Source organism: Pseudochaenichthys georgianus, chromosome 12 (assembly GCF_902827115.2).
Source record: "Pseudochaenichthys georgianus chromosome 12, fPseGeo1.2, whole genome shotgun sequence".
In the NCBI taxonomy this organism is placed as follows: domain Eukaryota; kingdom Metazoa; phylum Chordata; class Actinopteri; order Perciformes; family Channichthyidae; genus Pseudochaenichthys; species Pseudochaenichthys georgianus.
This window is the reverse complement of record NC_047514.1, coordinates 17,885,680-18,405,476: the sequence shown is the minus strand read 5'-3', so window position 1 is coordinate 18,405,476 and position 519,797 is coordinate 17,885,680. Positions and strand designations below refer to the sequence as shown.

At 40.8% G+C, this 519,797-nt stretch overlaps 27 protein-coding genes, 1 long non-coding RNA gene, 80 other non-coding genes and 1 pseudogene across 123 annotated transcripts; 92 read left to right on the top strand and 17 right to left on the bottom strand.

Annotated features, from left to right (window-relative positions):
• Nucleotides 1-6,376: 6,376 nt before the first annotated feature.
• Nucleotides 6,377-28,693, top strand: rnf34b (ring finger protein 34b). Of its 3 annotated transcripts, XM_034095325.2 has the most exons (9): nucleotides 6,377-6,485; nucleotides 7,528-7,584; nucleotides 12,348-12,566; nucleotides 19,395-19,883; nucleotides 24,201-24,263; nucleotides 24,408-24,609; nucleotides 24,716-24,751; nucleotides 24,969-25,010; nucleotides 26,565-28,693. In XM_034095325.2, exons 3-9 carry the CDS (start codon nucleotides 12,363-12,365, stop codon nucleotides 26,747-26,749), a joined length of 1,221 nt encoding a protein of 406 aa, XP_033951216.1. In that variant the 5' UTR covers nucleotides 6,377-6,485; nucleotides 7,528-7,584; nucleotides 12,348-12,362; the 3' UTR covers nucleotides 26,750-28,693. The 3 variants fall into 3 exon arrangements, with proteins under 3 accessions (XP_033951216.1, XP_033951215.1, XP_033951217.1); XM_034095324.2 differs by lacking the exon at nucleotides 7,528-7,584; XM_034095326.2 differs by lacking the exons at nucleotides 7,528-7,584; nucleotides 24,969-25,010.
• Nucleotides 28,694-30,504: 1,811 nt separating this feature from the next.
• LOC117456581 (lysine-specific demethylase 2B-like) lies at nucleotides 30,505-42,052 on the bottom strand (annotated as a pseudogene).
• Nucleotides 42,053-47,120: 5,068 nt separating this feature from the next.
• On the bottom strand, nucleotides 47,121-72,294 carry kdm2bb (lysine (K)-specific demethylase 2Bb). The gene is given in 22 exon segments (XM_034096607.2): nucleotides 47,121-48,556; nucleotides 49,504-49,722; nucleotides 55,418-55,579; nucleotides 56,657-56,820; nucleotides 57,314-58,344; nucleotides 58,427-58,540; nucleotides 58,542-58,754; nucleotides 58,880-58,966; nucleotides 59,253-59,396; nucleotides 60,872-61,102; nucleotides 65,803-65,889; nucleotides 66,163-66,563; nucleotides 67,422-67,548; nucleotides 68,002-68,117; nucleotides 68,262-68,415; nucleotides 68,821-68,914; nucleotides 69,944-70,050; nucleotides 70,162-70,340; nucleotides 70,908-70,954; nucleotides 71,092-71,170; nucleotides 71,311-71,455; nucleotides 72,099-72,294. Coding segments are annotated over 22 exon segments (4,128 nt in total). The 5' UTR covers nucleotides 72,144-72,294; the 3' UTR covers nucleotides 47,121-48,374.
• A 406-nt stretch (nucleotides 72,295-72,700) lies between these two features.
• Nucleotides 72,701-75,583, top strand: orai1b (ORAI calcium release-activated calcium modulator 1b). The gene is made up of 2 exons (XM_034096611.2): nucleotides 72,701-73,065; nucleotides 74,317-75,583. Exons 1-2 carry the CDS (start codon nucleotides 72,952-72,954, stop codon nucleotides 74,872-74,874), a joined length of 672 nt encoding a protein of 223 aa, XP_033952502.1. The 5' UTR covers nucleotides 72,701-72,951; the 3' UTR covers nucleotides 74,875-75,583.
• Nucleotides 75,584-76,287: 704 nt separating this feature from the next.
• morn3 (MORN repeat containing 3) lies at nucleotides 76,288-94,078 on the bottom strand. Of its 2 annotated transcripts, XM_034096609.1 has the most exons (6): nucleotides 93,990-94,078; nucleotides 77,371-77,531; nucleotides 77,095-77,252; nucleotides 76,848-77,007; nucleotides 76,558-76,742; nucleotides 76,288-76,420 (listed from the first exon to the last, which is right to left on the bottom strand). In XM_034096609.1, exons 1-6 carry the CDS (start codon nucleotides 93,992-93,994, stop codon nucleotides 76,313-76,315), a joined length of 777 nt encoding a protein of 258 aa, XP_033952500.1. In that variant the 5' UTR covers nucleotides 93,995-94,078; the 3' UTR covers nucleotides 76,288-76,312. The 2 variants fall into 2 exon arrangements, with proteins under 2 accessions (XP_033952500.1, XP_071061113.1); XM_071205012.1 differs by lacking the exon at nucleotides 93,990-94,078 and adding an exon at nucleotides 78,269-78,420 and having other exon boundaries at nucleotides 76,848-77,252.
• On the top strand, nucleotides 79,693-93,486 carry tmem120b (transmembrane protein 120B). The gene is made up of 12 exons (XM_034096608.2): nucleotides 79,693-79,818; nucleotides 87,335-87,453; nucleotides 87,784-87,900; nucleotides 87,977-88,036; nucleotides 88,117-88,209; nucleotides 88,301-88,390; nucleotides 88,516-88,581; nucleotides 88,719-88,780; nucleotides 90,511-90,603; nucleotides 90,853-90,917; nucleotides 91,139-91,207; nucleotides 91,726-93,486. The coding sequence occupies exons 1-12, from the start codon at nucleotides 79,756-79,758 to the stop codon at nucleotides 91,846-91,848; spliced, it is 1,020 nt and encodes a 339-aa protein (XP_033952499.1). The 5' UTR covers nucleotides 79,693-79,755; the 3' UTR covers nucleotides 91,849-93,486.
• On the bottom strand, nucleotides 93,833-97,023 carry rhof (ras homolog family member F). Its single transcript, XM_034096612.2, has 5 exons — nucleotides 96,721-97,023; nucleotides 96,385-96,472; nucleotides 95,293-95,402; nucleotides 94,902-95,036; nucleotides 93,833-94,314 (listed from the first exon to the last, which is right to left on the bottom strand). The coding sequence occupies exons 1-5, from the start codon at nucleotides 96,853-96,855 to the stop codon at nucleotides 94,150-94,152; spliced, it is 633 nt and encodes a 210-aa protein (XP_033952503.1). The 5' UTR covers nucleotides 96,856-97,023; the 3' UTR covers nucleotides 93,833-94,149.
• A 328-nt stretch (nucleotides 97,024-97,351) lies between these two features.
• Nucleotides 97,352-119,509, top strand: setd1ba (SET domain containing 1B, histone lysine methyltransferase a). Of its 4 annotated transcripts, none has more exons than XM_071205011.1 (19): nucleotides 97,352-100,827; nucleotides 101,377-101,493; nucleotides 103,784-103,935; nucleotides 104,151-104,249; nucleotides 104,545-104,815; nucleotides 105,763-105,884; nucleotides 106,462-107,550; nucleotides 109,779-110,522; nucleotides 111,187-111,360; nucleotides 111,465-111,558; nucleotides 112,063-112,268; nucleotides 112,371-112,443; nucleotides 112,538-112,903; nucleotides 112,991-114,217; nucleotides 114,799-114,965; nucleotides 115,054-115,179; nucleotides 115,321-115,440; nucleotides 115,894-116,031; nucleotides 117,372-119,509. In XM_071205011.1, the coding sequence occupies exons 3-19, from the start codon at nucleotides 103,798-103,800 to the stop codon at nucleotides 117,543-117,545; spliced, it is 5,328 nt and encodes a 1,775-aa protein (XP_071061112.1). In that variant the 5' UTR covers nucleotides 97,352-100,827; nucleotides 101,377-101,493; nucleotides 103,784-103,797; the 3' UTR covers nucleotides 117,546-119,509. The 4 variants fall into 4 exon arrangements, with proteins under 4 accessions (XP_071061112.1, XP_033952495.1, XP_033952496.1 ...); XM_034096604.1 differs by having other exon boundaries at nucleotides 97,352-100,912; XM_034096605.1 differs by lacking the exons at nucleotides 97,352-100,827; nucleotides 101,377-101,493 and adding an exon at nucleotides 103,335-103,548 and having other exon boundaries at nucleotides 112,991-113,107; nucleotides 113,573-114,217.
• Nucleotides 119,510-120,506: 997 nt separating this feature from the next.
• Nucleotides 120,507-120,578, top strand: trnae-uuc (transfer RNA glutamic acid (anticodon UUC)). The gene has a single exon. It is a non-coding gene; the product is annotated as a tRNA-Glu (tRNA).
• Nucleotides 120,579-121,802: 1,224 nt separating this feature from the next.
• On the top strand, nucleotides 121,803-121,874 carry trnae-uuc (transfer RNA glutamic acid (anticodon UUC)). The gene has a single exon. It is a non-coding gene; the product is annotated as a tRNA-Glu (tRNA).
• A 193-nt stretch (nucleotides 121,875-122,067) lies between these two features.
• trnae-uuc (transfer RNA glutamic acid (anticodon UUC)) lies at nucleotides 122,068-122,139 on the top strand. Its single transcript has one exon. It is a non-coding gene; the product is annotated as a tRNA-Glu (tRNA).
• An 864-nt stretch (nucleotides 122,140-123,003) lies between these two features.
• On the top strand, nucleotides 123,004-123,075 carry trnae-uuc (transfer RNA glutamic acid (anticodon UUC)). Its single transcript has one exon. It is a non-coding gene; the product is annotated as a tRNA-Glu (tRNA).
• A 232-nt stretch (nucleotides 123,076-123,307) lies between these two features.
• On the top strand, nucleotides 123,308-123,379 carry trnae-uuc (transfer RNA glutamic acid (anticodon UUC)). Its single transcript has one exon. It is a non-coding gene; the product is annotated as a tRNA-Glu (tRNA).
• Nucleotides 123,380-123,610: 231 nt separating this feature from the next.
• On the top strand, nucleotides 123,611-123,682 carry trnae-uuc (transfer RNA glutamic acid (anticodon UUC)). Its single transcript has one exon. It is a non-coding gene; the product is annotated as a tRNA-Glu (tRNA).
• A 231-nt stretch (nucleotides 123,683-123,913) lies between these two features.
• Nucleotides 123,914-123,985, top strand: trnae-uuc (transfer RNA glutamic acid (anticodon UUC)). Its single transcript has one exon. It is a non-coding gene; the product is annotated as a tRNA-Glu (tRNA).
• Nucleotides 123,986-124,583: 598 nt separating this feature from the next.
• On the top strand, nucleotides 124,584-124,655 carry trnae-uuc (transfer RNA glutamic acid (anticodon UUC)). Its single transcript has one exon. It is a non-coding gene; the product is annotated as a tRNA-Glu (tRNA).
• A 498-nt stretch (nucleotides 124,656-125,153) lies between these two features.
• On the top strand, nucleotides 125,154-125,225 carry trnae-uuc (transfer RNA glutamic acid (anticodon UUC)). The gene has a single exon. It is a non-coding gene; the product is annotated as a tRNA-Glu (tRNA).
• Nucleotides 125,226-131,935: 6,710 nt separating this feature from the next.
• trnae-uuc (transfer RNA glutamic acid (anticodon UUC)) lies at nucleotides 131,936-132,007 on the top strand. The gene has a single exon. It is a non-coding gene; the product is annotated as a tRNA-Glu (tRNA).
• A 536-nt stretch (nucleotides 132,008-132,543) lies between these two features.
• On the top strand, nucleotides 132,544-132,615 carry trnae-uuc (transfer RNA glutamic acid (anticodon UUC)). Its single transcript has one exon. It is a non-coding gene; the product is annotated as a tRNA-Glu (tRNA).
• A 231-nt stretch (nucleotides 132,616-132,846) lies between these two features.
• trnae-uuc (transfer RNA glutamic acid (anticodon UUC)) lies at nucleotides 132,847-132,918 on the top strand. The gene has a single exon. It is a non-coding gene; the product is annotated as a tRNA-Glu (tRNA).
• Nucleotides 132,919-133,150: 232 nt separating this feature from the next.
• On the top strand, nucleotides 133,151-133,222 carry trnae-uuc (transfer RNA glutamic acid (anticodon UUC)). The gene has a single exon. It is a non-coding gene; the product is annotated as a tRNA-Glu (tRNA).
• Nucleotides 133,223-133,453: 231 nt separating this feature from the next.
• On the top strand, nucleotides 133,454-133,525 carry trnae-uuc (transfer RNA glutamic acid (anticodon UUC)). The gene has a single exon. It is a non-coding gene; the product is annotated as a tRNA-Glu (tRNA).
• A 231-nt stretch (nucleotides 133,526-133,756) lies between these two features.
• On the top strand, nucleotides 133,757-133,830 carry trnae-uuc (transfer RNA glutamic acid (anticodon UUC)). The gene has a single exon. It is a non-coding gene; the product is annotated as a tRNA-Glu (tRNA).
• Nucleotides 133,831-134,058: 228 nt separating this feature from the next.
• trnae-uuc (transfer RNA glutamic acid (anticodon UUC)) lies at nucleotides 134,059-134,130 on the top strand. Its single transcript has one exon. It is a non-coding gene; the product is annotated as a tRNA-Glu (tRNA).
• Nucleotides 134,131-134,362: 232 nt separating this feature from the next.
• Nucleotides 134,363-134,434, top strand: trnae-uuc (transfer RNA glutamic acid (anticodon UUC)). Its single transcript has one exon. It is a non-coding gene; the product is annotated as a tRNA-Glu (tRNA).
• Nucleotides 134,435-134,666: 232 nt separating this feature from the next.
• Nucleotides 134,667-134,738, top strand: trnae-uuc (transfer RNA glutamic acid (anticodon UUC)). The gene has a single exon. It is a non-coding gene; the product is annotated as a tRNA-Glu (tRNA).
• Nucleotides 134,739-134,970: 232 nt separating this feature from the next.
• On the top strand, nucleotides 134,971-135,042 carry trnae-uuc (transfer RNA glutamic acid (anticodon UUC)). Its single transcript has one exon. It is a non-coding gene; the product is annotated as a tRNA-Glu (tRNA).
• A 231-nt stretch (nucleotides 135,043-135,273) lies between these two features.
• On the top strand, nucleotides 135,274-135,345 carry trnae-uuc (transfer RNA glutamic acid (anticodon UUC)). Its single transcript has one exon. It is a non-coding gene; the product is annotated as a tRNA-Glu (tRNA).
• A 227-nt stretch (nucleotides 135,346-135,572) lies between these two features.
• trnae-uuc (transfer RNA glutamic acid (anticodon UUC)) lies at nucleotides 135,573-135,644 on the top strand. The gene has a single exon. It is a non-coding gene; the product is annotated as a tRNA-Glu (tRNA).
• Nucleotides 135,645-135,874: 230 nt separating this feature from the next.
• On the top strand, nucleotides 135,875-135,946 carry trnae-uuc (transfer RNA glutamic acid (anticodon UUC)). Its single transcript has one exon. It is a non-coding gene; the product is annotated as a tRNA-Glu (tRNA).
• Nucleotides 135,947-136,783: 837 nt separating this feature from the next.
• trnae-uuc (transfer RNA glutamic acid (anticodon UUC)) lies at nucleotides 136,784-136,855 on the top strand. Its single transcript has one exon. It is a non-coding gene; the product is annotated as a tRNA-Glu (tRNA).
• A 231-nt stretch (nucleotides 136,856-137,086) lies between these two features.
• Nucleotides 137,087-137,158, top strand: trnae-uuc (transfer RNA glutamic acid (anticodon UUC)). Its single transcript has one exon. It is a non-coding gene; the product is annotated as a tRNA-Glu (tRNA).
• A 496-nt stretch (nucleotides 137,159-137,654) lies between these two features.
• On the top strand, nucleotides 137,655-137,726 carry trnae-uuc (transfer RNA glutamic acid (anticodon UUC)). The gene has a single exon. It is a non-coding gene; the product is annotated as a tRNA-Glu (tRNA).
• Nucleotides 137,727-137,919: 193 nt separating this feature from the next.
• Nucleotides 137,920-137,991, top strand: trnae-uuc (transfer RNA glutamic acid (anticodon UUC)). The gene has a single exon. It is a non-coding gene; the product is annotated as a tRNA-Glu (tRNA).
• A 232-nt stretch (nucleotides 137,992-138,223) lies between these two features.
• trnae-uuc (transfer RNA glutamic acid (anticodon UUC)) lies at nucleotides 138,224-138,295 on the top strand. The gene has a single exon. It is a non-coding gene; the product is annotated as a tRNA-Glu (tRNA).
• Nucleotides 138,296-138,788: 493 nt separating this feature from the next.
• On the top strand, nucleotides 138,789-138,860 carry trnae-uuc (transfer RNA glutamic acid (anticodon UUC)). Its single transcript has one exon. It is a non-coding gene; the product is annotated as a tRNA-Glu (tRNA).
• Nucleotides 138,861-141,066: 2,206 nt separating this feature from the next.
• trnae-uuc (transfer RNA glutamic acid (anticodon UUC)) lies at nucleotides 141,067-141,138 on the top strand. The gene has a single exon. It is a non-coding gene; the product is annotated as a tRNA-Glu (tRNA).
• A 231-nt stretch (nucleotides 141,139-141,369) lies between these two features.
• Nucleotides 141,370-141,441, top strand: trnae-uuc (transfer RNA glutamic acid (anticodon UUC)). Its single transcript has one exon. It is a non-coding gene; the product is annotated as a tRNA-Glu (tRNA).
• Nucleotides 141,442-143,837: 2,396 nt separating this feature from the next.
• On the top strand, nucleotides 143,838-143,909 carry trnae-uuc (transfer RNA glutamic acid (anticodon UUC)). Its single transcript has one exon. It is a non-coding gene; the product is annotated as a tRNA-Glu (tRNA).
• A 232-nt stretch (nucleotides 143,910-144,141) lies between these two features.
• trnae-uuc (transfer RNA glutamic acid (anticodon UUC)) lies at nucleotides 144,142-144,213 on the top strand. Its single transcript has one exon. It is a non-coding gene; the product is annotated as a tRNA-Glu (tRNA).
• Nucleotides 144,214-147,684: 3,471 nt separating this feature from the next.
• On the top strand, nucleotides 147,685-147,756 carry trnae-uuc (transfer RNA glutamic acid (anticodon UUC)). The gene has a single exon. It is a non-coding gene; the product is annotated as a tRNA-Glu (tRNA).
• Nucleotides 147,757-147,954: 198 nt separating this feature from the next.
• trnae-uuc (transfer RNA glutamic acid (anticodon UUC)) lies at nucleotides 147,955-148,026 on the top strand. Its single transcript has one exon. It is a non-coding gene; the product is annotated as a tRNA-Glu (tRNA).
• A 1,700-nt stretch (nucleotides 148,027-149,726) lies between these two features.
• Nucleotides 149,727-149,798, top strand: trnae-uuc (transfer RNA glutamic acid (anticodon UUC)). Its single transcript has one exon. It is a non-coding gene; the product is annotated as a tRNA-Glu (tRNA).
• Nucleotides 149,799-150,226: 428 nt separating this feature from the next.
• Nucleotides 150,227-150,298, top strand: trnae-uuc (transfer RNA glutamic acid (anticodon UUC)). The gene has a single exon. It is a non-coding gene; the product is annotated as a tRNA-Glu (tRNA).
• Nucleotides 150,299-152,397: 2,099 nt separating this feature from the next.
• trnae-uuc (transfer RNA glutamic acid (anticodon UUC)) lies at nucleotides 152,398-152,469 on the top strand. Its single transcript has one exon. It is a non-coding gene; the product is annotated as a tRNA-Glu (tRNA).
• A 537-nt stretch (nucleotides 152,470-153,006) lies between these two features.
• On the top strand, nucleotides 153,007-153,078 carry trnae-uuc (transfer RNA glutamic acid (anticodon UUC)). The gene has a single exon. It is a non-coding gene; the product is annotated as a tRNA-Glu (tRNA).
• Nucleotides 153,079-153,309: 231 nt separating this feature from the next.
• Nucleotides 153,310-153,381, top strand: trnae-uuc (transfer RNA glutamic acid (anticodon UUC)). Its single transcript has one exon. It is a non-coding gene; the product is annotated as a tRNA-Glu (tRNA).
• Nucleotides 153,382-154,526: 1,145 nt separating this feature from the next.
• Nucleotides 154,527-154,598, top strand: trnae-uuc (transfer RNA glutamic acid (anticodon UUC)). Its single transcript has one exon. It is a non-coding gene; the product is annotated as a tRNA-Glu (tRNA).
• A 231-nt stretch (nucleotides 154,599-154,829) lies between these two features.
• trnae-uuc (transfer RNA glutamic acid (anticodon UUC)) lies at nucleotides 154,830-154,901 on the top strand. The gene has a single exon. It is a non-coding gene; the product is annotated as a tRNA-Glu (tRNA).
• Nucleotides 154,902-155,813: 912 nt separating this feature from the next.
• trnae-uuc (transfer RNA glutamic acid (anticodon UUC)) lies at nucleotides 155,814-155,885 on the top strand. The gene has a single exon. It is a non-coding gene; the product is annotated as a tRNA-Glu (tRNA).
• Nucleotides 155,886-156,420: 535 nt separating this feature from the next.
• On the top strand, nucleotides 156,421-156,492 carry trnae-uuc (transfer RNA glutamic acid (anticodon UUC)). Its single transcript has one exon. It is a non-coding gene; the product is annotated as a tRNA-Glu (tRNA).
• A 232-nt stretch (nucleotides 156,493-156,724) lies between these two features.
• trnae-uuc (transfer RNA glutamic acid (anticodon UUC)) lies at nucleotides 156,725-156,796 on the top strand. Its single transcript has one exon. It is a non-coding gene; the product is annotated as a tRNA-Glu (tRNA).
• Nucleotides 156,797-157,027: 231 nt separating this feature from the next.
• trnae-uuc (transfer RNA glutamic acid (anticodon UUC)) lies at nucleotides 157,028-157,099 on the top strand. Its single transcript has one exon. It is a non-coding gene; the product is annotated as a tRNA-Glu (tRNA).
• A 231-nt stretch (nucleotides 157,100-157,330) lies between these two features.
• Nucleotides 157,331-157,402, top strand: trnae-uuc (transfer RNA glutamic acid (anticodon UUC)). Its single transcript has one exon. It is a non-coding gene; the product is annotated as a tRNA-Glu (tRNA).
• A 232-nt stretch (nucleotides 157,403-157,634) lies between these two features.
• trnae-uuc (transfer RNA glutamic acid (anticodon UUC)) lies at nucleotides 157,635-157,706 on the top strand. The gene has a single exon. It is a non-coding gene; the product is annotated as a tRNA-Glu (tRNA).
• Nucleotides 157,707-157,937: 231 nt separating this feature from the next.
• On the top strand, nucleotides 157,938-158,009 carry trnae-uuc (transfer RNA glutamic acid (anticodon UUC)). Its single transcript has one exon. It is a non-coding gene; the product is annotated as a tRNA-Glu (tRNA).
• Nucleotides 158,010-158,240: 231 nt separating this feature from the next.
• trnae-uuc (transfer RNA glutamic acid (anticodon UUC)) lies at nucleotides 158,241-158,312 on the top strand. The gene has a single exon. It is a non-coding gene; the product is annotated as a tRNA-Glu (tRNA).
• A 541-nt stretch (nucleotides 158,313-158,853) lies between these two features.
• Nucleotides 158,854-158,925, top strand: trnae-uuc (transfer RNA glutamic acid (anticodon UUC)). Its single transcript has one exon. It is a non-coding gene; the product is annotated as a tRNA-Glu (tRNA).
• A 229-nt stretch (nucleotides 158,926-159,154) lies between these two features.
• Nucleotides 159,155-159,226, top strand: trnae-uuc (transfer RNA glutamic acid (anticodon UUC)). The gene has a single exon. It is a non-coding gene; the product is annotated as a tRNA-Glu (tRNA).
• Nucleotides 159,227-159,457: 231 nt separating this feature from the next.
• On the top strand, nucleotides 159,458-159,529 carry trnae-uuc (transfer RNA glutamic acid (anticodon UUC)). Its single transcript has one exon. It is a non-coding gene; the product is annotated as a tRNA-Glu (tRNA).
• A 231-nt stretch (nucleotides 159,530-159,760) lies between these two features.
• trnae-uuc (transfer RNA glutamic acid (anticodon UUC)) lies at nucleotides 159,761-159,832 on the top strand. The gene has a single exon. It is a non-coding gene; the product is annotated as a tRNA-Glu (tRNA).
• Nucleotides 159,833-160,063: 231 nt separating this feature from the next.
• Nucleotides 160,064-160,135, top strand: trnae-uuc (transfer RNA glutamic acid (anticodon UUC)). The gene has a single exon. It is a non-coding gene; the product is annotated as a tRNA-Glu (tRNA).
• Nucleotides 160,136-160,363: 228 nt separating this feature from the next.
• On the top strand, nucleotides 160,364-160,435 carry trnae-uuc (transfer RNA glutamic acid (anticodon UUC)). Its single transcript has one exon. It is a non-coding gene; the product is annotated as a tRNA-Glu (tRNA).
• Nucleotides 160,436-160,666: 231 nt separating this feature from the next.
• On the top strand, nucleotides 160,667-160,738 carry trnae-uuc (transfer RNA glutamic acid (anticodon UUC)). Its single transcript has one exon. It is a non-coding gene; the product is annotated as a tRNA-Glu (tRNA).
• Nucleotides 160,739-160,968: 230 nt separating this feature from the next.
• Nucleotides 160,969-161,040, top strand: trnae-uuc (transfer RNA glutamic acid (anticodon UUC)). The gene has a single exon. It is a non-coding gene; the product is annotated as a tRNA-Glu (tRNA).
• Nucleotides 161,041-161,271: 231 nt separating this feature from the next.
• Nucleotides 161,272-161,343, top strand: trnae-uuc (transfer RNA glutamic acid (anticodon UUC)). Its single transcript has one exon. It is a non-coding gene; the product is annotated as a tRNA-Glu (tRNA).
• A 536-nt stretch (nucleotides 161,344-161,879) lies between these two features.
• On the top strand, nucleotides 161,880-161,951 carry trnae-uuc (transfer RNA glutamic acid (anticodon UUC)). The gene has a single exon. It is a non-coding gene; the product is annotated as a tRNA-Glu (tRNA).
• A 4,583-nt stretch (nucleotides 161,952-166,534) lies between these two features.
• Nucleotides 166,535-166,606, top strand: trnae-uuc (transfer RNA glutamic acid (anticodon UUC)). The gene has a single exon. It is a non-coding gene; the product is annotated as a tRNA-Glu (tRNA).
• Nucleotides 166,607-166,838: 232 nt separating this feature from the next.
• Nucleotides 166,839-166,910, top strand: trnae-uuc (transfer RNA glutamic acid (anticodon UUC)). The gene has a single exon. It is a non-coding gene; the product is annotated as a tRNA-Glu (tRNA).
• A 230-nt stretch (nucleotides 166,911-167,140) lies between these two features.
• Nucleotides 167,141-167,212, top strand: trnae-uuc (transfer RNA glutamic acid (anticodon UUC)). Its single transcript has one exon. It is a non-coding gene; the product is annotated as a tRNA-Glu (tRNA).
• A 231-nt stretch (nucleotides 167,213-167,443) lies between these two features.
• Nucleotides 167,444-167,515, top strand: trnae-uuc (transfer RNA glutamic acid (anticodon UUC)). Its single transcript has one exon. It is a non-coding gene; the product is annotated as a tRNA-Glu (tRNA).
• Nucleotides 167,516-167,747: 232 nt separating this feature from the next.
• Nucleotides 167,748-167,819, top strand: trnae-uuc (transfer RNA glutamic acid (anticodon UUC)). Its single transcript has one exon. It is a non-coding gene; the product is annotated as a tRNA-Glu (tRNA).
• Nucleotides 167,820-168,050: 231 nt separating this feature from the next.
• trnae-uuc (transfer RNA glutamic acid (anticodon UUC)) lies at nucleotides 168,051-168,122 on the top strand. Its single transcript has one exon. It is a non-coding gene; the product is annotated as a tRNA-Glu (tRNA).
• Nucleotides 168,123-168,354: 232 nt separating this feature from the next.
• trnae-uuc (transfer RNA glutamic acid (anticodon UUC)) lies at nucleotides 168,355-168,426 on the top strand. The gene has a single exon. It is a non-coding gene; the product is annotated as a tRNA-Glu (tRNA).
• Nucleotides 168,427-168,961: 535 nt separating this feature from the next.
• trnae-uuc (transfer RNA glutamic acid (anticodon UUC)) lies at nucleotides 168,962-169,033 on the top strand. The gene has a single exon. It is a non-coding gene; the product is annotated as a tRNA-Glu (tRNA).
• A 232-nt stretch (nucleotides 169,034-169,265) lies between these two features.
• On the top strand, nucleotides 169,266-169,337 carry trnae-uuc (transfer RNA glutamic acid (anticodon UUC)). The gene has a single exon. It is a non-coding gene; the product is annotated as a tRNA-Glu (tRNA).
• Nucleotides 169,338-169,569: 232 nt separating this feature from the next.
• Nucleotides 169,570-169,641, top strand: trnae-uuc (transfer RNA glutamic acid (anticodon UUC)). The gene has a single exon. It is a non-coding gene; the product is annotated as a tRNA-Glu (tRNA).
• Nucleotides 169,642-176,308: 6,667 nt separating this feature from the next.
• trnae-uuc (transfer RNA glutamic acid (anticodon UUC)) lies at nucleotides 176,309-176,380 on the top strand. The gene has a single exon. It is a non-coding gene; the product is annotated as a tRNA-Glu (tRNA).
• A 10,864-nt stretch (nucleotides 176,381-187,244) lies between these two features.
• On the top strand, nucleotides 187,245-187,316 carry trnae-uuc (transfer RNA glutamic acid (anticodon UUC)). Its single transcript has one exon. It is a non-coding gene; the product is annotated as a tRNA-Glu (tRNA).
• A 231-nt stretch (nucleotides 187,317-187,547) lies between these two features.
• On the top strand, nucleotides 187,548-187,619 carry trnae-uuc (transfer RNA glutamic acid (anticodon UUC)). The gene has a single exon. It is a non-coding gene; the product is annotated as a tRNA-Glu (tRNA).
• A 534-nt stretch (nucleotides 187,620-188,153) lies between these two features.
• trnae-uuc (transfer RNA glutamic acid (anticodon UUC)) lies at nucleotides 188,154-188,225 on the top strand. The gene has a single exon. It is a non-coding gene; the product is annotated as a tRNA-Glu (tRNA).
• Nucleotides 188,226-188,456: 231 nt separating this feature from the next.
• Nucleotides 188,457-188,528, top strand: trnae-uuc (transfer RNA glutamic acid (anticodon UUC)). The gene has a single exon. It is a non-coding gene; the product is annotated as a tRNA-Glu (tRNA).
• Nucleotides 188,529-188,758: 230 nt separating this feature from the next.
• trnae-uuc (transfer RNA glutamic acid (anticodon UUC)) lies at nucleotides 188,759-188,830 on the top strand. Its single transcript has one exon. It is a non-coding gene; the product is annotated as a tRNA-Glu (tRNA).
• Nucleotides 188,831-189,061: 231 nt separating this feature from the next.
• trnae-uuc (transfer RNA glutamic acid (anticodon UUC)) lies at nucleotides 189,062-189,133 on the top strand. The gene has a single exon. It is a non-coding gene; the product is annotated as a tRNA-Glu (tRNA).
• A 1,060-nt stretch (nucleotides 189,134-190,193) lies between these two features.
• trnae-uuc (transfer RNA glutamic acid (anticodon UUC)) lies at nucleotides 190,194-190,265 on the top strand. The gene has a single exon. It is a non-coding gene; the product is annotated as a tRNA-Glu (tRNA).
• A 230-nt stretch (nucleotides 190,266-190,495) lies between these two features.
• Nucleotides 190,496-190,567, top strand: trnae-uuc (transfer RNA glutamic acid (anticodon UUC)). Its single transcript has one exon. It is a non-coding gene; the product is annotated as a tRNA-Glu (tRNA).
• Nucleotides 190,568-190,754: 187 nt separating this feature from the next.
• On the top strand, nucleotides 190,755-190,826 carry trnae-uuc (transfer RNA glutamic acid (anticodon UUC)). Its single transcript has one exon. It is a non-coding gene; the product is annotated as a tRNA-Glu (tRNA).
• Nucleotides 190,827-191,058: 232 nt separating this feature from the next.
• trnae-uuc (transfer RNA glutamic acid (anticodon UUC)) lies at nucleotides 191,059-191,130 on the top strand. Its single transcript has one exon. It is a non-coding gene; the product is annotated as a tRNA-Glu (tRNA).
• A 1,045-nt stretch (nucleotides 191,131-192,175) lies between these two features.
• Nucleotides 192,176-196,147, bottom strand: car15 (carbonic anhydrase 15). Its single transcript, XM_034096131.1, has 8 exons — nucleotides 195,902-196,147; nucleotides 195,764-195,793; nucleotides 195,116-195,292; nucleotides 194,574-194,719; nucleotides 194,383-194,475; nucleotides 193,850-193,916; nucleotides 193,598-193,758; nucleotides 192,176-193,511 (listed from the first exon to the last, which is right to left on the bottom strand). Exons 1-8 carry the CDS (start codon nucleotides 195,951-195,953, stop codon nucleotides 193,290-193,292), a joined length of 948 nt encoding a protein of 315 aa, XP_033952022.1. The 5' UTR covers nucleotides 195,954-196,147; the 3' UTR covers nucleotides 192,176-193,289.
• A 2,165-nt stretch (nucleotides 196,148-198,312) lies between these two features.
• dgcr2 (DiGeorge syndrome critical region gene 2) lies at nucleotides 198,313-215,135 on the bottom strand. 2 transcript variants are annotated; one of them, XM_034095831.2, is made up of 11 exons: nucleotides 214,711-215,135; nucleotides 207,988-208,020; nucleotides 207,052-207,174; nucleotides 202,878-202,961; nucleotides 202,545-202,755; nucleotides 201,886-201,962; nucleotides 201,616-201,798; nucleotides 201,256-201,459; nucleotides 200,592-200,744; nucleotides 199,960-200,196; nucleotides 198,313-199,881 (listed from the first exon to the last, which is right to left on the bottom strand). In XM_034095831.2, exons 1-11 carry the CDS (start codon nucleotides 214,790-214,792, stop codon nucleotides 199,661-199,663), a joined length of 1,608 nt encoding a protein of 535 aa, XP_033951722.1. In that variant the 5' UTR covers nucleotides 214,793-215,135; the 3' UTR covers nucleotides 198,313-199,660. The 2 variants fall into 2 exon arrangements, with proteins under 2 accessions (XP_033951722.1, XP_033951724.1); XM_034095833.2 differs by lacking the exon at nucleotides 207,988-208,020 and having other exon boundaries at nucleotides 214,711-215,134.
• A 6,053-nt stretch (nucleotides 215,136-221,188) lies between these two features.
• ess2 (ess-2 splicing factor homolog) lies at nucleotides 221,189-227,776 on the bottom strand. Its single transcript, XM_034095852.2, has 10 exons — nucleotides 227,390-227,776; nucleotides 226,735-226,903; nucleotides 226,529-226,612; nucleotides 226,177-226,346; nucleotides 225,790-225,907; nucleotides 225,526-225,659; nucleotides 225,272-225,374; nucleotides 225,029-225,138; nucleotides 224,830-224,945; nucleotides 221,189-222,005 (listed from the first exon to the last, which is right to left on the bottom strand). Exons 1-10 carry the CDS (start codon nucleotides 227,534-227,536, stop codon nucleotides 221,732-221,734), a joined length of 1,425 nt encoding a protein of 474 aa, XP_033951743.1. The 5' UTR covers nucleotides 227,537-227,776; the 3' UTR covers nucleotides 221,189-221,731.
• A 1,307-nt stretch (nucleotides 227,777-229,083) lies between these two features.
• On the bottom strand, nucleotides 229,084-232,068 carry LOC117456580 (homeobox protein goosecoid-2). Its single transcript, XM_071205087.1, has 4 exons — nucleotides 232,042-232,068; nucleotides 230,127-230,346; nucleotides 229,538-229,788; nucleotides 229,084-229,212 (listed from the first exon to the last, which is right to left on the bottom strand). The coding sequence occupies exons 1-4, from the start codon at nucleotides 232,066-232,068 to the stop codon at nucleotides 229,135-229,137; spliced, it is 576 nt and encodes a 191-aa protein (XP_071061188.1). The 3' UTR covers nucleotides 229,084-229,134.
• A 514-nt stretch (nucleotides 232,069-232,582) lies between these two features.
• Nucleotides 232,583-235,607, top strand: LOC117455870 (uncharacterized). The gene is made up of 2 exons (XM_034095496.2): nucleotides 232,583-232,773; nucleotides 234,390-235,607. Exons 1-2 carry the CDS (start codon nucleotides 232,644-232,646, stop codon nucleotides 235,082-235,084), a joined length of 825 nt encoding a protein of 274 aa, XP_033951387.1. The 5' UTR covers nucleotides 232,583-232,643; the 3' UTR covers nucleotides 235,085-235,607.
• On the bottom strand, nucleotides 235,348-239,200 carry rnf185 (ring finger protein 185). Its single transcript, XM_034095497.2, has 7 exons — nucleotides 238,899-239,200; nucleotides 238,333-238,617; nucleotides 237,466-237,484; nucleotides 237,255-237,367; nucleotides 237,035-237,089; nucleotides 236,552-236,669; nucleotides 235,348-236,460 (listed from the first exon to the last, which is right to left on the bottom strand). The coding sequence occupies exons 2-7, from the start codon at nucleotides 238,509-238,511 to the stop codon at nucleotides 236,363-236,365; spliced, it is 582 nt and encodes a 193-aa protein (XP_033951388.1). The 5' UTR covers nucleotides 238,512-238,617; nucleotides 238,899-239,200; the 3' UTR covers nucleotides 235,348-236,362.
• Nucleotides 239,201-239,293: 93 nt separating this feature from the next.
• LOC117455869 (chemerin-like receptor 1) lies at nucleotides 239,294-243,220 on the bottom strand. Its single transcript, XM_034095495.2, has 3 exons — nucleotides 243,132-243,220; nucleotides 241,305-241,394; nucleotides 239,294-240,751 (listed from the first exon to the last, which is right to left on the bottom strand). Exon 3 carries the CDS (start codon nucleotides 240,735-240,737, stop codon nucleotides 239,727-239,729), a length of 1,011 nt encoding a protein of 336 aa, XP_033951386.1. The 5' UTR covers nucleotides 240,738-240,751; nucleotides 241,305-241,394; nucleotides 243,132-243,220; the 3' UTR covers nucleotides 239,294-239,726.
• A 2,389-nt stretch (nucleotides 243,221-245,609) lies between these two features.
• iscub (iron-sulfur cluster assembly enzyme b) lies at nucleotides 245,610-248,406 on the top strand. The gene is made up of 5 exons (XM_034096400.2): nucleotides 245,610-245,789; nucleotides 246,961-247,074; nucleotides 247,452-247,562; nucleotides 247,676-247,754; nucleotides 247,846-248,406. The coding sequence occupies exons 1-5, from the start codon at nucleotides 245,688-245,690 to the stop codon at nucleotides 247,935-247,937; spliced, it is 498 nt and encodes a 165-aa protein (XP_033952291.1). The 5' UTR covers nucleotides 245,610-245,687; the 3' UTR covers nucleotides 247,938-248,406.
• Nucleotides 248,407-248,539: 133 nt separating this feature from the next.
• On the bottom strand, nucleotides 248,540-251,219 carry tmem119b (transmembrane protein 119b). Its single transcript, XM_034096399.1, has 2 exons — nucleotides 250,971-251,219; nucleotides 248,540-249,624 (listed from the first exon to the last, which is right to left on the bottom strand). The coding sequence occupies exon 2, from the start codon at nucleotides 249,606-249,608 to the stop codon at nucleotides 248,751-248,753; it is 858 nt and encodes a 285-aa protein (XP_033952290.1). The 5' UTR covers nucleotides 249,609-249,624; nucleotides 250,971-251,219; the 3' UTR covers nucleotides 248,540-248,750.
• An 810-nt stretch (nucleotides 251,220-252,029) lies between these two features.
• LOC117456455 (uncharacterized) lies at nucleotides 252,030-255,571 on the bottom strand. Of its 2 annotated transcripts, none has more exons than XM_034096350.2 (3): nucleotides 255,257-255,571; nucleotides 254,918-255,028; nucleotides 252,030-254,452 (listed from the first exon to the last, which is right to left on the bottom strand). In XM_034096350.2, exon 3 carries the CDS (start codon nucleotides 254,442-254,444, stop codon nucleotides 252,951-252,953), a length of 1,494 nt encoding a protein of 497 aa, XP_033952241.1. In that variant the 5' UTR covers nucleotides 254,445-254,452; nucleotides 254,918-255,028; nucleotides 255,257-255,571; the 3' UTR covers nucleotides 252,030-252,950. The 2 variants fall into 2 exon arrangements, with proteins under 2 accessions (XP_033952241.1, XP_033952242.1); XM_034096351.2 differs by having other exon boundaries at nucleotides 254,918-255,341; nucleotides 255,550-255,565.
• A 735-nt stretch (nucleotides 255,572-256,306) lies between these two features.
• Nucleotides 256,307-273,038, bottom strand: coro1cb (coronin, actin binding protein, 1Cb). Of its 3 annotated transcripts, XM_034096006.2 has the most exons (12): nucleotides 272,987-273,038; nucleotides 268,401-270,833; nucleotides 262,779-262,978; nucleotides 260,915-261,037; nucleotides 259,915-260,044; nucleotides 259,523-259,704; nucleotides 259,261-259,380; nucleotides 258,591-258,695; nucleotides 258,360-258,505; nucleotides 258,022-258,079; nucleotides 257,682-257,927; nucleotides 256,307-257,244 (listed from the first exon to the last, which is right to left on the bottom strand). In XM_034096006.2, exons 2-12 carry the CDS (start codon nucleotides 270,820-270,822, stop codon nucleotides 257,113-257,115), a joined length of 3,864 nt encoding a protein of 1,287 aa, XP_033951897.1. In that variant the 5' UTR covers nucleotides 270,823-270,833; nucleotides 272,987-273,038; the 3' UTR covers nucleotides 256,307-257,112. The 3 variants fall into 3 exon arrangements, with proteins under 3 accessions (XP_033951897.1, XP_071061111.1, XP_033951898.1); XM_071205010.1 differs by lacking the exon at nucleotides 272,987-273,038 and having other exon boundaries at nucleotides 268,401-270,867; XM_034096007.2 differs by lacking the exons at nucleotides 268,401-270,833; nucleotides 272,987-273,038 and adding an exon at nucleotides 266,380-266,705.
• A 241-nt stretch (nucleotides 273,039-273,279) lies between these two features.
• Nucleotides 273,280-292,166, bottom strand: ssh1b (slingshot protein phosphatase 1b). Of its 2 annotated transcripts, XM_034096629.1 has the most exons (15): nucleotides 291,780-292,166; nucleotides 290,000-290,037; nucleotides 286,161-286,261; nucleotides 285,193-285,257; nucleotides 284,776-284,897; nucleotides 284,615-284,683; nucleotides 282,597-282,662; nucleotides 281,449-281,643; nucleotides 280,793-280,886; nucleotides 280,572-280,700; nucleotides 280,373-280,419; nucleotides 279,982-280,128; nucleotides 278,930-279,130; nucleotides 278,073-278,703; nucleotides 273,280-277,330 (listed from the first exon to the last, which is right to left on the bottom strand). In XM_034096629.1, the coding sequence occupies exons 1-15, from the start codon at nucleotides 291,858-291,860 to the stop codon at nucleotides 276,740-276,742; spliced, it is 2,577 nt and encodes an 858-aa protein (XP_033952520.1). In that variant the 5' UTR covers nucleotides 291,861-292,166; the 3' UTR covers nucleotides 273,280-276,739. The 2 variants fall into 2 exon arrangements, with proteins under 2 accessions (XP_033952520.1, XP_033952521.1); XM_034096630.2 differs by lacking the exons at nucleotides 290,000-290,037; nucleotides 291,780-292,166 and adding an exon at nucleotides 288,566-288,682.
• Nucleotides 292,167-298,713: 6,547 nt separating this feature from the next.
• Nucleotides 298,714-306,393, bottom strand: LOC117456445 (synaptic vesicle 2-related protein-like). The gene is made up of 16 exons (XM_034096334.2): nucleotides 306,251-306,393; nucleotides 305,938-306,071; nucleotides 305,202-305,287; nucleotides 305,013-305,111; nucleotides 304,509-304,580; nucleotides 304,298-304,422; nucleotides 304,148-304,211; nucleotides 303,922-304,047; nucleotides 303,720-303,848; nucleotides 303,528-303,601; nucleotides 302,314-302,390; nucleotides 302,135-302,239; nucleotides 300,937-301,048; nucleotides 300,756-300,837; nucleotides 300,572-300,661; nucleotides 298,714-299,226 (listed from the first exon to the last, which is right to left on the bottom strand). The coding sequence occupies exons 1-16, from the start codon at nucleotides 306,310-306,312 to the stop codon at nucleotides 299,026-299,028; spliced, it is 1,638 nt and encodes a 545-aa protein (XP_033952225.1). The 5' UTR covers nucleotides 306,313-306,393; the 3' UTR covers nucleotides 298,714-299,025.
• A 14,638-nt stretch (nucleotides 306,394-321,031) lies between these two features.
• On the top strand, nucleotides 321,032-331,549 carry myo1hb (myosin IHb). Of its 2 annotated transcripts, none has more exons than XM_034096563.2 (32): nucleotides 321,032-321,067; nucleotides 322,470-322,631; nucleotides 322,958-323,073; nucleotides 323,213-323,411; nucleotides 323,668-323,748; nucleotides 323,835-324,014; nucleotides 324,096-324,194; nucleotides 324,293-324,406; nucleotides 324,520-324,591; nucleotides 324,674-324,793; nucleotides 325,069-325,136; nucleotides 325,212-325,317; nucleotides 325,420-325,500; nucleotides 325,665-325,756; nucleotides 325,836-325,930; nucleotides 326,285-326,331; nucleotides 326,516-326,596; nucleotides 326,685-326,790; nucleotides 326,909-327,026; nucleotides 327,142-327,255; nucleotides 327,715-327,791; nucleotides 327,877-327,945; nucleotides 328,038-328,122; nucleotides 328,204-328,366; nucleotides 328,443-328,526; nucleotides 328,720-328,813; nucleotides 329,180-329,235; nucleotides 329,341-329,476; nucleotides 329,568-329,638; nucleotides 330,265-330,362; nucleotides 330,902-331,001; nucleotides 331,089-331,549. In XM_034096563.2, the coding sequence occupies exons 2-32, from the start codon at nucleotides 322,506-322,508 to the stop codon at nucleotides 331,113-331,115; spliced, it is 3,075 nt and encodes a 1,024-aa protein (XP_033952454.1). In that variant the 5' UTR covers nucleotides 321,032-321,067; nucleotides 322,470-322,505; the 3' UTR covers nucleotides 331,116-331,549. The 2 variants fall into 2 exon arrangements, with proteins under 2 accessions (XP_033952454.1, XP_033952453.1); XM_034096562.2 differs by having other exon boundaries at nucleotides 324,290-324,406.
• A 42,752-nt stretch (nucleotides 331,550-374,301) lies between these two features.
• Nucleotides 374,302-381,498, top strand: LOC117456060 (sushi domain-containing protein 2-like). 2 transcript variants are annotated; one of them, XM_034095781.2, is made up of 14 exons: nucleotides 374,302-374,433; nucleotides 374,551-374,749; nucleotides 375,016-375,167; nucleotides 375,296-375,445; nucleotides 375,530-375,704; nucleotides 375,797-375,998; nucleotides 376,749-376,834; nucleotides 378,230-378,498; nucleotides 378,584-378,718; nucleotides 378,869-379,024; nucleotides 379,140-379,388; nucleotides 380,503-380,686; nucleotides 381,091-381,185; nucleotides 381,268-381,498. In XM_034095781.2, exons 1-14 carry the CDS (start codon nucleotides 374,370-374,372, stop codon nucleotides 381,480-381,482), a joined length of 2,331 nt encoding a protein of 776 aa, XP_033951672.1. In that variant the 5' UTR covers nucleotides 374,302-374,369; the 3' UTR covers nucleotides 381,483-381,498. The 2 variants fall into 2 exon arrangements, with proteins under 2 accessions (XP_033951672.1, XP_033951671.1); XM_034095780.2 differs by having other exon boundaries at nucleotides 374,303-374,433; nucleotides 375,278-375,445.
• A 37,221-nt stretch (nucleotides 381,499-418,719) lies between these two features.
• LOC117456059 (sushi domain-containing protein 2-like) lies at nucleotides 418,720-441,775 on the top strand. Of its 2 annotated transcripts, none has more exons than XM_034095779.2 (16): nucleotides 418,720-418,848; nucleotides 418,966-419,164; nucleotides 420,581-420,732; nucleotides 420,844-421,011; nucleotides 421,096-421,270; nucleotides 421,363-421,564; nucleotides 428,640-428,725; nucleotides 429,882-430,150; nucleotides 430,236-430,370; nucleotides 430,528-430,683; nucleotides 430,799-431,047; nucleotides 431,933-432,116; nucleotides 438,830-438,924; nucleotides 439,007-439,186; nucleotides 440,020-440,122; nucleotides 440,244-441,775. In XM_034095779.2, exons 1-16 carry the CDS (start codon nucleotides 418,785-418,787, stop codon nucleotides 440,284-440,286), a joined length of 2,460 nt encoding a protein of 819 aa, XP_033951670.1. In that variant the 5' UTR covers nucleotides 418,720-418,784; the 3' UTR covers nucleotides 440,287-441,775. The 2 variants fall into 2 exon arrangements, with proteins under 2 accessions (XP_033951670.1, XP_033951669.1); XM_034095778.2 differs by having other exon boundaries at nucleotides 440,241-441,775.
• Nucleotides 441,776-442,872: 1,097 nt separating this feature from the next.
• LOC117456080 (heat shock protein beta-1-like) lies at nucleotides 442,873-445,470 on the top strand. 2 transcript variants are annotated; one of them, XM_034095815.2, is made up of 4 exons: nucleotides 442,873-443,212; nucleotides 443,455-443,801; nucleotides 443,952-444,015; nucleotides 444,123-445,470. In XM_034095815.2, exons 1-4 carry the CDS (start codon nucleotides 443,181-443,183, stop codon nucleotides 444,280-444,282), a joined length of 603 nt encoding a protein of 200 aa, XP_033951706.1. In that variant the 5' UTR covers nucleotides 442,873-443,180; the 3' UTR covers nucleotides 444,283-445,470. The 2 variants fall into 2 exon arrangements, with proteins under 2 accessions (XP_033951706.1, XP_033951705.1); XM_034095814.2 differs by having other exon boundaries at nucleotides 442,873-443,801.
• Nucleotides 445,471-445,866: 396 nt separating this feature from the next.
• Nucleotides 445,867-455,436, top strand: taok3b (TAO kinase 3b). The gene is made up of 9 exons (XM_034095804.2): nucleotides 445,867-445,915; nucleotides 448,905-449,036; nucleotides 449,824-450,060; nucleotides 450,177-450,305; nucleotides 450,442-450,645; nucleotides 451,045-451,284; nucleotides 451,556-451,768; nucleotides 451,902-452,084; nucleotides 452,998-455,436. The coding sequence occupies exons 3-9, from the start codon at nucleotides 449,875-449,877 to the stop codon at nucleotides 453,157-453,159; spliced, it is 1,317 nt and encodes a 438-aa protein (XP_033951695.1). The 5' UTR covers nucleotides 445,867-445,915; nucleotides 448,905-449,036; nucleotides 449,824-449,874; the 3' UTR covers nucleotides 453,160-455,436.
• Nucleotides 455,437-457,721: 2,285 nt separating this feature from the next.
• Nucleotides 457,722-459,264, top strand: m17 (IL-6 subfamily cytokine M17). The gene is made up of 3 exons (XM_034095810.1): nucleotides 457,722-457,816; nucleotides 458,230-458,378; nucleotides 458,515-459,264. The coding sequence occupies exons 1-3, from the start codon at nucleotides 457,762-457,764 to the stop codon at nucleotides 458,971-458,973; spliced, it is 663 nt and encodes a 220-aa protein (XP_033951701.1). The 5' UTR covers nucleotides 457,722-457,761; the 3' UTR covers nucleotides 458,974-459,264.
• Nucleotides 459,265-460,760: 1,496 nt separating this feature from the next.
• Nucleotides 460,761-464,872, bottom strand: tescb (tescalcin b). The gene is made up of 8 exons (XM_034095811.2): nucleotides 464,619-464,872; nucleotides 463,840-463,909; nucleotides 463,545-463,625; nucleotides 463,294-463,430; nucleotides 463,141-463,202; nucleotides 462,693-462,800; nucleotides 462,565-462,612; nucleotides 460,761-462,363 (listed from the first exon to the last, which is right to left on the bottom strand). The coding sequence occupies exons 1-8, from the start codon at nucleotides 464,680-464,682 to the stop codon at nucleotides 462,286-462,288; spliced, it is 648 nt and encodes a 215-aa protein (XP_033951702.1). The 5' UTR covers nucleotides 464,683-464,872; the 3' UTR covers nucleotides 460,761-462,285.
• Nucleotides 464,873-476,637: 11,765 nt separating this feature from the next.
• Nucleotides 476,638-477,354, bottom strand: LOC139434878 (uncharacterized). The gene is made up of 3 exons (XR_011644183.1): nucleotides 477,273-477,354; nucleotides 476,830-476,919; nucleotides 476,638-476,683 (listed from the first exon to the last, which is right to left on the bottom strand). It is a non-coding gene; the product is annotated as an uncharacterized lncRNA (long non-coding RNA).
• Nucleotides 477,355-519,797: the final 42,443 nt, after the last annotated feature.

Sequence of the window (519,797 nt, the reverse complement as noted above, 5' to 3'; positions counted from 1 at the left end):
ATTGGTTGTTGGTCGCATTGCTCGCAAAAAATCCCCAAGCTGTCAGACACGCCCAGCTCCAAGATTTTCAAGATTTTTGAAAAGCTGCTGTGTGGACGTACCGGTACGTACCAGGGTGATAGAAGGACACCGGGTGAGTAGATGGGGTGTCCTTCGATCACCCTGCAGTGAGATGAGTCTTGCATCAGGGAGAGATTTCGTTTTATTCTTATCTAAACACAGGGCTGATAGCTCATATATGGGATTTCAAAGGTCTTTTATTTTGAAACTCCACATCAGAATGTCCTGATTTTTTCTGGGTGAGTAGATGGGCTGTCCTTCTATCACCTTGCAGTGAGATGAGTCTTGCATCAGGGAGAGATTTCGTTTTATTCTTATCTAAACACAGGGCTGATAGCTCATATATGGGATTTCAAAGGTCTTTTATTTTGAAACTCCACATCAGAATGTCCTGATTTTTTCTGGGTGAGTAGATGGGCTGTCCTTCTATCACCTTGCAGTGAGATGAGTCTTGCATCAGGGAGAGATTTCGTTTTATTCTTATCTAAACACGGGGCTGATAGCTCTTATATGGGATTTCAAAGGTCTTTTATTTTGAAACTCCACATCAGAATGTCCTGATTTTTTCTGGGTGAGTAGATGGGGTGTCCTTCTATCACCCTGCAGTGAGATGAGTCTTGGATCAGGGAGAGATTTCGTTTTATTCTTATCTAAACACAGGGCTGATAGCTCATATATGAGATTTCAAAGGTCTTTTATTTTGAAACTCCACATCAGAATGTCCTGATTTTTTCTGGGTGAGTAGATGGGGTGTCCTTCTATCACCCTGCAGTGAGATGAGTCTTGCGTCAGGGAGAGATTTCGTTTTATTCTTATCTAAACACAGGGCTGATAGCTCATATATGAGATTTCAATATGAGATTTCAAAGGACTTTTATTTTGAAACTCCTTACATTTTACATTTACTCGTGGTAGTTATACGTAGTTTGTTTTAAATAATTATTGATCACATTATATAGTACATATTTCTTAATTTAATATGTTTGGTTTGTTTTTATAGGTGCTTTTGTTATTGACCGAGTAAGAGCTGGGATTTTACCGTAATGCTTCTAATATTCGCGCACCCCAATATCACGTGCGGGCTGGCTTGACTGTGTTTTCCCAAGTGGAGGCTGGCTTGACCGCAGTCTTTTTACGCACCGCCTTCACTGTGTTTACCTTCATCAGAACAGCGATTGACTGCAGGCTGCTACGTGTTAACCCAACCTGATCTCACCAGAATGCGTGATCTACACGCATCGAACTGCCCGATTATTCTCCCTTTTATTAGTTTTATGAAGATGTCCAGTCACCAAGGCGCATGATGTGTGTGTGTGTGTGTGTGTGTGTGTGTGTGTGTGTGTGTGTGTGTGTGTGTGTGTGTGTGTGTGTGTGTGTGTGTGTGTGTGTGTGTGTGTGTGTGTGTGTGTGTGTGTGTGTGTGTGTGTGTGTGTGTGTGTGTGTGTGTGTGTGTGTGTGTGTGTGTGTGTGTGTGTGTGTGTGTGTGTGTGTGTGTGTGTGTGTGTGCTCTGCTCAACTCTGTGTGTTCGGTGTGTTTGTGTCTGTCCGACACCGGCATTTGTTTTCAAATGACCATGAACAGTAATGTACACACATCTGGCTAACTCCATCGGTAGCCTATATGCGGGAGTTCCCAAAATAAATTAGTTTAATCTTAATCTCGATGTAGTGCTAAATGCTGTCGGAGTGCACCGGAACGAACAACACTATCATAATATCTTCTGAAAACAAATGCCAGTGTCACACACACACACACACGCGCATGCACACACACACGCGCGCGCACACACACACACACACACACACACACACACACACACACACACACAGGTGAGCGTGATTCTGAACTCCTGTTTCAAAAGTCAAGAACTTTGAACCTGTTTTGAGGTTTTACTCAATTCTACAGTCATTTTGGAGGCTGAACTTTGTGGTTATCACAGCTGTACTTGCTGTAATTAAATTGCACCGGAAAATAAACGTTGTTACTCCCCACTGCTGCACATTGTTTATGTCTGACAAACAGCAAAGACATGATGTAGTGGAATCAGGGTGATCGGGTCGAGACGGATGGCCTCGGGCTCTCCCCCTGCGAACATGAGAAGGCCTCGCCAGCAGAGCAGCTACAAGTCAGCAGGATGTTGATATTATTCTACCCTCGACAGGTCCATACAGGGCACTGCTCTCATGCACACAATGGATTAAAATGCTGACATGGAAACCAGCTGCTGAAAAATCCCACAGTCATCAGAATATCTGTAATGCGTCCCTTACTAACTTTCAGGGCTTGTACGCCCACTCAATGAATGATGTGTGTGTATACAAAAATGTTTTGATAGATTTATGTTTAGATTCAATATTATGTTTAGATTATGGCTAATGTCATTAGTGCATCAATAATTTTGATCCAATAATACAATACAATCTAAAATGGACCATTCTGCCTAATAAGTAGGCTACTGTAACCTTTGGCATTGTAAGTACATTGTTGACGTTTACACACTTTAGTTGGTAAAATCCTTCCATCACTGATATTTGATGTCTTAGTTTTCATTCTTTTTTAAACTGCCTCTTCCTTATAATATGATTTGTAGTTTGCAGATGTGCCAGCAATTGTTTAACTTCTTCAATCAGACCCACATTGAGCAGCAGAATGCTTTTCTTTTGAAAGCATGCACACTCCATCTAGTGGCTCCTGTCAGCAGCACAGAGCTCCATGAGGGGCATGTCTGTACAGAAACCAGCTGCATGTGTTTTATAAAGTGAAACTTAATCTTTTATTCATCTGCACTGACACGTGTCTCTGGCCCCTGAAGACTCAGAAGAAGTGTATTTCAAGGAAATTTGATAACGGTTTCCTGGAATCATAATTAGTTCTTTTTGGCATAAAGTCAAAACACATTGCTGAGACTTTGCAAGAAGTTTGTTGTTGATTTTTGCCATCAAATTAACAGAAATATTTACAGAGAAGTTATGTTAAATTGAAGATCATTTGGATTAAAAAACAAGCTTACATTTGTTTGTTCATGTGCATTACTGCGTCTGTGTGTTTGTATATATGTGTGGGAGAGAGTGTGAGGTCATTTGAGGAGTTATCGTTCATCTCTTCAGTGCTTTTATTGCTTATGTTTCGCAATCCTGGAGAAATGTAAGTGTTGTACTCTCCCGCAGGCAGGCCAATACATTTTTTTTTCAATTTCTCATCTGGTTCTTCTCGCAAAGTTTAGTTTGGAAAGTCATCTGACAGTAAACCACCCACAGAAGTGCGGGGAGTCCTAAATAATCCCTTAAAAGGTGTCATCTTCATTTGTTTTTCCCCAGGGTAAACACTTCTGGTAAATATTTGTTATTTCCATGAAACCTTGGCCTTCCTCTGAAACTAACTGCATCACTAAGCAGAAGAGTGGATGGATTAGATCATACTCCTGCTGAGTTGTGAAATCCCGAGGCCTTGTGAGAACAAAGCACAGATGCTAAGAGTGTGGGAAGAAAATGAATTTTAAAGAGTGCATGTTCACTCAATATGTCAAAACGTGTCAGGCGTGTATTCAGCTGACATGCTCCGGTGATCCATTTATCAGAAAATGCATAATTGATAAAGCAAACTGCCAAATATTCTCTGGTAACAACTTCTAATGTAATATGTGCTGCGTTTCCCATGTTTATAATTACATGTTGAACATTTTAGGTTTTGACTAATCAGACAAAGGCACAATGAAGAAATGAACTCTGGGATGTAATATGGAACATTTCTCATTCATTATTTTTCTTTTTATCAACGTATTCCCCGTCCACTTAAAAATGATGTACTGTAGGCAGGTTGACAAGAAATCTCAGTGCTCATCTGAAGTTTGAGTAAACCACATAAACATACAATGATTTTTGAGACAAACTAACTTGTTTTATGTGAAACACCTTAAACTTCCAGTGCCCATAGTGTACACTGAGAATAGACAATTTAAAGAAAAGTAGAAGAAACCTCTTTCTTTCGGTTTAATAAAAATCACTTTTGTCACTCAGAAAAAAACATTAAATGTGTTGTGTTACACACTATCCCTGTTTGATCTACTCAGGTGCTCCCGATCTGCTCCAGGCTCCACTTCTGCTCAGGTGTTGCTGATCTAAACGGATCACTGACACAAAAGAAAGGCTGGAGGGGAAATCAGTTTTACTGCGAGACACTGCAGTGCGAAATCATCCTTAGTTTACGATGTTGCTCTTTATTTTGTCCTCATGTCCTTTTGTTGTTTCTTTTATGTAAGGAGGATCTGGGAGTCCAGTTCTTGTGGCTTTATCTCTTAGTTTAGTCTATGCATTTGCCTTTTAGTTTGGATGGGGAAGGTCATACAGCTGGCCAGGCTTGCTCAATCTCTCTGTTATTTTTAGCCAGTCCTCCAGATGCAGATTTCATTCAAATTAAACGTTATAAATAAGAGTATTTTTTGTAAACTCTCTCACATTTGGCGTCTCAAATATATGTTTCAGGACACAAACTGAGTTATAAATGTGTAATGGTGTCTTGTGGCTGTTGTTAAAAAGCAAGTGATGTAGAACAAACGTTCATTTTTTGTGAAGCCTGAAGGGAAATTGAAACGGCTGAAAAAACAAAAACAAATGTGTGGGAAAAAAGAGGAACTAGGGTTGATACAAATACAACACCCACTCTTAAAATAGTAAACCCTCTAGGGGCAATTGGCTCTCACTTTACTTGCACCCTCAAAACAAAGCTACTAACAGCTGGAGAGAGTATTCTGCATTTGTTTTCAATTTAAAAAAGTCCAACAACAATCACGCCGATTGTTTCCCATCGAGCATATCATGTCTATAAGGTTTGACATAATTCAGTATCATACAGAGTTGATCCAAAAGCTTGGTTAAACAACTAAAGAGAGAAGTCATGTGGTGCTCATAGCAGCAAATATTACAGCTATCAAAAACAACAGCAAGGTATTTATTTAAGAAACAGCGTCCCAGTTACTACAGATTATTCACTGACTGTTTTCATTGGATGTACTTTCTAAAGAAATAGTCCCTGTGAAAACTGTTGGCAGTGAGCTCTGTGGATTATCTGAAGAAATGGGACAATCTTTCTGGAAGAACGAAACATACAGTATTGCTGTTGATTTTGTTTCCAATGAAGGACAAACATAATTTAAATCTGTAATTATATTTGTTTGGCAGAAATGTAAGAGCTGAATAAAACCCAAGTATCTGCATCGCTTGACGCCATGCATTGGAGGTAGGTGAAAATATGTAATTTGAACTGAAATTAACATCACTGATATGTTGTCTGCACTTTTCGAAAGAGTTATCACACTCCCATCCTCCAAAACAACTTTGATGTTTGAACACTGCCTGTGGAAGAACATTTAGGCCAAGCAAAGCTCTGAAGTGTGTCGCTGGTGGCCCGGGGGCTTCCACAGATCTGTTAATGTGGTTGTATGAAATGAAATCAACATGGTATAGGGTCAGTGTTTGATGTACTGGAAGTGGCAGAGAGAGTTTAAAGAGGCTGAAGCCAAATACTGTATTAGCATCATTACTATTCCTCACATCCACCTTGAATGTACTTTTCCAGCTCCTGCTGCAACAGCGGCATAACTAATAAAGTGTGTGTAAATGCAGCTGCATTATACAGAGAGAGCATCATGAGCCTTCCTCCCCTGCGGCTCACTCATGTCTGATGATAATAGTAATGATGTGCAGGCTATCTGCTGCCCCCTGCGGGCGGGCTCACAGAGGTACCGGCCATGTGATGGAGGAAGAAACCCCCTCTAATCTCCTTACTGCAGCCTGGCGTGCACCGTCCAAAGCACGCACAAACACACGGCGCAATGTGGTGGCAAACGAGATTGGAGACGCATGTTGCTTTGGTTACAAAACAAACCAAAATAGCACACAATGTGTTGAGGATAATCTCATAGGTTCTGCTTCTTGCAATTGAAATGAAAACATGGAGGGTATCAAAAAAAAACTTGATTTAAAAGAAAAACAATGTTTTGCAAATAAATCAATAGTGTGGAATATTTGAGCGATTTAAAAACAAACTTGATTCCGGAATTTGATTAAGGTATATGATGCAGCCTTAGTTCTTTTTAAAATATAGTGTTGTTGGGTGGGAACTAATTCATTAGAATAAACCGATGCTGTGGAAATAGCATGATGCGTCTGTCAGGCTCACACATGCGCCTGTTCGCTCTGCCCGCCCACTCCAGTGATGTGCTGCAGCTGATTGGCTGCTAAAAATACCAGCGGCTGTGTGCGCGCTGTGATTGGCTGCGGCTCTCCTTGCCATTACGTTATGCTTACTCCACACACACAGGCAGTTTGAGAGAGGGAAGACGTAATGGTTTGATTCCCTGTGCACTTGCCATGGTCGTCGTTCTGATATTACTCGGCAAATTCTTTAACCGGGAGGTTAAATGAAGGTACGTGATTCAGCTGCAGGTTGTTTTACGCTCTGGACCCTCTTACGATGCAGATTTAAGGTTGATTTACGCACGATTCTGCACCGACAGGCAGGGAATACCTTCAGCGTAATGCCAATTAAATGTGTTTGTGTGCACTTAATGTAATTACATCCACAGGCTTGCGTTTAAATGCAGCATCCACTGTTTTGTTTCAACTTGACAGCATGACATCTTCTCGCCGGTGCCCTTCTCTTTCAGTAAGATTTTTTTATTTATTTCCCCGGCTAGCTTGCAAGCCTTCTCCTGCAGTCTTCTGGATAAACAGGAGGTACAATGTGTATTCTTTTTAACGAGCTCGCTGTGACCCCAGTTTGATAGTTCAATGGACTAAAGCCTCTGGAGCGACGTCCATTCATGGTCAGGCTGTTAATCCGGTCTAATGAGATAGAGACTGCGGCCAGAGAGAGGGGCAGTGCGGGGATGTTTGGAGATGTCTCGGTGTGCAGAGGGACAGATTCTCCTCTCAGGTCCGAGTCAGGAGCCTCCTTCCTCTCTGTGGTGTGGAGTGTGTGTTTGCTGCAGCACAGGGAAAGGTGATGATGCTGTCTGGCAGCTCAGGAAGGATAATGATGGCGATGATGTCATTGGCGCTGGTGGCAGCGGCAGGTTTGTAGTGACAGTCACTGTGAGAGTTGAGGTGAAGGCATGAAGACTGCTGCTACCATCATCATCATCATCATCATCATCATCATCATCATCATCATCATCATCATCATCATCATCTTCAGTGTTGTGTACACACAATATGAAGAGCAGGCGAATCACTTGTTATTGCAGTTAACCTGTGCTGATTGAATGCCTCATATTTATCTCTCCATCAATGAAGACTTGTGGATAATGTCCCCATTTTGCAAATAAAAACCTCTCTTATTGCAAAGTAAATAAGTAAATGTACTCCCAAATACTTATCCTGAGCACTGTTTTGAAATACAGGTTTGTATACTGCGTGACCTTTCACTATGCTGCATTTCATAATGAAGTATTGTGATTTGTGTGCCAGAGGGTTCTCCCAAGCAGCTGATGCAAGCGTATCCCACTCCTCAGCTCTGGCTTTCAGGTTGGTTTTACATTCTAGATGTAAACAATGTATTTGGAGTTAAAGGAGGAAAAAGTATCTCAAGGCCTGTCAGTGTGATGTTGAGTAACATCTCTGTTGATTTTAATTCTGCATGGAGCATTTCTGCTAAACATGTAGTACTGGTAAAAATGTTACTTTAGTGTTTTGGTTCTCACAAACATGTTAAGGTTTAAGATTCAAGGCTTTATTGTCATGTGCACATTAGCTACAGTGTAGATATGGCAAAGAAAAACGTAGGTCACAGGCTCCTCCAACAGTGCAACACGACTGAATAAATATATATATATATATATATATGACATAAGAACAAATAAAACCGAGAAAATTGTGCAAGAGAATGTTTTGAGATGTGCAAGTAAATACAAATAAAATAGAATATGCTATATTAGATAAAGAATTTGCAAAATGCAAACAGATGAATGTTTATGGATGTCTGAATGTTTATGGTTGGATTTATATTTGTAATTCGTACAAAAGGCTTCTAATCTGGCTGGCTACTAAAAACATGTACAAAAACTCCCATAGTTGCATCCTATTATTCATTTTTAATTAATTTGTAAAACGTACAGGGAGCTCTTACAATCTAAACATGATCGCGGTATATGAAGCTTCAATGATTTGCTGCAATCACATTCAACATGATGTTATGCTGCTCAAACTCAACAAAAAGTATCTTTGATTACACACAATGCAACAATAATGTAACACTGAATGGACACAGTCTTCACAATGAATCATTACATTTTCATTCTGCAAATACCTCAGCACCTATGTATGTCTCAACGCAGTAGGTCAAGTACTTCAGTATTGTGTTTCTACATTATTATTAAAGACAAGGGTGCTTAACTCCAGCAGACAGCGTCCCTGTGTCCCAGGGAAACAAACTGGACGCGATGTTTTATGGACTAATCTGGTTTAAATTGAAAAGCAGCTTTTCTGCCCCTGTTGAACAGACTTGTTGTTGGCTGAATTGTGTAAGCATACATCTCAAAGCGGGACGGACCACTGTGTTATCAATGTCAATTTAATCAGGGATAGACCTATAACTTATATACGATTATATATATATATATATATATATATATATATATATATATGTTGTATTTAAAACCCTCTTAGCGTTTCATTTTCCATCCATCGTGACTGCAAATACTCTGATGAAATCATAAGATGTAACACTAATGTAGCACAGTGGATCATGATTATTCCAAATGAGACTAAACTCCTTTAGGGCGGACTGCTAAAGTAGGTGAAGAAGTGTAAAGATAGTCCAGGGGGCAAGGCAGATTTCTGGGGTTGTAAAATAGTCCAATCAGGTTTTGTTATTGCAGGATGATATCCGCAGCAGTTCTTATCTGTTTGTAGTTCTGCACCACAAATCCTCCGCTAGTCCTCCCCTGCATTTGGAGCAAATCGGTTATTTTGCAGACACAAATCCAAACTTGGCTGCAGCAGCCTGACTTTCTGTGCATGTCTCTCCAGACTTCATTGGATCAGCAGGCTGCAGCAGACTTCACTGAATATCAGTTTGAGTGATGGCTCTTTTAGTGTTAGAGTTATAGTGCTGCTTTTTGGGGAGCCTTATTTTGGGGGGTAAGGAAGGGAGGGAGGACACTGTGCACCCTTCTATGTGCAAAAATATGACATCAATACAGTCTAATATTGTCAAATTCTAACAGCCATCGTATAGTATTCCATAAGTCATAGAAAGCCATAGGGAGGCCCCTCTCATCATTATTAGAAAAATAACAAAAGACAGTCCTTAATACGATTATTTTTTTATTGGTGGCATTACCCTCCAGTCTTAACACCGATGGAGCTGAATTAACTTTTCACAGTAGGAGTGACATTTCCAGATGGAAAAGATTCACTGCGAGAGAGAGAGGAAATGAAATGCCCGAGAGAGAGACGGTGGATGATGGAAAGATAGTGGTAATGACTCTAAAATGTTCCATAGTGCACAGTTGTTGACACTGAATATTGCTTTTCGAGTATCGGTGGCAATATTAGTTTCACAGGATTTATTTTCAGGAATTTAACGAAGTACCTTAATTATTGGATTATCCAAAAATGTTCCTATCTATAAATTATATATAAATAATCATGAAAATTAGATTAGTATGAGGGATGATTGAGGCTACATAATGTAATTATAAAGCATATTTTATTAACGCCCCTGCCTGCTAAATCCTTTATTTATCAAAGGACTCAACTCCAGTTTTAATGCAGGCTTCCTCTTAAAAAATGTAAGTCTCAAGCCAAAAGTGAAATAACATCATTAGCCGAAATGACCCCAATGACATCATCAGGGGTGTTTTGTCTCAAAAAACCTCCCCTAGGCACACAACATTTCTTACAACTATTTAACAGGCTGTGTAGGACCCCTTGCAATGAGTAAACTAACCTTCATGTGTAAAAACGGTGGAGTACGTAGAAAACCTACATTTTTTTAAAAATTGCATTATGTATTTGGTCCCAAGCGTCCTTGGGTTTATGAAAGGTGCTATAAACATTTAAGTTATTATTTTTTGTATTCTCATTTGTTCTATCAACTACAAACTTTTCAGCAGCAAATAACTCAAACGTCACTTGATGTTGTTTTCTCTGCTTATGAGTCAGACTGGTTTTAGTTTGAGTTTAACACCCGTGTGTATCATCACGCTTCATCAAGGCTCCTGTGCCAAACGGTTACACTTGTCTGTGTCAATGCAATTTGAGATTTTGATCCTGAAAACCTCATTTTATGAGGCGAGATCACGGCCTGAATATTGCTTATTCTTCTCCGTTTTTGTCTTTTTCTATTTGAATACATAACCTTCTTGTTGCCTCCCCCCTCCGTCATTTTGTTTGTTTGTGCACACTGGAGCTGGATTGTTATTTGATGTTTAGGATGGAGCAGCAGTGTGATGAAGTATCTCAAGTGTCACTCAAAAAGGGTCCAAAGGTGATTGAAATTCGAGAGGTAAATCTTACTCATATTGTAGCTGCAGAGAACTATAAATGCTACATATAAAAACAAAACAATGTGTGACGTTGGCTCATCTCACTTGTTTCGGGACTCCCTGTCTGCAGTTTATGGTGTGCCAATTGAAGTGACACAGGGAAGTCTGGCTTAGAGCCAAAGAACACGGATTTCACGGTCAGACTGCAGCGGCTCCTCGTCCCGGAGAAAGCACTAAATATCTCTTTTAGTGGCTTCGCTCAGGGAGGCTGTATCTAACTTGGGAGACTTTTTAGCAGCTCAGGTCAAGTTTATGCCATGGCAAATAAAGATGTTTTAATGCATCATCGTTTTATTGTGCACATAAAAATTGCAGAGTTTATCAGGATAAAGTGAAATGCGGTAGATTCAACTAAGGACTATACGTGTGAAACCAAATATTCACAAAAAGTAGTGCCGACACATTACAGAAAATTATAAATCCCAATATTGATAATATGTCTAACCTTTAAAGTTACTTTTTGAGCAACATTCACTTCTTCCTGCTGCTTAACTATTCCAGGGTTTAGGACTATTGGTCAGACTGAACAGCTATTTTAATGTCTGTTGATAAAAGTGACAATCCATCCAAAGAAACATGGTTCATTTACAGTTTAATAACTCTTGTAACCTTTCAAATATCCATCCTGGCTGTTTTGCTGCCGAAGGGGCTTCCTCCTCCTTGCCACATGTGCTTCGTTACTCAGATTACATAACGAACCCCACAGCAGATGGGTGAAGTCAGATCACAAGGTGTTTGTGACAAGTTGGAGCGAAGCGCTGCCTTAAGAAGCGCCGTGGCAGGACCCTGTGAATTCAATTGTTTTTCCGCATAGAGCCGGGAACCACAGAGGGCTTACATTATGCTCATGTCAGCTATTGATTCTGCAGGCCGGGGAACAACAGAAGACATATTCTCTCCTCGCTGCCCGCCCCCTACCTCCTCCTCTCATCAGTATGCTCCAAGGAGCCGTGGCTCGCATTACGCCATCTTTGCTCCCTGTGTCTGGCCCTTCTTGTGGTCAGCAAGCACATCCGAAGCACTTTAACTGAGCAGGCTGAGCACACGGACTTACAGCTGGTTCGCATGTTTCCTTGCGAACACACAGGCATACATAACCTCACAAGTTATTTGTTTACACATCCTCTGCTTCTATGTGGATTATTGTCTATCTAATTTATTGTGCAAATGTACGCAGTGACTGGGACATTTCATCCGCAGCTCTTTGGAGATTGTCATTAATAGGAGCTTTTAGAGTCTAATCATCACTAACCTCAAAGACTGTTACAAAGCACTCAAAATAATGTGCTGCTCCTCCCCGCTATCTTTCTCATTCACTTTCTTTTCACAAGGGAGCAGTTTTTGGTATTATTTAGCAAAGGACCGGTGTTATGCTTTAACTATCAGTACCATGATAATAATGTGAATATGTTATAAATAGCCAGGTGACGAAATAATAAATAAACCTGAAGTAAATAGGTGCAAACGGCACACAAAAACTCAATCTAACTCCCCTTGGAGATTTGAACAAATGTGTTGGACAACCTTTCCATCATCAAGACACCAAATAAATAAACTAGTTTGGGAAAAACTGCATTTATCCCTCGAAAGACTGAGTTTTGGAGAAATGTGTAGGAAATGGTGCAAATATTCCTAAAGTACATGTCAGAAATCCGCTCTAATAATCCATCTCAAAGTTCTGTGATGGATGTCTCTAAAAGTTTGAATGTCAACGTATGTGTTTGTGTGTGTGCTCTGCAGGCAGGGGCATCGTCCATGTGGGCGTCATGCTGTGGGCTGCTGAACGAGGTGATGGGCACGGGCACCGTGCGGGCGCAGCAGCCGGGGTTCGGAGCCGGGGCCGGGCCCTTCCGCTTCGCCCCCAGCGCTGGGTACTCCACCTACCCCCCCACCGCCTCAGGGAGCGCCGGACAGCTGTGCAAAGCCTGCGGACTGGCCTTCTCCGTCTTCAGACGCAAGGTGAGCGGAAGAGAAGACATGCCAGGGGGGGTTGTGTGGTATCAGATGATAGCGGTTTCACACAGTAAGATGTGATGTTGGTTGAAGACAAGGTTCAGAATATAATATTGAAAGACCCACCAGTGCATGTTTCAGCCTTTTTTAATACAAACCGTATTCACTGTACATTTTCCAAAAGAAAACGTTATGTTTGACTGGATGATTTCACCTCATTCATTTTGCAGACGGTAAACCTGCTCGAGTAATCCTTCTGTCAACCTTTACTCAGCCTTTTTCTGAATTATGTAATCATTGCGTGCAGTTGTGAGCAGGAACTCTCACTCGAGGTGCATTCAAGAACACACTGGCGTTCATAATTGCTAAGTCACTTTTTGTACAGAGAACTTTTAAATGCAATTCAATGCAATGGTCGGCAGCCTTACAAGTCAGACCAGTCACACACAAAAAAAAGGATCTAAATAAATCCAAGCATGTTCCTTTATATTAGGAAAAGGCACCATTTATATTCATAGTGGCATTTCCAGAGTCTGTGCACAGCTGAACATGTCAGAGTGTATCTGTCTGGCAGTCACACACACTGCGACGCTGATGAAAAGCTGCTGCTTCCTGTCGGCACCGCTTCAAGTTTGCTCTATCGTCATCCTCACACCAGTTGCCTTTCTGAGGTCGACACACACACACACACACACACACACACACACACACACACACACACACACACACACACACACACACACACACACACACACACACACACACACACACACACACACACACACACACACACACACACACTGTAGTGTAAGCAGGATATTTTCAAAGTGTGAAAGAGTAACGTGACAGGGGATTTAAAGCATATGATTGAAGAAAAAGTGTCTGTTGCAATGCAAATGTGCTTCTGGTGGACCAGAGCACATTTGTTCACCAGTGATAAGAAAATGTTTACAGCCGTGGCTGACCTGCTTTCTGCCCGTTTGAAGTGTCAATCTACTCTGCTGCACTGTATCAGGAGACGGTGTGAAGCCTGTAAAATGTCAAACATCACTTGGAGCTATTTCTCAGTTCTTTACTCTTTCCCAGAAAATAACTGAGCCCATGCTGCTATTTCAGATGGGACTTAACAATATAATTAACAATATGGCTGTTTGGAGATATGATTGAAATCATTAAAAAAAAAAATTTGGGGGGATATTTATTCGGATCGTAATCAAAAATGCCCATCATGATTTCCCAAAGTACATTGCTAGTTTTATATAAATAAATCAGAAAGGAAAAAATCCTCACATTTCAGAAGCTTTAGTATGATATCTTAAAGAATGAAACATTGATTAATTTTCTGCTAAATGACTGGATTATTGGTTAATCCATCTATCGTTTTCGCACTTGTATCAATATGTCAGTATATTCTCAAAAGAAGCATATAACAAGTAAATAAATAAGAACCATCTTTGTTCCCCTGTTGCAACCCGTCGGACACAACTCTCTACACCTCAGTCATTCATATCGTTTTTAACTACAGTTGGATTAAAATAATGAACTGAACAAATGAAAATTAAGTCCTTATACCACTCAATCAGATCTGATCTTGAAAAATCACCAAGCCACTCACACATTCTGCAAGTAAAACCTGTGTTGTTGATTATTGTGGTGCAAAAAAAAGTGTTACTATCATTAGCAGAAGGAGCAGCTTCAGTTTTCACTGACAGTTTCATCATTTGGCCCATTTTTCACAGCTCAAATCAGTGAACTAGTTTTGAGTAGATGGTTAATTTATTAATCAAAAGTGACATGGAGAATAAATACTTGAATATGCTAACAGAACTCCGACATCAAGGCCTATTTAGACATTATAAAAAACAGTTTCTGAAACCATTTGTGTTGCAAAGAAGAAAAAGTTGATCACATCTTGCTGTCTGTCCCCCCCCCCCCCCTCCGCCCTCCGCCACGCGCTCTGCTGGGAAAATACTGAATGTACTCTTCCAATATCAGAGTACACATGATAACAAAGGCCCTACGTAGCTGTGTACACGACAGGATGTATGATTACCTAGAAAGCATCAGGAAACTCTTTTAGGCATATAATAATAATAATAATAATAGATTTAATTTGTTAGCGCTTTTACAGGTGCTCAAAGACGCTTTACAGATATAGTGAAGGGAAAAGAAAAGGAAGGAACAACAAATAAATATATAGTTAAAGTCAAATAATACAAAAGCAATCACACATTAAAAGCCAGATTGAAGAGGTGAGTTTTTTGAAGGTGGTGAGGTCAGTGCAGTCTCTGATGGGTTGTGGGAGTGAGTTCCAGAGGGAGGGGGCAGCGACGGAGAAGGCTCTGTCCCCCCAGGTCCGGTGATTGGTGCGGGTGGGGATGGATAGGAGGTTGGCTTCTGATGAGCGGAGGCAGCGGGAAGGGGCGTGGTGGTGCAGCAGGTCTGTGAGGTAGGGGGGGGCCTGATTGTTGAGGGCTTTGAGAGTAATGAGGAGGACTTTGAAGTTGATTATTTGACGGATGGGGAGCCAGTGGAGGTTCTGGAGGACGGGAGTGATGTGGTCTCGGGAGCGGGTGTGGGTGAGGAGGCGGGCAGCAGAGTTCTGGATATGTTGGAGTTTATTGATTAGGTTGGATGGTATGCCGTATACTCTAGAGGATGCTATTGCAGTAGTCGAGTCGTGAAGTGATGAATGCATGAATCAGGGTTTCAGCAGCAGAGGAGGAGAGTGATGGGCGGAGACGGGCAATGTTTTTGAGGTGGAAAAAGGCGGTCCTGGTGATGTGATTTATGTGGTGGTTGAATTTGAGCTGACTGTCGAAGATGACTCCGAGGTTGCGGATGTGAGGGGGGGGAGATAGAGTGTGGCTGTCAATGGTGAAGTTGAAATTCTGGATGTCTTTGATACGGGATGGGGCCGATGATGATGATGTCTGATTTGGCACTGTTCAGTTGGAGATAGTTTGTTTGCAGAGACAGTTGGTGAGAGTGGAGTGTGTTGTGGGGGTGATGGTTTTTGTTGAGATATAAAGTTGGATGTCATCGGCGTAGCAGTGAAATTGAAGGTTGTGGCGACAAATTATTTTGCCAAGGGGGAGCATGTAGAGGATGAAGAGGAGGGGGCCAAGCACCGAACCCTGGGGCACACCTTGGGACAGAGGAGCAGTGGAGGAGGTGCAGTTGTTGATGTTGATAAACTGATGTCTGTCGGTGAGGTAGGATTTCAGCCAGTAGAGTGCAGTGTCGGTGATGTTGAGTGATGATTCGAGGAGGGACAGCAGGATGGCGTGGTTGTTGGTGTCGAATGCTGCGGTGAGGGTCGCAGGAGGATGAGGATGTTAAGGTTTCCGGAGTCAGAGGAGAGGAGGAGGTCGTTTGTGATTTTGAGAAGAGCTATGTGACAACGATTAACATGATGATTCAGCCTCTATGGAGATAGACATGTGACAAGCATGATCTTTCTGACGTGGGTCTTCGCTAATCTAAACTAAACATTGAATACTGCTTTGAACCGGTATTCCTCCATCTTGTGACTGTGTAACACCCTCGCTTGTATATATGCAACACACTCTCACTCCCTATGCGTCCAATAGCGACGTTTGGTCAGTGTCCGTGGCGTCCAATTGTGACGCTCCTAGGCTCCTTCAGCGTCATAAAGGGACGCAAATAGCTTTCAACTGATTGCAATGTATTCCATCTGCGTCGGGATTTGACGCTCATGGAAGCACGGCATTCGTTTATGCCGGCTGCCCTTAAAGGCAATGTGAGCATCCATTCCCATTGGATAACGGAGAATTTTACACCCGGAAGTAAGTACTCCTCTTACTGTCGATTGATTTTACAGTGATATCTGCACTACTCATCGACTAAAAAACACCAGATTATCCTTGTTAATTACACAACATTGATTGGTTTAAATTGTGTGCAATGCTTTGTATTTTCCCCTTCGATTCGGAGAAACAAATATGTTTTCTGAGTAAAGGATGGCAGAAGACACTACACTACCCAGAATCCCCAGCTATCGTTTGGCCTACACCATGTGCTCTGTTTGACAAACCCGTTTTTTTCACCATTCATTCCGATGGCTGGCGTCTATGTCACGTGATCTTCAAATTTCTCCCTGCAGAAAAAGAAAACATGGCCGAAATTCGTTTTATTCTCGGTAGAAAATGCCTATTTTAAAGTTAGTTTGGCCATTAAAATGCGTTTTGATGTCATTTGATGCGAGAAATATGAGTTGTTATTTCAGATTATGTGTGCAGTGGATGTACATGATCTTTAGTTTGCTAGTTATTACGAAGATTACTTCAGGAAATCGCGACGTTTTCATTATTACCAAGGTGGTTGCTAGGGACGCTGCTATCGATATTATTTCTGTTATGTTGTGTAACTGTTTAATGGTGTTATCTTTATTGCTACCCCCTTCCCCGTCAATGTATAGTGTTGGTCCACAGCCTAAACATATTAGTTTAACAAAATCCGCATCTAAAGATAGTTTACGTTATTTCCCCCCTGTGCAATTCCAGTCTCACATCTCAGAGCACACCGTCATTAACAAATACCGGAAACAGACCGAAATAATGATAATACTTTATTCCGAGTGTGCTTGCTTTTCTCTTTGAAAGTCATCACATAACGGCATTGTAATACACGGTTCGGCTGCATTACATATTACATATCTGCCGTAGTTCTGTATTTATAGAGCCCTGATGAGAAGACAAATATGAGGAACTGAAAACGTGATGTGGATCATAAATATATCAGCCATTAAACAACATCTTACATTTCTTTTCACACAATGCGTCTCCTTGCAGTATCAACACTAATTCGGCTCACTTTTATATTTGATCCAGTTGGTAGATAGGCTGTATTTACACCATAAAGGTGCACAGCTGATATAAAGGGACACCTGGTGGTTAAAGCATGTTATTAAATTTCAATATTTTTATTATTAAATATTAATACGATCCCTATAAAGTATATTCATTACTCGTTATTCTCTACTAATTGTTAATTAAAGACTGTATGTAATGACTATTTTGCACATCCCTTTCAAGATTTCAAGATTTTCTAAGGTTTATTGACATATCATATAGGCCTACACAACTGTGGTGTAGTTCTGCACTGAATGAAAAACTTGGGTTGCAGGTTCCTCAATAGTGCATTACAAGACATCTATCAATATTTGTGCATACCTCCAGCAATGTTAACTATGTTGAAGCACTTATTTTAACTGATATTATACATAATGTATTATACTCTTATAAGATGTATGTAGATAGTTCATCTCCGGCCTTGTCAGGTATTGAACAATCAATAAATAAAGAACACAGAATTGTTGAATATAAAACACAGAATGTATGTGATTATACTAAATGATTTTCAAATAAACACAACTGCATATTTAACTGTTACACATGCTGATGTAACGCAAATGTTCCAACTTGGGATCAATAAAGTATATCTTATCTTAAGCTGATCGATGGCTACTGCCATATTTGCAAATTGTGCCTCTGAACCTTGACAAGTGCATGTTTCAGGCTTATCAATTAATGTAATGTAATGTTATCACAGGGGTCACACACATAAGACCAGCTGTTAAATAAAGCTCTTCTGACCTTAGCTGGCATGTGGGTATATATATTAATACTGCCCATAATGGGCACAAGCTATTTTCACCCATTTATTAATTATATGTTTTAAATGTGAGTGTTTCCTATCCCCTAAACCTCCAGGGATGTACACAGTTTAATACTGGCAACTTCTTATTATGGGAAATACGAAAACGTCTTTTAAAACTACAACTCCCAGTAGAGACGTGCCATAGAGAACATGTTGCGAAACAGAATAGCCAGCATGTGTAGTTCTGGGGACGGGGTGGGGGAGGGGGGACGCGGTGGACCCGTTCAAATCCAGTTTTGGACAGTCTGCCGTGGTTCCATCCCATTTCAAGTGCTGTTCGAGAATCGGCTTAACCCTCGGAGCACACTCTCCAATCACAGAGCTTGAGGACTATCAGGGTTTGTCAAGAGCACATGGTGTAGTCCAAACGATAGCTGGGGATTCTGGGTAGTGTAGTGTCTTCTGCCATCCTTTACTCCTGGGAATGGACGCTCACATTACCTTTAAGGGCAGCCGACATAAACGAATGCCGTGCTTCCATGAGCGTCAAATCCCGACGCAGATGGGAATACATTGCAATCAGTTGAAAGCTATTTGCGTCCCTTTATGACGCTGAAGGAGCCTAGGAGCGTCACAATTGGACGCCACGGACACTGACCAAACGTCGCTATTGGACGCTTAGGGAGTGAGAGTGTGTTGGTATATAAGCATGTAAAGGACACTGTTCAGGAACTAGTTGTATGTGATGACTACCTCCTTTCTTGCAAGGATAATAAATATATGAATCCTGATATTGAAGCTCAAGCCGGTGACGAGTGATATTTTTCGGTGTCTTTGGCTATCAGACACCGATATTTGTCTTTGGCTCTTTTCTGATGTAACAACATAAATGTCCCCTCTGTGGGACTAATAAAGGTATTCTGATACGATAATACTTTATTGGTCAGATCAAGTCTGAAATTGTACTTGCATCTCAGCAGCTCCATGTGTAACGTCAACATAGACAAATATCAAGACATGAACAACAAACATCAAAACATTTAACATAACATCACAATCACTGAGAGAAAACCTTTGCAAAGACCCTTTAGCGTGCATTTGATCTGGGATATAGCTCTCTTTTTACTGTGAGGTTGACCAACAATCTTTAAGCAGATGTTTAAGAGGTGGAGCAGTTGATTCTGATTCTGATTGTCTAACACCCTCCAACAGCACATCTGCTGTGACTGCAAGAAGAGTTTCTGCGCCCTGTGCTCGGTGCTGCAGGAGGAGCTGTGGTGCTGCTCCACCTGCCACCTGCTCCGTAGCACCGCCTTCCAGAGGCCGCGGCTCATGCAGCTCCGCGTCAAAGACCTACGGCAGTACCTGCTGCTGCGCAACATCTCCACAGACACCTGCAGGGAGAAAGAGGACCTGGTGGACTTGGTGCTGTGTCATCAGGGGACGAGAGAAACCTCCACACCGGGGGAGGGAGACGAGGAGGAGGACGACGACGAGGAGGAGGATGACGAGGAGGACACGCATGAGGACGACGATGAGGAGGAAGACGAAGGGGAGGAGGACACAGACAGTCTGCACTCGCTCCCCCACTCGCGCCCCGCCTCCCCCCCCTCCGCCACGCGCTCCGCCTCGGAACAGTCGGCCCTCTCCGCCTCTCAGGGAGACGTCCTCAGCCCCAGTGACAGCTCAGGGACCAGCCAGGTGAGAGACTGACGCTCAGTATCTGTCTGCATATAGAGACAACACTGTGCAGACACACACACACACATACACACACACACACACACACACACACACACACACACACACACACACACACACACACACACACACACACACACACACACACACACACACACACACGCTCCCTCGTTATATCATGTGCATACGCCAAACTTCACCTTCATCTGTCCTCATTCATTCTATCCAATGTGATTAATTTCAAAGGTGAAATCTGCTTATTTACATGTGTCAGTGTGAAGTCAGGAGAAGACTTCTTCCTTTTGACTGCCTGACAGACAAATGCCCTCTTTCCTTAGAAGTTGTTTCATTCATTTTGTTTAATGATTTATCGCGCTTGCTTTTTGCTATCTTCTTCGTTTGTATGGTCTTGAGGTGCTGATACAAGCTCAGATTTACTGAGATGCTGTAAAATTGCGTGTGTGTGTGTGTGTGTGTGTGTGTGTGTGTGTGTGTGTGTGTGTGTGTGTGTGTGTGTGTGTGTGTGTGTGTGTGTGTGTGTGTGTGTGTGTGTGTGTGTGTGTGTGTGTGTGTGTGTGTGTGTGTGTGTGTGTGTGTGTGTGTGTGTGTGTGTGTGTGTGTGTGTGTGTGTGTGTGTGTGTGTGGTGTGTGTGTGTGTGTGTGTGTGGTCTGACAGCCACACACACAGCGATGCAGCTTAAGCCCTTTGCTTTTTGTAGGTCTTGTACACAGGCTGAGTCTGTTATGTAACGGGTGCACAGGTTCAGAACTCCCCACAGCATCACAGCTGCAGCACAGCATGACAAACACTACAGTACATCCTCTTATTATCCCGTATAGATCATCTCTTCCTCCTTCTCCTAGTTTGTGATAGACTTTCAGATTCTTGTGGGTTATTATACACAATTGTGAAAATCACTGCCAACCATCTCTTCAACAAGGAAGCAAAAATATGTATATCAATTGACTTGTTAGTATTTATTGAAACATAAAATCAATCGGCAAATTGCCTAAGGTCTTCTAGATTTTAAACTGAAATATGAATATAACATTATCCTAATTACCATACTTGGATTAATAGTTTTTGCATTAAAGACTATGTTTAAACCAATGCCACTAAACAAAGATTTGCCATGTTTCTTTGTTTTTTTTAACTCCTTCATCATTCTTTTAAAACGCTTTTAATTTTCCAATGTAAACCCTAATCAACCAGATTACTGGAAAGGGACACATTTAATATAATTTAATTTGAAATAAGATATTGTAAACTGTATTTTTCTATATTTAAACAGCTTTTTTAAACTGACATTAATTTAGTGTGTATGACCAATTTTAATGCAAATGGTAAAATACTAATCACATGATATCTACCGTAGTTATGGTGCTGTTTTTAGTATGAAGTCAGTGTTTCCTGTTTTTAAGTATTTCGCTGTAAACTACTGCGATAAAAGGAAGAAATCTGGCTCATCTATTTACACTCGGGTGAATATAATAATCCATGCCATTTCCTACCGGGTGAATAAAGTAAACCATGCTATTTGCCTGGGTGAATAAAGTAAACCATGCTATTTGCCCGGGTGAATAAAGTAAACCATGCTATTTGCCCGGGTGAATAAAGTAAACCATGCTATTTGCCTGGGTGAATAAAGTAAACCATGCTATTTGCCCGGGTGAATAAAGTAAACCATGCTATTTGCCCGGGTGAATAAAGTAAACCATGCTATTTGCCTGGGTGAATAAAGTAAACCATGCTATTTGCCTGGGTGAATAAAGTAAACCATGCTATTTGCCCGGGTGAATAAAGTAAACCATGCTATTTGCCCGGGTGAATAAAGTAAACCATGCTATTTGCCCGGGTGAATAAAGTAAACCATGCTATTTGCCCGGGTGAATAAAGTAAACCATGCTATTTGCCCGGGTGAATAAGTAAACCATGCTATTTGCCCGGGTGAATAAAGTAAACCATGCTATTGCCTGGGTGAATAAAGTAAACCATGCTATTTGCCCGGGTGAATAAAGTAAACCATGCTATTGCCGGGGTGAATAAAGTAAACCATGCTATTTGCCCGGGTGAATAAAGTAAACCATGCTATTTGCCCGGGTGAATAAAGTAAACCATGCTATTTGCCTGGGTGAATAAAGTAAACCATGCTATTTGCCTGGGTGAATAAAGTAAACCATGCTATTTGCCCGGGTGAATAAAGTAAACCATGCTATTTGCCCGGGTGAATAAAGTAAACCATGCTATTTGCCCGGGTGAATAAAGTAAACCATGCTATTTGCCCGGGTGAATAAAGTAAACCATGCTATTTGCCCGGGTGAATAAAGTAAACCATGCTATTTGCCCGGGTGAATAAAGTAAACCATGCTATTTGCCCGGGTGAATATAGTAAACCATGCTATTTGCCCGGGTGTACATAATAATCCATGCTATTTCCTACTGGGTGAATAAAGTAAACCATGCTATTTGCCCGGGTGAATATAGTAAACCATGCTATTTGCCCGGGTGTACATAATAATCCATGCTATTTCCTACTGGGTGAATATAGTGAACCATGCTATTTTCACCTGGATAAATATAGTATGAATGCCTCCGACCAGTGCCTAAAGAGTATGGATACTGTGTGCATTAAGTCTTGTTACTGGATATGGATATCGTGTACACCACTGTACTTTGTATGCTGCTTCCAAATGGCCATCTTGGTCTGCACGCAGACTTTCCCATTGGTTGGGTTGTGTATATAAATCTCTCCTTGGGCTGGTTCCCTCTTATCTGTGCAAATATATGCACAGATAAAACAAAATCTATATGGCCTACGCTCTGTTGATATTATACAGATGTTGGCTCCCACAGTTAGACCACTACTAGGGAAAAAAGCTTTTAAATATGATGCCCCTTCTGCCTGGAATAATGTACAGAAGGAGCTGAAACTGTCAGATTTGATCTACGGTGGGGGAGTTCCAGTCCATTTTAAAGGACAGAGAACAAAATAATCTTGGTCGATGTGATTGCTCTTATATCCCCTAATTGAAGTCGTTTTAAAATGGTGCCAGTTTTATGCTTCATAACTGTTTCTTTAATTTGCATATTGACTGGATAATGTGCCATTTAATTTGTTGCAGCTGTACTCGTCTGCCTGTATTGTTTGTGTGTATTTGTTGTTCATGCTGCCCTCTTGGTAATCTCAATGAGATGTTTAACCTGTGTAAAGGACATATATAGTGAAGCTTTGTTTTTGCACCCGGGAGACAATAGTAAACCATGCTATTCGTGTAAATAGCTAAATACATAGCTTTTTTCCGCCCGGGTGAAAATAGACACCCCGATATTTTAACACACATTGAACCTCCCTCAAAATGTATAGCTTGTGCAGACATGACAGAAATATGCGCTGTCTGAGTGCTTTCTAGTACTTCCACATGTTTGAAATGCTCAATTAGATCTAACATGGAGTCAAAGAGTCTGCGCACTGAGGTTTTGCTGCTGCTGGTGTTCATGTCTCTGAGGAGTCTCGCCTGAGTAAAAGCCTTGAAGCACCATGACGCTGACGGATACATTATTAACTCATGTTCATCCGACGAAGACGATTGGTGTTCTGGAATGTGCCCAAGCAGAGAGACACAAAGGTTTCCACGGTACAGAAACAGTCTGCACTCCAGCGTGATGGCACACATTTACAGCTTATTTCAGCCCTTCACATGCTCTCTTTTGTCAAGCTGGTAAACGAATAAAGAGTCGGTATCTTCCCTTCAAAGCTCAAAAATGACTCGGATAACACGGAGCTATACACTCACGCCAAACAGTGTCTGTACTATTCTGTAGCTCCATTTACTCTCCTTTCATCTGGCAAATTCAACCCTTCCGCCCTCCAAAGAATAATGAGCCACTGAGTCAGCGTTTACAGATCTGTATTCCTTCATTAGATATTGAAACAGTTGCAATTTAAAGAATCAGATAGTGAAGAGCTGTGAAGTTGTTCTTTATCATAGCATTGATAGACGACGTATGGAGCTATAAGAAAGTTGAATGAAGTTTAGGATTTCAATGTAATCATTCTGGTAATGAGACAAACAAATATGTGTCTATTTGAGTATTTTACTTCTTGCTGTTTAGCTGACTTACATTGCATTTAGGAGGTTCTTAACTTATTCTTATTCTTCTAAACATATTTTAAACTACACAATTCAAGATCATATTTTTAAATTCGACTTTGACACGTGCTGTGTGCTTTGTTTTCAAACAGCATTTGTTTTGAGTTGAGTGATTTCATATTTGGGCATTACCTTGAAATAACGTTCTACTTTCTACTCAAACAGGAACAAGAGGATACTCCAACAGCATCTCTTTTGAACCTGGAGCCCACTGAAACTTTAATGGAGGTACAACACTTGTTTTTGCACATTTCCCGTACTACATAGTGTTAACAGTAGGATAGTTTAGTGTATAGATTTCTTTAGACTGACAAGGCTTTCAGGTAGTGCTGACTGTTATTGACCGCAGCTCTGATCCCTCGTGGATTGCAGGTCAGTCCGGCGACACAGAGGAGGATCAGGGCCTCGCTGTCTGATCTGGACAATGAAGAGGCGATAGAAAACCTCTCCGTGCGCCAGCTCAAAGAGATTCTCGCCAGGAACTTTGTCAATTACTCCGGCTGCTGCGAGAAGTGGGAGCTGCTGGAGCGAGTGCATCGACTCTACAGAGAAAATGAGCATAACAGGAAATCCAGTAAGCATTTGACTTTTCCTCTTTTTGCATCTAGATAACACATTGTGGCCTTCACTGTTTTGCATGATACAAACAATACCGAACACTATTTATCTCTTTCTTTCAGTGGAAAATGTGAGCATAACACCTAACACATGTGCAGGTAAATATAGGTTTTTGATTATCATATTTCCATTGTTTAGACTATGACAATGCTTTATAGTGAACACTAATATTACCGTATTAAATCGGCATGCAAGTGCAGTAAGCTCCCTCCTGTGATTTCAGTGATGGAAAACAACATTGTTTTAAGTTAAAGGCTTAATGGACTGTTTCCTGGACTAATATTTCTTTATTACTGCCTATTCTTATCTATAAAGTGGTTGCATATCCTCCACCTCTCTGCAACAGTGGAGTTGGAGGTAAGATGTTTTTATAAAAAGTCACCTTTTCCATCTCTTCCATGAACACTAACCGTACATTAATCATCTCATAGCAGTAAAGGCATGCTGCATCATTTGTACCCACTCGATCCCTCATATCCCCCTGCATATTATCACATTATGGTCACTAAGTCATTTTCTCCTGCCTGATTCAGTTTCTCCACATTCAGTCACTCGTGTTTCTTTTTTTTAGACGGCATCCTCTCATCCTGTCATTAATGCACCGTCTAAGAGCTTTTACTTCTCCATGAGCCATCATGTGACTTCAGTAGCAGCATGTCTCCTTCAGGTGTAATTACATTATTGAGCTTCACCGAGGCTCTTTTGTTGACATAAGAGGTTGAGGATCATATTAGCCCACTTGATATTCAGACATTTAGGGACAGCAGGCAGCTCCAATGACGTTTTACCGTCATGGGAGCAGGAGCCAGATATAGGCCACTGAGCTCTCAGACAGCAATCAGACATTTAAAGGGGGCTTATTATGCTATGGGGTTTTCCCTTTGTTGTAGTGTTTCATATATTTTGTGCATGTAAATGGTTTGCAAAGGCTAAAATCCCTGTGTTCCCCTAAGTTTCTCTCCCACACTCCCCCCCCCCCCCCCCCTGAAATCCCTCCATTGGACTCCTTTGTTTACTTTTAAAATAATGACATCACTTTGAAACACTGGCACTTCTATCGACTAGCGCTCCAACACATTGTACTTCATAGGCTAAGGGGCGGGACATCTCTAGGTGGTTGACCAATCACAACAGAGCTGGCCAGCTAACCAATCAGAACCATCATATTAGGGCCCCTTTGGTAGCTTTAAACCAGTGCACTGATATCGTTCTCTGTTCTGATTGCTTGGTTTGTAAAAGTAACATGTCAGTTATTTTAAACATTTAACATAGTTGTCCCATCCACCTTATTGGAGGACAAATATATTATCCTAAGTAAGTCACATCATTTAGTTTGTCCATTTGTCCATGACCACCCCTCTACCATTAATATCTCACTTTGTTTGTGCAGTTACGTTTTCCACTGCATGATGATGTTTTTCAACATGTTTAAAACATTACATTTCAATTTTATCCTGAGGAATTTGAACATAAATATACATTTGTTTGTATAACTACAATCCCACAATAGGCCTTACTGAAATAACACTGTGCGTGACTTCAGTGGATCAGATCAGTCAGTTTTCAACGTAACTACCTTAATTGTTAAACTAACTGAGTTGTAACACCACCAGTGGTTTGGATTATTTTACAGTGAAGCCTAACATGTTCAAGGTGTGCACAAAGCAAGGGCATGTTTGTTATGTTTGGAAAACATTTTTTACTAACCAACTGTGATACAAACCTGCTGCAGTACAGGGATACATAAGAGAGGAACTGCCGCTGATAAACAAACAGTGATAAATCATGTTTATATTCATACTGCAGCAGCTTAACTTAGGTGTTGTTATACTGTACACCATCTGTATTTCTCAGTTTGACGACCCTGCAGAGACCCATTGTAACTGAAGAATAACTGTTTTCCATCCACAGATGGTGTCAAAGCTCAGCTGGCGGCTGATGATAACTTGTGTCGCATCTGCATGGATGCCATCATCGACTGCGTGCTGCTGGAATGTGGTCACATGGTAACCTGCACCAAATGTGGAAAGAGGATGAGCGAGTGCCCCATCTGCAGGCAGTATGTAGTGCGGGCCGTGCACGTCTTCAAGTCTTAAAACTTTGTGTGAGCGTCGGAGCAGCCCTCAGGCATGCACGTGCCAGAGCCCTGCATTTCTCCCTGAGGATGAACTGCTGTGCATGACGCCTCGCAGGGCCTAAAGCTGCACGGGCGCCGGCAACTCCCCGGTGTTTGAAACCAGACTGGTGCCTCTGGCCTTCCTCGGTTTGTTTTTCCCCTCCTTACTAACTCATGTTCCAGACCCACTTCTCCTCCTGGTGGACCGTCATCAGCTGCACCGGACACTCACTCTTTCTCTCTTTGTCTGTTAAACACACAGTAGAAACCCCTGCCATCACGTTCTGCTCTCTATTGGCTGTTGTTAGATTTTACTCACAGGAGAGGAGAGAAAGGGGAGGAGAGGAGGGGGTCCCACAGATACTTGAAGCGGATCGGATTGTTGTGTGCGGTGAAGAGGAGCAGACAAATATAAGATCCCAGGGTTAGAGTCAATATGGTTTACACAGTCATGCCACATGACACCATGTTATCTCCCTCAGTGTTCTTATAGGATGTGCAATATCAGAAAAAAAGAGACTTACATGTGTTTTTATTAAATGTGTATTAATCCGAGCACCAGGTCATCTCGTCTCACACACAGGAGGGTGTAAGGTGCCAAACGTCATGCCTTTTTGATCGATATTTGGTTAGGATTTCACAGTTGATGCTTCGCATCGCCAGCAAGCTTGGTGTGATAGTTTACTCTGTTTTTTCTCAAATTACATTTAGGAAAAAAAGTGTGTACTAGTAAACATTTGAACACTTTGCTGTGTGAAGGATGTGATTGTTATCTAAAAGTGCACAAACTCGAACGGAAAATCAACTCTTCTTGGTCTCACCACAGGCTGCACTACATTCCCGTTACATGGTTGAGCTTATTGGTAATTCAACTTATTTCAAAACAGCAGTTTGACAACAAAATATGAAGTCAAGGCTCACTTAGTCGCTTTTTACTAGGTTTTCAAATTTCACGGGCTTCATCAGCAGTAAAAGGTCAGCGTCCGTGATCTTAGGCCCATGACAGGAGATCCTGTGAATTGCCTCGTCCTTCTCCTGAGGAAGACCATGGGCTAATAAAAAGCTAATAGGTTAGCCTTGAGTGAAAGACTTAGTTTGTACTATTTTAATCTAGGAATCATCCCTTTAAATTTAAATAACTGCCACCAAGCAATACCATTTAGTTTCCGAGTCTACCAAGTGTCTTTTCTTTGTGTTGTCCGTTGACATGTGGAAATCCTAGGTAGGTGACAGGTGCTATTTCCTCTTTTCTGAGTGTGACATCAACAACCCCTTTGTCATGTTGTCGAGGCGTCCCTCCAAATATCCATCACACAGTGAGAAGTAGAGGAAGCTTGGTTTACTTTAACCTGTTATGCAAAAGAAACATTTTGTTTTCTTGTCATGAGATCCATTTAACTCAGATGTCACTAAAATATCTGTGTGTACAGTATGCCTGTGGTACGTTTAAAAAATAAATAAAAAAGCTGTTAAGTGAATCGCATAGGAGCTTATGTTGTTGTTTACTTATAAGTCATTAAATGTATATTTTTCCATTCACTTGGGAGACAACATGATTTTAAAGTTATATTAAATTAAATCTACCGTTCTTCAGAATGTATCTACTGGTTTTGGTCGGATGGTTCCTCATCTGATCGTGTTCACGTGCTCACCATTAAAGTCGCGTCTGCCATGGTCGCGCTTTCTAGCACTTTTTGTCGTCGTCTGCTTCAGATCTGAACTCTGACTCATGTACTGTAACCAACGCTGTAACTGTACGTCTGTTTGTCGATGCTGCTGATTCTCAAATATGTCATTCATGGGCAGCTACAGTACTTTCAGAGTAGGAGGTCATTGTGAGCAGCACTCATAATCCTGGGGAAATGGTTTATTAGATTCAATAAAATGCAGTACTACAAACCAGAAAGTAAAAAGCTGCTTTTCATTTGTAAACGGCTTGATTTTGTTCACTTTGACAGTTGAGTGGTTGCATTTGGTTAATTGTCACTTTTCTGATTTGCAGTGTTTCTTTTTATAATTATGTTTTAATTTTATAGGGCCCCTTCTTACTTAAAGGGCCCTATTATGTTCATTTTCAGGATTCATAATTGTATTCTGTGGCTATACTGGGACATGTTTACAATCTTTTAATGTTCAAAAAGCTCTTTATTTTTCTCATACTGCCTGTGCTGCAGCACCTCTTTTCACCCTCTGTCTGAAACCAGAGCCCAGTCTGCTCTGATTGGTCAACTGCTTAGAGATGTCCCGCCCCTTAGCCTATGATGTACAATGTGTTGGCGCGCTAGCAAATAGAACGAGGTGTGTGGGAGAGAAACTCCCTCTGTAGGGAACACAGGGACAAGACATTATAGGAAATAGAAACCCCCCAAAAAGCACAATAGGGCCCCTTTAAACAAAAGGCTTCAAATGCACACAGCTCAGTATTTAAAATGAATTTAATATCTGAAAGGTTCACTTAACTTTTCCTAGAGGCTTTACATGTACATTATGTACAGATTTATAATTACTAAAATGTTCATGGAGACATAGTGGTTAAGTAAAACAAATAAACAGATAAAATGAAAATGTAAACCCATCCTCTGAAAAACAAACACTATTGCAAAGTTGCTTTATCTTTAAAAAAGTATTTTTCAAGAAAGATGCGTACCTATCAAACCATTATTGATTACTAAACATCTTCTTTTTAAATAGCAAAATTATCGTTTTTTAAATAGCTTCAAAAACTGATGAATAAATGTGTCATTTGTGAAAAGGCTGCTGTCTGACAGCATCGGCTGCAAAGTACTTTATCTTCAGATGTTTAACTAAATTAAAATACAACTTTAAAGCATGATTTAAAATGAAAAGTCAGTGTCAATAGTGGTCTTCAGTATAATCTACAAAATAAAACAATCAACAAATCCTATTTTACTTTTACATATGCACAAATCTTTTATGAAATACGTTTTTATTTTGCAGTTTCTTCAAATGGCAAATACTGAATGGCATCGGGCCATGATCCTGTCTCATATTTTACAAAAAGGAAACAGTGCTTTTGGTTTTTTAACAGGATCTCTTAACCTTATGTCAGAAGCTGGTGTTCGGAGATGGATGGCTCACTGGAATGATTTATCGATAATTGCTTTACATCTTCTAAATACGATATTTTGCCCTTTTGAAAAGAACAGTATTCTGCTCACTTTGCTCAAATGTGTGCGGTCAGGGGAACATTGAAACATACACGATGCATTTCTTTACACATTGCACTTTTGACAAATAGGAGAAACATGTCTTCTATACATTTTTTGCAAATGTGATATATTTTCCTGGACTTTGTTGTGTCTTTATTTCCAGAATAATTCACCTCTTTTTGATTATATGGAGATAATGACTGGAGTGATTATGTTGTTACACAGTTACTGAATCTATTGACTGTGGTGTAAGCATATTTCTTTGCTGCATGCGGAGATAAAGCGCTTCCTTTCACAAAGCCCCAGTAATACTAAAGAGTGATGTCGACTGGCAGAGAGACGTTTGTTTGCAGGTATGTGTTAATATAACCCTGATAACTAGAAGCTGTTAGCAGAAATAGCCAGACATTGTTGAAAAAATATGCTTTGTACACTTTATAGTGTATGTGTGAAAACATTCATGTATTCATATTTACTGTATCAGTGCAAATGGTATCCTTATACGGAAAACAAAATGTACAGTACCTCAGTCCGAACAGAAACAGGGCACATAATAAATATAAAAAATACAAACACAAGCTACCATCCTACGTTTTGGCAACATATAATTGGAACTTTGCCTCTCGACAATAAAGAGCGTAACAGTAATGCCGATTGATTATCAATTCCAATGGTATGATACTGTACAGTGGTGCATAAATACTGCACATAAATGTATGAAACACTTTCTGATACAAAAATATTACTCTAATGCAACAAACTTTGCATTTGAACAAAAAATAATCTATAAACACCAAAAGATAGTCATGATACAATACATAAACAATCAATATATAAAGAAATAAATAATTTATAAAGAGGTGCAAACAACAACAGAAACATTTTTGCGATATTGCCTTAACAGCACAAGATTTCCATTTTTTTTTTTTTACATTCGGGCTGAGCAGCACAGCTTCCCTTTTCATGGTTTCACAGAGACAGACAGACGGTCCTGGTGTCTGTTGAGTCGTCTGCATATGTTGACGAAACACAGCGCCGTTCTCCACAAGTCATCTGCTGCCTCCGTGTGGACAGTAGTTTCACTTGTTAAATGTCACAGTGTGCTCCTAGCTGATCTTTTGCACCAGTTTCTCCTCTATCAGTTCAAACTGCACGCTGACGGACATTTCTGCGATGAACTGGTCGCAGCCCTCCTTGGTCACCTGCTTGCAGTATCGCAGGTCGATGTGACAGACGCTCCCACAGCGCTTGAAGTAGGTCAGCGACTGGTCAGTGACCCTGTTACAGACTGCAGGGAGACACCGTGTTAGGAGAGAAGGAACACATGGAGTATAACGGGTCACCGATACTGACAAAAGATATGACATGCAGGGGTTAATCAACACTCTAGGATGTTATAAGACGTGAAGCCAAAAGGTTCTCTATGGTGAGAACAGTTTGACACAGAAAGCCAAAATGCATTTGCCCCTCAGCTGCTTCCATAATGGCTCTCTAATTTAATGCTTTTCACATTTGATTGTATTGCTGGAACAAAAGTGTCTGACTTCAATCTTTTTAGCATTTGTGAAAAAAATACAACCTCTCTGAAATAGTTTCAACAGAAACCCTGATCAGATTTATTACAGGATTGTACTATTGGACCGCATTATTTTTACTAAGGTGTGCATATTAACTATTGCACTTAACCACAAAAAAAATGCAGGTGTATGGATTGATTATGTTTTGAATCCACTAGAGCTGTAGTTGAGAATAAAAATACGACTAATGGAAAAGGAAACCGACAATAAAATAATTGCCATTATTTCAAAATCAAAATATTTGAATGCCAAAATGTCAGAAACTGCTTTTTTCAGCATTAGAAAAGTAGAGATTTCCTGTTTTTCACTGTATATCATATCAAAAATAATATCTTTGGGTTTTGGACTAACAAAACGACTTTGGGATGCTTTAATGGAATTTTTGTTTGTTAACCTTTTATTGCCACAAGGAAGGTGGAAGGTAGTAAACTTCTTGAAAAACTAAGCGCATACTTTGTTTAAAGCTCTGCAGGATTGTAAATGATGTTGTTACCTTAGAGGAAAATGTTCCAATTGCATCTATGGAATTGATGTATAGATTTAATGGATCCACTATCCACCGTGACTTTGCCATTCAATTAGGAATGTAGAATTGAGCCACTAGGGGGAGTAAGTCAAATGCAGGCGGACTTACAGCCAACCACGACCGGCTCCTACCTGACAGGTTGATGTCAGTGAGCGAGTCTCTGGTGGTCGTCCCGGCAGCCGTCAGTATGTTGACCGACTGGTCCGTGACGTGGTTGCAGTAGCTGAGGTCCAGCTTGGACAGCGAGGGCATGTAGCGGATGAGGAGGCGCAGAGACGTGTCCGTGATGTCCAGGCCCGCCAGCCGCAGGACCTCCACGTTCCGCAGCTTACTCCTGTTGTCCAACTGACCTGCAAAGTATCGAAAAAAAGAGGATGAATAAATTATAATTCAGTTTATTTGATTTAGCCTTGCGCAAATAAGGCAGTCAAAATGGCACATTCTTTTATAGTAAGTTCCTTCTAAAAAAAAAAGCTTTGTGAAAACATTCATGTATTCATATTTACTGTATCAGTGCAAATGGTATCCTTATATGGAAAACAAAATGTACAGTACCTCAGTCCCGATCAGAAGCAGGGCACATAATAAATAATAAAATAAAATAAAAAATACAAACACAAGCTACCATCCTACAGTTTGTAACTTCATCTTGTGCCATTGACCGCTATTGTTCAAAAACTATTTGGGTGAACTGTTCCTTCCTTAAGAGAAACACGGACATGGTACTTTATTTTGAGTTAATCCCACATAACTGAGGTTACCTACTGTAACCCCAGTTTCTATGACTATTGGCGCAGCCCTCTAAGGCTATCGCTATTGGGTAATCCCCTGCGCACTCGCGCAGCACTGAAACACTTGTAGTCCACGCCCCATCCGCAAGGTGGGCCCCACCCTCGGGCTCCCTTCCGGTATAACTAGGAAGGAGGCCCGACAATCTGCTCCCATACAATATAACTTTTCTTCAGCTATTCGTAGAGCCAGTGGGGCCCAGCGCTTAGAGGGCTGCGCCATTTACTCATAGAAGCTGGGGTTACAGTAACCTCAGTTCTATTTCGTATATGGCTTCGCCCTCTAAGTCTGTCGCTATTGGGTTAAGGGCGAAGCAAGATGTAGTCTGCGCCCCACTGGGTCCGCCCGGTACTAGAAGCACAGACACACCTGTTCAATAACACCCCCTGCCTATTGTGCCATGCGTAATGGCGCATCACCGTCCCTGGAAAATAGCATAACATGAATATTCTCCAAGGGGGACGAAGGCTGGGAACAATACATACCCGCCGCTGTGAGAAGTAGAGACAAAGGTCATACTTTGTCCAGCGACAAAAGAGGGGGAACAGCAGCTCTCTGCGTGCAGACAGGCAGGAGAGAGGCGCTCAGCTGGCTCCCTGACGTCACTCACTCCGACAGGACACCCAGTACAGGGTGCGTCAGAGAGGAAAGGGAGACATCCCTCAAATAAAATTGAATAAATGAACAGGGGGAAGACCAAGATGCAGCAGTGCAAATATCTTCCACTGACATTCCTCCGTGCAAAGCCGTGGAGGAGGAAATTCCTCTGGTGGAGTGCGCTTTGATATTCTCCGGGGGCTCCACCCCAGAGGAGACATATGCCTGCGACACAGCCTCACACAGCCAGTGTGACAGCCGTTGTGCAGACCGAGGTTGCCCGATCGAGTCCTCTCTATAGTGCACAACCAGGCGCTGAGAACGGCACCAAGCCGCCGTGCGCAGCCACATAGCAAGACAGCGCGCGCACAGGACAGAGGAGATGAGACGTGGCTTCTTCCTCCGACCTGTAAGGAGGGGGGAATAAGCCAGCCAGGGTGATCACTCTTGACCTAAAAGAGTTGTGATGACCTTAGGCATGAAGCCGGGTTAGGGGCGTAAAACAGCTGAACTGCCATCTCCTTGGATCCGGAGAGCTGATGGAGCCACGGAGAGAGCAGACAAATCACTCACCCTTTTCTCTGATAGAGCCAAAAGCAGTACTACTTTGGCTGAATACAGTTTAAGGGGAACCTGATCAGGTTCAAATGGGCTTTGCTTTAGTGCGCGTAACACCAAAGCCAAATCCCACTGAGGCGCCAGTGTGCGTGACACCGGTCTGAGTCTCCATACTCCTCGCATAAAACGGGCTGCTGCGTTCTGCGAGCCCCTCGGTTCAATTCGCCGGGAATATACATTGCTCTGATGGAGAGCAACGTGTGTACGCGCCCAGAACAGCAGCCGCCTGCTGCGTTCAGAAGCTGCGCAGATCATACTCCTCCCTGGCGATTGAGGAAGGGCTGCCGTGGCCTGTTGTCTGTGCAAATCAACACATGTCTGATTGTACAGAAACAGGGCGAAGTGCTGGAATACTTCCCAACCGGAGAACAGCTCCAGCACATGTACCTCTGGTCGATGCAACGGGCGAATGAAACACCTCTGGAGACTCCCAGGGGGATCCCCACGTGACCAGCTGACGTCATGCTGAGCAGCTGTATCACAGAGAGGGCCTGCGGGATGTGACATGTCGGAGAGGGAGCTGTCAGTTCCTCCACTCGCTGCCACGAGAGCCGCGCTCTGCTGGCTTTGTTTAATTCCACTCCCAGATAAATGGATATCTGAGATGGAAGAGGACAGCTCTTCTTCAATTCATTATGAACCCAGGCTTTGACAGACTTCCTCCTCCCTGGAGCGAGCCAGCAATAGCAGGTCGTCCAGATAAAACCACATCCTGGCGGCAACACATTCCAGCATCTGCTTGATCGTCAGCATGTGTTTCTCTCTTTTTGGAACACTGACAGATCAAGGATGGGTCTCACTCTCCCGTTTTTTTCCCGGGATTTAGAAAATAACGGGAGTAAAAACCCCTGATTTTCCTCCCTTTTGGAAAAAATGCCTTTTTCAACTGGAGTTCCTGCAGCGCTGAATGGAGCGCAAGACACTGTTCCTGGGATGACAGGAGTGTTTCTTGTATCCCATGGAACTGCGGGTGGAGAGGCCTTCTCTGAGATATGCTGTAATGGTCGTCATGGTGATGGGCCACGCCCTCGCTGCTCGCCTTCTTCTTGAGGCGAAAGGGCTGGAGGGAATCTCCACACGCTTCACTCTGGCTCTCATCATGAGGCCCAGAGGATAGAGGTGTGTGTATGCTGTCCACACGAGGCGTTATAACGGTGCTCGTGGATTTATTATGACCGGGTGTAGGAGGCATATCTGGGACAGAGGAATGCCGCGAGCTCTGCAGTTTTATAAACCAACAGTTAAAACAGCAGGCTTCTGCAGCGAATGAAACCACCTCTGGAGACTCCACCTGTGGGGGAGACCCAGGGGGATCACCACGTGACCATGCTGACGCCAACGCCGAGCAGCTGCGTCACGGAGAGGGCTGTGTGGGTTGTGACATGCCAGAGGAGAGCTGTCAGTTTCTCCACTCGCTGCCGCGAGAGCCGCGCTCTGCTGGCTGAGTTTAATTCCACTCCCAGATAAACATTTGTCTGAGAGGGAAGAGGACGAGCTGTCCTCTTCCAATTCATTATGAAACCCAGGCTTTGACAGATGCGATACGAGATGTACCGTCTGTAAAGCGACTTCCTCCCTGGAGCGAGCCAGCAAATAGCAGGTCGTCCAGAGGAAACCACCCTCTCATCCCTCCTCTGTGTAGTGGCTCCAGCCTTCTCTACACAAAAAATGCGAGGAGCCAGGAAATATCCGAATGCTATTTCCTGTGTTTCGGGATGATGGGTACGTGGAAGTATGCATTCCTTCAGGTGGAAGTGAACCTTTCGTCCTGGTGAACACATTCCAGCACCTGCTTTTCCTCCCTTTGAGGAACCTTGGAAATATCCTCTTTCAACAGGAGTTCCAGCGGCTCGGATTGGAGTGCAAGACATAGCTTCTGGGAGGACAGGAGTGTTTCCTGTATCCCATTGAACTGTGGGGGGGGGGGGGGGGGAGAGGCGAACTGCAGGGCGTATCCTCTGCTGATCAGCCTGCTCATCCATCTGTCCATCAGACACACGTGCTGCCACTCTGAGAAAAACCCTGAGAGCGGGCGCACGTGCTCGAGATATGTGTTTGGTCGTCATGGTGACGAGCCACGCCAGAGCCCCTGCTGCCGCTGCCCGTGAGGCAACCCAAGGTGTGCTTGGACCAAAAGGGCTGCGCGGGGGCCTCCACACGCTGCGTCTCACTCCGGCTCTCATCATGAGGCGCGTACACGCTCAGGGGATTGATGGAGGTGTGTGCAGTGCTGCCCACATGAGGCGTTATAACAGCGCTCATGGGTTTATTAAGGCCGTGTGTACGAGGCGTATCTCGGACAGAGGAATGCCGCGAGCTCTGCAGGTTATTAACCGATAGGTTAAAACCAGCAGGCTTCTGCAGGGAGCCCTGCTGTCTACTTAATCAACAGATTAGTGGCAGCCGGCTTAATTAGCGAGCTCTGCTTCCTCGGAGGCTCTCGCGGAGCAGACCAGGAGGGGGAGCCTCACTCCACTTTGACTCGCCGCCGGGAGACCCTGTCTCTGGGGTGGCGGGGGAGCGGAGACGTGGGACGGAGCCCCTGCAGCCGCCGAAGGGCGTCTCTTCGCTTGCGGCCTCCTGGGCCGGCGTGGACGCCGCAGCTGCTGCGGCCCACAGCGGGCGCTCAGCAGGCTGGAGCCAGCTGTACAGGCTGGCGAATGCCGTCCACCTGTTCCGCGGCCGTCTTCATGGACTCCACCATGGCGTGGAACTGGGGTCCGGACAGCCCGTCCGGGCTGATTGGAACGTCCAGTAGCACTTTTCTGGCCGTCTCCGTAACAGACGCCTGCTTCCGCAAGAGGTGGCGCTGGATCTGTGTCACCCACGCGGAAAACCTCGCCTGGGAGACAGCGACGGACGCGCACAGAATGAGCGCCGTGCTGGCCGCCTTGCTGATTTCCTCTGCCTCGGTGGTGGACCGCTCTACCAGTGTCACCACCGAGTTGGACAGCAGCGCGATGTTATTCGCCGCCGCGCTGTGGTGACGGGGAGGGGGAAAGCATGTTCGGCCGCCAAGCTGGCACCCTGCTCCGACTCTGTCCCTGGACGGGCCAATCGTCCTCCTCGGCCACAGCAGCAAGAGCGTCAGCTCTCCGCTTCCTGTCGCCCGAGGGGAGACGGGCGCAGTGTGTGCATGCTACCTGCTGGTTTAGAGTCGCGTACACGTGCTCAGACCCCAGGCACGATTCGCATACTGCTTTTATCTCTGCTGGTCATATCTCATTATGAACCCAGAGCCACATGAGGGACAATCTCACACAATTGTTACTCATGTTTACTCTGCAATAGAAGTGTCTCTTGTGCTTCAGTAACGGTGTGCTGAAGAAAAGAGGGAGCAGATTGTCGGGCCTCCTTCCTATTTATACCGGAAGGGAGCCCGAGGGTGGGGCCCACCTTGCGGGTGGGCGTGGACTACAAGTGTTTCAGTGCTGCGCGGGTGCGCAGGGGATTACCCAATAGCGATAGCCTTAGAGGGCGAAGCCATATACGAAATAGAACCAGAATGCTATCATCACTAGAGGATCAATATAGTAATAATCCGCAGCTAAAAATAGTCGGAAATACACGCAGCGCTTTTCCTACAGTATGTGAGTAACTTTGGCAAAAGAACTGCAGAGCCTCTACTGACATTTTTAAATATAAATGTAATGCGTATATTCACTCTGAATAATTGTCATACTACTCCCTCTTGTTTTTAGCCACTGAAGCCTCTGAAAAGACTAATAACTATCAAGACAATCTTTTAAATGTTTCATGAGATAAACATTTCTTAAATTATTCCAACAAATAGTTTGACAGTAGTTCAACCAATATATATATTAAAACATGTTCAGTCTGTAATAGTTGATACCAACAAATCTAACTCTAAATCTGCATGTCTTAATTCTTTGTAATACAATTCTCTTGTGTTGCTTTCTCACATAAATAAGACTATGTAAAGAAATATGCTACATCACATTTTTCCATGTGTCTATTCTTTGTATGCATGTAAGGGGTTCTGTCAGAATAACAGTTTTCCACAGTGTGTGTGAAGGCAGGCTGGTACCTGGCCTGTTATCTGTAGGAGGAGACAGCAGGTCCCTCATCTGGGCGTCTTTCAGTCCCTCGACCCACTGAACATCCAGGGTCCGCAGGAGAGGACAGCTGGAGGTGCAGAGGGCAGAGACCGCCACCCAGGAGCACCCTGACAGCAGCAGCACCCGCAGACCTGACGGGACAGGAGGACAAAACAGGACCTCAGGTTAGACACTTTTTACAATAAGGCAGGAAATACACAATGCTGGAATCAGGATGGTCAGCAAAGCCAATATTGATGATGTTTTAATACATTTTTTGCTAAATCTACGATAGTGCATCCTGTTTTAAATTGGCGATGTTAAATATGTATGATCTTATATCCTGTGGTGTGTGAGGAAGGATAATTATTGTTACATGTCATAGTGTAGGGATTTGGCAGAACAAGTATTGAAGGGTCCGCCTGCCTACTACGACTACTAAGCTACAATGCAATGCTTTTCTGTAAGTGTCACAAAGTCTCTTCTATGTGGCCACAGGAAGCTTCCCTGCAAACTAAATATAATGCAGACTCACATTCAGCAGTCTGTTGAAGAGGTGACCTATTTTTCAGCTTCTCCCGTCCCCAGAGTTTTAGTTAAACTGAGCTCACACAATACACCCACACACACAGTGAGTACTTTTATCCAATTAGCTGACTGATCCAGCAGAGACATTAGAAGAAAAAAAGAAATCTTTATTCAGGAGTCTCTGGGGATATCATTATCCAGTTGGAGGAGCCATATGGTCACATTTGGGAATTTAACTAAAAACTGCCCATGCAACGTAAACATATACTTTTTTCATCAATTCTTGGAACAGTGATTTTACTGACCTCAGTACATACTTGTTTGCAGACTACATCAGTGCAATTGGTGAGTAAGAACATACTTATACTGAAAGTTTCCTCATATCTGTAAATTGGGAATCTGGGGACCTACTGTACAATTGGGAACAATTACTGCGTGAGCTAATGCATAAGGGGTTGGTTAGGTTGAAGTTAGTTAATTATACTTTTCTTCTGGAACCAACCAAACTCATATAATTATGTAGTGAGATGAAATGTCAAAGGCCATCAGATCTTACTCATTTATAATGCATCACGTGGTTTTGATCACCCATCTATTTCTTGTGGTATTTAGAACACACCTCATCTTCCTCCAAAATGGTCTGATGTATTGCCTTTTCATTCAAACTCAAACCTAATGCATTGTTTTGCTGGTTGAATGTATGTACCTGGCAGTCTGTTGATGAGCCAGCTGAGTTGTTTCTTGGAGATGTTGGTCCAGCTGAGGTCCAGAGCCACCGGCTGCCTGCGGATGATCCCGCTCAGCATGAGAGGAGTGATGGACTTACACCGGTTCAGATTGATGTGCTTCCAGAGCCTCTTATCGCAGCACCTGGTGAGAAAACAGCAGATATCTAAAGGGGCCCTATCATGCACATTGTTTCAGGTTCATACTTGTGTTCCTACTGAGACATGTCTCCATGCTTTAATGTTCAAAAAGTTCTTTCTTTTTCTCATACTGCCTGTGCTGCAGCGTCTCTTTTCACCTTCTGTCTAAAACCAGAGCCAAGTCTGCTCTGATTGGTTAGCTGGCCGGCTCTATTGTGATTAGCACTGTGTTAACCACTTAGAGATGTCCCGTCCATACAATGTATCAAAAGCGATAGCCAATAGAAGCACGAGCATTACATAGTGCTATTACTATGTTCCAAAAGTAAACAAAGGAGTCCAATTAAGGCGTTCAGGCAAATTTGACCATTTACGTGCTCAAAAACCTATATAACGTAAAGGAAAGGGAAAACCCTCTTTTCGAGCCTCTTCAATGTAGAATGAACTGTGGGATACTGAACATGTGTTAAAACTACAAAGGGCGTCTGAAACTCACCATCTGTTCCACGTCCTGCAGACACGCATGCACACGCAGAGATCTCTGTGAGTCAAGTGACTGAAAACCGTCATCCACATCTCCCTGCGCATCACGTGTGTTTCTCCGTCGTTCAGCGAGAGTCTGTCCGGCGGGGGGCTGATGGGAGGAGGACGGATCACATGGCGCTCCATTTGGATGCATTTTGGCGGGGACCTGCAGGGGAGTGGTCGGGGGCATATCGGTGTGATCTGGGTGCCCCTGTTCCACCCGAGCGGCGAGTAACCACGCGTCGTGTCGCTCCCCTCTCGCCCCCTGTGTGGCAGCCAGTCCCCCAGATCACTGCCGCCGTTATTAAGAGGCCATCTTGGCTTTTGCTCGTCCACCTCGTTCTCAGGCTCGGTTTTTACAGGCCTGTGGTTTTGATTGGCCAGACTGTCCTCGGTTTTCAGTGGCCGCCTGTTTTGATTGGTCAAACCCTCCTCCGTTTTAAGGGCCCTGCGGCTCTGATTAGTGGAAGAGTCCTCTGTTTTTAACGGTTTGCGATTCTGATTGGTCATTGAGTCCTCTTTCTTGAGTTGTCGTCGGTTGTGATTGGCTGAGCCGTCCTCTGTCTTCACCGAGCCGTGGTTCTGGTCTGCTGCCTTGGGAGTCTCCTGTTTGAACTCTTTGCTCAGCTCCTTGTTGGGGAGCCGTCGTCTCTGATGGCGAGCCTTCAGCTGAGCGTCTCCTGAGTCGCTGCTCGGTCCCGCTCTGGGAGAGTTTGTGGTTTGTTCACTTTCTCTGATGGCAGAGGTTCTTATCAGGGGACTTAATAAGACCTTGGCTTTGTCCTCTGCACTGCGGTCTCTCTCTTTTTCACTGTGTCCTCTCCCTCCTCATCTTCTTCTTGGTCCTCGTCGTCATACTCTTTTTTCCCCTTTAACTGAATCCTTTCCAAAGAAAATCTATCTCCTTCGTGATCTACCTGATCATCTTCTTCATCATGATCGTTCTCGGTCTTGATGTGCCGCTTGGGAGTCACAGGGTCATCCGGTTTGGAGAGTTTCTTCTAACAAAGAGTATAAACACAGATCAGTCACAGTTAAGACTTTCATTTGTTTAGTAGTGTATTCAACAGATAAGGGTCTTACCTTCTTTTTTACAATGACAGGTTCATCATTGGTGTCAAAAAGTTTCCTCTTTTTCCTCAGTGGGTTGTCCTCAATCCTCGGCCGGGGCGTACCATCTAGAGACAGCAAGGGGGGGCGTTTCTTCGGTGGCTCGTCGTCTTTCCTCTTAGGGACTTCCTCCCGCTCTGCCTTTCTCTTAAGAGCAGATGTGGCAGTCAGAGCAGTCACAGTTGCTGTTGCGACTGTCGGCGAGTCGGGTTCGTCTTTTGAATCCCGGTTTAACCGCGGCTCCTTCAGTAGAGAGCCAGGAAGGTTGGACGCGTACTTAAATCCTGGCCCCCTTTTTTGCTTTGAGGCCAACAGGTTAGAAAAACAAACACAACTTTATTTCTCTGGTTCTGAGTTTCTGAGTCAACTGATGAATCATCTAAAGATGCAGACACATACAGCATGAGGTCCATAAGGACACTTACTTTCCCTGTCTTCCCAGCATGGTTGCACTTTGGGCACTCCCAGCAGTTGGGCAATTCATCATTGACTACTCCGTTTGAATCTTTTACCTGAGGAAAGGAGCACATAGAGGAACACATTTAATTGTGCTTTTGTGACGCATGATGTGACCTATTTTAACTCAAAAATCTAAAGAAAAGTAATATCTTATTACTGTAACACCAAGTTGTGGACCAACTGTGTGGTTTGTGGTCATCAAACATACATTTGAAGTGGACCATCAAGATTTTTTCAAAGATGCACATGTGGGTTTGGCTGCATCAATATCAGCATATCAGCTACACCTGCTCTACCCGTCTGATATTATTGAGTACATACTAATGTTGACTAATTTACCTTAAGACAGTTAGGATGAACAATCTCATTGCAGATGGAGCACTCCATGAGCATGAGGTTAAACTTCTCCTCCTCTTCCTCCACTGTGTCCTCTTTCCCTGCCTCTCCACAGACGAGACACACGGCGGTGTGGGGCAGGACAGGCTGCAGACAAACACAAAACAAGAGGCTTGAAGGTAAGGCTGTTGCTTAAAACGTATATTCTTTCACTCACAACTGTGATTGATGAACTAGAAAACCCACACCTCCTCACAATACTGTCTTCTACTCATTCAAAGGTTGATTACAATGTTGAGCTCAAGTGAGTGAGTAACCATCTGCAATGTTTGTGTACATGCTACTTGTGCATTAAGGATGAGATGTATTTTGTTGTTGCTTTTCTCTTGATTTAATCCCTTTTACTCTTCCACAAATCATTGAACGTTATGTATTTCATACTTAATTCTATATGCATTATTGTATTCATTTAATGCATTATGTCATTACCATCTTCCAACTTGTTTGTTTGTTTAGCAAACAAACTAGTGGCCAACATATGGGCTAATTTGGCACTCCAGGTTGCGATGAAGTGTGGCATATACTCAGTCTGACTACTGCTCTGAAGCAGTATTAGGGTAAGTGAACATCCAGAGCGGGTTAAGCATATTGGCATATCTTAAAAGTGGGACACAGTTGCTAAAGAGCTTTGGACCGCAAGTGTGGTTTATTGGGACATATGCCAAGTCCTTTCACTCCCTTGTTTATCATGGTCTATCATTCAAAATGAATCTGTGTCTGTATGCAGTATGATGCAGAAACAATTACATGTTTATTTTATAAATCCATTCTCCCTATGTGTCTCTGTCCATGGTGCTGAAACATTCTGACATAATCTTTGTGTCTCTCCCTGGAACACTACTACAGCTGTTACTACTACTACTTACCTTGTTAGATTATATATTAATGGCTCACAAGATAGAGGTTGCAACTAGGGGGCGGATTGACCCTGAATAAGGAGACCATCACATACCTTCCTACCCTTTGGGTATGCAAGCCATACTAAACAGCAGCTGGCTTGCAGGACTTTCAAAGGAATCAGTCTGACAGTAGCAATGAAAAGGCTTCTTTAAATGTAAGAGATGGCATCCGGGGGACTGGCAGCTCAAGAGGGTGGGTTTGTAATCCACCTTTGCGCTCTTTCGACCCTAATCAAATACCCAATTTGGCCTGATGTGAAGGTCTTTGTTGACTATCCACAAACCAGTGCACTGATATCGTTCTCTGTTCTGATTGCTTGGTTTGTAAAAGTAACATGTCAGTTATTTTAAACATTTAACATAGTTGTCCCATCCACCTTATTGGAGGACAAATATATTATCCTAAGTAAGTCACATCATTTAGTTTGTCCATTTGTCCATGACCACCCCTCTACCATTAATATCTCACTTTGTTTGTGCAGTTACGTTTTCCACTGCATGATGATGTTTTTCAACATGTTTAAAACATTACATTTCAATTTTATCCTGAGGAATTTGAACATAAATATACATTTGTTTGTATAACTACAATCCCACAATAGGCCTTACTGAAATAACACTGTGCGTGACTTCAGTGGATCAGATCAGTCAGTTTTCAACGTAACTACCTTAATTGTTAAACTAACTGAGTTGTAACACCACCAGTGGTTTGGATTATTTTACAGTGAAGCCTAACATGTTCAAGGTGTGCACAAAGCAAGGGCATGTTTTGTTATGTTTGGAAAACATTTTTTACTAACCAACTGTGATACAAACCTGCTGCAGTACAGGGATACATAAGAGAGGAACTGCCGCTGATAAACAAACAGTGATAAATCATGTTTATATTCATACTGCAGCAGCTTAACTTAGGTGTTGTTATACTGTACACCATCTGTATTTCTCAGTTTGACGACCCTGCAGAGACCCATTGTAACTGAAGAATAACTGTTTTCCATCCACAGATGGTGTCAAAGCTCAGCTGGCGGCTGATGATAACTTGTGTCGCATCTGCATGGATGCCATCATCGACTGCGTGCTGCTGGAATGTGGTCACATGGTAACCTGCACCAAATGTGGAAAGAGGATGAGCGAGTGCCCCATCTGCAGGCAGTATGTAGTGCGGGCCGTGCACGTCTTCAAGTCTTAAAACTTTGTGTGAGCGTCGGAGCAGCCCTCAGGCATGCACGTGCCAGAGCCCTGCATTTCTCCCTGAGGATGAACTGCTGTGCATGACGCCTCGCAGGGCCTAAAGCTGCACGGGCGCCGGCAACTCCCCGGTGTTTGAAACCAGACTGGTGCCTCTGGCCTTCCTCGGTTTGTTTTTTCCCCTCCTTACTAACTCATGTTCCAGACCCACTTCTCCTCCTGGTGGACCGTCATCAGCTGCACCGGACACTCACTCTTTCTCTCTTTGTCTGTTAAACACACAGTAGAAACCCCTGCCATCACGTTCTGCTCTCTATTGGCTGTTGTTAGATTTTACTCACAGGAGAGGAGAGAAAGGGGAGGAGAGGAGGGGGTCCCACAGATACTTGAAGCGGATCGGATTGTTGTGTGCGGTGAAGAGGAGCAGACAAATATAAGATCCCAGGGTTAGAGTCAATATGGTTTACACAGTCATGCCACATGACACCATGTTATCTCCCTCAGTGTTCTTATAGGATGTGCAATATCAGAAAAAAAGAGACTTACATGTGTTTTTATTAAATGTGTATTAATCCGAGCACCAGGTCATCTCGTCTCACACACAGGAGGGTGTAAGGTGCCAAACGTCATGCCTTTTTGATCGATATTTGGTTAGGATTTCACAGTTGATGCTTCGCATCGCCAGCAAGCTTGGTGTGATAGTTTACTCTGTTTTTTCTCAAATTACATTTAGGAAAAAAAGTGTGTACTAGTAAACATTTGAACACTTTGCTGTGTGAAGGATGTGATTGTTATCTAAAAGTGCACAAACTCGAACGGAAAATCAACTCTTCTTGGTCTCACCACAGGCTGCACTACATTCCCGTTACATGGTTGAGCTTATTGGTAATTCAACTTATTTCAAAACAGCAGTTTGACAACAAAATATGAAGTCAAGGCTCACTTAGTCGCTTTTTACTAGGTTTTCAAATTTCACGGGCTTCATCAGCAGTAAAAGGTCAGCGTCCGTGATCTTAGGCCCATGACAGGAGATCCTGTGAATTGCCTCGTCCTTCTCCTGAGGAAGACCATGGGCTAATAAAAAGCTAATAGGTTAGCCTTGAGTGAAAGACTTAGTTTGTACTATTTTAATCTAGGAATCATCCCTTTAAATTTAAATAACTGCCACCAAGCAATACCATTTAGTTTCCGAGTCTACCAAGTGTCTTTTCTTTGTGTTGTCCGTTGACATGTGGAAATCCTAGGTAGGTGACAGGTGCTATTTCCTCTTTTCTGAGTGTGACATCAACAACCCCTTTGTCATGTTGTCGAGGCGTCCCTCCAAATATCCATCACACAGTGAGAAGTAGAGGAAGCTTGGTTTACTTTAACCTGTTATGCAAAGAAACATTTTGTTTTCTTGTCATGAGATCCATTTAACTCAGATGTCACTAAAATATCTGTGTGTACAGTATGCCTGTGGTACGTTTAAAAAATAAATAAAAAAGCTGTTAAGTGAATCGCATAGGAGCTTATGTTGTTGTTTACTTATAAGTCATTAAATGTATATTTTTCCATTCACTTGGGAGACAACATGATTTTAAAGTTATATTAAATTAAATCTACCGTTCTTCAGAATGTATCTACTGGTTTTGGTCGGATGGTTCCTCATCTGATCGTGTTCACGTGCTCACCATTAAAGTCGCGTCTGCCCATGGTCGCGCTTTCTAGCACTTTTTGTCGTCGTCTGCTTCAGATCTGAACTCTGACTCATGTACTGTAACCAACGCTGTAACTGTACGTCTGTTTGTCGATGCTGCTGATTCTCAAATATGTCATTCATGGGCAGCTACAGTACTTTCAGAGTAGGAGGTCATTGTGAGCAGCACTCATAATCCTGGGGAAATGGTTTATTAGATTCAATAAAATGCAAGTACTACAAACCAGAAGTAAAAAGCTTGCTTTTATATTTGTAAACAAGGCTGTTGATTTGTTCACTTTGACAGTTGAGTGGTTGCATTTGGTTAATTGGTCACTTGTCTGTATTTGCAGTGTTTCTTTTTATAATTATGTTTTAAATTTTATAGGGCCCCTTCTTACTTAAAGGGCCCTATTATGTTCATTTCAGGATTCATAATTGTATTCTGTGGCTATACTGGGACATGTTTACAATCTTTAATGTTCAAAAAGCTCTTTATTTTTCTCATACTGCCTGTGCTGCAGCACCTCTTTTCACCCTCTGTCTGAAACCAGAGCCCAGCTGCTCTGATTGGTCAACTGCTTAGAGATGTCCCGCCCCTTTAGCCTATGATGTACAATGTGTTGGCGCGCTAGCAAATAGAACGAGGTGTGGGGAGAGAAACTCCCTCTGTAGGGAACACAGGGACAAGGACATTATAGGAAATAGAAACCCCCCAAAAAGCACAATAGGGCCCCTTTAAACAAAAGGCTTCAAATGCACACAGCTCAGTATTTAAAATGAATTTAATATCTGAAGGTTCACTTAACTTTTCCTAGAGGCTTTACATGTACATTATGTACAGATTTATAATTACTAAAATGTTCATGGAGACATAGTGGTTAAGTAAAACAAATAAACAGATAAAATGAAAATGTAAACCCATCCTCTGAAAAACAAACACTATTGCAAAGTTGCTTTATCTTTAAAAAAGTATTTTTCAAGAAAGATGCGTACCTATCAAACCATTATTGATTACTAAACATCTTCTTTTTAAATAGCAAAATTATCGTTTTTTAAATAGCTTCAAAAACTGATGAATAAATGTGTCATTTGTGAAAAGGCTGCTGTCTGACAGCATCGGCTGCAAGTACTTTATCTTCAGATGTTAACTAAATTAAAATACAACTTTAAAGCATGATTTAAAATGAAAAGTCAGTGTCAATAGTGGTCTTCAGTATAATCTACAAAATAAAACAATCAACAAATCCTATTTACTTTTACATATGCACAAATCTTTTATGAAATACGTTTTATTTTGCAGTTTCTTCAAATGGCAAATACTGAATGGCATCGGGCCATGATCCTGTCTCATATTTTACAAAAGGAAACAGTGCTTTTGGTTTTTTAACAGGATCTCTTAACCTTATGTCAGAAGCTGGTGTTCGGAGATGGATGGCTCACTGGAATGATTTATCGATAATTGCTTTACATCTTCTAAATACGATATTTTGCCCTTTTGAAAAGAACAGTATTCTGCTCACTTTGCTCAAATGTGTGCGGTCAGGGGAACATTGAAACATACACGATGCATTTCTTTACACATTGCACTTTTGACAAATAGGAGAAACATGTCTTCTATACATTTTTTGCAAATGTGATATATTTTCCTGGACTTTGTTGTGTCTTTATTTCCAGAATAATTCACCTCTTTTTGATTATATGGAGATAATGACTGGAGTGATTATGTTGTTACACAGTTACTGAATCTATTGACTGTGGTGTAAGCATATTTCTTTGCTGCATGCGGAGATAAAGCGCTTCCTTTCACAAAGCCCCAGTAATACTAAAGAGTGATGTCGACTGGCAGAGAGACGTTTGTTTGCAGGTATGTGTTAATATAACCCTGATAACTAGAAGCTGTTAGCAGAAATAGCCAGACATTGTTGAAAAAATATGCTTTGTACACTTTATAGTGTATGTGTGAAAACATTCATGTATTCATATTTACTGTATCAGTGCAAATGGTATCCTTATACGGAAAACAAAATGTACAGTACCTCAGTCCGAACAGAAACAGGGCACATAATAAAATATAAAAAATACAAACACAAGCTACCATCCTACGTTTTGGCAACATATAATTGGAACTTTGCCTCTCGACAATAAAGAGCGTAACAGTAATGCCGATTGATTATCAATTCCAATGGTATGATACTGTACAGTGGTGCATAAATACTGCACATAAATGTATGAAACACTTTCTGATACAAAAATATTACTCTAATGCAACAAACTTTGCATTTGAACAAAAAATAATCTATAAACACCAAAAGATAGTCATGATACAATACATAAACAATCAATATATAAAGAAATAAATAATTTATAAAGAGGTGCAAACAACAACAGAAACATTTTTGCGATATTGCCTTAACAGCACAAGATTTCCATTTTTTTTTTTTTACATTCGGGCTGAGCAGCACAGCTTCCCTTTTCATGGTTTCACAGAGACAGACAGACGGTCCTGGTGTCTGTTGAGTCGTCTGCATATGTTGACGAAACACAGCGCCGTTCTCCACAAGTCATCTGCTGCCTCCGTGTGGACAGTAGTTTCACTTGTTAAATGTCACAGTGTGCTCCTAGCTGATCTTTTGCACCAGTTTCTCCTCTATCAGTTCAAACTGCACGCTGACGGACATTTCTGCGATGAACTGGTCGCAGCCCTCCTTGGTCACCTGCTTGCAGTATCGCAGGTCGATGTGACAGACGCTCCCACAGCGCTTGAAGTAGGTCAGCGACTGGTCAGTGACCCTGTTACAGACTGCAGGGAGACACCGTGTTAGGAGAGAAGGAACACATGGAGTATAACGGGTCACCGATACTGACAAAAGATATGACATGCAGGGGTTAATCAACACTCTAGGATGTTATAAGACGTGAAGCCAAAAGGTTCTCTATGGTGAGAACAGTTTGACACAGAAAGCCAAAATGCATTTGCCCCTCAGCTGCTTCCATAATGGCTCTCTAATTTAATGCTTTTCACATTTGATTGTATTGCTGGAACAAAAGTGTCTGACTTCAATCTTTTTAGCATTTGTGAAAAAAATACAACCTCTCTGAAATAGTTTCAACAGAAACCCTGATCAGATTTATTACAGGATTGTACTATTGGACCGCATTATTTTTACTAAGGTGTGCATATTAACTATTGCACTTAACCACAAAAAAAATGCAGGTGTATGGATTGATTATGTTTTTGAATCCACTAGAGCTGTAGTTGAGAATAAAAATACGACTAATGGAAAAGGAAACCGACAATAAAATAATTGCCATTATTTCAAAATCAAAATATTTGAATGCCAAAATGTCAGAAACTGCTTTTTTCAGCATTAGAAAAGTAGAGATTTCCTGTTTTTCACTGTATATCATATCAAAAATAATATCTTTGGGTTTTGGACTAACAAAACGACTTTGGGATGCTTTAATGGAATTTTTGTTTGTTAACCTTTTATTGCCACAAGGAAGGTGGAAGGTAGTAAACTTCTTGAAAAACTAAGCGCATACTTTGTTTAAAGCTCTGCAGGATTGTAAATGATGTTGTTACCTTAGAGGAAAATGTTCCAATTGCATCTATGGAATTGATGTATAGATTTAATGGATCCACTATCCACCGTGACTTTGCCATTCAATTAGGAATGTAGAATTGAGCCACTAGGGGGAGTAAGTCAAATGCAGGCGGACTTACAGCCAACCACGACCGGCTCCTACCTGACAGGTTGATGTCAGTGAGCGAGTCTCTGGTGGTCGTCCCGGCAGCCGTCAGTATGTTGACCGACTGGTCCGTGACGTGGTTGCAGTAGCTGAGGTCCAGCTTGGACAGCGAGGGCATGTAGCGGATGAGGAGGCGCAGAGACGTGTCCGTGATGTCCAGGCCCGCCAGCCGCAGGACCTCCACGTTCCGCAGCTTACTCCTGTTGTCCAACTGACCTGCAAAGTATCGAAAAAAAGAGGATGAATAAATTATAATTCAGTTTATTTGATTTAGCCTTGCGCAAATAAGGCAGTCAAAATGGCACATTCTTTTATAGTAAGTTCCTTCTAAAAAAAAAAGCTTTGTGAAAACATTCATGTATTCATATTTACTGTATCAGTGCAAATGGTATCCTTATATGGAAAACAAAATGTACAGTACCTCAGTCCGATCAGAAGCAGGGCACATAATAAATAATAAAATAAAATAAAAAATACAAACACAAGCTACCATCCTACAGTTTGTAACTTCATCTTGTGCCATTGACCGCTATTGTTCAAAAACTATTTTGGTGAACTGTTCCTTCCTTAAGAGAAACACGGACATGGTACTTTATTTTGAGTTAATCCCACATAACTGAGGTTACCTACTGTAACCCCAGTTTCTATGACTATTGGCGCAGCCCTCTAAGGCTATCGCTATTGGGTAATCCCCTGCGCACTCGCGCAGCACTGAAACACTTGTAGTCCACGCCCCATCCGCAAGGTGGGCCCCACCCTCGGGCTCCCTTCCGGTATAACTAGGAAGGAGGCCCGACAATCTGCTCCCATACAATATAACTTTTCTTCAGCTATTCGTAGAGCCAGTGGGGCCCAGCGCTTAGAGGGCTGCGCCATTTACTCATAGAAGCTGGGGTTACAGTAACCTCAGTTCTATTTCGTATATGGCTTCGCCCTCTAAGTCTGTCGCTATTGGGTTAAGGGCGAAGCAAGATGTAGTCTGCGCCCCACTGGGTCCGCCCGGTACTAGAAGCACAGACACACCTGTTCAATAACACCCCCTGCCTATTGTGCCATGCGTAATGGCGCATCACCGTCCCTGGAAAATAGCATAACATGAATATTCTCCAAGGGGGACGAAGGCTGGGAACAATACATACCCGCCGCTGTGAGAAGTAGAGACAAAGGTCATACTTTGTCCAGCGACAAAAGAGGGGGAACAGCAGCTCTCTGCGTGCAGACAGGCAGGAGAGAGGCGCTCAGCTGGCTCCCTGACGTCACTCACTCCGACAGGACACCCAGTACAGGGTGCGTCAGAGAGGAAAGGGAGACATCCCTCAAATAAAATTGAATAAATGAACAGGGGGAAGACCAAGATGCAGCAGTGCAAATATCTTCCACTGACATTCCTCCGTGCAAAGCCGTGGAGGAGGAAATTCCTCTGGTGGAGTGCGCTTTGATATTCTCCGGGGGCTCCACCCCAGAGGAGACATATGCCTGCGACACAGCCTCACACAGCCAGTGTGACAGCCGTTGTGCAGACCGAGGTTGCCCGATCGAGTCCTCTCTATAGTGCACAACCAGGCGCTGAGAACGGCACCAAGCCGCCGTGCGCGCCACATAGCAAGACAGCGCGCGCACAGGACAGAGGAGATGAGACGTGGCTTCTTCCTCCGACCTGTAAGGAGGGGGGAATAAGCCAGCCAGGGTGATCACTCTTGACCTAAAAGAGTTGTGATGACCTTAGGCATGAAGCCGGGTTAGGGCGTAAAACAGCTGAACTGCCATCTCCTTGGATCCGGAGAGCTGACGGAGCCACGGAGAGAGCAGACAAATCACTCACCCTTTTCTCTGATAGAGCCAAAAGCAGTACTACTTTGGCTGAATACAGTTTAAGGGGAACCTGATCAGGTTCAAATGGGCTTTGCTTTAGTGCGCGTAACACCAAAGCCAAATCCCACTGAGGCGCCAGTGTGCGTGACACCGGTCTGAGTCTCCATACTCCTCGCATAAAACGGCTGCTGCGTTCTGCGAGCCCCTCGGTTCAATTCGCCGGGAATATACATTGCTCTGATGGAGAGCAACGTGTGTACGCGCCCAGAACAGCAGCCGCCTGGCTGCGTTCAGAAGCTGCGCAGATCATACTCCTCCCTGGCGATTGAGGAAGGCTGCCGTGGCCTGTTGTCTGTGCAAATCAACACATGTCTGATTGTACAGAAACAGGGCGAAGTGCTGGAATACTTCCCAACCGGAGAACAGCTCCAGCACATGTACCTCTGGTCGATGCACGGGCGAATGAAACACCTCTGGAGACTCCCAGGGGGATCCCCACGTGACCAGCTGACGTCATGCTGAGCAGCTGTATCACAGAGAGGGCCTGCGGGATGTGACATGTCGGAGAGGGAGCTGTCAGTTCCTCCACTCGCTGCCACGAGAGCCGCGCTCTGCTGGCTTTGTTTAATTCCACTCCCAGATAAATGGATATCTGAGATGGAAGAGGACAGCTCTTCTTCAATTCATTATGAAAACCCAGGCTTTGACAGACTTCCTCCCTGGAGCGAGCCAGCAATAGCAGGTCGTCCAGATAAAACCACATCCTGGCGAACACATTCCAGCATCTGCTTGATCGTCAGCATGTGTTTCTCTCTTTTTGGAACACTGACAGATCAAGGATGGGTCTCACTCTCCCGTTTTTTTCCCGGGATTTAGAAAATAACGGGAGTAAAAACCCCTGATTTTCCTCCCTTTTGGAAAAAATGCCTTTTTCAACTGGAGTTCCTGCAGCGCTGAATGGAGCGCAAGACACTGTTCCTGGGATGACAGGAGTGTTTCTTGTATCCCATGGAACTGCGGGTGGAGAGGCTTCTCTGAGATATGCTGTAATGGTCGTCATGGTGATGGGCCACGCCCTCGCTGCTCGCGCTTCTTGAGGCGAAAGGGCTGGGAGGGAATCTCCACACGCTTCACTCTGGCTCTCATCATGAGGCCCAGAGGATGAGAGGTGTGTGTATGCTGTCCACACGAGGCGTTATAACGGTGCTCGTGGATTTATTATGACCGTGTGTAGGAGGCATATCTGGGACAGAGGAATGCCGCGAGCTCTGCAGTTTATAAACCAACAGGTTAAAACAGCAGGCTTCTGCAGCGAATGAACCACCTCTGGAGACTCCACCTGTGGGGGAGACCCAGGGGGATCACCACGTGACCAGCTGACGCCAACGCCGAGCAGCTGCGTCACGGAGAGGGCTGTGTGGGTTGTGACATGCCAGAGGAGAGCTGTCAGTTTCTCCACTCGCTGCCGCGAGAGCCGCGCTCTGCTGGCTGAGTTTAATTCCACTCCCAGATAAACATTTGTCTGAGAGGGAAGAGGACGAGCTGTCCTCTTCCAATTCATTATGAAACCCAGGCTTTGACAGATGCGATACGAGATGTACCGTCTGTAAAGCGACTTCCTCCCTGGAGCGAGCCAGCAAATAGCAGGTCGTCCAGAGGAAACCACCCTCTCATCCCTCCTCTGTGTAGTGGCTCCAGCCTTCTCTACACAAAAAATGCGAGGAGCCAGGAAATATCCGAATGCTATTTCCTGTGTTTCGGGATGATGGGTACGTGGAAGTATGCATTCCTTCAGGTGGAAGTGAACCTTTCGTCCTGGTGAACACATTCCAGCACCTGCTTTTCCTCCCTTTGAGGAACCTTGGAAATATCCTCTTTCAACAGGAGTTCCAGCGGCTCGGATTGGAGTGCAAGACATAGCTTCTGGGAGGACAGGAGTGTTTCCTGTATCCCATTGAACTGTGGGGGGGGGGGGGGGGGGAGAGGCGAACTGCAGGGCGTATCCTCTGCTGATCAGCCTGCTCATCCATCTGTCCATCAGACACACGTGCTGCCACTCTGAGAAAAACCCTGAGAGCGGGCGCACGTGCTCGAGATATGTGTTTGGTCGTCATGGTGACGAGCCACGCCAGAGCCCCTGCTGCCGCTGCCCGTGAGGCAACCCAAGGTGTGCTTGGACCAAAAGGGCTGCGCGGGGGCCTCCACACGCTGCGTCTCACTCCGGCTCTCATCATGAGGCGCGTACACGCTCAGGGGATTGATGGAGGTGTGTGCAGTGCTGCCCACATGAGGCGTTATAACAGCGCTCATGGGTTTATTAAGGCCGTGTGTACGAGGCGTATCTCGGACAGAGGAATGCCGCGAGCTCTGCAGGTTATTAACCGATAGGTTAAAACCAGCAGGCTTCTGCAGGGAGCCCTGCTGTCTACTTAATCAACAGATTAGTGGCAGCCGGCTTAATTAGCGAGCTCTGCTTCCTCGGAGGCTCTCGCGGAGCAGACCAGGAGCGGGGGAGCCTCACTCCACTTTGACTCGCCGCCGGGAGACCCTGTCTCTGGGGTGGCGGGGGAGCGGAGACGTGGGACGGAGCCCCTGCAGCCGCCGAAGGGCGTCTCTTCGCTTGCGGCCTCCTGTGGCCGGCGTGGACGCCGCAGCTGCTGCGGCCCACAGCGGGCGCTCAGCAGGCTGGAGCCAGCTGTACAGGCTGGCGAATGCCGTCCACCTGTTCCGCGGCCGTCTTCATGGACTCCACCATGGCGTGGAACTGGGGTCCGGACAGCCCGTCCGGGCTGATTGGAACGTCCAGTAGCACTTTTCTGGCCGTCTCCGTAACAGACGCCTGCTTCCGCAAGAGGTGGCGCTGGATCTGTGTCACCCACGCGGAAAACCTCGCCTGGGAGACAGCGACGGACGCGCACAGAATGAGCGCCGTGCTGGCCGCCTTGCTGATTTCCTCTGCCTCGGTGGTGGACCGCTCTACCAGTGTCACCACCGAGTTGGACAGCAGCGCGATGTTATTCGCCGCCGCGCTGTGGTGACGGGGAGGGGGAAAGCATGTTCGGCCGCCAAGCTGGCACCCTGCTCCGACTCTGTCCCTGGACGGGCCAATCGTCCTCCTCGGCCACAGCAGCAAGAGCGTCAGCTCTCCGCTTCCTGTCGCCCGAGGGGAGACGGGCGCAGTGTGTGCATGCTACCTGCTGGTTTAGAGTCGCGTACACGTGCTCAGACCCCAGGCACGATTCGCATACTGCTTTTATCTCTGCTGGTCATATCTCATTATGAACCCAGAGCCACATGAGGGACAATCTCACACAATTGTTACTCATGTTTACTCTGCAATAGAAGTGTCTCTTGTGCTTCAGTAACGGTGTGCTGAAGAAAAGAGGGAGCAGATTGTCGGGCCTCCTTCCTATTTATACCGGAAGGGAGCCCGAGGGTGGGGCCCACCTTGCGGGTGGGCGTGGACTACAAGTGTTTCAGTGCTGCGCGGGTGCGCAGGGGATTACCCAATAGCGATAGCCTTAGAGGGCGAAGCCATATACGAAATAGAACCAGAATGCTATCATCACTAGAGGATCAATATAGTAATAATCCGCAGCTAAAAATAGTCGGAAATACACGCAGCGCTTTTCCTACAGTATGTGAGTAACTTTGGCAAAAGAACTGCAGAGCCTCTACTGACATTTTTAAATATAAATGTAATGCGTATATTCACTCTGAATAATTGTCATACTACTCCCTCTTGTTTTTAGCCACTGAAGCCTCTGAAAAGACTAATAACTATCAAGACAATCTTTTAAATGTTTCATGAGATAAACATTTCTTAAATTATTCCAACAAATAGTTTGACAGTAGTTCAACCAATATATATATTAAAACATGTTCAGTCTGTAATAGTTGATACCAACAAATCTAACTCTAAATCTGCATGTCTTAATTCTTTGTAATACAATTCTCTTGTGTTGCTTTCTCACATAAATAAGACTATGTAAAGAAATATGCTACATCACATTTTTCCATGTGTCTATTCTTTGTATGCATGTAAGGGGTTCTGTCAGAATAACAGTTTTCCACAGTGTGTGTGAAGGCAGGCTGGTACCTGGCCTGTTATCTGTAGGAGGAGACAGCAGGTCCCTCATCTGGGCGTCTTTCAGTCCCTCGACCCACTGAACATCCAGGGTCCGCAGGAGAGGACAGCTGGAGGTGCAGAGGGCAGAGACCGCCACCCAGGAGCACCCTGACAGCAGCAGCACCCGCAGACCTGACGGGACAGGAGGACAAACAGGACCTCAGGTTAGACACTTTTTACAATAAGGCAGGAAATACACAATGCTGGAATCAGGATGGTCAGCAAAGCCAATATTGATGATGTTTTAATACATTTTTTGCTAAATCTACCGATAGTGCATCCTGTTTTAAATTGGCGATGTTAAATATGTATGATCTTATATCCTGTGGTGTGTGAGGAAGGATAATTATTGTTACATGTCATAGTGTAGGGATTTGCAGAACAAGTATTGAAGGGTCCGCCTGCCTACTACTACTAAGCTACAATGCAATGCTTTTCTGTAAGTGTCACAAAGTCTCTTCTATGTGGCCACAGGAAGCTTCCCTGCAAACTAAATATAATGCAGACTCACATTCAGTCTGTTGAAGAAGGTGACCTATTTTTCAGCTTCTCCCGTCCCCAGAGTTTTAGTTAAACTGAGCTCACACAATACACCCACACACACAGTGAGTACTTTTATCCAATTAGCTGACTGATCCAGCAGAGACATTTAGAAGAAAAAAAGAAATCTTTATTCAGGAGTCTCTGGGGATATCATTATCCAGTTGGAGGAGCCATATGGTCACATTTGGGAATTTAACTAAAAACTGCCCATGCAACGTAAACATATACTTTTTTCATCAATTCTTGGAACAGTGATTTTACTGACCTCAGTACATACTTGTTTGCAGACTACATCAGTGCAAATTGGTGAGTAAGAACATACTTATACTGAAAGTTTCCTCATATCTGTAAATTGGGAATCTGGGGACCTACTGTACAATTGGGAACAATTACTGCGTGAGCTAATGCATAAGGGGTTGGTTAGGTTGAAGTTAGTTAATTATACTTTTCTTCTGGAACCAACCAAACTCATATAATTATGTAGTGAGATGAAATGTCAAAGGCCATCAGATCTTACTCATTTATAATGCATCAGTGGTTTTGATCACCCATCTATTTCTTGTGGTATTTAGAACACACCTCATCTTCCTCCAAAATGGTCTGATGTATTGCCTTTTCATTCAAACTCAAACCTAATGCATTGTTTTGCTGGTTGAATGTATGTACCTGGCAGTCTGTTGATGAGCCAGCTGAGTTGTTTCTTGGAGATGTTGGTCCAGCTGAGGTCCAGAGCCACCGGCTGCCTGCGGATGATCCCGCTCAGCATGAGAGGAGTGATGGACTTACACCGGTTCAGATTGATGTGCTTCCAGAGCCTCTTATCGCAGCACCTGGTGAGAAACACAGCAGATATCTAAAGGGGCCCTATCATGCACATTGTTTCAGGTTCATACTTGTGTTCCTACTGAGACATGTCTCCATGCTTTAATGTTCAAAAAGTTCTTTCTTTTTCTCATACTGCCTGTGCTGCAGCGTCTCTTTTCACCTTCTGTCTAAAACCAGAGCCAAGTCTGCTCTGATTGGTTAGCTGGCCGGCTCTATTGTGATTAGCACTGTGTTAACCACTTAGAGATGTCCCGTCCATACAATGTATCAAAAGCGATAGCCAATAGAAGCACGAGCATTACATAGTGCTATTACTATGTTCCAAAAGTAAACAAAGGAGTCCAATTAAGGCGTTCAGGCAAATTTGACCATTTACGTGCTCAAAAACCTATATAACGTAAAGGAAAGGGAAAACCCTCTTTTCGAGCCTCTTCAATGTAGAATGAACTGTGGGATACTGAACATGTGTTAAAACTACAAAGGGCGTCTGAAACTCACCATCTGTTCCACGTCCTGCAGACACGCATGCACACGCAGAGATCTCTGTGAGTCAAGTGACTGAAAACCGTCATCCACATCTCCCTGCGCATCACGTGTGTTTCTCCGTCGTTCAGCGAGAGTCTGTCCGGCGGGGGGCTGATGGGAGGAGGACGGATCACATGGCGCTCCATTTGGATGCATTTTGGCGGGGACCTGCAGGGGAGTGGTCGGGGGCATATCGGTGTGATCTGGGTGCCCCTGTTCCACCCGAGCGGCGAGTAACCACGCGTCGTGTCGCTCCCCTCTCGCCCCCTGTGTGGCAGCCAGTCCCCCAGATCACTGCCGCCGTTATTAAGAGGCCATCTTGGCTTTTGCTCGTCCACCTCGTTCTCAGGCTCGGTTTTTACAGGCCTGTGGTTTTGATTGGCCAGACTGTCCTCGGTTTTCAGTGGCCGCCTGTTTTGATTGGTCAAACCCTCCTCCGTTTTAAGGGCCCTGCGGCTCTGATTAGTGGAAGAGTCCTCTGTTTTTAACGGTTTGCGATTCTGATTGGTCATTGAGTCCTCTTTCTTGAGTTGTCGTCGGTTGTGATTGGCTGAGCCGTCCTCTGTCTTCACCGAGCCGTGGTTCTGGTCTGCTGCCTTGGGAGTCTCCTGTTTGAACTCTTTGCTCAGCTCCTTGTTGGGGAGCCGTCGTCTCTGATGGCGAGCCTTCAGCTGAGCGTCTCCTGAGTCGCTGCTCGGTCCCGCTCTGGGAGAGTTTGTGGTTTGTTCACTTTCTCTGATGGCAGAGGTTCTTATCAGGGGACTTAATAAGACCTTGGCTTTGTCCTCTGCACTGCGGTCTCTCTCTTTTTTCACTGTGTCCTCTCCCTCCTCATCTTCTTCTTGGTCCTCGTCGTCATACTCTTTTTTCCCCTTTAACTGAATCCTTTCCAAAGAAAATCTATCTCCTTCGTGATCTACCTGATCATCTTCTTCATCATGATCGTTCTCGGTCTTGATGTGCCGCTTGGGAGTCACAGGGTCATCCGGTTTGGAGAGTTTCTTCTAACAAAGAGTATAAACACAGATCAGTCACAGTTAAGACTTTCATTTGTTTAGTAGTGTATTCAACAGATAAGGGTCTTACCTTCTTTTTTACAATGACAGGTTCATCATTGGTGTCAAAAAGTTTCCTCTTTTTCCTCAGTGGGTTGTCCTCAATCCTCGGCCGGGGCGTACCATCTAGAGACAGCAAGGGGGGGGCGTTTCTTCGGTGGCTCGTCGTCTTTCCTCTTAGGGACTTCCTCCCGCTCTGCCTTTCTCTTAAGAGCAGATGTGGCAGTCAGAGCAGTCACAGTTGCTGTTGCGACTGTCGGCGAGTCGGGTTCGTCTTTTGAATCCCGGTTTAACCGCGGCTCCTTCAGTAGAGAGCCAGGAAGGTTGGACGCGTACTTAAATCCTGGCCCCCTTTTTTGCTTTGAGGCCAACAGGTTAGAAAAACAAACACAACTTTATTTCTCTGGTTCTGAGTTTCTGAGTCAACTGATGAATCATCTAAAGATGCAGACACATACAGCATGAGGTCCATAAGGACACTTACTTTCCCTGTCTTCCCAGCATGGTTGCACTTTGGGCACTCCCAGCAGTTGGGCAATTCATCATTGACTACTCCGTTTGAATCTTTTACCTGAGGAAAGGAGCACATAGAGGAACACATTTAATTGTGCTTTTGTGACGCATGATGTGACCTATTTTAACTCAAAAATCTAAAGAAAAGTAATATCTTATTACTGTAACACCAAGTTGTGGACCAACTGTGTGGTTTGTGGTCATCAAACATACATTTGAAGTGGACCATCAAGATTTTTTCAAAGATGCACATGTGGGTTTGGCTGCATCAATATCAGCATATCAGCTACACCTGCTCTACCCGTCTGATATTATTGAGTACATACTAATGTTGACTAATTTACCTTAAGACAGTTAGGATGAACAATCTCATTGCAGATGGAGCACTCCATGAGCATGAGGTTAAACTTCTCCTCCTCTTCCTCCACTGTGTCCTCTTTCCCTGCCTCTCCACAGACGAGACACACGGCGGTGTGGGGCAGGACAGGCTGCAGACAAACACAAAACAAGAGGCTTGAAGGTAAGGCTGTTGCTTAAAACGTATATTCTTTCACTCACAACTGTGATTGATGAACTAGAAAACCCACACCTCCTCACAATACTGTCTTCTACTCATTCAAAGGTTGATTACAATGTTGAGCTCAAGTGAGTGAGTAACCATCTGCAATGTTTGTGTACATGCTACTTGTGCATTAAGGATGAGATGTATTTTGTTGTTGCTTTTCTCTTGATTTAATCCCTTTTACTCTTCCACAAATCATTGAACGTTATGTATTTCATACTTAATTCTATATGCATTATTGTATTCATTTAATGCATTATGTCATTACCATCTTCCAACTTGTTTGTTTGTTTAGCAAACAAACTAGTGGCCAACATATGGGCTAATTTGGCACTCCAGGTTGCGATGAAGTGTGGCATATACTCAGTCTGACTACTGCTCTGAAGCAGTATTAGGGTAAGTGAACATCCAGAGCGGGTTAAGCATATTGGCATATCTTAAAAGTGGGACACAGTTGCTAAAGAGCTTTGGACCGCAAGTGTGGTTTATTGGGACATATGCCAAGTCCTTTCACTCCCTTGTTTATCATGGTCTATCATTCAAAATGAATCTGTGTCTGTATGCAGTATGATGCAGAAACAATTACATGTTTATTTTATAAATCCATTCTCCCTATGTGTCTCTGTCCATGGTGCTGAAACATTCTGACATAATCTTTGTGTCTCTCTCCCTGGAACACTACTACAGCTGTTACTACTACTACTTACCTTGTTAGATTATATATTAATGGCTCACAAGATAGAGGTTGCAACTAGGGGGCGGATTGACCCTGAATAAGGAGACCATCACATACCTTCCTACCCTTTGGGTATGCAAGCCATACTAAACAGCAGCTGGCTTGCAGGACTTTCAAAGGAATCAGTCTGACAGTAGCAATGAAAAGGCTTCTTTAAATGTAAGAGATGGCATCCGGGGGACTGGCAGCTCAAGAGGGTGGGTTTGTAATCCACCTTTGCGCTCTTTCGACCCTAATCAAATACCCAATTTGGCCTGATGTGAAGGTCTTTGTTGACTATCCACACCTTCAAAAGGGAGTCACAGAAAAGGCACGAGTAGTACTACTGGTGCCGGGTTAGTCGCTCTTTACAGGGATGCGTAGTTTCAGTGTAGTTTGTACAGAGGACAGAGTGTTGATGCAACACATAAAGAGAGACAGTGAAGAGTTTCAAGTCATCAAAGAGAGATCTCTTTTTCTCTCTCCCTTTCTCTACCTGTCATGTCTGTTGACATATTAACATTTATGTCACAAAATATTAAGGTTGTCTGATGTTTCCTGTATCACTGTAGTAAAGAGATATCATACCGACATGAACAAAGTTATTTTCGTCTAATCTGACATATATGCGCATGTCACAGAATGTCAAACACTTCCTTTAACGTGATGTTTTTGAATGGACTTACTGCAATGCACTGCCTCATGATGCAGGACTGTTTCATGCGACCCGGCCCACCAAACTTCTTCATGTCTTTACAGAAGTGGCACTCTCCACACTCCGTCCGCAGGCATGCCTCACACTTCCGGCAGCGCGTCCGCCTCCTCCTGGCGCCAGATGTTCCCCGACACGCTGACAGCTTGACTGCTGAGGCAGGAGAAGCTGCCATCTTAGGTTTCGGCCGGTTGGGAGGCCGGGGCTGAAGGATAAAGAGGATACAGTGTCAGGTAACTTCAATAACAAGGCAACAAATACTTCATAAACAGGCGTCTATAAATACGTTTGCTGATAAAGGATACATTTATGATTTTACAAAATATTGAGCAATAAGAAGATGCTACAGTCAAAATATGCTACTTGAATATAGGTGTGTGTAATTTAAATAGTGATGTTTTCATGTGGTAATAGTGTGAAGTGGATTTTAAGTATGGATGTGTCAAGACCCTTAAAGGATGCTTTATAATCAGCATCTCAGAATATACTAAATGGTGAACAAACTATTATCAATTTGACACAATTATGTTAGTGCTTCTCAATTCATTGTTTTGACTTGCATTTAATTTAAAATGGTCATAACGGGGCTCAATAATATGAACTTCCAATCATGTTGTGTAATACGAAAAAAATATCTGAGCATTCTATTCAATTCAACAGGGGTCAGTGACATGTGGATGTAGGCGGTAGGACCTAAACCTTTCTTGGCTCCGGGTCAATAGTTTCAAACACAGTGGAATCAATATATGCAAATGCACACAATACATACTGTATTATCCACACACACAAATCTGGTCACACTGTGTACACACATACCATTGTTCACGGCTGTTAAAGCACAGGCTCGTGGAAACATCTAGAATGTCCCTGGAGGCATCTTTCCAAATGTAGCACTTCACTTGCTTGCATGTTCCTACTTCAAAGAGAAACTGCACTTATGGCTACATTTCACACATGGATCACGAGGAGCCTTTCTTCTGTGTTAGAGGGCGTGCAGACTGATTTATAACAGTACACATGTAATCTGCTCTATTTAATAGAACTGGGTAATGGAGATGGGATGCCTTTGATCTCCAACATTATTGTTCCAGTGTTAAATATATTCTGCTCCTTCTCAGGCTCAGTGCCCAACCACAACAATGTATTCTGAACATGGAAACCACATCCGCCAAGCGTGCCATGTGAGAAGCAGAGATGTGGCAATGTGTGAGATGAAATAAACAAAGAAGACGGAGTGCAAAAAAACACTGCAGCTCTTGGAGAGGAAGATCTGATTTCTTTAGTTACATCGGCAGTGCAGATTCTCCTAGCGTCAGCATAGCAACAGCCACGTCCCATTCCCTAACAGTACAGTCTATGACACACAGACGTGGAACCAATAAGAGCTGTAATGAGACTCTCCACCAGAAAATAGAAAGCAGGCTCAATTTGAGCCATATTACTGTCATGTATTCTAACAATAGCCATGAAATAGACTGAAATAGACAGTCAGAAATGTGGCAACCAGACAGGATTAGAGTGAGATATTTGAGGTGGGGGGGGGGCTAATGCAGTCTGCTGTTTTGGGGGTATTTGGAGGGATTATAGGCGAAACACGCTGCACTGAGACTATATCCCAGAAAAACACACAGTGCCGTTTTTGTGAGTCAACAAGGCAGAGTTATGATCCATTTACTGATGTCAGATCACGTTAAATAACCGGTAGCTGTGGTATGTTGTGTCTAATTCCACGTGTAACTGCAGGTGGAACAATAACATGAAAGGATACTTCAGAAAGATGTCCATGTTGTCCCCTAAATCCCCTCTAACCCCCCCTTCCGTCTGTACAGTCAGTGATCTCGGAAGCAGACATGCCTCTGATGCTCGGGAATGTCATGTAACCACCAAGTCATTCCTTGCCTTTTCAAAGCTTATTCAGCTGGGACACTTTATGAGAAGCAAACTTTATTGTTCATTGACACACACAGCCTTGGAGCCTTGGAAGCTACTGTGGAAATCAATTACTGTGGATATACTTAACATCTCCTTAAAACACACATTGACGGCAGTGCATGCTGTGCACAGACTGCAGGAACCACAGCGCATGTGTTTTCATCAAAAGCAGGAGGAATTCAAAGCAGATACACACAGCACTGTGCATACCATAAATAGACATGAACACCAGCCAATTTCTATGTTTCTTAAATAACTGTTAGTAAAATCCATGATTTCTCTCTTCTTCATCTCTAGGAATAAAACGTGTTAACAATTAACTTGGCAAGAAAATGGGTTCACAAGTTCTGCAAGGGATTAGTTTCCTGTTGAGCTTTAGTGGTAGCATATGTTGTGAAGCTGATGCTGCACAAAAGACACATAGCTCTAGTACACAGTAGTGTTTAGCCGAGATTTTATAAATGGCAAAAGGAAAGAGGAACAAGTCTTATAACTCTAATAAAACCTCTGGAGTGGATAGTTGCTGATGACTGTATAGTAAACAACAGCAACTGGTCTGGTGCTAGATGCTGAACTGTGACTTTTGGACTAGACGTCTAAAATACACAACCTAAAAAAAACGTTGTTCAGCCTGCTGTGGACAACCTGCATGTACCTGGGCATATTTTATTTATGTTCAGATGGCTGTGGGACAAAAAAAAAGCGCATTTGACATGACAAAATAGATTAAATGTGTTGTTATAAAGCAAAAAAGAAATCTGTCGTTTGAGGTAAATGTTTTTAACATCCATATGCAGCCGCTTAATTAACATGGGGGTTGGTTAATAAGACATATTCAAATGTACAAAACCCATTTCTCGCTGTGTAAGCAAGTCTCATCTTAGATGATCCCAAACCATATTGAATATTCCTTTCGTAACGACTGCTTTCTCAATAACACATACCCATTTGTGGGTCACACATCTTCCAACATATAGCATATCTGGTGTTTTGACAATCCAACCATGAAAGATTAATCTCCATCTACATGCATTTCCATTCCTCTGCTTCTCTGCTTTGAAACAGCCAATAGCAGCCCTGAGGCTCTGAGCTATATAAACACAGCCTGCTCCTGCTGCTGGTTTCACCTGACAAAAACACACAAGCATGCACACACACACACACACACACACACACACACACACACACACACACACACACACACACACACACACACACACACACACACACACACACACACACACACACACACACACACACACACACACACACACACACACACACACACACACACACACACACACACACACACACACACACACACACACACACACACACACACAAGCGGCAAACGCATCTAAAAATAAACAAAGGGGCAAAAATCAAAGACCAAGCATTAGAATAAATCAATGCATTTCTCTGCAGGTAGCTTTTTCCCCCCTCGCTGCCCTGTGATGCTGCTCACTGCTCTGTCTGGCAGCAGCATTCCTCTGGTGGCCTCTCTGTAACAGCCTGCAGGGGTTTGGTGTGCTAACCTGCTCAGAGTCTGAGTCGTAGTCCTCATCGTCAGCGCTCAGCGACATGGCCATGGCTGCTTTTCACGCACTGTCCAGCTCACAGCAAACTGACATGGCTGCAGTCTCCTCCTCCTTCTACTCGTGCTGCTGCTGTCTGGCCTACAGCCCTCCCTCCTACTCTAAAGCTCCACAATACCACAAACAGATGTAGGAAACACAGACAAGCCTGCCTCATTAATATGGATACACTCCCTGAAAAAAGGGGAGGGGTGCTTGGGAGCGCGGAGCCAATGGGAGGCTGCTGTGCATCAGAATATGTACTGTGGCTGTGTGCCTGAATCCAATGAGGAGAGAACATGCAAAGAAGGTGCTGTCATATTCATGATGGGAATAACAGGGAGGGGGGAGCAGGCTCCGCAGCCAATGGAGCCAGATGGCATCTCATTACAAAAGGCAAACACAAAGAGGCCCCAACACCAGCAGCTGGCCTCTAGAGGGACCGGGGGGGGTCCAGAGGGGCAATAAAACCAACACAAATCACCTCCGCACATTAAATACAACACATCCCATCCACCCAACTACTGTTGAGGTATGCTACTCACGTCATGCATATGTTTAAAAAAAGATATCATTAATGTAATTATGAAAATAATAACAAATAAAGAACAGATAACCTCAATATTGTGGAGCGTACACACATGCTTTAATAAATAAAATGTACTTTTCATGTATGTTATTTATTTGCCTGAGCATTGTTTTTTTCCACCAACATTATATGTTCAAGTTTTAGCGTAAAAGCCTGGATTTGTACCCTATTAGGGCCTCAGATCAAAACAACATGAAATTAAAGATTATTTTAAATAAACATTAGTGTTTACAGGTATTTAAGTATAAAAAGATCACTATATCACATGGACTATGTGTCGAAGGAGTTATTTTGTGTCAGGCCCTCTGCCTAGCCTGCAGTCTCCCCCGTGTGTGCGTGTGCTTGATTGCAGGTGCCAATCTGTTGTCATGCCAATCAGGGCTTTAAATACTCAGCTACAAATCCATCAAGCTGTCAGATTGTAGATTCTGTTACACAGTTTGTTGAATGTTCTTGCCGCTTACTAAATACTGCATTAGTTTATTTTGGTTTCTAACTACTGTTTCCTGATCCTTCAGTCATCCTGCCTGTCTCCTGTTTCCTGTTTCCTGTCTCCTTCCCCTCCTGGTAAAAAGAACTCTGGATTCCTGTCTACCCTCTCCACCTGGACCACACTCCAAAAACCTTTCAGGTGAAAAGATCTGAACCTTTAATGCTCTCTCACTTTACATAATATTACGGTATTGTTTGATCAACTCAAATGTGTGTATCGAGTGTCCATTAACTTGATTTAATAGGCCTAAATAAAGATTACAAAGAAGTACCCAAAAACAATCAGAAAGTCTCAGAGTGCAGCTGACATATTCTTACCTTTATGGTTTTCTTGGGCCAGTACACCACAGGAACCCCAGTGATGGCTAATTTTGGGTCGTCATCGGCATGTTCTTTTAAGAGAACCTAGACAACCACAAAGAAGAAACCTAAATTAAAGGACGACTCGGCTTAAAGTAGTACATTAAACAAGAAAACTCACAAATTTAGAGAAAGAAAAATAAACTTAAATATTCAGTGAATGAACTTTATGAGTTTTTGTCAATGGAGCAAATTGCCAGACTTTTTAAAGTTGGACCAACCTCATCACACCCTAATTGACCCTAATACACTTTTGTTTTCATGTGATATGAACAGTATACATTATGAAAATTACTGTGTCCTCTTTCTGTTTCCTACCTTCATGTCTTCCAGCAGGGCTTGTGGGTTCTCTATTCCCTCTGGAACACATTTCTTATTTTCAGGGAGCGACTCCAGCTTCTCAACCAGTTTCCTGAGTCCGCTCAGTTCGAACTCTGTCAAATGCGTCCATTTAGTCACAGACTCCTCGGCTGGGGAGTCAGAGGGGGTTTGGGGGAACTCTAGAGAGGTGGAGCCGGGGTTACAGCTGTCCTCAGAGTCCACAGATAAAACGACTTTGAGGTGCTGGCCCCTCCGGTTGTCAGGAGAGATGGGTCCGTCCTGAGCGCCTCTCTCTGGTTTCTCACCATCCCTGACCTGAGTCTCACATGAGTCCTCGTTCAGGTCCTGGAGCCTGGAGTCAGAGGAGGGGCTCTCTGTGTTGACCTTTGTCTCGTAATCTAGCAGGAAATACAAGATAAGTTTACCGGTTTTGGAGTATGGTGATCTGCTTTATGAATGCCTCTGACCAGTGCCTAAACAGTTTGGATACTGTGTACCATTGTGCATTACGTTTTATTACTGGATATGTATATCGTGTACACCACTGCACTTTGTATGCTGCTGCTAATTGGCCATCTTTATCTGCACGCAGACTTTCCCATTGGTTGGGTTTTATATACAAATCTCTGCTTGGGCTGGTTCCCTCTTATATTTGCACATATGTAAAAAACAAAGTCTATATGGCCTACGCTCCCAATATTTTATTCAGATGCTGGTTCCTAAAGTGAGAACAGAACTGGGTAAAAAAGCGTTTAAATATGCTGCCCCTTCTGCCTGGAATAATATACAGAAGGAGCTGAAACTGTCAGATTTGATCACTATGGGGGAGTTCCATTCCATCTTAAAGGACAGAGAACAAGAATCCATTGGTCGATGTGATTGCTCGTATCCCATGATTGAAGTCGTTTCTTTTATTTTGCATATTGACTGGTTAATGTGCCATTTTATTTGTGTTTTATGACCACTGTATTCGTGTGCCTCTATTGTTTTGTGTTTATTTGTTGTAACTTTGTTCATGCTGCCCTCTTGGCCAGGTCTCTCTTGAAAAACAGATTTTAATCTCAATGAGACTTTTACCTGGTTAAATAAAGGATATATATATATATATATATATATAAGATGCATTGTCAGAGAATCATTGTATCTGGAAAAATGAGTTGTATGATGAAGCAAGACACTGAAACGGCATTCATGACATGCCCCCTCGTGGGTATTTCCAATAGTAATGAGAAGTTACACTACTTGATCTCACTCACCAGTTGGTACAGGCTCTTTGCGGACCTCCCGAGATAAATAGGAACGTTTTGTGAGGCAGTGCAGATATCTCTCCAGGACATACCAGCAAATCTCATTGTAGAAGGGAAAACGGAATTTCGAATTAACCTGAAAATAGAGACAAAAATATTCAGTAAGTTTAAAAACAATGAATATTAACATGTATTTTTTGTATTGATTTTGCCAATGTTAAACGGTGTTTCGTCAAGCTATCGTAGTACACAGTCAGTGACCCCTTTCAGCCCATTTTCTGTCTGGAGCTACCAAACATCTTCCAACACACAAAGAATTGCTTTTCGGCACACACATATCTTCCTGGGTTTTCAATTTAGATTTTGTGTCACTCACAAATATTTCACCCTTGACTCTTTACCCTTATCTCTTTTTCAATCTCAATCTTCTTCAATGTCCTCCTTCATCACAACTTGTATTCTCCTGTCTATATCCATGAACTCTTCCCCTGCTTCTCAGAGAGATAGATTTATCCTGGTAGAGATCACTTTATAATTCGGTGCAGGCCACAGTTCAGCTGCACAATGGAGAATGCAGCCAGACTCCTACCTTAGTCCTATTCTCTATCTCATGGATGGTAAGCTGCATAGGAATGTTGAAGCTGTGCAGAATATTGCCTCCAAACACCAGTGAGTCCTCTGGAGTGTAGACAGCATGGATCCACCCTTATTAACAGAAATAACAAAAGAGATAAGGAACACACAGGATCCATGCAAATATGGTATTCAGGTCAAGTTTGGCATCACTGTCCATTGAAGGGGCAGCGAATCTTTCCTGCTGACTTCTTCAAAACCACCATGCCAACACACCAGATGGGATGAAGAAGGTGTATCCTTGCTTAAGCTCCACTCTCTGGCATCCGTCAGCTCGGTCTCCCAGGAAGATATCACTCTGCTTGCCTGACAGGACCCAGTCCTCATAAAGGGCAAGGTTATGAGGGGTCGGAGGCACGAGCCAAAACACCTGAGGAGAAGCAGAGTGTGTTTTATTTTGAGGTTTCGCTATCCACTCTGACCAGAAATACCTGTCCTTCATTTCTCCTCTTATTGTCCAAATGAAAGGTAAACCAATAAATGAATATATGTTGTAAAATAAATTGATATTGTATAGTAAAGAACCCCCATTTCCTCCAGAAAAAAAGATCAAATTGAAACTTAGCCTTGTATTGAAAAAAGAAGATCCCGTAGGTCATCATAAAGTAAAACAAACAATGACTTAGTACCACAAATAATCTTGAAATAATGACTTAGTATGGCATACATTTCTCTGTATCTGAACATCATACATGTTTCCAAAAGAATAACCTAGTATATTTGAATACCAAGTCCTTATTATATATTCATATATAAGAGATGGAAATGAACGTACTTTTTGTCCTTTGAATACGTGATACCAAACAGAGGTTCCACCAAAATCAATGTGGAAGTCTGTATAGCAGCCCTTTACGCTCATCAAACAATACCTATAGCAGAAAAAGAGATAACCATAATTAAATACAATTACATTTTACAAGACAAGTCGATTGTTAAAGTTAGATAAGTAAAACAGATCTAAATATGAAAAAGAAACCTCAACCAATTAGAAAGCATCAGGTGTGCTTAACTGAAATCTACAGCTACTAATGGAAAACACCAATAGAAATCACTCACAAGAGCACTAGAGTAGAGTAAATGGTTCCCAATGGGACATCGCCCCTCTGGAAATTAATTAAGGAATGATCAGCACTCCAAGACATAAATGATTCAGTAATTTAGCTTAATCTGAGCCACTCTTCTTTATTTTTTCCATAACGGTGTGTATATAAAAAAAAAACATGTCATTCATCGCACAAATTATTGTTTTTGAATGTAGAGCTCATAAACAGCGGAAAACAAGTCAAAAATCGCCCAGCTAATGTAAAACTCAGCCTGATAGGGTACCGAATGGTAACATTATGCTAGATAGCTCTGCTTGAAAGCTACAGCGACCAAGAACACGTTTCCTATTATTGCATCAAGATAAACAGCCTTCAGAATGTTTGGGTGCTTTATTTAATCATAATTTAGAATTTATAAATATCAACATAATTGATAAAAGTCAGAATAGGTATAAAGGGGTACACAATTGGGTAAATGTCTCTGTTTAATTGCATGAAATGTAAGGAATTTAGGAAAAAATAAGCTTTTGACTCTTGGTATGTACAAATGCTGACAGCTGATTGGCTGAGAGGTGTCTGCGCAGTCACACTACAGCTGTTCTAAAACCACCATCTTCCACTGTGGAAAACTCTGCTGCCTAGCAACAATCAGGAGCACTTACAGGAGACGGATAGCAGCGACTGTATGCAGCACTCTACAATAATAGAGACATTCAGATGGGGGGAGAAATTACATTTACTGCCAAGGAGCCATTTTCTTGAAGTATTTTCTGTGAATTGGTTTAGATGTTTGTTTTACTCATAGCTCAGGAGAGGTTTTTGTGAAGACAGAAACACAATGAAGTAAAGTCATACCTTTGCACTTTAGGGTACTTCATGTCTGAGATTACATTGGTGGCTTCTGTTTGGCTCTGTTTCAGATCAGGGGGCCACGTGTTGTCCACCCAGTCCACTTGATCCACCTGAGTGAGCAAAACTGCACCTTTAACCATCAATCACATCGTACAATCTTGAAATACAAGCCCCAGATTTGCGTGACCTTTTATAATATTATACAGAGCGTGTTATATTACCACTGTGGGCCGCTTGATGAGGTTTTCCAGCTTAGTGTGGCTGAACTCTAAGCTGATGACGTTGAAGAGTTTTTCCCGCTCTTCCTCTGGTGTCTCATAATAACGCACAAACTGAGCCATGCTCATCTCAGAGCCTTTCTGAGTGCTCACATCCATCACATCCACGGAGCGCCGACTGCCTGCAACAACACCCAGGACACCCATAACCTTTGAGCACTTCCACTGTCAATAACATCTATCTATATGTGTGTCCACAGTCTTGCATGGTTTATGAGATTTAATACGGACAATGTATATCGTTGACGACATGTCACAGATCTCAGATATCATGAGTGGCTCCTAATTCATGTAATTCGTCATCTTTCCCACTAGATGGCGCAACTAAGCCCCAATCATGTTCATTTCTTTCAGGCTTCATTTTATAGCTAAACTGTGTATTAATAAAGAAGAACATTGCAATATGAAACATGTCACATTATCTTATCTTTACATAAAATAAGATAATTAATACATTAAATACCTCTGAATTCCCTTTATTCTTTAAAGTCCGACCTGCCAATTACATGTTACCTTCTTTCTAAAAAAAACTAGAGTAGACAGCAAACATTTATATAACTTTTTATTTTATAGAAAATTCAAGTTTAAACTAAAGCTTGGACAATCAAAAACATTTCCTCTTACTTTTCTATTCCAAATATGCATACATTTTATTTTGTGAGTGTTTGTGTATATAGCATCCTACTTACCAACTAATCCTTTAATTTCACTAACTGTAAATTCTGGATCCGGCATTCTATGAAAAAGATAAATGTATGTCAATCAGTTAATGAGCTAAGTCCTGCATTTGATTAAATACATAAATATACATCAAAAAAGATAAAGATAAATCTTGTAATGTAAGCTGATATTCCAGATAAATGTCTTTCTCACCTGATCCCAAGCCCATCTTTCTCTTTAAAAATGAGTGGGGTCCTGAGAGCGTCCTTTTGCACATATTCATAAGAGAAGTCTGCATTGGAAAAAGGTATTTAAAGTAAAACATACATATTTTAGTTAAGACGTGCATATTTCCTGCCATATTACAGCTAAATATTAAAAAAGCAAAGAGTAACAATAGATTATAATAAAAAATGCTTTGTGCTATATTACCTTTACCCTCCATGCAGAGCACAAATGAGGCGCTGTAACTGTCACTGACCAGCTTTTCCTCCACACTGAAACCTCTGATGTTTGCAATTTCTTCCACATCGGACAGATCCTCGTTTTCATCGTACATCCTCCGGCAGATGGAGCGCTGCCATTGGAAACAGAGTGAGGATTTACATGACACAACTAACACAACAGACTCTTTCTGTGGTAACTCCCCCCTGTCTCTATAATAAACCACCATACATCATGGTTGAACATTTATTTAATCCAGGGTCAGTTTTTATTTGCCAGGTATTAGTACACACGGAATCTGTGCACTGTTGTTTAACAACTGAATAGTAATAAAGTCAATATAAACATTGAGCTACTATTGAATTATGTATATATGTGCGATAAAAACTTAAACTGTAATAAGGGGTCATATTCCCTTTTTTAATATGTATTAAAAACGCTTTTTTTTTCTAAAATGTGACGTCAAGCACGATAACCATAACCCATAACCGTTTAACGACACTTGTCCAGGGAAAAGACAGCAGTTGGTACGTTATTCCACAACATACATCTATAATATTTACAATATTTTACTGTTATATATGCTGTATTATCTTGTACGCTGATCTATTACAAATATACAATAAATTGTAAGGTCTAAAATGCGGGAGAACTATCTTTTCCTCCTCATTGCCTCTAACTTGTGACTTGATGCATCCCAGCGTTTACAAATGTTAGCTTAGCTCACTAATTAGCTTGCTGCCAATCTCACTCCCCAAGATAACGATGGTACACACCAGCCTGCGTCCGGATTCGGCACACGTTTCCACGGCCTGGGCCATATTCTCTTATCAGTGTGATCCAGTCACTCGGTTTCGGAAATGCATCTTCTTCATGCGTAGTGAAGTTAGAGAAACACTTAGCACGCTTTTTCAGGTTCAAAACAAGGGAACCATGTTTTTGTGTGTTACGTCACCGCCAGGAACCAAAACATTGTTGGACAACGTCACTCACGGCGTGTTAGTAGTTCACATCTTTACAGGCAGCTGGGGTGACAAACAAATATGAAACACTATTTATCACATCAGATACATCACTGGTTGTTTCTGGCTTAAATCAAATATATATTTTAACCACTACTATTGGACAGTTTAATCTTCTACCATAGCTTTAAATAGATAACGTATCTAGTTTATAATCGAAAAAGCATCTATTTATCTATTTTCAGTCATTCTGTAATAATTCCTATGCATGGTGTGTGTCACGTTGGCTGCAGAAGGAGTTATTTTAAATTGACAAAAACATAATATCTGACAATAACTACACATTGAACATGGTAATTATTCGAGAATTAACTAAGGGCTGATTTTTGATAGCTTAGCAGAGGGAATGCAACCGGAAGTTCGCCTCAAACGCGCAGCCTTCTGGGTAATGTAAGGTGCAGGCCGGCGGCACAGCACGCTGAGCACGGAGGGAGGACTGCTGGTGAAAAAATAGCTTCCGCAGTTCCGTCAGCTGGCGAGGTTGAAGGTTTAGTAAGTGTACGCTATTGGCATGTTGAACGCTTGTTTTTGTCGTAACAAGGTTAGGTAACGAGCGAGGTAACTACGCCAGCGCTGCAGCTCTTTCTTTGCTTACAAGAGGAGCGACATGAGTCTGGACGAGCATTCACTGCTTGCGCTGTCCTGGAGGAAGCTGTACCTCAGCCGAGCCAAGCTGAAGGCTTCCAGCCGGACATCAGCTCTACTTTCTGGATTTGCTATGGTAACATATGTCTCCCAAACATCTTCCTACTTGTAGATTTAGCAGGCATGTATCCTTATGCTGAGCACATTTGTTTGTCGTGGAAAGTAACTACATTTTCTCAAGTACTGTAATACAATTTGAGGTAAGCTACTTGTACTTTTGTTGAGTATTTACATCTGAATACTACTAGTTTCTTCTCCACTACATTTCAGGCGGATTTTGTTTTGTTTGTCTGCACTTAATGTATTTGAAACATTAAGTTACTAGTATGCATATTATGATTATTCCAAAATATAATGCATAAATCAATTATGGATGAAGATAACACTCAAACCCTTGGTGAATAGACAAGCTTTACAGCAGTGTATATAGTGAGATATAAGCCCCACCTTTACCTGCTGCATCATTAAAGTGAGGCTGATTGCTTTCTGGTTTTGCCACGGTAACATACTGTATGTCTTAAAAACATACTCTTACTCTAATGTAGTTAAATCACAGCAAAAGTCTGAACTCCTTCTGCTCAAAATAATCTATAATTTATGAATGCAGTGGTGTAAAGTCAAAACATGTACTCAAGCACTTAACTAAGTTACAATTGTGAGGTACTAAACATGAGAATTTCCATCTTTATGCTACTTTTTACTTCTAATCCATGTTATTTCAGTGGGAAATTGTACACTTTTACTCCACTACATTCATTAGATACATTAATGTACTAGTTCCTTTGCAGACTTAGATTTTTAGTACAAAACAACAAATGAAGATTAAGATACAACTGTTAAGCTCCACCTTTTTATTGTGTTATCTGAAATGGACAATTATGTATGTACTTGTACTATGATTCTTTAAATATATGTTGTATTGCTTATGCTGTTGTACTTTATAGCTACATATGTACCATTTTTAATAGCTAGAGGGTGACCATTCAGATGTTCTTTAAATAGTTGGTAAAGATGGTATTCTGATGATGGTTATGACCATGTGATGGAAGACACATGTTGTGTGAATGGACAATAGAGTTTCTATATATCTCATGTGATGAAGTTGTTTTCCTGTTCTCTTACTATTCCTTCTCACTCACAAATCTGCTGTAATGCACTCGATGCTCTATACAATAATGTATATTATACTGTTGATTGTTTGTGACTGGGAATTTTAAATGCTTTATTTGCTCTTACACAGGAGGCATCTGAGCAATAACTTGGAGTCCTGTGTTTTTAACTTAACTCGTATAATAAAGCTGTTTCCTCTTCTATTCCTTCTTTCCAGGTTGCCATGGTAGAAGTGCAGCTGGACAACAGCTACCCTTACCCCCCTGCTCTCCTCATTGCCTTCAGTGCCTGCACCACTGTGCTTGTAGCTGTTCACCTGTTCGCTCTGATGGTCAGCACCTGCATTCTGCCCAATATCGAGGCTGTCAGCAATGTCCACAACCTCAACTCTGTGCACGAGTCGCCACACGTGCGAATGCACCGACACATTGAACTGGCGTGGGCTTTCTCTACAGTAATAGGTACATTACTGTTCCTAGCCGAGGTGGTTTTACTTTGCTGGGTCAAATTTTTGCCTGTTAAGCCCAACAAGTCCAGCAATAGTACAGTTTCAGCTGGTGTAGCTGCTGCTATTACCTCCACGTCTATCATGGTCCCCTTTGGTTTAATCTTCATAGTCTTTGCGGTGCATTTCTACCGCTCCTTGGTAAGCCATAAGACGGACAGGCAGTTTCAGGAGCTGGAGGAGCTTTCTAATCTCACCAGGCTACAAAACGAGCTGGACAACAGAGGGGAGCGTTCCATCCTGCAGTCCCCAAGCTCACATTTCCCATAGTGAAGTATGGTGGATATGTGTCCATGGAACTCTAGTCTGCATGGGATATCACTAAGACAGAAGCCACATTATTGACTTCTTTTTTTCTTTCGGGAATAAAGATATCTTACCTCTTTATTGTAAATTAACTTACTTAAAAATACTTTTAGGAAACACGTTGGATCAACTGTGAACTCACAAATCTGCCGTGACGCACGGGAAGTTATTTAAATTGTTTTACGTTATTCTGTTGATTGTTTGGACCATGTGATACAAGACACATTTTCGTTTGAACCGACGATCAACATTTATTTTCAATCCTATATTAAAAAAAGTAGTTTCCTGTTCTCTTTCTATTCCTCTCACTTGTAAAGACATATTGTATTGTGAACATTGAAAGTCTTGAGTGGAGACTTAACACTGGAGGCATTTCAACCATAACTTGAAATCCTGTCTGCTGCCTGCTGAATTTATTAACCTGTTCATATTTGTTAATACACTTTGGTTGTGTTTTTTTAAAACTACAAGGTAACTCTTTACTCTTTATTAACTGTGTACATTTATTGTAATGTCCATCAACTTTTTTTTAATGCTTGCTGTTAGTGTTGACTGACTCAACAGCTCCTAAAACTACAGTATTATTAGTATAATATATTTGCTGAATTGACGTCAAAACAGACACTATTGGCAATCAGAATTTCTAAAATAAATTGAATGTACTATTTGAAAACATTGTATTTTGAATGTTATCTTTGCCGCTTACTTTCAAACACTTACGCAAGTTAAACACATCAAATTTAGAATGCCTTTCATATTAAAATGTACTTCATGACGTAATGTTATATACTGTAACATGTTAACCATCACCTATGCTGGATAACTAACCAAGCCAGCCCTGTCTCATGATGATTTATCATAATTATCCTCTTGGCTTTTCACAATTTACATTTTTAGAGAGGAAAGAAAATTAGCAGTCCTGGTGGAGTAATTGTTATTATTAGGGACATGTGTTTCTCTGTGCGTCATTTTGTAAAGTCTGAGCACTCCACTTGTCTCCTGAATTAGCATGTTGCTTTCATCATTGACTCGTCATTACCCATGAAGTGCTTTTCAATCATTCTGGTACTTATCCAAATAAAATGTAGCTTAGGTTTTCATCTCAACAATTTAGAAGAAGGGATTTATCTGAGTTAGCAGTCTGTATTGGAAGAGATAGTTCAGAAGTACAAATGAATGTAGTTTGATGTTGATAGGTGCCATCATTGTCAGAGTTTAGTGTATGAAAAACACAGTAATGCTAAATATTTGGTCAGTCCAATAGTCCTGGTATAAGACTTAAATTATTTCCCTTATGTTTTTTAAATATCAATTGATGTTTTGCTTGGCTCCACAGATAAGAACGGACAGAAGGTGTAAATAAAAACAAGCTGAAAATGCCATGATGCCATTTATTTTCTGTTTACTCGTTTTCTGTTAGTGTGTTGTGGAGTGGAAACTTGCTGTTGATCGTCTCAAGGTAGGCTTCCTCGGATTCCCTTAAAACCAACTGCATATCCACCAGACGTACCTTAAAGAAAGAACATGTTCATACACAATAAAACGTTAAAAGAAAACTTGATTTGTTGTCAATGATTGTTTAATATTGTGACATAAGTGGGGAGAGAGTGCCTGCAATCGCTGCAAATCACAATGAAGATGTTTTACCTGTGGAATTTGACACTTTGATGGTGTTGGTGCTTCATTCCTCCCAAAATCAGACAGGGTCCCACATTTTGCTACTCCATCCAACCAAATGCCTTCATAGAGCTGGCCTTTGTCAGAGTAGTAAAACTTTCCATCGCCGTTCTTCTTGCCTTCTCCCCAGGTGCCTTCATACCAGTTTCCATTTGCTTGGAAACAAGTCCGAAAGTACCATTTAAAAATCCACCATCTTGACCAACTATAATGTAATCTATTTGAGATGTTAACAATGTATGTGAACCCAGTGCTCTTACCACATCGGATGATGCCCTGTCCATTGTTCTTATCCTTCATCCACTCTCCCTCATAGATATCTCTGCTCTCGTAGTACATCCTTCCCCATCCACTCCGTTGGTTCTCACTCCACTCCCCTTCATAAACTGCTAAGTTATTGTAGAGGTACATCCCATACCCCTGAAGAGATAGAAAAGAACACATAACATATCTCAGAGCGTGAATACATCTGATAGATTGTGCATGAACACTGTATAGAATACATACATGCTTCTTTCCATGTTTCCATTCACCACAGTACTTCTTTGCCAACTCCTTTGTTTCAGGGAACAGTACACTGTAGGTACCATATCCATCAGGTTTTCCAAATTTCCACTCTCCATGATAAATGGCACCAGACTTTTTCCAGACCTGAGTTCCCTTCCCTTTCAAACAAATAAGCAAATAAGTTATCTAGTGTGGTCAAAGTGTGTCATGCTCCATAAACAGTGGTTCATAAATGTCCTTGTAGTTTAGTAGAAGCTCACATCAGAGGAATCTCACCGTGCTTTTTGTTGTCTTGCCACTCTCCAGTGTATTCATTTCCGATGACAGAGAATATTGTGTGCCGCAGTCCACATTTCTGTGACTTAATATCCAGTAATGCTCTACTTTTTTTAGATGTTTGAAGATATGGCATGGCTGGGCGTAGCTTGATGAAAACCCTGTAACATAGTCAGATAACATGTTACAACCATGAAGCAGTAAACCTAGGAGTGACCTTTTAAAACTATAATAACAACACATTGCTCTTTATTTCATGCTGAATATATAATTTGTAAACAAAACTGTGTGAATATTTGAGAAAAAATTACCAAAATACAGAATTGTTTCAACTTAAAACAACAAACAAAACACAATATTCACATGTTACTACATATAATTAAAGCATTTTTATTTATTTTATTGGATATATGATTTCAGCAGTGCTGATACAAATAGATCATGCAAAAATATGAAAAAAGTAAGTACTGTACTTTATATTCTGTTCTCTACTGATGTTCATTCAAATAACAGTGATTAACCCATTAATGCATTACCAATTATAATCCAGTCATAAAATATACATGAATCAAAAATGGGCCATTGTGCATTACGAGTCTTTTTACTTTGGGTAACTGTTACTTTTAGTTTGATCTTGAAACTCTTTTGAATGCAGGACTCTTAGCAGTAACATAGTATTTATACACTGTGTTGTTACTACTTAATCCTCAGTAAAATATCTACATTTTTGTCCAACCACTGCATTTAAAATACTTTTAATACAAAATATTTTCAAATGAGCAGGTTAGCCACAAGCACATTTTATGCTAACATAATAACTAGCTAGTTAATGGTGTTAGTTAACGTTAGCTTCAATACAGTTTAATTGACAACGACCACGTTAGGATGATACTTGTACCTTAGCGATGTGTCCAAGCGGATGATTTACTTAAACTCAATCCGCCTGTAAACTCAGACCATGTAACTACCGAATTAATAAAAAAACATATTAGCTATCCCGGCGAGCCGCACAAACTTTCCTAGCTTGGGTCTGCAACAGCATTCACTGTATCCTAGCAACATAATTGTGTACTCTAGTCTAGTTGATGCCGAGTGTGAATGTTAAAACATAAGAGATAAGCAGTACTCAGATGATTTAATAAATCAAATGTAACAAGTGTAAAAATACTCAGTCACAAGTAAAAGTACTGCATTCAAATGTGTACTTGAGTACAAGTAAAAAAAGTATTGGCATCAAAATACTTTAAGTAGGCCTACCAAAAGTTATGCAGAATGGGCCATTTAAACACCAGATATTTTTGTTTTAAAATTATTGATACATTAATGCCTCCATCAATGCAGTCTTGCACTTGATAAACAAAACAATATTTGGAAAACACTACTTGGTAGCTTAGCCTATAATAATATATGATAATGTGTACGTGTCGATTTATATTTTTGTATTAACCTAAATCTATAAGGTAACTACATTTGTAAAATAAATGTAGTAGAGTAAAAAGTACAAATATGCCAACACAATTTAGTGGAGTTAAAGTATAAAGTAGTATTATTTGAAAATACTCAAGTAATGTCCCATAATGTGCCACAATGTTTTACTTAAGTACATATACTTAGTTACATTACACCACTGAACATAATTGTGTACTTTAGTTGGTGCTGTGTTAATGTTAAACAGTGTGTGTCTGGATGGAGTAGCCTAACTGATGCCAAAGTCATGTTTATGTGAATTGTTCTTAAATGGTATGTTATTACTTAAATGTTCAACCTATGCAGTGGTGGAAAGTATCTAAGTACATTATACTCAAGTACTGTACTTGAGTAAAATGTTGTTTGATTTTAATTTTGTTATCTTCTATTCCACTTCAATTCAGAGGTAAATTATGTACTTTTACTCCACTACATTTATTTGTGTACCTTTAGTTACTTTGCAGATTTGGATTAATGATGTGGAATATAATCAACACTAAACTCTGACTTTATGTACACCTGGAGTCAAATTCAGAAATTACCCTGCAGCATACAAAGTACATAAAATAAATTGCACCTTTACTAACACCTTAATGCATCAACATTTATAATTAAAAAAAAAACATAATAGGCCTATATGATTATAAATGAGTATAATGAGTACTTTTGTACTTTTAGCTAACATTTTGAATGCAGAAATTGTACTTGTAACAGAGTATTCTGATCTGAGTATTTCTTCCACCTCTGTGTATTTTATTAGTGTAGTCTATGTGTTCAACCTATGGTGTAACCACAGTGGTGCGCATGCGCCCGGCAGCCCTTTTAAAGCGGCTCCTCCTGAGTGGACAGACAGTCAGACCCTGGGTGTGAGCCAGCTAGTGGAGCCATCCTCCTTCATACATCAGCTGCTGTGCCACAATGTCCAAGCCGAGGTATGAGACGGAGTGGGAGGAAATGGACGAGGAATATCAACAACTACAGGTGACACTAAAACCAGTAAACCATTAATGGTAGCCTGCTGTTCGGATAGCATGTCGTGGATGGCACTGACAGCTACTACGTTAGGTTGGATGGCTTCTTCCTATTCGCCATCCATTCTCAGCTCACCCGTAAACGCAGCTTTTTCAGCCAATAACTTTGCTGTTGGAAAATTGTATTTAAGGGATGGACAAATGTCAGCATTTGTTAACATCTTTGAATTGTGAGTAACACCCGTGTGTTTCTGCAGCTAACGTAAGCAGCAGGTTACTTGTGTTGCTGCTAGGCGGCTAATGAGCAGCTACAGTAACTTAGCTAACAATTGAATAATTCTTGAATTAATTCTATTGAATTTACTAAGAAATGTGTTAAGGTAACTTCACGCTATGGCTTTGTTTGAGAACACCATTTTGCAGAAGTCATTGAATACATCATCATCCTTTACCATTACCACAATAGCTCACGTTGGCTAGCTAACTTGAAACAACAACATAAGTGGTCAATAATAGGAAGAGATACAACTCCCTTTTTAGGTTAAAATAAAGCATCATGGTGGTGTTGTGGCACGATCACCCTTCTGCCTATGCTAGTACCAGGCAAATAAGACCTGTCATGCCATCACAATGTAAAATCTCCAGCTGCTCCATTGGGAAAGAGAATGAAGGTGACTGTCAACTGTTTGGGGATGTTCCAAAATACAGCCAACATGTTTTAGTGCAAAGAAACAGCCTACAGTTGCTTTTTCTCAGATTGCATATCTGTATATTAGCTCCTAACCATATTCTGTCTGTGGGTTTTAAGAGACTTAGTGACAGGGTTCGGACGGTCATTGAACACATGGAAAAGTCATGGAAATTGAAAATGCAAATTCCAGGCCCTGGAAAAGTTATTGAAAACAATATTTTTCCCAAAGTTTTGGAAAAGTCATGGAAATGTAACTAAAGTTGCGTCAAATATAATTTACATTTAATCTAATCGCTGAAATAATCTGCAGTCGCGAGCTGTTATGTGCCATCATGACGCGCATGGTGTTATTTTTTTAATATAAACGCGAGCTGTGTGCTCGAGTCCTCCTGCCTGTCGGCTGAACTCTGATGCTCCGGGATGGAGATGGGTCTGGCCAGCGCCATATAGATAGAAGAGTTACGACACCGGAAGTCCAAAAACGGTTATCGTCACGTGGTTCATGTAGACGAGGATCGTTCCCCGGAAGTTCATGGCGGGCAATGTGAATGCATTGATAACAGGAGATAGAACTACGATTTTTGTTAATTATTAGTGAATAAAGGTTTTGATTTGCAATATTTATACAACAAATCGATATGTGTATGTATTTACATCAATATGTTTTAAAAAATAAAATCGAATTTGCTAATATTAAGTGATACTATTAGGATTAGTGTGAACAACTAGTTTACATGTTACTAACAGTGCCTTGTTAAAGAGTCTGTTGCTGTTTATTTATAGCTTTGAATTCTTTCAAACCAATATTATCTTCTTAAACTTGTATGGTAGTCAGGAGCATCACTTTCTAATGTTTATTGATACATTTAGAGGGAGGGGATCTAAAGTAATGCTTTAAAATTCAGATTAGATTCATTTCTACCATTTTCTTAAATTCATGGTAGTTTCAGTAATCCCCTGGTAATTGAGGACACAAGTTATCTAAATGACTAATGTCATCTTTATGGCTTTCAGAAAGGACAGGTGACTATCAAAGGACTAGCAGCAGCAGCAGCAGGACTAGCAGCATATGATGATGATAATGATGATGTTAAATGTGTTGTTTTAGGAACATCCATTGCAAATACATGGAATTCAATAAACATTGAATAGCATATCATGCAGTTTGTCGGTGCCTTTTCCTCCGTGTTGTCCTGGTTTGCTGTGCTGCCTCCTAGTGGCCACCATGGTTTGCTGTGCTGCCTGGGGATGCTCAAATCGCTCAGAAAAAGGAGTACGAATGTACGGCTTCCCCACTGACACAGAGCGGAGGAAAAAATGTCTGGCTCAAGTCAGCAGGAGCAATTTCACGACCAACAGCAACAAAATATGTGATGTAATTATATACAAACACTGCATTTGCACTTTTTCACAAAACGAAAACCACACCATTGGGAAAACTTAATGTTTTGTTTAATACAAAAAAACAGGGAAAGGCTTGAAAAACACAGAGTTGAGACTCATGGTGCAGGGTGAGGGTCTCAGTGCAGGTATTCAGACTCCATTGAATCCCCCTCTGGTTCTTGTGCTGAAAGAGGGAGTAACAGACAGGAGAAAGGGTTATACACACAGCACACCTATTGGATGGGAAATGCCTTGGGGAGATAAGGTGTTTACTTATATAAAACAGTATTAAACTTACCTTGTGTTTTCACTCTCACTTAAGTCCCTCTCCCTTTGCCACCAATCCAGAATCAGCTGAGCTGCAACATAATACAGACAGGTAATAATCAACAGAATCACAAGGACACAATATGGCTCTGCTAAAAACACTCACTCTTACACGCACCAAAGTTATATTGATCTAATATTTAACTCCCTCCACCCCCCCCGCATACAATCCCGTTTAGAAGCCCCTCTTCTCTAATTCAACATGTTGGACGAAATGACATTAAGAGAACGGAACTTACAATTAAAAGGCTGTCAACGTGTGTTGCTAACTTGCTTCGGTATGCTAGCTTGATCTGTTATCTGTAAACGTTCCCTAAATCTACTAATTTAGGGATAATCCACTGACATCCTTTAATACACATGTTCATTTGAATCAGATGTACTGATAATATCCGCAATATAAATCTTTAAACTTCTTCTTACCTTTAAAAAACATGTGACGAGCAAGAACTGAAACTAATAGCGGATATGAAAACACAAATAAAAGATAAAGAAAATGTGTTCTTTGATATGGAAGCGTATTTGCCGAAGAAAAACGGGTCAGTACTTTTTTCATGGCCACACTTCACATCACAGACATGTTGTATTACTTATTTCCATTTGTGTGTTTTTCAGACTGTACCTGAATCTGGTCCTGGGCAGTGTGAACGTAACGCGGATCGTATAGGGGCGTTTCCTAACTTTTTTTATCCAATAGCAATTTAAGGGATTCCAGCTGCTTTTATAAATCCTTGCAGAAGAAGTCATTCTAGTGATGGGAATTCCGGCTCTTCTTGGTGAGCCGGATCATTTGGCTCGGCTCACCAAGAAGAGCCGGCTCTTTCGGCTCCCAAAGGGCTCTTCAGTTTACCACATATTATACCTTTTAATTAAATCAAATGTAGCCCTGTTTTGAATGATGTAGATGTGTACACATATCACAAAATTATTCAATACATCCTTTGTACTGAAGTATTCAAAAGTAAAAATTACATGTTTAATATAAATTATTTGCTGTGGCCAATTGTTTTCATTGCATTTACAGACCCGTGTAACTCTCTGATACCACCCAATGAATGCATTGACTTGCTTGTAGAACCACGCTACACAAAACAGATGGCAACACCTATAAAAACTATAAGCGTTTTTCTGTCGCAATATCATTTAAGGAATCGTTGAGCTAGCTAGCATACATTGTCACTATCTGCTAACGTTAGCTTTAGCCTTCGTTTTCTAATAGTTGTTTTCATAGGCTATAAACAGAGGTGGTATAAGTAAGTATAGATCTTGTACTTGATTAAAAGTAGAAGTACTCAGATCTTGTACTTAATAAAAGTAGAAGTACTCAGATCTTGTACTTTACTAAAAGTAGAAGTACTCAGATCTTGTACTTTACTAAAAGTAGAAGTACTCAGATCTTGTACTTGAGTAAAAGTAGAAGTACTCAGATCTTGTACTTGATTAAAAGTAGATTAGAAGTACCAGAGTGTAGGAATACTCCGTTTCAGTAAAAGTCCTGCATTCAAAATGTTCCTCAAGTAAAAGTAGAAAAGTATTTTCATCAGAATATAGTGAAAGTAGCGACAGTAAAAGTAGTCATTGTGCAGATTGGTCCATTTCAGAATAATATATAGGATATGTTTTATAATGATTGATCATGAAAGTGTTCTCAAAGCTGGTGAAGGTGCAGCTAGTTTGAATGACTTTGTATACTGCAGTAGTGTTGCACGGTGTACCGATACTTGAAAGGTACCGCGATACCCTGCCGTTAAAAACGGTACGATTCCTCCGTTTCATTAGTATCGGTACTTTAAGAATGACGGGGAAAAGTACTCCCGTGAAAAAGCGCCGTTTTTCCATATAATAATAATAATAATCACCATCTGCCCCTTATATAGACCACCCTCGGAAGCCAGCCTCTTCGACCTAGGACCAGCGATGCGGGAATGGCTACACGACACCGAGTTGGACATCTAACGTTATACGAAAGAAGAAGCGCCGTTTTTAATAAGAGCCGTGTGTGTTCAGCGCTCTGCTTCCACTCCCTGCACTGCAGCCGTGCCTGCAGTCCCGCTCCTCTCAAGCACGCTCTAAGTCCCTCCCCTCTCTCGTGCACGTGGCCACGTGCGAGCTGCCAGAGCATGTGAGAAAACGAGAAGCATGGCTGCAAGTGGGAGTGCAACTGCCGCTGCGCCTCGGCTTGTTAACAAAAAAGACGCCAGAAGTCTGTGAACGGGCCGTTCAGGTGTTCAGAGCAGAGCTCCCTGTCGGAGCGGCAGAGCGTGATGTGCACTGAAAAGTTTTTCTGTCGCAATATTATCGTTGAGCAAACTTAACTAGCAAACTAGCATCACTATCTGCTAACGTTAGCTTTAGCCTTCGTTTTCTATTAGTTTTTTTTTCATAGGCTATACACGGAGGTGGTATAAGTATATATCTTGTACTTGAGTAAAAGTAGAAGTACCGGGGTCTTGTACTTGAGTTAAAGTAGAAGTACCAGAATGTAGCAATAATCCTGAAATCAAAATGTTCCTCAAATAAAAGTACAAAAGTATTCTCATCGTAGTAGTTAAAGTAGAAGTACTCAGGTCTTGTACTAGAAGCACCAGAGTGTAGGAATACTCTGTTACAGTAAAAGTACTGCATTCAAAATGTTCCTCAAGTAAAAGTATTAAAGTAGCGACAGTAAAAGTAGTCATGGTGCAGATTGGTCCATTTCAGAATAATATATATGATGTGTTTTATAATGATTGATCATGAAAGTGTTCTCAAAGCTGGTAAAGGTGCAGCTAGTTTGAAGTACTTTGTAGACTGCAGGGTAGCTGGTGAAGGTGCAGCTAGTCTGAAGTACTTTGTAGACTGCAGGGTAGCTGGTGGAGGTGCAGCTAGTCTGAAGTACTTTGTAGACTGCAGGGTAGCTGGTGAAGGTGCAGCTAGTCTGAAGTACTTTGTAGACTGCAGGGTAGCTGGTGAAGGTGCAGCTAGTCTGAAGTACTTTGTAGACTGCAGGGTAGCTGGTGGATTTACTCCAGGTGGAACTAAAGTATGATTCAACACTTGGTTAGATTTCACATCATTCATCCAGATCTGTGAAGTAACTAAAGGGATTCAATACATGTAGTGGAGTTGAAGTACACCATGTACCTCTGAACTGTAGTGGATTAGAAGTACACCATGTACCTCTGAACTGTAGTGGAGTAAAAGTACACCATGTACCTCTGAACTGTAGTGGAGTAAAAGTACACCATGTACCTCTGAACTGTAGTGGATTAGAAGTACAAAGTAGCAAAAGAAACATTGAAATACTTAAATAAAGTACAAGTATCTCAAAATTGTACCCAAGTAGTACTTGAGTTTATGAACTTAGTTACTTTACACCAGTGGCTATAAAGATAGAAAGACTAAGCCTTGCACAGAGGCATGAAAATACATTTTCAAAATGCTCAACAGTGCTGCCAAAATGTTAAACTCACTGCTACACAATTAAAATAAATGCTTTTATATATATTTATATTAGATGTGACTCTTTGGCGTTTCTGTTCTTAGTAACACTGCTGCTTTAGTTGTTCTGACTGCTAAAATCATCTGTTATTCCTAATTTTAAAGCCGATATTCCGTGTTTCCATTTTTTTAAGAAAAGTATCGAAAAAGAATCGGAATCGCAATTCTTGACTTGGTATCGGTATCGAAACCAAAATGTTGGTATCGTGACAACACTATACTGCAGGGTAGCTTATGGATTTACTCCAGGTGGAACTAAAGTCTGATTTAACACTTGGTTATATTTCACATCATTCATCCAGATCTGTGAAGTAACTAAAGGTATTAAATACATGTAGTGGAGTAGAAGTACACCATGTACCAGGTAAAATCATTGGTGAAAAAGTGTTTGAACCCTGTAGTGAATTACACACTGTTGATTGCCATGTGGACCTTCTAAATAATCACAATTCCTATGATTGGCCTTGTTGCCCATTAAGGTTTTTTTTTTTTTTTATGATTGGCAAAGCTTTGTATATAACATTATTTGGTCCTTTAAAAAAGAAAAAAAGATGTATTTTCATTGGCATACAGTTGCAAGAAAAAGTATGTGAACCTTTTGGAATTACCTGGATTTCTGCATAAGTTAGTCGGAGGAAGCCACTGCTGTCCACGTTTGAAGTTTGCAAACGTGGACAGCAGTGGATGTTCCACAGCACTACTGGCAAAATATTCTGTGGACAGATGAAACCAAAGTTGAGTTGTTTGGAAGGAACACACAACGCTATGTGTGGAGAAAAAAAGGCACAGCACACCAACATCAAAACCTCATCCCAACTGTGAAGTATGGTGGAGGGAGCATCATGGTTTGGGGCTGCTTTGCTGCCTCAGGGCCTGGACAGATTGCCATCATCGACGGAAAAATGAATTCTCAAGTTTATCAAGACATTTAGCTGGAGAACTTAAGGCCATCTGTCCACCAATTGAAGCTCAACAGAAGATGGGTGATGCAACAGGACAACGACCCAAAGCACAGAAGTAAATCAACAACAGAATGGCTTCAACAGAAGAAAATACGCCTTCTGGAGTGGCCCAGTCAGAGTCCTGACCTCAACCCAATTGAGATGCTGTGGCATGACCTCAAGAGAGCGATTCACACCAGACATCCCAAGAATATTGCTGAACTGAAACAGTTTGTAAAGAGAAATGGTCCAAAAATTCCTCCTGACCGTTGTGCAGGTCTGATATGCAACTATAGGAAACGTTGGTTGAGGTTATTGCTGCCAAAGGAGGGTCAACCAGTTATTAAATCCAAGGGTTCACATACTTTTTCCACCCTGCACTGTGAATGTTTACATGGTGTGTTCAATAAAAACATGAAAACATATTGTTTGTGTGGTTTTAGCTTAAGCAGACTGTTTGTCTATGGTTGTGACTTAGATGAAGATCAGATTTTAACAACACATTTATGACCAATGTATGCAGAAATCCAGGTAGTTCCAAAGGGGTCACATACTTGTTGCATACTTTTTTCAGTAGTGCTTGTATTTTGATAAATGTGTGGCTGCAGATTGAAACATTTGCATTTTTCTCTCAATAATGAAGAATCACTCTTTTGTCCTTACACATGTTCTCCACAATGTTGTTGTGTTTGTTTGATAACTAGGAAACTCACAAAGTGTACAGACAAAAGCTTGAGGAGCTCACCAGCCTTCAGACAACATGCAGCAGCGCCATCAGTAAACAGAAAAAATGCCTGAAAGACCTAAGGTGGAGTTTGACGAAGTAAGTGTTCTCTGATCAAGACAGAAAAGGTCATGATTCTTTAACGGCTTGGTTTCCTGAACTACACTCTTTATCAGTGAACTTGCTTATTATCAGTTTGTCATTCATCACATTCATCAGCCTCTTTTAGAAGATACACGTTTTGTATACGTTCTTTGAATAAGTGGTCTTTTAGTTTTGATTTGAGTGCTTTTGTTGGGGACACTTTCTTTGAGTAAATGTAAATGCTATTAAAAAGTTATGATCTATATGTGCCTTCGAGATCAAAGCTATTTCTTCTTGCTCTCATTTCTTTTTCCATTAATGATCATGTTGGTTTTTTCTCCACAGGTGTTCCAAAACATGTGACGAGCAAGAACTGAAACTAATAGCGGATATGAAAACACAAATAAAAGATAAAGAAAATGTGTTCTTTGATATGGAAGCGTATTTGCCGAAGAAAAACGGGTCAGTACTTTTTTCATGGCCACACTTCACATCACAGACATGTTGTATTACTTATTTCCATTTGTGTGTTTTTCAGACTGTACCTGAATCTGGTCCTGGGCAGTGTGAACGTAACGCTTCTCAGCAACCAGGCAAAGTAAGTCAAGTATTCAGTGTGAAGAATATTGGTTTTTGTGTATTTATCACCTTCTTGTTTACCTCCTTTTTAATTGATAGATTTGCCTATAAAGACGAGTATGAGAAGTTCAAGCTTTATATGACAATAATCCTGATGTTTGGAGCAATAAGCCTCTTCTTCCTCAACTACCGGTGAGACAATGTTTCTGCATATTGTTTTCTTTAAATAATACAAATGTTAAAAGTGGTTTGATTATATTTATTTTCTTTATTTATTGTTTAGAGTCACTGATGAAATCTTCAACTTTTTGCTGGTGTGGTACTACTGCACATTGACCATACGGGAAAGCATCCTCATGAGCAATGGCTCCAGGTGTGTTGTGTGTCAACCCGGAGGCACTGCATTTTGTTGGAATTGTAATAGTTAATTATTATAGGGAAAAGTATTTTTTAAATGGCTAGGTTGTACAATGGTAAATGTCTTCTTCTGCTTTTCAGGATCTACGGTTGGTGGGTGTTTCACCATTATGTCTCCACCTTTCTGTCGGGTGTGATGCTCACATGGTGAGTTTTTGGCTTTGTTTGTTTCAGCCGTTATAGTTGTACTTTTATTTTTGTACAATCCCACACAGGCGAGCGACTTCGGAGACAAAAAGGGCTCCAGTTTTGTTTTTGTTTAACCGTATGTTTTTTCCCCCCAGGCCGGAGGGACCAGTGTATCAGATGTTCAGAAGCCAGTTCCTCGCTTTCTGCATTTATCAGAGTAAGAATTTCATTTGTTTACTCGACTTTGAACCAGCTTCTCTTTAGGAAGTCTGTTTGGCCGGACCATTTCAGAATAATGTGTTTTCCTTATATTGTTGTTACCCAAACATGAGGGAGTTCATCCTCAAAAAGCAACATTCACTTGAGATTAAAAGTGGTTTGAAGGGGTAACAGAAATCCCTCTTTTTGTTGCGAGTATCTTGTAGCTAAATATGTAGGTGATATGTTTTTCGCTGACTGGTCATGTGTAGCCACTAGCCACATGTGGGGATATTTGAGGCGCTCTGCCATGTGCTGTCTCTGTGTTACATCATCCGTGACCGACACCAGATTTGACAGATAAAGGAGAATTGTTGTAACATATCTGGCACTCTGGTATGAATTGCATTTCTATAAAGCTACATATAACTCTAATGTAGGGCTGCAACCAATAATTACTTTTTTTATTTATTAATCTGGCAATTATGTTATTGATTCATTAATAAAACGGTTGTTCAATGAAATATCAGGAAATTGTGTGTAGTCTTCAAATGAAAATATTTGACAATGATCCAAGAAAGCGGCACATCCTCCCCCTAACGAACCTGTAAGATAACATTTGGCCTTTTTGATTTGACGAATGATCAACTTTCTGCCAATCAACTTTAACAGAGTAAACGACAAATCGCCTTGACTGTGACCTTAATGTTAAGTATGTTGTTCTTTCCTTATATAAAAAGGAGGAGATAAGACAATTAATAACTCGTAACGGGTAATGGTTTATATCTGACGCTGTCAAACTGTCACAACATGGTATTATAGTAGACCAAGTATCAGCTGTAACATTGTGTTACCACTACAAACACTTTTCTATATAGGAACATATTTATACAGTATAGGGACAGTAATCAAGAAGCAAGTCAAAAGCAAAGACATTAGGTCATTGTAATGATCAATATATAAAAGCAAATTATTTAAAATAAAAGGTTCAAGTTAACTTTTGGAGAAGATGTAGCTGATTAACCGTATTGACATAGAGGCCTGTAGTGTGACAACAGCTCTAAAGCCAGTATTTTGTAATGACCTTATAATGGCTGTTGTTCCTATAGTAATTATTTCTCACACGCTGGTGGTTACAGTTATTGCCAACATCAAATGTACATCATGATGTGAGGACTTTGTGACATTGCTCTTTGGTCGGGGGTTTGGGTGATAAACCAAATGAATAAACAAATAGATGTTACTCTTAAAAAAACAAACAAGAAACCACCTACAAATGCAGCTATTTATTTTTGTTTTAAGAACATAAGGAACATATTTCACTTTAAGCTTCATGTTATAAGTTGCTTTCCATTTTTTGGACGTTTGCTGCAACAGCTTAATAGTGGATTAACTGTTTTTTTTCAAGCAAAAATGGCAGAAAATGCTGTTATCAAAGAAGTGCTATTTTATTTTATTTCTTACGTATTCTTCTTTCTGTGTCTTTGTATTCACCACATATACCAAAGCAAATTCCTGGTATGTGTAAATACCAGGAATAAAACCGATTCGGTCATAAAAGAATCTGATTCTGATGTATAGACATTTCTTGGAACGGACCATTTTCCCTGCAATCTGGTGTTTTATAAAAAACAAATTGGCAGATCAATCTTTAAAGAAAATGATTGTTGGATGCAGTCCTTAAAGAAAGCTTTCTTTCCAGTTCTGAGATATGAAGTAATCTCGTTGTACTCTCAATTTGTCCTGCAGGCTTTGTTCAGTACCTCCAGTATTACTACCAGAGGGGCTGCTTATACCGGTTGCGAGCGTTGGGAGAGAGAAATCAGCTGGACCTCACAGTGGGTAAGATCAACGCTATTTTCGGGGGCAGTCATTTCAATCGTTTGAACTCTTGAGCCAACTGTAACACCGTGTCGGAAAAAATAGGGTAAAGGTGACGGAGACATTTGTTCAAATCAGTGTGCTGCCAAGCAGATGTAATCCGAGTAGCTCAACGAATTAGCTACTAACGAAAACCATCTGTAATTAATGACTGGATAACAACACATTGGTGTAGTGTTGTGTGTGCTTTACAGTTTTGTTTCTCTACAGAGGGATTTCAATCCTGGATGTGGAGAGGCCTCACTTTCCTTTTGCCATTCCTCTTTTGTGGCCATGTAAGTCGAAACATAACGTTTTCTTACAGCTTTATTGCTTAAAGTGAGGAAGACTTTGTAATGCATTTCACACCAGCATTTATTGTTTGATCTGCATTAACTGTACATACAGAGGTAAGGTTTTCCATAACAGTTAAGAGACGGCATTAGCTGGGGAGAAATGTGTGCCATGAGAGCATGCTGCAACATAATGAACCATTATGCTTCCTCTCACTGTGCAGTTTTGGCAGCTCTACAACTCACTGACCCTGTTTCGCTTGGGAGGACATGAGGACTGTAAGGAGTGGCAGGTGAGGGTCACACTGGAAGGCCCTGGGCTTAAATGTCAAGAGGCATGGCAGGCAACAGCTGTTGAAGGGACAGTTCATCCAAATATACACGTCTATATTTATATTTGAAAGAAGGCGGTACTAGGGCCAATATTTCCAACAATGGTGTTGATTAATAAATAAGATTAAGATTGTAAAATATGTATTTTTTGTTTTGGGTGATCTTTATTAGAGGAAAATGTTTGAAAGGATTCTTTGTAAACTAATGTGTGCCTTTCCCCTGTCAGTATCTGACAACAAATGTAATCTTTTAAAGCTATTATCAGAATGGTTGATATGGGTTGACCTCTGAAGTAAAACAAAAAGATGTGCATGGAAGGTTTGTCTGTTCACAGGCTCAACTTGATTTATTTACATGACCTTTGATAACGTGTAGTGTTCTAAAGAATGTTATTCCCATATACTAAACATATCTGAGCCCTTTCAGAGATTCAGATGTAGCTTCAGTTAAAATCATGACTTTTCCTTTTTGTCCCCAGGTAATTATGCTGTCACTGACATTCTTTGTCTTGTTCCTGGGAAATTTCTTCACTACATTGCAAGTGGTCAACAAAAAAATTCAGAAAAACCAAAAGAAAAATCACAAAAAAGACCAAGACTGAAACCTCATAGATTATTACCAACGGCCAGTAGTTTTGAAACGACACGCACAATGGCTTGAAAGTGACCACGGCACGGTTATGCTGGCAGAGGTTGGAGCAAACTGTTTCTCTCAGGCTGGGATGGCGGCACCGTCCATCCAAAGTCTCTGGCCGACAGGCTTCTGCTTTCTAATGAATCGTTGTCGATGTTGCTTCAAAGTCCTTCACAACACAGAGTGGTGAGTTCCACTGATATACGGACAGTTTGACTCTTTATCATGTACATAAAAACTGAGCGGGAAGACCGCTTTCATTTGGGTGTTTGTCAGCGCATGAATCTCTCGGAAAGCCTTTTGTTCAAATCATATGCAACTAAAAAAGGGCAGGTAGCATCGATCTACAGAACAGAGCATAGATTGCCTTTGAAGACAACCTCTGTCATGCACTTCATACTGACGTCTGTCATGTCTTTCATACTTCTGTGAAATGGTCTCTGGCTTGAACAAAATCGGACATGTTCACTTCTTGAATTAGTTTGTGTAGTTTTGAACTCTTTGTTGTGCTTTGTCACTGCTAAACAGTATTTCTTACTAAACTTGTAGGTCAACAACTTAAAAAAACAAAAGTGATACCTTACTGCCCTTCAATTACAGAAAACATTGTGTCTTTTTTTCCTAAGTCAGTGGCGGATATATTTTTGTTTTACAAAAGGGAAAACAACACTGTTACTTCGCCCTTCAGCCATAACTGTGTATTGTTGTATGATGTTACACCTAAATGTGCTGCTACATGAAGACAGACGTAAAAAGTGTGTGCTGTTCCCAGTAAGGATCAAAATATGTTTTTTAGAGAACTCTTCCAATTCCATTTATGTTCTCATTAACATAATGCTTACATTTTGATACATGGACCATTAGTAAAAACCTGATAAATCTAATGCTTCCTTCAAGCTTGATAAACATTTGAACACAGAGCTATGCACAGAGATGTCTCATTACTGTGGTAAAACTAATGACATGTCTTAGGTGAATTGAAGAAATGAATTTTGATCAAATGCTGCTATTATTGCCGGTACTGTAAGAATAAGAAAACAAAATCATGATTTTAAAAGTGATAAATTGTTTTTCTAATTCAAATCAACATCACTAAATAAAATATTTGTATGAATTAACTTATGGCAGAACCTGAAACTTTTGCTCTCATTCACTGTAATGTTTTGTTTCAGGTTTGTGTAAAAAAAAAACAAAAAAAAACTAATGTTATTTTGAGCAATGTTGGGTCTAACATGCCTTATTTCCCCTCCAGCTTGTCACTGCAACAAAAGTCATTTTATTTTGAAGATCTAAAGATGGTAGTGTTTTCTAATTGCATTTCCCTGAACGCTATCATGCTGAAGAGATTCAAAAATATTTACAAATCACTTTTATTGAGGGAAAATGAGGCATGTTTTTTCAGAGACCAACATGTTACCTTTGATGTAAGCGTTGCCAAGATGCACAGAACAACTTGATTTCCTCATTTGTATGATGTAGCTGATGTTAAACAATGTTTTCACCGTTCATTTCAAGACTAACTGGTGCTTGAGTAACGTGACCAGTAACAAATCCTCAATCTGTTTACATTGTTGTATATTAATAATTAAACACCGAATCAAATATTGTTGCTCTGTCTATCTTGTTTTTTTGTGCAATGAAAATAATTCCCCCTGTGTTGGAATCGTGTAAATACCAAACTTGTGCCATGGCAAACATGCATTGTTTCCAACGCTAGTGGGCGCTGTTGGTAAAGATAAGAAGTCTGCTTCATTTTGACTCCAAAGCAAATTCTAGCTCAGTGTTTTGTTTTTACTGGAAATGAACTAACTCTGTTGGGTGTTGATCAAACATGTTCTCTTAAAGCAGTACCAGTAACAGTACCATAATGTATTACATTTCAAAGACTAGTCCGTCTGGGAATGTGTTACCTACCAGCAGCTTTTAAACCAGATTCAGTAACAAAGACATCCTAAAAGATGTACATACTTTAATGTAAATACAGGTTTTTGAAACGGCACAAAGCTTTACGTTAGAAAATATTGAAAACGCAAAATGCATCTCATACAAAAGTTAAAATAAATGGCATTTCAAGTTGCACACCACTTGCAAAACGCTCTTTCCTGTTACCTCATTGGTCATGTTCTTGTGTAGATAAAGGGCTGATGATTCAGCAGGTCACAATGTTCTCTGAGTAGAAGCTGCAAACCCGTTGTCTCTGAATGTCCAACCTTCCTCGGTGTGGATGAGAAAGTTAGCCGGTGGAGTCCTCTATTGTGTGTTTTTTACTTCACAAAACGACACAGTTCTTTCTCCTCTTGTTGTTCTTTTGTTTTCGATTGAAAGCCAAAGTCCTTTTGGTGGCCTCTCTGAAAATGTCTTCCACGTTCTCCTGATGTTTAGCCGAACACTCGAGGTAGAGCTCTGCATTCATCTGCTGCCGGGTCTCCTCACCCTGGAAGCCAACATTAACACCAATAATTAAACTATATAAGGAGCTTAAAGGAATACCTGACCCACAAAATGGCTTTCTCTTTATCAATCATTAACCTTTTGTTACCTTGAATTATTTTAGAAACATTTTTGCATGAATAATCCATAAACCAAGAATTCTCAATGAACTAAAGTAAATATTGCAGACGTTTTGTAATAGTTTGGGTTTAGCGTAAAACCGCCAATTATGAAATGTTTTGCAGATTACCTGACTCGGATTACTCTACATGAGTTGTGTGAGACTTTGCCAACCGATTATTTGATCTAGTTTAGGTAAATGCGACCCTGATTTCAATTGGTCAGATTCCTACTTCACCGTGTGACTTTTCTTCACGATTTAAAGGTAACACGGATTCAGTTATGGCTATACAAATGGTCATTTTGGGGGTAGTGTATTCCTTTAATGTACATTTTGAAGAGATTTGTTATTGTATTATTGCTGTTGGCAGTTAAGTGGTTGTATGTTCTGTTTGGGTGCTTCCTGTAAACTCAAACAATAGGTCTGTTTTTAAAGGTCACTACATTTCTCCACACTCCTCCTTTCTTTACCTCTGTATAAGTGACGGGGACCTGATTCATGGCATTGAGCTTCCTCGAACACTCTTTATCCTTCCTGAGGTCTGTCTTGCAGCCAATCAGGATGACAGGAGTGTCCCGGCAGAAGTGCTTCACCTCCGGGTGCCACTGCAGAAACAAAATAGGACTTTAAGCACTTGAGGCATTGTATGTGTGTTCTTTTTACCATCAGACTTAAGGTCGTCACACTTGGGGAAAAAGAGAAAGTTCTAGCACAACAGAGTCAGCCATGTGGGGGGCTATGTTCACATTCAGGCTCGCCCGCATGAGTTAATCATAAAAGACACTCAAACAATCATTTACTAACTGAATTTGAACAGTCAACCTGAAAGAGTAAGTGGTGAATACACAGTGTAATGATTACCTTTATCAGGACATTCTCATAGCTGGTGGGGTTGGTCACATCGAAGCAGACTAAAATCAGATCGGCTTCTTGGTATGCGAGCGGCCGAAGTCTGTCATAGTCATCCTGTCCTAAAAGAAAGAAAGCACACAATTCATATAAGCAAATTAATGTTAAAGTTTGCACACAGTAAAAAAACTGTCCTCGATGCAACAGCCTGTACACACAGATATGATGTATGTTACAAAGTTAGCAGAGATGTCTGAAACCACATCCTGGCTTCAGCTTCCTTTTGTGCTGATGTAAGGCACCCTGCTGCAATTATATAGAAGATAGGCTGTCAACACAGTCTGTCGTGGGTTTTCCTGATAATGACTTCTAAAAACAGTTTCTCTTCACATGGGAACTTCATGTTTTGCAGAAATGCAGCAGCTGGTGTCTAGCTGGGTATTGTTTGAATTGAAACCGGTAACAAAGCAAAACCTTAATTCAGGTACTACTAATACAAAATGGCACAGTGTTATGTGCCATTACAATTTCTAAAGTCACTGTAAGAACTCTACCTAACCAACATATAACACATTTCCAATATCAAATAAGAAACGTATTGACTCGTTTCAACTTTAACACTTAGCACATTACACTTATTGATACTTAACCCTTGAATTTAATGTATTTCGTTATATTTTAAACTAAACTATTTATAGTACAATAAATACTAGTCTGACTAGTACAGTAATTCAGTCATTTAAAACCACATTCAAAATAACATTGAGTCTGAATTTGCTTAAAAGCTAAGTTCATAAAAGCATATTAATCAGTTCCGGAAAGATGATGTTGATGATGCTCTGACATACATTTGACATTTACCACTTCCTCTGACTGCCAGTTTCAGGATCAAACACAGTGGGAGGAGGTCTTAGCTGAAACATTTTTAAGGTGTATATAATTATAAATATATATTTCCCCTGGTAATCTGAGTAGGTATATGTGATGTTAATCTGCTGCCTGCCCCTATTACTAAAGTGGTCTCTTCACATAATATAAAATGTACAATCAGTAGAAAGTTAATCGTGTTCAGAAAAGGAGGGGATTTTTGATAAAGAGTCTCACCAGCTGTGTCGTACAGGTTGAGCTTTATCTCTTTTCCTCCGAGAGAGATGGTTGTGACATATTTTTCGAACACAGACGGTGCATATTTCTGTTTTGACACACAAGAGAAAGATGTCAACTTTATCATACATTTGTATTATATATTATTTGCCATTTCTTCCTCTTTCAGAGTTCCAACATTTCATTAGTGTTCACTATTAGAACATTTCATTTGAATTGAGATACAATTTCAACCTTACCAGCCTTAACTATAGTCAGAATAACATATTTTTTTCTAATTAACAAATACAAATCCATATCTAAAGGTGAATCCCATGACATTGAAGCCCTTCTTACCTCTGGAAAATCACCTTTAGCATAAACCATCAGAAGTGATGTTTTCCCGCAGCCTCCATCTCCCACTATCACAATCTTAAGTTCCTGTCCCTTCTTCATGGTACCATTGGCAGTCCCAGCATGGTTGTGTGTCATTTTGGCTCCCAAGAATCAAACAGGTGCCAAGCAGGATGGGGCTGAAGATATTCCCTCCAGATTTAAGTTAAATTCATGGTAAAGCCGGATGTATTTGAGAAGGCTGAGGTGATGTACAGGCAGTGTCGAGACAGAGGAACAGACGAGCCTCATGTTGTAGCTCACTAACCACTTCCTGTTCCTGTCACATTGAAGCGGTTAACAATTGACCCCCTACCGCGCTCCCCTGCCATGATATCATTCTGCTCACTTACAGCATCTCTGGGTACAAATATCGAGCTACACATGTGAAGCAGTGGAGTGAGGCTGCTCCTACTTCCTCTAAGTGCATGCCTATTTCCATTCCACTATCAAAAGAGGTGTGTGTGTGTGTGAGATAACACTGTGAATATTCACATCTAATGCAGAAGTGAAGTCAGCAGGCAGTTTTGTATCTGTGAAGTCATGAACGTATATGCTCTGATGACAGTGGGCTGGATGTGTGCCCTGTTCCTCCCTTAGAGGTTTGTACTAGTGGGAACTTGCTTTCTCAGAAATGTATACAGGTAAAAGGCCAGTCGTTCTTCTTCCAAATGAATCACAAACAATAACATCTGAATCAGCACTTGTATTGGCCAAGTACATGTAAACAGATAAGGAATTAAACTTATTTTGCATTGCTCTAAAAGGCAGTAAGGCTAAACAAATAAGATTATTATTATGTACACAAATATGCAAAAAGAGATATAAGGGTTTATATACATATTCTGAACATTTATATAAAAGCACTTTTTACCAACCATTATATTTAAATAAAACGTCAATACACATGTAAAGTGTTCATAATTAATAAATCTGCCCCCTTATTTTTCTCAAATTCTTCAAATATTTTATGCCTGGATGCCGTTTTTTTGTTGGCTGTTTGAGTTAATTTAATGATATTTAATTAATTGTATACATTGAATTTCATGGTCATGATAATTGACCTGAAATACTCTTACTTTTCTTCATGAGAAACCAAATATAAACTAAACAAAACCTTTATTTTTTGGATCCATAATATGATTATGAATCCTTCAGCAAGAAGTGTGGTGAATTTTGTCATGCAATTAGTAAAAAAGCACATTATTCGACCATGTTTAATCCATGAAAATTTCCTTTTATTGTGATCATTTTGTGTCCTCAGGGGTATTTACAAGCAATATGTCGGTCATATTTCTCTGTTCAGTCTGAATGGCTGAATATAGCAGTGACATCACAGATTGGGGCGTCAGGATATACTATTCTGTCTCGTCCCAGGGTGCAATGGGCGGACATCTTTATCCAGCATCAAAGTAATTAAATTAGAAAAATGAAGTGACTTGTTTGGAGATACAATTAAGACGTACAATATGTTACAATACTGTAAAGAGAAACATGTACATCCTGTTTTTTCAAATGAGTGTGTGAGGCAGACGGCTGCTTTAGGGCAGGAAGAACATCTTATCAGTGGTTAAAAGATGGTTGAGCCAGATGTGATGTATCTCATGATCATGAGCAACTACACATGCTGTAATGTAATACATCCAGTCAATTTGCCTTTAAGTTACTAATGGACACCAAATACAACTGGTTGATGGGAGTATTCAAGGGCAATGTATGCAAAAGATAGTTTAACATTAGGTTTGGGAATATGTTTCAGCAAAGTCAATGATTGCTTTTACAGAAATACAGAGAGTGTCAGGATAAAGCACAGCATAGGGAAATAGCCTACACTCGAAAACACAATAATGTTGCATTTCAAATGAATCTGGTATGGAGAATTTTATCTCACATAAAATAATGATCAAAACTCAAACTGAGGTAAGCTCTCAAGTAAATTCTAAAGGTTACATTTCATTGATCACGAGTGGGAAAATATGCAGTTGGTGGAGAAGAGTGGGTAACATTTTAGCAAGCTGTCCCTTTAAGAGGATGAGCTGACACTGCCATTTACTTTGATTAATATAAGACATGTCGTCTTTAATGTATTTCCCCAGAAAACACACATTTACAGCCAGAAAGGGAATTCCACCTTTATATTTGGGAATTTGCTCCTACAGTTAAGACACCCTGCAGTATGGTTGGTGATTTTTGTGTAGCCCATTTTAGAGAAGTATATGCATCTAATTTAACATGACTGACTTAAATTATGTTTGTAAGATGGGCCTTAAATCCTAATAAGTGGAAACAATTGCTATGCATAATACAAATAACAGCAACTTGCTTGAGTTTTGACACCAATAAAACATAAAAAGTGTTTATACTATATTTATTCAAAAATCTCACACAGACATAGTGTTATATTTGCATTTAAAGTTACAAAGCATGCTGTAGAAGGTTACACTAATAATACAGTAGACATGCAAATAATTAAGAGCTGGAAAGAAGAAAAGACAATGATTTGAAAATAATTAAATACAGTACCACGAATGAAAAATCCTTGAATAAGCCAGTGTAAAATACACAAAGCACGGAGGATACCTGATTTGATTCAGTCAACAATCCATCAGAAGCCCATAAAAGGCTGGGCATACAAAGAAAGACAGAAAGAGTCTGCCAGGCTATTCTGACTCCACAGGATTAGACATAATGAGACGTTCTCATGTGCCCTATATGCCACAACACAGTCAAGTGTAGTCAAATCTATAACAAATTACTGTAGAATAATAATAATAATGATAAAAAAAGAGTGCTTGTTTGACTTACAAGGTGAAACTGGCAGCCTAAGATATTCAGTACATGACTCACATAAAAAAAGGTATTAAATTGTCCTGTAGGTGTGTAAAATATCCATACGTGTATAGCCCATTTTCATCAATTAATAAACCAAGATCAATTGTCAAAAGTAGTTTTTTTCGCCGTGCAAAGAGACAGCTGTCCTGCAGAAGAGAGAGGCCAATCCTCTGTGTGGAATATTCCAGTCTGTCAGCGGCGCGCAAAGCTGAATGGCGCAACCCACCAGGGAGGTTTTTTTTTTTTTTTTTAATTTAAACAAAGGCCTATAGATAACCTCATTGGCTGTTTTCAACGCAAAATGTTCACCTTTGTTACACACAAACATAAAACCTTCTTCACTATTCTGTCTTCATTTGCACTGGGGGGTGGGGTGTAGAAAGAAAGCAGGGTTGGACAGAGAGGAATGCTGTCTGCAGCCTCGTGACCTGCAAATGCGCGCACTTGGCAGCCCCGAGCTAGGAGTGAACAAGAAAAACAGGCCTCCGACACACCGACTAGTACTACATTATTGTGTGTTCTCATAAGCAAATAGACACACCAAAGGGGAGGGCGTAAAACACGCTCACGCACCAGAATGGAGTGCGTAAAGGGCACATTAGTGACGCAGCTAAATACATCGAGTCTAAATTGAACTCCTCTGCCGATTAAACGATAAAAATCGCTTTTTTGTTTGTTAGTTTGTCCTGCTCTGTAGCACTGAAACGCCCGTTATCCTCCGGTCTTTGTCTGAAGCCATAGTGCACGTACGGAAGCCTCCTCCCCCGTGTTATTCCACTGCTGCAGTGGATTCCTGATGACCTTATATGGCAGTGTGGGGGAGCAACAACTCGCTCGAGCTCCCATGGCAACCGTCCAGAGCTCTCGGATTACATGCCGCTGGCAGGGCGAGGCAGCCCGGCAACCACACAGGCTGATCACGCCACTTATATTACGTTTCCTTCCATTAAGTCTATTTTACTTCTTATTATACATACAGTACACCCGTACAAAAACAACAACAACACTCCTTTGTACAATTTTGTGAGACTTCCTGTTGCATCACGGAGAAAAAAACCTAAACTCCCTCTCGGAGTACAGCCTACGAGCCTCTCCCAGTTATGGCGCAGCAGCATTTAACAGCACAGCGCTCTCCTTTGTCTGTAAAGAAGCCATTTTGAGACAAGAGAACAGCAGAGAAACCATTGAACAAGTGTAGCCTGCATAGGCTACGACCAAAAAAGGTGGTTTTGGACAAAGGCAAGCAGTTATATTTAGCAGATTTCGCTCCCATAACATTCCTTTGCTCGTTTAAGCCTTGGATTACATGTTTTGAGTTCTAACTGTGAGTTTACAATTAATCAAACAAATATGGGTTACAGTTCTTTTTTTTACAAAAGTATATAACATATATTTTTGCTGAAAACGTTGTAACCACAGTTAGGCTAACTATTGTGCAGATTGTCTGTCCTATATAATGACAGACTACATTTAGTTAGACATGTTACAAACTGTCATATTAAGAGAAATAGCTCAAAATCCATTACCTTTCAAAAACAACATTTCCTTGTGGTTAAACATGATGTAGCTCTGTAAGAAATGTCGAAATAGAAGAGGTTATACTTGACTGCAATCCTGTCTTCAAGGAGAGAGAGAGAGAGATAGAGGAGATGGTTTGCATATTGCCCACACAGATGATGCTTGAAGATGCATTTTCGCTGGCCGAGAGGCAATGCCTAGCACTGATCAAAAAGTTTTCAAAAGAGCTCTCCTCTATCTTTCGTTGCTAATGGATTCCTTCCTTTTCAGGAGACGCTATCCCACCCCTTATTAATTCCATTATTAGAGGATCCGAAGATGGAGCTGAAAACGTTCCTCCTGTCCCTGCGTTTAGGCCTGTTAACTGCATTTCACCAAAGTGCTGAGGTAAATATTTTCACCATAAGAGTTTTCACTCCATCTGTTTCCTCTTAAGTTTTTTTTTTTTAAGCGTTTTTTTAAGTAAAAAAAATACGCTACCTTATTGGGTTTCTTAAGACATTTAAATACACCCTTGATGCAAGGTCAATCCGACGATTACACTTTGGACGCATTTGCTTCTTATGGCAGCACGCACAAACCTAATCGAGCTTGAAGTTGTCTCCACAGCTGAAGGAAGGGTGGAACACACCAGGGTTTTTAACCGTTGCTGTTGTGAGAGGAAAGTGTTTAAAGTCATTACTCAAAGAAAATAACGTAACAGTCAAATTTGAAGGCAACACAATAAACTGTTAAGCAACAGGCCATTCGTTATCCGTGGCCTGCTCTCTGTCATCTGAGGAGCAGTATATAAACTGTATTATCTATATGTCAGCATGCCAGTGAACATATTAAATAAAGTTGTAGACTACAAATGCCAACATTTCTGTGAGTAAATTGATATCTCAATTAACATTGACAGAAACACTTCTGATAACAGAAAATGCATGCCTCACATTTTACATTAGCCTTTTAAATTTTGATAAAAAAAGTTGAACTTACTTATTGCTAAGCATATCACAAGGCCATACGTGCATTGCCAGACACATGGTCACGTTAACTTTTTTTTCCATGAACTTAACATCTCCAAATATACAGCTGTTTATTCAAAAACATTTGGTTTCTTTTCACATAAGAAATATAAATACTAGTATATGGGTGTGCCATGACCTAGTTAAGACAAAGATGGATTCCAGGCAGAGGAAAAAAGGCTCAAGATGTCACAGGGCATTACATCCAGTACATAATCTTCCTTCTTCTCAATCCTTTAAAAGGAGGTATCATAGTTTTATCATAGTCCGTGAGAGATGAGGAAATCAAGTGTAAGATCCCTTTTGGAACAAAGGAAACCCATATAGGCCATTGAGTCCTGTTTTAGGAAAATGGCTGCCGATAGCGCTCGGCCCCCTCTCTCTGCTCTCTGTTGAAGGACTCCTGAGCCGTGCCTCTAATAGCAGACAGCTCCTCTGCTGCTGCGCTCTGATTGGCCCGCCAGAGCTGCCGCTGTTAACCAGCCAATTGCCCGATCACTGCAAAACACCAAGCAATGTCAAACTAAATCCACTTTAGGCGACAATATAAGTCTCGAAAATGATATTAAAAAATGGTAAGCGTTATGATAATACACATAAAAGCTCCACGGGTTGTTACTATTTCTTTAGAAGCCAGCACGTACCACAACGGTTTGGCACTAGTTTGTTGGTCTGGATTACAAAATTGACACAACGTAACACACCGCCGCATTCCAACGGTTATGAACGTTTGCCTCGCAATTAACTTCAACGTTTTATCAGCCGAGTTGTGTGTGAGACATCTCCCATTCGCAGTCATCTTCTGTCTCTACATCCGCGGAGTCCCCATGTGTTTGTTTTCCTTCACAAATATAGTCCGATATGGTTTAATTGTTCAACGACTACACAAAAACCTTCGTCCAAATCCTTTTTAATGGCCTTTTACTGTCAGTTGAGAAGATTACCCCTGTGTCTATCTTGTGTTTGCCATTTGGGTAAATACAGTCAGCAGATTCGACACAAAAGGATTTAGCGGTTTAGAGACACAAGGCAGTTACCGGTCATATACTAATATATATAAATGCATACGAACGTTTTTGACTGTGCATTTATAAAACATCCGATTTTTTTTAGAAATCAATATCATTAAAAAATAACCCGTGGAAATAAAAAATAAAACTCTGGCGAAAGTGCGGCTAGCATCAGCGTTGGGCAAGCCTAGCGGTGTATTGTGGGAGAGACAGAAGCTACAGACCAGAGGCACACAATATGTGTTGGCTCTCGCCGAAAAGGAGGCAGTATTCTTCAAGCTAAATCATGTAATGTAAGCGGCGAAAGGAAAGCGATTTCGTCTTTTCATCAATTAAAGAAAATATCTCGATCGGACGAACCATGTCCAAGCCAGGGGAGAAATACAGATTGAACGAAGACCATGGCAGAAAGCAGAGTTCAAGTAAGCTTGTTCTTTTTTTCCTCTTTCTCCAGCTCTCCTAAAGCCTGTTTTCCGTAACTGGGATACACGCTAGATCCCGTTTCTCTCACTTAGGCTACCTTAGGTTACCCCTACCACCAAAGCCATGCATTTGTAACGTTTGTCTGGTTTAAAATGTTGGGGGCTGGTAACGGGACCGTGTTTAAGCGTTGGCTCACGATAGCTCTTCTCTCCCTGTCGCTGCCTGTCGTTTCAGGTTTGGCGAACGGCATGGACAGTCATCCCGGCTGCGGCTCGGCGGAGAAGCGGGGCCACCACTGCAGAAGTTACAAGTTGATCATCGACCCGGCGTTGAAGAAGGGATCCCACAAACTGTATCGCTACGATGGGCTGACTTTCAACATGCCCGTAAGTGAAACGTATTTGATGCGGCGAAACGGCTACAACAGAGTAGCCGACCTCCATGATAAGTTACAATGTGGTCTGTGTTGACCGGTGTGTTCCAGCATCTTGCACGGAGTTGTTCATTCACACTGGTTTGTGTGAAACTACTTTGCAACAAGTTATTGTAAAGTTGTAGATTAGATGGATAACATCATGCGTCTCCCCCTCCTCTCCTGCAGAACCCCGGGATGCCCCCGGTGGACATGGTCCGAGACCCGAGGATTGGTCGTCTCTGGACTAAATACAAAGAGACCGACCTCCCGGTGCCGACATTTAAGGTACATTATCTGACAGAAAGCACGAGGCCAGTTTTCCTTGAGGAAAAGGGTGACTGTCAAAAGAGTGTTCTAGACACACCCCCCTTGCTCATCTCCTGGATGTCGGGGGAAATTATGATGTTGGACGGGCTGTTAAAACCAAAATAACATGCACAATCTGATACGTGCAGTGGGCTTACTGGATCTGCATGTTAATAGCAACTACTCTGGCACTGTTGTTCTTATCTCAGCTGTCCGAAATTGCCCCACATGGTGCAACACGAAGCTCCTCTAACTCCTCTCATTCTTCTTCCAGATCGATGAGTGTTATATCGGCGATGTGCCTCCCAAGGAGGTGACATTCGCCAGGCTGAACGACAACATCAGGGAAGGATTTCTTAGCGACATGTGCAAAAAATTTGGAGAAATCGAGCACGTCGAGATCTTGTACAATCCGAAGAATAAGAAGCACCTGGGGATTGCTAAAGTTGTTTTTGAGAACGTGAAAGCCGCCAAAGTGGCTGTGCAGTCGCTTCACAAGACGTCTGTTATGGGAAACTTCATCCACGTGGAGCTGGACCCGAAAGGTAAACAGTGATTCAGTCAGTCTGATGAAAAGCTGAGTAACCCACATTTTGCACGAACGAGCATGTTCTCTGCAGCAGGAGAACACCACATGTATTAAAAAATGTATTGTTGCCATGTTTTTAAAATTATTGTGACAGCAGTCAGGTGTGTAGTGCGTTGTGTGTTGTGGTGGGATAATTGAATTTCATTGAATGTAAGCGGCTCCCACAAGACCAGCGCTGACGGTGCTGTGTACTCCCAGTGTGCATCATTCCAGACCTGTAAACAAACAAACAAACAGAAAACAATCAGAATTCTCTTCCCACTTCATTTACTTCCTAAGTGAAATCCCTGAGACTTTAGCAAGTGTTTTAGTCACAAACACCTTTGAATGAATGAATGAAAACTTTATTACAGACTCAGGGTCCAGATAAAAGACAAGACATTACATAGAGTTTATAAGATGATCTATTTGCTTCTTATTAATGAACAACAGCAACTTTTAACTTTTAAGACAATACAGTATTTATTGTTTGACTGGCAACCGTTTTAAATCTGTGTTAATCAGCAAAATACTGACCGATTTTAATTACAATGTGTACAGTTTTCACTGCCTACACAAGTGCTTATCCTCTTGAATTACTCCCACAAATGTATCTTTTTCTTTTTTATAGTTAAATCTATTAAAACATGTTTGAGCCATTTTATTATAGCATCAACTGCATGTGTTACTTAAATAGTTTACCACATAAACATTATTAATTGTGTTAAGATTTTCAGTATACCATGTATAACACTTTTTGATATTAGTTTGTAATGCTCCTGTGTGCTCGGGAAAGGAAACGGCATGTAACTACAAATGTTTACATTTTGGTTAAGCTTAAGATTAGTTGGAATAAAACCTGCTGGCTTTAGGGCCTGCTTTATAGATTTGGCCTCATACCCATGCATGTTTTCTAATCTGCAGGTGAGAATCGCCTCAGGTACTTCCAGCTCCTGATGAATGGCAGCTACACCCCGCTGACCCTGCCTGTTGGTGGGGAGGAGGTCAGAGAAGTCTCCCCTCGCAGCCTGGCAGAAGCCTTACTGGTAAATACTTGTCTAAAAATATTTGTTTTAGTGGTTTTGTTACATTTGTTTAGACTTATTCAATGATATAGTGTAGTACATTCTACTGAGTTGAAGTGTTGCTGAATAGAAAACAAATACCAACCTTAGCTGACATCCTTATCTGTAATCCATTTTATCAGTGCAGCAGGTGGTGGAGTAGAGCAGAGGAAATGTTATCCAGAGCATTGCCTTTGGACTGAAATCACAAAGCCACTGAAACATGCACTTTGGCCTCTTAGCACAACATCCCCCAGGCATTGCCTAGATGCTCTTATTCACTGTCTGTTTTATAAAAGAAAGCAGGAGTACACATACTGAGAATTAACATTTGGCAGAAATCGTCATGAGTGCATTTCATTTCATTTCAAAACTTTATTTAACCAGATTGGTCCCTTGAGAGCATAGATCTCTTTTTTAAGGGAGACCTGCAAATGTATACACAGTGTCTTTAAAGTAACAACCTAAATACCTTTATCATGTGTGTGTTTTGATGGTAGTGGTGTGAATATTCGCCTGTGCTCACTGATTAATCCCGATCCCATTTGTCTCCTCTCAGGCCTGCGAGCCCATCCGCAGGTTGTCGGAGAGCAGTGTGTCTGCTGCTGGAGGAGCGTTGCCACCCAGCAGCTCCACCACTCCTCTGTCCCAGGAGACGGGCTACTCCAGCCTGAGGCAGGACACCCCCCAGTCCCAGGGAACCCCTCACACCCCGCGGCAGACTGGCACGCCGTTCTCTCAAGACTCCAATTTCTCCAGTCGGCAGTCCACCCCAGCGTACCAGTCGAGCCGGGCCGAGAACTCCGGAAGTTACAAATCTCGCAGACATGAGAGTAAGTTCCAGGATGCGTACAACCGCAGACCGGAGAGGCCTAAGTACCGCAGCAACATGTTCCGGGGTAACACGTCGGATCAGGCTCCCTTCAAACAGCACCAACTCACCCCACCTGAACCTCCACCTTCCACCCCCACCTTCACATACACAGCGCCTCCCCCTGCTACGCCCAACTTCAAATCCGCTTTCTCGCCTTATCAGGCTCCTTTGCCCCCCGCGTTCCCCCCGTCGGAGCCTGCTTTCCATCACCCAGCCCAGAGGGAGGGGGAGTACCTCCGACCTCCGCAGCCGCCTCCCGCAGCTGCCACTGACTTTTTGCCCGTCAAGGAGAGGCCAGAAACTCCTCCGATCCCAGAGCCCCCACCGGAGCCCGTTCCCCATCCGACCACCCCTCCTCCTCAAACCCCAGAGCACTGCCCCTCACCTGGCTCCCCCACACTGGACCTAGAGCGCAATAGCCTGGATTCTCGCATTGAGATGCTCCTAAAGGAGAAAAAGACAAAACTGCCGTTCCTGGAGGAGCGAGACTCGGATTCGGAGGTGCGGATGGAGGGGAGTCCCATCTCCTCCTCGTCCTCTCAGCTATCCCCAATTCCCCCTTACACAGGGGGCCAGCAAAACTCCCGTCCCTGTAGCACAGGCCTGGAGGATATCAGCCCGACCCCACTGCCAGACTCGGAAGATGAAGAGCCAATTCCCGGAACTGCCTCCCTGATCAAGAGAATCAGTTCTCCTCTCTCGGAGAAGATGAGCAACAGTGACCTCAACGATAGGCATTTTCGATGCCACACTCCGACTGATCAAATGGAAACGGTAAGACCTATATTTTTTACTTTCTATTTACATGAAATGTATGTGTACATGAAAATAAAAATATGCATGTATTCATGTGGTTACATTACACAGGAAGCCGAACACAACAAGTTTTCAAGTGTAGCTCAAATGAGTTTGTTGATAGCCTTGGTTAGTTGATAAAGACACGCTGCTGGTGTTTACTCACAGCTGTGACGGTTACACCGAGGACACAGGAAGTGATGTCTAGTTTCAGTGCAGGTCGGCAGTAGTAAACTCTCCCTTTTGTTTCATTTCTATTTATTATGCCTTGGAGAGGAAGCTCTAATTCCACAGCACAGCTATCTGTGTATGACGGCTAAACAAAAGAGGTGTTTGATCTTTCAGTTAACCCACTGCCGTGTGTTTATTTATTGTCGAGTACATTTATGATCTTTATATTAATAATAGGTACACCACATGCTATCCTCTTAATATGTGTATAAAAAGTCAACATCACCATCAGCACAGGTTCAAAGTTGTCATAAGTTATGAAAAATGTTTCTCAACCTTACAAATACCTTCACATTCATAAGAAGCGGCTTCCCTTGTTTTAAAGTAACACCGTCGTTTGAAAGCAGAAATAAGAGCAGTGCTCTGCTGCTGGAGAATGAAAAACTCTTGTTTCCTCTTTCTAACACTAACCACACACTCACACGGAGGAAAACACAGTTTGGCAGTTTACCCCATTCAACACAACACTTCCTGGTTCTGCAGAGCCCGACAGTCAGGATTGGCAGCAGCGTCCCATGTCTCACATTTCTAGTTATCACAAAGCAAGCATGGTAAACAGGTCATTTGTATAACATCGCCACTCCCATGCTGAGCTTACTCTGCTTAGTTTCATCCCTGCAGTTCTACCAGATATCCTTTTTATGATAATGAACATCAGGAAATGGAGTAAAATGCTGATTTGTTCGATGGTACAAGTGTTGCATTCACATCCTCAACTATGGTTTAGGAATGAATAGTTTGATCACGAAGGCAAGCAGCTCTCTTTGGAAACAAGCTGAATAACATGGGTCAGCTTGCTAGTTGGAAAATACTAAACTTTGAACTCGGAACAGCACATAAATAAACGTGTGCTCTTATCTTGAATGATTCACTGATCAGTCCTAACGGCCGCTGAACTACTACTACTACTACAGGTTTGTTTTGATCAGGGTATGATTCTAATAAAAAAAGAAAACATTTTATTTAGGCACAGTTATTGTATGGCTGCTTGCATTTAAACATATTTTATTTCTCAAAGTAAAGCATCCAAGAAAACAAGATTGCTTTGGTATGGTTTCTAAATCTCAGGTATTATATCATAACCAGTTTAACGAAATGTAAAACTATACCCATTCAATTATGATAAAGCTAAAGGGCAGTTTGACAAAACAATCTTGTCCCAAGGTCCACTCTGAGCTTTTTAAGCCTTATCTCAAAGTCTTCACAGCACGATTCGTTCAAAAGTCTTGAAAGTTCTCAAGGTTAGGAAAATGCTTTATTTCCAATATCAACTTATGTTTCATCAACACAATTCTTTATGTAAACTTAAATTATTTGTATATTTGAAATGAAACAATCTTGTTGTCTCCTGGCGTCTCAAATCAGACAGAGCAGACCCTAACCCTGAATGAGAAAGTAAAAGAGCTGAATTTGCCATGACAACTTGACTTTCTAATGTAAAAAATATCAAAAAGATAAAGATAATTTAATCTTTTGGTTCTCAAGATTATTTGTTCCAATCGTTCTCCAGATTGTTCTATCACTGTACTAACTGGTAAATACAAACAGGTTCACTGTATTTTAAAGGACTTTGACACAATTTAAGATTAAAAAAAATAAACTTAATTTCTTGTTTTGCACTTGTCATTCAAAGCTATACAAGCAGATTCCCTTACTCTGGAATTTAGCAAGAATGTAATAATCATGGCCAATTTATGCAATGTTAATATGAACACCTGGGAAAACAAACAAAACTGTCGATAGACATTGATTGTTGTGGGTATAAACGAATCCTGTCCACTTAGTTTTATTGCATTTGCATTTATATTAACCCTTACATGAGGTAGTAAAGGCTTAGAAAGTGTATTTTTTGAGTGCTTGAGCTTTACTCTTTGAAAGCTGTAACAAACCAAAATCAAAAGTGGAAGGGGTTCGCTAAGTGGTCAGCTAAAGATTTGAACTTTCATAGTGCTGACCGTCTCTTCCTTTCCTCACAGGGTCACCAGTCGTCAGGGGAGGACATGGAGATCTCTGACGACGAGATGCCCGGGACCCCCATCGAGGGTGCAGAATGTAAAGGCATCGTCATGAACTCTGCTGTGTCGGAGATGCAGACCATTGCCCTCCCTCCGCCCTACCTCCAGCACCAGTCCGGATACCAACTCTCCCATCACCACCTGCCGCCTCACTCTGCCGTCCCGGGACACCCTCACCTCACCGGTGTGCCTCACCACATGCTACACCCCATGGGCCCCTTTGCTCACAGCATGATGCCCCTGGTGCAGATGGAGCTGATGAACTGCCTGCGGTGGGAGCAGTGGAGCACCGTGCCCATGTCCTTCCAGATGCAGCAGCAGATGTTGAGTCGCATGGCTCAGACTCGAGGGCCCTTTCCTTATCCACACTATATAGACAGTGGTGCTTCGGGGCCGTACGCTGCGCCCTACGTGCCTCTGTCTATGGGTGCTACGCCTGCTAGCGATGCAGCAGCAGCAGCACCAGCAGCACCCGGACAGGAATGGCAGAATCCCAGTATACCAACGTTTAACCCTACTGTTCCTCCTCCTGGATATGATACTAAAAAGGAGGACCCCCACAAGGCCACTGTTGACGGTGTGCTGCTGGTCATTGTCAAGGAGCTGAAGGCCATCATGAAGAGGGACCTCAACCGGAAAATGGTGGAGGTGGTGGCTTTCAGAGCCTTTGATGACTGGTGGGAAAAGAAGGAGCACTCTGCAAAGGTACTTTTTACCTTTCACTTAACATTTAATACAGAAGCCTGTATCTCCACACACGCACTATTTGGTTAAACAGACTGATAATGTCTAGGTCTGCATTTAATGATTGTCTTCACTATCCATTAATCAGCCGATATTTATTTCAATATTATTTTTGTTAATTGACTAATTTATTATTGACTAACAATAGAGATCTTATATAAATGACAAATAATACAACAACCTTTCGAAGTAGTTTAGCTTTGGAGTACTATTCCATTACATCTACATCTGAAAGAATTGAATGAATGAAAAAAAGTTAATATTGTAAACGCATTGTGATGATGTCGCTCTGATCAAAGAGTGTTTAGAGATTTATAAATTAATGATTGTTGATTGATTGTTATAATCAATTGATTGACATTTTCGAATGATAAATATTCACTGGTTTCATATTGTTACATGGGAGGCTTTCTTGCTCTTCACCCTTTAACATCTTATTACATTTAAGCGTCTGGGTTTCTTATCCTTTAAAATGAATAGGGAAAATAATTGACTGATTAACTGATGATGTAAATAACCATAAGCAAGTGTTTCATTATATTGACCTGGAGGCCATTTTTCAGTACAATACAGTAGGTCTTTGGTACAATTACTACCCAGCTTCATGGATCATCTCTTCCCCTAGGTATCTTTGACTCCAGTGAAGGGTGTGGAGGGGAAGGAGGAAGATAAACCCAAACCTAAAGAGACGATGGGTTCAAGTCTGCTGGAAAACTGGAACAAGGGCGAGGGGCTGGGCTATGAGGGAATGGGCTTGGGAATCAGTTTACGGGGGGCCATCCGCCTGCCCTCCTTCAAGGTAAGCATGACATGTGTCTTTTAGTAAACACAGAGAAGAGGGCGGCTCCTTTTCTGCCCCACCAGGTACACTGCTGGTGTTTAATGGCTGCATGTTGTGTTCAGGTGAAGAGGAAGGACCCGCCTGACGCTGCCGCAGCAGGAGACAGCAAGCGAGCCCGACCCTCCACTCCAGTGGATGACGAACTGGAGGATGAAGGTGACTCTCTCTCTGGTTTATATACTCCCACTCAGTTTTATATTATAAAAATCGGCAGTAGCTAATTTTTTTTGTTATTAAAGTTTTTATTTCTGAACATACATGGTACATAGCTCACATGGTACAGCATACAGAAAGAGGAAGGTCAGTTAGTTAAGTGTCCCTGGTTAAAAGAAAACTGAAAAATACAAAGTTGTAAGATTACCAATCAAACACTACAGCGATCATAAAAAATAAAATAATAACAGCAAATGATGCTTGATTAGAATAATTGTACAAAGTCCTACAGTCAGGCTACTAGTTAGAGGTCAGGTATTCCACAAAGTAATCCCTACTTCCTAGAACCACAGGTCCTCTACCCCTCATTCTCGCCAACAAAACCTCATGATGCTGTTACACTCATCAGAGCCTTCCATTCGTTAACTGTTGGGATTGTGGGTGCTTTTCATTGTCTCGATATCATTCTGGCAGTAGCTAATTTATCTTGTGCCTTATTTTATTCAGACCGGGATCGAGACCAAGCCGAGCTCCCCAACGACGATTCCAAACTGGACGCCGATGCTGCAGTGGCGAAAAGACGGCCCTCGAGGCCACTGGACCTGGACAGCGAGGGAGAGGAGGAGCTGGACACCTCAGGGAAGGAAGAGGAGTCGTTGTCTGACAGGGAGGAGGAGCCTGAGGAAACTCAGGACGGGCTGTCGTCAGGCAAAGTAAGCCGTTAGATATTAGCTTTAACTGTGTATGTGTTGGATTGTTGACATTATGTAAATTGAATATTTGTGCGCTTGCTCATCACTGTGATCGTATTTCAGGCGAGTGGCGACGAGGAGGGTGATGATGAAGACTCTTCCAGTGAAAGCGCTTCCTCAGATTCATCTGATGACGGTACTTTAAATATCAACCTACAACAGTTGGTGGTTTTATTTTCCCCCTGTGTGTTTCCTGTCATTCATGATTTCTTCTCCCTGATTTCCTGCAGAAGCCGTGAGCTCGGCCTCCTCCAAGGCCAGCTCCGCCTCCTCGGCTGAAAGCGCAGACTCCTCTGAGTACGAGTTGAGCTCAGAAGAGGAGGGGGAAGAGGAGGAGGAAGGGGATGAGCTGGTGTCAGCACGAGGTTCGGAGGCTAAAGGAAAAGTGACCTCTTCCTCCTCTTCGTCCTCATCAACATCGTCGTCTGATGAAGAGGCGAAGGCAGAGACCAAGGCACCAAGCTCTCCTTCGGGGCCGCCACCAGAGGAGAAGGAGGAGCGGAGGAGCAAGGAGGAGCTGAGCAGTAAAGTCAAACGCAGACCCCCCAGTCCTGAGGAGGAGGTGACGGAGGACCTGAAGCCTCCCTCACCCAAAGGTGAGCGTCTGCTACATTATTCTGCATGTATTCTTTTAGCATTCATTTATGACAGATGTTACATTTAATTATAATTTTATCTTGTAGTCAAACAGCAAGACATTCCCGTAGTGAAGTCTGAACCTCAGGAGCCCGTAGCAGTCCTTCGGCCCCCGACCCCCACCGGGACCCTGCCCGACAGCGACCAGGAGACGAAAGCCAAAGGTAAAGCAGAGCCTGAAGAAGTATCCTGCATCCCGGATAGATTACCCCAATGCCCCGTAGATGCTAACCGACCCCTCCCCAAATCTGTCTCAGCATCTGTAATGCACCTCCCTCTCCCTCCTCACCCGGCAGTAGAAGGTCGTTCCCTCCTCCACCCTCCCCCTGGTCCCCTCCCTGACTTCCCCCAGCGGCCCAGGCTCCCCACAGACGAGGACCTCCCCCGCACGCCGGGTAGAGACCTGACGGAGCGGGCCCGAAGTCTGGGCAAGTCCCAGAGCACAGACACGATGCCCAACACCCCCGGCAGTGAGGCCCCCCTGACGGGCAGCAGCCTGTTGCTCAGCTCCCCTCACATCCCCGGTAGTCCCTTCTCCTACCCTGCACAATCCCCCGTCCTGAGTGCTGGAGTCCCCCGCACTCCAGGAAGAGATTTAACCTTCACTCCTGTCTTCCCTGACCCCACAGCACTGACTTTCAATAGGAAAATATCCTCTGAGAGCCTGGATGACAGACCTGTTTTCAAGGAGCCCCCCGTCAGCGCCCTGCCCAACCAGTCAGCAGAGCTTTCAGCCAGCGTCCCTGAAGACCTGCCCACGGGTCTCACCGTGGACGTCCCGGTGCCATTAGACACCGCAACATCCAAGAGGAAACTTGGTCGACCCAAAGGCAAGAAGACCTTCTCTGAGTTGTCAAATGATCATCTACCCCATGATGCAGATCTGGGAGATCTATCCACACAGACGATCACGGCCCACTCCCCTGACCGGCCGGGCCTGATCTTCCAGGAAGAAGACGTGAAGCCTAAGACAGTCCTGCCTTCCACAGACAGCTTCTACGAAGAAAAACCACCAGTGGTCGTGAAACCTGCGCGAAGGGCTCGACGAGGCTGGGGGGAGCTGCTGCTAGAGACCCTGTCCCCCGTCACCTCGCCCCCCCGGCCGTACTTCAGCCCGCGCTCCGAGTTTGAAGAAATGACCATCCTGTACGACATCTGGAACGAAGGCATCGATGAAGAAGACGTACGGCTCCTGCAGATCACTTACGACAAGATGCTCCAGCAGGATAACGGCAACGACTGGCTCAACGACACGCTCTGGGTCAACCATCCTGATATCCTTTACTGCTGTGGTCTGTTTGATATACCCCAAATGTTAATATTAATAACATTCATCTATATTATCTTTCATTTAAAAATTGCTCCACAAATTATTTTAAGCTAAATTACGCTTAAAAAGTGCATTAATTTCTTCTTTAAAAGTTGCTTATTAAGAGTGTGTTTCACATAGCAGCCCCCTCTGGTGGGCAAAATATGAACTTTATTCATATTCAAAGGTTTTATTGTCATATGCACATAAGCTACGGTGTAGAAATGGCATTTAAATTCTTATGACCTGAGCTCCTCCAACGATACAATATATATAATAAAATACAAAAATAAAAATTGCGCAATAAGCCTATATACATGTAAATAGAACATGATATATACAAGTACAAAATGTAAATATTGTACATTAAGACAAAATTAAATAGGGTTTATTGCGGTGATAACTATTTCGATAAATAAGTAGATTGCAAGATGACAAACAGATGAATGTTTGTTGCCGCTTTTAAATATCTTTGGAGCCTTCTAGTTTGGTATCTCAGCTGTGCTCCGAGGCCTTTTTTCAGTTTCTTCCTTGACCTCCCTGCACCTACCAACATCCCAAGAATAAAGAAAAGGAGAAGAGACGACGGCATGAGGGATCACATGACCGGCTGCGCCCGGAGTGAAGGATACTACAAGATCGACAAGAAGGACAAGATCAAGTACCTTCAGAGCTCAAAGCTGCAGTCAGAGGAGCCGCCGTTCGACACACAGGTGAGGACAGACTGTGGAAACACTTTAGAGGCAATGCGCATGTTAACCTGCTGTGGGTGGACATGTCTAACCCTCCTCCTCTCTGCAGGGGATGAGTATTCCTGCCCAGGTCCACGCCTCCACCAGAGCTGGCTCTGAGCGGCGGTCGGAGCAGCGCCGCCTGCTGTCCTCGTTCGCATGTGACAGCGACCTTCTGAAGTTCAACCAGTTAAAGGTAAGCACTGCAATATGAACTTTACTCCAGTGGGCAGTTTCATTCACTCTATTGTTTAGGTATTGAAAAAAAAAAGGAAAGTAAGACGACCTGGCTTCATTGCAATTTAAAAGTGAACTGACACTTTGCTCCTTCCTTCAGTTCCGTAAGAAGAAGATCAGATTCTGCAGGTCAGGCATCCACGACTGGGGTCTGTTTGCTCTGGAGCCCATCGCTGCTGATGAGATGGTGATCGAGTACGTGGGACAGAACATCCGACAGGTGAGAGGCTTGTTTCTAGTGGGTTTTTTGTGGTTACATTAACAATGATTTATTTGTTACAAATGTGCTTACAGAAGATTCTTTTTCATTAGTCATTGATCTGCTGATTATTCTAAGATTCAATTTTCATTCTATAAAATGTTGGATAAATTGGTAAAATGCCCAACCTAGTTTCTCAAAGTCAAGGTGGTGTCTTTAAATGACTTGTTTTATCAGTTGAGACCTCAGTTTAATCGAATATTAACAGAAAAGCAGGAAGTCTTAATATTTCAGCGGCATAAACTCCATTTTCTTACAATTTTCATGAAATTTACTATGATAGATTCTCCATAAGTTGGATATTTGTGGATTTATTATTGCAACTCTGATTCGAAACACTTTTTATTAGCCAAAATAAATATTAAGTGTCATTTGAAAGCAGTCAGACTTTTTTAAACCATCCTTCATTGTCAGGTGATTGCGGACATGCGGGAGAAGCGCTACGAGGAGGAAGGCATCGGGAGCAGCTACATGTTCCGCGTCGACCACGACACCATCATAGATGCTACCAAGTGTGGCAACTTCGCCCGCTTCATCAACCACAGCTGCAATGTAAGAAACATTCCCATCCACAAGCTTTAAAGGGGACCTATCATGCAAAATGCATTTTTTGATGTCTTTTATACATTAATATGTGTCCCCGGTGTGTCAGGGAACTCACAAAAGGCGCATTCACACAGCAGTACTTTTCCCACAAAGGTTCATGAGAACTCATGAACTAAGTACAGATTGCGTTCACACCGGAATAAGTCCCTGGGGGAGGATTAGGCGAATGAAGCCGCTGACGTCACTTCTTCTGCTTTGGGTTTACTGGCAGGCCGCAAACCACTTCACGGCGTATACTGCCGCCCAAAGTCCCCGGCTGGAAGTCCCCGGAGTTAGGGACTGGCTTCTACTGAAGCCTTCCGAGTAAATCGCCAGAACGCCGACACCTCCTCATCTCCACCGCTCCCATGTTTTCTTTTGTGTTGCCATAAGTTAGTCTTTCTGCGTTTCTGCGCTGGGCTAATGCTAATAATGCTAATGCGAGGATAATAAAATGGCGGCTTCACAAAACTTTTTGGGAGTTTTACGGGGCGTGGTTTGCAATCCGCCCAGCCAATCAGACATAGGAACCTTTTTCTCCCACGAAAGTCCCTGCTCTCTAGCAGGGACGAAAAAAAGGGTGAAAAGGTTCTCATGAACTAATTTTAGTTCTGGCTCTTTTTGGTTTGAACGCGACATTTCGGAACTATATCGGAACTAAAGTGGGAAAAGTACTGCGGTTTGAATGCGGCTAATGTGTCAGAAAACAAAACCCTCTCTCTTTTCCTCCGTACCCAAATCTCTAAAAACGGGGATACAACGGAGCTGATCCAGATTTGCGTCTGATATGACGTAATATCGAAAATGTGGACCCACGGCCCTATCAGAAACGTTGCTATCAGAAACAATTATGGACCTGTTTTGGACGTAATATGGTCTGTGTTTACATTAGCAAGCATCGCTAACACTCAGAGCTAACCTGTACTGGAGAGAGTATGTGTAAAAAAGCGGGAAAGAAAGGAAATCACCTTGTGATAAACCCGCAAGAGAAAAAGTATTTGAGCTCCATACTGTTTCAGAAATAATCCTTGATGTGGTTTGGAACATGATATGGCGTTTAATCACGGCAGGATTTAGCTGTATCTCGTAGAACTCCTCTATTTTTTCTTTTCAAGCTAAGGACCCCGAATCTGCATTTCTCTAACAGGCCTGAAATAGAGGGATATGAGGGATGTCTAAAATGCATGATCTCTTATATTTTTATATCTGAGACTCATAATATATGCCTAAAAATAGCATGATAGGAGATCTTTAACACCACATTTATGAAACAATCTAATCTAATGAATGATGTGTTTTTCTTTCAGCCCAATTGTTACGCAAAGGTCATCACTGTGGAATCTCAAAAGAAGATTGTGATCTACTCCAGGCAGCCCATTAACGTCAACGAGGAGATCACCTACGATTACAAATTCCCCATCGAGGACGAGAAGATCCCCTGTTTGTGTGGGGCGGAGAACTGCAGGGGAACGCTGAATTAACGTCCATGTGAGCTCCATCTTCTCTGTCCTTTTCATTTCGAGGAACTGAAGAGGGAAGGTTTTGTTTTGGATGAGAAGAAATCTGCAAGTCATTTGTCTCCTCACAGATTAAACTCTAGATTGTTTACGATTTATGGTGCTCTTGAAAATGAAAAACGCATTGTTTTTTTATGTCAAACTTTCTCAAACACTTGCTGGTGCAGCATTTGCTCCTGTCGTACAGTATTCAGCATGACATCCTTCCACATCCAGCCCTGGTTTGTACAGTTTACACTTTATTTTCTTTCTCTCGTTTGTCTCACAAGCTGTACATACACCACACATGGTACATGGAATCAACAGCACATGTTCAGCTGCTACCTAACACTGTTAAGACGCACAAGCCCACCAGGAGAACTCCTCTTCTGTCTGAGGACCAGGTCGGGCCCCTAAGCAGACGTGATGACCCCCCCCCCCAGCTTTCTCGCTCCTACCTCCTCTACACCAGTTTTCTTGGACAATCCTGCCACAAAATCTGGAATAAATCTGGAATATTTGGATATCATGCCTGCTTTCACCAGCCAATTATGGATCACGCTGCTTCCTATTAGTTTATGCAAAAACAAGTCAAAGATGACATGCAAAAATGTATTAATGATATTCCAGTGTTTTCCAGTGTTGTTAAGGTAGTTCCCCTCTTGCTTGTTTCTTCAAAGACACTATATGTGTGTGTGTGAATGTGTGAGAGAATTTTTCATCATAGCTTAGCGTGTGTGAGTGCACTGCCCCCTGTAGGCCGAGTAAAAGGCCGCCCAATCACGCAGAGCAAAAGAAAGAGAATATTTAAGCAATTCCTGTCAACATCCACTAGGAAGCATTTATAAAATACTTCTTAAACTAAGTTTTCAGCTTGTGAAGAAAAAGTTAGTTCTTATTTTAAGTGCCATATGAATGTTTATCCGTCTTTGTTTAACCTGAGCAGGAGGGAGAAGGACATAAAAGTCTTTGCCTGGAGCTGTGTTAACATGCATGTGAGAAGAATTGCTGTCTATTTTTTCATCAACGTTTGATGATGTTTTAGCTGGGATGATCGTCTCATGTCTGTGTCCTCTGCAACTACAACACTTATTTCTCCACCAGTGTTCAATGTTTCCTTCGAAACTGAAGTGTTTCTACAACCCAGCAGTGCTCCTGCCGGTACTTTCTTTATAAACTCATTAAGATAAGAAAAAAACTATTTGTGAATGCACTCAAGGCTTGCACTTCTGCTTAGCATCCCCTCAGCCAATCATGTCCCCCTAAAGACCAAGTCAAGTCATTGCTTTTCATTCAGTTTATGGAGAATTTCTTTTTTCACCAGTGATGTTTATATTGTATATGATACTACTTGTACAGAAGATCTAAAGCTTTTTTATCTACACAGGGGAAACACTTTTAAGATGCATCTTTCTCTCTTTTTTTTTTTAACAAAGACTGAGTATTTAAAAATATTTTCAGGGATCTGTAAAAGGAATCTGAGGGTTTAAAAAAGTTGTTTATTTCAAGAAAAAGGTCCACTGTGTACAGGAAAAGTCACCATCTCCCTTTTTGAAAGATTGTTTCTTGTGGAAACGTCTTCATTTTTTGCCTATTTGCTTTGTAATCTGACAAATGTGTAAATACTGTTACTGTGAATACTATATAAATATATATATATATATTTTTGTTCCCTGGGATTTGCTACTCCGCTCAGAGATCAATGTATCATAATGGTGAGCGATGAGCTGGTAGCAGGAAATTCAGCTTGTGTCAAGCTTTGTTTTTTTTATTTTCTGTTTGTAAATTCTATGAAAAGTTGTTTGCGGTGTGGAGAAAAAACAAAAGGTGCAGAATCGGCATGGGAAGAGGATTGAAGCATCAGCCAGTTTCTCATGTCTATTTATTACACAACAAATGTATGAAAAAGGAAAAGTGGAAATAAAGCATTTTGCATACATCCATTAACAGTGGTTGTTTTTAATGGGCCAAGGAGCAAAAAATGTGAGCGGAACAAACTTGCTATACATGGATTTTATGTATTGGTAGTTGCTAATCTGAAGTAAACCCTGACAGTCAGTGATGTTGATTTTTCATAAATGTAAGGAGGGGTTGAATAAGTCCGGGACTCAACCCTGGCACATAGGCACACTGTAAAAAAAATAATGTTGAAACTAGTTTGTCGAGTGTGTCGAAAAATGTGAAAAAAATCATAGTATGTCCATCATTTGGAAAGAAAGTCACAGTATAGTGTGTCGAAAAATGTGAAAAAAGACACAAAAGATGTGGTCTAGCGGGTAGGATCCCTGGTTTTCACCCAGGTGGCCCGGGCGTTTGCTGATTTACTCGGAAGTCCCCAACTCTGGGGACTTCGGGTGGCAGTATACGCCGTGAAGTTGTTTGCGGCCTGCCAGTAAACCCGAAGAAGAAGTAGTGACGTCAGCGGCTCCTTCTTTTTTTTGCGAACCTTTTCACCCCTTTTTAGTCCGGCTTTCCTGGGGAGAAAAAGGTTCCATATTCTGATTGGCTGGGCGAATTGCAAACCACGTCCCATAAAACTCATAAAAGTTTTTGTGAAGCCGCCATTTTTTTTTGCTCGCATCAGCATTATTAGCATTAGCCCAGCGCACCCATGGAGAGATTCTAACTTATGGCAACACAAAAGAAAACATGGGAGCGGTGGAGTGATGAGGAGGTGTCGGCGCTTTTGGTGATTTACTCGGAAGTCCCCAACTCTGGGGACTTCGGGTGGCAGTATACGCCGTGAAGTTGTTTGCGGCCTACCGAAGAAGAAGAAGAAGAAGAAACGTCAGCGGCTCCTTCAGGGACTTATTCCGGTGTGAACGCGATTTACTAGATAGTTCCAGGAAATAAAAGTTCTGGGGAACTATTCCTGGGAAAAGTACTTGGTGTGAAAGCGCCTATAGTATAGTGTGTGAAACAAATGGGGAAAAGACACCGAAGATATCCCATATGGTCTAGCGGTTAGGATTCCTGGTTTTCACCCAGGTGGCCCGGGTTCCACTCCCGGTATGGGAACAAGTTTTATAGGCGGGAAGTATTAAAAGTAAGCAGAGGACACCAAACCAACTGAGACCTGTCTGTCCGCCATCTGCGCACTGTACAACACACACCTACACGCTGTACAACACGCACCTACACACTATAGCCTACCACACACACACCTACACACTGTACCACACACACCTACAGCTCCTAAAGCATAATCAGGCTTCAGCCGTTGTGTATTTTATTATGTGAAGCACTAAATGGTTTTAGAAAAATATCGACTCTTTGTTTGTAGATATCTACTAAACTAAAGCAAATAAAGAGAGTAGGCCTGTTATACTGAGTGATATATATTTTACACACTGCTCTGCTTTCTGCACGGACCTCACAGCTGTTCTCACTGTAAACAGGCCTACTCTCTTTATTTGCTTTATTATAGTCTATAAAACAGCTGTGGGCAGCAGGCAGCAGCAGATTCTGTGAGTCACGGACAGGAATCCCTCAATTTAAATAAAACGAGGCCATGCTTTATTAACTCGTGCGCACGCTTTAGTAACTCGTGCGCACGAGTTACTAAAGCGTGCGCACGAGTTAAAGCGTTAAAGAGTTAAAGCGTGGCCACGTTTTATTTATGTTTCTCTCAATGAACCCTCCAGGGCTCCGTACATCTGTAGCCTGTTATTGTCTCATTATACCGCACTCTCAATGAATTCAAATAAAATATGTGGGGGAACAATGTTCAGCTGATCTAACAGAGATTATAAAATATGACAAAACACTAGACAGCTGATGCAGCTGTTGCCACGTAATAATGAACGGACGTCTCTTTAAGATGACCGCTCAGAGGAGAGGAGTTCTCATTTCTTTAAACGTCTGCTGCTTCCCCTCCTCTCTCCTCGGTTCCCCTCCTCGGTCCTCCGCTTGCATCTCCTGTGGGCTGGACTAAGAAATGGCTCTTTTGGTCAAAAAGGTTGCAGACCCCTGGTCTAGCGGTGGCCCGGGTTCGACTCCCGGTATGGGAACAAGTTTTATAAGGGGAAAATAATCAAAGTATAAACTGTCCTACATTTTTTAAATATATGTAAGAAATGTTAAGAAAAAGTCATAGTATAGTGTGTCGAATAATGTGAAAACAAAACCATGGTATAGTGTGTCGAAATATTTGAAAACAAGTTATAGTATGGTATGTAAATCATTTGGATAAAAAGTCACAGTATAGTCTGTCAAAAAATGTGATAAAAGACACAAAAGATGTCCCATATGGTCTAGCGGTTAGGATTCCTGGTTTTCACCCAGGTGGCCCGGGTTCGACTCCCGGTATGGGAACAAGTTTTATAGACGGAAAATAATCAAAGTATAAACTATCCCAAAAAAAATTGAATATATGTAATGTGAAAACAAAACCATGGTATAGTGTGTCGAAACATTTGAAAATAAGTTTTAGTATGGTATGTCAATCATTTGGATAAAAAGTCACAGTATAGTCTGTCAAAAAATTTGATAAAAGATACAAAAGATGTCCCATATGGTCTAGCGGTTAGGATTCCTGGTTTTCACCCAGGTGGCCCGGGTTCGACTCCCGGTATGGGAACAAGTTTTATAGGCGGAAAATAATCAAAGTATAAACTATCCTAAAAAAATCGAATATATGTCAGAAATAAAATAAAAAGTCATAGTACAGTGTGTCGATAAAATGTGAAAACAAAACCATGGAATGGTGTATCGAAACATTTGAAAAAAAGTCATAGTATGTTATGTCAATGATTTGGAAAAAAGTCACAGTATAGTGTGTCGAAAAATGTGAAAACAAAACCATGGAATGGTGTATCGAAACATTTGAAAAAAAGTCATAGTATGTTATGTCAATCATTTTGAAAAAAGTCACAGTATAGTGTGTCGAAAAATGTGAAAAAAGACACATAAGTTGTCCCATATGGTCTAGCGGTTAGGATTTCTGGTTTTCACCCTGGTGGCCCAGGTTCGACTCCCGGTATGGGAACAAGTTTTATAGTCGGAAAATAATCAAAGTATAAACTGTCCTAAAAAAACGTAATATATGTAAGAAATTTTAAGAAAAAGTCACAGTATAGTGTGTCGAAAAATGTGAAAACAAAACCATGTATCGAATCATTTGGAAAAAAGTCACAGTATAGTGTGTAGAAAAATGTGAAAAAAGACACAAAAGTTGTCCCATATGGTCTAGCGGTTAGGATTCCTGGTTTTCACCCAGGTGGCCGGAGTTCGACTCCCGTTATGGGAACAAGTTTTATAGGTGGAAAATAATCAAAGTATAAACTATCCTAAAAAAAAAATCGAATATATGTAATGTGAAAACAAAACCATAGTATAGTGTGTCGAAACATTTGAAAATAAGTTTTAGTATGGTATGTCAATCATTTGGATAAAAAGTCACAGTATAGTCTGTCAAAAAATGTGATAAAAGACACAAAAGATGTCCCATATGGTCTAGCGGTTAGGATTCCTGGTTTTCACCCAGGTGGCCAGGGTTCGACTCCCGGTATGGGAATAAGTTTTATAAGGGGAAAATAATCAAAGTATAAACTGTCCTACATTTTTTTAATATATGTAAGACATTTTAAGAAAAAGTCATAGTATAGTGTGTCGATAAAATGTGAAAACAAAACCATGGAATGATGTATCGAAACATTTGAAAAAAAGTCACGGTATGTTATGTCAATCATTTGGAAAAAAGTCACAGTATAGCGTGTCGAAAAATGTGAAAAAAGACACTAAAGATGTCCCATATGGTCTAGCGGTTAGGATTCCTGGTTTTCACCCAGGTGGCCTGGGTTCGACTCCCGGTATGGGAACAAGTTTTATAGGCGGAAAATAATCAAAGTATAAACTTTCCTAAAAAAATCGAATATATGTCAGAAATAAAATAAAAAGTCACAGTATAGTGTGTCGAAAAATGTGAAAACAAAACCATGGTATAGTGTGTCGAAACATTTGAAAAAAAGTTATAGTATGGTATGTCAATCATTTGGATAAAAAGTCACAGTATAGTCTGTCAAAAAATGTGATAAAAGACACAAAAGATGTCCCATATGGTCTAGTGGTTAGGATTCCTGGTTTTCACCCAGGTGGCCCGGGTTCGACTCCCGGTATGGGAACAAGTTTTATAAGGGGAAAATAATCAAAGTATAAACTGTCCTAAAAAAATCGAATATATATAAGACATTTTAAGAAAAAGTCATAGTATAGTGTGTCGAAAAATGTGAAAACAAAACCATGGTGTAGTGTGTCGAAACATTTGAAAACAAGTTATAGTATGGTATGTCAATCATTTGGAAAAAATTCACAGTATAGTGTGTTGAAAAATGTGAAAAAAGACACAAAAGTTGTCCCATATGGTCTAGCGGTTAGGATTCCTGGTTTTCACCCAGGTGGCCCGGGTTCGACTCCCGGTATGGGAACAAGTTTTATATGGGGAAAATAATCAAAGTATAAACTGTCCTAAAAAAATCGAATATATATAAGACATTTTAAGAAAAAGTCATAGTATAGTGTGTCGAAAAATGTGAAAACAAAACCATGTATCGAAACATTTGAAAAAAAGTCATAGTATAGTGTGTCGATAAAATGTGAAAACAAAACCATGGAATGGTGTTTCGAAACATTTGAAAAAAAGTCATTGTTTGGTATGTCAATCATTTGGAAAAAAGTCACAGTATAGTGTGTAGAAAAATGTGAAAAAAGACACAAAAGTTGTCCCATATGGTCTAGCGGTTAGGATTCCTGGTTTTCACCCAGGTGGCCGGGGTTCGACTCCCGGTATGGGAACAAGTTTTATATGGAGAAAATAATCAAAGTATAAACTGTCCTAAAAAAATCGAACATATATAAGACATTTTAAGAAAAAGTCATAGTATAGTGTGTAGAAAAAGGTGAAAACAAAACCATGGAATGGTGTATCGAAACATTTGAAAAAAAGTCATAGTATGTCATGTCAATCATTTGGAAAAAAGTCACAGTATAGTGTGTCGAAAAATGTGAAAAAAGACACAAAAGATGTCCCATATGGTCTAGCGGTTAGGATTCCTGGTTTTCACCCAGGTGGCCCGGGTTCGACTCCCGGTATGGGAACAAGTTTTATAGGCGGAAAATAATCAAAGTATAAACTATCCTAAAAAAAAAATCGAATATATGTAATGTGAAAACAAAACCATGGTATAGTGTGTCGAAACATTTGAAAACAAGTTATAGTATGGTATGTCAATAATTTGGAAAAAGGTCACAGTATAGTGTGTAGAAAAATGTGAAAAAAGACAAAAAAGTTGTCCCATGTGGTCTAGCGGTTAGGATACCTGGGTTTTCACCCAGGTGGCCTGGGTTCGACTCCCGGTATGGGAACGAGTTTTATATGGGGAAAATAATCAAAGTATAAACTTTCCTAAAAAAATCGAATATATGTCAGAAATAAAATAAAAAGTCACAGTATAGTGTGTCGAAAAATGTGAAAACAAAACCATGGTATAGTGTGTCGAAACATTTGAAAAAAAGTTATAGTATGGTATGTCAATCATTTGGATAAAAAGTCACAGTATAGTCTGTCAAAAAATGTGATAAAAGACACAAAAGATGTCCCATATGGTCTAGCGGTTAGGATTCCTGGTTTTCACCCAGGTGGCCCGGGTTCGACTCCCGGTATGGGAACAAGTTTTATATGGGGAAAATAATCAAAGTATAAACTGTCCTAAAAAAATCGAATATATATAAGACATTTTAAGAAAAAGTCATAGTATAGTGTGTCGAAAAATGTGAAAAACAAAACCATGGAATGGTGTATCGAAACATTTGAAAAAAAGTCATAGTATGTTATGTCAATCATTTGGAAAAAAGTCACAGTATAGTGTGTCGAAAAATGTGAAAAAAGACACAAAAGATGTAGTATAAACTATCCTAAAAAAAAATCGAATATATGTAAGAAATCAAATAAAAAGTCAAGGGCCCTTTCTCATTTCGCTAACTCCCCTCCTCGATTCCCCTCCTCGATTCCCCTCCTCGACTCCTATCCTCGAGACTTAGTCCCGCCCACAGGAGATGCGAGCGGAGGAGCCGAGGAGGGGAACCGAGGAGAGTGGAGGGGAAGCAGCAGGCGGTTAGAGAAATGAGAACTCCTCTCCTCTGAGCGGTCATTTTAAAGAGACGTCCATTAATGATGACAGGAGGCACAGCAGCCCTCTGTCTGATGGACAGATGTGTTCATGATGACTTATATATTTACTTTGATTCATTCACAGTGCGGTATAATGAGACAATAACAGGCTACATATGCGGACACACAAACATACACACACACACACATGTATATATTTATATGAATATACAATTTCAGAATCAAACAGAGCACTCATAATAACGTAACACTATCAGAGACTGGATATACCCCCCCCCCCCCCTCTCTGGTCGCTACAATGAGAAAAATAAATTACGGGCCAAAAGTTTTATTTACAAGTAAGCAGAGGACACCAAACCAACCTGTCTGTCCGCTGCATCTATACCCACACACTGTACCACACACACCTACACATAATCAGGCTACAGCTGTTGTGTATTTTATTATGTGAAGCACTAAATGGTTTTAGAAAAATATTCTCTTTGTTTGTAGATATCTACTAAACTAAAGCAAATAAAGAGAGTAGGCCTGTTATACTGAGTGATATTACAGATGTAGCACTCCACGATCAGACTCAAATGGGTGTGTCCCAGTCAAAAGCCCAGCGGATGCCAGTGGCTGGGGGTGTTGCCAAATTGCTAGAGGGCGTTGCCCAATTTCCCCATTTGTTCAATTACAGGATTTAACCATGAGATGGCGCTTCATTCACAAAATACACAATGGGCGTTGTAGAAACATCAATATTTTAGATCAAATAAAGTATATAGTTTGCTTTATGCAGTATATTTCTTGTAATATTGTACAGTAGATTGAAGTAAATCAACTTATACATTAAGATAAGATAAGATGGACCTTTATTAATCCCATGGGGAAATTCAGTAGTTCAAACAGCAACAGGGTTAGAGTGAAAAACAGGACAGCACAGATTCACACAGATTAATAAAATCAAAAATAAGATGAGCGATAAAAATAATAATAATGAGAAACTATGAAATAAGAAATGAATAAAACTAAAATGTAATTATCATATCATATATTATAATGTATTGTATTATTAAGTAATATCATACATTAACCCCATTATAGCAGATGCCACATTAAATGGATGAACACATGTATGCATCAATAATTACAACAGAGTATTTCTAAATACAAGTTGTAAAAATACTTATATGTATTTAATATTAACCCTTTGGAGTCGACCGTCACGCCGGCGTGATCAGATCACATGACCTGTTCAAGCCGGTGCCGCATAAAAACAACAGTCCGGACAACATTGCCGTGTGTTTCTGTCGAAAGTACTGGCTTGAAACTATATCCCAGTCTTTGTTTCATGCAAAAAGACCCAGTAAACACGGAGATACGATGATATAAAGTTAATACATTTCAAAAGTATGAAATATGGAAGCACATATTTGAATATCTTCGCCGCATTTGATCATTTTACGAAACGGAAAATACTGGAAACTGTAGATCCTGCTCAACAGGATGTATATGTGTATTTCTGTCGAAAGTACTGGCTTGAAACTATATGCCAGTCTTTGTTTCATGCAAGAATACCCAATAAACACGGACATACGATGATATAAAGTTAATACAGATATATTTCAGAAGTATGAATAATGGAAGCACATATTTGAATATCTTCGCCGTATTTGATCATTTTACGAAACGGAAAATACTGGAAACTGTAGATCCTGCTCAACAGGATGTATATGTGTATTTCGGTCGAAAGTACTGGCTTGAAACTATATGCCAGTCTTTGTTTCATGCAAAAATACCCAATAAACACGGACATACGATGATATAAAGTTAATACAGATATATTTCAGAAGTATGAATAATGGAAGCACATATTTTAATATCTTCGCCGTATTTTATCATTTTACGAAACGGAAAATACTGGAAACTGTAGATCCTGCTCAACAGGATGTATATGTGTATTTCTGTCGAAAGTACTGGCTTGAAACTATATGCCAGTCTTTGTTTCATGCAAAAATACCCAATAAACACGGACATACGATGATATAAAGTTAATACAGATATATTTCAGAAGTATGAATAATGGAAGCACATATTTGAATATCTTCGCCGTATTTGATCATTTTACGAAACGGAAAATACTGGAAACTGTAGATCCTGCTCAACAGGATGTATATGTGTATTTCTGTCAAAAGTACTGGCTTGAAACTATATGCCAGTCTTTGTTTCATGCAAAAATACCCAATAAACACGGACATACGATGATATAAAGTTAATACAGATATATTTCAGAAGTATGAATAATGGAAGCACATATTTGAATATCTTCGCCGTATTTTATCATTTTACGAAACGGAAAATACTGGAAACTGTAGATCCTGCTCAACAGGATGTATATGTGTATTTCTGTCGAAAGTACTGGCTTGAAACTATATGCCAGTCTTTGTTTCATGCAAAAATACCCAATACACACGGACATACGATGATATAAAGTTAATACAGATATATTTCAGAAGTATGAATAATGGAAGCACATATTTTAATATCTTCGCCGTATTTTATCATTTTACGAAACGGAAAATACTGGAAACTGTAGATTCTGCTCAACAGGATGTATTTACCAGGGAGGGGGTGAGGTAATCAGTTAAACGGAGTGATACGAAACGAGACGAAAAGAGACGAAGAGGGACGGCGGGAACCGAAGAGAGACGGCGGGAAATGGAGAGAGACGAAGATATACGAAGACAGGCGGCGGGAGACGAAGAGAGGCTGCGGGAGACTGCGATTGAAGTAAAGTGACAGACAAACATTGAGAATTTAGATATAGTTAGATAGATTTAGAGTTTTGAAGACTCAACTATGATGAAGAGAACTCTGAACGTGAGTCAAGCTTTAAGCTTGTTTTTTGACATGGAGGAGGAGGAACCTGTGATGTTGACCTCTGTGTCGTAGTTGACAGAAACCGCTTTGAAGCGTGGCACAGATAAAGACAGAAAAAACAGATTGTTGTACATAATGTGTATATATATATATATTTGTATTATATTTATAATAACACTTTTGCCTTATCAGAATGAAATCCCATGCTACCTCAATCAAACTTTCACATTATCATAGTCACATCCCATGTATATATTTTCAGCTTTTAAATGGTTTCGTTGTGTATGTTTGTGTTATGAAAAATAAAATCATTTTCAAAATCTGTTTTTACGTTTTTTTTGTTGTGATTTTGGGTCCAAAATGTTCATATAGTAGAAGATCACTGCTCTAAACAAAGTCAAAAATCCTACATCCAAACGAAATAAATATAATTAATTATGATGAATACGTTAAGTCTTGTTCATTGTTTTTCACTTTTATTAAATGTTTGATATTTCCGGTGGAAATGGTGGACTATCGGACATTCAAAATGCAGCATATTTTCACTCTTACACACATATATTCTCATTTTACATACATACATTTTCACTCTTACACACGGATATTCTCCTTTTGCTCTCATGCGAAATCTAAAACAAAGTATGTCATGTATATTTAGTTTTCGTTGATGAGACGAGACGGACTAAGGTGTTAATGATGGACTATCGGACATTCAAAATGCAGCATATTTCCCCCAAGTGTCTGTCAAAATGCATTTTACGTTTCTAACTTGCAATATCATTATTTCCGCTCTCTTCAGAAGAGCGATCTCCCTCTCTGTGTGCGGGGGATCACAGGAGGGGGGGGGGGGGAGAGCTGTGGAATGTGACACACATTCCGATGGCCAATTAGTTTTAAACAAAGGGTCCCCAACATACATATAGGACACATGGGGGGTTGGGCTGGGGTTGGTCTGCAGCACATCACAGAGGCATTTAAAAAGTGAAGACAATACATTCTGGAAATTTTCACATCATGCACCTTCAAGTTAAACAATACTACTGTACAGTAAACAATTAACACAGTAAATTATGTGGATTAAATCACATTTATTTTGTTAAAAATAAACGAAATGACTCGGTTTGCATTCATAAAGAATGCACAAACGTGTTTAATCGTTAATGTCAGATATGTACTAAGTAAATAATAGCCTACATTAGTTCCTGCTCAAGATTAGATTTAACTTTATTGTTATTGCACAGATTACAGGTAGGCCTACTGAGACAACGAAATGCAGTTTAGCTTCTAACCAGGTGCAACAAGCAGTAAAGTGAAAAGTAATGTTCACAATCTACAGAATAAAATATATAATGAATTGAATGATGAATAAACAGTGAGGGGTATGAATACACTAGATATCAGCCTGTGAGCAGTATGAACAGTGTGTTAATCGTTAATGTCAGATATGTACTAAGTAAATAGCCTACATTAATTTCATGATGGATTAAACCACATTTATTTCGTTAAAAATAAACAAAATGATTAAATGCAGGGTGAATTGCCCTAATGTGGAACATTTTTGCATTTCAGACTTCGGGAATATATTGCGACATGAAGCCGATACAATAAATCAAAATCCAGTAACATTCTGAAATCCCCAGGATGTGTCCTAATCAAACCAAAAGAGAACATGCAGATATTAAACTCATAAAAGAAATGGTAGACATATTAGTACTCTTAGTGCCAAGTTGTCTCAGACAATCTGTTTTCCTAATGTGGGACAGTTCTGTGCAAAATGTGGGACACTGAAAAGTCTATATTAAAAATCCTCAGTCACCTTCATTCATGTAATAAAAAAATCTCAGGCCAGTAACACTCAAAGCTACAGTAAATGTGCAATACCATGTTATGTTACTATTTATAATGTTATTGTTGTTACAACAGAAGATGTTTTTATTTAAATTGAAGTTAAATGCATCAATCTGGTGCACTGAGGGCAAAATTAGTAGATTTGTGGATACGGCTCTCAACACTCATATGAAACAGAACTGTTCTTACAATGTGTGTTGGAAGGTATTACATTACTATGCATATTTTATTGTGTAAACACACAGCTGATCACCTGAGAGCTGCCGTTTCATTCAGAGCGTTTAAAAAAAACGACGGTCTGATTTCAACAACTCAATGTGTGATTATTATAGCAGTAATATTAGACACTAATAATACAGTAAACTATGAACACTGTACATATTATTGTTTGCCCGTGGGATTAGGGTGATCGGTAGAGAGCCGCTGCATTTTCCTCCGTCGGATGTGATATAAAAACAAAGCGATTATTGTTGTTGTTGTAAACTCACGTGGATTAAATGTAGTGCATTCATTTCAACTCGCGAACATATGATACATTAAATGATCGCGAGGATGACGATCGAACATCGTTTGTTTGACCCTGGATGCATCTAAAAACATAGCGATGGTTTTGTACTTACGCCAACGTGAATTAAACATTATTTTGTTAAATAAAAAAATGGTGATGTTTAGTAAATGATTACATGTCTCTTACTTAAGCACAGAATATGATCCTATCCGTGACATATATGGATCTTAACAAATATCCGCTATATCAGATACCTGTAGATCAGCTGTTTATTTCACATGAGTTTCAGTGTGGCAGCTTTTCACGGCTCCCCCTGGTGGATCCATGATCCATTGCAGCTGGTTTCATTATAATTAAATGTATTTATCAAGGGGGCGTTTCAAGTCCTGCGGGGGGGTTTTCCTTATCAGCAGGGGCCCACCCCGTGCCGATCACGGACCCGCACGGGTAGGCGTCTGAAACGAAGCGCTACATCTGTATACACACTGCTCTGCTTTCTGCACGGACCTCACAGCTGTTCTCTCTGTAAACATCGCGTCGCGATGAAAGCAGTTTCTAAAATAATATCCAGGGGATGTATGCAGAGCTGTCATTGGCTGAGATAAGTCCGGCCGTGCGTCACGCCTCTTTGAAACATCTCTGTTCCCGGAAATGCATCCGCGAAGGAGCCGTGGAGGACCGTGTAGGACCCATCAGTGTATCCTCGGTTATAGCTCCTCCAGAGAGCATCTTCGATGCTCGATGCTTGGTCCTCGACGTGCATTTAGAGAAATGAGATGTCCTTCAACATGGTGCGCTAAAATTCATTTCCGGGTCACTACCGGAGGACAGAGGAGTCGAGGAGTAGAGGAGGGGGATTTGATGAAATGAGAAAGGGCCATAGTATAGTGTGTCGAATAATGTGAAAACAAAACCATGGTATAGTGTGTCGAAATATTTGAAAACAAGTTATAGTATGGTATGTCAATCATTTGGATAAAAAGTCACAGTATAGTCTGTCAAAAATTGTGATAAAAGACACAAAAGATATCCCATATGGTCTAGCGGTTAGGATTCCTGGTTTTCACCCAGGTGGCCCGGGTTCGACTCCCGGTATGGGAACAAGTTTTATATGGGGAAAATAATAAAAGTATAAACTGTCCTAAAAAAATCGAACATATATAAGACATTTTAAGAAAAAGTCATAGTATAGTTTGTCGAAAAATGTGAAAACAAAACCATGGTATAGTGTGTCGAAACATTTGAAAACAAGTTATAGTATGGTATGTCAATCATTTGGATACAAATTCACAGTATAGTGTGTAGAAAAATGTGAAAAAAGACACAAAAGATGTCCCATATGGTCTAGCGGTTAGGATTCCTGGTTTTCACCCAGGTGGCCTGCGTTCGACTCCCGGTATGGGAACAAGTTTTATATGGGGAAAATAATCAAAGTATAAACTGTCCTAAAAAAATCGAACATATATAAGACATTTTAAGAAAAAGTCATAGTATAGTGTGTCGAAAAATGTGAAAACAAAACCATGGTATCGTGTGTCGAAACATTTGAAATAAAGTCATAGTATGGTATGTCAATCATTTGGATAAAAAGTCACAGTATAGTCTGTCAAAAAATGTGATAAAAGACACAAAAGATGTCCCATATGGTCTAGCGGTTAGGATTCCTGGTTTTCACCCAGGTGGCCCGGGTTCGACTCCCGGTATGGGAACAAGTTTTATAGGCGGAAAATAACCAAAGTATAAACTATCCTAATAAAATCGAATATATGTCAGAAATAAAATAAAAAGTCATAGTATAGTGTGTCGAAAAATGTGAAAACAAAACCATGGTATAGTGTGTCGAAACATTTGAAAAAAAGTTATAGTATGTTATGTCAATCATTTGGATAAAAAGTCACAGTATAGTCTGTCAAAAAATTTGATAAAAGACACAAAAGATGTCCCATATGGTCTAGCGGTTAGGATTCCTGGTTTTCACCCAGGTGGCCCGGGTTCGACTCCCGGTATGGGAACAAGTTTTATAAGGGGAAAATAATCAAAGTATAAACTGTCCTAAAAAAATGTAATATATGTAAGACATTTTAAGAAAAAGTCATAGTATAGTGTGTCGATAAAATGTGAAAACAAAACCATGGAATGGTGTATCGAAACATTTGAAAAAAAGTCATAGTATGGTATGTCAATCATTTGGAAAAAAGTCAAAGTATAGTGTGTAGAAAAATGTGAAAAAAGACACAAAAGTTGTCCCATATGGTCTAGCGGTTAGGATTCCTGGTTTTCACCCAGGTGGCCAGGGTTCGACTCCCGGTATGGGAACAAGTTTTATAGGCGGAAAATAACCAAAGTATAAACTATCCTAGAAAAATCGAATATATGTCATTAATAAAATAAAAAGTCATAGTATAGTGTGTCGAAAAATGTGAAAACAAAACCATGGAATGGTGTATCGAAACATTTGAAAAAAAGTCATAGTTTGTTATGTCAATCATTTGGATAAAAAGTCACAGTATAGTGTGTCGAAAAATGTGAAAAAAGACACAAAAGATGTCCCATATGGTCTAGCGGTTAGGATTCCTGGTTTTCACCCAGGTGGCCCGGGTTCGACTCCCGGTATGGGAACAAGTTTTATAGGCGGAAAATAATCAAAGTATAAACTATCCTAAAAAAATCGAATATATGTAAGAAATCAAATAAAAAGTCATAGTATAGTGTGTCGAATAATGTGAAAACAAAACCATGGTAAGTGTGTCGAAACTATTTGAAAACAAGTTATAGTATGGTATGTCAATCATTTGGATAAAAAGTCACAGTATAGTGTGTCGAAAAAATGTGATAAAAGACACAAAAGATGTCCATATGGTCTAGCGGTTAGGATTCCTGGTTTTCACCCAGGTGGCCCGGGTTCGACTCCCGGTATGGGAACAAGTTTATAGGCGGAAAATAATCAAAGTATAAACTATCCTAAAAAAATCGAATATATGTAAGAAAATCAAATAAAAAGTCATAGTATAGTGTGTCGAATAATGTGAAAACAAAACCATGGTAAAGTGTGTCGAAATATTTGAAAACAAGTTATAGTATGGTATGTCAATCATTTGGAAAAAAGTCACAGTATAGTGTGTAGAAAAATGTGAAAAAAGACACTAAAGTTGTCCCATATGGTCTAGCGGTTAGGATTCCTGGTTTTCACCCAGGTGGCCCGGGTTCGACTCCCGGTATGGGAACAAGTCTTATATGGGGAAAATAATCAAAGTATAAACTGTCCTAAAAAAATCGAACATATATAAGACATTTTATGAAAAAGTAATAGTATAGTGTGTCGAAAAATGTGAAAACATAACCATGGAATGGTGTATCGAAACATTTGAAAAAAATTCATAGTATGTTATGTCAATCATTTGGATAAAAAGTCACAGTATAGTGTGTCGAAAATTGTGAAAAAAGACACAAAAGATGTCCCATATGGTCTAGCGGTTAGGATTCCTGGTTTTCACCCAGGTGGCCCGGGTTCGACTCCCGGTATGGGAACAAGTTTTATAGTCGGAAAATAATCAAAGTATAAACTGTCCTAAAAAAATCGTAATATATGTAAGACATTTTAAGAAAAAGTCAAAGTATAGTGTGTCGATAAAATGTGAAAACAAAACCATGGAATGGTGTATCGAAACATTTGAAAAAAGTCATAGAATGTCATGTCAATCATTTGGAAAAAAGTCACAGTATAGTGTGTCGAAAAATGTGAAAAACCACACAAAAGATGTCCCATATGGTCAAGCGGTTAGGATTCCTGGTTTTCACCCAGGTGGCCCGGGTTCGACTCCCGGTATGGGAACAAGTTTTATATGGGGAAAATAATCAAAGTATAAACTGTCCTAAAAAAATCGAACATATATAAGACATTTTAAGAAAAAGTCATAGTATAGTGTGTCGAAAAATGTGAAAACAAAACCATGGTAAAGTCTGTCGAAATATTTGAAAACAAGTTATAGTATGGTATGTCAATCATTTGGATAAAAAGTCACAGTATAGTCTGTCAAAAAATGTGATAAAAGACACAAAAGATGTCCCATATGGTCTAGCGGTTAGGATTCCTGGTCTTCACCCAGGTGGCCCGGGTTAGACTCCCGGTATGGGAACAAGTTTTATAAGGGGAAATAAATCAAAGTATAAACTGTCCTAAAAAAATCGAACATATATAAGACATTTTAAGAAAAAGTCATAGTATAGTGTGTCGAAAAATGTGAAAACAAAACCATGGAATGGTGTATCGAAACATTTGAAAAAAAGTCATAGTATGTCATGTCAATCATTTGGAAAAAAGTCACAGTATAGTGTGTCGAAAAATGTGAAAAAAGACACAAAAGATGTCCCATATGGTTTAGCGGTTAGGATTCCTGGTTTTCACCCAGGTGGCCCGGGTTCGACTCCCGGTATGGGAACAAGTTTTATATGGGGAAAATAATCAAAGTATAAACTGTCCTAAAAAAATCGAATATAAGACATTTTAAGAAAAAGTCATAGTATAGTGTGTCGAAAAATGTGAAAACAAAACCATGGTATAGTGTGTCGAAACATTTGAAAAAAAGTTATAGAATGGTATGTCAATCATTTGGAAAAAAGTCACAGTATAGTCTGTCAAAAAATGTGAAAAAAGACACAAAAGATGTCCCATATGGTCTAGCGGTTAGGATTCCTGGTTTTCACCCAGGTGGCCCGGGTTCGACTCCCGGTATGGGAACAAGTTTTATAGGCGGAAAATAATCAAAGTATAAACTATCCTAAAAAAATCGAATATATGTCAGAAATAAAATAAAAAGTCATAGTATAGTGTGTCGAAAAATGTGAAAACAAAACCATGGTATAGTGTGTCGAAACATTTGAAAACAAGTTATAGTATGGTATGTCAATCATTTGGAAAAAAGTCACAGTATAGTCTGTCAAAAAATGTGATAAAAGACACAAAAGATGTCCCATATGGTCTAGCGGTTAGGATTCCTGGTTTTCACCCAGGTGGCCCGGGTTCGACTCCCGGTATGGGAACAACTTTTATAGGCGGAAAATAATCAAAGTATAAACTATCCTAAAAAAATCGAATATATGTCAGAAATAAAATAAAAAGTCATAGTATAGCGTATCGAAAAATGTGAGAACAAAACCAGGGTATAGTGTGTCGAAATATTTGAAAACAAGTTATAGTATGGTATGTCAATCATTTGGATAAAAAGTCACAGTATAGTCTGTCAAAAAATTTGATAAAAGACACAAAAGATATCCCATATGGTCTAGCGGTTAGGATTCCTGGTTTTCACCCAGGTGGCCCGGATTCGACTCCTGGTATGGGAACAAGTTTTATAAGGGGAAAATAATCAAAGTATAAACTGTCCTAAAAAAATGTAATATATGTAAGACATTTTAAGAAAAAGTCATAGTATAGTGTGTCGAAAAATGTGAAAACAAAACCATGGAATGGTGTATCGAAACATTTGAAAACAAGTTATAGTATGGTATGTCAATCATTTGGAAAAAAGTCACAGTATAGTGTGTAGAAAAATGTGAAAAAAGACGCAAAAGTTGTCCATATGGTCTAGCGGTTAGGATTCCTGGTTTTCACCCAGGTGGCCCGGGTTCGACTCCCGATATGGGAACAAGTTTTATATGGGGAAAATGATCAAAGTATAAACTGTCCTAAAATAAAATTGAATATATGTAAGAAATCAAATAAAAAGTCATAGTATAGTGTGTCGAATAATGTGAAAACAAAACCATGGTATAGTGTGTCAAAATATTTGAAAACAAGTTATAGTATGGTATGTCAATCATTTGGAAAAAAGTCACAGTATAGTGTGTAGAAAAATGTGAAAAAAGACACAAAAGATGTCCCATATGGTCTAGCGGTTAGGATTCCTGGTTTTCTCCCAGGTGGCCCGGGTTCGACTCCCGGTATGGGAACAAGTTTTATATGGGGAAAATATTCAAAGTATAAACTGTCCTAAAAAAATCGAACATATATAAGACATTTTAAGAAAAAGTCATAGTATAGTGTGTTGAAAAATGTGAAAACAAAACCATGGAATGGTGTATCGAAACATTTGAAAAAAAGTCATAGTATGTCATGTCAATCATTTGGAAAAAAGTCACAGTATAGTGTGTCGAAAAATGTGAAAAAAGACACAAAAGATGTCCCATATGGTCTAGCGGTTAGGATTCCTGGTTTTCACCCAGGTGGCACGGGTTCGAATCCCGGTATGGGAACAAGTTTTATAGGCGGAAAATAATCAAAGTATAAACTATCCTAAAAAAAAATCGAATATATGTAATGTGAAAACAAAATCATGGTATAGTGTGTCGAAACATTTGAAAAAAAGTCATAGTATGTTATGTCAATCATTTGGTAAAAAGTCACAGTATAGTGTGTAGAAAAATGTGAAAAAAGACACAAAAGATGTCCCATATGGTCTAGCGGTTAGGATTCCTGGTTTTCTCCCAGGTGGCCCGGGGTCGACTCCCGGTATGGGAACAAGTTTTATATGGGGAAAATATTCAAAGTATAAACTGTCCTAAAAAAATCGAACATATATAAGACATTTTAAGAAAAAGTCATAGTATAGTGTGTTGAAAAATGTGAAAACAAAACCATGGAATGGTGTATCGAAACATTTGAAAAAAAGTCATAGTATGTCATGTCAATCATTTGGAAAAAAGTCACAGTATAGTGTGTCGAAAAATGTGAAAAAAGACACAAAAGATGTCCCATATGGTCTAGCGGTTAGGATTCCTGGTTTTCACCCAGGTGGCACGGGTTCGAATCCCGGTATGGGAACAAGTTTTATAGGCGGAAAATAATCAAAGTATAAACTATCCTAAAAAAAAATCTAATATATGTAATGTGAAAACAAAACCATGGTATAGTGTGTCGAAACATTTGAAAAAAAGTCATAGTATGTTATGTCAATCATTTGGTAAAAAGTCACAGTATAGTGTGTAGAAAAATGTGAAAAAAGACACAAAAGATGTCCCATATGGTCTAGCAGTTAGGATTCCTGGTTTTCACCCAGGTGGCCCGGGTTCGACTCCCGGTATGGGAACAAGTTTCATATGGGGAAAATAATCAAAGTATAAACTGTCCTAAAAAAATGTATTATATGTAAGACATTTTAAGAAAAAGTCATAGTATAGTGTGTCGATAAAACGTGAAAACAAAACCATGGAATGGTGTATTGAAACATTTGAAAAAAAGTCATAGTATGGTATGTCAATCATTTGGAAAAAAGTCACAGTATAGTGTGTAGAAAAATGTGAAAAAAGACACAAAAGTTGTCCCATATGGTCTAGCGGTTAGGATTCCTGGTTTTCACCCAGGTGGCCCGGGTTCGACTCCCGGTATGGGAACAAGTTTTATATGGGGAAAATAATCAAAGTATAAACTGTCCTAAAAAAATCGAATATATGTAATGTGAAAACAAAACCATGGTATAGTGTGTCGAAACATTTGAAAAAAAGTCATAGTATGGTATGTCAATCATTTGGTAAAAAGTTACAGTATAGTGTGTAGAAAAATGTGAAAAAACACACAAAAGTTGTCCCATATGGTCTAGCAGTTAGGATTCCTGGTTTTCACCCAGGTGGCCCGGTTCGACTCCCGGTATGGGAACAAGTTTCATATGGGGAAAATAATCAAAGTATAAACTGTCCTAAAAAACTGTATTATATGTAAGACATTTTAAGAAAAAGTCATAGTATAGTGTGTCGGAAAATGTGAAAACAAAACCATGGTATAGTGTGTCGAAACATTTGAAAACAAGTTATAGTATGGTATGTCAATCATTTGGTAAAAAGTCACAGTATAGTGTGTAGAAAAATGTGAAAAAAGACACAAAAGATGTCCCATATGGTCTAGCGGTTAGGATTCCTGGTTTTCTCCCAGGTGGCCCGGGTTCGACTCCCGGTATGGGAACAAGTTTTCTATGGGGAAAATATTCAAAGTATAAACTGTCCTAAAAAAATCGAACATATATAAGACATTTTAAGAAAAAGTCATAGTATAGTGTGTTGAAAAATGTGAAAACAAAACCATGGAATGGTGTATCGAAACATTTGAAAAAAAGTCATAGTATGTCATGTCAATCATTTGGAAAAAAGTCACAGTATAGTGTGTAGAAAAATGTGAAAAAAGAGACAAAAGTTGTCCCATATGGTCTAGCGCAGGGGTGGGGAACCTCCGGCCCCCGGGCCGTATACGGCCCGCGAGACCTTTCGCTACGGCCCTCGAGGTAATTTATAAATATACGCAAAAAACAAAAGAAATCTAGACCGCAAAAAAATTAAACAAGCGATTCCCTGTTTTTCCTAGCCAAGGTCAGTGACCATGAACACATCACGAGCCTAACGTGTCATCACGTGGTATATGTCTCGTCTGACAGGGATGCAGTTCTGACCATGGTTCTGACGGAGAACAGAGCACCAGAACGCCGCTTCGCCACTTCCACAAATGTCAGTACCCATAAGGAGCCGTACACATGCCGCAGTTTCTGCGTCGCTGTGTCTTTAGCTGAAAGCCCAGTGGTCTGTTCATCTGTCATACTGATCATACAGTCAATAACTGTGTTGTTATTAGCATCTGGTTAGCTAGCTCTGCTAACGAATATAAGAAGCTTTTTCTACAACCAGTGAGGTAAAGGCACATCTTTATATGATCATTATAGTTATAAAAAAACAAGAGAATAAAGTAAACAGGTATAAAATACTATATGACAGTAAAAAAAGTTGTTATTAATAAACAAGAATACAGTTTAAAAGGGGAGTGATTTGTAAAATATCCATAAAGAAAAAGAAAATCTGCTTACAGTTCTGTTTCATATGGGTGTTGAGAGATGTATCCATCGATCTCCTAATGTTGCTCTCAAAGTGCACCAGATTGATGCTTTTAACTCAACATTTTAAAAAAAATCTTCCCGGGGGAGCATACCCCCTGGACCCCCCTAGAGGAGGTGAGGTCCCCCCCCCCCACTTAAATCATGTTCACATGGATAGGAAACTAAATACATTTGCACACATCTTGTGTCCATATATTTCAGTTTGGGTGGTCACGCCACACCGTGCACGTATGTGTGAGTCATGGTGAGATATCTGGATTAAGAGGTTGCTTTTTCTTTGCACAGCATGAAAGAAAGGCCAAATGAATGGGCTGTGATTTTAGTATTTTTAAGCAGAGGTCAATCATTTGTACGGCCCTCGGAGGATGTTGGAAACATTGAAATGGCCCTTGAGAGGAAAAAGGTTCCCCACCCCTGGTCTAGCGGTTAGGATTCCTGGTTTTCACCCAGGTGGCCCGGGTTCGACTCCCGGTATGGGAACAAGTTTCATATGGGGAAAATAATCGAAGTATAAACTGTCCTAAAAAAATGTATTATATGTAAGAAATTTTAAGAAAAAGTCATAGTATAGTGTGTCGAAAAATGTGAAAACAAAACCATGGTATAGTGAAAATAATCAAAGTATAAACTGTCCTAAAAAAAAATCGAATATATGTAATGTGAAAACAAAACCATGGTATAGTCTGTCGAAACATTTGAAAAAAAGTCATAGTATGGTATGTCAATCATTTGGTAAAAAGTCACAGTATAGGGTGTAGAAAAATGTGAAAAAAGACACAAAAGTTGTCCCATATGGTCTAGCGGTTAGGATTCCTGGTTTTCACCCAGGTGGCCGGGGTTCGACTCCCGGTATGGGAAAAAGTTTCATATGGGGAAAATAATCAAAGTATAAACTGTCCTAAAAAAATCGAACATATCTAAGACATTTTAAGAAAAAGTCCTAGTATAGTGTGTCGAAAAATATGAAAAAAGACACAAAAGATGTCCCATATGGTCTAGCGGTTAGGATTCCTGGTTTTCACCCAGGTGGCCAGGGTTGGACTCCCGGTATGGGAACAAGTTTTATAGGCGGAAAATAATCAAAGTATAAACTATCCTAAAAAAATCGAATATATGTCAGAAATAAAATAAAAAGTCATAGTATAGTGTGTCGATAAAATGTGAAAACAAAACCATAGAATGGTGTATCGAAACATTTGAAAAAAAGTCATAGTATGTCATGTCAATCATTTGGAAAAAAGTCACAGTATAGTGTGTCGAAAAATGTGAAAAAAGACACAAAAGATGTCCCATATGGTCTAGCGGGTAGGATTCCTGGTTTTCACCCAGGTGGCCCGGGTTCGACTCCCGGTATGGGAACAACTTTTATAGGCGGAAAATAATCAAAGTATAAACTATCCTAAAAAAATCGAATATATGTCAGAAATAAAATAAAAAGTCATAGTATAGTGTATCGAACAATGTGAGAACAAAACCAGGGTATAGTGTGTCGAAATATTTGAAAACAAGTTATAGTATGGTATGTCAATCATTTGGATAAAAAGTCACAGTATAGTCTGTCAAAAAATTTGATAAAAGACACAAAAGATATCCCATATGGTCTAGCGGTTAGGATTCCTGGTTTTCACCCAGGTGGCCCGGGTTCGACTCCCGGTATGGGAACAAGTTTTATAAGGGAAAAATAGTCAAAGTATAAACTGTCCTAACATTTTTTATTATATGTAAGAAATTTTAAGAAAAAGTCATAGTGTGTCGAAAAATGTGAAAACAAAACCATGGTGTCGTGTGTCGAAACATTTGAAAACAAGTTATAGTATGGTATGTCAATCATTTGGAAAAAAGTCACAGTATAGTGTGTAGAAAAATGTGAAAAAAGACACAAAAGATGTCCCATATGGTCTAGCGGTTAGGATTCCTGGTTTTCACCCAGGTGGCCCGGGTTCGACTCCGGGTATGGAACAAGTTTTATAGGCGGAAAATAATCAAAGTATAAACTATCCTAAAAAAAATTGAATATATGTAAGAAATCAAATAAAAAGTCATAGTATAGTGTGTCGAATAATGTGAAAACAAAACCATGGTAAAGTGTGTCGAAATATTTGAAAACAAGTTATAGTATGGTATGTCAATCATTTGGATAAAAAGTCACAGTATAGTCTGTCAAAAAATTTGATAAAAGACACAAAAGATATCCCATATGGTCTAGCAGTTAGGATTCCTGGTTTTCACCCAGGTGGCCTGGGTTCGACTCCCGGTATGGGAAGAAGTTTTATAGGCGGAAAATAATCAAAGTATAAACTATCCTAAAAAAAATCGAATATATTTAAGAAATCAAATAAAAAGTCATAGTATAGTGTGTCGAATAATGTGAAAACAAAACCATGGTAAAGTGTGTCGAAATATTTGAAAACAAGTTATAGTATGGTATGTCAATCATTTGGATAAAAAGTCACAGTATAGTCTGTCAAAAAATGTGATAAAAGACACAAAAGATATCCCATATGGTCTAGCGCAGGGGTAGCCAACACGGTGCCCGCGGGCACTCAGTCGCCCGCAGGGGCAACGTGAGGCGCCCGCCGGGCACGTTCTAAAAAATAGCTCACCAAGAAAATCCAAAATGTATAAAATACACGAAACAAAAAAGGAAATGTAATTAAAAGAATCTACCCCATGCATAAACGAAACTTAAATCATAGCGAACTCTATCTTCTTACTACAACTCTATATCTATCTAACACCCCTCCTCCCCCCACTCCCACAATGAATATCGACCAATCACGTTCTTGCTTGATTTGCGGGACCAGCGTTGCAGTCGGGAAGAAAAGCAATGTGGCACCTCCCCGCTGATTTTCCTTCTGGCAGAATCGACACTACACATCATCCCCATTGAACACAGCCTAGTCATGCCAGTCTATACAACACATGAGGGGCAGAGTTTTACTCTGTGTGTTGTAACTTGCATACATTTGTTCCACTTGACGCACACACACGCATGGCGTGATCTCCAGGGGAGACATGTCCCCCGCTCTTTTCGAAATCCCGTTTGTGTCCCCCCACTTTACAAATATGTTTATTATTTTTTAACACAAGCCGTCATCGCCACGGAGGAGCACACAGCCTGTGTGTGTGTGTGTGTGTGTGTGTGTGCGCGCGCGTGTGTGAGTGAGAGAGAGCACCCCATTTATCTATTTAATATAGATAAAGTAAGAAATCACTCCAATGTGTACAATAGGACAGTACAAAAAACAGTTTGAAAGGGGAGTGATTAGTAAAATATGCATAAATAAAAAGAAAGAATGCTAACTAGGTAACATAATATAACAATAAACAAGTTTAAATTATTTGTTATTGGTTGTGATAAAGATGTTTGGATTATTGAAAAGTATACAGCTCCCTTTCATCTGAGTGTTGAGAGCTGTATCCATAAATTCATGTTGTGCTCAAAGTGCTCCAGATTGATGCATTTAACTTCAACATTTAAAAAAAAATCTTCCCGGAGGAGCATGGACCCCACGAGAGGAGGTGAGGTTCACCCCCAAATAAAGCAGGTTAAAATAATTAAATTGCATACATGTTCTTTTAGTAAACACTGAAAACGGGTCCCACAGACCCAAACAGCACAAAAAGGTTAAAGGTAAGCATATAATAATGTTAAAATGTGCTAAATATATACTCTGCAAAAAACTAAAAAGAGAGGAGTAAAAGTAGCCCCCGACTTGTTTTATTTTTAGAAAGTAGCGTTCATCCTAAAAAAGGTTGGTGACCCCTGGCCTAGCGGTTAGGATTCCTGGTTTTCACCCAGGTGGCCCGGGTTCGACTCCCGGTATGGGAACAAGTTTTATAAGGGAAAAATAAACAAAGTATAAACTGTCCTAAAAAAATGTATTATATGTAAGAAATGTTAAGAAAAAGTCATAGTGTGTCGAAAAATGTGAAAACAAAACCATGGTGTCGTGTGTCGAAACATTTGAAAACAAGTTATAGTATGGTATGTCAATCATTTGGAAAAAAGTCACAGTATAGTGTGTAGAAAAATGTGAAAAAAGACACAAAAGATGTCCCATATGGTCTAGCGGTTAGGATTCCTGGTTTTCACCCAGGTGGCCTGGGTTCGACTCCCGGTATGGGAACAAGTTTTATAGGCGGAAAATAATCAAAGTATAAACTATCCTAAAAAAAATTGAATATATGTAAGAAATCAAATAAAAAGTCATAGTATAGTGTGTCGAATAATGTGAAAATAAAACCATGGTAAAGTTTATCGAAATATTTGAAAACAAGTTATAGTATGGTATGTCAATCATTTGGATAAAAAGTCACAGTATAGTCTGTCAAAAAATTTGATAAAAGACACAAAAGATATCCCATATGGTCTAGCGGTTAGGATTCCTGGTTTTCACCCAGGTGGCCCGGGTTCGACTCCCGGTATGGGAACAAGTTTTATAGGCGGAAAATAATCAAAGTATAAACTATCCTAAAAAAAAATCGAATATATTTAAGAAATCAAATAAAAAGTCATAGTATAGTGCAGGGGTGGGGAACCTCCGGCCCGCGAGACCATTTGGTGTGGCCCTCGAGGTAATTTATAAACACACACAAAAAAGAAAAAAATTAAAGAAATCTAGACCGCAAAATAATTAAACAAGTGAGTGCCTGTTTTTCCTGGCCAAGGTCAGTGTCCTTGAACACAACACGCCTAACGTGTCATCACGTGGTATATGTCTGACAGGGGTGTAGTTCTGACGGGGAGCACCAGAACGCAGCTCCGCTCCGGCACTTCCAAAAATTGCAGTACCGATAAGGAGCCGTACACATGCTGCAGTTTTTGCGTGGCTGTGTCTTAGTTGTAAGCCCAGTGTCGATCTGTTCATCTGTCATACTGATCATACAGTCAATAACTTTATTGTTATTAGCATCTGGTTAGCTAGCTATGCTAACGAATATAAGAAGCTTTTTCTACAACCAGTGAGGTAAAGGCACATCTTTATATGATCATTATAATTATCAAAAAATAAGAGAATAAAGTAAACAGGTATAAAATACTATATGACAGTAAAAAAAAGTTGTTATTAATAAACAAGAATACAGTTTGAAAGGGGAGTGATTTGTAAAATATCCATAAAGAAAAAGAAAATCTGTTTACAGTTCTGTTTCATGTGGGTGTTGAGAGATGTGTCCATATATCTACTAATGTTGCTCTCAAAGTGCACCAGATTGATGCTTTTAACTTCAACATTTAAAAAAAAGTCTTCCCTGGCCCCCCTAGAGGAGGTTAGGTCCCCCCGACTTAAATCATGTTCACATGGATAGGAGTCTAAATACATTTGCACACATCTTGTGTCCATATCTTTCTGTTTGGGTGGTCATGCCACAACCGTGCACGTGCATGCATGCGTGAGTCATGGCAAGATATCTGGATTAAGAGGTTGCTTTTTCTTTGCACAGCATGAAAGAAAGGTGAAATGAGTGGGCTGTGATTTTAGTATTTTTAAGCAGAGGTTAATAATTTGTACGGCCCTCGGAGGATGTTGAAAACATTGAAATGGCCCTTGAGAGGAAAAAGGTTCCCCACCCCTGGTATAGTGTGTCGAATAATGTGAAAACAAAACCATGGTAAAGTGTGTCGAAATATTTGAAAACAAGTTATAGTATGGTATGTCAATCATTTGGATAAAAAGTCACAGTATAGTCTGTCAAAAAATGTGATAAAAGACACAAAAGATATCCCATATGGTCTAGCGCAGGGGTAGCCAACACGGTGCCCGCGGGCACTCAGTCGCCCGCAGGGGCAACGTGAGGCGCCCGCCGGGCACGTTCTAAAAAATAGCTCACCAAGAAAATCCAAAATGTATAAAATACACAAAACAAAAAAGGAAATGTAATTAAAAGAATCTACCCCATGCATAAACGAAACTTAAATCATAGCGAACTCTATCTACTTACTACAACTCTATATCTATCTAACACCCCTCCTCCCCCCACTCCCACAATGAATATCGACCAATCACGTTCTTGCTTGATTTGCGGGACCAGCGTTGCAGTCGGGAAGAAAAGCAATGTGGCACCTCCCCGCTGATTTTCCTTCTGGCAGAATCGACACTACACATCATCCCCATTGAACACAGCCTAGTCATGCCAGTCTATACAACACATGAGGGGCAGAGTTTTACTCTGTGTGTTGTAACTTGCATACATTTGTTCCACTTGACGCACACACACGCATGGCGTAATCTCCAGGGGAGACATGTCCCCCGCTCTTTTCGAAATCCCGTTTGTGTCCCCCCACTTTACAAATATGTTTATTATTTTTTAACACAAGCCGTCATCGCCACGGAGGAGCACACAACCTGTGTGTGTGTGTGTGTGTGTGTGTGTGTGTGTGTGTGCGCGCGTGTGTGAGTGAGCACCCCATTTATCTATTTAATATAGATAAAGTAAGAAATCACTCCAATATGTACAATAGGACAGTACAAAAAACAGTTTGAAAGGGGAGTGATTAGTAAAATATGCATAAATAAAAAGAAAGAATGCTAACTAGGTAACATAATATAACAATAAACAAGTTTAAATTATTTGTTATTGGTTGTGATAAAGATGTTTGGATTATTGAAAAGTATACAGCTCCCTTTCATCTGAGTGTTGAGAGCTGTATCCATAAATTCATGTTGTGCTCAAAGTGCTCCAGATTGATGCATTTAACTTCAACATTTAAAAAAAAAATCTTCCCAGGGGAGCATGGACCCCACTAGAGGAGGTGAGGTTCACCCCCAAATAAAGCAGGTTAAAATAATTAAATTGCATACATGTTCTTTTAGTAAACACTGAAAACGGGTCCCACAGACCCAAACAGCACAAAAAGGTTAAAGGTAAGCATATAATAATGTTAAAATGTGCTAAATATATACACTGCAAAAAACAAAAAAGAGAGGAGTAAAAGTAGCCCCCGACTTGTTTTATTTTTACAAAGTAGCCCTCATCCTAAAAAAGGTTGCTGACCCCTGGCCTAGCGGTTAGGATTCCTGGTTTTCACCCAGGTGGCCCGGGTTCGACTCCGGGTATGGGAACAAGTTTTATAAGGGAAAAATAATCAAAGTATAAACTGTCCTAAAAAAAATGTATTATATGTAAGAAATTTTAAGAAAAAGTCATAGTATAGTGTGTCGAAAAATGTGAAAACAAAACCATGGTGTAGTGTGTCGAAACATTTGAAAACAAGTTATAGTATGGTATGTCAATCATTTGGAAAAAAGTCACAGTATAGTGTGTAGAAAAATGTGAAAAAAGACACAAAAGTTGTCCCAGATGGTCTAGCGGTTAGGATTCCTGTTTTTCACCCAGGTGGCCCGGGTTCGACTCCCGGTATGGGAACAAGTTTTATAGGTGGAAAATAATCAAAGTATAAACTATCCTAAAAAAAAATCGAATATATGTAAGAAATCAAATAAAAAGTCATAGTATAGTGTGTCGAATAATGTGAAAACAAAACCATGGTAAAGTGTGTCGAAATATTTGAAAACAAGTTATAGTATGGTATGTCAATCATTTGGATAAAAGGTCACAGTATAGTCTGTCAAAAAATGTGATAAAAGACACAAAAGATGTCCCATATGGTCTAGCGGTTAGGATTCCTGGTTTTCACCCACGTGGCCAGGGTTTGACTCCCGGTATGGGAACAAGTTTTATAAGGGGAAATAAATCAAAGTATAAACTGTCCTAAACAAATGTAATACATGTAAGACATTTTAAGAAAAAGTCATAGTATAGTGTGTCGATAAAATGTGAAAACATAACCATGGAATGGTGTATCGAAACATTTGAAAAAAGGTCATAGTATGGTCTGTCAATCATTTGGAAAAAAGTCACAGTATAGTGTGTAGAAAAATGTGAAAAAAGACACAAAACTTGTCCCATATGGTCTAGCGGTTAGGATTCCTGGTTTTCACCCAGGTGGCCCGGGTTCGACTCCCGGTATGGGAACAAGTTTTATAGTCGGAAAATAATCAAAGTATAAACTGTCCTAAAAAAACGTAATATATGTAAGAAATTTTAAGAAAAAGTCAAAGTATAGTGTGTCGATAAAATATGAAAACAAAACCATGGAATAGTGTATCAAAACATTTGAAAAAAAGTCACAGTATAGTGTGTCGAAAAATGTGAAAAAAGACACAAAAGATGTCCCATATGGTCTAGCGGTTAGGATTCCTGGTTTTCACCCAGGTGGCCCTGGTTCGACTCCCGGTATGGGAACAAGTTTCATATGGGGAAAATAATCAAAGTATAAACTGTCCTAAAATGTTTTATTATATGTAAGACATTTTAAAAAAAAGTCATAGTATAGTGTGTCGGAAAATGTGAAAACAAAACCATGGTATGTCGAAACATTTGAAAACAAGTTATAGTATGGTATGTCAATCATTTGAAAAAAAGTCACAGTATAGTGTGTAGAAAAATGTGAAAAAAGACACAAAAGTTGTCCCATATGGTCTAGCGCAGGGGTGGGGAACCTCCGGCCCCCGGGCCGTATACGGCCCGCGAGACCTTTCGCTACGGCCCTCGAGGTAATTTATAAATATACGCAAAAAACAAAAGAAATCTAGACCGCAAAAAAATTAAACAAGCGATTCCCTGTTTTTCCTAGCCAAGGTCAGTGACCATGAACACATCACGAGCCTAACGTGTCATCACGTGGTATATGTCTCGTCTGACAGGGATGCAGTTCTGACCATGGTTCTGACGGAGAACAGAGCACCAGAACGCCGCTTCGCCACTTCCACAAATGTCAGTACCCATAAGGAGCCGTACACATGCCGCAGTTTCTGCGTGGCTGTGTCTTTAGCTGAAAGCCCAGTGGTCTGTTCATCTGTCATACTGATCATACAGTCAATAACTGTGTTGTTATTAGCATCTGGTTAGCTAGCTCTGCTAACGAATATAAGAAGCTTTTTCTACAACCAGTGAGGTAAAGGCACATCTTTATATGATCATTATAGTTATAAAAAAACAAGAGAATAAAGTAAACAGGTATAAAATACTATATGACAGTAAAAAAAGTTGTTATTAATAAACAAGAATACAGTTTAAAAGGGGAGTGATTTGTAAAATATCCATAAAGAAAAAGAAAATCTGCTTACAGTTCTGTTTCATATGGGTGTTGAGAGATGTATCCATCGATCTCCTAATGTTGCTCTCAAAGTGCACCAGATTGATGCTTTTAACTCAACATTTAAAAAAAAATCTTCCCGGGGGAGCATACCCCCTGGACCCCCCTAGAGGAGGTGAGGTCCCCCCCCCCCACTTAAATCATGTTCACATGGATAGGAAACTAAATACATTTGCACACATCTTGTGTCCATATATTTCAGTTTGGGTGGTCACGCCACACCGTGCACGTATGTGTGAGTCATGGTGAGATATCTGGATTAAGAGGTTGCTTTTTCTTTGCACAGCATGAAAGAAAGGCCAAATGAATGGGCTGTGATTTTAGTATTTTTAAGCAGAGGTCAATCATTTGTACGGCCCTCGGAGGATGTTGGAAACATTGAAATGGCCCTTGAGAGGAAAAAGGTTCCCCACCCCTGGTCTAGCGGTTAGGATTCCTGGTTTTCACCCAGGTGGCCCGGGTTCGACTCCCGGTATGGGAACAAGTTTCATATGGGGAAAATAATCAAAGTATAAACTGTCCTAAAAAAATGTATTATATGTAAGACATTTTAAGAAAAAGTCATAGTATAGTGTGTCGAAAAATGTGAAAACAAAACCATGGTATAGTGAAAATAATCAAAGTATAAACTGTCCTAAAAAAAAATCGAATATATGTAATGTGAAAACAAAACCATGGTATAGTCTGTCGAAACATTTGAAAAAAAGTCATAGTATGGTATGTCAATCATTTGGTAAAAAGTCACAGTATAGGGTGTAGAAACATGTGAAAAAAGACACAAGAGTTGTCCCATATGGTCTAGCGGTTAGGATTCCTGGTTTTCACCCAGGTGGCCGGGGTTCGACTCCCGGTATGGGAAAAAGTTTCATATGGGGAAAATAATCAAAGTATAAACTGTCCTAAAAAAATCGAACATATCTAAGACATTTTAAGAAAAAGTCGTAGTATAGTGTGTCGAAAAATATGAAAAAAGACACAAAAGATGTCCCATATGGTCTAGCGGTTAGGATTCCTGGTTTTCACCCAGGTGGCCAGGGTTGGACTCCCGGTATGGGAACAAGTTTTATAGGCGGAAAATAATCAAAGTATAAACTATCCTAAAAAAATCGAATATATGTCAGAAATAAAATAAAAAGTCATAGTATAGTGTGTCGAAAAATGTGAAAACAAAACCATGGTGTCGTGTGTCGAAACATTTGAAAACAAGTTATAGTATGGTATGTCAATCATTTGGAAAAAAGTCACAGTATAGTGTGTAGAAAAATGTGACAAAAGACACAAAAGATGTCCCATATGGTCTAGCGGTTAGGATTCCTGGTTTTCACCCAAGTGGCCCGGGTTCGACTCCCGGTATGGGAACAAGTTTTATAGGCGGAAAATAATCAAAGTATAAACTATCCTAAAAAAAATTGAATATATGTAAGAAATCAAATAAAAAGTCATAGTATAGTGTGTCGAATAATGTGAAAACAAAACCATGGTAAAGTGTGTCGAAATATTTGAAAACAAGTTATAGTATGGTATGTCAATCATTTGGATAAAAAGTCACAGTATAGTCTGTCAAAAAATTTGATAAAAGACACAAAAGATATCCCATATGGTCTAGCAGTTAGGATTCCTGGTTTTCACCCAGGTGGCCTGGGTTCGACTCCCGGTATGGGAACAAGTTTTATAGGCGGAAAATAATCAAAGTATAAACTATCCTAAAAAAAATCGAATATATTTAAGAAATCAAATAAAAAGTCATAGTATAGTGTGTCGAATAATGTGAAAACAAAACCATGGTAAAGTGTGTCGAAATATTTGAAAACAAGTTATAGTATGGTATGTCAATCATTTGGATAAAAAGTCACAGTATAGTCTGTCAAAAAATGTGATAAAAGACACAAAAGATATCCCATATGGTCTAGCGCAGGGGTAGCCAACACGGTGCCCGCGGGCACTCAGTCGCCCGCAGGGGCAACGTGAGGCGCCCGCCGGGCACGTTCTAAAAAATAGCTCACCAAGAAAATCCAAAATGTAATTAAAAGAATCTACCCCATGCATAAACGAAACTTAAATCATAGCGAACTCTATCTTCTTACTACAACTCTATATCTATCTAACACCCCTCCTCCCCCCACTCCCACAATGAATATCGACCAATCACGTTCTTGCTTGATTTGCGGGACCAGCGTTGCAGTCGGGAAGAAAAGCAATGTGGCACCTCCCCGCTGATTTTCCTTCTGGCAGAATCGACACTACACATCATCCCCATTGAACACAGCCTAGTCATGCCAGTCTATACAACACATGAGGGGCAGAGTTTTACTCTGTGTGTTGTAACTTGCATACATTTGTTCCACTTGACGCACACACACGCATGGCGTGATCTCCAGGGGAGACATGTCCCCCGCTCTTTTCGAAATCCCGTTTGTGTCCCCCCACTTTACAAATATGTTTATTATTTTTTAACACAAGCCGTCATCGCCACGGAGGAGCACACAGCCTGTGTGTGTGTGTGTGTGTGTGTGTGTGTGTGTGTGTGTGTGTGTGTGTGTGCGCGCGCGTGTGTGAGTGAGAGAGAGCACCCCATTTATCTATTTAATATAGGTAAAGTAAGAAATCACTCCAATGTGTACAATAGGACAGTACAAAAAACAGTTTGAAAGGGGAGTGATTAGTAAAATATGCATAAATAAAAAGAAAGAATGCTAACTAGGTAACATAATATAACAATAAACAAGTTTAAATTATTTGTTATTGGTTGTGATAAAGATGTTTGGATTATTGAAAAGTATACAGCTCCCTTTCATCTGAGTGTTGAGAGCTGTATCCATAAATTCATGTTGTGCTCAAAGTGCTCCAGATTGATGCATTTAACTTCAACATTTAAAAAAAAAATCTTCCCAGGGGAGCATGGACCCCACTAGAGGAGGTGAGGTTCACCCCCAAATAAAGCAGGTTAAAATAATTAAATTGCATACATGTTCTTTTAGTAAACACTGAAAACGGGTCCCACAGACCCAAACAGCACAAAAAGGTTAAAGGTAAGCATATAATAATGTTAAAATGTGCTAAATATATACACTGCAAAAAACAAAAAAGAGAGGAGTAAAAGTAGCCCCCGACTTGTTTTATTTTTACAAAGTAGCCCTCATCCTAAAAAAGGTTGCTGACCCCTGGCCTAGCGGTTAGGATTCCTGGTTTTCACCCAGGTGGGCCGTGTTCGACTCCGGGTATGGGAACAAGTTTTATAAGGGAAAAATAATCAAAGTATAAACTGTCCTAAAAAAATGTATTATATGTAAGAAATTTTAAGAAAAAGTCATAGTATAGTGTGTCGAAAAATGTGAAAACAAAACCATGGTGTAGTGTGTCGAAACATTTGAAAACAAGTTATAGTATGGTATGTCAATCATTTGGAAAAAAGTCACAGTATAGTGTGTAGAAAAATGTGAAAAAAGACACAAAAGTTGTCCCATATGGTCTAGCGGTTAGGATTCCTGGTTTTCACCCAGGTGGCCCGGGTTCGACTCCCGGTATGGGAACAAGTTTTATAGGTGGAAAATAATCAAAGTATAAACTATCCTAAAAAAAAATCGAATATATGTAAGAAATCAAATAAAAAGTCATAGTATAGTGTGTCGAATAATGTGAAAACAAAACCATGGTAAAGTGTGTCGAAATATTTGAAAACAAGTTATAGTATGGTATGTCAATCATTTGGATAAAAAGTCACAGTATAGTCTGTCAAAAAATGTGATAAAAGACACAAAAGATGTCCCATATGGTCTAGCGGTTAGGATTCCTGGTTTTCACCCATGTGGCCAGGGTTTGACTCCCGGTATGGGAACAAGTTTTATAAGGGGAAATAAATCAAAGTATAAACTGTCCTAAACAAATGTAATACATGTAAGACATTTTAAGAAAAAGTCATAGTATAGTGTGTCGATAAAATGTGAAAACATAACCATGGAATGGTGTATCGAAACATTTGAAAAAAGGTCATAGTATGGTATGTCAATCATTTGGAAAAAAGTCACAGTATAGTGTGTAGAAAAATGTGAAAAAAGACACAAAAGTTGTCCCATATGGTCTAGCGGTTAGGATTCCTGGTTTTCACCCAGGTGGCCTGGGTTCGACTCCCGGTATGGGAACAAGTTTTATATGGGGAAAATAATCAAAGTATAAACTGTCCTAAAAAAATCGAACATATATAAGACATTTTAAGAAAAAGTCATAGTATAGTGTGTCGAAAAATGTGAAAACAAAACCATGGAATGGTGTATCGAAACATTTGAAAAAAAGTCATAGTATGTTATGTCAATCATTTGGAAAAAAGGCACAGTATAGTGTGTCGAAAAATGTGAAAAAAGACACAAAAGATGTCCCATATGGTCTAGCGGTTAGGATTCCTGGTTTTCACCCAGGTGGCCCGGGTTTGACTCCCGGTATGGGAACAAGTTTTATATGGGGAAATAAATCAAAGTATAAACTGTCCTAAACAAATCTAATACATGTAAGACATTTTAAGAAAAGGTCATAGTATAGTGTGTCGAAAAATGTGAAAACAAAACCATGGTGGAGTGTGTCGAAACATTTGAAAACAAGTTATAGTATGGTATGTCAATCATTTGGAAAAAAGTCACAGTATAGTGTGTAGAAAATGTGAAAAAAGACACAAAAGTTGTCACAAAAATATGGTCTAGCGGATAGGATTCTTGGTTTTCACCCAGGTGGCCCGGGTTCGACTCCCGGTATGGGAACAAGTTTTATAAGGGGAAATAAATCAAAGTATAAACTGTCCTAAACAAATGTAATACATGTAAGACATTTTAAGAAAAAGTCATAGTATAGTGTGTCGATAAAATGTGAAAACATAACCATGGAATGGTGTATCGAAACATTTGAAAAAAAGTCATAGTCTGGTCTGTCAATCATTTGGAAAAAAGTCACAGTATAGTGTGTAGAAAAATGTGAAAAAAGACACAAAACTTGTCCCATATGGTCTAGCGGTTAGGATTCCTGGTTTTCACCCAGGTGGCCTGTGTTCGACTCCCGGTATGGGAACAAGTTTTATATGGGGAAAATAATCAAAGTATAAACTGCCCTAAAAAAATCGAACATATATAAGAAATCAAATAAAAAGTCATAGTATAGTGTGTCGAATAATGTGAAAACAAAACCATGGTAAAGTGTGTCGAAATATTTGAAAACAAGTTATAGTATGGTATGTCAATCATTTGGATAAAAGGTCACAGTATAGTCTGTCAAAAAATGTGATAAAAGACACAAAAGATGTCCCATATGGTCTAGCGGTTAGGATTCCTGGTTTTCACCCATGTGGCCAGGGTTTGACTCCCGGTATGGGAACAAGTTTTATAAGGGGAAATAAATCAAAGTATAAACTGTCCTAAACAAATGTAATACATGTAAGACATTTTAAGAAAAAGTCATAGTATAGTGTGTCGATAAAATGTGAAAACATAACCATGGAATGGTGTATCGAAACATTTGAAAAAAGGTCATAGTATGGTCTGTCAATCATTTGGAAAAAAGTCACAGTATAGTGTGTAGAAAAATGTGAAAAAAGACACAAAACTTGTCCCATATGGTCTAGCGGTTAGGATTCCTGGTTTTCACCCAGGTGGCCTGGGTTCGACTCCCGGTATGGGAACAAGTTTTATATGGGGAAAATAATCAAAGTATAAACTGCCCTAAAAAAATCGAACATATATAAGACATTTTAAGAAAAAGTCATAGTATAGTGTGTCGAAAAATGTGAAAACAAAACCATGGAATGGTGTATCGAAACATTTGAAAAAAAGTCATAGTATGTTATGTCAATCATTTGGAAAAAAGGCACAGTATAGTGTGTCGAAAAATGTGAAAAAAGACACAAAAGATGTCCCATATGGTCTAGCGGTTAGGATTCCTGGTTTTCACCCAGGTGGCCCGGGTTTGACTCCCGGTATGGGAACAAGTTTTATATGGGGAAATAAATCAAAGTATAAACTGTCCTAAACAAATCTAATACATGTAAGACATTTTAAGAAAAGGTCATAGTATAGTGTGTCGAAAAATGTGAAAACAAAACCATGGTGGAGTGTGTCGAAACATTTGAAAACAAGTTATAGTATGGTATGTCAATCATTTGGAAAAAAGTCACAGTATAGTGTGTAGAAAATGTGAAAAAAGACACAAAAGTTGTCACAAAATATGGTCTAGCGGATAGGATTCTTGGTTTTCACCCAGGTGGCCCGGGTTCGACTCCCGGTATGGGAACAAGTTTTATAAGGGGAAATAAATCAAAGTATAAACTGTCCTAAACAAATGTAATACATGTAAGACATTTTAAGAAAAAGTCATAGTATAGTGTGTCGATAAAATGTGAAAACATAACCATGGAATGGTGTATCGAAACATTTGAAAAAAAGTCATAGTCTGGTCTGTCAATCATTTGGAAAAAAGTCACAGTATAGTGTGTAGAAAAATGTGAAAAAAGACACAAAACTTGTCCCATATGGTCTAGCGGTTAGGATTCCTGGTTTTCACCCAGGTGGCCTGTGTTCGACTCCCGGTATGGGAACAAGTTTTATATGGGGAAAATAATCAAAGTATAAACTGCCCTAAAAAAATCGAACATATATAAGACATTTTAAGAAAAAGTCATAGTATAGTGTGTCGAAAAATGTGAAAACAAAACCATGGAATGGTGTATCGAAACATTTGAAAAAAAGTCATAGTATAGTGTGTCGAATAATGTGAAAACAAAACCATGGTAAAGTGTGTCGAAACATTTGAAAAAAAGTTATAGTATGCTATGTCAATCATTTGGATAAAAAGTCACAGTATAGTCTGTCAAAAAATGTGATAAAAGACACAAAAGATGTCCCATATGGTCTAGTGGTTAGGATTTCTGGTTTTCACCCAGGTGTCCCGGGTTCGACTCCCGGTATGGGAACAAGTTTTATATGGGGAAAATAATCAAAGTATAAACTGTCCTAAAAAAATCGAATATATATAAGACATTTTAAGAAAAAGTCATAGTATAGTGTGTCGATAAAATGTGAAAACAAAACCATTGAATGGTGTATCGAAACATTTGAAAAAAAGTCATAGTATGTCATGTCAATCATTTGGAAAAAAGTCACAGTATAGTGTGTCGAAAAATGTGAAAAAAGACACAAAAGATGTCCCATATGGTCAAGTGGTTAGGATTCCTGGTTTTCACCCAGGTGGCCCGGGTTCTACTCCCGGTATGGGAACAAGTTTTATAGGCGGAAAATAATCAAAGTATAAACTATCCTAAAAAAATCGAATATATGTCAGAAATAAAATAAAAACTCATAGTATAGTGTGTCGATAAAATGTGAAAACAAAACCATGGAATGGTGTATCGAAACATTTGAAAAAAAGTCATAGTATGGTATGTCAATCATTAGGAAAAAAGTCACAGTATAGTGTGTAGAAAAATGTGAAAAAAGACGCAAAAGTTGTCCCATATGGTCTAGCGGTTAGGATTCCTGGTTTTCACCCAGGTGGCCCGGGTTCGACTCCCGGTATGGGAACAAGTTTTATATGGGGAAAATAATCAAAGTATAAACTGTCCTAAAATAATCGAATATATGTAAGACATTTTAAGAAAAAGTCATAGTATAGTGTGTCGAAAAATGTGAAAACAAAACCATGGTAATGGTGTATCGAAACATTTGAAAAAAAGTCATAGTGTGTCATGTCAATCATTTGGAAAAAAGTCACAGTATAGTGTGTCGAAAAATGTGAAAAAAGACACAAAAGATGTCCCATATGGTCTAGCGGTTAGGATTCCTGGTTTTCACCCAGGTGGCCCGGGTTCGACTCCCGGTATGGGAACAAGTTTTGTAAGGCGGAAAATAATCAAAGTATAAACTATCCTAAAAAAATCGAATATATGTCAGAAATAAAATAAAAACTCATAGTATAGTGTGTCGATAAATGTGAAAACAAAACCATGGTAATGGTGTATCGAAACATTTGAAAACAAGTATAGTATGGTATGTCAATCATTTGGAAAAAAGTCACAGTATAGTGTGTAGAAAAATGTGAAAAAAGACACAAAAGTTGTCCCATATGGTCTAGCGGTTAGGATTCCTGGTTTTCACCCAGGTGGCCCGGGTTCGACTCCCGGTATGGGAACAAGTTTTATATGGGGAAAATAATCAAAGTATAAACTGTCCTAAAAAAATCGAACATATATAAGACATTTTAAGAAAAAGTCATAGTATAGTGTGTCGAAAAATGTGAAAACAAAACCATGGAATGGTGTATCGAAACATTTGAAAAAAAGTCATAGTATGTTATGTCAATCATTTGGAAAAAAGTCACAGTATAGTGTGTCGAAAAATGTGAAAAAAGACACAAAAGATGTCCCATATGGTCTAGCGGTTAGGATTCCTGGTTTTCACCCAGGTGGCCCGGGTTCGACTCCCGGTATGGGAACAAGTTTTATAGGCGGAAAATAATCAAAGTATAAACTATCCTAAAAAAAATCGAATATATGTAAGAAATCAAATAAAAAGTCATAGTATAGTGTGTCGAATAATGTGAAAACAAAACCATGGTAAAGTGTGTCGAAACATTTGAAAACAAGTTATAGTATGGAATGTCAATCATTTGGATAAAAAGTCACAGTATAGTCTGTCAAAAAATGTGATAAAAGACACAAAAGATGTCCCATATGGTCTAGCGGTTAGGATTCCTGGTTTTCACCCAGGTGGCCCGGGTTCGACTCCCGGTATGGGAACAAGTTTTATATGGGGAAAATAATCAAAGTATAAACTGTCCTAAAAAAATCGAACATATATAAGACATTTTAAGATAAAGTCATAGTATAGTGTGTCGAAAAATGTGAAAACAAAACCATGGAATGGTGTATCGAAACATTTGAAAAAAAGTCATAGTATGTTATGTCAATCATTTGGAAAAAAGTCACAGTATAGTGTGTAGAAAAATGTGAAAAAAGACACAAAAGTTGTCCCATATGGTCTAGCGGGTAGAATTCCTGGTTTTCACCCAGGTGGCCCGGGTTCGACTCCCGGTATGGGAACAAGTTTTATATGGGGAAAATAATCAAAGTATAAACTGTCCTAAAAAAATGTATTATATGTAAGACATTTTAAGAAAAAGTCATAGTATAGTGTGTCGAAAAATGTGAAAACAAAACCATGGAATGGTGTATCGAAACATTTGAAAAAAAGTCATAGTATGTGATGTCAATCATTTGGAAAAAAGTCACAGTATAGTGTGTCGAAAAATGTGAAAAAAGACACAAAAGATGTCCCATATGGTCTAGCGGTTAGGATTCCTGGTTTTCACCCAGGTGGCCCGGGTTCGACTCCCGGTATGGGAACAAGTTTTATAGGCGGAAAATAATCACAGTATAAACTATCCTACAAAAAATCGAATATATGTAAGAAATCGAATAAAAAGTCATAGTATAGTGTGTCGAATAATGTGAAAACAAAACCATGTACAAGTGCTGTCGAACTATTTGAAACAAGTGATAGTATGGTCTGTCAATCATTTGGATAGAAAAGTCACAGTATAGTCTGTCAAAAAATGTGATCAAAGACACAAAAGAGATCCCATATGGTCTACTAGCGGTTAGGATTCCTGGTTTTCACCCAGAGTGGCCCGGGTTCGACTCCTGGTATGGAATCATGTTTTTATAGGCGGAAAATCAATCAAAGTATAACTATCCTAAAAAAAATCGAATATATGTAAGAAATCAAATAAAAAGTCATAGTATAGTGTGTCGAAAAATGTGAAAACAAAACCATGGTAAAGTGTGTCGAAACATTTGAAAACAAGTTATAGTATGGTATGTCAATCATTTGGAAAAAAGTCACAGTATAGTGTGTCGAAAAATGTGAAAAAAGACACAAAAGATGTCCCATATGGTCTAGCGGTTAGGATTCCTGGTTTTCACCCAGGTGGCCCGGGTTCGACTCCCGGTATGGGAACAAGTTTTATAGGGGAAAATAATCAAAGTATAAACTAGTCCTAAAAAAATCGAATATATGTAAGAAATTTAAGAAAAAGTCATAGTATAGTGTGTCGAAAAATGTGAAAACAAAACCATGGTAAGTGTGTCGAAACATTTGAAAACAAGTTATAGTATGGTATGTCAATCATTTGGAAAAAAGTCACAGTATAGTGTGTCGAAAAATGTGAAAAAAGACACAAAAGATGTCCCATATGGTCTAGCGGTTAGGATTCCTGGTTTTCACCCAGGTGGCCCGGGTTCGACTCCCGGTATGGGAACAAGTTTTATAGGCGGAAAATAATCAAAGTATAAACTATCCTAAAAAAATCGAATATATGTAAGAAATCAAATAAAAAGTCATAGTATAGTGTGTCGAATAATGTGAAAACAAAACCATGGTAAAGTGTGTCGAAATATTTGAAAACAAGTTATAGTATGGTATGTCAATCATTTGGATAAAAAGTCACAGTATAGTCTGTCAAAAAATGTGATAAAAGACACAAAAGATATCCCATATGGTCTAGCGGTTAGGATTCCTGGTTTTCACCCAGGTGGCCCGGGTTCGACTCCCGGTATGGGAACAAGTTTTATATGGGAAAAATAATCAAAGTATAAACTGTCCTAAAAAAATGTAATATATGTAAGAAATTTTAAGAAAAAGTCATAGTATAGTGTGTCGAAAAATGTGAAAACAAAACCATGGTAAAGTGTGTCGAAACATTTGAAAACAAGTTATAGTATGGTATGTCAATCATTTGGAAAAAAGTCACAGTATAGTGTGTAGAAAAATGTGAAAAAAGACACAAAAGATGTCCCATATGGTCTAGCGGTTAGGATTCCTGGTTTTCACCCAGGTGGCCCGGGTTCGACTCCCGGTATGGGAACAAGTTTTATAGGCGGAAAATAATCAAAGTATAAACTATCCTAAAAAAATCGAATATATGTAAGAAATCAAATAAAAAGTCATAGTATAGTGTGTCGAATAATGTGAAAACAAAACCATGGTAAAGTGTGTCGAAATATTTGAAAACAAGTTATAGTATGGTATGTCAATCATTTGGATAAAAAGTCACAGTATAGTCTGTCAAAAAATGTGATAAAAGACACAAAAGATGTCCCATATGGTCTAGCGGTTAGGATTCCTGGTTTTCACCCAGGTGGCCCGGGTTCGACTCCCGGTATGGGAACAAGTTTTATAGGCGGAAAATAATCAAAGTATAAACTATCCTAAAAAAATCGAATATATGTAAGAAATCAAAAAAGTCATAGTATAGTGTGTCGATAAAATGTGAAAACAAAACCATGGTATAGTGTGTCGAAACATTTGAAAAAAAGTCATAGTATGGTATGTCAATCATTTGGAAAAAAGTCACAGTATAGTGTGTAGAAAAATGTGAAAAAAGACACAAAAGATGTCCCATATGGTCTAGCGGTTAGGATTCCTGGTTTTCACCCAGGTGGCCCGGGTTCGACTCCCGGTATGGGAACATGTTTTATAGGCGGAAAATAATCAAAGTATAAACTATCCTAAAAAAATCGAATATATGTAAGAAATAAAATAAAAAGTCATAGTATAGTGTGTCGATAAAATGTGAAAACAAAACCATGGAATGGTGTATCGAAACATTTGAAAAAAAGTTCATAGTATGTATGTCAATCATTTGGAAAAAAGTCACAGTATAGTGTGTAGAAAAATGTGAAAAAAGACACAAAAGATGTCCCATATGGTCTAGCGGTTAGGATTCCTGGTTTTCACCCAGGTGGCCCGGGTTCGACTCCTGGTATGGGAACAAGTTTTATAGGCGGAAAATAATCAAAGTATAAACTATCCTAAAAAAATCGAATATATGTAAGAAATCAAATAAAAAGTCATAGTATAGTGTGTCGAATAATGTGAAAACAAAACCATGGTAAAGTGTGTCGAAATATTTGAGAAAAAGTCATAGTATGTCATGTCAATCATTTGGAAAAAAGTCACAGTATAGTGTGTCGAAAAATGTGAAAAAAGACACAAAAGATGTCCCATATGGTCTAGCGGTTAGGATTCCTGGTTTTCACCCAGGTGGCCCGGGTTCGACTCCCGGTATGGGAACAAGTTTTATAGGCGGAAAATAATCAAAGTATAAACTATCCTAAAAGAAATCGAATATATGTAAGAAATCAAATAAAAGTCATAGTATAGTGTGTCGAATAATGTGAAAACAAAACCATGGTAAAGTGTGTCGAAATATTTGAAAACAAGTTATAGTATGGTATGTCAATCATTTGGATAAAAAGTCACAGTATAGTCTGTCAAAAAATTTGAAAAAAGACACAGAAGATGTCCCATATGGTCTAGCGGTTAGGATTCCTGGTTTTCACCCAGGTGGCCCGGGTTCGACTCCCGGTATGGGAACATGTTTTATAGGCGGAAAATAATCAAAGTATAAACTATCCTAAAAAAATCGAATATATGTAAGAAATCAAATAACAAGTCATAGTATAGTGTGTCGATAAAATGTGAAAACAAAACCATGGAATGGTGTATCGAAACATTTGAGAAAAAGTCATAGTATGTCATGTCAATCATTTGGAAAAAAGTCACAGTATAGTGTGTCGAAAAATGTGAAAAAAGACACAAAAGATGTCCCATATGGTCTAGCGGTTAGGATTCCTGGTTTTCACCCAGGTGGCCCGGGTTTGACTCCCTGGTATGGGAACAAGTTTTATAGGCGGAAAATAATCAAAGTATAAACTATCCTAAAAAAAATCGAATATATGTAAGAAATCAAATAAAAAGTCATAGTATAGTGTGTCGAATAATGTGAAAACAAAACCATGGTAAAGTGTGTCGAAATATTTGAAAACAAGTGATAGTATGGTATGTCAATCATTTGTATAAAAAGTCACAGTATAGTCTGTCAAAAAATTTGATAAAAGACACAAAAGATGTCCCATATGGTCTAGCGGTTAGGATTCCTGGTTTTCACCCAGGTGGCCCGGGTTCGACTCCCGGTATGGGAACATGTTTTATAGGCGGAAAATAATCAAAGTATAAACTATCCTAAAAAAATCGAATATATGTCAGAAATAAAATAAAAAGTCATAGTATAGTGTGTCGATAAAATGTGAAAACAAAACCATGGAATGGTGTATCGAAACATTTGAAAAAAAGTCATAGTATGTCATGTCAATCATTTGGAAAAAAGTCACAGTATAGTGTGTAGAAAAATGTGAAAAAAGACACAAAAGATGTCCCATATGGTCTAGCGGTTAGGATTCCTGGTTTTCACCCAGGTGGCCCGGGTTTGACTCCTGGTATGGGAACAAGTTTTATAGGCGGAAAATAATCAAAGTATAAACTATCCTAAAAGAAATCGAATATATGTAAGAAATCAAATAAAAAGTCATAGTATAGTGTGTCGAATAATGTGAAAACAAAACCATGGTAAAGTGTGTCGAAATATTTGAAAACAAGTTATAGTATGGTATGTCAATCATTTGGATAAAAAGTCACAGTATAGTCTGTCAAAAAATTTGATAAAAGACACAAAAGATATCCCATATGGTCTAGCGCAGGGGTACTCAAATACAAATCTTAAAGGTCCAAAATAAATGTTTCAATAAGACAAAGGTCCGTTTATTACGGTCATTCAAACTTTTAAACAATTGCAACAAGATTCTTAACACGAGGTTGCAAAAACAAAAAGTCTCTGTATTCAGCAGTTTTCATTGTTATTGTGTCTGTGCTCGACCCCTCAGAGTCGCAGAGTAAGAGCTGCAGTTATGAATAAAGGCACCTGCACCCTCTTTCATTCAGCATTCCCATTATTGCTCTATAAATGTCTTCCCCCCCTTGTGTGTCCACTGAGGTTCGTCAGGCCCAACACATCTTCAACAAACTCCCCCTTTACCTCATCATAACAACTCACAAATGTCAGTGGTGTCAGTCAGAGATGGAGTACTCGAGTCCTGGACTCGGACTTGAGTGCCGATTTTCGGGACTCGTGACTCGACTCGGACTCGCGCACTGATTGACGCGACTCGGACTTGGACTCGTGAATTCTCGCACAGGATGACTCGGACTCGGACTCGTGAATTCCCCCCCCCACGATGACTCGGACTCGACTCGTACATTGACGCTCCGACTTGGACTCGGGCACATTTTCTCTGGAGTCTGATGTCCTCTATCCTGTATGGCGAGTTCACGTACTGGGCCCCGCTGTTCCAGTCTAGAGATGTCTACAGACACACCCCGCATCGTGCTGTATGCTTTCACACATTCTGCTTCCACATTGGAAAAGAGCAAAATGCTCGTTATGTGGAAACAATATAGAAGAGAAGGCTCCGTAACACATTACTCTAAGGATCAAGTTCAGACATTTAGGCTGTCTTGAACACTATCATCAGCGTAACGTGATCTAATCAATAAATAAAGATTCAGCCGATAACGAAAGCACATACTTAACATGCAGAATGACGTCATTTTGCATGCTAAGTAGCCATGTGCTTTCTGGGGATAAATCTTTATCGGTAAACTGATTTAACCCGTAAAAGTTCCTTCAAAATAAGAGTCCCGATCTTATTACTATCAAAATAAAAGTGCAAAACGAAAACTTTACCATAGGAAAATATTGGCATACAAATATAATCACTTCTCTAAAAGGTAACTCATTTTAAATATAGTTTATTTATATATAATAATAATATTAATATTAGAAATAAGCTTTATATTTGTGTAGCACCTATTACAATAATTGTAGCCAAACTCGCTTCACAGCAGTTCAATAGACAGGATAACAGCAATGTAGAGGAGCAGCTACATTTCAAAACATATATCCACGAAGATTAATACATGAAGACTTGTGACTCGGACTTGACTTGGACTCTTCTTAAGTGACTCGGACTTGACTTGGACTCGAACACAGGTAATGATGACTCGGACTCGACTTGGACACTCCTTGGGTGACTCGGACTTGGACTCGGACTCGACTACGACTCTCCCTTGGTGACTCGGACTTGGACTCGGACTCGAAGAGTGGTGACTCGAGGGTGACTTGGACTCGTGAATTGGTGACTTGACTACAACACTGGTGTCAGTGGACTTACCCACAGCTAATGAAATGCACTGTGCATTTTTTATTCCATCACAAAGCTGATGAATCAAATCACCAGCCAGTGTTTATGTTCTTCTGGTTGCTGTGGAATCTGAGAGGGGGATTTGCTTGATCTGACCTGTTATTTTCTCTTTGTGTTTGCCTTCAACATGGTCTCCATCACTTCAGTCATGCATTCTTTATACTTCAGTTATTATCCAGTGGAAAGTCCTTACCTGCTGGCCTAGTTCAATCAAAGTGGTTACTTTTTTTTGGCTGGGCAGTGAAGTTTTACACACCGTCTTATTTGACTTCCTCAGGACTTTGGGGGCAGACTCCCTCAAAGAAAAAAATATATTTACACACGTAAGGTCATCATCTTAATAGTTGTGTATGCTCATCCGTGAGTAGAGCATCAAGTTGACGTCTATTGCAGCTGAATGCGGCGATTTTCATTTCATTTAATTTCAAACCTTTATTTATACAGATAAAATCCCATTGAGATCATTGATCTCTTTTCCAAGGGAGACCTGCTCAAGTAGTTCCACATGAAACATAAAAGCATAAACAGAACAACAAAAGGACATCATACAGCATCATTTACAAAATTATCCACATAAACAGGTACCAATAGCTTCCGATTGAGTAGCATCCAACCGAGCTTTAAAAACATTTAGTGGCACCAGATTGTTCAGTTTCCATTTAATTTGCAGACTATTCCAAGACAGAGGAGCTGCGCATCTAAGAGCTGCTTCCCTAAGACAGTCCTAGCAGTTGGCACATTTAATAAAACCACAGCATTCAATCTCAGGCAGTAGCCACTTACAATTCTCCGTGAGATCAGGGAGCAGATATAAGATGGAAGTTTCCCTAGCATGGCTTTGTATATAAAAATGTACCAGTGACTGAGCCTCCGTACAGTTAGTGAAGGCAAACCAGCCCTTGCATACAGGGGACAGTGATGGGTTAATGCTTTACAGTTTGTCACAAATCTCAGTGCACTGTGATACGCAGCATCTAACTTGACCAGGCAATTGGCAGGTGCATTCATATAGACCAGATCCCCATAGTCCAGCACAGGTCAAAGGTCACAGAGCCTCTTCCTGGCCTCAAGCGAGAAACAGGACTTGTTTCTGAAAAAGAACCCTAGCCTAACCCTTAGTTTTTTTAGCAGGTTATTGACATGAAGTTTAAAAGTGAGACAATCATCAAGCCAGATACCCAGGTATTTGTAACAGGCAACAACTTCAAGTTTTGTTCCTTGCGCAGTTACAATATCTAAAACAGGCTCTGGTGTCTTTTTAGCTTTAGAAAAGAGCATTACCTTGGCGGATGAGAAAATGTGCTCCGCTCGCGAAAATACGCTCCGCTCGCTCTGATCGACAAGTGTAGAGTGACGACGAGTACTACAAAAGAGGGCTCAGTAGAGAGGGATTACCATTTTGTTCAGCAAAATGCCTCCCAAACGTATTCAGATCAACAGCTTCAGTGCGTTTTGATTCAATGCTGAGTACAGCCAAACTGACAGTCTCTTCTCTGTCAGTGTAGACCGCAAATACCTCATCCCTTCAGTGCTTGGGTCCGAATGCTTCTCGTTTTGCGCCGTCCCGTTCAAATGAAATCGCCGCCAATCATATGTCCACGCTCGCGCCAGGACCGGGGGAGGGGTTACATGACGTGCATCTTGTGCTGCATTCACTTGCACTCGGACATTAGAAACTTTCTCTCATAAATGTCCGATGAGCGCTGTTTGCAGTCTAAGGACATAGCGGATCATTTTGACTCGTTGCGTTGTGGCGATGTCTCGCAGATAACACAGATAATACATATGAAAAGTATAATTTGCTCAGAGTCCAGAGACAGTTGTGGTTCGGTCCGGATCCGGACCGGAGTCCGTACTTTGAGGATGCCTGGTCTAGCGGTTAGGATTCCTGGTTTTCACCCAGGTGGCCCGGGTTCGACTCCCGGTATGGGAACATGTTTTATAGGCGGAAAATAATCAAAGTATAAACTATCCTAAAAAAATCGAATATATGTCAGAAATAAAATAAAAAGTCATAGTATAGTGTGTCGATAAAATGTGAAAACAAAACCATGGAATGGTGTATCGAAACATTTGAAAAAAAGTCATAGTATGTCATGTCAATCATTTGGAAAAAAGTCACAGTATAGTGTGTAGAAAAATGTGAAAAAAGACACAAAAGATGTCCCATATGGTCTAGCGGTTAGGATTCCTGGTTTTCACCCAGGTGGCCCGGGTTTGACTCCTGGTATGGGAACAAGTTTTATAGGCGGAAAATAATCAAAGTATAAACTATCCTAAAAAAAATCGAATATATGTAAGAAATCAAATAAAAAGTCATAGTATAGTGTGTCGAATAATGTGAAAACAAAACCATGGTAAAGTGTGTCGAAATATTTGAAAACAAGTTATAGTATGGTATGTCAATCATTTGGATAAAAAGTCACAGTATAGTCTGTCAAAAAATTTGATAAAAGACACAAAAGATATCCCATATGGTCTAGCGGTTAGGATTCCTGGTTTTCACCCAGGTGGCCCGGGTTCGACTCCCGGTATGGGAACAAGTTTTATAAGGGAAAAATAATCAAAGTATAAACTGTCCTAAAAAAATGTAATATATGTAAGAAATTTTAAGAAAAAGTCATAGTATAGTGTGTCGAAAAATGTGAAAACAAAACCATGGTAAAGTGTGTCGAAACATTTGAAAACAAGTTATAGTATGGTATGTCAATCATTTGGAAAAAAAGTCACAGTATAGTGTGTTGAAAAATGTGAAAAAAGACACAAAAGATGTCCCATATGGTCTAGCGGTTAGGATTCCTGGTTTTCACCCAGGTGGCCCGGGTTCGACTCCCGGTATGGGAACAAGTTTTATAGGCGGAAAATAATCAAAGTATAAACTATCCTAAAAAAAATCGAATATATGTAAGAAATCAAATAAAAAGTCATAGTATAGTGTGTCGAATAATGTGAAAACAAAACCATGGAATGGTGTATCGAAACATTTGAAAAAAAGTCATAGTATGTCATGTCAATCATTTGGAAAAAAGTCACAGTATAGTGTGTCGAAAAATGTGAAAAAAGACACAAAGATGTCCCATATGGTCTAGCGGTTAGGATTCCTGGTTTTCACCCAGGTGGCCCGGGTTCGACTCCCGGTATGGGAACATGTTTTATAGGCGGAAAATAATCAAAGTATAAACTATCCTAAAAAAATCGAATATATGTCAGAAATAAAATAAAAAGTCATAGTATAGTGTGTCGATAAAATGTGAAAACAAAACCATGGAATGGTGTATCGAAACATTTGAAAAAAAGTCATAGTATGTCATGTCAATCATTTGGAAAAAAGTCACAGTATAGTGTGTAGAAAAATGTGAAAAAAGACACAAAAGATGTCCCATATGGTCTAGCGGTTAGGATTCCTGGTTTTCACCCAGGTGGCCCGGGTTTGACTCCCGGTATGGGAACAAGTTTTATAGGCGGAAAATAATCAAAGTATAAACTATCCTAAAAGAAATCGAATATATGTAAGAAATCAAATAAAAAGTCATAGTATAGTGTGTCGAATAATGTGAAAACAAAACCATGGTAAAGTGTGTCGAAATATTTGAAAACAAGTTATAGTATGGTATGTCAATCATTTGGATAAAAAGTCACAGTATAGTCTGTCAAAAAATTTGATAAAAGACACAAAAGATATCCCATATGGTCTAGCGGTTAGGATTCCTGGTTTTCACCCAGGTGGCCCGGGTTCGACTCCCGGTATGGGAACAAGTTTTATAAGGGAAAAATAATCAAAGTATAAACTGTCCTAAAAAAATGTAATATATGTAAGAAATTTTAAGAAAAAGTCATAGTATAGTGTGTCGAAAAATGTGAAAACAAAACCATGGTAAAGTGTGTCGAAACATTTGAAAACAAGTTATAGTATGGTATGTCAATCATTTGGAAAAAAGTCACAGTATAGTGTGTAGAAAAATGTGAAAAAAGACACAAAAGATGTCCCATATGGTCTAGCGGTTAGGATTCCTGGTTTTCACCCAGGTGGCCCGGGTTCGACTCCCGGTATGGGAACAAGTTTTATAGGCGGAAAATAATCAAAGTATAAACTATCCTAAAAGAAATCGAATATATGTAAGAAATCAAATAAAAAGTCATAGTATAGTGTGTCGATAAAATGTGAAAACAAAACCATGGAATGGTGTATCGAAACATTTGAAAAAAAAGTCATAGTATGTCATGTCAATCATTTGGAAAAAAGTCACAGTATAGTGTGTCGAAAAATGTGAAAAAAGACACAAAGATGTCCCATATGGTCTAGCGGGTAGGATTCCTGGTTTTCACCCAGGTGGCCCGGGTTCGACTCCCGGTATGGGAACATGTTTTATAGGCGGAAAATAATCAAAGTATAAACTATCCTAAAAAAATCGAATATATGTCAGAAATAAAATAAAAAGTCATAGTATAGTGTGTCGATAAAATGTGAAAACAAAACCATGGAATGGTGTATCGAAACATTTGAAAAAAAGTCATAGTATGTCATGTCAATCATTTGGAAAAAAGTCACAGTATAGTGTGTAGAAAAATGTGAAAAAAGACACAAAAGATGTCCCATATGGTCTAGCGGTTAGGATTCCTGGTTTTCACCCAGGTGGCCCGGGTTTGACTCCTGGTATGGGAACAAGTTTTATAGGCGGAAAATAATCAAAGTATAAACTATCCTAAAAGAAATCGAATATATGTAAGAAATCAAATAAAAAGTCATAGTATAGTGTGTCGAATAATGTGAAAACAAAACCATGGTAAAGTGTGTCGAAATATTTGAAAACAAGTTATAGTATGGTATGTCAATCATTTGGATAAAAAGTCACAGTATAGTCTGTCAAAAAATTTGATAAAAGACACAAAAGATATCCCATATGGTCTAGCGGTTAGGATTCCTGGTTTTCGCCCAGGTGGCCCGGGTTCGACTCCCAGTATGGGAACAAGTTTTATAAGGGAAAAATAATCAAAGTATAAACTGTCCTAAAAAAATGTAATATATGTAAGAAATTTTAAGAAAAAGTCATAGTATAGTGTGTCGAAAAATGTGAAAACAAAACCAGGGTAAAGTGTGTCGAAACATTTGAAAACAAGTTATAGTATGGTATGTCAATCATTTGGAAAAAAAGTCACAGTATAGTGTGTCGAAAAATGTGAAAAAAGACACAAAAGATGTCCCATATGGTCTAGCGGTTAGGATTCCTGGTTTTCACCCAGGTGGCCCGGGTTCGACTCCCGGTATGGGAACAAGTTTTATAGGCGGAAAATAATCAAAGTATAAACTATCCTAAAAGAAATCGAATATATGTAAGAAATCAAATAAAAAGTCATAGTATAGTGTGTCGATAAAATGTGAAAACAAAACCATGGAATGGTGTATCGAAACATTTGAAAAAAAAGTCATAGTATGTCATGTCAATCATTTGGAAAAAAGTCACAGTATAGTGTGTCGAAAAATGTGAAAAAAGACACAAAGATGTCCCATATGGTCTAGCGGGTAGGATTCCTGGTTTTCACCCAGGTGGCCCGGGTTCGACTCCCGGTATGGGAACAAGTTTTATAGGCGGAGAATAATCAAAGTATAAACTATCCTAAAAGAAATCGAATATATGTAAGAAATCAAATAAAAAGTCATAGTATAGTGTGTCGAATAATGTGAAAACAAAACCATGGTAAAGTGTGTCGAAATATTTGAAAACAAGTTATAGTATGGTATGTCAATCATTTGGATAAAAAGTCACATTATAGTGTGTCGAAAAATGTGAAAAAAGACACAAAAGATGTCCCATATGGTCTAGTGCAGTGGTTCCCAAACGGTGTGCCGCGGCACACTGGTGTGCCGTGAGGCAAGTCCGGGTGTGCCGTGGGATTTTGTGACAACCACACGTTATTATTGCAATATACAACTACACAAAAATAATTATTTTTTAATTTACTATATCAGTACTTTGTGGGTTTATATGTACGTAATCTGCGCGACTTGCGCGTCCACATCTCCACGTGCAGTGCTGCATAAACATGGCTGAGTCAGCGATAACTCTCGAGGGGTGGAGGTATGCCCATTATTTTGAGTTCATCCGAAGAATAGACAGGAATGTGACGGTGAGGTGCAAACTGTGTCCAGGCCAGAAGCTGTTATCCACTGCTGTAAACACCACGTCAAACCTCAACAAGCACCTGCAAAGAACACATGCTAAGGTGGAGCTACCGCACACGCTATTTGTTGTTTGTTTATATCACAGTCTGTTCTTCTTCTCTGTCTTCTGGTTGTTGCCTGTTTTGAATGACGAATACACACTCCCGCCGCCTGCTGGTAAGGAGAGTTATTGTACGTGCTCGGCTGAAGTCTTTGCGGTGTCTGGTTCCAGTGCAACACATGGCCAACACGCAGGAGAACACGCCGACGCAATAGCGTGAGCAGAGATAGACTGCGCAAAATATACAGATAGTAGGAGACAGAGAACAGCCATGGTCAGATAGGAAAACATTCAGGATCTGGATCAGTCTTATGACAATGGAAACTGAACTAAAGAGAACATTTGAAACTTTAGCAGTCTGCGTGATCTGCCTGCAGGGAGGGGCGGGCCGGCCCTGCGAGTAAAGTAACGAGTAAAGTAACGAGTTACTTTATGTAGAGAGTAACGAAGTAGTGTAATATATTACTTTTTTTTAAAGTAATATGTAATATATTACTTTTTTTTTAGTTACGACCCCATCTCTGCTGAAATGTTACATTTATAATTTGTAGTTCAGGACCATGGACAATGCAGCTTCCTTGCATTGACAGTTCTCTGTGCTGAATTTCCTTTGTCTCATGTTTAATGTTGTGACCTGTCTGGTTTAAATGAGTGTGTTGCTGCTTTGATGAAGCCTAATTTGATAACGTTTCAAATTAATTTCTGAAATATTTCGTTAATAAATATTTCATGAGTAGGCTAATATAGTTGTCTTTGTCACATTTTATTTGGCATTAGTAAATAATTATGCACATAATACAGATATTTTACATGATATGAGTGATAACACATGTTATAAGGGCTATTTTGCACAATAGGTGTGCCTTGAGATTTTTACTTGTCCTTTGGTGTGCCTTGGGCACAAAAAGTTTGGGAACCACTGGTCTAGTGGTTAGAATTCCTGGTTTTCACCCAGGTGGCCCGGGTTCGACTCCCGGTATAGGAACAAGTTTTATAGGCGGAAAATAATCAAAGTATAAACTATCCTAAAAAAAATTTAATATATGTAAGAAATCAAATAAAAAGTCATAGTATAGTATGTCGAAAAATGTGAAAACAAAACCATGGTATAGTGTGTCGAAACATTTGAAAAAAAGTCATAGTATGTTATGTCAATCATTTGGAAAAAAGTCACAGTATAGTGTGGCGAAAAATGTGAAAAAAGACACAAAAGATGTCCCATATGGTCTAGCGGTTAGGATTCCTGGTTTTCACCCAGGTGGCAGGTGGTTCGACTCCCGGTATGTACCCAGCCAGTGTGACAGGCGCTGTGCAGATAGAGGCTGCCCTACTGAGCGCTCTCTGAAAAACACAAACAGATGCTGGGATTTGCGTAACGCAGCCGTGCGTGTAACATAGCATGCCAGCGCGCGCACGGGACAGAGGAGATGAGATGTGGCTTCTTCCTCTGATGTGTGAGGCGGAGGAAAGAAGCCCTCCAAAGTTATCACTCTCGATCTGAACGAGCTTGTGATCACCTTCGGCATAAACAACGGGTTCGGGCGTAACACAGCTGAGCTGCCATCTCCTTGGATCTGGAGACATGAAGGAGCCACAGAGAGAGCAGACAAATCACTCACCCTTTTAGCTGACGTCAGAGCCAGGAGCAGCGCTACCTTGGCTGACAGAAACTTCAGGGGAACTTGATCCAGCGGTTCAAAAGGGGCTTTACCTAGTGCGCACAGCACTACAGCCAAATCCCATTGAGGCGCTAAAGCGCGTGATACCGGTCTGAGTCTCTGTACTCCTCGTAGGAAACGTTTTGTCAGCGGGTGACTAAACACCGTGCTGACCCCAAACCCTACATGGCATGACGAGATGGCAGCCGCATACGTTTTTATCGTGCTATGGGCCAATTTCCTGTCCAGCAACAGCTGGAGGAATGACAGCACGAGAGGCAGGGGACACGCCACGGGGTCACGCCACGCTCCTCCTGCACTCGGTCCAGGAACCGAGGGATCAGAGGGACTGGTGGGAAAGCGTACAGTAACACTCTGGGCCAAGGTCTGTGTGCGAACGCGTCCACCCCCAGAGGGGGGTGATCCTGCCTTCTCAGGGAGAACCAGAGATCACACTGCGCGTTCCCGCGAGCAGCGAACAGATCCACCTCTGCTGTCCCGAACCTGCTCCACACTTGGGAGACCAGCTCGGGGTGGAGGCTCCAGTCCCCTTGTTGAGGACCTCCTCTGTTCAGCTCGCCGGGAATATACACTGCTCTGATCGAGAGCATGTGTGTGCGCGCCCAGCACAACAGCCGCCTGGCTGTATCCAGCAGCTGCGCTGATCGTACACCTCCCTGACGATTTATGTAGGCTGCCGCCGTTTTGTTGTCTGTCCGAATCATCACATGATGATTCCACAGCAACGGGGCAAAGTGCTGAATTACTCTCCATACGGCGAGTAATTCCAGCGCGTTTATATGAAGGGACATGTGCGGCGGCCACTGTCCCCCCACTGCCTGCGACATGCATGTTCCTCCCCACCCTGAGAGCGATGCGTCTGTAAACACCGAGGTGTGTGACGTCACTCTGCCGAGGGGAACCCCCACCGACAGGATGTGGGGATTTTTCCAGTAGGTCAGATCTAAACCTACGGATGGAGGAACGCACACCCTGCGTCTCCTCTGACGCATGGGGTCGATGCGCAGGCGAATGAACCACCTCTGAAGTCTCCTCATGTAAAGGAGACCCAGGGGGATCACCACGTGACCAGCTGACATCATGCCCAACAGCTGCATCACGGAAAGGGCTGTCACCACCCTGCCGGGTGTGACGCGCCTGAGGAGAGCTGTCAGATTCTCCACTCTCCGCTGTGAGAGTCCTGCTCTCATGCGGGCTGAGTTGAATTCCATTCCCAGATACATGATGATCTGGGATGGAAGAGGACAGCTCTCTCCCAATTGATTATGAAACCCAGGCTTGACAGGTGAGATATGAGTTGTACTGTCTGTAAAGCAGCTTCTCTCTGGAGCGAGCCAGCAACAGCAGGTCGTCCAGATAAAATAACACTCTCATCCCTCCTCTGCATAGCGGCTCCAGCGCCGTCTCCACACACTTTGCAAAAGTGCGTGGAGCCAGTGAATATCCGAACGGCAGTCGATTGACTGGTACGATATTCCCTGGAATGAAAAACGCAAGAATCTCCTGTGTTTTGGGATGATGGTTATATGGAAGTAATGGGTCTCATTCCCCCCGCCCCGTCTCCTTCGGGACCAGAAAATAGCGGGAGTAAAAACCCCTGATTTTCTTCCCTTTGAGGAACCCCGGGAAAAGGCTTTCTTTAACCAGAGTTCCTGACGCTCTGCACGGAGCGCGAGACACTGTTCTTGGGATGACAGGACTTCCTGTATCCCGTAGAACTGCGGGGGGGGGAGAGGCGAATTGCAGAGACTACCCTCTGCCCATCCGCCTCTCATCCATCTGTCCATCAGACATACTCGCCGCCCCCCTGAGTACCATACAGTACTCTGATAGTGCCGGGTGTACATTCTCTGGATGTGCTGTGGTTGGTAACAAACCATGCCAGAGCCCTCCACATGCTGCATTCCACACCGGCTCTCAATATGTCGTCGTTTAGGCGAATACTCGTAAACTGCGTGTTCACACTCAACCCCACTAAGGGATGAGCGGAGGTGTGTGCAGTGCTGTCCACACGAGGCGTAATAATGGCCCTCCGTGGGCTTATTACGACCGTGGGTAGGAAGTGTCTGAGATAGAGGAAAAATCCATGCTGCCTAAACCCAAAAAGTTTACGGTAGATGGACTTGAATAGCAAGCCCAGCTGTTTTATTAACCGATAAGTTAAAAAACCCAGCCGGCTTAGGCAGCGAGCCATGCTGCCAAGTAACCAATAGGCTATTGGCAGCTGGCTTAAACCGGGGAGCCTTGCTGCATATTAACTTCCCTCTGTCCATATAACCCACACGCCGTCCTCAAGGCGCGAACCTGCTCTGGATGTGCTGTGGTTGTCATGGTGACGAGCCACGCCAGAGCCCTCCAGACGTTGCATTTCACACAGGCTCTCCTTATGTCGCGTTTAGGAGAAGGCTCGTAAACCGGACATTTAAGGTGCGTTCACGCTCAACACCCCTAAGGGATGAGCGGAGGTGTGTGCAGTGCTGTCCACACTGTAATGATGGCACTCGTGGCTCATTACGACCGTGTGTAGGAGGTAGGTTTGGGACAGAGGAAAAAAATCCGAGCTGTCTAAAACCCCACAGGTTTTAAAGACAGTCGGTTATGCAGCGAGCCATGCTGCCTATAACCGACAGGTTAGGGGCAGCCGGCTTACCCGGTGAGCTTGCTGCTTATTATTATCAATCTGTCCATCGAATACACGTGTTGCCACTCTGAGTAATACTCTGAGAGCGCACACCTGGTTTGGATGTGCTGTGGTTGTCATGGTGACGAGCCACGTCAGAGCCCTCACCGCCGTTGCCTGTGAAGCAGCCCAATAGGGGCCGGACCGAAAAAGGCTGTGAGGGGCCCTCCACACGCTGCATCTCACATCGGCTCTCATCCTGTCTCTGTTTCGGAGAAGGCTCGTAAACTGGACATTGAGGCGCGTTCACGCTCAAACCCGCTGAGGGAATGAGCGGAGGTGTGTGCAGTGCTATTCACACAGTGCGTAATAACAGCCCTAGGCTCATTACGACCGTGTGTAGTATAGGCACATCTGAGACAGAGTAAAAAACCTGTGCTGCCTATAACCGACAGGTTTAGGAGCATCAGGTTTAACCGTCAAGCCCTGCTGTTAAGTAACCGGCTGGTTACTTAACAGCCGGCTGCTGCCGTTTTATGCCTTTTATTCTACATTTTATAGTTGTACTGTGAATTGTGTCCTGTGTACTGTACTGTAAAGCACTTTGTACATCCGTGTTGAGAAGAGTGCTATATAAATAAAGTTTTACTTACTTACTTAATTACAGCCGGCTCAAACGGCGAGCCCCGCTGTCTGTTGCACCTCCCCACGCTGTATTACACAGAGGCTCTCCTCATGTCGCCATTTAGGAGCTTTTAAAACTCGTAAAACGGACATTGAGGTTCACGCTCAAACCTGCTTGAGGAATGAGCGGCGGTGCGTATGGAGGCACATCTGTGACATAGGAAACAAACCCGGGCTGTCTAATTAACCGACAGGTTTTAAAGACAGCTGGTTTTAGCCGTAAGCCTTGCTGCCTAACAACCGACAGGCTGTGAGGCAGCCGCTTATGCAGCTTTATGTCATCCGGAGGAGAGCTCTCCTGAACCGGGAGATCTCATTAGGCGGTTGCCTTTCCGATGATCTCCGGGAGTTCCTCCACCTGGTGATCCGTGAATGGAGGGGAAGGAGTCGCCTGACTGCTGCCCGCCACTCGGATCCAATAAATAAAGGGAGTAAAAACTCCTGGACCAGCCAATCATCCTCAGCAACGAGAGCGTCCGCTCTCCACTGCCTGTGGGCCCGAGGGAGATGGACACAATGAGTGCACGACACCTGGGGAGTGAGAGCAGCGTTTGCGTGCTCTAATCCCCGGGAAAACTCACACCGTGAGCTCCGGTCGTAACTCATATGTCGGGTTGACACTGGGCCCCCACCCTGTTTCCCCCGTCCGGAGGAGAGGGAGGATGGGCCCAGGGGAACCAGGAATGTTTGCTCTTTTAGCTCTTAAAAGAACTTGTTTTTCCTGTCAATGCTTCTGCAACGGAGTGCTGAAGAAAAGTAGGAGCGGATTGTAGGGCCTACTTCCTATTTATACGGAAGTGAGACCGGAGGTGGGGCCCACGTCGTAGGTGGGCGTGGAATAAGTATGTCAGTGCTGCACACGTGCAGTGGGGTTTACCCAATAGCGATAGCCTTAGAGGGCGAAGCCTTATACGAAATAGAACCATGGTATAGTGTGTCGAAATATTTGAAAAGAAGTTATAGTATGGTATGTGAATCATTTGGATAAAAAGTCACAGTATAGTCTGTCAAAAAATGTGATAAAAGACACAAAAGATGTCCCATATGGTCTAGCGGTTAGGATTCCTGGTTTTCACCCAGGTGGCCCGGGTTCGACTCCCGGTATGGGAACAAGTTTTATATGGGGAAAATAATCAAAGTATAAACTGCCCTAAAGAAATCGAACATATATAAGACATTTTAAGAAAAAGTCATAGTATAGTGTGTCGAAAAATGTGAAAACAAAACCATGGAATGGTGTATCGAAACATTTGGAAAAAAGTCACAGTATAGTGTCACGCCCTGGCTCAAGGACGGACAAAGGAAGGAGACCAGACATGATTCATCCAATTGCAGTGCATTTATTTAAAGAAACTAAATTAACTATGAAGTCAGTTAATCAGTTATGTGTGTAGTGTGTGGGTGTGTGAACATGCATCAGTATATAAAGAAAGAACACACAAACAAACCAAGGTCCAGTAGAGCCAAGCTACCCAAGAGGAGAGAGAGACTGACTGCTCAGGCACCCATACTTGTAGCTGAGCAGTCAACCCAAATCAGGTGTCAGCAATCTCTCCTGATTTGGGGAGTGGCTAACCAGGGACCTGAGTCTAAGGCCTAGGGGCCGTCACACCTCCCCCCTTAAGAATGAGGTAGCACCTCAGATCCTGAAACAAAACAAGAATATTAGACACAACATTTTCTTCCAATTCATAAATCTGAGTAACACGTCTCAGAGCACATAAAAACTGCATTATAAGCCTATCAAAAGTGATACTAGGCAAAGAAGGAACTATGACAAAAAGTACCTGAGGTGACTACCGAAATTTGCACAAAATCTGCAATCATTATAGCCTAACCCCAGGAAAAGCAACTACTGCTGCTTAGTGGACGAAACAGGGAATGCCTGTACGGCCAACACTTCAAGAAGACTGGGACGAAGCTCCCCTTGCCTGCCCCATCTTACCCAAAGAGGTTACTGTAGCTCTCTTTCACATACTTCCGTGTGTTACAAATGTTGCACTCTGACCTTCTAGCCCAATTGACATTGCCACATGTTTTGCACTTCCAATCATATACACTGAAGAGACCCCTGCTCCTCCCAGCCAGAGTTTTCCAACTATCTGTTCTTCCAGCTTTCATCATCTGTGCCCTCATGGGTTTCTTCCTGCCACATCTGTAACAACTGTTTCTTCTAGCAAAGTTCATCATTCCACACTTATCAGTACAAAACCAGTCCTCGCCTCTAACATGAAAACTCTTTCCTTCAATGTTTATTTTGTTACCCCTGAATGGCTTTGCATGATCTGGCCAAACACCTGCCAGGTCATTTCCCAAAATGATGTCCACTCCAGTCACGGGCAACTCTGGACGAACACCAACCTCCACTTCTCTGGACCAAATCACAGGACAGAAACAGTTTATGCTCAGGCACAGAAATGGATTGCAGACCAATCCCTCGAACTGGAACACAGCCCCCCGTGTCTCAATCTGGAGAAAAAGGCAAGATGGCCTCCCTCACCAAAGTATTCAAAGCGCCTGAGTCCCTCAAAATCCTGACTTGAACTTTCTTGTCACTCCCAACTAGGGTTACGAAACCGTCAGACATAAACGAAGCATAACCCGACTCAACCTCTGAGATATCAATTGCCTTACCCTGCATTTGCAATGGAGCCAAGACTTCTGTTTCACCAACTCTGGGATTATGAACAGTTGTAGCCAAACCAACTGACTTCACATGAAAATTGTTGCTTTTCCCCTCTAGCAAAGGACATTCTTTTTTCCAATGACCCTGTTGATGGCAATAATTACACACATTTGCATTGCTTGTGCCATTAGGATGCTGTGCAAACTTTGGGGACAAAGATCCTGCTCTCTGAGATTCATTCCTTTCATAACGCTCACCAAAGATGCGCCTGTGCGTCAACACACTCATCAGCTAGTACTGCTGCCTCCCTAGGACATGTTACTTTATGTTCATTAATATAGGTTGCAATGTTCTCAGGGACCGACTGTTTCAACTGCTCCAGAATGATTAAATCACATAACTGATCCAATGTTTTTACCCCAGAAGAAGAGTACCAGCGCTTGAAATGCAAGATCAAATCCCGTGTAAATTCCACATGTGTTTTGTTACCACTCTTTCGCCAGTCTCTAAAACGTTGGCGGTACGCTTCAGGCACCAACTCATAAGCCTTCAAAACAGACGATTTCACCATATCATAATCTTTACAGGCATCAGAAGATAAAGCGGAGTAGGCTTCTTGTGCTTTACCTGTAAACACACACTGCAACATTAAAGTTCTGTCCTCATCAGGCCAGCCCCTTGAATCTGCAACATGCTCAAACAGACAAAAAAAAGTGTCTATATCATTTTCATTAAACTTTGGTAACAACAGTAAATTACCTGCAACATCAAAGTGTGAACTTACAAGTTCCTCATTCAATGCCGATGCAGACATTTTACCTGCCCTAATCAAAGCCAATTTTTGCAGTTCCAAATCCAGTTTCATTTGTTCCTTTTTGTATTTGATTTGTTCCACCTCTTTTTCAAGAATCAACCATTCTTTCTGTTGTTCAAATGTTAAGCCAGACAAATAATTAGTGACAATGCTCTTACCTCCCCTGTCCATCAGTACCGCACAGTCTAGCAAATGAGCCTTTATAACACTTTTCAGGGTTTCCTTTGTTTGCTTGGAATCAAAATCAACAGAGTAATAATGAGCAATCTTCAACAACTGCTGCTTTGTACATTGCTCCAACAACTCAGGACACTGACACTGAACAAAATCTTCCACAATGTTAGCCATATCAAACCACAAAAATCTAGCAACCTAGATAACCACATTGAGGTAACATACACCAAACCTTTACACTATGCAACAACAACTGGTGACTCCCAATGCTCAACTAACTCATTAGAGTATGTCCCTTATCTGACTAAACTCATACCTAGTCTTGGTACAGATACTTGTGGCGGGTATTTATTCACTGAAACCCAGTGGCACTGGAAAGCAACTGTATACACAGCGACCCCACAAGAAACCATGGACGTGATCCCGAGACAACTGCTCTAGCCACTTTCTCTGTCACACTAAACCCAACCCCCGACAACAGACTCTCTATTAGAACCTGCTGCTTGGCCTCACAGAGGAGAACATCAGTCACATGCCACACCAAACATTTAGCATGTTTACCTCAAAGAAAACTGGCCCAAACTAGATTATAATAAAGCTCTCCAAAACAACTACATCCATGTGTGATACTCCAACCTAAATTAGTACAGAAAATTCATACCGACAAAATGTATGTCAAAATTTGACTTTTGACTTTAGACGAGCCCCCATGTCACGCCCTGGCTCAAGGACGGACAAAGGAAGGAGACCACACATGATTCATCCAATTGCAGTGCATTTATTTAAAGAAATTAATTAACTATGAAGTCAGTTAATCAGTTATGTGTGTAGTGTGTGGGTGTTGCAGCATCTGATATTTAAGAAGTGTGTTACATTTGAAAATGTCAGAAAGTCTTGTTGCAATTTCCAGATATTAAAGGAGGTCCTTTGAGTTCCTCTGTTAATTATCAAATAGTAGCAGTTAAGTGAATACTGTTCAAACAATACCTGTGTTTGTGTTTTATATTGATTTATCTGTTTCATCCTTTCATAAATGTGAGGACTAAAATGGCGGTAGATAAAGGCCTGTTAAGGGTTTTATTGCTGTGGGGGAGCTGGAGCAAGACCCCACTGTGGTCTCTGGAATGTGATGGGGGGATGTGTGTATGTGTGGAGGCTGGAGACAGTGAGGGTCAGAGGTGTTTGTTTGAGATGACTGGAAAAGACGACCAGTTGTCCTTAAACTCCACCCCTTCCTGTATCATTTGGTATGAAAGCCTATCCAGCTTGCTGTTCTGCCTCTCTCTCCTCGCACCGCTTGGACTGGAACGTCGTGGCGGCCTGTGGGCAGGGGCCAGGGGTGGGCCCACTTCTGACATTATGCATATGAAATGATATGGTCTTGTATGGTAATGTATTTGATTGTATTGCATTGTATATTACCATTAAAGTGGATTATTGTTTAACAGTTAATTGTATGCTCTGGATTTCCTTCCTGTAAGATATCAGCTTGTTTAGGGACGCGCGGAGATTTGAAAATGCGGACTAGTTCTCCACTCATATCTCCTTCAAATGGTGACCCGACGTTTCTGAATAAACAGAGCTGTGGAAGGATTCAGATGACCAGACTGGGTCGGGAACAAACACTTTTAGACACCTCAGACAATCGCAGAGCCCTGCAGCTACATATAAGGTAACAAAACTGTAGGATTGTCTGTAGGCGTTTCAGAGTGTTTTTGAAGTTTAAATGGAATATACAATGCATATTTTTACTATGTTAGGAAAGTTATATAAAACACGTGAACGTTGATCGCAAAGTAAACAGAGAGTCCTGCGTGACGAGATATGAAGCGGTTTGGCGTGGATCTTAGGTCGTTTATTCCTGAGTGGCGTGGAAACGATGCAGTTCGTGGGCTGTGAGGTGAAATTCCTACACGACGAAACCTGGACACTCGATATATCAGATCGAGTCGCCGTTTAAAACTGAGGTTCAATAGCAGACTGACGCCATAAGCTAAAGTGCCAGCGGTCTACTATTTGTTCAATTCAGGGGAGAGAAAGCAAACGTCACCATGTGACGGGAACCGGCTCTCGTTTCCCTTGTCTGTAAACATTAATTTGAAAGGCTGACGTAAACATAACGTTGATCGCAAGGTAGACAGAGAGTCCTGCGTGACGACATATGAAGCACGTTATCAAGCTGGACAAACTGTACGGGGAATAAATCTGTGTGATTTTTACCTAAAATAATTGTGTGAGCACAGACAATGCACTCAGAAGAGTGAAGCTCATTTGTGCTCTGCTGCTGCCATCTAGTGGCTGAAAGGGGGGGAAGCACGTTAACGACTAAGTCAGATAAATAAAAGCGAAGTCAAAATGGAACATCAGAAAAGTAAAGACAATTCTGAAGTTCCAGGGAGTTCCAGGGAGCAATGGGAACAGATTAAGAGATTGATTTTAAGTGGAGTCAAACAGGGAGCGAAAGACAAGGCTTGTATGTAGGTTGTCATTGTTGATTAGTAAAGACCTTGTTTTATGTTGGTAAATGTAATTGTACAAGAGCAAGCTATTCATCACAATTGTATTTTTAGGTTATGAATAAAACAAAGAGTAGTAGCCTAAGTGATAAGCAGAAGGGTTTTTGAACGCTTGTCAGTTATGACAGGGGTGCTTATGCCCGCTTCGGTTTTCAATGTGCGCCATCACGTTAAAACAGAGGATTGGTGGCATTTTCAGTTCATTGCTTGCTTCCACACGCCTTCCCCCTCCTTGTCTCTTTCACGACTATAGTTAATGCATTAGAACGATTGTTAACTTGCCGTGTTTCTAGAAATCGGACTCACTGTTCCGGAACGGCCTTTCAAAATAAAAGCCAAAGGCCGCTGTTCGCCAGAGAGGCCTTCACAATAAAACAGTAATTTGCTTAACAATATATTGAACTTTAAATATTGATTTTAATTCATTACAGATCTAACCTGCTTGTAACACAACTTAGATAATAGAATAAGCAAGTGGTTAAAGGGGGTTTCCTGTCTGGCTCATTTGATTTAGAACTGAATTAAGGGAGAATAGTGTTTTATGAGTCATTCCTCATGGTTTCTAAAGATAAATCATCAGTTTGTCTGGACTTTGATATAGAGATAGGATCATGGTGGAGAAGGAAGACCTTTTTTGGTTTCAAATTAAAGAAGAGTTTAAAGATGAAGTAAGCAGGACTTCAACTGGCCAAAAGAGATTTTAAAGTTTAACATTCTTGGTTAGCAAACAAGACATCTAATTATTATGTCACACATGATAATCTTGTTATAGAAACTAGCTTAAAATATTGGAGAAAATATGTAGATGTTCTTTCGTAGTGTGTGGAATATGTGATGCTGGAAACATGTACGTTTTTCAATGTATAGGACAAAATGGTTTCCTGAAAGAGTTATGTTGGGTAAATATGTAGCAATGGATGAAACAATTTTTAGAGTGAGTTTTTGTGATATCATTAGTAGACATCAATTATGTTGTTTAGATGGCATTTAACAATTAAGACAGATAGTATGATTAGAAAGAGTCAGAGTGGAAAGGGTTGGATTTATTTAACCTCAGTGTGCTAGATTTTTTTTAAAGGTAATGCATCCCGAGACCTGGACTCCCCCTCTGAGTTAGAAAAGGCTATGATCCCGACCCTCCAAGCAGACAAAATACCTAACCCAACAGGAGACTCCTCCTTCTCCATCGAACAGACAGAGAACCAGAGCTGAAACAACAACAACAAGACTGCAGCCAGAACTATCTCCACCTGTGGCATCCAGAACCAAACAGCATGCTGACAGGCAGAGATCTACGCTCATCAGTCCCTCAGACGGGACCATGAAGTTCCAAGCTGAGCACAAGAACAAAGTGTGGGACATGAGAGCAGAATCCGCCCTCTATAAAAACAGCAGGGAGACTGTAAAGGAGGAGATGAAATGCAAAGCAGTGCAAGAACATTGGCATGATGGGGGATGCAGATGTAACTGGGCCAATGGCTGCCTAAAAGAGTTACAGCGGATGAAGTTACAGCTGATGGACTGAAGAGAACACAGAATCAGAGGAGTTGGCATGGTCGATTAGAAGTGAGGAGGCCGGGGTCACGGCTTGAGAAAACCAGAGGAGGAGAAAAGGAGAACGGGAATGAGTGAGTTTACACATAAACACACTTATTCACAAAACGCACATTTAAAGCATAAATACGTAAAGACAGAAAGATTTATTAAATTAAAAATAGCAGTAAACTATTAGAGTAAAATGAGAACACACTGAGGGTTAAAGGGGGCCACATGACAGAGTACAACCATATTCTTCAATCTTTTCATCATGTTAACAAAATATTCTTTGACATTTTTTATTCACGTGTGAATAAAGTAGTGGGATAGTTTTAGGAACCACTCTATAAGACAAATCTTTATCTGTATGGATAATGTTAAAGGGAGAGCTGGTGCCAAGCTAGATATAGTATTCCAATCTAAATAATTGATTTCACCATTGTAGCATGGTTATTACCATAGGAAATATGAAATGACTTCTGTTTTTAAATCCTTGATAAAGGAGGGAGTAATTGTTGCATGTTCGGACATCCAGGGTTCCACACACTGCTAAAGAGTTTAACATTGATTTTTAGGTGGACCAGAATTGAGGACGTGTGGTTGTTATACCATTGTTATCATGAACAAAAGATAAATATAAATAAGTGAAGATAAGAAGATGTATTGACCATAAATTAGTCAATTGGTAAATAAAAATAGCGGAAAAGAGGAGAACTATTAAAGTGAAGTGGAAAATCAGTCTAAAACACACTGATAGGAAAAGGGGGGCATGAAGGAAGTATGCACTGGACTTTTTATTCGTGTGTGAATTTGGTAGTGTTTTAATTTGTTACAGTATTGATCAGTTCAAAGGGAGAGTTTTAGTAACAGCTCTATAAGATCAGATACATATTTATTTATATAGGTCATGTTGAAGGGAAAGCTGGTTCTAAACGAAATATAGTATTTCAATTTGAGGTACTGGTTTCATGTTCAGACACCCAGAGTTCCACGCACTGTTAAAGAGGGTAACATTGTTCTTTAAGTGCACCAGAATTGAAGATAAATTGATAGAATGAGTTATGGAATACATAGCAGATCTTTACAGATCCTAGTAATGTTTTGACACAAGATAGTGATGTACACATGTTTCTGAAATAGATCTATTAGTCATTTTAATACTAATTAGGTGTAAATGAATTGCAGTAATAGTAATAGTACAATAAGGAAGTGACATCTTTTTGGCTAGACACTTTTCAGGGAATGTGGGAAACAGCAAGGAGGGGTTGGAGATATCTTGAACATTATAGTTGTAATTGTGAATTAATAAATGATGGCGCTCCATATATACAGATTTTTATAGACGGAGGATGCTGGCCTGTGCTGGAACATCAAAGTCTCTGCAGAGCACGACACATGGCCAAAAAGACTGAGACCAACTGACCGACAGGGTAACTTGGGAAGGCACTGTCAATGACTGACTCTGCGGTGAACCTGACCAAACCTGACTTTACAACCTGACAGTGTGAGTGTGAGTGTGTGTATGTCTGCACCTGATCAGTGCAACTGCATGATTTAAAACGATGACTAATCAAGCATGTTTTGGACTAACACATTATTTTTGTGTGATAATAATGTGTGAAATGAGAGGTTTCCTAACATTGCACAAAAGGGGAAACCGTATCTAATCTGCTTGATGATATTTCACTCCCACAGGAGGTGGCGGTTTGAAGAATGTGAAACTCAAACTATGACATTTGGAATTCTGTTTCTTTTAGGACTGAATGATGGAGAGAAACCCTCTCAAGTGTTTACTGTGGAAATAATGGATGTACATTTGGGAAAAATGTTTGGTATTGTCTTATAATCCATTATGACCTGAAGGTTTTCTTCCCATACAGGTTTTTGTTTACACATGAGATAATGTGTAAAAAAGGGGGAGTGTAAACTTTACAATGTACATTTTTCATTTAGGGACTGAAAGGAACCGGCTGGCCCAACTCCATTGTTCAATCTGACCATTGATTGACAGTTTTAGAATTGACCTGCTCCATATTTGGGGATAACACACTGTTTGATGAATGTTGACATGTCTCTAATATTGATTGAATTATAGCAGGTAACACAGATAAAGAATCAGTGGCCAAGGGGCTGCTGGGAGAGATGTAAGTCCAGAATGGAAAATTGAAGAAGCTGACCTGTGAGTAATGTTTCAACAGACAACATCATGTAACTAGCCTGGTATAGAAGTAAGAGCCATAGACTTTATTGTTTAGGTCATTATGGGGATATACATTTCATCTACATTTATAATAGAAAGACATTTGATGACAGTTTGTTGGAATTCTGTATTCATTTTTTCAGTAGGATAATATCTAAGCACTGACGGGTAGAAGCAGTATCACCAGGAAGCCATTCACTTTGTTAGTATTGTGATTTTGGTTGTTTTTGAATCCATAACATTAGTGTGTTTCTTTACCAGAAACATTAGCAGTTCAAATCATATTTAGATTTTTAATGGGATCTCAAGGATTTCATTTAAAAATAAACACAGATGCTTGTCAGAAATTCAGAGCTATTGAAATATGTTATTTAGTTTACCTAAAGATGTTGGGGTTCTTATTTAGTTGGCACAGTCCAAGTATTAAGATTCTGAAGCTGCACAATTAATTTAGAAAACCTGTGCACAGACGTCTGTTGTTTTAAGACACCCCACCAACAGGATCCAAGTGGCCACGCACTGGTGGGTCAAACAGCCGAGGGCCCCAGAGCCCGGAGCGTAGGCTTGAGGGATTTGTATCAGATTTCTCCACACAGGTTGTGGATGCCAAAAGGGGGACCCGAGACGCAGGAGGCTGACTGTCAACCCCAGGCTCTCCGGCCCCGACCGAGTGACCCAGAGGACATCCAATGCCGTCCGTCTACAAGGAAAGGGGGACAACGGGTACCACTGGAGCCAGTGTGCGGTCGGGAAAACACCTGCGAGGACCCAGGACGGATCTGGCTCTCGTCATGGAGGTCGACTCGGATGCTGTCATCAGCGGACTGGAGGAGAAGGACCTCGAGGACATCCATCCAGCAGTCCCTCCCTATCAGCTGTCGTGTGGGCTATTCCTTTGGGGGGGGGGCGGGCAGGCGGGCTGATGATTCACCACCAGGAGACCGCTTCTTGGCACTCAGCTGCCCCCTCATGGTTCCTTCACTGCCATGGGAAGTGATGTTCTGTTCCTTCACGATTTCAAATACTTTGGATCTCAGTTTCTGATGATATTGGAGAGGAATGACAATAGTTATGTTTCAAGTGCCTTGTGTAAGTTGCACTCTTTTAGGAGAGTGCAAAAGGGGGATTGCAGCATCTGATATTTAAGAAGTGTGTTACATTTGAAAATGTCAGAAAGTCTTGTTGCAATTTCCAGATATTAAAGGAGGTCCTTTGAGTTCCTCTGTTAATTATCAAATAGTAGCAGTTAAGTGAATACTGTTCAAACAATACCTGTGTTTGTGTTTTATATTGATTTATCTGTTTCATCCTTTCATAAATGTGAGGACTAAAATGGCGGTAGATAAAGGCCTGTTAAGGGTTTTATTGCTGTGGGGGAGCTGGAGCAAGACCCCACTGTGGTCTCTGGAATGTGATGGGGGGATGTGTGTATGTGTGGAGGCTGGAGACAGTGAGGGTCAGAGGTGTTTGTTTGAGATGACTGGAAAAGACGACCAGTTGTCCTTAAACTCCACCCCTTCCTGTATCATTTGGTATGAAAGCCTATCCAGCTTGCTGTTCTGCCTCTCTCTCCTCGCGCCGCTTGGACTGGAACGTCGTGGCGGCCTGTGGGCCGGGGCCAGGGGTGGGCCCACTTCTGACATTATGCATATGAAATGATATGGTCTTGTATGGTAATGTATTTAATTGTATTGCATTGTATATTACCATTAAAGTGGATTATTGTTTAACGGTTAATTGTATGCTCTGGATTTCCTTCCTGTAAGATATCAGCTTGTTTAGGGACGCGCGGAGATTTGAAAATGCGGACTAGTTCTCCACTCATATCTCCTTCAGTGTGTGAACATGCATCAGTATAGATAGAAAGAACCAACCAACCAACCAACCAACCAACCAACCAACCAACCAAGGTCCAGTAGAGCCAAGCTACCCAAGAGGAGAGAGAGACTGACTGCTCAGGCACCCATACTTGTAGCTGAGCAGTCAACCCAAATCAGGTGTCAGCAATCTCTCCTGATTTGGGGAGTGGCTAACCAGGGACCTGAGTCTAAGGCCTAGGGCCCGTCACAATAGTGTGTCGAAAAATGTGAAAAAATACACAAAAGTTGTCCCATATGGTCTAGCGGTTAGGATTCCTGGTTTTCACCCAGATGGCCCGGGTTCGACTCCCGGTATGGGAACAAGTTTTATATGGGGAAATAATCAAAGTATAAACTGTCCTAAAAAAATCGAACATATATAAGGCATTTTAAGAAAAAGTCATAGTATAGTGTGTCGAAAAATGTGAAAACAAAACCATGGTATCGTGTGTCGAAATATTTGAAAACAAGTTATAGTATGGTTTGTCAATCATTTGGATAACAAGTCACAGTATAGTCTGTCAAAAAATGTGATAAAAGACACAAAAGATGTCCCATATGGTCTAGCGGTTAGGATTCCTGGATTTCACCCAGGTGGCCCGGGTTCGACTCCCGGTATGGGAACAAGTTTTATAGGCGGAAAATAATCAAAGTATAAACTATCCTAAAAAAATGGAACATATATAAGACATTTTAAGAAAAAGTCATAGTATAGTGTGTCGAAAAATATGAAAACAAAACCATGGAATGGTGTATCGAAACATTTGAAAAAAAGTCATAGTATGGTATGTCAATCATTTGGAAAAAAGTCACAGTATAGTGTGTAGAAAAATGTTAAAAAGACACAAAAGATGTCCCATATGGTCTAGCGATTAGGATTCCCGGTTTTCACCCAGGTGGCCCGGTTTCGACTTCCGGTATGGGAACAAGTTTTATATGGGGAAAATAATCAAAGTATAAACTGTCCTAAAAAAATGTAATATGTGTAAGAAATGTTAAGAAAAAGTCATAGTATAGTGTGTCGATAAAATGTGAAAACAAAACCATGGAATGGTGTATCGAAACATTTGAAAAAAAGTCATAGTATGTTATGTCAATCATTTGGAAAAAAGTCACAGTATAGTGTGTCGAAAAATGTGAAAAAAGACAAAAAAGATGTCCCATATGGTCTAGCGGTTAGGATTCCTGGTTTTCACCCAGGTGGCCCGGGTTCGACTTCCGGTATGGGAACAAGTTTTATAGGCGGAAAATAATCAAAGTATAAACTATCCTAAAAAAATCGAACATATATAAGACATTTTAAGAAAAAGTCATAGTATAGTGTCTCGAAAAATGTGAAAACAAAACCATGGAATGGTGTATCGAAACATTTGAAAAAAAGTCATAGTATGTTATGTCAATCATTTGGAAAAAAGTCACAGTATAGTGTGTCGAAAAATGTGAAAAAAGACAAAAAAGATGTCCCATATGGTCTAGCGGTTAGGATTCCTGGTTTTCACCCAGGTGGCCCGGGTTCGACTTCCGGTATGGGAACAAGTTTTATAGGCGGAAAATAATCAAAGTATAAACTATCCTAAAAAAATCGAACATATATAAGACATTTTAAGAAAAAGTCATAGTATAGTGTGTCGAAAAATGTGAAAACAAAACCATGGAATGGTGTATCGAAACATTTGAAAAAAAGTCATGGTATGGTATGTCATCATTTGGAAAAAAGTCACAGTATAGTGTGTATAAAAATTTGAAAAAAGACACAAAAGTTGTCCCATATGGTCTAGCGGTTAGGATTCCTGGTTTTCACCCAGGTGGCCCGGGTTCGACTCCCGGTATGAGAACTAGTTTTATATGGGGAAATTAATCAAAGTATAAACTGTCCTAAAAAAATCGAACATATATAAGACATTTTAAGAAAAAGTCATAGTATAGTCTGTCGAAAAATGTGAAAACAAAACCATGGAATGGTGTATCGAAACATTTGAAAAAAAGTCATAGTATGTTATGTCAATCATTTGGAAAAAAGTCACAGTATAGTGTGTCGAAAAATGTGAAAAAAGACACAAAAGATGTCCCATATGGTCTAGCGGTTAGGATTCCTGGTTTTCACCCAGGTGGCCCGGGTTCGACTCCCGGTATGGGAACAAGTTTTATAGGCGGAAAATAATCAAAGTATAAACTATCCTAAAAAAATCGAATATATGTCAGAAATAAAATAAAAAGTCATAGTATAGTGTTTCGAAAAATGTGAAAACAAAACCATGGTATTGTAGTTTGTCGAAACATTTGAAAAAAAGTTATAGTATGGTTTGTCAATCATTTGGATAAAAAGTCACAGTATAGTCTGTCAAAAAATGTGATAAAAGACACAAAAGATGTCCCATATGGTCTAGCGATTAGGATTCCGGGTTTTCACCCAGGTGGCCCGGGTTCCACTCCCGGTATGGGAACAAGTTTTATAAGGGTAAATAAATCAAAGTATAAACTGTCCTAAAAAAATGTAATATATGTAAGAAATTTTAAGAAAAAGTCATAGTATAGTGTGTCGATAAAATGTGAAAACAAAACCATGGAATGGTGTATCGAAACATTTGAAAAAAAGTCATAGTATGTTATGTCAATCATTTGTAAAAAAGTCACAGTATAGTCTGTAGAAAAATGTGAAAAAAGACAAAAAAGTTGTCCCATATGGTCTAGCGGTTAGGATCCCTGGTTTTCACCCAGGTGGCCCTGGTTCGACTCCTGGTATGGGAACAAGTTTTATAGGCGGAAAATAATCAAAGTATAAACTATCCTAAAAAAAAATCGAATATATGTAATGTGAAAACAAAACCATGGTATAGTCTGTCGAAACATTTGAAAACAAGTTATAGTATGGTATGTCAATCATTTGGATAACAAGTCACAGTATAGTCTGTCAAAAAATGTGATAAAAGACACAAAAGATGTCCCATATGGTCTAGCGTTTACTATTCCTGGTTTTCACCCAGGTGGCCCGGGTTCGACTCCCGGTATGGGAACAAGTTTTATAGGCGGAAAATAATCAAAGTATAAACTATCCTAAAAAAAATCGAATATATGTAATGTGAAAACAAAACCATGGTAGAGTGTGTCGAAAACAAGTTATAGTATGGTATGTCAATCATTTGGATAAAAAGTCACAGTATAGTCTGTCAAAAAATTTGATAAAAGGCACAAAAGATGTCCCATATGGTCTAGCGGTTAGGATTCCTGGTTTTCACCCAGGTGGCCCGGGTTCGACTCCCGGTATGGGAATAAGTTTTATAGGCGGAAAATAATCAAAGTAAAAACTATCCTAAAAAAATCGAATATATGTCAGAAATAAAATAAAAAGTCATAGTATAATGTGTCGAAAAATGTGAAAACAAAACCATGGAATGGTGTATCGAAACATTTGAAAAAAAGTCATAGTATTTTATGTCAATCATTTGGAAAAAAGTCACAGTATAGTGTGTCGAAAAATGTGAAAAAAGACACAAAAGATGTCCCATATGGTCTAGCGGTTAGGATTCCTGGTTTTCACCCAGGTGGCCCGGGTTCGACTCCCGGTATGGGAACAAGTTTTATAGGCGGAAAATAATCAAAGTATAAACTATCCTAAAAAAAATCGAATATATGTAATGTGAAAACAAAACCATGGAATGGTGTATCGAAACATTTGAAAAAAAGTCATAGTATGTTATGTCAATCATTTGGAAAAAAGTCACAGTGTGTCGAAAAATGTGAAAAAATACACAAAAGATGTCCCATATGGTCTAGCGGTTAGGATTCCTGGTTTTCACCCAGGTGGCCCGGGTTCGACTCCCGGTATGGGAACAAGTTTTATAGGCGGAAAATAATCAAAGTATAAACTGTCCTAAAAAAACGTAATATATGTAAGAAATGTTAAGAAAAAGTCATAGTATAGTGTGTTGATAAAATGTGAAAACAAAACCGTGGAATGGTTTATCGAAACATTTGAAAAAAAGTCATAGTATGGTATGTCAATCATTTGGAAAAAAGTCACAGTATAGTGTGTAGAAAAATGTGAAAAAAGACACAAAAGTTGTCCCATATGGTCTAGCGGTTAGGATTCCTGGTTTTCACCCAGGTGGCCCGGGTTCGACTCCCGGTATGGGAACAGATCTGGGAAAAATAATGAAAGTATAAGCTGTCTTAAAAAAATCGAATAGAGTGAGTAGAAAAAAAAAAAAAAAAGTTAATTGAAGGCTTTTGATATTTGATAAGTTCAACACAGAAACCCCCCAACAAAGATAAACCCAATTGAAGCCCTGAATGCAAACACTAAGAAGCAGCTGAGAAAACAATGAGTCTGTGTCTGGTTAGATCGACCAGCTAATCATGTGATTAATTGATTCACAAACACTCACACACATAGCTAGTGTGTGCAAATACTCATACAGGAATATATCACCCAAGCCACAACAGACACAATAGTGTGACATTTCTCCACTAAATAAAACTTAGAAGTGGTACCCACTACCCAATATATTTTAATATTTATTATGAAAGCCACTTAATGAAAGAGTTTTGGTTTTTTTAGGGGAGAAAACCCAAAACAATGCAGAAATTAGAGCATTTGTTTCCTGCTGTGTTTGTTTTTGTGAAAATCTGCATCCTGACGTCACCTTTGCTTATCATAGGACTCACATAAACACATACAGATCAGAGAAAGGCTTACAGTGTGTGTGTGTGTGTGTGTGTGTGTGTGTGTGTGTGTGTGTGTGTGTGTGTGTGTGTGTGTGTGTGTGTGTGTGTGTGTGTGTGTGTCACCTCTTGGCCATAAGAGTCAGAGGATGTTGACCACTAGCCTCCAGAGCAAGTGACCTGATTGGTCAGCCATTATCTCTCCTGCTGTGTTATTTTATTTATTTTCAACTGAAGATGTCTTGTTTGTTTTGTATTATTGCGGCACTGTTTTGATGTTTATATGAGAAACATTCAGATTTATCAGCTTGACTTTATGTCCTTACTTCTTTTTCACTAGCATAAACGGTATTCCTACTGGGTTTGTGTCATTTTAACATCTTATGTTGACGCTGACTCACCTCAGCCACAGATTTACAAATCACTGAAGCATAATAGTCATCGCCTCACAGAAAAGGAAACAATGCAGAGAAAGAAAGCAAATGTCTTTCATTAGTCAAAGACAACAACACATTGGACACAGAATAGTACGTTTATTGTTTCAATACATTAAACATTATATGAAAAGACTGTCAATCCCCGTATCTTATTATTTTTCTTGCATTCCTGATCTCCTTGTCTACATGATGCAGGTTTACACTGACGCTGGCCAATCCAAATATGCAAATGCTGCACACAAACACAGAAGATTTTGCATGGCGAATGCAGGAGTTGCGGCTCATTAGCATTAGCTTCACATTACTTAATGAGCTTGGTGTTCTTCAACAGAGCACAGGTGTTACTCATTACAAATGGTTCAGCTCCGCTGGATTATGGGTATAAGTGATTTAGCATGTAAAGCTGAATGGATTTCACCCCTTATTGTTTTAATAATTACACCTGTGGTTTTCCTGTAATGACTGTCAGAGAAATAGCTGGATTTTAGAAGACACTTGCTGCAGTAAGTGAACTTTGCATACACTAGGGCTATTCTGAAAATACCTCGAGCCAACACAACAGAAAAATCCTTTAAAACACATCTTTATGATTACCGCTTATTTCCCTTTTGCCATGCTAGCTCCACCATGAGGTTGACATTTTTGTTTTTTATTTAAATATTATACTTTTCATTTAGCACCAGGTCAACATTTTAATTGATTTTTTAAAATGTTTTCCTGTTTTATGATATTTTGAAAAATAATAACCTTCCTATGCACTTTGTGTGAAGTGCGAATAAGCAAATGTTAGCATGCTATACATTAACTAGCATGCTGGACAGAGACTCTTAGTGTTATATCTTACTATTCTATTTGACTAAATACATCTATTTTTCTTTTACTGTTAACATTTATATTGCTATAATCACGTATATTGCATCTTTTTCAAGCTAGGGTGCATACATCACAACTCGATCCTCAGTTCACATTATTTTGAACAAGTTAGTAACAAAACATTTTCACATTTCTGAATGCCCTAACCCTGCAGAGAGGAGAGGGCACAATCATAATACATTTAGTAACTAATCAACATTTACAGTACTTTTTTCACAATGTTTTAAAATATATAATCTTTGCTAGACTTCATCTAAACATCATCTAAAAGTCATTTTGGGGGTAAAATGAGTGGCAAAAATATGAATCCCCTTAAGTTGCGTTAGAGTCCAGAGATGATGAAGCTTCCCAGCAAAATGATTTGAAGCAGAGACAAAGCTGAGCTGAGGGGAAGCCTGGCCGCCCCCGCGAGGAGTTTGGCATCTTTGGACACGGACACTTTGCGTCCGAAGGTGGAGTGGATGTGTCTGAAGTTTCTCTGCAGAGGCGTCACCTGCTCTGCATCCTCCTCTGTGGAGAAGATCTGTGAGGTAAACTGAGCCAGCTGAGGAGGAAAGATAAAGGATAACTTACAGCACTCAGGAAACCATTTAGATGTTTGTTTTTCAGAATAAGACTCAAGAGACCTACTTGGGACCATGAGATGTAGACGGGGACTTCATACAGAGTCCACACCACCACCTGAGAGCAGGGGGGCGTGGTGAGGCTGCCATAGTAACGGTAATACTGACTCATGTTGTGCTTCGGCAGCAGGTTCATCAGCGGGAACGGCTTGATTTTAGTCGTCTGGCCTTGGGGGAGGATGCAAAGATGTGATGAGAACACGAGTTATAAACAACACAAACAGCAGGCTGGAGATGGTTTTCTAAAGTGACCTCTGACCTTTGTAAGCGACAGACGACAGCTTTTGTGATATGAGTCCAAAGTGCACATTGTCTGCATAGACAACCTGCAAGAAAGGGAAGACAAATCAGGATGTGTGTAGTGTACAATGTTGGGACAGATATTAGTTACCCCAAATATAGTCAAATAAAATTGTCTAATGTAATTATTATGTTTAATGTCTAATTATTATGTTGATTCTTTGAAACTTATGGCATCCAATTATTTTTAACAAATGCTGTTAACTGGGTTATATTCAAAAACAGGCAGTGTAAACTTTAAAGCTGTACACAAGAGTGATGACAAACTTTCGTAAAAAGTTCTTAAATATAACATGAATTAAGATTTTAACAGTGTAAAACAATATTTTATATATTCTACATTTAGTTTTGTCTGGATGTAACTTCTTTGCATTCAACAACATTTGGATGAGTAATTTGAATTAAATTACATGTTATACTTCAGTAGCTGTAATGGTCAGAAACTCCTTAACACTGCTTTCAAATACTTTACAACAAGTGTATTAAACTCACATCAATGAAGAATCCAAGCACAGCGAGTCCTGTTGGATCGTCTAATGCCGCCGTCAGATTGGGATGGATGGACTTCATGTTGACTATGTGCATCTAAAGTAGAAAACAACAACAACAAAAAGACATTAAGGAAAGGCTGCACAGCAACAGTTTTGTGATGGTGTAGAGCTCGTCTACTGACCATACTGTACCTCCATCGGGTATCTGCGTCCGTCCACCGTGTGCTCCGATCCGTTGGAAGCCGGGCCCCCCCAGTGGAAGTGCAGCTGGATGGTGTGGTACACATCTGGAAGACCTCCACCGCTCACTGACATGCCACCGCCAACCTCCATCACCACTGAGAGCAACCAGAAACATGCCATCACCAACTGAATATATACACATGCTTAAATCTTGAGAGGATGTGTGGTGTGTTCAGGGAAGGGCAATATGAGGAAAATGAAATATGACATTATTTTTGACCAATTAAATCTATTGATATTACGAGTTTAATCCTTGATGCTTTCACAAAATATTTTACACATTGAGCAGTAATGTTTATTTAATGATTAAAGCAGGTAAACACAAATAACTGAAGAGCTGAAACAGTCTGGTAAGTTCAGAAAAATACAACACTTTACAGTAATGCAGCAAAAGACTACACTTACAGTAGTACAGAATCTAAAACAATATCTAGTCTCATATCAAAATAATAATATAATATTGATATATTTCCAAGCCATATGACATTTACCAGAGTGTCCATCGTTTTTAAGTGTCCAGTGGCCCGTTTGGATCTCATCGAAGCCCTCCAGATGTAGATACTCCAGAGACTGGTTTCTGGTCATCTGGTGGTCCAGGTTGATGGGAGAGTGGAGCTCTTCAAGCAAAGGGTGACACGACGGGTACATGTCTCCCCATGCATAAGGATCTGGGATGGTGAAGAAGGCACATACGAACCGAATACAGACATGAAAGATCGAACAGAAGATCTTTTAGACACATTAGTGGTCTCCAAGTGGACATCTAGAGGATTTATGTGAGGAAAGACGATCAGTAATGAATCTGAAAGTTAATTCTTGTTCTGGAGCTTTTTATCAAGTCCTTAGCAGATACAAGATTACATTTTTTTCTCTATATTTTCTTAAAGGTTTAAGACTGAGATTAAGTTTAAGCTTGGGAAACTGTCAAGACAATGCCTTTTGAGCGGTTACCAATAAGAACAGCTAAAAAGTAATACAAAAAAAAAAGGGTCAACCTTAAATTGTCCTAATTTGAATAATGTCTCCTATTGGACAGTACATTTATCACCAACAAGTGGGAACATGAGATAGAGAGATGAATAAGAGAGCATATTATATCCGATCTGTGGTCTGAAAAAAAAAGAATAAAGGTAACTTACCACACTGAGGCTCATCGTAGCAGTAGTCTTCTGGAAATTACAAAAAGCAAAACGTTGATAAGCGTAATTTTCCTTTTGATTTTTTAAATGGCATTAAATAAATGTAGTCTCTCACTGAGATGTAAGCAGGAGCCTCACCTGAGTTAACGAGTGGAACAACAATAAAGAAGAGAGCAGCTGTCCAAACCATTTTAAGACCCGCAGCCCGAGGACTTCAGAGGGACAGGTGCTGATCTGAGGTAGGCTGAGGATCAGAGCCGCGTCCTGCTTAAGTAGGAGGTGAAAGCTGAGTTTGATTTTGTGCTGGTGTGATCAGTGAAGCGTGTCATTACCAATCTAGTGGTCTTTTCTGATCAACAGGCTCATTGATGCAGCACAGCTTCACCCCCCGGACCCCACCCCACTGCTGCCAGCATAGATGCCCAGTGACCAGTAACAAGAGCCATTCATCGCATGGGAAAGTCAGCTGAATTAGAAGAGGGCATAATATACACAGCGCCATATAAGGAGGCTGTAGAGATACATGAGCTGTATCTCTCTCAATACGTAAACAAATAAACATTTATGTTTTATAAGAAAGAAATCAAAATAAAATGTTATACATTTTTAAGTTTCCCTTTTTTATTCTAATATTGTCCAGCAACACAAGAGAGAATATATTGAAAGAGGCTGTAGAAATGTACCAACTGTACACTCAAAAGAAACAATTATTAGGAAACATTTAGTTTAGAGAAAGAAAACTTTCTTTTTGAGATGACATCTTATAAATGTTTGATTTTCTTCCTTTGATTTATTCAAATGTTTTCACGTTGAAAATGAGAATATACTGTTATGGCTTCATATAAGGAGGCGGTAGAAATGTACCAACTGTAAATATCTCTATCTCAAAAAAGTTTAAAATAAATATATTCTTTTTAAATAGAAAAAACGTATCACTGTGTGAAAAAACACTTTGTAATCTTTTTAAGTTTCCCATTTGATTCCAGTATTGTCTACCAGATTAAGATGCAGGTCAAGGAAATCCTATTTATTTCTAATATAAATACTTAATCTAATAGTAAAGTTGATTAAAGAGGGATATTATTCAAATGTTATCACATAAGTATCTTGAAAATAAAACCTGAAATTATTGTAACTTTCGAAATATAATGAATCATGAAGCACATCAACATGAAGCTTTAGTTGCCAGGTATTCTCCTCCAGTTGGAGTGTGATAGGTCTTTAAGTGGATGTAACATTTCAATCATCATCCTGACTGAGCAGCGCCTCTTCCTGCAGGAATAGATTATGTGATTCTGTCACTACTTGTCCCGTGTGAACAAAGCCTCTTTTCTTCACCCACAATGCTCTGCAGCGGGGTATCGCTATCTCCGCTCCGCCTGCTGCCTCGTGACTCACTGTATATCCGCTTTCTTTAAATTATTTGACTCTTTGATTGCCCTGGATTGGATTGTATCCCACCAACCTCCATCCTTTAAGAGGGGAATTCCCCGCATCCCACCTTAATCTTCCGTGACATTTTGTCCCTGCAGCAGCGGACTTTCCTGCAGGAATCTCCAAAACTAAATGTCGTGATTGATGAGGCTCAACACAAGAGTTCAGACGACGCTGTGTTCATACCCACTGACGCATGAACCGTCCTTCATGGTGCAATTTATTTGGCATTTGATAAGATGTACATCTACCTCATAAAAACACAAGCTCCACCCTGCAACATAAGCATGTTTAAGATTTAAAGGCTTTGAAAGAAAAGACAATGAAATGTAGCATTTGTTGTATTATACAGAAAAACATTTTAAATTCATTAAGATAATTTCTCACACCTGAAACTACATTGTAAATGCAGCTGTTTGGGTCACAGGCGGGTTTATGATGCACATAGATTTTAAACTATATGCCAGAATTATTTGAACCTACAGTACAGGACAGAGCGTTAAAATGCTTCCATTCAAAAAAAAATTCCCTCAGCATGCCAAAAGATTAAAAACATGCACCAAGCTTCAAAAAGCAGGTTGTAAAATAAAACAAAAAAACACCATCTTCTACACACACATGCTTTTTTTTTCTTACAATTTTGTTTCCTGGATAATCCACTGTGGATTGTCAATGTAAAATAAGAAAAAAAGAAAAATGGGGTAAAAGCTTTAGAACAAAAATAATGTTTTATACACACACACACACACACACACACACACACACACACACACACACACACACACACACACACACACACACACACACACACACACACACACACACACACACACACACACACACACACACACACACACACACACACACACACACACACACACACACACACACACACACACACACACACACACACACACACACACACACACACACACACACACACACACACACACACACACACACACACACACTACAGCTGGTGTTCTTCATGAGGCAGATCTAAAGCGGTTTGAATGCTGCTGGTTGTGGGTCTGATCTAACTTTAGGCTTTGTAAAATTCATCCTTGAGTGAATCAAATGTTTGTCGTCATAAAAGGGGTCTAACAAGTTCCAAATATACGAGATTTTCTTTTATTACAACTTTTTTTTTTTACTGCGATCCAACTGAGAAACAAGGACGGTAACAGATCCATCTACACCAAACAGAAAGGACTCAGAGCAGTGATCTTCGTCAGGAGCTGGACACATCCTCAATGAGTGAGATGTTGAAGAACCACACGTACAAACACATCAGGAAAGGAGGGGCAGCATCCAAATGTGACAACCAACACATTTCTTTGCGAAAACAAAAACCCTGATTAAATTGAGGGATGAGCGTGCAAAACATTGAGCTTTGAATCACTCAACATGGTTCAGTTAGCAAATACACAACTATGCTGCCAAGAGTTGATGATAAAGAAAACACAATGGGACCTCTGCATGATTAAACCACTTCATGATTGCGACAGTTATCTTAAATAAATTGATTCTTAAATGTAACGCTGGGAAATCATCCCTAATCTTCACACGGATACTTGAAAAGTTTCGCCGCTGCTGACTGATCAGTGGGGAGCTCAGACTGCGTCTAACCCACAATAAAACAATCGATTTTACAGCCTGCCGTCATTATTTATCAACAAAATAAACAACTCATAATTATCAGTACCACGACATTCCTTGAGACATTACGCCTCGTGTGAGCGTTTCCTAATAAAAACCTCATATAGCTGGAAACTAACTGTACTTTCTGGAACGTTTCAACCTCTGGATTACAAAACTGTTGCTGCAAATATGTGCTATAAACCTGGAAGACAGCTTCATGTATCAGACTGATAAGAATGTGAGGAGAGAGTAGGTTTCCTATGGAGCGAGTAGAAATCGAGATCTGCCGCGGCAGACGGGGCTGATGGGAACATTATTGTAGTCTGGAGAGCGACGGATCAACACATACGTCTGTAAGATGCAAACTGAAACGCAGAAGGAACATTAGCTGGCTTCTCTGTCACTCTTAAGCTTGGGCTGGACTGTGACACACACAAGTATAACAAATCTGAGCGGCACAGACCTGACGGGGTATTTACATCACGGCTTCTCTGAGATGTTTCAAAAGCTTAGCTCAGTCGTCGCTTAAAGTAAAAGTGGAGCCTTCTCGGCCTCTATGAAGTGTTTTTGTCTCTGTACAGAAACAGGCCTCTCTGCTGCCTCAGTGTTTCAAAAAAACAAAAAAAAACACTTTGAAGGCAAACTGCAGAAGAGACTTCAAAAAGAGGGCATCCTCGCACCTCAAAGAAAAGGAGCTGATCCAAGACGTCTGTACAAACTTTAACTCTCCTCCCTGCAGTCAGCTTTAAAAAAAACTTCCTCTCCCGGTGAGGAACACCCTCATGACTTTCCTCGACCAGCAGGAAATGTCCGTCCAGGGTCCTATACCACGGTGCTGAGGGAGGAGACGCAGTCTGCGGGCCCCTGGCCGTCTGTGGGGGTGTCGGGCCCCACCAGGAGGGTGCTGCTATCTATGGAGTCCTCCCTCGCCTGACAGGACGGCGCTGATTCTGGCACAGGGACAGGAGCGTTGGGGATGTCCGCCTGGTGCCCGTTTCCCATGGTGTTCATCTGGCTCTGTACCATGGAAAGCCCGCTGCGTCCTGCACCAAGAGAAAGGAAATGAAGACAAAAGCCCAACTCTGTGTATAAGAGGCATGAATAAAAGGATCTGCGCCTACCAAGGTCGACGTAGAGGAGGCTGTCTGGGTTGATGGAGGCTTCGTACGGAGGGGGGGGGTCGTCTGGGTGCTGGATGTCGGGGTATTTGTAAGCTGCGTACGGAGGAGGAGGCTCTTGGAAATGGAAAGCGCCGCCCTCTCCATCATCGGACAGATGCAGGGGGGTGAGGCCGGTGCCGAAAGCATCCGGGCCGTAGTCGAAGCCCGGGACCCGCCTCCCAAGGTTGAAGTGGTGCACTGAGCAGAAAGAAGCAGACAGGAATAGGATGTTTAATCACTGCACTTCCAAGCATCCACAAATCAGCCTTTTAAAAGAAACCTTCATTTATAGCACAAATGTAAAAAGTAAGATAAATGGAAAGGGTCATCATCGCTGCTCAAATAATAAATGAGTGTTTACAAAGAGTGTTGGACCCTATTATATCCGACTTGCCTTAAGAGGTGTACACCTTATTTCACTTTTTGGGGAAATATCGATTCTTAACTAATGCTTTGTGTATTGCAGCATTTGAAATAATATTAAACTATGCAGCATCTTATTTAACCTAGACTAATAATTATGAAATTGCCTTTAAATAAAATGACCTAAACATTTTTTTATTAGGGTGATGTGACTATCTAACAATGCTCACAGTTTCCTCCAATCAGAGTTTCGATGCGTTCGCGTCTCCGCTGGCGGAGTCTGTGCACCATGAAGAGCAGCAGAGAGAGGATGAGGAAGGACGAGATGCAGCTGACGATCAGTCTCATGCCGCTCGCCATCGAGTCAAACAGACTGTTTCCATCTGGGGGAAAAGAGAAAAGAACGACAAAATCAGAGAATCACACAAAGAGAGCTCACAAGAGCTCCTGAGGATGAGAAATGCTCATGTGTAAACTGAGTTCATTCAACATATTTGTAGTGGACAATAGATGCCAATCTTTACTTAAAAACAGGCTAAATTGAAGTCACATGTTATCATAAAATGTTAAATAGTATGTTGAATATCAAGGTTCAAGGCTTTTATTGTTATTAATACATAGCTACAGTGTAGTTATGACAATAACACTCTTAGGTCACAGGCTCCTCCAACAGTGCAACACAATAAAACAGATAATAGTGCAAGTGCATCAAATAAAATGGAATATAATAGAAATAGTGCAGAATAGTCTATATACACAATATCTCTTGATAACAGTGCTAAAAACCCTCCAAAGCTGTATATCTGTGAGGAGCTCCTTGTGTTAACCTCCATGCATTATGTCTCACGCTGTCCATGCAGCAGCTGACACAAACACCCTGTTCTCAGTCAGTACCTGGGTCCAGGCAGGTGAACTTGCAGCACTCTTTGGGGTCCTTGCGGAAGTGCTGGCAGCCCTGCGGACGCTCACACAGCGCCGCCACACACATCTCCGGCTCTCCATCATGACACGTGCAGCTCAGACACGGGTCGTCCCCTTTAGGGGTGAAGTAGTATCCCTCGTTCACCACGTTGTCTTTTATATCCACGCACGTTTGCCCTGATGGGAACATAGAACGTCAAAACAGCGTTACTTCCATACATACATACATACATACATACATACATACAATTTCATAATTATTAGTACATACATACATACATACATACATACATACATACACTACGACTGTAAACAAGACAAATGAGCCCGTACTTCTCTTGCAGAGGAAGGGGAACTTCTTGTAGCAGTTCTCAGCGTGCCAGCTGTGCAGGCCTCGCTCGTTCATGCTTTTGATCTGAACGCGCTGCAGCTGAGCACAGAAGACGTTTTCCTGGGTGGGAGACACCTCCCCAAAATAGGTCAGATCGTCAGGTGGCAAAAACACCTGCATTGACCCTGTTGAGGAGAAAAGAATCATTTTAAAATAAAAAGATAACATTTCAGTTACAGAAGTTGCTTTGTAGAGCAGGTTAAGCGTTGTACCTTTGTATGCGACCTCCCAGCGTCCCTCCAGGGAGTTGTTCCGATTGGTGATCACATACTGGTAGCCCACCCAAAACCTTCAACAAAGAAAAGAAAAAGTTATTGACCACAATGTTTTTCTTAACTGTGTCAAATGGTATATTTCAGGGTTTGGGCATGAGCTAGAATTGAACACTTAAAACTGCCACTATTGGCCACTAGATGGCCTGCAACCAAAGCTCCACCTCTGCTGGAACCATAGACTGTATATATGAAGGGCTGGAACACACCGACACATACGACTGTATATAACCATACTTTATTACATTAAAACTAAATAGGTCAACAAGGGAACTAAAAAACGTTTAATAAGTTAGAAAAGAAGATATCTGAAGAAGTTTTGATGTGGTTTTTGAGACGTGAGTTTGTAAAGTTGAGTTTGTAAAGCCCAATTTTCTGTATTTTCAACTATTTCCTGAGTAAATAATACAGTCCGGGTGAAAGGATCAAAAAGAGGAGTGTGCAGGGTTTGGACCAAGCTGTAAGTGTTTGTCTTTGTTCAGAAACTTGACTATATTAAAGTGATTCACAGGTAATTGACTGATTAAACAGTAATGTAGTCAAGAGAAGCTCTTAGAACACCTTTCATTTGAAGGCTAAGTAAAAAGTGAAACACTCACTTGCACTGGTCTCTGCGCTCACAGACTTTGTCGTCAAAGTCCACCTCGATCTTCAGGATGAACTGCAGCTCCTCGTCGGTGACGAAGGTGGCCAACGAGCCGTTGACTTTCTGACAGGTGTCCACCGCCTGCCAGTAGTTCTCGTTCCTCGGGTACACTTTGTAACAGCTGGCCGTCTTCTCGTAGTGGTGCCACCCACTGGGGCACTTCTCTGTGGAGGGACGAGAAACGTTAGCATTGTGGTCGAGAAAAGCGGCGTGTACACATAATGCAGGTTCAACAACTTTATTATTAAATACAATTCATGGGGGGGGCGTGAAGAGAAATGCTTACTGTTGAAGCGCACAGGCTGAGCCACACCGATGACGTCTTCCTGGTCATCTCCTTTGCCAAAGCGAAACCTCTCCCCCTTTATAGCTGCAAAACAAATTATCATGGTCAACTATATATAATCGCTTTACATTACATTACATTTAGCTGACGCTTTTCTCCAAAGCGACTTACAATAAGTGCGTTCGACCAACAAAATACAAACTTGAAGAAAACAGAATCATATAAGTACATCAGGTTTCATAGAGCAAAAACATTTCAAGTGCTACTCAACTGGCTTTAGATAAGCCAGTCCTTTATTAGTATATAAGTGCTTTGTTAATAGTTCTATCGCTCGAAGTGGAGTCGAAAGAGATGAGTTTTCAGTCTGCGCCGGAAGGTGTGTAAGCTGCGGAGGAGCAACGTGGTGTGGGAGAATTTAGGAAGGTTGAAGACCAGACGAGCCGCTGCATTCTGGATGAGTTGCAGAGGTCGGATGGCACATGCAGGTAGACCAGCCAGGAGGGAGTTGCAGTAGTCTAGGCGTGAGATGACGAGAGCCTGGACCAGAAGCTGGGTCGCTTTCTGGGACAGCTGGGGACGCATCATCCTGATGTTGTAAAGCGTGTATCTGCAGCAGCGGGTTGTAGCAGCGATGTTTGCAGTGAAGGACAGGTTGTTATCTAGGGTCACACCCAGACTCCTTGCAGTCTGAGTCGGGGAAACAACAGAGGTGCCGATGTTGATTGTTAGGTCAAGAGTGGGACAATCTTTTCCCGGAAGGAAAAGCAGTGCAGTCTTGTCAAGGTTGAGCTTGAGGTGATGAGCAGCCATCCACTGAGAGATGTCAGCTGGACAAGCAGAGATGCGTGCGACGACCTGGGTCTCTGAGCGGGGAAAGGACAGAATTAATTGGGTGTCGTCAGCGTAGCAGTGGTATGAAAAACCATGCGGGCTAATGACAGATCTGAGCGAGTTTGTGGACAAGGAGAAGAGGAGGGGACCAAGAACAGAGCTTTATAAATGTCCTGTACCTCCAACTGTGTGGATACAATAGTGAAAAGGCCTTGAGGTTCAAGGAGCTGAATGTGTGCAGCAGATGTTATAAAAAATGACTCATGGTCAAACAGGGTGGACATGTTTTTCCCTACCTGTATATCTGTTTAAAATAATTGTTTGTTTTCATTGCATATATTGGCTAATGTTGTGTAATCTGTTAAAAGCCTGATGTAATAAACCAGGCGTTTTATTTGTCTGATATCCTCATTAATAAATAAAGCTTCTGCTCCAGCTCTGCGTGATAAATCCATGTTCTGCGTGCAAAGGCCCTTTTGTTAAAAATAATAATAACTCAGCTCTAAGCTTACATATTTAATAATCTCCACCGACTAATGTTGATATCACCCTGGGAACACTTCTCTTTCTCTCACTTATTATTTATTTATGTGACTCAGATGAACATTTCTTCCCGTGTCGAGGTTCATTACTTAAGACAGGGATGAAGAAACAAGAAGTTTGTATCTTATTATCCATCTTCAACTCAGAAAATAAGAAGGAAGTTGACATATTTGAGGAAGATAAAAGCCGAACCAAAGTCTTACTTTAAACATCAACATTAAAGCAGTGCATATGTTAGCCTCTTACATGTATCTTCTGGAGTTTACAGTGATTAAAATCTACCATCGCAGCATTGTCTGCATACAGGAAATTCAAGACTGGGGTTTAATTGATGTAAATATAAGGACGAATATCTAATTATTGTTACTAGTTTGATGTTTTATGCCATCAAATGTGTTAAGTAAAGTCTTACAATAATCAACAACACATTTTTTTTGAACAAACTAACTAGCAATCATTTAACGATTTTTTTTAGGTTACACTTATTTGACATAATTCTGTTGATTTAACAATAATATGAATGCAACTGTTCTTTGGTGTGCAGCCTTGCTTACCTTTCTATTGTGTGCAATGTGCTTCTTGCCAACCAGATACTTATACAACACCTTTCCCTCTTTAACTTGCAGTAAAGTTATAAGGTTGAACAGTTTCTGCTGGTATTTGTCCCGCTGGAATTAGTGCGAGGGATTGTTCCACCTCTCCATGTTATTCAACAAAGAGCTAATCCCAAAGAAGAACATTGATTTCCATGCATGCTGTTGATTCAGTAGACAATGAGCCCTCGCCGAGGCATGTGTGAGCATTGTTTGGCCTTCTCTTGCCTTCTTCTATGAAAGAACACTGAGCACATCTGAAATGGATAGTACATCATGTTCAGCTTTTACAATCATCAGCGTGTCAATAATGCTAATAATCAGCATTTTCTGCTTTTGAACATGCAGAATAAACTGCTTTTGTGTTTAGTACCTTTTGTGGTAAAATATACAGAGAAAACAATTGCTGCTTTAACAGCCTGTTCTACAAATGTGTTTTCCCTGAAGAATGAATAGGATCCACTGTTAGCCATTAGCAGTGATGTTGGCAGGCTGCAGCGTTGACTCAAGAGCTCGCTCCATCACGGCTGCGCTGTATGGAGGTCACACGCTGAACTCAATCCTTTCAATAATTCCTATTATGCGGTCAGAGATCTGGGGATAAGGTCTCTCCAGATTTAAGAGCGGAAAACAATAGGATTTTGGTCAAAGGCTTAGCCCTGCAACATCCATGTGGTATTGAGGAGATCAAGCAGCGGTAAACAACAACAGAGACACATGTGCAGCCACTCAAAGTTTAACTCTGCCCCCCCCCCCTGCCATCTGACACTGTCAATGAGCTGATAGTCCCCAATTGCAAATATTCAACTGTGTTGGATATGGAGGACTTTTTAGTACCTGCAGGCCTAAAACCACTTCTGAGCGCTTTAGTTAAAGATAAGATGGATTGATCTTTTTTTTTTTGTGGAAACTTTACAGTTGCTGCTTATTAGAGTATTTTATTTTACTCTACAGTATTTCAAATTCTATTTAAAATGTATATAGTTTTCTTCTTCCTCCTGCATTTTATTTGCACCATTTTATTTTTTTATTTGTTTATTTTATATCTTAAAGGTCACCTATTATGCAAAATCCACTTGTTTGTGTCTTTTATACATCAACATGTTTCCCCTCTGTAAAAAGAGATTCTGAAAGTTTCAGGAAAAAAGATTCGGTCACTTTTTGTCCCGATCCATTTATATAAAAACCTGTCTGAACATGAGCTGATCAGATTTTGGCTACTTTATGATGTCATAACGATTGTTTGGCTTGTGTAACCATCAGCCACTCACCAATCACGGTAACCCCCCCCCTTATCACCTGAGACCCCATTTACACGGGAACGTTTGCGCACCGTATGCGTTTTCAAAAAAGTCTTCCGTTCACAGGTTCACACGCAATCGATTCATTAACGTGTCCGTTCACACGAGACCGCTGGAAACGCTGTAGTACATATGCCAGGCCTGTAAGTGGCGCTGCTGCCGCCACTTACAGGCCTCGTGTAAACGAAAGGGGATACGCAAGAGAAACTATGCGGATACCACCCGTTTCGTCCTCGTGTAAACGGGGTCTGAATCTCCTGCTAGAGCACCAGTGTGTTCTTTTTAACCAAATCTCTCTCAGAGGGGCGTGGGGAGGGGCCCCTTATGTTCATCTAAAATAACAGACAGAGAATCAGCACTTTTGAAACAGGGCTGAAACAGAGGGGATTATGGGACACTACAATGCACGATCTGTTTGGTATTTCGAGCCAAACACTTCAGAGACATGTTTTGTATATATATGTGAGACCTATACTATATTGATGAAAAACAGTATAATATGGGACCTTTAAGTACACTGAAAGTCAAATGGCTGAGGAGCCTGGGGATTTTCATTACCAACAACTACGCTGTAGCTGTTGTGAATATAACAATAAAACCTTTGATTTGAACCTTGAACAGCCTTTGGGACAGTGATGCATTTTGCGCTCACACCACAGGCCACTTCTTTTCACACGTGGTCCACATGCACCACTAAACAATCTCTAGATGTCGCTCCATTAGATCCCAGTGCGTCACTTAAACCTTGTGGATGCTTTCAAATCTGTCCTTAGAGCCGTCCGGCTGTGATCCAATCGCTCGAGTGTGAAAAGGTCCCGGGTGTTGCTATTCTTTCCAGAAATCAATCATGTTATGGGTGTTGTGTAACAGGGCGGGTGTAAAAGGGCATAAGTGAGCTATACTCACGGGGACAGTCCATCTCGTCGCTCTTGTCCTCACATGCTGTCCAGCCGTCACACTGCCAGGACATTGGGATACATTGCATCTTCCCACTGCGGCAGGCGAACTGCCCAGGGCTGCAGCGCTGCTCTAAAACACAAGAGAGAGATCCAGTGGTCAAAAACTGCATGTGACTGTGACTCTTCCAAACAAGAGACAACCATTTCATGTTAGAAGAGGAATGAATGAGGTCATGCTGATAACAGATATCTTAGATGGTGATGAGGTGAGAATTTCAGGAAATATAAACAGATTTTCAATGATATTGCTGTTAGCGACTCGGTGCAAACTGAGACAATCACTGTCAAATTAAACCAGCAATATCACTGCACTATCGACAGTATAAATACTCAATTGTCAGCATGTTAGCCCATTCACCGACTCAATACTGAGACATAAAAGATAATTGGTAGTACTCAGAAAAGAAAATCCAATGCCACTGGCAACTGATATGTTTATATAAGTCTAGAGAAACATAGAAATGTGTTGTCTTGTATTGAAAAGAAAAATAATGTAACTTTTGTAGGCATTTCTTGGAATAGCAGTGGCAGCAGAGACACTCTTAAAGTCTCTTTGTTTGTCAATACCCTTCAGCAGCACAGTCTGTGCTAAGTGGGTCTCCACGCCATCATGTGCAATTAAGAGTGGCCCTGCCTTCCTCGTGTGATGAAAGAACAACGAGAGTCTATAAACAAACTCTAGAAGGGCCAGTTTACTGATCACAGTGAGAAAGTTCAACTCACTCTAATACTGTTCTTATGAAGGTAAATGATATTGGCTTCTTATAAAACATTATCTATTTATTAGGAAACTATTAAAGATGTGTCAGTATTAGTTCAAACTGCTGATATATTCAAACCAAAACAGACAGCCACTACACTAAGAGATAAACTGTGTGCTTACCTGACAATAATCTTGCCAGAGCTAGCCGCGGACCTGCAACAAATAAAACAGTAAGAGTGACTCTCCTGTATATCAATGTGTTGTTTTGTTAGGGACACAGTATCATCCTGTGTGTGCTGCTTATTATGTTGTCTATAAGGATATTGCATATTTATACTGTCAACAATTCTCTGGCATGTGACAGTGCTCAGTGATTCCCCAGTAGAGGGTCCATGATGCCATCTGCTCTGGGTTACAGGTGGTTTCTGTTTACCTTCAATAAAGCTGGACCACCCACTGACCAGACAACAAATATTGGCAACTCTATTTTTACTTAGAAAAAAAAGCTCAGAGCTATTTCAAGTGACTATTGTTTCATCTGTGTACCCACCAGCCCAGGTGATAGACCACACACAGACCACACGCTGATGGTCCCACAGAGCAACAGATAAAGATAATACAAGTCTGTAAAGGAAGAAAAATGAATGTGGCATTTGGCTTGGAAATGCAATGCAAAATTGGAAGGGGAAAGGATTGATTTACAACCAGATGTAATTCAAATAATTCTCATTATTTCCCCATCTGAGTGCAGCCCTACTTATAGCTTCTTTTCAGAAACTAAACATTCAAATGCAATACATTGCAGGATGACAGTTCAGAGTTCAAAGATATCATATTTTCAAAAACAGGAATCTCCCATTGCACCAGATGCAACATGTCTACTGTAACAAAGGTCAGAATAAACATTGCACAACATCCTGGTCACTTCATTTGCTCAAAGGAAGTCACTGGGACAAGGTTATAAAACATGACTTAGAAAGAGAATTAATCTCACTTGCATGACATAAAGACATATTGGCTATGAATGACTTGTAAAAAAGGTCAGTTTAAAGTAATCCTATCCTTTAAGGCTGACATTAATGCAGACCTTGCTCTGCCTAGCTGTCTAACACAGCCAGCTCATATGGGTTAATGCTAAGTGGATTGAGACGCATTACAGATGAGTCTCAGGCTCCTGGGACTGAATGCATCATCATCATTCTCAATCCCTTCGAGTCAGAATACGTGTCAAATTGATGGATAACATTAGAGTGGATTTATCCCAAATGTGATGTTAATAATTAATGCATTCAGAATAATATACTAGGTAACAAGCTTTCAAAGATGATGGTCAATCCCATTTACGGTACGTCCACACGGTTCCGTTGCATGCTTCAACGGAGACGCTTCCCATTCACTTTGAATGGGGTGACGTCAAGCTTTGCCGAACTGCATTGTGTGGGCGTGTCTGGAGCATGACCAACAACCAATCACATTCATCTCCCGCCCCGGACACACAAGCACACGGTTTGATTGGCTAGCGCTTGTACTGGCATATGATTTGATTGGCTAGCGCTTCCGCCGACGCTTGAAAAGTTGAATTTTTCTCAACTTTCGAAGCGAGCAACGGAGGCAAAGCGACGCGACGGAACCACAATGCAGTTTGGCAAAGCTTGACGTCACCCCATTCAAAGTGAATGGCAAGCGTCTCCGTTGAAGCACACGACGGAGCCGTGGAGGCGTACCGTTAAAATGCATTGCAGGATATTAAATTATGTGAAAATACATCTCTAATCATGTATGCACACTATTTATGAGAACATGATTTTAACACCTTCACCAGATGGAGATGGAAGCATTGCCAGTATGTGAATACAGGGTGATGTAACAGTCCTCTGAAAGCCAAGGTTTTATTTTTTAATGAACCTATTTGTTCAATAAAACATATTGTAGGACTTGTTGCTTTATCAGCTCACTGGGAGGCTTGGGAGCGGAAGACTGTTTATCGAAATGTAGCTGGCTCTTTTTAAGCTGTATCTGCATGTTCTCATGACTGGGAAATAAGTGCTTGGTTTGTATTTTCTGTGGTTTGAAGATAGACTTGCTGCCAGCACAGATCAGTGTTCATTCATGCTTTCTCTCTGTGCTATAGAGCTAGCTTCTGCAGGAAAATTCACAAGGAGTAGAATTTGATCAGATTCCATAGGCTATTGAGCATCTCCAGTTTAAAAAAAAAAAGAAGTCTTCAAGGAGGTCCTTTGTAATGATCCCCATTGTCTTCATTCACTAATTGTAACATCTGTACTGTTTTGTATTGATTATTACTGTGCTTACTTCTTGTCATTTGCTGGATTATGACTTGTTTGCAATAAAAAGATTTGTAAAAAAAAAAAAAAGGCTATCCGTTACAGCTTCAAGTTAAAGAGCACTTTCCTTGTTGTTATTTGAACTTTCTGGAGATGTGCATGGAGTATCTGCATCCATTAACAGCTGCCTGAAAGCTCCTCATTCCCTTTCTGATTTGTGGGGATTTTATCAGAAAAAGGTTGTACTGCAAACATTGGATAAGGATGGTAATGTGTTGTTTTGAGGTAAAAGAGAGGAAGATAATGGCAACACAACATGCTGACGTAAGGTAATGTATGTGCTCAACATACATGCATGCATACTAGGGATGCACGATAATTATCGGCCCGATAATTATCGGTCCGATATTAGGAATTATGACGTCATCCCGATAAACCCGATACCAGTATTAATAGCCCCGATAATATACAATATATTTTTTGGGTAAAAAAAATAAAAAATACTCCGGTGTGGGTGGATTGGGATGAGGGGCGCTTGTGCTGAGTGTGCTGACTTCTCGTACAATGTCCCACTGTCTGGCTTCCTGCATAAGGTCAAGTGCTCGGCGCAGTTGTGGCGAAATGTCGCTCCTCTGTTTTCATTTAAACAGCTCCTTATATCCGTTAGCGCAGCTAGCTAGCACCAGATGCTAACAACAACAATGCACGTAAGGTCTCTCTCTCGCTGACTCGGGTCACACATACACACACCCTCCCGGTCCTCCAGATGGCCAGTCGGTGCCTGCCGGTGAGCGTGGAAGTGTGGTCTGCCACAATCGGGCGGCAGGAGCGGGGCTGTCAGCATCAGCTTGTAGATGGTATTTTAAACTTGATGTGCTCTGAAACTACGGGGCGGCCAAGGAAAAAAAATACACATGCGTTAATCGCGTTAAAATAATTAGTGGCGTAAAACTTTTTTTATTATCGGTATCGGTCTTGACGCAGGAAGTTATCGGTATCGTTTCAAAAACCCAATATCGTGCATCCCTAATGCATACTGTATCTAACCGCTGAATGCATCTGCCTGGTAATCACTGCATTAGTGACTGATGCATGACAAATAGAGCAGTTAAGGCCATGGGCTAGCAGGATAAAAATAAAATTGTATTAAGGCGGTTTCTCTCCCAGGCTTTGGATCTTGTAATGTTGAGTCTTCAAATGAGTGAACACTGGCTACCCTGAGACAAGTGAGCCCCTGCATCTCTTACATAACCCACAGGAAATACAATAAAGACCATGAACTCGGTCTCACTGGAGTATAACGGCACAGTGAGCTGGCTCTGTGCACACACTGCATCATCTCCAGCCGCTGGTGATTCACATCAACACTGAGGCTCACTGTTAGAAGCAGCGAGAGGGTACGGACATGTCTTTCTTTCTTTATGCCGAGCCACATTCAAAACTAATACATTTTCCTAACACTGTGTGGATAAACGCACTTCGGGTCATATTTCTTCAAACCCAGGATATTCGGTGGTGCGCCACTATTAGATGGGTAACCTACATAACAACAATCGTATACACAATTATTTCAACAACGAATGAGCATACACATGTGCATGCATTCATAACTCACTAACGCTACACCTGCATGTATTTTGACCTCAGTATAATTGTTATTTAATAAAGGTAAATGGATTGAATCAGCTTATGTAGTTTTTTTTTTACTTTGGAAATGATAACATCCGTTTTTTTAACTACATTTAGACTTCACTACTTAGAACTCTCTGGAGTTATTTGTTTGGATCACATGATTAGGAAACAATCCTATAAAGCAACCCCTATAAAACTAACTATAATAGCCTAATCTTAACATGCAGAAACAGAGGGTTTAACTGAATAGACATGCAGGCTAGAATTGAAATGTCAACGTTATGAATGAAGCTCCAAATGATTCTGTACAGACCTGGAAATGTATGTGTGTTGCCCTGAAAGGCTTGTAACTTTCACTTCTCAGTACTAATATGACAACGCTGACACTATGAAAGATAAACAGGATTACTTTAAATACAGAGCTGAAGCACTGCACTTTACCATATTAGGAGGAGTAAATGTTAATATATGAAGAGTAGTGTTCCAGGCATAACACGCATTATTGTTAAGGGACCCAGATCATAAGATATCAAGGATTTATCTGAAGGCAGCTGGTGGGGTATCTGTACAAGACTCTTGGTTTTCCAACATGTTGCTAAAATATTTCTTCCCTGTGACAGTCATCCCAACATTTTCATTTCCTGCACAATCAGCATGAGCGACATGTTGCAAAATGTTTCAGTGGCCGATGTATCTGTGTTATTGTTACTTCTTAACACATCAATAAACCTGATGAAACATTACAACCGAATAATAATATATATTTGTTAAACCAATTGAATATTTTCGGTTTTCAAAAACACCGTACTTATTGGTGGATCACTTTTTTCCCCCCATTGTAAGCCAATAATCTAAAGAAGGATTATAGTTGTTATGTTGTAAGAATGAATGAATGGCTTTTCATTAAGAGAATAAACAGTAGAACGCTAATGATCTGCACTCAACTGCATTGAAGTATAGTGTCTACTGCCTGGAGTTCCAATATGTGAATGCTGGTAAGCAAAACACAAACAGTAAAGCTTCCATTAAACATTGCCATTGCATTGGGCAGAAGTTTGCCCACGGTACAAATGTCACAATAATCAGGTGGACAACATAGTTATGATCCTGAAGCATGTTCCTATGTGTAGTTTGTGGCCACCACACGACATGCACATGTGCTAACCACCGAGCCACCGCACTGTGTATATGATCATCATCATATCTTAAGTATTTCAGTTTTTACATCCGTCACATAATTTTGCAATACTGAGCACAGTAATGTCAATCATACATGCAGGAGCAACCAACATAGTCTAATCTAGAGTGGGTACTAAGGGTGATAATGGTGTTTATAATTAAAAAGCACCTCACCCAAATGTTTGAGTGGGTTAATCTAAAATTACATTTTAATGTTGCCTAGCTCACTACTCACCACTACCTAGAACTGAAGGCAATGATCCCATTTAACAGCCATGTGATTGTATGATGCATTCTGAAAGAAGCTGAAATATGGCTCAAGCATACCTGTGTAACCAAAACACTTTCATTGTACACCTACGCGTTTACATGTTATTGAATTATGTTCCAGAAAACTGGATTATCACTCAAATGAATGTTCAAGTTATGTGTGGGTATCAAGCTTTGGGAAGCGTGCACTTAATGTGCACCAGCATGCTCCACAAAAACACATCCTCTGTGACACAGACTGTGCAAAATACGATTAAAAACCGATTGTCCCCACTGTGTAGGAGGCTTGGCATGAAGGCCACACTATCCCCAAAACAACTAGTGGTTTCAAACCCAGGGAAAGGCTTTAAGCACAAAACAGGCGTCGTGTTTGCTGTTGAGCATTAGAGTAAATAACGACCTAAAAGGTGAATAATTACAGCTGATAACACTATATACGTGAGTGCAAATATACCATGAAGAGCCTCCCAATATATTTACCAAGAACACAAATAAACCATAAGAAGAATGCAGTGTTATATGTACTGCGCTGTCTGGACACTCCTTTTTAGAAAACCAAACAATAAAGTGTTTAATACACGACTTGAACTTTACAATCCACATGATTGTATAAGGAACACAAGATCGGCCCTAAGGAAACCACAAGATGCTTTTGTTCTTTATGCTTGAAAGAATCTGTGAAAGCCTTTTCAAGTGTTTGCAATCAAAGCAAAATGACAGACTTCCAATGGAGACAAATGACATTAAATCAGTTGCCTGTGGCATCTTGTGAAAGAAGTTAGTACCTAAGAGGACTTTGGTGTACCAATACTGAATGGCAATTTTATATTTTTTAAAGACATCCAGATTATGTTTTTGTTATTAAAGGTTGTGTATGTTTTAATAAGTCATATATGTATCTATCTGCAGTATGTGCTGCATAAAAGCATCTTTAGGAAAGTGTCATGACAAATACATTGCTGTGCAGTTATGACTCCAAAATGTATAACTGTGGAGCTAAAGGATGAGTCATGAGAGCCAGCTTTTGTGATGCAGGAACATGAATATCTGACATGCATTTTAAATTACACCTTCGCATCAAAAGCGGACATCATCCAGGGAATACAGTGGAGGGCAAACACACCTAGGTTGAAATGCCTGTTAAATACACAGCTTTTATAATATATCTGAAGTTAAAGCTCTATAACACAATTTCACAATGCAGCCCTATTTATAATATAAGTGTGAAAAATAGCTTATGAAAGAAGAATGTGAAAAATGTTTTAATTTTGTATTATAATGCGGCTGTGTGGACTGTAATAATATTAAAGTGTTTGTTATTTCAAGATTAACGATATGACTTATTTTTATTATTGCTACAGTGGCGACAGCATGACGGTCTTGCACGCCGTCCAGCAGTACCACAGCAGCGGGTTAAAAATCACCGGAGCCCCCGGTTTATCCAGCAGGCCTTTCCGCTGCTTTCTGCTTACAGCTGTAATCTCGGTTTCGAGCCCACAGGAGTGCATGCAAAGGAAAACAACTAGGATGTATTTACCTGTCCGTGGTGGGTCCGTTAATGTGAGGACAAAGAGAAGAGAGAAGAGGACGAAACTGCTGCTGTCAGCCTTTGGCAACATTTATCCTCCATTCATAGTTACTCCTCTATCCAGAAATTTAAAACATATACCGAGGATATGCGCCGCCGCCCTCTCCGGAGTTATAACGTTGACCGTTTACAGCAGTTTATACCCATTTTTATGCACTTAAAGATGCATATATAAAAGAAAAATATCGCACATGAAGCATAGTCGCACCGCACAGCGACACAAATTGTGGTTAATCTCTTCGAGCAGCTAACGTTAGCTCAGCCGTTCACGTCCTCCTTCCTCTCTTGCTGCTCAGTGTGGAGCAGAGTTGATCCAAGATGGCCGCGGCCTCAAATCACAACAATCCCAAATATTCTAACACCAACACAGGCTATCAACTGGAAGAGCTGCCGGGGCGGAGTTTAGCTGCTCAGACCCAGAGGGACAGACCAGAGCTCTGGGACAGACGATAACCCAATGTGTGTACACGCCCCTTGAGATTATTTAAAAATGAATTCAACCCAATGTGTTATCAGTGAGCGGAATGGCATAGACACACTGGCGCAGTTTATCAAACAGATAATGAAAGCTGCTCCTGGTACTGGGCTTTGTATTTTCATGTTAGTTACGCTTATCAGAAGACTTTGATGAAGTGTGATTGTACTAATTAAAAAACATAATTAAAGGGAACAACATAGTTCACCGGTTGCAAATTCACGTAATTCATCACTCCAATTAAGCAGAAATGTGTTCTAAAAATATGCCAGCTAAATCATTCCACTCAAATCATTCATTAAAGTATGCGTTTTTGTTTGGGATAGCCTACTTGAGAAACCTTGTAACTACAAAAATGTATGAATAAGCATTTCCAACCATATCTCATTGTCTTTATAGGACAGTCTGACCTATTTGACCTTGTGTGATTGCCCATGGATTAAACTCCAAGATTCAAACGTCACAACAGTGAGTCCTTGTCTTTTTTATGATTTACTTTTTATATCAGAAATATATCTAACTCTGTAAGACCCATTGTCAGGCATGTGTAGAGTACAATGCCTGCAGGAAGTGGTATGTTAGGAATGTTCATTTTATCATCAAAGGTCATGAACATAAAGGAGTGCAGGGGCCTATACTACGAACCTGGTTCAACCTAACCTGGATATGTTTGAGTTAGCCGGTTGGCCTAATCCAAAACATACGCGCTCTCGCTAAACTGTACTACGACGCTGGTTATCAAGTGGATCGCTCAAGCCAGCCGTGTCCTATCTAGTTAGGTGCGCGTTCACATGAAAGGGGTGGTATCTGGAGCATTCGACCAATCACAAACATGGAGAAGCGTACTGACAGCGCAGCGTCATACTTCCTGAATGAAAAGTGAACTTTAATACTAGTCAAAAATGAAGAAGTTAAACTTTAAACATCCATAATTTAAACACTTTATCCAGGATAAAAGCCACATAGCTGCACCTGCAAGGTGAATACAGCTGGAAAAAGAAAAAGTGTTTGAATGCGTACATTAACAGGTTTATGATATCACTGCCCCGTCTAAAACACGATCTGACTTCAATTACATTTGTCTCGAGTGTTTCGTCAACTTATGTGTTGCTTAAAATAATACTTCTGCATACAGTATGTGACACTGTGAGTGTTGCACGGCCAGATACGGCTCAGCTGACTCAGATAAGGAGATATATGATACATTATGAAGTGATATGCCGCGGACTGTACTTAATGTACTCTGATCCGGTTACTTATGTTGTGGCCGATATTTAAGTAAGCTTTCTTAACGCTAATGTTATAATAGTCAGATTGCTCTGAAGATGGGAGGTGATATTCTATTCATGTTCACGTTCACACAGTCGGTGATTTTTGCCGGCCGTCTTTCCTAAAACGGCAGTTTTTCTGTATTTCCTTTCTCCTGTAATATGACTTGATCGCTTTAAACTCCGCACACTGAGCTCTGATTGGTCAGCAGGCGGTGCTTTCACTGAGTTGAGCTCTTAGCCTGCAACCTAACCAGGGGGGTATACTGCGAAGCAGGATTTTCGCTTAGCCGGCTAAATTCAGGGAAAACTCCGGCTTTCCGGTCCTACGAAGCTGGTTCTCTTTTTAGCAGGCTAGATCTCCATGGTAATATATGCTAAGCAGCTAACCTGGTCGGGACCACCTCCCATCTTCAGAGCAATCTGACTATTATAACATTAGCGTTAAGAAAGCTTACTTAAATATCGGCCACAACATAAGTAACCGGATCAGAGTACATTAAGTACAGTCCGCGGCATATCACTTCATAATGTATCATATATTTTATTATCTGAGTCAGCTGAGCCGTATCTGGCCGTGCAACACTCACAGTGTCACATACTGTATGCAGAAGTATTATTTTAAGCAACACATAAGTTGACGAAACACTCGAGACAAATGTAATTGAAGTCAGATCGTGTTTTAGACGGGGCAGTGATATCATAAACCTGTTAATGTACGCATTCAAACACTTTTTCTTTTACCAGCTGTATTCACCTTGCAGGTGCAGCTATGTGGCTTTTATCCTGGATAAAGTGTTTAAGTCATGGATGTTTAAAGTTTAACTTCTTCATTTTTGACTAGTATTAAAGTTCACTTTTCATTCAGGAAGTATGACGCTGCGCTGTCAGTATGCTTCTCCATGTTTGTGATTGGTCGAATGCTCCAGATACCACCCCTTTCATGTGCACGCGCACCTAACTAGATAAGACACGGCTGGCTTGAGCGATCCACTTGATAACCAGCGTCGTAGGACAGTTTAGCGAGAGCGCGTATGTTTTGGATTAAGCCAACCGGCTAACTCAAACATATCCAGGTTAGGTTGAACCAGGTTCGCAGTATAGGCCCCTGGTCCCGACCAGGTTAGCTGCTTAGCATATATTACCATGGAGATCTAGCCTGCTAAAAAGAGAACCAGCTTCGGATGACCGGAAAGCCGGAGTTTTCCCTGAATTTAGCCGGCTAAGCGAAAATCCTGCTTCGCAGTATACCCCCCTGGTTAGGTTGCAAATATTCATAATAATAATAAATCATATGTGTCCGAAAGGGAGCAGGAGGAAGCAAATGCTTATAATTCCCACCCCTTACTTACTGCTGATCAATGATTATCCTAAATAATTTCTGCACGTTATTCCTACTTACATATTTACATACATACATTTACAATAATTTCTCATCTTCAATCACCTCTCTTCATTCTCATAGTTTTCCCAAAAAAAATTGCTGTACATACTTTTAAACTGAATTATGCGTGTGCTTTGTTTGAACTCCTGCTCCAAACCATTCCATAAAATCACCCCACAGATTGTTATGCACATACTTCTCAGAGTTGTTCTGACCTAGAGTTGTCATACCGTTCCAGTTTTGTCAGTAAAATGTTGGTGTCAAATGCTTTGTGTAGGTCTATAAATATTCCCACTGCTTGTTTTTTATTGTCCATGCAGTTTGCTATTTCCTCACTTAATTTCATTAGTGCCATAGATGTTGATCTGTCTTTCCTGAATCCATATTGACTGTCGTCCAAAAGCTGATGTGTTTCCATTAAATGATCAAGTCTTTTTGTAAAAAGCTTTTCAAGGATCTTGGAAAACTGGGAGAGCAAAGAAACAGGCCTGTAATTTGTGTAATGGTGTTTATCCCCAGTTTTATATAATGGTATAACTTTAGCTATTTTCATTTTATTAGGGAATTTACCAGATTGAGAAGACAAGTTACAAAGATGTGTTAATGTTTCTGCAATTTCTTCAATAATGTATTTTACTATAATCATATCAATATTATTCTAATCGGTCGAGGATTTGCTTTTACATTTTCGTACAGTTTCTATGATTTATTTTTCTTCGAGGAAGAAAGAGCTATTGAGGAAGAAAGAGCTATTGTTTTCATTCCAGAGGTCCGTATCTTCCCCTTTAGTTGTTTCTACGGTTTTAATTTGTTCTGCCAGATCTGGCCCCACATTTACAAAGGATTGGTAAAACCACATCTTCTGTATTATTGATAACATTATCTTTGTCAATAAAAAACTCAGGGTAACCTGAACTTTTTTGCTCCATTTCTAATGATACTATTTAATACCTTCCATAAACCTTTCATATTATTCTCTAATATTTTATTATAGTATTCTTTTTTACATATTCTCATAATATTGGTTAATTTATTCTTATATCTTTTATATTTATTTTCTGCGTCTGAAGTTCTATATTTTATGAATTGTCTATATTGAGGCCATTAGTGATCCATGCACTTGTTTGTGTCTCTCTCTGCATTGTTTCACAGGACAGTTTTTTGTCACGATATTCATGTTATGTCATGTTTTTATGTCTAGGTTTGGGTGTTTTGCTGTTCTCCCCGTCATGTTTTCCTACTGGGTTATTGTCTGGTCCTTTTCCTTGTGTTTTTCCTCCTGTCGTTAGTTTCCCTGGTGTGTCTAGTTGTCTGATTGTGTTCACCTGTGGCCCTTGTGTTTCTCCTCCCCTGCCCGGCTATTTCTCGTCTTGTAATTACCCCTCCCTGTATTTAGTCTTGTCTCTTCCTGTGTTCAGTATTGGTTCGTCTTTTGTTTGTGACTGAGTTCACCGTGGAGTGTTTTGTGTTTCCATGTGATATGTTTGGTAAGAGCCCTTGAAATAAAGGTATTATCAGTGTTATCTGCGTTTGGGTCCTACCTGCTTCACTCCTCGTATCATTTTTGTCATAAAGTGATTTAAAAATGTTTTGAAATTCATCATATGCCTTGTCAATATCATCTCTCTCATATACTACCCTCCAATTCTGATTTAGTAAGTCATTCTTAAATGCATTTGTTTTCTTCAGTTATCAATATTTTGTATTTGAAATGGCTGGCGACTTTAGGTTTCTTATAACTACAGTGATAGACAATAAAAAAAGGTAAATTATCACTGATGTCACTATATAATAGTCCGCCTACTGTATTGTTTTCCATAATGTTTGTGAATATGTTGTCTATTAATGTAGCAGAATGAGAAGTTATTCTAGGTCTGGTGATTTTAGGATACAAAGCCATATTGCACAATGTATTGAAGTCTTCTGTCATTTTATGCTTTTTTGGATTCAACAGGTCAATATTGTAATCCCCACAGATAAACATCATTTTTTGTAATGATTTAGTAAAAAAGGTCTATCCTTCCTATCTGTAAATGTGTTTCCAGGTTCCAGGAGCTCTGTATATACAGCTCACCATCACATTTGTAGACTTTTCCATACAAATGTCTACTGTAACACATTCAAACAAACAGCTGTTGTCGTGCTCTCCACCACCTTATAGGTCATTCCTTTATCCACATGTTGCCACACCCCCTCCTCTCTTATTCCTTCTGTTTATATAATTCAGTTCGTAGCCATCCATCTCAAAGTCCACACCTTTCTCAGCACTGATCCAGGTCTCTGATATTGCTATGATGTTGAATGGGTTCTTAAACAGACTTAGATATTCTTTAATGTTGAGGAAGTTGGCATATAGGCTTCTGCTATTGAAGTGGATAATTGATATGTTCTCTTCTGATTGACACGTTACATTGAATTGCTCTTCTGTGAAATAGTTGCAGCTGTTGTTGATATTGTTCAGCAAGTTGTTTTCCAGATCAATGTCATTTTCCATGTCCAAGTGTTTTATGCTCTGTATATGCAAAAGTTTCTAGTCTTGATGGAGATATGTTTATTATCTGGAATTGTCATGGTAGTGTTTTATTTTCGTTACCTTGTCTGATTTGTTTCATTGATATTTTCCAGTTCCTACAGGTCCCTGATGATTAACACTTTGGTTTGTTCTTGTGATCCGTTAAGCTTGAAGATTTTGCAGTTTGCATTCCAGAGGGTAAATAAATTGAATTAAAGCATTACATTCCTCAATGTGTGCTATGTTGACTGCTATATTTATATATGTATCCTCCATAATAACATCCATTGCACTCAAGAGAACAAGAAAGTTTCATTTTGTCCAGCATCATCGCATGTGCACCCCCTGGCTTTCGAGGGCAGTGACTAAACAAATCCAAGCAGAAATAGCCCGTAGTCCTCCCTACGTCAAACTACGTCACGTCAAAGGACCGCTAGTGATGCAGGAAAAACTGTGTTTGCAGCGTGAAGGTGAAGTTGTAAATTAAGCTACAGTTTGTCTGTGTGTTGGCTTGCCCACATACCAGGACAACCTCACCTGACTGCATTTGTTGAACCTGTAACCTCGGATGCCCCCCCCAAAAAAATAAACTCAGGGCATGTTGCAGACAGAATAGTATGACTAGATTTAAAGCTTAAATTAGTTTTGTGCAAAACATTTACAACATTTTATCTTTTAGATTTAAGTGAAAATGAAAAAAATGTATGATGCCGAGTTCAATTACGTTTGAAAAACATTTTCAACTATACATTTAGAAGGTAAAAGAAAATTCATCAATTAGACAGAGCTGTTTAACAAAAAAAACCTGATTTATTGTTACAACAACATAGTGTGACACTGGGAAAACCCTTTTTACAGTAACAAAACACGTCACTTTGATTTTTCTTTATAATGCAGAGGCAAACACTCAAATGTTTTGGCAGCTTGTATCGAGAGCTGGGCGACAGCCTCAGCCTCCTGGCTGAGCCTCGAAAACTCAATTATAAGTGTCATTCTCAGAAAGAGCTACTGTGTTATACTGATTTAAATTTGATGTGCCGGGTAGGTGGAAACAGCTATTCAAAAATCGATGACATCTTGCATTAGGGATAAAACAAAATATAAAAAATATAGTAATTAAATATAATGTAGACACGTTTTTCACAGGGGTCTACATAAAAACATCTGAGCAAAAAATAATAAAAGAAAATCCATAAAAAATCTTCAGTCTTCCTGGATTCCTTTATCCGTCAACCAGCTGAAAGATGTGCGATTTAACTTGACAAATCTGTGTCTGGGCAGTTCATAATCAAGTTCTTCTTGTCAGAATATGTCTGTTTTGTACAATTTCCTTAGAAATAGTCTGCGGCTTTCCGTCTCTTGGGCAGTTGCAGCAGATTGTCTGTGAGTGATGTAAGGTCCTGAGAGCTCGGCGTCTTGGCTTTGGTCGGCGTTGGCGTTCCAGAGGGAGTGGATGGGCCACCGAAGGGAGACTTGCAGACTCCATGTGAAGGCGACGGGGTGTAGCTCGCTCGGAGTGCTTTGTCTGTGTATTTGCTTGATGTCCGATTAACAAGCCTCTGCAGGGCGGGGGTTAGCGCTGGACTCAGACCTTTAGGCGTAAGACTGCAACACAAAAGTTGATGAGGTCAGTTACATTACATTACATTACATTGCATTTAGCTGACGCTTTTATCCAAAGCGACTTACAATAAGTGCGTTCGACCAACAAAATACAAACTTGAAGAAAACAGAATCATATTCGTACATCAGGCTTCATAGAGCCAAGTATTTCAAGTGCTACTCAACTGGCTTTAGGTAAGCCAGCCCTTTATTAGTATATCAGTGCTTTGTTAATAGTTCTATCGCTCAAAGTGGAGTCGAAAGAGATGAGTTTTCAGTCTGCGCCGGAAGGTGTGTAAGCTGTCTGCTGTCCTGATGTCAATGGGGAGCTCATTCCACCATTTTGGAGCCAGGATAGCAAACCCACGTGTTTTTGCTGATGGGAACTTGGGTCCCCTTCGTAGCGATGGTGCAGCGAGCCGTTTGGTTGATGCAGAGCGGAGTGCACGTGCTGGGGTGTACGGTTTAACCATGTCCTGGATGTAGGAAGGGCCAGATCCATTCGCAGCATGGTACGCAAGTACCATTGTCTTGAAGTGGATTCTAGCAGTTACCGGAAGCCAATGAAGGGAGCGGAGGAGCGGCGTGGTGTGGGAGAATTTAGGAAGGTTGAAGACCAGGCGAGCAGCTGCATTCTGGATGAGCTGCAGAGGTCGGATGGCACATGCAGGTAGACCAGCCAGGAGGGAGTTGCAGTAGTCTAGGCGTGAGATGACGAGAGCCTGGACCAGAACCTGCGTCGCTTTCTGGGTCAGCTGGGGACGCATCCTCCTGATGTTGTAAAGCGTGTATCTGCAGCAGCGGGTTGTAGCAGCGATGTTTGCAGTGAAGGACAGGTTGTTATCTAGGGTCACACCCAGATTCCTTGCAGTCTGGGTCGGGGAAACAACAGAGGTGCCGATGTTGATTGTTAGATCAAGAGTGGGACAATCTTTTCCCGGAAGGAAAAGTAGTTCAGTCTTGTCAAGGTTGAGCTTGAGGTGGTGATCAGACATCCACTGAGAGATGTCAGCTAGACAAGCAGAGATGCGTGCGACGACCTGGGTCTCTGAGCGGGGAAAGGACAGAATTAATTGGGTGTCGTCAGCGTAGCAGTGGTATGAAAAACCATGCAGGCTAATGACTGATCCGAGCGAGTTTGTGTACAAGGAGAAGAGGAGGGGACCAAGAACAGAGCCCTGAGGGACCCCTGTAGTTAATTGACAAGGGTCGGACTCGGACCCTCTCCAAGTAACCCTGTAGGTGCGGTCTTTGAGGTATGAGGTGAGGAGGGAAAGTGCAGAGCCTGAAACTCCAAGTTCTTGGAGAGTGCGAAGGAGGATCTGATGGTTCACCGTGTCGAATGCAGCAGACAGGTCCAAAAGGATGATGACAGAGGAGAGGGAGGCTGCTTTAGCAGTGTGCAGTTCCTCAGTGACAGCAAGGAGGGCAGTTTATGTGGAGTGACCTGCCTTGAAACCAGACTGGTGCAGATCCAGAAGGTTGTTCTGATGGAGATAGCAGGAGAGTTGTTTAAAGACAGCGCGTTCAAGTGTTTTAGACAGGAACGGGAGGAGAGAGACAGGCCTGTAGTTTATAACATCTGACATGTTGAGAGTGGGTTTCTTTAGGAGAGGGTTTACTCTTGCCTCCTTGAGACTGTTTGGAAAGTGACCAGAAGTTAGAGAAGTGTTGATGAAATGGGTGAGAAACGGTAGAATATCAGGAGCGATAGTCTGAAGGAGGTTTGAAGGGATAGGGTCCAGAGGACAGGTGGTAGGGCGGGCAGAGGTAATGAGGGTAAGAACCTCACTTGGAGAGAGAGGGGGAAAGGAGGTCAGTGTGTGGGTGAAGAGAGGGTCTGGTGACCCAGCGGTGAGTAGAGGTGAGTCAGAAAAAGAAGAGCGAATATCATCAACCTTTTTTTCAAAGTGGTTAACAAAGTCGCTTGACAGAAGGGAGGAGGGGGAAGGGGCTTTGGGGGGGTCCAGGAGGGAGGAGAAGATGGAAAATAGTTTTTTGGGATTGGAATAGAAAGATTGGATCTTATCTTGAAAGAAAGTGCTTTTTGTCTGAGAGATCGAAGCAGAGAAAGAGGAGAGGAGAGCCTGATAGGTTAGGAGGTCGTCACGGTGTTTGGATTTCCACCATTTCCGCTCTGCTGCTCGAAGGACGGTTCTATATTAGCGCACAGTGCATCATTTAGCCAGGGAGCAGGAGGGGACTGACGAGCCTGCCGAGATGTGAGAGGACAGAGAGAGTCCAGAGAGGATGAGAGAGTAGAGAGGAGAGTTTCTGCAGCAGAGTTTGGAGGCAGCAATTGGAACGAGTCAGAGGAAGGGAGGGCTGGGAGCACCGATGAGGCAAAGTTAGAGGGGGAGAGGGAACAGAGGTTACGGCGGACAGGTGCAGGATGAGAAGAGATTAGTTTGTTATGTTTGGAAAGGGGTAGAGAGAATGAAATGAAGAAGTGATCGGATGTGTGGAGCGGGTTTACAGAGATGTTAGAAGTAGCGCAGTTCCTTGAGAATATGAGATCAAGGACATTGCCAGCTTTATGAGTTGGTGGGGACGGAGACAGTGAGAAAGCAAAGGCGGTTAACAGAGATGTTAGTTCGTCTATCTTCCCCGTCTGGAGGTTGAAGTCTCCGAGAAGTACAGCGGGAGGGCCAGTTTCAGGGATGTTAGTTAGTTAATAATACTGTGGATTCCTTCACACCTGCAGTAATAAAGAAAACAAATAGCCTAAACCAATTACATTTAAGCTCAACATCCCCTTTTAAAGGCAGGATTTGACAGATTCACGTAGAAGCAGATATAATCAAGACTGCAGAAGATCCGTTTTTACCTTGCAAGGTTCTCTGTGACCTTTCGCCACGCCTCCTGTTTCTTTGCACGGTTTTTAGCTGCAGCTTCATTGGCCATCTTTATTCCCAGCCTCTCTCGCCGTCCTGGTTCTGGAATCTTTAAAGAAACAAACGTACAATGTCAACATCTTACAACTTAACAACTCATAAACAAAACAGATACCTATGTGGGGTCAGTACCTTAAATGATGGTCCATGATTCCTCTCAACATAAGGGCTGTCTGATCCGTCCAGGCGAAAGGGGGTGCTCTCGATCTCACCCCAGGTCATTAGAGGCGACTCGGCTCCACCTGATGGGACAGAAACTGCTTTCAGAACTCTTCTCAAAAAGTATGTAATTGCTGAATGAGCCTTTAAGGAAACATTTAGTTGTATCTGTCTCAGGAGTGTAACTATAATGAGGAGGATTAAAGATCCACTTACCAGGTGCAGGGGATGGCATGCTTTCAAAACCATATCCATTCACTGTTGGGGATTCATGTGGGATGAGCTCTTTACCATCGGGGCCTACTTTACCCTGTTTGAACTGGACAGAAAACGAGATGCATTAGCTGCATCACTCTCAAACAAGCACTCTGATTCAACAAGAATAGACTGTCATGCTGCATTCACAAGTATGGGGCACATCATGTAGGCCAAACATCAATGTTTTTATAACCCGTATTCCTGAAAGGTACCTGTGCATTGAGAGCTGCAGCCTGCTGAATCTGGCTTTTGTTGAGAGCTTTGCTGAATGGGTCTCCAACAAAGCGTGTGTTCTTGTGAATGACCTCCCGTGGCTTCTTAAATTGATCATCATCATCTTTAACACCTAAACAAAAATTAAACATGTGAAACAACATGAAAATCTTTCTTCGTGTACAGCTAAATGTGATCAATAACATGCCTTCAAAACCTATTTATGTCTGAAAGGAAATTAAATTCAAGTGTGGTCTACTTACCTTCTGGATAATACATCAAGGCATTCTTTGCTTTGTACTCCCATGTCTCGAGTCCAGCTTTGACACATTCAAGTGCTCCTTTCTCTACTGATGGCAATGCAAGATTCTGTTCATGGCGCTGAACAAACAAGTCAAAAAAACATTTGTAATACCGTGAAGGAATGTACCAAAGATCAACTGGAACTGTAAAAGAATCGCGCAATGTTCATAACCCAAAAAGATACGGCTTTATGAGCAGGACTTAACTTCAAACTTGAACCTGACAGAAATATTACATGCAACAATTTTGCCAATCAAATGTTTATCAAATTATAATAGGTCTATGATCAGCACACCTGTTATCCCAAGTAGTTTGATTGAATTCGAAACGATTCCCAAAACACATACCTCTTTGTATTCAGTTTCAGCCTCGTATAACCAGGAATGCCTTAGCCTGTTCTTGTCTTCTGCCAAATCCATGATCTGCTCAAATGATGCATTATCCTCACTGGTATTTTTAGCAAGGAAGCGATCCAGACAGGGCAGCTCTTTCTCCTCCTTGTCGCCGCACTTGCTCTCTATGAATACAACATCGATTGAAATAGGGTTAAATTACTGTTGAGCAATTGTGAGTCAAATCATCAGAGTATTATTGCAAAACAAGTTTTAATTTTGGACAGTTGTGTGACATCATAAAAACAAACAGATAATGCTCTGAACATTGATTTGTTGTCTGTCTTCTTAAAAATGAGATACGTACCTCCATCGAAACCTTTACCTCCAAGAGTCGAGGAAGGAGACCCTGGGCCGCCCACTGGTGTCTCAAAGCTAGCCGGTGTCACATCTGCAGGAATAAAGAAAAGTAAATAGGTAGGCCTACAAAGAACAGATTGGATCTTTAATTCTGTACGAAATGTATAACATGGTGAACATATCATGTTCTATTTGACTGCTCATACTACTTACAGGGTGCAGAAGACCGAGGTGTAGATTTAGTCAAAGATGATCCATAGCGGATGGATATCTCTCTCATCCTCACTAGGTCACCAGTTTCCTCTGCTTCCAGATATTCCCTCTGCGCCTGCAGCTTAGTCACATCTGGGAAGAAGTCCCGCTGGATGATCTTCTCCAGACTCTGTTACAAGTAGAAAGACAGGTACATTGGACTTTGAAAAAAGTAAAACAACATCATTCTCTTCGTTACTATACAAGAAATAGTATAATTGATTTATTTCTTCAAACCAGTCTCACAGACATCTGGTATAGTAACTTGGCTTGCTAGTGCCCCAAGCGAGTCAGGACGTTTTTATGCATTATATATTTAGAGAGATTAGTGCCAATCAATTTCCTAATGCACCAATTTTCCCTTAAAATAAAGAACAGGTAGGACATGTCTGATATGACACACCACCTTTTAATAGTTTCAAAGCTAAAGGACACTTAGGATAATGATATAACTAAATCAACTGGACTCAACCAACGATAAACACCAAATGTATGTTTATAAAATACAATAAATATGCTATTCGACCTTTTTATTTGTTAGCAATAATCGCGCTAACACAGCACGTTGATGATAACTTATAGCTCGTCCCTACGTCGTAGTCTGTCATTTAGTTACCTCAATATAATTATCTTCATCGAGGACCTTTCTCCTCGTCTTTTCTTTGTCCTCCTTCTCTGGTTGTTGGAGAAGAGCCATTGTTGAGACTGTAACAGGGACTAGAGTCCCGAACAGAGCTTTCCTCACGCTGGCGCTGCCCTCCATTGTAGACCCTGTTAGCCTGCTAGGCTAAACGGCTAAGGGCGATTGTTTACCAACAAACACCGACTAAAACGTAACGGAAGACGACTGTTGTACGTTGGAAACCCAGCTTAATTATTTAGAGCAAATAGTATACAACTATACAATTAAAACTGCGTGAACGCCGCTAAGTATAACAAATTAGCAAGCTAACTAGTTACCGTCGGCTAACTTTAGAACCAGCGTAAAAACAACGTCTGAGATGTTGCGTAACCGGAAGTTTACTGAGTCACTCAAACTTTCCAGAATAAAATAAATAAGATGCATTTCAACTTAAATCAGTCATTAGTATTCATTATATTAATAATGCAACTGGTTATTGGAAAAGAGATGGAGTTAATATTAAATATAAATATTGCAGATTAATCAACTCTTCATACTCTGCTCAAGTTATTGTCTGCAGTATGTATGATATTAAATCTAAATCTAAAAATAGTGTAATGATGATTGCTGAAATCAAGGAGAAGCAACATTTTTCCTTCATTCTTTATGGTTGACCAACTGTGGGGGAAAGCATCAGTGCTACAAACTGTAGGCACAAACTAATATGCTGACAAATAAACTACACAGTGCACAGGTGTTTTTTATATTTATTGTAAATTGCACTGTTGAGGAACCTGCAATCTAAATGTTTCACACATTACATACTTATAATTACATTATAATAATCTTGAAAATAAATGATAGTAAAACTACCCAATTTATATTTCCCACATGGATGCATTTACAGAAAAGAAAAATTCAAAGAGCTCCAAGTGACATTTAATGATGCATTCACAATCTTTGTCCAACTCACAAGATGGACAAGAGCACTTCATATTTTTGTGAGCAGTATGCTCCCACCTTTCATGTAAATGTCAATTAATTGATTAAGAAAGCTCAACATAATAGTATTAACTGAGCACACACAAAGTGAAACAAGTTACTCCTTTAGTTTAGACATCAGAATAAATGTCTGTGTGTGCCCTGATCAGGCTGCAACCCCAACGTTGTGTTGGTATTGTTTTGATTTTATTATTTTTATACAAATGTAGACCTATGTGTATGAAATAAAGCATAGCGTAACTGTAATGTCACATTTCTATAGAAAATGTTTAAGGTCAGGTTTACTCACTTACAAATACTGTATTGACATCACCCTTTGTAAAGTAATACCTGGGTATATAAACATACATTCAGAGAACTAACAATAGCTATTCCCAGTAGTTTAACTCTGATCCCTGTTATCTGCCAAGATAAAGAATACAAAGGTAATACCACCAGTAATCTTCTGAGCCCCCAGCCAGACAATCACTGGTTTATATAGACTGATATGGAGATCTATGAGAATAAAGTCAGTTTCATTTTCACCTTTTTTTCTTCCAAATAGAGTGAAATAAATGAAACAATAAAAATATGACACTTGATTTAACTGACACAAAAAGTAAAACAATTTAAAGATAATAATAATTGCTTTTTATTTTATAACAATAGTATTTACAAAAAATGTATGTAACTGAAGCGCTCACACATACATGGCTTTCTGCTTTTTCAATGATGCATGCAATATGCACAATACAAATTTAATTTTCTGTGCTTCCCACACTATATGATAGTCTTTTCTGGCGCCTCCACTTTGCTCTTCGGTTTTTAAACCAAACCTACCGGCAGAATAAAAGGTTGTGTGAATAAGTTGTCATTTATAACATAGCCTTCTACACATGTTATTATTTGGATCATTGTGTATTGTGTAACCAAGAAGAACAGAACTGGACATCATTAGCAATGCAGGCATATCACAACAAATTAACCAGATATTTATTCAAAGGATCTACTCTCCTAAATTAGATTATTAAACTGGCACACATCTTTAGTAATTGTTAATCTGCTATAGCTGGCACAATACACCACTTTATCAGAAACCTATTCAACACACTGAAACAACAGCACTATAATTGGCTGAAATTCTAAATGTGATAGTCTTACCTCTACTCTCTCTTCCCTTAAGTGAGTGTGCTGTGCTAGTTTCTCCCTCGTGGTAACATCTGGATACTGGTTCTGCAGGAACAGCTCCTCCAGTGCGTCCAGCTGCTCCTCTGTAAAAATAGTGCGGTGACGTCTGGTTCTCCTCTGCACCTGCCCGGCTGTCTGCTCCTCCCTGTGAGCGTCTCCCAGCCTGCAGGGGTCTGTGAGCATCGCTGGGGGCCATCCGTACTGACAGGCTGCAGGGAGGAGGTCTGGATTAAGGTAAGGAAGCAGAGTAAGCATTACTAAAAAGCATATACTGAAACGTTGTTGAAACAAACAAACAAACAAACAAATACATTTCTGATTTAATAAATCCAATGAACCAAGCCAAACACAGGGCTTTATTAAAGGTTGATTGTCCGTTCGTGCTATCATTGCATTTTAAAGAAGCGCGCTTTGTACATGCTAGCAGTTTTTCCCTTTTTTCCCACAACAATAATGTGCTCTGCCTTTATCTTCACCAATAGAAACAGACATAAAAGTGTCAAATGTGTCATAAAGATAAGTGGTTTGCACCTCTTTTATACAGTGTATTGTTTGCACTCACCTTCATGAATGAAGTCAGCCTGGTATATGTCTCCACAGTGGGAACAGTAGCAGCAGCACAGGCAGGCGTGATGGACAGCCTCTGTCTGGCCTCCAGCAGGACTCACTGCCTTCTCCTTTATTCCAGCGCCACTTGTTCCATTACTGTTTGGATATTTTCTCAATATATTCTCAATAGTGAAAGGAAACTTGTGTCTCTCCATCCTGACGAGTCCATTCAACTCCAAACAAATTACAATAAAACAAAAGCAGCAATGATGCCAGGATATTGACACACTGCCACAGTTCAGGCTCGGCTGCTCTTCTGCTTCTCTCTCTACAACAGTGTGCAGGCCCTTATAGTGAAATTGGGAGGCAAAAAAAAAAAAACTAAAACCATAATCCCCCTGTGGACCAGACACATGAAACGGTTGAAACTTAATTCCTAGCTAATCTGGGCAGTTTTGTGAAGAGGTTAGGGAGGACGGCAGATTCAGTTAATCTTGCTTCATTCCTTTCTCCAAAAGAAATCAGATTTCACTGCATAAAATGAGAAGTGGAGAGCTTCTAAGATCCTTATTGTTGAGGTTTTAGAGAAAAGGGGATTGCTTGGTATTAGAAACCTGGATTTAAAGATGAACGTTTTTTTTTTGGTATGGCCAGACTTGTATCATGCTGAATTTAAGGATTAACTCTTAAATGTGTTTCATACTGTCACTTTTCTATATCAATGAAGGATATTTTGTAAATTAATAGATCAGTAAATAAATGCATGTTGCACTGACAACAACAATGCATTACACACAGTAATAAGGAAGCTGAATGAGTGACTCATCCTGCTACTGACATGTGTTGTTACACTGATAGATTTGTATATTCTCAGTAAAGATAAACACAAATTGAAGAGTACATTCAGAAAGGCTGTCTCTCTATGTGGTTGGTATTCACAATCATGCATCATGCGCCTTATCTGTGTGCTGCAGTCTTTCAGTCTGACTCCTCTGACAATGTGCACAGCCGAGGTAAAGCTATTACAGGTTAAATTCATCCCCTCTCAACAAATCCTCTGATTTCATACAAGGCAATACACCTTTTTTTTCAGAGAATTAATGGATTTCCACAATCTGTCTTAAGCTCCTCTTATAAGGGCTTTTGAAAACAGATAACAATAAACACCATACCATCCTTTTCACTTGGGTTTAATAGTGTCCAGATTGTTGATGTATAGTTTGCGGAGCATGTGAGATGGCTATCTAGCAGTTATTGTCGTTCTCAATAGAAGGAATTCTACCACATCCGCATTGGTTCACACAGTTTAAAATTCATTAAGGGGGATTAGATAGATAAACCATCATTTTGTTGTTGTGAGGGCAATATTTGGTACAACAGGTAAAGAAAAGCCACCACCGACCACACAGGTGATAACGTTTTTCTACAAAGGGAATTTAATCAACAGTTAGACTACTTCTATGAAATACCTTGTGTTTTGCATCAGAAATTATTCTATTTACCCCATACGCCTTTAAAGGCCAACTATCCCCTTACAACAGACATGAAAGGACAAGACTGAGCATGTTACTTTTACTCCCTTACTCCCCAGAAAACACACAGTTCTAACACCAGTTCAGATAAAGTGACAAAACAACAGGTAGAGGCTAATTAATTCTCTGCCTCACTGTGATGTGAGGCTGCATGCATTTTTCAGGGAGTATTCCTGCAACATATTACAAGGATATAATACATTATTGCAATTGAAACATGAATAATAAAGGACAGAAATCAAACATAAACATGCTGACAGGTTTAGAAATGCAATGTATGTTAATTTGACCAAAATTCATAATAAAGTGGTAGACACTACATTGCTGTTCTATTATATTTGTTTGTAGTTTGTTCTCTTCCTAAATGACATTAAATATTCTATTGACTTCTCATACAATGACAACATTGGCCCACATCGACATCGTTTTAAGAACAAAGCTTGAATGACAACTATGTGTTATTGCCACTGTGGCTTTAAGGTATAGGTATATGAATATGTGTGTGAACTGGCTGGACATAATAAAGTGCTTTGAGTAGTTGCAAAGGCTGGATAAAGCCCATGTGTGCACAAAAATGTTCACTCTATAACTGCCCTTTGTTACTATATTCCATGCAGGAACTGGGGTAATGTCAACTTTTGGAGGTGACCGCCTGGGGTCCCACATGAATCAGTCACAATGATAAACTCTATACAAAAAACTCTTTTTTTGTGTGCAACCTAAAATAAAATAAAAATGTGGTAAGAACCTTTTAGCCTACCTTCATAACCCTGTTCTCTCCTGAAAGGTAACAGTTTGTAGTTTAATGTTAGGAAGTTTACATTTCAGAGTGGTGCGCCCCCCTGTGTCAAAAGACTACAACGCCCACCGTTGAGCGGCGGAGCGACACAGCGCGGCAGACAGCCACTCGCGATAACTCGCGTTGAGGCAGCAGCTGGGCGGAAAAGGCGGGAGAAGACTGCCGCTTCCGCGTCCGCGCAGAGACACACTAGGGCAAAATGGACGAAAAGTTAATAATGGCTGTATTTAGTCACCCAGAGCTATTTAATGTCACTTTACCGAACTACCGCTGCACGGAAAGTCGCACAAATGCTTGGAGAATGATTAGCATGGAACTGGGTCTGCCATGTGAGTATTTTAATGTTTTGTGAACTTTACTAACCAGTTATTATTTTAGCCGATGTTGTCGTGTGCGACTTAACACACAGACATTAGAACACATAAGGTGTTTCTGGGAGATAGAGGTATATCATATGTATCTTGCAGGCAATGTGTCGCTCTCTTATTTATGTTGTATAGCCCGGCGGTGTAGCTGCAGCGGCGCGCACCGTGCTAGCGGTAGCAGCCGCAGCTCGCACGCCGCAGGCCGCGTTGCACCGAACGGCTCCATCCGGCTCCTCCGCACCGCTGACCGCGTGTCGAGTACGGCGAGGCGGGGGAGGAAGCATGCTCAGCGGCGTCACTGATCCACTCCTTATCACAACGGGCTCCACATTAACTAATAGCTTGTTGAAGTGCCATGGAAGCGGCGTCAGCACCACATCATGTAGGATTAAACATGTCGGAGACAGAGGCCCCCAGTCTGAAATATAAGCAGGTGGTGCGGCATGTAACACGGATAAACTAACAATGACCTCTTTAAGATGGCTCAAGATACAAATATTTTATTTGTTCACTGTTTTGCAACACTTTATTACGATTTACAACTAAAACATATCAGCAACACCGATGTTTACTTTGAAAAAGTTATTTTTTTTCTATATTTGAATACTCTTTTATAACTCATTATAGGCCTGCACTTCATGAGCCCTTTATTAGTAAGGCTACACATATTCCATCTAGCCAATACAACATATTACATCCAGGAAGATTATTAACTTAAGTTTTCTAAACTTCCCATGGTGTTGATGCAACTGTATGCTTTTAGTGGCCACTACTTGTATTGTTTAGTCTACAGTAAAATACCACAGTATAATCAACAGCGATTTTTGATCATCAGTTAATAACTCATGACACACAACTTCTCATTTGTAAGGATTTACTGCTCCTGTCTGTCTTGTTGCATGGTTGATTAAATGATTTAGACCACAACATCTGATCTGACCTACATCTGTCATATTGGAATTAAGGAATGTTTTGGGTATTTTTTTTAATTACTTTTCTGACATATAATAGACCAAACAATGGATCAAGAGAATAATTGAGATGTCAGTAATAACAGTAACTGAGTTGCCGTGATCCTGCTGTATGAGATTCTGCACCAGAGATGGCCGACCCAGTGCCACAAAGAGCCTCATTCAGGCTGTATGCTAACAGCAGTTCATTAATCAATCACTGAGCAGGGATTTGTCAGGTGATCTCATACAGAGTCCCTAGTGTTTTGTTCTCATAGACCAGAAACCCAGCATTACTTTGTACCCAAACGCTAAATCTAAAGTCCACTGCTACTGCCTATGGCCATCTACCCGTTACAAACACTTCAACATGATATTCAGGTATATTTTGTCAGGTGAGGGGAGAAGACCACACTTCTCACAAGCTATGTTGGTGACCTTACCTGTCTAACATTTATATAGCAGAATGTAAGCTGCACAACATGTTTGAAAATTAAATTTGTAGGGGTAAATATTTGAATTGTAATGGTAAAAAAAACTGTGTTCACTTTTGGGTTACTTTACTTTTATCTTCCTGTGCATTTTTTAAAGGATGTCTTGGTCTTAACACTCCATTTTGTTGCTTTCCAGCTGAGGATTGTAAAAGAAAATGGAAGAACATGAGAGACCGGTACTTGAAGGAAGTCCGAATGGAGATCAAGAGCAAGAAGCAAGGCGAGTTTGCACACAGTAGATGGAAATACAGAGAGATTATGAACTTTATCGCACCTTTTACTGGATCAAGAAGTGGCGTGGCAGACATAAATGACAATGACCATGACAACGCTGATGAGTCTGGCAGTGTTGAGGGAGAAACGTCACCACCTGAGGCGATCAAGACACTGCAGTCCGCCCTGAAGGTCAATATGAATACACCTGACCTCAAGCCCCCGGTGGCGTTTATGTCGCAGCTCCCGTTGATGTCTCAAGAAGCACAGATGGCCCAGCTGGCTGTTCTGGCTAAGATGCCATTGAGCCAACACAGCCCCTCCACCAGCAAAACTGGACGTAAACGGCGCCTGATGCAAGAGTCACTTCCACTGTCTCTTTCTCCAATTGCTCAGTCTCCTACAAAGTGGCTGGTCAAAGACAATGGCACCGTGTTTCCCAACAGGCCGCGGGATGAGGATGAACTGTTTCTTCTGAGCTTTGTACCCGCTCTGAAGCGACTTGCTCCACAAAAAAGGTGTGAGACAAAAATAAAGATCCAGCAGATTATGTATGAAGCAGAGTTTAACATTGCACAGCCTCAAGAGAAACAGTCGGAGCCATCAGCGCAGGACTAAGCCAAAGGGACTATTTTTCTACTAATAGTTTTCTAAAAATCTCTTCCAGGAAATGCCCAAAATATTTAACTTTCTTTGGTACATCATAAGTGGTTAGGTTCTGTTTTATTTATGTAAAATAATTAACAATGAATAATTGAATTGCCATTTAGCAAGTTGAGTTTTTCAATACCACTGTGGTGTGTCTTGATGTAGATCAGATGAGTACAGTCAATGAGAGAATTAGGCCCTAACAGATTAACACATCAATGACAAAAGACAAACTGATTTAACAATTTTATTTACATAGCTTTACTGTCAATAGAATGAATTCACATTTTGAAAAGTGGTTTCAGGTTCAACCAGCAAATCTTCATTTCTGTAATAATCTACAGTATTTTACATTAAATTACAGTGACAGAGAAAACTGAGGGAAACCAACGATTTGGAGAGGAACACCTTTCATAAATTAATATTTGAGCTGCTAACATGCATCAACATATTTCTTTTCAATCCGAAATAAAGAGAACATTTCTAACATTGTTTTTGACTCAACAGACTGTGTATGATTTGGTAAATATTTGCAGATGAAATGATTATTATTTGTGAGATCAGGTAGAGCTAGATCAACACAAAAAACATTTGAAGTATATAGATGAAGAGAGACAACATGGCCTGCTTGTGCTCAGTGTGTAACTCAGCAGGATTCTTTGAAACCTGTTGAGGGGGTTTTATGGAAGACATTTGACAAGATGCAACAGTCGAACAACACGGGTGTAAATAATAATATTAACGATCACACTGTCGTGGTTTTCTCGAGCACATGAGAAAAACAGAGACATTGTTAATATTGTTAGTAACATCGGTGCTCTTCTTGCAATGGCTGTCAATTAGAATAGGGCCAAATTAATACAATAATAGTTACCTGAAAAGGGTCATAGGGATCATATATGTATGCATGAGAATCAAGTGAATGATCCCAGAGCACTGCTGGTCTTATTTTGATTAGCAGAGAATATATTTGAATTCAGTAGTAATACCAAATAATACTCAAAAAGAGAGCACAGAGAACAATTCAATGATGATTTAAAAATGTTTTCCATGGAGGTTGTGTGGTTCACCTTAAGAGATGTTTGCCTTGGGTTAACACTTGTTTTTATTTAGAAAAATGGCTTCAAGTCAAGGAGAGGAAAATATGTCAAGGCATAATCACATTGGTGCAAACCATTATGATGTGCCATAATGTTGCATCTCTTTCAAATGTTCTAGGTAAGCCAGAGTTAGTGTTTCTCCTTGCATTTATGCAATCAGCAGCCAAAACATAATCACCAGAGCGACAAACAGGAAGAGTCGAGACAGAAACTGTTCGTCCATGTGCTGCGGTGTCCCAGGGGCCGCTGTTTGGGAATTAGTTTAAAAGAAAGTTATTTGTTATGCTGTCGATAAAAGACATCAGTGGTCATCATGAAGTGTGTAAAACATAGATACCTGGAGGTGGTCTGCCGTCGTTGATGTTAAAAGCTGTAGCAAAAATACCAAATGGAAAGGCACCGATTCCAAATGACATCTGGAAACCCCCATCTCCAAAGCCAAACCCTTGAAAGCCCTGTGAAACATATTTCATCACTAACATGAAGCTGTGCATGAATTCTCTTCCCAATGGAGTTTACCATACAGTCAGACAGATGTGACGCAACAGACACTGACGTTTTTCATCATCCTCAAGAGACGTTGCCACACGTCCGCCCTAAGCATCTAATAGATCCCAGTGGGAAATGATCTTTTGTTAATGGATAAAAGACAGGTTTGCACGTCAGCACCTGCACCATCCTAGGTAATGGTTTCATCATGAATGTGTAATGCAAGTCAACAGCTGATACAAAACACGTCTGGGATAAAGAAAGTATTGATCTTGCACAAAAACATGCTATCATCTACTTGGTTTTTTTAAATCACAATTCAAGTACTTACACCACGGTTTTCTGGCTCCGGCCTTTGTCCTTGTGGTCGAGGGGGAGTTCTTTCTCTATAATAATAATACAATTAAAAAAAGTAAAGCAATGATTAGGTGCTCTGCATTGTTTATACATATTCAGTAACAGTTTAGAAAAGTGCCTATTTGAGTACTTTATTGTGTGTATTGTGACGTTTAGAGTCAGTCAGACCAGTAATCCTACACAGAAGGACCTACCTGGGGTCTTGTTGACCGGTGCTTCCCCGTCCATATAATGGGATTACTTTGTCTCGGCTGATACCGGCTTTACACACAGGACACACTTGTCTGTTGGGTCTGGTCTCCAACCACTACACAAAGACAAAGACATTAAAGACCTGGCTGTCTGCATCAGTTATACACCGACAATTACAATACAATGTCATTGTCAAATAAAGGTTCAGCTTACCTGATGCAAGCAAGGCCAACTGATCGGGAGATGGTGCAAAGGAAAAGGAGAGTTGACAGGGAAGAGGTTTGATTAATAAAACATATACGAACTACAAGGCTGAGCAACATATAAAACACTCATTTAATCAATAACTGTAATTAATAATCACAGATATCTGACGAAATGCTAAACATCCACCGTCAGCTCTTTACAGATAACTACAGATAACGCAACCCCACATTTAAATATTATCATAGAGGTTTGGAAAATGTGAATACATTTAATTAATTTAGAGCTGCAAAGATTATTCAATGAATCACCAACCATTTTGTTTCTTCAAAGACCTTTTTTGAGGTTTCTTTACAGATAATGGGCTTTGGGAAACACTGATTGAAATGGTCACTGTTTGGGGATTTCATGGAACAAACAACAAGAAAATGTATAAAGAAAATAATCAACGGATTAGGCAACCATGAAAATATTTAAAATTTCAGCCCAGCAATCCTGTAATAGCTTGGAATGGTATTCATTGTTTTTATTTTAGAAAAATAATTCTTTGGGAGAATATCAAACAATATTTAATGTTTTTTGTAAATCACCAGAATAAAATACATTAGCAGGTTTAGCTTTAGTTTGTATAAATGCGTAATGTGCAAAGTCTACACATGACTAGATATCAGCAATACAACTGATGATAGCTGTTGTTGATGTTGTTGTTAGTTAAAAAGCATGGCTTTGATGGCTGATATTGTCCAGTAGGATATACTGTATGTTGATATGCTGGATCATGTCTGGTTCAAAACAATGAGAAATGATTTGAACTAGACTGATCTGGATCTTAAAGCAAAAGTGTAAACAATTAGAGTGACTGATCGTAGCTCTTACCAGAAGAGATGTCCACACAGACTGATAACTGCATCCTTGGCGGTGTCCAGACATATATTACACTCAAAAGTACTGTCCTGGTTGCCACTGTCGGACGCAGTGGAGCTGCTGGATCCGGGATTCGGGTTCTCAGTGGCCGCAGTGGAGCCAGGGACTGGAGGGGGAGCCGCGGTGGCCATTTAAAGATAGATCCACGGAACAAGAGGGTCCAGGTGGGATAACTCCTCGGGCACCCAGCTCTTCAAAACGCGTTCATATGGAGGTCCAGTTGATGGGGGGTTGTAGCTAGCAAAGAGGGGAAGACGAGAGACTGAGTTTGAGACCAAAGACTCTCGAAAGAGACCTGAAATCGCATAAAATCCACCGGCTGCTAGCTAACGTTAGCTCTCGTCTAGAAAGGTGTCGTTACGGAGTAGCTAACGGAAATAAACAGTTTGACTGTCTGACGGATTAACAGAACACAAAGCAACATACACAAATAACACAGCGTCAATCCTAAAGGTTGTTTGTGTTCATTATCAAATGACAATAAACACTTGTTGCGAGAAGTTGAGAAATATCCTTACATCTGGTGGCATCACATCCGCAGCACTGCTAACGTTGAACATCCGGGGGAATATAGGGGGCGTGGCTACAAGGTCACATGGGATTTTGGTTCCCTCAGTAAGGCCTCGCAGGTGAATAAGCTCCACCAATCAAACATCGGCATCTTTTATTCAGTAATAATAACCCTTAGTTATGCATGCAGGTGTAAGAACAGCAACACAGGATAATTCGTCAATATGAGCTTTTTTCTTTCATATACTTTTGCCACTGTTAATTTATGGATTAGACCAGGTCATATATATAATATAAAGTACAAAGCAACATACCAGTCTCTACAGTGTACACAATATGCCTACCTACGAGGGGTTTTGGGGCTCAGTAAAATTTCAATAGCAAAAATCATCAATAAACCTCATTCATTTAGTACTTTCCTTTTTATATATGCAGGCATCAAATAAAAAAATGTTCAAGAACATTTAATAGAGGGCAGATTTGATGGCTACAAATTAAAATGTTCACATGAATTATGTTTTAGTTCACAGTCTGCTAATAAGATTTAATATATACCATATTGTAAAAATGAATTTAATTCCATACAAAATATTTAATTAATCTTGTAACAATCAATTTGGTAACAAGCTGGTTTACAATCATAACAGCACATAAATCATTTATTCACTTGGGACTGTTTTGTCATGCAAATGTATTAAATAAATCACGGATACATAAATGTATATAGGCAACAGTATACTGAGATAAAACATGCAATAACGGATGATTTTGTCAATTTTCACCAAGCTATAATCATGTTCTTTGATGTCATTGATTAGAACGTTTTCAACTTGATTTTAGATAATTTCCATTGACTTAGACCTTGAGTGATTGAGACCACCTGTACGGAAATCCTCCACCATCGCCTCCTCTATTCTCGATTTTAAAGACCTCTTCAGGTTTTTTTTAAAGTCATTGCCAATGAACACATAGAGTGCAGGGGATATGAAGCTGTTTGCTGCAGCCAGCATGGCCCCCACCTTCAGGCCAGTTTGAAGAACTTCCAGGCTGTGGTTCATCAAGTCTGACTCTAAAATAACAAAGCTATGATAGGGGACCCAGCAGAAGAAAAATGACAAGATGAGTGCTGCCATGACTTTGTAAGGCTTTGTGGACTTCTTGGTCAAACTTCTCAGCTTCACACATAGCACTGAGCTGCAGAACACAATTATAAGGAAAGGAATGAGGAACCCGCAGATGAATCGAGTCAGCACCACTGCCTTGTGTCTGGAGTGGCCCATGTAGCTGGTGTGGCACTGAGTCACCGAGCCGTGCACTGTGGTTTGTCGATAGATCAGTGAAGGCAACGTCAGCAGTGCAGAAAGGACCCACATTAGGACAAGAACCCCTAGTGCTTTCTGCACTGTCCGGTGATTATGTGACCACACAGGAAATGATACCATTATGCAGCGATCAGCGCTGATCAGGACCAATAGGAACACACAGCTGTACATATTGAGAAACAGGGCAGAGGAAGTGAACTTGCATAACACCAGTCCGAAAGGCCAGTGTGAGGTGATCATGTAGAAAACTTCGAGGGGCAAAAAGGCACAAAACAAAAAGTCTGAAATGGCCAGGCTGATGTACCAGGTGGTGATGACCGTTCTTTTCATTTTCCATCCACAAATCCATATCACTAGTGAATTTCCTCCAAGGCCAATAACTGATATAATGATGTTCACTGCCACCAGAACATGATTCAAAGAAGAATGATAACTACTGAAAGGCAGCAGTCCAGTGTTGATGGTGTTGTTCTCAGTTTCATTGTCTGGAGTGTAATCATCATATTCAATATAATCCACACTCATGCTGGTAACTTGGCCTGAAGTAACAAAGAGATTTTATTATTAAAGATAAACACAAAGACAGTGTATGAAGAAGAACACACATCCTTTACATGAGTCAATTCAGAAATACTTTAGTCTTAAAATACAACATTATAATTACAATTCCTCTATTCAAAATGTTATTTAAGAATAAGAATTATCAACAGAATTTATAAGGAGGAAGTATCGACAATTAAAAGTACACTATGTATGTTTTATTATACAAGTCATATATCATAATAAAAAAGTACTATTGTTTTTATTACCTTTATTGTTAAAGGTTGTCAATGTTAAGCCAATTTAAGATAGTTTGTTAAAAACTTGGTAGATTAGGAGTACAATGCTGATCATATCATATAAGCAAACCATGCTTTTTTTTTAAATGTAGAACTTTAATAGTAACTATGGATGCCGTAAATAGTACAATATTTGCATCCAAAATGTAGTGAAGTAAAAGTATGAAGCAGCATTAGATACAAAGTACAATTCACAATTTAAATCAAGAAAATGTATTGAAATATTTAACATAAAATGTTCTCAAGTACTTACCTTATGTCCTGACAAACGAGTATTGACGATGACTTCTTCTTCTCTTGTTTCTAGATGTCACTTCTCACTTCTGTTTTCTGGGAAACGTCCCTGACGAAAGAAGAGACGATGTTGACATGTCATAGAACATATCAGAATCTACCCTCCCATAATGTTCTTTTGAGGGTGAGAACATTTTCATCTTTTTAAGTGTGTTTAGTAAGTCACAGGGGTCAAAATAAAGGTTTTGTTTTAATTTGGGGTTTTCAAGTCTTACTACAACCTTTAATTAAACTGTTGCAATTTCACAAAGTGGATCTCCCCAAACAAGGAATAACAACACCAACAGCTCACATCCCTTTAATAGAGCGGTGCTGATACGTTTTACCAGAAGTGTAGTGTTTGCAAAAATGTGGGACATGGGTGATTTCCTGTTTCAGTATTTTGTAACTCATACATCTGTTCAAGAAAATACAATAGGAAAGATAAAGCCTTACAGTCTATCAGGAAAAGTATCCCACATAATACAAAAATATCCATCATTAAAAACTCCAATCAAAGTCAAATTGAGTAAAATCCCCAGTTCTCAAAATGTAACACAATTATTTTCCTCTGAAAAGTGTACCACTTTTAGGGCTACCAATGTCTCAATGAGGTAATTCAAAAACGAAACATTTTTGTAATCTGATTAAACCAGATTTGGGAAGATAAACTATTTAATGTTGTCCACCAGAATTTATGTAGTGAATGATACAATAAGAAAATATCTAAGATTATTAAATAAAAATAATATTATAATAATTGTATATTTAATAACAGCATATCAGTCTTTAAGATTATCAAGACATCCAATCCAAAATGCAGGAAGAGAAAGTCTAGCACATGATGAGTAGGTTTAGGCTACCTGTAGTGAACCAACTTCAGCGAGACTCACTTAACATTATGCAGCAGGGAAAGTAGGTGGCTGACTGTTAGCTTCCTGTCCTCTCTACTAGCAGCTCCATGCTAATGGCTGCGACAGGCGGTTAAACCTAATCACTTTATCGGAGAAACAGAACTTCACCCCGTCCGTGTTTGTTGTGTTTCATATCTTTTGAATATGCAAATGAAAAAAATGCAAATATCGGACTAACTCTCATGGCTTGCTCTGTAATTCAAACAGACCGTCCATGAATGCGGTTTCTTCGGTAAATGAAATTCTAGTTCTCTATTTATTTATTTATTTATTTATATGTTACTGGTGTTTTTATTCACTTAGCGTTAATTCATGTTTAGCCTCTGTTTTGAATTCCATCGAGTGGTAGCTACCTCTGTGCTAACTATGTTAATCGTAGCACAAGTGTAAAAAATATAGAGGGATATTCCTGAAGAACACAAGGCGTCTGTGAGAGGTTGGTTAAATAATCTCATCCTCGCACATTAGATAGTTAGTTTGTTAGTTAGGTAACTTTGTGCATTGTTAGGGTCAATTTAAATGTGATATCCTCGACTACTAAATACTTAGTCACTGACACACCAGGGAAGTTCTTTCCATGCAAAAGGTTACATTCGATGTTAACAAGCAACATTACTTTTTTTGTCAGCTTTCGCATTTGAAAGCATATTATTTAACACATAGTGAGCATTGCTAACATTTATCTCTGCACATTGTCTGTAAACAACGTGGTAAAAGTGATTCTGCAGTTGCATTAAGTTTTGATCACAGTTAAATATTATTATTTTAAAAAAACACATTAAGTTAATAATGATTATATCTACAGCCCCTAAACACACATATTTTAGAAATAACACACTTGCTCTGCTATAATGTCATATGTTTCTTGTCATTTCTGTTAGGGAAGGACCTGCCTGAAAGACACTCCTGCACCACCATTTTCTTCTTCTCCGAGGGTCAAGAAAAACATCCAAAAAGAAAATCAAAAGCTGATGTTCTCCGATTTAAGATCAATACAGGACATTCACTAAGAAACGACACTTGTATTGTGAAAAAAAATATCTGCACACTGAATAGTTGTCTTGTCTAACAGGACCATCATTTGTTTGTGACGTTACAAATACACTCACTGGTCACTTTATTAGGTACACCTGCTCAGCTGTTCGTTAATGCAAATATCTAATCAGCCAATCACATGGCAACGCAATGCATATAGGCATGTAGACATTGTCAAGACGGCTTGGCGAAGTTCAAGCAGCGCATCAGGATGGGGAAGAAAGGTGATTTAAGTGACTTTGAACGTGGCATGGTTGTTGGTGCCAGACGGGCTGGTCTGAGTGTCTCAGAAACTGCTGATCTGCTGGGATTTGCACGCACAACCATCTCTAGGGTTTACAGAGAATGGTCCGGAAAAGGGAAAATATCCAGTGAGCGGCAGTTCGCTGGGCGAAAACGCCTTGTTGATGCCAGGGGTCAGAGGAGAATGGACAGGCTGGCTAAAGATGATAGAAAGACAACAGTAGGCCTAACTCAATTAACCAAGCGTTTCAACCAAGGTATGCAGAAGACCATCTCTGAGCGCACAACACGTCGAACCTTGAAGCAGATGGGCTACAGCAACTGCCCATCTGCAGGTCCTCCTTCATCAGGCCTGGTGCTGTCCTCCTCCTCGCAGGAAAATACATTTATATCTCATTCCTCTCCGGCCAAACCAACAGACACAGAAGTCCATCACCCTGAGGTTTCTCCACAGTCTCTGCAGCTCTCTGGGAACCACACTGTCTAAATTGAGCTATATAGTGGACATGTATCATAAGTCTCCTTAAATTATATATAGGTCACTATAACTTTTATAGTCTTAAACGTAGAATTTGATTGGCTGAGACCTTCACTTTCCTGTGTTTTTTTCCTGTATGTAGGATGCTTTAACTCTTTATTAAATAACACAACTTTGGTTAATAGGAGTTGTTCATTTCTTACCTGAAGGTGATTCAGTGGGAATTTCCAACACAATATACCCTGTGAATATGAAAGGGGGGGAAATGAGTGTAATAAATGCTTTAGATAATACAAAATATAAAGTTGACTGTCATGTGGGGCTCAGGTTTTTAGGTTGACAATACTATTACTGTATTATTAATATATCACGTCTGTAGGTTTAATTTAAAAGAAGAAGAGGACCCTCGAAAAAAGATTGGTCTCTCAGTACATTATGTTGATTTTGTCCTTTTAAATTGTTTGGCTAAAGTCAAGGAGCTAGAACGGGTACTTAATTTTTTTATGTATACAGTGTGGTTTCAACACGATCTTTGTGATTCATAATTTACTAGATTAAATTACAAACGTTATCTTGCTGTTTTAATCCCCTTCAGAATGTACAAAAGGATATATATATATATTGACAATTTGGTGGTAATGATGTAAAATGATTTACATTAATTAGCAAATATCTTCCTTTGTTCTGACCTCTAAACTACTGTTACAAGCAAATTAATTTGCAATAGTTAGAGCTAAAAAGGTAGGGTGATATGTCTTTCCCAACCACCGACATATTCGCTCAGGTGTGATTGTGTGCAGGGCCTCAATAACTAGGCAGGTGACCGGTGATCAGTCAGGATCTCAGCTATAGCTAATTCTCTCACTGAAGTTGGTTCTCTACCGTTACCCATAATTCATATTCATATTTTTGTCACATCCCAACATTTTTTTTCTCATGTGGCCCTTACCCTCTCCGTAGTAACACACATACACACAAAAAAACAAAAAAAACAATCGACAGTGAAAACCATGGTGTTCTATTTTCATTAAAACAGCCAATTATACCCATTCCCAGGAAATTGTTTCATAATGCTTTTTAGTGGTGGTGAAATAAGTGAAACAACAATGTACCAAATACTAATTGGAAAATGAAGGTCCAGCATTCTCAGTTTGAGAAAGATAATGATTAAAGTACAGAGCTATTTTAATTATATCTTTATAAGTTTGACAATGTTAATATATTATTTATATTATTTATGTAACATTTTCCATCATCTTTACATTTACAATAAAAATCCATGTTGATTATGTTAAAGATTTATAACAACATTTTATTTTGAACATAAGGATGGGATGCACAGAACATAATTATCTTTCCTTCAAGTCCAAAACTAATAAACATAATGGTTCATCATCATCAAAAAATTCAATTGGTTTATTGTAAAATGTTAACAGTCACTGTAAAAATGTTGTCCAAAAATAAATTATGAGGAATGCTACTTCTTTCATAAATGTTACGTATACGTTGCTCTTATCATACATAACCATAGTACATAACCTATGTTTACAAAAAAGTGTTTGTTTACATAAACCGGGCATGCGCAGACGCGACTACTTAAGCCCCTCCCCGAGCAGTGACGTGTGCACACAGATTGCACAAGAGGCTTCTAGCTGCCCTCTACCAAACTGCGACATTCGTCTAAATTGTCAACATGGCGGGTACCGTTGTTAAAACATGTCTCAGTCCTCTGGCTCTTCTCACAAGGAGGCTCTCAGCTCCGGAGTTCATCACCCAGTGCTGCTACCACAAGAAGGTAAAACACTTATTCTAGCCTCACCATGGGGAGAGTTCACTTTATGCTAGCTGCTGTTTGGCTAATGTTTACTCACTATTACCACTAGCTTGGAGTAGTAGCGGCTTAAATGGAGTATCATGAGAAACGGGGTTACATTGCTCATACAATTAGAAACAGCTGGTTAACCACCGACAGCGTTATGTTAACAACATGGTTACATGCTAGCTTGTCTGTAAATCAGGACGTCACTAATCTAATCAGCTGGCCACTGCCAACACTTTAATACTTGAATTACATCTGATTAATGAGCTTTATTCAGAGTGCTAGAAACCTGCAAATCTTCTGTTATATAGCCTTCCTTAGGAAAATGTGTGTTTTTGTTCTTGATGCAATGCAGCATCATAAACATGTCGAGTTAATCCACATGTTCAGTTTGGGTTTCATTGTGCAATGTGATCCTCTGATGCAACATGGAGAGAGTGATATAATCGATTTATAATATACTATTGGTAAACGGCATCTCTCTAAATGTTTAAAACTGCTAAGGCCTATACCTTTTTGTTTCACCTGCTTTTATTTGCTGTGACGTACTTAGCTTTACATTTAGCATAATGGTTCTGCATCTTCTAGCATTTAAAGATGTAAACAAAAAATATCCTTAAAAGATCATAAAGTAATTTGTTTTAAATAAGCAATTCTAAACAAAAATAGTTGAACATATTTTTTCTTGAAAGGTCATACATTTGTGTAACTACATTTTAAGGACAAACATACTATGATAAAGGGTGCAAATGTAAGGCTTTTTTAAGGTTATTTTGTGATACAATCTCATACACTTTATGTTGTGAAAGTCAGAGTGACTCAGCAGAATTAGGGGGAGGAGGGCAGGATGCAGCAGTTTATTTAGTTGACATTGAAATCTGGTCCTAATCTGTTTATTCCAATGTCTCTTACGTAATGGTAAACACTTGCAGTTGTATAACAGAGATGCTCATTACATCTGTTATACATTTATAACAGTATTGTGGAATAATGTCATCAAACAGAATCAGAAATAATTTATTTATCCCCAGGGGAAATTAGATTTTGTTAAAGTTGCTCAATTTTCCAACAATTGTTATGTCAAATATGTATTTTATTGTGAACTTGCTAAAACTGAATTTGACATTACTCTCGTTTCTTTCTGTAGGTGGTAGATCATTATGAGAACCCAAGAAATGTGGGCACACTGGACAAAAACTCCAAGAATGTAGGGACTGGTTTGGTTGGCGCTCCAGCCTGTGGAGATGTTATGAAGCTCCAGGTAAGTTTGTCACTAAGCATGGATGGATTACACCCTTTATTTATACACACAGCCATTAAGACTGATTTATATTCACACATTTAAAAGTGCTTAGAGGAACGACACACTGCACAGAGATTACATTCGTCTTTACCAAGATGATGGTACTATGTCTTATATTATTTATTTATGCATTGCTATAAAGCATTTCCTTAGTTATTTTTTTAGAAACAACACAGAATGTAATTTAGTTGAACAGTAGCAGGAACCATTATGGTAAGCCACTGGTATAAAAAGGGAATTGTTACTTGTATGTTTAAGAACAGGATCATTATCATTTACTTATACAATGGAGTACTTTCTTCCTTTGGCATTTGATTAAATTCTCATTTGGACAGATTGAGGTGGATGACCATGGGAAGATTGTGGATGCCAGGTTCAAAACGTTTGGCTGCGGTTCTGCCATCGCCTCTAGCTCTTTGGCCACCGAGTGGGTGAAGGGGAAATCTGTGAGTGAACACATTAAGGACACTTGTCTGCCTCTGGAGATTGTGTCCTGTATTTCTTTTTATCCTCTTTTGTTGAAGTGTTGGTTACTTTATCTATCTGCTTTTCTTTTAAGGTGGACGAAGCTTTGACAATTAAGAACACTGACATTGCCAAAGAGCTCTGTCTTCCACCAGTGAAACTTCACTGCTCCAGTAAGTTTTGAGAGCATTTCTCATTATATTCTTCCTTTCCAAACTATTCCACACATGTATGTATGTATATCTAATATGTCTTTCTCCTCAGTGCTTGCAGAGGATGCCATCAAGGCTGCCCTGGCTGACTATCGCCGCAAACAACAGGACGACCAGCAGGAGGCAGTGAGGGCCAGCGTTTAAACGCAGCGCCTCACAGTGAGCTGGATGACCACTGGTTGCTATCTGCTGCCAAGAGGAGAAGTAGCAGTAGTCCAACATCCTCAATTCCCTGTAGTATTGATGAGGCACACCTAATATGTTGATGCACACCATCGTCAACCCTCGTAGCAGTATAACAACAGGCTTCCGTGCTCCTCTAACCCTGCATACTGTATCGTATAGCCTGTCACGTAAACGCACAATGTAAACACTGTTTGGGCTGTTGATACAAAAGTTAGCCTTATTTTTGGGATTGTGTTTGGGGTGTGATGGAGTTAATGATGAAAGCTAAGAGCTGTATCCTATATGCACCCTAAGCACTGACCTTTTGATATGCAATAAAGTAAAGTGGCTTGAAACAATGAAAGGGTCCATTTGTTTTAAGTGTTATTTATGGTTGCTTAGTAATGCTTCCTTGACAGTCTGCAATAAAAGTATCTTGAAGCCAAAACCTCTTTTTGGGAAGTGGTTTTCTTTACCGGTCTCATTTTAAACCATGTATGTACTGATCTGTCAATACTTTTGCAGAAGTACATAATATTTAGGACGTACATTGTTGAAGTTATTACACACGTGCTTAACGAAACGTTCTGAACCAGATTTTAATGTAGTTGTGAGTCATGTTTGGAATATTGCAGGAAATAATTGTCCAATCTGAGCAAAGCAACAGCCTTCAGTCTGCACCTTCCCTGCACTTAATATTAACATGCAAAAATGGCTGTGATTGAAATGTGTTTTAAGTTGAGTGATTGTCATTCCTGGAGTCAAAGCTTTAATGTCAGTTTTCCAGAATATTCAGAAGGCAGTTTTCTCTCCTGCGATCAGCTGAAGTGAAGCCGAGTCATTGTGGATAATCATAGAGGACGGCCGGAGACTCCTGCCAGTCAAAGGCTCCTGTGGACCCTCTTCTTCTGGAGGATTCGTCTCAGGGCCTCCTCCTGCAGCTGCTTCACTGTCAGAAAGCTCACACAGCTCCTTCTCCTCGGGGAGAGTTGGAAGCAGCTCCTCCAGGATACTGCCATCTGCCTGAGAGCTGTACTCAGGACTCTGGTCTGCTACTTTCTCACTGGGTTCTCCTCCCTCTGCAGCATCGACACCTTTATTTGGTGTACGCAGCCTCTTGGCAGCCATCATGATGTCCGCCTGGAGCTGCCTGTGAGAGTCCACTGGCTCACTTTCCTGCTCAGGTACGGGTTTTTCTGGCACTTCATCAAAGATCTTAGCTCCTCCGGTTTTGTCCATGTGGTCCACGTACATTTTTGAGGGGAAGGCGGACGGGTAGTAGGCATTGACTTTGCGCTTGCGGCTCATTATGATTGCTCCACAAATAATGAGGAGGACAAGAAGGATGAAGGAGCCTCCTACAAGTATAAGGAGCATGTTCTGCAGCAGAAAGTCCACCGCTTGAGTCAGAAAGGCAGTTTCCACATGGACGGGGCCAACAGGTGTGGTCTGGTACTCAGAGGAAAGGTGGCCAGTGGTTTGATACTCAGGGGAAAGGTTGTCAGTGGGCAGAGAGGAAGTTAAGATACTGATTTCTTCCTCATCTGTACTTCCTTCTAGAGGACTGTAAAAAGTAAATGGGTTGGCCAAGCTGCTGCTGATGCAAAACACCACGCAGAGACCGAATAGATGAAGGGCCATCGGGAGCATGGTTTCCCCTCAGGATCTGTAAATAACAGTGAACAGACATATCAGTGCCATATGTGAAGATACTTTTCATACCTCATGTATTGACTTTTCATGTGATTCACAGAGCTGAACATCTGTTTTTATGAAACATAAATGCCTGGTAATCCATTTAAAAATAAAATGCATCCTGTTCTAAAGGTATTTCCTGAATCCTCAAAGACCTTTCTTAACATCTGGCTGGAAGGATATTCCCTCCACTAAAGAAAGTTGCCAGGAGTCACATATCTATGCTCAATTTGCAAGTGACACCACATTTAAATCGTTTTTATTATCAGTTGTATTTGTCTAAATAGTTATATTGGATTAGTTCATGTTATTTTCTTTCACAAAAGTTGCAAATGCCTTCTGGTGTTGGCCAAACACATACTAAACTCTGTAACTTAAATGGACATTAATACATATTGGGATTATCACAGAATTATGATAAAAAGCATTGATCCATTTGGTAATATATCCATAAATACTGCCTCTAACCAATATTCTATACTGTACATATCTCTGCAGCATATCCTACGGTGGCCACCTTTTACGCAATTTCACCTGATTGTACCTTGTTACTTCTTCATCAAAAATGTAAATAAATTGGCTTTATTCCATCTCAGCCCTGAACTATTAGAAACAACGAGTGTACTGAGCAAACATGCTGTACAGTAGCAGAAACCCAGTGTACAGAGTTACAAATATTAAGTAAGAGCATATTTTCCCATTTAACCGTTGTGGTAATGGCTAGCATATATAGTAGACGATGCCAAATAAAACCAAAAACTATCTGCATGGATATCCTGAAAGGGGTACGAGTGTTAAGGTGTTTCTGTCTTTCAATTTGGGTGACCTGACCCTTTAAACCCTGCTGTAATGTTTTAGTTGGATCACAACCAGCTCTCTGCACAGTCTTGGCTGCAGCTCCAACACTGTTATCCTCATGCTGCTCCAGATGTGTGCAAGCTGGGCTACATGAGGCTCTGTCTCATTCAGTAAAAGGGGAGTGGGATGTATTTTATTTTAAGCATTAATCACAAACTTAACCCAACCAAATATACATGGCCACACATGTCTGAGTAGTCAGACACATACAGACATAAGGCATACACATGGAAGAAATAGTCCCTTGCTAAAAGGAACTCTGACCTAGATTCTGACTTGAATGTCGTACAAAATATTGTCTCTTGACTTTTAATAGCCATTAATAATACTTCCTGAGGGTTGATGCTGCCCTGAATGCATCATGATGCTGTCACATCAGCCACTTTAAATTCCCAATTCCAAGAAACCTCCAATGTCTCTCCAAAAAAAACAAATCAAATGTTGAAACATTTTACTCACCACCCACTGTGGCAGGAGAAGTCTCTCTGTTGGAATCCCCTCTGAGGGATGATGTGTGAAACCGGTCTGGAAAAAATAAACTATGAGGGACAGACAGCACGGCAAAGAGTTACAAATGCTCGGCGAGCCACGCCACTTCTGTAGTTTCAGATTTCAGGCTGGAGGTTTGTCTGGATAGTGCCTCTCCACTGTTCTCCTCCCCCTTCAGACTCCCAGTGAGTGTCTGAGCTCTGCGGCCTTCACACAGATTGTTCTCGTTAGGTAGGAGTTTATAAAGTGCTGTGGGGGGCAGGGACCCCTCTCCTGTGAGGCTAACAAGATGTGCATGGCATAGACATAATGACAATGAAAAACATCACAAACAAACACTGGAATGTCATTAACTGCAACATGTGTTTCTCCTTTTAATATCTCTCTCCATGATTTCTGCAGGAGAAGCCACTCCGTGACAGTCTGGCCTTATCTTCAAAGCTCAGCCTCTGACAGTGATAACTAACAGCAGGCCCGCTGAGGCAAAGAGAGTCAGAGAGCAGATTGTAAGAGTGACTGGCTAATGCAGGAAGAGGTTAATGTTTCCTGTGTGGACAAACCCCCGTAACAGTCAGGAGAAGGGGGATTTTTCTCCACAGGAAAGCAATTAAACTCTCAGTGTGTGTGTGTGACCACTTTAGGGGGAGTGTGACCGCCTATGAGAGGGCCATACAAGCGATTGTGTATGTGTGTGAATGCATTTTGGCCACTTCTGCTGTGTCTGAGATCAGGCAAGGCAAGTCTAGCTTTATATGGTCATTAGGAGCATGAGATGATGTCCTGCAAACTCCAAGTTTACATTTGTCTCAGCTCTGTTGATAGTCACCAGTCACTGTTTCAGTTGCACATAGCTCACTGTGAACCCCCCCCCCCCTAATAAGCATTCAGGGCTCCGTTTTCTTTTTGCAGGAAGGGAAGTGAATATGAAATCCAGTCCAGCATAGGAGAGAAGCCTTTCATAACATAGGGAACTGACTTGTTTCAAAGAACACCATTTTATTGTGATTGTTTACCATTTAGAGACAAATGCGGACTTGAAACACCTTTAATATTGAACAAATAGCTGTTGTTTTCACTGGAGATCATCATACATTATTAGCCCACAAGTTTTTCTTAGTCAATAAAGTATAATCTTTTTCAAATAATTTCCTTAGAAGTTGTTAGCCCCAATTAAAGCTGTTACCAAATAACAAATTCCCATTAAATAAAAAACATAGTGTAACTAAGACTCTTATTTAGGCATTACATTTAGTAGTACTTTCAAGAAATTCATTTGGATATCAGCACAAAACTAACAAAGTAAAGAGTGTCAGAAAATTGTTTCCATGTGTCCCAAAATAGTACTATTAGGTGATACCAAGCCAAGGTTAAGCATTGCCAAACTGTTAAATGAAGCATTCTTTTAATAAGTTATCATAATATACAAGCTGCATCTCTACACCCGGATAAACAAGGCACATACAGTTTACCATCAATCATACAGTGAAGCCCTAGTGCTACCAGAATAGCATCTGTAAACTGAACAGTGTCTGTGAAGACTAATCCCTTGACAAAACAAGCCTTCCTGTCTCCTGTTGCTAAGTGAAATACCGTTAGGGCTCAGCTCCGGATGTAAACAAAAAACAGTCTTTGATCAGTGTCTTCATCCTGAATTGACTTAAAGTCTCTTGTGGGCAGGTATAAAAATATGCAAAATGTCACAACTCTTGCCTAGACATTTGATGGCCTGGACAAACGCCAGATATGCTTAATGGTGCATTAACACGAAACAGTGACTGTTTTGGTTTTGTGTGTGGTTCCTATGTCTGTTCCTTCGCAGCGATAGAGCATGCAGTCAAGCCAAACCACCAACATCCAACTGGAAGCATGCTTCATGCAACTGTTTCCACTTTACAGAGATCATAACCATTAGTCCAATCTGAAGTCTGATTTTAATAATAATAATTCACTCTAAACATAGCGGTCATTATCTGGAAGGAAGCTGCTGAGAGTGAGGTTGTCTCCTTCGTCCTCATCGCTGTCCTCCGCACCGTGCATCACCAGGACTCCGTTAGTGACTGCATTGCGTTGCCTCGAGTACGTGTAATCCCTTTCAGGCAGCAGGGACGAGATGCAAATCATCTCTGTGGCCGGCTCAGGCTTCTTCACGTTGTATTTCCTTGATGACAGCCTGGTGCAGAGGATGATGGTAGTAACCATGAAGAAAGTGGCCAACGCAGCCAAGGAGGAAATGGCGATGAGACAATGCTTCACCAAGCCCCGGGTGGAGCAGGGTTGGGCCTCGGTGCTGGACGGGCTCTTTGAGACTTCACAAGGTGCTGTGGTAGTTACCGGAGTTTGTTTGGTGGTTGGAATTGGTAACCTTTTGGGTACACAAGCAGGAAGGGCAGAGACATTGGTGGTGGTGGATACATTGGTTGGGGAGACATCGGTTGTAGAGAAGGTGGATGGGGAGACATTGGAGGAAGAAATATTGGTGGTAGATACATTGGTTGGGGAGACTTCGGTGGTAGAGATACTGGAGTGGGAGCCATTGGTTGGAGAGACATTGGTGGTGGAGACCATGGTGGTGTACATATTGGTGGTGGAGACATCGGTGGTGGAGACATTAGTTGGAGGGACATTGGTTGGAGAGATGGTGGTTAGGACAGTGGTGGTGGACACATTGGTGGTGGAGATGGGTAAATCGGTGGAGAATGAGTTGGTGGGGGACTCAGCAGTTGACCTCAACCCTGCTGTGTCAGGAATATGTGACGTGGAGATGGGTGTTGTCTCAGAAACGGGCTGAGACGTAGAAGAAATCTCAGTCATGGTGGTGGATGTGGAAATGGTTGTAGGAGAAGCTGAGGGACTGACGAGGGTCTGGGTAAAGACTGGACCCTGAGCAGTATTAGCAGGAGAGGTGGTGTAAGACAACTCGGATGATACTTCAAGCTTATGGGTGGAGGTAGGCTGCGGCGAAGACTTTGCCAATGCTACAGAAGGTGTTAAAGGAGCACTTATATCGGTGGTGGTGGTGGGTGATTGTTGATGCGTCTGATCCTCTGTAGGTTTAGCTGCCTCTGAGCTTGTGGTGTGGGACGGATGTGCTTCCGCTGAAGTTGTGCCCTCTGCTCTGGAGGTTTGAAGCAGTTGTGGAGCTGAGTTGTTTGTTGTTGCTGCTACAGAGGTTATAGCAACCAAACCAGAGCTGTCACTTCCGCCAGTGACGATTTTCATTTCTCCAGTGGGCATCACAGTGGTCTCTGCTGGTGCATTTGTAACTCCTGTAGGTTTGTGAGTTTGAATATGAGGTACATGTGGACTGGTCATCTGCTTGGTTGTCTTGTCTGGTTCAGGAGTTGAGTTTATTTCCGGGATGGACACACTCATAGACTCCATGGTAAACAAAATAGAAATTCCCCACAGTAAGGCCAGATATGTTTTCATGTTGAGTAGCACCATTGTTGTTTCTGAAATGACAGAAAGGATTACAATTTAGCTTTGTTGATTTAACTTGACATTGTGGTAAAAAGACACAAAAGTAGAAAACATGTGTCATGTGTGCGATAGTGACATTATGGGGACATGGTCATGCGTCTTTCTCCACACCCATTGCTACATTTTTAGGAAAGAACTACTGCATTTTGAGAGTACATTTGAAACATATTTAAAAGGAGTCTACACAAACAGAATCTACTTTCAAATGTTTTTGTATATGTAAGTGGTGTAACCTGAAGCAAAGGTTACAAAGTCAGATGTATGAAGTAAATAACATATATAAATTAACCTTCTTTCAGTGAATATCTTAATAGAACAAAAAGCCTTTGGAGAGCAAGTTTAAGACGCTATTCTACACCATTACATAAAAGAAAATAGTAGATCTGAAAGCAGAAACGTATCACCAAAACTAAGATATTAACTGGTCAGTGTCTTACCTCGCTGCGGATTAAGCACAGGGATGGACGCGAGGGTACAATCAGACCAAAGTTCATCTCATTTCAGCCTCTCAAGAGAACATACATCGAGCAGACATGCCGTCTGTAGCACTGCATGATAGAAGAAACAGGAAATGTTCACTCACGGTTTTTTTTAACGCCTATGTACATTTTCAGATGGACTCAGATAGATACAGATACAAACACTCCCCTTCGAAACGCGACGCTTCAGTTGCATCAGCAAGGAAGTCGGATGTATCAGAAGAATCTTTTAATCTTCGCACATCAATTACATTTTTCAAGATCTTCTATCTAACATTTTAAGAAGAAATGTCTTACCTCATTATTGGAAAGTTAGGGGGAGCTCTGGTTAGGATGGTTGCTCTGCTTGTACTTTTTATAAAGTAGTAGGAAGTACTCAGTTCTGTAAACAGATCATTCTCGCATGTCAACTTCTGATCACACTTCTGTTTAAGATCGGAGCTTAATGTGTTTAAAAACAACCCAAGGCCACAGTGAAAGATCACCAGCTACACAAGAACAATTCAACAGATAATCATTATAAGATTGATTTAGTGCTCTGGCTTAAGGACATTTAGCAAAGACAGAGAAAATGCACAGCTTGGACTCACCCTTTTGTATCCTGTGAGGAAAAAAGAGATGTTCAAGTGGGGCAACTGTAACTGTCACTTCCTGTGTCACTGAGTCATATTGAGATGTGGTTGATGGAAAAAAAAACTGTTGTGGTTTAGAAAATAAAAAAAGTTATATTAAGATAAACTTCTGCTGCTTAATAATACCGACACTCTATATTTTCTGTGTTAAGTGTCTCAATGCTAAAGATCATACTATACAAAGGACCATAGCTAATGACAGAAGTCATGTCCACAATTTTGTAGAAGTGCATTCTTTTCTCTTAAGGAAAACATGTTTTTAAACTTATTACCTTTTAATATGACTATTTCAGGCCTATATTGAAAGAAATTAGTATTTGCTATTTTCGTCGTCATGATTTATTTCCGAAATTAGTGGAGACAAGTATTTTAAAGCTCCATGCAGAGAAATCTGAACAAAGTCAGAATATCTTGTTAAAACTGAAGCTGACCTCCCACTTGATCAAATGTAAAAACAACTATTTTCCACAGCAGAAGAGCCAGTGTTATCCAATCAACATTTAAATCAGATACGTACAGCTAACTGAAAAGGACTCGAGTCCTGGGTGGAGGTTGGGACTGAAATTAAGTTTTACCTAAAACAATTAGTCGGTTGTCAAGAATATGTATCAAGTCCCATTGACACACAATAAGCTAAACACTCGACCTATAGGGATAGAGATGAATGAAAACTGAAGCAATATAAAGAAAGAAAAAGAGGAGGGAGTTCTTCCTGTGTAAAATCTTTATTATGTGCACAGAACTGTTTGTCAGGGGTTCAGTGAAACACAAGCTGGGTGAGTGGTCCCTTCCCAAGACCACGTATGCACTGCAGAGGGCGACTTCAATTTGACCCTCAACAGTGACAAGAGGCACCACTACATTTTGCACAACATTTACACCATATAGATGCAACCCCCCCCTCCCCTCCCAAATACAACCCAATGTTACATTTCAAGCCCAGAAGACCAGGAACAAAACGTCTTAAAATAATTCCTCCACATTCATAAATCTGATGGTTATCCATGAGCAAACTGGTGGGAGGACAAAAGTTCAACAGCTATTTAAAAAATCCAGCTCGACTAAACCAATCTACCAGGTTGTGACTGGAATGTACGACAGGAGAACAAATAAATGTAAAAGCAGTGCATGAAACCGCACACGACTCATATTTGGCAACACGAAAAATAACAATGGAAATACTGATGCTACAAGTTTTTGAGTAGTAAGTACAAACTTCACATAAGAATGTTTTACCACAATAAAAAAAAAAGAAGTTAAGACTTTATCCTTAAAACAAAAATGTCTTTTCTTCAGAAGTATACACAAGCTTGGAGAGTTTTTCCTTTATCTCGGTGTGTGTGTCGGGGCAAAGTGTGAAATGGGAGACATGATGAGGAAAACAAATAAAGTTAATCTTGGAATGTAGGGCTTGGTCTCATCGCGGGATGACACCAAGCCGAAAGCCGAATCTTAAGGATTTGGCCGTGACTGACCCCGGCCATTCGGTTCCTCTCCAAAAACAGCAAAGGGGGCGGCGTCTTACATCGAGACCTTGGACACCTGATCTTCCAGTCTGGCGATCCGACGGTCTTGGAGGATGACGCGGTCCCTGAGTGACTTAAACTCTCGGAGGACTACTTCCAGTTTATCTTCCATTTTCCGGTCCATTTTCTGATCAAAAATGGAAAGAGATTTAGTCAACTTCTTAAAAAAACGTTTTTCAGAACTTTACTGTCTATTTTGAGGGAACATTTTCTGTATTTAATCTATTTCAAATCACTTTTTTTGTTAATCTGGAAAATGATCAGGAATATTACAGGAAAGGAAGCCCTACAGCAGTTACCATTTTCCCTTGCTGTTCTGCTGAGTCATGACCCAAATACCAAAGTAAGTGCTGATCCATAACTTTAGAGAATTGTTCCAACCATAATAATTACTGTTAATGGGGGAGTCCAAATGTCAGCAAAAAATGCTGTAGGAGAGTTTGAAAAGTGCAACACTTTTCATTCGAGGAATAAGTAATAAGCACTTTTAAGAAGCTAGTTATATATAAAAACATAAGAATGATAAAAGGAACAATACGTGGGAAAAGACATGTTGACACTCACTACTGAGGGCTGTGGAGAGACGTGCTTCTTCTGGACAGTGGGGGTGTTTTCTGCTTTTGTGACTGGCTTGGTCTCCAGGGCGTTTGTTTTCACCACCTTCAGAACCCGGTTCTTCGTGGAGACGTAGCCGTCCTTGAGTGAGATCAGGAGAGGACCTCCGTTCTTCCCAGCGAACCACTCCTCCCCCTCCAGGGCGGGGTCAGGGCCGGACGTGTCGGGATACAGGTCGTCTTGGAACAGATCCGACTGGGCAGGTGGACAGCACACAAAACATGTCATGAGGAGATGAAGACAGCGGGGAAAATGCATACTTTATTAATTAATACAAACACAGACGTACCTTACGTGGGACTGTCATGATGATGGGTTCACATTTTCTCTCATGTAATTTGTAAAACCTAAAAGAGGATTATTGTTATGTTAATAATATCATAAACAGCAACTGCAACATGGAAACCTTTAAAACAGACATTCAGAGACAGAAAGAGTAATTATATACATTTCAACCTTATTTTAACAGAAAGGATCAATTATTTAAATGTATATATCGCAAATGTATTATTGTATGTGTTTTAAAAATCTGTTTAAAAACGACAAAAACCCTGTTTAAAAAAATGAAAAAGTGTTTTATACTGTCCACACATTTTTTGAATAACAATAACATAATTATTGCCATACCTTGCAATTTCACATTTGTTGACATCCAGGCCTCTTTTGGGCATGTATCCCATGCCTCTCTGGGGCTCCTTGGTGGAAAAGGTGCTGAGGTAGTGAACATACGGAGCCTCGTCAGTGATCTCAAAGTACCGAATGCTGCTGTCGCCCTGAGGACACACAGTCACAACTCAAGTCAGTTTTGCAATTCATTGATTATCAAAAAAACAAGAGTTTCTTTCCAAGGCTACTCACCTTTCCACACAGATAGACTACGCTGGTGTCGGGGTCATAGAAGGGCAGCAGGACCCCGTTACTGGAGTCCATCTCCTGAACACATATTGGCTCATCCATGTTGTCCTGGAAGCAAAAGAATACAGTATTTGAAGCAACGTTTCATTATGGAGGACCTATGAATTGCAGGGCACCAATTTCACCTAGAGACATTGGTTTGAAAAAGTACTTAGATATTTTTATAAAGTAAAAAGCAGTATACAATAAAATAAAGTATCCTGTACAAGTATATTTAGCTTTGGTTCTCCTAAAAAAAGAGTAGTAAAAAGTTTAGCCAAATATGTATAAGAACAAATCCTATTCTGCCAATACATTAGAAAGTCCTTGTTATTGCAAGTGGAAAAGTGAAATGAAGTGTTGGTGTTTTCCTTTGAATTTAACGCCCCCAGCTGGAGCTATGGTGTTATGAAAAGGAACATTTGATAGTAAAAAATAACCCTCACATTCAGGCTGAACATGAAAACGGATGGAAACCCCTGACAGTATTTGGGTTTGTATCACAGCAAAGAAGCTGCAAAATGCAGGTTCTACAATAGTTCAAGAAGTTAAAGTTTAATATGGATAGCTGTGTTTATGTGATGTATCAGTGTGTTGTGCTCAGGATTGAAGGAGATCCACTTCTCTGACGTACAGTTTTCCACAGGGCCAGTTGTCGTTCGCTCATGCGGCTGAATCCAGTGGTGAAAATGTTTCCGTCTGCTAAAAAGATCGCTCTCATTGGTCGAGCTCCTTCGTGAGCTTTGTCCTTCTCCTAAAAACAGAAACACACTCGTCAGACTGGGCAGCCATGTTTGTATGTGCTTTGAGTCAAACTCGGGGGGGTTGATTCTGGGAAAGATGATTCTACAAGGGAAACATCCAAGCCCCCAAATCCCCGCGGCATTTCCACTTACCGCAACAACCTTTTTTTTACGGGGGTCGATGACGCGGACCTTTTTGTCCTTGCAGGCGGTGCAGAGCAGGCTGCCATTGCGGCTCCAGCTGACACTAAAGATAACATCAGGGTGCATGTCCTCCAGGTTGATCATGGCCTCTCCCGTGCCCACATTCCAAATGACGATCTGGTTGTCACAGCCTAAAATGGACACATGCAGCACAGCCTGACTACACACACACCACTGTGTCCAAGGGTTATTTTAAGCACCCTACATCACACAAAGCAACACGACAGAAGGTGAGGTGATTGGTCCGATTTGGAGTTCAGCTGTGCACAGTGGACAAATGGCAGACAATAACCAAAACAGTATTTCAGTTTGAGAGCAGTGGGTGTACAGCTGAAGGTTACCTGCACTGAGGAGAACGTTGCGTGCGTTGGGATGCCAAGCCACGATGCCCACCCTCTTGGAGTGGCCCTCTAACACGACCACCGGCTGGGAGAGGGGGGTCTCCAGCCCGTTCTCAGGGATCTGCCACACCTGAGCCAGAAAAATAAACAGGTTACATACCAGACACTAGACAGAGAAAATATTTACACAAAAATAGTTTAACAGTACTCAACTGAAGAGTGGACTACAGACAGTAGATTAAAGCTTTGTCTAAATGCTGATATTTCACCCCAGTTTTAGCTAGTCGCACTGAATCCAAGTGTAATTAAGATTGATTTAAAAGTGATATTACTTTAACATATCTTAAGGTTTGGGACCCTCCTAGATGACCAATTATATGTCTAGCCAGATGTTTTAGATTCATATAAACAATCCCACTTATAAGGAATAAGCAGCTCTGTTGTTTTTTTTTAAAGCATGCACCAAAAACATAAAATTCCCTAGCCAAGGAGATGCAAGCTTTGTGACTATTTTAAACGAAATATGAAGACACGCTTTATTTACAGCATTGCCTTAATCTAGCTCTCACTCTTCCTTTTAAAGTGGTGCCATAGATGTTGTATGTTTTCATGCCTTCTTTCTGCTGTTACTTTTGAAAGAGGCTATATTAAAAGTAAAGTATATTATGATATTTGAAGTTTGGAAGTGCTTTGCTTTCACAGGAAAACGTATCTTTGTTCGACATGGGGTAAATCAGCATTGGCAACAAAAAAACATAGCTATAAAAAGACACTACAAACACCATATTCTGGGCTAAAAATGCTACACAGCATAAACACTAATCCTTCTAATGGGAGATATCTGGTGTGTATATCTATCTGATTCAACTCTTTCTTTGATCCAGCACAGATCATTTAGAACACTGGGATGTATGCGTCTCTCTTTTTGTCATTTCTAACTATTAAAAAAAACAAAAAAACAATACACATGTGATCGTGTTGAGATAAAGCGCGTCCTTACCATGACCGTGCAGTCCTCCGAGCCGCTAGCAATGACATGGTCATTATGAGGACACCAGTCGATGTCCAGCACTGGGCCCGTGTGACCGCATACTGTGGGGTAGGACTTGTCAATACGGCCAGACTGTGAGACAGAAGACAACTTTGTTACAGAATGTGAGCTGCGTCATCCTGTAAACTGATATCAGTCAGTGAGATATGAAAATGACTGACGGACAGGGCTAATTTAACTCATCTATGAAAGTTATGTTCATTTCATGTAAATAACCTGCTTAAAAAGCTGAGGGTTAGGCTAGGTTTCTTTTACAGAAATAAGTCCTGTTTCTCGCTTGAGGCCAGGAAAAGGCTAGTCACTGTGACCTTTTTACCTGTGCTGGACTATGGGGATTTGATCTATATGAATGCACCTGCCAATTACCTGAGCAAGTTAGATGCTGCGTATCACAGTGCACTGCGATTTTTGACAAATTGTAAAGCACTTACGCATCACTGTACCCTGTATACCAAGACGGTTATGCCATCACTTACTGTACGGAGGCTCCGTCACTGGTACTTTTTCATTTACAAAGCCATGTTGGATAAACTACCATCTTATATCTGCTCCCTGATCTCTCGGCGAATTGAAAGTACTTATTGCCTGAGATCGCATGCTGTGGTTTTATTAAATGTGCCAAGTGCTAGGACTGTCTTAGGGAAGAAAGCTTTTCGATGTGCAGCTCCACTAACATGGAACAGTCTGCAAAAAGAATGGAAAATTACCAAGCTAGTACCACTACATGTTTTTAAAGCTCGGTTGGATGCTACAAAATCAGATGCTGTTGGTACCTGTACATGTGGTTAGATATGTAAATTGTAATCCCTGTACATTTCGCTGTATGATGTCCTTTTGTATATATAGTAAATATATTTACTAACTCTGTATGACCGTCAAATCCAAAATTCATCATTATCTGTTGAAATTATTTCCTAAAAACACAGCACTAGAATAATAGTTGTACTAAAAATACACTCAGAAGTCGAATAAATGTATTTTTACCTCATAACATTTGAAAATAAAATAACTAAAATGTCAGCCAATATTTCCCAAAGATCAATTGTATTTTATTGTACAAGTTTGTGGTGGTTGACAATGTGAGGATAGAGGGGCACTCACTGGAATCACAAGCTAAACAACAACAGGAAATGGCTTAGTGACATGAATACATATAATCCTCTGGCCTGTTATGACCCCGAACACAATTAAATGGGACACAGTAGGACACAGTAAACCCATTTTAATGTCTTGACCTCATCCAGTGTCATCATGTTGTCCACCTGAATATCCTAAAGTTATAGCAGAGGCAGGATATACACAGAGGATATAAATCAATTAACCCAGTGGCCTAAAATAAGGACGCAGCACCCCTCCTCTCTGCGGGTATCATGTGTTCAATGAGTCAACAGGAAACTCAAACATTGATCAAATGTGGTTTTTACTATAGATATGAGCCTCGGGGATTGGTAGGTCACAGCAGCATGGTGCACAAGGTCTGCTGACCAAGAACTAGCCTTTAGGATTAATTTGCTACATGGACTGAATGCTATACTGTTACAGTACAACCCTTGTTTCTATGGGTAAGCATCACAACCACTGTGTCCTATTTTGATGTGACATGCAACTATTTATTTCTACTTGACAGTTAAGGGCCCTATGTGTAGGATTGAAACATGTCAAATCAGAACCACAAATCTTAGAAAAAACCAGGACTAAATGCATTTAAACTCTTTATTTTTGTGTAAGCTTGGACCTCACAACTCAACAGTAACAGCCCTTCAAAATATCAGTTTTTGATGGAAATTAGGAGGTGTTCCAGGGCGTCACTCACTTTTTGTAGAGGAAGTACAAGAAAGGCTCCTCCCCCGCTGGCGTCTATGATGATGGCGACAAACTTGGGGTTGACGGCACAGAAGGAGCTGTCCCAGGTGACCCTGGACACACGGATGTCATCGTAGCACGCGTCGTTCCTCACGGCCTGACCAAAGACATGCCGGAACTTGCTCTGTCGCACAACTCGCCGCAACATATCTGTACGGAGAAACAAGAGTAAAGTAAGAGGGACAGTTTTGAATGTTAAGCAATCAAAACCATTCTCATATACAAGAAAAAGACGTGTTACCACAATAAAAAGTGGCAATTGAAATTGATGTTATAAAATCTGGATATGAGGATCTTTCTGTTAAAATTAAGCCCGCCGAAGAAACCTTGGGGTTAGTTTGGTTTACTGGGAGCACAGTTTGTCTGATCTGAGATTATACGTATCAGCTGTGACTGAGTTTAATTCGTGCATGCAAAGGAAATACATCAGCATTACCTTCTGGCAAACATTTGAGCTAAACTATTCATGAGACACATTTTTACTGCAGCTGTATTTACCTCTTTATCTAAATATAATTTTCCAAACTTATTTAAGACAGATACAATTTTCAAGTTCTGCAAACATGGTTGACTCAAAACTTTACCATATAATATTTTACACTTATATATAATGAGGAAATTAACATTACCAAAAAGGTCTGTGATTACAAATATTGCACAGCATTAAACAGCAATGTTGAAATAGTTAAAGGCAGAAGTTCACAATATATATATTACTTAATGCCATCGAAAAAACTGTAAGAACCGAAAGCATAATACTAATAATAAAAGTGCATTCAAAAAATATACACATGTATTTATAATTTAAATAGGAGTGTAGACATGCTTAATTTACAGCAACTAGATAAGAGCACAAATGTACTTATTATTCATTTTTAGGGTACTTGGTGCTGCCTCTGAAAATGTAATTAAGTTGCAGAACACAAATCTGCAGCCTGGCAGTTGCTACTACAGAGCGAGAATCACAACCAGGCAGAAAAAAAGGAAACATTTCCAAGGCACGAAACAGAATTGCCATTGGATATTGGACTACATATTTTAGAGTTTACTGATATGATTGCAGGAAAGGGGTTTACTTTGCATTTACAAGAAAATGCCTGCAGGGATGTTTTATTTGTACCACATGGCCCTCTGCTGAACCAGAATTCTTGAAATGATCTCAATTGTTGATATGCATTTAATGATCACATTGTGGGCAAAGTGCGCCCGTAAGCATGTTCACCTCTATTTCCTTCAACTCTTGTTTCTGCTTACAGCTTCAAAAATCATTATTCAACTAGACTAGATAATTGGTTTCACTGCAAACTCTACTGCTGACATTTTGAACATTGTAAAGATGGGATTTGCAGCTTAAACATGGAAACCAAACACAATGGGAATTCTCCTTAAACTTGTCTTGTATGGTCTATTGTAAATCCTAAAATATGGCCTTAATACTTGAAGGTGATTTTTCATAATTTCAGTTGCAAGCTATCATGTGTAATTATGTGGAATAAATAGTGTCTAATTATGCAGCCAGTTTGAAGTGACATACTGAGCTGTTATACAGGCTGCAGGATTTTCCCCAGTGATAGCACACCACCTGCTTCTTCACATTCAGACATGGGTTTTGAAAATGGAATGCTGAATCAAAGCCTTTTCGATCAGATAAAGAAACATGGATTAGCTTGTAAATACTTAGTTTTCTTCTATTTTTGTAATTGTTAAATGTTTAGGAAAGGTACAATTATTGGAATTCGGCAGAAATATTAACACAGGTGTTTTCAGTTCACCTAATTCAATCTATTTAAGGGCAGGGTGTGTACACATTGTTTTTGATTAAACATACATCTTTGGAATATGAAGTCAAAATAGCATTTAGAAAAATGTATGTTGTGTTCAAACGAAACCTATCTGTCTGATGCAAATAAAGAAAATGGGCACTAACAATTTAACTTCAATCATCATACCATTCAATGTCTCAACACATAACACTTTCTCATAATATAGACAGCTATTTTGCATAAACAGAACTACACTTGAAATCTAAGTTGATTGTATGGCAGTTTCCTCTTCCTACAGTACACACACAGCATACCAGTACAGTTGGCATACATTCAGCCTAAAATAAACCCACTTTCATCTGTAACTATTACCATTTAGACATGACGTTTTTATGAATGAAATACTTGTCGTGGACATTCATTCATGTTGCTGCAGGGCTGCATGATGCCTGGACAGCAGAAGACTACACACGAAAAGAGCTTGTTCCCTCAGCAAATATCAGTGCTTCTCTTTAAGAAGCGCTACCACAAATTAAAATATGCATCTGACAAAATGAGCTGCTTCAGCCCCTGATGCCGTACATTAGTGCTGTTGTTTGCACAAGGACTGCCTTGTCTCAGCAGTTAGAGCCTAGCCCACTGTTTTGATATTATTTGTCCAGTGCAAGCTGAGGAAAAATTGATAGGATATAAAAAATATAGTCATCCCAGGAGTCTGGCATCCTTGTCTTTTAGTTCACTGTTTAGACAACGCAATTAAATGGGAGGACACAATTAAAGATGCAATCACCATCCCTTCACCTAACCTTAAACCCTTTTTATTATGCTAACATGATGCATTTTTTGCAGGTTTATGCTGAATAAACACAATTATCCAATGGAGGTGGAAACAGCTGCACTGTGCTAACGTTAAACAATGGTTGCTAGCTAACGCTAGCTGATACCACAAAGCTCAATGCCCCCTCCTCTAGTTAGAACTTGTCGCTACAAACTCAAATATCACATAATAACGAGGCTTATATGTGATTAAAAACTACATTGCCATCATGGTGGTACAGTACTTTAAGTAAAGACAGCAATAGAGTGGGAAATGCTGTGGAAAAGCGTTGGTTAGAGACAACTAAGCTAGCTATGCTGGCTAACGTCCCTGAAACAAGGGGGTGGATCGTGTATGCAGATTCTTGTGGTGAAGCTCCAGATGTGACTATCACTTGTAAACGAAACAAAGCATGTGGCTCATTTGAACGTTTGGTAACAAATGACTTGATAAGTAATGTGAAGTTAAAGTGGTGAAGATAACCATGGACCGGGTTCCGCCGCACTGCCCCGGCTGCAGCTCGGCAGCTTTGCCGGGGCTGGTCCCGTCTGAACAGCCGCTGACACACAGACACTTTACATCTCAAACAAGGAGGAGGCAACCTTAGGGGTTGTTTCTAAAACAATTTCCACACAAGTAACAATAAGGCTCATGCATGTTGTCAATAAAGAGCTGTCCTGGTACTATACATTGTGCTTTTTATGAATGGCTGCTGCTCCACTAGCCTGCCACTGTGTGTTATGCATCCGAACCATCCGATAGCTGGGTTAGCCACCTAGCCTAGCTGCTAACTGTTAGCTGCGGTGGACCGCGGCCAGCTGACGCAAGTGCAGATATTTCCACCAAAGGTTTTTGGCTGCTCCCATTCTCAAACTCCTCCAGCGAGTTAATGGATGCTGCACAGCCCCGACCGATAGATAGCATGCAAAATGCACAATGTAAAAAAAAAAAGACTTTGTAGGCTTTCTTACCTCCTAAATCTATGCAAGATTTTCGTAAGCACGGGGGTAATCAATCACAACACATGAATCTGGTGGTTTAGGCGCGCCCTTATCCTGCAGGACGTTGCTCTAGTATCCCTTGTCTCCACAAAAAAAGATCAGCCGCTTTGCATTTATTCCCCTTTCTGACTGCAAATATGCGGCCCGGAGTCTCTGTTTTAAATCTGGAGGTGTTTCTGGATGCCGGTTGATAAATAGAGCATCCCCGGTCTGCTTCTCACCTGCGGGAGACTAGCAATCGTCTACTCTCATCGTTATTAAATTCAATAGGATACGACCGACCACGGCACATGCGCAAAAGGAAAGTGAGATTTCATTTCCCAAGGCTGTGAATGGGGATGGGGCTGCAGGAAAACCGAGTGTTGGCTACCTCCCCGTGGTGTCTGAAGAATACCTACTAAATGATTGCATTTTTGTTCATCTATGCAAAAATGTGGATTTTCATTGCCAGGAGCATCTTTTGTATCATGGTCCCTTCCCTCCCCTCCCCCCAGCCTACACTGTCAAAACACAATAAAGAAGCCCCCCTAGTCTGTTATGCACCCACACATCCCAAGTACTCATGGAAATCTAATAACCAGTCCTTCTTTTATAATTTTCTCTTTGATTTTAATTTGCACTCTTTAAATGCAAGTTTTCTAAAATTCGTATTAGCTTATTTTCTTTCATATTAATGCTGTTTAATTATCCAGCCTTTCTTACCTGGTCTTTCATTTTGTGGAATTCGAATGTCTGTAATAATGTCAAAATAGCACTAAAATTAATCATTTAACTTCATTTCTTATTGTTTCCCCCAGGGCTTTGGTTTCTTTTCAAGGCCAATAACTAACTTTCACAATTATTGGCCAACACAGATGAGAAGTCCTAAAACACATACAGCTACACGTTTTCAAAAGTCTGGCAAGTGGAACTTGGGATTGATGTTTCTTTTGGTCAAACTTCTATACAGCCGCTAATGTGACAATACATCTTTTTTTGAGTAGCCAACTTTTTGGTGCATTCTTATGTTAATGGCCTTGTGAATTGGACTGAAATTAGAGGATATACTATCTGAACAGTTCATATTGGGTAATCATAATCGAATATTAAATCAGAGCGACTTTGCATAGATGCACAAGTAGATTGACATTTTATTTGACAAAAATCATGACGACATTAATATAACGGCTTGTATTTGCATCTCTCTTCACCTGATTTTTCTTAAAAGGTCAAGGAGTTTTGACTCTGTCCCTGTATGCATTAGCAGAAAGCGAGGAAATCCCATTGACCGTTTCCAAGACATTCACAGTGATTATAATGATAGACAAACACTTAAATACTCTTATTTATACCTAGGGGTGAATGTGAGTCTCCAGTTTTCCCTAAGCTGCACTATGTGGTTAATGCAGTGAAATCAGTCATACCTACCACACACACACACACACACACACACACACACACACACACACACACACACACACACACACACACACACACACACACACACACACACACACACACACACACACACACACACACACACACACACACACACACACACACACACACACACACACACACACACACACACACACACACACACACACACACACACACACACACACACACACACACACACACACACACACACACACACACACACACACACACACACACACACACACACACACACACACACACACACACACACACACACACAGTTTAAAAATCAATCGAAACAACTTCAACTGTCTCCCCATTTATAGGAGATGATTTCCAAACGTGACAATTTATTTTTGGAGTTGGTTCCAAAGAAATACAGAGAATCCTTGAATTAAAGTTGTACCGATATGTGAAATGAAATGTTTTTCACATGACAGTCTGTGGTTTTCATTCTCTGGGAAGTACCCTGTCATCCTAATATAACACATGTGCCTTTGTGTGTATGAGTGCTTTGATAAACCATTGAGGTAATAAAAAGATCAGAACTGATGACATTTCGAAGTCCTTACCTTTCTTCGGAGGGGTCTGAACTTCTGGTGGCCTCTCTTTGGTTTTCTTTGGGACATCAAAGGTATTCTTTATTTGGGATACTTTCACACTTGGACCCTCTTCTGCCACCCGAACCTGAGCCCTGGCTCCTTCAGGTTTGACCCTGGCTGGATTTCTCTGCATTTGATTTTTTTCTTTGATGATTTCTGCTACAGGTTTGTAAGATCCCACCTCACTGCCACTTCCTGCATTCCTATCACTTCTGTGGTTGTCTCTACGCCTATCATGGTTTTCCTCGCTGGCTCTTTCAGATGGGAACTCAGGGTAGATTTCTCTTTTCCTGGAATTAGCATGATTTTGTCTTTGGTTTTCACTGTGTGATGTCCCCTCATGTGTGTTAAGAGTCTCTGTTGACGTACACCGATTGGGGGGCTTGTTTGCAACCGGAGGAGCCGAGCTTTTGAATCTGGATTGTCTCTCCAGGAATACTCTTCTCTCCATCATGTCAAGGTTTGGCAACTCTTCATCGGGAGACAGCTTTGCCACACGGTCGCAGTATTCAAAGTCGATCATGTCTCTGTACTGCTCGTCCATTTGTCCGAGCGAAAGGTGCTCCCATGGGCTGAGATCGACAGAGAGCCGCCGTACATTAGGTGGCACCGTGTAAGTGCCCTTTTCATCCCATAGCAAGCACATGTCCTGATTAGTTGAAGTGTAGCACGGAAGATTGTTAAAATCAAAAGTGTGTCTCCTCTTGACCCTCTCAGAACGCAGATGATCTTTGCCTCTCCTTTGCCCATCAGTCGACCTTAACTGTGCAGTTTTGAGCTTTATGAATGGGTTTTTTGGTTTTTTGGGGACAGGTGGAGGTGGACCTTTAACTTTGGGCTTTTCTTTTGGTACAGATTCATCAACGTTTTCATCTTTAGCCATCTGTGAATTTACCATACTTGTATCGAGTTGTGTCTCTGATGTTTCTCTCTTAGGCATCATATGAGTCAAAGCTGGAGGTGTGATGACTGCAGAGAAACAAATGATCTGTCTCTCCTTCTTTAAGGTGGCAACCTGTATCTTTTCCTTAAAACCTTCATTGTCTGGCAGAGGACGAGGGATTAAATTGCATTGTTCCTCTGACATTAGTGGATTGTCTTGCAGAGGTGGTGTTTGGCTCTCCTCTTTATTGCTGCATAAACTACCTGCTTTGGCCCTCCTAGAGACGGCATCAGAAAACCTTCTCTGATGGGACTGATCTACATGTGCTTTTTTTGCATTAAATCCTGAATATTGACTTTCTGATTCTCTTAAAGAATGATCCCCTTTTGACTTCATATCTCTCTGTCCACGCGGCTCCTCCTGTGCAATAAACTGGCCTTCTTCATCAAGTAAATCGTCTAAATCATTGGTGTTCTTTCTCAATCTTTCCGCTGAGATGCTGTTGTTTTGTGTTAACAGTTGCTCCTTATTACCGTTAGTAAAATCGTTCCCCTTGCTGTGGCCATTCTGGTTTCGCTCCCTCTCTGCTCTTCCACTCCCAGTTGTCTCAGTCTGGGCAGCAGCTCTAACATGACCGGCTCCTTTTAGCCGACACCTGCTGCCTGTCACTTCAGCCGAAAGTTGACCCATTTCCCTCTCAAAACAGACTTCGGCTGAACCCTCTGCATGCGCTTCCTCACTGTCATTTGTGAGTGAAAGGGAGTCAGATCTTCTCCTGCTTTTCTTCTCATGACCTTTTTCTTGACGGGCATGTCTGGAAGGTCGTGGAAGGTTATCTTCACACGCAGAAACGTCTCCCCCAGCTCTATTTCTATTAGCGGATTGAAGCGTCTCTGTTTTTATCCTTTTCCCCGAGGCTAATTTATGTTCCCCATCAGATGTCATCCAAGTCTCATCCTTGTCCAGCACCACAAAGTCCTCCTCATTAGTGGAATCGCATGAGGCTGTCCGAGTGTCAGGACATAACTTTCTATGACCAAGTTCGGATTTCTTCCCATTTCCCTGCTTCTCCATAGCTGTAGTCCCAGTATGAATCACCAACGTACTCTTCCAGCCTTGACTTTTGTTTAAAGTTTGACTTGTCTCCTTAGGGCTCCGGACAGTTTTTGACTTCTCTGCAGTTGGAGTGACACACCGGTTCTCCTTGTCTCCTCCCACCATTTCTCCCTTGGTGTTCAGATGGTGCTCCTGCTGACCCTGATGTCTGATTGGCTGCCCAGTTTGGGGGTCTGTACGTGCAGAAGTGACAAGGAGATCCCCTTGGTGCCCAGTGGCAGGGCTGCTCCCACCAATACCCAGAGGGGTCGCAAAACTGCCACCGTCCTGATCTCTGCTCTCATCTGGTCGCGCCGTCTCCGACTGCTCTGTCTCTTCAGTTTGCCCCGACCAATCAGAACTATCGAGCGACTCTTCATCTTTTTCCGACAACTTCTGCAGCTTTTGGCCCATGGTTGTTCAATCTTGGCATTGGGAAAAGAGAGAGACACATGTCAATACAATGATGTAATGAGGATGGATTGCCTCACCATCCCAATGAAATACAATAACTTGCCGTCTATTTTTAACCATCTTGAACTTTTCTCTATTTTTGTATATGCTTCTATACTGCTCACGCTTGCCCTTCCATGCCCTCTCTATCTATCTCCCCCTATTCTGTCATGGAGGAATGCTGTGGTGGCTATAATTAAAGCTGGTCGGACTGCTGCTAGTGAGTCAGGAGGCCAAAAAAGAAACAAGACAAGTGAGATAAGTGGTCAGCTGCCAGGTGCTAAGGTCAAATAAAACACTAAGAGAACAAAACTGGTCTAATCTCTTTGTAAACCAAATGGATATGTATTGAATGACACCAAAGGCCTATTTATATGATATGTGACTATCTAATGTTGTAAACATGTCCCCTCAGAGCCAGCACACTGTGAGACATCACGCACTGTCAATTACTGGTTTGGAGACAGGACGTGTTTGTGCGTCCCTTCAAACTATCTGAATGTTTATCTTTGTGTTGGTTACACAGTTTATAAAGGTCACCTACGATACATGATTCAAGTCACAAGTGCTTTGACTTCTGATCCGAATTGTTTGTCAGGAGGATGAGGGATTATTGCAATTAGAGAACAGCTCAACTGACTTTAAAGTGGCATGTGGAGTCAGAGTATTACAAACAACTGAATGTGCACATGTATTGTTGCTTGCATCAGGTGGGCTTTTCAGGAGAATACACTTAAGTCGATGTGGAGTCCATGCTAATGCTAATGTGGTTTGCTACTTTCATCAGCTGACAGCAGAGTGAGGACAGAGAGGTGGCTGAACCTCTACACCCGGCACCCTTCATCTGCAATCATGCGCTCTGCTGCTTGAGCTATTTCAAGCCTGACGGGCTTTGAGTGACACTTCATTTTGTACAGGTCCGTCTATTTAAACAACTTGCTCGTCCACAGAACATCAATTCAATGATTAGCCTTTGGACTTGTTTATTATGGTTCTTGTTGTATGCTCCAATCTTTCTTAACACAGGGAATTTGTAGTTAGAGATGATGTTATAGCAGCTGTTATCTCTGAACACAAATGTTGAGTGCATAATACAAATAGTTATGTGAAAACGATAGATAAATAGCATAGATGATAACTAGTAACTTGGGGTTATCTGACAGGGTTATGAGGGTACAACTAAGGTACATTATCATACATTCACATGAGTAGAACTTGCACAATTATTTTATTTAACACCAAAAGGTTTTAAATTGGTCCAGAGCTAAGTTTTGAGTGTTTTAAATTGCCCTTGTTTGACCAGAATGTGACTGTGACATACTGCCCTTCACCTGCATCCTTAAGTTGACTTGGAGCTTTTATTTGAAACCTGCTGACATTGTTAAGCTCTCTGGTTTTCTTGTATGATTGATGTGGCTCAAAACAATCCACAGATGCATTCACTTGCAGCTTTAGTGTATCTAAAGTGTTATTTTGGGATGAATGTGTTATCATGGCAGCAGTTGGGAGGAATCTGTGACATCAGCCTGTGAAACTCTCTCCCTCTGTCCATCTCCCATTACTGTTGTCTCTCACAGTTTAGAAGAGGCTTGTGACTTTGAGTGCACACACTATTAGCCTGGGCTCATCATGGGTTTTGTTTTTCCCAATAGAATACTGTGCCTTTCCTTTGGAGCGTTGACTGCATCACATGCAAAAAAGCTCAAATTCAAATAGGCATGAGGACAGGAAGATATACGGACACATAATCTAGTTTGACAGTAAAATATTCAGAGCAGTATTTAAGGAATGGGGTCATAAAACCAGAATGTGCTGCTACTTTAAGGTGGCACAATGTTTTTATCCAATGTTACAGCTCATGTTGAGATATTTCTTGACTTGAATAACACAGATCAGTCTACGTTGCCAAAGAACGGTTCTTTCAGACACTGTACATATTTGAAATATTGATATAAAAACATTTAAGTTCTCCCACTGGACTGTTGTTACTGTAGCATTTACCATGACAGTCAATATGACTATTCTTAACTGTACTTTACTTCAAACAACTGCCTGTAATTGTAGAAGTCATATAAAAAGCGGCATCACATTGACATAGAATCACGTATTAAAGGAATATACTTACCAAGGCTGATGCTCTGCCTGCCGTCGTCCAGTAGGACTTTAGTCTTTCTGGGAGATCTTCAGCAGTCACCTGCCCCATGATGTCAGACTGACTTCATTTGACTAACTTAATAAGCATGCCCTGTCCATTTAACTCAAAGCAGCCAGGGGCAGACAGAGATGATTCACATAAAACAAGTTGTACAGTATATTTCAATAAAGGTATGTTGTATAAGTTCTATAGGGAATCTAAATATAGATCAGCTCTTTAATCAAAATATGTTTTTACAATGAAAACAGTGTTAATGCAGCGAGAACACTTAACTGAATGATGAGATTATGCAGAGGAAATGGTTTATTTCCATGATAAACATTAGACTGGACATCATTTTAACAAAATGTAAAAAAAAGTGCATTACACATGAACATTGGCAATGTACAGTACAGTACACAGAAGTTAACAAAAAAACAATAAACGTAACAAAATCTTACTCCCAGGTAGGTTTTTCATGTTCCACATTTTCCACTTCAACCTCACATGCTTTGGGGCAGACTTGTGCTCTATAAATGCCTGGATCCCCCTTTTTAAATGACACTATGTCTTAATATCTTTCCACACAATGTCCTTAATGTCTGGCTCTTAAGTAGGATTGTCAGTTTGATGCCTGCTGCCTGGGAATAATGCAATAAAATAATTAAATAGTTGCCATTTTTCATAGAGCTTGAAGACATTCGCCTAAATTAGAGATGGCCCGATTTTTTTTTCTTTTGCTGTGGTACAAACAATAACTTTATGAGTACTTCTCAATACACAGTAGCATTATCAGTGCTTTTCTTTATATTGACCACATCTGCAAGCTAATGTATTCAATAGCAAATTGTAGAGAAAAATATATACAGACTAAATTTCAGAGGCTGAAATCCATCCTATCTAATGTAAATGATAGTTCTCATTCCAGCAAGTAAGGTTCTTCAGCCAGCTATTGAACCAATACAGTGTACCGCACGTTTTAACAATAAACAAATACAATATTATTATAGGCTATTAATAAATGGAAGTCCATCAAGTATGCGTGTACTGGGGGTGGAGGAGGCCGCTGTGCATGAGCTTTTGCATACATTATTATTTTGTGCCGAGTTATACATTGCAGGGAGCAGGGTTTATTATTTGGAGTGAGGTTAAGTAATGGACAAAAAGCAAGACCATCAACATACTCACAGAAACGTTCGCAATGCCTGTGATGCTTTATGACAGAGCTAAGGCCGAGGTTAAGGCACTTAAATACAAACACAAGTTGAAAACATGAAGCAAACAACCAAACTTAGTGCTGTGGAAAAGGATTTAGTGCCAAAAGCATCACGTGGATGCCAAGCAGAGGCCCACCTGTCAACATACTGAGAACAACTATTGGAATCATATGTATAATGTATCAAAGGAAGAGTTCAACATTTTGGGAAATACGCTTATTTGCTGGGAGTCAGATGACCAGATTGATACCACACATAATGTCTCTAGGTTGTCATTCTGTTGATATTTTCGCTTCTTTTTTTAACAACTTATGTAGCATTTTTGACATGGTTTCAAATGTGTGTGGTATCAGATGCTGTCAACAACTTTGTAAGTGCCCAAGGTTGAATCATGCTCACGTGAGGGAAAGAACAGGCAAAACCAAATTATGTTAATCCAACTAGCGGAGCAAACCTGCAGCTCCCTGGTTTTCAGGGGAGGAACGGGAACAGAGGATGCATTGACGGTTCTACTGATCTAACTAAAAAGCTAAATGTACAAAAACAATTCCAATAACCCCATGGTTAAAGATGAATACATAATTTGCATTCATTCCTTGCACAGTTTTCATTTCTTCTGAAGCACTCAGTTCTTCAAACACAGTGATAACACTCAAATGTGCTTTTCCTGCGTTCAAACCCGCATCATTCAGTACTATTCTAGCACACCCAGCGTGCCAAAAACAGCAGGAACACCACATCAACCAAACAGAGGAGATTGTAGAGCAAAACCTTGTGGCACAGCAACTTTGGATTGGTGGCACAATTTAAAAAAAAACATGCCTCAAGCCGTCTTAACATATAGAAAATTAACAAAAGTACAGATGAGGAATTTACTTCTGAGGAAGCCATTTTCTTTACTTTTTCTGAATTTAAATAAAGGAAATATAGTATAATTTTCAAACTTTAAATATAAATATTTATCTAGTAATTTGAAAGTCAGAATTATAATATTATTATTAGTTCAAATAAACTACACTCACAAGGATGGACACTGCAAGCTAATAATGAAACCTTGATAGTTGTTTCTGCTTTACTGGTCTTACATTAATTTGATAGCTGTAGATCAGAAATGTGAACTGTGTGAATGGATACTAAAATTGTGCTCAAGTGCTGAATTTTTACATGATTTGCGTGCCTTTGCAAATGATTTTGGGTTTAAGGAAAGTTAGCCTGTGGTTTTTCAACATGTTACTAAAAATTGAACTGGGAGCCTCTCAGATTAATAACCCAGATGCAGACTAGGTAAGAAAGTAAGACAAGACTTCAAATCAGAAAAGGTGATTAAGTGGACCTGGCACTATGATATGGCTTTTGTTATATCGGGAAGTAATCAAAAACAGAATCAGAGTGAACAATAAAATCACATTTTAAGCTTCTTAAGGTTTCCTGATAGCTGAATTAAATGTTCTGTCATTCTCCAAGGGGTTAGATTTGATTCAATTAGTGATTAGATATGATTGTAGTCACTTTAATGACAAATGTACTGCCAAAAGTTGTTTTTAGTTTTCCAAAAATTCAACCTAAACATGTTTTCTGTATAAGCATGTCGAGGATATGTTTTGTAATACTGCAGAGACATGCATGGGGCAAAAGTAAGAACGCTAAGTATGTTAACTTTAACCGCTGAGCAGAAAACAACAAAAGAGTCTTTGACCAAAACAGTTCAAGATGCTTTTGGTCCGAGGTACGACGCTTTACAAAGAGGCATAAAAAGGCTCACATCCTTTTAAAAAATGATTATGCTTCCACATGAAATGCCCTTTCTTGAATCGTGATGCAAAAGCAGCTGCAGCATGGAAAATATAAGTGAAGGTTAGTGAGGATTCACCTATCAGTGGTAAGGACATTCTGAATGCAATCAAACTGGCTCAACTGCAAACATTCATTGAGCTCCTTCGTGAACACTGTTGATGAATCAGATTGAAAAACATACAGTACACTGACAGAAGCCTCTTACTTCAGCTTTTTTTCTTTCCGTCAAAATCAGAAGTGCTAGCTTTAGCTTTCTCAGCAGTTAGAAAGGAACAACCACCACTGTCTCTTGACTGAGAAATATGATAGACATTTCTGTTTGGGAGGAAAATGGCAGCGTAACGCTCGTCTCCACAGGGCTGTGGGGAAGTGTGATGATCCTGTGTGTGGTGTGGGGTCGGCAGATGGGCCTTAATCCGGTCTATTGGACAAGTGGAAGGACACGGGAGAGTCTTCAGTCCTTACCTGGCTAGAAGCATTCAAGCCTTTAGCGTATTTTTAAAACAACAAGCCTCACCTGGATCTTAGTGCCAGGAGACAATGACAGGATGCTCTCTGGAGATGCAGAGAGGGCCGTTGTGACCGTACAGCTATGAGGCCAGGACATGACAGCAGAGCTTCACTTCTAGTACAACACCACAGTGGCAGTCATCTTAAAGGCCATCATAGTGTACCAGCTGGAGGCCGTGGTAAGCCTCCTCCTTCAATCTCATCCATGTCCGTGGCCACTGTATTAAGGCAGGGGCCCAACAGGGAGCTGGCCCTCCATGGCCAGGCTGGGCATCTGGTCCAGCTGCTCGGCCCTCTGTCGCATCAGCTCCAGACCAAACTCAATCCCCAGTCCTGGCCTGTGCAGCTGAGCCAGAGCCTGCTGCTGGAGCTCCACTGCACCGCCGGGCTGTAACTCCAAACCTTCAGCAGCACCGATGGCCCCTGCACCCACCCTTGACATTTCCACACCCAGGCCGCCCCCCTGTGGTTGGTCCATGTCCTCTGTCTCCACACTCATGGGTGAGACCAGCTTCTGGCGGTGGGTGAGGGGCATACTGGGGGTGCAGGTGACACAGCGGTATAGATGACTACAGGGCTGGACTGTTTTTGGTGCAATGGCTTGCAGAGAGTGCAGAATTGAAGAAGAGCCAAAATGGGTCCCGGGCGGATCTATGCATATGGTGGGGACAGTGCAGTGGCGGTTGGGGTTAAGGCGGTGGGAACGGCCCCCTGCTGGACGGTCGCAGCGCCGCCCTTGTGGTAGACGCAGGCAGTCTTTACAGGACTGATAGGAGGGCTTCACTTTTAAAGGGTTTCCAGCACTAGCACTGTCCTAAAGGGAGTAATATACATAGTGTATGGTCAGTGGCATTCAAAATATTTGAAATGCATACATTTTCTTCTGACATTAAAGATCTCCTATCATGCTATTTTCTTTAGGCATATATTATGGGACTCCGATATATACAAATACATAAAAAAACATGTCTATGATACCAAACAAATCATGCATTTTAGACATCCCTCATATCCCTCTATTTCAGCCCTGTTAGAGAACTGCAGGTTCGGGGTCCTTAGCTTTAAAAAAGCGAATGCCAGCTCAGAATTATACCGGCAGATAGCCAGCTAAATGCTGCCGTGATGAAACGCCATATCATGTTCAAAACCACTTCAAGGATTATTTCTGAAACAGTATGGAGCTCAAATGCTTTTTTTACACATGTAATCTCTCCAGTACAGGTTAGCTCTGAGTGTTAGCGATACTTGCTAATGTAAACAAAGACCATATTACGTCCAAAACATGTCGCGCATTGTTTGCTGATAGCAAAGTTTCTGATAGGGGCGTGGGCCCACATTTCCGATATTACGTCATATCGGACGCAAATCTGGATCAGCTCCATTGTACCCCCATTTTGAGAGAGTTTTGAGTTACCTCACATACCGGGGACACATATTTATGTATAAAAGACGTAAAAAAGTGCATTTAGCATGATAGGAGAACTTTAAAGCCGTTTAAAAAAAGATGCTCAACACAAAACTTCACCACACTTAATGGAGTCATTCATATAACTCACGTTAAAAGCAGCAGGGCAGCTGCGCTTGGCGGCTAGGCGGTTGCTGTTGTTGGTGTTCAGGTTGGCGAGTCCTAACCGTCCTTCCTCTGTCGAATCATCGTCCCCTGGCCTTTTCCCGTCTGAACCTCCAGGTGTTTGAGCCAAGGCCGCCATCTCAGCTTCCTCTTTCTTGGCCTCTTCCTCATCCTCTTCCTCCAAAGTGCTGATCTCGAGCCTGTGTCTCATGTCCTCCAGGGGATCGAGGCGGCCACACGTCTGAGCCGCCGTGCCCCCCCCAGGCAGGGCGAGATGGGCCATGGGGAAACCCTCGTCCTCCAATAGAGCATCCCTCTCCACGTCTTCAATCTCAATGAAAACTCTCTCCATGCCCAGCAGGGGGGGCCCCCGCACCGGGGTGGAGGGCTCGCTGTCCAGTGCAGAGTCTGACAAACGTCTGAAGTAATAATTATAGTTCAGAGAGTCGAGGGGCTCCATTTCCAGACCCGTGCCTCCCCTGCAGGGAGAGGCCCCGCAGCCCCCCCAGGCTTCTTCCCCTCTGAGCACTGGCGTCCCCTCCCCCCCACCGGAGGCTTGCAAATCATCCGAACCCTCATCGGATTCAGGCCTCCATAGCTTGTTGTGGCGCTGTTTACTATGAAGGCAAAGTACACTCTTGTTTACATGTGTAGAAAATAAACGAAACGAAAGCGCAATTACATTGTATTTCCATCAGCATGTGTTAAGTGCTTTTAGCTTTAAAGAAAGGAGCATTGTGTAATTCAGTATCAACCTCATCGCTGCATTCAAGTAAAATAACACTCAGGTGACTGCATCAGTGAGTCAAGTGCAAACCTCAGTGAAACTTTAGAGCTGCTTACCTTGCATCCAGGATTCCCTCGTACTCCGCCAGCTGCCTCATGAAACTAGCATTTGGCTGAGCTATGCTCCGTTTCTGCTTGACAAAGTTGTAGGCTTTCTCCAGAGGCCAGCCAAACTCCTTCATTGCGTAGGCAATAACCGTAGAGGCAGACCGGCTCACCCCCATCTTACAGTGCACCAGGCACTTTGAGTTGTTCTTCCTATTGGACACAAACAAAACCCTTTAAATCCCATTATATGGATCTTGTTGGTGATAGCTAGGACAGTGTAATAGATATTAAAGTATGAGTCTGTGATATGCACTACACATGTCTCAACTTTAGCTTATCTTTATTATTTACACTTCAGGTTAAAATGCTAAGACTATTTTTCTTTTTGTATTTACTATTTACTTGCACTATATGTTTCTGTTTATCTGTGTTATTGTGTTGCACTGTTGGAGAAGCCTGTGACCTAAGATTTTCATCGGCATAACCACACTGTAGTAGGGCTGCTCAATTAATCGTATTTTAATCGCAATTACGATTTTGGCTTGCAACGATTACGAAAACAACGTAATCTAAATAAAACGATTATTTATTTTTTATAATTATTATTTTTTTTATTGGTTGTTCAGTTGAATTAAACTTAAAGTTCAGGGTAATGAACTGTTAAGAACATGCTGTTCAATCTTTTTTCAATAAATGGATGTTTTCAAAGTAAATGGATAATCGTTTTTAATAATCGTGATATCAATTATTGACCCAAATAATCGAGATTATGATTTTTGCCATAATCGAGCAGCCCTACACTATAGCTATGTTCGCATGACAAAATAAAGAACCTTGAACAGTTGCAGTTTTCTGTGACGAGTGTTTGGGCGGGAGAAAAAAGTAATTGTGGAAAATACATGATGCAAGCCAATAAAACTGTGACAGAAAAATGATGACTAAACAATATCTATTAATACCAGTGCTGTGGAGGCACACTTCCTGGATAACAGCCTTATTTTACAGTTTATAAATGTAGATTGTTCCCAGCCCACTGGTTTGTTTTACATGTAAGGTCTTACTTGGCTTTGACCATAAAGTGGTACGTGTCGTTCCAGTGTGCCAGCAGGTCGGTGGCATCCTCATCGTAAACGCGGACGTTGTGATAAGAAAACATCCCCGGGAAGAAGTTGTCAATCTCTCTGGTCACATTCAGGATGTAACCCACACTGCAGCCAACACAACAAAATGTCTTACACTTCATTACATTCTAGTTTAACTGTTCCTCAAATTAATGTAGAAAGGGACTACAAATCTACCAACACTTCTACACTGATGACAAAATATAAAAAAAGAATACCAACATACAGCGAGAATTATACATGTACAGTTTTTATTTAATTTTGTATAAGATTAAAACATCTACGCTTAAATCAGGATAACATGTTATTGTAGTGTTAACTATCAGCTCACCCGCATTCATGTAGTTCTTCCAGGTTAGAAGCATTCCACTCAGAGCCCTAGGATAAATAAAAAATAAAAAAAATACATAGAATATTATAAATATTTGCAAAAAATACATAAAATATGTTGGTATCAGCATAGAGGAAGAAATAAGAAATACTGTTAAAATATGATTCCAAAAAAAGTTAACATGCAAAAAAGTTCTCACCAAGTACACATGGTCAAAGATGAGGGTGGGCTTGTCCATCTGACCCAGGATCAGAAGCATCTCGTTGTCGATGAACTCTTTGTACTCTTTGAGGTTGCAGCTCATGTGCTGCTCCAGCTCGTTACGGATCTGTGGACGAGTCCGAAACATCCTTATAAGTACGGTATGAAAGAAAGATCTGGATCAATCAGACATCACTTAGAGGATGATTTGGCACATACTTCCTTGGAGGTGATGTTCTCCAGGTCTTGATACGTCATGATGTTGCGTAACTTGGCTCTGATGAGACACTCTGTTCTCTCGCGCTCAGTCGGCCTGCACAGAATGAGTCAATACGTCAGTGCTGCCGTCTGTATGGAAATTAGCACAACAGTGTAATATGTTCCCACAGCTGAAGACAAAGAGACAACAGCTGGTGACCAAAGCATTGACAGGTATCGCATGACAAAGGACAAACACACCAGGTATGTTTTGAAATGAGCGGCAGTTGGTCTGTTTGGTCGATACAGTTAGCAATCCCTCTCAAGTATAAAGAGTTTATTAAATCAGGTAAAACTGTAATGTTTAATCTGAATGTGACAGCCATACTTTGTGAAGCAATATGGCAACAATTGCTGTTTTGCATCATAAAGGTTTACATGAATGAAATAAGGTCAAACTTGATTTTTTGCAATTTACCTTGCAAAACTGAACCTTGAATTATTTTACCTATGTTTAATTATGTGTCAAATGTTGTCTCTTTTGTTTTCTCTCTGTATCTACATTTTGTACTTTTTTTGTTGTTGCTTTGGCCAGTTCTTCCTTGAAAAAGAGATTTAGTATCCCAGTGGGTTTCTCCTGATTAAATAAATACATGAAGCAGCCTTCAGGGTCTCACCGGTCGACGAACATGGTGGGCGAGTCCGGGCGGGTGGACTCCAGGTCGGTCATAGCGTTCCACTCGTTGATGCAGCTCTGCTCCGAGGTGATGCAGCTCTCATAGAAGGCCATCCACGTGAGAGCAATGCCCCCCTGGAAGTAGTTGAACCGGCAGGACACCTCACAGGCCTTGTGGAGTATCTGCAGGGCCGACCTGGAGAGACACAGAGAAAAAGGCTTTTCTATTTCAAAATCAGGCAAATAAGACCGTGGCACTCTTGTTTTTTGGTCTTACTGACAAGTGACCAGCAGGGGGCATGTGGATAGAGAAAGACTGTCAGAAGTCTTTGATTAAACAGTGGTGACAGTAATAAAGAGTGGCCCAAATAGAGTCTTCACAATGAGGACTATAGTGAAAAATACGATCCAATACTCTTTGTTATTTTACCAAATCAAGAAAAAGGTACAGTTTAACAATTTAAAAATATTTGTGGCGTTAGGTTTAAAGCTTGTACAGATACATTTATCAAAACAACATGTCTATAGGATGAAGAGCAGCCACACTAAAGTTGAGAATTTCGCAGGGCCTTTAAACTTAAGCTGATCATTTATTCATATGTTGTCATTTCACATAACATTTTACATATTTTCATATGAAGTCAGAAATTCTAGAATAAAGGAAATCATAATGGTGTCTAACTTCCAGTTTCTAAATTACATGTGCGTACAGGCATGACGATGATAGGTAGGAAATAGAAAAAACAAACATATATTTATCCAATATTTGACAGATAATTGGAGTTTGTGTATTTTCTATATGTATATAATTGGAATGACACACACATTTTTGTACTGTTGTTAGTTAAGAAAATGTTAACACTGGGGCTTACTAACAGTTATTTGATGGAGCTGCTACCTGATCCTATAATTAAGCTAATTTGGTTAATCTCACATTCAGCATTCTGTGCCTTCACACTGCACACAAATCTACATACATAACATAAAACTGAAATATTTTAAGAATACATTGTACTTTAATAACATGCACAGTACACATGTTTAGATCTACCTAATGTATAAGTCTAAACAACATTTATCCAGCATGGCCAATGTGTTTTTTCTCTGGTCCTCACAGTAATCTCAGGTAAACAGGGAGGACTCACTCACCACATGGCCTGAACAGATACAGGCTTGAAGACATGTGACCGCCCTGTCGTGTTCACGCTGAAGCCTCTGTGAGGAAGAAGAGGAAGAGGAGAAGGAAGATCAGTTTGAGTGGAGATGAAGAGCGATCAGAGGGATGTAAACACAGACTGGACACGGCTCGTGCACGGCTCGTATTCAGGACACAAACAGTGGAACATTCCTCCAGCACACAGGGACAATGTTACCAGGGGGGTATACTGCGAAGCAGGATTTTCGCTTAGCCGGCTAAATTCAGGGAAAACTCCGGCTTTCCGGTCACCCGAAGCTGGTTCTCTTTTTAGCAGGCTAGATCTCCATGGTAATATATGCTAAGCAGCTAACCTGGTCGGGACCAGGTTAGGTTGCAGGCTAAGAGCTCAACTCAGTGAAAGCACCGCCTGCTGACCAATCAGAGCTCAGTGTGCGGAGTTTAAAGCGATCAAGTCATATTACAGGAGAAAGGAAATACAGAAAAACTGCCGTCGCAGGAAAGACGGCCGGCAAAAATCACCGACTGTGTGAACGTGAACATTAATAGAATATCACCTCCATCTTCAGAGCAATCTGACTATTATAACATTAGCGTTAAGAAAGCTTACTTAAATATCGGCCACAACATAAGTAACCGGATCAGAGTACATTAAGTACAGTCCGCGGCATATCACTTCATAATGTATCATATATCTCCTTATCTGAGTCAGCTGAGCCGTATCTGGCCGTGCAACACTCACAGTGTCACATACTGTATGCAGAAGTATTATTTTAAGCAACACATAAGTTGACGAAACACTCGAGACAAATGTAATTAAAGTCAGATCGTGTTTTAGACGGGGCAGTGATATCATAAACCTGTTAATGTACGCATTCAAACACTTTTTCCAGCTGTATTCACCTTGCAGGTGCAGCTCTGTGGCTTTGATCCTGGATAAAGTGTTTAAGTCATGGATGTTTAAAGTTTAACTTCTTCATTTTTGACTAGTATTAAAGTTCACTTTTCATTCAGGAAGTACGACGCTGCGCTGTCAGTACGCTTCTCCATGTTTGTGATTGGTCGAATGCTCCAGATACCACCCCTTTCATGTGAACGCGCACCTAACTAGATAGGACACGGCTGGCTTGAGCGATCCACTTGATAACCAGCGTCGTAGTACAGTTTAGCGAGAGCGCGTATGTTTTGGATTAGGCCAACCGGCTAACTCAAACATATCCAGGTTAGGTTGAACCAGGTTCGCAGTATAGGCCCCTGGTCAGAAACCACACACACACACACACACACACACACACACACACACACACACACACACACACACACACACACACACACACACACACACACACACACACACACACACACACACACACACACACACACACACACACACACACACACACACACACACACACACACACACACACACACACACACACACACACACACACACACACACACACACACACACACACACACACACACACACACACACACACACACACACACACACACACACACACACACACACACACACACAACCAAAACATGCATGGTGAGGCCTCATTGAGCAGAATAAAATAAACACTTCATATTGCTTTCACATGTATTCAAATAGTAATCTATTACTTACGTATATAGGGCTATTACAACTCAGCAGTTGTGAAAATCCAGAAGCGCAATACATTAACTATATGACTGTTTTTATAGGTTACTGCAAATATATATTATTCTTAAATGTATATTACTACATGTCACTTGTTAGACGCTTATATCCAAAGCACACATATATATGTATGTTACATTTTGTATTCTTCTTTACTTTAACACTACTTTATCTCTAATACTGTTGAATGTTTTTTAAATATTAGTTCTTTGTGCAGTACAAATACATATATTAGATTTGATGTGTGCCCTTTAAGAACATATTACTGGTTTTTGGCCTAATATATAAAACATTGCAATCTGTTTAAAGTGTTCAATCTTGATGGAAAAGGAAAAGGACACTTACCCATCTCCATCTAAATGTATGTTGGTATCACTCCACAGGGGCAGCACCATCCCAATAGAGCAGTTTTTACTGTGAATGACAAAGATTTACAATTACCATTAAGCAGATCTAATAAACAGATTTCACTGCGCGTAATCTAAGGCTGCAGAGAGACTTTTTACCTGTCCTTGTCCGTGAAGTCCATCCCCAGGAGAATATTTTCCTCTGTGTTTTGCTGGCCGTTGGTGTAGATGACGACCATGTAGCGCACCCGGTCTGACCATCCGCTCTCCAACCGTACAGCCTGTGGAACAAAAAGGGAGAAATATACTGTATGCATTTACCAGCCTAATGCTATTTTTGTACAAACATGTATGTGACGCCATGATAAAAAACAAATGTAAGATTCAACAGACTGCCTCCTGTTAAACAACTTTCCTAAACAAAATTGAACTTATAAATATGAGTAATACAATCAACACTTGTGCTGTATTGATGTAGAAATTAGTCAAATTAACAACTTCTAGTTTAGAGCTTCCACACAGTAAATATTGTGAGTAACAAAAGTGATGAAGTGGGTGTATGCAAGTATTACTGACCAGCTTAATGCGATCCTCAGACCGGAGGATCTTAAACATGACCTGCAGGTGTTGAGGTAAATCACCTGAAAGTGAAACAAAGACTTATTATTAGAAAAGTGACTGAGTGTGGGGAAATTCAATGAGAAGACCCTGCAGAGAAACGTATTTCCTACCACTGCAGTAAGTCCATAATCCTACAGCTAATAATAATAATAGTGCAATTATAGCTAATAAGCTACCAAGTTCTAACTCAACACAGAGCAAACAAAGCACACTTAAATCAAGTTTCACTGCAAGGACAAACAAAAAGGTCACTTATAGACTGATCATTCAGGATCTTCCATTTCACTTTCATTGTTGGATTCATTCTGCAGTGGGAGGAAATATGCTTGTGTATTTCTATCAATTAAACAACCCAGCGACCTTAAAGCCATGCTTAGCGTCAGTGTTAGCAAGTACCCGAGTCACCTGAAAACAAACTGCTTACTACTCTTGCATTTATCCTCAAATGACTTCAGGCTCAACAAGGAAAGCAGATTAGAAACTTGTAAACAGTGTGCATCTATTAAAGAAACTTAGTGATGGACAAGAAACCTTACAGCACACTTTTATGTATAGATTGTGCATGGTCATGCCCTCTCATGTGCAGACAAACATTAGCAGCAGCATCAAATTGTAATAAATGATGTCAAACCCACTTATCAAAAGTATTTAAAGTGTGGGAACAAACTGTCTGTATATTTATTTGAGACATCTTTAAGCAAACTGCATAAGACTTGACCCGTTTGAACTGATTTGTTAGCCTCCCTTGTGTTAAACTGCAGGTCTCTGGGTTCCTCACGCAGTTTAAATACAGACGAACCCACAGAGAGAAAAAGCCACCGCAGTGAAGACAATTCTCCTCTTGTCTGGAGATCTTCTGTGCCAAAGAGAATATGGCCAAAAGAAGAAGAAACAACGCTTGTTCTGTGCATGTCTGCTCCTACCTGCATGTGTGTGGTGGGTCGGGGTCTCTGGTCCTTGTGCGCTGCCACCCTGCTGGAGGAAGAGGGCGGCTCCTTTGACCATGAAGAAGCTCTCACTGAGGCTGGAAAAAGCAGAAGTGGAAAATACATTCAAGGCTTTGAAATCTGAACAATTGCAAGCGAAGAACTGCCCTTTGTTACAGTACACTTCCACACCAGGTTAATATTGTTCTACCACTCTTCCTTTTGCTTCATTCTAACCCTATGAAGATAGAGCTTACATAACATGTACAGATCGAGTAAAACACATTGTTGTCAGATTCCTAGTTTGTGTTTAGAAATCAGTCAGGGTTGGCTGATAGCAGGAAGTTGTAACTGTATTAAAACACCACCTGGGTGGGTTCGTCAGAATAACTGGCTGCACCTGAGAGGTCAGAGTAGAGAACGCTCCCTAAGCACTCACTTCACGTATTTACCTTAAACAACGTTTGCACACATACTTTCTCTCATCCATGCACGCCATACACCCACGGCCCCCACCTGCACAACCCATATTTAGTTCTGCTTTGGATATCATTTTGAAGAAGACAAACAGAAAAAAAGCTACGCATTGTTTAATTACATTTTACAAATCCTGCACAGATTAAAATAACTCTCTACAAAAGCTATTTTTATATATATTTCTTTCATATATGACAGGAAGCTAGTCTTTAGAAGCAACCATGAGCAGTTTAATATTCATATTTTAACATCCAGCATAATATTCTTACCTATCATTTAGAACCAGATTCTGTATTGATCGTGTTTTGCTCCATCACAGTTCATCTCTTTCTTTCCTGTTCCTATTAGCAGAAATGTTTTCTCACACATTGGTAGCAAACTATGTTCATGCCATTAAAATGTAGCTGGACAACGTATTAACCTACATCAAGAGAAGACATGCCCTACAAACAAAGTAAACCTTTGTTTTGACAACCCTTTAGTAAAGTGAGTCAAATATATACAGGTTACTAAGGTGGGCTAGGTCAACATAGTGCAAGAGTATTATATGGATCTATAAAAGTTAAACTGACTAATTTCCAGAGTGTTCTCTAAACTGCTCAATAAAAACATATTCGGAAGAAAATCTGTCATTTGTTTTCATGATTAATTGATTTATCATTTCGTCGAGATATTGTCAGTAAATTAGTGGGAAATGGCTGTCAATTTCTTGTTTTGTTCTAAACCGAAATATATCAAATGTACTATTATCGCAAGTAATACAAAGAAAAGCTTATCCTTAAAGTCATAAAGCTAAACATTAATAAATGTTTGGCAAAGACAGGAACGATGAATCAATCTCATTACATTTTCGACACATTTTCCATGTGCAAATAAGTTACCATGGCACAATTGGGAATTACATCTGCTTTACGTATTGTGGTTGTTTCAGTGGGCAGGACTGAGGGCTCATCAGAGTCCTAACATAGTGACTTTTACAGCCATGTGTTCCTACAACATGTTCGGCGGACTCTTCTTGATTGTGTTCGCTGACCTACGCTGATTCAAACGCCACACCACGACTATCCACATGTGCTCTGACGTTAAAACTTGCTCTGCTGTGGTTCCTGTGTTGGCCGCAGCTCTCCTGGGTCATGACTCTGTTGTGAGGTCTGCAGCGAAAGCAGGAGGAGAGCCTGAGCGTCTTTCCTCACACAGAACAGAGTGCAGCTTTGTCTCATTCCCCAGCTCAACCAACACACAAAGCCTGGTATGAGTGAGTGGGACCATCACGAGGCCTTTTGTTTCAGCTGCCCTGCTCCATGGTGGCATCACTGGTCCTTTTTACATATATGTCGAAGATGTATGACTTTGACAGTCAAAAAGTCACAAGAGGGTGATTTGAGTTAAAAACAAAGTATTAATCTTAGAGGAGTTTCATTTAAAATATTGTCTATTAAATCGCAGAATTGGAATTACACCTATTGCCCAGTAATGAAAGCCATTGAATTTGCATTATTGAGAACTCTATCTATTGTGACATTCCCAGAGAAAAATAACCAAGCAATGATCTAGAGGTGAGATCTAAAACACACCTGAAGTTATTTCTTTATTGCCATATGTGCGGCAAAAAAGGAACCAAACTGACTTGAACAAATGTTCTCTACTTGAAAACGTTTTCAGATGAATTCCTTCCAACACAAAACACTTTTTCTTATTGAAAAACACCGAAAGAAATCACTACTCAAGTTCAAACCAACAAACTGCCAGAATGAAAGCTTTAAAATGCAGCTGACCCACAATTGCAAAGGCTCATGATAATTTATTCAACTCTGACCGCCAACTCTAAACCTCCCTTACTGCCAATAAGTGCAGAGTAACTCTTAAAAAGTGTCTACTATCAAGTCTACCATTGACTTGTTGTCTGTTTGGCTGTGAGAACTTACATTCGACAGATCTCCCTCCGGGTCAGAGCGGCTCTCTCCACAAAGTGAGGCAGCACGGTGAGCATGGCTTTATGAGGAGGTTTCACAACCAGATGCATCCTGATAGTAGTTAGCGGATTATTTACAGTCTTTAAGAAAAAGAAACGTCCTTCGATTTAGTCTCCTCTTTTTAACATCCTCCAACCCATCTCCTCCACCTGCATTTGTCCCTGGTTAGAGGACTGCCTCTTAGTTTAACTTCTCGGTCCTCCCTCTCCTCCCACAGAGTTCTCGGTCCTCAAGTCTCTGAGTCTGCGCCGCCCTGTCCTCTCAGTCTCCGCTCACTATCTCCTCTTCACAGCACGTGCATCAACTCTCCCTACGCAACACTCTGCAACAATAGCATCATTCATGAGAGCGCTGGGAGGCGGTGGGCATGTTACTTTTGGCGTCAATCTCAAGTCTGACATGCAGAATCCTAAAATGCCACCCTGATTAGTTACTGAGCCACAGACACATGTTACTCGTGTAGACACTTCAGAAAAAAAAGGCATGATATGGATGTTTACACTGTAAACGACCCACACACATAGAGAGTGAGCACAAAGACAGAGTCTGTGCCAAAGCTTTGCTGCCACAAATCGTGACTTTTGTGATGTTGGGCGGATTCAAATATAGCTTTGCTACTGGGCAGGACACATTTGTTGGTACTGTCTGTTATGTAACTGAGCAGAAGAAACATTTAAAATACCTGCCTTGTTAAATCAACTGTAGCCTTTATTAGGATCCCCATTAGCACTAGCATGAGCATTGGCTATTCTTCCTGGCGTCCTCACACACTCAAAACATACATAAACATACATACAACAAAATTAAAACAGCTCATAATTTCATGCAATTTACAGTGAAATGAAGTGAAAACTAAAATGGTCATCCAATTTTAGTTTTCACTTCATTTCACTGTAAATAGCATACTTCTAACAAGTTTTTCTCCTTGACAACAGGGGGCCATTACAGGAAATGATCAAACAAACTGATGCGTCTGAATCGTCAGGAGGTAGGACAAAACAAGGAGTTTGCCAAAGTAATTCTTTTTAAATCAGCATGATTATTCGACAGTCCAATTCATTGCACCGGTAAGTTAAAAAGAACTATTACATCCATTATAGAATTAATTGTGCAACAAGCACAAACCATATGATAAACATCAGCAGAAGCCCAGATTTCAAATCGAAGTAAAATGGTATTGTATCTCATGATAATATGAGAAATAATGCCACTAAAAAGGGCAGAATAATATTTAAAAAAGGAAATGTTGAATTGAACTTTGCTTCAACTGTACAGCCTTAAAAGTTCGATGAGAGAGTCAACACCACTGTTAAGATGACACTCTTAGTAGAGTTCGACATCTCTGTAATGTTCAAATGCACACGTTTTTAAAGAACAAGCTCTTACCTCGGATTGTTTTTCCGCTCATCATCACTTCCAAAATCCTGAAAGACAAAAACAAGACAGAGATTATAAAGACTGCAGCAGCATGAGATTGTTCAACAGCAGTGTCAAATGAATGTCGAGGAACAACTGAGCCGCAGTCAGAGCAAATGAAGATTTAGAGAGGATGTTACATGTTCTTGCACTGTGCAGATGTAACGGTTGTTTTGGGTCATCTGCGGGCCGAATTTCACTGAGCTGCAGAGCCACAGAATACATCCAGGAAATGACTGATGGTACACGAGCACCAATGGATGTTAAGAAGCATGCATTTGGAATAAAGTGTACCAGGGGCAACATCTGGTCCTCTGTGAGTGTTGTGATCTCATGTGCAATAAAGGGACAGTTTCATCATTTGGGACGCTTTTAAACGGCACAAGTACTGCAAATAAGGGATTATGTATGATTTATTATTCTGATAATTTAGTATTATAATAAAGTGATAGTTTGCTATTAAATGTTAAACAATCAATTCCTTTTTCACCAAGTCCAAGGTGATGTCTTTAAATGTTTTTTGTATAATATGATACTTTGAGAGGCAGGAAAACAAAGCATTTCCTGTGAGTCTTGCACAAATAAATACTTCTTAACAATTCCTTTTGTTTAGAGTAATCCTTCCTGCTATCTTCCTCTTGCAGAATAGTGAGCTTTTATGCAGAAAATATAAAAATAAGATATTAAAAACACAAACTTTGCACCAGAGGAACAATTTCACAGCTTGTTTTTGTGCCTCAGTTAAGTCAGCCTTCTTCAGAGCATGTAATCCACTTTCCTAGAAATTGGAGCACTAACCCTGATGTTGAGATTTCACTTGGACATCAAATCCGGCACCACTCTACATTTTAATCTTGACTTTAATTCATGTTTGTCCTTAAAAGGTAGCTTTGCTTATGGTGTTTAGTTTCTGATTCACAGCCTCAAGTCAGAGAATGTTACTTCTTATTGTAAAAAGCTGAATCCGCAGTTTTGGAAAGCTAGAAAATAACAAACATAGTCTCTTTTCCATTGTGATGTAAAATATAAAATACCGGTTGATACAATCTTTGTCTGGGTCATTGCATAGCTGAATCTCATATCACTCAAATACTTTTATTGGTTCTACCTTTTTGGAGTATTTATTTACACATGTATTTTAGTCTTTTAACCATAAAAAATATCTGCTGATGTTGGGTTTTCCTTTATATTTTGTTATCTTTTTTGCTCAATAACTTGAAAATAGTCATACAAATAAAAGTATTTAATGGCCTCAGTGGCTTTACTCATTAAGTGTCTTTCTTATTGCAAGTTCATGAACACTTGACTGAAGTGTCCTGGGACACACACTGAACATAATTATAAAGAAATGTTGTCATTCCCCTTTAAAGTCTCCTCCCCTACACTGAGGCTGCATTACTACATAAAAGGCCAATAACAAGGAGGCAGAACAACCTGAGTGCAGCAAATGTTTGTGCAGCAGCAAAATGACCACTTTGTTCTGACAGCTAAACCCAGCAGCCCCCACCCCCCTGCAGGATTGTGTTTACAAATCCGCTGCCAGAGTAGCCATAAACAACTCGCTGCTGCTAACAATACAATCATATATCAAGTTTATAAAACACACTAATGATGTAAGTAGGGTTAACCCTTCCTGCAGTGTGTTAGAACACCCCCCACAGCCCGGGTGGATAGGGGCTCCTTTAGGCGCATTCTCGGCGTTTCCTCATGCCGCACACACAAAGCCCGAGCCCCGGCTTTTTCCACTCACCTCCCCCGCACTGCTGTTGGTCGTGCTGACCGAGGATGCTGCACTGGGGGTGGGAGAGCGCTGCAGAGTCACCAGGGCCATGGTGGGTGGGCTGCAGCCTTGGAGGGCAGCGGAGGAGAGGAGACGGGAGGGGAGGAGGATGTGGGAAGATGCGCCGCCGAGATTGTCTCTGTCACCGGGGAGAAAATGCCTAGTCAGACTCTCATCCAGCAGCGTCCAGAGCCCCGGCGGTGCTCCCGTTCGGTCCTGCTCCGTGCGTCCTCTGCGGTTACCGGAGTCCTCATGAGCGGGAAGTCATGAGAGATTTCCTTCGTTTGTAGCAAGCCAGCAGCAGCAGACCCCGAGATTTCATCACTACTGCTGCGCAGACAGACAAACAAAACACGATGCAGGTGGCAAGCGGGGCAGAAATGACATGCAGCCTGGCCGGGCGCCTCTGATTGGCTGGCCTAGTTCGCGTGTGCTCTGTCATTGGGCCAATGTTGTCAAGGTGACTGGCCAGACTAGGAACTCCCAAATACAAATGTTGATGAAATAATATTCTGCTCATGTTATGAAACGCAGCGAAGCTGACATAATGTTGAGAGGGGCAACACATAGATAGTATTTTCCTTACCGGTGCATCTGCTCGTTATTTTCAAGATTAATTATTTGGTCTGAATAACAAAACCGTTTAAAATATCCCCTCATTATCTTCTAGGTAATGTCACTAAATGTGTTGTGTTGTTCGACCAAAACAAATACAAAATCAATTAACTATGATGTTTAAACATAGACCAGATTAATATTCACATTTCAGAAAAATACCTGGATGTTATCATAATTGCAGATTAGTTTGGTGACAATCCACTTATCAACAATGGAGAAGTTAAATACAAAAAATAACAAAAAAATAAAAATAGTAATAGTTTGCTCGGTTTAACTTAAAGGTGGGGTAGGTAAGTTTCAGAAACCGGCTCGAGATACACTTTTTGTTATATTCCATGGAATGCTCTTAACATCCCGATAGCAATGAATATCTTAAGTGCTTTGACAAAAAATCCATAAAAAAAATTCATCTGTAGAAGATATCTATATATAAACACTAGATGATGTCACTACCCGATCCGTCCCCCTGCCCGATCGGTACTGCGCGAGAGTAGATGGGGTGTCCTTCTATCACCCTGCAGTGAGATGAGTCTTGAATCAGGGAGAGATTTCGTTTTATTCTTATCTAAACACAGGACTGATAGCTCATATATGGGATTTCAAAGGTCTTTTATTTTGAAACTCCACATCAGAATGTCCTGATTTTTTCTGGGTGAGTAGATGGGCTGTCCTTCTATCACCTTGCAGTGAGATGAGTCTTGCATCAGGGAGAGATTTCGTTTTATTCTTATCTAAACACAGGGCTGATAGCTCATATATGGGATTTCAAAGGTCTTTTATTTTGAAACTCCACATCAGAATGTCCTGATTTTTTCTGGGTGAGTAGATGGGGTGTCCTTCTATCACCCTGCAGTGAGATGAGTCTTGCATCAGGGAGAGATTTCGTTTTATTCTTATCTAAACACAGGGCTGATAGCTCATATATGGGATTTCAAAGGTCTTTTATTTTGAAACTCCACATCAGAATGTCCTGATTTTTTCTGGGTGAGTAGATGGGCTGTCCTTCTATCACCTTGCAGTGAGATGAGTCTTGCATCAGGGAGAGATTTCGTTTTATTCTTATCTAAACACAGGGCTGATAGCTCATATATGGGATTTCAAAGGTCTTTTATTTTGAAACTCCGCATCAGAATGTCCTGATTTTTTCTGGGTGAGTAGATGGGCTGTCCTTCTATCACCCTGCAGTGAGATGAGTCTTGCATCAGGGAGAGATTTCGTTTTATTCTTATCTAAACACAGGGCTGATAGCTCATATATGGGATTTCAAAGGTCTTTTATTTTGAAACTCCACATCAGAATGTCCTGATTTTTTCTGGGTGAGTAGATGGGGTGTCCTTCTATCACCCTGCAGTGAGATGAGTCTTGAATCAGGGAGAGATTTCGTTTTATTCTTATCTAAACACAGGACTGATAGCTCATATATGGGATTTCAAAGGTCTTTTATTTTGAAACTCCACATCAGAATGTCCTGATTTTTTCTGGGTGAGTAGATGGGCTGTCCTTCTATCACGTTGCAGTGAGATGAGTCTTGCATCAGGGATAGATTTCGTTTTATTCTTATCTAAACACAGGGCTGATAGCTCATATATGGGATTTCAAAGGTCTTTTATTTTGAAACTCCACATCAGAATGTCCTGATTTTTTCTGGGTGAGTAGATGGACTGTCCTTCTATCACCCTGCAGTGAGATGAGTCTTGCATCAGGGAGAGATTTCGTTTTATTCTTATCTAAACACAGGGCTGATAGCTCATATATGGGATTTCAAAGGTCTTTTATTTTGAAACTCCACATCAGAATGTCCTGATTTTTTCTGGGTGAGTAGATGGGGTGTCCTTCTATCACCCTGCAGTGAGATGAGTCTTGCATCAGGGAGAGATTTCGTTTTATTCTTATCTAAACACAGGGCTGATAGCTCATATATGGGATTTCAAAGGTCTTTTATTTTGAAACTCCACATCAGAATGTCCTGATTTTTTCTGGGTGAGTAGATGGGCTGTCCTTCTATCACCTTGCAGTGAGATGAGTCTTGCATCAGGGAGAGATTTCGTTTTATTCTTATCTAAACACAGGGCTGATAGCTCATATATGAGATTTCAATATGAGATTTCAAAGGACTTTTATTTTGAAACTCCTTACATTTTACATTTACTCGTGGTAGTTATACGTAGTTTGTTTTAAATAATTATTGATCACATTATATAGTACATATTTCTTAATTTAATATGTTTGGTTTGTTTTTATAGGTGCTTTTGTTATTGACCGAGTAAGCGCTGGGATTTTACCGTAATGCTTCTAATATTCGCGCACCCCAATATCACGTGCGGGCTGGCTTGACTGTGTTTTCCCAAGTGGAGGCTGGCTTGACCGCAGTAGTGTTGGCAGGACATGAATTAAAATGTCTAACTCGGACTTAATTCATTTTAAGGACATTTCGGCCAGGGGTGTAGAGCTATATTTGTTTAAGCACCGGATCGGCAAAACAGGAGAGTGTGTGCACCAGTCTGCCTTGATCTATGAATTAATGTCCGTGACTCTCAGTATCTGCTGCTCGCAGCTGTTTTATAGAAGGAAAACCTCCTTCACTTCATGAAATCTCTGCAGCACCAGGAGGCAGCGGGAGGGTTAACTCAGCCTCTGAGAAGACGAGTGCGCCGCGCAGTGCCTTTCACGCACCGCCTTTCACGCACCGCCTTTCACGCACCGCCTTCACTGTGTATACCTTCAGAAATAATCATTAGTAAGGCTAAAGAGCGACCGCAGGCTGATGTGTTTTAACCACACACACCTAGATATACACACACACACGCGATTTAAACCCAGACTTTTGTTCCTCCATGTTTCGTTGTTATTGTTCAATTGAGCGGACCCGCGATTTTTTTTCAAACGCTTTTTTGGTCCATCTGCGGCGGTAATAGGTTTTGTGGGCTGTGATGATTCGGCTGTAACTACTTGAATATTAAATGTTGAGAGCAAATCTTTCCACCAATAATTCCAATAAGTAATCCAAAATGTATTCACTTCAGGTTTACGAAAGTAACTGTCATCAGATTACTCGTTTTTCAAATGTAACGCGAGCTGAATACAGTTACTTGATTTTTGTATTCTGATTACGTAACGCCGTTACATGTATTCCGTTACAACCCAACCCTGCTCTTATTATACATCCATGTGTGCACACAGTTCTGCCGGTAATGAATATTAGGATACATTTTGTGAGGAAACTTTTCCACCAATAATTGCAATAAGTATTCCAAAATGTATTCAATTCAGGTTTACGAAAGTAACTGTATTCGGATTAGTTGTTTTTCAAATGTAACGCGAGCTGAATACAGTTAGGCTACTTGGTATTTGTATTCTGATTACGTAACGCTGTTACATGTATTCCGTTACAACCCAACCCTGTGTACAGATCATCAGTCCTGTGTACAGATCAGTTCGATAAAGTCATGCCAAAACAGAGACATTTTACACGATAAATACGGGTTTAAATAGCAGCATTTGCCACGGAAGGTGAGTGGCAGCTACCGTAAACGTTCTCTTACTCTGGCATCTTGTGGCAACTCCCGTTGAGCAGCGGCAGATGCCTCGGCAAGTTGTGGCACCTGTGGCATATGCCGGAAGTACTTGCCACAGCTACCACAGAGTAGCGGCCTCTGTGGCATATGCCGGAAGGACTTGCCACTGCCTGCATATGCCACGAAATGAGCCAGGCCCTACTGCCTCTGGCTGGGTGCTGGCAGGTGGAGGGCAGTGATCCCTTCCCTTCTTCCCTCAATCTTTGAGACTAATGTAAGTAGAAGACATGGCACTGTACATTTTCGAACATTTAAAATATTATACCACTTAAAAATAAGAAATATTACTTTTGTTACTAAGAGTTCATACTTATTATACCTGTGTCACCTTTCACACTATAGCTGTTGTAGGGGCTAAGCCAACGCTTTAAGCCTCTGAGGATCCGCTTGGTGTGTGTAATTGACGCACACAAGTTTTCTGCCGAATAAAGGTCAGAAACAAAGTTTCCAGTTTGAAACGGACCATTTATTTCCATTTGACTGGTTTCCATTTACTTGCTTCTTTCCATATTCACCACACGATATTACTGTTTACACAATACCTTTGCTTTGCTTGTAATCCCGTGTTTGTGTGTGTGTTCTCCGTGTGTGTTCTCCGTGTGTGTGCTCCTTGTGTGTGTGTTCCGTGTGTGCTCCTTGTGTGTGTGTTCAAAAACTGTATGGGCCTTCCGGCGGAACCTCTCCCCAACACACATAGGTTCCTACCTTTATACCCACAGTTAATTGGCTCCTAGAGCTATGTGATCATGAGCTATGGGCTTTGTAGATACAGGTCCCGGGGTGAATCGTGGTGCAGGGGCCCTTCTCTTTTTGACCACAGGGCGATGCACGAAGATGGTGAGTATAGCCTCTGTTCTCAGCCTAGTCTTGCCCTTTTTTGTCTTGACAAACTGGTCTGCATCAAAATGTGCCTGCGGAGTGACTTGAGGTTACTTCACACACAGAACAACTCAGTTTTGTCTGCCCACATACATATTCCATAGTGGTTGAATACACAGTATTAGGAAACATTTATACTTACTGGACATGTTATACTCATTACATACTGTATATAAAATATGACCAAGAATGTGAGACAACTTTATAGAAATTCATATCACATCTGTTACTGATTTGTCATACTTTGTTAAACTCACAAATAATAAAGTTCCATAACTTCAGTTGGGAACAAAGACCACACCTTATCTCCCCTAGGCAATTTCCCATCCAATAGGTGTGCTGTGTGTATAACCCTTTCTCCTGTCTGTTACTCCCTCTTTCAGCACAAGAACCAGAGGGGGATTCAATGGAGCCTGAATACCTGCACTGAGACCCTCACCCTGCACCCTGAGTCTCAACTCTGTGTTTTTCAAGCCTTTCCCTGTTTTTTTGTATTAAACAAAACATTAAGCTTTCCCAATGGTGTGGTTTTCGTTTGGTGAAAAAGTGCAAATGCAGTGTTTGTATATAATTACCTCACATATTGTTTTGCTGTTGGTCGTGAAATTGCTCCTGCTGACTTGAGCCAGACATTTTTTCCTCCGCTCTGTGTCAGTGGGGAAGCCGTACATTCGTACTCCTTTCTCTGAGCGATTTGAGCATCCCCAGGCAGCACAGCAAACCATGGTGGCGACTAGGAGGCAGCACAGCAAACCAGGAGGAAAAGGCACAGACAAACTGTGCAAATATGCTATTCAATGTGTATTGAACTCCATGTATTTGCAATGGATGTTCCTAAAACAACACATTTAACATCATCATCATCATCATGCTGCTGCTGCTGCTGCTGCTGCTGCTGCTGCTGCTGCTGCTAGTCACCTGTAGGTCTCCTGTCCTTTCTGAAAGCCATAAAGATGACATTAGTCATTTAGATAACTTGTGTCCTCAATTACCAGGGGATTACTGAAACTACCATGAATTTAAGAAAATGGTAGAAATGAATCTAATCTGAATTTTAAAGCATTACTTTAGATCCCCTCCCTCTAAATGTATCAATAAACATTAGAAAGTGATGCTCCTGACTACCATACAAGTTTAAGAAGATAATATTGGTTTGAAAGAATTCAAAGCTATAAATAAACAGCAACAGGCTCTTTAACCAAGGCACTGTTAGCCTAACATGTAAACTAGTTGTTCACACTAATCCTAATATTATTACTTAATATTAGCTCATTCTATTTTATTTTTTAAAACATATTGATGTAAATACATACACATATCGATTTGTTGTATAAATATTGCAAATCAAAACCTTTATTCACTAATGATTACCAAAAATCGTAGTTCTATCTCCTGTTATCAATGCATTCACATTGCCCGCCATGAACTTCCGGGGAACGATCCTCGTCTACATGAACCACGTGACGATAACCGTTTTTGGACTTCCGTTGTCGTAACTCTTCTATTATATGGCTCTGGGCCTACCTGCCTGTCAGCCTTCCATCGGGGCACAAACTTATCTCGTGCCCTCATTGGTCATGTGCGCGTTCGTGTGTGTTGGAGGAGGGGCTCTATAAGGAAGTGGCAGATTTTCTCCGGTTGTGTATTTTCAAATTCTTGCGATCTCGATCCGGTTTCTCAAACTTACCTACCCCACCTTTAAACGTAAAGCCATAATAACAAAACAAATAATATTTTATTATGCAAATTACAACGGAGTTTCACATAAATCATGTAAAACAACTTTAATAAGAAAAAGGCCCCGTGGCTTTTTATATGAATACGATATTATTTATTGAAAATGTGGGCAAGGCTTAGAATGTGCTGCTCTAAACAGAGCTTCGTCGACGTTCATCATGTCCCTCTGTTGCTTCTCAAGGCCTTAATGCAGGTGGAGCTTAACAAACCAGTCCAAGCACAAGTGTGCCTCCACTCTCATTAGACATGGGGAGTGGGCCGACCCTCAATGACTGTGGTCATAATGAGATTGTCCCCCTCTTGTTTGCATGTTGTTTACCCATAATCACATACAGGATTAAACTCTCAGGCAACTGTGGCATCTGCAGCAGCTTGTAGTGGAAACAATGTAATTCTTTCCGGATGTTCTACCTCTGGTTAGAGGAGTGTGCTGTTTTATTTGTTTGTTTGGTAGTGGCTGTCTGTTGTTCTGCCTCCTGATCAAGACAGGACTCCTGCAGACCCCGACCCAACGTCTCGATGGGCAGGAGCAAGGATGCAACGCCACCCAGCAGACAGAAGATCAAGTAAAACGACAAGGTCGCACTCACTGATTGTCTGAGCATCACCTGAAACCAAAACACAAAATGTGAGGTGGAGAAACAAACAGCCTGAAGGAGCCAAACTTGAGTGTTGCTGGAACTAGTTTATTTCTAAAGTGCGAGCAGAGATGGTCACTTATGCCCCTTTCACACCAGCGCCTTTTCAGCTCCGGCTCGGAGCTAGAGCCTGAAAAGCGCCGGGTTTTCCAGTTCACACCGGAGCTGCGCCGGCTCTTAGCTCCGGAATCCGCTTCATTTCCAGCTCCAAAAAATTGTCGGTCCAGAGGCAAGAGCTTTGGAGCTAAGAGGTGACGTCGCTTACGTCTCTCTTACGTCGAGGCGTGCAGGAAACTAAACCCACCTCCCATGGGTCGACTGTTATGCCTGCCTACAAGCAGTAGTGCCTATAAACACACTTTATAAAGTCAGGCAACACTAACCAGGCTTCGTGTGGTTCTGTTTATTTGTGCCTTACTTTGACCATCCGTTCACTGTTATCGATCATTGTGGAGAGAGGCAGACGTGTTGTTTTGTATTATTGCAGCTATCGGATGCAAGTAGTCAGTTTAGCTTCGGTTGCTATGCTAACATCACCCGTTTTATACCAGAGAAACTTTCATAACAGCGTTGTGATACCAAACAGTGTCAATTCAGACTGACACACATTCACTTAGGCTAAGGGGAACTGGGGAGATGCATCAGCTGCTTGTGTGAGTCGGACAGTGAATACTTTAGAGCGGCCGCTGCAGTGTGAGCTAACCGGGAGCTAACGGGAGAATAAACTCCCGTGTAAGAGCAGCCAATACTGCAGCGGTCGGTAAATGCTGCAGAAACACATTAATAAACAATGAACCACGGCACTCTGGAGCAAAGTATAAGGTTGGAGAAGTCGTTATTCAATTTATTCTGGCTTCGTGTGATTAAAAGCAACACGATCATCGACCCGACGCAGTTGTTGTTGTTGTGAGCTGCCGTAATGGCTGCCGTTGGGGGGCAAATCAGCGATGTAAACGGTGACGTCATGACGCAGCAAGGGCAGCTCTGGGGCGCCAGTGGGCGGTGTGCACAGAGCGGGAGCTGAAAAGGGAAACCGGAGCTGAACCAGAAAAGCTCCCGCTCGGAGCTAGAAACTGAAAAGCGCTGGTGTGAAAGCCGCATTAGAGTTTGTTTTGTTTTTATTATTTTATTTTCTCATTATTCATTGTCTCAAGTGACTTGTATTTCTTGGCTGCATTGACCTTATCCTTATTTTTTATATTTTTCAGTTTTTCTTTATTTGAATGTCTATGTATCATTTTGTAAATCTTTTTTAAAAAAAAAGAAAACAGTTAAAGTTGATTGAAATTATTATTATTCTTGTCATTTTGCATACCTGTGCCACAAAGGGGGTAATCAGGGCCCCCACCCTGCTTACCGCACTGGAAGTCCCCATTGCTAAGGCTCTCGTTTCTGTCGGGTACACCTAATGTGAAGAGAGAGTATTACGGCCAGACCAGTTCAAGTAATCTAAAAACAAATCATTGCTGTTAGCGTGGTAAAATGGTTTGTAAACCTACCTCTGGTGTGTAAACAAAAGCAACTTGAAATCCTGCAGAGATGAAGGCTCTGGCAATAAATATGCAGATAGTAACAGATAGCCTGCATGGACAGAAAGACAGACACAAAGAGTTAAGAGGTCAGTCATGATGATTTGATATTTCGCTGTTATGCTAATGTGACAAAATAACACAAACTCACCTCCCGATACAAGCAAATAAGGGCAGTATGCACAAAGAAAACATGAAGAAACACAGAGCCAGGCTCTTCTTTCTGCCAATACGGTCAATTGCAAAGACGATAAGTAAAATACCTGAAAGAAACAACAAAAACAAAACCTGATGTGGCAGTAAAGAGTTGTACAAACACAGTACGCAAAAACTACAATTATGCACCCTAAGCAAGGCAAGTTTATTTATATAGCACTTTTCAACACAAGGCAATTCAAAGTGCTTTACAAAAAATGAAAGACATTAAGAAAATGGCATTTAAAATCAGTCATTAAAAAGAAAAGACAATAAAATAAACATTAAAAGAAAAAATACATGGATAAAGTTACAGTGCAGTTTAAGATGTGAATAGTTCAATTAAAAGCAGCGACAAAAATAAAAGTCTTCAGTCTGGATTTAAAAGTAGTCAGAGTTGCAGCGGACCTGCAGGTTTCTGGGAGTTTGTTCCAGATATTTGGAGCATAATAACTGAACGCTGCTTCTCCATGTTTAGTTCTGACTCTGGGGACAGAAAGCTGACCAGTCCCTGAAGACCTGAGAGATCTGGATGGTTCATCATTTAGCAGGAGGTCAGAAATGTATTTTGGGCCTAAACCATTCAGTGCTTTATAAACCAGCAGCAGTATTTTGAAATCTATTCTTTGACACACAGGAAGCCAGTGTAAAGACTTCAGAACAGGAGTGATGTGATCCACTTTCTTAGTGTCAGTGAGGACTCGAGCAGCAGCGTTCTGAATTACAGCTTTCTAATAGATTTTTATAAGCGACTGCCTTAAACAACACCAGCTGACCTGCGACGGAAATAAACGAGAGCTTAGAAATCAACAAAAATAAATACGTTTAGAACACTATTCAATAAAAGGTATGTAAATACAAATGCAAAGTGAGCTTTATTTGAAACATATTCCTTGGCATTAATATGTTTTTACATCTACTTTACATTTGTCATTATGGCTCCTCAGTGGGGTATTGTATAAATAAAATCTATTGGTTCTTGAATTTAAGCAAAAAGTATATCCATGTTGTGAAAGATTTCGTTATGGATGGATACTAAAATATGGAGGAACCTGTATATCATCCCAACACTGTTTGTGGCAGCAGACCATGGAAGTCTTTACCAAAACGTTTCAAGTTACAGCTCTGAAAACAGCTTAAGAGGAGCGTTTTACCTGGGAATTCAGCCAAGGTGGTCCATAAAATGTCTTTGTAGTCACTTGATGTCAAATATTTGCATTCCAGACTACAGCTTGCTTCAATCTTGGCCCCTTGAATTGCTATAAAGAAAAGGACGGTTGTTTTTGTTGTTTGTTCCAATTTAAGAAACAAAATGACAATGAGTTGCTCCTACCTGTACATAACGGTCCAGCTTGGAATAGCTCAGTAGTCAAGAGTACTATCCCGTAGTAGGAGAAGGCATTTGCAAACCTTTGGATAAAATAACAACACAGAGTTCTAAGTTGTGTAGTGTTAAATGTAGCCTTTTGTTCCAACTACTATACAAGACAAATTACATTACATTACATTGCATTTAGCTGACGCTTTTATCCAAAGCGACTTACAATAAGTACATTCGACCAGGAAGACACAACCTTGAGGAAAACAGAATCATATAAGAACATCAGGTTTCAAAGAACCAATCGTTTCAAGTGCTGCTCAACTGGCTATAGATAAGCCAGTCCTTTATTAGTATATAAGTGCTCTGTTAGCAGTTCTTTGTTAGTCATTCTATCGCTCGAAGTGGAGTCGAAAGAGATGAGTTTTCAGTCTGCGCCGGAAGGTGTGTAAGCTTTCTGCGGTCCTGATTTCAATGGGGAGCTCATTCCACCATTTTGGAGCCAGGATAGCAAACCCACGTGTTTTTGCTGATGGGAACTTGGGTCCCCCTCGCAGCGAGGGTGCAGCGAGTCGTTTGGTTGATGCAGAGCGTAGTGCACGTGCTGGGGTGTACGGTTTAACCATGTCCTGGATGTAGGAAGGGCCAGATCCATTCGCAGCATGGTACGCAAGTACCAGTGTCTTGAAGTGGATTCTAGCAGTTACCGGAAGCCAGTGGAGGGAGCGGAGGAGCGGCGTGGTGTGGGAAAATTTTGGAAGGTTGAAGACCAGACGAGCCGCTGCATTCTGGATGAGCTGCAGAGGTCGGATGGCACATGCAGGTAGACCAGCCAGGAGGGAGTTGCAGTAGTCAGACAAATCTCAGCATTATGTTACCTGGTCCGCTAGGAACCATCCACTACTTTTGTAATACTACCTGGGCAAAGGTGTGCACCGTGTTAAATTCATTTGAGGTAATTTGAGTAAGCACAGTTTTATTCAGGAATATGTAAGCAGAATAACAACCAAAATAAAACATTTGGACACTATATTTTGACACAGGAGCCTCATTCAGTTAATGTTGCATTCAAGTCTTTACTCCCAGACTAATAACCACAATACAACAAAGTGAACCGCAAGGTTTTTTCAACTTAACTGGGTCGGTAATCCAGACTTGACTAAATAACTACCTCTGACTGAAATTCCAGATGAAGAAAAGTTAAAGAATAGAGGGAATTAGACACAAACCATATAAACCAAAGAAGCAGAGTTGTCTTCCGATACTGAGGAGTGAAGAGATCATTAATCCTTCCACGCTCATTCTGTGAAATGACAAAAACAGAAAGTGTATTTCTTAGTCTTTGTAATCAAGCATTGTTTTGGATACTCATCTGCTCTCTCTGAATAAGACAGGAACATACAGTATATGGCTTAACTGACCTGTTGATTGCCGACAAGCTTCCCTTTAGGCATAGGCTTGCCATTGTCTTTGGCAATGCGTGCTAAAGTGTCCATGGCCTTCCCTGTTTTTCCCGTCAGGAGATGAAAGCGAGCACTTTCAGGAAGCCACTGTGCATCACAGAAAGCTCAGTCAAGAACCTGAAAATCAGCTGTCTTTTATTGGAATTACCAAAATACTTACATGGCAGAGGCATAGAAACACTGCCATCGGTAAACTGGAAAAAAAGAGCAGCCACCTCCAGCCCAGAGTGGGCATTATCAACAGAGCCAGGAGGACCTCGAACACAGAGCCAATCGCCCAGAACACCTAAAGCACACATTACATGAGCAGTATATTAAGTCGGTTTAAAGGTTCAACACTGGAATAAAGTACAAGTCATGCAGTAACGATAAAAACACCAAAGTACCGCAATCAGCATGATGTAGGTGCCTCTGGACTTCACTGGAAGGAATTCAGAGTATAGTGTCACCCTAAAAAGAGACCACATGTTTGTTGCAAATCATTTAAAGGCTATTCAAATGTGCTAGTCCGTCATAAAAACAGAAGTTGAACTTACGACTGTGGAACTCCTCCAATGCCAAAGCCTACAAGGCCCCGCAGAAACAGGAGCCAGCCGTACACAGGAGCCAAGGAACTCAACACGCCGTAGGTCAGAGCCCAGCAGATAGACATCGTCAGACCCTGAGACAAAAAACACACACGTTTAAAATCTAATCATACATTAAAAACAATAATTCATAAATGAAAATCTCATAAAGTAGACTTACTGTTTTCCTGCCGTACGTATCGGACACATTCCCCCATAAAGGTGACCCGATACCCATTCCTGCAAACACTACCTAAGAAAAAAAAAGAGTGAACATCTTTACATATTCTAAAATGTAAAAGTTGTGGAAATAACATGCAACCTTGCCACAATTAGCTTATCGCCTTATTCTAGGATTTATGGACATTAGCTCAGTTTTTATGCTGGGTTTCCCCAACCATTATAAAACTTGGGCATCGCATTATATGCATTTTTTTTAACAGCAGAAGATGAGAGTACATTTGTATTCATCGTTTTGGTGGTGTGTTTTAATAGTATTTATGTCTGTTATTTTTCAGGATATTTTTGAATGTTTCCACATTTCAATTCCAATATCTGATTATTATAAATCTAATCAATAATATTGTTAATCACAATTATTTCTGGATAGTCAACAGTCCAACAAAGGTAGTTATTGTGACAGGTCTAATACAATGTTTTTAAAAATATGTGAAATGGACTTTACCGATGTTATGAGAGCCACTTGGTAGCCGGGCAGCTTCCACTCACAATGCAGCTGGGGGGCCAAGATACTCAGGATCATCATCTCCATGGCGTCTGCAACCTGCTCTCAGAGAGGCCCAGCGCTGCATGAGACACATCTATTTTCTGGAATTCAGAGGGAAATCCTTTCTGCACGTTTAAGCATTCTTACCCATGAAAGTCCTGTGACGACAGACATCTTCCACTGGAACTTTCCAAAGCCGATCGCCTCCAGAGCTTCGTCCACTGTGAAGGTTTCTGTGAAAGGGAAAAGAAGACAGTGACTGCAGGTTTACTGTGAATAAATGTTGACAGAATGGCTCAATAATCTTACAAGCACAACATAATGAGATAAAATGATGGGTAAGTATGAAATAAAAAAAATGATTTCAAAGATGAAGCCGACTACACTTAATCATGCCTTGTGTAAAAAGAAAAAGCACATCATTGAGGTATTTTGTCTTTTAAAATAATGTATTCTTAATGCTTCTTTGTACATTGTATAAGGGAAATAGTAGACTTTCTATGCACATTTTTTTTACAGCTATCACTACTAATACTTCTACAAGCAAAGCATTATAATAATTGATTAAATATGACAACATGTTTTTAGATGAAACTAACAAAAATAATACAAAGAAATTAAATGATCTTTATGCTGACCAACTACAACATTAAAGCACTGCTCACAACATAATGCATCAACAAAAATGATGGAAACAATGTAATGATGAAACCCTGACAGTGGCCATTCTGTTGCATGATGAATACATTCACTTTTAGCAACCTTTCGAATGCAGATACATTGTGGTGTTTCAGTATGGCATAGCTACTTTTACCTTAGTCAATTCAGAAGAGCTTGTATCCTTCATGTGTACAAACATGACAATTAAGAGTGATCTACAAACCCTCATGTTGATCCAATCCACACACGGTTGCAGACTGTCTTCCCTCTGAGTCCACTCCTGCCGAGGCTATAGTGCAGATCCCATTATCTATGCCCTGGTCCTCATCGCTTTGACCCACCAGATTTACCCCACTCCTAAATCTCAGTACACCAAAATTAGACATTCAGGCCTTAGTCACAACATTTCCTATTGCATCACAGTTTATTTCTATGTGGCAACACTTTGATATGTAAACACAACAACAGGTTCCATGCTACCTGTTAGCATTACAAACATGAAGAAATGCAGAAGTAAAGTTATGTGGAGGATTTACCTCCCTTCATGATTGGTCCTCCGCTTGTCGGTAACATTGTCTTTTCTGCTCCACAGGTCCATTTCAGGTTTAAGTGTTAAAGAGCTGTGACTTCAATCACACAGTTGAGCACTGATCAAACCTGCTGCTCCAGTCAGTTTGCACTGAGACACCTTATCCCAGAACATACCTTAGGTAAAGAAAGGGGCGTGGTCAGACCAGGAAATAACATTGAACTGTTGTGCAGAAGTGAATCAGAATCAGAATACCTGTTTAGAGAGGCGAAGTCACGCCCATCTAAATTATGTTTTGAAGTCAATGGAGAAAGAAAACTTATCTTTCGATCCCGTTTGAATTGTGCCATGAATTACACATATGATGTTTGTCAATCTTAAAATATTATTTCCATATAAAATAAGTCACAGTTTGTCGTAAAACTGTTGAAATATAAGACTATGAAAAATATGCAACAAGAAAGGCTACAAATCCCAGAATCCCGTTCCCGCATGCTGGCTCTTACGGAACCGACTAACTCCCCTTTTGTGTATGTACAGCTCTCAACATGCCCAGACTTGTAGTGATTTTCACGTCTTTTAAAACTTTCCGCCTCATTCTGAAAGAAAGAAGTGAAATGTGCCAACGTGACGGCCGTCTTGGTGTGTGGTGCGAGATGGGAGTTGTAGTTCATTGAGCAGTTTCACAAAAAAAAAGTGTTACTTCACAGTTTTACGACACATTTTATTTTTTTTGACTTGCAAAATCATCTTTTAAATTGACAAACATCATATGTGTAACTCGTGGCACAATTCAAACGGGATCGAAAGATAATCTTTCTCTCTCCATTGACTTCAATACATAATTTTTCCGAAATAAGGTCCCATGGAGCTCCCACCGGAAAGGGAGGGACTTCGCCTCTCTATTAGTCCCACAGAGGGGAAATGTACGTTGTTAAAGCAGTAAAAGAGCCACAGACAGCTTAATGTTACATAAATTACGTGCATAAAAAAGTATTAAAGTAAAAAAAAGTTATAATATAATAAAAAATATAATAAAATCAAAGGTTACACAATTTACAAGAGTAAAATAGAGTTTTGAAGGTTAGTTTAGCAAAGTATGTCATCCATATTTGTTGAAATATAATTTCCAGAAATTATAGATTTATTATAAATAGGGATGATACAATCAAAACTGGTAAACACTTTGCATATTTCAGCTTAATCTCTTAGTGTTTCTTTGGGCAAAAACAAGACACAACAGACTACAGAGTCAGTTTTCGAGTATATCATTGTTTTCTTAACTTAATCTCCCTGCTTTATTTGTTTCTTTATTCGCTTTGTACTGCATTGAGAGAAGCCTACACAATTCCTTTGTACCTGAGTATGACAATAAAGATATTCTTTAAGTGAATAGTAATAAAATACCTAACATAAATCTATGTCTCTCATCTAATCTCAGTAAAGATAAATCAAACTGTATTAATCTCCCCTCGCCTCCTTTATAAAGGCTCTAAATGTATGTTCTAATCCAGTGGGATTTACATCAAGTACAACAGTAAACCAAGTGTAAGCTTAATTAATTGATCACAAAAAATTAAAGCAAACACAGAGAGGTCATGTGTTTCATGGCCCTTACACTATTCCTCTCACCACAAGAAGGTGACATAAGAGTAAATAATATGTGCTTAAAGTGTCAATAGCCTGAAATTTAACAAATATTTAATATTATTCAACAAAGGAAGGGTTACACGTGATATATCCTAAAACGACAGCACTTTGGATCACCTGTTATAGCCTGCAGCTGACAGCAGGCTGTGCTCTCACCCTTCTTGTGTTGGTTAAATATCCAGAAGGCCTTCTCTGGAAAGTTGTATGAGTTCATAGCTGCAAGTATGTTTGCTCATAACCAACAATCAATGTGCTAATTATACTGTAAGAAAGCTAGAAGTTAAAGGAAGGTTTTATTTAGGGCATTGTATTCTGTCTCAATAGCAGTAGTACTTTGTGTATCATGTCTGTGGGAACAGCGCAGACTTCGAAGAGGCTTTACTTTCCTCCTCTGACACCCGCTAAGATATCTACAGTTTCTCAAACAGTATTCTACTTGCTAAACCGATAGAGCAGTGGTTCTCAAAGTGTGGTCCGCGGACCACTGGTGGTCCGTGAGCGCCCCCTAGTGGTCCGTGAGTATATAGGTGACATTTCACATTTGAAATTAATTAAAGTTTTCCGCACTCTCGCGCAAATATTTCCGCAATGGAGCAAGCTTAAGTTTAACTTTCAATTGCATCATATATGATGCAATTAAACACCTTCATCACACATGTTACCACTTCTTTGTACCAGTTTCAGGCGATTTGTAATCTGTTCTAGAAAAACGATGTGTCTTTGGATATTTGTGGAGTTAGGTGGTCCACGAGTGTTTTTTTATTGGTTAAGTGGTCCTTGGTATGAAAAAGTTTGAGAAACACTGCGATAGAGCATATGAAACGCACTTAAAAATAACACACATGATACTTATCTTAGGAAAATGGTCAGCAGTAATGTGAAAAGAAGATGATATTCTTTTGTATGTGAGCAGCATACAGAAACACTTTAATATTAGTATTTTACTTTAGTAGTGTCTTTAACTTGTGAAAATATTGCATCACATTGTCATGATTTCTAAAATGTCGGACATTTTATCAGCATATTTGTATTAATCGTTTACACTTTTCTCTTATCCTGCATAATCTTTTTGTAAGGTGCCACCATAACAAAAAAACAATGAAGCCACTACTTCCTACATTTAGGAAGTATTATAGCCTACCTTCATTTTACACATATTTCTTCTGAAAAGTAACTTTAGCCGTCAGATAAAAGAACAATAATTCCCTAAAGTGCCATAGAAAGGAAAAACTAAGAGTACTACAGTAGTTACGGTACTTGAGTAAATGTACAATCAATGCGGTAAGTTGTATGGACATGGCCTAAAATGTGGTGACCCAGTTGTCTACATATACCATGATTTATTTTATTACACCTGGAACATGTACATTTCCCAATTGAAAGTATAGCCACAGGAGGACGTTATGTCTGTAACTGATATACACTTTCTGTCCTCTGCAGCCCTGCGACTGAATAAGGCCGGCCTGAAAATAAAATCTGTAGAAAAGTAGGACACTGTGAGGACATGCTGAGGCTGCTGCATTATGGGACGGTCATAAATACAGGTAGAAGATACATCGCGTCCCTCTGTCCTCACATCCTGTGGTCACTTCAGCTGCTCGGCCAGACTCACACAGATCATCAGCAGAGCTTTACTGATTTGAAGACATGGACAAAAAGGTAAGCTTATTTAGATATAAGTCTATATTGATTAGATATCTACTGTGTATATCTATCCCACAAAAATTCCATTTATATGCACATTTTGTCTTGAACAGCTGATTTTGTACTTTAGTGATTGTATGATTTTTTTCACTGAATGCTCTACTTCCGAAAACAATAGCCTCACAGCTTGTTTCGGCCTTAGGAGTCATGCCCTGTGGACAACAATCAGTTTTGCTCACATAAATAAAGGATTACTTGAATGTTTAGCTGTTTGGGACTAATTGGGCATGTGAATATTTATTTGGACAAGTGGTGGGTCAAGGACAAAAAGTTATCCAGCTTATCCTTCAAGGTTTGCCGGTGTTCGGTACCTTGCTCAAGGGCACCAAGGCCGTGCCTGCCCAGGAGGTGAACTGCGACTTCTTCAAGTACAGGTCCACACTCCATATTTTTAGGTCTGTTCAGGGACTTGAATCGGCGACCCTATGGTTCTCAGGGCAATTCTTTTTTCTTTTTTTAAATGAAAACATATTTTATCCAATAAATGTTCTATATTGTATCAAATTATACTGTGTTTAGTTTAAACACAGCCATTTTAGAGATAATGTAGCACTAATTGCATATTGAAAAAAGATTTTTTGTATCAATAACACATATATTGAAGTAATATAAGAGCAGTTTCGTGCCTGTTTGTCCGTTTTTATTTAGCCGTTATCGTACTTGTCATCTTGAAAAGAAAATGTTTCCAAATACCAATAATCTTACTTGATTAAAAACGTTCATGTCCCAATCCACATTTAATGTAGAAAAAGTTGCCACTGCATTCAAATTGCAAAAATGAATTAAACAAACATTTGTCCAACACATATGATTGGATTTTTGTGATATGGATTGTTTGCATCAATTGATATTGGAAAACTGTGTTTCAGCTGCTGCCAATGCTCATATGGTGAGCATGGTGTGTGTGTGTTTGTTTTATTGGGCACTGATTAAGAGAGCAGTGGTATTCTTTAAAGATTGAGTAGAAACCTTTCAGTATTTGCATAATGGATTGCAGTATGTTAATGAGGATTTTTCCAGCACACTCTCTTATGTTACCGCGTGTTTTGGCGAGTCTTTAGCCAGTAACGTAAGACGACTTGTTGATGCTAACATGAAGCACAGTTACATTTTAAACAGACGGAATGAGAGGGCAACGTTACACCGCCTGCAATCATGTCACAGCAGAACCACAACTTGACAAACATGAGATAAAAGCTCCAGGAGGCAATGTATTATTGTGATATCAAAAAATCCAATGTGTTAAAAATCAGTGGTGTAAAGTAACTACGTACATGTATTCAAGTACTGTACTTAAGTACAATTTGGAGGTACTTGTACTTTACTTGAGTATTTCCATGTTCTGCTACTTGGCACTTCTACCCAACTGCGTTCAAATATTAATATTGTACTTTTACTCCACTATATTTATTTAATACCTTTAGTTACTTCTCAGATTTGGATTAATGATGTGAAATATAATCAACACTTACATTTGACTTTATTTACACCTGGAGTAAATTCACAAGCTATCCTGCAGTATACAAAGTCATTAAAACTAGCTGCATCTTTACCAGCTTTGATAAACACATTAATGTATCAATAATTATAATCAAAACATATAATATATTATATTCTGAAATGGGCGAATCTGCATAATGAGTACTTTTACATTTGGTACTTTAAGTTTAATTTGATGCCAATACTTTTACTTGAGTAACATTTTGATTGCATGACTTTTACTTATAACAGAGTATTCCTAAACTCTGGTACTTTTACTTAAGAACAAGATCTGAGTACTTTTCCCACCTCTGTTAGAAATGTATATTACCTGTTGTTGGTCAATTGCACTTTTTTTTAAATAAAGGCAGGAATTTGTTGATAATACTGATACAATTGTTGTTCTTAGTAATAATAATAATGACTCTATATAATCATATGTAAGGGATAATGTGCAGCGACGCGGTCATTATGGGGAAAAGAACACCAACAGGCTGATCAGGAGCCCGACGCGAAGCGGAGGGATCTAGATCGACATTCTCAACAAAATAACGACATGACTCCCAATATTAATTGAAATGCTTTTATGGATTTAGAAAATTATTTTATTGATTTAAAAAATAGTTGTATGTATTGATTTAAATTGACATGCATCCGCTAAGAAAAGTAGTCCGTTGTTACTGTTTGAACTAACGTAACAACGGCAGGAACTGCTTCGATAGTGTTTTTGAGGAGCTTTTTGATTACAGATTTGAAAACATCGTTGCTTGCTTTAAAAGTAGCACAATTAATTATGTCAAACCTTGGAAAGTATCTAGATATCCCTGCCCTAATGCCAAAGTAACTGCCAACTCCCCTCTCCTGCAGGGGGACGTGGTCAGTTGCAGCTCACAGAATCAGCCCCCTGCAAAAACAGCGCTAGAAAGAGCAAATAGAGCAAAATGAGGCATGGCTAAAATACAGGATCTGTTTGGTATTTTGAAAAAATATAAATATTTATATACTTTATATAGGTATGGCCCTACAATATATGTTTCAAATATAGCATGATAGGTCCACTTTAATTTAACTCATTCAAAGTATGCAATGGACTCTAAAGTAATCAATTTTCCAGAAGGTGATGAAAGAAATATTGCAAAAAAAGTATTTAAAATAAATGAAAATACTTTCTCATTACTGTATGTACGTATACAAACAAAATAATAAGTAAGAGTAATCATTTAAATAAATGTTTTTTTTTCATTTAAAAGTTTCTCACTGTTGATGGCACCAACAGAGTGCTTGACAATTATCGTAGCACATTACATTAGGTCAGAGATTCATTTTAGATTTTGACAGCATGTGTTTCAGAATATACAATGGTTTAATTCCAAACTAGTTCGCTGTAATGAGCGGTTAGTAATTAGTCTGAAATGCATCTGCCTAATCAAAGATCAGTAATCGAATACCTGTGCAGTAATTTTGTGAGGGGGAGGGTGAGGACGGGTGTCTGGAAGGATAGAGTTACTACATCCTGGTATTACATATCTACACACACACACACACACACACACACACACACACACACACACACACACACACACACACACACACACACACACACACACACACACACACACACACACACACACACACACACACACACACACACACACACACACACACACACACACACACACACACACACACACACACACACACACACACACACACACACACACACACACAATGTATACATCACTTCAGGGGACATTACATTGACTTACATGCATTTCCTGGAGACTTATCCTAACCATAACCAAGTCTTCACTCTAAAATTAATGATTCCCCTCATGGGGACCTCCAATTTGTCCCCATACGTGACTGTGTAAACAGATTTAGGTCCCCACAAGTATAGTAATGCTAGGCCCCACACACGCACACACACTTCCTTAAACACATAGAGGGGCTGTTCAACACTCAGGTGCAGCGCTGAGTGAACGTTTGCAGCCTGGGCTCCATGAATGTTTAACCAGGCCGGTGCGTTCAGAGCCAGGTAGCTCATTACGGCCTCATTACCTACAATGCAGGGACATCCACCCAGGAGGAAGCAGCCCCACTCCCCTTCATCCTCCTCCTCCTCCTCCTCCTCCTCCTCCTCCTCCTCCTCCTCCTCCTCCTCCTCCTCCTCCTCCTCCTCCTCCTCCTCTCTGTCCCAGGCCATGGTACTTGGCCTGCTCCGTGGAGAAAGTAGATTTGTGGTGAAATATCTGTGCTGACTTAGCGAGAATCTGCTATGGGAGAATTTGTCCATCACTAAAGCAGCCAGTGTCTGTCTGAGCTGTTTACCTGGAGGATTGAAGTTTGTAGTCATTTGGATATCTCAGACTCATCATCACAAAAGGCTGATTCAACCATGACGCACCAGCCTTTGGAATTAAAGGAGGTAATTATATGAACTTGGCTTGTCTGTCCTGGCCAACATTGTTGTATTGTACTTGAAGCTTCTTCGGAGTAATTTCTTTGGTTATTGTAGCCTCTTTCAAATGACTCTGCATACAAATTTAGAAAAAAAGACAAAACTGGTCTTTTCGAGAACAATCAAGACGTTTGGAGGTGTGTATGGATTACTTTCTAAATCTACACAAGAAACAATGTCTTTAAAGCTGCAGTGCAGTTCAGTTCTACGGAGCATTGTGGCGTCCTTTTGGTCTTTTTTTGGTTTCATAGCTTCACTGTTTCGGTTCACTGTGTTTTAGATAAAAATGTTCCAAGAAAACCGATGACGCTTCCAGCTCAGCACTTCACGACGGACTTTGAACATAAAGGAGCATTTATAGCCGTAAATGGCACAATGAATAGGATTTGTCAGTTATTTTTGTAAACAAAAACAATTCAAAATGTCTTCCTCACGGCTCAACGTGGGTTAGAGAGTATTCACCAGCAACTCCAGATTTACTATTTTTGTGAAATAAGCTTTGTCCACTGAGAATTTGTCTCACTATATTTGCCTCTTTCGATACAATGTCATTTTCAAAGCTTCCTTTTGGAGGCATGCTGATGATCTGGCCCTTGGTCGCTGAAAGAGAGTACATTAGGTGGACTGAATCAAAGTGTTCAAAATGTCTTCTTTTTAGAATGATAAAATGTGAATGTTGTGTGTTCAGCTTGTGTCATTGACCAAGTGACCAACAAATAAAACAATGCTGCTTTAAGAAAAATGAAATGTTTCTGTCCAGATGTTTAATAATAATAATAGATTAATTTTGTTAGCGCTTTTACAGGTGCTCAAAGACGCTTTACAGATATAGTGAAAAGAAAAGAAAGGAACAACAAATAAATATATAGCCTAGTTAAAGTCAAATAATACAAAAACAATCACAGGTAAGTTTTTGTGAGTTTTTTGAAGGTGATGAGGTCAGTGCAGTCTCTGATGGGTTGTGGGAGTGAGTTCCCCAGGTCCGGTGATTGATGTGGGTGGGGATGGATAGGATTTATGGTGGTTTAGTCATAATGTTCTCAGTCCATAGCATGTTGTTGTATGCTTGTGTGAAGCAGCAGCATGTAGGTGCTGGACCTGGCAGGTGTGAAGGAGGCCTGTGACGCTCAGGTTTCTGTAGACACCTGGAGCCCCCTAAATGTGTGTTGCCCGGGGTGATGTGTGGTGTCAGTCAATGGCCCACGAGGAGCGCTATCTCTTTCAGGAGGCTAACTGCCACTTTGTGGCGCGTAACAGGATCCTGCACTGTACTGGATGGAGAGGGACAATGGAGCGCCCTCTCAGGTGATGGTCTCCGGATCATATAGACTTTCCTGTTCCGCTGTAGCATGACCTTAAAAGTTTGAGGTTATGGTTGTTCCTAAAGATCTCCTATCATGCTATGTTTAGGCATATATTTATCAGATATATAAAAAACATGTCTATGGTGTGTTTTGTTCAGAATACCAAACAGATCATGCATTTTAGACATCCTTCATATCCCTCTATTTAAGCCCTGTTAGAGAATGGCTGATTTTCTGCTGGCCCCGCCCCCTTTTGAGCACGCAGGCACACTGCTCAGATGCAGCTAAAGTCTGCCGTTTAAACAATATTTCATGTTCCAAACCACTTCAAGGATTATTTCTGAAACAGTATGGAGCTCAAATGCTTCTTTTCTTGCGGGTTTACCACAAGGTGAGTTCCTTTCTTTATTTCCTGCTTTTTTACACATGTATACTCTCTCCAGTACAGGTTAGCCCTGAGTGTTAGCGATGCTTGCTAATGTAAACAAAGACCATATTACGTCCAAAATATGTTGCGAATTGTTTCTGATAGGGCTGTGGGTTTAAAGCCAGCCCACATTTCTGATATTACATATCGGCAGCAAATCTGGATTTAGAGATAGGAAAATAGGAAAAGAGAGAGGGTTTTATTTTCTGACACTTTGTGAATTCCCTGGCACACCGGGGAAACATATATATGTATAAAAATATATCAAAAAGTGCATTTTACATGATAGGACACCTTTAATGTTGGATATTTTGGTTGTAACCTTTTTTCATGTTCACATGTGTTCGTATCTCAGGGTTGCCAACTTTGGGTACCTGGCTGGAGTGAGATTTTGATATCATGGGTTTGATTACACATATGCGCACTAAATGACTGCTATCGTGTCAGCAGCGGGACCTTAGCATATAATAGGATATATATACAATAAATACACTATATTGGACACAGACACACAAAGTTTCATTCACTAATGAAAGTCAAACACATGTTTGTTTTCACTGTTTTATTGTGTGCCTGTCGCGATAAGCAATTAATTGACTTATCGTACGATAAATAAAAATGAACTTGATACATTTACATTTACATGAGGATGTGACTAGCAGTTTGAAAGGATGTACTTGCATTATTATTATATATTATCATTATGTCAGTGGTCTAAAATGGTCATACAACGGTGCCGACAATATTATCGTTTATCGCAATCATTTCCGGGAAAATGTATCCAACAAAATTAATTATCGTGAGAGGCCTATACATGAACAACACGTTCTCACTCTCATCCCGTCACATATTGACGGACGGTCAGGGCCCCTCCCCGTCGCTATATTACGTACAGGGTACCCCTTTCCCGTCATTTTCTACGGGCAGGGCGTCCCATAGACCTTCATTGCGGACACAGCGGACCCCTTGCCCGTCAGGCTTCTACGGGCAGGGCGTCCCATGGACCTTCATAATGCCTATTTTAAGGTTCATTTGGCCATTAAAATGCGTTTTGATCTCATTTTATGCGAGTAATGAGTTTTTATTTCGGATTATTTGTGCAGTACATGTACATGATGTTTAGTTTGCTAGTTATGACGAAGATTACTTCATGAATGTGTACACATTCATGGTTGCTAAGGTGGTTGCTATGGACGCTGCAACAGCTCCCAGACCACGTGATCAACAACAATGGCTGTCCTTCGTGTTATTCTCGGTGGAAAAATGCCTATTTTAAGGTTAATTTGGCCATTAAAATGCGTTTTGATGTCATTGTATGCGAGTAATGAGTTTTTATTTCTGATTAGTTGTGCAGTGCATGTACATGATGTTTAGTTTGCTAGTTATGACGAAGATTACCTTACGTCTGTGAGGAAAATACATGGGCTCAGAGCCTCGTATTTTTAAAATCTTTTTTTCCTTCTAATTTGTTATTCTTTTCAAAATAACACACTGTTATTTACTCACCAATAACATACAATTATCCTTGCTTTTATTTATTGGTTTAATTCCATAATCTCGGTCTTTTTTGGTGTTCGTCAGGAACTGAATTTCAAAATAAAAATAACCGGAAACAGACGTAGGCCTATAAGGGACAGTTCGAGCATCATTGCGATTGTCAAAATGTTTGAGTTTAGGATGGCGAAGACACTACACTACCCAGAATCCCCAGCTATCGTTGAGGACTACAGTGCCCGTGATTACTCTTCTAGGTCTGGGATTGGATGTTGGAGTGGCAGTGCGCCAAGGTTACAGCGTCAAACAGCTGTGTGAAATGGAACGAAACCACGCCAGACTATCCAAAACTGGAATCGAACGCCCCCCCAGAACTACACACTACACTATTGTGTTTCGCAAAATGTTCTATGGGACGTCTCTACTGAACTTTTTCGTTTTCCCACAATTAGAAGTTGCCAGTATTAAACACATTGGTGTTATCAAATGTAAAACATATAATTAATAAATGGATAAAAATCGCTGTCCATAATGCGCAGCATCAATATATAGCATTAATATACCCATATGAAAGCTCATTGATACTTTGTAATTCTACTCCACTACAATTCAGAGGTTAACCTGGTATTTTTACTCCACTGCATTTATTTGAGTTACTTTGCAGATTCTGATTAATGATGTGAAATATAAACAATCCTTAAATCAGACTTTAGTTACACCTGAGTAAAATTCAGATAAGGTGATTGTCAAGTGCCAACAATCAGGAGAGATATTTGATACTTGTGCTTGAGAAGACTAAACATGTATCTGCAATTGACATTAATAGAAACGAGTAATAAAGTATATTAATTACTCGTTATTCTCTACTAATAGTTAATTAAAGACTATATATTATGGCTATTTTGCACATCCCTTTCAAGATTTCAAGATTTTAAAGGTGTATTGACATATCATTTACACAACTTACGGTGTAGTTATGAAATGAATGAAAAACTTGGGTCACAGGTCCCTCAACAGTGCAGTACAAGACATCTATCAATATGTGTGTACCTCCACCATTAAACTGTCATATTCTGCACATTTCTTATTCTATCTACATACATAAGAGTATAATCCATATGTATAATATCAGTTAAAATAAGTGCTTCAACATAGTTAACATTGCAGGAAAGCAATATATTAGACGTTAAGTACTTTGTATTTATCTGTAGATAGATACCCCCAACGTTTTTTTCTTATTTAAAAGAAGACCGTAATCTGTTATTTAATGTTTAAATAAAGGTTAATTCGTTTTTCTGTTTTGCACCTCCTCCTATTAATATCTTTGTACATCCTGCACTAAACTGTTTTATTGAAGAGATCACTTATAGTATCTTCTTGATTTTTTATATTCTATATTTCTATCACAGACCTTCTACTTTCCCCCTATGAAAGTATATGTACTCTTAATATTTTTTTAATCAAATATAACACATAAAAACAATAATTCAATAACGTGCTTTAACCACTAGGCACACAAGGTACACACAGACACTTATGTACAACATCTGAAGATGTGTAGTTTTATTCATGCTTTCACATAATTGTACAGCATATTGCTATACTATTTCAGAATCAGTATTTACATTCTTACATTCAAAATGCAATCCAATTCAAATCAGTAATATCTTTAAAAACTACAGTCCTTTTTTATCAGCTGTGCACCGTTATGGTGTAAATATAACCTATCTATGAATTACATGAAATGTAAAAGTCAGCCGAATTAGTGTTGATACTGCAAGGAGACGTATTGTGTGAAGAGAAATTGAGAAGTTTTTTAATTGTTGATATATTTATGATCCACGTCAAGTATTCAGTTTCGGCGGCATTTCTTCAGTTTTTCCATAGGTCTTCTCACCAGGGCTCTCTAAATAAAGAACTACGGCAGATCTGTAATATTTAATGCAGCCGAACCGTGTATTACAATGCCGTTATGTGATGACTTTCAAAGAGAAAAGCAAGAGCACTCGGAATTAAGTATTATTTTAGTCTTTTCAAATGTTTTCCGGATTTCATATAATATAAACATCAAATCCCAGCATGCATTGCGGCTAAAACATCCAATCAGCGTAGCTGAGAATCTTGGGTAATCGCTCGAAATGCCCACGTCTGTTTCCGGTTATTTTTATTTTTAAATTCAGTTCCTGACGAACGCCAAAAAAGACCGAGATTATGGAATTAAACCAATAAATAAAAGCAAGGATAATTGTATGTTATTGGTGAGTAAATAACAGTGTGTTATTTTGAAAAGAATAACAAATTAGAAGGAAAAAAATATTTTAAAAATACGAGGCTCTGACCCCCATTTTCCTCACAGACGTAAGGTGATCTTCGTCATAACTAGCAAACTAAACGTCATGTACATGTACTGCACAAATAATCAGAAATAAAAACTCATTACTCGCATACAATGACATCAAAACGCATTTTAATGGCCAAATGAACCATAAAATAGGCATTTTTCCACCGAGAATAACACGAAGGACAGCCATTGTTGTTGATCACGTGGTCTGGGAGCTGTTGCAGCGTCCATAGCAACCACCTGAGCAACCATGAATGTGTACACATTCATGAAGTAATCTTCGTCATAACTAGCAAACTAAACATCATGTACATGTACTGCACAAATAATCAGAAATAAAAACTCATTACTCGTATAAAATGACATCAAAACGCATTTTAATGGCCAAATGAACCTTAAAATAGGCATTATGAAGGTCTATGGGACGCCCTTCCCGTAGAAGCCTGACGGTCAAGGGGTCCGCTGTCCGCAATGAAGGTCTATGGGACGCCCTTCCCGTAGAAACCTGACGGTCAAGGGGTCCGCTGTGTCCGCAATGAAGGTCTATGGGACGCCCTGCCCGTAGAAAATGACGGGAAAGGGGTACCCTGTACGTAATATAGCGACGGGGAGGGGCCCTGACCGTCCGTCAATATGTGACGGGATGGGAGTGAGAACGTGTTGACATGAAACACACACACACACACACACACACACACACACACACACACACACACACACACACACACACACACACACACACACACACACACACACACACACACACACACACACACACACACACACACACACACACACACACACACACACACACACACACACACACACACACACACACACACATCTACAGACTTACTCCAAACTGCCAAATATATTAATTAACACACTCTCACTCTCATACACTTCTTGACTCTATTTTGCCCTAGTAGAACAACAAACAGCAGACTTTTACTTTTTATCATTTCCACTGGATCTTAGATCTGCGAAATACGGGTCGGTGATTGACCAACCGGCTCCCACTGCTCTGCTGTCTGTTAACGTTGTTAAGAGTGGTGGGGCGGGGCGGGAGGGGATCGACAGCTTGAGCAGCTGTCAACTCAAAAACGATCGCCGGTTCATCATGTTTTTGGCGTGAGAATAGTTTGGGCAACGTGAGAGCGTGAGATTGAGAGTGAAAGCGTGTGTCACACGCCAGATGCGTGAGAGTTGGCAACCCTGTCGTATCTTTGTCATAAAAGCATAAATGCCTTAGCACTGCTAGTTTAGTTCCGATGGCAATGCTGCCAAGAAAAGCCACATCTTATCTTTTCCTATCTTTAGCAAAACTATCCTTCCTCTAACAGTGTTGTTTTACCATCTGCTGTGTTTAGCAGAGGTCGTGTTTCCTTTGACTGGCAGAAAATCTCTTCCCCGCACTCAGAGCCTTACACGGACGCCAACAGTGCCAACAACAGGGCAGTGTGTGGGACAGACGCCTGTTTCTTTACCTCTCTTTGTTTACTTTTGCATCAATGGGATATTTTCCAGGTGTAATTTGCAGACACATGATGAAATTCCTTCATTTTTTCCCACGGCTTTTAATTATGAATGGTAATTGTAGTACTTTGATAAACATTTGTATTGGATAGTATTTTTTATTTATTTAATTTGATTGTTGCGTAATTTCCCAATCCTCCACAAACTGTGTGATTTCGATTTGAAATCCTGGCTTCTTGAAAAGTTGTATACAGTAAATGCTCACATAAATGTGTTATTTGTGGCATGCACACAAGCACAATCGCATGCACGCACTTTGCTTCCTTTGTTGCACATTCACTAGATAATTGATGGTTTCCTATTGAGGGAAGTAGTGACTTTAATCTATCAGCGTTTCCTGTCATACTAACGTCCTCTGGCTACAATAAAATCAGAGGTTCAGTTCAGAAAAGGTGCAGAGGAAGAAACAAACAACCTCAGGGATCCTCAGGGTAGGTTACTTTTTGCACTTTTTCCTCCAAAACATTTGAATGATCACGTTTCATTGTTAGGACATATATTTATTATGACATGGTGGTGTCATTTCTTGCTGGGTCAGTAGAGCAGCTGCTTGTTTAGCTGGAGAATGATCTGTGAGTGTCAGTTACTCCGACTTGGTGACGGGTCAACTTGGCAGTGATGAGAGCCAAACCACTGGAGCATAGCACTGGGTTGCTCTTTCATTGCACCATAATTAAAGTGCATTGCTTTTGCTGATTATTTCACCTGACACTTCTCCATTGTTGTGTCTTTAAGTGGCATATCATATCCTGTCTTTATGCATGGCCTATTATAATGAATGTAATTAATCATACTCTAAAGTTCACTTAAGCTTTTATTTGTGTCTGATATTGTTCAGTATTAAACTGTGAAATATATGAAGCTCCTTGTGTAGGTTGAGTATTTCATGTTTGCTCTGTCCTTGTCATGAGCAAGACTGATGGCTCTCTAGAAAGCATAAAAGCAGATTAGATAGTGGTGGCTGAATTTAGATTTGTCATGAACGAAGAGGATGTTGCCAAGGCCACAAATGGCTCTGACTGGAAGACACAGATGTATTGCCGGACAAACAGGCAGGAAATGAGTCACCCACTGGGAAATGTATATCCTAGATAAATCTATGATTGTGAACATGTGTGTGTTCTTGGGTGGCGACAACTTCAACAAAAAAAGATTACCTTTGAGGAAAACAGGACACAAAGGAAAAGGATGGGATATAATGTAGGCCTGGTATTGACAACATGAATGAGAACAGGGCCACAAACGACATATTGCGCTTTCTAATACCCCTACTACCATACTGTTAAGTATGCTGGAAAAATATTTAGTTTATATCCAAATACATAGTATGTCAAATATAGTACACAGTAAATACGTTTTAAGGGCAGCTGCAGCCCTACTTTTCCTAAAAGTACAATATGTATTACCTGTCAAGCTCCAAAGAAGTAGGGGGCAGCATTTCACCTCTCCTGCTGGGTCCATGTGATCTACATTTACAAACATGTAAATGACAGTTCTTCATCTCTGACAAGAATAGGAGGTCTGGTATTGAAAATATAGGCCTAGTACTGTATTGACAATATAAACCTAACATAGGACTGATATTGACTACATGAATGAGCTTTTTAATACAGTAGATGGTTTATTGGGGCAGCTCACTTTTCAGCTCAGCTCCTTTCAAAACACAAGAGGTATTAATAAACAGGATGGGAAAGGGCTATCAGGTTAGCGTGCTAATTTCAACATATATTTTACATTTATTGAATATTTTAAACTAAAATGCGTGGCCATAACTTAGTTCTGTAAGGATACCTTGTTTCCTAATCATGTCCCTGTGCTCCTGCCCTGGCACAGAGCCTGGATGAGCGCTGTAACCAGATCCTGAGGAACATGGAGGCCTCGCTGACAGCCCGGGACCGTGTGGGCATCCAGGATTTTGTTCTCCTGGACCCCTACACGAGTGAGACTGCCTTCCTGGAGAACCTGAAGAAACGCTTTCATGAGAATCTCATTTATGTGAGTCTTCCTGTGTGGTGTAGTGTGTGATAACCCTTCTCTTTCTCTAATTCAACGTCACACCCTCAACCTTCCGCCCAACAAGGTCCTAATGTCTTAATGTTGCGTTGCTTTCCGCTGAATCCGGCACCTTGTGTTGCTGAGGCAGCAGCTCTTGTTCCCTTTATCTGCGGAGTGAGCAATCTATAGGTCAATGATGTCCGAAAAAGGTCATGACAAGTGATTAAGCAAAGTTATTGCTTTTGATAAGAGCACAATTACTTATCGTCCTGTATCAAATGTGCAAGAGTTGCAGAACACAACTTCCTCCTTGTCTTTCTCTGCAGACCTACATTGGAACTCTCCTGGTGTCGGTCAACCCGTATAAAGACTTCGATATCTACAGCAAGAAGCAAATGGACATTTACATGGGCGTAAACTTCTTTGAGCTGCCACCTCATATGTAAGATATTCTGTAATTATTTGTTGTACAGGGAGAAAGAAATGTTGCTCAGGAGTGTTCTGATTGAAAAAAACTCTATACTCAGTCTGAATTTTAAAGAAGGCTTACTTTGAACCATCACTGTTTTTGTTTTTAAAAGTTATGCACTGGCAGACAACGTCTTCCGCACCATGCTGTCTGAGTTCAACAACCACTTCATCCTGATCTCGGGGGAGAGCGGGGCCGGCAAAACTGAGGCCTCCAAGAAAATCCTGCAATTCTACGCAGTCAGCTGTCCGAGTACCAAACTCCTGAACAACGTCCGGGACAGGCTGCTGCTCTCCAACCCAGTGCTCGAGGTCAGTGACAAGGAAATGTGTGCAAATGCGTCTGCTGTCTAAATCATTTTTAGAGATAAACTATGTATAAGTAGACGTAGCCAAAGTGACATGACCCATTGCTTTGGCGACCACTGGAGACGACCCCAGCTGGATATTTGAAAAAGAATGCAGGTTTAAGGCCCTTTTTTTAATGGCTTCACTTTTCAGGCCCAAAGGTTTCACGATAACATGTTTTTTTAAATCCTGTAATCTTGATTTAATCATCATCATACAGGCTTTCGGAAATGCCAAAACCCTGAAGAATGACAACTCAAGCCGATTTGGGAAATACATGGACATCCAGTTCGACCACCAGGTGGACTGAACAATCTTCATTAGATACAGATCACAAAATACAGAAATGTAAGGACAACAAGGATAACGCTGACCTTTCTCCCTCAGGGTGGTGCAGTCGGTGGTCACGTCCTCAGTTACCTGCTGGAGAAGTCACGTGTTGTCCACCAGAACCACGGAGAGAGAAACTTCCACATCTTCTATCAGCTGGTGGAGGGAGGAGAGGAAGATCTGCTGCGCTGGCTCGGCCTGGAAAGAAACTGCCAGCACTACAGGTACCTGGTGCAGGTACGTGGGAAAAAAGCACTTAATTTACAAGGTGCATCAAAAAAACTCTTATCTCAGAGTGTTTATACTTTGTCTCCTCAGGGTGATTGTGCCAAAGTTAGCTCTATCAATGATAAAAGTGACTGGAGGACGGTTCGAAAAGCCCTCTCTGTCATTGAGTTCAGCGAGAATGATATTGAGGTATGGTATACAGTTAACCCCTGAACACCAAAACTAGGCATGATTACATTTTGCTTGAACTAAAACAATGAATTTGTCTTTGGGTGTGAACGCAGCAGCTGTTTGGAATAATTGCTAGTGTGCTCCATCTGGGAAACATCAAGTTTGAAGCGAATGAACGAGGATACGCCTCTCTCAACAACAACAACCAGGAGCTGAACTGGGTGTCAAAGGTGAGCCCCAAACAAAGTGCATTCAGCTTAAACCCTTCATCTCTCTTCATCTTTATGAATGACACTGAGATTCGGGGGTTACCAGATTTTTTGTTTTTGAATCTGCTGTGCAGTTGCTGGGGATTCCTACTCAGGTGCTACAACAGGGCCTAACCCACAGGAAGATCGAAGCCAAAGCAGAGGAGGTGACTACCTTAAATGCAAAACATAACATATGTATAACTTAAATCCAGTGTTTATCATCTACTTTATTCTGATGTTAAAAAGGTGTTCAGTCCCTTCTCTGTGGACCATGCCGTGTATGCCAGGGATGCCCTCGCCAAAGCCATCTATGGCCGCACTTTCAACTGGCTGGTCAACAAGATCAATGAGTCTTTAGTTAACAAGGTGAGAAAAACAACAACAATCTACTCTGTTTCTAATCTTGCTTTGCCCGACATGTCTCATACAGATACAGGGATACAATGTGGTGACAAGAGTTTAGACAGCCATTTGATTTGTTGTGAAAAAAAGCCACATCTGGCATACCTTTCTTTGGGCTGACCCCCCCCCACTCACCCCACAATGTAGCTATTGGTTTTAATTAACACCAACATATGAGGTTGGATTTGGATCATGATTTTCAATGTACAGAGAAAATTATATTTGTAAATCCTCTGTAGGATTCCTCCAGGAAAACAGTAATTGGTCTTTTGGACATCTATGGTTTCGAGGTTTTCAACGTGAACAGGTGAGATCATGCACAGATGAGTTAACTGTGTGAACTGAAGAAACTAACATTGACAGTTCCTCTAATTTGCTTTAGCTTTGAGCAGTTTTGCATCAACTACTGCAACGAGAAGCTGCAGCAGCTTTTCATCCAGCTGACCCTCAAGTCAGAGCAGGAGGAGTACGAGATGGAGGGGATTGAAGTAATAACCCAATTCATATTTTGTATGTGTTAAAACAAACTCTCACACAATAGAATAAATGCTTTTCAACCACTAATTATCTTCTCGTTTGTTAATGCACAGTGGGAATCAGTACCATTTTTCAACAACAAGATCATCTGTGATCTTGTGGAGGAGAAGCACAGAGGCATCATCTCTCTATTGGTAAATAGATGATTGAGTTATAGTCCGACAGAAAGACAAACAACCTGTTTGAATAAGCTAATTCTACCGTTTTTATCCTTATGTAATTTGAGCCATTTCTGGTTAAGTAGGTTTTTAACTTGTGTATTTTCATCTTAATTATTGTTGCTTGTCTTCTTGTTTAGGACGAGGAATGTCTGCGTCCTGGAGAGGCCACAGATCTCACCTTCCTGGAGAAGATGGAGGAGAAGATCGCTGGTCATCCTCATTTTGTTACGTAAGCTTAATAGTGTATGTTGTCTAAACTCAGAACAGTCCATCATAATAACCTCCACTAACCTTGTACCTTCCTGCAGACATAAGCTTGCCGACCAGAAGACGAGGAAAACTCTGGACAGAGGAGACTTCCGCCTCCTGCACTACGCTGGGGAGGTGACATACTGTGTTGTTGGTAAGAGAGGAAATATCATTGTATGATAAATATATTTCTATTAAATATTAAAGTATTTTTAAATAAGGGTATGTAACAACAGCACGTTGAGAAAATGTAGTGCAACATTAGGAAACAACTGTTCTCATCTCTGAATAAAATAAGTCACTTTTAAATAATATTCTCACTTAGTTAATTCTGACAAAAACCTTAAGAAGTGATAATACGCCCGCCCCCCAGTAGCAATGTTGTATATGTATAATGAATTAAAAAAAAAAGGTGTTACTATGTGTAATATAATATGTGTTGGGACTGCTCAAATGTAATATACCATAATACTTAACATTTGAAAGTTTCTGCTTTTTCAAACTTTAGGATTCTTGGACAAAAACAATGATCTCTTGTATCGAAATGGGAAAGAGGTAATTTCAATGACTTTCTTTGAAACCAGGTGATCCACAAATGTGTTTAAATTATTGTATTCCGAATCTACAGATTGAAAGATGACTGAAAATATTAAGGAGCATAACTCTTACATTACTGTTAATAAACTGTCCCTATGTCTGACATGTTGTGGACTTATATCGTTTTCCTTGTCTCCTTAAGGTCATGCGACAGTCCAAAAATGCTATCATCAAAGTCTGTTTTCCTTCAACTGAGCCGGACAGCAAGAGGAGACCTGAAACTGTAAGAAACAGTCCTAACGTGGAACCACACTACTGTTATAAACAAAGCAGCAACACTTGTACGTATATTCTTCTCTGTGACTCCCCAGGTGGTGACTCAGTTTAAGAGCAGCCTGGTGGGCTTGACTGAGATCCTCATGTCCAAAGAGCCCTGGTACGTCCGCTGCATTAAACCCAATGAAGCCAAGCAGCCAGGTTTGTCCTAAAAACAATCCTCCACCTTATTCCAGCTAATATGTTCTTACTGTATGTTCAGCCTGCAGTCATCTACCAAGTTAGAACTGAATGATCTGAACTGCTGTGTCCCCTGCAGGACGCTTTGATGACGTGTTAGTGAGACATCAGATGAAGTACCTCGGGCTGATGGAGCACCTGAGGGTCAGGCGTGCCGGGTTTGCCTACCGACGCAAATACGAGATCTTCCTCCAGAGGTAGCCAATATCATCTTCCCTCTACTTTACATCTGAAATACACATACATACAGTTATTGGGTATGCTTAACTTTTTGCAGCTGACTTTGATTCTGTGATCTTCTTCTGTGCTCAGATATAAGGCTCTGTGTCCGGACACCTGGCCAAACTGGAAAGGTACGGCAGCAGAAGGAGTGCACTGCCTGGTCAAACACATGGGCTACACACCTGATGAGTACAAGATGGGCAGGTAGGCAGTAGGGGAATACATCACGATATTATACAGACTCTTTGGACAACAATACGCTATTTGCTTATATAACAAAGTCTACGATTTAATTTTGATATAATTCAGCATGTGCCCATTCAACATAACAGTTCAAACATTTTAACTTTCAAAAATCAAATTTGACAATTTTATAACTGGGCTCTTTAGGAAGAAGTTGCAGACGGAGACGATGACACAGGCTTGCCATGCAAATAAAAAAAGGCGCTTCTTAAAGATAATGATATGCATCTGTGTTTTTACTTTCCAACAATGATATGGGATAGCTGATCATTTACAGTAATGTAAAGGTCCAGATCAATGCATTGATACACTCCTAGTTGGCGAATGTTAATATGTTGGTGCACTAGACTGTTGAATATGGGTACATGTTCACCTGGAAGAGATACAGGAGCTTCTCACGGTTTGCCTCTCTCCCTTAAGGACAAAGATTTTCATTCGACACCCGAAAACTCTGTTTGCAACAGAAGACGCCTTTCAGGTCTGCAAACACAGGCTGGGTGAGAAGTTGTTTTGATCATTATGTTATTACGCAATATTTAGCATATACTCCTGATAGTGAAACGGTTACTGTCATTGTTGCAGCAACAAAGATTCAGGCCAAGTACAAAGGCTACAGAGTGAAGGGGGACTACCTGAGACAGAGAGAGGCTGGTGAGTGCTCAAATGCCCCAAAATGTGTTACTGATGTAGCTGACTGACACGCATGACAAGCATTTCAAGATATCACTTTGTATTACCTCTAGCCACTAAGATTGAGACCTGCTGGAGAGGAATGCTAGCCAGAAAGGAGCGGGACAAGAGGTCATGGGCTGTTAAAGTCATTCAAAAGTAAGTTCAAACATTGAAATCTAATTGAATGAGATGAGGGCCAAACAGCCTTATGTAAAAGGTTGCCTGTCTTTGTTTTAGGTTCATTAAAGGTTTCATGACAAGAAATCAGGCCGTTTCCGTTGACAACATTGAGTACCTGGCGTATGTGCGCCAGAACTACCTCACACGGCTGAAGGACAACCTTCCCAAAACAGTCTTGGAAAAAGACTCTTGGCTCACCTCTCCGCCTATAATGCAGGAGGTGGGTGATTACATTTTGACATCTACTGTTTCTAGGTATAAGCCCTCAGGCACACTGTAAAGCTGTGTTTTTCTAGGCTGCTCAGCTGTTGAAGAAGCTGTACATTCGCCTCATGGTACGGAAGTACGTTCGAGGGATCACTCCACAGAGCAAAGCACAGGTACATCCACGCTCTGTCACACACAATGATAAAAACATTTGTGTCGTTACATGCACCGACAACGTATAAATGCTACATTCAAAATCACTTGAATAAAGTTTGTGGGCAACACATGAGTCCCAGGCAACTTCACTTGGGGATAAAGTATCTTGTCTGAATTGACTTTGCTTTCATATGCTTTCCATGTTTCAAGCTTCTGTTAAAAGCACAGACAAGCTCCATGTTCAAAGGAAAAAAAGAAAGCTACCCCTCCAGTGTGGGCAGACCATTCATGGATACCAGGATAGGTAAGATTGCTAAGATATTGTATTGGGTTATTGGTGAGAGTATTTACATAAGTACAATACTATTACTTTCAAGTAAAGCACACATGCATGACAAAACACAATTAGTTATTATATCCTGGGGAAACTGTAGAAGCCAGTAGTACTTAACATTAGATCAGATGTACTCGTGCTTTTCTAGATTTACTTTTTAAAATGTGGAATATTTCTTTCTAGATTGTAGCAACAGTACATTTGTATCCACAAATTAAAAACGACAACACTTGATTTAACATGAACAGATACTTTACATTGATAAGCACGTTCTTACTGTGACAGTAACCAATAATAGCTGTTCTCCTCTCTCGTGGATTCATTTATGTTATTAAGGTGCAGAGGACATAAGCATCAAAGTGCTTCAGATGATTCGGCACGAGCAAATCAAGGTAACCTAACACTGGAATCTATTAAGCATCTTTAAACTTTTTGTAGTGCACTCTGACCGTGTGTGTGTGTGTGTGTGTGTGTGTGTGTGTGTGTTGCTCCCACAGTACAGCGTGCCGGTGGTGAAGTACGACAGGAACGGGTTCAGGCCTCGTTTCCGGCAGCTCATCCTCACCAAGGAAGCTGCCTACCTGGTGGAGGAGACCAAGGTCAAGCAGCGGATGGATTACATCTCTCTGAAAGGTATCGATTGTAACAAAATATGCATCAGTATTCATAGGAAGAGCTACCCACACACTTGAGAATTGTGGTAACATACACATTTCTATTAAAGGTGTGTCCGTCAGCAACCTGAGTGACAACTTCCTGATCCTGCATGTTACATGTGATGACATGAAGCAAAAGGTACAGCTATCTCTAGATAGAGCTAAAAGAACGTTTTTTATTGTCTTTAAATGTCAAAACTAGTGTAAATAACGGGTTAAATACCTTCCCCAAAAGGATGAACTTAAAGAAATCAATGAATGTGATGAATTGTGCCGTTAACAAAGATCCATTAATTTATGAATTCGTTCATTTAAAGGTGGGGTAGGTACGTTTCAGAAACCGGCTCGAGATACACTTTTTGTTATATTCCATGGAATGCTCTTAACATCCCGATAGCAATGAATATCTTAAGTGCTTTGACAAAAAATCCATAAAAAAAATGTCATCTGTGGAAGCCGTAGTACTGTAAAAAGCACGACCAATCATCTGAGCCGGCCCGGCTAAAATAGCTGGATGGCCTACCTGGCTGTCAGCCTTCCATCTGTGCACAAACTTATCTCGTGCCCTCATTGGTCATGTGCGCGTTCGTGTGTGTTGGAGGAGGGGCTCTGTAAGGAAGTGGCAGTTTTTTCCCGGCTGTGTATTTTCAAATTCTAGCGCACTCGAGCTGGTTTCTCCAAAATTACCTACCCCACATTTAAGGTTTAGGGATAATACAATCACCACATATTATAGTTGACGGTCTGACACTATTTGTTTTTCAGGGGGATCTGGTTCTGCAGAGCGACTACCTGTTTGAGGCCCTGACCAAGCTTAGTCTTATTGCCAACAAGCAGAACTCCATCAAAGTGGTCCAGGGCAGGTACTCTATATGGACATTATGTATTCATAATAATCTGAAAGATAGAAATATAAATGTTTGCGATAATAAGCCTAATGTAATGCTCCTCATATTCAGCCCTTACATACAGAGGTCACTACATTATAGATATTACACTACTTAAAGGTCACCTACTATGCAAAATGAACTGATCAGATTTAGGCCACTTTGTGATGTCACAATGTTTTTGGGTTTGTGCAACTTTCTGCTCAGATAAAGAGCACATTATAAAGCCAGCTGTTAAGTGAAGCAAAACCTAATAGTCCTACTAATAAAACCCACTTTTTGTACCTTTTTTATTTTAATGTTGGGAATATGTTGCAAGATTGATAGAATATGTAAAGTAATGTGTTTAGCTGTTAGCTATACTCTCCGGATTTTAATTACATTTGGTTGTTTTGTATGTAAGTGTCACTTGTTTAAATGTTTTGTGTGGACCCTAGGAAGAGTAGCTGGGGTTTTGCATAAGCTAATGGTAATCCTTATGAAATCCTAATACAATGTGAAATGATCCCCTGCAGTGTGCGTTTTGACATCCAGCCTGGCAGAGAGGGGTTTGTGGACTTCAAGAGTGGCCAGGAGTCCATGGTGTACAGGGCGAAGAACGGACACTTGATGGTGGTGAGTGTGGACTTCATCATGTTAGGAAATCATTAAAACACTTATTGGCATAAACAATGAACCAAGCTTTTTACTTATTTTCTTTAGGAGTCTACAAAAACCAAGTCCAGATGATGCTGCCAGTAATATGCGATGACGTTGCTGCAAATCTTTAGTAACAGCCGAGTTTGTTCTGTAATCCCTCTCCATGGTTGTTGCCAATTGTGTTTCATGTCAGCTGGTTTTTACTTTTTGCATTTTTATGACAATGTTATCCAATCATGTAAATGCAAATATTACACTGCCAATATCCAAGTTGTAGAGAGCAGAACCCAAGCTAATAGTAGAGTCTATATTCATTTCTTAAGAGTAGAGTTTAAAGTATCTTTAATTGAACAAACTGATCCCTGCGAAAATCATGGAAATCAACCATCCTTAATGAATAGAAGCACTTGTTTGTAATCTTTCTTTGTATTAAATGTATCTGAAATTATCATAGAAGAAAACTACGTATGTGTGCAGCCAATACCTCACTTATGTTACATTAAAACTATTTGAACACCAATAGACACTGTGTGAAAAGCATGAGGAATTATTGGGAGTAAATTCCTATTTATTACAAAATATACACAATTTAAGTTTCAATTCATCACTAAACTGATGTGTGGGGTAGCAGCTTCCTCTACAGGTCAGAAGCTGGACCTCCAGGCTCCTCTTTGGCGATTGTATTGTTACCTCTGTGGGAAATCCACACCATTTTCTGTGATGAAGTTGAGACAAATATACAATTCCATCCATCTTTAAATGTAAAGGTGATGCCTACTGTATGTGGTAGCCAGGAAATATTTCAACTTGTTTGTATTAATTTTATCTCAGAGAGCAGCATTCGAATGTAAAGTAGCTTAATCTGCAGCACCCTCTGCTGGACAACACATATATCGACATTACACATACGTTTTAAAGGTCTTAAAGCTCTGCTCGTAAGCTGTGTTCCTCTTAAATCCTCAAAATGCTATTTTTGGGTCCTTAATGGGCAAAAGTGAAGCTTTATAAGTCTAAGCTGTATGGTGTCAGCTTTTCACAATGTTGGTATGGTAATATTCAGGCTGAAAATTGCACAATCATAACTCAATGCAATCGTTTCCATTGCAATTTTATTATGCAGGTCTTTTGCCTTCTCAAATATGTATGTATTTACTTGCCTGTCTAGTTTGCTATATTGCCAACAGGTTTAAACTCAAGAAGGCCCTATTTGGAATAATGGTAATTGTAAAGTCAAACAGAGCTTTAATAAATACAAGAGTAAAAACAGACTACAAGTAGTCAGAAAACAAGTCACCAATTAGTAGGGATAGTCAACAGGTGTAAATGATCGCAGGCAGTCCTGCCTCCTCTAGCAAGCTGGGTGCAATCACCCTAATCAGAGAGCCTCAGCTGCAGTAGGAAGAAGGTATTTAAATAGTTGCTGTGTGCGATCCAGGGAGACGGAAGCATGCAGACGGGAGGCATTTTTCTACTAAGTCAGGACAGGCAGCCGGTAAGAGCAGATCAAAAATGTTGTGAAAGAGCTAGTGATGGCAAAATGAAGCTTTGAATGAAGCATCGAACCACTAGGACAATTGTGTCGGAAATAGGTTTATTTCTCGAAGCTTCAGTTACAGCGACCTCTCCTGGCGAAGTGCAAGGCTGCAGTGGGTTTAACGAATCTTTGCCTTGAAAAATATTCGATGCACACACACACTAAGACTGAATATCATGTTCTATTTGCAATTAAAGATTGATAATTGTGTGTATTGGGTTATTGAGAAGAGACTAGAGAGTGCTGGACATTTTTTTGGGAGGAGAGGGCCTTTTTATCAGTTATTAAAGTTGAAAAGCAATGATTTAAAATACATCCATTCCGGGCTTTGAACCAGCTGCGCGGAGGACATCGCCGCATTCGGGCCGCCGGCTCTACCCACTGGGCTATCTATTCCCTAAAATATTGAACTGTTTTTATATTACTGATAATTGTCTTTTTGTTCACAACTTCTCCACATTTCGAAGTGTTTCCCGAGCCAGAACGACCTATCTTTCTTCCTATCTTGCTCGATAATGATACTACAATTCAAATGCAATACCAACAACAACTCAACAGCAACAACGCAAACTACGACAACAACCCGCACATTGCGCATTGTTTAGAGCGGTCATAAAGTGTTGAAGCACTCACATTTGAAACTGTTTTAACCTGTCACCTGTCAGAATCGAGACGAGGCAGTGCATTGAATCGCGTGAATGGACCGCGAACCAGTCAAGTGATTCAATCAGGAAATGAAGCAGTTGCTGCTTCGGACGTCATGTCACGTGATTTGAAGCAAGCTTCGAAGCACTGCTTCTATGGAATAGGAAGTCCAGGGTTGAAGCTCCGTTCGAAGCTTCAGTGTCAAACTGCCATCACTAGTAAGAGCTCCGCAGAGCCGCTGATGTTATGTTCTGTTTGGATTGTTTGCGTGTGTGTCACGTGTCTTGTCAAAACTGAGGTTACCTAACTGTAACCCAGCTTCTATGAGTATTGGTGCAGCCCTCTAAGGCTATCGCTATTGGGTTTACCCTTCTGCGCCCCCGCGCAGTACTGAAAACACTTGTAGTCCAGGCCCACCCGCTAGGTGGGCCCCACCCTCGGGCCACCTTCCGGTATAAATAGGGAGGTTGCCTGGTGATCTGCTCCCATACAATATAACTTTTCTTCAGCTATTCGTAGAGCCAGTGGGGCCCAGCGCTTAGAGGGCTGCGCCAATGCTCATAGAAGCTGGGTTACAGTTAGGTAACCTCAGTTCTATTTCGTATATGGCTTCGCCCTCTAAGGCTATCGCTATTGGGTTAAGGGCGAAGCATGATGTAGTCTGCGCCCCACTGGGTCCGTCCAGCACTAGAAGCACAGACACACCTGCTCAATAACACATCCCTGCCTGTTGTGCCATGCGTAATGGCACCTTCCCGTCCCTGGAACATAGCAAACATACCTGTTTTCCTGACGGGGTGAAGTCTGGGAACAATACATACCGACCGCTGTGAGAAGTAGAGACGAAGGTCCCACCTTATCCTGCGATCATAGAGGGGGAACAGCTGCTCTCTCCGCGCCAGCCAGGTAGGAGAGCGCTCGGCTGGATCCCTGACGTTACTCACTCTAATCAGACACTTCGTACGAAGTGTATTAGAGGAAGGGGAACATCCCTCTCCTACGAGGGGAAAAGGCAGCTCTCTGTGTGCCGAGAGGCAGGAGAGAGGCGCTCAGCTGGCTCCCTGACGTCACTCACTCCGACAGGACACCCAGTACAGGGTGTGTCAGAGAGGAAAGGGAAACATCCCTCAAATAAAATTGAATAAATGAACAGGGGGAAGACCAAGATGCAGCCGTGCAAATATCTTCCACTGACATTCCTCCGCTCAACGCCGTGGAGGAGGAAATTCCTCTGGTTGAGTGCGCTTTGATGTTCTCCGGGGGCTCCACCCCAGATGAGACATACGCCTGTGAGACCGCCTCACACAGCCAGTGTGACAGCCGTTGTGTAGACAGAGGTTGCCCGATAGAGCGCTCTCTGTAATGCACAAACAGGCGCTGAGAACGGCGCACTGCCGCTGTGCGCGCCACATAGCAGGCCAGCGCGCGCACCGGGCAGAGGAGATGAGATGTGGCTTCTTCCTCCGATTTATGAGGAGGCGGAAAAAACCCATCCAAGGTGATCACTCTTGATCTAAAAGACCTAGTGATGACCTTTGGCATAAAGGCTGGGTTAGGACGTAACACAGCCGAACTGCCATCCCCCTGGATCCGGAGGCATGACGGTGCCACAGAGAGAGCGGATAAATCACTCACCCTTTTCGCCGATGTTAGAGCTAAAAGCAGTACTACTTTGGCTGATAACATGTTGAGGGGAACCTCCTCTAAAGGTCCAAATGGGGCTTTGCATAGTGCTCGTAACACCAAAGCCAAATCCCACTGAGGCGCCAGTGCGCGTGACACCGGTCTGAGTCTTCGTACCCCTTGCAGAAACCGTTTCGTCAGGGGGTGACTGAACAACGTCCCTATTCCGAAACCCACATGACAAGATGATATGGCAGCGGCATACACCTTGATTGTGCTGAACGCCAAATTCCATGGGGTCCAGGCTTCTCCCTACACACCAACGCTGGAACGCTGCCCACTTGGCTGTGTAGGAGGCTCTGGTAGACGCGGCCCTGGTTCCCTGAATGGTGCGTACCACATCTTGAGAGAGACCCCAGCTCTCTAAGTGTTCCCGCTCAGGGGCCATGCCCATAAGGGCTGGCCTATCACTGGGTGACTGCAGATCGCTCCCTCCACCTGTGAGAGAGCGTCCCCCCGCCACGGAATCTCCCACGGCATGCCTGACAGCGTACGCTGTAGGCATGGAAACCAGGAAGCTCCCGTGCGTTCCGGGGCTATCAGGATCACTGACAGCCGCTCTTCCTGCACTCGGTCCAGGAACCGAGGAATCAGCGGGACTGGTGGGAAGGCGTACAGCAGTCCCCTGGGCCATGGCCGATGTGCGAACGCGTCCACCCCCAGGGGTGGGTGGTCCCGTGCTGACAGGGAGAACTAGAGCTCGCATTCATTTCATTTCATTTCAAACCTTTATTTAACCAGATTTGTCCCATTGAGATCATAGATCTCTTTTTCAAGGGAGATCTGCAGCATATAGGTTCCACATGAAACATAAAACAATAAAGGACATTATATTTACAGGATACATAGTTATAGACATTTACAAGTGCCCATTGTATCAGCAAGCATTTCATTTAGCCTAGCTTTAAAAACATGCAGAGGAATGAGATTGCTCAGTTTCAATTCTTTCTGAAGATTGTTCCAAGCAAGTGGAGCTGCGCACATAAAAGCTGTCTTACCGAAGACAGTCCTTGCTCTTGGCACATCTAACAAGACTACATCATGTGACCTCAGACAATAGCTGCTTGCAACTCTCTGTGTTATCAGAGAGCAGATATAATACGGGAGTTTACCCAACAAAGCTTTATAGATAAACGTGTACCAATGACTGAGCCTCCGTACAGAGAGTGATGGTAAACCTGCCTTGGTATACAGTGTACAGTGATGTGTAAGCGCTTTACAATTTGTGACAAATCTCAGAGCACTGTGATACGCAGCATCCAATTTGCTCAGGTAATTGGCAGGTGCATTCATATAGACCAGATCACCATAGTCCAGCACAGGTAAAAAGGTCACAGTGACTAGCCTTTTCCTGGCCTCAAGCGAGAAACAGGACTTGTTTCTGAAAAAGAAACCTAGCCTAACCCTCAGTTTTTTTAAGCAGGTTATTGACATGAAGTTTAAAAGAGAGACAATCATCAAGCCAGATACCAAGGTATTTGTAACAGGCAACAACTTCAAGTTTTGTTCCTTGCGTAGTTACAATATCTAAAACAGGCTCTGGTGTCTTTTTAGCTTTTGAAAAGAGCATTACCTTGGTTTTATCCACATTTAAAAGAAGCTTTAATTCAGAGAGCTGAGTCTGAATAGTGTTAAAAACAGCCTGTAATTTAACAACAGCCTCTTTAATGGAGGGACCTGCACAATACATCACAGTATCATCCGCATAAAAATGTAAAGTAGCTTCATCCACATTATCACCTACAGATGTAGCACTCCAGATCAGACTCAAAAGGGTGTGTCCCAGTCAAAAGCCCAGCGGATGCCAGGGGCTGGGGGTGTTGCCAAATTGCTAGAGGGCGTTGCCCAATTTCCCCATTTGTTCAATTACAGGATTTAACCATGAGATGGCGCTTCATTCACAAAATACACAATGGGTGTTGTAGAAACATCAATATTTTAGATCAAATAAAGTATATAGTTTGCTTTATGCAGTATATTTCCTGTAATATTGTACAGTAGATTGAAGTAAATCAACTTATACATTAAGATAAGATAAGATGGACCTTTATTAATCCCGTGGGGAAATTCAGTAGTTCAAACAGCAACAGGGTGAGAGTGAAAAACAGGACAGCACAGATTCACACAGATTAATAAATATATGTAAATATAAATAAGATGAGCGATAAAAAATAATAATAATAATGAGAAACTATGAAATAAGAAATGAATACAACTAAAATGATCATATCATATATTATAATGTATTGTATTATTAAGTAATATCATACATTAACCCCATTATAGCAGATGCCACATTAAATGGATGAACACATGTATGCATCAATAATTACAACAGAGTATTTCTAAATACAAGTTGTAAAAATACTTATATGTATTTAATATTAACCCTTTGGAGTCGACCGTCACGCCGGCGTGATCAGATCACATGACCTGTTCAAGCCGGTGCCGCATAAAAACAACAGTCCGGACAACATTGCCGTGTGTTTCTGTCGAAAGTGCTGGCTTGAAACTACTGTATATCCCAGTCTTTGATTCATGCAAAAAGACCCAGTAAACACGGAGATACGGTGATATAAAGTTAATACATTTCAAAAGTATGAAATATGGAAGCACATATTTGAATATCGTCGCCATATTTGATCATTTTACGAAACGGAAAATACTGGAAACTGTAGATCCTGCTCAACAGGATGTATATGTGTATTTCTGTCGAAAGTACTGGCTCGAAACTATATGCCAGTCTTTGTTTCATGCAAAAATACCCAATAAACACGGACATACGATGATATAAAGTTAATACAGATATATTTCAGAAGTATGAATAATGGAAGCACATATTTTAATATTTTCGCCGTATTTTATCATTTTACGAAACGGAAAATACTGGAAACTGTAGATTCTGCTCAACAGGATGTATTTACCAGGAAGGGGTGAGGTAATCAGGTAAACGGAGTGATACGAAACGAGACGAAAAGAGACGAAGAGGGACGGCGGGAACCGAAGAGAGACGGCGGGAAATGGAGAGAGACGAAGATATACGAAGACAGGCTGCGGGAGACGAAGAGAGGCTGCGGGAGACTGCGATTGAAGTAAAGTGACAAACAAACATTGAAAATGTAGATATAGTTAGATATATTTAGAGTTTTGAAGACTCAACTATGATGAAGAGAACTCTGAACGTGAGTCAAGCTTTAAGCTTGTTTTTTGACATGGAGGAGGAGGAATCTGTTTTTACATATATGTTGTGATTTTGGGTCCAAAATGTTCATATAGTAGAAGATCACCTACATCCAAACGAAATAAATATAATTAATTATGATGAATACGTTAAGTCTTGTTCATTGTTTTTCACTTTTATTAAATGTTTGATATTTCTTTCTCTGTGTGCGGGGGATCACAGGAGGGGGGAGAGCTGTGGAATGTGACTCCACACATTCCGATGGCCAATTAGTTTTAAACAAAGGGTCCCCAACATACATATGAAACATGGGGGGGTTGGGGCTGGAGAACGGTATGGTCCTACCGTTTTCATACTTTATATATCTTAGCATATTCATACACACTGTTCATACTGCTCACAGGCTGATATCTAGTGTATTCATACCCCTCACTGTTTATTCATCATTCAATTAATTATATATTTTATTCTGTAGATTGTGAACATTACTTTTCACTTTACTGCTTGTTGCTCCTGGTTAGAAGCTAAACTGCATTTCGTTGTCTCAGTATCGGCGGTCACTCCTGATGAACCCACCAGGGCTGTTTCCTCAGAACGAGAGGAAAGTTTTTACCAGGACAGCTTTTTTAAGGGACAGCATCGCCCTGAGATCTATGCTGGGAGAATGGTGAAAATAACCAACTGGACTGGGATCAATGGGAAAATGCCTCTTCCCCTCAATGTGAAGCAACAGATTGAGTCTTATGTTTCCAATCGGTTCCCAAATCTGAACATTGACCAGTGGTATAAGATCAGGAGCCGGGTAAACGAGAGACTGAGGAGCCCCAGAAAAACAGATCCCGAAATCGCTCGTCCTGGTTTCGGCAGCAGATAGGCCTACAGCATGTGTCTGTTACTGTATGTCAGTTATTTTAAATAAAATGATGAAAACTGAACTTGAAAATTGTTTCCTCTTTTTATTTTCGGGATGGGGAGACGTGTGTGATTAAAAATTCATTCGCAGAAATGTAAAGTGATCTAACTAAGTTCTATTCATATTCTTGACGGGAAGAGCCGTGTAAATGGGTGGCCATATGCATTTGAAAAGCAATATAAATCACAGTTATTATGCAATAGGCTATAAAAGCACCACCGATTACCTTTCTCCAATTCAAACTCTTGACGGGAAAAAAGGAAGGTGTAAATGTGGGCTATACTGTACTGTATACATACAAAGGCCATTCAATAGACGTTCAATATATAGTATACGTTTATTAGAGTCGGCTTGACTCGGTTTGCATTCATAAAGAATGCACAAATGTGTTTAATCGTTAATGTCATAGTATTCGTTTATTAGTCCCCGAGGGGAAATGGGTAGCAGCACATCACAGAGGCATTTAAAAAGTGAAGAACATTCAAGTTAAACAATACTAAGTAAACAATTAACACAGTAAATTATGTGGATTAAATCACATTTATTTCGTTAAAAATAAACGAAATGACTCGGTTTGCATTCATAAAGAATGCACAAACGTGTTTAATCGTTCATGTCAGATATGTAGGCCTACTAAGTAAATAGCCTACATTAGTTCCTGCTCAAGATTAGATTCAACTTTATTGTTATTGCACAGATTACAGGTACTGAGACAACGAAATGCAGTTTAGCTTCTAACCAGGTGCAACAAGCAGTAAAGTGAAAAGTAATGTTCACAATCTACAGAATAAAATATATAATGAATTGAATGATGAATAAACAGTGAGGGGTATGAATACACTAGATATCAGCCTGTGAGCAGTATGAACAGTGTGTTAATCGTTAATGTCAGATATGTACTAAGTAAATAGCCTACATTAATTTCATGATGGATTAAACCACATTTATTTCGTTAAAAATAAACAAAATGATTAAATGCAGGGTGAATTGCCCTAATGTGGAACATTTTTGCATTTCAGACTTCGGGAATATATTGCGACATGAAGCCGATACAATAAATCAAAATCCAGTAACATTCTGAAATCCCCAGGATGTGTCCTAATCAAACCAAAAGAGAACATGCAGATATTAAACTCATACAAGAAATGGTAGACATATTAGTACTCTTAGTGCCAAGTTGTCTCAGACAATCTGTTTTCCTAATGTGGGACAGTTCTGTGCAAAATGTGGGACACTGAAAAGTCTATATTAAAAAGCCTCAGTCACCTTCATTCATGTAATAAAAAAATCTCAGGCCAGTAACACTCAAAGCTACAGTAAATGTGCAATACCATGCTATGTTACTATTTATAATGTTATTGTTGTTACAACAGAAGATGTTTTTATTTAAATTGAAGTTAAATGCATCAATCTGGTGCACTGAGGGCAAAATTAGTAGATTTGTGGATACGGCTCTCAACACATATGAAACAGAACTGTTCTTACAATGTGTGTTGGAAGGTATTAAATTACTATGCATATTTTATTGTGTAAACACACAGCTGATCACCTGAGAGCTGCCGTTTCATTCAGAGCGTTTAAAAAAAACGACGGTCTGATTTCAACAACTCAATGTGTGATTATTATAGCAGTAATATTAGACACTAATAATACAGTAAACTATGAACACTGTACATATTATTGTTTGCCCGTGGGATTAGGATGATCGGTAGAGAGCCGCTGCGTCGGATGTGATATAAAAACAAAGCGATTATTGTCGTTGTTGTAAACTCACGTGGATTAAATGTAGTGCATTCATTTCAACTCGCGAAATATGATACATTAAATGATCGCGAGGATCACGATCGAACATCGTTTGTTTGACCCTGGATGCATTTCCTGATCTAAAAACATAGCGATGGTTTTGTACTTACGCGGCGTAAATTACGCCAACGTGAATTAAACATTATTTTGTTAAATGAAAACATGGTGATGTTTAGTAAATGATTACATGTCTCTTACTTAAGCACAGAATGTGATCCTATCCGTGACATATATGGATCTTAACAAATATCCGCTATATCAGATCCCTGTAGATCAGCTGTTTATTTCACATGAGTTCCAGTGTGGCAGCTTTTCACGGCTCCCCCTGGTGGATCCATGATCCATTGCTGCTGGTTTCATTATAATTAAATGTATTTATCAAGGGGGCGTTTCAAGTCCTGCGGGGGGGTTTTCCTTTTCAGCAGGGGCCCACCCCGTGCCGATCACGGACCCGCCCGGGTAGGCGTCTGAAACGAAGCGCTACATCTGTACACTGTTAATATATATGGAGAATAAAAGTGGTCCTAAAACAGAACCTTGTGGTACACCATTAGAAATGTTTAACCATTCAGAAGTCAGTCCATCAAAATGAACACATTGGGACCTTTCAGAGAGGTAGTTCACAAACCACCCCACTGCATTGCTGGATATGCCAATACTGAGTAGCCTCTGCTTTAAAATGCGATGATCAACGGTGTCAAATTCTTTGGAAAGGTCAATAAACAGAGCTGCACAACTCTGCTTATTATCTAAAATAGTAGTAATGTCATTCACCACTTTCATTGTCGCAGTGATGGTGCTGTGTTTCTTTCTGAATCCTGACTGATGCTTAGACAGGATATCATTTATACATAAAAACTCCTTTACTTGTTCACTCACTAAGCGTTCGAGCACCTTAGCCAGAACTGACAATTTAGAGATTGGCCTATAGTTATTTAAAATAGTTGCCTCCCCTCCTTTCAGTAAAGGCAAGACATAAGCAGACTTCCATACTTTTGGAATTGTGTTCGTGCTGAGGGAGAGGTTAAAAAGAGAAGTAAGAGGTGGAGCAATAAAATCTGCAGCTATCTTTAAAAAGAAAGGTTCTACGTTGTCCGGGCCAGCCGGTTTCCTAGGATCTAACTTGGATAATGCTTCATGAACAATACCAATAGTTAAAGGAGTAAAACTGAAAGGGTTTTCCAGACCACATTGTTCAGAGTCAAGGATTGGAGCGTTCACAGGAGCCACACAGCCAAACAGAGAGCCACAAGACACAAAATGCTCATTAAAGCAATTTAGCATAGTAGCCCTGTCTGATATAGTGCCAGATGCTGTGGTAAGGCACGGAGGTAGCTCATTTGGGATATCACCAGTGGAAATCGATTTTATGGCTTTCCAACATTTCCTAGGATTATTCAGGTTTTCTGTGGTAACCGACAAATAGTACTTTGATTTAGCACTTTTTATTTGAGATGTGAAGCTATTTCTTAGCTGCCTAAAACGTAGCCATTCTACCTCTGAGCCTGATTTCCTAGCCTTAGCCCAAGCATTATTTCTCTCATGAAGGAGACTGGACAGCTCAGCAGAAAACCAGGGATTGTTTCGTCCCTTCACTCTAAATGTACGCAGAGGTGCATGTCTATCTATAATTTTCATAAAACCAAGATAAAAATAAGACCATGCAGTTTCTACATCAGCACACAAATTGATTCTACCCCAATCAAAATCAAACAGATCATGTAAAAAACCCTGCTCCACAAAGTGTTTTTTGTCTCTCTTTGTGATGATACGTGGTTTAACCTTTTGGACCGTAGTGTCCCTAATTGTGGCTACAACACAGTGGTCACTCACATCATTAGCAAATACTCCCACAGATGAGTATTTATGTGGAACATTTGTTAAAATTAGATCAATTAAGGAGGATTTATTTGGGGACTTAATATTGCGCGTTCCCGCGTGCGGCGAACGGATCCACCTCCGCTTTCCCGAACCGGCTCCAAACCTGGGCAATCAGTTCGGGATGGAGGCTCCAGTCCCCCTGGCGAGGACCTCCTCTGGACATGAGGTCTGCCCCTTTGTTCAGCTCTCCAGGCACATACAGTGCTCTGATGGAGAGCACGTGTGCGAGCGCCCAGATCAACAGCCGTCTGGCTGTGTTCAGGAGCTGCACTGAGTGTACACTAGGGCTGAACGATTAATCGATATTAAATCGAAATCGCGATTCGAGATGATGCGATTATTAAATCGCAAACCCTGCGATTTTTTTTTAAACTTTATTTTTTTTTTTTACATTTTTTTTTTTTTCTTCTTGTGTGTCAGTCATCCACACCAATCAGAAGTGCTGTGCTCCACATGTACCAGCCATTGTTAATCAATCAGAAGTGGCCCATGATAGAAGGTGATAGATAGATTGATCCAATCACCTGCTTTTGAAAAGTGCTTTTGAAAGTGCCTGCCCTTTCCAAATGGCTTCCAATGGAGCTTTCCTAGATAGTTTGGTGAAACAAACCATCTGAGTCAGGTTAGTAATCCTCCATCACATGTTCTACATCTAAAAGGGTGAATCTTTAACTGAAGCCTGACTTTAAAGCAACCCAACGGAAGTTTCATGTAAGTTTAGTTCTTTCACTCGTAGCTCGGGCTGCGGGGGTGCTAGAGACCGCATTTTAGAGACCGCATTTTACAATAAACTTCCATTGGGTCGCTTAAAAATAAATATCACAAATCGCAATCGCAATATTTGTCAGAAAAATCGCAATTAGATTTTTTCCCAAAATCGTGCAGCCCTAGCGTACACCCCCCTGGCGATTGATGTAGGCCGCCGCGGCTTTGTTGTCTGTGCGAATCAACACATGCTGATTCCGCAGCAACGGGGCAAAATGCTGAATTACTCTCCGTACGGAGATCAATTCCAGCACATTTATGTGGAAAGACATGTGAGCCGTCCACTGTCCTCCCACTGCCTGCGACATGCACGTTCCTCCCCACCCTGAGAGAGATGCGTCTGTGAACACCGAGATGTGTGACGTAACTCTGCCCAGGGGAACCCCCTCTGACAGGACGTGGGGACTTTTCCAGTATGTTAAGTCTGAACCCACGGACAGAGGGATGACCACCATGCGCATCTTCTGTCGTATGGGGTCGATGCGGAGGCTGATGAACCACCTCTGCAGTCTCCTTATGTGTAGGAGACCCAGGGGCATCCCCACGTGACCTGCTGCCATCATGCCGAGCAGCCGCATCACGGAGAGTGACGTCACCACGCTGCGTGGTATGACACGTTGAAGGAGAGCTGTCAGCGTTTCCACTCTCTGCCGTGAGAGTCGTGCTCTCATGCGGGCTGAGTTCAATTCCACCCCCAGGTAAACAATACTCTGGGCTGGAACAGGACAGCTCTTTTTCCAGTTGATCATGAAACCCAGCTTTGACAGATGCGATATGAGTTGTACCGTCTGTAAAGCCGCTTCCTCCCTGGAGCTAGCCAGCAGCAGCAGGTCGTCCAGGTAAAATAGTAACATTCCTCCTCTGTGTAGCGGCTGCAGCGCCGTCTCTACACACTTTGAAAAAGTACGAGGAGCCAGGGAATAGCCGAACGGCAGACGGTTGTACTGGTACGCTATTCCCTGGAATGAAAACCTCAGGAATTTCCTGTGTTTCGGAACGATGGGCACATGGAAGTAAGCATCCTTCAGGTCTATAGAGGTGAACCAATCTCCCTGGTGAACACACTCTAGCACCTTTTTGACCGTCAGCATGTGAAAAGGTCTTTTTATTATTGCCTCGTTGAAAACTGACAGGTCGAGGATGGGTCTCATTCCCCCTGTCTTTTTTTTCGGGATAAGAAAATAGCGGGAGTAATACCCCTGATTTTCTTCCTCCTGGGGAACCCTGGAAATAGCCTCTTTCAACAGGAGTTCCCGTAGCTCTGCTTAGAGCGCAAGACACTGTTCTCGGGATGTTAGGCATGTCACCTGTATCCCGTTGAACTGTGCGGGGGTGGAGGCAAACTGCAGGGTGTACCATCTGCTGATCAGCCTGTGCATCCATCCGTCCATCAAACACAGGCGCTGCCACGCCGAGAAACACTCTGACAGCGGGCGCGCCTGTTCGAGATGTGTTGTGGTTGTCATGACGACGAGCCACTCCAAAGCCCTCGCCGCCGCTGCCCGTGAGGCAACCCAAGGTGGGCCTAGAGCGAAAGGGCTGTGCGGAGGCCTCCACACGCTGAGTATCACTCCGCCTCGCATCATGAGACGTGTACACGCTCAGAGGATGGATGGAGGTGTGTGCAGTAATATCCACATGAGGCGTTAACACTGCTCTCATGGGCTTATTATGACCGTGTATAGGTGGCGTATCTCGGACAGAAGAATGCCGCGAGGTCTGTGGTTTAATAACCGAAGAGTCATAACCATCAGTAATCTGTCGCGAACCATGCCGCCTACTAATCATCAGATTGGAGGCAGTTGGTGTAATTATTGTGCTCCGCAGTTTATTAATCGATAGATTAAATAGCGCAGGCTTTTGTACCGAACCCGGCTGGCTATTAACCGACAGGTCATAGGCAGCTCCCAGGGTGGGGGATATGTGACACACATTTGTAACTGATGACTCAGACCACATGTTAGGAAATAAACAACTTTTATTTCGATCACACTCCCCCCCCCAAACCGTCAAGGTCGGCTTTGTTTTTTCGGCGGCTCTCGTGGAGTAGACGCCGAACGGGAGTACCTCACTCCCTTCTTACCCCCCCTCTCTGGTGTGGGCCCGTCGGTGCGGGACGGTGCCCTGGAGGTGCGGGTCGGTGCCCCAGCCGCCGCTGACGGACGATTCTGACGGACGATTCTGACGGACGATTCTGACGCCTCGGCTGCTGTTGCTGCTGGTGCCTGTCCGTCTGCCGCTGTGGCCGGGTTGGCTGCTGCTGCTGCCGCTGGTGTCGCTGCTGCTTCACCGCTGGCTGGAGCCAGCCGACGTGCTGGCTCCGAAGCCGCCTTCATGGCCAGGAACTGGGGCCCGAACAGCCCGTCCGAGCTGATCGGAGCGTCCAGTAAGACCTTCCTGGCTGGCTCTGTGACCGCTGCCTGCTGTAACCAGAGGTGACGCTGGATCTGTGTCATCCATGCCGTAATCCTCGCCTGGGACACCGCCACGGCTGCGCATGGCCGTGCTGGCCGCCGTAGCGATCTCCTCCGACTCCTCTGGAGCCACGGTGGTGGATCGCTCGACCAACGTCACCACCGAGTTGGTCAGCAAAGCGATGTTGTTTGCCGCTGCTGACGCCTGGAACGCACACTGGTGCGCCCGGTCAGCCTGGCGGGCGATATACTGGTCCTTGGGGTCGGCCAACATAGGGTGCCGTCCAGCGACCAAGTTGGCCTGTCTTACCCCGAAAAATGCCGTTAAGCTCGGTTCCAGAGCGGGGGTGGTGGTTGGGAAAACCTCATCTGTGAAGAGGGGACAAAGGAGGCCACCTTCTCCCGTACTCGTGGAACGGGGAGACCTCTACATGCTGCTGCCTTGCCGATTATTTCCGGCAGCTCCAGCATGATGCCTCCCAATGCCGGTAGCGCCGTGGCCACGGAGAAGGGGACCACGTGCTCGACCGCCACCTCTGACTCTCGCTCCGACCCCGTCTCCCCCGTCCGGGGAAGAGGGGGAAGGGGAGAGCCGCATGGCGAGCCCTGGAGGGAGGCGGGGAAGGAGTTGTCCGACTCCTGCCCCCCACTCGCCTCCATAAACAGGCTGTCCTGGATGGGCTCCTGCCCACCCCAGACGTCTTCCTCACTCGCAGCAGCTAGAGCGTCCGCCCTTCGCTTCCTGTCGGATGAAGGAAGACGCACACAATGAGGACATGCGACCTGCTGGCTGAGAGCCGCGTCCGCGTGCTCTGGCCCCAGACAGGCTGCACATATCGGATGCAAATCATAGCTCATAATGTAGCCTGTATTGCACGAAGGGCACATATGGACACACTCTTTATTGCTCATGCTGTTGCTTTCTCGTGCTTCAGTAAACTGCTGGTTGCTGAAGAAAAGAGGGAGCAGATCACCGGGCAACCTCCCTATTTATACCGGAAGGTGGCCCCGCGCAGAAGGGTAAACCCAATAGCGATAGCCTTAGAGGGCGAAGCCATATACGAAATAGAACTCTGCGCAGCATTGCTCAGAGAGTAGGTTTCAGTGTGGTGCGCTGGTTGTGGGGGGCATTCTGTGCTTGGATGCTCTGTTGGTTATCTTCGGAGGGATAGGTGGGAGAGAGAGGGATTTATATTTGAAAAGTTGAATTTTTGATTTACTTAGAATCCTGTTGTTTTGACCCAATGAAGAGTCCTGCTAAAAAGGGGAGAACGTTATCCATTCATGTTCATTTTGTTAGAAGCATTTGATAGTGAGGTTTATTTACATGTTTTGTTTGTTTTGATCACTAAAATGCACCTTTCTTGTTTAAAGGTTTTTCACCTGAATAAAGCTGCTGAATGAAGCTGATTAAAGCTACTGCATGAAGCTGCATAATCTACTAAATAAAAAGTCTAAAAGAAAAGCTGCAGAGTGGAATCCTGTTATTAACGTCCAGTAGATGCCTCGAGTCCCTTTCAAGTGGGGAGTCTGCAAAAAACCAGCGGAACTTGACAGTGAAAAACCGGGAGACCAGGAACTGGAAGAACTCCTGAGACGCTGAACAACAACTCAAGCAGACACCTGAGACCTGATCATCCAAGGTTCCTCGTTCTTGAATCACGCCACTCCCCAGGCAAAGGGCAGAATGCCCAAAAGAGGGGAAATCATGGCGGATCAAGCGAGAGGAAAGGCTGTGGAGCAACTAAAGGTGGAGAGGACGACGGCAAAGCGGTTAGCCTCTCGACTGGCCAACACCATAACCAGGACTTATAAGGACATGTCTGAAGAAGAACTCAAGAAATTCACTAAAGAAGTTGAAAAAGTAATGGAAGCAAATGACGACTTGGAAGCTGGGTTCATCGCAGAGCTGGACACAGCTGAAGAAGCTGAGTTAACGAGTCAGCAAAAAGACGACCTACAAGAAAATGCAGAGGAGAGTACCCGGAAGCTTGAGGAGTTGACGAGACTTATTCAAGAAGCTCTGTGGACTAACTTTGGAGAACATGAAGTATCAGTAGCTCTTCATGCGGTAGAGGCTGAAGGTGAACGTGCTGCTGCGGCAGAGCCTGGTGGTAATCTGGAGGCCTATGACTTCACACTCAACCATCTGAAAGAGCTTATGAGGACTGCAAAAGAAGTGCACAGTCGGTGGAGGCAGTGCAAGCCGTCATCGCCACGGAGGAGCACACTGTGTGTGTGTGTGTGTGTGTGTGTGTGTGTGTGTGTGTGTGTGTGTGTGTGTGTGTGCCCCCTATTTATCTATCCCCTATTTATCTATTTAATATAGATAAAGTAAGAAATCATTCCAATGTGTACAATAGGACAGTACAAAAAACAGTTTGAAAGGAGAGTGATTAGTAAAATATGTATAAATAAAAAGAAAGAATGCTAACTAGGTAACATAATATAAGAATAAACAAGTTTAAATTATTTGTTATTGGTTGTGATAAAGATGTTTGGATTATTGAAAAGTATACAGCTCCCTTTCATCTGAGTGTTGAGAGCTGTATCCATAAATTCATGTTGTGCTCAAAGTGCTCCAGATTGATGCATTTAACTTCAACATTTAAAACAAAAATCTTCCCGGGGGAGCATGCCCCCGGACCCCACTAGAGGAGGTGAGGTCCCCCCTGGAGGATGTGAGGCCCCCCATAGAGGAGGTGAGGTTCACCCCCAAATAAAGCAGGTTAAAATAATTAAATTGCATACATGTTCTTTTAGTAAACGGGTCCCACAGACCCAAACAGCACACAAAGGTTAAAGGTAAGCATATAATAATGTTAAAATGTGCTAAATATATACACTGCAAAAAACAAAAAAGAGAGGAGTAAAAGTAGCCCCCGACTTGTTTTATTTTTACAAAGTAGCCCTCATCCTAAAAAAGGTTGGTGACCCCTGCCATTGACTGTATATATAAAGGTAATGACACATGGGCAAGGCCAGGCAGGAAACATGTGACTTATCAGTAACTTTAGACATCGTCGTAACACAATTTTAAACGAGATTTTATTGTAGATTATACATTTTACTGATACCAATTATATAATATTTACCTTGTTTATTAAAAATAAAATAAAAACATATTTTTTTAAATATTTTTTTTATTTTGTATATGGGAACAGGTGGGGCGGCGCCCCTAGCGCATGGGCCGGCCGCCACTGGATGTCACTATTTTTATTCTTCATTTCAGAAGAGATGCACGGACAGAAGAAGCTGGAACAACTGAGGCTTTCTAATCACAACTCCTCATCTAGTCAAAGTTAAGCCCAAAGGTCCCCGCCGGCAGGGACTAGTGCTGCGTACCTGGACTCACATTCAGGTTCAGGTCCGGACTCAAGTCCAGAGGTTCAGGTTCAGGTCCGGACTTATAAGTCCGGACCTGAACCCATGGCTTTTGTCAATTTGTGTGAGCTAATTATCAATTGAAAATTAACTCATAATCAACTCAAATTCAAACTCATCAGGTTTATTGTGTTCCCTTCCAACTTGTGTCTACATTTCTCTACAAAGTACAAATGTAAAAACACTTTTTGCCACTTAGTCTACAAATGACTTATGACAGCAACTACAGTGAACTACTACAAAGTTCAAACATGTATTTCATTTACCAAACTAAAGTAACCAAACAGTCCCTGAGCTGACTGAGCCTAAATCCCTAAAACGTTGCTGAAAGGTAGAGTGTAGAGTAGACTATACGCATTACACTGTTACACACCTACTATACAGGCTACACTGTAGTGACTGACTGTACAGTCAGAGTGTACTGTACTGTCTAGTGTACACCATGTATTTTCTACAACTCTACATGTGTACATTATACAGTACATACTACATACATAGTGATGTACATACATACTGTTAGAAATTAAAATCAATGTTGATATGGCGTAATTTTAAATTAAATACACTACTTAATTTAAATCAGTTTTATTCTGAAAAAAACGGAAGTTCACACTATTAACTTAATACTTTTATTCTGAAAATTCTTCACTTCCGGCTAGCATTAGCATGTGGCGAAATGCTACGTTTCAAACCGTGAATCGAAGGTGAAATGACATGTGATGTTGTACACTGAGCACACTGGGATTAGCACTCATTTATTGACGCTGAATAACGTTTATCAGGGAATGTTTAAATAACCACAGACACCAGAATATACGTAAGTGCTAGTTTTTTTGCGAGTCCAAGTACCGGTTCCCGACGTTCCGGTTTTAACCGGAGTTGAACCGAAACTTTTTACAAGTCCAGTACCGGTTCGGCGTACCGGTACACAGCACTAGCAGGGACCCTGTTTTTTATTTTCACGACACGGTGTCTCAGGGCATCTTAATATTTAAAAACCTATTAATGTGTTATACCAGATTAACGAGAAGAATCTCAGCTAACTGACGATACGAATCATTTTTACCGAAACAAAACACATGTCTCACAAGAAGCGTTAGCATTAGCGCTTACCTAAAACGGGCAGATGCTACTTCCGGTGCTAACTAGCAAAAACGATCTTTAAAACTGAATATGTTCTGCACAAACTACATATCATCTGAAAGCTGATACTCCACAGATTATTTTGTTATAAATATCATCACTGTAGGACACAAACTCACTGAGCTAGCAGCCAGAACAGAAAAAAGAAAAGAAAACAGTTTTCAAAACCATAACAATAATTATGTCTTACCGTTGCTGTTTTGTGATCAAAGCTCGTGTTCAAGGGAATAAAAACGCTGTTTAAGGTTAATCCAATGTCTCTTAGTCACTTTAGAATTGTTCCTGATAATCTATCATTACATTCATGGCAGCAGAGTAGGTACAAAGTGTTGCAGTCCCGAGCTAATGCTGTCTCACGTGCTGTTTACGCAAACCTCTCTCTACTTGACATAAGTGTTTAGCGGGACTTACTAACTGTCACTCGATTCTATTGGCTCTAACGGTTCAGAAAAGGTGTCAATCACCCACATCGACCAATGGGTTCCAAAGATATGATCCTGCGTAGTATAAACTACGCCCGCTCCGGCTCCATTACGCATTACGCAGCAAGACAGCACCGCAGCACCACAGCACGCAGCGACGACGTTGATTTCTTTGTTTTTAGATCTTTTTCTTGTGTATCCTCTTTCCATTTTAGCAAATAATGGCAGCCAGAAGGGAGAGCTTCACCACCGAGCAGGTGCTTGAGATGCTAGCTGACGATAGCGGGGCTATGATCATACCAGATGACTCTTCGTCGGATGATGAAGATCTCCTCCAGCCTGACCTGGATCCGGACAGTAGTGACTCGGATGTTGAACTTCCACCACGGGAAAGGTATGTAATCTCTCTGTTTTTATATATTACTTATGTGTTTGGTGGAACTGTGTCACAGTGCTAGCTTAGCCAAGAAGCTACAGGAATGATTAGGCAAAATGCTAAATAGTTTTAGTTGTCTTTTTGGAGTTACATTTTCTAAATGAATGGCCAGTGAATGAATATATACGTGTGTTTACTTATTTATTTGGTGTAATATTATTCATTTATAGTCCAATATTATCCTTTTTATATATTACTTTTGTGTTTGGTGGAACTGCATCACAGTGTTAGCTTAGCCAACAGGAATGATTAGGCAAAATGCTAAATAGTGTTACTTGTCTTTTTGGAGTTACATTTTCTAAATGAATGGCCAGTGAATGAATATACAGTGAATGAATATACATGTGTTTACTTATTTATTTGGTGTAATATTATTCATTTATAGTCCAATGTTATCCTATAAGTATAAGCCAGTGAATTAATCTAATCTCTTTGTTTTTCCACATTTGTTAGATGAGGAGTGACCCCAGCAGGACAAAGCCACACACCCAGAATACTTTCAGGGAGCAGCTTGCTGGAGAATTGTTGGAGTTTGCTGAAGGCCCTGCACCTCCACCACCCCCTCCTCCACCACTCGCATGCATGCCCGAGTATTATGGGGAAGATGCCACCAAGGTCAGGAAGAACTGCAGGAGGTGCTAGATGCTGGACTCAAAAGGGTGAAGACACCTATGTACTGCAGGAAGTGCCAGGTCCCTCTGTGCTTCACTGTCAAAAAGAACTGTTTCAGGTAGGGCTGTGCAATTAATCGTATTTTAATCGCGATTACGATTATGGTTTGCGACGATTATGAAAACAGCATAATTGACAAAATACGATTATTTTGCTGGGTGCGCTTTCGCCCCTCCCTAAAAGCCCACTGGGCCGGCCACGTGGGAGTGACATGTGTTGTGAGTGTTCAGCTCGAGCGAAGATGTCAGAATAAGAGCATCAATTAGTTAAAAAGAAGGGTCGCGGGGAGATTCCCAGTCGATCGCGAGATGTGTCTAAAAATAGAACAACAATATTCTGTTTTATCGTTAATGTCCCGTAACATAATCTTCCTGTGCCAGAATAATGCACTTGAACGCATCAAAGCTTTGTGATTGGCCAGCCTCACCCCATGTGTCGGGGCGTGGCTGGTGGGCAGTGGGCACTATTTTGCTGACGTTCTCCGTGTCAACAGGAGTCACACTCCGCACACACACAAGACCGCAATTATGGCAGAAGCAAAAAAGCTCAAAATATATAATTTTCACTCCGAGTGGGAGGATGATTATTTTTTATCTATTCCAGTTCATCTGTCTCATCTGCAATGCGAGCGTGGCTTTATCGAAGAAGGGTAATTTAGGAGCGGCATTTCAAAACAGTGCACAAACGCTACGAGACGGAATTCCCTCCTAATTCTGCCCTACGCTCCCAAAAGGGGGGGGGGGGGCCTGAAAGGACAGCTAAATGCACAGCAGTCCATTTTCACCAGGCCCAACAACAAGAGCAAGCTGGTAGAGCACCAGAGCATCTTATCGTGTCAGTCATGTTCTTGCGAAACACATGAAGTCTTTCAAAGACGGCGAAGTTGTGAAAGAAGCATTCCTGGAGGCTGCTGACGCGCTTTTGGGGGACAGTAAAAATAACAGTAGCATTTCAATAGGTTTTTGATATAATAAAAACTCAAGTTAGATACCGTTATTAATCAGCTGTAAGTTTTAGTTTGTTTGAACTTATTCATTATAATTATTGTACAAAATGGTATAAGAATGCAAACATTAAGATCTGTTCTGTTTAAATTGATTATAGTCTATTATCAATTCAGGTTAAGAAACTAGTGTTGCTTGCATCCTATTTTAAAGGCATTTCTTTTTATACTCTAATAAAATGCAACACAAAATGGGTTTGATTCTATTAATTTTGTCTTTTTTATTGCACTGTTGCAGCAGATTCCTGTGTAGCTTCAGATCTGAGTTGTCTTATTAGTAAGCCTAATTTATACTTTTGTTGCAACACTATTTTTATATAATGGCAAAGAAAGGGTTCAGAGTATTTTCTTTTTTCCCTGTGTCATATGTGGCAGCACTGCCACACGTTCCTCTTCAGAGAGGGTCTTCAGTACAGATGGCAATATTGTCACCTGCCTGCGCTCATCTCTGAAACCAGACCATGTAAACAGGCTGTTGTTTCTTGCAAAAAATCTTTAAGAGATGACATGAGCAGCCCTACCAGCATGGTGTGACCATGGTGGCCAAAACATTTTTATTTGGTCTTAAATTGTAGTTCAACATTTATTTCCTGTTACTTCTGGACGATGACGGTTGGCCAGCCTTCAACGTTTAGTGGAATATGTTGAATATGTTTTCAGGAGTTTTCAGTAGGTTGTGACAGTGCACTGCAACATATTTGATTTAATTTATTTTAGTCTAATTTATTTTTATTTATCATATTAATATATGTTTAGTATGGTTTTGGAAGTGCGCTACAACATATTTATTGATCTTGTTTATTGGTAAAATATTATTTGTTTTAAAGTTCAATAAATGGTCAATGAATAATCGTCAAAATAATCGTGATATCAATTATTGACCCAAATAATCGTGATTATGATTTTTGCCATAATCGCACAGCCCTAGTTTCAGGGAGTGGCACGACCTAAATACAGGTAGGTATAGTTCAGGTAGGTATAACGTTTGTGTGTTTATTTAAAAAAAAAAATACTTGTTGTTTTTATATACCTAGTGTGGTTTTATTGTATAGTACGTTGGTAAAATGTTTGTTTTTACATGCCTATAGTGTGTTGGTAAAATGTTTGAAATAAATCTGCCCCAGTTGGAGTCAAATGTTACCTATGTTTCTGTTTTTTTATTGTGCAAGTACACCTACACACACTGACCTACAGTGTAATTTTATTGTATAGTGAGTTGGTACAGTTACATACATACACACACACAGCTACACTTACACATACACACCTACACATACCCACACAGCTACACTTACACACCTATAGCCACACAGCTACACAGCTACACTTATACACCAACACGTACCCACACAGCTACACTTACGGCCCGTCCACACAGCGGCGTGCGTTGAAGCTTCCAACGCTTCTGCCCATTCACTTTGAATGGGGTGACGTCACTTTTAGCCGAACTGCATTTTGGGAAGCGACGTGGAGCGTTGCTGGCGTTGCTGGCTTCAAAAGTTGAACAATGTTCAACTTTTGACGCCTCGACGAGCCAATGAAATCCCGTTAATGCAAATCTGCCACTACAAGCGCTAACCAATCAAACCGCATGTATGCTGGGAGAGACTACGCAGGTCATTTCCTCATATTCCAAAAAATGGAGGGAAAATTCATTATAGCGGTAGTGAATCACCCGGTGCTGTATGATCAGTCTCTGTTCATCTACCGCAGTGCTTCTCAAAGTGTGGTCCGCGGACCACTGGTGGTCCGTGAGCGCCCCCTAGTGGTCCGTGAGTATATTGGTACAATTTCACATTTGAAATAAATACATTTATTTAAGTTTTTCGCACTCTCATCTCCGCAATGGAACGAGCTTAAGTTTCACTTTAGATTGCATGATATAGCCCAGATAAGCACCTTCATCACACATATTGCCACTTGTTTGTACAATTTTCAGGTGATTTGTAAAAAACGATGTGTTTTTGAATATTTGTGGAGTTAGGTGGTCCGCGAGTGTTTTTTTATTGGTTAAGTGGTCCTTGGTATGAAAAAGAGAAACACTGATCTACCGGGATACAAACCGGAGGAGCGAGGCATGGAGGGAGGTGGCAGAGACAGTGGATGAAACTGGTAGGTTTTCGCCTGTTTGGGGATTTTATATCCAGTTTACTTCGTTTTAACATTGCTATTGCTTTGTATGTCGGGGGCGGGAGATTCATGTGATTGGTTGTTGGTCGCGTTGCAAAAAATCCCGAGCTTCAGATACGCCCACCTCCAAGAGTCAACGCACGCTGCTGTGTGGACGGGCCGTTACACATACACACCTACACTTCCACACACCTACCGACACAAAAAAATATTTTAAAAAAATTATATTTTTTTTGTTTTGGGTGGAATGAATACCTATAGTGATGATTCAATGTAATACAATGATTTTTATAGTCTGGTACCGGAAAAAGGTAAAATGGCACTGATGGAACCAAATGTGCCCAAAGCTTATTCCGCCTGGACTTTATTTTCATAAATCTCTCTAAAAAGAGAGACTTTGGATATACTTGGGCTTTGGATATACTTTGGATTCCTAAAGCTTTTAGGCTACAAACCCATCATTCAAGGTTGGTCTTCACTATAAGTAATGGGTTTTCTTTAGGCAGAGACAGGAATTTACATTTTTTTGCTATGTTCCATCTGAGTTTACTCTGACACAGAAAAATCTATATTGATTCTGACACTTCTACATCCAACTCACAGATGTAACCTTGCTTTGATAACAACAAATATTCATAAACCTTTTAGAAGTGAAGTTATAGTCATTTGTTCTGGGAATGTCATTTTCGAGCCTGAAACCTGAAAAACAGGCTTGGGGTTTAACAGGTTAACTTGAAAATTAGTTCATAAACAAATCCATGCTGACAGAAGATAAGAACGCACTCCGCTCTGCATCGGCCAAACGGCTCGCTGCACCCTCACTGCGAGGGGGACCCAAATTCCCATCAGCAAAAACACGTGGGTTTGCTATCCTGACTCCAAAATGGTGGAATGAGCTCCCCATTGACATCAGGACAGCAGAAAGCTTACACACCTTCCGGCGCAGACTGAAAACTCATCTCTTTCGACTCCACTTCGAGCGATAGAATGACTAACAAAGCACTTATATACTAATAAAGGACTGGCTTATCTAAAGCCAGTTGAGTAGCACTTGAAATGTTTTAGCTCTATGAAACCTGATGTACTTATATGATTCTGTTTTATTTAAGATTGAGTATCTTCTTGGTCGAATGCACTTATTGTAAGTTGTTTGGATAAAAGTGTCAGCTAAATGCAATGTAATGTAAAATGCACAAATCATTTCTTAATTTAGTGATAAACATTGCAAAACAGAGCAATAATGCAAAACTAAATTACACCATTAACTGGATCAAGGGTCAATGCACGGTTAAAGAGTAGTGTGACGGAGCGGATCACATGAGTGACTGACTCCGCCACTGACAGCCGACTCACACAACACACCAAACATTTCGGAGAAAAGACGGACGCGCATCACTTCCGTGTTTTAAATTCCTGCTATGAACCATGCAATTATTTAATTTACGTTTGTTAATCATGGGGAATGATTATGTTAAGAGGTGGTTAACCTGTTTATGTTTGGTTCGGATTTTTATGTTGAAATGTGGTTTGGAGTGTAATTGTTGTCACCTGTTGACGGTAAGCCTGGTGGGAGGGGCTACGGGTTAATAAGGGACGGGGTTGGCCCTGGAAGGGGAACTTGGGGAATGTTGCAGAGAAGGCAACAGCTGGGACGTGTTCGAGAGATCGTTGCAGAGAAGGCAACAGCTGAACACGTTTTCTCTTCGGGAGTGATGGACGGTCTGATTTGGACGTTTTTTTTGTTTTTTTAAGTTGTGCTGGTTCGCTATTTATTTTTTTGCTGCTGAAAATAAAGTTTTGGAGCTTACCCAACCGACTAGGCCAGTGTTTTCGGACGGACAATTAGAACCCCGTCACAAGTAGCTACATACTTTATCTTCTATATCTTAACCTGCCTTCACCTTTGACCACACACCCACCATAACCACAAAGCATTCTGGGTTTTAAAACTATACCTTTCGTTTATTGTAATGTGAACGCATTTGTTATTGAAGGTTAGTGGGTTCATGTATTTCACAGTCAGTCCGGTTGGATGATCAATGACCTACTGCACTAATGTTCAAAGAGCAAAATATAGTTGATTTAACTCTCGTCAAAGGTCAAACACACCGACTACTGTCCAAACACTCCATTATCGTTGTCAAAAAGCGTTGGCAGTGTTTCGACTTCTGAAAAAAATATTTGTTCATCTTTTGGATCACATACTGCCAAACTCCTCGCTGTGCACTTAATGTTTGTGTACTGTTATTGAATGCCGATGAATATTGTTATACAGTTTGCTATGTACAAATTCAGGGATAATAATGTTTTTCCAACACAATGTAATGTGTATCTTCATCTAGCACTATATGTTTTATTTAGGAATTTCTTTCTAAATTGTGCGAAATATAACCATTTAAATCGCATTTAGTAACTTCATCTTTAAACACAGGTTTTACACAATCTGTGGCGCGACATTTCTTGGCAAAAGTGCTTGTAAAGGTAAAACATACAGTATTTTACGTGCGTTTGTCACTGCAGTACACCACAACTCATATTTGTCTCTAAGTAAACATACAAATATATTGCCCACTGCTAATAAACCAAGATGAGATTGCATCATTAACCAGAGATGGATAAAGTACTCGGATCCTCTGTTGGGGAAATATTTTCCAAGGCCCATAACTTTGACCCAGTTTATCAGGTCATACTGTCCTGACTGAGCACACGCACTGTAACCTGGCTGCTGTGCTCTGTGTTTTGTCTCCCTGTTCCTGCCTGTTGGCGTCAGCTGATAGGGGTGTTATCATTCTATCTTGTTATGCACAATGTTGATTCTTCTCTCAGAACTAGCTAAATACATGGGGTAGGGTTCATCAGAATTGATTGTGGCATCTCTACCGTGTAGTCAACTCGTGGCCCGTGACATGTGTTGTGAATTATCCGGCCAAAGCTCCAAATAAACCGTCAGTGTTTGCCATCAAAGCTCCAGCTCTCCTCGTGTCTCTCTGAGTCCTGTTTCCAATTGCTACAGAAGTACCATAGTAATTCTCTTTTACTGAGGTGTTAAAAAACTCCATCACAAGTCAACAACCTGAATCCAGAATTTTCAAAAGTATTAGTATCAAAAAGTAGAGAGCAGAAGTATAATCAGCTAAAAGTAACCAGTATGCAGAATAAAAGCATGTTATTATTAAAGAATACTGTATTATCCTGTTTTTATCATATGTACCAGCATTTTCATTTTGTAGTTTGTCAATGTGGAGACAGTTTAAGAGATTCAAAATACTTTAAAATACAATTGATGGTAAAGTACTGCCTTATATAATATTAGCATATGTTTTTATATATAAAAAGCAACTAGTAACAATGAGTGTTATATACATGTAAGAAAACATATTTGCATCCGAAGTGAAAAAGGAAAAACTCAAGTAAATTAAATCAAAAATAGTCCTTAAGTATGGTACTTGAGAAAATGTACTTATGTGTTGTAAGTAGTAGTAATGATGCTGTTTCAATCACATTAGTATGCATAAAAAGTGACAAGTGGACACGCCCCCAATTATGCAAATGAGCTAAGTCCGTCTCCCATTGGCCCCCCGGCGTGATTCTTTGTTGTATTGATTAAGATAGTTAAGGTATTTGACCCCTGACCCTGAGAGTGGAGTAATTACCCTGCAATCAGATTGGCGTGAAAGGCCCCTGGCGTAGTTCTTTGTTGTATTGATTAAGATAGTTAAGGTATTTGACCCCTGACCCTGAGAGTGGAGTAATTAGACTGCAATTAGATTAGCCCCAGGCACCCCCTTTTGTTGTATAGGTCTTTTGATGTATTGATTAAGATAGTTAAGGTATTTGACCCTTGCCCCCGAGAGTGGAGTAATTAGACTGCAATTAGATTAGCCCCAGGCACCCCCTTTGTTGTATAGGTCTTTTGATGTATTGATTAAGATAGTTAAGGTATTTGACCCTTGCCCGAGAGTGGATTAATTAGATTAGCCCCAGGCAGTCCCTGTGTTGTATAGGTCTTTTGATGTATTGAATAAGATAGTCACTTTGACCCCTGCCCCTCAGAGCCCTTTGTTGTCTAATCTAATTAGCCTTTGATGCCTGCCCTTTGATGTGATGTGTAATTTCACACTGATGAAAGCCTCTGTATAAATGAGCCTCCTAAGGCTATGACCAGTGTATAGAGATATGCTCAAAACTAAATAAAAAAAAGACAGACAATTCAGCTTACCAAGTCAACCGTCTGAAGCGCCAGTCAAGAAACGAATGCAGCATCGGGGGTTCAGAGTACAGCCTCATGTGTGTTGGAGGAGGGGCTCTGTAAGGAAGTCTGAAGGAAGGGGGATATATTCCCCCCCGTTTGTGTACTTTCAAATTATAGCTCACTCGAGATGGTTTCTCCAAAATGACAGGTTTTGCATACATAAAAAGTGTATCTTACAGTTCCTTTAGTTGTAGGATTGTGAACTAATGTATAATTACTTTTATTAACTATAGGTTTGCATCCATTAAAGTGTATCTTACAGTTCCTTTGTGAGTGAATTACACACAAATCTGCAGAGTGTCACTAAAAAAGTTTTACGCAGTGACTGACATTCTGTATGGGAGTTCACACCCGAGCTGCTGCAGGGGGGTTGAGTATGTTTTGGTTCTCGGGGGATGGTGGGTTAAGAGACAGATTCTTAACTAAATCTTTACACATACATCTGCCGAATGTCTGTAAAAAAAAGTCTTTAAATCAAAAAACTTGCCTTTTTAGAGTCAGAAGCCTAACGAAATCTCATCAAACAGAGTACTTTATGTTAGTGGTCCTCTTTTATACACAAAAGTGTATCTTTTCAGTAACTTTCTCAGAGAATTTAAGCATAAATCTGGCAAATGTTCAAAACAGCCTTGTTTTTCACTGAAATAGCCTCAAAATCACAAACTGACATTAAGAGTCAGGGGGTTAACGAAATCTACTAAAACAAAGTACTTCATTATCTACTTTGTTCAGCTTTTATACACAAAAGTGCAGGGAAGGTAGGCAGATTTAGAACACTATCTGTGCGATGAGAAGGAAGAGGGACGGGGGAGGAAAATTCAGAGGATGAAGAAGCAGAAAACAGCCATTATTCTTCACTCTTTTGTAAAACGGACAGTTTCAAGAAAGATGAAACCGTGTTTATGCAGACATGCAAAATATCTGAAGCCCTATAAAAAAGTTACAAGTATATTGTGTGAAAATATCTCAGAAAGTCGTAATATTGTTTATTAGTGATTCCTGAGGATATTCTCTTTTTTATTTGTAGCGACTGTGAACTAATGTGTAATTACTTTTTTACTAACTATAAGAAAAGTCTCTCTGAAGAGGGGAAATAATAAAACAATTTTAAAATCATGATGTTTGTCTTTTTATAATTACTTTACACCACTATAAGGAAACCCAATATTAAGTTTGTGTGAGGTTGTACTAGGGATAATAATAGAATGTTGCTGTACCCATGAAGAATGTGTGTTTCTGCTCCATTTCACTCCATGAAGCCTCCAGCTTGTACAAGGGCTCCGCCTCCACTTAACATAACATGTCCCGCCCTCCTCACCAGATCATTTAAAAGTAAGGGGATGGAAATAGACGAAAATAAATACGCTCAAACTAAATAACAGGCCAGTCATTTCCAATCACCAAGGCACTTTTCAAAAAAGAAAAATGGCCAAGAGAAGCATAGATATGGGTTTAATCAGCGAGACGCCTGTGACAACGTACAGCCATCAGTCCGGAGCGCCAATTAAGAAACGAATGCAATATCTGTGCCGGATTCAGACGCCTCCAGCCGAAGAACTTCATGAAGAATGGACTCTGAAAAATGGCGATGTTTGGGGTTATGTATTCAACTATAGTGTTGTCACGATACCAACATTTTGGTTTCGATACCGATACCAAGTCAAGAATTGCGATTCCGATTCTTTTTCGATACTTTTCTTAAAAAAAGGGAAACAGTCTTAAATATAATCAGGGATGCAAACTCATCAGGTATGAAAAAGGTGACAAGGATCCGAGCCCCCCGACCCCACGGAATATCGGCTTTAAAATGAGGAACAACAGATGATTTTAGCAGTCAGAACAACTAAAGCAGCAGTGTTACTAAGAATAGAAACGCCAAAGAGACACATCTAATATAATTATATATAAAAGCATTTATTTTAATTGTGTAGCAGTGAGTTTAACATTTTGGCAGCACTGTTGAGCATTTTGAAAATGTATTTTCATGCCTCTGTGCAAGGCTTAGTCTTTCTATCTTTATAGCCAGTGGTGTAAAGTAACTAGGTTCATAAACTCAAGTACTACTTGGGTACAATGTTGAGATACTTGTACTTTATTTAAGTATTTCAATGTTTCTTTTGCTACTTTGTACTTCTAATCCACTACAGTTCAGAGGTACATGGTGTACTTTTACTCCACTACATGTATTAATACCTTTAGTTACTTCACGGATGTGGATGAATGATGTGAAATATAATCAAGTGTTAAATCAGACTTTAGTTCCACCTGGAGTAAATCCACCAGCTGCCCTGCAGTCTACAAAGTACTTCAGACTAGCTGCACCTTCACCAGCTTTGAGAACACTTTCATGATCAATCATTATAAAACATATCATATATATTTTTCTGAAATGGACCAATCTGCACAACGACTACTTTCACTGTCGCTACTTTAATACTTTTACTTGAGGAACATTTTGAATGCAGTACTTTTACTGTAACAGAGTATTCCTACACTCTGGTGCTTCTTCTAGTACAAGACCTGAGTACTTCTACTTTTACTGTCGCTACTTTAACTATATTTTGATGATAATACTTTTGTACTTTTATTTGAGGAACATTTTGAATGCAGGATTGTTCCTACATTCTGGTACTTCTACTTTAACTCAAGTACAAGACCTGTGTACTTCTACTTTTACTCAAGTACAAGATATATACTTATACCACCTCCGTTTATAGCCTATGAAAAAAACTAATAGAAAATGAAGGCTAAAGCTAACGTTAGCAGATAGTGATGCTAGTTTGCTAGTTAAGTTTGCTCAACGATAATATTGCGACAGAAAAACTTTTCAGTGCACATCACGCTCTGCCGCTCCGACAGGGAGCTCTGCTCTGAACACCTGAACGGCCCGTTCACAGACTTCTGGCGTCTTTTTTGTCAACAAGCCGAGGCGCAGTGGCAGTTGCACTCCCACTTGCAGCCATGCTTCTCGTTTTCTCACATGCTCTGGCAGCTAGCGCGTGGCCGCGTGCACGAGAGAGGGGAGGGACTTAGAACGTGCTTGAGAGGAGCGGGACTGCAGTGCAGGGAGTGGAAGCAGAGCGCTGAACACACACGGCTCTTATTAAAACGGCGCTTTTTCACGGGAGTACTTTTCCCCGTCATTCTTAAAGTACCGATACTAATGAAACGGAGGAATCGTACCGTTTTTAACGGCAGGGTATCGCGGTACCTTTCAAGTATCGGTACACCGTGCAACACTATTCAACTATATGGCGAATGAACTGCATTTCTACAATCTGAAGAATGGAGAAACGTATGGACCCCACAGTGTTAAAGCGACACTGACCTCAACAGATTGGGCTGTGTTAACTCTGGTGTCTTCCAGAGATCTCCACGCAACCACGGTACCGGAAGAAGTAGTGCATCAAGAAACCATAGTGGAACCAGCGGTGTACAAGATATTTGCAAAGAAAAGCAAAGAAACACAGACAGCATGCAAGATCAAAGAAGAGATTTCACCGCCGCCCCTCAATGTGGAGGAAGAAAGAGTTATTTCCCCGCTGCTAGAAGTGAGAAGAGTCCTGACAAGCACCGTCTGGGAAACTAAAAGCGGACCATCGGGGCGATGGTATTACCGTGCAAGCCATTTGGAAACGCTGGGGAAGGACCCCTCTGATGATTTTGTTTTGGAGAATTTTAATTCGACATGTGGAGTTTTTCAGACATCTGTAGGGATGCCACTGACTGCTTGGCTGAAAATGATTGATGGAAAAGCTACAAAGCTTAAAGAACTTTTTAAACAGAGTCAGACATCGATGGACATTATACTGGTGAAAAAGAATCTCACCTTTACAGAGGACTCTGCCTCCCACTCAACATAACAAGTCACACCCTCCTCACCAGATCATTTTAAACTAAGGACCCCTCAAAGAAAAACATTGTGTATTCTACCTATGTAAAAAGAATGTCGGGGTTGTCTCTGTATCAAGATGATGTGTTTAAAAATGAATTTTGTGAAAAATACCAACTGTGTGAGAGACGTCATAAAGACACTCATTTTAACCACAGTGTTTGTTCTCTACAAATGTTTTAAGATTGCTTATTAGGAAAACAAACATATAATACAAATGGGTTAGGGGTTAAATGTAATCATTGTGGACTTAATAGTCTAACAAAATACTTTTATCTGAATACATTTGTTCTTTTTAAGAGCACTTTTTGAAATTATTTATTAATTATTTCAGTGGAACAATCCAGTTTTTGTTAACATCAACGCTTTCTTCTCTTTTTCTTGTGTTACTAAGATACTTTTAGACACTTTGGTGTAAGCAACACTTGTTCAGATAAACAAGGTTTTTTCTTTTCTGATAAACTTACATATTTTAGTTATTTTATGTTACCAAGATACTTTGAGATACACCCTGATGTACGCAACACTTAACAAAGGGTATAATATGAAGTACTTGGTAAGGAAGGGGGTTTTCTTTAAAGAGCTTACGAAATGCTTTTAGCACCTGTTAGTGGGCTTAGTATATGATAGAGGTTGCATTTGTATTGTGGAATGTGCCATATGATTTTTTTATTATTGATCTATTTTTAATAAATCACGATTATAACAGCATACAAAAGTTGTCAGTTAGTAACAATCGTTCGTTGCGCCGGAAACATCAACTTCGGCCATTTCCGGCGGTGACGTCATGAGTGGAACACAGCTGAGCTCAGTCCCGTTTGAATGCATTGAAGGGCCAAATATTACGACAAAGGATGCACAGCAAAAAGACGCCAAGAATAATTGGCAAGCGATATGTTGTATGGGGATGTGGGGCCGTCTCAACATCTGGTTATGGGATGTTTTTGTGGCCAAAAAATGATCAAATGTTGCGTATATGGACAAAACAAGTGCGTCGTACGAGGCGGACGTTTGCTAGACCAGGTAACCCGGGGTCGATGAAACCGACGATGTGTGGGGCAGCACATCAAGAGATCGTGTTTCGAACAATCAACAATGCCCGCTAAGGAGAGAGAGTAAACGCTTTCTCGAAGGTTCGTTTTGCTTTCTTACAACGTTACGTTAACTCAACCTTACGTTTGCCATGAGGCTATGTTACTTCCCTTAAGAGCTAGCTGTCTTAGCTAACAACAGTTAGCAGCTAACGTTTTCTGCAGTTTGTGTTTCCACTGAAAAACGTGATGTAGTTATTTAAGGGTAAGTTAACTAAACGTTATCTTACAAGTAGAGAAAGTGAAGTTGTGTTTAAAATCGTCAATGTAATGCACGTTAAAGGTTTTGTGTTGAGCATGAAGTTAGCTTTACTGTAGCTCACCAAAGGTTAGCATGTTAAGCTGCACTTTCTGTGGCAGCTCGCTTAATACAAAGAGGGATTTTGTGCTTCATTGTAAACTTTTCTTACAAATGTGTGTTAATCTACCTGAAATTGTAGGGACAGTTTTTTTCTACTCAACTATAAAGACCATTGTTGAGGAGATGCAAAACATACTGTAAATGAGTTGGGTCTGACATATACATGTTACTGCTAAAAAATGAAACATTATCAGATGAGGACATCACCAAAGTGTGTGAGTCTGTCAAGGGATTTGATCTGTTCTTTGATAATACATTATTATAGCGCGTTATCAATGACTCAAAGCGCTTTACATATACACACATTGCACATCATACATGCAATGGTCAGATACTGTGGACAATACCCACAGGAGCAAGTTCAGGTGAAGTGTCTTGCCCAAGGACACACCGGCTTTACAGACGCAGCAGCGGCGGGTTTCACCCCTTGATCTGATGATCATTGCACAGCGCCACACCGTCCATCTTCACGCCTCGAGGTCATCGAGGCGCTTTTACAAGTATACATTGGTATTATACATGTACTGTGGACAATACCCACAGGAGCAAATCCGGGTGAAGTGTCTTGCCCAAGGACACAACGGCCTGACGCAGTGGCGGCGGGAGCGGGTTTCGAACTGGAGTTCCCCAGCACTCCCCCTTGATCTGATGATCGGATGCACAGACCACTGCGCCACCCGTCCCATGACTTTGCATGTCGTACAGGGCCTGTACACACTGCTCTGGTATGAATTAAAAATATAATTGTAAAATGTATGTCTCTCGCTCTTGTCATCATTCAGGCTTTGCATTTGAACTCCTATGACTGGTTGCGGACTTGAAGGGAACGACTCCATGGCTTTCCTGACATCCAGGAAAAAGGTGAGATTCTAATCCATTTCAATGCCAACAGCCAGTCATTGTTTTTAACTTTTTTAATATGATTTTTTTGGGGAATTTCTGTTTTATTGGATAGTAGAGATCTACTGGAACCTAACACCAGAGAGAGAGAGATAGAGGGAGGAGATGATATGCAGCAAAAGGCCGAGCCAGATGGTTGCTGCTCCGTGTGGAGCGTGTTCTATCAGGTAAAGCACTTTGGTACCCAGTTATTTATGGTATTGAGTTTGAATTTAGCCTTTGGAAGGGCATTGTAAAGACTGAAAACACATTTGTTTGTCTCAACATTCCTGTAATAATTTGTTTTTTTATTGTTGATATTGTTTTGTTCTTTATTTTTGTTGTGAGAATCACTTTGCAATTGTATAAGTGCTATATACATAATTATACTAATATTATTGTTGTTACCATCATTACCATTATTTAAAAAAAAATCTTTGTTTTCTTTATTTATCGCTGCAGAAAGGATCATGCCAGCCCACATCAAACACCTGATCAAGAACTTGTGAATCTTCAGGCAGAAAAGATGAAAACACCTGTTCAAAGTTCCAGTTTCCTGTACATGGAACCATGCCTGTCCTCTGTTCCACATGTCTTCAGTCAGTCCTGAGGCCTGTACTACGAAGCAGGATGTTCTCTTCGTGGCTAACTTCAGGGAAAACTCCGGCTTTCCGGTCCTACGAAGCTGGTTCTCTTTTTAGCGGGCTAGATCTCCATGGTAACTTATGCTGAACGGCTAAACTGCCCCGGAGCAGGTTAGGTTGCAGGCTAAGAGCTCAACTCAGTGAAAGCACTGCCTGCTGACCAATCAGAGCTCAGTGTGCGGAGTTTAAAGCGATCAAGTCATATTACAGGAGAAAGGAAATACAGAAAAGCTGCCGTTGCAGGAAAGACGGCCGGCAAAAATCACTGAACATTAATAGAATATCACCTCCATCTTCAGAGCAATCTGACTATTATAACATTAGCGTTAAGAAAGCTTACTTAAATATCTGCCACGACATCAGTAACCGGATCAGAGTAACATTAAGTACAGTCCGCGGCACATCACTTCATAATGTATCACATATCTCCTGATCTGAGTCAGCTGAGCCGTATCTGGCCGTGCAGCACTCACAGTGTCACATACTGGATGCAGAAGTATTATTTTAAGCAACACATTAAGTTGAAGAAACACTCGAGTCAAATGTAATGAAAGTCAGACGGTGTGTTAGACGGGGCAGTGATATCATGAACCTGTTGATGTACGCATTCAAAGACTTGTTCTGTTCCCAGCTGTGTTCACCTTGCAGGTGCAGCTCTGTGGCTTTGATCCTGGATAAAGTGTTTAAGTCATGGATGTTTAAAGTTTAACTTCTTCATATTTGACTAGTATTAAAGTGCACTTTTCATTCAGGAAGTATGACGCTGCGCTGTCAGTACGCTTCTCCATGTTTGTGATTGGTCGAATGCTCCAGATACCACCCCTTTCATGTGAACGCGCACATAACTAGATAGGACACGGCTGGCTTGAGTGATCCACTTGATAACCCGCGTCGTAGGACCGTTTAGCGAGAGCATGTATGTTTTGGATTAGGCCAACCGGCTAACTCAAACATATCCAGGTTAGGTTGAACCGGCTTTGTAGTACAGGCCTCTGGACCCTATGACTCGGACACTAGTTCTACCAAGGCTTATTAGAGGTAAGAGTGGTAGGAGAGGAGTGGAGTTATCTTTGTATTTAGGCTGCAAGTCGACAAAGGTGATCAGATGCTAATAATGATCCGATTCATTTGATATTGATTGTCTGCCAATACCGAATCCTGATCCGATTCTTCTATCTCCCAGATAATACAGCTGTACCGTGTACACTAGCTCTATTTGTGTTTGCCATTGTAATTCACCATAAGCAATTGTTGACTGTAACGTCTAGACTCTATGCCAACCAACTGTAATTTGTAATGTATTATACTTTAACAGTTCTGGCAGCCCAAATGTTAACGTAAATATTAAGTTTTCTTTTTACATTGTACTTATATCTGTACATTTCTTTTCAGTTTGCTTCAAGAAGTGGCTTCAACAGACAGAAGTGCAGGCCAGATTGGGAAAGGCTGGACGCTACACAACGGGAAACATTATAGACATGAACAAGGAAAAACAACAAACACTTTCTTTGTTGCCTTGTTCTTATCATACATAGTGTTACGGTTTTTGTTACCATTTAAATATTGAATTCTATGTATTACTTTTATTTTAAATCAAATGCACCGGTTTTAGATAATATATTTATTTTGATGTGTAGGTTGATTTGCAGGTTGGTTGTTATTTGTATAATTATTGTATTGTTACTGTGTATTTTATTATATTAACTAGCTATTTATTAAATTAAAATACTATTATGAACACTATACAATGTCTTTATTTTGTAGATACCAGAATACATGACACAATGAATCTTTGTAATATATTTATGTTCTCTTGTTTAAATAATCATACCAGTATTTAATGTATGCTGGTCACCTGGAATCCTGGTAAGCTCCCAGCAGGGTATATTTAATACTATTATTAAACATAAGCTGGTGATAGATGGATAAACCAGCCATCCTGGCCAGCTGAAGTGTCCAAAACCCCTCTCCAGCCAACCATTCCAGCCTAATATATACTGGCTGGTCAATTTACAACAGCCTGACCAGCTATATGTATCTAAACTGGTTATTTCAGCAGAGTCATTATTATTTATTTACTATTTTTTGAGAATCTCTGAATTTTAGTCAAATGTATATACCAGTCTCTGTTCTGTTGCCTGAGCCAAGTTTGCCTGCTACATTACGATGTATTATTATTGATTTACTATTTATTGAGAATCTCTATGAATTAAAGTCAAATGTATACCAGTCTGTGTTCTGTTGCCGCATCGGATCTCCGCCAAATGAGTCTTGTCTGTCACTCGATTCTGTCTCCAGAGTCCGACATCAGCCACAGAGGTAGTGTATTATTCAACAGGTGTTCTACTCGTGACGTGCGTGACGTCACTAAACGGCGAAAGCTGTTTTGTTCGGAGCGGTCGTGTAACATCGGAAGTGAGCATGGAAAGTTGTAATAAACCACGATTTATAAATACTGCGGGCATATTGTCATGAATGACATGATTTCCCATTAATAATAGTATATATATTATCGTAATAAGAACAGTATTGTCCTTCATTTCGTAAGCTCTTTAAGGGTGCAAAACTTTAGAACAGGGTAAAATATTAATTAATTTGTATTGAATTTTCTTTTTTTTTGATTTTCAACATACTATATGACTTTTCCATATTTCTGACATACTATACTTTTTTGACTTTTTTCTGTAGAATCTTGACAAAACTATTACTTGTTCTTAAATGATGACCTATTGCTGGAGATGAGATGAAAAAGCTACAACGCTTAAAGAACTTTTTTTCTAAAAACTCTCAATTCTATAATTGACCCCCCCATTCAACGCAATGAGCCCCACCCTCCACTCAGCAAATCATCTAAAATGAAGGACCTCGCTAAGACGACCGTTGTAAACTAGCCATGGAGCAGAGAAAAGCCAAGACTCCCCCTGCGAGTTGCAGCCAGGAACAGACTACTGGACTACCATCATCACCACCAAGGGGGAAACCCGAATCTTGCAATACTACTGCTGCTGATTTTGCTCCTTGGGCCAAAACGTCTCTGTTTATGGACACAGTGAAAGCGGTGTTGGTTGATATTGTGGAGAGGGTGATACATCGGTACAGAGAAGAAATATGCAACGGGTGCCGAGTCAGTCACCCCGGCCAGAGGCAACACGATTTTCTGAATGACATGTCCGATTTTTACTTCAGAAACAATTACAACGCGTTAATGAAAAGACTCTGGCTCACTGACTTCATTACTGAGATCGACCAGACTCTTAATGATAAAGACATTTTCACGGATGATTGGAGGATCCAAGGCGCTTCGGAGGCTTTTCTTCACAATCTCAAAAATTGCAGACGCCTCAAGGAGAGACTTGAAAAGATCCATGCCGAGTTGGATGGAGAAGAAGAAGACTAACAACCAGCAGTTGGATGGAGAAGCCAGGGACTTGTTCGATACATTGACTTTTTTCTTTAAGTAAAATAAAAATGGGAAACTACTATGCAAAACGCTCTGTATATATTGATCATAATGTAGTCATTACCCTTTTAATAAGTGTGGTGATGGGGACGATTGAAAACAGAACGAGCAGTGACCCCTGTGTAAAAACAATGGCTGAAGTTTGTAAACTGGAAGACATTTTGGATATAGTTCGTTCTGGCAGTACTATTTCGGGTCATTGGGAAACGATTGTAAACGAAACATTTAAAGTGGTCCTGGAATCTTCATTTTCCGAAACATTCTGTAACATTATCTCAGAAATGAAACAAACATCAAAAGTGTATCATGTGCTCTCATTGTATGCTCTGTTTGTAGATGTAATGCATCTTTGCGTCGAAAACAGCATACACGTGAATATTTTGACTGAAGTGAAAAAACTCCATCACGATATCTCCAGTAATATGGGGAATTCTAAGCTGGAGACTGTCCTGGGGGTGCTACAATCAGTATAACTATTGATTTTGTGTGTGAAAAATAAAAAAAGTGTTTTTTTAACATTTAAAAACTGTTGTCATCATTATAGCAAGGGGAGCGTGTCTGATACATGTGTATTACAGTCCTTCTTGTTGTGTTTTGCAGTGTTTTCTGTGTATCTGTACACACAAAGCACACTTCATTATCTACTTTTCAGCTTTTTTAAAAAGAAAAAGTGTATCTTTCGGTAACTTTCTCAGAGAATTTAAGCATAAATCTGTCAAATGTTCAAAACAGCCTTGTTTCACTGAAATACCCTCAAAATGACAAACTGCCATTAAGAGTCAGAATCCTAATGAAATCTCCTCAAACAGAGTACTTTCTACAGATGAGGCCTCCCACTCAACGCAATAAGTCCCACCCACTCAGCAAATCATATAAAACTAAGGACGACCGTTGAAAACTAGCCATGGATCTGAGAAAAACCAAGTCTGATGTAGCCTGCCCTTATTATCACCAGGATAATGGATATGGGCTTAATGACTGGATGTTACAAAGTAGGGGAGAGGATGTCCCCGAAGAAGAGCTCTCCTCTATATCATATCCATGTAAGGTGTTTAGGACAAAAGAGGACCATGATAACATGACATATGAAGAATATCTTTCTTTAAAATATGGTATTATAGATAACCTTTATAGAAACAGTATATATCATACCACTCGCCAAGATCGCAAATGACAATTAGCAGAAAAGAAAAGAAAAAGTAAAGAAAAATGAAGAAAAAGAAAAAGCAACATGAAAAGGAGAAGAAAAATGAAAAGCAAATGCAGAATGCGAATGAAAAGAAAAGGGGCCAGAGGACGGAAAACAAAAAAGACAAAAAGAAGGAAGGTGAAAAGAAAAAGAAACAAAGTGAAGAAATGTAAACTAGAGGCTGGTGTTGTAGAGCCATTACCGGATCATAATAATCGTATAGATCATCTCCCGCTAACAGGCAGCCGGTAAGAGCAGATCAAAATGTTGTGTAACGGAGCGTCCACACTACAGCTTCAAAAATAGCTTGGAGCTGGGTGTGTCTGGAGCTTGGGGATTTTATTCAAGCAATGCGACCAACAACCAATCACATGAATCTCCCGCCCCCGACATACAAAGCAAAAACCCCCGGGGATTTTATGCGAGCAATATATATATATATATATAAACTCCCCAAACAGGCGAAAACCTACCAGTTTCCCCCACTGTCTCTGCCACCTCCCTCCATGCCTGGTTCCTCCGGTTTGTATCCCGGTAGGTGAAGAGGGTCTGGTCATACAAAACCGGGTGATCGCTACGGCGATAGTTAGTTTCTCCTCCAACTTTTTTTGAAATATAGAAATGAACAGCGGGATATCTCTCCCAGCTTAGACACGGTTTGATTGGCTACGGCTTCAGCTGTCAGATTTTCAGAAACGGGATTTGATTGGCTGGCGCTGGCTACTCCGGCGTCTCCGGCGTCAGAAGTTGAACATTGTTCAACTTCTGACGCCGGAGACGGATCGCTCTGCTACCCACAATTCAGTTCGGCGAAAAAGCGAGGCAACGTGACGTCACCCCATTCAAAGTGAATGGGCAGATTGGAGTTTTCGACGCTCTCGACGCTGTAGTGTAGACGGGCCGTAAGAGCTCCGCAGAGCCGCTGATGTTATGTTCTGTTTGCATTGTTTGCGTGTGTGTCACGTGTCTCGTCAAAACTCTGCGCAGCATTGCTCAGAGAGCAGGTTTCAGTGTGGTGCGCTGGTTGTGGGGGGGAATCTGTGCTTGGATGCTCTGTTGGTTATCTTCAGAGGGATAGGTGGGAGAGAGAGGGATTTATATTTGAAAAGTTAAATTTTTCATTTACTTAGAATCCCGTTGTTTTGACCCACTGAAGAGTCCTGCTAAAAAGGGGAGAAAGTTATTCATTCATGTTCATTTTGTTAGAAGCATTTGATAGTGAGGTTTATTTACATGTTTTGTTTGTTTTGATCATCTTGTTTAAAGGTTTTTCACCTGAATAAAGCTGCTGCATGAAGCTGCTGAATGAAGCTGATTAAAGCTGCTGCATGAAGCTGCTGATTAAAGCTGCTGCTGAATGAAACTGATTAAAGCTGCTGAATGAAGCTGATTAAAGCTGCTGCATGAAGCTGCTGATTAAAGCTGCTGCTGAATGAAACTGATTAAAGCTGCTGAATGAATCTGATTAAAGCTGCTGCATGAAGCTGCTGAATGAAGCTGATTAAAGCTGCTTAATGAAGCTGATTAAAGCTGCTGCATGAAGCTGATTAAAGCTGCTGAATGAAGCTGATTAAAGCTGCTGCATGAAGCTGCTGATTAAAGCTGCTGCATGAAGCTGCTGAATGAAGCTGATTAAAGCTGCTGAATGAAGCTGATTAAAGCTGCTGAATGAAGCTGATTAAAGCTGCTGCATAAAGCTGCTGAATGAAGCTGATTAAAGCTGCTTAATGAAGCTGATTAAAGCTGCTGAATGAAGCTGATTAAAGCTGCTGAATGAAGCTGATTAAAGCTGTTGAATGAAGCTGATTAAAGCTGCTGAATGAAGCCGATTAAAGCTGCTGAATGAAGCTGCTGAATGAAGCTGATTAAAGCTGCTTAATGAAGCTGATTAAAGCTGCTGAATGAAGCTGATTAAAGCTTCTGCATGAAGCTGATTAAAGCTGCTGAATGAAGCTGAATAAAGCTGCTGAATTCATTTCATTTCAAACCTTTATTTAACCAGATTGGTCCCATTGAGATCATAGATCTCTTTTTCAAGGGAGACCTGCAGCATATAGGTTCCACATGAAACATAAAACAATAAAGGACATTATACATTATATTTACAGGATACATAGTTATAGACATTTACAAGTGCCCATTGTATCAGCAAGCATTTCATTTAGCCTAGCTTTAAAAACATGCAGAGGAATGAGATTGCTCAGTTTCAATTCTTGCTGAAGATTGTTCCAAGCAAGTGGAGCTGCGCACATAAAAGCTGTCTTACCTAAGACAGTCCTTGCTCTTGGCACATCTAACAAGACTACATCATGTGACCTCAGACAATAGCTGCTTGCAACTCTCTGTGTTATCAGAGAGCAGATATAATACGGGAGTTTACCCAACAAAGCTTTATAGATAAACGTGTACCAATGAATGAAGCTGGATGAAGCTGATTAAAGCTGTTGAATGAAGCTGATTAAAGCTGCTGAATGAAGCTGATTAAAGCTGCGGAATGAAGCTGATTAAAGCTGCTTAATGAAGCTGATTAAAGCTGCTGAATGAAGCTGATTAAAGCTGCTGCATGAAGCTGATTAAAGCTGCTGGATGAAGCTGATTAAAGCTGCTGCATGAAGCTGATTAAAGCTGCTGCATGAAGCTGATTAAAGCTGATGAATGAAGCTGAATAAAGCTGCTGAATGAAGCTGATTAAAGCTGCTGCATGAAGCTGATTAAAGCTGCTGAATGAAGCTGATTAAAGCTGCTGCATGAAGCTGATTAAAGCTGCTGCATGAAGCTGATTAAAGCTGCTGCATGAAGCTGCTGAATGAAGCTGATTAAAGCTGCTGCATGAAGCTGATTAAAGCTGCTGCATGAAGCTGATTAAAGCTGCTGGATGAAGCTGATTAAAGCTGCTGCATGAAGCTGATTAAAGCTGCTGCATGAAGCTGATTAAAGCTGCTGCATGAAGCTGCTGAATGAAGCTGATTAAAGCTGCTGCATGAAGCTGCATAATCTACTAAATAAAAAGTCTAAAAGAAAAGCTGCAGAGTGGAATCCTGTTATTAACGTCCAGTAGATGCCTCGAGTCCCTTTCAAGTGGGGAGTCTGCAAAAAACCAGCGGAACTTGACAGTAATACAAATTGATTGAGGATTGCATAATCTTGAAATAAGAATTAATTTAAAGAAGGCTTATAATAAAGTAAGTCATGTATTTCACATCACTATTGGCTTATATTTGATGTATGAAAGCAGGTTTTATATGTGTATATCTCCCTAATTGTTATATCTTTATCTAAATATGATTGTACGTCGTTTTAAGAGCCTACATGAGTTTTCGCCAGCTTTACAATGTAAAATCCATCAAGTAGATAATAGATGTGACTAACTGATTGGCACGGAGGGACACATGGTCAAAGGTAGACATATTGATGATAGAGTCAGTCAGAATCAAGTTAATGATCAAACAGAGGATTTTAAATGCCTGTGATTTAAAAAAAAGGGCCAAGGTTTAGAAACATCCGAGTACATAATCCTGGAACAAATTCAGAGAAAGCCAACCAAGAGAGCAGCAGTTTCCCTCAGCCATGATGGACAGATTCACTGTAGTTATATGTGTCCTTCTGGTTTCATGTATCTGCAGGACATTAGGTAAGTAACTAAAGACTGCACTTCATCTCTTACATTTGGAAATATGTTTCTATAACTTTAAATTGTTTCTGAAACACACACTCCAGACTTAACTCCTCTTTCTCCTTATAAAAACAGGTCAGACATGTGAAGGAAACTGTGGCAAAAAACTAGATTTGTGTTCATGCCACTCAACATGCACCTCTCTAGGGAACTGCTGTACAGATTACAGAGAATACTGTGTGGAGATCCTTCCACACTCCGGGTCCATGTTGGGTGGGACAGATTTTATTGTCCTTAACGCAAATTTTAATAATAGCTCAGAGATTATATGCAGGTAAGACTTTCTTTCACACTTCCGTGTTGACTTGGTGCTAAACCTGTTCTAGTGATATATTTGATAAAAGCTGAATAAAAAACGTTTATACTTATATTATTGACTACCAAGTCATTGTATGTATATACAATGACTTGGTAGACAATAATATAAGAATACAAGTTTTCCATTTGAGCTTTTTCTGGGATGTTAACCGTTTTCTCTCGTATTACAGTAAAAAGAAACGTGACTTCATTAAAAACAACTTGCTTCTTTTATAATGGCAGGTTCCATGACAATATCAAAACGGAGGGGTATGTGGATGAAACCAGTAGAGGCCATTGCATTTCCCCACTTTTGTACGAAACCGGGTGGGTTCCTTTGAGCATCTCCTCTGATAATGGCACTACGTTTAATAGAACTGGAGCCTGGCTCTCAGGTACTGTATCTATCTGCATAGCGCTTTTAAGATGACTAACAATTTATTTAGTTTTCCAATTGCTTTTGACATTAACATAATGATTTGGTCATTCAAATGTGTTGGTACAGTACTTATTGAAAAGTTAGATGCTAAATTCAAGGCGATTCTGGTCAACTCAACAAAATGGCAGTACTATGGTACAACTGATGTCCGTGGCAACCTTGAGATGACATGGAATACGTCTTTGGTCAGAGCGGAGAGGGTCAACATAGAGCTCTGGGGGTACAGGGAGACAGGTGAGTAAGTCTATTCCTACACTACATTTACACTTTGGAGATTAATGGTGAAAAACACTGAACCTGTGAAATGTTTCTCTGTAGGAGAACCATATACAGACAGCTGGCTTGGTGAGTGGGCGTATCTGTACTCGCTTGCAAAGGATCAGCCCAACAGTGGTTCCTTTAGTTTCTTGCCTAAACCAGCAGAGAACGGCTTTTCAAGTTGGGAGCTTGGCTCTCTACGCATCAGCCCCAGTATCTACCCTGATGGCATGTGGTATGTGGTGCAAATACCCTTCAAGATGTACTGTCACTAAACATCTTAATATACTTGTCAGCTGTATTGTGTTCGTCATGCGTTTCATTTAGGAATGTGCAGGCCGCATGGACGGACGATCACGCTCTGGCCTGGCATCTGGAGGAGAAGTTCAGGCAGAACCCGACAGTTTGGGCCCTGGATAAATGTGTAGCATGGAACCAGCTGGAGAATGAGCTGCCCAACTTCCTGAGTGAGCTCATAGACTGCCCCTGCACCCTGGCTCAAGCGAGAGCAGACACAGGGAGGTTTCATGTAAGTTTGTTAAAACCTCATTCACAAAGCTATCTCAAATGATTGCAGCCAAATCTAAACTTGCTGCACTTAAAATGTGACTTTTGTTGTGAGTCTGTCCACACTGATATTAACTTTGCATTCTTATAAAGTTCAAGAAAATGAACCACTTAGTTTTAACATGCAGTAACATGTGTACACTGACAATAAAGTTGCATTGTATCGTGTGAGGTATCACGAATAGATTTGGATAGTGCCATCACTTGACAGCCTTGTTAAAAAGGGTTAGTTAACCCTACACAGACACCATTGTGTTACAGGTTAATTACTTTGATAATCATTTTGCACAGATAAACATCAATCACACTTGCAAAGTAAAACAGCAGGAGTAAATGGAAAAGAGATGTCATCACAGTGTGGGAATTGTAAGGCATTACCCAGATGAAAGTGTGTAATTGCTTTGTGTGTTTATCATTACAAAGACAGGCAGGGGTCTATTTACAAGCAGAACACATTCTAGCATCGATCTGTTGCCTTTTATCTTAAACATTTTACAACTAGGGTTAGGCAAAGCCATTACTGACCTGCAATGACTGGTGAGTGTATTGATGAGGATTCAGTGTGAATCATCACACAAGCGAATGGACTATCTGAGTGGTTGCCTTTGTCACATTAATATCATTTTTATTATAAATGGTACTATAATAATATGCTTCTGGACTGCAGTATTTGTATGAACACCGGTTATAAAGGCTGTATCTCTCTCCGCAGACAGACTATGGCTGTGACATAGAGAAGGGGAGTGTGTGCACCTACCACCCAGGATCTGTTCACTGTGTGAGGTCTATACAGGCCAGGTGAGTCCTACACTCTCACAGTCAGATGTCAACTTTTTATTTGAAATATTATAAATGCATTTGCAATCCATCCGAAACATACTCAAATCTATAAGCTCAAAGACTTGCCCACACCTTACCTCGCCCATGCTACCTCACCCGAAATAAAGCACTTACGGTAAATAACCGCCTTATCTTGCTTGTGCAAACTAAAGGACACGGGAAAGGGGGCATGCAGATTAAGGGTCACTGACAGGGGAAATAGGAGGCTTATTTGTACAGGGTGATGTACAGGGAAATGAGACGGCAGGTCGTGGGAGTCATGTGACCGGGCTGAGGAAACTCGGGCATCTGGTGGACAGAATGGCAATAAAGCTTCAAAGAGTTTCAATGGCTTTGGTTAGTGGGAAGGACAGAAACAGAAACAAATGTAGACAGATGAGGAAGCCGTCGCAAAAACACTATTGTAGAGGTTTTACCACTAATTTAAATTTGATATGATGATGATGATTCAACGTATTGTCATTATGTAGTACAGGTACTATGTAAAGAAACGGTTTCTCTGCATTTGACCCATCCTAGTGTTAGGAGCAGTGGGCTGCCATTATGTACGGCGCCCAGGGAGCAGTGTGGGGAACGGTGCCTTGCTCAGGGACACCTCGGTAGCACTTGGTCTTTCCGGGACTTGAACTGGTGACCTTCCAGTTGCCAAGCCAAGTCCCTATGGACTTCGCCACCACCGTACTAAGTACTAATTATTGTGCAATTATTTTTAATGTAAGGAACTGATGCGTTCAACTCGTCCAGTTGCCCTGCTGTATATCATTTAACTTATTGATCAAGCATCACTCATTGATTTACTTGCTGATAATTATAAGTGGCTACATACTTTTAAGCAATGTCAAGACTGTAATATCTCAAAAAATATTAGATGGGTTTCTATGTCATTTTAAAATACATATATTCTTACACTTTATCAATATTTAAGTTTATGATTAAATCCTGCATGGATAGCATGCTAATAAGCTAAATGACGATGGTTAACATGGTTTACACATGGCTTACACCAGCATGTTAACAGTGTATTTATTCAAGCCCACTGTATATACATTCTTATTCTATTTTACATGTATATATCTTTTTTTCATGCAACTTAAACCATTTTGTCTAATGCGCGTTGTTATGTATTTTCATCTTATTCTAAGCATATTGTATGTTGCCCTGTTGGAGGAGCCTGACTTAAGATTTTCATTGCACAAACTACAATGTAGCTACTGTAGAGCATATATTGCAAAAAGCCTTTAAATCTTGAATCCTCACGTTAGCATCGAGTGTAAGAGCCTATAGTGTAGCTCCTTACTTGTTGCATCGGGGTTCAACATCTAACTGAATTTGTTTTTGGATATTTATCAACAGTCCAATGTATGCATCGGGACAACAGTGTTGCTATGACAACACCGGTGCTCAGGTGCTGACCGCAGACTCGAATGGGGGAAGTTCTCCAGACCGAGCACACGACTGGGGCTCACCTCCATTCAAGAAACCCCCTCGAATCCCAGGAGATTCCCACTGGGTGTACGACGTCCTGAGTTTCTACTACTGCTGCCTGTGGTCTGACAACTGCCACTTCTACTTCAAACTCCGGCCCTCCAGCGACTGCAGACGGTACAAGTCCCCCAGTTCAGGTAAGTAAATCATTTAGCACAATATTAATGAGTTTTTAAGCGACTATTTGAAATGCAATTCTTACTTTTGTGTGTGTAATGGCAGCTGTGGTGTTTGGAGATCCCCACTTCATAACATTCGATGGTGTCAGCTACTCCTTCAATGGCTTTGGGGAATACACTTTGGTGACTTCTTTTGCGAAAGGGCTGACAATTCAAGGCAGAACTGAGCCTGTAAATGGTGAGTTACTTAAGGCATTTAGATGTTTTAAATGCATGTCTTTACATCTCTTCAGTGTTATGTAAATGATATAGTACTCATTTCTATAAAGAACACAATGCACATTAAAATATTTTTCGTATGTCATTGCTCTAATTCTCTTACTATTAGGAACTGTAAAAGCTACACAGTTGACGTCTGTAGCCATGCAAGAAACACCCTCTGATATTATTGAGGTGCGGCTGGTCAGCGGTCATATTGGCCTTGAGGTGCTGCAGAATCAAAAAACACTCTCCTTTTCTGAGCAGAGCTGGATGGACCTACACGGTGAGAGCCTGATTTATCTTTGTATCCATGATTAAATCTATAAATGGTATCCCTTTGTTCATTTCATTTGACAGCTAGACTACAAAACGTTTTCCTGACCCCATCTCTCTTCTAGGTGTGTTTGTGTTTTCTCCTACCTCTTCCAATGTGACCGTGATGTTCAGCAGTGGAGTTGGAGTGGAAGTGCGCCTGAGAGAGGGAACCATGACCACCACCGTACTCCTGCCTGAAGAGTTCATAGACACCACCATGGGACTGCTGGGGAAAATGAACGGTGACCCCAAAGACGACCTCGCTCTCACCAACGGGGAACTCGTGCAGAATCGCACAAATCCAGAGGAGGTGTTCAACTTTGGGGCAGGCTGTAAGACATTATTCACAACTCAGATTGATATGCCTGTTGTTGAAAATGCATGTGGTATTTGCATTAGGTTGCTTACCTTCTTTCATGAGTAAAGGGGTTAAAAACACAGTCTAAAACATTTCAAAATAAAAGCATGAAACAGGAAGTAAAACCAGTTAAAAATTACACAATGCACCAATCCAAAAGAAGCACACAATAATCAAACGGAATATACAAAACATACATAAAAGCCAAGCAATATAAACTATTAACAAATATTTCACCATGTGACATATGAATGAAATTCATATGTTGTATACCCAACAAAACCTAATTCAATATGAAATTAGCATGATATTTGAAACATATATTACAGTTGTTGGTATGTATTACATTTAGATTATATTATATTTCCACATAAGGAATAGAAACACTTTTGTTTAGTGAAATGAGAGAGTGAAGCTAATGATTGATTCGATTGGTGGGTAATACTAATTTAGTTCATGTGTTAAGATTCGGAGTAGCCTACAGGTAGCAGGAGAAAGAACTAAACACAGATACAGATGAAGCAGCAACAGTTCAATGGATATTTAAAATGGCTTACAGGCATTAAGTCCAGAAGGCAGGTAGGAAGAAACAGGTCACAGGCAAACAGATCCATCTACATACGAACTGTATAAGTAGTGACGGACTAAATGGGAAGTGGTACCAGAGCAGAGGCCTGGTGATTGCAGGGATAATGAGAAACAAGTGAAGCTAATCAGGCCAGCTATCAAAACTGGCGGGAAAACAAACTAGGGCAGGAAGTGAGAGCTGAGTATCAAAATAAAACAGGAAGCGCTAAACATGAGTGAAATTAAAAAAGAAAACCTGGAGCTATACATGTATTCATAACTCACAGTAGAAGTTATCATGGACATTAGTAAGGAATAATTAAACATAGCTACCCAAAGTGTAAGGTATTTTTCGCTATTCCATAATGCTCTTTTTTTGGGTCATGTACTCTTCTTGTCATGCTTTCATGGAGATATTTTAATGTTCTCTTTTGTCTGTTCGTGCAAACTATGTCAATGTTGCAGATTTTCCACTTAAAATAAAAAAACATTTAATAGTATCTTTCTGTTTTGTCTTACAGGGGCCATCTCCAACCAGTCTGCATTGTTCACATATGATTCAGAATATCTTTTGGACACATTTTTGTATGCTCCCAGACATGACGCAAGTTTTCTTCCAGTGTTTTCTATCCCGGAGAATCCTAATGACCCATTAGCTAATCAGACGTCTGAGATATGCTCGGGACCGGGCTCTCAGTTCTGCAGGTACGAGACAAAAATGTTCTTTATCTCAATATTATTAATCATTAAAAAACGTGTCCTTTTTGTTAAAAAACTAATGTTAGCCATCTCAGTAAAAATAAGACCATGCTTTTACACCTTTACACATGCAGTTCAGTTTACTTGTCTTAATGGAGTAGGCCTACAGTTTAGCATGTGAAAGAAGTTTAAATGATGTCTTAGGTGGGTCTTACATTAGCTTTCTCAAATGAAGTCTTAAAAAATAACCCTGATGATGTCCTTGTGATAAACTAAAGGTATTAGTTTGAATAAGATGGAAATTGGCCAGGCAAGAAATCTCTCCAAGACATTTAAAGTAATGATATATCCACTGCTTATGATTTAATTGTACACTATATTTGAATTTTATGATCACCTATGTCCTGTAGGTACGATATCCTGGTGGGTCGTAGTCCCAGAATGGGACACGCTTCAAAAATATCTTACCAAAGTCACATTTCTCTTGAAGAAGATCTAAAGCCAGGTGAGTGTATAAACACATATGTGATGAATGAGTGGTTGCTGAGATTTGGTTTCACTGTATGAGTTATTGCTGTGCTTTGCAGTGATATCCTGTGGATGGTTTTCACCACCAAGTAATGGAAAGAAGGAGGGGACCACATATCTACAGGGGGCTAAGGTGAACCTTTTCTGCAACGAAGGCTTCACTCTCACAGGACCATCGGTGCGCGTATGCCAGTGGGACGGCGTGTGGTCTGGAGGAGACACAAACTGTGTGGTTCGGAGGAGATACAAAATGTGTGGTTCCCGGTATAAATAAATTATAAAATCTCTCATTTCCAATGATTTTATCTTCACAAATCAGCAGTGTGTGCCATGCATGTGTGTGAGTGCTCTAAAGTGTTGGAATACACAAACAATTAAATCACTTTCAGAACAAATGATTATGTATCCGAGCTACTATATTTGTATTGAGTCTCAATGTCAGTATGAGGAGGCCTTTCACACAGTCAAGGCCTGTCTTATGCCTACAATTCTGAAATGCCTTGGAAAATGAACAAATGATTTATTCAATCACCTTGCTTCTACGGGCATTGCCCTTAGCTGTGGGACCAATGTGACAATTACTTTTCCACATAGAAATGAAAACGGTCTGCTTTCTGACTGGTTGATAAGAATATCAAACATGACGACAGGTATTCATTATACACTACAAGTGTTGTGTCGCTAAAAAGTCTACAGTCTAAAGTGATTTGGATTTGATCTTAGGGTCACACTGATTGTCTGTCTGCCCCAGGTTTTTAAGTGTTTAACCAATCGACCGACATTGGTATATCTAGAACAATGCCTTCATTCTCAACAGAAATGAAGTGGAGAAGTAAATTGTAGCATGATCACAAAGGTCATTGATTAACTTTTCCCTGCCTGGTTTCTCTCTTTTCAAACAAATACATTACATGCTCTCAAATACTATGCTGAACAAATCTAAATCCTTGTTGCATGTACTCTTCTTTCCTTCCTGAATCTATGGAGTTAAGTATCAGCTAAGGTACCAAAAAAGGAAAGAAAAATAATCAAATCAAACAAACTTATGTTACGACTTATTGTGCTGGAGTCTCTGGTTTAAAAAAACATATTATTAAATTCGGACTTCTGGTGATGTAATGGCGCGTTTCCAGTGCAGCGCGGAGCTCGCTTTAAGTGTGCCGAGCAGTGCCTGTTTTTGGTTGCGTTTCCACTTGGCCTAGTACCGGCTAGCGGGTCCTAATTCACAGTTTTTCTGGCCCCATAAAATCGTGGTTCTAGGACCAGGAACAACCAGGCTGAGTCGGGCTGAGTATGCTAAACTAGAGAGAGAATCGCTGGCAAGGGGGCTACAACTACAACAAGATGAACATATTTTACCGTGATTTAATTGTAATACACGTTTAAAAAATGATGCCGAATTAACAACATACTGATACCGGTTAGTAAAAACCATGAATTAACGCTTTGACAAGTCTGCAGACAGACGGCAGGCGAAAAACCCTTTTAAAATGCATGTTTTCTAAATTGAGCTTGGCTGAGCTAACGTTATATATTCTCCGACCGTCCACACTCACAACAACGGCCTATACAGACATAAATAAACCAGCGACTGTAATCTCCATGACACAGACAGTCTGTGGTTTGTACTTGTTTAACTTTTGTCTAGTTTCTGAACAGATCGTATCTGTCCCCGGCTGTTTGAAGAGCAAGCATGGGAAACAAAAGACAGCATTTAGCTGTTTGCATCCAGCTAGCCATGCCTTTCTGGTGTACCAGCTACGTGAGAAGCCTTGTTGATACGTTTTGTCTTTTTCACGAGCTTGCTGCGATATATACAACAGTGGCGAACCGTGAGGGCCTTCAAGGTATTCAGAGAATACCCTGGAACACTCAGATAAAAACAAACAAAATATCGATTTAATTATATAAATAAAATGTATATAAAATGAATAAATGAGAATCGTATCTGTGTTGTTGATCTGTAATATTACAGTGTTATGTTGATTTGTCCTTCTCGGACCATGCACTACGCATTTCAGTGGTTTTGTGTTAGAAAAGAAAGCAACCAATCAGATCTTGTTCTGGGTCTCTGGGAAGAATATCCTTCAACCAAGGTATTCTACATCCTTGATAGAATGCCCTGGCCGTTGCACTGAATGAGAGCGTACATTTTTTTGTCTGGAGCAGCAAAACATATTTCATAGTTTTTTATTGTTATATCAGACATTTGCATTTATTAGGCTATTTATTACATGATATAAAACTGTTAACCTCTAATAAGAAACAAAGAAATCTTATAAGGAGAATTAAAAAATAATACACAGGCCTACTTTAAAATAAATTAAACACAGCACTTGGGGAGTCCACTGCACATTTGAAGGGAAAAAAATATTAAAATGGGCCCACTTTGAAATAAATAAAACATATAGCTGCACCCTAAAAAGAGTTAAAGGTAGGGTAGGTACGAATGGAGAAACCAGCTCGAGTGCGCTAGAATTTGAAAGTACACAACCGGAAAAAATATGCCTCTTCCTTCAGACTTTCTTACAGAGTCCCTCCTCCAACACACACGAACGCGCACATGACCAATGAGGACACGAGATAAGTTTGTGCACAGATGGAAGGCTGACAGGCAGTTAGGCCATCCAGTTATTTTAGCCGGGCCGGCTCAGATGATTGGTCGTGCTTTTTACAGCGCAACGGCTTCCAGAGATTAATTTTTGTATGTATTTATTGTCAAAGCATTCAATACATTCATTGCTATTGGGACGTTAAGAGCATTCCATGGAATATAACAAAAAGTGTTTTCTGAAATAAATTACATACCCCATTGAATTATGACTGAAGATCGTCAGCTGTCTTCCTCTCCCTTGTTGTTCCTCGATACGTAAAGGCTGCACCACCGTTGACAACTTCTCTCTACATATCAAACATACCGGTAAACCAGCATCGTTTGCTGTGAAGGCAGATAACTCTGTCCACGCAGAATTAAATCCTGTGTTCCTCCAGTACTTTTCTTTGATTTATCCATAGTTCGCTCATCGAGCCGGGGGTTATTCGCCTCCAAGAAAAGGCGCTCGCGCGGGACCGTAGCAGGATGTGACGCATATTTTAGTTGACCTAATTAAAACCGTTTTGTTTTTTATTTATGTGTCACAGTATCACCTAAAAATACAAGATACGAAACATTTTCAACCATGCAACAAAATATAAATAGTCCTACAAATACTTTTATTTTATTTCCTTCTTATTTTTGTCTAAGCTCAAGGGAGCCAGAGCAGAGGGCTTAAAGGGCCGCGGGTTGCCAACCCCTGGTTTATACAGAAAGTCCAGTTGTGATACACGGTTTGCCACTGATATACAAATCGGGTTGGTCCGGTCCAAGGTCTTTAAGCAACAGTTTATCTCCCAAACTTCTCCTTTCGAAAGGATTGGAGATTAGCTCTTGAACGGAATTGGGCGTACTGCGTCACCCCACCGGATACAAGTCACTAGTGTCCAAACTACTCACAGACTGGACCGGGCGCTGACATTGGCGCCCGGTGATCATCAGATTTGACGACGCTGATTGGCTGAAACAATGTTTCGGCATCATAGTTTACAGATAGCAACCGTCAGCTGCTAGTGGCTGCTGCTGCACTGGTTGAGGGCTCCTTTCTTACCGCCCAGACGAGAGAGGGTAATGACCATAGACCAGGGTTGTGGCAGACCACACTTCCACGCTCACCGGCAGGCACCGACTGGCCATCTGGAGGACCGGGAGGGTGTGTGTATGTGTGGCCCGAGCGAGCGAGAGAGAGAGAGAGACCTTACGTGCATTGTTGTTGTTAGCATCTGGTGCTAGCTAGCTGCGCTAACGAATATAAGGAGCTGTTTAAATGAAAACAGAGGAGCGACATTTCGCCACAACTGCGCCGAGCACTTGACTTTATGCAGGGAGCCAGACAGTGGGACATTGTACGAAAAGTCAGCACACTCAGCACGGATAGTGCGCAACATGATTGCAGCGTCCAGGCAGCTCCGGTTCGAGCATATGCCTTGAGTTGCACATAGCTCCAACGCGCGCGCAGACACACACACACACACTTTGTATTGTATTATTGTCTTCGTACGCTTTTAACACACCATCGTAGTGATGGCGATGTTTCAGGTGACTGATCAGGTTCGAAGTATTAGGGAGCGCTGGATTTGTGAAGAACTCCCCTCTTCCTAAACCACTAATACCACAGTACTGGCAAAACGGGAGGAGCCGAGTGAAAAACAAGCGCCCTTCATCCCAATCCACCCACACCGCAGTATTTTTTTCTTTTTTTTTACCCAAAAAATATATTGTATATTATCGGGGCTATTAATACTGGTATCGGGTTTATCGGGATGACATCATAATTCCTAATATCGGACCGATAATTATCGGGCCGATAATTATCGGGCCGATAATTATCGTGCATCCCTAGTAATGACACATGGGCAAGGCCAGGCAAGAAACATGTGACTTATCAGTAACTTTAGACATCGTCGCAACACAATTTTAAACGAGATTTTATTGTAGATTATACATTTTACTGATGCCAATTATATAATATTTACCTTGTTTATTAAAAATATATACATATCATCTGAAAGCTGATACTCCACAGATTATTTTGTTATAAGTATCATCACTGTAGGACACAAACTCACTGAGCTAGCAGCCAGAACAGAGAAGAAAAAAACAACAGTTTTCAAAACCATAACAATAATTATGTCTTACCGTTGCTGTTTTGTGATCAAAGCTCGTGTTCAAGGGAATAAAAACGCTGTTTAAGGTTAATCCAATGTCTCTTAGTTACTTTAGAATTGTTCCTGATAATCTATCATTACATTCATGGCAGCAGAGTAGGTATAAAGTTTCGCAGTCTCGAGCTAATGCTGTCTCACGTGCTGTTTACGCAAACCTCTCTCTACTTGACATAAGTGTTTAGCGGGACTTACTAACTGTCACTCGATTCTATTGGCTCTAACGGTTCAGAAAAGGTGTCAATCACCCAAATCGACCAATGGGTTCCAAAGATATGATCCTGCGTAGTATAAACTACGCCCGCTCCTGCTCCATTACGCAGCAAGACCGCACCGCAGCACGCAGCGACGATAGCAGGTAACAGGTAACAGGTAACATTTCAAGGACGTTGATTTCTTTGTTTTTAGATCTTTTTCTTGTGTATCCTCTTTCCATTTTAGCAAATAATGGCAGCCAGAAGGGAGAGTTTCACCACCGAGCAGGTGCTAGAGATGCTAGCTGACGATAGCGGGGCTATGATCATACCAGATGACTCTTTGTCGGATGATGAAGATCTCCTCCAGCCAGACCTGGATCCGGACAGTAGTGACTCGGATGTTGAACTTCCACCACGGGAAAGGTATGTAATCTCTCTGTTTTTATATATTACTTATGTGTTTGGTGGAACTGTGTCACAGTGCTAGCTTAGCCAAGAAGCTACAGGAATGATTAGGCAAAATGCTAAATAGTGTTACTTGTCTTTTTGGAGTTACATTTTCTAAATGAATGGCCAGTGAATGAATATATACATGTGTTTACTTATTTATTTGGTGTAATATTATTCATTTATAGTCCAATATTATCCTTTTTATATATTACTTTTGTGTTTGGTGGAACTGCATCACAGTGTTAGCAAAGCCAAGAAGCTACAGGAATGATTAGGCAAAATGCTAAATAGTGTTACTTGTCTTTTTGGAGTTACATTTTCTAAATGAATGGCCAGTGAATGAATATACAGTGAATGAATATACATGTGTTTACTTATTTATTTGGTGTAATATTATTCATTTATAGTCCAATATTATCCTATAAGTATAAGCCAGTGAATTAATCTAATCTCTTTGTTTTTCCACATTTGTTAGATGAGGAGTGACCCCAGCAGGACAAAGCCACACACCAAGAAGACTTTCAGGGAGCAGCTTGCTGCAGAATTGTTGGAGTTTGCTGAAGGCCCTGCACCTCCACCACCCCCTCCTCCACCACTCATATGCATGCCGCAGCCCGAGTATTATGAGGAAGATGCCACCAAGGTCAGGAAGAACTGCAGGAGGTGCCTAGATGCTGGACTCAAAAGGATGAAGACACCTGTGTACTGCAGGAAGTGCCAGGTCCCTCTGTGCTTCACTGTAAAAAAGAACTGTTTCAGGGAGTGGCACGACCTAAATACTGGAACATTCAGGTAGGTATAAAGTTCAGGTAGGTATAACGTTTGTGTGTTTATCTAAAAAAAAATACTTGTTTTTATATACCTAGTGTGATTTTATTGTATAGTGTGTTGGTCAAATATTTGTTGTTTTTACAAACCTAGTGTGGTTTTATTGTATAGTACGTTGGTAAAACGTTTGTTTTTACATGCCTATAGTGTGTTGGTAAAATGTTTGAAATAAATCTGCCCCAGTTGGAGTCAAATGTTACCTATGTTTCCTGTTTTTTTTTATTGTGCAAGTACACCTACACACACTGACCTACAGTGTAGTTTTATTGTATAGTGCGTTGGTACAGTTACATACACACACACACACACACACACACACACACACACACACACACACACACACACACACACACACACACACACACACACACACACACACACACACACACACACACACACACACACACACACACACACACACAGCTACACTTACACACCTGCACATACCCACACAGCTACACATACCCACACAGCTACACTTACACACCTACACATACCCACACAGCTACACACCTACACCTACCCACACACACACCTACACTTACACACACAATTTTTTGTTTGTTTTTTTGGGTGGAATGAATACCTATAGTGATGATTTAATGTAATACAATGATTTTTATAATCTGGTACCTGAAAAAGGTCAAATGGCACTGATGGAACCAAATGTGCCCAAAGCTTATTCCACCTGGACTTTATTTTCATAAATCTCTCTAAAAAGGTCAAATGTGACTTGTTTTGCCTCAATCTTGATACAGGGTACTTATTATGTTATACTTTGGATTCCTAAAGCTTTTAGGCTACCAACCCATCATTCAAGGTTGGTCTTCACTATAAGTAATGGGTTTTCTTCAGGCGGAGACAGGAATTTAATTTGTTTTGCTATGTTCCATCTGATTTTACTCTGACACAGAAAAATCTATATTGATTCTGACACTTCTACATCGATCCAACTCACAGATGTAACCTTGCTTTGATAACAACAATTATTCAAACCTTTTAGAAGTGAAGTTATAGTAATTTGTTCTGGGAATGTCATTTTCGAACCTGAAAAACAGGCTCAGGGTTTAACAGGTTAACTTGAAAATTAGTGCATAAACATAAATCCATGCTGACAGAAGATAAGAACGCATTCCGCTCTGCATCGGCCAAACGGCTCGCTGCACCCGCACTGCGAGGGGGACCCAAGTTCCCATCAGCAAAAACACGTGGGTTTGCTATCCTGGCTCCAAAATGGTGGAATGAGCTCCCCATTGACATCAGGACAGCAGAAAGCGTACACACCTTCCGGCGCAGACTGAAAACTCATCTCTTACGACTCCACTTCGAGCAATAAAATGACTAACAAAGCACTTGTATACTAATAAAGGACTGGCTTATCTAAAGCCAGTTGAGTTGCACTTGAAATGTTTTAGCTCTATGAAACCTGATGTACTTATATGATTCTGTTTTCTTTAAGATTGAGTATCTTCTTGGTCGAATGCACTTATTGTAAGTTGTTTGGATAAAAGTGTCAGCTAAATGCACAAATAATATCTTAATTTAGTGATAAACATTGCAAAACAGAGCAATAATGCAAAACTAAATTACACCATTTAACTGGATCAAGGGTCAATGCATGGTTAAAGAGTAGTATGACGGAGCGGATCACATGAGTGACTGACTCCGCCACTGACAGCCGACACACACAACACACCAAACATTTCGGAGAAAAGACGGACGCGCAACGGACGGCAACCCAAGATGGACACTTGACACAGTGGCTTTTAGCAAAGCTCAAAAAGAAAAACCGAGAGAGATGAGTTATTGTTATTACAACGTGACTTCACTATTATTTAACAACTCTTTTTATTGGGGTCTTTTATTTGGGGTTAAGTACATTGTCAGAATAAGTGAGAAATAGATTTAACTGCTGTTAGACAGCTATCATACTGAATAAATATTTACTGTGAATGTATGCAAACATGTATGGCATATGGCTGTCTAAATACATTCCTCACTTATTCTGACAATGTACTTAACCCTAAATAAAAGAACCCAATAAAAAGAGTTGTTAAATAATAGTGAAGTCACGTTGTAATAACAATAACTCATCTCTCTCGGTTTTTCTTTTTGAGCTTTGCTAAAAGCCACTGTGTCAAGTGTCCATCTTGGGTTGCCGTCCGGACTTCCGGACCATCTCGCACATGCACAGTACCGATCGGGTAGGGTGACGGATCGGGTAGTGACAGGCATAGATATATATAAACACTAGATGGCTCACACGCGCTGCTGGCCAATGGAGACCGACGTTGCCACTTGGCCGCCATCTTGCTACAGGTAGTGCTCTCATTCATAACATTATGGTTTACTATTTAAATAACCATAGCTTGCTCAATTTTCAACCGATTTTCAAACGGTTTGGTTTTTTATAAACATCAAAGATGTAGTTATGATACTGCATACTTATAATCATGGACTTTCATATGAAAATAACATTAATCAGATAAAGCAATAGCTATACACACACACAAGGTATTTATATTAAATATTTGCCGGTGTATATATTTCCATTTATTTTATTATATTGTCAATATTTAAAATAAATTATAAAATTAAAATACATTTATATTTTATATATAAAAATCGGTCTCATGTTACCACTCTGTAAACCAAGAGTTGTTAATTGAGCAATGCCTTAGCTTGAAGAACAGGGACACAACTAATGACAATAGCATATGTTGGTATATTATTTAGATATTCACACCTTTATCAGAAGAACCAAACCAACATAAAATGTGCTCACAGACAGGCCAGTTCTGTCTAATTTATCACAATTATTTTTGACATGAGATCTTATCATCCTAGTTTTGTATTTAGTTTCTAGATTTGTAAACAAATCCAGAACCTTTGAAATATGTTATTGAAAAAAGACCAAGAATAATATAAACTGTACCATATGTCCTTCTGTAGTCCATTTGTGGTTTGTCTTGACTCACCCCGGCTGATATATCACAAAATCCACTGTTTAAATTGTTCCCTATATTGCCCCTATGCCCCTGTAAGGTGTCCTTGGGTGTTATGAAAGGCGGCCCCCCAACATAAATGTATTATTATTATTAAGAAGAACAACTTGGTGTGGTGTGGAGGGGATGTAGGAAGCAGGAGCAGGTGGGGAGAGATGGGGCTTCAAGGTTCAAGGTTATTTGTTTTAAATGTGTCTTGCACACAATAAAATAAAATACAGTATACCACAAAACCAATAAGACACACAGTGACACATGGCACACTAACAATCAATCATCGTCCAGCCTCAGCTTTGGTATTCTTTCACAACCATGTTATGGGTTTATTAGACTGAGCAAACATAAACATATGTGGTGATCCCACGGGTTCTTGTTTGCAGACAGCGGCGATTGGAGCATCCGTAGGCTGCACAAAAGTCCGGCATAGTCAGGTACTTCTGTAAACACAAAGCCAGCAAATTCCTGTATCATAATGCAAGATGTTTTTAACAAGCCAAACCACTTGGAACAAATCATGTGTAACTTAAGTTATGTTGAAAAGAAAGAGCAGTTCTGCCTCTCCCACTGGTGTAAAGTTGCTGGGTGAACTTTGTAATACTAGGTCTCAGTGACAGCCTCTTGTTATTAGCCAGCTAATAAATACAACCACATACACAAAGAAAAGCTGCAATTTCAACATGTCCAAGCATCCTGTATCATAGCCATGCTAATAATGTTTATAATAAACCAAACCGTTTGTAAATCAGTCAAGATTTCAGCGAGTTAAGAGTATTTTTGTGCAGATCACTCACCTTACAACAGCTACCATAACGCGAATCAGAGTAACTGTTGACTGTAGCAAGATGGCGGCCAGTCAGCTACCCTGGAAAATCTCCCATGAGCCATCTAGTGTTTATATATATCTATGGTGACAGGTGCTACTGTTTTCTAGATTAGCTGTCAGATAATTTCTTCACGTGGCTGGGCCGCCACTGCCCCTTTAAGACACACCCCCCCTCTTTAGTCAGCTGGCCCTTCCATTTAAGGAAAACGCTCAGCTGTAGGTAGTTCAGCACCTCCCGCCACACTTTAAATGCCCACTCACTCCTCACCCAAATCAGCTGTGACTATTACGAGTGTTCTTGTTCCAGTTATCGTTGTCTGGCTGATAGGAGTGTATTCCCCCTATACGAGGTATGTGAAGCTGCTGTTAGGACTTGTTAGAACATTCAGTGTGCCACTAAAATGTTAACATGTGGCCTGTAAACGCCAGGCTTCTTGACGGCCCCAGCAGAGACTGTAGAGAATCACCGTTGCGGAGGTGTCCAGTGAGGTGATGATTGAGTGAATGCGTTTGCATCAAAGGATTAGTTTGCTACCGTTTTGCCTACCTTCTATGTTTTACTTATTGACTAGTTTGTTGTACTGTGTACAAACTAGTAATTTAAGTCTTTAAAGCTACAGCACCCTCCTTGTAACGACCCACCCTGTCCCACAAGGTCTAATACTGTCATTTTGCTTATACTTCTTCAGTGACGATCCTGGCCATACTGTGGAGTGGAGCATGTGGTTTGCTGGGCACTTTTTGCATGCAGATATAAGTGATTTGCAGTGAGTGTTGATTGAATACAGCTACACATGGTGATATTGTGGTTTTGGGGAAATCCTCAGCAGTTGGCCAGAAGAATCACTTTTTAACTATTTAACTATCACTTTATTTGTGATATTGTAATTATTCTCTCCTTGTCAGAGCCAGCCTTCAATTGTGGAACTTAGGTGTGTCGACTGGGAAAGCTGAATAAATTGTATAATCTGCATTTTATATTACTGAACTTTTACTTGATTATTTATATAATAAACGTTTGTAAACATTTGAACTTGAGGCCGCGTCCCTGTCCATCCTTTTATTCTTATCTGCGTGACTTGTCCTAAGGGCTCGTATTGGGGAACCCAGGTTAGCGTTAAGTATCCTAACCCCCTTTTATTATCGCAGCCCCCCCTTCCCTGGTGGGGCAGGTCACATTTTGGCATTGTCGGCAGGATGGTATAAAGCAGTGACGTGTGCTTCTAGTTCTTTTGTACGATACAATTGTTTTTTTTTAGTGCTTTAATTATTTGTTTTCTGAGGCATAAATAGACAAGGCTGTGTAGAGGTAAGGGGCAAAACGGTAGCAGACTAGCTGCGGGATTGAAGACCTGGCTGTGCTGTACGGACCTTGAATTAATTCACCTGCAACCAGTAACTGACCGTTCTTTCTTCCCGCCGCAGTAGCCATGGAGGCTGATCTGCAAGACTTAAGGGACATGATTAGCTTAAGGCTGACAATGAGCAGCTGCGACAGGAGCGTGCTGTATCTCGAGGTTCGACCAGCGCTGATGGGGGCCCATCCACTGCACCACAACCCTCCACCTCAAGGGGGGTTCACACCGGCGAGAGAGTTCTCTACCTTCCCAGAGAACGCAAATGTCCGGTGTTTAGAGGTAACTCTGGTATAGGGATAAGTGATTGGCTCGAGGAGGTGCGGTCCAGCATGCGGGCTCGTTACCTCTCTCCTCTAGATCAGGCTTACTTTATCTATGACTGTTACGTTCCCTTGTAGAGCTAGGGGTACCAAGGGAAGTAGCGACACACAAGATAGCCGGACGAGAGAAAAAGGAGAGGAAACTCAATGCTGAAGGAGTTTAAGTGAGGTTTTAATTAGAAAATAAGTAAGGCGGCTCACCAGCCAAATTACAAAACAAGACTACAATAAACATCACACAACTAGGCTGGGTCTCACACAGAGACAGGCTGCACACATGCAGCCAGACGAGAAGGAGAGAAAGAAGGCCTCACTGCCGTCCTCCTCCGGTCCTATATGGAAGCCTTGATTGTCAATTAGGATCACCTGGGAAGAGGCTGCACCTGGGGACAATCAGAGGGAGAGAGAGGAAAACACACACACACTACGGCACGTAACACTTCCCCCCCATAAAACACACCTTATACTGCTCACCAGCAGCCAACACCGGAGCAACACATGGAACACACACAACACACACACCACTCACTGAACACTGATCCACATCGCTCTGAGCCAGGTCCACACCCACCGCTTCAGAGACGGAAACACCCACACTACTGTCACAGATGGATGCAGAACTTAACTGCAACTCACCACTCTGTCGCATCGCAACCGGGTGCCGGGCTTTTGGCTTTTCCAGAGCAGCTGCCACCTGCTCCTTCCGAGCTACACACTCTGCCTCTAGATGACCAGGGTCAAGACAAAAGAAACACAATCTATTTTTCTTGGGTCCTGGAAGAGAGACAGAATGAGCATGTGTGGCACGCCTGTTACGAGCTTTCCGGAAACTATCACGATGAGGAGAATCGCTCTGAGCCAAAACACCACTGTGATAGCTCAAGCCCTTCCTCATCCGCCATAGTGGTAGCCTGCTTTCGCTTCCAAGCTGCACAGTCTGCTATTATATGACCTGGGTCAAGACAAAAATAACACGCTCTGTCTATCCTGTCTAACAATGGAACGCTGGCACAGGGAACATCATTATCAGGAGCTCTCCGATAAGTGTCCCGCTGAGGAGGATCCCGCTGAAAAAAACCGCTCCTGTGTATCAGCGCAGACTCGTCTGCCAGAGTGGCAGCCTGCTGAAGGGTAGTCACTCTCTGCTCATTCAGGTAGACTACCGTACGCTCCGGTACACAGTTTTTGAACTCCTCTAACAGCATCAGCTCACATACTGAAGCGATGTCATCCGCTTTACATGCTCTACACCACCTGTCAAAGAGGACTTTCTTCTCCCTCGCGAAGTCCACGTATGTTTGGCCAGCAGCTTTCTTCATGCTGCGAAAACGCTGCCTGTAGGCCTCGGGCACAAGCTCATATGCCCTGAGAATAGCACCTTTCACCTTGTCATACTCCAAACTATCCTCGACAGAAAGAGAAGAGCAAGCCGCTTGAGCCTTGCCGACTAGCTTGCACTGTACAAGTATGGCCCACGCGTCTTCTGGCCAGCGCAGAGCAGCAGCAATGCGCTCCAATGCACCAAAGAACATCTCCACTTCCGACTCACGAAAGAAGGGGCCAGCTGAATGTTGCTACCAACATCAAAAGCAGCAGCAGAACCTGAAGGTGTAACGGCAGAATCACCCACCACAGCTGCTTGGAGCTCTAGCTGACGCATCCGGACAGCAGTGTCTGCCTCCAACTTCCTGATCTCCATCTCCCTCCTGAGCTGAAACTCTCGCTCTCGCTCACGCTCCTCCCTCTCACACTGGAGACGAGCCATACACACTTTTACCCTGGCATCTAATTTAGACCCCATAGCAACGGCTACTTACAAATATTATTATTTATTTATTTACAAACTTCCCCAGATCCTGCCTACCAAACTTTACCTAACTATCTTCTGGAGCGTGCCGGGCTCGAGGCGACTTTAAAGGCAAACATCAGCGGCCGAAACCCTGAATCGCCTGCCCCCAACAGGGAATAAATCCCCACCCAGGATTACCCCGAAAATAAAAAAGGCAAAATAAAAAATGAGTGCCTGAAGGAAGGACTGATTCAGTCCAGCTAGACACTCCCCTGTCTAAACTGAGGAAGCTGTTCAACAGTAAATAATTTCACAGCCAATCCTACACTTATATACACTACTGCTCACCACCAAACACAATATCAACACTAACCAACAACCAAATACTCACTCTTTGTCTCAAAGATTGGACGAGCTCCCATGTTACGTTCCCTTGTAGAGCTAGGGGTACCAAGGGAAGTAGCGACACACAAGATAGCTGGACGAGAGAAAAAGGAGAGGAAACTCAATGCTGAAGGAGTTTAAGTGAGGTTTTAATTAGAAAATAAGTAAGGCGGCTCACCAGCCAAATTACAAAACAAGACTACAATAAACATCACACAACTAGGCTGGGTCTCACACAGAGACAGGCTGCACACATGCAGCCAGACGAGAAGGAGAGAAAGAAGGCCTCACTGCCGTCCTCCTCCGGTCCTATATGGAAGCCTTGATTGTCAATTAGGATCACCTGGGAAGAGGCTGCACCTGGGGACAATCAGAGGGAGAGAGAGGAAAACACACACACACACACACACACACACACACACACACACACACACACACACACACACACACACACACACACACACACACACACACACACACACACACACACTACGGCACGTAACAATGACCATCTGGAAAGTGAGGCGAGAGAGGAGATTCGGTACCGGCCGCAAGGTAAACGCGAAAATCCAGAACGAATCTTAACTATTCTGCAAGAAATGTATGGTTGTTCTAAATCTTATGTTGCTCTGCAAGAGAGTTTCTTTTCCAGAAAGCAGCTAGTTGGAGAATCCCTCCAGGAGTATTCCCATGCCCTCTTCTGCCTCATGGAGAGAGTGGTTAAAAGCACCCCCGGAGGTATGACCAATTCAGCTGTACTGATAAGGGACCAATTTGTAGAGCATGTACTGGAACCTGCCTTACGTAGAGAGTTAAAACGCCTGGTTCGCATGCACCCAGATTACACCTTACTCGATGTCAGGACAGAAGCATTTAGATGGGAACAGGAGGGCCAGTCACCTAGTGTGAGAGAGAGAAGTCACTCCGTGCCATCATTTTGTGCAGTCCTAGGTTCCCATGACAAGGGTGGGATGGCTGTTGCAGCTAATGATAAGGCTCAAGATGATATGGCTCAGTTAAAATACATGTTGAGAAAACAGCAAGAACAAATTAATAAGCTCTCTCAGAATATGTTGCAGCTACAAAATATCCCTAGACAGCAACAGTTCACTCCAAATGCCCCTGTAGTGTGCAGACGCTGCCAGCAGCCAGGGCATATTGCTAGAAATTGTCCCCATCAGCGTGTTCAGCAAAACCCCAAGCCCTATGCCCCCAGGCTGGGTTCAGCCAATGCCCAGCAGCCGGCGGAAAACTAATGCCTTCTGGTCTGCAGAGCCATGACTCAGAAGGGAATGCTCCTGGCTCAGAGGATGACATCGCTGTCTCAAAGTTGTTAGGGTCCTGCCCAACTGTAACTGTTGGCCTGGGCGGTGTGGAGATTAATTGTTTACTCGACACCGGCTCAATGGTAACCACTATCACTCAGAGTTTCTTTGCCCAGCATTTTCAGGGAGGTCTCAACTCCTGTCATTGGCTTGAACTCCATGCAGCAAATGGCATCGAAATACCTTATGTTGGTTACTTAGAGACTGATGTAGAAGTTTTGGGCAAAGTGGTCCCTAGTCGGGGAATTCTGGTCGTTAAGGACCCCCCCGCACATTTACCCCAGCCTAAGGTGCCAGGTATTCTAGGTATGAATGTGATCAAAGAATGCTACAATGAGCTCTTTCAAAAGCATGGTGCTGCCCTGTTTGACCTCCCTTTTGTTCATCAACCTTCCTCCCCTTGGCACAAAGCCTTCCAGCAGTGTTGTCAGGTAGAGACAAACACCCCTACAATTGGCATGGTAAGGGTAAGGGGGCGGAGACCAGTGTGCATTCCTGCTGGTACAGTGAAGATAGTTGCCACCACATGTCCCCAGGGTGGGTTCGGTGCCACTGGTGCCGGTCTTTTTGAGCCACTCACTGCTAAAAGCCATCTCCCTGCAGCAGGGTTTCCGCTAGGATTTTTTCTCGCCGGTCAAATGTCCGGGCAGAATTTATTTTACCGGACAAATGTGAAACTTACCGGTCATGTTTCAATAATAATAATAAGAGTTGTGTAGCAGAGTTTCCGTTAGCAGGTAATTACCGGACTATGAGCAGATATGCTTCAGTTTAAAACTCAGTTCACGGGGCTCATTTTTATATTGCTTCAGTTTATAATCGTAAAAGATCGAAAAATTCAGATTCATTTTTCAATAAATTATTCAACAAACAACATAATTATTACATTCAAACAAACTACTTGTAGTAGATAACGTACATTATTCAAAAGTTTACATTACATTTGAATAATAACATGGGAGAAACGGATCCTCTCTTTTCCCCTCTCCCTCCCTCTCTCTCTCCTGACAGCACGTCAGTTTCTCAAGCAGCTCGCTAAACAGAGGGCGGGGCTTCAGGTGATTATGCAGAGCTGCGTGTCTCGGTCAGACTCAGCAGCTGATCTGATCTCTTTCTCTCGCGTCCGGTTACACTTCCCTCGCGTTTATGTTCATATCGATCAGATCCAGCTCTCCTGATCGGCCTTTATAGAGAGCACCGATCAAACTATTAAGAGTGAATATCGGCCGATAATGACCGGCGGCCGATCGATCGGAGCCTCCCTAATTATTACCAGACATTTTGACCGGCAGGTTTTGAATTTACCGGTTTTTAATAAATGTTACCAGCTAAAAACCGGTAATTACCGGCTAACGGAAACCCTGCCCTGCAGGTGTGTTAGTGTCCCCAGCCATGGTCACAGTAGTGAGAGGGACAGCCTATATTCCAGTGGTAAATGTAAGTGCTACTGATGCTACCCTTCACCCCCGCACCCCCGTTGGTACGCTGAGCCCTGCTGAAATTGTGAGTTTACCAAAAGGAATCACTGAGGTGTCTGTTCCCCCCATGACGCAGGTCACGGCTACCGTATCCTCTCAGGTTGGCTCAGAGGCCCTCTTTGTAGACCCCATCTCAGCGGGAGACTTGTCAGTACTCCCTCCTGCAGATCAGGTCAAAGCCCGGTCATTATTGAGGCAGTATGAGACAGTGTTTGCCACACATGATGGTGATTTAGGGTGCTCTGACCTAATTACCCATGAGATACCCCTCCTAGACGAGGTACCAGTCCGTCAGCGATATAGGAGAGTACCCCCCTCAGAGTATGAGGCAGTGAAGGCACATATTCGACAGTTGTTAGACAGCCAGGTGATCCGAGAGAGTAGCAGCCCCTACGCCTCTCCAATCGTCATCGTTCGGAAGAAAGATGGCAGTATCCGCCTGTGTGTCGACTACCGGCAGCTGAATAGCAAGACGCGCCGGGATGCCTTCCCATTGCCGAGGATCGAGGAATCGCTTGATGCACTCTCAGGAGCAAAGTGGTTCACGACCCTGGATTTGGCAAGTGGATACCATCAGGTGCCTGTGGCAGAAAAAGACAAACTGAAAACTGCTTTTTGCACACCATTTGGCTTGTTTGAATTCAATAGAATGCCATTTGGCCTTTGTAACGCACCTAGCACCTTTCAGAGACTGATGGAGCGGATGTTCGGGGCCCAGCACTGTCAATCCCTACTGTTGTATTTGGATGATGTTGTCGTATTCTCTTCCACAGTGGATGAACAGCTGGACCGTTTGGGAGCTGTGTTGAACAAGCTGCAGCAAGAGGGCTTGAAAGTGAAGCTGAGCAAATGTGCATTCTTCCAAAAGGAGGTAAAGTACCTCGGCCATGTCATCTCTGTTGATGGTGTGTCTACAGATCCGGATAAGATCTCTGCAGTGGCAAACTGGAACTGCCCCACTACTGTGTCGGAGTTACGTCGCTTGCTGCCCCACTTCACCGACTAGTTGCAGAAGCTCAACAGACCCACAGCCGGAAGCAGCAGCAACCTCTGGGGGACAGTTGGACTGAAGAGAGCGACAGGAGTTTCCAGGATCTCAGAGCAAAGTTGGTGAGTGCACCTGTCCTGGCTTACGCAAACTTTTCCCTTCCATTCATTTTGGAAATTGATGCAAGTTATGGCGGTCTAGAAGCAGTTCTCTCGCAGGAGCAGGATGGAAAAGTGAGACCTGTAGCTTATGCCAGTCGTGGGTTGAAACCCACAGAAAGAAACATGTCCAATTACAGTTCCATGAAGCTTGAGTTCTTGGCATTAAAGTGGGCCATGACAGAGAAATTCCGGGACTACTTGCAGGGCCAAAAATGCATTGTCTGGACTGATAATAACCCCCTCAGCCACCTGAATACAGCAAAGTTAGGGGCTACTGAACAGCGCTGGGCCGCGGCGTTGGCAGACTTTGATTACACCCTTCGGTATAGGTCAGGCAGGGCCAACGTTAACGCTGATGCACTCTCAAGAAGGCACCCTGTGCCACCCCAGGAGGTCATAGAGCTGCCCCTATCAGGGACATTCATTCCCAAGGCCTTGCAGAAACCTTGCAGCCCAGAGGCCCATAATCTGGTAATCCAAGCTGCCATTTCTGCCCTTCCATCACATTCAGGCACTGAGTTGGCTGCTCTTCAGATGGCTGACCCAGTTATAGGAATGTTTTTACAGTACTGGGAAAGGCACAAGCGCCCAGACAGGGCAGACAGAGCAGCCCTCTCTCCCCAAGTCCTGGAGCTGTGTCGGCAATGGGAAAGGATCACCCAGATGGATGGACTGCTGTATCGCCGTACCCAGAGGCCAGATGGAGGAGAGGACTTCTACCAACTACTCCTTCCAGGATGTCTGAAGAGTGAAGTTCTGCAGCAGCTACACCAGGGTCATGGCCACCAGGGGATGGAGAGGACAACGGATCTTGTACGACAAAGATGTTACTGGCCCCACATGCACAGAGACATCAAAGAGTGGTGCCAGCAGTGTGAGCGCTGTACACTCACCAAGGTAACTCAACCACACACCAAAGCACCCATGGGCCACCTCCTGGCCTCCAAACCCAATCAGATATTGGCAATTGACTTTACTCTCCTTGAACCCTCGCAAGAGGGCAAAGAAAATGTCCTTGTAATGACTGACGTGTTTTCAAAGTTCACCCAGGCTGTAGCAACGAAGGACCAACGTGCCTCAACAGTAGCACAGGTTCTGGTGACAGAGTGGTTTTACAAGTTTGGAGTGCCCGCTCGTCTTCACTCTGACCAGGGTAGGAATTTTGAGAGTGCCCTTATTCAACAGCTATGTGAACTCTATGACATTCAGAAAACCCGGACTACACCATACCACCCCCAGGGTAACGGGCAGTGTGAGCGGTTCAACCGGGCTCTCCATGATTTACTCCGTACGCTCCCAATTGAAAGGAAGCAGAATTGGTCTAGATACTTGCCTCAGGTTACGTTTGCATACAACACCACCATCCACCAATCTACCGGTGAGTCCCCTTACTACCTTATGTTTGGACAGGAGCCTCATTTACCTGTTGACTTCCTCCTGGGAAGAGTTCCAGAACCTTCCCATGGAAGAGTTGAAACCTGGGTCCAGGAGCATCAAAAACGACTACAGGTGGCCTACAACGGGGCACGTTGGAGAATGGAGAAAGCTGCAAACTCTCGCAAGGAACGCCATGACGCTGGAGCTAATGTCCAGCGACCTGCAGGAAAAACAGCTGGTCTACGTGAGAGACCACAGCAGAAGAGGAAGAGTCAAAATCCAGGACCGGTGGAGCCCAGTCGTCCATGTGGTGATCAAAGCCCCCAGTGCTGGGGGCTCCACATATTCCGTGACCCCCTTGGAAGATCCCCACAAAGTGAAACACCTCCATCGATGTATGATCAAACCTGTACATCCTAATCTTTGCCCTCAAGGATCTGCAAGAGAGGACCCCAGTAATGCCCCCACTGAGAGTGAGGACCACGTGGCTATGGGCAGGGACACGCTTGAGGAAGAAGCGGGTGATGGTCTCTTTGTGGTGACCAGGTCCTTTGGTGAAGAATCAAGACTGCTCCAGATAACACCAGCCACTTCTAATAGTTCTCCTCTAAACTCATCCCTCGCAGTGGCTTCAGGAAGCGGGACAGAGCCCCCAAGGAGAACAGCTCGGAAGACAGCGGGTCAACACTCGAACCATCTTCGCCTGCCTGAGGTAGCAGAGGTTAGGCTACTTGGGGCTGTAACCTCTCGGGTCCCTGGTTGTAGTAGTATGGTAGCTGCATATTTTAGACCCTGGGACTAATCAGCTGTTCTAGTACTGGGTGATATCAGCGGGTCGCCAATACAACAAATTGGGGGCAGATTGTAGCCGGTGCTACTGTTTTCTAGATTAGCTGTCAGATAATTTCTTCACGTGGCTGGGCCGCCACTGCCCCTTTAAGACACACCCCCCCTCTTTAGTCAGCTGGCCCTTCCTTTTAAGGAAAACGCTCAGCTGTAGGTAGTTCAGCACCTCCCGCCACACTTTAAATGCCCACTCACTCCTCACCCAAATCAGCTGTGACTATTACGAGTGTTCTTGTTCCAGTTATCGTTGTCTGGCTGATAGGAGTGTATTCCCCCTATACGAGGTATGTGAAGCTGCTGTTAGGACTTGTTAGAACATTTAGTGTGCCACTAAAATGTTAACATGTGGCCTGTAAACGCCAGGCTTCTTGACGGCCCCAGCAGAGACTGTAGAGAATCACCGTTGCGGAGGTGTCCAGTGAGGTGATGATTGAGTGAATGCGTTTGCATCAAAGGATTAGTTTGCTACCGTTTTGCCTACCTTCTATGTTTTACTTATTGACTAGTTTGTTGTACTGTGTACAAACTAGTAATTTAAGTCTTTAAAGCTACAGCACCCTCCTTGTAACGACCCACCCTGTCCCACAAGGTCTAATACTGTCATTTTGCTTATACTTCTTCAGTGACGATCCTGGCCATACTGTGGAGTGGAGCATGTGGTTTGCTGGGCACTTTTTGCATGCAGATATGAGTGATTTGCAGTGAGTGTTGATTGAATACAGCTACACGTGGTGATATTGTGGTTTTGGGGAAATCCTCAGCAGTTGGCCAGAAGAATCACTTTTTAACTATTTAACTATCACTTTATTTGTGATATTGTAATCATTCTCTCCTTGTCAGAGCCAGCCTTCAATTGTGGAACTTAGGTGTGTCGACTGGGAAAGCTGAATAAATTGTATAATCTGCATTTTATATTACTGAACTTTTACTTGATTATTTATATAATAAACGTTTGTAAACATTTGAACTTGAGGCCGCGTCCCTGTCCATCCTTTTATTCTTATCTGCGTGACTTGTCCTAAGGGCTCGTATTGGGGAACCCAGGTTAGCGTTAAGTATGCTAACCCCCTTTTATTATCGCAGCCCCCCCCCTTCCCTGGTGGGGCAGGTCACATTTGCAATTATTTAATTTACGTCTGTTAATCATGGGGAATGATTATGTTAAGAGGTGGTTAACCTGTTTATGTTTGGGTCGGATTTTTATGTTGAAATGTGGTTTGGAGTGTAATTGTTGTCACCTGTTGACGGTAAGCCTGGTGGGAGGGGCTACGGGTTAATAAGGGACGGGGTTGGCCCTGGAAGGGGAACTTGGGGAATGTTGCAGGGAAGGCAACAGCTGGGACGTGTTCGAGAGATCGTTGCAGAGAAGGCAACAGCTGAACACGTTTTCTCTCCGGGAGTGATGGACGGTCTGATTTGGACGTTTTTTTTTTTATTTTGCTGGTTCGCTATTTTTTTTTTTGCTGCTGAAAATAAAGTTTTGGAGCTTACCCAACCGACCAGGCCAGTGTTTTCGGGCGGACAATTAGAACCCCGTCACAAGTAGTGTGACCCACACAGTGTGTGATCACAATTTTATGTTTATATTTAATATCATTTTATATTACCTGTTTAACAATGGACAGCAGGGGGCAGTAGATGGCAGAGTAACACTGCCATAAAGGGGTTTGTTATTATTTACGCGTCTACCGTAAAATGTCTGACGTGATGACGGAGCTGATGTTAGCTTGCCATTCTGGCAAGACCCGCCAAACGAGCAGTAAATGGAATTCTCTGCTCATAATTTCTCCTGTTTTACAGGTCAGTAATGTGTACAGATTGTCACAAATGTTATAAATCACAATGTCTTGAGTTTGAAGTGGTGTTTAGATGTTGTTTATTATGTTTAATGTCGTGTAGAAGACCACCTCGTGGTGGCTATGTGTGTATGTGTAATGGTGGTCGCTATTTCGATGTAGTAGACTCGCGTAGAAGACCACCTCGTGGTGGCTGTGTGTGTAATGGCGGTCGCTAGTGATGCAAGTGAATTGTTTATAGCTAAGAAGTGTTTGAGGTGTGTTTTGTATGGTCTATGGGTCCTATGGTCAGTCATAATTGAATTATTATAAATGCGTGTTGCTTGATGCTAATGCTAGCATATATTAGACCAATGCTAATACTTTGCCTGAAAAGGTAATTAACAGTGTTTGAATACAGCACCAATATCTGTTTTGAAGCAGTACATTCTCATTTGGAGTCATGATGTTAATGACACTTGGTTATACACAAATGTGTTTATTTTGAATACTACAAGTATATTTTGAAGATATAAACATGTGTTTATATTGAGAGCAGTAAAGGGCCAGGACAATTGTGTTTTGTGCCAATTGTTAATAAATTCTGGCAAGACCCGCCAAACGAGCAGTAAATGGAATTCTCTGCTCATAATTTCTCCTGTTTTACAGGAAATACTATCTGTCATCGCGCCCTACATAGCGGGGCCTGTTACAGATTCTTGGGGGCTCGTCCGGGGTCAGCATCGTTTGAGACGACCACATGCTGATCCAGTGATATTGGACCTAAAGGACCGGACTGACGACGTGTTGCCGGAGTGAAGGTGCTTCCAGTTAGCGACTCAAGAGGTAGAGAGACCAGGTTGAAGGGGATCTACGCCTAGGAGTGCAGAACTGTTTGCCACAGTTGCCCACTACACACAGGATGGCGGACAACGAGAGGAAGAGACTAAGCTGGTCCATCAAGAAAAGACTTCATCAGCTAACAGCAGATGAAGCGTATGAAGTGGCCACACACCTCGATCCAGTGGAAGAACTTGACTCATCAGAGCTAAACAGGGACGACGACGAGGGCTGTGTTGAGTATATTGCTGCGAATATGAACAGTATGACTCTACTAAACCTAGAAGATGAGGGAATGTCAATGTTGTTGTGTCTACAAGATACTGTTAATTTGATTATTGCAAACCGTAGCAGTGGTACCGTGTGTTCCAAAGAGGGTGAAATTGATACTTCTGTTAAATCACCTCTGATGTTATCTGCTACTGTTAACGCTAACCAACAACTTGAGCCATTAGACAATCCAACTGAGACTGGCCTTCATGACGCAGACATACAGAAACTGTTAAGGGGCTTAGAGGAGGTGCAAAACAAACTTCAACGCAGTGTCACCACACCTAGTTCAGACACACCGCAACCTCACTCTAGCCAACCCAGTAAGCAGCATACACCTAACTCACCACATACATCTACAGAAGGACTCTCTAATCCCACCCGAGAGAGCATGATTTCCCTTAAAGATCTTTCATTTCTGCACAGAAGGGAGTTTAAGATTCATGGAGGGCAGATAACTGACACTTCATCAGACATTAGCTTTAACAGCTTATGTAAACAGATTGAGGAAGGCTGCAGAGAGCAACACACTGATGACGAGATCATTAGAGGGGTGTCACGCATAATAAAAGGTGGAAACTTTAAAGACATGCTGACAAACAAGGAAGATCTTACAGTCACCGAGCTGAAGAGTTTCCTGCAGTCCCACCTTGGCGAGAAGAGCAGCACAGAGCTCTTCCAGGAATTGATGTGTGCTAGACAGCATGAAAATGAAGCTCCACAGCAATTCCTATACCGCATGATAGGACTGAAACAAAAAATAATGTTCACCTCCAGGCAGGAAAATGCACTTATTAAGTATGATGCGTCTACACTGCAGGGTGTGTTTTTGAATGCAGTCTATCAAGGCATGGGAGAGAGACATGAGGATGTCAGACGGGAGCTGAAACCTCTGCTTGCTGACCCCACTGTGTCTGATGAAGCTCTGTTAAGGCAGGTTATCAAGACTACGATGGAAGAAAGTGAAAGAAAGCGCAGACTGGGACGCAGTTCCAACCGCAAGTTAACTCAAGCACACAGCATACTTGCTGAACCTGAAGAGATACTCAGCAGTGTGGGAGAGACTAAAAGTAAGGATAATGTCATCCAGAGATTGAGTGCACAGGTTGAGGCTTTAACACAGGCAATGGAAACACTGAAACAGCTATCAACAACAACCCAGGTGCCTGAGGGGCTACATCAAACCACTCGCCAGTGTTGCTCTGACAAAACCAGACCAGAGAAGAAGACCAGGAGACCGTATGGGTGCCCACAATGCATAGCTCAGGCTCAACCAAATTGTAGCCACTGCTTTTTCTGTGGGGAGGAGGGTCATCGTGCTATAGGCTGCTTGAAAAGACAGAAGCAGGCGGGAAACGGGCACCGGTCAGGGCAACGGGACGACCACTGACCGACCCAAAGGAAAAGTCCCACCCCCAGGAGGTTGCAGCAGCAAGACAAAGCACTGGTCATACACCTATCAACACGCAGAACAATAACGAACAACACCCAATCAAAAAGATAGCTCCGCTAATTGGTCGAAAGTCGCTATTGAGATGTAGCATGAACGGTTACGCCATAACCGCTCTTTTAGACTCTGGGGCCAATGTGAGCATAATAGACAATGCTTGGAAAGACAGATACTTACCTGGACAAGATATTAGACCCCTCAGTGAACTCATGGAGGATGATCTCTACGTGACGGCTGTCACAGGAGATGCAGTACCTTTTATGAAGGATGGATTGAAGTGGTAGTAAACCTGCAGGGAAACGATGATCCAGACTTATCTATTCGAGTGCCTTTCCTAGTGAGTCGAATAAAAATAGACAGACCGATAGTTGGTTTTAATGTCATCCAGGAACTCTTTAGGAGTCATGAAAGTAGACCCAAAGTGATATCTATCCTTGTCAACTTGCTTACGGGTGCTTTGGAGATGGACAGTGCAATGGCAGAAGCTATGGTGAGTTTCATAAAGACTGAGCAAAAACAGAAACAACAGAATGCTGCAGTAAAGATAGGCAGGAAAGAAGTCACTATTTATCCTGGCCAGGTAGCTTATATTAAGTGCAGGGTACCAGTAGATATTAGTGAATCTGACTCACTTGTGCTTTTCGAACCCAATCTAGAAGCTACACCCCTGGCACAGCTGAGTGTTGGAGAAGGACTAATGGCGATCCAACAGACAGAGAGACCTTTCGTAAAGGTGCCTGTGTCAAACCATTCCAGAAGTGCTGTGACTCTGCCCAGCGGTACTGTTCTAGGCAACATCGAAACCATTGACAGAGTGATAGAGACAGATAACCAAAGCAGCAAGGACAATCAAGCCCAGGCAAATATAGCCAGTTCTTCCACATCACCACACTCTAACAGTGACAAACCCACTTCTGCACTGTGGCACCCACCTGTGGATGTCAGCCACCTGAGTGATGAGCAACAGATGAAGGTGGAACAGATGTTACACGAGGAATCGGCAGCCTTTGCTAAAGATGATGGGGACATAGGTTGCATTCCCAACCTGCAAATGTCCATCAACTTAAAGGACAACATCCCAGTTCAGCGCACATACAGTGCAGTACCCAAGCCCCTTTATAAAGAGGTTAAAGAGTACATCCAAGACCTGCTTGTAAAAGGGTGGATAGTTAAGTCCAAATCTCCATACTCAGCACCTGTTGTCTGCGTCAGGAAAAAGGATGGGTCCCTAAGGTTATGCATCGATTATAGAATGTTAAACCAGAAAACGGTACCAGACCGTCACCCATTGCCTCGTATTCAGGAACTCATCGACACCCTAAAAGGCCAAAGCTGGTTCAGCATTTTAGACCAAGGCAAGGCCTACCACCAAGGCTACATTGCTGAAGGATCCAGACACATGACGGCTTTCATCACCCCTTGGGGGCTGTATGAGTGGGTGAGGATACCTTTTGGACTCTCCAACGCCCCTGCTGCTTTTCAGCGCAGCATGGAGGAAATGTTGGACTCTCTGCGTGACAACTGCTGTATCCCTTACCTCGATGACATCCTCTGCTACTCCGACTCCTTCACTAGCCATGTTGAGGGAGTACGTCAAGTCCTGAGAGCCTTGCAGTCCCATGGTGTCAAGCTTCGACCAACAAAGTGTGAGCTGTTCCAGAAAGAGGTCAGGTATGTTGGGAGGCTGGTCTCTGCAGACGGTGTCAGGATTGACCCAAAAGACATTGATGCCATTATGTCTCTGAAAGAGAAGAGGCCAAGCACAGTTGGAGAAGTGCGGAAGTTACTGGGTTTCCTAAGCTACTATAGAGCCTATATTCAAAACTTCTCAAGCATTGCAAAACCAGTTTATGATCTGTTAAAAATTAAAGGAAACTCTACCGTAACACAGGGGAAACATAAGGTGGGAAAAGGAGCTCAGATGCCCTCAAGGACACCTGTCCTGTGGACTGATGATCACCAAAGGATTCTTGAACAGCTGATTGACACGCTTTCACACCCACCTGTGTTGGCCTATCCGGATTTCGAACTGCCATTTGTGCTCCACACTGACGCCTCTCAGCAGGGACTCGGCGCTGTGTTGTATCAACGACAGGATGGAAAATTGAGAGTCATTGCCTATGGTTCAAGAACTCTGTCTCCCGCTGAGAAGAATTACAACATGCACTCAGGGAAACTGGAGTTTCTTGCTCTTAAGTGGGCGATATGTGTGAAATTTAGGGATTACCTGTTCTATGCACCCCATTTCACAGTATACACAGACAATAATCCCCTCACATACATGATGAGTACTGCCAAGCTGAATGCTGTGGGCCACAGATGGGTAGGTGAGCTAGCAGACTTTAGGTTTGATGTCAAATACAGGCCAGGAAGAGTGAACATAGACGCAGACACGCTCTCTCGTCTCCCTCTTGACATTGACATCTACGTTAGAGAGTGTACTGAGGAACTCACAAGAGAAACCATTCAAACCACATGGGATGGTTGTGAGTCTGCAAAGAGGCAGGATGTTGCTTATGTTGCTGCATTGGACCTGGCTTCATGCTCAGAGTCACCTGTGAATGTGTCACCCCTTACCATTGACCACAGTGAGCTAGTCAATGCTCAAAGGGAGGACCATGCAATCGGTGAGCTTATCAAACTTAAAGAGGCCAAGGCAGTATTGACCAATGAGGACAAGAAGAGAGCCAGTGGTACACTCAGAAAGCTCATGCACGAGTGGGGAAAACTGCACATGGAAAATCAACTGTTGTACCGGACGGCCAGTCAGCGGCAGCAGCTCGTCTTACCATCACGATACCACCCCCTGGTACTAAAGCATCTCCATGACGACATGGGACATGTTGGGGCTGAGAGGGTCATCCACCTGGCTCGAGACCGTTTCTACTGGCCTTTCATGAAAAAGGACATTGAAACGTATGTAACCAGAAAGTGTCCCTGTATCAAACAAAAGAAACCTGTGACACACGTCAGAGCACCAATGGGCAGCATCACTTCATCTGCACCACTTGAGCTTGTGTCTATAGACTATATGCACCTGGAAACTAGCAAAGGAGGCTACGAGTACATTTTAGTAGTTATTGACCATTTTACCAGATTTGCTCAAGTCTACGCAACAAAAAATAAATCTGGCAGAACAGCTGCTGAAAAAATCTATAATGACTTTATTCCAAGATTCGGCTACCCGGCCAGGCTCCACCACGACCAAGGCAGAGAGTTCGAAAATGACCTGTTCAAGACCCTGAGGCATCTGGCTGGAGTTGCTCATTCAAGGACAACCCCATACCACCCCCAAGGAAACCCAGCTGAGAGGTTCAATAGAACATTGCTCCAAATGTTGAGGACCCTGGGAGAAAAAGAAAAGAGCAACTGGAAAGACCACTTATCCCTGGTTGTACATGCATACAACTGCACCAGGCATGAGGCAACAGGCTTCTCACCCCACTACCTCATGTTTGGACGGCACCCGTGTCTCCCAGTAGATTTAATGTTTGGCCTGTCAGCCAAAGGTCAGACTGAAACAACACAGGGCTATGCTAAGAAATGGTCTCTGAGAATGAAAGAGGCTTACCGGATTGCATCTGAAAACAGTCAACACTCCAGTGCAAGAAACAAGAAGTACTATGACTGTCACATCAAGGGAGTTGTGCTCCAACCTGGTGATAGAGTCCTAGTCCGCAACATGAGTGAGAGAGGTGGACCTGGAAAATTGAGGTCCTACTGGGAACAAACTGTGTATGTCGTCAAAGAACAAGTTGGTGAAATTCCTGTGTACAAAGTGTGCCCTGAGACAGGTGGTGATAAGATCCGTACCCTCCATCGAAATCTCCTACACGTTGTCAATGACCTACCTGTAAACTTGCCTGAACTAACAGGAAATCCGCTACCACCTAGAGGGAAAAGCAAGAGTCATCATGTTGAGAAACAACGACGGAGAGAGACATCACAAAGCAGTGACTCAGAAAACTCTGATGATGAGGCACCTAGAGTACGATACTGGCTAAGAGTACCTCCACAAGCTGGACTTCACTCACAGAATGTTGAACCTAGCTCTGGATCTCAGCGAAACACAGATGGTCAGAAAAGGGTACCTGAACCACATAGATACAGAGTGCCATCGAGATATCATACACCAGAACAACATGGAGTTGTTACACCTGAGAGAGAAACCAGACAAGAACAACCAGAAGAACGGGCTGATGAGGAAGACCTGCCTGTGGATTCTGAAGCACCGGAAGAGCATGAGTATGTACAAGTACCCTATGGCTATGACCGACCTGTGACACCTCAGGATGAGCCAGTGAGGAAATCCACACGGGACAGGAGACCTCCTCAAACGCTGACATATGACTCCCTTGGGCAGCCATCCTCCAGACCATGTGGGTCTACAGACCCAGCAAGACTCTATACTGTACAAGCCATGCCATTCTGGGGAATGCAGCCTGTTCCTATGCCACATTACACTACACACCAGATACTGCCTTACACTACACACCAGACACTGCCTTACACTACACACCAGACACTGCCTTACACTGTAATTCTACCATACATACATGCATATTGAGAAGGAAAGATTGTTACACCCACTCTCATCCATATTGTACAGTATTCACCTGTACATTTAAAGAAGTGCCTTATGAGAGTGTGTATAAGTGTTTTAAGTTCAAAGAGAAGGGGCACAAGTTAAGAGGTTGATGGTTAATGTCGGGAGCCATTTTTCTTTGTCGGGGAGTGTGTGACCCACACAGTGTGTGATCACAATTTTATGTTTATATTTAATATCATTTTATATTACCTGTTTAACAATGGACATCAGGGGGCAGTAGATGGCAGAGTAACACTGCCATAAAGGGGTTTGTTATTATTTACGCGTCTACCGTAAAATGTCTGACGTGATGACGGAGCTGATGTTAGCTTGCCATTCTGGCAAGACCCGCCAAACGAGCAGTAAATGGAATTCTCTGCTCATAATTTCTCCTGTTTTACAGGTCAGTAATGTGTACAGATTGTCACAAATGTTATAAATCACAATGTCTTGAGTTTGAAGTGGTGTTTAGATGTTGTTTATTATGTTTAATGTCGTGTAGAAGACCACCTCGTGGTGGCTGTGTGTGTATGTGTAATGGTGGTCGCTATTTCGATGTAGTAGACTCGCGTAGAAGACCACCTCGTGGTGGCAGTGTGTGTAATGGCGGTCGCTAGTGATGCAAGTGAATTGTTTATAGCTAAGAAGTGTTTGAGGTGTGTTTTGTATGGTCTATGGGTCCTATGGTCAGTCATAATTGAATTATTATAAATGCGTGTTGCTTGATGCTAATGCTAGCATATATTAGACCAATGCTAATACTTTGCCTGAAAAGGTAATTAACAGTGTTTGAATACAGCACCAATATCTGTTTTGAAGCAGTACATTCTCATTTGGAGTCATGATGTTAATGACACTTGGTTATACACAAATGTGTTTATTTTGAATACTACAAGTATATTTTGAAGATATAAACATGTGTTTATATTGAGAGCAGTAAAGGGCCAGGACAATTGTGTTTTGTGCCAATTGTTAATAAATTCTGGCAAGACCCGCCAAACGAGCAGTAAATGGAATTCTCTGCTCATAATTTCTCCTGTTTTACAGGAAATACTATCTGTCATCGCGCCCTACATAGCGGGGCCTGTTACAGTAGCTACATACTTTATCTTCTATATCTTAACCTGCCTTCACCTTTGACCACACACCCACCATAACCACAAAGCATTCTGGGTTTTAAAACTATACCTTTCGTTTATTGTAATGTGAACACATTATTGAAGGTTAGTGGGTTCATGTATTTCACAGTCAGTCGTCAGGTTGGATGATCAATGACCTACTGCACTAATGTTCAAAGAGCTAAATATAGTTGATTTAACTCTACGACTACTGTCCAAACACTCCATTATTGTTGATGTCAAAAAGCGTTGGCAGTGTTTCGACTTCTGAAAAAAACATTTGTTCATCTTTTGGATCACATTTATATTTACTGCCAAACTCCTCGCTGTGCACTTAATGTTTGTGTACTGTTATTGAATGCCGATGAATATTGTTATACAGTTTGCTATGTACAAATTCAGGGATAATAATGTTTTTACAACACAATGTAATGTGTATCTTCATCTAGCACTATATGTTTTATTTAGGAATTTCTTTCTAAATTGTGTGAAATATAACCATTTAAATCGCATTTAGCAGAGGTGTGGACTCCAGTCACATGACTTTGACTCGAATCAGACTCGAGTCACCAATTTGATGACTTGAGACTCGACTTGACAAAATCACAAAACACTTGCGACTCGACTTGGACTTGAACACCAATGACTCGGGACTTGACTTGGACTTGAGCCTTCTGACATGAGGTGACTTGATCATTTAATTCAGAGGTCTCCAACACGCCAATCGCGAGCTGCCGTTAGAAGAGCAGACTCCCGTCGGGGAGAGCAGAATCTTCAGCCGCTCCTACTCTTGCTGAGAATCCTTGCAGGCAGGGGCGGGACTTTATTTAGCTGGGCCACCATGCGGCCAATCATATGCGAGGACACACTAGGATCATACCATTATGTGAAAGAAGGGTGGGGGGCACAGCAGGTGTAGTGGTACAGGCCAGCTGCACAGAGCAACGGGGAGACGGATTTAAATGCAAGTGCGTCGGAAAAATCAATCAATCAATGTTTATTTATATAGCCCAATATCACAAATGTTACATTTGTCTCAGTGGTCTTCACAGTGTGTACAGAATATCAGTATGACAATACGACACCCTCTGTCCTTAGACCCTCACATCGTACAAGGAAAAACTTCCAAAGAAAACCCAGTTTAAAGGGAAAAATGGGAGAAACCTCAGGGAGAGCAACAGAGGAGGGATCCCTCTCCCAGGACGGACAGACGTGCAATAGATGCCGTGTGTAAATTGAAAAGATAATACATTTGCAACATAGGTAGTCCAAATGTTTGGAAATGCATGTGTGTATATAATAGGAAGATGAATCCACGAGGATATCCATCCAGGACCTATGATCCAGGACCACAGCCACGACTCAAGATCCAGCGCTCGCGATCCAGGACACAGGACCGCAGGATCATCCATGACTCCGGATCCCAGCGTATATAGACACCAAAAAGAAAGACATTTGGGGAAGCTGGGTTAATCGGAACATGAGTGTACACGGGTATAGACAGAGAGAAGGAAGAAGTAAGATGTCCCCCGACAAACTAAGCCTATATCAGCAAAACTAGGGGCTGAATCTAATCAGCCCTAACTATAAGCTTTATCAAAAAGGAAGGTCTTAAGCGCACTCTTAAAAATGGATAGGGTGTCTGCCGCCCGAACACAAACTGGAAGCTGATTCCACAAATGTGGAGCTTGATAAGAAAAGGCTCTGGCTCCCATTGTACTTTTAGAGATTCTAGGAACAACCAACAACCCTGCATTCTTGGAACGCAATGCCCTAGTAGGACAGTAGGGTATAATGAGTTATTTAAGGTAAGATGGCGCCTGCCCATTAAGGGCTTTGTAGGCGAGAAGAAGAATTTTAAATTCTATCCTGTGTTCTATAGGGAGCCAGTGTAAGGCAGCCAGAACCGGAGTAATGTGGTCCCTTTTCCTAACTCTGGTTAGTACACGAGCCGCAGCATTTTGAATCAGCTGAAGCGACTTGATTGACTTCTTGGTACACCCTGATAATAAAGAGTTACAATAATCCAGCCTAGAAGTAACAAATGCATGGACTAGTTTCTCTGCATCGTTTTGAGGCAAGATATGCCTGATCTTTGCAATGTTACGTAGATGGAAGTAGGCGGTCCTTTAAATTGATTTTATGTGGGCGTTAAAGGATAAATCCTGATCAAATATAACACCAAGATTCCTTACAGTCTCACTGGAGGCCAAATTAATGCCATCCATAGTTAGTATGTCTTTAGATAATTTGTTTCGTAGATTCTTCGGGCCAAGTACAATAACTTCAGTTTTGGTCGTGTTTAACATCAAAAAGTTTAAGGTCATCCACGTTTTTAAGTCCTTAAGGCAGTCTTGAATTTTATTTAGATGATTAATTTCATCAGGCTTGATTGATAAATATAGTTGAGTATCATCCGCATAACAATGAAAGTTTACAGAATGATTCCTTATAATATTGCCTAACGGAAGCATATATAATGTGAACAAAATAGGTCCGAGCACTGAGCCCTGTGGCACTCCATGGCTAACTTTGGTTTGCGTGGAAGATTCATCGTTAACACGTACAAACTGAGAGCGTTCAGATAGATAGGACCTAAACCAGCCTAAAGCAGTTCCCTGTATGCCAACTAAGTGCTCTAGTCTTTGCAATAGGATATCATGGTCGATAGTATCAAATGCAGCACTGAGATCGAGCAAAACAAGAATAGAGACAAGTCCCTTGTCTGAGGCTATTAGAATATCATTTGTGACTTTAACCAGAGCTGTCTCTGTGCTATGATGTGTTCTAAAGCCAGACTGAAAATCTTCAAATAAATCATTGTTTTTTAAGTAATCACACAACTGTTTTGCGACCGCTTTCTCAAGAATTTTTGAGAGGAACGGAAGATTAGAAATAGGTCTATAGTTGGCTAAAACCTCTGGATCGAGGTTGTGCTTTTTAAGAAGCGGTTTTATCACTGCTACTTTGAATGATTGTGGAACATAGCCTGATAATAAATACATATTCATAATATTTAATAAAGAAGTGCTAATTAATGGAAAAACTTCCTTCAACAGCTTAGTTGGAATTGGGTCTAACATGCACGTTGATGGTTTAGAAGAGAGAATCATTGAATGTAATTGTTCAAGGTTAATGGCTGAAAAGCATTCTAGTTTACTATCTAGTGTAATATTAGAACTTACGATTCCGGGAGCTGTTGATAACACTATACTGGTCGAAGGCAAGAGGTCATTAAAAAAGTCAAGAAATGAGCAAAAACCGAAAAAATAAGCAGCATCTGGCTGCATTTCAATGATATTGGAGAAAGCAAAGCTGAGTGCAGGATTTGTAAAATGAAAATAACCTTTTTTGGTTACCTTTATTTTGGTAACCACTCAGGATTTACTGTCAGAGGTGGGAGAATTTCAGATCTTGTACTTGAGTACAAAAGTACCAGAGTGTAGGAATACTCGGTTACAATAAAAAGTCCTGCATTCAAAATGTTACAAGTAAAAGTAGAAAAGTATTAGCATCAAAATATAGTTAAAGTACCACCTGCAGAGGGATCTAGATGCCGGTGTTCTCTTCCCCATAGAGACCGCCTCGCTGCACATTATCCCTTGCATAAAGATAGATTGTGGGTCCCTCATAACATGTTGTACACAGTGGAAATAAACATTCTGGTTACCTCAACATCAAGGATTTTATACATTAAACTCCTTCTGAATCAAACCGCCACGGTAGCCTTACCTTATTGTTCCCTCTTAAAATAGAAAAAAACACGTTACTTTACCAGCAGAGAGAAAATTGATTATTAAATTATTAATGTGACTAATAAAGAGCAATTTGATTATTACGTATTATTCTGTTGATCAATGTCATTACATTTGGTGAAAAACACATAATGACTCGTTTTGTCAAAGTTTAGGACTTGGACTTGACTTGAACTTGCCCAACCTGACTTGAGACTTGACTCGGACTTGAGCGCAAAGACTTGAGACTTGACTTGGACTTGCAAAACAATGACTTGGTCCCACCTCTGGCATTTAGTAACTTCATCTTTAAACACAGGTTTTACACAATCTGTGGCGCGACATTTCTTGGCAAAAGTTCTTGTAAAGGTAACACAAGTTCTAGTGTCTAGTATTTTACGTGCGTTTGTCACTGCAGTACACCACAACTCATATTTGTCTCCAAGTAAACATACAAATATATTGCCCACTGCTAATAAACCAAGATGAGATTGCATCATTAACCAGAGATGGATAAAGTACTCGGATCCTCTGTTGGGGAAATATTTTCCAAGGCCCATAACTTTGACCCAGTTTATCAGGTAATACTGTCCTGACTGAGCACACGCACTGTAACCTGGCTGCTGTGCTCTGTGTTTTGTCTCCCTGTTCCTGCCTGTTGGCGTCAGCTGATAGGGGTGTTATCATTCTATCTTGTTATGCACAATGTTGATTCTTCTCTCAGAACTAGCTAAATACATGGGGTAGGGTTCATCAGAATTGATTGTGGCATCTCTACCGTGTAGTCAACTCGTGGCCCGTGACATGTCTTGTGAATTCTCCGGCCAAAGCTCCAAATAAACCGTCAGTGTTTGCCATCAAAGCTCCAGCTCTCCTGTGTCTCTCTGAGTCCTGTTTCCAATTGCTACAGAAGTACCATAGTAATTCTCTTTTACTGGAGGTGTTAAACTCCATCACAAGTCAACAACCTGAATCCAGAATTTTAAAAAGTATTAGTATCAAAAAGTAGAGAGCAGAAGTATAATCAGCTAAAAGTAACCAGTATGCAGAATAAAAGCATGTTATTATTAAAGAATACTGTATTATCCTGTTTTTATCATATGTACCAGCATTTTAATTGTGTAGTTTGTCAATGTGGAGACAGTTTAAGAGATTCAAAATACTTTAAAATACAATTGATGGTAAAGTACTGCCTTATATAATATTAGCATATGTTTTTATATATAAAAAGCAACTAGTAGCAATGAGTGTTATATACATGTAAGAAAACATATTTGCATCCGAAGTGAAAATGGAAAAACTCAAGTAAATTAAATCAAAAATAGTCCTTAAGTATGGTACTTGAGCAAATGTACTTATGTGTTGTATCTATGTTGTAGCTAATTACGTGTTGGCAATTTAAATAAATGACACAATCCAAGATGGTGTTGCTAACAATAGTTTCGTCATCATAGTGTCACTCCAATCACTATGAGTTTAGTTAGCTACTCGGTGACATTGTATTTCTACCATGTATGCAGTTGGACTAATGCTTTTGATGGTGAAGATGGAAAGGCTCCATCATTTGCCTCATTATTAAATGTGGATCCACTCTGTCGGCAAAAGGCTTTATTTATTTGACCCATGAAGCCATAGCTCTACATGTTAGATTCCTCACCAGCACTCGACTGCGTCACTGCCTCAGTCCATCACTTTGTCCTGTATGTACAAGTCTTCAACATTGTAATTTGCCCTAAATGCTCACCACATGCACCGTATGTTTTTCTCCAATCTTGTGTTGTCTAGCTGGAAGTTGTTTACCGTGTGACTCTGAATGTTCGTGCTGTTCCCTCACATAACACAAGGCCGTGATTTCTTTGGACAAAGAGCACCAGTATGTGACAAGACTGCAGATTCCACCGCTGAATAAACTGGCTGCTCACTGCTTCCACAGTCATTCTCCAACAACTTGACACTGACTCTCCAGAGATATAAATACAAAATAGTTAGCATTATCCGTTCCTGGTCCCGGGGCAACGGCAGAGTAACGCCCCGGCCCATGACATACCAAGTCATTCTCATCAATTAGATCACACTTATTGGCATAAACAATGAACCAAGCTTTTTACTTACTTTCTTTAGGAGTCTACAAAAACCAAGTCCAGATGATGCTGCCAGTAATATGCGATGACGTTGCTGCAAATCTTTAGTAACAGCCGAGTTTGTTCTGTAATCCCTCTCCATGGTCGTTGCCAATTGTGTTTCATGTCAGCTGGTTTTTACTTTTTGCATTTTTATGACAATGTTATCCAATCATGTAAATGCAAATATTACACTGCCAATATCCAAGTTGTAGAGAGCAGAACCCAAGCTAATAGTAGAGTCTATATTCATTTCTTAAGAGTAGAGTTTAAAGTATCTTTAATTGAACAAACTGATCCCTGCGAAAATCATGGAAATCAACCATCCTTAATGAATAGAAGCACTTGTTTGTAATCTTTCTTTGTATTAAATGTATCTGAAATTATTATAGAAGAAAACTACGTATGTACATGTTTCTAATACCTCACTTATGTTACATTAAAACTATTTGAACACCAATAGACACTGTGTGAAAAGCATGAGGAATTATTGGGAGTAAATTCCTATTTATTACAAAATATACACAATTTAAGTTTCAATACATCACTAAACTGATGTGTGGGGTAGCAGCTTCCTCTACAGGTCAGAAGCTGGACCTACAGGCTCCTCTTTGGCGATTGTATTAAGGTTTGGCAATGAACCTCTGTGGGAAATCCACACCATTTTCTGTGATGAAGTTGAGACAAATATACAATTCCATCCATCTTTAAATGTAAAGGTGATGCCTACTGTATGTGGTAGCCAGGAAATATTTCAACTTGTGTTTTGAACTATTAATTTTATCTCAGAGAGCAGCATTCAAATGTGCAGTAGCTTAATCTGCAGCACCCTCTGCTGGACAACACATATATCGACATTACACATACGTTTTAAAGGTCTTAAAGCTCTGCTCGTAAGCTGTGTTCCTCTTAAATCCTCAAAATGCTATTTTTGGGTCCTTAATGGGCAAAAGTGAAGCTTTATAAGTCTAAGCTGTATGGTGTCAGCTTTTCACAATGTTGGTATGGTAATATTGCACAATCATAACTCAATGCAATCGTTTCCATTGTAATTTTATTATGCAGGTATTTTGCCTTCTCAAATGTAACATTTATGTATTTACTTGCCTGTCTAATTTGTTATATTGCCAACAGGTTTAAACTCAAGAAGGCCCTATTTGGACTAATGGTAATACAAATTGATTGAGGATTGCATAATCTTGAAATAAGAATTAAATACTGTAAGTAAGTCATGTATTTCACATCACTGTTGGCTTATATTTGATGTGTGAAAGCAGGTTGTATATGTGTATATCTCCCCAATTGTTATATCTTTATCTAAATATGATCGTTTTAAGAGCCTAAATGAGTTTCCGCCAGCTTTACAATCTAAAATCCATCAAGTATAATAGATGTGACTAATTGATTGGCACGGAGGGACACATGGTCAAAGGTAGACATATTGGTGATAGAGTCAGTCAGAATCAAGTTAATGATCAAACAGAGGTTTTAAAATGCCTGTGATAAAAAAGGGCCAAGGTTTAGAAACATCCCGAGTACATCCTGGAACAAATTCAGAGAAAGCCAACCAAGAGAGCAGCAGTTTCCCTCAGCCATGATGGACAGATTCACTGTAGTTATATGTGTCCTTCTGGTTTCATGTATCTGCAGGACATTAGGTAAGTAACTAAAGACTGCACTTCATCTCTTACATTTGGAAATATGTTTCTATAACTTTAAATTGTTTCTGAAACACACACTCCAGACTTAACTCCTCTTTCTCCTTATAAAAACAGGTCAGACATGTGAAGGAAACTGTGGCAAAAAACTAGATTTGTGTTCATGCCACTCAACATGCACCTCTCTAGGGAACTGCTGTACAGATTACAGAGAATACTGTGTGGAGATCCTTCCACACTCCGGGTCCATTTTGGGTGGGACAGATTTTATTGTCCTTAACGCAACATTTAATAATAGCTCAGAGATTGTATGCAGGTAAGACTTTCTTTCACACTTCCGTGTTGACTTGCTAAACCTGTTCTAGTGATATATTTGATAAAAGCTGAATAAAAAACGTTTATTATATTATTGACTACCAAGTAGGGGTGTAACGGTTCACAGAAGTCACGGTTCGGTTCATACCTCGGTTTGGGTGTCACGGTTCGGTACGGGTTCGGTACAACAAGGAAAAGCAAAAAAAAGTCCCAAATGCATAATTTTGTTGCTGTTGTTTATTTTTAACAGTAGTGCAAGTTTTGGTATGAAAATAAGGAACTCTAACATTTTGAATCATTAACTGTATTACACAGTTAAAAACAAACCACAAACACACACACACACACACACACACACACACACACACACACACACACACACACACACACACACACACACACACACACACACACACACACACACACACACACACACACACACACACACACACACACACACACACACACACACGGCCATATTATTTATAATGGCTGATGTCAAACAAAAAAGTTAAATAAGCTGTACAACTAAAAAGAATGTCTTGAAAATATTAAAATAAATAAGAAAGTGTTTCAATCACAATCAATAAAAGGCAATACAGAACTGTATAACATCTCCTGATGTCAAAATATAAAATAAATACAATGATAAATATAAAACAAAATAAAATCTGTACCTTTAGAAGCAATGTCTAATATGTGTAATTAACTTGTGAGTGTGTGAGGCCATTATGCCTAAATAAAAAAAGGTACTCAAGCTTTACTCTATTTTCAAGTTTTTCTTCAAAAAGATGAGTTTGTCTACGTTGTCAGTGAGGGCAGATGTGTTGGCGGTAACTATGTCACCTGCCGTCGAGAAAACCCTCTCGCTGGGGACTGAGACTGACTCCGATGTGATTGAACATGTTTGACGTGTTACCACTAGCATACCGCACTGCTGTCGAACAACGCCGACACACCGTCCTCGTCCGATCCACAACTCGCACCCCATCATTGTTGTAGTCCACAGGGAACCCGAAATGTTCCCACACTTTATTTAAAAGAAGCCGGTGGGTCTTCTAGCTCCTGAGTGTTGTGCGAACTCGCCATAGCTACTAACTTTTCTTGTTATTTACGGGCGGCTGGCTTTTAGGAGCAATACCGCCCCCTGGATTATATATAGTGTAATACTGCCCTGAGTGACAGACTTTTTTCCCACTCGTAAAAACAGGCGCTAACCGTGACGTGACGTCGCGAACCGTGACGAATACCGTTACACCCCTACCAAGTCATTGTATTTATATGAAGACAATAATATAAGAATACAAGTTTTCCATTTGAGCTTTTTCTGGGATTTTAACTGTTTTCTCTGGTATTACAGTAGGCTACAAAGAAACGTGACTTCATTAAAAACAACTTGCTTCTTTTATAATGGCAGGTTCCATGACAATATCAAAACGGAGGGGTATGTGGATGAAACCAGTAGAGGCCATTGCATTTCCCCACTTTTGTACGAAACGGGGTGGGTTCCTTTGAGCATCTCCTCTGATAATGGCACTACGTTTAATATGACTGGAGCCTGGCTCTCAGGTACTGTATCTATCTGCATAACGCTTTTAAGATGACTAACAATTTATTCAGTTTTCCAATTGCTTTTGACATTAACATAATGATTTGTTTCATTCAAATGTGTTGGTACAGTACATACTGGAAAGTTAGATGCTAAGTTCAAGGCGATTCTGGTCAACTCAACAAAATGGCAGTACTATGGTACAACTGATGTCCGTGGCAACCTTGAGATGACATGGAATACGTCTTTGGTCAGAGCGGAGAGGGTCAACATAGAGCTCTGGGGGTACAGGGAGACAGGTGAGTAAGCCTATTCCTACACTACATTTACACTTTGGAGATTAATGGTGAAAAACACTGAACCTGTGAAATGTTTCTCTGTAGGAGAACCATATACAGACAGCTGGCTTGGTGAGTGGGCGTATCTGTACTCGCTTGCAAAGGATCAGCCCAACAGTGGTTCCTTTAGTTTCTTGCCTAAACCAGCAGAGAACGGCTTTTCAAGTTGGGAGCTTGGCTCTCTACGCATCAGCCCCAGTATCTACCCTGATGGCATGTGGTATGTGGTGCAAATACCCTTCAAGATGTACTGTCACTAAACATCTTAATATACTTGTCAGCTGTATTGTGTTCGTCATGCGTTTCATTTAGGAATGTGCAGGCCGCATGGACGGAGGATCACGCTCTGGCCTGGCATCTGGAGGAGAAGTTCAGGCAGAACTCGACAGTTTGGGCCCTGGATAAATGTGTAGCATGGAACCAGCTGGAGAATGAGCTGCCCAACTTCCTGAGTGAGATCATAGACTGCCCCTGCACCCTGGCTCAAGCGAGAGCAGACACAGGGAGGTTTCATGTAAGTTTGTTAAAACCTCATTCACAAAGCTATCTCAAATGATTGCAGCCAAATCTAAACTTGCTGCACTTAAAATGTGACTTTTGTTGTGAGTCTGTCCACACTGATATTAACTTTGCATTCTTAGAAAGTTCAAGAAAATGAACCACTTAGTTTTAACATGCAGTAACATGTGTACACTGACAATAAAGTTGCATTGTATCGTGTGAGGTATCACGAATAGATTTGGTGCCATAGTGCCATCACTTGACAGCCTTGTTAAAAAGGGTTAGTTAACCCTACACAGACACCATTATTTTACAGGTTAATTACTTTGATGTTTATCTGTGCAAAATGATTATCAATCACACTTGTAAAGTAAAACATCAGGAGTAAATGGAAAAGAGATTTCCTCACAGTGTGGGAGTTGTAAGGCATTACCCAGATGAAAGTGTGTAATTGCTTGTAGCGTAGGTCTTATCCCTGAAAGAATAAATTAAACTTTTTAGACTCACAGAAACAGAGGGATAGCCCGGTGACCTAGCTACTGAATTTTACAAGGGAAAAATAATAAATCAATTCACTTTCAACATAAAATGTCTGTATTTTTTTTAACTCCAAATAATAAATCAGTACATCAAACAAACATACTCATGTCACAGACCATTTACCAGATAAACTTAACTCCAATACATAAACAAACAAATAAGCCAAGTTAACTCACAAAACATCAATACATCCTGGGGATTGACTGTGGGGGAGGGGAGAAGTCTTTTTTGTCCTTTGTCACTCAGTTTAGGAGTGTATTTCAGGGGATAAGGATGTGTGAAAGTAAAGTTTTAAAGTCCAGCTTTTCCAGTCCAGTGTGTGTGTGTGTGTGTGTGTGTGTGTGTGTGTGTGTGTGTGTGTGTGTGTGTGTGTGTGTGTGTGTGTGTGTGTGTGTGGAGTGCTAGAGGAGGAGAAATGATATTTGTGTAGTGAGAACCACTTATCTGAGGGTGACAGGCCAGAATAGCTCACTGGATTGCAGGGTTAACTTGGAAGGGGAAAGTTGAATGTTTCCCCAACAGCTCCTGGTTCAATGGCAAAAACTCCCAAAAAATAGCCTGATTCAGCTGATGAAGTCCTTAAGAATCCACTTTTCTCCTTGTTCGATTCCGACTTCCTCTTGCTTCTTTCTCCCTCTTCGAATGACATGCTGTCCTCCTTTTAACAGCACACAGGTGCCAATCATTCTCTTGAATGTTTCCTCCAGTTTCTCTCAGGGGTGCTTGATTTGCCACTCCCCTTTTTCTCAGGGAATCTGTAGGAGTGGGTTTACTTCCCCGCTTGACAAGACCACGCTCAGTGGTCGCTGCAAGATTCGGATCTTCCCACTGACTCTTAATCTAGGAAGCCTAAGAAGTCCTCCTCCTCAGAGCTGTAGAATATCCATCACTTTTTTCCGGTCTATGAGTTCCAAGTCCTCAGCACTTGGGTAGAAGGGTTTAAGGTTGCAGACATGCATTGTTCTCACATCTTGGCCTGTATCCTCCAAAACTACCTGGTAATTCAGGGGTCCAAGTTGTTTGACTACTCGGTAGGGACCTTTCCACTTTTTGGCGAGCTTTGCTGTGAATTTGTCTTTTGCACTTGACTGAGGAACATTTCTTATCCAGACCCTTTGCTTGGGTTTAAAGCCAACAGTACGACGATGTTTGTTGTAGTTCCTTAGTTGCCTGTGTTTAGCTTTTTTTACATTTTCCTCCACATCTGCTTTGAGTTGTTGCAACTGCTGGACAACCTCATAAGCAGGGGTTTCAGGGGAAAAGATCTTCCCTTTCAGAATGTTGTCCAGTGGACTATTCAGCTTTCTGCCAATTTGCAGTTCTGCAGGGGTAACACCTGTGGTCTCTTGAACAGCTGAGTTTATGGCATACCTGAATTCTGGAAGGTATTGATCCCATTTCCCGTGATTGTCATCCACATAAGAGGCTATCATACTTTTTAAAGTTCGATTTACCCTCTGTCATATTTGTCTGTGGATGATAGGCAGTGGTGAACTTGTGTTTCACAGTCCATTGGTCACAGAGTTCATTGAAAACAGAAGACACAAACTGGGGTCCTCGATCAGACAAGATATAGTCTGGTGTACCCCATTTTGTGAAAATATCCTTCCTCAGGAATCGAGCCACCGTTTTCGCTGTAGCAGATCTCAAGGGGGAAAACTCAACCCAGCGAGTAAAGCAATCCACCACCACCAGTAGGTATTCGTGTCTCTCCTCTCTTCTTGGTAGGGGGCCCATAATATCAATACCGAGCATCTCATGAGGTCCTTTGACAGTGGTCTGTTGAATCTTTCCAGCAGGTTTCCGGTTATCCGCTTTCAGACTTTGACAAACACGGCAGTTTTTAATATAGGTTTTGACATCTACCCACATTCCAGGCCAATAGGCTACTTCATAAAGCCTTTTATAGGTTTTGAAGATACCTGCATGTCCACTTAAAGGGTTTTCATGATATTCTTTGAGTATCTCTTGAACCAGACTCTGAGGAATGTACAGCCTGTAATGGAAATGGTTTTCTGACATCTGTTTCTTGTGATAAACTTTATCCTCAAGTACGCTAAAATCCTGTTCCATGGGTCTGTTTCCTTCCGCTAGCTGAGTCAAGATTTGCTCCACCTTATGATCTTTCTGTTGTTCTTCCCAAATTATTTCGAGGGATATAGGAATACTCTCATCTGTTTTGTTGGAGAAGAGACAACACCCAGAGTTAGGGGAAATCCTTGAAAGGGCATCAGGGGCACAATTTAGTTTTCCTTTTCGGTATTTCACGACAAAATCAAACCTTTGCAATCTTAGTGCCCATCTGATGAGGCGGCTGGAGGTTTTGGTTGATAACAGAACCCATTTCAAAGCAGAATGATCTGTAATGACTGTAAATAGCTTTAGCTCCAGGTAATGTTGCCATCTCTCCAAAGCCCACATTTTTGCAAGGCACTCCCTCTCTGTGACAGAGTAGTTCCTTTCAGCTCTGTTTAGGGTTCTGCTGGCATAGGCGAGAACTATTTCTGTCCCAGTTTCCGTTTTCTGAGTCAACACCGCTCCAAGACCTATACCACTTGCATCTGTATAGACAAAGAAAGGACAATCTGGATTTGGGTGACCCAAGATAGGCGGAGAGATCAAACTGGACTTCAGTTGATCAAAGGATTGCTGGCATGCTTGATTCCAGATGAAAGGTCTCTTTTTTTTCAGGTCGTTCAGAGGCTGAGCAATTTTTGAGAAGTCGGGTACACATTTATGATACCAGCCTGCTAGTCCCAATAACCTCTGTACTTCCTTGAGATTAGTTGGTGCAGGGTAGGATCTTATTGCTTCGACTTTGTCAGGATCCGCACTGACTCCTTCTCCAGAGACAATATGGCCAAGAAATCTGATTTCTTTCATACAGAATCTGGACTTTTTTAGGTTGACTGTCAGATTGGCTTTGTGATGTCGCTCCATTACAGTCTGCAGGCGCTCAAAATGCTGAGTCACAGATGATGAATAAACTATTATGTCATCAAGATAGACCAGGCAGATTACTCCCCGCAGGCCATCTAAGACTTTCTCCATTAGCCTTTGGAAGGTGGCAGGAGCATTCTTTAGACCAAAGGGCATGACATTGAAATGATACAAGCCACAGTGAGTGACAAAGGCAGTCTGTGCTTTACTTTCTGGATCCATCGGTACTTGCCAGTACCCACCGTTTAAGTCAATGGTGGAGAAAAGGGAAGCTCCAGAAAGTGATTCGAGGATTTCGTTAATGTTTGGTAAAGGGTATGCGTCAGTTTCTGTGACAGCATTAACTTTCCTAAAATCTACACAAAACCGGTGGCCTCCATCTTTCTTTGGTGGCAGAACTACAGGAGATGCCCATCCAGAATGGGAAAGTTCAATGACTCCTGAAGTAATCATCTCTCTTAATTGTTCTTCCACAATGGTTTGCTTCACAGGGGACATTCGGTAGGCCTTTTGCTTGATGGGTACACAGTTTGTGGAATAGATGGTGTGCTTCAACACATCGGTTTTACCAGGCTGATTTGTGCAGACCTGGGGTTTAGACTCAAGGAGCTGTCGCAATTGTTTCTTTTCTCCATCTTTTAAGTTTGCATCCGACACAGCGATGTTGATGTAATCTTTGACTGCCAGTCGCACCGGTTCCAAAGAGAGAAAGGGTGGTGGAACGGAGCTTATTAGGGAAAGACTTTGCCCTGGCTGATGCGGTGTTAGGTTTTTTTTTTATATCTATTCCAAGGGATGTTGGCATTCCCTGACTGGAAGGGGTAGATAACAGAGGGGTTGGACTTAAAGCAATACTCTTCATCAGCCACACTAATTATCATTCCAGGATCTGAAATGAAATTTAAACCAAGGACCACACCATAGGCTAGAGCTTTGGGCCCAAGGACAGCTATAGGGAGAGCGGCCACTTGATTTTGTAGATTCACAGAGAGGTTTCCCCATCCAATGGGAGTGGCTGCTTCACCATTTGCCAGATACAAAGGATCTTCTTCCCATGGCTGGAGGTCGACATTTGATCCCTTTAACTCCATCCAGAGATACTCATGAATGAGAGTGTAGCTGGCTCCTGTGTCAACTATTGCTTTTCCACGCCAGGTACCTATGAAAATCGGTACAACTAGCTGTTGGGGACTAGAAGACGTGCCCAGCTGATTGTTTGTAGAAGTGGAATTTGACACATCCAACTTTTCCTGCTCTTGGGTGTGGCTTGATCGTTCTTTTTTTTTCGATTTTACAACTGACACTGAACCATTTCCAGGCATCCCTTTTTGTTTGGAAAATCGCTGAGGTGCCTTAGGTGCTTGCTGCCGGTAGGGATTAGGGGAAGTGCCAGGTGAACTGTACTGTGGGCAGGAACCAGGAACATGGTTACCTTGACATCTCCAGCACACAACAAAGTGGTGGGGTTTATCCACAGGTTGACTAGAGGGGTTAGGTTTGGGAACAGGGATAACAGTCCTAACACTCATTCGCTTGTTATATTCTTGCTGCTGTTCATGGTCCTTTTCTAGTTGATGACCAAGACGGACTAAATCTTCAACATTTTCAACTCGACCTCTGAGCTGACTGGAAAGAAATGGTTTGATGTTTTTCAGAATCATTTTCACAATGCTGGCCTCTGTGAGAGAGGGGTTCCATTTTTTACAAAGAGCTCTATAAGAGAAAGCAAAATCTCTGATGGGTTCCTTCTCCTTTTGACTTCTTGTTCTTACACGTTCAGCTAGCTCGTCCTCATAATCTTCTGAGAGGAAAGCTGCAAGGAAAACGGTCTCAAATTGACTCCAGGAGGTTACTTTATTTCTAGCGATTTCCCACCAATCACGAGCAGTACCAAGAAGTACAGTTCGGAAGGTTGCAAGAATATCCGTGCTCGATAAGGGATGTAAGGCAAGAAAGTCATGGCATTTTGACAAGTAGTTGAGGGGGTCGGGATCATCATCAGGCCCTCCAAATGTTGGAAAAGTTAACCTAATATGATCACCTTTGATAACAGTTGCTGTTGCACTTGGCTTCCTTCAGAGAGTCCAGCTCTCCTTGAAGACCAGAGGTTTTGTTTTTGTGTCTGCAATCTGATTAAAACCTCGGGCAGGAGTAGAGATATATGCTGGAAGCTCATGCTGAGACTGAGATAGTGAATATGGAGAAGAAGATGATAGCCTTAGGGCACCCTCTCCTGTTTTCGATGAGTGATGCACATCTTCAGTTTCCCACGCAAGAGATTGATTGACAGGGTCTAGATGAGGATTAGAGATGGGCCATGGGTGCCTATGGCGGTCAGGTGTCGCTATTAGAGGCTGAGCTGGAGTTAGAAAACAAGTCTGCAAGTGTGCACGAAATGCACTACCTGCACCATAAGTAAATGTTGGGGTTTGCACATCAGGGGCTTCTATGTCATGTGAAACTGAGGGCAACCCTGAAGCAGGTTGTAGATCAGCCATAATGATGTGTGTGGGTGGTTATCTCTGAATTAAGTGTATGAAATGTGTACATACAACATACATTCACATAGTTCCTCAATAAATAAAACACTTAAACAGTCAAAGGCAATATGACAGATGGATAAATCTTGCAGATCATATACAAAACCCACCAAGCAAATATGCATGAAGAACAAGCACAATGTAATTATTTTCACTTTTAACTTATTTTCTCCTTTTAACTTTATGTCAGGGGTTTGTGTCCCTTCGTGGTTGCCATTTCTGTAGCGTAGGTCTTATCCCTGAACGAATAAATTAAACTTTTTAGACTCGCAGAAACAGAAGGATAGCCCGGTGAACTAGCTACTGAATTTTACAAAGGAAAAATAATAAATCAATTCACTTTCAACATAAAATGTCTGTATTTTTTTTAACTCCAAATAATAAATCAGTACATCAAACAAATATACTCATGTCACAGACCATTTACCTCAGCTCACTGGATTGCAGGGTTAACTTGGAAGGGGAAAGTTGAATGTTTCCCCAACAGCTCCTGGTTCAGTGGCAAAAACTCCCAAAAAATAGCCTGATTCAGCTGATGAAGTCCTCAAGAATCCACTTTTCTCCTTGTTCGATTCCGACTTCCTCTTGCCTCTTTCTCCCTCTTCGAATGACATGCTGTCCTCCTTTTAACAGCACACAGGTGCCAATCATTCTCTTGATTGTTTCCTCCAGTTTCTCTCAGGGGTGCTTGATTTGCCACTCCCCTTTTTCTCACGGAATCTGTAGGAGTGGGTTTACTTTATCCCTGTCCTGCTTTTTGTGTGTTTATCATTACAAAGACAGGCAGGGGTCTATTTACAAGCAGAACATATTCTAGCATCGATCTGTTGCCTTTTATCTTAAACATTTTACAACTAGGGTTAGGCAAAGCCATTACTGACCTGCAATGACTGGTGAGTGTATTGATGAGGATTCAGTGTGAATCATCACACAAGCGAATGGACTATCTGAGTGGTTGCCTTTGTCACATTAATATCATTTTTATTATAAATGGTACTATAATGATATGCTTCTGGACTGCAGTATTTGTATGAACACCGGTTATAAAGGCTGTATCTCTCTCCGCAGACAGACTATGGCTGTGACATAGAGAAGGGGAGTGTGTGCACCTACCACCCAGGATGTGTTCACTGTGTGAGGGCTATACAGGCCAGGTGAGTCCTACACTCTCACAGTCAGATGTCAACTTTTTATTTGAAATATTATAAATGCATTTGCAATCCATCCGAAACATACTCAAATCTATAAGCTCAAAGACTTGCCCACACCTTACCTCGCCCATGCTACCTCACCCGAAATAAAGCACTTACTGTACGGTAAATAACCGCCTTATCTTGCTTGTGCAAACTAAAGGACACGGGAAAGGGGGCATGCAGATTAAGGGTCACTGACTGACAGGGGAAATAGGAGGCTTATTTGTACAGGGTGATGTACAGGGAAATGAGACAGCAGGTCGTGGGAGTCATGTGACCGGGCTGAGGAAACTCGGGCATCTGGTGGACAGAATGGCAATAAAGCTTCAAAGAGTTTCAATGGCTTTGGTTAGTGGGAAGGACAGAAACAGAAACAAATGTAGACAGATGAGGAAGCCGTCGCAAAAACACTATTGTAGAGGTTTTACCACTAATTTAAATTTGATATAAGTACTAATTATTGTGCAATTATTTTAATGTAAGGAACTGATGCGTTCAACTCGTCCAGTTGCCCTGCTGTATATCATTTAACTTATTGATCAAGCATCACTCATTGATTTACTTGCTGATAATTATAAGTGGCTACATACTTTTAAGCAATGTCAAGACTGTAATATCTCAAAAAATATTAGATGGGTTTCTATGTCATTTTACAGTACATATATTCTTACACTTTATCAATATTTAAGTTTATGATTAAATCCTGCATGGATAGCATGCTAATAAGCTAAATGACGATGGTTAACATCGTCTACACATGGCTTACACCAGCATGTTAACAGTGTATTTATTCAAGCCCACTGTATATACATTCTTATTCTATTTTACATGTATATATCTTTTTTTCATGCAACTTAAACCATGTTGTCTATTGCGCGTTGTTATGTATTTTCATCTTATTCTAAGCATATTGTATGTTGCCCTGTTTGAGGAGCCTGACTTAAGATTTTCATTGCACAAACTACAATGTAGCTACTGTAGAGCATATATTGCAAAAAGCCTTTAAATCTTGAATCCTCACGTTAGCATCGAGTGTAAGAGCCTATAGTGTAGCTCCTTACTTGTTGCATCGGGGTTCAACATCTAACTGAATTTGTTTTTGGATATTTATCAACAGTCCAATGTATGCAGCGGGACAACAGTGTTGCTATGACAACACCGGTGCTCAGGTGCTGACCGCAGACTCGATTGGGGGAAGTACTCCAGACCGAGCACACGACTGGGGCTCACCTCCATTCAAGAAACCCCCTCGAATCCCAGGACAGTCCCACTGGGTGTACGACGTCCTGAGTTTCTACTACTGCTGCCTGTGGTCTGACAACTGCCACTTCTACTTCAAACACCGGCCCTCCAGCGACTGCAGACGGTACAAGTCCCCCAGCTCAGGTAAATAAATAATTTAGCACAATATTAATGAGTTTTTAAGCGACTATTTGAAATGCAATTCTTACTTTTGTGTGTGTAATGGCAGCTGTGGTGTTTGGAGATCCCCACTTCATAACATTCGATGGTGTCAGCTACTCCTTCAATGGCTTTGGGGAATACACTTTGGTGACTTCTTTTGCGAAAGGGCTGACAATTCAAGGCAGAACTGAGCCTGTAAATGGTGAGTTACTTAAGGCATTTAGATGTTTTAAATGTATGTCTTTACATCTCTTCAGTGTTATGTAAATGATATAGTACTCATTTCTATAAAGAACACAATGCACATTACATATTAAAAAAAAATTCATATGTCATTGCTCTGATTCTCTTACTATTAGGAACTGTAAAAGCTACACAGTTGACGTCTGTAGCCATGCAAGAAACACCCTCTGATATTATTGAGGTGCGGCTGGTCAGCGGTCATATTGGCCTTGAGGTGCTGCAGAATCAAAAAACACTCTCCTTTTCTGAGCAGAGCTGGATGGACCTACACGGTGAGAGCCTGATTTATCTTTGTATCCATGATTAAATCTATAAATGGTATCCCTTTGTTCATTTCATTTGACAGCTAGACTACAAAACGTTTTCCTGACCCCATCTCTCTTCTAGGTGTGTTTGTGTTTTCTCCTACCTCTTCCAATGTGACCGTGATGTTCAGCAGTGGAGTTGGAGTGGAAGTGCGCCTGAGAGAGGGAACCATGACCACCACCGTACTCCTGCCTGAAGAGTTCATAGACACCACCATGGGACTGCTGGGAAAAATGAACGGTGACCCCAAAGACGACCTCGCTCTCACCAACGGGGAACTCGTGCAGAATCGCACAAATCCAGAGGAGGTGTTCAACTTTGGGGCAGGCTGTAAGACATTATTCACAACTCAGATTGATATGCCTGTTGTTCAAAATGCATGTGGTATTTGCATTAGGTTGCTTACCTTCTTTCATGAGTAAAGGGGTTAAAAACACAGTCTAAAACATTTCAAAATAAAAGCATGAAACAGGAAGTAAAACCAGTTAAAAATTACACAATGCACCAATCCAAAAGAAGCACACAATAATCAAACGGAATATACAAAACATACATAAAAGCCAAGCAATATAAACTATTAACAAATATTTCACCATGTGACATATGAATGAAATTCATATGTTGTATACCCAACAAAACCTAATTCAATATGAAATTAGCATGATATTTGAAACATAGATTACAGTTGTTGGTATGTATTACATTTAGATTATATTATATTTCCACATAAGGAATAGAAACACTTTTGTTTAGTGAAATGAGAGAGTGAAGCTAATGATTGATTCGATTGGTGGGTAATACTAATTTAGTTCATGTGTTAAGATTCGGAGTAGCCTACAGGTAGCAGGAGAAAGAACTAAACACAGATACAGATGAAGCAGAAGCAAACTAGGGCAGGAAGTGAGAGCTGAGTATCAAAATAAAACAGGAGTGAAATTAAAAAAGGAAACCTGGAGCTATACATGTATTCATAACTCACAGTAGAAGTTATCATGGACATTAGTAAGGAATAATTAAACATAGCTACCCAAAGTGTAAGGTATTTTTCGCCATTCCATAATGCTCTTTTTTTGGGTCATGTACTCTTCTTGTCATGCTTTCATGGAGATATTTTAATGTTCTCTTTTGTCTGTTCGTGCAAACTATGTCAATGTTGCAGATTTTCCACTTAAAATAAAAAACCGTTTAATAGTATCTTTCTGTTTTGTCTTACAGGGGCCATCTCCAACCAGTCTGCATTGTTCACATATGATTCAGAATATCTTTTGGACACATTTTTGTATGCTCCCAGACATGACGCAAGTTTTCTTCCAGTGTTTTCTATCCCGGAGAATCCTAATGACCCATTAGCTAATCAGACTTCTGAGATATGCTCGGGACCGGGCTCTCAGTTCTGCAGGTACGAGACAAAAATGTTCTTTATCTCAATATTATTAATCATTAAAAAACGTGTCCTTTTTGTTAAAAAACTATAAGTTACTTACGTAACCCCTGTTCTCAGAGTAACATGTAGTGAGATGTCTCACTATGGGATGCGCCTCATCGCGGAGCAAACAGAAGCATCAATCTCATTACGCCAGTCCTGATTGGCTGGTGATCTTGATGTCAGCATCAGGGAATCCACCCCCTATAAGTAGCTTATGCTACGTCGCATGCGTCATTCAAAATAAGCACCTCTTCTCGCTTCACCATAGCAAGGAGGGCCGTCTGGTGAGACATCTCACTTCATGTTACTCTGAGTACTGGGGTTACGTAAGTTACCTATAGTTCTCATTCATAACACTCCGTTCGATGTCTCACTATGGGAAATTGTAGCTCCCATATTGCCAGACGAGCTTATCTTGAAAATCACCAAACCAACCAGAACTTAACAGGTAGAGCTCTGACTCAACAAGGTGCCCAGCACTGCTTGGGCCACACTAGGAGCAGAGATGTCTAGCCTGTAAAAGCGGACAAAAGTGAGCGGCGAGGACCAGCTCGCCGCTGCACAGATGTCTTGGATGGAAACACCCTTGAACATAGCCCAGGATGTAGCCAGGCCCTGAGTCGAATGAGCCCGCAGACCCGAAGGTGCCTGCAAACCCTGACTCGTATAGGCCAAAGCAATTGCCTCCACAATCCATTGGGAGAGCCGTTGCTTAGTAACGGGCTTGCCCTTGTGAGGGTTAGCCCAGGACACAAAGAGTTGGTCATTATGACGAAACTCTTTTGATCTGTCCATATAGGTGCGTAAAGCACGGACTGGACACAGCAAATCCGGCTGCTGTTCCCCGGAGGGACACAGCGGCGGAGGAAATGCCTCAATGTCAATTGGGGTACATGAACCAACCACCTTTGGTATAAAGGCAGGGTTGGGCTTCAGCAACACTCTCGTTTGCCCTGGGGCAAACTGAGTGCATGAAGGATGTACAGTACAGATAGCGCATGAATGTCACTGACCCGCTTGGCGGATGCCAGGGCCAGTAACAGCACTGTCTTGAGTGACAAGTGCTTCATGTCAGCTCCTTCCAGGGGTTCAAATGGGGTCAGGTTGAGCCCATCTAAAACCACTGCCAGGTCCCATAAGGGCACCAGTGACCTGGAAACAGGGAGGAGCCTGCGAGCCCCCTTCATTAAACGGCAGACCAAAGGATGTTGGCTAGCCGTCTTACCCTCAAAGCCCACATGGCATGCAGCAATAGCAGCCAGGTACACTTTGATCGTAGAGAAAGCTCTGTCTTTATCGATCAAGTCCTGTAGAAATGATAAAATCACCCCGACAGGACATTGAAAAGAGATGTGTCCTTTTTGAAGGCACCACTCCTCAAACACCCTCCACTTATGCCCCTTTCACACCAGCGCCTTTTCAGCTCCGGCTCGGAGCTAGAGCCTGAAAAGTGCCGGGTTCTCCTGTTCACACCGCAGCGGCGCTGGCTCTTAGCTCCGGAATCCGCTTCATTTCCAGCTCCAAAAAAGTGTCGGTCCAGAGGCAAGAGCTTTGGAGCTAAGAGGCGACGTCGCTTACGTCTCTCTTACGTCGAGGCGTGCAGGAAACTAAACCCACCTCCCATGGGTCGACTGTCATGCCTGCCTACAAGCAGTGTGCTTATAAACACACTTTATAAAGTCAGGCAGCACTAACCAGGCTTCGTGTGATTCTGTTTATTTGTACCTTACTTTGACCATCCGTTCGCTGTTATCGATCATTGTGGAGAGAGGCAGACGTGTTGTTTTGTATTATTGCAGCTATCGGATGCAAGTAGTCAGTTTAGCTTCGGTTGCTATGCCAACATCACCCGTTTTATACCAGAGAAACTTTCATAACAGCGTTGTGATGCCAAACAGTGTCAATTCAGACTGACACACATTCACTTAGGCTAAGGGGAACTGGGGATATGCATCAGCTGCTTGTGTGAGTCGGACAGTGGATACTTTAGAGCGGCCGCTGCAGTGTGAGCTAACCGGGAGCTAACGGGAGAATAAACTCCCGTGTAAGAGCAGCACTGCAGCGGTCGGTAAATGCTGCAGAAACACATTAATAAACAATGAACCACGGCACTCTGGAGCAAAGTATAAGGTTGGAGAAGTCGTTATTCAATTTATTCTGGCTTCTTGTAATTAAAAGCAACACGATCATCAACCCGACGCAGTTGTTGTTGTGAGCGCCGTAATGGCTTTCGTTGGGGAGCAAATCAGCGATGTAAACGGTGACGCCATGACGCAGCAGGGGCAGCTCTGGGGCGCCAGTGGGCGGTGTGAACAGAGCGGGAGCTGAAAAGGGAAACCGGAGCTGAACCAGAAAAGCTCCCGCTCGGAGCTAGAAACTGAAAAGCGCTGGTGTGAAAGCCGCATTACAGTCATAGAGAGACCTGGTGGAGGAAGCTCTCGCACTCTGAATAGTGTTTATCACCTTCTGAGGGAGCCCCACTGTATTCAGATTGTACCACTCACGGGCCAGGCCCATAGTGCCCAGCGCTCTGGGCGTGGGTGAATAAGATCAGTTTGCGTGCCAGCATGTGTAACTGGAGAGAACGCAAACCCCCTTGGCGGTTTATGCACAATATTGTGGTCGTGTTGTCTGTCCTCACGAGGACATGGTGTCCTCTGAGAAAAGGCAGAAAGCGTTTTAGAGTGAGGAACACCGCTAAAAGCTCCAGGTAATTTATGTGCGCCCGCTGGAGGTCTCTGTTCAAGAGACCCCTCACCGGACGACCTTCATAAATACCTCCCCAGCCTGTCAGACATGCGTCCGTGGTGACCACCTTCCGTGAAAGGACAGCACCCATAGGCACGCCCCGTACTAGAAAAGTCGGGTGCGGCCAGTGACGTAGTGCCATTACGCTTTTCACAGTAACCATTACTCGTTTAGTTTAGTTTTAGAGCGGCTACCCAGCGCTGAAACTCCCCCATGTGTAAGCGTCCCAGTCGTACGACCAGGATGGCTGACGCCATGAGCCCCAGTAACCGCAGGCATGATCTGAGGAGAACATGTTTGCGCAGCTGGTAATGAGCGAGACAAGCTCTGAAAGCTTTCACTCTGTCCGCTGACAGGCGGGCTGTAAAGGGCACCGAGTTCAGGTGTAAACCCAGGAAGAGTACAGTCTGTGCTGGGCACAACATGCTCTTCTCTGTATTTATTATGAAACCCAGGTTGAGCAGGTGTTTTACGAGGACATTTGTCTGCGTAATCTGACTCTGCTCGGCGGGTACTATAGATATAGCCCTCTTTTCTAGAAGTGAGAGGATCTCTCTCTCTAGAATATGGGCTGACTCTCCCCGGGCTTGTGAATACAGAATGCCCGAGAAGCGAGGGGGGGTGACAGCGAATTGGAGTCTGTAGCCCCGTGTTACTGTCTTGAGAAACCCAAGCAGATGTTGTGAGCATCTTCCACTGTATGCTCCTTACGGCCCCTACACACGGCGGTGGGCGTTGCCGCTTCAACGCTTCTGCCCATTCACTTTGAATGGGGTGACGTCACGATTCGCCAAACTGCATTGTGGGAGCAAAGCGTAGCTTCTCTCGAGGTGCTCGCTGCAAAAGTAGAGCAATGTTCTACTTTTGCCGCCTCGAATCCCTCGTATGTAAATCTGACAGTACAAGCAGTAGCCAATCAAACCGGGTGTATGTTGGGAGAGCCAGACCGCAGTTATTTCCCATATGTCAACAAAAGGAGGAGAAAATGATCGTGGCGGTAGGGAATCACCCGGTACTCTATGACCAGTCCCTCTTTACATACAGGGATACAAACCGGAGGAGCCAGGCATGGGGGGAGGTGGCAAAGACAGTGGGGGAAACTGGTAGGTTTTCGCTTGTTTGGGGAGTTTATATCCAGTGTATTTCGTTTGAATGGACAGCTAGCAAGCATAGACAGTATATTTAGCCAGCATGGATGTAGCATGAATGCTTTGCTTTGTATGTCCGGGGCGGGACATTCATGTGGTTGGTTGTTGGTCGGGCTGCTCGCGTTGACTCCCCAAGCTCAAGACACGCCCACCGCCAAGCGGCAACGCACGCCGCCGTGTGTAGGGGCCGTTACGGAGCGTCCACACGACAGCTTCAAAAAAAGCTTGGAGCTGGGCGTGTCTGGAGCTTGGGGATTTTATTAAAGCAATGCGACCAACAACCAATCACATGAATCTCCCGCCCCCGACATACAAAGCAAAAACCCCCCGGGATTTTATGGGAGCAATATATATATAAACTCCCCAAACAGGCGAAAACCTACCAGTTTCCCCCACTGTCTCTGCCACCTCCCTCCATGCCTGGTTCCTCCGGTTTGTATCCCGGTAGGTGAAGAGGGTCTGGTCATACAAAACCGGGTGATTTGCTACAGCGATAATTAGTTTCTCCTCCAACTTTTTTTGAAATATAGAAATGAACGGCGGGATATCTCTCCCAGCTTAGAGACGGTTTGATTGGCTACGGCTTGAGCTGTCAGATTTTCAGAAATGGGATTTGATTGGCTGGCGCTGGCTGGCGCTGGCTGGCGCTGGCTGGCGCTGGCTGGCGCTGGCTACTCCGGCGTCTCCGGCGTCAGAAGTTGAACATTGTTCAACTTCTGACGCCGGAGACGGCGGAGACGGACCGCTCTGCTACCCACAATTCCTGCTACACACAAGTTGTCGACGCTTCCGACGCTGTCGACGCTGTAGTGTGGAGCCAGCGGAGATGTCACATCTCTTACCCTCTGAGTCTCTATTTGTTGTCTTATGGGGCCCTCTAGTGTCTGAACACGGTGGTGCCCCATTTCGACAATCCCCACCGATACTGCGCATGCGCGTGACGGTGGTGCCTTCACAACCCCAGCCGGCACGTGCCGGCGCGTGACGGTGGCTGGGCGCATGCGCCTGGGCTGCAGCCGGAACCGGAGATTTTCTAGCCCAACTCGCCCTCGTCTCCTGCCTGGGCTGGGGACTCGGGGCGGGCTGCGACCTCTGCTGTTTAGGTATTTTGAACCGAGCAGGGTTCAAGGCAGCTTGGGCGAAGGACCCTTCGAGGGAGGCAGAGGTGGAGGGCCTCGTCCTTCTTCTTTTTCGACTCGCATCTCCTCTGCATGGAGGCGAGAGCGGAGCTGAAAATCCCCTCGGGAACGATGGGCATGTCAAGCACATCCTCCTTTTCCCGGTCTGGGAGGTTGGTGAGGTTGAGCCATCTAGCTCTTTCCTGCACCACCATGATCCCCATTGCCTTGCCCGTGGCCTGGACGGCGCAGTGTTGGACACTGAGACAAATGTCTGTGACCGCGGCTATCTCATCCAGAACGGCCGGTCCAGGATTGCTTGACAGATCCTCGCAGAGCTCCGCTTAGTATGCGATTAGCAGCGAGGAAACGTTCAGAGCCCTGGCGGACAACGCTGAAGCTCTGTAGGACCGTTCAGTCATGGTCGACTGGAATCGGTCCGCCTTCGCTGGCAGCGTGGGGTTCCTGCTTGGTGACGGGCCCATCCTCGGTAGGAGGTGGGCTGCCACCAGCGGTTCCATAGGCGGTATGCGGAGCAGGCCGAGCCTCTCCATACCATCACAGTCTAGCAGCCATCGCTCCCGGCTTTGCAGCCTGAGCCGATGACATGAAGATATCGTCTTCTTGCTCATCCGAATCAGACAGGAGGAACTCAGAGGCATCCTCTTCGTCCTCCATGTAATCCAATTCCAGGACATCCTCCGCGGGCAAACCATGGTGAGGTCTAGCCGGGAGCCCCAGCTTGGTAAAGCGTGGGGCTCCGTTCCCGCGTCTCTTGCCGGCCTGACACGGCGCGGGATTCCGGTTCCGCAGCTGCCGCTGTTAATGAGTGTAGGTCTTTTTCTCAAAGAATATTAACTGGTGTGTCAATATTCTTTAATCTTTTCCTCCTCCGTGAGAAAGAGAAAAGAAAAACGTCCTCGCTACCGACACCACGGTAGCGAGGACGTTCTTCTTTTCTCTAAAAATCAAAACCTTACCTTAATTTCCGAGGAAAGAAACGGCAAGGTCGATTATAATAACTGGTGTGTTAGTATTAGCAGTCTTCTTGCGAAGCAGGAAGGGTAGCCGGCGAGCGCCCGTCGACCGAAATTTAGATTTGGGTTCAGTCTGTGGACTGTTAAGCTAGCCCGGCTACCATAGAGATGTGCTCTGAAGCGAGAAGAGGTGTTTGAATGACGCATGCGACGTAGCGGGGTATAGGGGGTGGATTCCCTGACGCTGACGTCAAGATCACCAGCCAATCAAGATTGGCGTAATGAGATTGATGCTTCTGTTTGCTCCGCGATGAGGCGCATCCCATAGTGAGACATCGAACGGAGTATTATGAATGAGAACTAATGTTAGCCATCTCAGTAAAAATAAGACCATGCTTTTACACCTTTACACATGAAGTTCAGTTTACTTGTCTTAAGGAGTAGGCCTACAGTTTAGCATGTGAAAGAAGTTTAAATTATGTCTTAGGTGGGTCTTACATTAGCTTTCTCAAATGAAGTCTTAAAAAATAACCCTGATGATGTCCTTGTGATAAACTAAAGGTATTAGTTTGAATAAGATGGAAATTGGCCAGGCAAGAAATCTCTCCAAAAGACATTTAAAGTAATGATATATCCACTGCTTATGATTTAATTGTACACTATATTTGAATTTTATGATCACCTATGTCCTGTAGGTACGATATCCTGGTGGGTCGTAGTCCCAGAATGGGACACGCTTCAAAAATATCTTACCAAAGTCACATTTCTCTTGAAGAAGATCTAAAGCCAGGTGAGTGTATAAACACATAAGTGATGAATGAGTGGTTGCTGAGATTTGGTTTCACTGTATGAGTTATTGCTGTGCTTTGCAGTGATATCCTGTGGATGGTTTTCACCACCAAGTAATGGAAAGAAGGAGGGGACCACATATCTACAGGGGGCTAAGGTGAACCTTTTCTGCAACGAAGGCTTCACTCTCACAGGACCATCGGTGCGCGTATGCCAGTGGGACGGCGTGTGGTCTGGAGGAGACACAAACTGTGTGGTTCCCAGTATGAATAAATTATAAAATCTCTCATTTCCAATGATTTTATCTTCACAAATCAGCAGTGTGTGCCATGCATGTGTGTGAGTGCTCTAAAGTGTTGGAATACACAAACAATTAAATCACTTTCAGAACAAATGATTATGTATCCGAGCTACTATATTTGTATTGAGTCTCAATGTCAGTATGAGGAGGCCTTTCACACAGTCAAGGCCTGTCTTATGCCTACAATTCTGAAATGCCTTGGAAAATGAACAAATGATTTATTCAATCACCTTGCTTCTACGGGCATTGCCCTTAGCTGTGGGACCAATGTGACAATTACTTTTCCACATAGAAATGAAAACGGTCTGCTTTCTGACTGGTTGATAAGAATGTCAAACATGACGACAGGTATTCATTATACACTACAAGTGTTGTGTCGCTAAAAGTCTACAGTCTAAAGTGATTTGGATTTGATCTTAGGGTCACACTGATTGTCTGTCTGCCCCAGGTTTTTAAGTGTTTAACCAATCGACCGACATTGGTATATCTAGAACAATGCCTTCATTCTCAACAGAAATGAAGTGGAGAAGTAAATTGTAGCATGATCACAAAGGTCATTGATTAACTTTTCCCTGCCTGGTTTCTCTCTTTTCAAACAAATACATTACATGCTCTCAAATACTATGCTGAACAAATCTAAATCCTTGTTGCATGTACTCTTCTTTCCTTCCTGAATCTATGGAGTTAAGTATCAGCTAAGGTACCAAAAAAGGAAAGAAAAATAATCAAATCAAACAAACTTATGTTACGACTTATTGTGCTGGAGTCTCTGGTTTAAAAAAACATTATTTTCAGATAATATTCCAGGAATTGTGGCCGGTTCAGTCATTGGAGCTGCAGCGCTGATTTTAATGATTACCACCATCGTTCTTCTCTCCAGGAAACAGAAACAAAAAAGGTGAGGCATATCTTCAGACGTTTTGAAGATCTGTAACATGACGGTTTTCTGGGTCGTTTTCTGCTACAGAATAAAAATTAATTTTCTCTGATGTCACTATTTTTATTCTTCATTTCAGAAGAGATGCACAGACAGAAGAAGCTGGAACAACTGAGGCTTTCTAATCACAATTCCTCATCTAGTCAAAGTAGTTTAACTTGAAAATTAGTGCATAAACATAAATCCATGCTGACAGAAGATAAGAACGCACTCCGCTCTGCATCGGCCAAACGGCTCGCTGCACCCTCACTGCGAGGGGGACCCAAGTTCCCATCAGCAAAAACACGTGGGTTTGCTATCCTGGCTCCAAAATGGTGGAATGAGCTCCCCATTGACATCAGGACAGCAGAAAGCTTACACACCTTCCGGCGCAGACTGAAAACTCATCTCTTTCGACTCCACTTCGAGCAATAAATTGACTAACAAAGCACTTATATACTAATAAAGGGCTGGCTTATCTAAAGCCAGTTGAGTAGCACTTGAAATGTTTTAGCTCTATGAAACCTGATGTACTTATATGATTCTGTTTTATTTAAGATTGAGTATCTTCTTGGTCGAATGCACTTATTGTAAGTTGTTTGGATAAAAGTGTCAGCTAAATGTAATGTAATGTAAAATGCACAAATAATATCTTAATTTAGTGATAAACATTGCAAAAAAGAGCAATGATGCAAAACTAAATTACACCATTAACTGGATCAAGGGTCAATGCACGGTTAAAGAGTAGCTACATACTTTATCTTCTACTATATCTTAACCTGCCTTCACCTTTGACCACACACCCACCATAACCACAAAGCATTCTGGGTTTAAAAACTATACCTTTCGTTTATTGTAATGTGAACACATTATTGAAGGTTAGTGGGTTCATGTATTTCACAGTCAGTCGTCAGGTTGGATGATCAAAGGTCAAACACACCGACTACTGTCCAAACACTCCATTATTGTTGATGTCAAAAAGCGTTGGCAGTGTTTTGACTTCTCAAAAAAACATTTGTTCATCTTTTGGATCACATTTATATTTACTGCCAAACTCCTCGCTGTGCACTTAATGTTTGTGTACTGTTATTGAATGCCGATGAATATTGTTATACAGTTTGCTATGTACAAATTCAGGGATAATGATGTTTTTCCAACACAATGTAATGTGTATCTTCATCTAGCACTATACACAGGTTTTACACAATCTGTGGCGCGTCATTTCTTGGCAAAAGTTCTTGTAAAGGTAACACATACAGTATTTTACGTGCGTTTGTCACTGCAGTACACCACAACTCATATTTGTCTCTAAGTAAACATACAAATATATTGCCCACTGCTAATAAACCAAGATGATGATGGATAAAGTACTCAGATCCTCTATGTTGGGGAAATATTTTCCAAGGCCCATAACTTTGACCCAGTTTATCAGGTAATACTGTCCTGACTGAGCACACGCACTGTAACCTGGCTGCTGTGCTCTGTGTTTTGTCTCCCTGTTCCTGCCTGTTGGCGTCAGCTGATAGGGGTGTTATCATTCTATCTTGTTATGCACAATGTTGATTCTTCTCTCAGAACTAGCTAAATACATGGGGTAGGGTTCTTCAGAATTGATTGTGGCATCTCTACCGTGTGTAGTATCAAAAAGTAGAGAGCAGAAGTATAATCAGCTAAAAGTAACCAGTATGCAGAATAAAAGCATGTTATTATTAAAGAATACTGTATTATCCTGTTTTTATCATATGTACCAGCATTTTAATTTTGTAGTTTGTCAATGTGGAGACAGTTTAAGAGATTCAAAATACTTTAAAATACAATTCATGGTAAAGTACTGCCTTATATAATATTAGCATATATGTGTTTTTATATATAAAAACCAACTAGCAACAATGAGTGTTGCAAATATGTTTTCTTACATGTATATACATGTAAGAAAACATATTTGCATCCGAAGTGAAAATGGAAAAACTCAAGTAAATTAAATCAAAAATAGTCCGTAAAGGTGGGGTAGGTAATTTTGGAGAAACCAGCTCGAGTGCGCTAGAATTTGAAAATACACAGCCGGAAAAAATCTGCCACTTCCTTACAGAGCCCCTCCTCCAACACACATCGTGCTTTTTACAGTACTACGGCTTCCACAGGTGACATTTTTGTATGGATTTGTTGTCAAAGCACTTCAGATATTCATTGCTATCGGGATGTTAAGAGCATTCCATGGAATATAACAAAAAGTGTATCTCGAGCCGGTTTCTGAAACTTACCTAACCCACCTTTAAGTATGGTACTTGAGCAAATGTACTTATGTGTTGTATATATGTTGTAGCTAATTACGTGTTGGCAATTTAAATAAATGACACAATCCAAGATGGTGTTGCTAACAATAGTTTCGTCATCATAGTGTCACTCCAATCACTATGAGTTTAGTTACTAGAGCTACTCAGTGACTTTGTATGTCTAATGTATGCTTAATATATAGTTGGACTAATGGCTGCTTTTGATGGTGAAGATGGAAAGGCTCCATAATTTGCCTCATTATTAAATGTGGATCCACTCTGTTGACAATAAGGCTTTATTTATTTGACCCATGAAGCCATAGCTCTACATGTTAGATTCCTCACCAGCACTCGACTGCGTCACTGCCTCAGTCCATCACTTTGTCCTGTATGTACAAGTCTTCAACATTGTAATTTGCCCTAAATGCTCACCACATGACACCGTATGTTTTTCTCCAATCTTGTGTTGTCTAGCTGGAAGTTGTTTACCGTGTGACTCTGAATGTTCGTGCTGTTCCCTCACATAACACAAGGCCGTGATTTCTTTGGACAAAGAGCACCAGTATGTGACAAGACTGCAGATTCCACCGCTGAATAAACTGGCTGCTCACTGCTTCCACAGTCATTCTCCAACAACTTGACACTGACTCTCCAGAGATATAAATACAAAATAGTTAGCATTATCCGTTCCTGGTCCCGGGGCAACGGCAGAGTAACGCCCCGGCCCATGACATACCAAGTCATTCTCATCAATTAGATCACACTTAATGCTGGACAAGTGCTGGAATGAATCAGTGGGGTATGTGTGAGTAGAACATTACAGATGCTAGAGCAGCCTTTCCTTCAGTCCTGCTGCTCACTTTCTGTTGAGAATGAAAACACAGCAGCCTATTGTATAGTGCCCAGGTCATCAATCTGGACTTGTTTGTTAGGGTAGAACTACAGATTTTTGCACTTTCAACATCCTTTCCCTTCATTCTGAGCTTATCTTTTGGATATGGGGGAACCAGATAAAGCATTAACCCGTCCCATCTTCCGCAGAGATGTAAACTGGGAACCCTTCCCAAACTGGACGCAGCCGAGCCAAATCTTTGCACAGGATTTTGGCCTCCCACCTTTCCTGGACCCCAGCGATATAGACTGGATCAACTGGTCAAAGAAGAGACTGGCTTCTTTCTCCTGGCCGGGGTATGCACAAAATCCCCTTCTGCCTCCATTCAGTGGTCAGCACCCTGCAACGTTGAACCCAAAGGCTCCACAACAGCTGACAAGTGGGGTGACAGAGATCCGGACAGGGCAGGACAGCTGGAAGATTAACCTGGACGTCAATCACTTCTCGCCAGAGGAGATTACAATCACAACCAAGGAGGGATATTTGCAAATATCAGGTACTCTGCTCATGATTCTATGACTTCCCACAAGCTATTTATATGATGTGATTAAACTTAAGTGAAAGCATCAAAAGAAGGTTTTTCATCCACTACATACATGGACCTGGATTCAATTGTTTCCTATAATCAATTATTTGTCATTACAAGGAAATCATGAAGAAAAGCAGAATGATCATGGATCTGTTTCAAGGTGCTTCACCCGGAAATACAAGTACGTTGTATAGGTGTGCTGTGTTGGCCTATTGTATTAACAGTCTTGGTAATGCAAACAATTTGTGAAAAGTGTTAAACATACACTCACTCTTTGTTTCTTAAAAGGTTGCCACAGGGGGTGGACTTGCAGCACATCACTTCTTCTCTGTCAGGTGATGGAGTCCTGTCCGTAGAGGCCCCGGCCCCCGGGACATCCGTCAGCAATCCAGCCAATGAGATTGTCATACCTGTTCAGATCAAACACACGCAGGACGGTGAAAAGTGAAGTAAGCTGGAATTTGAAACCACCATGAGACGTAGCAGGAACTGTTGTGTGTAGCAACTGTAGGTGCACTGTGCACAGGCATACACCAAATGTGTCCATTCTTTAATAACAAGCTTGTTTTATTGCTATAGGAGTCTGATACTGTTTGCATTGTCACCATTACAATTACTTTCAAAAATATAATGCAGACTCATCAATATAACACAGAATCAACTGTGAACTGTATACGGAGTTATGTATGTATGTATGTATTCGTTTTATTTGTCCCCGAGGGGAAAATGGGTTGCAGCACATCACAAAGGCATTTAAAAAGATAAAACAATACGTCACTGACAACAACATAGACACAGATTAAAACAAACAGACATAAGAAAACCAGATATCGGCAGACATGACAAGGGCCCTATAGGCCCTCATTTGCGAAATAGGGGGGACAGGGCCAGACCAGCTGGGTAAACAGTGCGTCCTAGCCATCATTTATTTAGGAGTTTGATGGCTTGTGGGACGAAAGACAGCCGAGATCTGTTCTTCAGGTCACTCACAATATTGTGTGCCAATTTTAAAACTCTGTCCTTGTATAAGCATTCTATATTAGCAAATGAGATTCCTGTCAATTTACTGGACAATGTTATGGCCCTCCTGACTGACTTTTTCTGTGCCTCAGTTGCGTTGCCGAACCAGCATATAATGCCGAAGGAGAGCACACTTTCGATAAAAGCATGATAAAACATCTTCACCATTCTGTTGCCGACATTAAAAGACAATAATTTATATATGCTTGTCAATGCTTATAACAATGATTAGTATGACCTTGTCTTCCTAACAACATAGCATAATTTGTTATGCACTTCTAATATCTTAATTGATTACAAATATTACCAGCTGTAGTTTTGTGACGTAAGCAACTGTTGAGATTATGGCTGACAATACTGGCCAATAATGGACAGTGGAAATTGAGTATTTATATCTCAGCAGCTTGTGTGTATAGTTCTGTGTAACATGACAATATAATCAATAATACATGTAGTTATTCGTTTTGCTTTGGCAAAGATCAACCATGTAAAAGCTGTACTATAGATTCATTATGTATTTGTCCTTTATGTTGTACATTGATGTAATGAATACCAGCATAATGAAGCTGATATATTATCTTCCACATATGTATTAAACAGCTTCTGCCATATAAATAAAAACATATGTACATTCCTCCTTTAGTGTCCTTCATTACTGATGCATTTGTAATCACATGATAATTAATAGAAACAGGTTTAATCTGTATTGATTATTCCTCCATTGCACTTTCTCAAGGCTTTCCTGAAATACTTGTAAGTAGTCCACAAGAGGGCACTAAAGTCCTGTTGAATGCACTATTTGGACACTGGCCGTTTCTCGAGGATACTGGCTTCCAAGCCAATATTTCAAGGATGCTACGACATCGAGTGCCGCCGAAGGACTGTTCCAATCTCCAGCATACTTGGAATTCCACTGAGGCCGCGTCCTTGGTTTGGGGAAAATTTCGAGGCTGCACATGGGTAGACTTCGCGTCCTTAAAATCCCCACAATGCTTTGCGCACGGACCAATTTCAAAAACCCTTGCGGAGAATGGCTGAACCGACGCAGCACACATTGAAATGTAAGTATGTAGTGGCGTAGAACATGTGTGGGTAAATATGTTACTTTGTTACATTTGTTTGTTATCACCAAAAATGTGTTCCGTGAAAGTACAGCAAGTTCATAATTAGATAGACATCGTGAGGTATTCATTTTCGGTACAGTTTATGTTGAAACCGTTAGAGAGAGTGGCACACTTGTTAGCCTGTTCCATTCTTCTTCGTTTTCCGAAGCTGTGGCTTGGAAATATACTTGCTTCGTTTCTGAAGGGAGTGACTTGGAAGTACGCGACTACCAAGCCAGCATCCTCGAGATTGAGAAACGGCCACTGTCTAGCTCCTCTTTGAGCAACAGTTTTGTTATGGCATTCCAGATTATTGTATTTATTTATGTAAAACTTCCTCTGCAGTTTCTCTAAAAGATCTTAAAAGAAAATCCCATTTAGATCATGCTAATAAACTGGTTTAGGTTTATAACACCAAATTACATTTGCTCTATTTTATTCTACTCCATTCTACTCTGTTTTCATTTTTGTACAATTCTATTTTTTTTATTTCATTGTATTGTCTTATTGTTTAATGTCCTATATACTATATTGCATTGTTGGAGTAGCTCGGGACTTAAGGTGTTCGTTGCCATAACTACACCGTAGCTACTGTGCATTATGAAAATAAAGCCTTTGCATCTTGGTCATTAGCTTTCTGAAATATATTGCACCAAAAACATTTTAAATTTGCTGTGGTCACATACAATCTAACATGAAACTTTACTGCAGACTTTGAGCTGGATGAAAGGTTTGCAACGAAATGAACATAACATCAGCAAGAGTCAGGTGATCAGCTGATCTAAATAAAGCCAATTAATAATAGACAGCGACATCTACTGGTGGAACTTGGTATGACACGTTAAAGTGAGAGTTTTTGTAGAGGTACAACGAGGCACCATTTAGTGGAATAACGCAATTTTGGCAAATAATTGTTGGAAAACAAATTATATAATAAAATTAGAAATAATTTAATTTGAATCGCATACACAAATACTTTCTTGGCCTGTGTGTATCCAACCAGTGGTCGGTTTAAACACATAAAAGTCATGACTAAATATAATAAAAATTGTTTTACAAATGTTATTTTCATTGTTACTTTTACCATATTTTACTAAACAACAAGGTGAATAACTTATATGAGTTAAAATTACCAAAGCATTAAGTCAAAAATGACTGTAAATTAGGGTTGCACATTAACCCATTCAGCTGGGTGAGTTCAGTGTGTAACTACCCCAATATTCACTCTTTCTGTAAGGATGTTATAGTCTGACAGGGCTTCGAGGTTTTTCCAGGTCCAGCTTCTATGTGGTTGCTGCGGGGTTCTGCAGGTGGTGGTTGTTAGCTTGTTGCTAAAGAGCTCCAGGCTGTTTCTAGGAGATTGTTGGAAAAATGAGGTGGTTACCGGAAGTATTGCATGTTTCCTAAGGTGCACTCTGTTTTAGCATAGAAGCAGTAATGTTAATGAGTTGTAGCAGCATCGGTGACAGTTGATGTATGACCATACATTCAGCACCATGGAGAGCGACATACTGCATTTAAATGTTGGTGTCCTCTAGCGGCCACAAAAAGTAACGACAGAGCTAATAATATTGTCGAAAGTGTAAAACTATAAGTAAGTGTCTTTGCTTTATAATGACTCCAAACAAAAAACATGTTATAAAACATAGCCAATTTTTTTTTTGTCGATATCAGATTCAATATTAGCTTCATTATCCAGGCCAGAAAATCTGACCCCTGTTATTCGTTTCTCAATGTTCATTCACAGAAATAGTCCTACAGCTAAAACAAGGACAAAGGATGACATCAACATTTGACTAAGATGTATAAATATAAATACATATGTAGAAGAACAACACAACGTGTTAACAGTAATACAGTGGTGCAGTGTGCAAACGTTGCTGGAATAAATCTGGAATGGTAAATGTAACAATAAGTAGGGGGATATGCAGTATCAATTTATACAGAGATCCCATTATTTATTTTGTCAATGATGATGTCAATATTTTAGAGCAAAGTGATGGGTCTGATTTTTATTTCTCTCACTAATGAAAGAGAGAGGGGAAACAAATCTAAAAGAATTACAGGTATTATAAATCTGTAGTTTTTTGAAAATATGATGAAGAAAAGCAGTGAATTTTAGAGAAAATAAACAATTATAATTCCGTTTTTTTCAAGTACTGACAACATGTATGCTTTCAATATATGTGGGTTTTGCTCTAACCATTTTCATTTCTCAAAAATAATCCGGTGTTAGAGCCTGACGTGAAAAAAACTTGAGGCTGGTTGAGAGGTGCCTGTAGTATTGCGGTGTCTCTTTAAAGGAAGGGGGAGTGTAGCAGAGGGACAGAGGGAAGAGATGAATAGAAGGCACCAGAACCACCTACCATGACCAAGTGCGCTGTAAATGTAGGACAGAAATTCGACTGGAATACAAACGGATCATCAAGCGACATATTCGAGGGAAAACCATGTTTGGATGTGCCTTATCTGAATCAAATATTTTTAGACATGGCACCACATGCGATCATTGGAACACAGGAAAACTATTTTTCCTTCCAAACATTTCTTGCATTTTGAAACGGATAAGAAGAGTGGCAGTAACATACATCCCTGTGCTATCTTTCTCCGATTATCAATGGTAGGCATTGCATAATTCACCCTTATCCACCGGAGCCATTTGGTTCCTCCTCTCTGAGAAGAGGGGGACGCCAGAAAAAAACCGACTACATCCAGTAGCTGCCTCCTCGGTGGTGCCTGCAATTGTTTGGCTATGCCCTTCTCTCTCGTAGGAAGAACTTGCAGACAGTAGCGGGGGAACAAGCAGGGGAAGGATGCATTTAAAGCTGGATGTGTGCTGCATTCAGGGAGATTCGGCAATAATAGCAGCTCTAGCAGAAACAGCGAGTGCGGAGGGCCTGGGAAGCACCCAGCCCCACTATCTCCTCCTTTTCCTCCCCCCCTGCAGGACCATGCTTGCGTGAGGGATGAGGCTGTGCACAGGGACACCAGGCCAGAGCTGCGGCCTACTTCTCACAAGAGCCGGTCTCTCGACTGCAAGATCTGTGAACACATTGCCACCATCAAATCAGCATCTTTGGTACGCAGCTCTCTCTCTCTTTCCCTCCCTCCCTCCCTCTCTCCCTCTCTCCGTTTGCATACAAAAACGCGTGTGTGTGTTAGTGCATGTGTGCGTGTGTGCGTGCAGGCGACGGGGGGTGGGGAGGGGAGGGAAGGGGGGGTGTCTGTGTTCTCAGCTGTACATCTGTAGTCATGGCAACCAGATCCTGTTAATGGATGTCATTTTTTCCATCCTCAGCTTCCCCTCTCTCTGCTTCTGCTTGGATGCGTGTGCATTGCATGTATATGTATTCTATGATGTCTCTTACCAATGACATTGTGTCACATTGTAAATGTTGCATCTCCACATCTTGTGTCATATCTTAAACAGTCATTTGACAGATTGGTCTTCATCATAAGAATGACATCATTGCCTTCAATGCTGCTTAAGTGACTGATGGATTAATTGATGTTGCTTTCTAGTATTGCAAGTTGATTCTTATTAAGAGTATGAATTGGATCAAAAAGCAGTTCACCGCTTTTTCTTTAATCTGATGCTGAAAGGCATTGATACCATCAAGCCTAAAGGATTGCCAGACTTCTGATTCAACCCTTTTTAAGTTCTTGGGTTACTGTGGACGTAATCTGCAAACGGATTACTTTGTTTAGTTTGCAGACTTGTTGTTTGCACTGTTCTGTTTTAGGCCGTAACCCTTTGATTTACCAGCTGTCTGTCTCCCCCCTCCTTCTGTCTCCACCATGGCAGTTGTTTCGCTCTGCCTGCTCCGTTTTCTTTGACTTCCTGCTTCCTGTGTTCCTCTGTCCAGGTCATCAGGTAGATCCAGGAGCATGAGCAGGACTTTGAGCTGCGGGAGCAGATGTCTGGGTATAAGCGCACACGGCGGCAGCACCAGAAGCAGCTGATCGCCCTGGAGAATAGGCTAAAGGCCGAGATGGATGAGCATAGGCTCCGGCTGCAGAAAGAATTAGAGACACATGCGAACAACACTTACATTGAGCTGGAAAGACTGGCCAAACGACACGCTGCTCAAACAGACAAAGAGGTACAGCCCTGACAGCTGGTGTATGAATGAGGTGGAAACTACTCAGTGATGTCACTTCATGCAAACGTGTGCCTGTACAGTCAATAAAGGGTGTTTATTTGATTATCTCTTCACAGATTAAGTCTGTTGCAGCAGAAGAGAGGAGGATCCAGCAACAGATTGTTGCTCAGCAAAAGAAAGAGCTGGCTAATTTCTTAGAGAATCAGAAGAAAGAGTACAGGTTTTGCAAAGACAAGATCAAAGAAGTAAATATCACAAACAAACACAACGCAACGTTTATGATCTCATTTTGTTCATCTGTTCATTATGAAATGCACTATGAGTTATCTTCAGATCATTTACACAACTTTTCTGTTTGACATTTTGTCTCCATATTTATAGGAGATGAGCGAAGACCCTTGCACACCCAAGGATGAGAAGTATGAGCGTCTGTCCAGGCACAAAGAAACAATACAGCGCTCTCAGGCTGAGGAGGAGTCTCTCCTGCTGGACCAGCAGAGGCTGGTATACGAACGCAGCTGCCGGGCCCTCAAGCGCCGGAGTCTGGTCCGGAAGCACGAGTTTGAACAGGAGCAACTGAGAGAGGTAATGTTACCTCCTGACGTCACATTATGTGTAACGAGACTGTGCAGGTATTCAGTGCCAGTGATCACCAAACCAGATCCCAAAGAAAAAAAGGTTTCTTATTATAACTTTCAATATGCTTAAGAAATATTGCTGCAGTTAATTTAATTATTTTTGTTTGATAAATCAATGAATTACTAATAAACCTTGAATGACCTCTTCAAACTGCTACTCTGACCAGCTTTCAAACAAATCAAGAGCTTTTTAATTTCAGACATTTCAGACATTTATTTTTTACTGCAAAACTACATTTATCATTCCCGTTTTTTGTTTTAAGACCCTTAAATAAACCAACCAGCTTACAGGATGTATGGAAAGCTGCATTTGCATACAGGTTAAAAACCACACTTGTTGTCCCAGGAGCTGAACAAGAAGGGGACCCAGAAGGACATGGAGCATGCCCTGATGATCCGGCAGGACGAGTCCACGCAGGACATGGAGCGGCGGCAGCTGCATATGCTGCAGAAGTTACGCACTGAACTCATGAGGCTGCAGCACCAGACCGAGCTGGAGAACCAGGAGGAGTACAACGGCCGGCGGCAGAGAGAACTACACAGGAAACACACTCTGGAGCAGCGGCAGCAGCCCAGAAACCTCAAGGTGCCTACAACTCTCCCTTAGCTCATATGAGCTTATTTAGCCAGGTGGTTTCCAGGAAGTACATTTCAAGGGGTTTAAAAGTGTGCTTTTATACAAGGGTCTTGACAGTAAAGAATGATGACACTTTTGATGTGTAAATCATCTATTTTGCATCCTTGTTGAAGTCGAACTGGCTTTTGTTGTGCCATAATTAGATAACTTTTGATTGCATTTTACAGTCTGTATGTAAAAGAAAGACAAATACATGAATTCCTCTTTCTTACCTGTGCAGATGCTGGAGATGCAGATCAAGAGACAGTTCCAGGATACGTGCAAGGTGCAGAACAAGCAGTACAAAGCTCTTAGGAACCATCAGCTGGAGGTCTGCCCCAAAGGCGACCACAAGAGCATCCTGAAGAGCCTGAAAGAGGAGCAGACACGCAAGCTGGCCATCCTGGCTGAGCAGTACGAGCAGAGCATCAACGAGATGATAGCGTCACACGCGGTACGATTACAGCGGTACCTGCATTGACCTCGTACATCTTCATCCCAACGTGGCCTGTAGTTTCATAAACGAGGCTCAACCTAGGCTTGTTGTTAATGTCTTTGTAACTACCTCTGTCTCGCTGGGTCTCTAGATGCGATTAGACGCGGAGCAGGAAGCGGAGTGCCAAGCTCTGAAGCAGCAGCTGAAGCAAGAGATGGAGCTCCTGGACGCCTACCAGAGGAAAACCAAGTCACAGATGGAGACCCAACATGAGCGAGAGCAGCAGAAACTTGAGCAGAAGGTCTCCATACGCAGAGCGCACCTTGAACAGAAGGTAGGTTTAAGATCCAAGCCATCCCTAAATACTTTAAATGAATGCAGCCTCCACAATGTAAGAGGACATAGATACATGGAGGGGGTGCCTGAGGAACATCCATGGGAACATCCTTATCTGAACTTTGTGTTTAGAGCTAATGTTAGCATGTCACCAAGCTAAACAATAATGATAAACATTGAACCTGCTTAGCATCAGCATATGAACATAAATCTTATCTTAGAAATATCTTGTGTGCAAAGCTGATGTTTGATTGGGATCGTAGAGAAAAGCAGGTACAGAGTACAAAAAGGAAAAGGGTTCATCAACGAAGAGAGCATGGCCCAACAGTACAGTACAGTACAGTACAGTACTCTCACATTTAAAATCGGCTCATTGGAGAAAATGTCATGATGAAGGGACTTCAACTTAGAACTTATCTGTATCAATATTAAATGACACATTTTCTCAAGTCATTGATTTATCAGTTTAAAAAAATTCTGAAAATGTTTTTAAAAAATGCCTGCCACCTAAATCTCAAGAAATCGTCTTCAAATGTCCTGTTTTGTTTTACAAATAGGGCAAAAGAGAAATCTTGTGTACGATCACATACTCTATTGAAAAGATAAGCAGCAATTCCTCACATTGGTGAAGCTGGACGAGGTAATGGCAGGCAAAGGGTTTGCTTGAAAAACAATTGAAATTGTTGCAATAGTTTAAAAGTCCATGCTGAATGACATATCAGTTATCAGAGCCACCACTAATCTTTTAGGAATATCAACACTAAAATGTATCCGTCAATCCAACTTTAGTGATGTTTCACTGTAAACAAATCATGGAGTAACCAATGACAAAGCCCCGTCTCTACCAGGGCAGACAAGATTAAAGTTGGAGATTATATGTTGAAATAACTCGTCATGTTTTTTGATGACAGATTGAAGAGGAACTGGTTGCGCTTCAGAAGGAGCGCACTGAAAGGATCAAGCACTTGTTTGAGCGTCAGGACAGAGAAAATAACACTTTTGACACAGAAAGTAGATGTCTCGGCTTTGGAAGCCTGGGATCTCTGGACTTCCCCAAAGAAGACTCCAGGTGAAAGTGGATTTATCTTTAGAGGACAACATATCCGTGCCCTTTTCGCATCCACTTGACCGTTTGTCACGTCCACAGTGGCAAAGCTGGATAACTTTCTCTATTGCTTTTCTTCTCTCTTAGATATTGCATCTTTGAACGGAGGTGTTACGTGCAATGAGAACTTCTTTTGTGAAACTTGAAGGGGGAAATAAAACAAAAATAATCTACAACAACATGTCAATAAAAAGCAAACCTAGTCAATGTATCTCAAAAAACGTATGTGTTAAAAATAACAGACTCTTTCCTCCATGCCATTTCCTTCTTTTTTGGTATGAATTGAATAATTCAGGAAATTTTAGTAAAATTGGCACTTTGATATGTTTAAGTAGAAACCCATCATGTTCGTATGATGCTTAATGTGTGCTACGTGGAGGGACATTGTGGAATGTGAGCTGCGGACTCCCCCGTGGTGTTAAGCGGCTTTTTATTTTTTTATTGATTTTATTATATTTTGTTTCTTTTGTTATGTTATGCTCTGAATGTGAATATTACTGTATGGGGTCACTGGATAGTCAGAGTTTATTCATTTGTAAATGGTTTTGTTCATACTTCCATATTGTGCTTATGCATACAGTATACTGTGGTCTCTCACTTTACTAGGCAACAGTTCTTATCTTTTTTTATTTATTTGATATGTAGAATCAATTGGCATCAGCTTGATCAACCCTTATCACAATACAAGATCCCACTTGGTAAAACTGCTTATTATTGCATGCACTTTAAGGACAAATTCAGGTTGTGAAGTGAAGCATGAATCTGTCAGAGATTTTAGCTGTTTGTAAATAAAAGCATTTTTTTGTTTTTGTTTTAAGCCTATGGATACTGAACATAAGCGCCATATTTGATATGATAATTTCACAAATGCCTTTATTTAAGTTGTGCCTGAAGCAGCTTTTAGTTTCCGTGTTTGTTATATCGATATTTTATTTACTGAGGCCGGCACCATTTTGTTTTGGTTTCATCTAAATATGTGAATCATTTAATGTTCACTAATCAGAGTTCTTGTAAAGGAAAATGGTGAGAATTGTGCTGTATAACTTTTGATATGAATATTTGTACATGAGAATATAGCTAGAACATACAGAGATACTGGTCTATTACTGATAACAGAGCTTAACGATAAAGACTTTTGCTTCGTTTTTGTTTTATAATATAGAGATATGGTCATACAATAGCTCAATATATTGCTAAGTCAAATCACTAGACTCTCAGATTGTATACATGCTGGTGGATGGAACCACAGACTTCTTATAATATCAGCACCACAATCTTTCATGGAGCGACGGTTCTACAAAAGCAAACACAACATGTGGGTCCAGATTGCATTTGAGTAAATAGTGTCTAATGATCAGATTTACATATTTTTTGCCATGTTCACTATGGTCATTGAACAGGTTGCACAATGTTTCCATTTCTACTGAATGGAAAGATAATTGTTTGGTGCTTAATTTCTAATACCACCTTTAGCCTTGTAGTTTTTTGTCTTGGAGAGACGATTGATTTTTACAAAATGTAAAGCATTTTGAAAACCCCTCTGAGTCAAAACACTACTAAGTTTTTCAAACACTCATGACATATTAAGAGTACCCCATGCAGTGAAACCCTCTAAAAATGAAGTATATGTATGAGAAAATAAATACTATTTTATCACGGGTCAGTTTTTGAAACATTGTTTAATGTGGTGGTCTTGAATGCAACCCTGTTATGTTTGGCAGGTATTTCTTCACCTGTTATTTTCTCTTTTCATTTCAGAGCCACAACATGTATTAATGTTCCGTCATGTTCCTCACAGGGATGAAAGGTGGAAGATGTCCCCTGAAGTAACAAAGTATTTTAAAAAGAGGAACATAATGACAGTCAATTTCTGATGGCAATATGACGTAAATGCTCTTGTTTTACACGTTGAAAGCTAAAAATCTGAATTTGTTATGTTTGACCAGAGTGTGTTCTGAAGTTGAATGGCTCCTCTAGATTTTTCAGCCTTTTACATTTTCACAAACTTTCTGAAATTTGATGAAAAAGGTTCTCATATGCAGTAAGGCCTTTCGTCTGGTCACATAACTGGAGCCTTGCGGACAGATGGTTCCATAAGAACCTATTGGGGTGCTTGAATAAGGTTTGCCTGAGAGCTTCAGAACGGTTATGAACCTTACAATGTGTGTGGATTACGAGTTACTAGAGAGATGTATTTAGTTAGAATAAAGGGGACTTTCCTAAACAACCGTATTCACCATTTCCTGTGCAGTTCAAAGATAAAATAAAAGAGATTCTGTTGAAACAAAGGAGTCTCAATCGACATCCTGCATCTTATGACAACGCGTTTATCGTTTGTGGTTTCATTTCCCTGAAGTGCTTACTTATGTGGTCTGGGACTTCTTACTTTTGCTTTTCTTTGGTGTGATGTGAATGCTGTGACCTACTTCACATATCAAATGCTGTATATGTTAATAAGATGTGAAACTACAAACACACATGCAGGCCAAAGATCAATTATGAAAACAAGAACCTTGAACAGGAGGTGAGAGGGAAGTTACACTGCAGGAGCGTCCAGTTTCTTCTAAGCGTCCTGTTAAGCATCGTGGAAAAAGGTAGGACCCAAATGCAGACTACAAAAAAAAAGGTAAACGGTCTAGAAACAAAAAGGCGAGCTTTATTTTAAAAGCTGATACACACAAAAACATGGCATGAAAAACACAGGTAGCACAAACACACAAAACTGACCGTGGCCAACATGGAGGGAGACAGGAGAGACAAACAATGAACCGACGGGGAACACAGGAAGAGACAAGACTAAATACAGGGAGGGGTAATCACGAGACGAGAAACAGCCGGGCAGGGGAGGAGAAACACAAGGGCAACAGGTGAACACAATCAGACACACCAGGGACACTATCGACAGGGAGGAAAACACAGGGAGAAGGACCAGACAAGAAACAAGGAAACAGGTAGAAAGGAACAGCAAAACAAAACCCATTACCAGACACACAAAACTAAAACCGTGACATAACACCAAGATCGTGACACTTCCTTACGTCTCAGGGTAAACATACTTGATTTAGGGTGTCGATCTGGGGCTTTTTGGGCATGGCTGTATATGCTGGCAGGAATTCAACTGTAGAATTCTTGAATTCTCTGCAGCCCTTGCCCGCCACACCACAAACCCCTCTTGTATCCCCAGGGGCAAGTGGAAAGCCCCGAGGATGGCAGCAGAGTGGTTATGTTTACCTGCAGTAGTGCTGACGGTGTTGTGGTGCGTCGAGTTCCCCTGTCTTTTCTCTAGTAGTCAGTGGTTTGACGGCAATGCAGCACCTAGTGTGGATGCCTACAACAATATGTAGATCAGTGATCTGTTTCGTGGTCTGACCTCTCATTAACCCTGTGATGCACGCAGCTGGTTTAACACATCATCGGGTGTCTCCAAACAGGAAGTGAAGTGACGAAGATAAGATTAGACAATACTTGAAAACACGCTATATTTTCATATTTTCCTCCCAGTCACATATTCTGATAACATGAGCAGAAGCTTGCGGAGTTATGAGTCTGACATATTACCTACTTGAGCTAAGCAGACCCTTCCCTTTACGCACTTGTAAAAGTTTCTGATTGAGAAATGCACTTCCTCTGACTGCCAGCTTCCTCTGAAAACGCACGCATGCAATTACACATGATCTGAAGTGCAGTTGTTAGCAGCTATAATGATGAAATTCTGCAGAAATATGTGAAGGGAAGAAGGCAAACATGCTAATATGGAAAGTTGATCCCAGACTATTTTACCACAGATTGTTGGTATGACACCTAATTAACTTTAGACCAATTCTTTAAATATAACTTAAAATGCACTTGTTTGTCAGCACAAGTGTTTCCATTTGTCTTATTATTAAGTCATAAGCCAGTAAATCCATGAAGAGAAACTCATAAATCCCTTAAATGGGCACAGTGTTTGCTTTAACTCAATTTAAGGAACTTAAAAAGTTCCTAGAAGTACATTTGCTCTTAGAATTTAAGAAGTGCATTAGAAAACATTACCACTGGGAAACTTAGTCAGTGTGTAAAAGATAAAGTTCCCACCCACACTCTCTAGAGGCCGGTTAAAATGTATATCTATGAACTGTGTCAAAGGGTTGACTGACCTCAATCCTTAAATCAAGTTCATGCATGCCTTATAAGGTTTTATTGTCAGCAGGTACTTTTTAGATTTCTAAAAATATTTTATAACTTAAAAAAAAGTAGTGATATGATAAATCACCTGTTTTACCCATGGTCACTCCAAAATAATTACACACGGTCCCTGCTGGGTAAACATGCCCAGGCATGTTTACCCCTCTGTGGGACTAATAGAGGTATTCTGATCTGGTGTTGGGACATTGTCCACTTGTTAGTGAGATAAAGGAGAAAAGAAAATGCACATCTAAGAAAAAGGAGGAGATTCCGAGACATTTGGTTGCCTCACAAAGTGCACGTCATTTCCTCCTGTGACAAATGTGTGGTTTTCTGTCTTTTAAAAGTTTTAAAGGGGTGTGATCATGCCAAGTCCTTACAATGTGCCTGTGATACTGGGAGGAGAATGAATGGTCATGTAAAGAGTATGCATTTTCAACGGTTTATGGAAACAGCAACAAGTAAGTTGTACTACTTTCTTATTCAAATTCAAACAGAAACAGCATTGTATACTTCCACTTGGCACACTAGTGTGGTTATATTCTTACAGATGTTGTGAAACTGAGTGAAAACTTTCAGAGTCAATTTGACTGCTTCACAGTTTCTTTAAACACAGACAGTTTAAAATGTTACTTTTTAAACTGTCTGTGGAATCTGGACAATACTTAAGGAGACTGACAATTGTTGACATTTAAACATGCTTTACTATAACAACAGTATATGTTGCTAGAAAATGCCTGAACTGATAATATAGCAGACTTAATAGCAACAGTTTATTTGTATCACTCCCTCCTTCACTTGTGGCTTTAAAACAAAGTTCCCCTCACCGCTGGGATGTAGGTTAACCTTAACTGACCAGTTCCTTTCTCCACAGCTTTACTCTCTCTCCTGCTGGTTATGGCTTTTGATTCATCAAGAACTGTGGCAGCAAGCAGAAACCAGCAGTGTGGGGATTCTGTGCAGAAGAGTTTGAAGCTGAGCAGACTCTTACAGAAGGAATCTGTCGACCTTATCAAAACATATGTGAGTGCACGCATAAAAGTGCTTTTTTTATGTCTTAAATCCTCATCTGCTTGTACCCCACCCTTCTTAGAAAACATAGATGTTCATGTTCCTCTTTAAAGATGTGTGGCTTGATTATATATTTCTTTTTCTGCAGAAAGCCTCTCAAGGAGAAATGTCAGAGCTCTTCTGCAAGGTGTCTGTAAACAACGTCCCCGACCCCAACATCTCCGGCCTGGAGCCCTCAGAGAAGATAGCGAGCATCTACACGCATCTCCAAGAGTTCTTCCCACATTTTGAATGGGTGTACGAGCAGCAGACAGACTTACAGTTACCCACGAGCCCACTGCTGAGCGACCTGAGGCGGTTCACAGCTGGCAGCAGGAACCTGGCATATCTCATAAAACCCTTCTATCAGAGCCTCTTCCCAAACGTGCCTTTACCAGAGAGGGGGCCCACAACACTACCTCCACCTCAGAACATCTTCCAGCAGAAGGTCTACGGCTGCGTGGTGCTGAAGACCTTCAAGGAGCTCCTGTCAAATGTTTCCAGAGAACTGAGGAGTCTAAAAAGCCAAGTGTGCAGAAGGAGGACACACACCAACACACTCTTCTGAGGATGGCCTAAGGCTGGCCTTAGACAGTCAGTTTAACAACACTGGGTTAAACAAAAAGACTTTAAAAGGGAGGATAAAGGTGGCTGCATCAATGTAATGAAGCCTATTTATGGTATTTATTATTTATTTTTTTGTTTCTGATGAGATACATGCTGTTAAAAGAGAGTAAAGTTATGTCTCTGTAATATATGTATATTTAAGTTGTCTAATATGTTACGTTGTATATGTTTGTTCTACTTTGCTGTTTTGCTGTATACAGAATTATTAAATGATGCTTTGCTGCTGAACTTTTCTATGTTTCTCAGTGTGGTTGTATAAACAATATACAATTTCAGCAACATGGTGTCTTGAAAAACAGATTTTCATTCACAACATAGGTCTTCTGTTTGCTGGACTCAATCTGAGGAACAATATAATCGGACATCAAGTGTATCAAGGGAGTTAAAACTAAATCAGGAAGCAGCTGAGACGCTGACTGTGTGATATCAAGAATGACGCATGGGTTTAACACAAGGCAGTATTTTATCGGAAAGATTTCATGAAACTGGCGGGCTGTCTGGCCAGTCACAAGGTGTCGGTGTATGTGCGTACTTGCATCCTTATATAGATGGAGACCCAAGTGTGAGAAGGGGAAAACAGGAGAAGTTGATAACCTGCTAAAAAACCCTTTTATATAAATAGATACAAATCAGACAATGTCAAAAATATATTGCATATATTAATAACATACCAAGTATTTTTGTTGAAATTATGTAATGCTTAACTAAACTTTCCTCTCATCACAAGCTATGAGGAAGCTGGAAGTAGATGGGGATTCACTCTAGGTCATGAATCAAGTTCCCTGTAATAACTCTGCTTTATTTAAAGCCCAAACAGAGAGGGTACCTTAGGACAACAGTGTTTCTTCAGTCTACATTATTCATTCATTTTCACCACCCACTTAATGCTGTACAAGACTGGAGAGAGCTGAAGTATACTCCAGCAGATACAGTTGTGGTGGAAAGGCCTTGGAGTAGTCACAAGATCTCCTGTAAAATACTCTCTAGTGCACTTGACTTGAAGAAACACCAAATAACCCGCACAACTTCAACACCACCAAGAGGGAGCACATGCAACGCATAACATAACTTAACCAGGACCTGTTGTAGTTCCTGTAACCATCGATCCACCTGTCATCAGCACATCACTATGGAAATGTGTTGACTTTTGAAGAACTGCAAAACACATTTAATCAAACTATACTGTTTCCAAGGTCCAGAAAAAAATGCTATGTCTTTACTCGATTGTATAGTTATCCATATATGATGAGAAATACATATAATAAACTTCAACCTCATGCTGGCGCTAGAGAAATGGTCTTTGGATTACAAAAATCACCGGGAGACATCACCTCTTAACTATGAATGACTGCACATATTTCTATGCCAATCCATAAAGCAAATTCATTGATTAAGTGAACGCTTTGAACCATTTGAGGCATTAGAATTAAAGGACAATTAAAGTGTGTTATCCTCTGGGAAGACCAACATTGTTATCCATTTTAAAAGTTATGGAAAGAAGAAATGCCGCCATGCACTCGCTTCATTTTAATCTCAACTATCCATTGTTTTAGTTGTTTAGATTTAACTTTAATAACAGAAATTAGAGCTGTGTTTAGTTTTAAACCTATTGTTTTATGATATATCCTGTAACATATATCTAGCAAGACATTTTCTACAGAACCAAAGAGAAATGGCCATAAAGATTGAAATACAATACTCTCCAGAAAAAAAGACACAAGTAGAAAGTTGATTCTGAAACACATGTGTTGTATTTTATTGCAAAAATATGGATGGTTTACAAAGTAAAGGAATCAGTGACAAGGACTTGAAATGACACCTAATAATTCAAATGATAATCATCGTCAAAACAATGAACAAACATGTATCCGATGAAAGCTCCACATTAAACATTATTCATGAGGTAATGTACCTACTGGAGAAATTACACAAACACATGTATTGAATCAGGTGCAGGTTCATCCTTTAACATGCTTTACATGTTTTGACCTGTGGGGGGCAGTATACAGCCGCGACTGAACACATTGAGCATCAGAAGTGCTGATGGCTATCTTTGAACATTCAAGACGGTCAATAATTTAGCATTCACTAGAAATATGAAAACCTGTTCAAACATGCAGTATTAGTAAACAACAAGCACACGACAAGACTCAATACCTATTAACCACAACATATAAACAGGTACAAGTGAAAGCTTATTTTATTGATAGTCACAGTTTGAGCTTGACTGCAGCCAGAATCACACACTGGGGTTGTTGTGGTCATTGCGTAACGTTTACACTCTCATAACCAGCTTCCCATTTGTAATGCCCTTTTAAGATTATTACAATGCTTTCACATTTATTATTTTCAAAAAGTTGTGTATGAGATGACTTTGTGTATAACAATCACCCCAAAGCAATGGAGTTAAAGGTAACTGGTGGTAGCTGTTGAATCAAGCATTGTAAGCTTAAGTTTGGCTTGAAATGTTAAATTCTCATATAAAGTTATTCAAACTCCTGATATTAAAATATCTCTATGACTTTTCATCATATGTGTGGTCTTAAAAAGTGAAAATTATCTTTTTGAGGTGAATTATGAAATCCTTGCTCATTATTCGATCAGATACTGCCAGCAGGCATTTTAACTCGCATGCCAGCACTCCCATTTCCTTTTTACCAGGAAGGCGCACCATGAACTGAAATACGGTTCATGGGGTTTTTATTGTGCAAATGTAGTGTGCAGAGCATGCACTGAGGATCATACTTGAGAAAGGCATTTCAATGTTGTATTGCTATTGTAAGACAAATATAAATATATTTTACATATACATCTCTATATCCCTGATTATTAATATTATTGATTTATGGCATTAACTCTTTCAAGTCTTTTGAGCATCAATATTTGCATGCATAGAGTCGGACATTGATATTCGATTATTGCTTAGTCTAACTACTTTCATGCAGAGTTAGTAGACTTATCATCTCATATTATTGCTTACAATCAGGTAAGCAGGTCTCCCTTGGAAAAGAGATCAATGATCTCAATGGGATTTTATCTGTATAAATAAAGGTTTGAAATGAAATGAAATCAAATCAAATTGACCATTTCTACTATATCTTTATATTCATTGAATCTACATAATTATTCAAACATAATTAAGGCATATTTTTCCATGCAAGCAATAAACTAAAAACTAGTAACAAATAATGAAATCATTATAAAGAGCTTCCAGAGTGTTCCCGAAGTCTCTGCATAGTGCAGTGTACCAACCTCACTTACAAAACGTTGGGGTGTCCATCATTGAAAAGTGAACATTCATTTTTAACTCAATCTCAAAGCCATTCAGCAGCTAGAAAAAGAAAGAGATTTATGTTGTTTAATATTACGTTATTTCTCACTTTCCTTAAAAGTGGCTGACTTTTTATTTGATTTTGCAATATATTTTATAATAATCACATATTGAAATGCACATTTAAAAGTATGCTAATTTACTATGAAAGTAGATTTAGCAAACATATGTATTATAATAGTGCGTGATCCGTGTACCAACCTTAAGGAAGTGCTCAAATGTGATTCCCTCGAAGAATTCATCAGGTTCCTGCGTGTGAGAAAGAAAGGTTACAGACAAACAATGAATCAAACTCAAGTTTAATTTAATCTAAACTGAATCTCACATACCATGTGAGCCATTGAAGTACTGGCCACTTCCCTCATGGCAGCATCAGCAATGCCTTTGGCTGTGTCCTTCCCTAGGTCCTCGGTGAGAGATAGTAGCTCGTCGATCACCTGGACAGATGTGAGCAACAAGTTGAAATCAAATAATATTACTACAATGGCTACAGGTATCAAACACGTCATCTGAAAAGGTTTGAGGAAAGTTTAATTAACTAGCAATTGTTGCAGGAAAGGCCGCTGACTAGTGTTAGACTGGAGACACTCAAATCACCAAGTCTGTGTCAGACTACGTCTCTTGACCATACATTATCCAAAACTGTTCAAAAGATACCCTAACAACATTAAACTGACATGTCATGATAATCTCCTCAGAATGTGAGTAAGGATTTTTGTGATTTTCCCTGGTTATGTGACAGCTAAAGTGCATGAGTAGCAGTGACCGGAAGCTTACATGTCTGTACTCCTCGAGGGTTATCGTCCCATCGTCGTCTGTGTCATGCATGTTGAATATAACTGCAGAGAAAAAAAACACAGGTATTGGTTCAACTGCTGCATATCAGCCACAGATAATGTCAACCAAGTGATAATGTGATTGAAGACACACATCTCAGTTTCTCCCTCCTGACGCTCTCACGCTCCTCTATCATGCGTGGCGATGGGGCCTTGAAATGGGACATGACCATCAGAAACTCCTCAAAGTGGATCTCATCCACAGGGCCCTCGCCATTCCGCCGAAAGTTTCTAGAGGAATATAGAGGTCAGCCCGCAGATAGTGCAGTTCAGACATAACATTATTGAATCTTATCTCACATCATATGAAAAGTTCAGGCAACATTCAAATCATCATCACTGTACCTTCTGTCGAAGAAGGCCTCTATTATCTGCGCGCGGATGGGATTGCATGCCAGATCTGGGATGCTATTGAAATGATCCCTCCTGAGAGTGGACAAGGATTTTAAGGAGTGGCAGCATACAGTAATATTTAATCATGGACACAGGTTGCACAATGTTTATGCAGACAAAAGGCTTGTTAGGCAGGTTTCCACTTCCAAAGAAAGCTGATCAACTGCCAGGCCAACTTGTTTTTCACAACCTGAAATTATCACATAAGAATTCACAATAGTCAGTAAAGGTTCTAAAAAACACTTACTTCAAAGTTTCCCCATTGTGGCCCAACAGCTTGAACCTTGTATGTAGGACTCTGATCTGCGAAATTGAAACTAAAACATAGAAAAGGAGAAGTTAGTTCTTGTGTATGCAAAACGAATAGGTAAAATGCCTCTAAAAACAATGGAGAAAAACAGACATGTTATTCAAACCGGTTAGATAGTCATCTTTTTGACATTTAAATAAGTACATTTGCTCGGAATATGCTCTACATTCCATCACGTATCAATGGATGCTTTCAAGGCCACAGATTTGGATATTCATATTGTATGCAAAACACTGATTTTCTGTGATGTGCCACCTATATCTAACACACGCACCAATTTCAAATAAGGCTACAGGTTAAATACGATAGCTTTTGTTGCATTTAACAAAAAGGCAATTGATTAATTGAACCTTGTTTTGTAAAAGCGTTCAATATATAGTGGTTCATCTATTATTTATAGCACCTCTTCTTACCTGGGTAAAGTTACACTTCCATTAACTTGCAGTAAATTATTTAGTAATACTGCACCACATAGAGGCTGCTGGAAGAGTGTAGTTACGCAATAAAGGCACATATTGATCATGCCTTCATGCCTAGACGATGAATTCCCCTTTCAAAATAAGATCGATTTAAACCAAGAAAATATTTCATTAGGTCTCATTTCCGGTGCAGTGAAATCATGTTTCCACACATCCTACGTGTATATGTAAGGTCTTACAATTAAAATAGCTTAGCCGCAAATGCAAAAACAAGAATGATGATAAGCTCATACTCACAGCCCGTCTTTTCCTTCAGATCAACGTACTCTGGTTGACCAGGTGAGGACTGGAACGCACCCATCCCTCGGTGAATATGTTCCTTCAGTCCGGAGTAACGAGACCAGATACAGTCTATGGACCGGAGGCAAGTCGCAAATAAACAAAACTGTTGGGATTTAAACGGATCTCAGAGTGTCATGTCTCAATTTCATGCATCTCACTGTGCGCGCGGTCACCAGCAGGTCGCATCCTCTGCACACGGTGCAGGCTACTTCCGCACCCACAGTCCTCATGACGACACATTGAGGACAGGCTGCACTTTGAATAATGTACATTGTATGCACACTTTTTTATTTATACAGAGGCTGCGACTGTGTTTGTTTATACTGTACCGGTACACAGTTAGTTATCAGATATCATAATATAAGCTTAAGTCTGAAATGTGAAGTATAACGTTTCAAACGGAAGTGTTTTGATATTCTGAAGTATTACATTACACTATTTAACCTAGCCAGTTCCACAGGTGCACCAACCTGTTTTAACTCTTATTTTTGCTGAAAAAACTGTCATCAATACGCAGACTGTACACACAAAAAATATATTTTAGATTCTGGACTTTTAAAGCAAATATATCAAGCTACAGTAAATGATTATTCCTAGTTGTGTAGCCATAAACAAGAACTGAGATAGATATCCTCAAATGGGGAACTTGTGTGCTACCAAAGGAATTCAAACAGACAACAAATGATAGGCCTTTTGACATTTTATTCACAGCACACTACACAATTAAATACACAGTCATACACATAAATAACCCAATACAATCAGCTGTTTGAAACATGATTAAAAGCTGAACAGCTAACAGATGTTGCATGTAAAAAAACAAGTATTCATTTAAAAAACGTACCATTGTTGGAACAAAACACAATTAAGAGTTATTCGATAGAGCAATGCAACTGAGTCTGCATAATAGATGGCCTTCAAAATACAAAATGAGTTTGTAGTAATTATTTCAGACCTTACTCTTTAGCGCTCACTGTCACAAAAAATATCGCACAAGTGTATCCAAAATGTATTCTACGGACTAATCTTGTTGGATTTTGTATGTCCTTTTGTGCAGAACTGCTATGTCCTCTTTGGACGTTTCCATGAATTATAATGCTTGAAGAAGTGACTACATTTTCATATTTGAAACAAACGTGCTCATGGAACTGTATAGGAGGCGTGTGGTGCAGTGGGTTGTCCGTTGGTGTTCGGATCAGGGGGTCACAGGTTCAAACCCCACTGCAGTCAGCATGTCGTTGTGTCCCTGGGCAAGACACTTTACCCCAAATTGCTCCTGTGGGGATTGCCCACAGTATCGAGTATGTAAGTCGCTTTGGATAAAAGCCTCTAAGAAGTAACATGTAATGTAAACAATTCACAGTGATCTTGAAAATCTTCATTTTAGGGAGGCTGTGGCTCAGTGGTTAGTGTGCTGGACTTGGAATCAGGGGGCAGCATGTTCGAGTCCCACTGCAGTCAGCATGTCGTTGTGTCCCTGGGCAAGACGCTTCACCCCAAATTGCTCCTGTGGAGATTGTTCACAGTACGTGTAGTATGTAGTATGTAAGTCGCTTTGGATAAAAGCGTCTAACAAGTGACATGCTGTATTCCATGCATCTAAAGTATAACAAGTTATATGCTAAATATAATGTTGATTAAACCAATGTGTTACCAAAGTTCACCACATGGTGGGAGCATTTTATCATGTGTAATATAACACGAGTGATTCAATATCATACATGCACATCATACATTTTACATACAACAAAGTCCAGGAGCAGACATACAAATCAACAAGACATGACATACAGTAAATAAAGAAAAATGGAAAAAAGGAAAGAAAAATACATTTTTAGTTTTTAATAGTGCTAATTATATTGCTTAAATTATTGATTGAAAATTAAAAAAATTGGTTTACAGTCAGCCCATTTCTTTTTATGGATATGAAATGTCCCTAAAAATACAATTAACTGCACAAAAAGGACTAGAGGACAGGTTTGTTATCCCTGATGTCTGTTCAGTTTGCATCAGAGCAGGACAGTGTGTGTGTGTGTGTGTGTGTGTGTGTGTGTGTGTGTGTGTGTGTGTGTGTGTGTGTGTGTGTGTGTGTGTGTGTGTGTGTGTGTGTGTGTGTGTGTGTGTGTGTGTGTGTGTGTGTGTGTGTGTGTGTGTGTGTGCATGTGCATGTGCGTGTAGTATAGAAAATCTACACAATGAGTTGTGTTAAATATAATGTTAAATCCCAGGGTTTTTCAATATTCAGGATCAGCAAATGATACACCATCAATCCCCTTTCACCATGATTGTGTAGGTCATTATTAAATTGTAACAAGCCCATCCCAACCTGTCCTACTTCACAGCTGTTTCTAAATCTGGCAAGCTTCAGACTCAGAGTCAGTAACTGTTGCATCCTCCAGTCATGGACAATTAGCTGTCAGCGCGACAGCTGTTAACAGGTTGTGTCACCTTGCGGTCTCCTTATAAACAGTCGATCGGAGAATCTGAAAGCCTTGTTATGACACTAATCAATTATTAAGTAAATTAAGTTCTTTTTACAGATACAACCGGATAAATCAGTCAACTGTCAATATAAGACCACCTGCTGGTGAGCACACTTTATTATCCCAGTCTCAATATTGTGTCACTGTGATAAAAATAAAATGGTGTCATAGCATTTTGTCCTCGCACTATATTGCATTTTAACTAGACAGGATGGTAATTATTTGTTCATGTGCCACTATTGTCCATCGTCATACCCAGAGACCAAACATTACTTTTATGCTGCAACACTTTTTGGCTAGTTTTCCAGGGGCGATTCAGAAAACTGATTACTTTATATTGCAATACAGTATGCAGCAGTAGCACAATATCAAGTAAAATAAAGTGCTACATTTGGACACAGAGACTCAAGATACTACTAAGCAAGTTGATATTGTACTTTTGAGGTGCAAATTCCTACATGTATTTGAAATGTATAAGATTGACGTTGAATGGTTTGGGAACCTTTCCTGCATTTTTTGTCCAACTGGTTATTCCAGCCTTGCTTTGCACAATAAATCAAGTATTCGTGGGTTTGACTACATGTTTTAGTAACCATGATTTAGTAGTTCAAAAACACAGGAATGCTACGATTACAGCCTCTATGGCATATATATGATGTCACTTGGAATAGCCATTGGCCTCTGACAAGGCAGAGTTAAAGTGTATATTCAGGGTCAGAAGAGGTAAACCAAACCAGAACACATTCAAGTATTTTCTCTGTGGAGGGGGATTGCTGCATCACCTTGTACACAATCATCAACCCTGATGGAAGAGAACAACAATACATGTTCTCTTCTTTATCAGCCTCTGCCCTTGAAATGCTCTTTTCTATGAAAGTGTCTCACTTGCAGCGTGTTGTAACCATTGCTGAGCGACCAACGTCTGCTGGCTTGAAATTGATTTAAATACAGACTCTGCTCCGGAGAGAGGGGGAGACAATAAGGAGGTATCTGCTATACGGAGACAAAAAGGGGGCAGAAAGCATGGCCAAGGAGAGAGGGCAGCCTGAGCCTGTTTTGCATGCACGGGGGCTTCTGTGGGAACAGGAGTTGACAGGAAGCCGCAGTGCTGCCTCCAGCTCTCAGACAACAGCTGCTCAGGAAGAGGAGACGTCCTGAGGGTGCTACGACACGTCTCGCTCTTTCTCCATCCCTCTTTTCACCTGTCTGCTTCCTCCTTTCACTGAACAGACGTATGCTACACAATGCATTCTTCCCATTCACACACATCTTGATATCAATGACACACACACACACACACACACACACACACACACACACACACACACACACACACACACACACACACACACACACACACACACACACACACACACACACACACGCGCGCGCACACACACACACACACACACACACACACACACACACACACACACACACACACACACACACACACACACACACACACACACACACACACACACACACACACACACACACACACACACACACACACGAGATTCATAAGAAATTGGCAGACTCAAACAAAAGCACTCGAATAGGTCAAGCTGACTTTCTGATGGAATCTGTTGTTTGTTCTGCTAAGCAATGTTTAGGAAGAGTAATCATCAGGAGTTTAATGAAAATGAAATATTCTTCCTCTTCTGAGCCACTGATGAAAGACATTTCAACGAGCGAAGCCTTTGTATTAAATTCAATTTGAATATTTGCATTTGTGTAATTTGGTTATTTATGAGGTTTGTGCGTTTTGATCAATTTCCTCATGCAGAACGAAGAACCAATTTCTTCCGAGTGTTTTTATCCACAACTGGAGAACAACACACTGCAATTTTCAATTGTCACCACATCTTTTCAAGAGAGATGCCTTTATATCTCACAATAACAGCAAGATTGTTTGATGTGACAGCTCAGATAATATTAGATTGATTAAACCTTTATCTTTCACAGACAACCGCTCATTAAATAAAGATTTTTGGGCAAAAAGTCCCTAATTTAAGTACTGATAAACAGCATTAAAGAAAAAAGTTATATATTCCAGATTGGAGAAGTTTTGATTGCTTACAAATATTAAACATTAATAAGCAATAAAACATGTTCTTATTGCAGCATCATACTAAATATTGTGTTATAAATCATGTTAGATACTTATAAATGCTTGAAAGGTTGCCTCAGAAGTGTTATTTTCTCCCCATATAATATATTTAACATTATTTCAAAAATAGGGTGCATTACACATTAATGAAGGTCCCAATTATGATCCCATAATTACAGGAATGCCATGTATCTGGAATAGGATTCAGGAGCCAGCTTTTGTTTGGGTGGTATTAATTACTTTCATCACTTTAGAGGTGACCCAGTTCTAAAATCAAAACATCCAGACGGGGGGATGAAAATTGAGAGTGAAAAAATAATTACCGTACCTCGTTAGAAGAATACTGCATGTAAAAAACATCCAGTCTCTGTGGCTATTTCACAAGATTCTGTGTCAAACTATGAGTAGGTATGTCAATGCTTATACTAAATCTAATCATATACATCTCATACCTCTGCAATAAATCTTGAAAGTGTGTTTTACAGCTTTCAGTTTGCTTTTTAACTGATGGCACATAAAAGAACAGAAATGTGTCTCCTTCTCACTTTTTGCCCTTGGTTTTTCAATATAAAAAAAGAAGAAGGGATTGCCGAGGTGGGGACAGGGCATCTCCAGACAGAAAGAAATCAATTTCAGAGTACAAGCAATTTAGAGACAGCCAAAGACAAAACTGTGTTACAGTGAAAGACAGTTAGAATGCAGAGAGGTCAGGGAAGTTTTAGAAATGGAAAAGTTATTATTGCATTATCAGAAGGACTAAATAAGGATTTAGAAAAAAATAGTTTCAAGTGATGGAAGAAATGGTTGTTTCCTCTCAGGGGAATCTCTCCCAGACGAGATAGGAGATGTAATCCCTCAGGTGTGTCCTGGTTTTGTTCGGGGGTGTCTTCTCAGTTGGTCATGCCTGAGAACACTCCAAACAGAGCCGGGCACTTTTATGAGATGCCTGAACCACTTAGAGCTGGCTGCTTACAACGCAAAAAGGAGCATTTGTTCAATGTGGAGGCTTTCCAGAACCACAGAGAAACCAGCAGGATTTTGGTCTAAAATTAAGAATGTCACATAGTCTTAGTGATCAAATGTAAGAATACAATTTACAATAACAATAAAGTAATATATAGTAAATAATCATAAATTGACTTAACCCAGGCCCTTTGGCACAAATCACCCCAAGCCCACCATTTTGAAAAAAATGCATCCCCCAGCTGTTTTGAGCTAACATCATGCTAACTGTATAGACTCATGGTGTAGCTTACTAAAGCACTAAAACATGTGTGAACTGTTTTCAAAGTTGTCTAAATTGTTCAAACACAGCAATCAAAAAACCTTGATCATAGACATTTTACTTTGGAGGGCAAACATTTTTTTTTTAACTTAAATGTGCTTACCTCTCAAGCCATGTGTCTCCCTTCTTTGCAGGATGATTGAAATTACATTACATTACATTGCATTTAGCTGACACTTTTATCCAAAGCGACTTACAATAAGTGCGTTCGACCAACAAAATACAAACTTGAAGAAAACAGAATCATATAAGTACATCAGGTTTCATAGAGCAACAACATTTCAAGTGCTACTCAACTGGCTTTAGGTAAGCCTCTTGGATGCCTCTTCAAAAATATGTGGTCACATGACCAACTTCTTCTATGGTTTTCTAGATAACAGGGGTGGCAATACTTGCCCCTTGGCACAAATTACCCCACTCTCCCCTACCGATAAAAAGACCGATAACGTCGTAGCTTACTTAAGAGAGCTACTACGGTCTTTAATAGTTCAGCCCCGGGGCCCGTTTAATACCGGGGCTCGGTACCCATCCCTAGTTTTTACTGAGTCTAATTTGCAAGGCATGATTAGGTTAGTATTATTCATTATAACGGATAAACACTGTTGAATTATTCCTTACACTTCCTTTTTGGAGTTTTTGGTTTGGGCAGGCTGAACAAAGACACCACCAGCCCCTGCAATGCAATCACTCACACATCATCTCCATGCACACCAAAACATTTGAAGCGTAACTGACCTGCCATGCATGCTTCACGTTGCTAAGGTACAAGTGTATGTATCTTGTTGTTACAGCGTTCACATGAGGTTCCAGTAAACCAGAGAGAACACTTAGCTGCTTCTGCTGTGAGTGGTATAAGCAGCTCTTGGGCAATCGTCCAGAAGAATGAGTGTGCTGGTCAGCTGTGGCATACTGCTTAAAGCATACCCTCAAGATGGACCTCATCTCAAATAAATGTTGGAGAAGGGTATGTTGGCCTTGTTGTTAAAGCTCATCGCCAGTGTTGAAAAGTTATGCTCAGCCCTGACCTATACCACACAGTCATTTCTTAATGTATTTTGCCCTATAATGTTGGTTGAGTGGAATACGTTTGAGTGTTTGCAGTGATTTCATGGTGAATAAATTATGTGCAAAGGTCATATGTTGAAATAACGGTATTCATATTGTTACATTTAGAACCATACTGTTGTCAATCTCAATGATTCAGTATAACATATCTCTTACCTTCCACGTATTAAAAGTCGATTGGAAGTGTTTATGAACTCCAGGAACTAAAGGACAACATATTAACAGGTTAGATGTTAATTTAGGAATAAGTTATGCTTTAACCTTTAACTGACCCTTCATTCATTATTAGAAATTCAAAACATTAACTTTATGCAAGTATGTAGAGCTTAAATGCAAAATATGTAGCACTAAATAGTTAAATACGTGAAAGTATACAAAAAGTAATAAGATATGTCACATTTTTCAATTTGAAGGTACAGCTAAAAAACGAATTATACAGTATGTGACATGCATATGATTTGCTAACAAAGCCAGAACATCTGTTACCACCTTAGGAGGAGGAATATTGAGCAGATGCAGATCTGTGATGATTGGACGGCGGACAGTAACCTGTAATTATGAATCAGTCGACAAATCAGGCCTGGCTCTGCTGTGATTTGATGGCTAATTTTAAATTAAACCAACGTTTTTTTTTATCTTATATAGAAATGTTCAATATAATCATGTCTGCTGATCTGTTGTGACCTCCCCAAGCCAATTTGTAAGCTAGATAAAACAAATTCGTCAATATGTCTGTACCAAAAAGAGGGTCAATCCATCCAACAGTTGTCAATACATTTCACTACACGCAAAAAATACTTACCTCATTATGGCGCTACCAAAGTCATTAATATTTGTTCGGGCGGCAGACACCCTATCCGTTTTTAAGAGTGCGCTTAAGACCTTCCTTTTTGATAAAGCTTATAGTTAGGGCTGATTAGATTCAGCCCCTAGTTTTGCTGATATAGGCTTAGTTTGTCGGGGGACATCTTACTTCTTCCTTCTCTCTGTCTATACCTGTGTACTCTCATGTTCCGATTAACCCAGCTTCCCCACATTTCTTTCTTTTTGGTGTCTATATACGCCGGGATCCGGAGTCATGGATGATCCTGCGGTCCTGTGTCCTGGATCGCGAGCCCTGGATCGCGAGTCGTGGCTGTGGTCCTGGATCATCGGTCCTGGATGGATATCCTCGTGGATTCATCCTCCTATTATATACACACATGCATTTCCAAACATTTGGACTACCTATGTTGCAAATGTATTATCTTTTCGATTTACACACGGCATCTATTGCACGTCTGTCCGTCCTGGGAGAGGGATCCCTCCTCTGTTGCTCTCCCTGAGGTTTCTCCCATTTTTCCCTTTAAACTGGGTTTTCTCTGGAAGTTTTTCCTTGTACGATGTGAGGGTCTAAGGACAGAGGGTGTCGTATTGTCATACTGATATTCTGTACACACTGTGAAGACCACTGAGACAAATGTAACATTTGTGATATTGGGCTATATAAATAAACATTGCTTGATTGATTGATTGATTGATTGATTGATTGATTGATTGATTGATTGATTGATTGATTGATTGATTTATTGATTAATATGAATCATCCAGGAACCATGAATGTCGGTTCAAAAGTTTGTGCCAATCAATCAATATTAAGATGTTTAATTGAATAACTTAAAACTTTGACCTGTGAAGGATACTAGATGAAAAGTCAGAGGATCACCAGATTTTGGTCAGAGAGCTCTAAATGGTATCTTAGCAGTATCACATTTGCATTTCAGTAAACCAGTAAAAGATGCCCATTTCTTAAATAACCCTTACCTAATCAACCCTTGTGAACATTGTAACAAACTATTTGCCTGATCATATGCATAACACTTTGTACTAACTTAAGCAAAATAGCATACTTCCTATATACTGACGGAAAAAAATCAAGAAAAAGTGTCTAAAGCGCCAAGTAAGGCATTTTAATAAATACAGAAAACTTAAGACTAGTATGACAAACAACTTTTATGTTAAATTATTGCTTAGTTTAGTTAACAGCAACTTGACGATGTACAGGACACTAAAACGGCACCCGAGAATGACCATAGGCTAATAGGTTGTCCACAGTTAACTATTGTAACACTATAAGCAAATTTTTTGAATAATGAAACAGACAAAGTGTTGCAGGGATTTTTTTGTCCTGTTGTTGAATTGGCCACACCACATGTAACTAATTAATGTTAATTAAGTAGTTTGATTGGCAGAGCTCGGAGCGATCTTTTCAGTCACTCAATCTAAATATATAGATTTAGTGTCCTAAATGCAGTTTGTTACCGTTAAAGGTGCACTGTTAAAAATGATTTGTTGACTCAACTTGACTAAGTCAAGTCATCTTGTTGCTTTGACTGAGTTAAGTTGTGTCAAGTTGATTCAACATTTATTGTCAAGTCTATTACACTTCAATAAATTAGTTGATACAACTTGTAGTATGTTGACTCAACTTCATGTGTCAAGTTATTTGGACTAGAACATATTAGTTAAGATAACTTAAGAAGATGTTGGTTAAACTTATTTGATTGAGTTATTAAAAATGTGTTAATCAAGTTGGCTCAACATGTACAACTGTGTTTGTTCAACTTCTAGTACCAAGTTAACTTACCAGGACAAGCAAACTAATAGCTACAAAGTTATACTATACATCAACATGAGAACTAGCTTAGTCTAAACCAGGGGTGCCCAACCAGTCGAATCTCCCCACGATCGACCGGTCGATCGCGGGGAGATTCCCAGTCGATCGCGAGATGTGTCTAAAAATAGAACAACAATATTCTGTTTTATCGTTAATGTCCTATAACATAATCTTCCCGTGCCAGAATAATGCACTTGAACGCACAAAAGCTTTGTGATTGGCCGGCGTGACCCCAGGTGTGGGGGCGTGGCTGGTGAGCAGTGGGCACTATTTCGCTGACATTGTCCGTGTCAACAGGAGTGACAGTCCGCACACACACACAAGACCGCAATTATGGCAGAAGCAAAAGAGCCCAAAATATATAATTTTCACTCCGAGTGGGAGGATGATTATTTTTGTATCTATTCTAATTCAAATTCCATCTGTCTCATCTGTAATGCGAGCGTGGCTTTATCGAAGAAGGGTCATTTAGGAGCGGCATTTCAAAACAGTGCACAAACGCTACGAGACGGAATTCCCTCCCAATTCTGCCCTACGCTCCAAAAGGGGAGGGGCCTGAAAGGACAGCTAAATGCACAGCAGTCCATTTTCACCAGGCCCAACAACAAGAGCAAGGCTGCTACCATAGCATCTTATCGTGTCAGTCACATTCTTGCGAAACACATGAAGTCTTTCAAAGACGGCGAAGTTGTGAAAGAAGCATTCCTGGAGGCTGCCGATGCGTAATAAAAATAACAGTAGCATTTCAACAGGTTTTTGATATGATAAAAACTCAAGTTAGATACCGTTATTAATCAGCTGTAAGTTTTAGTTTGTTTGAATTTATTCATTATAATTATTGTACAAAATGGTATAAGAATGCAAACTTAAATTGATTATAGTCTATCATCAATTCAGGTTGATGCTTGCATCCTATTTTAAAGGCATTTATTTTTATACTCGACTAAAATGCAACAAAAAAAGTGTTTGATTCTATTAATTTTGTCTTTTTTATTGCACTTTGGCAGCAGATTCCTGTGTAGCTTCAGATCTCAGTTGTCTTATTAGTAAGCCTAATTTGTACTTTTGTAGCAACACTATTTTTATATAATGGCAAAGAAAGGGTTCAGAGTCTTTTCTTTTTTCCCTGTGTCATATGTGGCAGCACTGTTCAATGTTTCTTGAAAACATTACCCACTGTAGTATGTGACGTGTGAATAAACTCCAACTCTGTATCAACAACACTGTTGTGTAACTTCAGTTAAATACTTGTATGTGTGTAGATTCGAAAGAGGTAAAATAAAGGATCTGCAGTATTTTATGGAGTATTAATCGTACAAAGGTCAGTTTTATACAAGTAGAAGTGTGTATTTACCTGGTAGTAGGCTGTCAGTAATGGCTACGTCTCTCTATTTGGACTGGTAGATCTCGGCAGACTGGCAACTTTAAAAGTAGCGCTCGGTTCAAAAAAGGTTGGGCACCCCTGGTCTAAACTATATTAACACATGAAAAAATAGCTGAAAATACATTTCAATCAGGACTGTTATTACAATATCAATACCTGAAGAAATTAAGAACTCCAACCCACACACTCATTAACTGTTCAGTGTTGCTTTTTAATTCAAATAAGTGTGTCAATGGATGTCAACATATCATAAAGACCTTCCTTGGGACATGCAGACCAAACAAAAAACACCCTCTAACACACCATTGTTTTTGCTCTGGACTGCTCAAAAACTGAAATTACAATGTCCCATAGATACAACTGTAATTGAGTGACTTGTTAAACAGAGTCCATTCTGAGGCGTAAGTGTTCAGGGTTGCTGCAGTAAAATGCATAGAAAATTGTATCTCTCTTAACTTAACTGTCAGTCAGAACATTAAAACATTCTAACAGTACTGAAATATCCACTCTGTTCATGGTTGCTGTACAACATAAAATACACACTAGTGTCTCTCAGACACTTCCTCAAAATAGAGCAATAGAAAATGAAAAACAAATAAACTGGTGTGACCCACAGAGGGGCTATACATTTGTTTTCCTCTTGGAACAGTGGACAAATGACAAAAAATGAAAATGCATCCTTTGGGACGGATGCAGAGACATCTTCCTAGGCCATCTCTCTAACTGAGCAATATATTCTTTAGAGAGTGGACCAAGGGAGTGCACGAGTCCAACCCAATTCCCATGAACAGGCGCTGAATTACCTCAAAGGTGTATTTCAAGTCTTTTGGATAGTCAAGGTTCAACATGTACTGCAATCCCATCAGGTTCACAAAAGCATTGGGTACATCACCAAGGTCACGTATGACTATCCTTTCCTCGATCACGAGGGCGACATCGTTGTAGGAAGCTGGAAGAGGTTCCTTCACATCTCCAACGACTGAAAGGACTCCAATCACCATTCCCTTGATGACGTCCTCTTCAGGATCCGTTGGCTTCATGCAAAAAGAAACAAAAAACAACAACGAAAGTGCTTTAGAGATGCTTTGGCATATGTGCATACACAGACGACGCCTGAAACGACTAGTGTAACCCTGTGAACTCATTTTTGTATCATCTTGAACGACATTTCAGCGCTTACCTCACACATCTTCATGATAGTTGAAGGATTCTCCCTCATGTACCATGGTAGGCCCTGCAACACTGCTGCCCTTTTCCTTTGGTTCGATGCCTGCCAAAACACATGATAAATTAATATTGCTCGTTGCTATCATAATTATATGACCCCCTCACTCCACAAGGCATTCTGGTTATTTGCACTACGTTCACAGCTAACTTAATAGATTCCTTCATATTCCGTGTGTGGCCTGCCTTCTCTGACCCTTGCCTGCCTCACTATCCCTTAAGCCTTTGTACCACCATGTTGTTTATTAAATCATTGAACTGCATCAGGCGCCTGCTTTTGGGTCCTTCCCCTGTATCCCGTCGTAACAATTACATTGAGTTTACACGAGAACACATGAATGAATGTGGAAAGGCAGCTCTATTGCCTCAAAGTACTTTAAAGTAAAGAACTGTACTTACATCCTTGTCGAGGCTCTCCATTAAGGATGTAATTTCTTTGATCCCCTCAAAGCGCTTTGACCTGAACAACTTAAGGAATTTCTGCAGGTGGCTGTCCAGACCCTCATAGAGCGAATTGAGGTCCATCGACATCAGCCTGGTGAATTCCTTGACGATCTATATGAAGAAGTGACATTACATCATTTTAGTCCAAGTTAAAAGTGACCTACGTTTTCACATTTCACAAGCTGCCCAGATGAAATATTTGGTATTGCACAAGCATATATATGTCAAACCATATACAAATGTTGAACATGCAATACATGAAATAGAAGAACATTATTACGATTTAACAGCTCTGTCAAGACTTTCAGAATTGGAATATAAACAAATTTACGTCTGGAAGATGTATCTAAAACATATTCAATCGGCTCAATCACTTTAAAATTATTCTTGTAAAGTTTCTCTTTTGTATTCAGAGCCAAAAGGTCCGCCCTTTGACAGGAAACTTAGGGGGTTTGCTTTTTTAACTATCTCTGTTATAGCAGTGGTGACTGCACTATTTACTGCACAATTGTGGTTGATCAGTACACTTCCAATTATTTTTGGTGTGCACTCTTCCACAGCTGAGCTAATACGACATAGCTCGTTTATAATTTCCTGAGTTGTTGTCTTAGACACATGCAACATCGTTTGCATACGCAGTAAGAAAGATGCAACTTTCTGTTGAAACAAATCATGCAGGTCTTGATCCTCTATGTAATCATCTGTTGTTAAATCTAGATGGTCCGAATTTGTCTCATCAATTCCTGTACTTTCAGAGTTTGAAGTGACTTGAGTACAAGTTTGATACAAGTTTGTACGGAAATCATCAACAGTACAGAGGTGATGTTTCTTGCTCTTATGTGCGCGAAAAGTACTGGATACACTGGACTGAAAACTAGTCTTTGAAGGGACATTTCACAGTTTCCTTATTGTGTATGTGTATTTTTAGATGTGCAACATACTGTGTATCACTACAAGTCTCTGAGAAATTGCACAGTTCACAATTTAACCTTGAGGTCACCTGCGTTGAACGTGCTTGACTATGGTCTCTAGTTAAATGTTTTTTCAGAGATGATTCGGTCCTGAAGGAGCACACACGGTCTGCATAGACACAGGGAAGAGGACAGTTCCTTGCCTGATGACAGTGCTTCAGTTTGTAATGGACAATTAGTGTGCGTTGGCTCGGGGAGGAGTAATGACAACACTTGCAGGACCACCTCATTGAAGGGGAATTGCTCCAAACTGCACAGCCTCCACTGAAGTTATCCTGTACAGAAAAAAGAAAGAAAAACATGTTCAATTATTGAGTTATCAGCACACAACACAGTAAAATAAGTCCAAATACTCTTCTCTAAAATGTTTCTCAATCCAGATTTTAATGTATCCAGTAGTGGTGCACGATAATTATCGGCCCGATAATTATCGGTCCGATATTAGGAATGATGACGTCATCCCGATAAACCCGATAAAAGTATTAATAGCCCCGATAATATACAATATATTTTTTGGGTAAAAAAAAGGAAAAAAATACTGCGGTGTGGGTGGATTGGGATGAGGAGCGCTTGTTTTTCACTCGGCTCCTCCCGTTTTGCCAGTACTGTGGTATTAGTGGTTTAGGAAGAGGGGAGTTTTTCACAAATCCAGCGCTCCCTAACTCATGCCTGGCTGTGACGTAAATGGTGTGCGGCCGTGAAGCCAGGACAGTAAACAAACATGTCGTCGGTAGTATGGGACTATTTCAAAGTTTCAGAGTTATATAGTTCGCTTGCTATTTGTATTAACAAATGCAATGCAGAAGTTCCACGAGGAGGGGAAAAAGCAACGAGCTATAATACTTCCAACCTGATTAGTCACCTGAAACATCGCCATCGCTACGATGGTGTGTTAAAAGCGTACGAAGACGCCTGCGCTGCTAAACTAGCGGCGAATCCAAAGCCAGCTGCAAAGGCACCGGGGCTTTTACCTATCGACGAGGCTTTTGAAAAAGGCACTTTATTTGGGGAAATAAATATAGTCACTTTGAAGAGTCAAAACTGTTCTTGGCTTTGCTTTGTTCATAGTAGTAATGCTCATGTCATTTGCTCACTACTAGTCTTTTTTTTACCACCAGGTGTGCAAAAACTACAGATACATTTAATATATATATATTATATTATTATCGGTTATCGGTCTTGAGAAGCAGGAAGTTATCGGTATCGGTTTCAAAAACCCAATATCGTGCATCCCTAGTATCCAAACATGTAAACACTTTTATTACAAAGTGGAAATAAATACATTGAACAGATGTTAAAAATTGATTGCTGTAAATGATAAATGTCTGGTAGACAATCAAGTTTATCAAATCAATTGTCACTTTTTTTTTTTCTATCACTATTTTTCACATCACATGCATTTTCATCACCTCCATTCTTTATTTGTGTTACATCCACCCTTGAGGACACTTAAATGATAAATGACAATTTTATGTTATGAATGATGAAGAATGATGAAATGTAAGATGGGGAAAAGTATGTAACATTGCTCTGTTTATCACATTACAACTGTTTTAATCAAATCGGCTTTAGATTAATCTAATCACTTTTCCAATTCACATCCGTTATACCCCTCTATTTTCCAATTCACATGCATTTTCATCACCTCCATTTTTGACAATTGTTTTTTTTGGCTGTAGATCGTGTCAGAATCAATATAGATCTTTTTATTTGAAAGTAAATTCAGATTGTAAAAATTTTCTTTCCGTCTAAAAAAACATTACTTATAGTGAAAACCACCCTTGAATAATGGGATAGTAGACAAAAACCTTTAAGAACCCAAAATATAACATAATAATAAGTACCCTGTATCAAGATTGATGCAAAACAAGTGAAATTTGACCTTTTTAAAGAGGTTTAGGTTATTAAATGTTAACAAGCCCTGGAACGGTGTTTGTTACAAGATGCTGCGTCAGCCCGCGTGTTGGCATCGTGTTGATGCCAATTTAGTGTTGGGCAATCGGGCTAGAAACAAAAGTGCTAAATTGGCATCACTGCACATGTGTGTGCTTGCGCTTTCGAGTTTTTACTCTTAAAAAATACTTTTACTCGTGAAAAGTACATTATCCGTACCGGATACTAATTTCAGCCGAGTTTTAGGTTCAATCCTCCTTCGCTTTACACTATATACTCGCTATTTCACTCGGGCAGCTCTTAATTTCCAACCCACTGCTAGCTAGCTAGCTCGCTAACATGCTAACATTTTTCCTAAAACTAACTAACGTTAAATATGAAATATGCATCAAAAGGTGTGGCAACAGTCAGTCTGAGACAGAGACTAACGTTAGAGGATTAATTCGCATTGTCTGCTGATGAACTAGATTACATTTGAATGTACTTACTTGATAACTCCAGTCCGGGCTCTGAGCGAGGAAGAAAGATGGCAGCCAACTCGGATTTCAAATTAATTTCAGTTTTGGGACACTGCGTGTGACGTCATATTGCGGGCGCATGCGTGTTACATACAATGCCGAGGCTGACTCATGTTATCAATTTAATGCAACGGATTATTCTGAGTTTACAAAAAAATTTCAAGTTGAAGTTTTCGTAACTCGTCTTAATGAGTTGTAATGGGCAGTGGGTTCACTCAGCATGATAACATTTGCCCATCTGACTAAAAACCAATATCCTTTTTAACAGTGTGGGGTAGGTAAGTTTGAGAAACCGGCTCGAGATACACTTTTTGTTATTTTCCATGGAATGCTCTTAACATCCCGATAGCAATGAATATATTAAGTGATTTGACAAAAAATCCATAAAACATATCATCTGTGGAAGCCGTACTGTAAAAAGCACGACCAATCATTTGAGCCGGCCCGGCTAAAATAACTGGATGGCCTGCCTGCCTGTCAGCCTTCCATCTGGGCACAAACTTATCTCGTGCCCTCATTGGTCATGTGCACGTTCGTGTGTTGGAGGAGGGGCTCTGTAAGGAAGTGGCAGATTTTTTCCGGCTGTGTATTTTCAAATTCTAGCGCACTCGAGATGGTTTCTCCAAAATTACCTACCCCACCGTTAATGTAAAGTTACAGATATATTTAACAGCTTATCATATTAACCTGTGCACAACTGTCTCCAAAGCCAGCCAACTCCCAGGGTGCGCAATTACAAGATTCCCCGGGGAAACAACCCCGTCTTATCGTTCCGGGTAGATACACCAAGTAGGGGGGAGTTAATGTATGTAAGATTTATGTTTAATAGCTTTGTTGTACGTTTTTCATGTATTAATCATGTTAATTAAGGTAATTAGGTTTGTTAAGTATTTTGGCGTCATGTTTATTATTGTTTGACTTGTGGTTCAGTTTTGTATATAAACAGGTATGACCATAGCACCCCTGTTTTTAGTAGTACCTAAGGTTGGGGTCTATATAATGCTGCTATTTGTGCCAGTGCTGGGTGGTTTAGCAGAAGGCCTTGCAGCAAAGTGTTCGATGCCATGGTGACAGTGTAAATTATTGTAAATAAATGGTACCATTGGAGCTTGCTCTAACTCCTGCCTACTCACTGAAGGTCTGGACTATCGTAAGGTCACTCAGGTGCTTCTCCTTTCATTTTAGTATTTTTTTCAAGAGTTCTCATCTTTTCCATTGAATCCAAAATCTCTGTTTCTGCTCTTTTTATGAAGCCATAGAAAAACAGATTTCAGAAAATGTAAAACCCCTGTCCTCACGCACATACACATTCTCAAGTAAGGTTTGGGTCATGTTTCCCTTGCTTTAATAATAATAATAATAATACGTTTTATTTCGAGGCGCCTTTCAGGACACCCAAGGTCGCCTTACAGTGCATTTAAAAGTTAAAACAGCTAAAACAAAAACGTAAAGAATGTAAAGAATGCTTTGTTTGAGTGGTTTCATGAAGTTGTGTGAAATGCACAATATGAAGTTTGGAATATTTGATTGCTGTGTCATTCGAGTTGTCAGCACTTCAGAGATCAGAAGGACTTGCGATTGATTTGCAATGTATGATGACTTTTGTCCTTGAGGACTTCAGATTTGACTTAACTTGAACATACATAAACATTAAAGCACCTCTGAATCGTTATTGTTTACTTACTGAAAATGTCAGTTTTATGTCCCTCCTACATTATTCAGATCTTACCTTGGGCATCCTCTACGCCAGAGCTGGACTGAAAACAAATAGGAGCTCTGGGCTTGTGGGATCATGTCTGAACACTTTAAGCTCTTTTGCCAAAAGTGAGAAACCTGATAAATGATTGTTGTTTTAAACAAAATCCCTTTACCAGTCCACTCTTTCTCGGGCTTGGTCATTAGCAAAATGTTTCCGTGACATATGCTGGCGGTCCCCAGCAGATCAGATCTAATGATGTTGATGAGACCCCCTGACCTCTCTCTTGCACCTGTTTGAATTCCCTTTCTATCCAAGCTGTCTTATCAAATCTTTGGCCATGCTTAAATCTGATCTGAAATGTTCAAAGTCCAAAGCATTTTCTTGCAGTGAACTAATATACTGTAGGACTTTAATGTCACTGTCCTTCCTTTTACTAGAATACAGAGTCCAATAGTCTACTGTGTATAATTACAGTAGAAATGATTTTGTGTTGGTAAAGTGGGTCATTACTTTAATATAGATCATCATTGACCTGCTAACACAGTTAAAAACACAAACAAGGCACATCTTAAAACCTAACTTCTCATTCAACGAAGTTGCTGAAGGTTAAGGATGTGTCTTTGTAAGCATTGTATCCCATTTGAAGGAGCTTCTTTAAAAAACGTTCGTTCCTCCTGATCCGAGCACTCAGCACTTTCTTGTATTTGACCTCTGCAAGTAAACAACACACTTCTGGAAGCTTACAAAAAAATGCATCGTCATGAACCAAGGTCAGTGCTGTGTAGGTAAACGCACTGTGCCTCAGCAGTAGCTGCCAGTACATATACACTACTACCCTGTGTTTCTACAGGCAGGCAGCACAATTGAAAATGTGTTTTCTGACCTCTGAAGACAATAAAAAAGATTATTGTAAACCAATGCGGAGCAATTTGGTTATTCTTTTAATTGGCTGATCTTGTTAACCAAAAACTACACCATTTGTATCTGAGCGAACCTTAACCATGCTTTATAACATTATAAAAACAACATGCTGCAGATGATTCATCCCTGTATTAGTTAAGTATTGGTTTAGACGGATTTGACACAATGTATCTGAATTTCTCCTGCTAAACATTTCCTTTGTTGCATCTTCCTGAAGGCATTCAGGAGGAGCTTCAAAAGAGTGTTGGCCATCTAGGGAATTTAAAGCGGATTCATCCCTGTCTTCCTGTTGCTTTTCCTTTTTTCTTTTTTGTGGCACTGAGGACAGGGAGCATTCCACAGGGACAGCATCTTTGTAGTTTGACACTAGTTAATATTCAAAACAGACAATTCTGTGTGTAATATACTAACTTATGAATGGGTTCAGACACATTGAAATAGTAACACCTGTAGAATTTCAGATGCTTTGTGAAAGGGCAATGCTTACAAGTGAAAGACAGAACAATTGTTATTTTCCTGGTGCCATCCAGGATCTGTGCCCATCTATTTGCAGGTACTGTATGACACACATGCTGTTTTGTATGCCGCTCACCTTTAACAAACTCTTGGAATTGGTTAAGTCGGGGAATTGGTGACCCTGTTATTTGAAAGTTGAGAAGAATCCCTCATCCCTCCTGCTCTGCGCTGCGTTCCCTCTGCATCAGTAGGATATTCTTTGTGTCTCCTTTATCCTTCTATTCACTCTGCTCCTGCACTGTGTTAGGCTTCGTGTGCATGCTTCAGCAGGAAGGATGGACTCTCAATAAGCTATATTATGTTATCTGCGGCTCAACCTCTCCCTGGGTCCCCGCTTAGCACTCAGAAAAAACCTGTTGTGTCGAGATACCGGCACGTGTCATGCTGTGCCGAGGCTCTAATGTTTACCTGCTGCATTGCAGTCAAGGTTAGCGGATTGTGACGCCTGTAGACCAATTTAAAGGCATCTGTTGAGACTTGTGTGATGTGAGGAGCTGTTAAATGTTTTTTTACAAACCGGCTTGTGATTGTATTTTCACCCACAACCCTTTTGAACTACAGGGTAAGATGGATGTGGATTTAGTGGTACTTCCACTGACACTGATTTTCTCATGTCAATTATTCTTGACAGGAAGTGTGTGCTGCAACGGGGATGATCAGATCCAATATGTCTTCCTGTCAGGGCTGTGTGTCATTATTGGGCTTCGTCACATAAGCTTGAAGAGATCTGTTACCGGAGGATGTCTGAGTTGAATACACAATGTGTATGTTACAACATATCAATGGGGCCCATCTGTGTTTGGCTCAACATGTACATACAAGCTGTTAATGCAAAACATTTAGGCAGGTGAAATGTATTGAGAGGTTCACCTGTGTTGATAGACCCAGGCTCACCTTCGCTGTCATTGCGGTCGGACATCTGTTGTTATTTTGCAGCAAATACAGACCTTAATTGTTTATCAGGGTCATTATTATTCAGTCACAGTCTGTGACACCAGCAGGAGATCTATAATAGGATAGCAGTAGGCTAATCAATCACAGTGTCGTGCAGTAACACTTGACATGGCATCTAATATCCAAACCACGTCAGCCACATATGCAGCTCTGCCTGGAAGCGTATTCATATTATTTCCAAGCTTGAAGTGGTTTCCAAATCAGACCTCTTTTATAAATGATTACATATGGCCAATCAGATGTGGGCAGCAGGGACGTTCAGAGGTTCCAGAGCAATTATTATGAACTCTCTTTCCAAAAAGACTTTCCAAAAAGGTCTGAAACATGGAGTGTTTGCCATAGATGTGTGTATTTGTTTTCTTTCTATTTTCGCCTGCGTGTACCCCAATGACCAAAGCCAACGTTTAAATACACATTTAAATGTATCTTGAGGCTGCATATATTAAAAATCACTGAATTATACAATGTTTCGCCTGTCTTGTCCTCGCGAAATGTGCTTTTAATCTTAAAGGATTGCCTATTTAAAACCCAGACCATGATTTAACCTGCTCACATTTCATTCCCACACACTCACACAGGTTTCTTCAATAATTCTGTGTGATTAGACCTCTGCCCAGGTTCAAGTTGGGTGGAGATATAATGTGATTTACATGAGGGCACTCATGTGCTAATAAAATGCTCGAAGAGGAGTTTCTTTTGCACTTTAAGAAGATTTTAGCTCGTTTGATTTCATTGTATTATGGATTATAGCCGTTATACTGTACGTAATTTAATGTTCTACCATTCAGAATTGTAAGATATTTGTACCAGCTTATCTGAAATCAAATTAAATATTGGTCTACTAAAATGTAATAATGCTGTGTCACTATTTAATGCATTATTTGAATTGCATGAATTATTGATTATTTGTCATTCATTTATCATGTAGTCCACTAGGCTAGATAGTGAGTTTACTATCTATAGTGTTGTCTAAATGTTTAATGGTATTTGATGGCTGCCATATGAGAGTAATGACCTGCGTAGTTTCTGATATTCTTCACTATAAAGTCCTCAAAAAACACACAAGAGCGATTTATATGACATTTCGCTGCAAAAGATCACACAACTGCTCGATGCATCCCACAACCTAATATCTGTTATCTGTGAGCAACAGCTTCAAAGTGATACTCTGTCACATCAAAAGGAAGTTAATAAAAGGAAATCAGGGCTGGCGGGTTTTTGAGTAGACATGTTGTTCTGCTGTGTTTGCTGCTCAGTCAGACAAGGTGACACAGAAGGAGTTCTTCCGTAGCGACAGGCATGTTCTCCAACCCGTTTCTGTTATTAGATTTCCAAGAAAAGCCCACAGAAAGTCCCTTCAAGTGTGCGTCTAGAAAACCCTCTGTGTGCAGAATGAGTCACAGCAGGTTGTTTATATACGTCTGGTTTCAATCTGGATTAACACCCCCGCTATTTGTGGCATAATTAATGTGCCGTCATTTGTCATTTATTTCAAGGTAGGGAATTCTTTTAAATACAGATTAGCCTGCATAAGCATGGCCCAGGGAGATAAGTACAATTTTAAAAATATTTATTAAGAACAGTTTTGTTTGGGATTTTTCTTAAATTTTCCTTTAAGTGTCATACAATCAGTAAGAAGAATATCATTTGGCACAATATACACACCGGCTCTACTCCATCAGCACAGGATGGCAATTTCACTGTTTGCCATCTGCATTTAAAGATAGAATATATTTAATAGTGAAACATCTTTGAAGTATTTCCACAAGAATCAAACATTCAAAAATCCTCTGAGAGAAGTTTTATTTAAATAATGCAGAAACGTCCTCCTTGTTAACCTCCTTCCTGTTTGTTAATTAACTAAATGACCGACAGCTGATGCCAAGAACTAGTTCAATTTCTGTTTCCTCTAATGAGTGAAGAGGAAGGGATGAGGGCTGAGAGCAGAGTAAATCCACATGTTAGTCTGGCAAAAGTGTGAGCATGCATTTTGGGAAGAAAATGTGTTGCATGTCAAGATTTTGACAACTGTCTTTTTTACACATGCAGATATACATTACAACAATGTGCTTATTGTAAATGGAGAAAGCTGTAGCGAAACTTATGAATATTTGTATTGTTTTATACTTATAAGACTAGACTATCTTTGCACAGCTTTTATAATTGTGTATATTTTTGTAACTATTTTTGGTCATTTGGACATTGCTCTTGAAAAAAACCACTGCAGCATTATCAATTTATCTGGTTTACTATTTATATAGTTATGTGTAAAATGAACATTTATTTATTTAGTTCTATAAACTAGTGTCAACATTGATCTGTGTTGGAATTCTACAGACACTGGAATGGAATGGCTGCCATACATTGAGATTTAAGAAACATTTGGGTGGTCTCTTCATTTTTTATGGAGCTCTATGTATCTATTGTTTAACACTGCATTATAGAAACACAACAAACCAAGACAAGATCATTTGTCTGAAAGAACACAAACTAATCAGGCTAAAGAAACATGAGACTGTGGACCCAGTGGTATTTTCTGGATCAAAGCTTGTTGCTCAGACTGGTGTTTAAATCTTGAGTCCTATTGCAACATGACATTGCTATAAAATCAACAGGAAGTCAATGTCATCCCATGCATCAGAAAGTAGTCAATCAATATGTGATTTGGAACAATGCTTTCTATATGGACCCACAATATTCACTAACCATCACTGAAAAGTGGGATTTATGTGAAAAACTGTGAGTGAATACATTTTCAAATGTGAGAAACTGCAGCGAGGCGGAGGCTCACTAGAACATGTTTTACACTTTTTAATACATTTTATTGCTTTGTAATCTTTGCAAAATTGAGTGTTGACCAGTTTGTACCCGCATGTCCAAATGATAAATGTAAACCAGCCAAAGTGTTTCCAAAATAACCAAATGTGAAAATTGGCTGTGGTGGCAGCTTTTTACCTACCTGTAAACATGATGGATGGGCTGAGAGGAGAGGCAGTGAACGCCTCACCTGATCTGAGCAAAACCACACGGATGTGACAGTAAACAGAAATGTTGATTACGGGCTTTTTTTTCTTCACGAAACTGTGTCTCAGGGCTTCTTAACATTTAACAACCTATTAAGTGGGTATGTGTCATACCCACTTAACGGGAAGAAACTCAGCTAACTGACGATATATGAACAATTTTTACCGAAACAAAACACAAGTCTAACGCTGAGCCTCTGAATTAGCAGTAAGCGAAAGAGTGCTAACGCACTTAGCACATAACTCATGGTAGAAATATGTTATACTTCAGCGGATCTGCACAAACAAGATGTCATATAAAAGCTGAGATTCCACAGATTCCAATGGTATAAGTACGCCTATCATCACTCCACGACAAAAACTTGCGGCAGCGAAGGCGAAACCAGACAACACACCTAGCTTTATGGGGCCAAAACGGCAAATACGTCTTACCTTTGCTGTTTTCTGATCAAAGGTTGTGTTCAATGGCATTACAACGCATGAAAACGCTGCTAAAGGTTAATCCAATGTCTCTGTGTCACTTTGAAATGATTACTGATAATCCATCATAACAATTTTGTCAAAAACTGAGTTTTCATAAGTGTATGTATGAGAGCTACAACACGGCTTCCGGTTTTGGGCTTGCTGGCTGCGCATCACTCTCATTCACCAATGGGTAATGTTTAGATGGATTTAGGAACTTCCCTCTCGATTATATTGGCTCTAACGGTTCAAAAGTGGTGTCAATCACCAAAATCGACCGATGGGTTCCAGAGATATGGCAAATCCACCCAAATGACCCCAGAAGTGTTTTTTTTTCCAAACCTCTCTAAAAAGGTAAAATCTCAATCTAGATACAGGGTACTTATTATATGTTATAGTTTGGATTCCTAAAGCTTTTAGTCTACCATCCCATCATTCAAGGGTGGTTTTCACTATAAGTAATGTTTTTCTTTTGGACGGAAACTATAATTTACATTTTTTTACTATGTTCAATCTGAATTTACTTTAGAAATAAAACCATCTATATTGATTCTGACTTTTCTACATCCAACTCACAGGTGTATCATTGCTTTGACAAAAAAGATTATTAATGTAACCCTTTTAGAAGTGAAGATATAGTCAATTGTTCTGGGAATGTCATTTTCAAGCCTGAGACCTGAAAAACAGACTTGGGGCTTAACAGGTTAAATAACTTTCAAAAATAAATCAGAAAACGACAGCATAGCCTATACAGTAGGTCACATCAAATTAAAACAGATTTTTTCAATGCACCTATTTTTCTTACAATTCCCTATGTTAACGTTTCATAATTTCATTTTAGATTACTTAATCATTGTTTGTGTTATCATTTATGTGTCCAACGCCCTTGACTTTGGGGGGAGGATATGACCCTGTTTATATTGCTTAAAAGAAAAAGTGAATTCCTCCTTTTTGGACAGAATCTTTAGTGTCTTTGTTTGATATCACTTTCACAAATTAAAATGACCTCAAGTAGCTGTAGCACCTGGCTGCCCTTATCACAAGACACACACACACACACACACACACACACACACACACACACACACACACACACACACACACACACACACACACACACACACACACACACACACACACACACACACACACACACACACACACACACACACACACACACACACACACACACACACACACACACACACACACACACATGATGATAAGAGCAGCACCTCCTCTTTGTGTGATGTGATAGCTCATGTGCATAGAGGAGATTAATATGGTGATTGCGTTGAAAGACCAGGCATGAGCATTTTTTTAATCGCACTGATGCATCCAAATCGGTCCACACAAAAATCTTCCTACTTTGACCTGAACAATACCACGTCTTGATTGGCAGGGCAGTATGATCACCTGCATAATAAAAACCACGCAGTGTTGCATTCCTGAGATGTGACAGGGTGAACCGTTTGGGGATTTAGATTTTTGAGTTAAAGATTAATTATATGGAGATACGGAAGGACTTGTAAGGGAGCAGATGGGAGGCTGTTAAAGAAACATACATGAAAGACCAAAAAGGAAATTAAAGAGAGAATTGGAGCCAAAGAGACAGATGTAATGGCTTATAGAGAATGGGATTTGGCCATTGTTATTCATAGAATTGCATGCTGGATTAGGAGAATGTCTCATAACATTCTCATGGCCTGAAATTGCCACTTAATTCAATGACAGTGCGATGCGATCTGGCATGATTACGAGAAGAAAAAAAACTGCATTGGCACAGGGTGGCAAGGTGCTGGATGGTATAAAGACATCTTTAGTTATTTGTAAGGACTGAATCTCACACAACAAGGAACATTTGTATCAAACTGAAGTTTTGCATTGAGTGTGTTGCTGTGGTTTGGTAGTTTTTGAGAACCAAGAGTGAAGGGGAAAAACTGATGCAACAAACTTGGGCCAGATTCAAACCCATGTTCCGGGTTCACGGTTTCTACTTCAGCCCAGTGAGCCGCCAGCACACCATAATCTCTATCCTCACACAGTTCCCCTCGAAATAAAAACATTGCTTTTATAAACTGCTCTGCCAAACAGGGTCGTACCAGAACCCTCTGAAAGTTAAAGGTGGGGTAGGTAAGTTTCAGAAACCGGCTCGAGTGCACTAAAATGTGAAAGTACACAGCCGAAAAGAATCCGCCCCTTCCTTCAGACTTCCTTACAGAGCACCTCCTCCAACACACATGAACGCGCAATGCACGCCCAATGACGGCACGCCCAATGAGGGCACGAGATACATTTGTGCGTGCACGAGATGGAAGGCTGACAAACAGGGCGGCAATCCAATCGATTGTTTGTACTTTTTACAGTATTACAGCTTCCACAGATGACATTTTTTTATGGATTTTTTATCAAAGCACTTAAGATATTCATTGCTATCGGGATGTTAAGAGCATTCCATGGAACATAACAAAAAGTGTATCTCGAGCAGTGTTGTGCTAGTTACTGAAAACCAGTAACTAGTTACCATTACTAGTTACTTCATTTCAAAAGTAACTCAGTTACTTTACTGATTACTTACACCAAAAAGTAATGCGTTACTGTGAAAAGTAACGTTTTAGTTACTTAAAAAAAGGGCTCCCATTATATTAATGCCCTTATAGCCTTCATTTCAGTACTGTTATTGCATTGGAGAATAATACAATCTGTTGATCAACTTGACATGCATTATATGCAATCTGGATAGCATCGATATTAGCTGGCTTTACATTTTTGTATATTCTTTCTCCAGGTAGTTGGAAAAAGTTTTCCGTTTCATATGCCGTGTGCCGCCCGGACATGCTATCATGCTAACTAGCTCCCTGAAAGCGGGTGACTCCACTGTAGCAATAGCCTGCATGTGTTCTACAACATACTGTGCAATGGCTTTATCGACTTTTCCCTGGCTAGCAGTCCCTTGGTTAAAATCCAGCCGCTGTTGCTTAGGTGGAGGTGGAGTGGCGTCGGCTGAGTCTCTGTGGTCTTAGCTACTAGCTTCGTCCCAGCATGTTGTTTTTGCAGATGTTTTAAGAGATTTGAATGACTGGTTTGGGCAGTAGATAGGCTCTTTGACCCGCCAGGACACAACTTACATTTAACTAAAACGTTCTTTTCTTTGTGCTCGACAAAAGTGAAATAGTGAGAATATCTCCAGGTGGAGAAACTAGACTTGAGCTCCGCCGCCGCCATGATAGTCTTGTTAGTAAACAACACAAACACGCCAGGGTTTCCGCTAGGATTTTTTCTCGCCGATCAAATGTCCGGGCAGAATTTATTTTACCGGACTAATTTGAAACTTACCGGTCATATTTCAATAATAATAATAATAGTTGTGTAGCAGAGTTTCCGTTAGCAGGTAATTACCGGACTATGAGCAGATATGCTTCAGTTTAAAACTCAGTTCACGGGGCTCATTTTTATATTGCTTCAGTTTATAATCGTAACAGATCGAAAAATTCAGATTCATTTTTCAATAAATGATTCCACAAACAACAAACAACATAATTATTACATTCAAACAAACTACTTGTAGTAGATAACGTACATTATTCAGAAGTTTACATCAACTTTGAATAATAACACGGGAGAAACGGATCCTCTCTTTTCCCCTCTCTCTTTCTCCTGACACCACGTCAGTTTCTCATGCAGCTCCTGCAGCTCGCTAAACAGAGGGCGGGGCTTCAGGTGATTATGCAGAGCTGCGTGTCTCGGTCAGACTTAGCAGCCGATCTGATCTCTCTCTCGCGTCCGGTTAAACTTCACTCGCGTTTATGTCCATATCGATCAGATCCAGCTCTCCTGATCGGCCTTTATAGAGAGCACCGATCAAACTAATAAGAGTGAATATCGGACGATAATGACCGGCGGCCGATCGATCGGAGCCTCCCTAATTATTACCAGACATTTTGACCGTCAGGTTTTGAATTTACCGGTTTTTTATCAATTTTACCAGCTAAAAACCGGTAATTACCGGCTAACGGAAACCCTGAAACACAGCCCGTCCCCGCATGTGACACAGGAAGTATCTAAGTACATTTACTCAAGTACTGTACTTAAGTAGAGTTCTCATCTCTGTTCGCCTGGCTGTTGACTATATAAAAAACGCAGTAACGGAGTAACGCACCATGTAGTAACGGTAACTGAGTTACTGAATTTAAAAAGTAATGCGTTAGAGTACTAGTTACTGCCAAAAATAACGGCGTTACAGTAACGCGTTACTCCCAACACTGATCTCGAGCAGGTTTCTGAAACTTACCTACCCCACCTTTAAATCTTACTTAATGCATATTTAATGGTTGTACAATCCCAACAGCTACTGATATCAGTGTCGCTGCGAACTTGCATCCTGCAGCACAGACTAAGTCAATATTATTGTGCACATTAGCAGATATGCATATTGCATTTCATACATTACAATCTTCACTCAAGTTGCAATGTTGGCTCTCAAGAATATCTAAACTCCATCATTACAAAAGGTGATGATTTTTAGTGTATCTTTATTGTTTGGGTAAATTGCATTTCTGAACGCAAACACTGTAAACCTGCCTAGCAGTAATACATCTCAGGATCAAACGACGTGATTTTGCTTCTTTTGATAGGAAGGATCAGTGGGTGAGTCAATCCATGGAGTTATAAGGCTGAGTCTCTGAAGCTCGAACACAGCCAGATAATCTTTGCTGACCGCCAGCTCTGGCAAAGCATCTGATCCCCCCCCCAGGGCAGCGATGGCCGGTGTCCTATCAGGAACACTCCTCGTCCAGAGGCGTTTTCCAGAGATAACAGGGCCGCAGGAGAGAGGGGACATTAAGTAGATGAAAGGTCTTGGAGGAGCTGAACAAACATAGAACTCAATAATATTGAATGTGTTCAGCAAACTGGATCTCAGAGCTAATTACACATGCAGAAAATTAAGAAGCTGTACCAAAATCACATTAGTCATTCGACACCTTAACAGAGATTCATGTAGAAGATTAATATCTGGAGCATTGCTGGTATACATGCAGCTCCCGTACTGACCTCTTGCCAAACGCTGTGCAAAACATTACCCAGTGACGTCAAAACCCACGTGGATTCTGCAAAACCTGCTTTGATCTCCTCTCCCAAGAGCACGAGATTAAAAGAACAAAAGTGGAAAAAGTCCTGTCGCGTTACCACTTGGCAGAAACACAAGACACAGGAAAAACACTACTTATTTATTAGTTTAACCAATACAGTAAATAAACCCTCGGCTCTGCAATGAACAGAACCATTCATGCATAAATACATAAATGCATAAATTGTCCTGCGATGGATTAAATAGAAACTTCCTGATCTTCATATAAATAAATGTTCAACCTTATATCAGGTCATTCAAAGCTGATACATTTCGTTCCTGTTGGAGTAAAATCGTACACTGCTGCATCTGCTTGGCATGTGTCTACAGCGCTGTCAGTATTCCCCATCCAATTTGGCTGCGGTAATTGAAACTGTGCAGGTGTGAGGCCCAGTGCCCAGGGATTTCATTAGCAAAGAGCGAGATTCTTACCTGACACTTTCTCCGTGTACTTTGAGAGCTACGCAGAGCTGTTCTGACAAGCCAACTCCTGTTTTGACATGAACAGGGATTCATTTATTGCTATGACATGTGAGTCCGTAGAGAGCGTCTTGTTTTATTTTAGACCTTGAGTCCAAGTGGTCTGCCAAGCCAAGGCTAGTGTGGCAGTGATCCATCTTAAATGTTTTTGAATATTGTCAGATTCATGCTATAGCTTTTTACCCGAGTCTCCAAAAATCTTAAAGGAACTTATTATGCAAAATCCTCTTCTTCATGTCTCGTCTACATCAACACGTGTCCTCTCTGTGTAAAGAGATTCTGAAAGTTTCAGGAACAAAGATTCTCTCTCTTTTTGTCCTGATCCATTTATATAAAAACCCGTCTGAAAATGAGCTGATCAGATTTTGGCCACTTTATGATGTCACAACGATTTTTGGGCTTGTGTAACCATAAGCCAATAACCAACACCCCCCCCCCCCCCCCCCCCCCCCCCCCCACCTTATCACCTGAATCTCCTCCTAGAGCACCATTGTGTTCTTTTAAACCAAATGTCTCTCAGAGGGGCGCGGGGAGGGGCTCCTTATTTTCATCTAAAGTAAAAGTCAGAGAATCAGCACTTTTGAAACAGGGCTGAAACAGAGGGGTTTATGGGATGCTGCAATGCATGATCTGTTTGGTGTTTGGAGCCAAACACTTCAGAGACATGTTTTGTATATATCCGAGAACTATAATATATTGATGAAAAACAGTAAAATAGGGCACCTTTAAAATTGTTGTTAACAGTGTCAGATTCATGCTTTAGCTTTTTACCCACATCTCCAAAATCTTAAGTGATGCATAACAAAAGTTTTGTTTGATATTCTACAAAGAAATACATCTCGGTATGAGGAAGTTGAAGCTGCACTCGGGAAACTCAGAGCTAACTGATGCAGTCAAACTCTGATAGACAGATGTTTGAGAGATCTCCCTGCTGATAGATTTATGCAGATGAGTGTGTGGAATTGTCTCGTTTGGATATCACTTTGCTGTGAGCTGACTGTCCGCTCACTGGAAGGAAGCAGGCGGGCATGAGTGGAATATCAAGTGTCGCACAGATGGCAATCACCGCTGTTACTGGGTGTACAATGCACCTTACAGAATTAAAAACAGGGTATTGATTAAAAATAACCCTGTCAAAATGTAAAACTTAGGTAAGGGTTTCATTAATTGGAGTTACTATTTAACTGATGAGTTTATTTTAAGTATTGGTATAATACATGCATGAATAATTCAACAATGTTGAATCAGAATGTTTTTCACTTCACAAATGATTCTTTGTCAGCGGTATGCCAGCAAATTATCCAATTATCTTGATTTTCAATTAAAACTCATCATCAATAGAATATGCACAGTGTGGTATCAGTATACAATAGATGTTATGTGTTGTTGTTGTTGTTGTTGTTGTGGATATTTGGTTTGTATTAGGGAGTTTGATAAGATATGAAACTGTTGTGTGAAGAGGGAGTGTCTCTAAGACTTATTATCTTATTAGGGGGGAATGTTGAGTATCTACGTTCAACACAGAGATGGGATTCCTCTTCAGACATTAGCTGTCATCTGTGACCAAAGACTAACAATTTAAGCCTATGAATTGTTCAGTAAGAAATTACTAACACGCTGCTCCCTCTCCAATAAAAAAATATCCGGGTGTTGTGTCCGATCCTTAATGAGTCTGAGTCGACTGGCGCAGACGTAATGGATCATGAAAAGCTTATTTCACTCTGTGTCAACTAGGGAAGCATATTTTGATTCATCCTTAATCTGCATACCCAATTTACATTTCAAAAGGAAGCAATCCTTTTAATTTCCATGAAATTGGGTGTCTATTAGATACACGGAAAACACGATTAAATCCAATAGGATTCAGACTCGGAGGACATCACACGTGGGAAATCACCATATCAATGTGTCGACCTCTTCATCTTTCTAACATAAAGCAACATTCCAAATCGTGATAATCAATAGATTATCATACACATTCATATTTCAATACCTTAATATTAGCTTTTTGTATAGCTTCATACCCAGGGGTTTCTGAAGTGGAAATCATGTTTTATTAAGTCAATATTTGTATCATCTTTTCCTTATCAACCATTCTCCACTTTGCGCATTTCTTTCATGGTTTTGTGAATTTCCTCCGTGGTTTGCTTACAGAATTTGTGGTCGCGGAAATGTTTCATCCAGCAATATGTCATCGCTTTTTACTGGCCTGGGACTGGAGTAACAATTATGCAACTGCTCATACTACTCAGATGGGTTATCCTCTGATGTTTCCTGGGCAAGCCAGAAGTATTTCCTGCCAGGATCTATGAATGTAGGTCAATAAACCACTTTAAGGGTCAGTCATGTTGAAGTGAATACATTTGTTTGGACTATACATATTATTTTTGACATATAAGAGCTTGATAAGAAAATGTATACCCCATTTATGTCTTTTTGCTGCATGAGACTCGTGCAAGCAAGCAATTATCTTAGCTTAGCATAGGAGGGACTCAGCTAGCTCGTCTCTCCCAAACAAAGGTCTTGGCTTTATATGAAATGAATTCAATTAAATTGCATTGTTATGTTTGCATGATGTGTACGATTTATTAATCATATGAATTGAATAATTACGAGCAAAACAAGGGTCACTTTACGCCAAAAACCAACATAGATGGTAGCTGACAACTAAAGATGTCATTGCTCACGACATTCTCTTCAAAAAAACAGCATGAATGGAATAGACATTATACATGCCTGCCATACAGGGTTCCCATGAATATATGTGTCTCCCAATTTCAGGTGTTTCTGGATGGCTGGCTCAGTCGTCTTGTAGTAAATTGAATAGTTGAATCTCAGAGGGGAAGAGTCTATAAAAAGACACTGCAAACTGACAGATGCTGGTGCAAGCTGGATATGCAGGCTGATGCCAAGGAACACAAACAAGTAAACACGCAGCTGCCTGAAGGGTGTGGGGTTTCCTGCCTTGTCCATGCTCCAACGGACTGATTCGGGCAAAAAAAAACATTTCACTCTGCTGGTGTTATGGCTGCCGGAATTGGCACCCTCTATATAATTTGGCCAAGATGGTCATAATATCACTGAAATCCCACTGGTATTAGTTATTACCTTGTTGTTTGACCAAACAAAAGCAATTTACTCTGTGTTTATCAGGTGAAAAATTAAAGTGCTCCTAAATGTGGCAGAGCTGGGTTATATGGCTGCCGGATTTGGCACCCTCCCTGTAACTTTAGCCAGGTGGTCACAATCAAAACTCACACTGGTGTTAGTTATTCTACCATGGGTTAAGCAAACAAAAGCATTTTACTCTGGATTCATGGTGTATAAAATAGCATGGAGGCTCCTAAATCTGGCAGAGCGGGTGTTATGGCTGATGTGATCTCACAAAAATCGTTGTTAGTTATTCTCTTTGACTTTAACTTGAAGAATATGCTACTGTCTTAGCCATATGGAATTACATTACATTACATGTTACTTGTTAGCCGCTTTTATCCAAAGCGACTTACATACTCAATACTGTGGACAATCCCCACAGGAGCAATCTGGGGTGAAGTGTCTTGCCCAGGGACACAACGACATGCTGACTGTAGTGGGGGTTGAACCTGTGGTCCCCTGATCCGAACACCAACGCACTCCATTGCGCGTGAATAACCAATACTTTCAAAAAGTGCATGACAGTTGCAACCTTTGCATGTCTTTTATGGTACTAAAAAGGTAAAGTCATGCTCCATTTTCGTCGGGGGTGGCGGAACAAAATCTGCCTTCCTTCTATTAACCTCACAAATAAACACAGTATGTATTAATAACAATGTCTGTCTATTGGCTGTAGTTAGACCTTCATGTTAAGTGAACATACCTCACAGCACTATTGATCTTCCCATCTGACTCATGCCAAGAAAGTAAATAAGCGTGTTTTGAAAATGTCAAACCATTCCCTTAAGAATAAGGCTGGCATATTGGACCGTACTCTCCACTGGTTCTCAGTGAGCTTGGTCAAGTCTGAGGCTAATGCTGAAAATAGGAAAAGGGGCACAGTTTGTTGTAAAAATGAAAAACTGATGATGTCGAGGACCAGATAGAGTGGACAGAAATTGCTGATGAAGAATGAAAGATTGAAAGATGAATTGATCTTTCTTGAAGGGTAAGAGAGTAGAGAAGATGGTGGAAAGAGATTGGAAACATCTCGGGGAAAAGAAGAAAAAGCTCAGCTGAAACAGAAAGAAGAGGTTAATCAAATGGTAACACACACACACACACACACACATAGATGTCATTCATCTGGGTGTTGAATCCAGTGTTTGAATCTAAACAATGTTTCATTTTCCAATTAAATCGTTTTGACAAAGACATGGGATGTTGAGACAGAAAGACAGCTTTAGAGCAGCGAGATCAAAGAAACCCAACGTATGCAATTACACAGCTAGTTAAACGAAATGAATGGAAATACTTTATTTGAAAGGTCATCTCTAACTCCTAAGTCATGACAAAGCTTTCTCCCTCCCTCTGTCTTAGACTTTCTGTTCTTCAGACGTATTTTTTGGAGAAACCATCGAAAACAGCCCTCAGGGGCAACCTGATCTCACCAGAATGCGTGACTCCACCACGACTCCTTAACACCACAATGCGTGGTGGAATCACGAACTTTGTTACATTTACGTGTCCGCACCACGCAAACAACCCCAATGTAAAGTGAATGAGGCTCCTTTGTCGTGGTGCACACACGCATTTCTACAACGTCCCGCAGTGAGCTTTTATTCTATACAACGTTTTTTAAATCTACTTTATAGCTTGTAGTAACTCACGGGAGGCTTCTTTTATTTTATTTGTATTCATAATTATTTTTATTTTTCGTCAGAATGTAAAAATACATTAGTTACGAATTGTTGTTCTCAAAAAACAGTGCATTGTGTGTAATGCAACTGTGATTTTTATTAAATTAGTTAGTTTTTAAGGAAGGCCAGAGCTTCAGCTGTGTCAAATAGATTGTTCCCTTTAGTTAACGTTATTTAAAAGATAATGATCATGTCCCTTGTATTGTATTACGAGCGTCCATTCCCATTGGATAACGGAGAATTTTACACCCGGAAGTAAGTAGCCTATTCCCCTTACTGTCGATTGATTTTACAGTGATATCTGCACTACTCATCGACTAAAAAACACCAAATTGTCCTTGTTAATTACACAACATTGATTGGTTTGAATTGTGTACAATGCTTTTGTATTTTCCCCCTTCGATTCGGAGAAACAAAGATTTTTTTGGAGTTTTTGGATGGCAGAAGACACTACACTACCCAGAATCCTCAGCTATCGTTTGGGACTACACCATGTGCTTAGCTTGACAAACACCATGATCAGTCCTCAAGCTCTTTGATTGGTTGACCTCCAACTCCATTCCATATAAAAAAAACCTTTCGTAAAAGAGAAAATCATACTTTATTCAGCAGTGCTTGCTTTACTCTTTGAAAGTCATCACATGAATGCATTGTAATAAATGGTTTGGCTGCATTAAATATTACACATCTGTCGTAGTTCTTTATTTATCTACAGAGATCGGGCATCAGAATAGACCGGAAACTATTCTTTTACCGTTCTGTTTTAATTTCACAATAAAGTTAGTAGTAATATTTTGTTTTGATATTATTGTTTTTTATTAACTACGAGACCACTGGGTCATGTTAAGACCATCTTTTTTTTGTTGCTATGGGTTTTTTCCATCGCTTTTGTGTTACAAATATCAAAACAATAACAAAATAATATTCGTCGTAAACTAAACCGGAAACAGCAGTATATTTTATTTTGTTAACACTGTAAACTTGAGAGCCTTTTAACCCAAACCACCTACTGGTTGAAGCCCGTTATTGCACGTTTAGAGTAATTGCAATGCAGGAAGATTGTGTTGCTTTTTAATGACTGTTTAAAATGCCTTTTTCTTAATGTCTTTCATTTTTGTAAAGCACTTTTGAATGTGTTATATTTTATGAAAACATTTAAATATTAAGAGTACATACAAAATAGTGGGAAAGTAGAAGGTCAATTATATAAATATAAGAAAATACTCAAATGATATCTAGAGTAAAACAGTTTAGTGCCTGATAGGAGGATGTGCTAACTAATAAGGCTTTATTTAAAGAAATGTGCAGAATACGACAGTGTAATGGTGGAAGTATACACACATTGATAGATGTCTTGTACTGCACTGTTGAGGAACCTGTGACCCAAGTTTTGCATTCATTGCATAACTACACTGTTGTGTATATGATATGTCAATAAACCTTAGAAAATCTTGAAGTCTTGAAAGGGATGTGCAAAATAGCAATTATATACAGTCTTTAATTAACTATTAGTAGAGAATAACGAGTAATGAATATGCTTTAAACGGATCTGCAGATACATATTTAATCTTCTCAAGCACCAACTATCAAATATCTCTCCTGATTGTTGGCACAATCACCTTCACTGAATTTCATTCAGGTGTAACTAAAGTCTGATTTAAGGGTTGTTTATATTTCACATCATTAATCCAAATCTGTAAAGTAACTAAAATAAATGTAGTGGAGTAAAAATACCAGGTTAACCTTAAAGAAAGCCCTCAGGATTATAAAAGACCCCATCACCCCAGCCACAAACTGTTCTGTCTGCTGCAGTCTGGCAGGCGGTACCGCAGCATCCGGACTAAAACCACCAGACACAGAGACAGCTTCATCCCACAGGCTATACGATTATTAAACACCTGAACTTAGAAATAACATTCATCTGGCTGCTACTTAGAAATTATTTATCTAATATATCATATTCCAATCACTTGTATATAGACTCTTATTGCACTATTTCACTATTTTTTCTGTGTATCTGTTTTATTGCGTAGCACTGTTGGAGGAGCCTGTGACCTAAGGGGGGGGGGGGGGGGGACACGTTCGATTCCTGTTTTGAATAGTGTGCCGTCGATGGGTTTCATTCCATTTCAAAGTCCTTTTTGACGCTCTGTGTAAACTTCGCGCATCCAATCACAGAGGTTGAGGACTGATCACGGGGTTTGTCAAGCTAAGCACATGGTGTAGTCCCAAACGATAGCTGAGGATTCTGGGTAGTGTAGTGTCTTCGGCCATCCTAAAACTCCGAAAAAATATTTGTTTCTCCGAATCGAAGGGGGAAAATACAAAAGCATTGTACACAATTCAAAGAAATCAATGTTGTGTAATTAACAAGGACAATTTGGTGTTTTTTAGTCGATGAGTAGTGCAGATATCACTGTAAAATCAATCGACAGTAAGGGGAATAGGCTACTTACTTCCGGGTGTAAAATTCTCCGTTATCCAATGGGAATGGACGCTCGTAATACAATACAGGGGACATGATCATTATCTTTTAAATAACGTTAACTAAAGGGAACAATCTATTTGACACAGCTGAAGCTCTGGCCTTCCTTAAAAACTAACTAATTTAATAAAAATCACAGTTGCATTACACACAATGCACTGTTTTTTGAGAACAACAATTCGTAACTAATGTAATTTTTACATTCTGACGAAAATAAAAATAATTATGAATACAAATAAAATAAAAGAAGCCTCCCGTGAGTTACTACAAGCTATAAAGTAGATTTAAAAAATGTTGTATAGAATAAAAGCTCACTGCGGGACGTTGTAGAAATGCGTGTGTGCACCACGACAAAGGAGCCTCATTCACTTTACATTGGGGTTGTTTGCGTGGTGCCGACACGTAAATGTAACAAAGTTCGTGACTCCACCACGCATTGTGGTGTTAAGGAGTCGTGGTGGAGTCACGCATTCTGGTGAGATCAGGTTGCTCAGGGGGCACAGGTATTTCTGGTAATATCAGTCAGAGATTCGTGGAAAAATAGAAGAGTGGAAGGTTGGGAGATGCAGCTAAATCCAGACCATTTAATAGGTGTTTTTACCATCTTCCTTTGGAGAGTTCTTTATATCCAGTTTCAAAATATATCCCATTTGTAGACTCTCTTTTACAGCTGATGTGTAAAATTGTTAATTCAGTGTCCTTCAAAAGAGAGTTTTTCAATCTTCTTTCGTGAGATCTGCATGAAGTGATAATGGACTACGATAAGAGGCAACATTTAAATATGGGCTCTGTCCTTGTCTGGAAAAACAGCCAAGCAAACGGTGCATGGTGCCATTAACCAAAAGGATCATTGCGACGTGAAAGGCATTGTTTATGTTTTATTCATTTCTGAGAAGATCCTCATTTCCGAATGATTATTAGATGCAATAATTCACAGTTGAACATTTAAAAGCTATTAAATGTGACATATCCTGTGCCGTCTTTGTTGTTGACAAGGAGATTGAATATGATCCGTGAGAAAGGTTTTAACGTGATGTCAGAAGGAGACAATGCATGCAGGGAGAGAAGTATGGACAGATTTGAAGGGTTACAAATGTTTGGTGTGTCTTGAGTTTAATTTTCTTTTTTTTCTTATGCGAATATAGAAGATATATTTTAGACAATGTTGTTGCATGAGACCCATAATTGACCCTGATGATACATTTAGAGTATGATATATATAGAGTATAATACATTTAGATGCTTAATACATTTTAGAGTATAATACATTCAGAGTATGAAACATTTTGTCGTTTAGTGATAGCGAAAACACTGCATGATGCAACGAGTAGTTATCCATGCATATGACGAGATGTCTAATTAGCCACCTAAAGTTTGGTAAAGAGTACCAACTTCTCTCTGCAGATCTTTTTCCACAAAATACATTTAAGACATGTCACATCTAAGAAAGGAACGGGGATAAATGTTAAAATGAATGATGGCTGATTTCCAATTTGCTGCTTGTGTCTCAGGGTCCTGGTATTATGCATGCTGGTTTCCTGTCACACTGCCACGGCTCACTGGGACAGGACGGAGGCTTCATTAATGTGCTTTCCCTACTGTAATTGATTGATGTTAGTAACTCTGCTCTTATTCATATATTTTACAGTATTGGATCACATCTTAATTGTTGCTTTGAGTGTCATCAATACTTTGTAAAACTCTCCTTATTGCATTATCTTCTTCTTTCTTATTGCAATAGCATACCTTTTTGTTTGATTACAACCAGCTCACTGTTCCTGCTGGAAAGATTTAAATATAATTTCTGAAAACCCAGAAAAAACGATGACCCATAACATACTGTTTTTCCTGGAAGGTACACGTCTTTATGTTTTGTTGTTATGTGTTCTTATATGTTAACTTTTCAGCATTTTTTAGCAGAGAGTTTCATATGACATCATTCAGAAGGGACCACGTGTTTGTTAGCTTTAATTTCTTGAGAAACAATGCATTAGCTAATAGTAAAAGATTGAGAAATAAGAAAGAGGAACATGATAAAGTTGCAAAACCGTAATGACATCATCAGATCATCCTGTTGGTAGGAATTAGCCGCAAAAAGGAAGTTTGTGCTAACATCCCTAAAAGTTCAAATCTTTATACTTTCGAAAGTGTAGTGTGGTGATTTGTATGCCAGGATTGTATACTATTTTTTTTAAAAAGGCATGTTTTGTGGTGCGGAGTGATGATTGATCCTCAACACAAATCTGTCCGTCACTATAATGAAGGTGTCTGAGTCGTGTGCTTGTTTCACAATCAACTCACAGGCTGGAGAGATATCTTTGTAAACTTTTCTAACTGAATGGCACCCCAGTAATTGTCTGTTCTTTTGGACTTTTTGGACATCCTGACAGGAGGAAGGCAGTTATATAGTTTGAAGGGTAGCTAGATCCCAGTAAGCCGCAGAAAGCGCATCTGCTGCTTCATTAAGAAATCCAGCCAGAGGACGTTTCAATCTCTGAGAGCAGAGAAGCAACAGACACAGGTACCCTGTGGAGCTTTAATTGTAAACAAAGACAGTTTTCTTCTGTTCAGTGTTTCTCAAAAACGCTGTATGCATCCTTACGGCTTAACAAACATATGACGTTCATTTCAAATCTCATAAAGCCTTGTTTTTCTTCTGCATTGTTAAAATTGGCTTGTGGTTTTCTTGGTCTCTTTTATTGACGCATTGCTACCTTTTTACAACACATTAAATCCACCAACGGACAAAAATACATTGTTGACATTGCATCTTTGTACTGCACATGTGCTGATAAAACTTGCAAATGCATGTGCAGGAGGACCAGCTCATAAATGTTTGCCCTACATCATCACTAGAGGTTAAAAACATGTATATGTTCAATCTCACCAATTCCTAGCATTGTCTCCTCCTAGATCAAAGCCTAATTCACCTTCTCTGTTTATCCAAGGACAAACTCCAGAATGTAGTGTGTTTGATCAACTTATGACACACACGACCTGCATGACGTGAGAGTAAAGTGGAGGGCAGGAAGGATCACTTCCTGTATAAACCAACCATCTGTTCATTCCTTAAAGACATGCTCATTCATCAAGATTAAAATCAAGAGGTGTTACCTGGCCCAATAAGCTATGTGAAAGTCTCCTTAAAGGTCCCATGTCATGCTTTTCCGGTTATTACCCGTCCCCTTGTGTGTTATGAAGGTTTGTATGCATGTAAACGGTCTGCAGAGTCACAAACCCTCAAAGTACACCCTGTAGCGAGTAAAACTCTAACACAGAAAATACCTGTCTATGCTTCCCCAGAACGCCTCGTTGGAGATTTCTCTTTTTCTTCCTGGGTACAGTGACGTGCCCATACCCAAATGGACCCATTGGTCCAAATGGACCAATCCGTGGAGCCGTTACGTTACGGCGGGACGTGGCGAGGCTGTGAGTCGGTGTGTGAGCACACACACAAACTCCCAGCCAGGCTGCGGGTGTGTGTGTGTTTCGGGCTGGGTTTCGCTGTGTCTCGCTGTCTTGCAGACGGCCACTGGGCTCATAGGGAGGGGGGGGGGGGGCAGGAGCTCCAACAAGCCGTTTAGGACAGAGAGTGAATACACATACTATACAGAGATGCTCTATGAGAAACCAATATGAGTTTGGAAAATTGCACAATATAAATCTATTTTAGTATACCTCAACAATGGAATTATGATCAGTAGAAATGGCCATGACATGGGACCTTTAAGATTCCGATCACCTTGTAACTGCAATGTTAAGATAGTTAATTTATGATGGAATGGAAAACGAAGGCTAAAACAGCCACATTATAAGTTAAAGCCATAATCTGTGAGCCAAAAATTGAACTTCAAGGAATTTCTCTGCACACATGTCAGCTTAAAGCCATTGTGTTCAAGTTGATCAACTGCAGAACGGGAAACACTGACATGCCCATGGGACTGTCAAACGTATTGCCTTAATACTGCCACCAGTGACTTTACAGCAAAGACTGAAGGATGTGTGGAGAAAACAGCTGCATTACTCCAGAGGCAGGCAACCCAGAGAACTGTCAAATTGGTCACAGAAATGGTATCGATCTGGCTTTTCAAAGCGCTGTTGTGACTGGACTCGTAATGCTGCTTTTATAAAAGCTCCCTTTCTCCTCTCTATGTCCCCCAGCCACATCATATCATTAAAAAAACTAAAGTAGGATCTAGATTAAAGGAGAGAGATTTCATTAGTACGGTGCTATATAGATTTTAGGTGGTTTAATCATGAAAACCTCCGAAAAAAAGGCCATACTGTACAGTCAGAGATACCGTACAAAGATGAAAAGTTTTCATAATTGATCCTGAGTAAATATATATAGCGCTGCCCATTCACAGTGCAGGGTGACCTTGTGGGAAACAGTAATGGTCCTTTCACAGATCTGGGCCGGGCTGCGGTGGAATGAAATGGGAGATGAGGAGGATGAGCCAGTGCAACCAGCTCGTGCAGACAAAGACTGATTGTCCGGGGAATGCTACCTTACCTAATGCATTACGGCAACATAATTGACTTTAGTGGAAAACAAGATCTCCAAGGGCTATCAGTTTGGCCTCAATGTCACGATTTTGGGCAGAATGCAATATTACTATGAGGAGCTTTGTATCAAAAACCGGTTAATAATCGAGTAAAACCCACAAAGAGATCCATTTCCCTCGCCCTTGCTTACAGCAGCTTGTATGAAAATATGTGGCCCTTCGCATCTCACAACAACAATGGATATATTTAATGGAATCGTGACCTCCAAAGCCAATTTAAAGGCTTCTTCTGGATAGCAATATCGTATTCCCGCAAGTTCAATTAATCTTTACAAGACTGCTGATAGATTTTCTGGAGAAACAGTGTGTGAAGAGCAGAATACCTGCATACATCTTCCTGCCATACGACAATTCTACCCGGCGCTTCTGTCATTTAACGGGCCTCGCTAACTGAGTCTGGCTTCAGTCCCTAGCCAAATGACGGCATATTTAGTGTCAAGCATCCGTCAGTGTGCTGTGCCTCTTCCAATGATTGATGGTCACCCGCTGGTGTAAACTCAACAGAGCCATCCGACCACCGTGTCACTATCCGCGGTTAATGACCTCCTCCAGGGCTTCCATGACTGAAAAGAAGAGAGCAAAAGTTTGCCGTATGTCTGCGCAAACAATCACCAACAATACATTCTGAACACACACACACACATGGATAAACAATGTAATATGATTAGGGCACAGCGCATGCCACTGAGGGTATTTATCAAAATATGCATGATTAAATTATTATTAACACTTCGAGTACAACTCTTATTCAGCAGATATTGAGAAAGCGGTCGCAAAACAGTTGTGTGATTACTTAAAAAACAATGATTTATTTGAAGATTTTCAGTCTGGCTTTAGAACACATCATAGCACAGAGACAGCTCTGGTTAAAGTCACAAATGATATTCTAATAGCCTCAGACAAGGGACTTGTCTCTATTCTTGTTTTGCTCGATCTTAGTGCTGCATTTGATACTATCGACCATGATATCCTATTGCAAAGACTAGAGCACTTAGTTGGCATACAGGGAACTGCTTTAGGCTGGTTTAGGTCCTATCTATCTGAACGCTCTCAGTTTGTACGTGTTAACGATGAATCTTCCACGCAAACCAAAGTTAGCCATGGAGTGCCACACGGCTCAGTGCTCGGACCTATTTTGTTCACATTATATATGCTTCCGTTAGGCAATATTATAAGGAATCATTCTGTAAACTTTCATTGTTATGCGGATGATACTCAACTATATTTATCAATCAAGCCTGATGAAATTAATCATCTAAATAAAATTCAAGACTGCCTTAAGGACTTAAAAACGTGGATGACCTTAAACTTTTTGATGTTAAACACGACCAAAACTGAAGTTATTGTACTTGGCCCGAAGAATCTACGAAACAAATTATCTAAAGACATACTAACTATGGATGGCATTAATTTGGCCTCCAGTGAGACTGTAAGGAATCTTGGTATTATATTTGATCAGGATTTATCCTTTAACGCCCACATAAAATCAATTTCAAGGACCGCCTACTTCCATCTACGTAACATTGCAAAAATCAGGCATATCTTGCCTCAAAACGATGCAGAGAAACTAGTCCATGCATTTGTTACTTCTAGGCTGGATTATTGTAACTCTTTATTATCAGGGAGTACCAAGAAGTCAATCAAGTCGCTTCAGCTGATTCAAAATGCTGCGGCTCGTGTACTAACCAGAGTTAGGAAAAGGGACCACATTACTCCTGTTCTGGCTGCCTTACACTGGCTCCCTATAGAACACAGGATAGAATTTAAAATTCTTCTTCTCGCCTACAAAGCCCTTAATGGGCAGGCGCCATCTTACCTTAAAGAACTCATTATACCCTACTGTCCTACTAGGGCATTGCGTTCCAAGAATGCAGGGTTGTTGGTTGTTCCTAGAATCTTTAAAAGTACAATGGGAGCCAGAGCCTTTTCTTATCAAGCTCCACATTTGTGGAATCAGCTTCCAGTTTGTGTTCGGGCGGCAGACACCCTATCCGTTTTTAAGAGTGCGCTTAAGACCTTCCTTTTTGATAAAGCTTATAGTTAGGGCTGATTAGATTCAGCCCCTAGTTTTGCTGATATAGGCTTAGTTTGTCGGGGGACATCTTACTTCTTCCTTCTCTCTGTCTATACCCGTGTACACTCATGTTCCGATTAACCCAGCTTCCCCAAATGTCTTTCTTTTTGGTGTCTATATACGCTGGGATCCGGAGTCATGGATGATCCTGCGGTCCTGGATCGCGAGCGCTGGATCTTGAGTCGTGGCTGTGGTCCTGGATCATCGGTCCTGGATGGATATCCTCGTGGATTCATCTTCCTAATATACACACATGCATTTCCAAACATTTGGACTACCTATGTTGCAAATGTATTATCTTTTCAATTTACACACGGCATCTATTGCACGTCTGTCCGTCCTGGGAGAGGGATCCCTCCTCTGTTGCTCTCCCTGAGGTTTCTCCCATTTTTCCCTTTAAACTGGGTTTTCTTTGGAAGTTTTTCCTTGTACGATGTGAGGGTCTAAGGACAGAGGGTGTCGTATTGTCATACTGATATTCTGTACACACTGTGAAGACCACTGAGACAAATGTAACATTTGTGATATTGGGCTATATAAATAAACATTGATTGATTGATTGATTGATTGATTGATTGATTGATTGATTGATTGATTGATTGATTGATTGATTGATAGGTGTTTATCCTGGAATTAGACTGTGCTGGCACTAATCTAGCAGGGGGATTCTTGTATTTATTTATTCATGTTAAGTTAAGCTTTGTATATGTGTTCAGGGTGTGTGATGAATGTTCACTTAATGCTCACCCTCTGTGAAGGTCATTAAATGCTGTTACATTGCTGAATGCAACGTGTTGAGATAGACTATAATGCAGCCACTCAAAGTCCAATAGCTTAGTCCTTGTGGTAAAATGTTTATTGATGGAATAATCTGAACAATGATTTGTTGTTTGGGATAAAGACATTATGCTTCAGCAGCGGTTCGCTATAACAGAAGAGTGAGTGTTCACACAAAGAAATGTCTTAGAGTTATAGTCACTATAAAAGTTAAAAGAACGCTGCAAGATTTACCAGAGAAATCGGTCTTCTGTGAAATGAGCTCAATTCTTTCATCCCTGTTGGGTGAGCCCCATATCAGTCCCAGAGATACAGAGGAGAACGTCTAATTAGGGTCTGAGACCTGAGGTCGGCGAAGACCCTATTGAAATAAACCTGCAAAACACACCAAAAACAGGGAAAACGACCGGCAAAAGCATGGAAAAGATTCGGAAATCATGACGGCAGATAGTCCGCATAATTGATATCGGTAGGATCAATTTAGTCGCTTGCAACGCAAGTGATAACCATGCAAAACCTACACAAAACAGGGAAAACGACGGGCGAAAGCCTATTAAAAGTGGCCTAAATCATGACAGTAGGTAGCCCACGCGAACCTAGTCACATGGGCACTAGCCTAGCACATTATTGAAATCGATCCGATTATTATTATGATTATTATTTTTGAACATTGCACGCACTTTTGACCCCCGCAACATATGTGAAAACTCAACAAATATTGCACGCGCGTCAGAAGTGGTGAAAATTGCGATGTCTAATTGGTTCCGGAACTTTACGTCAAAAATTGCGTAGGCCACGCCCACTTCCGTTTTTAACATAAACTCCCCCCACTTTAACTTTCACGTAAACGAATTAAACTCGCTACACATATCTAGGGTGCGGAGACAAACAAAAAAGCCTCTTGGAGGGTTATAGAATAACGTACAGGAAGTCGGCCATTTAGAAATTTGCATCGGAAAAACACGTTTTTCGTCCTCCGCACGAAATCTATCTTCTCCTAGGGACTTTATCCGTACGACTCGAAACTCGTCGGGTAACGTCTCGAGACATGGGCAATTAAAAGTTATCAAGGAAATGTTTTTCTTTCGCACAGCGTAGCCGTGATTTGGCGCCAAAGTTTGCGTTCGCTCGATGCTAGGCGATCCCTCGCAATGGAACACGATGATGTCATAACTCAAACTGACATGCTCAGAATGCCACCAAACTTCACATGATGGTTAACACTGCGGCAACGGATCCTTCGCCATTATACACGATGTCGCTGTAACTCCAATGGACACGGTCCCATCGTCCTCCAATCTTCACTTTTATATCACCGGTCCATGCCTCAACAGCTCTACGTGAAATCTGAGATCTCACCATATGCCGTTTCCATGGCAACACATCCCTCGCCAAAAAATACGATGTTGTTGTAATTCAATGGAAAATCGTCCAAACAGCACCAGACTTCAGACTATCATTAATGGTCCGGCCCTCAACAGCTCTATGTCTATAGAGTGGCGAAGTCACGCCCATCTACTTCCGGTCCATGGGACCTTATTTCGGAAAAATAATGTATTGAAGTCAATGGAGAGAGAAAACATATCTTTCGATCCCGTTTGAATTGTGCCATGAATTACACATGATGTTTGTCAATCTTAAAAAATAATTTCCATGTCAAAAAAGTCAAAGTTTGTCGTGAAACTGTTGAAATATAAGACTATGAAAAATACGGAACTAGAAATACTACAAATCCCAGAGTGATGTCACAATTGTTTTCCTCCACTAAGAGGTAGCTAAGATCAGCACCATATAGATATCATCTATCTATATGGCGCTGGCTAAGATAAGATAACTTTAACAAGATGCCTGTGTGCTTAGTACCAGGTTGTTATCATACCAGCAATGGGTATTGCTCGTTCTTTCGCTTCCCGTCTGATGAAAGGACCAGGAGTGGCTGGATCAAGTTAGCTACCTAGCTAGTAGCTAGCATGTTAGTTAGCATTACAGCCTTGTCATTTGTATTAGCCTTAATATGAAGTAACATTAAGTAACCCAAAATGTTAAACAGTAAGAGTAGTCATATTTCGTGAACCCTTTGAAGAGTACTGTCACCGGTGTGATCATTCTATAATACACAATTTAAGCCCCGGGGAGAAATGCTAACGCTAGCATCGGCAATCGCCGATCTTTTTTACTTCATGCTATCTGCACAAATGGTTGACATTAAACATTAAAAAGACCAGGCAGTTCAGAGAGAATCAAAGGAAGGCAGGCAGGCAGCTTTGCATGACATTCTTCTGGACGTGTTTCATTGTGGTGATAGTGAGGGTAGTCAATCGTTTGGTTGACAAGACAGTAGTGACGGCCATCTTGGTGACGTGTGTTGTTCTGTGAGACCAGAGATGTAGTTCATTGGGCGTTTCACACAAACAAATGTGTTACTTCACAGTTTTACGACACATTTTTATTTTTTTGACTTGCGAAATTATCTTTTAAATTAACAAACATCATATTATAATTCATGGCACAATTCAAACGGGATCGAAAGATAATCTTTCTCTCTCTATTGACTTCAATACATAATTTTTTCGAAATAAGGTCCCATGGAGGTCCACCGGAAGGGGAGCGACTTCGCCACCCTATTAGGGGATGTCATCATATGCCGTTGCCATGGCGACAGATCCCTCGCCATGAAACATGGTGTTTTCGTAATTCGATTGAAAATCGTCCAAACGGCACCAGACTTCAGACTATCATTATTGGTCCAGCCCTCAACAGCTCTATGTCAATTAGGGGATGTCATCATATGCCGTTGCCATGGCGACATATCCCTCGCCATAAAACACAATGTTGTCATAATTCAATGGAAAATCGTCCAAACAGCACCAGACTTCAGACTATCATTAATGGTCCGGCCTTCAACAGGTCTACGCCAATTAGGGGATGTCATCATATGCCGTTAACATGGCAACGCATCCCTCGCCATAAAACACGATGTTGTTGTAATTCAATGGAAATGGTCCAAACTACACCAGACTTTAGATGATGGCTACTAGTCCGGCCCTCAACAGCTCTATGTCAATTAGGGGATGTCATCATATGCTGTATCCCTCGCCAAAAAAACTGGTGTTGTCGTAATTCAATGGAAAATCGTCTAAACGTCACCAGACTTCATAGGATGGCTAATGGTCCGGCCCTCAACAGCTCTATGTCAATTATGGGGTGTCATCATATGCCGTTTCCATGGCAACGTATCCCTCGCCATAAAACACAATGTTGTCTTAAGTCAATGAAAAATGGTCCAAACTGCACCAGACTTCATATGATGGCTAATTGTCCGGCCCTCAACAGCTCTACGCCAATTATGGGATGTCATCATATGCCGTTTCCATGGCAATGCATCCCTCGCCATAAAACGAAATGTTGTCTTAAATCAATGGAAAATGGTCCAAACTGCACCAGCCTTCAGGTGACAGTTAATGGTCCGGCCCTCAACACCTCAATATGACAACAGTGAGTTTTCCTCAAAAGCTGTTGCCGTGGCAACACATCCCTCGCTGTTAAGCACGATATTGCTATAACTCCTGTGTAAATGGTAAAAAAGGATTCAAATTTCACATGTGTGCTAACCGTCAAGCCCTCGAGACATATATGTGTCAGTTTTGAGATTTCATCAAATTTCGTTGCTATGGTAACAAAATGGTCGCCGTGAAACGCGGTTTTCTCATAACTCCAGTTAACATGCTCCAAACGGCACACAACTTCACAGGTTTGATAACGATCCAGCCCTCAACACATCTAGGCGTATTATGGGGTGTCATCAAATTCCGTTGCCATGGCGACAGATCACTCGCCATCAAACACAATGTTTCTGATACTGCTGTAACTCCCATGTGCGTTGTCCGATCGGCCTGAAACTTCCCACGTTTGCCAACGGCCTAGTCCTCGAGACATCTGCCTGACGTCGACGTGCGGACAACAGCCTGCGGACAACAGCCTGCGGACAACAGCCTGCGGACAACAGCCTGTGGAGCGTCGAAGACCCGCTCAACGCTGGTTGCAGCTTTAATTAGATATTGGAATTATAAAGAAAATGAAACCATCTTATTGGGAGCGTACAGCAGCACACTCACATTTCCATCACATCAAATGTGAAAGTGATGATTGGGGGGATATCCAAGAGAACGAAAAGGAGGTACAAAAATGGATTTAGTTTTATGCTGAATGGTTAGTATGTACAGAAAAGGTGAGGAGGTAGGTCAATAAAATATAATAAAAGAGTACAAGAGAGGTTTTCTTTCTCCAGGCATTCTCTTTGTAAGTTTCCCAAGACACCTGTCTTCTCCCAAGGCCTTGCTCTTGCTAGACGTACCGTTAAAGCTGTTTTCCTCCTGTCAGGATGTTTCTGTGTCAGCCGTGGTGGCAGCGGCCATGTTCTCCTGATTGTTTGATTACATGGACGGAGTAAGGACAGAAGGCTGGAGATAGCTCTGACACTCTGTCCTCTAGACAACATAATGGAAGCTGTGCAAGTTGATGTCTAGTTTGTTTACCCACATCTGGAGAGTCTTGTGTTATACTTGCCACTGAAATTATATGATTTAACACGATGATTGGACAGAACAGATGGAAATACGCAATAATGCAGAACATATTTTACTAGGTTTGACAGACGTTTTGTATATTAACATGCAGAACCATCATACAAACACATCCCAGACTGCGGTTTAGCATACATATCAACTGTAGTAACTACTTTGTGTATTGTACAGCATATGCTTTACACACCATTAAAGAGGACATATTATTCAAATGTTCAGGGTTCATATTTGTATTTTGTGCCTCTGCTGTGACATGTTAACATGTTGCTGCAGCGCCTCTTTTCACCCTCTGTCTGAAACCAAAGTCCAGTCTGCTCTGATTGGTTAGATGGCCGGCTCTGTTGCGATTTGTCAACAGGTTAGAGATGCCCGCCGCTTAACCTCACGTATAATGTGTTGGAGCACTAACTAATAGATTTGTGGGTGTTACATAGTGATGTCATTATGTCAAGGATGTAAACAAAGGAGTGGAGGGAACTTTGCGATTCAGGCATATAACAAGGATGTCATATGATCAGAATTGCATTTAATTGAGAGGTTTCCATGTGCATATTGTCAAACATTTGCTTCTTTAAAATGTCCGTCACTCAAAATTGCTATAATAAATATTTTAATATTATTAAAAGAGAGGGTTAGAAAGAATCATTCACAGTAAGAAACCCACAGATATTTAACACCTGACTATTCCTTTCCTTTCAGCTACATGGAGTTGTTTCAGTCTCTTTTAATTCTTTGTTTAGATTTCCTCACCCGCAACATTAATGCTTCGGATCAGTTTACCTTTCACTTTCATGCTCCAATAGCACTGTTGCTGCAGGCAAGATGAAACATTCTGAAAGATACTTCTGTAGATCAATTCATGGTGATAATTGTCTAGTTTTAATTGGTGCAATATATATGATATCATAGTAAAACCCAGTCATTCATTTCCAGCTTTAATCATCACATTGGAGGAAAGGGAACGCCTGGCTCAGTCCTTTTTTATGCAGGTAATAAGAAGGTATGTTTCCTGCCTCTACCAAAAGCATTAGAAAGGATTTAGGAGTGGCTATTCAGATTTCTATACCACCCTCAGTAAATCCCCAGACATGCCCCATGTAGTCGGAGATATTAAGAGGCGTACATTAATTGATGTCCTCATTATATTGTAATACTGTCACAGTCTTAAGGAAAACCCAAATGCAGCACTCGAGAAACCAAGGAGAATTGGTAATATCCTTTATTGGAGATTCCACTGGATCGGAGGAATACCAACCGGGCAGTATAACGCACCGGAGGACAGCGGGCAGAAGGTGAGTCAGGGACAGGCAGAGGGTCAGGGAGTAAGCGAGGCGGTCAGCGTGGATACAGGCAGGGTCGGATAACAGGCCAGGCAGGATAGTCGAGGGACAGGCAGGATCAGGAAACAGGCAGAGCAGGCAGGTCGGGGACAGGCAGGGTCGGAACCGGGTAGGCAATCTAGTGTTGAACGCGGGAGAGACAAGCATGAGGCAAAGTACAATCTGGCAAAGAGTGTGTGTCAGGTGCGAGTTTAAATACTGGCAGAAGCTAATGGGTGCAGAAGAGAAAGAGAGTGAGTTAACGAGTGGGTGTGGAAAACAGGTGAGACAGGTGAATGGAAAACTACTGGTGAATGATGGAGCAGACTATGACAAATACATCACATGAATATGTGATGATGTAAAAATTCAATAAGCACTTCCTAAGGTGCTCTTTTGGCCCTCGAGAATAAATGAATTACTTCTCTATTGGTGGTGAGGATTCATGATGAATATTTCATTACTATGCCAGGGAATTCTCACAATTGCAGTTAATGACAAAGCGTGCCATCTGCCACAGCAACAGGTAATTTAAGGAATTCATCATAATGTGGTGTCAGAGACGTGAACAGAGAAAGATATAGGAACAGGCGGCAGACAATACCCAAATGTCTGGTCATCTGTTTTCTAAAAATAAGCAAGTAGTTTATTTTCTGGTATAAGTGTGTTGTCTCATAGCTCTACAGGGTGAATTCACTTCAAATCAATGAATACAACATTCAAGACTTACATTTTCCGTCACATTGTAGAAATATTTTACACCGTGGTGACATTATAACCCTCGTCTACAGACAGTCATTAAACCCTTGGTTCACATAAAGACTGGAGTGAGGTACAGTCTGACCGGAGCAAGGACAAATTAGTGTCAGGGAGGTGGACTGAGCCAGAGCAGGTGCTCACGGTGAATGTAAATTGCGGTAAAGCATTTTACTATGAAATATTCATGAATCACTGCGCATTACAGACCATGATGCACCCCAATGTCTAATTGCCAATTATACCTGCAGCTCACAGTTCACAATGGGGAAAATGATAATGAGACGATGTGACAAAAACTGTAAAAATGTGTGTGTTGTGCCAACTTCTCAACTAAAAGCATAATGATAATAACAAACACGTTTTGAAGGAAAGTTAATGGATCTCTGACATTAGGAGATAAGTGAAGAAGGTGAACTGTGTCAGCTAAATGCAATGTAATAAGATGACCTCAAGAGGAACATAATAGAGAACATCCAGGAAAAATCATCAGTGGAGATTAAGGGATCCGTCAATAATGCTGACATCTTAAAGGCCTGTTTTATGGTGGTAAACATGGAAAACACACATCCTCTGCTGTCAGTACACGTTCAGGTTCAGGTTATTTATTTGTACCCGTAGGTAGATTCTGTTTGCAGAGAAAAAGACAAGGGTTCCATCCTGACACTAAATGTGCGTGCCCTTTTTTACAAGTGTATCGAGGTCGCCTCTACACTCTGCACTCTCTGATTACTCCTCTGCTGATGATACTTACACTTTACAATTTCATGTTGTTTATCATAATGTATTGACTTTGGAAATATATATCTAGAACAAATATTCACTGAGGATATTCACCTGAGAATAAACATATAAACAATGAGTGTCATCTTTCCACAGGGTAAAAAAACAACTCTTAAAACAACTTTTAATCGTAATGAACAGATTCTCAACCCAGTTGGATGCAAAACCACAGGAATGTGAAATACGTGGTGTTCTTTGGACGGCAGCTATATATTGAATGCATTATTTTCAGGGTTGTAATTCCTTCCTTATCTCCATATTGTAATTTCACTCTAGTTTGTCTTCCCTTTATAACATCTCTATCTGTTGCTCTTCCTCAGGTTTCTCCTTGAGGATTTCACTTTATTCATGATTGTAATTTGGGGCTATATAAATAAAACTGACTAGACTTAATTCTCCACTGACTGCGAGCTCAGATGTAAATATATTGCTGCGATAAACTAAATACTCTAACAAACCCCGGAGAAGGTAAGAGGTATATAAAACAATAGGTATCTGACACGTGGGGGGGTGTTATGATTCTGATCACATCAATTCTGTCTGTGAGACGACCTCAAAGTTTCTGAAACACAAGGTTCTTCAGTCAATTACAAAAGCAATCAATAAGCTCAAATGAATCTTTGACAGTAAGCTGTTTTGATTTCGGTGCCATTGATGAGATTTCTGGAACTTCTCTCTGCTCTGATGGTTTTAGAGATTGCATTTGCCATGCAGGGAAAATGTACTTAGAGTTTGTTCTTTTAAAATGTGACCTGTGTTACCTGTGTAAACATGAATGTCATTGCAAGTAACTAGTCAAACATCTCCACACTAACATGGACACAATAATGAATGTTATAGTGCTTTTAATGAAATAGGAACTTGCTTCGTGTATGTTTAATACTAAGCTAGTATTGCATGGCTTTTGGGAAAACTCAATTAAATTAAGACCTTCCAAACTCAGTGAGCAACCAGTCAACCGAATCACTCCGGCAGACGTTTGCCTTGCAGAAAAATTCAGTTAAAATAAGTTCCATCAGAATAATTAAATACACAAAAGGACTTAAATCCCAACGCAGTTCAGACGGGCAGAGCTGTCCATGTCTACACGTGTGTATGTTTCCAACAATGTTTCTGTAGCCTCTAAAAATCCTATAATCCATATTTTGTCATGTGGTACCACTGGTCTGCAAAGGTCACTGTTACCATGGAAACATATAGTTAACCTGAGACTTCAGTCAGATTTTTATGAAACTGCTTAGAGTCATTATTTTTCTTTTTTTTCTATTTTCAAGTTCATTTGACAGATGACAGTGAAATGGGTGCAAGAGAGAAAAAAAAGAAAAGAAATACGTTTTGCCACAAATGTCTCATGGCAAGTATCGAACCTGCGGTAGCACTCCCTTTAACCACTCAGATTATCACATTATAATAATCTTAAAGCAACACTGAGGCTGATCCAACACTACAAACGAGGATATGTTTGTGAATCCAGCCCCAGGCAACACACACTCGGGTGAATGTAATCTTTCAATTTCTCCAAATCCCCAAAAAGTAAAACCAAATCTCCAACTTTAATCTTTTGTTCTCCACCTTTCCATTTAAATAATGTACAATACAGTAGGATATTTTATATGTAGGTTTGAAACTGCAGTGAATGACTCTGCTGCTTTACACTTCCTGTGGCGTCGGTTCATTGTTTGTCTGGGCCCATGTCAGACGGAGGGCATACATCCTTGCAATATAGAAGAGCCCTCCCCAGAGGCTTCATTTGATGATGATGATGATGATGATGATGATGATGATGCTGATGATGATGATGATGATGATGATGATGATGATGATGATGATGATGATGATGATGATGATGATGATGTGACGGATGTCAGGACGGGGGTGCTCTCTGACATTGACAGCCCTCAGGCCGGGATCAACTTTCTGCCCTGCTAGACATATATTAGACATATATTAGCCTTCTACTTATAGTTACTCTCCTATATTAGGGTGTCATTGAGTTAGATGATTGATTCCAACATGGGATTTGCAGACGTCAAACTGCATTACTTACATTACTTATTTTTGTCTTTTACAAACAGCAGATTTTACTGGCTTGGGGCATAACATATCCTGCGTGTTTCCACAGATTCAAAGACTTTGTGAAAATCATTAAAGTCTCAGAAACAGAGCCATCACATATCCATGTTGTGGAGAATCTGAGAGAGAACAAAGCCTGTTATTCAGGTTAAGTTTTTCTTGTGTGAATACAGAGCCAGCAGGAGGCTCAGGTGCAGCAGAGGGAGACAATCCCTTCACATTCAGACGGGAATAGACCTGTCAGTCCTGTAAACCCTTGAAGAACCAACCAGTGGAACCATGCTGCTCTCTCGGCACGCAGCGCACTTATCTGGTGTGAAGCAGGGTGGAATGATACTAACACTGCATCATCCTGCGAGATGTAGCCATTCTCATCGGGTAATGCATGGTTTGTGTTTTCCGAGGGTTTGCTCACACTGAACATACATCACATTTCAGTGAGTCATGCAGCCGCCTCTGAACACAAAAAAAAGAGGATGTGTGCTGCTTCGTTTTGGCTTTAAATAACAAAAACGTGTGTGGTGCTGTGAAGCTGTCCGTTGAGCGGCTCAGACCAAGCAAGGAGGCAGAGGCAGAACGTCCAAAAATATAACCCGACGTGGGCATTTATTAAAATCATGGGCACAACGTTCACAGCTTCCTGCTGTTCTCCTTGCACACATCCTGCAGCCACAAGGATCTCTCACACACACCCAGCCCTCTCAACAGACAGGGTATCAGAGCCTAAATACACCCACTCTAATCAGCACAACAAGACACAGGTGAGGGGGGAGGAGACAACACAGGACACCAGGTGCACACAATCATCAGCCACAGACAACATATACTGTGCAATCACGCTAATAAAGTGCCATATTACCCGGCCTGAAGCCGTCAGTCCATAGTGACGGAGTTACCTTCGTCACAGGTGCCTGTAACCCATTGGGGTTTACTTTATTCTAGAAAAAAAATATTTCATGAGTAAATTCAGATTTCCTCTTCTATCCATTGTTGGTTTTTAGAATACATAAATCAGTTAATCCCTTTAAATCCCTGGCATTCGCAGCATTTCTATAAAAACTATCCTCATGTAGGAAATATGTCAATATTTGCTCAACCTGCATGAATGACAATTGCTTCTTCTTCTGCAGTCTGTTCAATGTAAATTGCTACGCTAATGTTCTGACTAATGATATCTCACACTGATAAGCTCCAATTCAGTGCTTTAAATGGTTATATATTTTGGGAAAAACTCATATTCTTAATTTGAGAATGAGATGAAAAGATTGATATCACCCCCTATCAATTTCTTCATCTTATTCTGCAGCAACAACAAAAAAAATGGTATCTCCAAAAATGTTGAACTACTTATTTAGCCTGGTTAATTGTTAATCTGTTCAACAAAGCCTTCCAACATTTACTCACTCTCCCCCCACCCCCCTCCTGCAATGTAACACTTCCATTTCTGCCCCCTGTTTTATGTTTTTTCCTTATGTTTCTTTGTTAAGCGACCTTGGGTTGATGAAAGGCGCTATATAAATTAAACTTATTATTATTATTATTATTATTATTATTAATTGATTTGGTTGATGGGGGCTCCCTTTATCCAAGTCTCTCAAAACCAAGTCTCTCTTTTTTTTTACTATAGCTGATTATAAACTCTCTGGTACCAAGTCGCCTGAGGTTTAT

Bases quoted from the DNA above. Each gene is read 5' to 3' on its own strand.
- rnf34b (XM_034095324.2), top strand. The intron at 12,567-19,394 runs GTGAGCGGAAGA...ACCCTCCAACAG, and splicing joins TCTCCGTCTTCAGACGCAAG to CACATCTGCTGTGACTGCAA. The intron at 24,610-24,715 runs GTAAGCATTTGA...TCTTTCTTTCAG, and splicing joins TGAGCATAACAGGAAATCCA to TGGAAAATGTGAGCATAACA.
- orai1b (XM_034096611.2), top strand. From the start codon at position 72,952: ATGAGTCTGGACGAGCATTCACTGCTTGCGCTGTCCTGGAGGAAGCTG. The intron at 73,066-74,316 runs GTAACATATGTC...CCTTCTTTCCAG, and splicing joins TACTTTCTGGATTTGCTATG to GTTGCCATGGTAGAAGTGCA.
- morn3 (XM_071205012.1), bottom strand. From the start codon at position 77,506: ATGCCATATCTTCAAACATCTAAAAAAAGTAGAGCATTACTGGATATT. The intron at 77,253-77,370 runs GTGAGATTCCTC...TTTGTTTGAAAG, and splicing joins GCAAGACAACAAAAAGCACG to GGAAGGGAACTCAGGTCTGG. The intron at 76,421-76,557 runs GTAAAACATCTT...TCTTTCTTTAAG, and splicing joins CAAAGTGTCAAATTCCACAG to GTACGTCTGGTGGATATGCA.
- tmem120b (XM_034096608.2), top strand. From the start codon at position 79,756: ATGTCCAAGCCGAGGTATGAGACGGAGTGGGAGGAAATGGACGAGGAA. The intron at 88,582-88,718 runs GTGAGTTTTTGG...TTTTCCCCCCAG, and splicing joins TCGGGTGTGATGCTCACATG to GCCGGAGGGACCAGTGTATC. The intron at 90,918-91,138 runs GTAAGTCGAAAC...CTCACTGTGCAG, and splicing joins CATTCCTCTTTTGTGGCCAT to TTTTGGCAGCTCTACAACTC.
- rhof (XM_034096612.2), bottom strand. From the start codon at position 96,855: ATGACACACAACCATGCTGGGACTGCCAATGGTACCATGAAGAAGGGA. The intron at 96,473-96,720 runs GTAAGAAGGGCT...GTGTCAAAACAG, and splicing joins CTAAAGGTGATTTTCCAGAG to AAATATGCACCGTCTGTGTT. The intron at 95,403-96,384 runs GTGAGACTCTTT...TCTTTCTTTTAG, and splicing joins CAACCTGTACGACACAGCTG to GACAGGATGACTATGACAGA.
- setd1ba (XM_034096603.1), top strand. From the start codon at position 103,488: ATGTCCAAGCCAGGGGAGAAATACAGATTGAACGAAGACCATGGCAGA. The intron at 111,361-111,464 runs GTAAGCATGACA...TGTTGTGTTCAG, and splicing joins TCCGCCTGCCCTCCTTCAAG to GTGAAGAGGAAGGACCCGCC. The intron at 111,559-112,062 runs GTGACTCTCTCT...TATTTTATTCAG, and splicing joins TGACGAACTGGAGGATGAAG to ACCGGGATCGAGACCAAGCC.
- car15 (XM_034096131.1), bottom strand. From the start codon at position 195,953: ATGGTTTGGACAGCTGCTCTCTTCTTTATTGTTGTTCCACTCGTTAAC. The intron at 195,293-195,763 runs GTAAGTTACCTT...TCACCATCCCAG, and splicing joins CTACGATGAGCCTCAGTGTG to ATCCTTATGCATGGGGAGAC. The intron at 193,917-194,382 runs GTGAGTTTAATA...CCTTTCTTGCAG, and splicing joins TGCTTGGATTCTTCATTGAT to GTTGTCTATGCAGACAATGT.
- dgcr2 (XM_034095831.2), bottom strand. From the start codon at position 214,792: ATGTTGCCAAAGGCTGACAGCAGCAGTTTCGTCCTCTTCTCTCTTCTC. The intron at 208,021-214,710 runs GTAAATACATCC...TATTTGTTGCAG, and splicing joins AACGGACCCACCACGGACAG to GTCCGCGGCTAGCTCTGGCA. The intron at 199,882-199,959 runs GTAGGCGCAGAT...CTCTTGGTGCAG, and splicing joins CCTCCTCTACGTCGACCTTG to GACGCAGCGGGCTTTCCATG.
- ess2 (XM_034095852.2), bottom strand. From the start codon at position 227,536: ATGGAGGGCAGCGCCAGCGTGAGGAAAGCTCTGTTCGGGACTCTAGTC. The intron at 225,139-225,271 runs GTAAGTGGATCT...CTGTCCCATCAG, and splicing joins CATGCCATCCCCTGCACCTG to GTGGAGCCGAGTCGCCTCTA. The intron at 224,946-225,028 runs GTACTGACCCCA...GTTTCTTTAAAG, and splicing joins ATCATGGACCATCATTTAAG to ATTCCAGAACCAGGACGGCG.
- LOC117456580 (XM_071205087.1), bottom strand. From the start codon at position 232,068: ATGTCGATGTGGGCCAATGTTGTCATT. The intron at 229,789-230,126 runs GTGAGTGCAAAC...ACCTTAATCCAG, and splicing joins GGCTGACTTCATTCATGAAG to ACCTCCTCCCTGCAGCCTGT. The intron at 229,213-229,537 runs GTAAGACTATCA...TTCTGCCGGTAG, and splicing joins TAAGGGAAGAGAGAGTAGAG to GTTTGGTTTAAAAACCGAAG.
- LOC117455870 (XM_034095496.2), top strand. From the start codon at position 232,644: ATGGACGAAAAGTTAATAATGGCTGTATTTAGTCACCCAGAGCTATTT. The intron at 232,774-234,389 runs GTGAGTATTTTA...GTTGCTTTCCAG, and splicing joins CATGGAACTGGGTCTGCCAT to CTGAGGATTGTAAAAGAAAA.
- rnf185 (XM_034095497.2), bottom strand. From the start codon at position 238,511: ATGGCCACCGCGGCTCCCCCTCCAGTCCCTGGCTCCACTGCGGCCACT. The intron at 237,090-237,254 runs GTAGGTCCTTCT...TTATTATTATAG, and splicing joins ACCGGTCAACAAGACCCCAG to AGAAAGAACTCCCCCTCGAC. The intron at 236,670-237,034 runs GTAAGTACTTGA...TATGTTTCACAG, and splicing joins CGGAGCCAGAAAACCGTGGT to GGCTTTCAAGGGTTTGGCTT.
- LOC117455869 (XM_034095495.2), bottom strand. From the start codon at position 240,737: ATGAGTGTGGATTATATTGAATATGATGATTACACTCCAGACAATGAA.
- iscub (XM_034096400.2), top strand. From the start codon at position 245,688: ATGGCGGGTACCGTTGTTAAAACATGTCTCAGTCCTCTGGCTCTTCTC. The intron at 247,075-247,451 runs GTAAGTTTGTCA...TCATTTGGACAG, and splicing joins GAGATGTTATGAAGCTCCAG to ATTGAGGTGGATGACCATGG. The intron at 247,755-247,845 runs GTAAGTTTTGAG...CTTTCTCCTCAG, and splicing joins AGTGAAACTTCACTGCTCCA to TGCTTGCAGAGGATGCCATC.
- tmem119b (XM_034096399.1), bottom strand. From the start codon at position 249,608: ATGCTCCCGATGGCCCTTCATCTATTCGGTCTCTGCGTGGTGTTTTGC.
- LOC117456455 (XM_034096350.2), bottom strand. From the start codon at position 254,444: ATGGTGCTACTCAACATGAAAACATATCTGGCCTTACTGTGGGGAATT.
- coro1cb (XM_034096006.2), bottom strand. From the start codon at position 270,822: ATGGGCCAAAAGCTGCAGAAGTTGTCGGAAAAAGATGAAGAGTCGCTC. The intron at 260,045-260,914 runs GTAAGGACGCGC...TTTCTGGCTCAG, and splicing joins CGGAGGACTGCACGGTCATG to GTGTGGCAGATCCCTGAGAA. The intron at 258,080-258,359 runs GTATGGCAATAA...ATCCTCTTTTAG, and splicing joins AACAAATGTGAAATTGCAAG to GTTTTACAAATTACATGAGA.
- ssh1b (XM_034096629.1), bottom strand. From the start codon at position 291,860: ATGGCCCTGGTGACTCTGCAGCGCTCTCCCACCCCCAGTGCAGCATCC. The intron at 284,898-285,192 runs GTCAGTAATACT...TTTGTTCCACAG, and splicing joins CTGAGGATCGCATTAAGCTG to GCTGTACGGTTGGAGAGCGG. The intron at 284,684-284,775 runs GTAAAAAGTCTC...TGTCATTCACAG, and splicing joins GACTTCACGGACAAGGACAG to TAAAAACTGCTCTATTGGGA.
- LOC117456445 (XM_034096334.2), bottom strand. From the start codon at position 306,312: ATGGACCTGTGGAGCAGAAAAGACAATGTTACCGACAAGCGGAGGACC. The intron at 304,048-304,147 runs GTACTTTGGTGT...TGTGTGCTTTAG, and splicing joins CCTACATCATGCTGATTGCG to GTGTTCTGGGCGATTGGCTC. The intron at 299,227-300,571 runs GTATGCAAAATG...TTTTGGTTTCAG, and splicing joins TTACCCCCTTTGTGGCACAG to GTGATGCTCAGACAATCAGT.
- myo1hb (XM_034096562.2), top strand. From the start codon at position 322,506: ATGGAGGCCTCGCTGACAGCCCGGGACCGTGTGGGCATCCAGGATTTT. The intron at 323,749-323,834 runs GTGGACTGAACA...TTTCTCCCTCAG, and splicing joins ACATCCAGTTCGACCACCAG to GGTGGTGCAGTCGGTGGTCA. The intron at 325,931-326,284 runs GTAAGAGAGGAA...TTCAAACTTTAG, and splicing joins GGTGACATACTGTGTTGTTG to GATTCTTGGACAAAAACAAT.
- LOC117456060 (XM_034095780.2), top strand. From the start codon at position 374,370: ATGATGGACAGATTCACTGTAGTTATATGTGTCCTTCTGGTTTCATGT. The intron at 374,750-375,015 runs GTAAGACTTTCT...TTATAATGGCAG, and splicing joins AGCTCAGAGATTATATGCAG to GTTCCATGACAATATCAAAA. The intron at 375,705-375,796 runs GTATGTGGTGCA...CGTTTCATTTAG, and splicing joins ATCTACCCTGATGGCATGTG to GAATGTGCAGGCCGCATGGA.
- LOC117456059 (XM_034095778.2), top strand. From the start codon at position 418,785: ATGATGGACAGATTCACTGTAGTTATATGTGTCCTTCTGGTTTCATGT. The intron at 431,048-431,932 runs GTAAGACATTAT...TTTGTCTTACAG, and splicing joins GTTCAACTTTGGGGCAGGCT to GGGCCATCTCCAACCAGTCT. The intron at 440,123-440,240 runs GTGAGGCATATC...TCTTCATTTCAG, and splicing joins AGGAAACAGAAACAAAAAAG to AAGAGATGCACAGACAGAAG.
- LOC117456080 (XM_034095814.2), top strand. From the start codon at position 443,411: ATGGGGGAACCAGATAAAGCATTAACCCGTCCCATCTTCCGCAGAGAT. The intron at 443,802-443,951 runs GTACTCTGCTCA...TGTCATTACAAG, and splicing joins GGGATATTTGCAAATATCAG to GAAATCATGAAGAAAAGCAG. The intron at 444,016-444,122 runs GTACGTTGTATA...GTTTCTTAAAAG, and splicing joins TGCTTCACCCGGAAATACAA to GTTGCCACAGGGGGTGGACT.
- taok3b (XM_034095804.2), top strand. From the start codon at position 449,875: ATGTCTGGGTATAAGCGCACACGGCGGCAGCACCAGAAGCAGCTGATC. The intron at 450,306-450,441 runs GTAAATATCACA...CCATATTTATAG, and splicing joins GCAAAGACAAGATCAAAGAA to GAGATGAGCGAAGACCCTTG. The intron at 450,646-451,044 runs GTAATGTTACCT...TTGTTGTCCCAG, and splicing joins AACAGGAGCAACTGAGAGAG to GAGCTGAACAAGAAGGGGAC.
- m17 (XM_034095810.1), top strand. From the start codon at position 457,762: ATGAATGGTCATGTAAAGAGTATGCATTTTCAACGGTTTATGGAAACA. The intron at 457,817-458,229 runs GTAAGTTGTACT...CTTTCTCCACAG, and splicing joins GTTTATGGAAACAGCAACAA to CTTTACTCTCTCTCCTGCTG. The intron at 458,379-458,514 runs GTGAGTGCACGC...CTTTTTCTGCAG, and splicing joins TCGACCTTATCAAAACATAT to AAAGCCTCTCAAGGAGAAAT.
- tescb (XM_034095811.2), bottom strand. From the start codon at position 464,682: ATGGGTGCGTTCCAGTCCTCACCTGGTCAACCAGAGTACGTTGATCTG. The intron at 463,431-463,544 runs GTACAGTGATGA...ATATTCCTCTAG, and splicing joins GAGGCCTTCTTCGACAGAAG to AAACTTTCGGCGGAATGGCG. The intron at 462,613-462,692 runs GTATGTGAGATT...TCTCACACGCAG, and splicing joins GTACTTCAATGGCTCACATG to GAACCTGATGAATTCTTCGA.